The sequence below is a fragment of the Plectrocnemia conspersa genome, unplaced genomic scaffold, assembly GCF_051122295.1.
Source record: "Plectrocnemia conspersa isolate PC_06_02 unplaced genomic scaffold, ASM5112229v1 ptg000006l, whole genome shotgun sequence".
NCBI classification, from domain to species: domain Eukaryota; kingdom Metazoa; phylum Arthropoda; class Insecta; order Trichoptera; family Polycentropodidae; genus Plectrocnemia; species Plectrocnemia conspersa.
The window spans coordinates 15,039,863-15,616,578 of record NW_028277170.1 but is presented as its reverse complement, the minus strand read 5'-3'; the positions used below and the strand labels follow the sequence as shown (position 1 = coordinate 15,616,578).

The 576,716-nt window shown below is 30.5% G+C and overlaps 6 protein-coding genes and 8 long non-coding RNA genes across 29 annotated transcripts; 9 read left to right on the top strand and 5 right to left on the bottom strand.

Moving 5' to 3' along the window:
• Positions 1-5,128: 5,128 nt before the first annotated feature.
• On the bottom strand, positions 5,129-52,568 carry LOC148234341 (uncharacterized). Its single transcript, XR_015810043.1, has 3 exons — positions 52,482-52,568; positions 5,388-5,515; positions 5,129-5,328 (listed from the first exon to the last, which is right to left on the bottom strand). It is a non-coding gene; the product is annotated as an uncharacterized LOC148234341 (long non-coding RNA).
• LOC148234342 (uncharacterized) lies at positions 36,860-37,556 on the top strand. The gene is made up of 5 exons (XR_015810190.1): positions 36,860-36,940; positions 37,010-37,039; positions 37,109-37,138; positions 37,208-37,274; positions 37,349-37,556. It is a non-coding gene; the product is annotated as an uncharacterized LOC148234342 (long non-coding RNA).
• Positions 52,569-58,447: 5,879 nt separating the features above from the next.
• Positions 58,448-64,075, top strand: LOC148234340 (odorant receptor 10-like). Its single transcript, XM_088188393.1, has 6 exons — positions 58,448-58,495; positions 62,073-62,824; positions 63,358-63,365; positions 63,435-63,526; positions 63,792-63,947; positions 64,019-64,075. Exons 1-6 carry the CDS (start codon positions 58,448-58,450, stop codon positions 64,073-64,075), a joined length of 1,113 nt encoding a protein of 370 aa, XP_088044519.1.
• An 82,842-nt stretch (positions 64,076-146,917) lies between these two features.
• On the top strand, positions 146,918-147,730 carry LOC148234339 (uncharacterized). Its single transcript, XM_088188392.1, has one exon. It carries the CDS (start codon positions 146,918-146,920, stop codon positions 147,728-147,730), a length of 813 nt encoding a protein of 270 aa, XP_088044518.1.
• An 11,663-nt stretch (positions 147,731-159,393) lies between these two features.
• On the bottom strand, positions 159,394-167,958 carry LOC148234337 (uncharacterized). Of its 8 annotated transcripts, none has more exons than XR_015810130.1 (5): positions 167,678-167,958; positions 163,377-163,429; positions 162,978-163,300; positions 159,578-159,668; positions 159,394-159,503 (listed from the first exon to the last, which is right to left on the bottom strand). It is a non-coding gene; the product is annotated as an uncharacterized LOC148234337 (long non-coding RNA). The 8 variants fall into 8 exon arrangements; XR_015810126.1 differs by lacking the exon at positions 167,678-167,958 and having other exon boundaries at positions 162,978-163,140; positions 163,247-163,300; positions 163,377-164,109; XR_015810127.1 differs by lacking the exon at positions 167,678-167,958 and having other exon boundaries at positions 159,582-159,668; positions 162,978-163,140; positions 163,247-163,300; positions 163,377-164,109.
• On the top strand, positions 164,242-167,937 carry LOC148234338 (uncharacterized). Its single transcript, XR_015810132.1, has 2 exons — positions 164,242-165,455; positions 165,512-167,937. It is a non-coding gene; the product is annotated as an uncharacterized LOC148234338 (long non-coding RNA).
• Positions 167,959-172,490: 4,532 nt separating the features above from the next.
• dikar (CECR2 histone acetyl-lysine reader dikar) lies at positions 172,491-188,675 on the top strand. Its single transcript, XM_088187295.1, has 10 exons — positions 172,491-172,750; positions 172,830-172,918; positions 179,147-179,272; positions 179,348-179,553; positions 179,617-179,943; positions 181,401-181,577; positions 181,642-181,899; positions 181,965-182,227; positions 182,302-182,511; positions 182,575-188,675. Exons 1-10 carry the CDS (start codon positions 172,723-172,725, stop codon positions 187,026-187,028), a joined length of 6,138 nt encoding a protein of 2,045 aa, XP_088043421.1. The 5' UTR covers positions 172,491-172,722; the 3' UTR covers positions 187,029-188,675.
• Positions 188,676-196,222: 7,547 nt separating this feature from the next.
• Positions 196,223-519,845, bottom strand: trio (trio Rho guanine nucleotide exchange factor). 7 transcript variants are annotated; one of them, XM_088188191.1, is made up of 42 exons: positions 519,726-519,845; positions 473,093-473,303; positions 433,817-434,021; positions 433,640-433,753; positions 433,180-433,572; positions 432,850-433,105; positions 432,539-432,741; positions 431,447-431,527; positions 431,186-431,377; positions 431,003-431,125; positions 420,364-420,555; positions 416,028-416,224; positions 390,157-390,319; positions 389,967-390,098; positions 389,711-389,897; positions 389,351-389,579; positions 387,346-387,772; positions 386,910-387,274; positions 385,497-385,724; positions 384,909-385,266; positions 384,082-384,195; positions 383,755-384,015; positions 383,433-383,680; positions 383,249-383,357; positions 335,308-335,575; positions 220,403-220,475; positions 216,082-216,175; positions 215,841-216,011; positions 215,233-215,310; positions 214,985-215,071; positions 213,836-214,203; positions 213,451-213,643; positions 213,069-213,266; positions 212,805-212,996; positions 212,506-212,741; positions 204,862-205,054; positions 201,523-202,064; positions 200,654-200,893; positions 200,438-200,576; positions 199,727-199,948; positions 199,464-199,655; positions 196,223-196,560 (listed from the first exon to the last, which is right to left on the bottom strand). In XM_088188191.1, exons 2-42 carry the CDS (start codon positions 473,269-473,271, stop codon positions 196,480-196,482), a joined length of 8,523 nt encoding a protein of 2,840 aa, XP_088044317.1. In that variant the 5' UTR covers positions 473,272-473,303; positions 519,726-519,845; the 3' UTR covers positions 196,223-196,479. The 7 variants fall into 7 exon arrangements, with proteins under 7 accessions (XP_088044317.1, XP_088044318.1, XP_088044319.1 ...); XM_088188192.1 differs by having other exon boundaries at positions 383,258-383,357; XM_088188193.1 differs by having other exon boundaries at positions 200,654-200,890; positions 383,258-383,357.
• Positions 205,530-206,923, top strand: LOC148234335 (uncharacterized). Its single transcript, XR_015810118.1, has 2 exons — positions 205,530-205,681; positions 205,762-206,923. It is a non-coding gene; the product is annotated as an uncharacterized LOC148234335 (long non-coding RNA).
• LOC148234334 (uncharacterized) lies at positions 216,369-218,508 on the top strand. The gene is made up of 3 exons (XR_015810119.1): positions 216,369-217,117; positions 217,207-217,267; positions 218,374-218,508. It is a non-coding gene; the product is annotated as an uncharacterized LOC148234334 (long non-coding RNA).
• Positions 281,240-284,464, top strand: LOC148234333 (uncharacterized). The gene is made up of 2 exons (XR_015810120.1): positions 281,240-283,279; positions 283,328-284,464. It is a non-coding gene; the product is annotated as an uncharacterized LOC148234333 (long non-coding RNA).
• LOC148234332 (uncharacterized) lies at positions 305,608-311,156 on the bottom strand. The gene is made up of 2 exons (XR_015810121.1): positions 310,474-311,156; positions 305,608-310,092 (listed from the first exon to the last, which is right to left on the bottom strand). It is a non-coding gene; the product is annotated as an uncharacterized LOC148234332 (long non-coding RNA).
• A 4,505-nt stretch (positions 519,846-524,350) lies between the features above and the next one.
• On the bottom strand, positions 524,351-544,440 carry LOC148234330 (anion exchange protein 3-like). The gene is made up of 14 exons (XM_088187659.1): positions 544,150-544,440; positions 543,918-544,089; positions 538,440-538,544; positions 537,868-538,097; positions 535,257-535,410; positions 535,056-535,187; positions 531,226-531,916; positions 530,691-531,102; positions 527,504-527,864; positions 527,168-527,424; positions 526,813-527,027; positions 524,813-525,021; positions 524,576-524,746; positions 524,351-524,508 (listed from the first exon to the last, which is right to left on the bottom strand). The coding sequence occupies exons 1-14, from the start codon at positions 544,185-544,187 to the stop codon at positions 524,446-524,448; spliced, it is 3,210 nt and encodes a 1,069-aa protein (XP_088043785.1). The 5' UTR covers positions 544,188-544,440; the 3' UTR covers positions 524,351-524,445.
• A 4,648-nt stretch (positions 544,441-549,088) lies between these two features.
• On the top strand, positions 549,089-555,652 carry LOC148234329 (biogenesis of lysosome-related organelles complex 1 subunit 2-like). Of its 3 annotated transcripts, none has more exons than XM_088188277.1 (4): positions 549,089-549,136; positions 550,181-550,241; positions 550,312-550,554; positions 553,617-555,652. In XM_088188277.1, the coding sequence occupies exons 2-4, from the start codon at positions 550,205-550,207 to the stop codon at positions 553,748-553,750; spliced, it is 414 nt and encodes a 137-aa protein (XP_088044403.1). In that variant the 5' UTR covers positions 549,089-549,136; positions 550,181-550,204; the 3' UTR covers positions 553,751-555,652. The 3 variants fall into 3 exon arrangements, with proteins under 3 accessions (XP_088044403.1, XP_088044405.1, XP_088044404.1); XM_088188279.1 differs by having other exon boundaries at positions 549,110-549,813; XM_088188278.1 differs by having other exon boundaries at positions 549,118-549,187.
• The last annotated feature ends 21,064 nt before the right edge of the window (positions 555,653-576,716 follow it).

Here is a 576,716-nt window from a genome sequence, read left to right as displayed (position 1 = left end):
AGGGTGGTCGGCTCCGGTAGCAAAAACAATATTCAGAGCAGTGAAAAGTTGATATCGGCACAAAACAGGTTTTTAGGTATTTATAAAGTAGCCTGTAATTTCATCACTCTTTGTGCAACTGATATGATGGTTAGTGTTTTAAGTAAAATACAATACAGACTATTTAAAAAAATAAATATTGTCAAAATTTATTGGAATGATGACTCAACTATTAAAATATTTTTAATATTTTAAAATAACTGAAAACCATAACGCTTGAACAATTACAAGTAAATAAATTACCTAGTTCATATTATCATTACCTACAATATGAATTGTGGCAATACATGAAAATTTATTATGTAAATTTTTATAAGGAAAACCCTTAAACATATAACAAAACTATTTATATAAAATATTTATACTATAATATAAATGTATTGTGTGGTACCTTCATCATTTTTAAATCACAAAAGCTGTAAATATTATTGAATCGTACATTATGTGCTCAGTTGATGTCACCGGGGTATTGCGTATTCTTCCTCTCCTAGTCGTTCCAAAGATCAGGTTCAACTCTTATTCAAAATTGTGGTGATTGATTAGCTGGACCAGAAAGAACAGTTTAAGTGAAAACGGCAGCTATTTTTAGGCTTTTAACGTTCATCTTGATCGACTCGGTTTTAACTCTGTTTGCTGTGTCTTACTTCTATATATTCATAAACGAAGTTTCAGATGAAAATTACGACGAAAATGTTTAAATATGGCAGCGTTTTAACTTGTGTACCATTGAGTCGTTTTACCGTTGACTCAATCTTTGCCTAATGCAGATGCTTTGAAGTTGGTTTAATACATATGATTGTGAGGACCCATTTGAAAAAGCGTACATTTTAAAGATGGGAATTTAATTATGTAAAAGCCAAATTTTATAAAATAATATTGTATAAGCTGACATATGTCACACAGACGGCAAATGCCATAATTGTATTAGCCCAGTAAGATAAGCAACGACTTATCAATAAAATTTTATTTTTTTCTAAAATTTGCAAAACCTTTAGTTGCAACCTTAATCAAGAAAATTTAAACAGAAATAATTATTTTCAAAAAACGTTTACAAAATCTGGTATGCGACGGAAAAATAGGCGATTCCGGTCAATTGGGCAATGGTCAAATGGGCGATGGTTATTTGGGCGACTGTCATATGGGCAACAGAAATTTAAAAAAACTTGCACGCTGACCTTTATTGTAAATATTAGTAAAATATAAAATAAAACGAAAAAGTATAATAATTTAAAAACAATTTTATATTAAAATTATTAACTCATATTATAATTATATATATGCAATACCATGTAAATATTGTATGAAATTTTCTCTATTGTACCTCAAAACCTTTGTATCAATTATTTGGTCAGCTTCTTTGTAACATTTTATTTGCGCTGATGTTCAAAACCTACTATAGTTCTTTCATAATCAACATTATAGCTTTTTTGGATTTATCTGAGACCATTGATAAAAATCTATAAATTTGGATGACTTAAACTGCTACAAAAGCTAAATTACAGTTTCCGATAACATGCCTCGGCAAAATTATTGGGCTTATCGCTTCCGTTTAATGTTCTATGATAAACAGACCAAACGTTAGATGGAAAAATCAGTGGAGCCTTACTTCTATTATTTCTTAGGCGACCTATATGAGCGTTCGTAAACAATTTAAAAATTACTTCTAATTCATTGGATAAATGATTCTCTAGTTCAGAAAAAGCATGTATTATATCTTGTTCTGGAACGAAAGCACGTGAAGTAATCATTTTTGGATTTAAAGCGAATCATTATAGTACCTGGGCAAAAGATTACATGAATCTAAATGCTTTCAAAGATTTTGTACCAGATTAAAAAAGCAACCATTTATGTTAGATTGTGGAAATACCGTACGCAAAGCTTGATGTATTGCAATTTCATAATCAACATTTCATTTATCATATAAAATAATTTTGTAAACGTTTCAAGAGTCTTATTAGGTAATAATCAAAATAAAGCAGGGAAAACAAAACCTCCATCCTTTCTAGCCAAAATGACAAAAATTAAAAAAGAAATGGGATGAAAGTATAAATGTGCCATTTAATTAATTCTTTCATGCTTTGGCTCCACATTGCATGACTTTGACGATCAAAAATTAAGATTCTCATTTGGTCGACTTGTTCTGATCCAGAATCAACTAAAAGAAAACGTTAAAATTGTGATAGATTGAATTCATAATTTAAATATTCTACAGGAATAACTTATGTTTCCCTAGAATCAGGTATCCAAAGTACACTGTGCGCCAGATCTGGGTTATTAAAAAACCCTTATATAGTTTTAAATCAGTAACTGTAAAATATGCAATTTTTGGAAATTCTGAAAGTTTGTTCTCACAGTAATTTCCAAGGCTCAAAACATAAAAAGAATATCGCATAAGGGCAAAATCAACGATAATCATTTATCAGTAGTGATGTTAAAATTACCGGCTTAAGCCAAAATGTTTTATGATATCGGGTAACTCTCACAAGTTCTTGAATAAAAAATCAAACAATCAAACAAATATTTTATAATTTAGTAAAACTAAATACTCTATGTTCTGTTCAGACCGTATAATGATTTTAATCTTTTAAGTCTGTTTTAAAAAATATTATTAATTTGTATTTTCGTGTGTACGTATGTTTATATTTTAATATGTAGTAAATCATGTTAATTAATTATTTAATAATAGGGTCACGTTACTAAATAAAATGATAAAAATAAGATTTTTATTGCTAATTTATTTGTATTGCATTATTATTATATCGCCCAAAAGACCGTGGCCCAAAAAACGATCGCCCATTTGTCCGTCATCCAATCGCCGTCGCCCAATTGACCGTGTCCAGAATGGAATAGGGAAATAAAAACTCTTAATTGACAAAAAACTACTCATTAGGGAACTATCGACATTTTTTTAATAAAATTACAGTTTTCAAGTACCAAAGAAATTTAATTACATTTATTGTGTTTGACTAATTTTTATATTTTAATATTACAATATAATATTTTTTATAAAATATAAATGTAAAGTTCTAATCCTTAGATTATTTAACTATATATTCAACAATGATTTTGTTTTTCTTTTGTAAAACAGTGTTACATTTTTGTTGAATTTTAATTCAACAAAAGTCAACATGGTTACAAAAAACATACAAAATTCGTATTAATTATATAGTTCCTGACCGAGATATGAAAATTTCGGCCAGCAGCACACGAGTATCCTGCGAAAATTTCGCCAGTGAAAAAGTTCCCCTCGGCGTCATTGAGCCGAACTTGAGCAAACAAGACGCTGTGTAAATATTGTATTGTACAATTGGATGTGCCCGCTATTGCCTTTGTTGAATTAATAACAAAAAAAGGAATTTATTAATATTATATGGAGGGGACACTCCTACTTCTTTTAGTAAATTTGCCTTCTGATATTTAAATACAAAATACTATTTGTGTACTAAAAGCACTCGCGTAAGCCAATCGAATGTAAAATATATAATTTGACTGATTTAAGATTATCGAATAATATTTTGATAAGCTTGGAACATCAAAAAATGTAATAATGCTAATTTATAAATATATTTTAACAAATCAATTCGAAAATAAATGCACTTGTTGTTCCTTTAGAAAAAAACAACCGAAAAGAGATCGAATCAAAGTCTGCGGCCACTGAGATTACGCCTTAGATGATGGCAAACGAGATGCGAGTAAGAAAAATTGTAACATATGTAACGTGTTGAATAAATTTATAAAAAAAATTATACAATATCAAAACACATGTTACTTTAAAAAATGCGCGATGCAAACTTTTACATCGTGCGTTAAACACAGACTCGTAATCAAGCGTTTACATTAATAAGGTCTTATTTTCATACCTGATCGTGCAGCCAAATGAGTCAAAAGCACCTTCATGGTTCACTTATTTGCCTATTCTGTGCAGATGTGTTTGAAAACATCTATGATTTGTGAGCAGCTGGATAAACTGGTAACTCAGAATGTCCTTCTAGCACTGGGCCTTAGGTTCACTATGATCCACTGCTCCTGTCATTTTGTTATTTTTTTAAATAAAAAACGTTTATTTCAATAATAAATAATAATTTTACAAACATAGCAATTATATATGCTACACATGTTACTGGTGTATAGCGATTTTACTATTTTAAATTTGTTGTTAAAAAATAAGAAAATAAAATTAATTATAAGTGGTTTTAATTTGAGAATTAACTTCTGTCCTGTTTATTTTACAGAGGCGGCAGCAGAGTTTTTCTACGTTTTGTTGCTATAATTGCTTTTTTTTTAATTTGATTGAATTAAATTTTTTACCTTTAAAAACATGTTTAATTCTTTTGTAATTTACTCGCGAATGATTTAAGACCATAAACACTAGTTAAAATATCTGTATTTGTAGCTTTCATAGATAAACGCGTATTTTTGTAATTTAGGATATCGTTCCTGAAAAAGATAAAAAGAAAAGGCCCTAGAAAACTTTTTTCATATTAAAACTAGCGCATATAGATTATTTTAAATACATAAGAAATAATGTTTTAAATATTTTACTAAATTATAGAAACTGATCTAATCGAAATTTCATGATCCGTATCGCCCTTTTTATTTATTGACTTTTAATAGTTTTTCAAAAGGTGGGAGAGTATTCAAAAGATAAGCGTGCGATAAAGATTTTATTCAATATATTTTCTAATCTGTCAATTTTTTTATTTTTCTAGTTTTTATTGACATAAAATTTATTGTAAGCTAATTTTACAGATTAAATCTTTATCTACCGTGAATGTTTTTTAATATTGATCTATTTATTTCGTTTTTCTCCCATGTAAAAATAGTTCCACCACAAGAACTATTCATCGTAATAAGGTCCACAAACGCACAGTCAAAAATATAAGTAAATGTATTTATTTAATAAACTTTTCAATACGATACAAACCATTGCGACGCTTTTCACATTGCCTTCTAGATTATGCCACGTTTGATAATATATATTGTTTTATAAATACAAAAACGTTTTAATATCACAAACTTATATTTCTTATAGAATAAAAAATATGTTATCTACATAACTCACTAATATTAAATTTAAATATTTAATCATTTTTTGTACGAAAAATACATAACCAGAAAAATATGTTAATTTTATTTGAAGAAATCGGACATCTCGAGGTATATTTGTAGCAATACCCATTTATTCTAATTCATAAGAAACTTCTACGATGGTATTAAGACAACTAGGGTAAAGAAATGCTTCGAGAAGCCGTGCCATTACGTCTTCTTCTCCGGTTTCTTCTTCTTCTTCTAAAAAAATATTTTAATATAAAAACATGATTTTTTTTAATATTTAAATAATTATATACCATTAAAGAATATTGCCTGCGTTGTTCCATCTTCACCGCTGAGCGGATCTGAATATTTGCGGACGTCACCATGCACGCGAACTTCGAAGGCACGGAAACACGTCATAATGATGTTTTTTCTCAAGTAGCTTAAGGACGAATGAGAATTATAATTTAGTAATAATAAATAAGATATTATTTGTTAAATATTTTTTTGCATATTTCACACTTAACATCATGTAAATTGCTGTGTTTTTGTATCTTATGCATCCAAAGGAATCTGTTCGATTCATATATAATATCTTTCTACATTTTGAACCATGTATCTTTACGTATATTTTAAGTTCTTAAAATTCTCTTTGAAAGCATTACATTTCAAGTACAGGCATTATTAGCGACATTCGCTTGAATTGTAAAAGAGTTTGAGTTTTATTTTCTCTTAAATTATATCCACAAACGTTTTTTTTTTTTAATAATATATTCTTATTTTTTTATTAAATTTAGCTATAGACTAATTGCTTACATGAAAATAATTATAAACCTTATTTATAAAGCCGCATTTTTTTATTGCTGCTACTTTTGTTTCAAATGTTATAAGGGCTACTCTATTTTTGTTTATAGCTTAATAGTCTATTTTAATTGTAACATAGATTGGTCTTTCCCTGTTTAAATTGTAAGGCCTAAAAGACTTTGTATCACCTTGCTTAGTCAAAAAAACAAGTCCCGTATTTTGCAAATATTACCATTTTACCGTAAAAAATATTCAATAAAAACCCCCGCATTTTCAATACAATAAAAACCATTGCGACGCTTTTTTCACTGCGTAATAAATATTGTTTGATGTATAAAATATAAATGTGATATAATTAATTTTATGTAAATACAAAAACGCTTAAATATCACTAACAAGTTTTTTATTATATAAAAAATGTGTATAATCTACATAAGTCACATATATAAAATTTATTTTTTTAATTCATTTTATTATGTATAAGCGATAAATTACCAAAGATATAAATTCAACTTAATGTACATAAATTGGACAGTTCAATGTATGTTTTTAACAAAAGCCATTTAGACTTCTTCATCGGGAACTTCAATGATGGTTTGAAGGCCTTGAATATTTACAAAGGCTTCGAAAAGCCGCACTGTTACATTTCCTTCGGTGAAAATCTCCAATTCATCTATAAAAAATATTGTAATTCTAAAAACTGTTTTTTTTTTAATATGTAAATAGTTTCATACCATAAAAAAAAATTTCTTGTCCCATCACGTTTACATAGTCGTGCAGATGTGGAACGTAGAAGACACTACCCACGTAAAGGATGAAAACTCGGTAATACGTCATGGTGGTGTTGCTCTCAAGCAGCTTGAACGGCGAATGAGCATTTAAAAAAACTTTGTCACTCATAGGAATGTAATACATTGTTGCAATTCATATTGTTCCACAGGCATAAAATAAATTGTAACAGTCCGCAATTCTATTCAATCGAGTGCAACACGTGCTTTCTTATGAAACGTTGTTTTCTTCGTTCGTTCGTTGATTCAAGAAAATTAAATGTTTTGATAAATACCACGAATTGGTTTATTTTGCTTTGGTAATTTGATTTCTTTAATTACAGATTTTATGTTCAAAGTTTTTTACACATAACTTTTTCCGAATTATTTTCCATTAATTCAATATCAATATCGTTATTTTATGGATAAATTCGCTTCATAAGACTAACTGCATATGATATAACAATATATTTATAACTATAAATAACAAAAACTTTATATTGTGCTGAGCATTGTCAACTTTCGCAGATTATAAACTTGAAAGCTTCATTAAATATTGAATGAAAATTTTATAATTTTCTATTTATGATCCTCTTAAATGTACATTTGGAATTTGCTCTTTTTATATATTATTTGCAAAAGTCAATAATATATATTTTGGTTACATCTAAAACAATAATAAATGTTAATTTATAATAAATTTTATAATCGAATTTAATCAATGACGTTGCTGAGCTTTTGATCCATCGGTAAATTAATCATGCAAACAAATACCCGCATTTTTATTTTTTGCAAATGCTCAAGGATGCTGAAACCAAAGTGTTTGCTTATTGAAATAAAATTATCTTACGTCATAATCTACATTGTGTAACAATACTTTCGTACTGTTTAATAGGGATTCCATGTCCTTTCTTAATACACCGCTCTCACTACTGATCTGAATTTAGCTGTGGGGACTTTTTGGAAGCAGCAAATATTGCGGAGAAGGATTTATTTAATCTCTAAATGAATTTTGCAAAATATCAGAATATTCTGAGAATTTTGAATCTCAAAAAAATTAGTAAGTCATATATTTCATATATAAAAATTAAATATTCCGGCAAACGTGAGATTTATAAAATGAAACAAAGCTGTCGATAAAACATTTTTATGGCAATTCCAGGACTTTTTATAAAGAGAGAAATTTAGAATATGTGTGAATATTTTGCTAAGCTAAGAATATACAACATAAACTGAGTACACTTATCTCTACTAAAGTAACAAAAAAATAATCATATGTTCAAATAACCGAGAAGGATATAAATTAGCAGAAACAAAACCAGTCTGAACACTATAGTCAGTTACAAATTATGCAAACTTTATTATAAAAGTTTGAAGCGATTGAGAAAAAAATGTCTGGAGTCAAAGATATAAACAACCAAATTCCAATGATCTCAAAAAATGTAAGATTAGTGACATGGATCGCTAATGGTCTACTAAACAAAAGACAAGAACTATAAGTTTTTTAAATATTAAAAAAATAATATATGTGTTATTTCAGAAACACAGTTTACAAATTAATCTTATTTTAAGATCAGAGGCTTTAAAATATATCACTTATTACACCCGCAAAATAAAGCAAGAGAAGGTGGCGCTCTTATAATCAAAGGGAGTATTGACCATTATGATTAACAGCAAATATAAACAGATGATATTTTACTAACGATAGTAGGAATCAAATCAACTAGACAAAATATACTAATGAAAGCTATATATTGTCCACCAAGGTACAATTTAAAAAAATATTATTTGAACCTTTAAAAGATATATTGAGAGAAGGGATTTTAATGCTTAGTACTCAGACTACAAAAGGCAAAAATCTTAGAAATGCCATAAGAGAATTAAGTGTGATTTTTTATACAACTAGTAAACTAATCTATTGGCCCTCTGATCCTAACAAAAATGCCAGACCTCATTAACCTTTTATTTTCAGAAAAGTGGCAAACAGTTACTTAAATATAGAAAATCTGAATACTACTTTAAGGACATCAGCTTGGAACAACACTAAGGAACTCACAATAATTATATAATACGATAGAGATAAAATATATTTTTAAATACGATACAAACTATTACGACACTTTTACGTGTTAATATTAGAATATTTTAATAATACAAAAACGTTTTAAGATCGTAAACTGTTTTTTTTATTTTATAAATAAAAATACATTATCTACAAAACTCTCTTATATAAATGTTTGATTTCTTTATACATTTAATGTACAAGCAACAAACAAATAGATAAATAAATTCAACTCCATTTAAAAAAACGGACGTCTCAAAGTATGTTTTTAGCAAATTTAGTCTTCATCATCGGAAAAGTGCAGTTGTACTTTTGCACGTGCTCTAGTTATTATGAAACGTTGTTTTCAAAGAACTCTTACAGTTCTAAATTTTACCGTTATTTGATGAATTGCAATAAATAAAAACAATGCTCAACGAAAAATGTCATAAAGCAAAAATCACAGCTTTGCAAAAAGCAAAAACAATAGTAAGATTTCTAGAACTGTATCATTACTAAACCGATAACGCTTTTTGTTGAAATGCAATAAATGGTGAATAAAATCAAAGAGTAAGTAAATAAAATCGTCACGAAAACTTCTATAATAAAATCTAAAAGATGAGAAAAATATTAGGGGCCAACTCAACTAATGTGTCTAGATAGTTGACATTAAAGTTTTTACAATTCTGCTTCTTCATGTTATCTAATATAAATTCGTGATCGACCATAGTCGTTGTCTTGGCAAACATTATACAAATACTAAAACCATACAACATAAATAAAATATTATATCGAAAAAAATTTTGATTAGTCTTTCCCACGCGTTCAAAATCTAGATGTATAAATTGTTAACAATGTACTTAATCTAACAAGTTTTGTATTTACATTTACGTACATATTTTTTAAACTACTGTTTGATTTAACTTAATATTTAGACAAAATATTTTTAAACCAATAAATTCTGAATTTTCTTAAGCTTATTCTTTTTTTTAAAGCTTTTTTGTGATAAAATAAAATCAGTGAGCAAAAAGTTTCTGTCCGGTAAAGGTTAAAACCATTTTTATAAATAATTTAAAATAATATTTTTCAGAAAAAAAAAATCTAACAGGAATTTTTATCTGTTTTCAATTCAAAGAGCTAAATAATAATTCGACTTTATTCTATGCCGTTCCTATAAATTATTAAACGAGTCACGTAATTACTATTGACAGGCAAACGACTAAATTATTGGTTTTCAATCTTAAGGCTGTGGCTTAAATACAAATCGTGAAAGTTTTCGGTGGTTCGTGACGTGTATTTAAAATAAATACATCATACTAGTATTAAAATATAATGAAAATTAGACAATAATAATATGATTACTTGTATATTTATATGCATATTAAAAACTGTAGTTATTTATTAAATACGAATCTGTTTAACCTTGTACAATACAAAATGTCTCACAATAATTTCTATACGAAAGCTATTATTAGTTTTCTTGATATGTTTCTATACGTGTATTAAAAATATAAAATTTTAGTAATTCCATACTTTTGTATATACATACAGCTATCTAAAATTAGATTATAAGTAAAATCTTTAGGGTATATTTTCTTTTGCACTTTTCGAACCGATATTTTATTTATAGTGTATAATAACAATTTATTATTAAATATTTTCAAAATGAGAGCACGTTTTCAGAAAAAAATTGAAACAATACGTTAAGAGTTATATAAAAAAAACAAATATAAAATATTTCTTTGAAGCTAAAATTAGTCAAAATACATATTTTATTTTTAGCACTAGAAAAACCAGCATTATGACACTCGAAGAAAATTTTATAATAATGATGAGTTTCTTATTACATTGTTTTGAAGTGCCATATATGTATAGGTGTCATTTTAAGTAATCTAAACTTTATTGTTATTAAACTCTAATACAATAATCCAGAAAATAATCTTAAATTTAATTATCCGAAAGTGATAAGATTTAATAAAAAACTTATTATTAAATAAAATTATCGATCCTTGGTTTCTGGAATTGTTATAGTTGTAACTTATGGTGCCGATTGTCAAAAAAATATTTCACTCATTTAGGCTATTTAATAATTAGGAAAATCTTTAAATAAGAGAAAAGTCCTCAATGGTCTAATCTAGACTCCTTGCTCTTTGGAATATTTAATAATTAGAAAAAATAAATACGACAGCTATAAATTTAAGTTTTCTCTTGCATGCAAACGATTTAATATTGTTTTAATGTATTAAATCCTTTGCAGACTCTACAAAGAGGTTTAGATTCTATATGAAAATAAGTTTCTGTCAACATATTAGGTTTCTTCCTATACCTAAACTTTAGATTTTAATTTGATGAGCGCATTTTGCTTAAATGATTCATAAATTATTAACATCCACTTTAGTTTGCATTCAATCTATAATTTATAATCTCTGAATAACCATATACTCTCTCTTAATCTAAAAAGTTCAGCGAAGTTTCTCGACATAATGTATAGGAAGATATTTAGTTATTATCCCTTCTTGTATCCCAGCGCCTTTATGTTATGCTATGTTAGGTTATGCTAGGTTAACGCTCAACATTTCTAAAAAAGGTATATCGCTAATTTTTTTTAAAAAACTAAAAGTGACCTTGAGGAAAGTTTAATTTTTACCAGTTCTGGTAAAAATTAAACAATACCCAAATAATTCAAGTTTTGGGTTCCAGAACGTCTTCGAAAATCATTATCATGATCGTTTTCTTATCATTCCCGTTAGAGCTAAGACGTCCACATTAGCTGACTTGTCGTTGGCTGTCATCGCCCAGTTCTTTGCTACGCTGGCAATGAATATTGTTTTATGAGAAGGGTATCCTGTTTATAGCATTAAATTTTTAATGATTTTTTTTAAATTGACGATCGAAATTTTCACAAGAATTTAATTGTTTTCAGGAGCCATTTTTGTGTGAAAAATACAAATACTCTATAATGATTTTAATGATGTTAAATTGTTTTTTTTAATAAGAGAAGAAACTCGATTCAAAAATGATATAGTAATTGTGTTTTGTGACTAATTGTAATGATGTCAAACTCAATTTGTAAATACCATTTTTATTGTTTATATTATTGTTATTGTATTTGAATAGTAAAAACAAATTTCACCATTTTCAAAAAAAAACATAAACACAAATTGCTTGTACATTTTCACTGTTGATTTAATTGTGACACATTCATAGAATCCAAACAGTACTAACCAATTTCAACATTTTTAATTTGGGTCAGTTCTTAAAAAAAATATATATATATAGATATATTTTTGATATTTTTCATCAGTTCGTGTCTAACCATCATGGCTAAGACTTTAACTTTGTTCGCGTGCATCATATTGATTGTTATCAATCAATATGTATGCAGTATATTGACTCATGGTACCATGAGCGATATAATTTCATCGGCTAAGAACGACAAGCGCATAAGTGGCATACTAGATGCAGATATTACAAACTTGATGGAAATGATGGCAACTTTCTACAAAAATAATGGTAAAAACATTTTTTTTAATAATAAAAATTGCATGTATAATTTTTACAATAATTAAGTGCCCATTGTTATATTCACTAATTATTAACAGGTGCTGATATAATTATTTCTGAAAATGGTGAAGTATCAATGAAGCCTATTGAAGTGGATCAAAAAGAAATGAATGATAAAAAGAATGATACCCTCGTGTATCCTACTATGGACCCCATTGTGAAGCTTATGAGATATTATATGATGTACTTATCTGAGAAATCTTATCCCTGAATCAACTGTACAATTGTTGTTTAAAAATAAAGTTTATTAAAATGTAGTAGTTTGTATTTTATTTATGATACATCTCATAATTATTATCTCAAATTAACAATATAATCAAAATATATATATTTTAAAATCTTATGAAAAATTAAATTCATTTAAATTACACATATTTATTTCTGTTCAAATTTCCGTATTTAGATGAAAATAAGAGGTAAGAATATGAAGTCTTCATGCTCTTTTTTATAAAGTGTTGATCAAGTAATTTTCCGATTTTAATATATGGATGCAAAACGTGGACACTTCTGACAGCAAGCAAAAACAAACCGAACAATGCTGAAAATCTTATTGAAAGAAGACGTTAGAAATGAAACTGTCTTCCAGCTAGTTCATAAAAAAAGACCATTTTTGTATCGCAAAACGCCTAAAATTATGTTATTTTGGCCACAAGAAAGCGGCTTTCTGAAAGATCAGAACATGGATGGGACTCGATCTTAAATAATTATTTCGATTTGCCCAAAATAAGAAAGAGTTCGGGCATAGTTTCAAACACGAATGCAAAACATAAATAATAAAAGAATAAAGACAATATTCTGTTTAGAGCAGAGGCAATCTTAATGACGATATCACTAACATATAAAAAGTTTGTTTTATGTTAATAATACATTAATTCAATCTACTACAAGTAACATTTCTCTTATTTAAAAATATATTTTTTTATTATTCAATCAAGCAAAATGTTCCGCACTGTTGTTGTAAACGTAGTAGGGGGTAGTTAGCTACCCCTGCTCGGAAGTCAGGTGCGCCGTATCGCATAAACGTAAAACCGCTTTTATAAGACACCGCCGCATTTACCGTTTTATGAAAGTGTATTATTATGGATAGCAGCAGATGGACGAATGCGGTATTTATTGCGAATAACTCTGAGTGGGTCATTCGATGTTCGCGATCAACGTAAACATTTGATTGCCCCCGGAATGTCGCCGGATAAAGCTCGTTACGGGGAAAACGCGTTTCGGGAAAAGGTGGTCCTAATCTTTTCAACCGCACATTACAAATTCAGATAAATCATATTTATATTTAAAAAAACAGGGTATTTGCCCCGCCCCATTTTTAAGAATAATGGTATGCAATTTTTTTGTTAAAAAACTCAAAAATTTGCTGATAATCTGACATGTATCATTAAGATCTATATTGTATATAAAATCAATAATAAAAAGTCGTTGGAAATATAATTAATGATTACAAAATTAGAAAAATTAATACCTACTCAAAACAATGTTGTGTATTTATTATAACAGTTATTGCAACGTAAAGCTATGAATCATAGACACACTTATCTGCTTAATCATAATCAATGGTTTGCATTTTTAACTGTACTTAATTAAAATAATAATAATTGTCCAATGACACCGAGGGATTGTGGTGTGGGAATCCTTGATTTTCATTTGTATAATTATTAGTTTTATAGAGCAACCTTTCGTTCTTACCTGCGTTAAAGTTTTCATAATCGACTTTTGACCGCCAAGATCGAGCAAATACCCCACCGTGCGACGCAAAATCAATTTCGGAAAAATTGTTACCGATTTAAACAAATCAATTTGAAAATAAATGCATTTGTTTTCAAATTGCTTTAGTAACAAGCAAACATTGAAAGAAGATACAATATCGGATCAAAGACGACAGACGAGGCTAAGTTTCAAGGCGGCTGAGATAATATCAAGATTACACCCCAGATGAGATTTGAGTAAAAAAATCTAAAAAAACTAAGTAACGCATTGAATAACAAAAAAGCACGCGTTTTTTAAAAAAACAATTAATATAAAGGGTGTTTTTTTAACAAACTGAAACTGATAGAAATTAAGTATATTTTATCTAAAAATTATTTAAAATGATTGACCTCTTGTATTTATTTTATTGAATCATATAGTGACAAATCCATAAAATAATATAAGGATACATTTGAACTAATTTAATAGCTTCTCCAGATTTTCTACCTAACGTTGCCGATGCGAATTTATTTAATTGTTTTTTTTTAATGGAGAAACAATTCTAAATTAATTCTTCACTTTCTATTTTAAAAGAAATATTTACAATTAAATAGTATTTATAATTAGAATTTTTTAAATAAAATTAGAAACGCTTGAGCTTGAGATGAAATATATATTTAATTTCCTCGACACGACACAATTCGATATAATATTTAATTAATTAGGTCTGAATTTATTTAGTCAGTATCTAATTTAAAATACAAATTAGTTCAATACCCGTACTGCCGACTTTTCGGTAACTGTTTTGAACGAAAGAAAACATTTAACCTATAAAAACCTTCGATTAAGTATAAATCTTTAGGTTGTAAAACAAAATTTGAATCTTGATGGCTTGACATTATTATAAAATAATTAATTGCTTGTGTATAAATATAATATACTCTAAGCTTTTGTAGCAATACATACTTTCTAACATGAAATAACCCGTGTTTAAATATTTGTTGTTAAGCTAACATTAGTCAATACGAATGTAATTATTAACAAATCCAAAATATCTGGAAAAAAATCGGTTCTACGAACTTCCAATTTTTTAATAAACCGAACTTCCAATTTTTTAATGAACCGGCGTCCAACACACCGCTGACTAAAAGGCTTTGTTAACAATTAAACTATCCTTGAAGGATTTCAGTTTTAGGTTCTGTAATGATGAGCAATAGAGACAGGATATCTGCACTCGCTGACTCACCTATGGCTCTTGCCTCCGGCTGCTTAATACACCGGCATTGAAAATTGATATATATAATGCCTTTCGTGAAAATTGATCTATTCAATCATATTTGTATGTAATTTGATAATACATTGTATCGTATTGTCTTTCGTTTATCATCGTGACGTATTGGGGTAACATGTCTTAATTTAATTTAGATTATAAATAAATACATTTTTCTTCTGGGAATATCTCCTTGACACGCACAACCTTCTCTTATATATTGTAGTTAGTAACCAGCAATGAATTAATTAATTATGAAAAAACAGATGAGATAAATCTCTCCCAAAGCTAAATAACTTTAATTTAAAATTTTAAAAATAATAAAGTCGTGATAAAATATTTTTAAATAGTATAGAAATCAAGAGTTTATCTATAAAAAATAATTAGCCGCAAAAGTGCTTTTATAAAACCTTTTTCTTTGCCAGCTAATTAGGTCATGTTAATCCCAAACGTTTAACTTGATTTTCGATACGATTCAGAGATATGCAATAGTGAACATATGTACGATACGTATATATAATAATTTTAACACAAATTCTATAGCCAAATCTATTATGATTTAAAACTAATTTAATCAAACATAATCTTCGTAAAAAAATTATAAAAAGCATAATTTTTACAAATCAAAATAAAATTCATTACAAAAACTATTACTTAAGTTTAAGGTTATAAATAAAATAAAAAAAATTAAGTATATAATATTTAATTTAATATTATATATTTATTATAATTAATATTCAAGAAAAATACTTTAATTGTTCTTGTAAATAAAATAAATGTTAATTTTTCAAGATATTTAATAAAAAAAAAATAAGATTTACAATATATTTCAAAAATACACCATTACATTATCTTTGGAGTTTGTGCTTTACACCACTCATATACAATTTAGGAATATTGTAATGAAAAATTACAACTCATATACAATTTAGGAATATTGTAATGATAAATCATTCTATAAATTCAGTTCGATTATATAAATTTCAACAAATATTATTCCTTATAAGTATATATAGCACTTTTCAACTTTTATTTGGCATAATGAAAATCCATATTTAATATGTTTATAATTCTTAAAATAAAATATAAGACACTTAATGTCATCATTAAGGCAATCTTTACATCATCAGTAAGGCAACATTTAAAATGTAGTTTTTACACCAAAAGTCGTATACGATTCCCTCGTATTAAGCTCAATACAAATATTACTATTTGATACCATAAACAACGTTTACAACAATAGAACAAGTTATTTAAATGCGAATAATCACTTTTATATAATTATAGTCTATAAACTAATGTTCAAATAAAATAAAAATTCACTAACTGTGTCATAAACAGCTACTAGAACATCCTTAAAAAATAAGTCCAAAATAAGTACAGTAACTCATTCACAATAAATTAAAATATAAAATCTTTGATTAGTAAATAATACAACAATTATAATTAAATGCGGATAATTATTGTTGTATATTTATTGTTTTTTAACTGAAATTTGTATTAATTATAAGAAAAAATGAAATACACAAATACAACAGTGATTTTATACGTTTTTAACCTAAAATCTAGAAAAATTACACCACTCTACTAACTTTGTCATGAATATTTACTAGATCATCCTTTTAAGATAAATACAAATATGCATTCATAATGCATCAAATTTTATTAATAAACAATTTAAAAACAAAGCGTTTTTACGTTTTCTTATAAAATACAATCATTAAATTATTATAATTGCAACATTTTTAATTGAATGCAAATGAAGCTAGTTTATATTTATTGTTTATAAACTAAAATTCAGACACATTATACTCTTATAAGTCAAATTAAAAATACACCTTTTATACAATAATGTATTCATACCGCAGTAAATTTCATTTCTATGAAATTTTATATTAACAGTTATAATTGAATGCGGTTGAGTACTGTTTTTAATTATAATATTTAAGCTGAAATTAAGAGACATTTCACTTTATTAAAATACTGATATTTTTATATATTTTTTTGAGAAATAAAAACTAAATATTTAACCAATATAGTAAAACATTCCGTGATCAAATCTATCATAAAAAATTTCGTTGAATCTAAAAAAGCGTGCTGCATTATTATTGTAGTACAAAAATCCCAATTCATTAATGAGATAAATATCTCCTAAATCGCCACGTTTGACTCTATATTGCGGTGGAAATACATATGGAATATTTTCGTTATTGTCATTTGATGAAAATATCTCGTTACGAAATTCATACAATTGTGACTGATGTGATAAAGCTCTACTTTCATCCAAAACGACGATATCTTCCCGTCTTTGCTCTATTCCAACCAATTCTGTTGCCAGTTCTTCATATGAGTACATGTCATGTACTATTATGTTTATTAAATACGGAATTAAATCAAAAAATTCCGACGGTTCAATAGAGTGCCAGTAATCCGGCGGTATTGAGATTGGTCCAGTTCCATGTACCGCAACTGATGGTAATTCAACATGGCTTCTAGTAATTGAACTAGATGGTAAATTGTTCGCACTACTACTTGCTCTTGAGCTGCGATGAAGATTATTTGCTTTCTTATAAACACCGTTTTTCAAGCCGCGGCTAAAAAACATTAGGCATTAATACCTTGGTATATTATTAGATAATAACATATATTTGTCCCATTAATTAGTTACTTTATTTGACGATTTAAAAATAAGTTCAGTAAATTATAACTTTTCCATTTATATGGATAATCTTCGAACTTTGTATTACTAATAAATTTACTAAATCTAGTTTATTTATACCATAAATTATTCTTTAGTGTGATGCAGGACGAGCGTACCAAACAATTTTAAATTTAAGAACTACGACAAATAAATAATAAGAAAAAGCTCCTTGCTTAAAAATTTGTAAAAAAGTAATTATGGTATCATCAAATTTTTGTTATACTACTATTGGTTTTATTTTAACTTATTTTATGTATAGCGAAAAAATCGTCATTTAATTTGAATTATAAGATACATTACTTACATAAAATCTTTTCTTAAGATCTTCATTGCGATGCTGATTTAATTCAATGAAATTAAAATCACTGGTTCTCAACCACAAATGCTTAAAATAAGGTAATCCCCACGCTAAAACAGAAAATAATCAACTATAGGATTAAGTTGGTTTATTATTATTCACTTCATTTGTACCATACATTTAGTCTGAAGTTTAAGCTACAATCGATGCTCTTCACTTGAATTTTGCCACTCTCGTAAACCGAACTTGTAGCTACAACAAACATGTAATCATTATATTTTATAACGTCAAACAAAAACACAATACAATTAATGGTTTGACTGAATAGATTACCATAAATTTTAATAGATAAAATAATAAATATTATTTTTGAACCTTATCTCTGTCCTTTAGAAAATTGTTTACTTGTTAGTTCTTTAAAGTATAATCAATTACGTTATTAGCATTTAAACTTATTAGAAAAAAATAAATATTAATATTATGCGACTATACGTAATCTGAAAAATATTTTATAAAATAAATCCAAGAACCAGTTACCAATTTTCAAAGGCTACAATATTAAGTAAATTAAAAAATAATTAAACGCCTGATTTAATTTAGTTCTATTAATAAAGGCAAAGTCATTATCGTTTAATTACTTTTAGTTGGCCTGGATTCTTTCTGATCACTCAAAATTTGAGCTGGATTTTAGTTTGTTTTCCATGGTTTTGATTATATATGATTGTGTCTTTGATTGTGTTATGACGCCCTACTTTTTCATAAATTGACTCTTGAGAAAAATAAAATAAGGGGAAGTCAAACAAATCTAAATTGTAAGGAACTGGAATTATGTTATGTACAATTTAAAAGTATAAGATTTTTTCAACCTAAATATTTTTTTACACAAAAGTGTATCATATGCTTAAATTAAATTAATTGCGTAATGATCAGATAATTTTTTCAACTTTTACTTCACGCTATATTATAAAAAAATATTGAGTGAAATTTATTAATTATTCATATTTTAATAAAACAAATAGTGAATATTGTATTAAAATTAATAAGTGGTTTGGGTTAGAATTTCATATGGATGCAAGTATTTTTTTTTTATCATGACTGTGAAATCAGAATTAGAATTTATTATTTTATTTCAATTAATCATCAAAGATTAAGTTCACCTGAAATTTTTTAATCCCACAGATAAACATCGTGATGCTTAATTAAAATTGAGCTAGGTCGTACATATTAGGTATTAAAAATGATCTAATATGAAATATCAAAATTAATTTTATTTTGATTATTACACTTTAACGCGTTTTAAAATATTTTTTTCCTCCTGTCAATTATATTAAAGCTGATGTCTTTACAAAAATTATAAAATATGGAAAAATATATACTGCTGTTGTTCAACTAAATGAACCAATGAACCTATCCAAAACATATTTTTTTAAATGTAAATACATTTTTAATGATTATTTTTCCGTATTTTATTTTTAAGATAAAAACTGTAGGGATAATTCTTCACAACTCTAAAATAATATTTGATTAATATGTCATTGTTTCAAAAAATTTAAATGATAAATGTTTCAATATTTTGTTATAAGCGATGCCGTTACGAAAGCTAAAAAAGGGTTTACGAAATAAAAAGTACCTTAAAATAAACCATTTTTGAATTATTTTAGATCATAAAAACCGTTCTATTACATATTTTTAATTGGTAAATGGATATGAGTTTAAATTATTAAGCTTAGCATATGATTTTGAAGTAACGAATAACTTACTATCTAAATCACTCTGTTTTCGCTTAGCAAAATAAGCTTAAAAGTATTATTAAAAATATCAACGATCGATGACCAAAAAATAATTAAAAAGTATTGCACTTATTCATGCATATATAAAATATCAAACTTGTTATGATTGTTAGATAAATTTACGTCATTTTTAAAACGTTGCACTAAATATTTTGATATTAATTTTAGTTTATATATATAAAGATAATTTTTGTTTAGTTTAAATTTTGACAAAGTCAAAACTACTTACAATATTAGTGGAAGGATGGAACGTGCTCGTAACTAGTGTGCGAACTCAAGCGCCGCTACCAAGATACTGAAATTAAGTTTATTGAATTATATACACACAGCTAAACCAAATAAACAAATCCGATATAAAAATAAAGTACGTTTATAGTTATGAATGATCAACTCGGTGTTGTTTGAAGTCCTTAGCTCAAGAAAGCTACTGTGGCGGTTTACTTCCGATATAAAGATTGCAAAGTATGATTAAGGCAATCATTTAAAAAAAATATCAGCGGTTAACTAGGGATGCCTTTGTTAACACAAATTGACGATGCATTTATTTTTCGTCATTATCGTCATTTGAATGTTTTGATACCGACAGCTTTTCTATTCAATCAAATTCTCTTTGATGTTTAACAATGGTAGCAAGAAGCAAACATGTCATAATAAACTTTGTGTTATTTCATGAATTCGCTTAAAAATAGATAAGTAATAAGTAGCAGAATAAAATATAATATTATCTAAAATACGATATAAATATGAATTGCATATATTTTATATTATTAAAATAGTGTATTTTACATTTATTTAGCTGTTTATGGAACAAAGGGCAGCAGGAAATCATTTAGATGCAACGTTTTGCAGTATAAATATAAATTAAATCTAAATCTAAACCTCACGTCTATGTGCCCGGGATTTTTGATATACTACCATGCGTACCATCAATCGTAGTCGTCGTCTTTTAAACATAATCTCACTGCGCAAATAAGATTAAAATTATACAACAAATGTGCTTTAAATATGTTTTAGCACGAAAATAAATTCAACTCTAGAATAAACGTTTATCACCGAAACCAAAACACTTATACATTGTATTGTAACCGCTAATATAGTACGCATGGTTTTGCTTGATAGTTTGTTTATTTTTGTATAGTAATCAGGAACAATGGTTTCACATATAGAGAGATACGTAGAAGACAAATTCGTGCTTTAAGAGTTGACAAATAATTATAGATAAGGGTTTTTCAATTAATCTACTTAAATAGAATATATAAATAAATTAATATATAAAAAAACGTATTGTGGAAAATTTACTAGTTTAATTTACTGATCAAATATCAAAAATATTTTGTAAATTAATGTTTTTTTAACATTGGTTGTTTAATGAATTTAAGCTTTAGTTATATACATAAGTATATAACATTCACCCTCTATTTATTACAGTTTTAAGAGGTCAATCTTAGGTTGTGTTTGTGCGTGTTTTAAATTATTGCTTAGTATCGATTTTCCATTAAATTATTTATTATGTTAAAAAAAATAAGATTATAGTATATGTTAACTAATTTTTAAACTGAAAGCTAGAAAAAAGTAGATACAATATATCCAATGCTGGAAAGGATCAGATGATTTAAACTATAAATTTTAATTTTTCATCGAAACATAAAAACATCGCTACGATTTTTTCTAAGAATTATTGTATTGTCAAATTAAAAATGCTTTTGCAGTAAACTTTCAACATAAATCAGTATCGTCTCGTGACTAATATAAATAATAATTATTATCACATCCTTTCTTTTATGTTTGAGTGACGATAAAAACGATATCTGCACCATTCAAGTATTGAAAACACGGATTATTTGAATTGTGATAAAACTACTCCTTGATAATTTCCCGATTGCCATTTTTAAAATATTTTAAACTTTAAAATAAACTACATTTTATAGTTATATCACTAGTTTCAATCTCTACAAAATTAAATACATTTATTTAACATTAGCAAAAGCTTAATTTTATTTGGACACAAATTTAATAAATATTTAAAATAATTTTTAAAAATATGAATTTATTTCAAGCATGGATAATCCGCATCCACATAATTCAGAAGTTAAATTGTGGCTAGTTTGTAACTAATTTCGAACGCGCAATATGGGACTAGTATTTTTATAAATACTAAATATAAATACCAAAATAATAAAAGAACAAATAATATGTACCAATACTGTCATGTACGTAGAACGAATGCCGACTGACAACCCTGACACGGGACGACTGACAACCCTGAAGCGAAGATACGAGTAATGCGCGGCGTTTGAATAAGCAAAGATTAAATAAAAGTGTATAGTACCGGTGTTGATATAAAATGCGTCGTTTGATTCAGCTTGGGATGAGCATCGCTATGCTGATATCTTGAAGGCGATGTGATTCACGCAAGGATTTTGGGTTGATCGCAAATCAAACAAGAGGAGCGCAGACTACTAGTTCCGAACGCAAAAACCTAATGACCGGTTGGTGCGAAGAGAACGCTTACGTTAATTTGTCACTATATCTAAGGTGGTGGGGGAACTCGCGATAATTCAAGTACCAAAGCATCGGGCGTCTAGCTAACTTTTCTTTGCGTTATATATTATATATATATATTCCATACAACAAACATGATAATTTAAATAAACCAAATTTTCCGTTAATAAATATAATTTTGGGCCAATTAAATAAAAAAAAGCAACATTAAAATTTTTAATTACAAATCTAGCCATAAAAACTTGCTAGGTTTCCCTCATGTAATAAATATAGATTACTGCTTTATAAAATAAAAAGTAAATTGTATAAAAAGCTATAAATATCCACGAAAAAATGTTAATTATACACAATGGAACTTCGGATTTCGATTAACTTGCTTAATGAGTGTTTCACAAAAAAGACAATTTTTTTAATCATTGCTGACTTGATAAACGAATTATGCATCACATTATCTTTCTCTTCCTGTCAGTCGATGATTTCTCTTGTGTTAAAAACATAACTTTTCAAAAATAATTTGCCACTTTTTGATTATAGATGCTCATATTTTAGACTATTGTATTCCAAACTTTATGTTACTACGCCCTTCTTTAGAATATAAATATTTTGGCCTCTCAAATTAATTAATATACACGTATTTGTCATGTAACGCGGTAGAACGGCTTTCCGGCACCTTTTTTACTGTATTTCTATTTTTAAAAAGCAATTGTCAATTTGTGTAACATTTTATTTCTTTATTTTTACGTAAATATGACGTCAATATTTTTATTTTCTTTATATTTAGGTGTAAAAGTTGAACCTAAAGTTTAAAAATGAATGAGTTTCGGTTACCTCACAATCGCCGGTCCCACTGAAAACATACCAAAATATTTTTATTTTAAATGGGGGCGTTTCAGAATAAAAATATTTCAGCGCCTCCTTAAACAACAAAAATTCTGATCGTAGATAATTAATATACGTGCAGGGCTTTTTTGTCAAGTAACGCGGTGGAATGGCGTTCCGGCACATTTTATTACGTTATTTGTATTTTTAAAAAGCGATAGACAATCTGGAAAACATTTTATTTCCTTATTTTCACGTAAATATGACGTAATTATTGTTATTTTCTTTATATATAAGTGTAAAAATTGAATCTCAAGTTAAAAAATGAATGAAAATTTCGGTTACTTCTTAATCACATATTATGGAAATATTGCTTTAATAAGAAGCTATGGAAAGTATGGATGCGTAATATAGAAAGATAAGAAGATACATTTTTTTTACAATATCACGATTTTTAATAAGTGAGAATCAAATGAAGCACAATAGGAGAGCGCAAAAAACAATTGCCTCTTCTCAGAAGTAAAAAATCCACGTCAAAACCAATAAAATAGTGCCGTCGTCGACAACGATTTTATTACTTTTGACGTAAATTTTTTACTTCTGAGAAGTGATAGTTGTTTTTACGCTTTTCTATTGATCAAAATTCGATTTGAATGAACTTAATTAATTAAATCAATTTTTTTTATTTTTTATGCGATTTATTGCATTGTAAAAACTGCTTTAAATTTAATTTAAATGATATTTGAAAAAAATTTTCTTTAATAAAATGTTTTAGGAAAAGTGAGTTCCGGCACTTTTTTATTTAAAAAAAGCCATGCGTATATGTATATTTAAAAATAGTTTAATATACATGAAAATTAATGTCTGTATATATTATATAATATAACAGAAAATTTTAATTTAAAAGTATCATGTTTTGTAAAAATATTTTACAATTATATTACTAAATTTACATTGGTATGATACACATACATTTCCTATAAAAAAATACCTTAAAATAGAGAAAAATATTAAACATATGGAATTAAAAGTAAAATATATTTAACAATCAAACAATCACCTATATTCAGATTTTTTGTGTGCGCAATAATCTGGTCCCAGAAAAATGTAAAAATACAAAAAATGAAAAATGTTTTTTTCAGAATAATAACAAGAGTTCACTATACAGTGCCTTCATATTTTTGTTTATGTGCTTGTTTATTATTATATATTTTATCACTACAACTTATGTAAAAAATCCCGATTCACATAAATATGATATTACAAATGGCAGAAGTACTTGCATTGCTTTGCTTTATAAAGTAATATATTCTCCACTTAGATTCAAGCAAAATTGAATTAGGGTTTCACTTTGAAATATCGCATTATACTTATATAATTTTTTTCTATTCACCAGTAGTCAATCCAAAATCATCTTCTTAAAAAAAAGTGCATGAGCAGACAATTGATGTGTTCAGTAATTATATTTTTGTTTGCTTCAATATCAATCTCTGGCACAGAAATCATTTAAAAGTGAAAAAATGTCAAACTCGTTATATTTTAATTATGGTTTTTATATCTCAAATTTTTGATAAATGCTTTTACTTAGTCTTTTTGAATCAGTGAATGGATTTGTATTGATTTATATTTAGAACACTCATTTTTTTCTAAATTTCTCTAAATAAAAGTATAATCAAATTCCTCTAAATTTACCATAAGCCATTTATTTTGTTTCGAAACGCGAGACAATAAAATTTTTATTTTTAAATGCTTTTACATATTCAAAAAACATTTGTATATATAATGTTTATCGGGGTGCCTAATATGATCGAAATTCGCAGAATTCGTTCTTTAAAAGAAATAAAATATTATAAAGGCCCAACATTTTTATCAAAAAAGTTTGTATTACGCTTTTGAATTTGCTGTTTCCTTACACAAATATTTTATTTTAATAAGTTAAATTATTCGAACGCGGGTAATTTATTTCTGGATATTCAATTTACATGTAAATCCGCAAAAAATAAACGCCGATACGGATCCGATCTTCACGTTTATCAAATTCGTCTAAAATATTATTATCTATTGTATGTACAATAAATTCCATAAAATTGTATAAGAAAAATGTTCCATTAATTTTTCTGAATTAAGCAGCTTAAAAAAAGTTTAAATGTCGTCTCTATTAATAAATTAAACATTTTCTTTCTGACGCTTTCACTGCTCAGTAATTTGAACAACATTGTGCTATGCATATTTTATAAAATTCAGAAAGTTTAACGATTATAAAAGTAATTAATAATTGATTAAAATAAGTATTATTAACTAATACAATAATTATTGGCAATTAAAAGTTATTATTTTTTTCACTAATTCGTTACATAAATGAAAAAAGGGGGAGAAAAATATATTCAAATACTTTATCTGTTGTTTATTCAATCTTCGAATAGTTGACAAAAACGAATAATTAAGAACCCTAATGAGGAAGCATGTGTGAAACATGATTTAAGATACTCCGTCTACTGCTGATAAAATCGACACCACTGATAATTTTGTATCATATATCTATTTTTGTTTTTATGTATGAGAATCATTTTTCACACATCATATTTTTTGCAACAATGAATTAAAAACAAACAACAGCAAAAAAGTTTTGCATTTTTTTAAGCATACTGAAGATCCGATATTTTTAAACTTTCGATCGATAGCCATCTTGATTTATCTCATATATTAAATTTTCGAATAGTTGTCGTTTGAATTTGAACATATCGGAGAGGCTTCTAAGACGCTTAGAAGTATCTCGCAAATACATTCGATATCTTCTCATCGCCTTCATAATCATTCAGATTCACTATATCTAATCTGTTTCGCTGTTCGTGTTAAGTTAACGATGCTCCAAAAAGTATATTTATCACTTACTTCAAATCTATGAATAAGCACGAAACGTTGATTAAAGTATTAAAAATGTGCAAGTGCTTCGTTTGGATCCTTGCATTATTGGACAACACTACAATCAGCACTTGATTACACATCAACCAACATATTAAATTTACGTGTAATAATAAACCAGCAATATCTAGATTTTATATTTTCAACTATCTGTCTACAAATTATGTGGTGTGTTATGAGTTCACAATAACAAATAGCATAAGTCTGTTTATGATTCCTGTCATATTTGTGTACACTCGGTTCAGTATCGATTCACTTGCGTTAACGTAGCCGTTAATTTGTTTTAAGTTAATAAACAATGACGCATAATCAACTGAGTGCCAAATGGCAATGGTGGCTGACGGCAGATTAAAATCGCTTACAATGATTATATTTGCACGGCCAACCTTTGATGAAATTTAAGATAAATTATTTTTAAAAGATTGTACAATTTTATTCGCTTTTATAGGCGAAAATATATTGAACAAATATAAACAGTAATCCACTTTTTATATATTTTTACATCTGCAGTAGTTTCTATGGACGCAATGCGTTTCGCCTGAAAAACGCTTTTGCGAACACAATATGCCGCCTTCTCGTTTGGCTTTGTCTTTTCGAAGCACTACGTCATAAATAAAAATATTCAGCCAGAGCAGTGCAACAAAAAAATTGCGAACTTTAAATAACATGTTTGACTAAACAATCCCATCACATTATATCACAACAGAGATAAGGCCAGAACTCCCCGGAAAGTTAAGGCGTCGTTGCCATTTATTTTCTTTCAATTAAATATCCATTCATTTATGCAAACATTTACATTGACAGGTTTAGTGCAACATACATTATCTACAAGTCAAAGCAAATTTAAAAAAATCGTTATTATAGTTGCAATGAATTTTATCAACCCATTCAACGTTCAATTATGTTCTATTTATTATTTTTTAATTACGCCCAAAATGATGATCCTAAGTCGGCAAAAGAGATGCAAGACAGAAAATACATGATAAGCAAGCCATCACATCTTAAATATTTTTTTAACTATAACTTAATAAAAACACGCTAATTTAAAAAACATATATAACACCTTTACAGAGAAGATACATATATCAAAATAAAAACATTTAAAACTATAAATACAAAAGTATATTACTTAATTATTACTATAAAATGTAAATACAATAATGTATCAGCAAATTTTACAAAAATAAATAATTTTAAAATCAAACAAATACAGGTTGCTTTAATTTTTCTATGTTGGCAGCATTGTAAAGCAGACAGATGTCAATAATCACGCGTGCTCAAAATGTCAAATGTTAGCTTACAACAACACCGCCAAAATCATATGATTTATTTATTATTTATTTAGCTATTATATCTAATTGCTTAAACACTAAATAAATTTAGTTATAACATAATAAAAACATGAACAGAATATTAAAAATAATTTTTAAATAAAATTTATTTCTTAAGGCAAAATAGGGTTCCATTATTCCATCAAGAAATATGCAACCTTTTTATTTTTGCGGATTTTCTTAGAAATATTAATATAGAAACTTACATTTCCATACAATATTCCCCTGGCCGTACTCGTTTTCTTACACTAAATAATCCGTTTTTGTAATAAATGTATGTAAATCTCAATTTATCATTAAATACGGATTAAAATACTACCGTGACATATTATTTTTTAATTTATATACAAATACTAAAACATTCATATTTAAAATTTCTTGAATATCCAACCATTTAAATCTATTAATCATACTTATACAACCAGTAAATCTAATGTGAATCTAATAAATTACTTTTGCAACAAATTAAAGTGTCAAACAAATGTAATTTACATTTTTTATAATATTAATTTATTATTAATTTATTTGGACCCCTTTAGAATAATCATAATTCATTTTATCTTTTATCTTTCTGTTTTTTTTTAAATGATGAAACTATTTCACTTACACTTATTATCTCTAATTTTTTTAATACTAATCTTCTGTCTATTGTTTTGAAAGCTCCCTTAAAATCCACTAAAACTGCTTCAATGATGTAGTTCGTTGGATTTTTTTGTGGGGTTATGTTAAATCGTGTCTACACCGACAAACCCGAAACGTTTGAGCACATAAAAACCAACATTCGCCAAATTATAGCTGAGATACCGCCCGAAATGTACAAAAAAATCATCGAAAAATAGGTCTAGAAGCAGACATTTAATTGATATTAATTTTAAATAAAATGAAATAAATCAAAAGTTTGTTTAATAAAAAAAATCGAAGATATCGTTAAATTTGTATGGAGTTTTTTAAGTTCGGAAAGTTATGTTAAATCACTTTTTATTACGTAAAACCAGTTTGAAAATACATTAAAAATAAATATGCAAAAAAATAAATAAGGATTTTTGTTACAAAAAAATATTCGATTATCAAAAGTCCAATTCCATAAAAATCTAAATCACTTTGTAGAAAGAAAACTTTCGCCACAGATCAAATTCATTTAAGCAATTTTGTGATATATGCATTCTGAAGAAAACTTGAATTTGTAACTGACATATTTATGTCAATAATAAAATTATTTTAATAATTATCGTATGTATGAAAGAGTTAAAATTGTTATTTAATATGTATAATAAATAAATAGTTGTTCAAAATACGAATCTCTACCCACGTCAAACTTTATCAAAGGCCTTTTCAAAATCGCCTTCTTAAAATCATCTACTTTCATTCCCGCATCCAAAGATTGTGTTATTGTTATGGTGCAAGACAGAAGGTTAGTAACCGTTTGTTCCGACTAAAGATGCAATGTCGTAATCTCTGCATATGACAATCAAATGTCTGAGGCGTCTGATGAAAAATCACTTATCTTTCAGAGTGTCACCTTAAGAGGAGACTCCTGGTGCCAAGAATTGTCTGACCTGAAAAGCCTTACTATGCTGGTGAAGAGCCAGTATATTATTTATACTAATAATCTTATAAACTTGGGTTTGTGTAAAATAAGAACAAAATATACATATTTATTCAACGTATGTGTTGTATTCTTAAAAAGTAGTTTACATTATTTTAATTGAATGGTTTATTTAATTACTAAAACAATATTTAAATTGTTAAAAGTTTTTAGTATTTTGTATCTCATTTTTCATTTCTCTAAGATGAAAACAGGTAATTTCCCAAAATGAAAACCGGCTCCAATTGAGATCAGGGTTTGTTAAATTTAAACTGCCTGTTCCTGGAAAAGCTTCAGCTAACATCGACGACTTTGCCCGACGAACCACTTCTTCATCATTACCATAAAAATCAGAATCGATCATTTCTGTAAGAGCCCTAGCTGAATTCGATAATTTTCCATCGGCCATCCATTTCTTCATTAGCTTTAAAATCATAATGGGTCATTTCTGAAAGAGCTTCAGCTAATGTGAACGATTTTGCCAGTCCACACATTTCTTCGTTTTTACTCGATAAGTCGTCGTATGTAGTTTATGGATAAGAATTTTGTGTCTCATCCACGATTTCTCCAGAATCAAAACAATTAGTGCTCCAACTTGGAAGCCGGCCCCAATATAGATCAGGGTTTGTAAAATTCAAATTGGCTATAGTCGGAAGAAATTCAATTGATGACCACAAATGTGCACAACCAACTATTTTTTCATCGTTAGCAAAAATATCATTATCGATTATTTCTGTGAGAGTTACCGCTGAAGTCAAAGATTGCCCCTTTCTGATCATTTCTTCGTTGTTCCAAACGAGACCATCGTCGAATATTTCTGTATGATTGTTTAAAAAAGTTAACTGTTTCGATTTTCCAACCACTCCACCACTATCCGAAATAAAGACTTCGTCAAATATTTCTTGGGAAATACCACTCATTAACGGTTCAAAAATTTCCATGTCACTTAAAATTATGCCTTTTACATGGTCATTATTAGTATTAAAATCATTATCGACAATTTCTGGAAAAGCTTTAACTGAAGTCGAAGATATTGTCAGTCTACGCATTTCTTCGTAATCACTTGATAAGTCGTCGTATTCAGATTCTGGATGAGAATTTTGAGTCTCATCCTCCGTTTCTCTATGATCAAAACAAGTAGTGTCCCAACTTGGAAGCCGGCCCCAATTAGGATCAGGGTTAGTAAAATTTAAATTGACTTTATCCGGAAAAGCTTTAACCGATGTCGGTGCACAACCAACTATTATTTCTTCGTTACCAAAAAAATCATAATCGATTATTTTTGGGAGAGTTTTCGCTGAAGTCAACGATTGTCCCTTTCCGACCGTTTCTTCATTGTTCGAAACGAAGCTTTCGTCAAATATTTCTGAATGATTTCTTAAAGAAGTAAACTGTTGTGATTGTCCAACCATTCCACAACTACCCAAAATAAAGACTTCGTCAAATATTTCTTGGGGTATACCATTCCTCAACGGTCGAATAACATCGAACTCGCTTAAAATGATGTTTTCCATCTCGTCGTGTGTCATAAACCAGTAAGCCTTACTTTCAATCGTAGGTACATCAAAATTATATACTCCGTCCACTTGCCAAAGTGTTGCCTTCCAATAAAAAATGTTCTGGATGATAATTTTATGTCTCCTCCTTTATTTCTTTAGAATCAGAACGAATGGTTTCCCAGCTTGCTAGCCAGACCCAATTTATTTAAATGGTATAAAATTTTAATCTGCCATATTATTGGCTATTTCGCTTCTCTAAAATAGTTAAAATAAAATTAGAATAATTCCAGTTATATACATAAATGCAATTCGTATTTGTAGTCGTATTTTATATTTCAGAAAGTGCTTAGAAATACTTTTTAATAATATTTTTAAAATGTTATGTAGTATAATAGTAATTATATATTTAAAATCTCTAGTAGTCTTTGTGGTAGTTAAAATATATATCAAATCAAATCTCTACAATATTTCAAGTAAACCTAAAGTATTTCTAGAGATGTGCAACGAGTTATTAATTATTTTCTCAAAGTATTCTAATATTTACAATTTAATAATGAAGAATGACTTACATTTTTGTTTTTTTATCCAGCGTCTTTATTCCTAATGTATGCCTTATAGACCAAGGTACGCGATAGTGACTAAAATATAAGTGATAGGTGTATGTATTTCAAATGCATTGAATAAATATATGGATTACTATCAATCAATTCATTAAAATTATAGATTAATTTGATTAATAGATTAATTGTATAACATATAATTTGTTACCTGGTTAACGAAATGATATGTGTTTGCGGTGATTCGTTTTCATCTAGCAGGATTAAATTTTTAAAAATAAATTTTCTTTACGAAATTCCAAAAAGAACCTATTCGAAAAAAAAGTGTTGAGTTATGAGCTGCTAACAACACTTTGAGACATCAAAACAACAATTTGAATGACTAATTTTAAAACATCGAATAACTCTTGGAATCGACCGCAATAATTACTAATACTTTAATGTTGAGTAACAATAACAATAAGAACTGTAATAAGCTAGCAAAAGTTATTATTATAATAAAATAACTTAAGATTCGCTATTTTGTATTTATCTTAAAAACATATCTAATTAGTATTGATAATAACAAATAAAAACAACACACTAACCTACTAATCTTAAATTAAAATATTAGCATAAAAATCCAAAATACTTCTATTTTTATTTTCATATATTTTTTATATTTCAATATGATAAATATAAGACTGCAGAATAATATAAATGTAAAAAAATGTAATTAAATATTAATCGCAAGGTTTTTTCATTATTATCAAAAAAATCAGAATTTAGTCAAAAAAATTCTGTAAATTGATCTGCAAAATAGAAATTGCTTTTGATACAATATCAATGCGCCCCTACAAAAATTTTTATTTTAGTGTTTAATTTTAGAAAAAAATTACTGACGTTGAATATGCTGTACCATCGATTTTATTCAGTCGCAAATAAATATGGTGTCAACCCTTATTTTACTCCAATAATATAAAAAACAGTAACATGACATTATAATAAAAATCCTGCTCATAACACAATTTTATTTCCATAAAAAAATGTTTTTATTATATTCATTCATTTTGTGGATAAATAGTGCAGTAACAGCATTAGGTTTATCTTAAAAAATTGATTTTTTAAATATTTAACTCGTTTTATTGAGCTTAAAAAACGCTCATTCATTTTCACTAATTTAATACTTGTGAATATAAGTTAAAAAATTGTTCAGGTTGCTTTCATTCAATATTTTTGTTTATGCATTTATATTAAAAACCAGTAAGCTTGAGTGTATACATATACACATAAAAATCAGTAAAGCATGTGTGTATATATACACATACTTTTTTTAAATATTTAACTTCGGATTGATAAGTAGTAAACACGTATTTTTTTGTTGTGGAAAAAATACACTTTTACCTGATAGGAATACTGGGAACAATTTGTTCTTTAAAAACATTATTACAGAGCTGCATATCGTATATAACTCTTACGATATATTGCAGCCTCCATATCAACTGAACTTGGCACCTTTAAAATACTACATTTTTTTAAAAGGAAAATATGTAGAAGTGAAATCGGCGCTTTTTAGTTGTTTTAATTTTAAATAAAAAAATTATTACTAAAAGAGCAGTAATTCATTAGAAATGTAGAAAATGGATTTATAAACTCATTATATAAAAGAAAAATAATTGAAAATTTTAATAAAACGATATTTCTTCTGGATACCCGTAATATCATCAATTTTTCTTCTAAATGTATTATTTTTCTTAACTCATATGCATACGATTCGCGAAATATTATTTTAATCAAATCAATAGCTGCTGGCAATACAATGTTTATTTAGTATATTGTATGTGTTATTTACATTTTGCGATTTTATTAAGAACTCGCTACATTCTACATTGGTTTTTCCAAGCCATATAATATACATATATAATACCTGTGAATAATAATGATAAATATAAAATCGTATTTTCATTTTTCATGTATTCTATTTTTACTAGTTTGTATTTAGATCAGTATATTTATTAGTAACTAGTCAATAAATTATCAGTTTCTTTTAAAATATTAGGAATAAATTTTAAATGAATTGAACTAGTCTAACAGAGCGCCTGCTAATTAGTAAGGTTGCAAGCTAAAACTAAAGGACAGCTTGAATCTAAGCGTAATATTATTTATAAATCATCTTAAAATCTTATTGTACCATGAGTGAAGGGTTAAAAAATAATGGCGTGTGCTTAAAACACCGCAGGCACCTGCAGTTGAGGGTTGGGAAAAGAGAGGCAGAGGTAAAAGCGAGTGAGGGTCAGAGGTTTTGTGTTTACATTTGGCTTATAATGTGCCCCTCGGCCTGGCCATAATAAGGCACTCGCGCCAGGAGGTCACAAACAGGCTTGGCACACTCGTGTAAAGGTAGTGTTTGTCTGGGAGTAATATATCCTCGTTTTGTTTGACACACAAAGGTTAAGTGGGGGAGATAATCCATTACGCGAAAGCGGCAACCGCCTTTTATACACTATGCATCTAAATAAACCATCTATATCTTGACACCACCCTCAAACCCCTTTAATGCACGTACATATATACACCGACAAATCTTTAAACTACTACAGTCGATCTATAGTACCGTCCAATGTATTGTAATTATAATTTACGGGGTGTCTTTGATTTTTTCTAAATACTAATGATTATTCTATTGCACCGTGATTTTGATAGTAGATCTCAAAGTCAGCATTGATAGCACTTATGTATCACGACTAAGAGTATTTAGCTAATATGCTTTATTTAGCAATGTAATGTCGCTATAAAAAACACTACTTTTAACTATAAAAAAGAATATGCATTTATGTCAATTATAAGAACTTTTCGAGGCTCTTTTTATAATTTAAATATGCATTGGGAAAAATAGCTTCTAATGGGTTTAAAGACCATTGGTCTTGTAATGCTAAAAGCTTGAAAGTGGCGCAGAACTAATCACTAAAGAATGTTATTATTATTTTATTTTTAAAATGATGAAAAAACTTTCGATGGCCTTCAATGATTTAAATAATATAGTTATTATCTAACAAATCTCTATAATTAATAAACATATAATATTTTTTAGCCATATTTCTATTAAACTTAATTATTTAAGTTATCTACAACTTGTTTATAATATAAAATATCGTTATTTTATATTATGAACAACAATGTTCTAGTTTGGACACCTGTGGTATTATTTCACTTAATCATAATATATAATCTCTTATTTCCTGAACATGATACTTCTGTCTAGTATATGTTTTGAAATTCAAGAAAACTTCTCCAATTAGTCTGTTCATATCCTTGGCCTACTAATTATATATCACTACTTATATTACAGTCTCAATTGTTGTTCACATAGATTATTTTGCGAAATAATTAAATATTTAAATGGTATGCTTACTACTAATTCTAATAGCTTTTCTATACAATTTATCAAATTTATCTAACATTTTTACCTCAATTATTTTATTTTAGGTATATGTATAATAACAGTAATTTTTAAATTATCAGATATATTTTGTTCGGAAAGTGCTTCATTTATTAAATAATGTAATTTAGTTACAAATCATCAGTATTGTTTCCTTTTCTTGTATGTGTGTATTTGAGATGAAAAAATAATTATATTTCATTATTAAAAAAAATCAATAATTATACTAATAATAATAACTATATTATTTCGAACAGCTATGGATTGTAATATGTATTGGGAAAAGTTCATTCATGAAAACCACTTAATGTAAGCTCGAGTGTCATGTCGCTAAATGCTGCACCGGTGTAAGCAGTGGCTACGTGAAACTTACTGTCGAGGCTAATTTCCTTCAATAGGCAATGCTGCAAATAGTCAGGATGTAAACCTATTTAAGTTCACAATTGAGCTATGAGTGGCTATTCATATAGACCGGCAGTACAATTGCATATTGTAGACAAAAAGGGTAATTCAACTTTTTCTGAACTTTATGTAAAAAAAATACAAGCTTGTATACCACAGTAAAGCAGTGTAATCTAGTGATTTTAACTCTAAGTAAAAAGGTCTTAAAACGGTCGAAAAACTTTTAGCCAAATTCACAGGCGTGTGAATCCGAATATTATGCTATTAAATCATAAACCCAGTTTCGACATGTGATACACAAATACAGATTGTAAACGTTTAAAAATGTTTTTTTGGTAAAATAGAACACTGATGCGAGAATACATTTTTACAGATTAAGTTCAAATTTCCATCCAAATCAGCATCAATAAGTTTGTACGAACCATGACAAAGAATAAGTTTACCTAAATTCAGATCGCACAAAACCGCCGCTTCTCTCTTCGCATCTGCTGGTCTAGAATCCAGATTTAAACCCGCTTCAAACGTACAAACGGAAAACTTTACGTATAACTTACATATACAAACTGTATGTGACGATCTTATTTGTTCCATAGCAATTACCACAGAAAGTATAATAAAACAAGGGTGGAATGCAAATTTAATTGATGGTAATTATTTTGTAATAAATTGTTATCGTATTGTTTCTTTTGTACCGATGAAACATCTGTATGGTTTTATTTTGTTATACTGTAAAATATAAAACAAACATAAATTGAGTGATGAGATTTTCTTTTCAAAGGATAATCAATATTGAGCATTTATATATCGTCAGATGTACTATGACGATGTAGGCGCACTTAGTCTAATTAGAAAACGTTGTATACCTAAGATACAAAGACATGTAGTAAAACACAACTCGGAAAAGGGAGATAGACTGACCCTTACTTAATGCCATAATATGTTCGGATGTATGTGTGCTATGTCGCCTTCATTATTTATAAAATAAGGTAAAATCTTAAATTGAAGGGATATTTTAATCAGATAGGGGAATATATATATGTGTCATAGTTTTACATTGAAGTTGCTTTACGCTGATAATTGGAAACGAAAAATCATGCTTTTGATAATTGATAATCTGAACGCAACATCGTCACATATACAAAAATAGTTTGATAAAAATAGCACTCAAGTAACATCGAAAAAGTTTTTATAAACATAAGTAAAAATGATTCACCGTAATAACAAAAGGATACGTCTTTACTCGTTTCTGAACACAACATCGTGTCAAAGAGAATATATAGGATTTTATCAAAAAATGTTCATGACGATCGTGACATTTTCCAATTTTAATTTTCTGATAAAGCACATCCTAATAAAATGACACGTACCTTTTAGTTGAAAAGAAGACTTCAAATCCTAACATATTCACTCTATCGATTGCCCACAATGGAGCGTCCCAAACTGTGCAAGAAAATTCCGAGGCAATTGGGTGCTCTCATCTGCTTGGGAATTGTAGTAGCTCAAGCTTTATTGTTAAGTGCAGCTTTAAATTGTAAGTATAAATTTACGATCCTCTGTTATTTATTTGTATTTTTTTTATTTTAATAAAAAAATGTTAAATTCGAGTTATTTTTCTTTGGCGCTCCCAGTGACTAAAAGTATTTTCTTTTTGTTGAACTTCTCTGAGATGTGTAATAACTATATAATTATATATATATATATATGTGCATATATTCTTTAGATATACTGATCATCTTTTTTCAATACCACCATTTAATAGTGTATACCATTAGTGCTTACTTAAGAAAGAAAACCACTATAACTAAGTAATATTTTTTTATACAGGTTTATTTCTTCATGTTCGAAATAAAAACGCTACTGCATATAACGAAACTAAAGAAGCGTTATTGACAACCCCATATGAGGGTAAGCCTAATCCATATATCAAATTAGTATTTTATCATTTAATTAACCTCTACTTTAATTATATTGCAGAAATTCTCACAACAACTTCTCCATATGAGGGTAAGCTTTAGCTATATTTTAAATTTGTATTTTATTATTTAATTTAATTCTGTTTAATTTTTATTGTAGAAATTCTCACAACCATGACTCCACAGAAGGGTGAGCTTTATTTATATTTTATATTTGTATTTTAACATTTAATTTAAATTTGTGTAAATTTTAATGCAGAAATTTTTACAACCACGACTCAGATTTATACTTCAGTGAGTAACATTCAAAAGATACCGAAAAAGAGGTAAATATAATATTTTTATTCTCATATTAAATAACATATATTATATGTTTTATATTATTATATTTATTTTTCAGAATGAACAGGCGTGAAAAAAGAGCATTTAGAAACGTGCATTAAATAGACCCGACCTTTCAATGATATTCATTCACAAGTTTTTTTCTTATATTTCCTAACTCATGGGTAATTAATCGGTAATTATATTATGATATTATTACTTAACTGGCCACTTTATAGGCCTAATCTTAATTATTATGTATTGTTAACCTTTCGTTGTAACTTTAGCCCGATGCGTTATAACGAATAATTTTGAGAAAAAAGACTGAAAAAAGTCTATAAATAATATATAATGACACTATTATTTTTAATTATAAATAAATTATAGCTTACAATTAATAGATGTACGACTATTATATAAATTGTTAATTACAATATTCATCTATGAAGGTATGAAAATCTAAGAAACCTGTAATGATTTATCGGAATTATAATTATACAATAATCATCAATTGTGATTATATTTAAAGTATTTGAGGTATAACCGACTTGTTACCATATTAACCATCTGGTTGATTCGATTTTGAAATTAAAAAAAATATATTTAATTATGTCTACTGAACAGTATATTTTATAATAAGAATCAATGGCTAAACCCCAACTGCCATGAGGTTAAAATCATTGTAAAATTATTACATAATATTACTATTGTAAAACTATAAGATTAATTCAAATAAATAATTACTTAACCGCTTAAATAGTTGTTTTTTTTATTATTTTTAAAACTATCTAAGGAAATGCGTTAATAAATTGTATTTTTAAGATAAAAATGAACTGAAGAGTCAAAAGTTTGTTGCTTAAATGCACCATTGGTATCATAATAGTGATTATTGAATATTATAATGCCAAATACATTGTGTAATTTGTTTCAGCTTTATTTATTTCGTATGCGGCTAATGCCCTTGCTTTAAGTATTCGCCTACGAAAGTTATTTGCGAGCCACTTTTATGTCACATATTTTTCATGACAGTTGGCAAGTTTACCGTTAATAAGGTGTTTGGTAGCACATCGCTTCCGGGATCAAAGCCAAGTTTTCATGTTGGCCAATGTACATAAAAGTAATTGGCGCAACCCTCGGACCGTGTGACCGCCGCCATTAAATCACGCAAAAAAACTTTTAACTTGTTTAATGCCATATAATAGTGAATTGCGGTAGAGAGGCTTGTGCCATAGAATAAGCGATTTCAAGTGCGATGTGTTACGTTATAGAAAATGAGTATGGTGAATTTCCAATTCAATTTTACACAATAGTTATTCCTGATTTGATTGATTGAATCGATATTTCTTGAAGAGCTTCGTTCCGTCGTTATTTACCTTCCTGTATTTTTGATAAGTTCCAAGTATCTCTCCTGGTCCATAGATGCATGAAACACTTTTTCGATCATATGCGATCTATTTTTACTTGCAATTAAAATATTAAAAATTCATATATCGGACCTCAAATCATATTTCCGAGGTACTTAAAATGAGTTTCAATCGCGTCCTATTATTTTTAAAATTCGCTCATTTGAGAGTCATACTCCATAGAATTTTAGCATTCGTCTTTCAATTTGATTTTTTTATAAGGAATAAACATTGATCGTAAATAGCCGTGAGGTTTTTTTCAAACCTTCTGTATTTTACAAAAATAATATCAAAAAATCTTTTGATGCGAATATTTAAGTAGAAATCGTATATATGATTTTTTCAAAAAGCCTTCGACAAAGTTTGTCATTGGTTGATAATAAAAAAACTGTCGATCTCAATTGTTCGTATGATTTAATTCGGTTATTCTAGAATTATCTAAATTATCGTAGACAGTTAGTAACCAATCGAATGAAAATTACACCACTAAGGCTCTGCTTTACTCGTTATTCATTACGAAATGAATACAGCAGTTAAAATATTTATATTTTTCTGGTATCCTGATAATTTAAAATTGCTTAGATGCATTCGATAATTTTTTAACTTTTTCTTAATACAGAGTGATTTAGCTTTCATCAACTTTCTGCACTTGTTATAAGTGCATTTTGCGTATTTACTTTTAATCGATTAATTATTAAAATAACATACAAAAAATCGTTATAATGTGAAAGTTTGCATATGATTTTAGCATGTTTTTAATGACTAATATAAAATTAATTTTTACTAATCACCGTAATTGCTCAAATTTAGCATTGCTAAACAAAATGATTTGAATAGCATTGATTCGACAGCTGAAAAGATTGCTAATTTGTACTTTTGCTGTTGTGGTTGGCAATGACGTATTTGTGAAACAATCCAAATAATAGCAATGAAATTTTTATATAAAAAACGCTTCATCTTCAAAAGCATAATATTCCATATGAAACTAAAAACGTACTATAGTTGAAATAAATTTATCATTTTTTTCCAAATATTTAAAGGTTTTTCGAAATAGTACACATAAAAATATAAATTTAAATAAATTAAAAATTAATGAAAAAATGGATTTGATAACATATTTAGACCAATAAATACAATTTTTTTTAAATTTTTATAAAATTCAAAAACCATTTTTAAAGAAAAAACTTTAAAAAACAAGACAAAAAAATATATTATGTTGCACGCAAGGTGAAGCCTAAATTTTTACCCCTCTCCCCCTCCCAGAAAAATAGTTCAGATAAATCTTTCGTTATACAAATGTATAAAATATATTATATACATACATATGAAATCCTAATTTTCTATATTTGTTGTTTGGATAAAATAAATTGTCAAAAAAAATAAACTGAATTTACTTATGTACCTTCTTTAAATCTTGGACTTGTTAATTTAATAAAAGTAGACTTCTTTAGTGTACCTATTGCAGATGCTTCAACAGTCTGAAATAGATAGACTAAAGAAGTTTTTCTTTTCTCTTATTTTTACTTTAGTGCTATTTATTAATTTTGAAAGCCCCCTGTAGCAAAATATCTACTTGATTTTAAAATTTATTTTTCTCGCCTTCAGTGAGAACATCGTCAATATTTTTCACTATATGTAATAATTGTGTTAAATTGTTTTTAATCGAAAGTATACACAAATTACTCAAACTAACATTTAACCAGTTTAAGTTTAATAAAATATTTTTTCGCTAAAGCAGCTGTTAATATAGCATATTGTGAATATATGCTTTCTCTATATTTTTATATAGTTTTTTTAATTAGCTTTCCCTATAGTTTGCTTGCAAATTAAATCGTAAAATTAATCAAAGGATTTTTAAATGCTTGATTTTTTTTCAATAACTATCCCACTTAAAAACCTGGGTCCGTTCAAGTCTTTTGTATATTCGATCACAAGATCTATAGAATAGCTATATAACTTATTCTCATCTTTTTTTATTAATGTAAATGGCCATATTTATCAAACGCTTCATATTCACATATTTTAGGTTTTTTTCTTAAATATAAAGTATATATTCTACGACTTAGTTCAATCAACACTGTGGTGGAAAAGTCCGAAACTTTTGATTTCTCATTGTAAATATTGTGTTTTATGGATTTTCTATTAGCTTTTTAGTAAAACAAAATTATATTACAATCATACATTTATATGTTAAGAAAATCTTAGGAGAGCAATGTTGTACAAAAGCTTTGAAATTGATATTTAATAAAAAGCATCAAATGATTAATAAATTAAATTTGGGCCAATAATATTTATTTCTGTGTTTAATTATTGAACAATGTTTATGTTTATATGAATGACTAATGTGAAGAAATATAAAACATGGCCTGATTTTTTTATGACGAAGCATTTGGATTGATTCCTCAAAGTTGTCACTGTGCGAAAATGATCGCTAGAGGTAAGAGGTATTTGAAAGAAATGGAATTTTCGATAGTCCCGATATGTGTCGTTTTATCGTTTATTCTAACTTTTACTGTCTATTTGGTTTTAATATTTGAAATGGGCAAAGCAAGTAAGTAGTATTAGTATTTTATTAAATTATTTAATGAAATAAAACGTTATAATTATATTTTTTTTCAGAAAACAATAATGAAAATGTGTCGATCAACTCATATACATCTGCTGACGACAACAAATTAGAAAGCACTCGAGGTAATCTAAAGTTTATGATACAACGTGAGAGATATTTCTTTAATAGCATTATTAATATAAATAGTTTGCTTTATATTCTTGTAGTATAAATTAAACCATATTTTAACTATTTTATTTATATAAGTATATATATATTCTCGTAACTTAGAATTCCATTAACATTATATATCAGCTTACGGTTTTAAAAGCACTCTTAAAATTTTGGAATACTGCTCTAATGCTTTTGATTACATCTAATGCAGTCACCATAAAATAATTATTCCTTAGGTTTGATTCTGTTTATATAAATTATGTTATAAAATAATGAATCCCTTTTTGTTTATTGCTTGCTTTTTTCATTACCTTTTTCATTAAAAAAACAATCACGTTTTCTCAACCATATTAGTTTTTTTTATTTTATGTAAATACACTTTTAAATTTTCATACATTTCTTCTTTACAGAGTGCTCTATTTACTATGTAATATAGTAGTAAATATAGTCCTATGATTTTGTGTTTTTTTAATTAAGTTTTAACATAAATATATTTTTATTTCTTTATGGATTAACTGATTTACACATTTTAAATTTGACTTAAATAAAAATAATGATAATGTATTCTATATGTTTAAATTTACAAATTTAATAATTCAATAAATTATAAGTATAATATAATATACTAATAATTTATTTGATATTAATAATATCTCTAATAATTGCTATCCACCTTTTATTAGGTTTATTTAAAATTATATATATCTACATTTTATACTAATTTCTAATAGCCACACTTAAGGCGTTTACTATAATATTTATTTTCTATTTTTATTGCAAGTTATATATTTCACTGATTTTCTTAAGCGATATTCTATTATTTTTAAAATAATTGATTTTGTATTATTTTATCAGAGAACATTCATGAATACATAACAAGCAAGGCATTGGTGAAAGCTCAAGGTAATAATTTTAAAGTTGGTAATTGTTAGCTTACCTTAGTTCATATATTTAAATACAATTTTTTTTATAATCATAATAAAAAGTAACAAAACTGTAATTTAATTCGCTTATTGTTTACAGAAAATATAACCTCAAATATTATTACGAAACAACCTACTTTTAGAAGTACATATACTTCTCCTCCAGCAATAATTAAAGGTATTGTATTCATGAACATTATGTAGCAAATGTATTCAAAATAATTAATTGTGTATTATTTTTTCAGATAATATCAATAAAAACATAACGAGAAAAGCATTGGTAAAAGCTCAAGGTAATAATTCGAAAGTTTGTAATGACACACTGCATTTCTTTAAGTAAAATAATTTAAATTGCTTATTTTACAGAAAATGTAACTTCAAATAGTTATACGATACAACCTAATTTTTTTTTAGAAACAATTCAAGGTAATTTAATTAATGTCTTTGTATAAAACATATATCAATTACAAGAATTTTATGTTAATAAATATTATGTTTTTATTCAGAAAACAGAGAGCAAACAATTAATGAAAGCTCATGCTTATAGATCTATAGTAGCTTATCACTTCTTTAAAAAATCATATTAATAGGTAACAAAACTGCTGTATATATCTAACAAGCAATATTTTTTATCTTTACAGTTGACGAACGCAAATAATATTACGACACAACCTCCGTTATAAAGTATCTATTATTTTATCCAGCAATAATTCAACGTCTTCATATAGCAAATATTTGCACTAATTTGAACTTTGAACGTTGGATCTTTATTACGCATATGTAAAATCATAATATAAATACTACATTATTCATACTTTTTTTATTATTCTGTATAACATGAACCTTATAAAATATCTTCTTAGTTTTTATTGTTACAATAAAAAAATAATATATGTATATATCAGATGTTAAGAGATGTAAATATATGTTTTATGCTATGCTTACAATCGCTAGAGAACTTAGATAAGTAAAAATTTTAAAAAGTGCTTTAGTCGAAACGTAAATGAAATATGAGAAAAAATATATAATGCAAATATTTCTGTGAAATTTACGTAGCACTATTTTATTTTTTATAAATAGATTGCAAAATTATTAAATGTACTTTTGTGTAAATTTATTGCAATTTAATTTTTTTAATGTATTTTTTTGGGATTTTGAAGTTACATAATAATGAAATGGTTAAATTAATAAAAAAAAATAATGGTTATATAAAAAGCTTTATTATAATGTATATATGTCTAATTTAAGATATTGTTACATATATTAATAAGTAGTGTTCTAGTAAAAATAAAAATATTACATATCCTTTTTATTTGTTTTTCATTTTAAGAGAAAATTATTGATATTACAAAAATAATACTTAAAAATCAACTTTAATATGAGAGTTACTGAATTAATATTACATTTATCATATTACAATGAAATGTGAATTAAGTAGTTTTAGTTATATAAAAAAATCTAAAACACTACCCTTTAAGTAAAAGGCTTAATGTTAAAATATTATAAAATTCTTTAGCCACTGATATCGTTCATTTCAATCTCTTCGTTGTTTTCGGAGACTTCTGGCTCTGTTTTTATCATTACGTAACATACAACACAAAACCAGGTATACATCTGTAAAATATGTCATAAAGTTACTATTTTTATAAACTGCTAGTATACTACGAGATAAATATAGGCTTACGTATAGACCCAATAATATTAATGTTGGAAAGATCACCTATAACGAAAACAATATTATGAATAACCTAATGATTTCGGCCGTATATTGCAATCAAAAACAGAAGTCTTACATTACATTATAACTTTGAAATAATAAGAAAAAAAGTTTTTTTATATATAACATGAAGACTGGGACATGTACAATTACTTTCTCTTTACATTTATTCAGCTCTCTTTACTTACTATATATTCCTTGTTTGAGATTGACGTTATTCCAACATACGACTCGTATATGATTGTAGGAAAAAATATGAATATCCATGGAATCGCTCCACTTTTCACGGAATAATGGACGGACAGTTTCTGTAAGCCGATTATAAATATTATATTATATTGTCACCACTAATTATTTTTAAGGAATACACTCACCAAAAAAATGCTAGCAGCTAAGAGCAAAATCACGTAGATGATACCGTAAGAAATAAGAGAGAGGAACTCTAAAATTGATATAAATTAATATCAAGCATTAAAGGGTTTGTGTTTCATTGTAATTATATATATATATATATATATATATATATATATATATATATATATATATATATATATATATATATATATATATATATATATATATATATATATATATATATATATATATATATATATATATATATATATATATATATATATATATATATATATATATATATATATATATATATATATATATATATATATATATATATATATATATATATATATATATATATATATATATATATATATATATATATATATATATATATATTATTTATGTATATTATATTATAAAAAATATTCAAGAAAAAGCTAAATTTAATAAATATTCTAAAAAAATCAAACAATAACGATTAGAAGAAATAACAAATTGCAATAGTTTTAAAAACTTTGTAATTCAAGGCAATAAATAAAATATTTTGGTGCATTTAAACTTAAAATAAAATGTAAGAAACGCTTTTTAGTTAAGTAAGGCAAAAACCCATTTAGTTAGAACATGTGCTAATTCAAAACTACTATTTATTTTATTGAGTCGTTAATTATAAGTTTAAAATATAAGTATCTCTTCAAAAATTATAATAACTAACGCAATTGATCCATGATCAAAAACCTGTGTATGAACAAACAGCTGTAAATAAGTACTAATACAACATTGTTTTTATATAAAAAATATTTTAAAATAATAAACCTAATGCTAAACAACACTTAACGTACCTTTTTTTATTTTTATATTTGTAATACTCTCGGCAATAACTTCATTTGCAAAAATCAAATATATCATCCAGAAAACACACAATATTATTGAAAATATGGCCCCATAATTTGCCTTATTTTTGTAATTGGCCATTTTGAAGTATCTTATCTGCAACAAACTAAAAAATAAATAAATATATATATATATATATATATATATATATATATATGTATATATATCACATAAAATTGTCACCGACCTAATTGCCACACAATTACACAAATAAGTTAGCACAGACACAAATGACGCATCCTGGTCAAATGAGCCATTAATTATTAAAATTAATACTGACCCACCAAAACGTGAATATATGACAAGATCAAAGACCAGAGCGGCAGTTACGGATAATTCGTGATCATGGCTGGAAAATCGCAGCCAAAATATAAAAAGAAAGTAAGTAAAAATCGCGATGAATCCCAAGATTTAATATATATTTACCTTAAGCGACTTCTGTTTTTCGAACGGTCTTGTTACCGTTTACGAGTTTCTTAAGTCACCATCATCAGTATATGAGCTTTGGCAATAGATGCTCCAATGAGTATTTTTCTTATTCTTGAGTATCACAGGGACTCAATTTCGTTATAAATATAAACAAACTTAAATTATAGACTTATGGGAAAAACCTATCAAGAAATGATATCCAGAGTGCATCACCTCGCATCATTATATAATATACCTCTTTGTAATGTAGTGAAATAGAATTTTAATAAACGTTTGAGATTATCATAACATTTGATATTATCTATAGTTTATGCCAAATTGGAGATTAATTTTAATCAAGATACTGAAATCCAATAATTATAAATATAAAAATGCAGATAAATAATCTAAGACTATTAACCATAAAATTTGACACTATTGCGAAAACATTTATAAAACCAGTTGCTGTTGAATTGGTGCGTATCACCTAAGGAGATAACATTAAGAAAAAAAAGACATGTCGGATTTAATTAAGCAACAACTATTTCTATTAATAAAAGTTAGTGGTGTGTTTAGTGTTCAACTTTCAGGTTTTGATTTTTGTACGATATCTAGGTGTGAAAGGCATGAAAGAAGACATTTAATTTGCAGGCCAAGGACACCTACAACAATAGAAGATATTTTATAAAAAACAAAATGTATTTATACATTTTTTGGCTTAAAATTTTAATGTAAAATAAAATGGATTTAGAGAAACTAAAAACTGTTAATTTTAATGATGATAAAATACATTTTTTGCTGGTTCCAATTTTTGCATGTTCTCTTTTAAAATGAATTTGGCGGCCCACCTTTGTATATGAGTTTGACACTACCGGCTTAAAGCAACGTTTGACTGATTAAAAGGCTAATTGCATGCGTCCAACGTTTCAACCCTTTGATAATTATCTAGTTGCCGCGCGATTGAATTCATCATATATCAAACATTAATAAATTTAATTTCGTCCATGTACACAAAGAGTAAGCCCCAACGTGTGTATGTGTGTGTTTGTCTGTTAAGAGAAATATTTAATGCTTAATGATCGTGGCGCGAATGCTGTGTGATACTAGTACCGGTGCATGTATAATAAATAAGGGCGAAATTAAACGGAGGAGTCGTCACAGCTCGCCAAGTACTTGCATTTTGCAATACCCTGTGTAATTAAGGGGGTTCAAACCCCCGTAATGTAGCCGCAGACAACCAAACGACCACCCCTATGACATTTGGAATCTTTGACAATGAAATTAAGAACGGTGGCTGAATTGAATTAAAAAAATTGCATATGAATAGTTATATGTATGTCATAACCAAGAACTGTTTTATAATTGCATTATAGTTTTTTTTATTATTATTTTTGCTATTAGAAATCTTGTTCAAGACAAACTTTTATTTGCATTAATATTCTCCTATTTAGAGCCATGCAAAGGAGAGGGGGCGAAAATGTCGGCGGCTCTAAACCAAAATCATCAACGCACATTTAAACTTAAAATTTAAGTTTAAAAGGAATGCTACAAAATCGAAAAAAAATAATGAAGAAAATCATTAAAGGCAATAAATAAACGCCATTATTTGTTGTGCTTAAAATAAATCGACAATATAGATTCGTCAAATATCTGAATCAATGTGAATATGAAGCTTTTCATATTTTTTTTAATATAAATGTTTCTAAAAAACATATACACGATGTTGAAACAATAATCGAGCAACTAAACTGACAGTTTGAAAAGCTTGATAAGGTGTTTTCTGAAAAACTTTGACTTTCTCGCTGATTTAAATACAATATCGCAAGATGAAACTAAGTTAATATACGAGAGACATGAACGGACCATTATTTTAATTACGTAAAATGTTTAAAAAAATAACTCATTTAAACTCATACATTGCGATTAAATTTGACAGCAAGTTAAAGCGGAAATATCAACATATAAACCTAAACTGAAACAATTATTTAAGATCTTCAATAGCTCATGACAGACTGAGCACTTCGTATATAAGCTAGAAAAATAACTTCAAAATAAAATAGATTTTTTTTAGTACGGCGTTCGATCTTTCATTGTTTTGAAGTACCCCAGATAGTTATATATTAATATTTAATATAATTGTTAAATATTTACATATATAACTGAAGAAATAAAAACATTATTTGTAATTATATAATATTTTTTTTAATTAAAATTTTTGTAAATGATTTATATACCAATCAATAAATTGACATAACAAAAATATTATATAATAATTTTAAGGCCTCGGCATCGATATTAAAAAATCCAAAAAAAAACGAATAATATTCATAAAATATGTAAAATAAATCAATATTAAAACATACTGATACAAAAGAGTAATAAAGTAAATCAAAGCAATAAAACTAATAGAATCACTGATTTTTTTTATTATGTACTCACTCCTAGGTGTATACTAAAAAAATAATATATATTAACAAATTAACTCACTACTCAAAGGGTTAATTCTACATTAAGAATAAGAGATATAAATTGTGTAAAGAAGGGTTGCGTTGTGGTTTCTTGTGATAAATCGATTTTTTCTCAAGTCTTAACAATAGGGCATTTTATTATCTTATAGAAATAGATTATAGAGATTTACTTTTTTTATTTGATTACTTTGATTTTTATTTTTTATTTGATTTTGTGTCATATTTGTATACAAGGTACAACATTTAAATCGGTATAATCATCAAAAGCTTCATATACAAATTAAATATATTTTTACTTATCCACACAATAAATAAAAAAAAAATTCATATTTATTTGCTATCTTATTCGCACGGCTCTGTCTCTTGGTGTGTTTTTTGTGAATAAGACGTAAATGCGTACAATTCATAAGCACAAGTATGATTATTCACATCAATAAATATGTTTGTGGATAAAACATTAACTTATTATCTAGTAATGGGTATTAATGGGGTATGAATCTGCTAAAGTTATAATGTATGTTTATAAATGACTCATATAGTAATTAACATAACAAGGAAAAGTATTGTAATTTTGTGTTGAAAACTACGATTGGCTGTTCTGTTGTCTAGTGTAAAACAATATCTATGTATATTACAGTACAACTTCAAGCATTTCATTGTTCATATTGCAGAGTGATTTTAAACATCATACATGCGTATTTGTAAAATGTTTCGAACCGAAAAAGAATATTTGCATTAAATAGTATTCTTTTTAAATTACCCGTATAACTTTAAAATGTATCGTTTTTTAAATGAAAATTAAAAAAATGGCATAATATAATTAATAATTACACAAAAATCGTAATATAAAAAATGAAAAAAAAAACTTAATTTCGAAAGTGCCTTTATAAATTAAAAACGGCTTTACTTTTATTTCTAAATAAAATACTATTAGATAAATCGACTGCTCCATATAAAATTTTGTAAGCAGTACTTATTTTTTTATATCTTTCTACTATTAAATTATCCATAATTTTAATATTCAATTTATGTACATATTTATTAATTAACACATACCTAATATTACACTATTTTTTAAATTACAAATCAGACTATAATAACACATATTGTTTTACTATATTTTATATAAGGATATATAGTACTATTGTAAACTGTTTTCTTTGATCTGAAAATATAGTTCTTTTTAGCAAATAAGCAAAACAAAGAATAATTAAAAATATATTTTTGCTTTTTGCGTTTTAGCTTTCAATGTCGTTTACTTACTGTAAGCTTATTGGTAGAAAAAAAATATCTCGTTATTATTACAATCATTAAATTCCGTTCAAATTAATTAGCAGAAAATTCACAATTTTATTATTAATATATGGTTCGTTGTATATATCAATATTCATATTTTCAATATGAACGTTTGCCATTTACAGATTAACTGTGAGAGAAGTAATGTTATTTATTTTATTTCGTCTCGTCACTATCTAGTTCATACATCAACTCGATCGAAATGAATACATAATCAAGTCTTACGATCAAAGAGTAAACTTTCAATAACATTGACTAAATAATGAAGTCATCTCTCCTTCAGACATTACACATATATATATGTATGTATGTATCATATATACCGGGTGTCCCAATATATATCCCTTAATGTGTTTCAATATCAAATTTTGCACTAAAAACAAACTAAACAATATAAATTAATATGTTGTTTTTAAAAATATATTAAGTATTTGAAAGAAAAATGAGTTTACAATATTTAGGATGTTTAAAATAACATCGTACATTTTATAATTAATATTAAAATTAAAATTATATTTTTTTGCTATCACGTTAAGTTAAATTTGACCGAGATTTTGAGGTTTTTTATTGAAACTTTGTCCAAATTTAATAGTTTCCTAAAAGTATGGATTAGTTTTACTAAACCATTTAATCAATATTTTATGCTTTATTTTTTTTATATTTTCGCTGATTTTTTAATTTAAATCAAAAGGCGTTTAATAAAACTAATCACGATTTACTTGAATTTTCTGAAGATCTCATAAAGTTCTTCGTAAATTACTAGACATTTAGACGACATTATTTTGAATACATGATTTTCAATATATATTCTTTCAGTGAAATAAACATTATTACCATACGACCAGCAGTTTTTTTTCATTCAAAATTGTAAAAACTTATGACCCACCTGTATAAAAAATATTACGCGAGATCACATTAACGCAATAAACTCCAGAATCGGTGACTATGACAAGACCACTTAAATTAGAGTATAAACATAAAATGCATAAGCGTATCTATCTGACTTTTACAAATTTATGAATTTAAATTTTATAGATTTATTATTGCTATTTTTTTCAATTTATCCTTAATTTTTTATTTATCTAATCAATTTATAAAAATACTTTCAGAAGCATAATTTTTTTAGTAGATCCCGTTCGTTTATTACAATAATATAAAAAATTTACATTACCTACTTAATTTTTTTGTTATATTCTAATAATCATATTTAACGTTTATATAATAAGCTTAAGGACCAAATAATACAGCTTTTGCTAAAAAATACATAAGTTTAAAAAAGTGTCGAAAATCAGAACCCTTAGTGAAATCCAACTATTTTTTATTATAAACTCATACTCTTGTCTCAATGTAACCAATGAATGTTAACCGATGGGCATTTATCGCCCTCTTGTTTTATATTTAATGTAGACTTATTGCACCCATAGTAGATGTTACTAAAGAAATTCTATGATCGGGTTCGGCAGTTGTTTTGAACGCTAAGCCGTTCGGTGGATTAGTAGTCGGTGCAAAGGCAACCTGCGGTTAGGTGTAAGTTGAACTGGAAAAGCTAGACGCTTAGCATAAAGGTAAATATTCACAAAGTGATTAATAAGTACTATTACGGTAAAAGCATTTTCACGTTAACGTATTAGCTTTGCTCGGCCCGCAGATGTTTTACTCGATACTGCTTCTTCGCCAAAAACTTGACATACGTATGCTAATATATGTTTCTATTGTCGAAATACCGATATAGATATATATATTATGTTACACTATGATGATTCTATATTTTTAAGATACAAACTTAAAATAACTCCTTTGAAAGATATTGCAAATAAGTTAATCGTCGTTGTTTAAATAAGATAAATTTTGCAAGTCTTCTACAATTATGTAAAAAAATGGTTGATAACAGTGGTAGATTTAGAGCCCACTAGTGTCAAATACTACTTTTATTCATCTTAATTAAATTAAGACGATCGTAACTCAAATGACCCTAATATGTCACGGTAGCCAAAAAAACAATTCATTGTTTTTTTGCAATACATACAAAAAATAATATGAAAACGATAGCCAACAAAATAATACATGGTAGGAAATAGAAAAAATCTTATAATAATAAAATTTACTGATAAGAACCGGAACGGCTGCTCGTAGTTGTCATTAAATATAATAAATCCATAGGTAAGTTGGCAAATGCGGAATTAAAAATAGTTTGATTGTCGACAGCACCCTTCAGGTGCTTAAAGAAATGCTTAGTGTCATACAACTTTCTGCGAGAACTCAGCGAATCAAATCCCAACGCTCCTTAATGTTATAAAGGAGTGGCAAGAGTGGCGTAGCAAAGATGGGGGGGTCCACGGGTCTGAACCCCCTCCCTCTTGGCGGAGTGCAGCCAGTGATTTTATGTTAATTAAATATAAATTACAAAAATTATCTTGCCTTTTTTCTTGACAAAATCCTGGCTACGCCACTGGGCGAGACTGACTTTGTAACCCTTTAAAATTAATTCGGAAACCAAATCAGACACAGAAAAACGCACTGTCTTCAACTTCTCTACGCCGTATTTATTTTTAATGTTCTCATAGCACACTGTATAAATATGATTTTACACTCTTGCACTTTAACAATGAGAGCTCAAACCCACCCTCAGGTAATGTTGACTGTTTAATATAAGGAAAAAACAAACAAGTAAAAAAACGTGTCGAAATAAAGGTACATATATTGAATGTTACTGAAATGCATATATTATCTAACTTTCAAAGAAAATAAATTATAATACTAAAGCAGTTGATACCATGATGCTAAGTTTTACAAGCTTTCACTTTTTGGTATCAAATATTTTATGATAAAATGAAAGCTTATTGATAAGCCAAAAAAACAGAACCTAAAGATGCATTAAGAATTAAACAAAATCAAGTATGTTTCATTAACACGTTCACACTTTATATGATTTATATTACACGTTCACACTTTATATAATCAAATTTACACTTAAATCTCAACCACTTTTCATACATACAATTATAATGAAAAAATAGTACTCACCACAAAAGTGCAATGCGAAGATCAGTTGAAGCCGCCTTAAACTGGAGCAGTTTATTTGCTTGACGTTTAATGACGACAAGGTGCTCGAAGCGGCGAAGCACAACTGACAAATAATCATCGCCTATACACCGTTGGTGGTCCGATTCCCTTGAATCATATCGCAAATGAATCATTCCTCGTCATTTGTGTTTTAAGATAAGAACGTCTGGCGCTTTTTGCAATGTAAATATTTCAGTATCCATGCGCACTCTTACACCCATTGATTCGCAAAAGTTATTTGTCTATGAAGACTAAAGAGAGATTATGATTCTAAGCAATGTTTTAAATCAAGGAATCAAGACTTAAATTCATAAATTAGGATCATTTTCAGGATTCAATATATTAACATTGATTTGCAGAGCCTTTTCGAATTACATTCTATTAGTTAAGTTTTACATATTAATTAAAATATATGTTCGAACAAAATTTTGTTTTTGCCCATTCTCTCCATTAAAAACGTATCCGATTATTTTTTCAACTTAGTCGTCAGATTTGTCAATTTTTTCCAAATGCTCTAAAAACTGAAAATTTGTTAGTTAATTGTAAACCGTATTTAAATTGTTTTTCGATGACCAGTCAAATTTGGTGTGAAAATTTAAAATTATTTTTAAAAATCTTTTAATGAAAAATAACAGATCCGCATAGAGGTTTTTGTCAACTTTTCTTCTATAAATAATTAGTCTAAGATAATAATTATTAGAAACTAAAAATGTTATATATTAACTTAGATTAGGTACTTAGTATTATAAAAATATGTTCCATACAAAAATCATGTAATTATATTAACAAATAAAATACATGTTAAATCTTAAAAAAAATATATAAATTATTATTCTTGTGCTTTAATTGTTTTATCTAGAGTTTGAAATAAAAATATATATACTTAATTCATTTTATTTGTCTGCGTTTGAAAAATCTAGTCGTCTCTGATAGGTTTGCCGTATAGAGGGAAGCGGCTGCTTTCTCAGAATTCTTCGTCTTAAATAAGGTTCGGATGAACTCTCTTGCGTTCCATGTCAGGAATATAAGTTAGAAGTCCTAACGGAAATGAAGTCCGAATGGAAGTGGCAGTATAAGTGCTTTGATACGTTAGGTCTGCATTTGATAATGATATTTTCTTGCTTATTGCAACTTTTGCCCTTACGCGGCTGTTTGAATCTAAATCGGTAGAGATTTAGCAACTTTGCATTTATTTATAAAGTAATACGTAATTGGTTTGTATACGTACAGGCACTGATGATCAATCCCTTTATTGTAAGGTTAGCACAACGACTTAACAATTTGCCGACATGTCATAAAAACTAATGTAATTTAGTTTTATATAAGAGATCACCAAACGGACCATTTTACCAACATAAAGAAAAAATTCTTACCACACAAAATTATCAACTTCGGAAAAAAATAAAGATCTAACAACCGAAAAGAAACGAACCACAAAAGACCATTGTAAACAGAGCCATCAGTAGCCATCTGAATCGTATATTGCTTAAATCGTAAAAACATTTTAGAAAAGAGTATGGGTGGTTAACGTCTTTGGAGGGATTGCGCTATTGTATTATATTTTTATTAGTACATGCTTTCCATTATTGATGATAGTATTTTGTGTGTGTGAGGTTTTAGCTTTTGAAACGGTGCTTGATTTCTCTTTTCGTTGTTCAAGTGGTCGTTCTGGTGATCATTTAATTAAAAATAAATGATCTGGTATATCAAACCTTTCACGGCCCTTGTCGTTTTAATAAACATAATAAATATTTTTCTCGCGTTCTAAAATAGATGAGCACCGTCCCACATTTTTTATACTTATATGAAGTTTTAAGCCAGGGTTTCTTTCGAACTCATTTGTTCCTAAGGAAACCTTTTTTTACTTAAGAAAATAGCCCGAGAAAGTGCCCGAGAAGTACCCAAGATACCGGATGTGGTGCTCTTTCAGAAGCCAATAGGCGTCGGCGCGAGGCGCAGGATTTTTTAAATAGCCTTTTTGAGCTTATACAGCTTATATATTCGGCCCCGCCATTCACCTTAGACTTATTTTTTTGTAAAAAGAGGAAATCTTCTAAAAACATCACCAGCCTCTAGATTGCTAGTGATTGTGCCGGATTCCGCTACTTACCGGCTCAAACCTCTCTCCAGCCCTCTCCCAAACGACCGTTACTATCTTTCAGATATTAAACTTCGGTTCGTCCAGCTTAGAGACTCTATCCCGTTAGGGCCACTATCTTACGCTGTCTTTCAGCGTCTTCTTTAACTCGGAGCACTTCGGACGCGTAGTATGTCCATGCCTCTTAGTTGTTTAGGCATTCTAGCATAGATTGAACTATAGTGTCTGCTGATGCAGACCTTTCTATGACCGTTTCCAGCGCTGTCCTTTCTGTCGTCCAAGCTGCGCACAAGAAAATGGTACGCTCTGCGTCGCCGTCTTCAGAGGTGTCGCAATGGAGACACTTTTCTTTCTTGTTTTGGACCATCCATATTAGGCATCAACCTGGCGAGTTCTTACACTCTGACAGCCTTAGCTACTACCAAATCTTCTCCATCGCTAGCACGAGCCCGGCGTGATTCATACAGCTCTGGATTGCGTAGAGCGTCTCTTCTGCGACTTGCTTAAGCTGCAAGCCACCACCGCGACATCGACATCGTCTGGCATGGCTACTCGTAGCAGCTTGTCGCAGCTCAGAGCGATGGTCTAAGCAATGACCCCTGCGGAACGCCTGCCGTCACTCGGCAGAGGCGTTTGTCTCCTCCGCTCTCGTACTCCAGTACCCTGTCTGTGAAGTAGCTCTTAACGAGCTTCACCAGGTATGCTGGAGTTTTCTTTTCCTTCAACGCCTTCAGTGCTAAATGCCAGTTAGCTGAGTTGAAGGCGTTTCGGACGTCGAGAGCTATAAGCAAAGCGCGGCTGACTGACCGCATAGAGGAGTCGCAATTCGATGGAAAAACTGCTAAGATTGGAGTGCTGCCATTGGGGGTTAAGTTTATTAAACTTAACAAGGCGATTTATGTGTAAATAATAACGTACGCCGCCCTTGTACCGTACCCTTGAAACATGTAAGAGTGTGCTACAACACGGCTCCAATTTTGACACGTTGCTGAACGAGCTCACATTTCAGGATGCGGAGCAAGCAATTCAACCAACGTCTGAAAGACTTCACTTGACGAGTGGCAGAGGCAGTAGAGCACCGCCAACACGGGTCGCTTAATATTTAAATTCTTTCCAAATGAGACAGAAGTAAAGCTACGTGTTATCCTTTGCGTTCACCACTGCCGTTACCAGTACTAGGGCCCTACGAATACCAACCTTATGGGCGGGCACCCAGCTTGTGACGGTCGGATGAGCGGGACCCACCCTTTGTAGTTCTATATATTTTATTCGAGTTTCATTAGTATTTCTCTCAAGCGCTCGGGAAAACGTGCTTTTGTTGACTGGCCTGCATTGCTTTACACTACGTGCATTGCGTATCATTCTTGTCACAACACCACCCCCCCCTGATTTTTGAGAGGTGTATTTGTTGCCTTTGTGTCATAAGTAGTGTCTCGCGCCCTATCTCGAACGGCCAGATAAAGAGATCACTTCCTCTCAAGGGCTTGGGTTTAAACTTCATGAGTGCTCCCTTGCTCTCCCACACTATAATCGGCGAACTCCAGCGTGCGGTCGACTGGCGCCGATTTCCGAAGATGCATCTGTGCTTGGACCACTACCGTTACCAGTACTTGGACCCTACGAATCCAACCCAATGGGTGGATACCCAGCTTTTGACGGATTGATGAGCGGGATCCACCACCTGTAGTACTACGTTATTTATCTGAGTTTCATTAATATTTCTCTTGAGCGCACGAAGAGACCTTCTCTCGTTGACTGCCTGCAATACTTTGCATTGTGTGTATTAGTATTTCGTTTCGTTTCATCCTTTTTACAACACTATCCCCCTGATCTTCGAGGGATGTTTATGCTGCTTTTTGGATGAGGCAACATAAACATTATTCGTTTAGATTTTCCTATTTTCACGGATGAATGTCATTATGAATAATTAAAATTGAGATAGGTCATACATATTAGGTATTGAAAGTTTTCTAATAATAAACTTCTTCAGCTCATAGGAATATCTTAAATCAACAAAAAATATCTTACACTCGATTTGCTGATGTTTTTTACATGTCTATATTGCTTTATAATGTAATAAAAAACAAAGTAAAATCAAGTTGTAAATTAAAATGGGTAATAATATCAATATTATAAAATCATAATTTTGGCAAATAAAATCGAGTCTGTAGATATTTTTTTATAAACCCCACATGGTAGCAGTATTACTAATAAGGCTAGAAAAAATAATTTGTAATGTAAAAATTTTAATTAAATTAATTTTTACCGTACAAAATATGGGATAACACTGTTGAATGGGTTTCATGTGTAATCCAGGACTTCTTATTACCCTAAACTACCTTAATTATATTTAATTATATTTAATAAATAAAACTCACAGTACACGTTTTGCACTACGATGCATTTAATGGAAGACATAAATTGACTAGATGGAAAGCGTTACTGTTAGCGCTTAACCAAATATGATTTATACTAGGAAATTGCATAATAATTCTCATTGCACAGCGAGACAAGATTCAGACATAATAACTCATTACTATTTGTTTCTAGTGTACTTTTACGCCCGCAAAGATTTATTAAATTCTTATTTTGCGTTTAGAGCTCTCTTGCTTACTTTTCTATTATTACAAAATAATATCAGGGTGCCCCAAAAAAAAACAACAAAACATCAATCAAAAATATATAAGTTATATTCTAATGACTCGTATTTTTTGGGTCAGAATTTAAAAACGGCGGTGTTCAGAATTTATATTAAAAGCTCACGATACCCTAATATAGAAAAAATATTAGATGATTGAATTTTATAATAATTGGAATAGTCAAAATTTATATTAAATGGTAAGAGTTAGTTGGACAGATGATAATAACCATTTTTTTAGTTAGCGTTGTAGCGTTATCTTGTAGTATTATTATTGCTGTAACGCTGAAAATTGGTACAATTGGTCAACCTGTCATTTGCATGTCGATAGCTCATTGTCATTATCATTGTAAAGGTGTTTTAGCCAAGCGTGCTCTCGTCTGCCGATCTGTCGTTATTCCCGTTTCGTTAGTGGTTCGAATACCTTTTTCGCGTCCAACGTACAATTAAATAGATTCATCGCATATTCGTTGAGAGTTAATCACGGGGTGAAAACTCAATAAGTCGTACGGGCCGCAACTAACACAAAAATAAGTTGTAATTAAGGTTGCCAACATTATGAAGAAAAAAATTGTGATTTCGGAAACATTTTTGTTCATTTATGGATCCTACATAAGCTTAAAAAAATGATCACCTTGAATTTTTTCTGTGTAAATCCGGGATCCTGGACGATAATTTAAATTCCGGTATAATCTGAACCTGATAAACTTATTTGAAACCCATCATGTAACGTCATTAACCAGTCTCTGTCATCACATTGACTGTTTCCCGGAAAGAACAATGGATCAAGAGGGGATTTTATAAAGGATAATAAAACGGAAGGCAAAAGTGAACACGTGGAAAAGGCAAGGTAATAAAAAAAGTGCATGATGGGAAAAGAGTACTTATTTTTCGGGAACGTCGGTTACAAATATGTACAAGATATTCCAAAACCTCCAAGGAAATTTAAGGAACCGTAAACGCAAAAGCAATTTCAAATATTTGGTTACTGGTTTTAAACCAAGCTAAATTAAATTTTAACTAATTTTATACAAATATAAAATCGTTTAAATGAACCAATTCGAAAATTAGTGCATTTGTTGTTTCCTTAGTAACAAACAAACGAAAAAATAATAAAACACAAGATCGAATCAAAGACGAGGCAGCTCAAGAGTCTGCGGCAGCTGAGATAAGGTCAAAATTACACTCAAGATGATGACCCCAACATCGGTAGTCAAAATGTCGGCAAACAAGATGCGAGTAAGAAAAAGCGCGATACAAAAAAGCTAAGTAACGTGGAAAATCAATCCGGTAAAAACCTAAACAAAATATAAAACATCACGTTAATTTAAAAAATAATATAGTTATTTAGTATCATCAGAAGATTTATGGTACACTTTTTTTAATCTTCGCACAGATGAGAGTTTTAGAGTCGCACTTTAAATCATTTTTAGTTTTATATCAACATTGTTATCTAATCTGCCCCGCGGATAGGAAAAAACATTTTTGAGAAATTTAGAAAAAATTCAAAAGACATGAACGCGAATTTAAATCACGCAAATATAAATAAAGAATTTCTAATATGCAAGTCGCGTAAAAAATAAAATAATAATTTATAATATAAACAGTTACGTTATGGTTCTAATTAATCGATCGAATAAAGTTTATGGCACTTTAACTCATCATCGCATCATAAAAAGGTACAGGATTATTTACGCCTTTGACACCGCTTAACATATAATTTTTCTAAATATTAAAACGTGTTTGTTTTAAACTATATGTAATATTGGTATTTATAAAATAAAATAAGCCAACTATGAATATTTCGATACACGAATTATCTCTGTTTTGTGTATTGTGTATGATACTTCTACACTTCCACAAATCAGAAAACTAGTAGTTATAACTTTTTAAAACCGTAATTTATGTCTGGTTGGCTATGTTTATGGCTAAAACAGATGATCAACTTAATTTTTCAAATGCTGACTTTGTTTATGGTTGAAACAGACGATCAACCCTAATCTTGAGGTAGGATTGTCTCCATTACGATCGAGAGCTTAATATTTATTCTAGTGAAAAATTGGATTAAAGCTTATTCTAGTTTCCAGTTAAAAATATTGAATAGTTTTCCGATGCTTTTTTTAAATGCTATGTACTTGATTCCTAAGCAATTAAAATTTTCCATTATACCACAATTAAATATAGATATGTTATAGAAAATTAATTAAATAAGGTTTGACTTCCAACACCTCATAACTAGTAATAAGCTATGCATATTAACTTAAGCTTTTATTGATTGATGTATGAAAACTTTTATTGTAGCGTTTCTAATATATAATTATCAAAGTTTGTTTGATTAAATATTTAGTAGGTTTATGCTTTTAAAACCTCATTAAAAATGATAGGTAGGTATTATTTATTTTATTAAATCAGCGTTCATATTCGGCTCATTTTATTTTATAAATAGCAATAAATCGTATAGTTTAAAACATTAAACACCATTTTTCTATGTCTAGCATAAATATCTCTGTACTTTTTTTCATGATTAATTTAGCGGAAATGTTCATAAATTTATTTTCGGGAGATTGTATGAGGTGTTTATTAAATATTTTGTTATGTGACAACCACAACCTTATATTAAAATTTTGATTACGTTCTCTCCAAAATGTTTATGGTATTTTTAATTTTAAATATTCTAATAATGTCGGAGTTTGCTTAATTTTTTTTTTATTTGGAGTATGTTTACGCATCGGAATCAAAAAAATTTTGCTTGCTTAATTACTGACGAAAAATAATAAATATCATCGTCGATTACTTTAATGAAGATCGGAATTTATTTAAATTAAATAAAGACCATCGTAATCTAACAAATTACTCCAATGCGTCACGATAGTCGAACAAAAACAATATATTGTATTATTTCATTATTACACAAACGATTCGTCACATGTTATGACACATTGAATTGATTCTGATTTGCCAGTAACTTCATTAACTAATTGCTCAGGAATTTCTTTAATATACAATTAAAAAAAAATTACTTTTACTAGTTGCACGCCCATAATGCCAAACAAAAATGCTTTACAATATCTACTTCTTTAGAAATCTTCCTAATATTGATTCAGCGATTACAATATAATATTTGTATTATTAATGTTTGCTTAAGTAGGTTGATCTTAAAATATCTTAAAGCTTTCTTGAACATTGGCGCCACTTCACTACACTCTATTTCATTTTTAACGTAAATTTTAAATCAAAAAAAAAGTGAGAAAATATCGTTAATACGTCAACACAAACTACGTGCTTATTATAACTGATAATTAATAGGCTATAAAAAAATATGAGCTCAATCGTCGTTACTTTTAATTACACGTCGTATATTGTATATGCTATCAATTTTTAATTTACACAGTTTCACTCCAGAAATATTTATTAATTTATCTAGCTAAAATAACTGATTTTTACACTAAACAAATTTTAACTAAACATACATGCAATTCATAAAAATAAAATAAAAAAGATCTAATATTATAACTTATTTCTTAATGCACGAAGATGTTTTTTTATTCCATTCCGTATCTTTTTAGACTTTATAAATTAAATTTTACATATACCGTTATATTTAAAGGCTTACGTATGTAATTTTTCGGGTTTGGAGGCTGAGATGGTATGACGTAATGTGTTAGTGCTGGATGATCCACTGATGTGTCTCGTACTGTGAATTTGTGGCGTCTCTCCTAGTGGATTTGCTTAATGACCAAGTGTCACATATTTTATAATGCTGGTTTGAGACAGCTTTGCCGAATTGCATATGATATTTATGGGTCAACTGCATCTCTTTTTGGATACACCAACAAAATGTGTTCACGCTTTAAATGAAAAACGGTCTAAGTAGCCACTCCAGCGATTGTCACCTAATGGTAGAATAACAATAGTATTATTCTCAGGGTATACTGTATTGTTCATCTCGCATTTAAGCAAACTGTATATTTTTGCTGGTACTCATGGGTAGTTAATGTCCTAAAGCAGATGTTCTATTAGCTGGTCCGTGCAATACTTCCAATTATTAGCGCAATTGCTTGGTCACGAAACCCCTCTTCTATTAGTGAAAAATACTGTGTATGACTTTAAGTAACGAAATTATTTTTTTTAATAAATTCTAAATTATAGCAAAGTGTGTTTGTGGTTTAAACACTTACAAGTAAAATGAATTATTTTATACCCTTTTTATTTTCCGCTGACATTTTGACGCTTAGTGAGATTATATTTCGTATACTCTTACTGATAAACTGAAACCTGATGTATGTATGTATGTAAATATGATATAACATTAACAGCTTTCTCGGATTAATTAAATTTTAAGGTACATTTTAATCTTGGGATACAAATATTAAATATCATATATAATATATTAAAGTTTAATTTTATATATGTCTGCACTTCTACGCTGTGTATTATTGATTAACATTGATATACTGTGTAATTGAAAAAAAACACGGTAATAGATATAAAATAATAAAATTAAAGTGTCTTCGTCACACCATGCCAATGCTTTTATAACGAATACTCGCTTATTTATTATTAAAAATGCGTTTCGTTGTTTACAGTTCTTCGTTATAAAAGCGTAATGATTTCAGTAGGTGGTAACTTATTTCACACGAACATTTTCTACGTGCTAGTCAAGTATTTTGATTTGTATACTGGGTCTTCAAGTTCAATTATCATAACGAAAATATTTAAAAAAATGGTTGAACCAATTTTTGTATTTGACGAGAGGAATCCTTTACTAAGTCCAAATCTGTTATCCTTAAGCATATATGGTATTTGGCCATTTCAGACGACAAAATTTCTTGCGAATAAATTTCTTCGCACTTTGCATTATAGAGTAGGCCTTGGAATATTTTCCGCGTTCTTCATATTTGTGATAACTGAATATATTGAATTGTACAACGTTCGTCATAGCTTAGAAGACGCGACTGTCAATATTACGGTTACGCTACTTTACACTGTTGGAATAGTGAAGATTTACGCTTTTTTCGGACACAGGGACAAGCTGAAAGATTTAGTGCGAAATATAGCTGAGTTAGAAAACAGAATATTAAAAAATGAAAGCGATGAGAGCAAAACAATATTGACTCTATATATACAAAGAGCTAGAGATGCAACCTATTTATTCTGGACTATGGCAGCTTTTACGATCTTAACGTTTATTTGTATTCCGCCTATTGAATACGTATTTTCATCGAAGTATCACCAGCGCTTTGATAACGGAACTGTATTTTGGTCCTACAAGAAACCGATGATTTTCAGTTCTTGGTTTCCTTTCGATAAATACGCCTATCCTTATTTTGTGATTGCTTATTTCTATCAAGTAGCGATGGGACTCGTCGGAGCTGGTTACCAAGGCGTTTGGGACATGACTATAATTAGTATGATGATACATAGTATTGGACAATTGCAGCTTCTTCAAAATTACTTAAAAAACTCAACAAGAAAAGTAAACATGGATAAAGGTTCAAAGGATTCTTTGAATACTATTAAACACAAGAAGCTTGTACAGTGCGTCATACATCATCGATACATAATTAAGTAAAATGTTATTATTATTATTAAGGGGTTCTGTTTTTCGACATCATTTGAAAAACCAAGAATTGGAGTTTTAACTTTGATAACTTTCAGAAAGACTCGTGATACGGGTTATATATTTTTAAGTCGCAGATTCAAAAGCTATTTTTAATAATTTTATGGTCAAGTTTATTATTTTATGTATCAAATGCATTTAACAATTTTTGTTGCATCCTAAAAATATTTACTTAAACTTAAAAATAAATTTACCTTTATGTTAATTTTACGTTAATTTAATAATATAAAATCTTCAATATTTTTCTAAAAAGCTCGAACCTTAACGGTTTTTCGGTTATATGAAACTGAGATATACTGATAAATCTTTGTCATAAATCTTGAAACAGAATCTCTATTATCATTATGTAAATATATATGTTGCTTACTTATTCATTTATGTTTATATAGCTATACTCTTACCTTGAACAAAATAATAGGCCCAGTAATGATACTTTATTTTTTGATATGTTCATTCAACCTGTGCACTATATTATTTCAAGCAACATTGGTAAGAGTTTCTTTTATTTTATAACATTTTATAATCACTTCAAAACAATAATAATGATTTACTTTTTAGTATGGATTAAGCTTTCGAATGTATTTGATGTTTGTTTACCTAACAACATTGATGATTCAATTGCTGTTATTCTATTGGCATTCAAACGAAGTGTTAGTTGAGGTTTGTTTTGCACATATAATTAAATTTTCGGAATACATTGCTATTAGAACTTACGATTCCTTATTTTGGCAGTGGATCAACTGTCATGATCGCGAATTTTCCGTAATATTTTCTAAAATTCCGTGACCATGGCAGGTGCATCACTGCCGAAATATATAATCGATGTTCTAATCGCGATATATCCTAGCATTCAAATACACGAAAAACCGTTAAAGTAATAAAAGTATAATATACATTTATTATATTTAATTTCAGGCAGAAAATCTAAGAATTGCCACTTACAGCTGTGAGTGGTATAACGAGAACCGGCGTTTTAAAACAAGTCTATTAATTTTGAGAGAGGGTGTGAAAACACCAATAAAATTTACAGTTGGCCGACTTTACACGATGTCTTTACCGATGTTTTTGACTGTATGTATCTGTTTTAATTTATTTATTTGCATATGAAACTTTATTTTATTCTCTTAATATTTATGTTTTAGATTCTTCGCGCTACGTACAGCTACTTTACACTATTGAGAAATGTTCAAGAAAAATAAACTGATTGCATATATATATTCAAAATACACTCATCAAATTATTATTTGTGATAAAAAATAAATCTTGTAATTTATTTATCTCGAAAAGAATCAAATAATTGTAATGTATACACATAATTTTCTGTAAATTTAATATTTTGCACGTTTATGTCAAGTTTTGACTAAATAAACTTAATAATATTTTTTGCTTTTTTTCAAGCAATGCATATTATTTACAGTTTATTTAAATGACTCATATAATATTTTTTACTTTTGTAATTTATATTGATGTTTAAAACATTCGTTATTTGTTTGGTTTGTATTTAACTTGCAAGCTGAGTAAGCCACCCACAGTATTTTTTACAACAATGGAAGTGAAAGCTCGTGATCAAACAACTGCGATAATATGTTATCACCTATAAATACCGCCGCAAATACAACTTTTTGTTTGAAAAGGACACGTGCTAGCTATACATTACATTCCATATACAAATGTAATTCTAATATTATAGTACAAATTCACACTTCCATTCATTATTCCCCTGGCTGTACTTGTTTACTTATACCTAACTATCCTTTTATTCTATTTCTATGGACATCTTTATTACTTTCTAGCTTATATATAAATCCTAAAACATGTATCTTAAATATTTATTGAAAATCAAACCATACCAATCTATCAACTAGTTAATCTAATTTAATTTAAAACAACTCTCATTGCCCTATTTTTATTATTTTTTGCAGCATCGTTTTATTAGGCATATATATTATTGTTGCGCAATAATTAAAATGGGCAATATAATAAGTATTGCATATTTTTTGTGTCTATACATATTTTTCATCCTAAATAATAAAACCTATTTTTATAATATGTATTTACAGTGTTCCATAAAATTTAAATTAATCACCTGAGCAATAAATTAAAAAGTCATCCGCAAACAGATGTCATTCACATTTTTATATTATTAATCATATCATTAATATAAATTATAAACAGCAATGGTCCTAATTTGATTTTTATATTATTAATTATATCATTAATATATATTAAAAACAGCAATGGTCCTAATTTGTGGTACAACGTGATATATTATTTTCCCTTTGGAATAAGCATAATTTATTTTAACGTTTTGCTTTTTTTTAAATTTATTTTAATCTTTCTTAAAACTATATCACCTCTTTCTATAATCTCTAATTACTTTAACATTTTTAATATGTTAATTGTTTCGAAACTCTCTTGTAATTCAATAAAACTTTGTAACATTGGCCAATATATAACTACTTGTAATGCAGCTTCAGTGAAATGTTTTTCCCTGAATCCCGATTGCTGTTCATATACAATATTTTGAGGCTATATAAGGCAACGTGCTAATTGGTCTTATTTCCTTAACTTTTTTTATTTTATATTTTAGGTATATGTATAATAATAATCTTTAAAGTATTTTTCCTTCAAAAGGTGTTTTATTCATATTTTTTATTTATTTATTATATGTGTAATTATTTTATTTATAAACAATTATTATAAAATCATCTTATTAAAAATCCGCGAGCTTAAAAATCGTAATACAATACTTAGTGCTCAACAGATTGTAATCGTCAAAGCAATACGCATTGTTTAGCTCAATTATTATTTATCATCTATTGAAATCCTGTGAGAGTTTGATATTTTTTTACAGACAGCTAGTTATTTTTTTCTCTCTCAGTAAAGATTATTACTCTATATCATCACAGTTTTCCTATAGTCTTGGACCTAACTAAATATATATGAATATAAGTTTTTGATTTACATAATAAAAAATGACACTTAGATCTTTTACCTTTAAATTAAATAATATAACCACCTACACCTTCTATAATAAAATTGTAAAATATTTTATATAAATAATGTTGACGAAAAAAAAACTTTTATACCATAAACAGTTAGGGTACATTGTATCAAAAAGCTTTTGAAGTTTTCTGTTTTTAATTGCGATTGTATCATTATATAATGCTCTCTTTCTCTCACACACACGTTGCAAATATATTATATACACACACACACTTTCTCTCTGTAATTATTTTTCCCTTCGCGCGCACGAACTCAACAATAAATATTTATCTAACCTGTGAATTTTTTAAAACCTTTCGCGTAGCTTTGTAATACCTTTTTATTTGGCTTTGTAATACCCGTTGATGTAAACGTGGAACAGTTTATGAATATTAATTTGCTGCAGACCATATACACGTAACACAAGTACATATGTGAAACAAGAGAAACTAATAGATCCTGGGACTATAAATCTATTGTACACAGTTAGATTCAGTGGTACGCTGCTATAGATTTGCACCGACTTGGTAGAGCTGGTTGCTAAATTAATTTCGATTCGTAGAGCCGGTTCTCAAAATAGGTAACTAGAAACAATAAGTAAAAAATAAATGTTAATGTAAATGATTTCAGAGATTATATTGAAAATGTCATAAGAAATAATAACAAAGAAATTCCTGAAACGATCCGAAAAGCTTAAAACATTATCAATACAATTGCAATAAGCTCTGCAGAGGCTGAATGAAGATTTTTGCTCACGCTCAAGAAAAGTATTAGACACATATCGGACCTAATTTGATTTGATTGCCGATGGGACAAATACCATATGATCAATCATGGCACCGAAATCAACATCACTCAGATGTAAATTCGTGAAAATATTTCATGTATACTTTTTAAAAGTAATTGATTTTATTTTTATTTTTTAGTTATGATATTTAAAATATTATTTAAAAATCAAGGAAGGGGAAGAGTACTGAAATTTTAGCAGTACACCACTGATTAGACCCTTATATAAAACTGACGAATGGACACTTTTACCATTTTCCACCACCTACTTGTATGAAATGAGATTATCATCACTTCTACACAGAAACGCAAGTGAGGATTCACATAAGCAACAACAAACTAGCTAAGATATTTCTTAGCATCTGTAAATGTATGTATGTATTTTTTTAAATGGAAATTCCTTAATAAAAAATGCATCTAGTTTAAAGATGCATTTTTGATTTGTGTAAAATGTGCGAAAATCACCCCGATCCATAAAATATGTTAAATTGTGTATTAAAAACGTCAGACCGGTCGCCGATCCTTTGGTACATGCTAAGCTCTTTGATATAATTATTTACAGATATATCCACAATCACTGTCGGAAAGCTTTAGTGGACCAACAGTATGGTTTCGTCCGTGTTGTTTTACGGTCACTAGCCTCTAGTTCCTTTCGAAGGCGATGGTGAAATCCATGAGCTACTTCTTCAAATGATAAGCAGCTTTGTTTTTTACTACTTTACATACTTCTTGCCTTTACTTCTTAAAATTTAAGAAGGAAACTCCATTTAATACTAGGCGAACGTCAAATAATAAACAGCTCGACTCCTAGCTTAAATTTACTAAGCATATCGTGAAACTCAGATCTAAAAGTCTTGCTGCCATTGTGGCCCTGATATTTGAAAGCCAAGTGTAAAATAATTTTTATTTATAAACAGCTTATTAAATAGTTTTATATAATATTATTGTAATTAGTTTTTTTTAGTCATTTATTTTTTAATCAATAATATATTAATTTAAGCTCTGTTTTAAGCGAATTAAAATTTACCGTTAAAATCAATGCATTTGTTGACTGTGTATATAACATTAAAAATCTCTAGGAAAGCTTGATAAAAAATTAATTTTTAGATCAACAATTGCATTTATGAAATTTTAATGGTTTTAAAAGAATTTTCACAATATCGAGATTTAAGCTACATAAATTAGCTTTGCCTCGAAACTTTTGTTAAGTATCATAAAATATAGCTAATGAGTTTTAAACTTAAGTGAGTTATTAGGTGCAATATAAATTTATTTTTATAATTAACAAAAATGAATGTATTCTTTAATTAATAAAATTTGACAATACAAATTAACAATTTTTATGAATCTTATATTTTTTTATGAGCAAACTCAAATTATATTGCCAAAGTGTTATATTTTGCGTAATATAATCAGCTTGTTTCTTAATCACAAAGATAGATAGAGATTTCTCATAACAAAAATATTAGATAGTCCTGAAATGAATGTCATTTTTTGTATTTTAGTTTTACCACTCAGTCATTGCTTACTATTGTATTTACCTCACCAAAGTTAAATATAATTACATGTTTATTAAAAAATGTATTTTTTTTGATACAATTTACACAGTAATCAAATTTAATATAAGTTTCATTATTCCGTTAATTTTTCAACAAGTACGATACTGTCATAATTATAATTTTTTCCTATTTTAAAACTTCGTGACCCACCAAATTTCGGCAAAAAGTTTTTAGTACAAAAGTTATAAAGATTTTTTTGCATATTTTAATGGTGATTATGGGAATATACATTCCCATAAACGGACTCACTTCGATACTTTATATTCTTGCAAAGTTTCTGTAACGCAGCAATTTATATAATATCCCCAAACATTAAACGGTTATTCACAATCTCTCTTCTATAGTGGACACTATATCAAATGTACATGCGCAAAAAATAACATATAAGAATTGTTTTAAGGTCTCTTATAGTGCGTTTCTTATACATATAGCAATAGACAGTTCAATTAAAAATATTAAATATGCATGATTTTTCGATCAACTCTGATGTTTGGAACCTGTTAACCTAAAATGGTAAAAGAGAGTAGTTTAAGTTAATCCAAATACTTATTTTTTTATATTTAATATAATAGAAGTAAGAGATGTTGATGTTGTTAGCTTTTACCAAATTATTTATAGACAGATACGTGTTCAATCACTTTTGGTAAGTTTTGTTGTACCAACAACATATTTTTCATCGCGCCCTTTTCAATCTTACTAACCTCCTATTTTTCAATAAAACAGTGACGAAATCTCTTGATGCGGGAACATAAGTATACGTCGTATATAGTGATTTTGAAAAAGCTTGTGACAATGTTTGTCATGACATCGACAAACTTCATCTCGTTGCTCTGATGATATTACTCGATTATTTCTAAGTTATTTGATTGTTGACAGTCCGTAATTTATGACCGTCCATTATTAAAGTTCGATGGACTTCCACCAACTGCCTATCTTTTAGTTTTGGAAAATGTCGTAATATGTAATACTCTTGAAATCATTGACCATCACAATACTCCAACGATCTCAATCACTGTTAAAAAGAATGGAGGTTTTTTCTATACGTCTACGAAAAATCTCCGAAGATTCACGACTTTGTTAAAAATTGCGTTTCATTTTGACTATCCGTCAGTTATTCATGCCCTCTTTAATTTTCAACATTTCTGAATCAATAATTTGAGTCACAAAGTAACAAAAAACTTTCTCTTAATTAAAAAAAAAGTGTAGAAAAGGTTCTTGAAAAACTTTTATATAGGGATATTTATTGTAAAGCATTGAAATACCAACTGTCTATCAGCAAAATGTTTATTAAATTGTGTCATCTATAAAAGTACTACTAGGGGTTATTCTTTTACCACAAAATGTGATAGATATTTTGATTTTGCAAATAAAAAATACACACAGTATAAATCATTATTTAACAATCAAATTAATTTAAAATATAAAGAAACATGGAAATGTTCTTATTATATATTGTATTAATTTTCGTATGCCACTTGAAATAAATAATCATCTGTGTATATTTATTATGACTTTACGTACTTTTTCTATCGTCAGTTAATATAAAATAATTATTTTGATATTCCACTACATAGTGCATCTGGAATACGGTAACCAAAAGCATATCCGACCACGTAGCCTAACCTAATTAGTGAACGCAAGACGCAGGACGCATAAGATGCAGTGAATATATATTCGCATATTCATGTATCATTGTTTCAATTTACACTATACAGTCATGACTCGCTGTATCTATGAATCTTCGTCATAGTTTTCATACGACACTAGATTAATCAAAATATGCAGTGTAACTGTAGCACTTGCAACTCTTGAAATTAGTGAGTTCTTGCGTACCCTTTTATATTTGCTGTCTCGTACGGATTAAGCACAATGTTGATTCAGCTTTTTTTATTCGATGATTATGGTATTTTTGTTGAATGTGTACATATTGTACATACAGTGGTGTCACGCAAAGGTTTTAATGGGTTTCCGGAAACTTGTTAAAAACCATAAGTTTCGAAAACCCGTTATTCGAAATCAGAAAATTCTTGTAATTTTTGCAAATATTTTAAAATTATTTTATTAATGTAGATTGACAATCGAATACATAGAAGTTAGAAGGACCTTTTATGTGTAAGTGAAGTTAGATGTAAGCCATTCAATGTGAACTGCACTCATAGTCCTTCTCATTAAAAAGTCATAAACTTTGTTGTCCTAATTGTGTCAGTCGCTAGTCGATATTTTTGCAGATTTACTTTTGGTATATACTTTGAATTAAATCAAACTTGTTTTTATTTCGGTTTTGCTTGATTGAATTGTTAGATTTGTTTTTATATTTAATAAAATTTTTGGATTTAGATTTAAAAATAGGTCAAGACTTATATTTTTATTTTATACAAGAGATTAAGATAACCTAATATTCTTTGTAATAATTAGTGTAAAATAGATTGTGAAGGAGCATTATTTGATAGTTATATTGCATGTCATTTTTTTCGACAGGGACGTCATTTCAGAGTTTTCCATGGGAGGGAGTAAAAGTTGGTCAGTCTGTGGTCGTTTCTTTTAATATTTCGATTTTTGATTAAGATTCATAGTATTTCACTAAATGACATGCATTTTTCTGTCCAAATTTAAGGATGAAGAAATGCCATATAAAGTTCTCAGCCTACTGTTTAGTTAATTGCTTTTTATTAAAGTCTTAATGCTGTATTGAAAATATCTGTCAAGTCATGATGGTCAGATTTGTAAAAAATAATTAAATATAGATATTATTCTTTAAAAATTCGTAAATTTAGCTGTTCGTGCTGTATATACATACATAGGTATGAATCCTACGGCATTATTTATTTAACGTTTGAGCAACTATCCGTGGCATCGAAAAGGCGCAAATCCTAGGGTAGGGTACAATCCGCCCTAATGGGTTGGAGGACGGGAAATACATGAAACATGAGCCAGTGCGAAATACGCCTCGGGTGCGCGTGTCCGATGAAAAATTCAGGCGTGAAATTTTAAAGTACAGATATTTTAAAAGGCTTTGTTTCTTTGAGCTTAGGTAGCAGCACGCGAGCTTTTTTAAAAAGTTAATTATATTAAATTTACATAAGTAATCGCAAAAATATTCTTATGTAAAAAATATGAAATAATAAACAAATTAAAAAAAATTGTACGGTAAACGGACATTTGTTCTCGGGACGATTGTTCCTACGACAATTGCTCTCATGACAATTGCTCTCACGGACACTTACACTCCTATTTTTTTAATTTTATAGGAAATGTAAGAGCAAATTTGATTTAATGACTTTTTACACCTCGGAACGCTAGAAACAAGCTGTTAAGTTTGTGGTTATGGTGTAGGTAGCACCTTGAATATTTTTTTCAATCACTCAAAGCTTAATGCACCCCACCATTACAAACTTTATAAACTATTCCCTACCCTAACATTTATAAAACGTCACATTTTAAATTTATAAATTTTAAAAATTGATCAATCAAATTCCGCGAGCTTTCTAACGCATTTTTCAATTTATATAAAAAAATAAGTATTTTTAATGATTATTATATTTATTTTTTTCAAAAGTTGTACGATTGCTGCCACTTTTGCGACATTTTATATCCTTCGTTGGACTCCATTATTGTTGCAGAACAGGACATTTTTTCCTGGAATCAAAGGTGTAACATAAAAATACGTTTCGTTTCACATTATTTTAAAGCTTCAAACTATTCGTTTTAATTTAAATTAATAATAATAACATAGTAGATAGTATTAAATAGTTTTATCTTGTAATTAAAATCTTAGTTTAGCTACACAGTAATTTAACCATAAGCTTAACAGTAATTTTCTCTAGTATTATACACTTACAACTTATATTACAAAAAAAACGAATACAATGTTTTCGCTAAAAATGTTAAATAATATTTGGAAATATGTAGAGTTATCGCGGACGTCGTTTATGAGTAAAGAAAACCTCAAATGACAGAGTATAGCACTTTCCTGCAAGAAAGAGTGGACAATTGACAGAAGCCCATTAAATCACTCTATATATATAAAACGAGTCTACAATAAATCGAATGCTTCTGAACAATTTTAAATCATCTACATACAGAAGTAAACTTGAATTTCCAACTGCCGTAATTCGAGAAACCAAGGTTCGACCATGAAAAACCTTGTCGAAGGTCTTCTCAATAACTGTATATACGACGTGACGTTTACTTGGATTCGCGAATCAAGAGATTTTGTCAGTGTTTTGGTAAAAAATAGAAGGTTAGTAACAGTGGAGTAGGTGGGATGGAACCCATGCTGTTGATCCGACAAAACTTGCCAAAAATTATTAAAGACGTATCTATGGATAATTATTTTAGCAGAAATCTATAGTTTTTTATATACAATTTGTCACCTATTTTATGAATAATGGTTACTTTTGTGCATTTTAAATGATCAGAATATGATTACGTATTATATTACAAATCATATATATAGAAGCAGCGAAACTGACTTCGCAACCTTTCAAAATGAGATCGGAAACCAAATCAAAACAACTTTTTATGATCTGTGCAGTTTCTCAGATGGTTAATACTGAAGATCAAATTCAAAAAGATGGAAGTGCTTGAGCAGAATGCTAAAAATATTTCTCAAAAACCTGTATTGTGAACCATATAAATTTTTTTCATTAAAGCTTATTACTTTCAGCGCGTTTAGTGTTATTGAATTTTCAAAATATATAATTTGAAGAATATTTAATGAATTTTTATTGGGTTTATTTTAGATTATTTTTTAATATTTTTATAATGCTATTTGTTAATACAATTTTTATGAGTAGCATATATAATATGATGCATTTATTAACCTATATCTCATGCGGTCCAGAGTGCATAATACGAAAAGCTCGAGCGTATAAATCCAGCTTGTATCAGACTATATTTTTTAGCTAATGGCTATTTTTATTTTTAATTCACATTAATGGTGCCAAAGCGGGCCAAAATTTTAGCAAAATATATAGTATCCATTTTTGTTAATTAGTTTATATACATATAAAACTATGTTTATATATTATTTTTATAATTATAATAAATAGTATATCATCATATTTTAATTATTCATTAATGTGACAAATACTGCAGTTACGATTTAATATTGTTTAGATTATTTTGATCTGTTACGGACTCTTTTCTAATTTATATTCTCTGTGGAGATAAGCTACTATCAATCGTCTACTATTGACTTCCATCTAAAATTGATGATTTGCGATTGCCATCGGAACTATATTGGAGACTATGAAAAGTCGATAATTTTAGATCCGAAAAATTTTTGGAAATTCGTTAACTCAAAACGCGATGGCCAATCCTTACTGTCATCGATAAGTTGGAACAACATCAATTTTGAAGGTTCTGAAGAGATTGCAGATGGATTTGCTAGGTATTTTCAAACCGTATACCATAATGATGGGTCACATTTAGAGTTTAATTCTAATTACGATGAGACTCATCGTTCATGGTCATCTTTGTTATCAATCAAAACCTTTAGTTTGGTTGATATGGAATATGGATTTAGCAGACTAAAGTCCATTTTTACCTCGGGACCAGATTTTATTCCAGACTACATTCTGAAAGGATGCAAGTCTGGTATTTTACAGCCTTTAAAATGTATATTTAATTTAATTTTGAGATCCTCTTGGTTTCCAGAATTGTGGAAATGTTCAAAAGTCACTCCGATTCATAAAAAGGGTCCCAAATCTCAGATTGACAATTACAGGCCAATAGCTTTGATCTCATCACCTGCAAAATTATTTGAAATTGTTTTGCATAAATACATTTTTAATCATTGCAGGTGTATGCTTCTCGACCAACAACATGGTTTCCGTAAATCTCGATCCACTGTCACTAATCTAATGGTTTTGTCTAACTATGTTTCAAAATCATTGGACTCTGGTGTACAAGTGGACGTCATATACACAGACTTTGAAAAAGCATTTGATAAAGTTAACCATGCTTTACTTGTAAAAAAGTTATCTAATTTTGGGTTTTCTGAAGATCTCATAAATCTATTCTCAAATTATTTGACCAATAGATATCAATTCGTCAAGTATAATAACTCTTTTTCAGAACGATATAAGACCCCTACTGGAGTACCTCAAGGATCCAATTTGGGTCCATTGTTGTTTTTATTGTTCATTAATGACATAGAAACAGCAATAGAGCATTCAGATGTTTTATTATATGGAGATGACTTGAAAATTTACAAGAAAATGCATTCGATTTCTGATTCCCTCGACCTACAGGAGGATCTCAACTCTATATGGAAATGGGTTTGCTATAACCAATTGCCTTTCAGTGTAAAGAAATGTCACACAATTTCATTTTCAAGGTCGTTAACGCCGGCAAAATATTCATACCATCTAGGCGGATATTTTCTGGAAAGGTTTTCTTCAACTAAGGATTTAGGAGTGACTTTCGAAGAACGCTGGAAATTTAGCCAGCACATTGCAGAGACTCATAGCAAATCCTTAAAAATGCTCGGTTTTATCTTGAGAAATGCGCGTTACTTCAGGAATACTTTAGTATTGCGCACTCTTTATGATACTCTAGTCCGCAGCATACTAGAAACTAGCTCCATCATTTGGATCCCAGGCGTAATGAATCAATGTAATGAATTGAAGCTGGAAAAAGTACAACGTAAATTTCTTCGATATTTATACTTGAAGGAATACGGGTATAATCCGTTCTTGTTTCCCAGTGCTTTTATTTTGGGAGCCCTGGGATACGTTTCTTTGTCGACTCGCAGAAGTGTTTATGTAATTAAACACTTCTGGAAATTGCTCAAGGGCATCGTAGACAATCCTTCAGTGCTCAAGCAGCTTCAAATGTGGGCTCCTGAAGGTGGATATAGTTCTCGGTCGCGTCCACTTTTCTTGCCTGTTAAGTGTAGAACTGGAGCACTTGCCAACTCTTCTCTGGCCAAGGCCATTTATCTGTTCAATTCTGTCCATAGTAATATTGACATTTTCTCTTGCACTTATGGAGTTTTGGTTCAATTCGTATGGGACAATGCACACCTGTTGAGGTGATTTGTGTCTGTTGTTTTGTCTTGTTTATATTTGTATGTATTATGATGTATTAGTACTTTTGACTATCGTGACGCATTAGGTTTGCCTGTCAGGTCACGATGGTTATAATTTTATTAAATAAATAAATAAATAAATAAATATTGTAGTATTGACTTTTCAAATAAATAGCAAACTTACTACTTTAATCGTAATAAGCAATGTAATCGTAAAAATTCACAATTTTAATTCAAAGTAATGTACTACTAATATTTTTTTTTTATATATTTTATTTAATTGTTATTTAGCATGAATTAATAGGATTTTAATAATCCGCCAAAAATTGTAATATAAATCTTAAGAATTTATACCAGAACATCTATTTTACAATTTACAAAAATGAATCGCATTTTTGATTCATAGCATAATTTAGACTAATCTATGTTCCAAATAAAGCAAATATTGATCATTGTATATAAATAAAATAATTATAATCATCATTACTATGAACTTGTATATATTGATACGCTTGTTATTAATATTATTGTCTCATAAATTAAAAGATGGAATGCTTTGTAAATAACTATCTCAATATATTTCATCAAGCACAGACATTTTTTTATTGCTATTTTAAAGTAAGACTGCTCAATGATTTACCTTGTTTATATAAAAATAAAAACTATTTTTATATTTTTGTCTTTATTGGCATATCTTTGCTTTAAACGTACATATATGTGTATGCTCGTAGGTATGTTATATATTGCGAATATTTCAACCCCTGTGCAGCAGTCACTTTTATCTATTTTGTCGATAGATCAAAATAAGGCAAAGAAAAGCCGCTACTTCCCCGTTTAGGGTGATAATTCAACGGAACTTGTAAAGCTAAACTTTGCGCACAAGTTGCAGTTATCAATGAAATTTACCTGATATAAAGCTGCATTGAAGGAAGCTTACTGTTGTATAAAAAGTTTTTATCAAGAAGGATTCATTATACACTGCACGTCTCTTTTTTTAAAAGGCATACAATATAATGATTAATACAGGCAAATACAGTGTATCTTATGCATGTGATTCCTTAAGACTTACTTAATAAATTTTATTCTTTAAATTAATGTCTAAAACGGACAAATTTATTATTATTTAAAAGGCTTATTTATTATTATTTAAAAGTTTTATAGCAACTGATAAAAAATGTCTTGGATATCTGTTTTTTGTAGATTATTGTGGCTCGTTTATAATTGTCGCAATTGGATAGATTAGCGATTGCGCAACCTTTAAAGTTAGATTCCCCTCTTATATTTTCTCTCGTATGAGATTAGGAACTTGACAATCTTTCCACGAAAGGTTCGCTGAAAAGTTTTCCAGTTTATATTTAAACTTTTCCCCTACTGTCGAAACGCATCTTTTCACCCTCACATTTTGTAAGATCCAAAGCTGCACAGTGGCAAATCTGATGGGAACTCGGGGGAGTTGCTTTGAAGTCAAAGGGACGAATTTTAGCTTTGTGTTTGGGCATTGTTGCGACGATGAAGGTAATTGATTTCTGCGGCTAAAATCAACATTATTGAATAATTAAGGAGCATTATCCCATAGAACACTGTACCGACGAAACATTGAACAAAGGGTCAAAGAGCAGCTCCTTATAAATACAAGTTGAGACTTGTTGCTGCTTGATATTGTTACAAATAATAAAATAATACAATGTACTTGTGATAATTTTATTGATACTTTGCTCATAATATAATTAACACATACAAGATCAATTATGAATTTTATTTTGCGAATAACTTTTAATACATCTAGAACATAACTATATATAATATTAATGTCAATATAATTAATTGCTTTAGAAGTCCATCGCTTATTTTTTAGAAGGTACTATACAAATAAATAAGCATGTTAGTTTATCTCTATTCAATAACAAAACTCCTATAGTTTTTATTTATTTCCGTTTCGCTGTTACTAATTTTTTGTCTTTTACCAAATCAGTTACAAAATCTCTTGCTGCGGAAATTTAAGAAGACGTCATTTATACAGAATTTAAAAAGGCTTTTGCCAGGGTTTGCAATATGTTACTATTAAAAAACATTTAGTAACCTATGGCGTCTGACTTTTGAATTAGTATTTAACCTCTTCAGTAGTTTCTCAAGAGTCTGACCTCTTCGTGTTATTTATTAATAACATAAGTACACTTTCAGAAAGCAAAAACTTCTGAAACTCGACAGCAAACCACTTCTCTTAAAGTTATTAAATTATCCTCTGCTCATTTTAAAGTTCTGTGTTTTTTGTGGTCAGCGTAAAAATCTTTTACTTTTTCACAGATCAAACTCTTGGACATTAAATCACCTGATAGTTGATTCTGGTTTATCCGAATTAAAAGCAACTTTTCTACGTCTTCTAGAATACGTGACCGTTGCACAATTTGTTCTAGAACAAAGGGGAGAAACTAACTCACTGTCAAAATTTTTGTATTACTAACATTAAAATTTTTTTTACGATTTTTTTCTCAGATATATAATACTTATTTATTTCATTTTCTACCGATATTTTTAAAACAAAATAAAAAAGTCGCAATTCTAAACCTTTATAATTAGCAATCAATTATTTTTTCATGACAGTTTTAGCAGCAATTATGCGCAAAATTAAAAAAGTTTGCCAGGCATGTCCATTGATTTTACCGTCTTGTTTTAAAATACTATCATGACTTTATATTATTTTGTGCGAAATTCAAAATAATGTATTTTTTCTAGTCGTTTTTAATTGCCAACTTTGTGCAAAATAAAAAAAAATGGTAACGCTCTTAGTATACATTACATTACATAAAAATTAGCAAGACTTATTTTAAGTGCTGTTTTTTAAGTTTTATTTCTTAAAAGTTAATTAAACTTTCAAGTGCTCTCTATATGTGTAAAAAAACGATACATGTAACCCGTGATATTCTGTGCTCCATGAATATAATTTTACTAAAGGATTAATTGACGAGAAATCGCACGAGTCCAGTTTTATAATTACCGGTCCGGTGGGGTTTTAATTAATTTAACTAACCCCTCGATAAGTGGTCCGCCAGGTTTATATTTTATTAAAGCTCTCACACACATAAATACGCTCGAATATATATAACATTTATTATGGATGTGTGCGTAGGTATAATAAATAAATTATGTGAGCCTTAATTTCTTGCGTTTTAAGCGAGTTTCATTATTTAGCCGTGTTATCCTTTAATTAAAGTGAAATTTACACACGAATACACGAAGGGCCATTACGATATAAATTAGTAACATATTATATACCTACAGTTTTGAAATATACATATATTATACATACATAATGAATGTATATTAGACAGTAGAGTGAAAGTAAAATGCAGTACTATTGTATTCTGATATCTCTTAAATCATTAACGCTAAAAGAAATGTATAAAAATATTTAATATGCATGCTTTCAATTGGGTTATAAAAAGTGTATTTGTATGCTTATTAACCTATATTTTGTTAATAAATAATAGAAAATCATAATTTTATTTTAAAATGAAAAGGGCAAACATATTAGGGTGTGTGATGCAAAATGTGAGGAATTTAAAAGATATAGTTATACAATAAATTATATATAACGTAATAGTTTGTATCAGTAATATGCAATCTCAGGGAAAAAATAATATTTGGATGTAAAGAAATATGGATGTTTAATGTGCAAGTAAATTTAGCATATAATCATTTAGATTTGATTTACTAAATTTACGTCGATATTTTTTAGTAAACAAATATTTTTAAAAGCTACTAAAGGGCATTAGAGGAGTTTTGTAAACTTCTGTGAAGGAAGTCGAACGATCAAGGGCAAAGCCCTAGTGTTAGATCCGAAGGTGCATGTCTTTTTATTGTGTACAGTTATGTTCTGTCTATACGACATCTTTCTGACTTCTAGAAAATGCGAAGGAAAATAAATTCCGAGAATACAAACTTCTTGTATTTTAATGAAATTCTTATTGGAAAGTCGCTCTTTTCTCTTTTTCCGGGAAGAGCTTATTACCTCACTTGGCATTACAAGTGGTCGCTATATTACCATTGGGCTTAAAGTCATGATAAAGTAAAATCCCATCGGTATTACTGCCACCACAGTAGGGTTTTAAAAATATGACGTATTAGAATCATAACGACCGAATTTTAAATACATCAAAATATACAATCGCACAAATTCAGTGACACAATTGTGTATTTTTGTTATTACAGGCATTTAAATTCCCTGATAAATAATACCAACACAATAACAAAAAAGCACTTTAACGGCAAACCATTGTATGTTTTTATTAATAAACATATAATTTAAAATATTTTTAAGTAGATTTCTGTAATTGAATTGTTATATTTACGAACACAAAATTGACAAAACATTATAATATTATTGTCCGGCCCGTTAGCCGTAAAAGGCCCGCGAGATCAGTTGGATATTCCACTACATACTTAAGTAAAAAACAATTCATTGTATCATATAATATATAATAAACAAAAAATAAATTAAGTATGATATAAGATTAAGGACGAAATAGCGTAGAATGTAACGTCTCATACTAGTAACTCTGAGTTTGTAGGTTCGAGCCCCGGCAGTGGCACTCGAATTTTTATTTGTAAAAATGGTCCTCTTCATATGAGATTCTGTTGTCCACCCTTATTCAGTGGGACGACAAAAAAATTGCTGTTGAACCATTTTGAAAGCAATTCCTGATGCACGTGTTATTTGGATTATCGTCTACGGATACTTATCCTTTCTGATTTACAACGCGTACTTTGCAACTTAAGCTGATAAAATGTTGCTTACGGTAGTTTCACATTTTTTCTTAGAGGGTAAATACGCTTTATCACAAGTTGAACTGGCCTTTTTATAATTAAATAGCATAAAATATTCCCTACAATTGTAAATAGAAGAGTGGTTCGATAGATGGATCCAACAAAATAATCAAATGTCAGCGTATTAAGAAGCTAGATGGCTTTTCTTTGAAAATTTCATTCAGATACGTATTTTGTTTAAGCTCGATAAATTTTTTAAAATAACATTGTGCAATTTTTACTGCTTTTGGATGTCAGAAATATTCTATAAGCAACAGACATGTTTTGCTTTTTTTTAAATCATGAATTTGGTGGGAAATTCCTTGGATAAGACTGGTGAATAATTTGAAAATATAATATAGCTATCCATAAAAATGTCAATATCATATTGCTTAGCTTTATTAGGGTTGTAAAATTACGCAGAATTTTGCTTTGTAATTCTTCACGATTTATGTTTATTTTCTCTTCAGAAGCAAATAATATATTTGCTACTTGCAAAATGATTTTATTTTTAACTTGTAAACTACGATTAAGATCAATATGTTTTTCTGTGATGTCACACTATCACCACTATCCACCGTTTTTTAGTTCTCTTGTAAAAACAAAATAATTTCTTGATGTAAATCATTAGAGACATTTCCCTCTATTTAACCATCGCACTGAGATATGTAAAATAACATCGTTATAATTAATGTCCATTTTTTTCAAAAGACTTTTAAATTTTCTATGGTTCAGTTTTAGTGCTTGGATATTATTCACTATATTTATGATGGTTTTTATCACAGCATATACTTCGCCGATTTATTTTTGGTTTAATATGCAGCGAAATAAATGTCTTAACTGATCCGATAATCAGATGACATCTATCGGTGCATACACAAACCATTTTTTTATATAAATATTATTATTTTTCAGAAAAGTACTACCAATATCGGAATAATCATATGAAAAAAATTTATAAAAATCATTAATTAAATTTTGTGCAGTGCCATATTCAACGAAACACTGTGATGTTGGCTAATTAAAAGCTAAACTAAAATATTTTTTATGTTGCAAATATTCTAAGATACGATAAATTATTATAAATATTCTTAATGCGTCTAACACAGATAGAATCAGAGAGCTGTTTTTTAATTTCCGATCGAATTTGACCTTTATTGCGAAATTTAACTAGCAATATGGGACGCATTAATAAACATTCCTTCACAATCTCTGCGTCAGCATTTATATGTTTACCGACTACGTAACAAATTTCATATGAGACTTTTATCGCCGCTACATCTTGTGATATCGCCACCGACACAATATTTTGTTGTAGTTGCAATGTCTTCTAAAGAAAGTTAACTTTTTACATCTTAAAGGTACGCGAGGATAAGTTTCAATAAATGATTTTTGTTTCGTGGTTTAGTGACGAAAAAGATTTTATCTCTATAACATTTTTACGCCAAATCAAACAAATCGCCAAACCGTGTTTAATTATCACAAAACATAATTTTTCCCAACTGTCTTGAAACACTATTTCGGCTGATAATCTTCGTTTTTGTTTTAAAGACAATTCTGCCATTGTAGCTATTTAATTTATACTTTAAAAATGCCTTTAAAAACAACACATACAATACAATCACAGATGCATTCGCTACCCTACTTGTCAAGTGAGCGATTATTCCAGTGCAACTCAAAGTTTTAAAAACAATTTGAGATGCTTAAAAAAAGTGGAAGCGAGAGAGCCAGTACATTATACATTTAAATAGAGTACACGAATGGACACTCACATAAAAGGAAATAAATTTAAAAAATTGAATTACAACGATAAAAAAATTAAAACATTCAATTAACATAATGGATTTTATTTTGAATAAAAATTTATTCTACACTACTGAAATTGTAAGTAAAACATATTTAGTAACATAAAACTAAAATATTCTTTTTATATAAATATCATTCATAAAAATGAATTTAAATATAAGGTTTGAATAAAAAATCCTAAATGGTAATAATATATATATATATATATATATATATATATATATATATATATATATATATATATATATATATATATATATATATATATATATATATATATATATATACTTGTAATATTATATAGTACATCCATTGATCGAAATACACTTGAATAATTGAATTTAAAAATGTGGTCTCTAGAATACAACAGGGGTATAAGGTTTTATAATATTCAATCGGAAAATATACAAAAATAAAATGAAATACGAGAGATGTTCACATCGTTCTGAGAATTTGTCTGTAATTTTTTATTGATTTCTCTTCTAAGAACGGTTCTTAGGTACAAAATATCAATTCCATTATCGCCCTTTTCACGATTTGATAAATTCAATTCTTTAAATAGGTGCTACTTGCTAGATGTTTCTTTATTGGTAGTTATGAGAATTAAATAACAATTATTTGTACTCTTGACAATTCATTGTGAATACTAAGCGATTACTTTTTTTCTGGCCATTTCTATCTGTTTGCGAACTATGATTTTGAAAACTTTGTATTTACTTTTACATATTAAATAGTTAATTGCAGATCGATTAAAAGAAATTGTCTCCGTGCCAAAAAGGTTTGCATCTGTAATTAAAGCTAAGGGTGTGCCTACTAAATATTAAAAATAAGCTAAAAATAAACACTTTAAACAACTCAATTTTTTAAGATATAACAAATTTGCCCCATTGTTACGGGTAAGCCTGTACATTATGTGCCAGAACGGACTGCTTGATTGAACTATGTATGCAACTATTTACCCGTTAATCACAGGGATAGTATGTAAACAATGCAAATTCAATACAATCCACAATTGCGCATTTAAAGCTTTATTCAAAATATTGCTTACAATGTTTATTTTAGTGAAAAAATCTACGTATAAGACTAACATTCAAAGCCATAAAGGTTTTACGATTCACCGTGAAAGCCTAATGGAAGCCGCCTGTTAATACGGGATGACTGTCTGGAATATTTGAGCTTTCGCACGGATTGATGATTTAGCGTAACGACTGCGTTTGTAAAAAAAAGCAGAACAATGTAAAGCTCGAACGAATCGCTGTGCTTGTGTATACAATGATGTAAAATGCAAACCTGGGGCTTTTTTAAGGTGAGCAATTTCTAAATTGATTGATTGATGACGAGACTCGAGGATTCTAAACAAATCGTGTTTTAAATACTATTTAACATTTATCTACATATTTATTTTTACAAATGTGTATTAAGATATTCAGCAAATTTATATGGTTATCCTGGTAAACGGACTATTGCTCCCACGAAAATTGCTACCATTTTTTTTTAATTTGCTGCATATACATCCGAGTTAAATTTCAAACTAAATTGGCATGTCAGAATTCAAACAAACAGCAATCAGAATCTATGGATTTGAAAAAAGTATTTTATATCAATGTTTCCCTTATTACATTCTAAAATCCTAGACACTGGTGAATTAGATGTATATGTAATTAAATAAACTTGAGAAATAATGTGAACTAAATTAAATTATTTAATAATTAAGCACACTCTGAAGGAGAAATACCTGAAAATAAAATTATTAAAATAATAAACATATTTTTAACTTCAGAGAATTACTAAGTCAGTCTTATGTAAATGTTTATTTGCCGCATAGGCGACTGGAATTTCACCAAAATAGACATTAGAAAGACCGCTATGATGTAAATACTTTATTGGCAGTATCGTCACTTTATGGCAAATATGAGCGAATTTATTATTATTACAACATATATACGCTGTAACGCGATATTTTAATAAAATATTAATTTGGCGATCCATCATCGACAACTTAATTTATCGTTCTCTTATTAAATTTTTATCTGGTTATCTGATTATGCTTAATTTTATAATTAAGAGTAATTTTATTAACAGATGATAGTTTCTCACATCTATTAGTAAATTAAAATATGAATGGAAAAGTCCTCGTATAGTATTAAAAAACTATATAACATCAATATTTACAGATGCTGCATAAACACGTACAAGATTTATATTGTGCAAATAGCATGAAAAGTATTTATTTATTTTAAAACATTTTTTATTAAATCTTGCTCATCTTAATATTTGCCAGACATATTTCTTTCGTTTTTATTGCCCTGCACTTGAATATTATCGATTAGTAAGCATTTTCTTAATTTTAGTTGCAATTCAGTTTTATTTGCCGTGTTAATAAAGTCTATTAATCTATTTTCCACCGCTAATTTATACTAGCTGATCTTCTTGTGAAGTATATGGAGTGCTTTACTATAATATTTTGCTTGTAAAATTTATTTAAATATTTTGCTGCGTACCTTTGAAGCTATATAAATAGTTGTTATGGCGTTTAATATGAGAATCTAGCACATTTTTCAAGATGATATCAAATTCGTTCACAAATTTCATAATCCTTAAAAATAATTTTAAAATATTTCATAATCATAATCATTATTAATATAATTGGTCCCACCTCAAACTAATTTATTTTATATAAAACCAATTTATTTAATAATACTAATTTACTATTTTTAATTAATTAATTGGCATTTGCTTAAATCGTTTTAAGTCAGATCTACAGTCAAGTAGTTCGGTTATCATTTTGTTCAGGTGGATTTTTAGTATGACTCTGTGTGTCATGTATTAGTTAGTTATTTCATCTTTTATAGATTATATTTTAATGTCATAATGTATTACGTTATTAGGAACATACCAAAGAGCATCGACTATTATTTTTAGAACTTTCTTTTGAAGTTAAATTACATGTCCATACTGGTTTGAGTATCGATTTGTACATTAGTGAATTGTTTTCCAATGTCATCTGGGATTATCATCCCTTCATCTAGTCAGTCAAATTTTGTTCATTATTTTTTTTAGTATTAGCTCACTAAGTCAGTGGCGTCACTTGGAAAGGGCGAGAGGAGGATGGTAAACAACTACTTTTTACTACGACTACTACGACGTTTTGTGTCATATACAGGTGCAGTGATACGATAGTAAATCAGCTACCCAATGTCCACTTGTAAGTATTTTTTATAAATTCGACTTAAGTTATATATACTTTATTTTTTTAATATTTTTGATATTCTGTTCTCTCTTTTATGATATAAAAAATAAGTTTATAAAAATCAACTGCCATCACTGATCTAGTGCATTTTCTTAAGTCGAATTCCGAGTTATTTTATTTTTGTGAAAACATTAATTATTGGTCGGTCAACAACCTTCTTAGGTATTTTACCTATTCTCTATGGTAGCATTTGGCCGCTTAACGACACAATTAGGCATGTATTATCGATTTAGTCATGTTTGCTTTTTTTCCCCGATTTTTCAACCATTGTTCGATTTTAATAAAGTTTCTCTGGAGGTTTTCTGACGCTTCAATGGATCGTGATGGGAAGCCATCACACCTGTATCGTCCTCAAATGTCGCTGGGAGATCAGCTGTATATATTAGGTAAAGTACCTGTCCAAATACAATTGATCTTTTTTTATCTCAGAGCACTATGCGTTGACTCTCACGCACTCTTATGTAAGATTCTAATATTTTATTTGCCAGGTTTACTTTTATCTTATAGTGCAGTCCATCGTGCCAGAATTTGTCAAAAGTTTTAACTGTAACATAAAATAATATAAAAACATATACATTTTCGATAAATAATTAGCAGATAATATTGCTGTAAATATATATAAAAAAACAAATATTTTATTCATGTATTATTGTAAAGGATTTATGAACCAGACTCACCAAAATAGAAAGCACATGTTAATATAAATATAATCTAGCTTCTTTCTTTACAAATGTGAATAAGTTATATTTTTTCTTAATTTATCTTTATTACCTCAGATATCTTTTTACGTATATACAAAACATCGACTAGATTTTAAAGCTGGCTTCGCTTAACGATTTACATACAGCACGTGCGTAATTCTCGTGCATTATTGAGGGTGCATAGTAGTAAGGGGTAGCGGCCAAACATTACACCGCCGGGAGCGATCTGCTGTAAATAAATGAAATTTAAAATGAAACTATCGCCGGAATTGTCAACAACAGCCATTACACGGTCGCACTTGTCTCCGATAATGTGCAAAGTTGGGACCGCGGCCCCAATTCGTCTGTTCGACTTAATCACCCGAAAGTGCCGTGGCAACCGACCCGCATCCAGTACAGACAAGACAGACGAAAAAGTACTGCATGCCGTAACAATATTATTATTTTCTAGTATACGTCTTCAATATGCACTCATGACTAATAACTTAAGAGTAATAAGAAAAATACTAATAAGTTGCATTGCAGATAATGTGATTATTTGGAAATAAAATGTCGAGGACTGGTCTCATGGTGTGCTTTATAAAATACCTTACTTTCGTTTCCGTGATTACTTTCAGCAAGTTTTGTTGGACCAGGAACATGAGCACCATCTTATCCGTTCTACTGGTATTAACCTTGTCGGTGACAAAATCTCTTGATGGGGAATACATGTAGCGTCACGTATACAGATTCTGAGGAGGCCTTCGGCAAGGTTTTTTATAGGTTATTAGTAAAAAAATGTCGAACCTCAGTTCCTCATTTGATCTAACTTCTGTGAAGTGATCGTAGACAGTTCGAAACCTATGGCAACTGATTGGCAAAATAATATTTCACCCCATCGGAATTTTATTATTTTGTTCGTAATTACCAAAATTAATTCTACAATCGTTCTCAGTGGAAACATTTTAACTCGAGAACTTTTCCTCAATATCAAGTTATAACTATTGAGAGCAAGTTGAGATTCTCTGTACAAACATGTATGTAAAAATCTTTGTAATGAGAAACGCATTTCAATTTGCGTCAATCAGTTATTCGTGTATTCGTTTATGATGCCTGCACTACACTCTCTGGAAGTTGGCCAAGGTTGACCAAGGACGAAGAATATAGTATGTTACTTCGATCGAGAATAAAATCTCTCGAGGTTACCAAGAACGGGAGGTAAAGTGGGGGTAATTCAGTCGACTTGGCCAGCTTCGAACGTTTCCGAACATTGTTGGCAAATGGACCGAAGACGGAGCTGCTCTTTCGAGCGCTCCGTGACGTGTGAGCGTGTTAAGTGACGAAAGTGAGAGAGATAATGATATGGTTTTTCGCAAACTGAGATTGAACGAGTAACTCGGTTCAATTTCAGTATGCGCGTAGGTGTCCTATGGTCAACACGCATGACGAGCGCTGCATCGTGGTCACGTGGTCAAGTTATAATACCACATGCTTTTCGAGGACTTCAACAGACTCTTACTGACATCTTTGAATATTTTATGGCACCAAAAAAGATTAATAATATTTTTGATAGTATATTCTTCTAACAGATATCGTTATTATATTTTTTTCATATAAAATTAAATAATTAGTGGTACTTGATTTTGTTAAAAAAATCGTTGTATTTTCTTAGATCGGCTTATATAAATGTCACACCATAACGAATTCTGATTTAGAATCGATGGCGACAAATTCTAGGATAGTCACAGATGTGGTGTTCGTATTCTGAAATATAATTTTTATTCCTTATGGCATTTTGCAAAAGCCGAGAAAGATTTTGCGTAAATTGAATATTTACGACCGAAAAGTTTTCACTGATATTGTATTGGTGAGTGCCCACACAAACTTTTATAATGTAATTTTAATAATATGACAATTTAAAAATTCCGATTATTTGGCACATTTTTCGATCGCGCGCAAATATGCCAGCTGTACGTGACAACAGCCACCGTGCGGACGTCATTCACGGCCGCCGTCCGGACGGCATATGAAATTTGTGGCAGTGTGGCTGCTAATCGGAAGTCTGCGACCTCGGCCGACTTCAGTTGAACTTCGGTTCGGATAACTTTCAGGGAGTGTAGTGCAAGCATGACACTTTAGTTCACAGCATTCTTGAATTGCGGTCTAAAATTTTTAATCCAAATCAAAAGTTCAGAAAAGATTCTTAACATAGCTTAACTAGATAGTGTTTATTTATTACACATACCTGCACTTCAGCGCCTTTTTTTAAGAGCGTTGGGATACGATTCGCTAAATTCCCACAGAACGTGATGCTAAGGAAATATTGGTTCGTGAGTCCCTTAAGAATATTCGAAAAACGCCGTAAACTAAAATTGATTAACATTAAAAATAATAAAAACTAAATTTATTCTAAAATTTGTAAAGCAATATTTTTTAAATAATCCTACTTTTTTCAATATTTTTTGGGTTTTTGGAGTATACGTGCGTCAATGATTTAGAGAAAAATATCAATATAAAATATAGTGGCGGAAGCGGTATGATCTGATGTTGTATGACAGCAGCAGAATTGGAAACCTATATACTTGCAGAGGTAGTGTGAATAATGACTTTTTATTTCAATGTTGGAATCCACTTTAATGAATTTCTACAAAAAAAAAGATAAATGCTTTGAGGAAAAATTGATTTTAGCAAACTACACTACATAAAGTTTGATACAACCAAAACTTAAGCAGTTATTGAAACGCAATTCAAATCGACTTTTAAAGAAAATTGCACTCAATAAGAGAGTCGATGCGAAAACACGTTCAAATATTTGGTTACGGGTTTTAAACCAATCTAAATTATATTTTAACAAAATTCACATAAATATAAATTCATTTAAACAAACTTATTCGAAAATGAATGCACTTGTTATTCCCTTAGTAACAAACAAACAATCAAACAATAAAATAATAAATTACAAGATCGATTCAAAGACGACGTAGCTGAAAGGTCCGTGGCGGCTGAAATAAGGTTCAGATTATACCCAAGATGATGACCCCAACATCGGTAGTCGAAATATCGACAAACAAGATGCGAGAAAGAAATGGCGCGTTACACAAGCCCTCACATCTACAATGATTAAAAATGTATTTATGTAATATAATTTCAAATAATTTTACAGGTGCTGTAAGCAACTCTACTGGACTGTAATTATCAATTCGACTTGTCACACTTTTAATGAATCGCGGTGATCTTAGAGCATTTCCACAACTCTGGAAAACGTAAGTATCTTAAAATTAAATTATTTATAAACCACATAGGGCTCAAAAGACCAGACTTGCATCCTTTCAGAATGTTGTCTGAGATAAAATCTGGTCTTTAGAAAAAACGTCAACCAAATTAAAGGTTTTTATTGACAATAATGATGACGATGTATATTTCGATGAATTTAAAATTTGGGCAATATGTCCCTAATACGTCCTAATAACGGTACATATTAATAACAGCACAAATAACGATAGAACGTGTCGTTTTAAATATAACCGACCGTTCTTTCACATTCTACTATTACTGGATTGAACCGTTAACAATAAGAGACAGTCAAAGATTATAATTACATCCAAATAAACAATGATTGGTCAAGTCATAGAGGGGGAGAATCGCTGCTCTTTTCCCATTTAACCGATCATATAAAAGCTGGAAGTAGTCATAGGGAAATTACTTTGACTGACTTTTACTTTTAAGCTTCCACTTGACTTAGATTTACATGAGAGTTCGACCCCAAACCTGTGGACCTCCAACAAATTCACTTTGAGCGTCAGATCTGCTTTAGTCAAACAGTTACTTTGAATTGCGTATAATTTAAATCGATCTTCAATAAACTATGATTTTTAATTTTAACTGAAAAATAAATACATAGATATAGCACATAGATACGGGCCGCTAACTAAAATTTAATTAACATTTCTAAACTAGTTAAAATTTCAAAGTATGCGCTAGGATAGTTAGAACTGTAATATATAACCATATGAGGTACTCCTATTGCTTCGCATTTTATTGTGACGTTACGAAGGTATAATTTGACAGCGTCTATTGTACTCCATGTAACATTTTTTACAATATATTGATCTCATTTTATTACCCGTAAATATTTATCATGTCACTTTCAAAGCCAGAAAAAAATATACTAGTTGACTTTTAAGGCAGAGTGAAGTGTAAATTGTTTTGTTATCGAATTAATTAGATGAGAAGGCACAGCTTTTATTAGGCGATGACATTATATATGTACTAAAAAAAATACAATACATTGTCATTACTAGACTAAGCACTCAACACGATATTTAAAACTTGCAGAAAAATTGGAGAGTTCAAAGTGTATTTTTTTTTCGCAAAAAAAGTAGTTTAAGCAGATGCACGTGTAGCTTATTTATTAGTTGATTAAGAAAAGCCACTTACCAATGGTGAATTAATTAAGTCATGTTTGATTGTTGCAGCCGAATAAATGTGTCACAGAAAAAAATATAAATTTTAATCTATCAGTGATAACTGTTGTAAAAAGGGTTAAGCATATTGTAAATTACATAGCTAATTAAATAGCAAAGTAAATTACTTCAAGAATTTTTTTCTGCTTCGCTTAGTGGTATTTAAATTTTTTCGACTCTCAGCGCCCTTGCTGAATCAAGGTATTCAGAGCATCTGATTATTTATTGTATTATTCAGTAGCAAAAATTTGTGAAAAATCTCAATCTATCATGTGTTGTTGAACCAATTGTATCACTATGCATTTATCCGTTGCCAGTTTCGTGACTATTTTATCAAAAATAACAGCCGAAAATTCTGATTTGCTCAACCATACAACAGTTCGATGGCTCAGCCATTGTAAAGATGGAAAAAACATGAGGTGCTCAAAACCTCTGATTATGCGTTGAATTATTTACAAGCAACCTTTTTGTATACAAGTTTATTAAAGTTTTAAGCTTAATATCCATAATTCGTGTTAAGGCAAGTAGGGTAACTTTTTTTCTATATTTATAGAATACAACAAACATTTAAATAAAGAAATTATTGTACGGAAACAGATTTAGATAAAAAATATATCGGATAAAATATTAATAAAACCGTACGTATAAATAAGCCACGGAAAAATTAATTAAGACGTTTCTTGAAGAACCTGATGAAATTTTATCAAATTTAAAGTCACTGAAGATCGAGTTCTTAATATTTAAAATAGTTTTTATCAATTGAGTGTTTGTTGTTATATATTTAAATTGATTTTATATCTAGAATAAGAGCAAGAAAAATTATTAATTAGATTTTTATGTTTACACATTATGTAATAATGAGTGTCATAGTTTTTTATAAGCTTTGTTTTATTTTTAAATATATTTATTTAAAAGTCTGAAAACTTTTAAACATAAAGCTGACTTTTGTTGAAAAAGTTACTAAACTATTATTATTTACATATATTTGTCATCTAACTACAATCTTTTCATATAAAAACTAGCCGTTTAATGAGTGCCGTATATTTTTAATTATATTTTATTTGAAACAAAGTAAAGTACTTCTCCTTAAAAATAACAAAAATGTGTTTGAAATATATTATTTTACATGTTTTTGATAATCAATAAAGCAAAGCTTATTATTAACTTTTTAATAGTTGTCTTTCGTTAAAAAATCGCTGTTAATTGCTAATCGATAAGCAACATTTAAAAAGTATTTCTCAGTCAGGAAGAATTATTCTTAATAAAAGAGCTTATATGGCATCAATATATCATTTAGTTTTTAGGTCAATAAATGTAGTTAAAATATAGAGAGACAAAATTTTAATTTACCTTTTATTTAAGTATACATTTTAAATCTAGTATGCCTTACGCACATTTGCACATGTAAAAACATGCGGCGTATGTTTTCAGGAATATATAAAACTCAGAAGTATATAATATATAATAATATAAGATACAACGGGGAGGGTAGCAGCATAGCGAGTACTGCTCACATGGTACAAGCTTTTACATTTACAAAAGTTCCAACTCCCTCCCGCAGGATTTGACTCGGTTCTTTGTCTAAGATTACAGGTGGGCTCCCTCCTATTTGTCTGTAGTTAGGGAAGTTTTAGCCTTCTGCCCAGAACCTAATGGAATATAAATTTTAACTCGTCAAGCTTACGATGATACGTTGTTATAGTGATAAATATCACCCCGAGCGCAACCCTTCCGACCTTCGTTATTAATCAAGTCGCGTCTCGGTGTATGTATTTGTTAGTATAATTAAATTGCACGCATAAGGATTATATCTAATCTGTGATGTATGCTTAAAATAATTTGGTGTATTTGGTTTATATAAAAAATATTTAAGAGCAAATATAAAATCAAAGCACAAATGATTATTATGTTACAAGTAATATATTATACATATTAGGTAATTCCAAAATGAATCTCGTTTTTTTTAAAGCAAAAAATCACTTATTATTTTTATTATATTGTTTTAAAATTTCATTTTATTCTAAAGATATAACCTTCTACCAACTAACACTCATTTTTTAATTCCATTAGTATAACTGTTGAAGCCTTTGATACAAAATATTTCGGTAGCTCCCTGTGCATTGTCTGTATTTGAATTTTGATTTCCATCTAGGAAGTGTTGCATCGATCGAAATAAATGGTAGTCGGAAGAAGCAAGATTTAGAGAACAAGTGGATAAAATAAAACCTTCTACCCAAGCTCCATAATTCTATTAAGGGTAGAGTACGCTCGGGATAAGGATGTCGGTTTGTTATTGTGTGCGTGTACATGTATATGAGAGGGAGAAGCGATGCAGCGTGTACTTCGTTGTCTCGCTTTCTCTTTTAAGGACAGTCAATGATTCGTCAACGCTGGTATTCGTCATTAAAGTGCAGTGTGGCACAGAAGTTCGATCTTCTCTAGTGATTTATTTTAAATAATTTTGTGTTGATATTGGTTTAACCCAGATATGCCCACTGTCCATAATTTATATCAAGGCTTCAAATATACACTGTAAGTTATTCGTTCTCTTACACGTGGATTAAAATATTTTAATAATTTTTCCATTATCCATACGTTGTTGGTTTTTTTACACTATTCTCTGTAAGGCTTAAAAAAGTTATTATTCTTATCGTTGCGCCAATGATAATTTTTTAATTTATTCAATGGATTCTAATAATTTATTAGAGTCGTCGAGCCATTAAACAATCTGCGAACAATTTCTTTCTCCATTTTATATCTTTTTGCTTTTGAAGAATAGCTAAGGACTTCATTATTTTTTTGCCTAGTGAAAGATTTTGAATTTTGCAAATATTTAATTAATGACATCAATGTCTGGTCTTTTCGATTATATAATTTATTTTTTATTTTCCGTTGAAATTTCCAACTTAGCTCAGATGTATGTATGTTAAATAAACATATATTTTCTTTTAAAATAAAAAAATTAAATATTCTGAGCGAAATTGTTTTGAGCCACACAATAACAAACCGGAATTCTTATCTCGAGCGTACTCTATATTTTGCTACATGGGACGCGCATTATTGTGTTGTAAAACAATTCGAGTTCTGTTGACAATTGCAGCCTTTTTAACTTTCTCATGCACAACCATCCAGTTGAATACAATATAAGGTTTAGGAGTTTAGTAATGCACAATCCCTTTGCAAATAACTTTCTTTATAGTTAGTCCAGACTTCAGAGAAAAGGCGACCAAGATCCAGAAGCTCTTGGAATATGCGTTGACTTGTCTCCGTGCCTTTCTAATATTTTTTATGTAATTATGCACTGTTAAAATAAACTGGATTTGCTGATGTTTTTGCAGCCAGGACATTATCGTCTATATTTTATCGTCTCTAACGACTATACTTGCTATCGTAATTACCCGTTCAAAGTTGTTTAATCCATCATTTGCATCTTCAAATACCTAATGTTTTTATGGCCGTAGTTGGCAATTTTTTTAAAGAAATTCATCAAGCATGCAACAACTTTTATGTAACAAGTTAAATCCTACTAATAGTAAAAAATTTTAGTTTGTTATTTATTTGCTTAAATCCTAATAAAACAGTTTCGCGCAGCTGTTTGTTTACCTTTCATATGTTACGTGACGTGCCAGTTTTGAGTCAATACATAACTTAAGTTAAAATTTTCTTGTAATTTATATTAAAGCAGTGCTCTTTAACCTTTTCACATCAGCGCCCCGGCAAAAATGAGAAAAATATTTCGCGTTAGATAGAATTGTATTTATTCAATCTAATGCTATAAAATTACGATATTTTGATAGTGCGACATATGCTGCTTTTTTGCAAGCAATTTGATGTACTTGGTTGCAGTGTTGATTCTGCGACATGAAGATGAAGCGCTGATCAAACATTCAATCGATTTCTCTGTTTTTATTACTGAAATAGATGAAGTCTTTTCACACAAATGTGAAGTTAAAAAAATACTAAGAATATGACAGCTTTATATTCTTTATCTAGAGCAGTGATTCCCAAACTTTTTTGGCCCACGACACAGTAAAAGAAATCAAGAATTTTGGCGACACACCTGTTTACACCAATGTTTGAATTTCTAAGAAATGACAAAAAAATTAAATCAGAAATCAAATTTATTTTTCAAAGTAACTCTTATTATCAATATAAATTAATTTTTAAAACACAGAAATATATTCTTTATAAATGAGTTGGATGTGCTTGTTTTCGTGAGCAAATCAATTCGAATCGTGGTTCAAAATTTGATAAGCATGTACGCATTTCATCATCGATTCTCAGTACCCTTTCTCTTTTTTTTTGACAGAAAGACGAAGAAAATGGTAAAAGGATTTTAACTGCTCTTAAGCTTATCAAAGGATGTGATTTCTGTGAGGAAAGCAAAAATTCATCTAACTTCAGTTCGTTAAATTTCGATTTCAAAAAAATATCGTTGCCCAAATCAATCAGCTGCTCCTCCTCATCGTTTGTTAAATTGGTTGCTTTATTGTTTGCGAATGGATTTAATATCCACTCATATTCGTCGAGAGAGAGTGATGGAAAGTAATGCTGGAGAGCTTTTGCAGTTCAGTGAGAGAAGCGAGAATTTGTGGGACAATTTTAAGTTTGATTAGGATTCGTTGACGGTTGGAAAGCAATCGAAATCCCGTTTCAAGATCTTGGCCTTCCACATTGCTAGCTTTCCATCAAACGATTTCAATTTTTATGTTGTTGTGATGATATTCTCGACTGGTCCTTGCAGACAAATCCGAAAAAAATTGAACTTTCAACCACCAAATCACGTCATGGATATCAAATTCAAATCCGTGTTCTGCAACTTCAACTCTGAGATGCACAAGCCATTTCAAAACTTTTCCTTTCGACAGCCATCGAACTTCCACATGGAAGAGCAGACATTTGTATTCGGAATCCATCGCATCGCATAGTTGACTGAAAATTCGGGACTGAAGTGGTCGAGTCTTGATATAATTAACAACCTGGACGACTTGATTCAAAACAATTTGAATATCTTGAGGCAAGGATTTTGATACGAGCGCTTCTCTATGAATCATACAGTGAACACTAATTATATTCGAATTTTTTTGACGTGCCAGAGTTACAAATCCTCTTTTTTTTCCCAAGATTGATGGGCATCATTCGGTGCAGATACTCACGCAGTTATTCGATTTAATTTGAACAGCTCTACGTTTTCATCCACTAACTCAAACATATCTTGTCCTCTCGTCGTACCTTTCAAATCTTTGCAAAATAGAAATTCGTTGACAAATCTATTCTCTCTGATGTACCGAATAAAGACGAGGACTTGAGCTTTTCCACTGTTCAGTCAGTTGATTCATCCACTTGAAGAGACCAAAGTTTGTCAGATATTTCGAAATCCTCTCGAATTTGGTTTTGCAAATCTGCTGACAAGTCTTCGATTCTCCGCGATATTGTGTTATTTGAAAATGGAACAGATTTGACTTTAGCTGCAGCTTCAGCTCCAAGCATGGTTTCTACAACTATCGCCAGTGCTGGGGCGAGGACTTTTTCGGCTGTTGTGTGAACTTTTTTGTGTTGTGCGAGCAAATGTGCAACTTTGTAACTGGCAATGAGTCCTTTTTCCGGAAGCTTGATGAACGATGTCAACTTTTTTGATTGCCTGGTTTTTTGAGCCTCTAGATTTTCAAAGTAACTTCGCGGTTTATGCTTGAACGAGTGATTATTCAATTCTAAATGTCTTTTAAATTTGCTTGGGACAAGAGACTCATTAGATAACTTTGCGTTGCAAATCAAACAAAACGTAATGTCACAAGCTTCAGAATCTTGTCTTATAAAACCGAATTCAATGTAATTTTCCTGATACTTTTTTTAAATTTAAATATTTTTTGAAAATCTCGCGACACACTTTGAAATCTCTCGCGGCACATAGTTTGGGAATCACTGATCTAGAGTTATCCAGAATTGTGACATCAGAAGATAATTCGATCAGCTTTCCTTTTTCGCGACGATATTTATCCATACGTTTCCCTTACGTGAATCTTTACTTTTAGGAAAATAATAATTAAAGTTTTAAAGTGTTTAGTTATCGTGTTGAATATGACTTCCTGGTTGAAGTGAGCCGCATTCAAATTTTCTTCTAAAAATGGACACATTTCTATATTTTTCTCTTGCACGCAACTATCCCAAAGCACGCAACTATCAACGTTTTTAAACATATTCATTTTATTTCCGAAAGGCAAAATACGACGATTGTTATTTCAGAAAGCTCTACCTACTTTTTATGACTTGTGTATATACGTTTTTTGTAAATTGTCGTTTCTGATGAATTTGTTGCAATGGTTTCGTAATTTTTTTAGTAACCTTTATATGCCATCTTATTCTTAAATGGCGGTTATTACAAATAAATTAAAATTAAAAATTTACACAATTTTATATGCAATTTAATACGATTTTTCAAAATTTTACTAACCGCCATTTTGAAACCAATGTGGTTTAGAGTAGCTTAGCCGTTCGATATCTAGTTAAAGCTAGTGGTTGCCGTGTCCTTAAAAACCGTTATATATCAAATATTATAAATATTTTTTTTTTTATTTTATATTCTCTTATAAAATACTTCTTATCCTTTACATTTTTTAATTAATTTTATAGCTGCTATTTTGAAACAATCATACTGAGCAAATTGGTTATCGAACATGGCTGATATATTATTTTAACATTTTATATTTATTACCCTAATAGTTGCAGGTAACTTGCGGCTTGATTTTTACCCTAAATGATATCATAAATTATATCAATAATTTATTGAAATTAATTTATATTCTTAGAGCTATTGGGAAAGCAAATGTAACTAACACATTACTTTAACATATAAATAAAGAGAGACGACATTTTCGAATCGAACAAAACGAATATTGGAATCGGAGTTGGGCAAAGGGCCGATGAGGGGCGGTGGGTTCAAGAGTGGCAAAATAGGGAATTTCGTAGGGAACATAAGCCCATTAGCGTCAGTTCCGTTTTTGTTTTTGTGGACGTCTCCAAAGTTACACGAAACGACCGGTATTTGTGTTTGTTACACGGACCTAAGGTGTACGCTAATACGTACGGCTTATGCGGGTAATCCTGCGATCTGCTGCGGAACAGACATACAAACATGTCCATATATACAGACATACATTTTTAAAACTTCTGTCAGCGTATATACGTGATCGTATAAATATGAATATTTATAAGATATGTAAATAAAACATTTATATTATTATAAATATAATAAAGTTTAAAAAAAGACCGGAGACGTAGATTTGAACCCTCGACCATGACTGATATCTCCTATATATCGTGTTGGTCATATTCTCATAACCATGGAGCAAAATAAGCGGCGGTTGTTGTGCCTGTTTGTGAATTTTAAGTATGATGTCAAAATAATTCCCCTTTACCTTAGTAATCCCTTTGAGGTGGTCAGCGAAAGCACTTAGTTTATGTATTTTGCCGTTGCAATACTCTACATAAGCTAGGGCTTTAATGAATAAACATATATAAGTATTAAATATGTACACGTAATTACTCATTTTTGATGGTAAAAAAGGACTTTTTTGTAGAGTTTGTATATCGCATTCGTAATGAAATATAACTGTAGCTTATATCAGGGGTTGATGACGAGATTGACTTTTTATGTTAAAAAAATAGTTACGAGCTGAATATAATATTCCCGAAATATGAAATATATTTCATAGGAGATAAGAAATAAATTCTTATTAAAATATATTGATAACACTTTAAGCAAATTTGATCTTTGTCGATTCTAGTGCTGGTTTATGGGAAGTTTATACTTTAATTCTGCAACCCAGTTGGGAGAATAATTTAGGAATGCCCTTAAGGAATCTTTAATGTGATTATTTGTCAAACCCGATTTTAATTTCTTTTCAAGATAAGAATTTAATTTCTTTACATTTAATTTAATTTCTTTACAACTAGCAAATCTGCTTCTCTTTAACAACTTTACATCTGGTGTGAAATTAAGTATTTTTTTGTATAATTGCACTTAAAAAGATAATACTAAAAGTAATTTTCTTATTAAAACTAATTGCTAAGTAATGCAGTGATGACAATATTTGTGTATTTTTATTCGTTCTGACTGAACCAGACATTGTCGCTGCTCCATTGCATGTGATTAAGAAGTTTTAATAATGGAAACTCTATATTAGTTACATATTCCTTGAATTAGGTAAAAATATCGATATCTCAAATTCTTTGCCAACTGATTTTCTTTAACAGAAAAATCTTCACCGACATCCGTTTGATCATCCGACAAATTTGTACTCATGTGCTCAAGGGTACTGCGTAAGTCTCGGGTTTTTTAAATTTCCGGGACTCGAGACCCAAATTTTTAAAGTCCCGGAAATCCTCGAGACTTTATTTATTAACTTATATTATTTATGAACAAACATAGGTACAGTAGGTAAAAATTTACTGAAACAAATCAAAAATATTTTATTCGATATTTATTTAAATTAAATTTATTACTTAAAATATGTTTTTAAAAACACCAAGGCATTTAAAGACGAATCACACATCCTATTCCTGGTTTTTGTGACAAATATTCCAGCCGTAGAAAACACTCGCTCGCTTTCTGTCAATGTTGGCTTAATTGTGAGCAATGGGTTGAACAAAAGATCTAGATATGGAGTCAACTTGCCAGTTGAGTCTCAAATATAAAACTCCTTCCTAAAATTGAATATTTTATTTCTTGCGGTTGTAATATTCTGGTGGTTCAATAATTCATTGTTTAATTTTTGTTACTAAGATGGCAATCGAACTTTTCTTCCTCGATTACTTCGATATTCGAACTTTCCAAACTAGAATAAAGTCGTCCCAAAAATTTTTCACCATATTTTAAATATACTATTTTAGAACAACGTTAGTATTGGCAACATGATCAGGATTTTGTAAAAATTGTATCAAGCAAATGCGACTCATATTTCGTCTTTTTCTTGTAAATATTTCGTGAGTTGTGTTAACTTTAAATATATTTTTTAAGGAAAATTAACAATAATTTCAGAAGTTAATAAAGTGGCATCTCGGCGAGCTAAAGTTTTAACTTTCAGTTTTATAGCAGCGAGTACAGCGAGTAAATATGTTCCAATACTTGTATGTTCCATTCATTCAAATATGTCAAGATCAATTAAATATTTTCTGATGCAGTTTCTTAACTTTAAAAATGTTTAGATCATGGGTATTAAAGAATTCCACGTTGTCTTTGTGTCGAGACATAAATTATGCTTGACATAAAGTTTGCTCTTTACACATTTCTGTAAAATTGTACCTTTCGTTGGACTTTTTCGAAATAATTTGATTATTTTTTGAGTCTCATTAGCTCGGTTTCAAACATAGTTTTTCATTTAAAATTTCTACACTTTCATTATTTTTAAAGTTACTTTCCTGAATATATTGTTCATCTGGAATCTTCATGTGTTTGACATTCATTCTCTTTTCGGTATAAAACGTTTATCACAGCTAGATGAATGATGCATAATTACGCAAAGACTCTCACGTCCAATGTTTTTTATAACGCTAGCTCAATCAATTGTTACTGTCCCATTGTCGGTTTTAAAAATAATTTTAAAATCTTCGAAACGGTTCTCAACAATTCTTCGAATTTCAGAAGAATCATATCTTCTATATAAAAATATCGTTTTCACTTTGAACGACAAATAACTTTATTGATATCATTAATTAACAGAAAAAAACATTAATGGACCATGATAGCGACCTTTTGGAATTCCAAATGTAACAATGTATTTAAACGACTTGTATTGCTCAAAGTGTGATTAAAAAAAATATCATTTTGTAGAAAAACCTAAGCTTATCGATTTTATTAAAATTAAAACTTATGAATATATTACAAATTTAATATATATTAATATTAATTATTTATAATAATAACTTTTATATTTAATTATGAAAACATATTTTCTTTTATTGATGATTTTGTCAAGAGTGCTACTGATGAGTATAAAGTTGAAAAGTGAAAATGTGAAGTTGTCAACTTCCATTGCCGAAGGTATTTCAGATTATTTTGATATACGAGTTCGTTTTGTGCCCAGTCAACGGTGCCCAAAGTGCTTGTCTTCGATTTGACGCTATTGTTGTAAGATGCTAAACTAATGCTCATTTATTGGGCTAGGGCTCCTCCCAGAGCGCCGTGGAAAGGGCGAAGCCTTAAACCTACGACCCTTTGTGCCCTGAGCGCCTCTAAATAACACAGAGGGGCTTCCGCGGTTAATTGTGATCGAAGATGTATTCCAAAGTGCCGCTTCGAAATTACTGTTCGATGCGAACTTACGTCGGTGCTTCATTTCCAACTTCTCAAGGGGAAATTAAATTGAATAAACCCACAAGAAAATAAATGATTATATCATAATAATAGCAACATAATAAAGCAGTATTGAATATTGACTGTGATTTATTTTTTATCTAAGACATTCATTTTTGACTATCTGGACTAATACTGGAGGGGAAAAACACAGATAATTCGAACTTTCTTTGATTTTAAAAAAATTATAATATATTTACTATTTGTACTACTTAATTTTTTCATTTAATTAGTAAATCTGCAATTCAATCAATAAGAATTTTTAAATAATTTTTGAATATCAATAGAAATTTTTCTAAGAGCTTTTATATACAGTCTCAATATAAGTCAATGCCGTCTTGTGGCTAATATAATTGTTAGTATCTTTTTCACTTATATTCTAACAAAATTGTAAAATCACTGATGGTAAACATGATTCAGATCTCACTACAACATTTTACTATTAAATATTAGATAAAATGAAAGTACAGTTTTTTCATTAAGCAGAGATTAAACTTCTGATAATAAAAAAAATATTTGTTTTATGATTTGCTTTTAAAATATTATATTTTAAAGGGAATAAAGATCAAAATCTAAAAAATCATGCTAAAAGAATTGTAAACAATTTCATGCATCTGGAAATCTTTGTGCTTTTTTAAAACACAACACACAAAAAAGTATAGTTTTTAGGCTCTATCTTCTAACGAGATTTACTAAAATGAGTGTGAGATATTTTGAGAGAATTGTGTCAGATTTGGTTACTAAATTCACGTTTCCACGATACTTAAATATAATTTTAAACATGGTTTAAATTCAATATTTATTATATTATATTCTTAATCCGATTTAACGTTATGAATTTTTGTTTCCCCTTTCACGTACTTACTCATATTTTTTCACTTTAGTTTATGACGTGTAATGTATGGTCCACAGCCTTGTCGAATCGCATTAGTTTATTTTTAAGCTATAAACCAAAACGTGTCATTCGAAAGAATATTTTTTGCTCTACAAGATAAGTGTTTTTCACACTTTCGACACCTCCTTCTGTTTGCGTTCAATCAAGAAAATAGAGCCGCCAAAGCTGCTCGCGCTATTTGCGTACTGTACGGTGAAGATGCTGTAATCACATGACCGTATACCGCCCTCTTCAATCAATAGGAAGAGTTCAGAAGCTTAGCGTTTGGGTCCCACGCTTTTTTATAGAAAAAATAAAAATCAACGCTCGGCAATTTCTGTTGGTTTGCTTGCGCATGACCAAAAGCAAAGTTTCTTTACCGCATCACTACTGATGATGGAATATGAAGCGATTGAAAGAATAGTTGAATCGTGGTCAACAAGCAAGCGAAACAATAATTGTATTCTTCGAGTGAAGACCGAGTGGTTTTTATCGCAGAGGCATCGAAAAGCAATTGTAAATACTGAATACTGACTAATTTTTGGCAGCTTTTTTTGTTGTGTCCTTTTGTCCTCTTCATTTTGAATAAATGAGCACAACTTATGTTGACACCAATATATATATATATATATATTTAGAGGCTCGCGAGTATTAACATTTTTGGAATCTCTGGATTCATCGCGACTTTCGCTTACTTCTTTCCATATTTCGGCTTCGATGCTCCAGCCATGGTCTAAAGAAAATCGAAAAAAATTCTAGAAAGGAAAAAATCATAAAATAGTATCATAAAAATCATTAAATATTAAAATTAAATTTAACAAGCCGGATCAGCTCCTCCAGGACACTAAATAGATCAATGTTCAATCCCAGTGTATTAAGGAGCTGGATGGTGACAGCCATTGTGTGGACATCCTGGCTGTAACACAGTATTTTCTAACCCTTTTCTGAATGAGGAACTCCAAAATCGACTTAATTTCGGATGAGGAACGATATATTAAATGAAAAATGAAATTAACGTTATTTTATACAAATTACTTAAATAATATAAATTAATGAGAGACCTGAGGTTGTTCGTTTTCACATTATTGCTTTCTGGGTCTTATGGTTAAGCAATAAACACGCATTTTTTGTTTTTTGTTGTACAAAGAAAAGTGTAATAATACATTTCTAAACCTTTTTTACTATATTAAGGTATTTACTTCTTGAACCAAAAGATCCATAGTAGGTAATTCATTGAATTTTTAATTCAGAGTCATACTTAATATTAGTTAGCTCTTATAGTACGTAAAGTATTTTAATAAATAGATTTCTTACATAGTCTAGATTGCCAAAAATGTTAATGAATAAAAATAATTCTTAATATTTTCGTTTAAATGAACTAAAATAAAAGGAACGGCTACATTTCAAAAGTTTCATTTAATAAACGTTTATCAATCAAACTTAGTAAAATTAATTTCTTCCGTGCCTGCTCTTATTTAACTCATTTAAATTATGAAAAATATCTTATAAATGAGCTAATTTATCACACTAAGTTTGATTTCTGAGGTACATGAAAAATTCGTTTTTCATAATATTTTTTTCGTCTCGTAGCTCGTAAATACGATTTGATACTCTTTCTCTTTAAATCTACCTCTTATGCGTGTAAAATAAGTATTACGTAAGCTTAACACAGTAATTATAAGATTCGTGACATATATGCTTTATTGTTAATGAAGTTAGATCTTAGTTTTTTCTTGTCGAATGTGAACCATGTTATTATATGATATAAAATAAATGCTTAACCCCATCTGCTGTGGTAAAACTACAATATATTATTTTAGTGCCCTATTTCCTTAGCCACAACTTGTATTAGGAAATAGAAATTATAATATTTATCACATCAATTTCCAGCATTATTTTTTTTTATATATGTATCAATCATTGAAATTGCACTTATTTTTTATACGTGTAGATATTTCAGTGTAGCTGAGTGATCCCTAAATTGGATTTCATTGGCAACTGAGCAAAATAATTTGCATAACCAAATCATAAAACATACCAACGTTATCTATCGGCTATGTTGATGCGATTATTCAGCGGATCGAATATCCATTTGCACTTTGATCGAACATCGAGTCTGAATAATTATTTAATACCGATACATCTACTTTTGTAACCCATATTGAATGTGAGGGTCTATTCCATATAAAGCAAAGATAAAAAAAAAACATTTTCAAATACCTGTTCTGATGGCCAAAAATTTCTTTCACACCTTTCTTTGCCTCTTTAAAAAGAAGAGAAGACTGCAATTTTTATGTTAAAAATATCCGTTTGAATTAAGTTCATGTATCATTAATAATTTGATAAAACATCTTAATTGATCATCCCGTATTTTAATTAAATTGATAAATAATAAATATATAAGCTTTCTAAATTGTTATATTAAAACTGGCGCTAGAAGGAGTGAAACAATACAAATGAACATAATTTGTCTCGGTAAGGGCTGAAAAATCCTTCAACGCCCTCCAACCCTTCCAGCCATCCATTTCATCTGCGACAAATCTATTATGATCGATCACAGTCATGACAGCATACGGTATAGTATAAGCAAATAGAAATATACGTCACTTTTAGCTCCCTTTGCCTATAGATGTATGATTAAATTTGAGCACTTAAAAATTCAGGATATTACTAGGGATATTATAAAAATAAAGAATTGTATTTTAGAATTTATTTGCAGTAGCAATATTTATTTTTAAACACTCGAGAAATTCAATCCTAAAATAAGGTATCTCAGGGTTTTTTGTGGTTCTGAAAATCCTACTTATTTCAAGATATTCATTTTTGTATAATATGTTTTTTTAAAGTAAATATTTAATTAGAAATTACAGATTAATTAAAACCGTATAATATAAGTAATGCTGTATATTACACTTGTTAATTTCAGATTACATATTCTTTCATTGATATGTTCAAATCCTAATATAAACCCAGTTTTACATAGCCCTGTCTTATCAGTGATATATTATAATATTTATTTTTTATGCATCCCGCTTCTTTCTGCCATATTTCTTTAAGTGTAGGATTTCTTAAATGAGTTATGTACGTAAATAATTTAATTTGATATTTTTATCAGTGACTTTTCGTTTAATAAAAAAATCAATCGGTGAACGCCATGATTTTGCACAGCTTCCCATCGCATGATTGAGTCGGCAGACCTCGACCTCGACCTCGGCGCTTTCCATTTTTGAAATTGGTGCCGCGGCGGATATTAGATCAGATGAGAAAGACAGAGATGCGGATAAATGTAGGACAGAGAGAGATATGGTATGGAGAGAGGAGACGAAAAAAAGAGGGAAACGTGGGAGAAAAAATGATCCGGGAGTGAATGAAAAATTTAAAAGTTTTTCCCAGCGATCCGGTGATTTCCCAGCGGCTCGGTCCCCATACATAATGCAAAATAATGGCATATAATAAAGTTTATCATTGTGTAAGCGCCGACGAAACCGACCGACCACGCTATAGTATTAATAAGCTCTTCAAATGCAACAATTACAGATTCATGCCCAACGAGCGCTCGATTACGCCCCTGTATTTTTCATGCTCCCTGCCAAAGCCTGCCTTGTTTTGCGTTGAGCTTTTAACTTTTCGCGTGACGCACGCTGGTATTCATGACAATATAAACTCTTACTTTTTTTTGACAATGGACACAGTAGCCTGGATAAGCAAAACATAACATAACAGTAACCGAAAGCAAAGTTTCTAGTAAAGCAATATTCTTTAGTGTACTGCAACCAAATTTTTAATAGATATTGTATATAAAATCATTACAATATAAATATATTAAAAATGAGAAGGACCGATACTGATAAATGACATGTCGGATTTGACATGCTCGTGATTTTTAATTAAATGTAATGTACAAGCATTGCAATAATATTGGGGCACCCCAATAAATGTGTTATATCTTAAATAATCATAAAAATATAAATAAAAAATCTATCAAGGTTGTGTAAAGCGTTAATTTGTATTATTTAGTAGGCCTACTCTTAGCAACTGCAACCCTTTTTAGCATACTATCAACTAATGACTTGCAGGTGGACGGAGACAATTTTTTCCATTCCATCTGTATTTTTTCTCGCAATTTTGGATATGCAATTGTGTTGGGTAACCTTTCTTTTTGATTTTTCTCATAAATGCTCTATAATATAGGGGGTGTCAAACTCAAAAGGCACCAAGGGCCGCATAAGGTATTTTGAGTACGCCGGCTGTCCACAGCAAAAAACTTAAGAATCACTGTAACATTTCGTATTATATTTAATTAATTTACATACTTAGTTTTGTAATGAAGCATTTCATATCATAGTACAACTGAGTGTTGAGTTTGTTTTTGCCTTGTAATTTCAAATTAAGATCACTTAAATGTGCAGTAATATCTACAGCAAATGCTAGATCATGGACCAAACTGTCATCTTTTATTTCATCTGTGTTTTTACCTTTAATCTCCAAAAATAAAATGATTTTTTGTCTAATAGCAAATAAAATCTTTTCAACACTTTATGACACGATAACCATCGAACTGCTGTGTAGAATGGAACATCTGTGAACTCATTATCCATATATTTTAACAGCTGACTGAATTGACGATGGTTGAGAGCATTTCCTTTGATAAAGTTCACTGTTTTTATAGCCAAATTAAGCACACTGTCCAATGTTAATGTGTTTGTACACAAATTTTGTTGATGAATAATACAGTGAAAATGGATAAATGATGAATCTGGATACAAGTTTTTAATTTTTTGCCTGCCAGACATATTCGCTGCACCATCAGTAGATAAGCACACAAGTTTACTCAAATCAAAATCATAGTCATCCAAAATACCCTCGACTTTTTCAAAAATGTCTTCGCTTCTCGTTGTATCGTGCATTGGAAGCAGTTCGATGAATTATTCGTAAACATTGAATTCAGTGTCACAGGCTTTGATGAACACTGCGAGCTGTGCGATTCCTGTGATGTCAACAGTCTCGTCCAACGCAATAGAAAAATGCTGAAATTTGCATGATGCAGCCTTCAGTTGTTGTTTCAGATCATTCGCCATTTCATCAATACGTTCAGCAACAGTGTTTCTAGTTATTGATATGTCCTTAAATAACTGCGCTTTCTGTGGGAACACAATGTCAGCCGTTTTTACAAGGCATTGCTTTACGAAATTTCCTACTTTGTAAGATTTCCCGCTCATTCGACTGAGTTCATAACTTGCATGCATCACTGCTTCATTTTCTTGAACTACCTTGGCAAACATAGATTGCTGTTTTTTCAGTCCCAATTTGAGCTCTTTCAATTTTTCTTCTCTCATTAATCTTTCGTTTTTATAATATATTTATGTATGTTGCTCATTGTGCCGTTTAATGTTATATATTTTTGGCACATTAATAGTATTATTACATATCAAGCAAATTATTTTATATTTTCCTTTACAGCAAAAATATTCCAATTCCCACTTTCCTTGAAAATTTCGGTGCTCATCGCCGATTTTTCGTTTTGACATTTTGAATACAAAAGGCTGGAATAAATAAATAAGGGGCATTATATTTTTAGGGGTTAGCTTTCTGAGTCGCTTCTAATGAGACTGTTTTCGAGCGAATCACGAAATATTGTATATAATATATGAATATTGTATCGCGACTTTTACTCAACTTTAATTACAAATTACTAAAAATCAATATACTTAAATAAATCTGATCGAAAAATACCTTTTGCGTGGACTCAAACAATTAATGAAAAATACCGCGGGTACCCGCGGGCCGCAAAAAAATTGCTTGTGGGCCGCATGCGGCCCGCGGGCCGCGAGTTTGACATGCCTCATATAGAGTCTATATGATTCTAAAGGCGTCAAACCTTTTTACGCAAACTAACCCCCACTTTTTAGTAAAGTATGTCACGAAGCGTTTTCTTGCCGGAATCGAATGGTAGCGTGGTCTGTGCTTAGAAGTATTTTTCAGTAGGAATCCATTAAAGTTGATTCCAACATTGAAATATAAATGTCACATACATAAAAAAAATATAATACTTATTAATATAAAATGTAAAGATAAGTAGACATAATAAAACTGGATAATCAACTGTGTACTTTTTCTCCAGATATTCTATTACCCATTCCGACGTACTGCAAAACTTATGATTCCGATTCCCAAGATTTTTTATCTCAGTGTTTAAATCTTTCAGACTTTTCACATCATGCTACTAAACTTTTCACACAACCCTCGCCAAGTATTTCGATGGCACACATAAGCAAGATCGATCGCGTTCAAATCTCAAGGTGTACTCTTCTTGAATTCCGAGTGTAATCTCTCGTTGCAGACACGGCTGTCAGGCGATCGCAGCATTTGCCTAGAAATCCCATCTTGGCGGCTCCCCGTCGAGACGTTCGCTTAAATAAAAATGGTTTGTATTACCAAAACCGCCCTTGGTAGCGGTTTCCACCCTTGGATATCCCGCGGCTGCAGCTAATGAGAAAATATCATCACCCGCTCCGATTTACGTCCCTTGATCGTACAAACAAATAAACAGTTCCAGTTATGCAACTTCAACCTAAATACCATAATAATACAAATGTCTTAGCCAGATATATGACATTCTCAAATAAAGAAAAAATAACTTAAATTAAACTTAAATTAAAAAATAACGTGACCCTAATGGATTTTTCTTAAAACTTTCCGACACTTCTTAGTGCTGAGCCTGTGACACTATTTACATACTTTGTATATCTTAAACTATACTCCTATTTTCATTTAGTATTCTAAAACAATAACTGAGGACAATAACGGAGACTCTGATAAAAAAAAGTAACGGAACTTGCGAGGATTAAGTTTACAGCTGACACAATTGGTTCAATAACACATGATAGATTGGGATGTTTCACAAAATACAATAAATAATCAGAGGCTCTGAATACCTTGCATTTTCACAAGCCTTATTTTCACTTAATTAATTCACCATTTCCTATATTAATTAATAAATAACTTTTTTTATTATTTTTGCCAAAAAAATCCGCTGTAGTGAAAAATATCGTTTAAGCTCTCCAACTTTCTGATAATTGCTTCTGACGAGTGCTTCGCACAATAATCATAATGCATTGTCATCTAATTCTAAATTATTTGACGGGTAAAAAAATAAAAGCAAAATACCGCAAAAATCACTAAAGACGCTATTGAATTATATTTGCAAGAAAAAGCTCATACGCAATATTTCACTTAGTATTTTTATTTGATCAGTTGAATCAAAATGTACATACCTACACAGATTTTCCAAGCTGTGACTGATTATCCAAAACTAAATGTGAGCTAATCGTCTCAAGTGGCCTAGGAAGACTTGAGTCAATCAATAAATTATTTGCTAATAGCAGAGCCTGGTTTTACGGCTAACGATCCTTTAATGCGCAAAACTTATCTTATAGATGTTTATGTATATGCGATTATTTTATCCTTTATATGACAATATGTTATCTTAATATGAATGCTTTCACGAATATTTTATTCCTGCTCCTCAGAATTTAAAATTGACATTATTTCAACTTATGTATTGTTGTGGAATTACTGTGCTTGGTTGTTTACAAACATTTCGCTTATATTTGTTGTGCTTCATATTTTTATTTGGTTCATTTCTGTACGTAGTTGCTAGAAATTTTAATGACCCTTATCTTGAAACCTTATTGTGTAATGTTGGCTTTGTGCAAAACGGTCTTTCGCGTTTTATCGATTGGTGTAATTGTTTGAGGCTCAGACTTTCACAATAAGAAGCTTTTAATAAGTAGCTATGTATGAAATGATCAAAGATTGAATTGATAAAATCAAGTCTAAAAATGGCACAAAATACATATATATATATATATATATATACCCGGTGTAAACCATCTTGAAAACAATAAACACACATTTGTCGCAATTTAAATAGCAATGGAACTTTGCTATAATTTTATCAATTACTATAATTAATATTACATTTTGCACTCAAAGACAAACCGTTTTAACGCATCCTAGATGCTTTGCCCTGCTAACAAATATGCATATGTGCAAACTGTAGGGCGGACGAGCAAGTTTTTGGTATTGCCAAGCGATACATTTCACAGTTATGTTCATTATGTAGAACAAAGTTTGGCCAAGCTGCGGCCTCCCGCTACGGGAAAGACCTCGGTGATATATAGGTTTCCAAAAGTTAAGAGCTCAATACTTACCTCGCGAACCATGGGTCCATAATGCACAAAGTTTCGAATCGGCCGGCTAGTTTAAGTTCTCTCCCCTCGTCATGGAATCGTTTCCTGTCGAGTTTCCGAGATGGTCTTGCATTCTATTCACTTTGACCGTTCTCTAATGACTCAAAAATTCCCAACATAACACAGCGTAATATATTATCATTAAATTATGTTTTTGCTCATTCGACGATAATTAGTAAAATGCCTAGAAAATTATATTTATTTTATACGCGACAGATATATTCAAAAAAATATTTTAGTTACGTGATTTAGATCGCGTTTTTCTTTGGATTTACATATAGCAGATAAGACAATAGTGTTTTTGATATAAAAACCAAGAGAAAGTGTGAATTATAAAACTCTATCTGTGCGATGTAAAAAATGTGTATATAAAAAATGACGATGCTGATGATGCCGAATATATTTTGTCGAAATATAGAGACTGAAAATCCAATCTAAATCACGTAACTCTAATATTTTTTTACTATAACATACTGTATTATTATAATCGCGTACTATTATATTTATTAAATTTATTTTTTATTTATCAAAATTTTTAGAGAAAATAAGAATTCTTATATTTAAAAAATTAAAAACAGTGAGAAACCATAATTTTAATAAATGTCACAGTCAAAACAAGCCTGTGTAGTTTTTCATATAAATAAACTACATAATGTTAATGGAAAATTTGCTGTAGGATGTACCCAATTTCATCAAAATAATATTCCATCATATACACTGTTGTAATTTACATTATTGTGTGCTCTTTATCGGTGCATACCAAAAGCAGTGGTTGTCATAGATAATGGGTTTCGCGAAGCCATTCTATCACGTAATCATTTAATATACACCTAGGTGTATATATTATACATCAGTATCAAAATGCACTATAATATTTACAGCTAAAAACGAAGTTTAATTATAATATCATTTGACAGCACCAATTTATCTAAATAGTTTTTGTATGCCGATATAAATTTTAATTTTAAAACACGACTTTTTCACTATAAATATTGAACCCATATACCTTGTCTCTCTTGCCTTTCCAATCTTCTTAATGTGTCTATACACTGTTTAGTTTAGCTTAGTTTTTTGGCCAGCTGATGAATAGTTTAAATAGGATAATGGTGTTTAATTTTTTTTTCAATATCGGAATGTAAAGCAAAAAACGCACTTTTGGAACAACGACCAATTGACTGTTAAAACTTTAAATTAATTACAATTACTTATTATATTATGAAAAAACTCTCTGGAAAGTTGGAATTATTTATTAACTTTCCATCGCATACCGAATGTATTAATCTATATAATACAGCGAACAAAGGGCGTTATTCAAATTTTTCACAAAACCACGAGAGCAACACGTAAACCAATTTAATCCTATATAACGAGCGTTATTGACCGTAATCGTGCAAATACAGATTTTGCGCTTGATTTACGTGAAACGACCGAAATCCCCCGACCGTACGAAAAAAACTCATATTGAAAAAAAATGGATCCATAAACGTTTTGCTTTCAAATTCGGCATAACAGCCCCGGCCGCGACCGCAGCTCTTGATTGATGGGTTTAGCGGCTTTGGACGAGGGGGCCGAGCGCAACTGGGGCCCCCGTCATAGGCTCAGGTTTTACCCCCACATTGGAGACCAAATTGAAATTGAATGACGTCGCCGAAGAATGTAAGGACGGGAAGAAGCTTTGTTTGAGGTACATCTTCAATTAGTCATGCCAATACAATGTCACTTACTCAATTTACAGATGAGCTCAAAATTATATTTTCATACCTGAACACACATAAGGAAACTTGTATCTTCTTGAAAATATCGAGTACTATTTTGAGGTTATTTGAATGAAAAACCGATCGAGATTGTTTAAAATGTATATTTTAAGCTTATTTATAATATTTTGTAGGCCCACCCGTAGCTTTAATTAGGGCCCATACGCACTGTCGGCTAGCCGCCGGCGACTAGCCGCCCGGCGACTGTACTTTATATGGTTTTAAGGGCCCATACGCACTGTCGGCTAGCCGCCGGCGACTGTACTTTAAATTTTTTTAAATGGGTGCATACGCACGCAGGCGCCGAGTCGCCGGAGCGTCAGGCGCGATCCTGCGCAGAGGTGATGCACAGGCGACTTGCCTGTCGCGGCAACCTATAAAAGCATGGGTTTAGATGAGTGCATTCGCACGAGGAGCGACTTTCGAGGCGACTTATACATCATTCACAAAAAATGGCTTCGACACAGAAACGCTCATCGTAGAAATTGAATCCCGAATCGTTTACAATAATTTTATATGAATATTGATAACGAAAAAAAAATATTGTGAAATAATATGTATAATTATTTTATATTATTTCTTGCTTCTCGATTTAAATTAATTTTATTAACATAATACAGATACATTTATAATTGCATTTGGGAAACCAAAAGCGTTTTATATGGGGAAATTCAATATTATATTGAAATTAAAATAATATTTTTTTCTCTTTAAAATTAATATTGCAATTTCTTCGCGAATGTACTACCCGACCTCGAGTCGCTCGGCTTAGCCGCCTAGCCTAGCTACCTGCGTTTTTGGGCCGGCGGCCGCTAGTCGCTGGCGGCTAGCCGACAGTGCGTATAGGTCCTAAATGGGTGCATACGCACGCAGGCGCCGAGTCGCCGGAGCGTCAGGCGCGATCCTGTGCAGAAGTGATGCACAGGCGACTTGCCTGTCGCGGCAGCCTATAAAAGCATGGGTTTAGATGAGTGCATTCGCACGAGAAGCAACTTTCGAGGCGACTTATACATCATTCACAAAAAATGGCTTCGACAAAGAAACGCTCATCGTAGAAATTGAATCCCGAATCGTTTACAATAATTTTATATGAATATTGATAACGAAAAAAAAATATTGTGAAATAATATGTATAATTATTTTATATTATTTCTTGCTTCTCGATTTAAATTAATTTTATTAACATAATACAGATACATTTATAATTGCATTTGGGAAACCAAAAGCGTTTTATATGGGGAAATTCAATATTATATTGAAATTAAAATAATATTTTTTTCTCTTTAAAATTAATATTGCAATTTCAAGAACAAACGAGATGATACCATAATGAACTCAAAGTCCTGGCTTCCGGTGTTTTAATCGATAAAAGCAGAGACAAAATCACATAAAATTGTCACCAACCTAATCACCACACAATTAAACAAACACATTAACACGAGCACAAACGACGTAGCCACTGCAAATGGGCAATTAATGAAAGTCATTAATCCTGACCCACCGCAAGTGCGTCAATATGTGACAAGGTCAAGGGCGAGAGCGGCAGTTGCAAAAAAATCGTGACCATGGCAGGAGTATCACTGCTGAAATACCGTACAGTAAGTTCTAATCGCAATGATAATATTCATATTTGCGAGCTTCTAAAAAAATATATATTCATATATACACAGGGTGGCCCAAATAAGTCTGAAGGGTTAAAAATATCCATGACTTTTTTTTTAATTATTTTTGTTTGCTTCTTTTTGCAGGTTATAAAATACTTTTTGGTGATATCTCATGTGTTATTTTGCCAAATTTTTGTGTTGACTTAGAGCTTAGAGAAAAATGAATCACTATTTCCCACACCGAGCAAGCGTATCATTTTTTATTTTCAATCTGTTTATACATAAACAATTAGTAAAAAAAATGGTTTTGATGTTGGCATGTAAAGAAAACACCCCATTAAATGCCTCCATATTTATTATTACAAAATCTAACCTATTTTCTATTTTTCATTTATTATCTGTCGTGTCTGTCAGGTATGTCAGATGATCCAAATCGTTTAAGTCGTCTGGTGTCTTCTTATCTACAGTCAAGTAGTTCGGTTGGCATTTTCTTCGGGTGGAGTTTTAGTCTGTCTCTGTATGTCGTGTATTTGTTCGTTATTTCATCTTTTATACATTCTATAAAAAGGTTGTTGTTTATTATGTCATTACGTTGCTACGTATTACGTCACCTTGTTTTGTAATCTCTGGATGATGACGATGAAGGAAGCATAGGCACTACCGCAAAGTTGAATCCCGTATGTATGCAACTTGTTTTTCAGTGTGAGCTGAGATCTTTTTCCCATTATCCAGTGCATTTTTCGAAGTGGAATTCCAAGTTGTTTCTTTTTAATAAAAATATGTTTCCGCCACGTGAGCCTTCTGTCCAGATATACTCCCAAATATTTTACCTCTTTTTTGTTGTTGTAATATTTGGTAGGTCTTTTTATTCAATGTGAACGTTACATGATTTGATGTTGTCGTGTTTGCTTCCATTCTCCAAGTTTTCTTCCATTGTTTAATTTGTGAAGGTTTCTCTGGAGGATTTCTGACACTTTTAATGAGTCATGATGAGAGGCTATCACATCTGTATCTTCCGCTAATCTTGCTATTGTTGCTAAACTTATTTTTGGGAGATTAGGAGTACAGGACTCAATACACTTCCCTGTGAAACTCCGGATTTGATTTGTTTCAGCTCCGTGCACTCCAAGTTGACTTTCACGCTTAAGCATCTATCTCTTATATAGGATTCTAATAATTTATAAATGTACTTCAGCAGATTTAGTTAGCTGTTTATATCGGCAATTTTTATTTTTACTTGTTAATGTGCTTTTAATGTTAAATATCAGTTTAAAAGCCCATTTACCTGAATTCTGCGTTATGTTTAATGAACTTAATTTTGGAAACTAAATATATAACCAGTTATTTGACATTCGTCCCCTATTCAATAAAGTTTGCTAGAGGTAAAAATTATCTGCGTATTTAAAAAATATTGTTTCAGTTTTCTCCTCAATTTTTCGTTTAATAATACGTTTTGTCAAGCTTTTAAAAGATTTTTGTAACTTTATTGTAATTGGTTTAATATTGTAAGAATTAGTTATGACGAAGACGAGAAGAGTTCGCACTGTTCTATAATTAGCATTTTATTCTAGAAAGAATAAACTTCAATTTAAACCTCCAAAGAAAATGCGTAAAAAATGTCAGTTTCTATTTAAATATGGAACTAATGTGCCGCCATACGAGCGTAAAAGGTTAACGACTACCCTTACTTGCCGATTCGATTACTCTCTATGCAGTACAAAACGACAAATTGGGACTTAAAATAGAAATCGAATAATATATCATTACTTCTAAATATATATGGTATATACATAGGCATTGTATTAGGGTTGCAAATCATCCAAAAATAAAATTACTAGAATTTAAATTAAAAAAATATATACAACGATTGCCTTGAATGCTTATTGTATAATTCCATTCGACCTTTTTTAAATGTATCTACAAATAAGGGACACGTTGGTTTGTATAATCTTATTGATAGTTAAATTTAATTAATAACCGTGTATATATGCATATATAGTATATATTGACATCCTAATATATTCTGTATGAAAAAATAATATATTGTGCTTATTCGACGGGCTCGTTCCCGTGGGCTACATAAAATACTTTGCAGACGTCGTTTTGATCAACTCTGATGTATAAAATATAAGCACTGAAGTTCGAGAGGATGCTATTTACTAAAGTTTAAAAAAGAATTCTAAGTAGTAAGTTGTATCGGTTTGTTCAAATAACTGCAATCACGATCCAATTCAAATATTTTCAGAAAATCATGTTGGAAACCCTGCAATGTAGGTAGATATATGAAAAGTGAATGGAGCAAAGGGCCTCTCTTAAGGTCAGGTAATTGTATTTTTTCGATTCCGATGGGGACTCGTCCGGAAAGCGTGAAGTTGAATATGACATCGTTAAGGTATGGGGAGCCGTATTGTGCGCCCCCAGGTCTGCCCTCGAAGGTGGCACCTGTGCGCTCGGGAGCCCTTCGGGTCGATACTTCTGCCAAAATGGACGCCGATGAAAAATGACCCGTTCGGAAAGACGACAAAACCTCTCTGACTCGGCCAGATCAGCTGTTGAGGGTCCGCAAGTATCCCGCAACAGTCAGTGTACACATTTTATTGCGACATCTGGAACAAATTGATGGGCGTAATCATGCGTGATAGGGGTGAATGTTTTCTTAAGCGCGAACCCCGAATATTCGTCATCCATGACAGAAAAAGCATACATAAATCATACATCTTCTTAACGCGATGACTCACTGCTAGTATTTTTTCACAAACGACGTTTATCTTTTTTTTATAACTTTTGCTAAAACCTTTTCTTCTTAAACGAGAATTTAAATAATAACAGTAACGTTTATATCTGTATCTTCTCGTTTTCCAGGCGGGGTGAATCTTCTGGTTTCTTCGAATGCCTGCCGAAGTCTTCGAGTGACTGCTGGTGACTGCCTTCTCCTCATCGGAGTCCAAGCTTAAATATCCTGCTGACAAATCGTAATTATACATTGATCATCTAGACCATGGTTTCCCAAACTATGTTCCGCGGAACACTGGTGTTCCGCGGATCCAAAATAGGTGTTCCTCGGAGCCTAAATAGATAATTCACAAAAATTTGCAAAAAAGTAAATCTGATAAAAAAAAGCTTGAAAATAATGAGGGAAAATAATAATCAGAAATGAGGGAAAAGTTTCACATATCAGTGCTATTTTTTTTTTAACTTTAAAATTTGACCGAATTTAAACAATATTTTTTTTGTTAATTAATCACACGATATATCTTCTTGTTATGAGAATTTTATTTATGTGATGTCGCCTTTAGGCAATTTTTTTGGTGCCACGAATGCCACTTTTTACACGATTAATTTACGCAAATTCACTTCTACGTGATTTTTATAAAAGATTTTTCAATCTTGGGATCCAATCTGTCAAATTTACAAAATATTATTGCGGATAATTTTTCACGCGTTTTTATTCTACGTGTTAATTCCTGAAACTAATTTATTGCGTCAAAACAGAATTGGGTGTATACTTTTGGAAATGTAATTTAATTAAATAAAATTTGCATAAAAATGAATCGATTTTCTTGTACATTAATTTAGTCTGATTGCTTAAAATACAGATTTTTTTACATTTTGACAAAAAAAACTATTACAGAATTTACATATTATTTAAAAATTACCCATGGATTTTTGGTTGAAAACAGGAAGTTTGACGAAAGAAAGGCCAAATACTTCTACTGATTAAAGAACAAGTGTCATCTATGAACAGACCAAAACGGAAGTACGATGTAAGTTATTTAAATTTTGGATTTATATTGGCAATTCAGATGCTCCTGATTAGGGATTCCAATCCCGGGATCCCGAACGATTTTCAATACCCGATGAGTCCCGGGATTATAAAACATAATCCCGAATTTTTCGGATTGGTTGATTTATCAAGCACAATCGAATTATTATCGACAACGTCGTTATATTTCGTGTACAAACTTGCGCGAGTTGCACGTGTCATCTGTGAATCTTTGAGGCTGTGAGTCTGAACGTGCTTTTTCAGCAGCAGGCTGCTTAGGAACCAAAATCAGATCAAGGCTAAATGATAAAACACTTGATGCTTTGATGTTACTTCGTGAGTTTTATTCAAAATAATGTTTTCAATTAATTGTGTCTATGAATGTACATACCTATGTACATACATTGTCAAAAGTTCATTTTTTTCTTTTCAAATAAATATATAAGACCTCTCCTTTTTTATTTTTACTATATTATTTTCTATTTTAAGTCCAAGACTAAAATTATACGTACTTTATACATTGTACGTTATAAAAAACAGATGTAAAAATATATTGTAATATTCATTTTAAATTATTTTTATCGATAAAATAACATGAAAATTATCCCGGGACTGGTCCCGGGATCCCGGGATCGACTAATTGCAATACCGAAATCCCGGGATCAAAATTTTGGCCCGGGATTGGAATCCCTACTCCTGATGCAATGTGTGTTTTGTGTCAAAAAATACTCGCAAACAATTCTTTGGCTCCAGCTAAACTTCACAGGCACTTCGAAACGACACACTCTGATTACAAAGGAAAAGACATGCAAGTTTTTAAGAGACAACGTGATGCAATACAATTATCAAATAATACTGTTTCACGACACATTAAAGATATTTCTACTAGCATAGAGAAAGAGTTAACTTGTCAACATGGACTTTGCAGTGAATATGCATTGCAAATGGATGAATTTACAGATGTCACAGGACTAGCTGTGCTATTGGTATTTGTTCTTTACACATATGATAAAAGTATTGAAGAAGATTTACTCACTTGTGCATATCTACATGGAAAAACTACAGGAGAAGATATATTCAACTGTATTAATGATTACATTACAAAACGAGAGATAGCCTGAGAAAAGTGTATTGATATTTGTACAAATGGTGCTCGTGCAATGGTAGGAAAAATGAAAGGTGTTGTATCACGTATCCTGAAAGTAGCTACAAGAGCTACTAGAAGTCACTGTATTTTGCATAGGCATGCATTGTTGACTAAAAAACTTGCCACAAATTTAAAAAATGTTAAGGATGAAGCCGTGAAATCTAAACCACTTCAATCGAGATTATTTAAAATTTTGTGCGATGAAATAGGTAGTAAACATAAAGCACTTTTATTACATACTGAAGTGAGATGGCTATCAAAATAATTTGCAACATCATTTTATCAAATTTTTAACAAATCCTTCCTGGCTGATACATCATGATACATATCCTGACGGATATTTTTACAAAGCGCAATGATGTTAACTTATCATTACAAGTAATAAGTATTTCAATTTTTAATATGAGAGATAAAATTAAATATTTTGATAAAAAAATACAATTTTGGATTTTATCAGTTTAATCTAATAATTATGATTGTTTTTCTGTCTTGGATCAATGTTTAAGTGAATTGAATTATTAAGTTGATAAAGAAGTTTTACAAGTATTTTTAGAACACCTATAAAACTTGAAAACAACTCTTTCACAATATTTTCCGAAAACTAATAATGAAGATTCTTGGGTTCGGGATCCATTTTCCGTGACAGTTAAACCAGTGGGCTTAAGCGCAAGGGATTATGAGAATTTAATTGATTTAATTAATGACTCTGATTTCAAATAAAAATATAAAGATCAGCCACTAAATGATTTCTGGGCGAATCTGACTGAAGAGTTCTCCAATGTGTCAAAACAAGCTCTGGTTTGCTTACTTCCGTTTTCCACGACGTATTTATGCGAAGTGGGATTTTCTAAATATATTGCAACAAAATACAGAAATAGACTCGACGCCACAGCAGATATGAGAATACAACTGACCAATATTGTGCCTGATATTAAAAAAATAATAATTTAAGAACCAAAAATCATCAGAATCATTAGGAGTTTTATTTATTTGTATTTTTATGTTTATTAAATAAATGATATTTCTTTAATAATATTTTTTATTTTTATTTATACTATTATGAATATAATAACATATTTTATTTTTTTCGAATTAGTCATGTTTGTGCCTGACCCTCGAATTAATGTATCATTTCTGCTCGCTATTATTCGGTGCGAGACCGCGCGTAATTTGCAATATCGGCAAACGTTTAACCACACTTCTGGCCGTAGGGCGCACGCAGATATGGGGTTTGGGGTTAGGGGGTTGTCGTTATTGCACAGCGAGCCCTGACGAAATTCCTCAAGGGTGTGTTTCGCAACTGTGAAATTATTATTATTATTGTTGTTGTTGACACCCCGCGATCCACACTATTCGGCGTTATTGCAAAGCCAAATTGCAATAACGTCAGATTAGTATTGGCGGCCGCGGCTAGGGGATGGGAGGGGAGAGGGGTGGTGACTGATCGCATTAAAAACGTGGCAGGAATTTAGGGACCAGGGATGGATTGCAGCAAATTGAATTTTTAATGCCAACGTTGCTCACTTTTGCCGCACACATCTCGCTCATAGACAATCACAGCTGGAATGTGACGCTCAATACGCGAGTGAGATGCCAATTTGATTGCAAATATAGTGTGAGTCAACATGATATGTTTATAAATACCATTATCCAGTCTCTTTGTTTTAATTTAAACGCCATTGAAATATTTTACAAGTATTAATATTTTTAATATTTTCAAAGCTCAAGGAATTTGCATATATAATTTAGAGCGAAAAGTTATAAAAAAATTATAAATAAAGGTTAAGCAATAATAATAATAATATTTCATATGGTTATGTTTTAATAATGCAAAAATATATCAAATAAGTCAATTCCCAAATCCATAAATTGCTATTCATCGATGCGTAATGGATCAAGTTCTACTGAGGATTTTTAAATTATAGTATGACGAAAAAATTTCCTCTCAACCTACAAGCTTTGAATGCATCCTTTGATAATAAAATCATCGTTAGATTAAAATGCAAAAGTATCAGACTGCATTTTTAATTGGATGCCTATCAAAATAATACTGTACTACGGCTTTATTTATCCATATAGTTATTATTTAATTCTTCATTTTTATAGATAAGAAATAATAAAAAAATAAATAAAAAACCCTACATTAACCCACATTATACAGTCTTAAAAAAACTTTGAAAGATTTGACAAATCTCTTAACAACTTTGTGACAGTTGAAGGAATATAATTATATTAACTTGGTAAAACTTACGTCAGAATTTGTTAATATTAAATTACGTGTTTTAATTTAGCACTAAAATATTAAGCTCTTCTTTCTTCCTTTGTCAAAATAACAATAAACCGCAGTTTATATTGTAAACATATTGTAAATATTTACATTACAAATAAATTTATATAAATAACACCTTTTAGGTAAATTCAATTTTAGTTTAATATAGGTGAAAGAACAGTGGGAGCACAATCTGTTTAAAATAGTGTGACTTAGTACTACCTGTATTATTCTGAGATAGTGGCTTTGAACGGGAATACATATTAATGTATTGTATTGATATAATTATAATTTAATCAATTTTTTTTTTTTTTAATTTTACAATATTTTATAGAATATATATTTATATAAACTTTACTTAGAATTAAACTATAATATATTTAAATTTACATTTAAATAAGTGTTTCTTAATAATATTTATGTTTTGTTACTAGATCTTTGGATAACCATTACCTTCTTCAACGATTTTTGTTGTACAGCACCCACTTCTCCAGTTATCAAATGATCGATAAAAGGCGGCCAGCTTCAAGATCCAGAAGCTCTAGAAATATGTGGGTACGTGCTTGTTTTCTTAGCTCAATTCGTGTGGAAATTATTTACCTTTACTCCAAGCCTTCCCAATCTTCTTTATGTGTCTATACAATATTGAATCGTACTTGTTCAATTTCTCTTTCAGCTGATATATACATAGTTTGAGTAGTATTTGCTCGCATTACTGCCACAAGGACATCATCGTCTATCTTTGCTAGTCTTCTACATCCAGTACTCTTCTTGCTATGGCAATTTACCATTTGAATTTTTTTAATTATTTTAATATTTATAAATTTAATTACAAATATTTTTAGTGGCCATAGCTGCCGTTTTTTAATAAATTCATAGCTATTTGTTTAATATCTTTATAATTTAAGACCGACTGTTAAAACTTATATTTAGAAAAGACGAAAATCATTTAGGGATTACGTAATATTTTAAAACTTTTAAAAATTATTTGTATTTACATATGCACATATATTGTATATAATAGTTATGATCTCGTAGCTTTACTATTCAACAACCTATCTAATACATAAGTATTATCATGAAATAAATGTTTAACTAATTAGGTTTGTTATTTTGCTAAGCAAAAGTTAAGCAAAAATATATTTAATGAAACAAGTAAAAGTTAGAATTAGAAAAAAACGAAAATGTAACAGTATTTTATAACTGACTATTTGCAAAACTTGCAGATCCGTAAATTTTCGCGCATATGCATCAAGTTATAACTATAACTCACATTATAATAGCGTATAGTTTAAGCACCCGGTTCTAAATAATTAATTAATTAATAGCCTTGTGGCGACGATGGTAACCCAAGGAGAGAGGTGAATATATGAAGGCTTGGATTCAGAGTCAGAGGTAAACGCAAGGATTTACGTAAAATTAATTTAAAATGCAATTATACATTCCTTTATGTGATGTTTACCATGCCTCGGCGAATACCATGAAAATTTACTAATATATAATTTAATATTTAATAAATTTTAAGTACTTAACATGTCACTCAAAATCTCAATCAAGTTTTTACACCAATTTTATATTTTATAATTGCATTATTTTAATACACAGTTTATAATAAGAGAACTCACATTTGCGAGAGTCTTAATTCTATAAACTAATCAATTATACACTAAATTGTTGCTTGTCAAAGGCAAAATAATTTCGCAAAACTTATACTAAAGCAGAGGGTAACAAACTTTTTTATAAAGTGGCAAATTGTAAATATTTTAGGCCAGGACACAAAATTATTTCTTCTAAATTTGTATTTAATTTTAAAACAAATTCTCTAAATAAAAAAGCAGTTTTCTCTTTAATTATGGACACTATGAGAAATACAGAAAGCAGCTTAACATTAAATGCACAATGCTAGTTTTCGTGTAAATGACTTTACCGTGGTGTAAATTTAATAAATTAGCACTATTTTTCCTTGTAGTTTTAAGTTCAATTCTTTAAAATATTCCATGATAAATGCAGCAAAGACTTACTTCCAAAGCCAATTAGTATTCGATAATATTACCTGAGAACACGTTTTTTGTTAAAAAAATCAATCGCTCCTCTGAATGCAAAAATTATTAATAAAACTTTACCATGACTGAGCTCTTAGTATAATTTGCCATTAGGCGTCTTGGAAAAACTTGAATCAAGAGGAAAATAATTAAAAAATCACTGAATAAGGTCATAAAAAACTACTAACCTTGCTATTTAATTGCCTATTGATGCTACTCACAATGTGCCTAGCACATTGTAATAATATATTTTCCCGGGACACATTTCTTTGACTGCAACAATCAAACATGACTTAATTAATTCACTATCGGTATTAGTTTATACATAAAATATTGAACTGACTTTAGCTACAGTCTAATTCTTCTTATTTTATTTTCGCAAAAAAAATGCGTTATGATAAAAAGTTCGTTTTAAACTTTTCAACTTTTCTGCAATTTATTACTATCATATTGAGTGCTTCGTCTGGTAATGATAACGTATGTTATATTTTTGGCTACAGCAATTAAGTAAAATAATGCTTTCTCATCTAATTCGATAACAAAATAACTTACACTCCACTCTGCTTTAAAAGTCTCTTAGCTAGTCTCTTCTTTTTTGGCTTTGACGTTGATGAAAAAAAATGGGGTGCAAAGAAATAGTAATTATTTTTAAATAATATACATTTTATTATAAGAGCTTAAGACTAACTTTTAGTAAAATTTTATTATTTCTATGATTTGAAAAAGTTGATAGTACGTAATTGATTAAAAAAGCGTATACCCTAATTTTCTTAAAAATATTTTTTTAGCTTTATTTTTTATGAGCGGGGAAATGGGAGGAGATCAACGATCCTTGTATTCTCCGATTATGCGTGACTTAAAGCGCAAGCAAAATCTTCGTTTTATCTCATATTATTTTATAAGCCACTGACAGATTCATTGCATCCTATGTTGCATAAATCCGGCAACCATGGGATTTGTAGATTTCAGTAGCTGCTCGGATAAATATTTTCATTGACCGTTTTATGTTGTATTTATTAGGAAGTCTTTGGCGATACAGGCCAAAAAATCCAAAAAGTATATTCTAAATCATAAAATGCTTTAACAATATTTTCTAATATCTTGCTTATATATTTATTCTGATCATCTTTTTGTTATTAATATTTGAATAACGTTATGCATACATCAATTTATCAGCGCAACTATTATTTTGTTAGCAAACCGAAGAGTCATATATTCCGGCATGCATAAAAACAGATACATCCTGTACAAGCTCATGCATAATTGTGTACGTATGTATGTATAAATCCACTTGCTTCGTACTCGTTTCCGAAAGGAAGGAAAGCCTTTGGGACAGAACGCCGAGCTGGACCCCAACGGTGATAAATTACTACACTTTTATATAAGGTCCGGTGAAGTGGGAACAAAGTAATGGACAAAACTAAAATTTTCATCTTACCTCTGTCAACCACTTTTGAATTAGATAGAAGCGAATAAAACTTGCAGAACGTATAAAACTTGCCATGGCGCTTTTTATTTATCGAATAGGTTAGACGAAGTTTTGCATCTTCGCAAACACTATTGTATTTCAGTAAAAAAAAAACTAAAACTTCTTTTAAATCCGATAGCTTGTTTTTGTAAATATGCAAAATAAAATAATATTTTTTTTATTGCGATTATGTATTTACAGTTTTGAAAACATGTTTTTTTTAAACGATTGTTTCATACATAAAAAAATAAAGTTTTAAATTTTTAATATTTTATTTTTATTTGTTTTGTAATAATACAATGTATTTTTTTGTACCATCGTAGCATATTACTAGATAACGATGGTTTTAGTAATTAACTTAGCTAGTCGTTAATATATATCTATCGCATTCAGTTTAAAAACCACACTACACGAACGGTCCTTCCATCGCGAAAATGCCGCCCCCAAGCTAGTGCCGTCTGGGGTTGTTTCTCTCTTAGCTACGCTACTGCATCTATCAAAGCACTCCTTAGAGCAATTTTAATATATTATTCAAATTTAATATGTAATGCTATGAATAACATATCATATTTGTTCTCAGGTTGTTAGGTCATATATGTACATACATATTAGGATTCTTTTGTATTTGAAACGTTTTAAGCTGAGATGTTGCAGCTCCACAGCTCCTTCTACGAGCCGCCCCTCATAATGACGATGATGAATGAGCCTGTTCGTTTATTTTCCGCGATGCATATCAACTTTGGTCTGAAAGCTTATCAACTTTCATCTGACAATCGTGTCCGAGGCAAAAGCCGGCAATGTTTTGCTTTATGGGACACAACTTTATGGAACAAAGGGCACCGTCTCCATTATCCGTCGCCTTTGAAACGCGAAACGCTCCTGTCTTTCATTCCAATAACGCTCATTGTGCAAGTTACTCCCCAAAAGGCAGCGCGACAGTTGTTCAACTGTGCGTTAATCACTTTTAATTATATAGCACGATAATAAGCCACTCAGATTTAGGCATTCGCGTTAGACAATGCGACTACAAATATATAATATATAATATTATATATTATAATTAAAATTACGGGTTTAAATATTATATTATAAATTCGGTAACCATGCGATCTGTAATTATGAAGACAGTTCTTTATTTCACTGCTTTGTCCTTTAGATATATATTTTTTTCTTAAATGAGCATTTGTCCTTTTGTAAAATATATATTGCTGCAGCCATGAAACTGTACTTTGTAGTGTAGAAGCTGTGGTAACGGTGAAATAAAGTCTTGAAGTTGCGACGACTCAACAATAATTCGTTATAAACAAAGTGCATTAAAGACCTGGAGGTAGATGTCAAAATCAAATAGATTATATAATAATTAAAATAAGATGAAAACTTATCCAAATGCAGATTGCAGCTCGGAACACAATCTACTTGATTCGCTTAAATTGACAAAGTTATTATAAATAAGGAGGCAAATACATATTGGAAACAGATCAAATAATATATATTTAAGAAAAAAAACAGTCATCTGTCGAAAAAAATAGATCACTTATCAAAAAAGGGAAACAACTTAAACTATTAGTAGTCCAGTCAAATAAGGGTTTAAACTCGGAATGAAAGATAACAAGCTGAAATTTTGCACAGACCTTTGTTTTGGCGTTCTAAAGATAGGGTGAAAAGTCTCATAATATATCGTGTCTGCTAATCAAGATATTAAAGGTCAAATGTCATAAAAATCGTTTTTTTTTGCAAATATCTCGCCTCCTTTGCGTTGCATGTCATTAGATGTTTTACAAAACTTATAGAAAATAAAATTTTCTACAAGTTTGTGATAATTTATTTCTTCATATGGTTAATGGTTTTCGAGATATAGCGCGGGGAGTGGGAAGCGCGCATCCGTTTATAGGATAACGCTATGTGAACTACGGAGCCAGAGCTACCTGCACATTTTTCCACAGTTTCATAGGAAACATCGCAAATTGTTATCTGCTGAATGAACCCATCTAAAGCATTATAACTTTCAATCTCCATATCTTCAAAAATCATCATCGATAATGCAAAAAGTAATAGCGTATGGCCTCTGATACTTCTTGCAAAAGCGTGACCATCCAACATTTTGTCGACAGAATTCGAAGCATAAATTGTACTTAGAGCTTCCTTGATTCAGCTTCCATTCATTATATACCCTATGCATCCAATAAAAGACATAAGCATATGAAAGCCTCCTAGTTTCACAACTACTCTGGACAAGTCTGAGTTAGCATCTGAAGCTGCTACGATTTCACGTGCTTTTATGTACAACGGCTGATCAAAAGTTATTAAGCATGTTCTTTGTTCATGTTTCTTGGCAGTGTTTGTAGTACACTGTAATGTGTTGTAAATTGTGTCCATATTACTCGCAGGATGATGAATAAAAGTAAGAAACAGTTACAAAGTTCTCATTGTTTTTGTAAGTTGTTCAATAAATCCATTCCACCCTGGCAACGGTGAGATATTTTTCTACTTTCCGTACTTCCACAACAAATCAATTACATTAAATATTTGTTCGGTTAGTTATTCTACATCATTAAAATTTTGAACTTGAATCTCTTGCTCAATCCGGGTACGACATGATTTTCATACATTAGAAGGGGTGGGGTATATGTGATAGTGCTGCTAACTCATTTGCACTTGGTTTTGTTGTAAATTTCTTTATGCGGTCATCGGATATAACATCAGATTTTGAAGTTATTATTTTTATCATTCCCATTATATGAACAGTATTATAGCCATCAAGAGTATAAATATTTTTCTGCATTATCCGCTGCATATTGTACTAAGGCACTTGACTCTGATGGTTGATTACGAGGCTGTGGGTGATAAACAGCTGAAATTTAACATTTTACAGTATCACTATATGAAGCGAAAAAACCTAAACTTGACAAAACATCCAAAAGTCTTTATGGATGTTTGGCCTATCTGTATTTCTTCTATGAAGAAATACAGATAGGCCTATTAATAACTGCGAAGAAAAGGACCGTTTTCGTAAGGAAGTCATTATAGCATGACTTATAGCTGTGTATTTCGTTTTAAAATGCCCCGTCTTTCCTTTTCTGTTCTTTATAATAAATTCTTGCAGAAAATGTAATAAAGTTTTCGGAATTTCTTCATTAATATTTTAATGGGGGCGGATAGGACTTGGTCTCAACAACAGAAGATCGAATATCTTCTCTAATAATCACCGCAGCAGCTTCCACTACGCGCAAGTGTTCTTCCGAAGTGCCTTTTTTATTTTCATACCAAGCTATGGATAAAATTTAAGCTTGAGCATCGGGAAAAGAAAAAATAGGGAATGATCTAATCTTCGTTGTAATTATAATGTCAGTTAAATATTTTTCTCTTCTTATCATCTGGTACATACTCCGTAGAACATCATTCAACTCTTTCAATTTTTTCGCACAAATTTCTAGTCGAGCAATATTTCATTCATAATTCCTAATAATACAATAAAAAAAGTAATAAAATTATGGTTCAAACGACTTGCCGAGACCACTTTTTTCACGATTGCTTACTTTTTCAAAGCTTATACCAAGTTAAGCAGGTAGAAATACTCGCTGGATTCTATAAACGGATGTACGCCTCCCACTCTTCGCGCTATATCTCAAAAACGGTTAAGGATACAAAACAAATATTATAACCAAGCTTGTAGAAAATTTTATGCTTTACAAGTTTTGTAAAGCATCTAATGACGTGCGACGCATAAAATGCGAGATATTTGCAAAAAACAAATTTTGTGACCTTTGACCTTTGATATCTTGATTAGCAGACACGATATTTTATGAGACTTTTCACCCTGTCCTTAGAACATCAATACGAAAGTCTGTGCAAAATTTCAGCTTGTTATCTTTCATTCCGAGGTTTAGCCTTTATTTCGCCTTATTTGACTGGACTATAGGTACAATAACTGAAAAAGACTAAAAATGATATGTCAATCTTCACAGAGAAGTTCAGAGAAATTGTAGCCATGACAAGAAAGAATAAAAATCAAGCAAAAGATTTATTTATAAGAATAAATTACTGAGTCGCAAATCTCATCCAAAACCATGGATAACTTTAAGGACAGCTCAGAAAACTCCATAATGGATCTCGATAAAATTTGGATTTAAATAAATGGAAAAGACATTTATTATAATAATATATTACAAATAATCTAGCACCCTAAACATATTATTTCACAAATAAACAATGAGCTTTGAAATATATTAAAAATAATTTATAATTCATTGAATTCATTAGTGAACAATATGTGCATACAATTTAAGGAATTTGTATAAGGTCACAGTAATTATAAATGAACTCATTATCACATTGCCACATAACAGTACTAAATTCATTATGAAGCGAGCTCAATGAAAAGAAGATTAGTCACCTAATTTACATTTAATTATGACACATAACAGATAATATATTATCTACTCTACAAATAAAGACACAGAAACAGTCGATAAAACAACTCTATGTAAATGAAATGTTTTTAATTATAGCAACAAATGTTACCATAAAATGTCCTAGCGTAGTGCTTTAATTTTATGGTTATACACGAACTTAACCCAGAAGAAAGGATTATTTAATTTCAACTATTCGAATATCGAATAGTTAATAATCATATTTATCAATTTTTTGTCGTTATTGTCCTCCGTGGGTGCATAGTTTTTTCCGTTTAAATTATTCGTAGTTCCTAACTATACGAATATTGAATAAAAAATGGATGAAATATGATATTTTATTCCTATGATGTTTAATTTTAAGGAAGAAACCGATTTTTTCTTTAATAGTTAAAACGCTTTATCGCAAATTGAACTTGATTATGTTATACGTTAATCCCTTCAATTGTAAATAAATTAGTGGTCGTTTGATGAACCCGAAAAATTTAATAGGATTTTTATTAAAAATATATAACATTTTTATAATTTAAAAAATCTATAATTATAAGTTTTTTTTAGAACACACGTTTGTGGATGACTACAAAAATATTGAATCCGTTAGAAAAAACAGAAATTGAAGCACTCGAAATCGAGTAAAAAAAATTTTACAATGAACAAACGAGATGATGAAAGAACGATTTTGGATGGTAGTCGACATAATTGTATCACGAAATACATTCAGCACAATACAATATAATTAGGGCAAACAACGGTTATAATGAGAATATGAGTGCAAGGACTAAATAGGACATAATTTATGTTTCCTTACATTCCTAAAAAGTGTTTCAGTTTCACATAATGTTTTTTTTTTAATATGGTTAATATCAGTAAGCTCAGATATAGAAGGATGTTTAAGACATAGGTATTTATTACACATACTTATACAAATACATTGCCGCTTACTGTAATCGAAAAATAAGCATTAAGTGTGACGATAAATTGTGACGTAGCGTCGTGAGTCATGGACAGATGATCCGCTGATTATGAAAAACACCCAGAACCCAGATGTTTTGTGCCCCACAGGGATACTATTAAGCCACCCCTGTCTGAATTGTATTCGATGTTATTGTCCTGTTTTTGCTCAGTGCCTGTCCTGAATTTGGGTGGGGGATCGCGATTTATATAGAAATCGCCCCGCTATTAAATCGACCCGTGCATAAGGTCGATATTAAATTAAAAACGAGTGGGTATGCATAAGTACACCTGATACCCTCTAAAGCTACCCCACAAATGTATACACATGGGTGGCTATAAAAAATATTTAACACATGTATATGTATGTATATTATGATGATGTATTGTTGCTTCCAATTTGTCAGAGTAGGTCCTTAGATAAATACATACAATGAGTACCGAGAATACAATAGAAAAACTCGAAGGGCTTTTCTTGAACGCTAAAGAAAATTGTACGATTGAACGTGCTAATGAAAGCTTTAACTGTTGAAATAGTAAGGAGATTAAATTCTATATATAAACTATTTTTAATATTTATGAAGAAGCACCCACTCAGGAGCTGGCGAAATATCTGCCAAAAGGTTTCCAAGCCTTAGCTGAAAAAATGGCCTCTTATACAAAAAATTAAAAAATATGAAATTAGACAATATGGTAAGTTTTGATGTCACCTTACTATTCACAAATATTCTCATTCCCACATATAACCTCCTAATTTGATGTGATAAAATCCTCCTAATTAAATCGTATTGCTTCTAAAAATATAATGTTTTTATTTTGTCGTATCAAACGATATATTTTTTTTCATGCTTTCTATATTTTTTTAAATAAACGTAAAAAAATACCATGCTTTATATAATATATATATATACAACATGAAAAAGTTGTCAAAAAAATATCTTATATAGCCTGGAAGTTTATATAATAATCCACCAATAATCTGTATTGTGTTTTCGATAAAGAAACAACTGTATCACGTTAAATGTAACAAAATATCAGCATATTAATTTTGCAAATAGAATAATCGATCCATTACGTCTATATACATAACAATCAAGTCGTATTATTACTGTTTATGCCAATACTGCGAAATATCTCGGCATGACAAAGCAAACACGAAGAAACTACATAACGCGAGACCCGACGCTAACCATATTTAAAACAAATATAAAGCTCTGTATATCGCACTTATTCATTGCGTATACATTTACGATCTAAACGAAAGAGTGAGAATATCTGATGCAAGGTAGAGTACCTTGCATCTGATATTAAAGCAAAAAAATATACATCGTGCTCATTCCGTTACAATATTACTTAATGCGGAAATGCAAGTAGAAGTTGTATATACGTATTTTGAGAAGGCCTTCGACAGGATTTGTTATGTATTAATATTCAAAAAATTATCGAACCTCGGTTGCTCGGATGAATTAACTCGGTTATTCTGAAGTTATTTAAGCGATTGTAGATAGGTTGTAACCCATGGCGGCCGATTGTCGAAAGAATATTTCACCCCTTCGGGTCAAAGTTCAACTGTGACTTTGCTCTTCGCATGCGGATGACTTAAAATTATTTAACTGCGTTAGATCTGTTTCTCTCTACAGAGTGATAGAGAGATTCGCAAAACATAATAGATTAAACAGCTGTTTTTATGACCCTTCCCAAATAGTTATTAGTGAATTCTCAACTGCAACCATACTTAGTGTTTTCAGTCTTTGTATTCTTTGAAATTGCCTAATAAATTATTGGTTGCATAAGGTCTTTTGTGTTTGTCAATCGATTTTTGTTTTTTAGAAAACCAGCATTTATTTTTATTTATTAATAAAGTATTAAGTGATTTATGCATAGCTCATGAAACTTGTTTAGTGTTCTTATCTTATATTTACAATATTGTAAATAACCTCTTAGTCCAGTCAAATAAGGGTTTAACCTCGGAATGAAAGATAACAAGCTGAAATTTTGCACAGACCTTTGTTTTGGCGTTCTAAATATATGGTGAAAAGTCTCAAAAGATATCGTGTCTGCTAATCAAGATATTAAAGGTCAAATGTCATAAAAATCGTTTTTTTTTGCAAATATCTCGCCTCTTTTGCGTCGCATGTCATTAAATGTTTAACAAAACTTATAGAAAATAAATTTTTCTACAAGTTTGTTTTAATTTATTTCTTCGTATGGTTAATGGTTTTCGAGATATAGCGCGGGGAGTGGGAAGCGCGCATCCGTTTATAGGATAACGCTATGTAAACTACGGAGCCAGAGTTACCTGTACATTCTTCCACAGTTTCGTAGAAAACATCGCAAATTGTTATCTGCTGAATGAACCCATCTAAAGCATTATAATTTTCAATCTCCATATCTTCAAAAATCATCATCGATAATGCAAAAAGTAATACGTATGGCCTCTGATACTTCTTGCAAAAGCGGGACCATCCAACATTTTGTCGACAGAATTCGAAGCATAAATTGTACTGAGAGCTTCCTTGATTCCGCTTCCATTCATTATATACCCTATGCATCCAATAAAAGACATAAGCATATGAAAGCCTCCTAGTTTCACAACTACTCTGGACAAGTCTGAGCTAGCATCTGAAGCTGCTACGATTTCACGTGCTTTTATGTACAACGGCTGATCAAAAGTTATTAAACATGTTCTTTGTTCATGTTTCTTGGCAGTGTTTATAGCACACTGTAATGTAGTGTAAATTGTGTCCATATTACTCACAGGATGATGAATAAAAGTAAGAAACAGAATCCGAGAAGTTACAAAGCTCTCATTGTTTTTTGTAAGTTGTTCAATAAATCCATTCCACCCTGGCAACGGTGAGATATTTTTCCACTTTCCGTACTTCCACAACAAATCAACTACATTAAATATTTGTTCGGTTAGTTCTTCTACATCATTAAAATTTTGAACTTGAATCTCTAGCTCAATCCGGGTACGACATGATTTTCATACACTAGAAGGGGTATATGTGATAGTGCTGCTAACTCCTTTGCACTTGGTTTTGTTGTAAATTTATTTATGCGGTCATCAGATATAACTTCAGATTTTGGAGTTATTATTTTTATCATTCCCATTATATGAACAGTATTATAGCCATCAAGAGTATAAATATTTTTCTGCATTATCTGCTGCATACTGTATTAAGGCACTTGACTATGATGGTTGATTACGAGGCTGTGATTTAACATTTTACAGTATCACTATATGAAGCGAAAAAACCTAAACTTGACAAAACATCCAAAAGTCTTTTTGGATGTTTGGCCTATCTGTATTTTTTCTATGAAGAAATACAGATAGGCCTATTAATAACTGCGAAGAAAAGGACCGTTTTCGTATGGAAGTCATTATAGCATGACTTATAGCTGTGTATTTCGTTTTAAAATGCCCCGTCTTTCCTTTTCTGTTCTTTATAATAACTTCTTGCAGAAAATGTAATAAAGTTTTCGGAATTTCTTCATTAATATTTTACTCGGGGGCGGATAAGACTTGGTCTCAACAACAGAAGATCGAATATCTTCTCTAATAATCGCCGCAGCAGCTTCCACTACGCGCAAGTGTTCTTCTTCCGAAATGCCTTTTTTATTTTCATACCAAGCTATGGATAAAACTTTAGCTTGAGCATCGCGAAAAGAAAAAATAGGGAATGATCCAATCTTCGTTATAACTATAATATCAGTTAAATATTTTTCTCTTAATTTGGAAATGATCTTCTTATCATCTGGTACATACTCCGTAAGGACATCACTCAACTCTTTCAATTTTTTCGCACAAATTTCTTGTCGAGCAATATTTCATTTTTAATTCCTAGTAATACAATGAAGAAAGTAATAAAATTATGGTTCGAACGACTTGCCGAGACCACTTTTTTCACGATTGTTTACTTTTTCAAAGCTTATACCAAGTTAAGCAGGTAGCTCGCTGGATTCTATAAACGGATGTACGCCTCCCACTCTTCGCGCTATATCTCAAAAACGGTTAATGATACAAAACAAATATGATAACCAAACTTGTAGATAATTTTATGCTTTACAAGTTTTGTGAAGCATCTAATGACGTGCAACGCATAAAACGCGAGATATTTGCAAAAAAACAAATTTTGTGGCCTTTGACCTTTGATATCTTGATTAGCAGACACGATATTTATGAGACTTTTCACCCTGTCCTTAGAACATCAAAACGAAGGTCTGTGCAAAATTTCAGCTTGGTATCTTTCATTCCGAGGTTTAGCCTTTATTTCGCCTTATTTGACTGGACTATCTGTGATAAACTGCATTGAACAACTCTACTCATCCGAGCTCGAATCATATTAACTCTAAATAATATAATATTTCATAAGCACCTGTAGCTTTTTGCTTTTTAGCATTCGTGATTGCTTTTTAAACTTTTCCCCCCATAATCCATAGACCAGTAGAAGCAATTTTCATTCCATGAACTTTTGATCGATCATCACTAATGAGTTCCTCAACATATTGCTTCCTTCGTTAATGGAAAATTACCTTTTCGATCGCTTAAGTCAGAATCCGTTTTATGTTTTTGTATATTTGATATTACATTTACTTTTTGTGCAGATTAAAAAGTGTTTTAACCGTTTAAAAATATGTCTTTCTTTGTTAAAATGGAACAACACGTGAAAACCTTTTAATGGATACGCGCCATAAATCAAAAAGGATTCATATATCCGACGCTTTTAGAAGATATATCTCGTGCGTTCGGGTTTTTCCTCAAAACGACTGTTTCAGATCAGCCATAACGACCAAAGGCTATTCTTATAAAAAAACTCGCCACCCGACTGTAAACGAACAATTCGCCAAAGCTGTCTCGAACTGGCATTAAAAAATATTTAACACCACGGACGTCACTACATCCATTGAAATCACAGCCGACAATAATATAACTCGACACGCCAATGAAGACTATTCGACTCTAAAATTCATTTTTTTTTCTACAATGACAAGAATATGGTTCCCAAAAAAATACATCCAATAAATCAATGATAAAATATGAGACACAACACAAGTAAACCAACTAATACAAATAATCACAAGCTTTAATGGGTGAATAATTGTACTCATATTTTTAACGATAGATCCCTATTTACGTTAGTGGTAAAGGACAGTGCCGCATTGGTTCGATAGCAATTGTTACGGCACCGACAATGCTACCGTATCCGATCGTTACGTATTTACGTTATCGTTCGAAAAACAATTGTCGAAACGTGAATCGAAATTCACGTTGCACGCGTAGTATGGTTTGAATTGCATTTAGTACGAAATCGGGTGGCATAACAAAGGTGTTTTGCTGACACAGGCTAATTGCTAGGAAGAGAATATCCAGCTAAATTGCTGCCGGAAGCAGTGGGAAGACTAAAAAAATAATTATTCACAGCAAAACTTACAATTTTAACGTATTAGAATAGCAATTTTAAATTAAAAAAAATACAAGCAAAATATTTAAGGCAAGTGGTTTTAAGTATTATAACACAAACAATTTTTTGTTATTATTTTGATTACTAATTTATTAAAACAAGATCGTATATTATCCGGAAATAGATATTGTCTTGTCCAGTTGTGTATTCTGAGTATATTTTTAATAATATATGTATAATGTATATATTTTGGATTCAGACCTAAAACAGTAAATGAATCAATTGTTAAGGTAAGCTTTCCAAACTACGCTGAATTGGCTTAGTAAATATGGTATTTACAAACAGATCTAAAAAAATGTAAATTAACTGCCCATGAAGACTCGGAGATTTCAAAGCTCCACATAAAACTTTCTGAAAAATAGAATATAAGATTGGGATGGAGTGAAAATTGTACAAAAATCATTTGTTCTATTGAATTTGATTTTATAAATTGAAGAGCAAAATAAATTAATTTACCAGTATGTTTTAATTAAAATTATAAAGGTCTTTAAATGTATTTTAAGATATAATATAAGTGGTATAGTTGTTGACTACGAATTAAATATTAACCTTAGTGTTTATATTATTATATAATCAGATTATGTTTTCCTAGATTTACCTAATCTTGCGTATAAATATCGTAAGGTTAATGTAAATACTGTATTCTATATGAACTAAAATGTATTTATTAAAGTTCTTGAGATATCTTTTATATCGTTTATGATTCATGTAATTCAACCCTAATTCGTTTTCGCTTTAAAAAAATAAGATTGAGAAGCTCCGCATTGCCGAATCGATCAGTGTACTTCAAATAAACTCCGTATACAGAATTGCGTATTTTATTTTATTCTCTTTTTTCAGTTACTCTTCAAAGTCCCCGTTTCTCCCTGTTTCTCCCCCATTTTGCTGTTAATCACAACCCAGAGAGAAAGAGAGAAAGGAAATTGTACTTGCGCTAAAGTTCCTCGGCCGTATTCAGAAAGTCCTTGCACTTAATTGTCCTTGCAAAATAAAATCGCAAAACGGGCAGCGGGAGGCGACAAACGTAAATTAAACGGAGAGTGTACCAACATAAAAGTTTAATTGAAACTGTTTAAATTTTACGGCCGTTCGATTTCCACTCTTGTGCATCACGTAGACAGCTAAAGTTTATCACGAGCACAAACGCCTTGAATATAAAATGAGGTGTTTTAATTAAACAATTTACTATGTGAGAAATGGGCAACAAGGCATTTAATATCGCATAGGTTCTACTAATGCAGGGATGTAAAAGTAAGTACACGCGTGAAGATTTTTGGTGTTGCGAAAAAAAATAGTAGTACGAATTACATTTCTAAAAGATCCAAATTTAAACATGAGTAGAAATTAGTATATGAGAGATAAATCTTTCGAAAATAAATATTTTTGCAATATTCTAAAATAAATATTAGAGGTGCACTTCTCAACAACAAACAAATAGTTTTACACCTTCGAAAAACCGTGAATAGAATGTTTATCGGGGTATCTACTATGACCGAAATTCACAGAATTCGGAACATAACCTTGAAAAGGCCTACTAGTCCAGTCAAATAAGGGTTTAACCTCGGAATGAAAGATAACAAGCTGAAATTTTGCACAGACCTTTGTTTTGGCGTTCTAAAGATAGGGTGAAAAGTCTCATAAAATATCGTGTCTGCTAATCAAGATATTAAATGTCAAAGGTCATAAAAATCATTTTTTTGCAAATATCTCGCCTCCTTTGCGTCGCATGTCATTATATGTTTCACAAAACTTATAGAAAATAAAATTTTCTACAAGTTTGTTGTGATTTATTTCTTCGTATGGTTAATGGTTTTCGAGATATAGCGCGGGGAGTGGGAAGCGCGCATCCGTTTGTAGGATAACGCTATGTAAACTACGGAGCCAGAGTTACCTGCACATTCTTCCACAGTTTCATAGGAAACATCGCAAATTGTTATCTGTTGAATGAACCCATCTAAAGCATTATAACTTTCAATCTCCATATCTTCAAAAATCATCATCGATAATGCAAAAAGTAATAGCGTATGGCCTCTGATACTTCTTGCAAAAGCGTGACCATCCAACATTTTGTCGACAGAATTCGAAGCATAAATTGTACTGAGAGCTTCCTTGATTCCGCTTCCATTTATTATATACCCTATGCATACAATAAAAGACATAAGCATATGAAAGCCTCCTAGTTTCACAACTACTCTGGACAAGTTTGAGTTAGCATCTGAAGCTGCTACGATTTCACGTGCTTTTATGTACAATGGCTGATCAAAAGTTATTAAGCATGTTCTTTGTTCATGTTTCTTGGCAGTGCTTATAGCACACTGTAATGTGGTGTAAATTGTGTCAATATTACTCGCAGGATGATGAATAAAAGTAAGAAACAGAATCCGAGAAGTTACAAAGTTCTCATTGTTTTTTGTAAGTTGTTCAATAAATCCATTCCACCCTGGCAACGGTGAGATATTTTTCCACTTTTCGTACATCTACAACAAATCAACTACATTAAATATTTGTTCGGTTAGTTCTTCTACATCATTAAAATTTTGAACTTAAATCTCTTGCTCAATCTGGGTACGACATGATTTTCATACACTAGAAGGGGTATATGTGATAGTGCTGCTAACTCTTTTGCACTTGGTTTTGTTGTAAATTTCTTTATGCGGTCATCGGATATAACTTCAGATTTTGGAGTTATTATTTTTATCATTCCCATTATATGAACAGTATTATAGCCATCAAGAGTATAAATATTTTTCTGCATTATCCGCTGCATACTGTACTAAAGCACTTGACTCTGATGGTTGATTACGAGGCTGTGGGTGATAAACAGCTGAAATTTAACATTTTACAGTATCACTATATGAAGCGAAAAAACCTAAACTTGACAAAACATCCAAAAGCCTTTTTGGATGTTTGGCCTATCAATATTTCTTCTATGGAGAAATACAGATAGGCCTATTAATAACTGCGAAGAAAAGGACCGTTTTCGTATGGAAGTCATTATAGCATTACTTATAGCTGTGTATTTCGTTTTAAAATGCCCCGTCTTTCCTTTTCTGTTCTTTATAATAAATTCTTGCAGAAAATGTAATAAAGTTTTTGGAATTTCTTCATTAATATTTTACTCGGGGGCGGATAGGACTTGGTCTCAACAACAGAAGATCGAATATCTTCTCTAATAATCACCGCAGCAGCTTCCACTACGCGCAAGTGTTCTTCCGAAGTGCCTTTTTTATTTTCATACCAAGCTATGGATAAAATTTAAGCTTGAGCATCGCGAGAAGAAAAAATAGGGAATGATCCAATCTTCGTTGTAATTATAATATCAGTTAAATATTTTTCTCTTATTTTGGAAATGATCTTCATATCATCTGGTACATACTCCGTAAGGACATCTCTCAACTCTTTCAATTTTTTCGCACAAATTTCTTGTAGAGCAATATTTCATTCTTAATTCTTAATAATACAACGAAGAAAGTAATACAATTATTGTTCAAACGACTTGCCGAGACCACTTTTTTCACGATTGTTTACTTTTTCAAAGCTTATACCAAGTTAAGCAGGTAGAAATACTCGCTGGATTCTATAAACGGATGTACGCCTCCCACTCTTCGCGCTGTATCTCAAAAACGGTTAATGATACAAAACAAATATTAAAACCAAACTTGTAGAAAATTTTATGCTTTACAAATTTTATTAAGCATCTAATGACGTGCGACGCATAAAACGCGAAATATTTGCAAAAAAACAAACTTTGTGACCTTTGACCTTTGATATCTTGATTAGCAGACACGATATTTTATGAGACTTTTCATCCTGTCCTTAGAACATCAAAACGAAGGTCTGTGCAAAATTTCAGTTTGTTATCTTTCATTCCGAGGTTCAGCCTTTATTTCGCCTTACTTGACTGGACTATACCCTTAATTATCGTTTAACGCTTATCTCAAAAACAGGCGTGCTTCGCAAATTCGTTCAAGTATTTGCGGTTTCAAGGTACAAATATTTTATTTCAATCATTTAATAATTTAGTAGCGGTTAATTTATTTTTAGTTATTGAATTTATACGTAAATCTGCACAAAATAAACGCCAAAATAAAAAAAAAATAAACGCAAAATAAAAAAAAAATAATAAAATATAAATAAATTTTTATATATATCAAATTCGTTCCGAACAATATTAACAATTGTATTTACAATAAATTTGCTGAAATTATGTATTTAAAATGAATATTCGAATAATTGAGAATCCAATGGACTACGTTCAATAGAATCAGGTTTTACTAAAAAAAAAATTCACTACACATTCTAATATTAAAGTATTTCTGAACAGAAAATAATCATCTCTAAAAATATACATATGTATATACATATGCATGGGTATAAATATAATGTAAATATATATGCAAACTTTGAGAAGCTTTTGTATTTAACCCTCCACCCTCGGCCTCAAAAGGATCATTATAACCCTTATTAATTATAATAACATGGCTACGCGTTATATAAATATGAAATATAAAGGGTTGAACCGGACTTAAAGAAAACATTTCGCATGTCCCAGGGTAATAAAGCAATCCCAACAGTGCTATGCTCTCTCTCTCCATGCTATCCTATGCTATGAGAGTCACACTTAAATTACTCAATTCGAAGTTGCCTTGAATTAATTTATCTTCAGCCTTAGATGCAATTTGATATAGCAACAACTTTCTGAGTACTATTTTATATATGTATATTTATTCTACATATAAACACTGCTAGAAAATATACAGCAAAAGTGCCAAAAATAGTATATTAAATAACTATTATTATTAAATAATTGAATGTGTTATATCTAATTCATAATTCAGCAATTCTTCATCTTTTATTATTTACCCTCGCAAATATATTGATTTATCCATTTTCACTTCATCTACATTTTTTTTATATACAACACAAACAATAATGTCCTTAGCGTAAAACCTTGAAGTACTCCATGTATTATTATTATTCATTTTACTCTGATTTTTTAAATTTATTATATAATTTATTATATTATATTATTATATTTTATTATTATTTCGTTTTAAATAATATTTTTACATTAAATTAAAATATCCATAATTTATAGTTCCGCTACTGATTACAAATTAAGTTTAATACACTTAGAACCTATTTTATTTACTCTATACATGTGCATAAACACATACAAAACATTTGCCCCTTTCAAAGAAACTATATCAAACTAATGTGCTCTTGGCCGAAGATAAATGTCACAGTTTGCTACTGAAAACTTTTACGACGTGAACGTGTACATTTATAAGCTCTAAATGAGATTCGCATTTTAACTGTGTCTAGTAATTAAAACTCAACCAGTACGCGTGTATTATATTATGGTTTAATTATTCAGTATATTACTTTGGTAGATAATTTTAAAAATAATAAAATTGTTATTTCGCTGTGACTTTGACAGAAATAATATTCTAAATGTAAAAATATATGTATTGAGGTTAAGCAAAATATATCATTATTTGAGTTTATGTAGTTTTATTGCCGAAATTTAAACTATATTTTTGCTAAATAAAATGTTAAAAGAAACTAGTAATTAAATTCTTGTAAGGTTGGTATATTTTATCCTTATGATCAATTCATATACTACCGAATATAATCCATTTTTTTCTCTAACTGAATCAAAGTATTTGTTGCACTATTGCATCCTTGATATATCTGGAACGTGGGTATACCATTGCACATACTCAAAGTATGCTCTTTTTCGATTCACTTACTTATAATCTAAATAAATAACTCCGATATTAGTCTCTGACTATTAATCTGAAAGACCTGGGTTCGAATCCCACATGGACCATATAGTTTTTTAATTTCTATCCTGTCTGGGAGATCGGAATTAGTCAGATTAAGTTTACCTGGATTTTACTAGATCGTGATGATTAAATAAAACCGAGCTAAGTCATACATATTAGGTACTGAAATTTTTCTAACAATGTGCTACTTAAACTCATAGAGAATATATTGTATGTATTTAAAAAAAAAATACAAATAATACAGACGGATGTTGTTTGGAATTTGTGTTTATATATTTCGGAATTTTCTGGACTAGAAATGATTTCTTTAGTCATTGCACGCAAATAAAATGGAAGAAAAAATAATTAGATTAATTAGAATCATTCAACACTGCGAAAATGGGTCGGCACGAAAAGTTTGAGCACCATTGATCCACTATCCAATTTCTACGCACAAACAAACTGTGCTTAAAGGCTAAATCGGTAATCGCATCAATTATTCAATTCAATTATCCCTCGCGAACGGGGACCGAACTTCGTATTGCTTCGATTTTTTCTCAATTTCACCCTACCAAATACATAATACAAAAAGTATTCGCCGAATAGTCATTACTTTTGTAAGCACAAGTGTAAACAAAAATTACCCCGAAGTCGTGTTCAATGAATGTCATAAACTTATAAAAACATAACCAGGGGCTTACTATGTTTACTTTATGCAATGAAATAATACTATAAGTCAATGTAAATATGCTAAACAACTGATTTATGTATAAAAAAATATATTTAAAACGCTATGATATACTTTTGCAAAGTTTGTTCGCCTGCCGAGAGGAGGGGCGAGGGGACAAATTTCAGGAGCCCGTTCACCTTGAGGGCCCAATTCTGGAAAAAATATATTTATAAAAAAAGTAAAAACCGACTTCAAATAATGAATCTGAACTAAACTACAGTTGTTTGAGATGTACTATATACTGATGTATTTCGGGTATAAGTTCCTTTAACTCTTTTTATATATATTATACAAGAAATAAAAGGAGCGGAACATTGCCTTCAAAAGCACCTATTTTCTAGGTAGTACTTTTACAATAAACATTGTATTTTTTTGCCAAGGCACCGTTTGTTTTAAAATTTGTTTACAAATTTTTGCTGACTGTATTCCTTTTTGAACGTTTAAAAAACAGTAAATTTAGGTATTCGATCTAAAAATTCAGATCGAATACCTAAGAAATAATGAAAAATCAACAACAGCAACAACGGTCTCGAATCTTTCCCGAAAATGTTTTTTTAAATATGTCATTTCAGTAAAGTCATATCGGAATACATTTTCACCAATACATATATATTTTTACCAGTGAAAATATAATTTATCTGGCATATGCTAGTAAAATTATATGTTTTAAACTTTTCCGTGTGTATAAATATATACATTTATTATACTCACTAGTAATATTGTTATAAAAAGTCTTAACAATAACGCTTGATAATCGAGTGTTTTCACAGCGATGGCTCGATTTTATTTCTTTTGGCCTGAACTAAAAATTCACTATGTGACAACACTGAGCAGTAAAAAAACACGACTAATTATCAGGTTAAATTATGTGTAAATATTATTAATATTTTTTTAGTGCCTAATTAACACAGACGAATCGGCTAGTGTGGGTGTCCTGGCTCTAATGGCTAACACGAGAGGATGTCAAAAGAACCCTTCACATGCAACTTTCTGCAATAACGTATCCTAACGCTCCTAAAAGAACGGCTCTGGGATACAAGAAAGGTAATAACAAAATATCCATATATTTGTAAAGGTAACCCAAGAAACTTATCTTAACTTTTTTAATTAAGAGAAAATATTTGGTTATTCAGGGATTCAAAATTATAGACTCCGATTAAAGAATTCTGCAAATTAGTGTCATAGATGACACGAATTGCTGATGGATCGTCAGTGGCGTAGGGTATGTGCCGCCCCCTCCCATACATTTTTTGTAGGGTCATAAAATTAGCATTTCTTAAAAAATAAATTGGTTATTATTATGCTCTTGTTATTCGTAAATGTATATAAGTAACCAATAAGAATCACAGTAGACGATCCCATCGCGAATATGCCGCCCCCAAGCAAGTGCCGCCCGGGGCGGCCCGCCCCCTCCGCCCCCCCATAGCTACGCCACTGTGGATCGTTAAAGTAAAACATGCTCATCACAAAGCTGAGCATCTTGAAATATTTTTTGTAGACGTCGTACGTGTAAAGAGAACTTCCATGTGCTTTCATAAGTGATTCCAAAATCTTTAATGGAAGTTTCCCTAGCCAAAACATATAATATATTGTTTTATTATCGTAATTATTTTCTTATATTTCATATACGCTTCTTTAATGTTAAACTGTTATCTTATTCGGGTATAGATGCCAAGTGTTCGTGAATCTGTCTTGTATATGTTTATTATCAGTGGTGTAATAGGACTAGAATGCACATTTTTTCACTACTGGAATACGTTCCAGTATGATTTGTTAGAAAATATTGAATCGTACAGGTCGTATGTAGTAAATCTTAATTTACCTCAGTAGGTCCTTCTTTGAATCATCGGTACTTATTCTTGAGTGCGTGTCCTAGAGGTGATGCTCAACAAGAGACGAAACGTAAGTCCATGGTAAAAGAAGTAGTAGTCCAAGCGTAGAGACGTAGTGGAGTTGAGTGTATCTAGTCCGGTTTTATATACACCGTCGTGCGAGTAAGCCATATTTCCACCCCGTACGTTGTACGGGATCGTAAGAATGCAAGTGTACTTCTCTTGTGTTGTGTATGAGTAGCCACAATATGTTAACATTTATTTGAGCTTAATTGAACAGTCACCGATAGCATACTGCACAACTCAACGTCAACACAACAAACAAGATAACTATAACTAATCATCTCCGGGTTCACATAAATTGAAATTTCCATTATTTCACTAAAAGTGAGTAGTGTTCCAGTACTTCTTCACCAATGTTTATTATTGCACAAAGTAAATTAAGGATTACCAAATCTATATAAATAAAAGACAATGTTCATATGTGTGTATAAAAATTAATTTCTTCAGCACGAACTGAATCTAGGATAAAGAAACTATTAATTCAACCAGTTTCCAAATTTATTAAGAGTAGAAAAATGACAAAGATATTATTATATATATATATATATATATTTACAGCACTCGGAGGCTCTCCAAACTGATTCTAATTAACGATTTAATGATATTCTAAAATAAACATATCCAATTGGGTTTTGAACCCATTTACATGTACAAACACAGAAGAATCTATAAAATTATAAGAGGAAGTTATAGAAGTTGCAATAAATGAGAAATTTAAATTAAAATTTTAAGACAGCTATCAAAAGTTTTGGCTGTATAGTCAGACATCTATATATAATCCTAAATTATAAGCTATAATACAAATGTTTTTAATTGAATTTCATCATATTTATCAGGACATGGATTAAGAGGAGTCACAAATCTGTTACATTAGCAGAGCCGAACAATAATAAATTAATAGCAGCACACCAGGTCCTACACGTAAGAATTATTTTTATTTTTATTCATAATTATGTATGGGAACCCCGAGACGACCGTCCGTGACGCAGCATAAGTGAAAGTGAAGTCCCGCTGAGCCGTGCACCCGACTAAGCGGCGTTGTACAACCACAACGCACCCCCGCCACCGCAAGCAACACGCGGAGTGGGGATACTGTTACGCACCCGACCGGGATTATAAGGCGGCGCTAAAAGGCTCACAAATAGACACAATACACATTCGACTCTGGACTTCTGACTCTGCAACACTCACTGGACTACACGGATTCTACACCTCGCCTCCTGTCTGAGCAATCATCTCCAGGACACGCGCTCGAGGTTTAATATCGACGACTGTCGAAGGATTCCAGTCAGGACGCGTCAAGAAAGTACCGGAAGATTCATAAGGGCCACTTTGTACAGTTCGCTGTACAAACGTCCTATCACAGATCGTCAACCGGACTGCCGATAACTACAATATAGAAGCGTAACCCCGCTTCATATGTTTCATTATTTTAATTTTCTATGTTTAACACATTGCTTCTAATATTTGAAATATTTCTATAAATATAATACATACTGGATTCAGATTATATGTATTTTTTGTAATTTATTTATGCATTGAATAAAATAATAGCAATAATAATAAGCACTCATCAAGCGCAGCATAGATATTTTATCGAAAATCTGGTATAAAATCACTAATACAATTAAACGTATGCTAGTGTGTCATGTAGATATTTGTGCAAGCGGACAATACAGTGTACTCTGCACTCTTCGCGTCTCACTCTTACTCTACTTGGGTAAGCGTGTGAGAAAAAGAAGCTTGGTTGTGTCATTTTCTTCGAATTTGTAACTATTTTACTACAATCGTTGCAGGGGTATTTAAGTGAAATATTATTTTTAATCGAAAAATTAAATAATTACTATTGGGTAAGTTCGACTTTTTATGTTTTTTTAAGTTTTGTTTATATTTTCAAAATCTTTTCTAATTTTATAAAAAAATTATGACAATCGACGATGAACGTGATAATGATGTCGAGTTTGAAATAAACGATGACATAATAGATACAGAAAATATTGTTGTATACTTAAACAAGGAATCGGCTAATGAGAATGGAGATGAAGGAGAAACACTAACATCAAAATATGGATTTGAATGGAGTTCATTACCGTCATCATCCTTAAGACGCCGGTAATGCAATATTGTCACCGAAACTTCTGGCTAGTAAATGGTAGAAACTAATAAACACAATATGGCTGGAGGAATGTGTGAAGCCAAAAATCGTCAATGTGCTTTCATTATTATAATGCTTGTGTCTGACATATATCATACACAAAAATTAAGGTTGAATGAATTGTAGACAGATAAAGACCCATTTTGCCAGCTATTTTGAGATTGGTCATTAATATGTATAGTAAGATCTGTTTCGATTATAGGGAGACAAGATAAGAGTTGAATCTTTTAGAAGATAATCTAAAGCTTATAAAATATAACTCACAACTGCTGTTACAAATGATATTTCAAATAATCTGCAGGAAGGTGTATCAATAGGTGTAGTATCCCAAGCAGTAGTAAGTATGTAAGGACAGAATTTCAGTTGTCTTTAACCGAAAATTAACAATAGAACTACTTCGTCACTTCCAATTTGAGACAACGAGAGTTCAGCCGAACACGCGCCAAGCGGAGCTACACTTAATCGACCGTTAAAAATGTTTGTTAAGATAAGATGACATTTTTCAACACTTTTATTCTTCTCAAACAAAAATGTCCGTTTTTTATTTTAAAATATTATTATTTTAAAATAACAAAAATTACCTTTTTTATTTTTTAGCTCCCGAAGCATCCATAAATGAATAAAAATATTCGAAACGACTTTTTTTGGTACCGCAGCATCATCAAAACAAAAATTTTCGAGATAACCTTTTCTATGTCTTCTGATATTTTCAAAATCTAGTCAACTTAGTTAAATTCATTGTGTCCCGTATCTAAGTTAGCAGTAAATGTGATAATGTGAAGTTTTCAAAGATTATCTCAAAGATGATAAAAACAAATCGCTAACTCATTAGATCTTCACAAACATTTCTTTGTAACCCAACCGCCGACAATCTGACAGCTATAATCAGCTGTGGTCATAGCTCACGTATTTTCGGCCAGATCAGCAATAATAAGAAATTCAATAAATATTTTTTTTATACTGTTATTTATACATATTTATATTTTTAAAAACTTTAAAATGCAAGAAAAACATTATTTTTAATAAAATTAATACACCATATGGCGATCCCGAGACGACCGTCCGGGACGCATCATACGCAAAAGTGAAGTCCCGCTGAGCCTTGCACCCGAACTAAGCGGCGTCGTACAATGACGCCGCATTCCCGCAGCCGCAAGCAACGCGCGGAGTGGGGATACCTTAACGTACCCGACCGGGAATATAAGGCGGGGCCAAAAGTTCACATTTCATTCGACTCCGGACTTCCGACTCTGCAACACTCACTGGACTACAACTCGCCGCTCCGATCTCATCTTCGCTCTTGAACGCTGATTCTACACCTCGCCTCCTGTCTGAGCAACCATCTCCAGGACACGCGCTCGAGGATTAACATCGACGACTGTCGAAGGATCACCGTCAAAACGCGTCAAGAACTTTCTGGAAGATTTCGCAAGGGCCACTTTGTACAGTTCGCTGTACAAACGTCCTACCACAAATCGTCAACCGGACCCGCCGATAACTACAAAATAGAAGCTTAAACACGACCGCTTCATTGGTGACCCCGACGTGATATTTAACGCACCCTTCTGATGCGTAAACCGTATTTTTTTAAATACGTATAATCTCGGCAGTTTTTGACACCAACGCTTTTTTTTATTTATTTTTTTTTCTCAAAAAAAATATCTGTCCTGACGGAACCCAACACAACCGTATTTTTAAATGCGTATAACCCCGGCAGTGTTTGACACCAACGCATTATAATATTTTTTTCCCCGAAGAAGCTATTACTCAAACGTGACGATGGAAGCTCCAGCCAACACCAGTGCTCCAACCGCCAACTCCGATGCTGTGTCCGTGACGCCTCCGCCCTTCACCAGCGATGACCCTATCCTATGGTTCATCATGCTTGAAGAACAACTGGCCCATGCTCGAATTACGGTGGACGAAACGAAGTACTACAAGGTGTTGTCTTCGTTGCCGCCTCGCACCATCCAAGAGGTGCGTGATATTATCACTAATAAACCGGCCGCGCACGCGTACGACACGTTAAAGGCTGCTCTGATCAGCCGCCTTTCATCATCACGCGAAACGAAGTTAAGGCAATGCCTTGAGCGCGAGGAGATGGGCGACAGGAAACCATCTCAGTTTTTACGGCACTTGGAAGGACTCGCCGGTTCAGAGTTTTCCGTGCTAGGCCTACGCACGGTGTGGATGGCCCGTCTTCCTTCACACGTGCGTCAAATGATGCTGATTTTGGACGACACGAGCATCGATAAACTCGCCACCATCGCCGACAAATTGATGGACGCCGAACCATGCGGATACAATACTACCGCCGCCGTCAGTGCACCGCCTCCACCAACCACTCCGTCAAGATTGGACATGCTCGAGGAAAAGCTGTCCCGGATGACTGCAATTTTGGAGAAGATGGTCGTTACTACAGACCGTCAAAGAAGCTCAAGCCGGAGCCGAGCTTACAACAACCGCCCGAGAAGTCGCTCCTCTTCGAAAAAACGCCCAAGCAACGATTCAGGACTGTGCTACTACCACGAGACTTTCGGGGACAAGGCGCGCCGTTGCAAGGATCCGTGCTCGAAAAGGTCGGAAAACTAATCCGGCATTCGTCAATGGTAGCGGACGATGTTAGGCCGAAGTCAAGCCGCCTGTTTGTTACCGACAAAGTAACAAAGGAACAGTTTTTAATCGATACCGGCTCGGACCTGTCCGTGTATCCGAGAAGCAAATTAGGACTTCGAACTCCAGCTATTCCGTACGACCTTTTCGCAGCCAACGGTTCCATCATCCAAACGTTCGGATGGAAACAACTCTCCGTCGATTTAGGACTTCGTCGGGATTTTCAGTGGCGTTTTATCATTGCCGACGTAACGAAACCCATCATTGGAGCCGATTTCTTGCACCACTTTAATCTACTTGTAGATTTAAAACGTGCCCGCCTGGTCGACGGTACAACTGCATTCAACATTCAATGCATTGTACAAGGCACAGATAGTTTGCCGCAGATCAAAGCTATTTCCGGAACGACGACGTATCACGACATTTTGAAACGTTTTCCGGAAATTACGCAATCAGCTGGATTGACATCGCTGCGACCTCAGCCGAAACATACAGCAGTGCATCACATCCGGACCAGTTCAGGCCCTCCAGTTTCAAATCGCCCTCGACGACTAGCTCCGGAGAAGTACCACATCGCCAAAGAGGAATTCCGGAAGATGATCAACGACGGAATCGTTCGACCATCTGACAGCCCATGGTCATCGCCTCTTCACCTCGTCGCGAAGAAAACTCCTGGCGAGTGGCGACCCTGCGGAGATTATAGAGCACTGAATGCAAGAACAATACCCGACAGCTATCCCGTGCCACATATTGAGGATTTCGCCCACGCACTGGCGAACCAGAAAATCTTCAGCACAATCGATTTGGTACGGGCGTACCATCAGATACCTGTGGCTCCGGAGGACATAAAGAAGACAGCAATATCTACACCGTTCGGACTTTATGAGTTCCCCTTTATGTCGTTTGGCCTACGCAACGCAGCACAGACGTTCCAGCGATTTATGGACTCAGCACTTCGAGGACTCGACTTCTGTTTCGTCTACATCGACGATATACTCGTCGCATCCGAAAACCACCAACAGCACGATGAACACCTTCGGCAGCTATTCGGCCGACTAAAGGAATACGGAGTGCTAATCAATTCAGCAAAGAGCGTTTTCGGAAAAGCAGAAGTTGATTTCCTGGGATATCGCGTTTCCCACGAAGGCACCAGGCCACTGCCGGAAAAGGTTGCAGCCATTGCAGATTTTCCCCGCCCGGACACCATGCAGAAACTACGACGTTTCCTAGGGATGTTAAATTTCTACCGGAGGTTTATCCCTAGTGCGTCCGCGAATCAACAACTTCTCACGGATCAATTGAAGGGAAGTAAATCCAACAACGATCCGGTGCCGTGGAGTGAAGAATTGGAAAAAGCCTTCACGGCGTGTAAACAAGGCTTGTCGGATGCCACCTGCTTAGTGCATCCAGACCCAAGTTTACCACTCGGACTTTTCACTGACGCCTCGGACAGGACTATCGGCGCAGTGCTTCAACAACAAACACCGGATGGATGGCACCCACTTGCCTTTTACTCGAAGAAAATCTCACCAACGGAGACTCGATACAGCACTTACGATCGAGAGTTGCTAGCCATATATCGAGCAGTGAGACATTTTCGTCACATGATCGAAGGACGAGAATTTTCAATACATACCGATCACAAACCACTGACGTATGTATTTAAACAGAAGCCTGACAAAGCTTCCCCTCGACAATTCCGTCACACCGATTACATCGCGCAGTTCTCAACTGACGTCCGACACATTTCGGGCAGCGATAACGTCGTGGCGGATGCATTATCCAGAATAGAAAGCGTGCAGTCTTTAAATTATGAAGATCTGTCGCGCCAACAATCTGCAGATCCGGAAATTGAAAAATATACCAATTTGCGGACCGTCAACATTCCTGGATCCGATGCGACAATTTTGTGCGATAGCTCTACCGGCAACGAGCGACCATATCTACCGCTCCAATTTAGAAAACAAGCTTTCGAATTGTGCCACAACCTATCGCATCCTGGAGGACGACCAACAACCAAGCTCGTCGCAGAGAAATTCTTCTGGCCCTGTATGCGCACCGATTGCAAGCGATGGGCTAGAGAGTGTGAACAATGCCAGCGATCGAAAATTTCTCGCCATGTTTCCACGCCGATCGGCAGTTTTCCGCCCCCGGAGGGACGGTTCGAACACATCCATATCGACCTAGTCGGCCCTCTTCCACAATCGGAGGGAAAAACGTACATGTTAACGTGCGTCGACAGATTCACCCGCTGGCCTGAAGCTTTTCCTATCGACGACATCACTGCAGAAACCGTCGCTAAGGAGCTTTTCAGCGGCTGGATTTCCCGCTACGGAACACCTCTTCGCATAACCACCGATCAAGGCCGGCAATTCGAAAGCGCCCTGTTTAAAGAATTGGCCCGCTCAACCGGATCTACACACATAAGGACGACGGCGTATCATCCCGCGGCAAATGGGATGGTCGAACGGCTCCACAGACAGCTGAAAGCCGCCCTCATGTGCCATCAAGACGAGCAATGGACTGAGTCATTACCCGCAGTCTTGATGGGAATCCGCGCAGCTTGGCGAGAGGATCTAAAAGCGACTTCAGCCGAATTAGTATTCGGACAACCTCTCCGATTACCGGGAGAATTTTTGGCTCCACGCACGCATAATTACACGTCACCGACTCCTGATTATGCCGAACGACTACGACAACGGATGGCCGAATTGACACCGACATCGCCCAAGCGGCATGGACCACATTCTACCTTCGTCTTCAAGGACCTGCACACGACCTCTCACGTTTTCGTGAGGCATGACGCAGCACGAGGCTCACTACAGCCACCATACGACGGACCATTCGCTGTTATTAGCAGAACGGACAAATGCGTAACAGTGAATATTCGAGGAAAGCCGAAAACCGTTTCAATCGACCGCTTGAAACCGGCTTACATCCAGACAACGGATCAAGATACGGCGCCTATTCAAGAAATACCAGCGGACTCTACTCCACGGGACGAGAGGCCGCCTGAACGCGTAATCAAACAGACAAGATGCGGAAGAACAGTGAAATTCCCAAATCGCTTGAAAGACTGAGCATCCAGCAACAGCTTCAACAAAACGACAGACGAGCTCTACACATACAGACAACGACGCAGGCAGTATCTTGAAATATATTTTTTTTAATTACAGTAATAATATTATTCTTTATATTTTAAGGTAGATCTATGCACATTAGGACACCATTGGAGGACCATGTCATGCGCAAGTGACAAACGGACCCCGAACCCCTACTTTTCCGTTAGCTGAGAGTTTCGTAGGGGCCACTTTGTACAGTTCGCTGTACATACGTCCACACAATCATCAACCATCTGGTTCTGCTTCATCTGCGCCGACCCACGCTGCGCACGAAGACCACATCAATTAGAACAAGCCATAATTTCTCCTCTTGGTTGAATTTCGCAACTGTAAATTGCTAAGAGGGGGAGTACTATGGCGATCCCGAGACGACCGTCCGGGACGCATCATACGCAAAAGTGAAGTCCCGCTGAGCCTTGCACCCGAACTAAGCGGCGTCGTACAATGACGCCGCATTCCCGCAGCCGCAAGCAACGCGCGGAGTGGGGATACCTTAACGTACCCGACCGGGAATATAAGGCGGGGCCAAAAGTTCACATTTCATTCGACTCCGGACTTCCGACTCTGCAACACTCACTGGACTACAACTCGCCGCTCCGATCTCATCTTCGCTCTTGAACGCTGATTCTACACCTCGCCTCCTGTCTGAGCAACCATCTCCAGGACACGCGCTCGAGGATTAACATCGACGACTGTCGAAGGATCACCGTCAAAACGCGTCAAGAACTTTCTGGAAGATTTCGCAAGGGCCACTTTGTACAGTTCGCTGTACAAACGTCCTACCACAAATCGTCAACCGGACCCGCCGATAACTACAAAATAGAAGCTTAAACACGACCGCTTCAACCACAAAAAAATTTTTTAAGCATATGGCCGGATTAAATTTAGCTAATTCACTGAGTTAAATATAATTTTTTTATTCATATGTGATGTGACTTATTTTATACATTATATGGTTTTAAACATCGTATATTGTACAAGATTGCCTTAATAGAGAAAGTCGATAGAAAGTTACAAAACTACCAAGTCACATTTTCACATCATTTCTTTCTATTCAATTAGAAATAGACACATCAATAATATCTGTCGATTTCCGAACTTATGAATGACACTCGCTAACCAGCAAGCCGATTGTTGATGTTCGAATTTCAAGAAGACTAGTCATAGAGCATATTTGTCAGAAAAGCATTAATTTGACATTAGGTCAAAAATTCATCTCGCCATCTGAGACAATGCGGCTAATATATATAGCTCAATAAGCATTGCTAACTAAGTTGTGTGGCATATATCCTTTAGCTGACAATCCCTTATTAATTTTTTGTTCCAAGACATATTAAATCTATTATAAAAGTAAAAAATATATTTATCCAAGGGGCAAACTATCTACACTTTATAAAGTCATTCCCTAATTTCGAATAGTACATACCTTATACCAAGCCGTTTATTATTACTTATAAATCTCTACATCGTCGAAAAAAATAAGCGATGATTAAGGCGCATAGCTGTGATTTACGGAACGAACCTTATTGCACCCAGCAGTGTGACGTAGTCCCATATGGTTGAGTATATAATATGGTGGTAGGTTGCCAGCGAAGGTTGGTTCAGAGCATCCCATCGGTGCTTTTCGTTGTGTCCTTGGCTACCATATTGTTGACTCCATTTTTGCACGTGACCCACTACTGTCCCATAAAATGTGTTAAATATTTTAATTGAAAATTTTATTAAAAACTAAAAGCTCGAATCGCGAAATTACAAATGGGAATAATTAGATTTTGAGCTCAAAATTATAATTATAAATGCAATTCGCGAATGTTACGCAAGATTAAGTGCGCGAAGCGCGAAATTACAAGCGCGTAGTGGGAGTTTTGAGCTTGAAACGCGTAGTTATGAGTGCAAAAGGAAAAACTATGGAGAAACAAAGCGCTAAACTCTTGCTTATTAGTATTAGGACATTAAGTTACATCTTCAAGACGGTCCTTTAATATAATTGCTTGAAAACCCCTGGAATTATAATTAAGTTATTAACAATTAGTTTTTTTCCGTTCTACTTAGAGTGAGGTACTCCGAGCTTGGTCATATTTGTTCGATTCGCCACCCATCGGTAAGTTGAGAACTTATTACGTGATTGAATACGAAAACGACACAGTCAGAAATGCCGCAGACGCCGTGAATACATTAACAGCGTCAGCATTAACAATGTCAACGACACGTTGACGACAAATATACAACAGTTTTTTAGAATGTGATGTGAAAATAAGCCTACGATGTTGAACAACATTTTTTTTTATTTACAGTCTGTCTATACATAAACAATTCGTAAATTTGTTTGATTATGATATTGGCATGCATGTAAAGATAACATCCTATTGGATGCCTCTCCATATTTGTTATTACAAAATCTAATTTATTTTATATAATACTAATTTATTTGTTTCGCTATTGTTGTTGAACCTATCTTTAGGAGATCAGTTGTATAAATAAATTAGAGTACCGGTCCCAATACACTTCCATGTAGGACTCTGGATTTGATCTTTTCAGCTCTGTGCACTACGCGTTGACTTTCATGCGAAAGTATCTAGTATATTCTAATATTTTATAAATTTTGTTCGGCAATATAGTATCAAATACTTACTTATCTCTTATATAAAATTGTAATATTTTATTTGTCACATGACAAATAACATTTACCATGATATCATCCCCATGTTGACACGTCACGTGTTCAGAATCTAAGTACAATTAGTCAGAAAGAACTTTGGAATCTCGATGTGAACATCGCGCCATCGATACTAATGTTTATCAACTATATCCCCAACTACTTCGTACCGCGTAGCCATCCAAGCCGGAGCACACCTAACATCATTGTATCACTGGCCCTAGTGGGAATAACTTACAAAGCGATTGACAAGTTCTAGCAAGTACATACACTTGATTGGCAAGCACAGTTGCATACTAGGCAAAACACAGACAATGACATTAATTATAATCGAAAAATTGCGATGGTAAAGAGTGATTACAACACGGCGGAATTTCGTCATGTTACGCGTATATCACGAATATGCTGCGTGGCTAGCAAATATCAGTATTATATAGAAATCACGAATCACACCAAAATCTAAAATCAGGACATTAGCGAATATTTTAAGACTTCATAAAAGTGATATTTTTGTGTGCTCTGTATGAAACAAATTAATCTAAAATATTGTCTTGTGGAAAAGCACCAACAAATGTTAAATTATCAGAAGTGAATAATTCATGGCAAAAGCAATACAATCATTCCGGGTCTAACTTACTGTAAACGACTAGTTGTCATTCACACTCACCCTAATTGTAATGATCACTGCTACATTGCAACTATTCAGATTTACAACATTTGCTTTCTCTTAATCTTTAATTTTACTATTTTAACTACTTTTAACATTTTATTAAATTATATTTTCAGTTTAAGATGGTTTGCGAATGGCATAGGAATAAACCATCAGAGATGTCGAAAAATCAAGATGATATTTTCGGGAGTCTGTCAACTTCTGATAATTATTTTAGTATAGATGAAAGTCCATTTAATGCACTGCAGCCAGTGTTCGTTAATAATGAACCATATCTGTCAAATAACGAGAATTTGACAAACCTTACAAACTATGAAGAAAACTACTATGGAAATAATGAAAGACGTGTAGAAGTAGCAGAAGAGATTGATGTAGAAGTAGCAGAAGAAGTAGGTGTAGAAGGAGCAGAAGATATGAATTCGGTGAAAGAAGTTATTTCTTATTCTCCTGCTGATTCGCAGGAGAATTTCGCTACAGTTGAATTAGTTACACGTCAAGAGTGGACTATCGTTTCTCAATCAATAGGTAAGTTTATCACCATGTTTTATTTAATTTCATATTTATAACCTAAATATAAATCTAACTTAAATATTATTTACTCTTTCTAGTATTGGTTGACAATGAGCCAAAGATTCAAATAGTATTGAACAAGATTTCTCAGGATTAAACGGATCTGTTTATTCATATAATGTAGTCAGTTATGTAAATACAATCACTTGTAATAAAAAGATATGATTTAAATATAATATTTGATAGAATAAATATTGGTCTGTTTTAAATACATTAAGTTGTTTTATTATACATATTCTATATAATCCATTTATTTGACACTAGTACATAAGGTAAATATATTCTTAGATAACGAATAGATGTAGTGATTTTCCATTGCCTTCTACAACAAATTTGTTGGTAAAATATGTGGAAAGAAAATATTTTAAGATAATGAGTTTTTATTTAGACATTTCATAGAATTACAATTATTCTGATATAATGATTGCTAAATATTTATATTAAGCAAATAATTGTTGCAAGTAGAAAATGTCTATAATAGTAACTAGACCTTCAATTAACAGTTTTCATAATATAATATTTCTCTAACGAAAAGATAAGACATTTTTTATATCTAGTCGACCCTTCGCCTACGCCCGGATATACTAAACATGTGTGACTAAGAATTTGGGGAGCTTGTGGAAAAAGAGCTATACAAAATTAACATCTTCCTGAGTTTAATTTAATAATACTAATCTCAAACTGATATTCTCACCAAAAAAATGGAAATGATATCCCATTATCATTATTATCAAGTCTCGCATTACTTTTTTAAAAAAATATTTTCATATTCATTTCCATTTCATAAAATAAATTCATAAACCAGGCGCGTACGGTGAGATATGTACATTCCCTTTCACTCGCTCGGGTGTTAAGTGACGAGAGATAGATAGAAATGGGCGTGCGAAACGCTCACTCACTCTCGTCACTTAACATGCGAGCGAGTGAAAGGGAATGTATCTCACCGTACACGCCTGATACGCATAGCACTGAGACCACGTTAGAGTCACGGGAAACCCAATGGAGAGTAACAACTAGTAGTTTTTGAGCGTAGCGCCGTGTTAACTAACTACTAACAAGTACCAAAATTAATACGATGTATCAAAGTATTTGAATTTAAAGCTTCCAGGGAAATTTCCAGCACTAATTAATTTAACAGTACACCACTTACTACAACTCAACTATTATGAATAGTTGACAAACGCCGCTCACTTCAGAGTGAGACCTTCAACTACACTACCTTCAAGCTGATAACATGTTGATACGTCAATGCTAACGGACGATCCTGGCTTTGGGATATATAATTTGTCCAACCCGGCAGACTAAGGACACTGCCTTTCCCTGATGTCGACCTTCCTCTACGACTCCTCGTATTTCCTTGCAACTTTATCATCCACCCAAGCAAAGCAATTACAAGGAGTAACAACCAGCTACAACCGAGTCCGCAGTTGCTCATTTATTTATATGTCGGGTTCATTATAATATTCTGCGACAATAAATTTATATACAATCCCATCCAGTGTCTTTTTTGTTGGTCACCACTTTTAAGCACATAAGATTTAACTTCAAATCCAAACATATTGTTTGACTACTATTTTATAGGTTTAATTATTTTCAGCTAAAAAATAAACGCTAAACTGTTCTTTATATCAACATATATCACTGATATAACTTCTAATGTGCTGATATGTGGCGAGATACAAATCATTCAATCAAAATCAATATTTCTCAACAAAAAATCTAACGAGTTGACATTTTTACCATTATTAATAAACACATAAGAATCTCGGTGTATATGACGAGTAACATCTCATTTCTCACCATTCCCTAAAGCCGATTTTTGCGGTTCACTTTTAGCTTTCTAATATGAATAATGTAAACACAAAGGTGAACCATTTTCATCCGCGATTCTAAATGTGAAAATCTATTCACTTTTGTCGAGAAGTGAATTTGTAAACAGTGAAAAGTGTTATTCAATACATAAATATCTACGGTGTGGCTGAAGAAGATTTTATTATCACATCCATTATATGAATGTATTTTCCTCTTAACTTTGTAAGAACTGGTTTGACACCAATCTGAACATTATTATATCTGAGGAATACAGACATTATATTTTGGTTAATGTCGCAAACTGCTTGAAGCTTTTGATGTTATTCTCCTATTTGATTATCATTTTCATATTCTATTGGTCCTTAGAAATTTAAGAATGTTTTGAATACTACACCTTTGTTACTGCACTGATTTCCCAAATTCTTTCATTTATAGATTTAAATCTAAATGCTGATTTTGTTTTTTTGTCTGTACCATTTATAAAAATATTATTTTTTTATTTAGTGGATTATGTCTAAATGGCATACCATTTATTTCATCATTTCTAGTAAAAGAAGATGAATATCTTTATCTAAGTTATATTTTAGTGTATTCTTGCTATTCTTTTATTTTTCCATAGTAAATACATTACAAATGACAAATAGAAAAAGATATTGTCCTATTGCTATGTCCGGGTTTGTCCGGGATTATGCCAGGTTCACACCATCAGTCCCGATTACACATCATTCTCGGTTTTATCGGGTTTGTCCCAGTTTCATGCCATCGATCTCGGTTGCACAAAATTTCCGAGATGACATTTTTTAGCTGTCCCTGTTTAGTTTCATAAATATGGTAAGCCTACCTATAACCTAAGATGTTTGTTAAGTAACAGTCTAGTTAAAGGACATAGCGCTAAATTGTTCTTTAAGAAAATACTCCAGTTCTTTGGCGATATTGCCAGGAGAGAAGATATCTGACCAAATCAAGATTACAACTGACCTAACTGGAACGGAAGATCATCGTTGAACAAATTGGAGATAGGTTAAATGACAAAAATGGGAAAATGCTGTAATTATGTTTGCCTTAAAATAATTAAAAATTCAAAAACTCAAAAGCATCTTTAACACCATTTAACACCACCTCCAGCTTTAAGTCAAAATATATTAAAAATAGAAAACAATCATTAACTTAGTAACATTTTATAAAATTTATGTTAATAAAGTTTTAATTGACAAAATCGTTTCATTAAAATATTTGATTTTGAGTTAGAGTAACAAAAATTATCTATATTGCATATCTTAAATAATAAATACAATGAATTTTTTTTGCAATGTATTAACTGTTCTTCAAAGTTTTTTACATTAACCATTACTATAACAAATGCTGAACATGCTTTTAGAAAATCAAAGCTCATCAAAACTTCCCTAACAACAATGACTGTTCAGATAGTTTCAATAAAATTGCAATACTGACAAATAATTAATTAGATCATGATATTGTGACAATCAGCAAATACATTGTTAACAAATGTTTCTTTAATATTGAAGCCACTGGTAATTATTAGTGTTTTTGAGACCACCCAGGTAGAAGGAGCTCTGAAAAACAGTGAGTAGCTAATAAATATTTTTTTCTAATTTTGTATATCTTAATAAACTTAATATTATAAAATTATACATAATACCTATATATACCAGGCGCATATAGTTTTTATTTTATTTTCAAGAGTCAGTGCGCAAGAACATTGTTTAACGCGTAATCAAAATGTGCTCTTAAATTTCTGCCTTGTGATTGGTCGTTCTCAATGAAACGATTGATCTTACGGCGAACGACCAATCACAGGGCAGAAATTTAAAAGCATGTTATGATTACGCGTTAAACAATGTTCTTGCGCACTGACTCTTGAAAATAAATAGACTATAGATACTTTTCCTTTCGCTTGCTTGCGTATTAAGTGACGAGAGTGAGTGAGAGATAAGGGTGTGCGGAACGCACGCCCTTATCTCTCACTCACACTCGTTACTTAACACGCGAACAAGCGAAAGGAAAAGTATCTCACCATAACCGCCTGATATATACTACACTGCTTTTACTTAAATATTGACTATTTCATAACACTTAACACAATTTCTTATACGACTTTAAAGAACTTAAATAGTTTAAGATGGATGATCAACGCCCTCAATCATCAACAGAGCATTCTGCAGAGAATAAAAGTGCGAAATGTATGTAATGAACGATATTAACGATTAAATTAATGTCAGTAATGCTGCTTTATTGTAATACTATTTATTTTTAGTACCAGATAAACTGCCCATACGTTTTAAGAAAGTCTGGAGAGTAGTTAACACTACTAAAGGTAATCTTTAAGACATTATAAAATTGTGCACTTTATATTTTTGTGGCTATAATTTATGATATTAACCTCTTATTTTAGTTCTTCGCGAAAATGGCTCTATGGTGGAACAAAAGTTACTCGAAGAGCAATGGGATGTAGTTTTGCCAGATGGCACACTTCGTAATGGACCAAGCTGCTTTATTGAAGATTGATAATACTTCATCAGATCCGCCATCAATTCAATTAATATATTATTAAATTAAACAGGACAAAAATTGTAAAAATAATATTAACTTTGTTATGAATGCAAAACTAATCGAATAAATTTATACAAAACTATACTGGTGGCAATACATTAAAATAATAATTATGATTATTAAATTTAGATAATATCAATATTAATAAATCAATTACAAAATAAATTCAATAATAATTTTCTTTCATTTGAAGTATAATCATTATCATTTTTGGATTAAATTTGCAATAATAACTGTTTAATTATGTAATTATTTGTTTTATTTTTCTGTGCCAACATAAATTTTATTTCAATGGATAAAGTTATGGCGTTGAATGTTCCAGATCCCCATTCAAGCTTATCTCCACACATTCTGAAAAACAAAAACAGCAAGTAAATTTCTACAATCCACCTTTCTATAATACATTATAAATAATAAATAAATACATGCATAAGATTCAACCAAGTCTGTCAGGTATAGGACATCTCGGCTCTGGATATCTTAGCAATAAGACAAGTCGGCACTGGGACTCAGCACCTGAAAAGTCAACAATGCACTAATTACTACCTATTTTTAGTTGTCTGATTACTGTCTACGCATACAAAAATGAAAATTCTGTTCAGCAAAAGCCACCAAAATTTTGTAGATTTCTGTATATAAAAGTGTAAAAAAGTTTTTAATTTTAATTTTTTTATTATTTTAATATTTATATACATACATATAAACATTATATTTATACATATATAAACATTATATTGCTAGATATTTAGTGGTTTTTTTCTCAAACGGTTTTTTTTATTAATAATAAGGTTCAAAAAGTTTGGGGGTCATTTACTATGTTCAGGTCAATGGTATTTAAATAGTTGGTATGAGCCTCTTTTATTTATGGTTTTTGCTGTTTTCTTAATGAGCCGAACAACAAGTAGTAATAATCCAAATTGGTTATCTTCTGATGCTTATGGAATAATATAGAAGATTTAATTTCTAATAGAAAAGGTTCAAAAAAGTTTTCAAACATACCTGTGCATGAGAGAATACAAATAATATCCATTTTTATTTCCCACAAAATTCCTACAAGGTATGCTGGAATATGATCACCTCGAGTTGCATCGATGAGTGTACTTGGGAAAGCACTTGCTGGTAGGGAATATTCACATCCCGGAGATTATAGAAGAACTTAAGTATTGTTATAAGTACCGTGTGGAAAAACAAAAGTATTGGAAAACTCCCAATAAGCACAGCATTCAATTTTTTAACTGTTGAATAGTATTGGTTTGTTCTCAACAAAGTAATCGCAGACAAAGAATCTCTTATAAAAATATAGATCATATTTATGAAAAAAGTGATGATTGTTACATTTATATTTTGTAGTCTCATTTGAAACACTGCCTACCTAGCGGGTTATAAATAAAATAAAGTGTAAAAAACTCTGTGAAAGGTGTACATCAAAAATGGAAATTATATGTAAAAGATATATCAAATAAATCTATGTTAACCATTTTAAGGCTGCGCGAGCATTTTGTAACTCGACGTGAGACTTTTTTCTCTCTCGCAATAAACTATTATTTACGCTAAGAAAAAATATTACAAACCGTGTTGGGTTTATAGTCATCTATGGAGAAGCATTAAAAATTATGATAATTTGAATAGCGAGTTTTACAACCACGAAAAAAAATTGTTCTTGAGCGGCCCAAGAGCTGTCACTACGTTCATACATAATATGTAATTCGCAAATAAAATATAAAATAAATATCAAGAAAATTACGATGGTGAGGCCTTTTAGAGATGTGAAGTGGGTAAATAGGTGCTTTCCGAACTTTTATGACCTTTTCTATAAATCTAAAAATACGCAGCACTAAGCCCTTGGATACATAATACACATTGTGGCACAAAAAGGTTAATAAAAATGTATTGATTTAAAATAAAATTAACATATTCTATTACAAAAAAGTGTATTTTAATTTACGAGATTTCAGTAAGCCTTTAACCCTTTGCACTCGTAATCGTTTTAGTACTAGGTATGTTGCAAGCTCAGGAAAAGTCAAAAATGTTAAATTCTTTTTAAAAGTTTAAATTATATATGTAGGGCATAAATATTAATAAACTAATACCAAGCACGAAGAAATCAGAACAAATACTTACATTTCTCTAAATTACATTTTAATTTTTTTAGGTTCTCTCAAGTACCATTGGATGACAATCCATAACAATAAATTAACACGATAAGGCGACGACCCATTTTAAAATATTTATGGGACCAAAAAAATGTTTAAACTATAAATAAATAAATATACACAAATATAACAAAGACATGCTGCTCAGTTTTAAATATATCTACCAGTTAACGAAGAAAGCTTACATCGCTTGCAGAAATATAAATGTAGCGTTTTACAACAATTAAAAAATCCACAACATATATCTATGTTTATATAAACTAATGTTAGGTATATTTTTAAAAACTAAAATACGTCCCATCGAAGGTCAAATAAAACGTTGCAGTTAGTGTCATATTATTATATATATTTCTTAATTAAAAATAGACAAAACTTTTAATGAGTAGCTTTATGGTACATATTTGTTTGTGATTTTATATATTCGAGCTAATAAAGCTTAAATAACATATTTTTATATAAAAATAAACAAAGTGATGCACGAAAAAGGGCACTACGCTTAATAATGTGGGATGTTGATTTATTATAAATTAAAGAAACTAATATGGTAAAATCCTCAAGCTCTATTAGTATACTAACTCATCAGTGTAAAACAATTGAAAATAATCAATAGGTAGATATTTATCACTTGGCAAATATTGCTATTTATAAGATACATTGTCATTACTAGTTATTATTCTACAATTTTCTGATGTGGTGCGATTTGTTTGAGTTACCGTTTCTTCGTCACTATTATTTAAATTGCCTGTATTCCATCTTCGATTCAAGGCAACAGGCCTAATTTTGACGTTACTATCTTTACTATTATCATTGGAAGATGAAAAATCAAACATGAAATCCTCCCAATCACTATCATTACAAAGCATATTATCATTGCAATCACTATATTCAGCGATATCACTGTTTTGTTTACAATAAAATTTAAAAAATAATTTCACGATAAAATTTAAAAAAATGAAAAAATAAGTAATTAAAACAAAACTATCAATCACTATAGTCTTATTTAGACACAAATTATGGAGACCCGAGACACTATCGAAAACACAATAGACAATAAAACGTCACCGACACGTGTCTACCGAAGGACGATCACGAACTATTGCCTTCGGGAAAAAGCTAAGGCACATCTGCTTTTTAATTTAGTCATAAAAAAAAACTCCAACTTATCGCTATAAATGAGCTCTCCCCGGCTTGATTCAAGTAAAAATGATATTTTTTGATAAGATATGCTCTTGAAACTCTTTGTCTACAACACTGCAAAAACGCCATTCAAAACATGCACAGGAAATACCCAAAAATTGACGTTATATTTCATTACTTGAAATGGTACGCTTGACACACCATCCAAGTAATATAAAGCCAAGCACTAGTGAATCCCACATAATTTACGAGCTGAAAGGGTTAAATAAATACCCCCAAAAAATACTTTAAAAAATATTCATCGATCTAGAAAATCAAAACAACGACATTGAATAGATTATATCATATAAATAGAAAACAAAAAGTAAATTATGATGAAGTTATAAATATAACATACGGACTTGCTCTGGTTTTGGGAACATTATTTATACCAAATAATAAAAAATTGAGTAATAAAGTAAAACCAATTAATATTACCAGCACAAAATGTATTGGAATCGAGAGTTGCTGTCGTTAGTGATAATTGTTGAAATACCTGACACAAAGCTAAACTGCAAAAACTCGATAGAATAGCCCAAAAAAGTTCTCGACATCGCAATGCAGTGCTCTTAGTAGATATGATATCCCACCAGTTTTTAAATTATAAAGAACAGCAAATGGCGAGTACTGAAATTCAACAGTGTCTTTTTGTTGAACACCTGCAATATTAAGCAAAAAAATGTATTAAATCAAGACGAGTATTATTATATTTGTATGGCGATTTAAATTATATGGATACAACCAATCCCAGTACGAGTATCTAACATTTAAATGCTGCGGTCTTCATAGGTCGCGTGTTGCGAGCATCAATCACCAAAGCTAAAATTAAAATAATTATAAACCATTATCTTTATTGTAGTGTGACTAATATAATCTGATCAAAGCTACATTTTACCTTAACCAGGGTATGAAGTTTGTTTTCAATAGTATAATGGCATACTTTGTCTGCTAACAGTTAAATTCAGTATTATTTTTAAATATAAAGATTATTTGTTTGTTAAAATTAATCAATAAATATACACATAAACAAAAGGTGAGGGTTTTCTATCTGCACCTTTATATTAATCCAACGTGCTAATTTTGAAACTCTGTACTCTTTATCACTTTTTATGTTACAAAAAAAATATTTTTCTTTAACATTGACGCATTTTAATGACTTAGGAAGGATGTTCATGATGAAATCAGTTAAGAGCACTGAATAAGTCATAAATATCACCAAGACACAGAATAGATCGCTATAATGAGAATAGCATTCCGCGAATATGGCGCTTAAAACTGACAGCTTCGTATAAGACATCATTTCTCATAGGGCTGCCATATGTAAAAATGAAAAAGAAGGACATAAAAAAATAAAACTAAACTTAAGATATAAAACTTTTTTGTAAGAGAAAACAATAACTTTTACAATAAAATATTTTTTATAAAAAATTGCAAATACTAATAATGCATTTAAACATTTTTCTTCTCAAAAGTTCTTTGTTTTTTAATAAATAACTATAAAAATCCGAGCATGACATAATCTTAAAATTGCATTGTGTAAATATTATCGCTTTTAATTTATTATTTGAAAGATCATTGTAAAAATACATCATAATTAATATTAAAAAAATGATACACATGTATTTGTAATTTCTAGTTTCGTTTATTAAAGTATAAATTACTAATACTAAGGTATATTTTTAAAATAATACATAATTTGTTAGCTAATTCTATAATTGAGAAATTTTTGTGTTTTTTTTACTCAGTAATGATATGTTAAATATGTCATGTCTTATACTATTTGATATATTGCATTTTATTGCATTCTTTAAAATTAATTATAATGATTATTTGACAACTCGTATTACATTATTATTATTAGAAAACAAATATTACATATAAAAATAAATAATAAGCATATATAATATAATAATATGTGAAGGGTAGGTATATAGCGTAATTGGGAAGTGAGACAAAAGAGGCCGTCTGTTCTGGATTTTTAGGTTATAGATTTTTAGGAAGGTCAGATTTTCTTTTAAAAAATCTATAGGGATTGGCGGCAATTTTAAGGATCGCCCCGGGCAGCATATACCCTAGCAACGCCACTACTTTTAATGACTACACATAAGATTTATTATGTTCCTTGATCCATTAAGAGTTCATCAGTAAAAAATCCACTCAACGTTTATATTATGAGCAAGAATGTGAAAATAAAATTGACAAATTTTTAGAAGTTTCGAAAAGCAATCAATATTGCGATAAGACTTGAAAAATACCGTATATAGTTCACGCAGCCTATAATTTTCGAAAAACTTAATCTCTTTGTCTTCAGAATTAAAAAATGACATCAGATTTCAAAAGTGGTCGTGCAGTTTCACATCATCAATTATAACACCTCTTTTTTTGCAAGAACTCAATAAACAGAATAAAATCTTCATATTTATACTTATTGCATTTTTGAAGTTGCATTCATTCAAAACACTTAAATTTGCACAGTTGTCGGGCCCATTTTGTCAAGAATCCCTTTGAACGCGAAAATCGACTAAAGTCGCCCAATTGATTTTTTCTATATTATATCTCTTTACGCAAAAATCATTAAAATAATTCTTTTCAAAAAAAAACTTTATTGTGAATAAACATAAAATATTATTTTAAATAAATAAAAATTAAAAAATCAAACATTTATACACAGTATCAAGGTAAAATTTGCATTTTGCAAAAAAAACTACAATTAAATATTATTTTTGATTAACGCGTCCAAAGGGTTAAGATATTGTGTGAGGCCTATTTATATTGATATATTTCTATAGATTTTATTATAGCCAAAACTTAACTGTACTCTGGTAACACTGGCGTAACAGATTTTTCTCGACTGGCAGCCCTCGGCGCTTTCGTGTCCATTGTATAAACACCATGTAACTTTTAAGATATTATAATGGGAGGACACTTGTAAGGCTCTCAAATATACCCGCCATTATGAAACTTACGTTCCATGGTAATAAGATGAATACACCAATCTTATAATTCAATAAACACTTATTCGTATTTTAGTTGTGCGCAAGAAGTCTGATACTTTTCGGTGTCACCTGTCACATATTCTTTATTTTTACATTTTTTTAAACAATGAAATTATAAACGGTTAAAACATTTGACGAACTTACATAGTATAATAGAGTCTATATTTAGTTTACATTAAATATCTGAGCTACTTGCATATGAAATTATAATTAAGGAGTTATATCGTGAAGCACTGTTTACTTTTTTTTATTTCCAGAATTAATGTATAAATATTTTGCGTGCTCTATCAAGAATCATGTTGGTCAATTTATACCATCTATTGAACAGTCTGTATGTCTGAAAGGTTCGATTTTATACCACATACAGTGTAAATAATAAATTATGTATGTAGAGACAATGTTAGTCAGTGAATTAATGTATGGATTAGAACTATTTCCAACATGTATTTAAATGTGATGTACTGGATTTTGAGAAGTGTAATTGTGCAACTGCAAAAACATTTATATTTTTGATTTACATAACTGGTGAATTAATTTCATTATATTAAAATATACATATTAAAAATTTTATATTAACATTTTTTATTACTCTAATTCTTATGATACAGTTTTATTATTTCATTATATATATACATATCCACACACATATTTATATATACATAAAATGGCTATTAGCATATTGCAAAAGCAATTTATAAATAAAAACCCTAAAAGGTTGCTAAATTTCTCTTATTATTTTTACAATTATCTGTAAATTGGGCACTGTTATCAAAGGATTATTATAATAATCTAATTATCTCTGTTTTACCTTTACCAAAAAAAATAGTAAAAAGATTGAGGAAGTAAGACCAATCAACATGTTTGCTTGTATGGACAAGGTTATGGAAGAAGTAGTAAACAAACAATTAAAGGATTTTATTATTTCACAAAACATTCCGTGTGAACAACAAATCAGAGAGTAAAACATACCACAGAGACTGCATTACAAGTAGTGATAAATGAATGGTTGTTGGCCAAGGATATGAAGAAAATCATTAGAGCAGCTTTCTTGGATTTCAAGAGAGCTTTCGAAACAATTAACAGTAGAATATTGTTTAAGAAATTAAAAATTATAGGTATAAGTGAAATCGTTTTAAGATGGTTTGATAATTATTTAAAAAAGAAAGCAAAAATTTAAATAAATTATGTATATTCCAAAAAGAAAATAATATCTCACGGTGTATTACAAGTGTCCAAATTGGGACCATTGTTGTTTATAATATATATTAATGATATAATAAATAATATGTCAAATACATATGTTCGCAAACGACAGTTTTATTTATTGCATATGTGATAATGTTAAAGAACTTGTAGATAATTTGAATAACGAACTAAGTATAACAGAAAGATGGTTAAAAAATGATATACTAAATGAGAATAAAACTAAATGTACAATTATTAATTATAGAGACATGTTAGACGATAATTGTAGATAACTTATAGATAAATTTTTAGGAGTATTCTAGACAGAAAAATAAATTTTAAAGAACATTGTGATTACTAAATCAAAAAAATAGTCAAAATAGGTATAGTATCCAGGAAGAGAATAATGTTAAGTTAAATACAAAAAAAATCTTTATGATATTATATTGCCCCGCTTCAATTATTGTGCAACAATATTATATATGTTTGTTAAATTACATAAGACAATGTTGCAAAATTTACAAAATAGGGCAATAAGAGTAAGTTTAAATATAAATAGATTTATTAGTTGTAGAAGTACAATTGAAAGATTGGAATAGTTGGATATCCAAGAAATATTGCAAATGAATGTTTTAGGATTTACATACAAGTTAGAAAATAATATGTTACAAGATTGTTTTAATAAGTATTTAATAAGAATTGAAGATGTACATAGATTTTATAGAGATAATTTAAGAACAGATATGTATAAGAAAACGCGTACAGCTAGGGGAATATTATACGGAGCTGTGAATTTGTATAATAATATTCATAAGACAAAAACGCAAAAATAAAAATGTAGCAGGTTCCCTCATTGGAATAAAGCAACACCTTCATGCATTAAAAAATTTAAATATTAAATATTTTTTATTTTCTGTTTATATTTATAGTATGTATGTATGTTTAGTTAAAATTTGCTTAGTGTAAAAATTATCTATATTAGCTAAATTAATTAATAAAATAAGTAAGTAAATACCCATTCCCCGCAACTTGAACCTACTTCAATCTACCAATATTCTCAGTTCTCTATGAAGATGCATTTAGCAAATATATTAGGTTAACAACCGAATTAATCTAACCAACATTATATTCATGTTACAACTGTAAAACGATTGGAATTATATTAAAGTTTGTATATCGAAGCACCGAATGAACAATGAAACGAATTATCGTTAAAATTTACGTTAACCTAACTAAAACATAATCCTATAAATAGGTTCTGGTTAATCGTCAATGACAGACTCAACGCATGCGCATTAAAAAAGTGGGCGGAGCATGTTGACCGAGTTATTGTGACTATTCTGAGTATTCACGAGCGCACTAGTCGAGCTCAATATTCTGGATCAATACATTTTTAATTTTAAAATATATAACATAACAACAAAATAAATTCGTAAAAAATATTTTAAAATTCAAAATTTGCTTTAGACGTGTACATATTACTATTTAAATATGTTTTTATAAAAAATATTTGCAAATAAATTTTAAATATTTAGGCTACAGACCAGAAGCGGTGTGTATTTTTTATTTTGCTAATCAAAGCACATTTAAAGTCCCAAAAATTTGCAGCTTTAAAAATCCAAGGTTCAATATGAAATGATAATATAATACGCATATTTTCATTTGATATAAAATTATATCAACAGAAAAATATAGATTTTTTTATTTTAATAATGTGTAATACTATTATTATTATTAATAAATAAACCTCATAGCAATTATACATGAATGCGTGAATTTTCCTACTTCGAATTATGACTATTGATATTATTAAAATCTGAATAAATAATAATGATAAGAAATGAAATAAATGTTCTCGTACATGTATGTCGAGTAGTATTTCGATATCAAATTTAAATAACAGCGACTCGTCTTTGATGTGAACATACAATTTCCCCAGCAGATCTACTATGCATATGTATTGTCGTTTACATCACCATCACCTATATATAGAATCAGTCGTAACGTATGCGAAGTGCGCGCTGTGCATCGACGCGTAGCGTGAAAAGTTTTTAAAACAAAAGTTTCGATACAAAGAATTATTAAAACAATTTAAAAATAAAATAAAACAGCATTATTTTCTGAAAGAATCTGCAGAATTTCTTCCGTCCAAATGTAAAATTTTATCTAGTGATTTATAGACAACTGGTTTTTATGATTTTAATGACATAGCAGATTGATAACCGAAGGACCAACATTTGTTGCCAACACTTGATCTGGCCTGCATGTAGCGAGACGGCGCTAATCATCGCAATTTGTTTTATTGCGTGAATTTGATATTCTAATTTATCATATCTCATCCAAAACCTGTAGTCAAGACATTGATATTGTTTTTCATCGTTATGTTTGTATTTTGTTTTATTTTAAGCTTGATATCAAGTGCTTCTTTTCACATTTTAACGGATTGGATGTTTTCTTAATGCTTCTAAAATCAATTAAAATTACTATTATGCATAAAAATATAACGTCATATTTGTGACATAATACCAACTACAATAGGTAGTACCTATTAGAAGTACAGGACGAAACTGTCTTTTTACGGTTACTTTAATTTTAGCAGTTGGCTTCGCTATCTGCACTTTTGAAAGCCAATCTTTTTGCAGCTTGAGTTACAGTACATCACCCACTACTCGACCTCAGTTACACGATGTTGGATAAATGGCGAGCTCTCTTCAAATGCAAGAAGGTTTGACATGCTTTCGTCATTTAAATCGTGAGATATCCTGTTTATAAATTTTGATGATTCTTTTTTTATGGGCGGTCGCCCGATGCGGAAATTAGTTCAAATGGGGGCGCCATTTGATTTTATTAAACACAGTATCGATATCTCATTAATTCATCGAAAAAAATCAGAGATACAGGACTATACCATCGAATAAAACCACACTTGCCTAGTCACGCTTTGTCTCAACGCTTGGACCACTACTACGTTTCAAGGATTTCTTTGACCGCAGTCTTTAGCTTCGTCTCCCATCGAACAACACCTCGAGAGAAACCTTAATAATTAAAAAACATAAATATTGATATTTTACATATCAAACTTGGCAAAAATCATCTCAATACTATTAAAATAAAAACATGGATCAGTCACTATGAAGTTCTCTTGTTGAGAAACTATTAAATATATTCTTGATCCGGCAAAACCTAACTGCAATGCAATGTTATTTTTCAAGATTTTAATAACATGTTGATGAAAACATTAAGGGTAAACTCAAAAATACTCTTTTTAAGTTCACCTTTACTATTTTACGTGTTTAATGTAACATACATATATATGAAATAATTTTTATTATTCAGCATTTTTTAGATAAATTTAAACATTATGTTTACACGATCCACCTTGATTGAAATTAATCATCAATATAATCGTTCTTAACGTGCTTAGAAAAATGATTGATGATTATTCAGAATTATAATTTTAATAATCAGTAATTTTGATCTCCAGGATACGATAAAAATGAAATAAAAGTTGAGTACAATATGGTTTTTTACACAGGTTTTTCAGATGTATATAATCGACATACGTCATTTGTTCTGATTTATTTGGGTTATGCCCATTACAAATATTGCTATGGTCAAAGAAATGTTTGACCCATATCAAGCGGTCCTCCTTTTAATACCGACTTCTGACATGCGCGGACCCGTTTGCGGGCCTACATATTGTAACAAAATACACAAGTAAAACTAGTTTATATGAATGATTTTTTAATCATCGATAAAACGGCTTTCATGTGTTAAGGTCGCACACGTGAAAAAATAAACCCATCGTTTTCTCATCAATGAGAAAAGTTAAGCACCACTGATCAATCATGTTGATTTAAAAATATCAGATGCAAAATGACGACGCTCTTAGCTGTTTATGAAGTAAATTAACAGTGCATTACACTTAGGCCCGATCGATGAGATATTTTACCTTTCACTCGCTCGCGTGTTAAGTTACTAGAGTGAGTAAGAGATAAGAACGTGCAACTGCACGTTCTTATCTCTCACTCACTTTCTTCACTTAACGCGTGGACGAGCGAAAGGCAAAATATCTCACCGACCGGGCCTGGTCACATCATTTACATCTCATCACATTTTCATGGAAATAGGATATGAATTTTTATGAAATTCTTAGAAAACTACTACAACAGTGAAGATATAGTGAAAATATATTAGCGAAATTATTACCAAGAGATTATTGATCAATATCGTAATTATTATTATTTTTAAATTACTTATCAATATACGTAATCGCTATTAAGTGTAACAATTCGCACGTAACCGCTGTTTGCTTGTCTAGGTCGTGCGCAGCCAAATGCTTTTTGGTGAAAATGCGTGCACAGCCAAATGCTTCGAAACCTGGATGCAGGAAAAACATGTATTTTAAGTACGCAATTATATAATAGAATTTACTTACCAAACAAATATGTATTTGGAATAATCGTTTTAATGTTTTCACATATGCACTACTTAACTTTTCAAAACAGAATAAATGAGAAACACGTTTTGAGATAAGCACTAAGAAATAATAAATGAGGTCCGTGAATAACATTCACAGTATTATGCGATGGTGTAAAAGATTTTATATGATGCCGCTATTTTAGTTATAACACTATATTAAAACTGAAAAATCGTCACTTCATTTCGGAGAATTTCGACTTTTTTATCTCTACTTGGATCACCATAATCTCGAAAGCAAACAATTCTACAATAATGAAAGAAGCTGCACGTTCCGGGTTAAGCAAATTTTTTAAAGATTGAATAAAGAAGTCGTTATAACAAATAATTGGAAAATAAGTGTTATTATGTTAATCAATGTCATACCATTTGTATCTCTAATAAAATTTTAAATCTAAAACTATTTACTTGAATGTCTTTGTATGTAGTTCAAAAACTTATCTGTTCTTATTTAATTGGAACATGGTTAGCACAATTCTTAAGACCAACGGGGAAATTAAACACATTTAAATGTATATTTTCAAGTTCCGTTAAGATGTCCTTTCTAAGAGGGAAAATATCACAAGTGTACAGAAAAACCGACATCTTATCCTTGAGAAGAAAAGTTTCGCATTTAGCACTTTGAGCCGAATTTACCCTCAACATTAAATTACGGCAACTTCTCATAAAAAGATGGGAAAATACAAGCATTTAGTCTATATAGCGTTGTACATTCATTTACAATAGAGAGTATGCTGTCAATCATTTATACAAATATAATTAATTTTAAAAATAAGTAAAATTATAATTGTATAGTAAATTAGTATATATATATATATATATATATATATATATATATATATATATATATATATATATATATATATATATATATATATATATATATATATATATATATATATATATATATATATATATATATATATATATATATATATATATATATATATATATATATATATATATATATATATATATATATATATATATATATATATATATATATATATAAAGAGAAGAAGAAAAGAAATTATAAGTTACTTCAATAAGCAAATAAATAAAAACTATGGTAAAAATAGGATAAATAAATCTCAAAGCGCAACTTGGACTCGTCCGAGATTTAAATGTGTGCATCGTCGGTGTAATAGTGTGCCTGGATGCAGGTTTTAAATTACTAGGAATATTGCACCTCAATCAATTGATCGGCTTTATGCCCGGGACGGCAAAAAGGGCGCTTGCGCGGCAGCCGGTCTTAGGGCTAGTTGGCCACAAACGCCCGGAGACTGCGGACGCGCGCATGGTCGCTCCTCACGGGCTTACGGCCAAACCAAATTCGAAAAACAAACATTGAGCTCAAAATGGCCGCCGCTGCTGCGCCCCGTTGACTGACGCGCCCCACAAAAGGCCCCCGGTGGCTTTCGCGAGACTGCGCCCCCGGCCGATCTGTGCGCCCGAGCGAAAGACCAAGTGCGACACGGCCCGGGGGGGTGTAAAAAGGCCGCGGGGGCGGCACCCCCGTCCGCCATCTTTTTCTTGTGAAGTGAAAAACGTTGGTGTGGGTTTAAGGTTTGACTTAGGGCTATGTGTCCTACGCTCATCGGCATCTTAGGTGAGCGTCGACAAGACCCCTGTAAGGGCTGAGGGTTCGACGCTAGCATGGTGTCCGTACAATATGTTGCCGTTTACAGACATACAGTCATGGTGGGAAGTCCCGAGCATCGCTCACTTCTGCTCTCTCTTCAGAGCAGCCTTCGATCTGCTAGACTTCGATATAGAGGTGAGTCGAAATTACGATCGATATGTATGTTTTTTTGGATTTTTTAATAGCGATGCGCCGCGACACGATGCGCCCGGAAGTGACATTTCCCGAAACTACGCAGTAAACTGTTGTTTACGATATAAACGATGTATGTGTGTGTGTACGTAGGTCGGGATTGAGTTACCGGGCGGCGCGGGACAACTCGAGCTGCATCGATTAGCGCTCAGAATGTGCATGTTTTGATGTGATGCAATACGCATGTCGATGTAGGCTCTCGCTCTACGCTACTAACCGGAAATCCGGAGTACCTGCATCGATTTTGCGCTGCAGGACTCTCAACCTATCGCGATGCATATGTTCGCGAACGCGCAGTACATCAAACTAATTATAATTAATGATGCAGTTTTTCAACACAAATGTCGAGGACTGTCAATGATTATGCCGTATATTATCGCATTCAATAATTATAATGAAATTGTATGTATTGATCCAGAAGATGCATATAAAAATAGCATATGGACAAAGCTATTGTTTTATTTACAGGTCTTAAACTTCAAAATAACACTTGCAAGTCAAATTGATTTTGACTTACAAGTGTTAAGTTGAATTATCTCGAATTTTATACGACTTTTCAACACATATTCGACAGGAGCTGCTTTTAATATTAATAATAAAATGTATTGATCCAGCAGACACATATTGCAAAAAGCGTTCGAACAAAGCTTCCCATTTATCTGCTAGCATTAACATCGCCATTTCTGCTGCATGTATTTCTGTTTTTTAATCTCTATACAGAGTTTTATAAAGGTACAATAATGACAAATTACTATTTTCATTAAATCACTTTTAATAAATAAGCATCTGGATAAGCTCTTTTTCTATTTTCTTTTAATTACAGCCCAATAGACATGCCAGTATCTATCTTCCTGTGCATCGTCTTGTAAATATTTGATCTTAAAGTTCATATCAAAATATTCGCAACATATGTTAGACTAATTGTGGCTTGAGTTCATTCGAGTTTTTGATTAGAAGCTACACAGTCTAAATTATTTATTGACTATTCAACACCTTTGTAACATGAGACATATGGATAGCTATTTGAAGACAAAGAACATCCACATCCCTTTAATACTTGAATGTCTTAGTTTCTGTGGCTCTGCCTCTTTTTATTTTATTCATGAAATGTAAGGTATTGATCCATCAAGCTCACTGCAAAAAGCGTACGGACAAAACTTGTTAATTATTTACTAGCATTAACATTTCAATTACTACTGCATGTCTCTTGTGTTTCGAAATCATTTTTAGGAGCTCAACTTGTAATTTGAAATACTATTCACAAATCAGTATATTGATTTAATTACTTTTAGTAAGCATAATAAAATTGAATGTATTGATCCAAATTATACAAATATAACAATGCTTTGGACAAAGCTCTCATTTTAACTTAATGAGGCCAATGAGTATTCCAATACTTCCCTTTAATCCGTTGTAATGTTCTATTACATCTTAAAGATCAAGGTAAAAGATTCGCAACATACATTAGTCTAATTGGAGCTTGAATGCATTCGACTTTTAGATTAGGAACTAAGCAATCTAAAATATTATATGATTTCTCAGCGCCAATGCAACAATAGACATATAGGTTGCTATTTTAGAACAAAGCACATCACATGTCCATTCGGGACTTGAATGGCTTAATTTTTATGGCTCTGCCCCTTCTAATATTGTATAAAATGTGAGGTATTGGTTCATAAATAACATATTGCAAAAAGCGTACGGACAAAGCTTATCATTTATCTGCTAGCATTAGCATCGCAATTACTGCTGAATGTATTTATATACTTGTAAATCTCTTTTAGGAGCTTTAATTTTAATTTGAAATACTAATCATAAATCAGTATATTTATTTATTCTATTTTTCAAACATAATAAAATTTAACGTCTTAACCCAAATGACACAAACAAAAAATCGTCTGGACAAAAAGCTCTCATTTTACTTACTTTTAATGAGCACAATAACTATTCCAATATTTCTCTCTAGAGTCCATTGTCTTATTATATTGAATCTCAACCCTTTGAGGAGTATCGCCATTTATATACGGTGGTCGATCTATTGCTGCTTTGAGGTACCCCAGGTAGTTATATAATTTCATAAATAACTAAATAAATAACGAAATAAATTAACATAAAAAAATATTTTATATTTATATTATAAAAAATATCGAAAGCCTCTTTATTGATACGAAAAAATTAACAAAAATCGAATAATTTAATTAATATTTAAAATAAATTATTAAAACATACCAACACAAAAAAGAAGTAATATAAATCAAAGCGTTGAAAAACACTAATATTTTTTTTTATAATTTACTATAAATTATATATAAAATAATAATAAATAAATAACAGTAATAATAATGGAAAAATACGCAAAATAACTCACTCCCAGGTGTATAATAACAAATTAACAAATGTGTATAAATGGACACTACTCAAAAGGGTTAAAGATTCGCAACATATGTTAGTCTAATTGGGGCTTGAATGCATTCGCCTTTTTGTTAAGAAGCTTAGAAAACTAAAATTTTGCTCTCTCAACCCCAATGCAACATTAGACATTTAAGTTGCTATTTTTGAACAAAGCACATCACATATCCGTTTGGGACTTGAATGCCTTAATTTCTAGACTCTACCCCCTATATTATTATATAAAATGTGAGGTATTGATTCATTAATTGCATATTGCTAAAAGCATATGGACAAAGTTTTTCATTTATTTGCTAGTATTAGCAACGCAAGTACTGCTGCATGTTTTATGTGTTTCTAAATCTCTCTTAGGAGCTCGAATTGTAACTTGAAATAATAATCACAAATCAGTATTGATTTAATCGCTTTTTTAAGCATAATAAAATTGAATGTATTAAAGATCTAGATAAGGGATTCGCAACATTTGTTAGTCTAATTGAGGCTTGAATGCATAATCTAAAATATTATTTGACTTCTCAACGCCAATGTAACAAGAGACATATGGGTTCCTATTTGAGATCAAAGAATATCATATATCCAATGAGAATTTAATGTCTTTATTTCTATGGATCTTCTTCGTCTAATATATGAACTATGAGGTATTGATCCATAAAATGGATATTGCAAAAAAGGTTGCTATTTATTTACTAACATTAGCATCGCAATTTATGCTAACACTAATGTCACTGGAGAGATGTATTGTTAATTCAAAACTAATAACATCACATATTTCCGTTTATAAACTTGAGTGTGTTTGTTGGACCTTATATTTCACGATTAATATTATAATTTCATAACTATAAAAACTTAGAGGTAATGAAGACTCATTTAAAAACAATGGTGTTCACTGCTCACGTGGACTATTGCTCGCATGAAAATTGCTTAAACGAATATTACTCATGAAAAATCACTTTTTTGTGTTTGCTGCTCATTTCAATGACTATTCTTGTAAAAAAAAAAAATATAAAAAAAGCTTACGATGAAAAAACATTTCGATTAAATGTGATCGAGCTTAAATGTGATCAGGGTAAAAAAATTAATAAATTTATAGATATTCCTAAACTCTATTTTAGGCGCAATATTATTTTATATGAAAATTACAACTAATTGAATTGACTTAGTTTCATAATTACTTGCTTTGAAATCTGGTACATAATATATAGAACTTCAAAAAGAAAGTTATTTCATTTCAAAAATAACAGAACACAAAATGAAAAAAAATTAATCGATTAAAATAAATTATTATATATTCATACACTATTTTTAAATAATTTTATTATTTCTTTAATAATATACATATATTTTATATGACTAAAAATGCTATTTTTCCATTGGTATCATCATCAGGAAATTTGTTACGTATTTATTTTTTAAACAATCAAAATGAGCAATCGACTTGTGAGCAATTTTAGTGTGGGCAGTTGCATTAATGTTCATGTGAGAAATAGTCCATGTGAGCACTGTTCGTGTGAGCAGTTGCCTTGTGAGGATAAGTCTGTTCATCGGAAAAAATAGATAGTTATATAACTAACAACAATTGAACTTTGAATAACATTGAAATGTAAAAAAAACAGTCTCATAGATGTGTCAAAACTGCATATATTGTGAAACATATATCAAAAACGGACAATATTTATAATAAAAAAATCTACTAAATATTGTTGGTCCCTCTCGGCTCAAAGACGATATATTTATTAGATTTCTTTGTCCATAATTAGTTATCTATAGGCCATTTGTGATATTTGTGTTGAAAAATTGTGTCATATTAAAGATATTTTCTAGCCATTTGATTAACTTGAATTTCCATTTACTGACTTGTTTTATGAATTTGCATAGAAATAAAAGTCTCAATTAACAAAAAAAATTGGTGAGGGTTATATTATTAATCGAGAAATTGTTTTTAATAAATCAGTTGTCAATTATTAGAGCAGGATATGCTACATTACATACAATCCTCAAAAACCACATTCATAAGTGGGTGATCTGTTCGGCTGGACAGGATGCAAGTGTCATCATGGCTAGTGATATAATTTTAGAAAATAGTTCGCGGAAAATGATTTAAAATTGTTGCACCACTGGTATATATGATTTGGTTAATTCTACTACATCTTCACATGGAAGATTGCTTCGAGAAGTATCCCACAATGGCTGTAATGAAATAATTAAAAGGTTAACAAATTTCACGTACATGCATTAACTGGTGTTGGCGTATAATGAATAATTTTATCGTTATTCGCATTTTTACTTAATAGTATGGCAACCCTTTCTATATCCCATTCGAAATAATGTGCAATTTTGGACATATTCAAAAGTGTTAAATGATAATGTTGAATATTATAGTTCTATCTCCGAATAAAACATCTTTATAAAAAACAAATTTTAGCTCAGATGACGTCGGGCTAAATTTGCTAATATAAGAATAAGAGGATCTTTTAAGGTCTTTTTTGTATTACAATCTTACATAAAGCAATATCTCAGTACTAATGGAGAGTAATTGACAATAAAGTCTGCTCTACTAGCGGTTTGTACAACGGTGGCTGCGCATGACCTTACGATCGAAATATATACATAAATGACGACTTGCATTGCTTATTTAAATTGCATTGTCGCATGAATAAATAAAATGGCTGCACATAATAGAATCTGGCGTATTTTAAGTCGAATATGTGAATTATTTATTGCCGGCGGCGGTTTATCAACTTTCGTTTTTTTTTTTTATTAAATTCAACTCAAAAATTTACAATTCAATTTAAAAAAATATATATATATGTCCGATACTCTCTTTAGATACAAACGCCCGTTTCCAAATAAACGAACGATACTGTGAGTTTGTTAATGTAACATTATTGGCTCTACAGCTCGGGTACGCCTTGGCCACCTTCTGCATGTACTCCAGATATATCTATCATGTGCCCTAGTTTGCCAATTAATAACACATAGTGCTAGCTATGTTGCAATTCTGTACAACCACCATGGTCCTTCACAAATATAAGCTATTTCACATATCTCTGAATGCCGGATGGCGCCATTTTATTTTTATTTATTCAAGATTATACCAATGTTATCACTATTCTCATTTATTAGAACTATGCTTTCTCGGTCACATACCATATATTTTTCAGATGATGCTAAGTCATACAATTCTTACTCGAGTTTTGTAAAGATGAATAGTCATTCTTGTTGTGATGCATTAAGATGTGTGTTGTAAATGGTAACCGTAGAATCATCATTTATTGTCTACGATTATCCTTCATTCTGTATTGTCACCAACTCGATTTTTTGTGTTGATTTGGTAACCTTAGGAAGACACTTGGTGTTCCGTTTTGCATTGATAAATTTTATTTGATCGATGTTGACCCACAATCTAAATTAATTTGCTAATTGTTGATATATTCTAAGAGCTTGAACTATGATTTAATTGGATTTACCAATGTCATCTAGTTATTTTGTTCTGTAGCATTAACAATTCACGAGATATCGGTATCGGTTATTTTGGAATACTATGATTAATTATAAATGGACTAGGTCCCTCGTATATATAAAGATCGACAGTCTCATTGTCTTTAGTAAATTTGTGGGTTGTAGAGTAATTAGCCTGTATGCAGCAATCTATTAATTGCTCATGAGAGTTATAAAAAAAACAATAATATGCTTTTCCAAAAATAGTATGTAAATGTACAAATAATCAGCAGTAATATAAAAGATTTATCTGTATTGGTGCAGGAGCTTGAAGAAGCACTTCTCACGGATGGAACGGAGGATTGCGCTAGTTCGCTGCTCACCGAACTCATTGTCCGCCTCCTCAGCGGCTGTCTGGGCAACAATGACATCTCCGCGTCAAATTATCAGGTCTGTCAACCGACACACTCCAGTATGTTTTAAAAAGTATGTCAATGTTTAAACTTACTTTTTTTTCCGGTTCAGATGTTCCTGCGGCGATTGTTCCGCCAGAAGTGTCAAGAGTCCGGACACTCTAACATCTTTAATGCAGACATCGACTTTCAATTCTTACCGCTTAGGCGCAAAGTTCAAATACTGCAAGCCCTCTGCGATTTTAGATTGGCAGCCGAGGACGTCTTCGACTTATTGAAAAACTTGGAAGCGGAAAGTCTCCGAGTGGAGCCACTTGGGTAAAATAAATTTTAATTATTAGTAATTTTATTTACACAGTTGATTGACTACCTTTTTTGCAGTTGGGACGACAATTCTTCCGCTTACTGGTACTTTTACGGCACCCGTTTATACAGAGAAGATTTTCTCGATACTCCGAATGGCAAGAGGCGCAGGCATAGAGAAGAGTACAATGTTTATAGTCACAATGTATCTGATAGAGCGGAGGATAAACAAGATCGAATTTGGCAAGTAGTTTGCTTTACGGAATCGGACTGGATACATCTTGCAGACAAATTCAAAAACGCATTTAGCCGAGTCGAAAAGGACCTCTACGTATCATTGTCGGAAAACTTCATTCCTGAGATACCGCGGCTGTTTCTAGAAAAAGAACGAATAAGACGTAAAAGGTATTGTTAATAAATATCAATCGTTTATATTTTGCGCGTTGACCTATTTATACAATGTATAGAGACAAAACTATGTGATTACAATTTATATCGATTTATGTGTGTTTCTATTAGTTATATCTTATTGCGTATTATTAAGAGTGTAAATATTTAAAATCACTTTTTAATACATGTTATTATTTAATGTTTTTAATGTTTTCTTCATATGCTCAAACATATTTAAACTGAAACCTCAGTTTCAATTATGACTATTCAGATATAAAACCTCGGATCGCAGATGGTTTTTGGTGCTACTGGTTCATGGATTATAAATTCTAGATTCACTTTGTTGTAATTCGATTAGTCATACAAGAGTTTGTACCGGTGGCACCAAAAATTATCTGCTATCTGATGCTTTAACCCATTTAAAATAGAAAATATTTTTGTTAATATATTAGTTTAAAATACTCCTATAAATTAACGATTTTTACTTTACTCCTAAATCGATGCACACCAGATATATACATGTATATATATATATATATATATATATATATATATATATATATATATATATATATATATATATATATATATATATATGTGTGTATATGTATATGTGTATATATGTACAGTCCGTCCAAGATGTGAACGCTCATCGACACAGTATTGGTGAGACACATAATAAGGTGACCATGTGAAATTACACGTTCAATTAATTTTTCCTTTTTTAATTTAATTTGTTGAGGAAAATGTAAAATATCACTTCCTTATTTTGTTTATATATATATTTATATATATATATATATATATATATATATATATATATATATATATATATTTAACTCAAAAACATGATAGCAGTTTTGGTCACTCTAAAGGTCGAATATCTGTTTAATATAATAATAAAAAAATACCAATAGAATATTACAGGAATTGTTTTATTGATTACAAAATTACACAACATGACAATAATTAATAATAAAAATATAACATGTTATAATTTTTAATTCGATTTCCAACGTATGGTCACCCTACCATTAAAACAGCCCTGATTTAGTATTGGTCAATTTCTCCTATCGGTGTAAACAAATTCTCAGAAAACTGTATATGTATGCATGCATGCGTACACGCACTCTTATTTCCAACACAACGATGATGAGCGTTAACATCTTGGATGGACTATATATATTTATTAAAATAAAATCTGCTGCGATATTTATATGTATTTAATGCGACAAAGCTAATGTGCATTAATATGTATTTATTGCGACAATGTTAGTGTGCATTAAGTGCTTACGCCTAGTTGGTTATAGTTTTGTCTATCGTACACATTATTAAGAATATTGATATGAAATTCAGTTTCTGCAATTGTAATTTAATTTATATAGCCTGAAATTGATGAATAAATACTATTTTTAAAAAGTATACTATGTCAAAAAGATTCGAGGCTGGTTAGCAATTCAGTGTTTTTATAGGCTTCTGGAGTCAATGCCTCGGCGTACATCATCCAGAGTACAGATAAAAAATAAACAAAAGGAAGAAGAAGAACAGAAGCAAACTGACGATGGAGACAGCAAGGAAGAGACAAGTAAGGCGCACGAATGTGACTATTCAGAGAGAGAACACCGTGCTAGGCAGCGTGAATTAAAAAGGTTAGAATTCAACGATTGAGAGTATGTAGATGATTTAAAAATTTAACAATGTTTATATTTTAAGGTCACATTCGGTTTCATCGTCATCAGACAAGTCTAGGAGCTCGTCCGGAGAACCTGTGGCTTCTGTGTCAAATAAACATAAAAAGAAATCTAGGAAGAAGCATCATGGCGATGATAATGACCAATCTGAAGCACCCGACCCGAAGCCGTCGGGCAGGCAAACCAACAATTCATTGGCATGTGCCACCGGACAAATCGTTATACCTGATAAAAAGGAACAGCCTAATAGTACTAGGAAGAAACTTAAAACTTCCCAGATGTGAGTGTTAAAAATTAACTCGACAAAGAAAAATCTCGATACTTATTGTTCTCAAAACATTTCAGATTTGGCCTAATGGAAGAAGATGTACAGACAGATATGTATAAAGTCTTGGATCAGCTCAAAGCTCACGAGGACGCTTGGCCATTTATGGATCCCGTGGAGGAAGAATATGCGCCGAACTATTACAGCGTCATCAGGCGTCCTATGGATTTACAGCGCATGGAGGATCGTTTAGAGCAAGGCTTCTATACGGACTTCACCATGTTCCAATCCGATTTCAATTTAATCGTGAATAATTGTAGACTCTACAACGGACAAGACAATGGTATTTTGAAACTATTCAAATTAGTTTATTCTCAATAGATTGGCTGTTACTTATTTTCGTTTTTCATTTCATAGAATACACAGAGATGGTCGACAATTTGGAAACGGCCTTCACACGACTCACACAGCGATATTTCGAAGCAATTTCTTCCTCAGATGAAGAAATTGCCATAGAATATCCTATTCAAAATCCACCTAAAAAATCTTCTAAACGAGAAAAGCCAGCTAAGAAGCCCGAAGAGGAAACTGATGAGAGCGGTAAAAGAAAGAGAAAACACAGCAATGGTATTTTAAAAATAAAGGTTAATTTAGCGTAAAAAAATATTATAATTATAATTTTAATTTTAGATAACGAGCCAGAAGAGGGTGAAACTTCTTCAAAGCACCACAAGTCTTCTGAGAAAAAGGCGAAAATCGAAAAGGAAGAAAAGAACAAAGATACTGATGTTGACAGTGAACATTCTCATTCTCATTCATCATCTACAGAGAAGAATGTACTGAAAAAAAAGAAGAGGAAGGCAAAGAGTAGCAAAAATTCAAAGAAGAAGCACAGAGATAAACATGCAAGAAAGGAAAAGCGCAAGCACTCCAAACATCTCAGTAAGAAAAACAAAAAAAAGAGGTCTCACCGTTCATCGAACGAGCATGAAGAAAGTGAGGCTGAAAAGATTGCACGTGAGGCAAAATATCAAGAAGAAAAGGCCGAACAAATTTTCTATAAGGATAAATATGACGAAATAAAACAAAGAAGGAGCGGTTTCTTAAATAACAGCGCTTCAAAAGAAAAAGATAATGATAGCAAGACCTCTGAGAAGGCATCGCAAAATTTATCACTAGTCTCAGTTAAGAAACATTCTAAGTCGAAAGAAAAGGTAGATAAAATCAAGACAAAAAATGAGAAAAAAAATGACACAACATACCAAAAGGATGACGAGTTTAACATAAGTGGACCCAGTCGCAAATCAAAGACGTCTCAAGATGATTCCAAAACTGCTAAAACTGTAGATAACAACAAGTCAAAGCAAAATAAAGCAGATGAATATGAGTTTACCGATGACATGGATTCTTCTTCTGAAAGCAATGTAAAAAAAAGTACTAGATCTGTTTTCAAAAAGGGTCCCAGAAGTAAAGCATCCCTTCAGCTAAGCAATATTAAAAACGAATCTGCCACCGAAGCACTGGAACAGGCTGCAAAAGAATTTTGTGAACTATTTGACGATCCTCCTAAGCAGAACGATTACGGTTCTAGTAACGATTCCCCGGCATGCCTGGCCGAAGATTACGCTTCGACATCTAAATACGACGGCGACTTTGTCAGACAAAATGAAAAAGAAAAATCTGCTTTTATTAAGAAAAGCGTTAAAAAGCAGCCAATTAACAAGGATATTATCTCAAAGATTACATCTCGAAGGAAAGAGATTCAAAGGACCATCGAAAGACTTCAGCCTGGTAAAACTAAGGGGAATCTCATTTCAAACGTTCAGATGGGGATGAAACAAGAAGAATCCGTATCATCAGTTAACACAAATAAGGGAAAAGAAGTTAAAAGCACTGCATTAATTAAAATCGACGAGTGTGAAAGTCCTAAACTAAGCTTGGGAACAGTCTTAGATTCGGTTGGTTTCGGAATCGAAAAGCAGCACAACTTCACTAACGAAACGGCTGTCGAAAAAGTAGAAAAAAGGGAAGTCGTAGATACTGGAACGATGACATCCGACAACGAAGTCAGAACCGACGAAGAGAGTTGTGCCACTATAATCGATGTCGAAGTTGAATATCCAAAATGTGCACCTAAATCCAAGATTGAATCTAGTAAAGTAATACCGTTATATCCATCGCAAGAAAAGGCCACTCCTAATCTGAGTGCTTGGTTTAAGGCGTTCGGTGCTCCTAAAGGAGGAAGTTGTAAAAAGAAACCTGACGAAAGCGACGCCGAGGACTCGAAATCAAACGATACCAGCTTAGATTGTAGGAGTTTGGTTGTTGAAACTTCTAAAGGCGATCAGGCTAACCTGGAAGAGTTTAACACCGAAGACGGCGAGAGTACAATTTTGAATAATCTATCCGTAGGACGTGTGAGACGATTGAGCACCGGCAGTTCTGTATCGGAGCGTTCGTCCTTCAGTCAAGATCTTGATTCTCCACGTCATCAACCTTCTCATAACTCTCCACTCACGAGATCTCCAGCCTCGCCCCGGCTAGATGACCATCAGAAAAATATATATCCTCCACTGAACGGAACAGTGAGAGTAGGATTTTATCAAGATACTGCATCTGTAAAAAGCAGTCCAGAAAAAAGTTGCAGTCCGCGAGATGCGCCACAGTCGCCTTACGCTTCTTACTCGCAGCATGTTTATGCAGTCTCTAGTAATGCAGCCAATCAAACCATCAACGAGGCAGCAGCAAAGAATCCACTCGCAGGATTTGGTCAGTCTTACTATGACTCCAAGTTGAGTGCTAACCGTTCCGGACGACCTGACGATTATAGCATGTATGCTGCAGAATCTATTTATAAAGACCCTAATTCTCCAGCGACTCCGACACCATATTCGCCGGCTCATGCGTCTTATTCTCAACATAGTCAACATTCGCCCTATGCTCACGTACAACACTCTCCTCAAACATTCTTACACAATACTCCTATTACCATTCCTTCGTACGAGAACAAATCTACCGAAAAACCTTCCATGTACCCTGTAAAGAAACGAAGTTATACTGAAATCCAACATACAATACCCGACACTGCTGAAACTTACAACGTGCACTCGTTAGAAATGAGTCATCCGGCAAACAAGCAGCTCGACCTTTCTATGATGAGTAATACTCCATTATCTTACGACATTAAAGGGCACAACGGTGGAACTACATATGTCCATAATTCTACAAGTGTCATCACATCTACCAATAATAGTATGCAAAAAGTACAATATGCTCCTATTTCTTGCATAGAGGCGCTGCCTAACTATGAAAATATGCAATCTAAATCTTTGAACAAATCAATGAAAGAACAGATGCCCGGTTTGAGAGATCCGTATGCAGATATAAATTCAGCTTACTCCATGCTGAAAAAGCAACATGATTTTAACACCATCGGACGACACAAGAAACCATACCATGACAGTTCAGCCACTATTACGAAACACTCTCAAATTTCCGGTTTAGATTTGAAGTGTTCATCGTATTCAACAAGTAAACCAGAATGCACTGTTACAAGTGCCGATTATTCCTGCAAGACGTTAGACAACGCCAGCAAATCGATGGATATTGATCCCATCAATATGAGTTATCTCATGGCTACTGAAAATAAATTATCAGCTTCGTCTGCCGCAAAGATGAACATGTTGAGCAAAGCTCATCGAAGTTACGATTTGTATAATATGGTGCCACCTTCGCCATATTCTAACTTGGTGGACATAAATACTATGCAATCTGCTGCAAACCTTAACGAATCGAACCAAAGATACGTTCTCGATAAGTTCGCTGCTAATTTGCAATATCAGAATATTCCATTGGACACGACAAAGCGTCTGACCGAAGAGATGCTAACCGAAAATTATAAGAAGCGCAACGAAACCATGTCAAAGTCCAATTATCCTGATACTATCGATTATAGTAAGAATCTCATGTCTGATTGGAAACTCGATTGTATGAATAAAGGCACCGATCTGTCTGCTTACAGTAGCTACCGTCACCTAGCCGACGTAGAAAAATCTATCGAGTTAACTGGCATTGGAGGGAACGAAGAGGCAATGCAGAGTTCACCATCTGAATTACGAATACCAATGTATCCACAAGGACAGGATTACTCATCGCGGATCAAAAATTCAATTCCAATGCACGTAACTAAACCCAGCGACGTATATGCTCATGCTGCACTGAATGCATCCACGAGTGCGTATAAACCTCCAAATTGCCATCCGCCTCTAGGAATGGATTCTTCGCTGAGAAATCTATCCAGTTTACAACTTATGGACAGATACAAAGAAGAGCGACTCTTGAGTTATCAAGCGTCCAGCTCGTCACCGTACGAAAAGAGCATTCCGTTGGCTCACTTGTATCCCAAAAACGTACACAGCAGCTTACATGCTGTCGCTCAGCCTACCAATCAAATATATCCAACTACTTTGCCAGTATCGTTCAACAGAGATCAACTCTATCTGTCAAACCTCCAACCTCCGAGCGTTCATAACGTGGCCGAACCACCGGTGCCCGTTGTAGAACCGGAGAAAAAGACAAGATCCAGAAAGAAGAAAGTTCAAACCGAAGCAATGACTCCGAGCACGCAAACGTTCCACTCTTACGCCGGTTTGAAAGCACCGCAACCCAAACCCGCTGATCTACCGATGAAGACTCCGAACATCGTTCCTGGAAGCGCTTTCAACTTTGGAACTGCCACCACCTTACCCACTGGGCTATACGGCGATCCGTCTAACTTTTTGGAAGACTTGCGTAACACGTCAGCGAACACATACGCAAATTACATGGCAGCGACGGCCGCCGTCCACCAGCACACAGCGGCGCAGGAATCCGTCGACAAAATTTCTAAATCAGACCACCAATCTTCCATTCACCCGTCGGCCAATCCGTACCGGTTCTTCCAGCACCCTCCGGTACGACCTGGTTTCTCTTTCTTGGAGATGGATCCGGCGTCCCCGCTTTATCCGCAGTTTATTCAGCGGCACCAAGAAGAACTGTTGCGTCATCCGTCTTCGCAGATGATGGGCATATTTCCTACTGCGTACCAGAACGCTTTAGGAGTACGTCCGCAATATGACGCTGTCAACCGTAACAATTGGTTGTAAATCTGTTATGTAAATTACCGACGATGACATTGAGGAGGAGTGACAAAAAAATTAGACAACCCGTTTTTACTTCAAAAATCTGAAGTAATTAATAAATATTACAAGTGATATATTTATGATCAACAATACTTTATGTATTAGTAAATTTTGAATAACTCAAACGTTCAAGGTCACAGTAATTTGAATGTGATATTTTTTATTATAACAATTAAATCTAACCCCCTATATTTAGTTGAATTAATCCTTTTTTAATCTCATTTATATTCAGAACCAGTTTTATTGCACTTTTAAAAAAATAATCTCCATAATGACATATTTGTAAGAATGAACATGTTTTTAGTTTATAGAACAATTTTTGCTATTTTAATATATTGAGTATACTGCTAAAATTATGTTATTTTATATTAGAAAACGAAGTCCAAAGTACATTAATATTTTTCATCCGATAATAAGACGTTAGCTGTACCTAGCTGTAAAAGACGTTTTCAAAAATATATCTTTATCAGTGACCCAAAATTAAATTGAAATCATGAACCCGATTATAACAAACAAATACAGTAATGTATACTAGGCGCGTACGGTGAAATACTTTCTCGCAGTGAGTGAGAGATAATTATTTCTCGCTCACTTAACACGCGAGTGAGCTAAAAGGAAAGTATCTCAACGTACGCGCCTGTTGTATACTACCAACATTTATAAAACTAACTAGCTGTGAAAGAAGTTTTCAAAAATATATCTTTATCAGTAACCTAAAATTAAATGGAAATCATGAACCCGATTATAACAAACAAATACAGTAATATATACCAGGCGCATAAGGTGCAATACTTTCCCGCAGTGAGTGAGAGGAGAGCGCGCGTCCTTATCTCTCACTCACTCTCGTCACAACACGCGAGCGAGCAAAAGGGAAAGTATCTCAACGTACTCGCCTGATGTATACTACCGACATTTATAAAACTAACTACCGACATTGACAAATAAATTCAAGTAATTGTGACGTTACCAAGTGAATACAGAGGCATGCCGTGTTTATCAATGTTATATATCTGTTGTATTTAGCTAATTGTGCATAGATTTATAGTGATTTTGTTCCCAGAACAAGTATTAACATGTAAGTCAACGTAAGTTTCACTATATCTTCAAATATACCTTGTATTGTTATTACATAATAGAAATAGTTTGGCAGTTTATTTTTATCAATCTTTTATTGTGACAAACATCAATCCTAGAATTTTTTTCCATTTCAACAGTTTTAGCTTAGGTATTATCTTCTATGTAACGTTATTGTTGTCTGCGTATTGAATATAGTTATACCTTATAGTATATCCGATGGAATTTTGGTAATATTAAGTCAACGTTCAATCGGCATGGCTCTGTATAAGTGACTATCATGTTATGCGCATAGCATATTATTGATTATATATTTTGTTAGTAAGATCTTATATGATTATATATTATATTAGTAAGATCTTTAACCTAAAATAAAATTTAATGTGTTGAATATATAAAATATATAAAAGTTGTATAGTTAAATTTGAACGTATTTTTGTGTGTATAAATATTAAAATAAATTTATGCACACATTAGTCACTGTGTAATTTATAAGCTTAAAATTATTATTTGGCGCTTTTATTTTTAGTTATGAAAAAAAAATGATATCCTGAGGTATAACCATTTTTTTGCAAAAGTTATACAGTATTATTTACAAAAAAATATTTCATGATTTTAACATTTTGTTGAGTTTACGGACAATGTTTTGCAATGACTTTCTATAATTAAATATAAACGTATTCAAGATTATATGTATGTATGTAGAAAAATGTATATTGAAAGTTGATTATTATCGTCACCTTCAACCGTCAAACCCCACCCCATCCAGTAGTTCTAATTGTTACTAACTTGAAATAAAACCAATTTCTAATTTGAAACACAACAAACTTTGGTGAATTGAATTTAAAAAAAATTAGCGTTAAATTGTCATTAGATGTTGGGTCCAAAATTTGTTTCAAATTAGAAACGTTTGCTGTTTCTGATGTTGTTCTTTATGAATCTCGTGTGTTCCTTAAATGTTATATAACCGTTTACCAAAGATATTGTGAATAGATTTAAGATGATATAAATGTAATGGGTGACTGTAATAATTAATATTATTTTTTCTTATGTAAATTTTTTTATTAGCTTAATGATTTTGATTAAATAAATTCATAATTTTTATATTATTTTTTGTATTACAATTATTAATAAAATTCGTCTAAATTAATAAAATTGAATATTATATTACATTTTGTTATTGTACCTTTGTTGAATTTTTATTTTATATTAATAATAAATAATGTAATAGAATGGTTTGTTCACTTTATTTACTATATATTTGTGTAAAATATTTATTTTAAATGTATGTAATAAATGTAAGGATATTGAGCTTGTTAGTTATGAGAATTCTTCATACATAAGATTACATTAAATGTACATAATGTGTAAAGGGCTAACAATGCAAGTGTTGCACAAAATGTGCATTCAAAGTATTACTCTCAACCTGTTGATCTAACAATTGAAGATTTGTGTAAAATAACATAAATGTAATGTTTTAATTGAAATATACATATGTGGATTACATCTGGAGTTTAAATTTAAGTTCTTTATTTTATGTATAACATTTCATACACATTTACTAGGAGTGGCCAAACTTCATTCCTTGATTTGATAAATTTCATAGACGAGTATTTTCAAAGCGAGATCTTGAATTTCTCCAGCTGCTGTTTCAGGGAGCACCAATTGAAAAATCGGAAATCTATATCTATTCAAGTACATTCACCAAATAAAGATGTAGTATTCATTTAAAATTATCAAACAATATTGTTAAATAATATAATCTGATATTATTTGTCGCGCTGATTCGATGTAAACATGCATATATTATTTTTATTTGATGCGAATTCAAGAGGGTGGAAGCCACGAAGTCGGGATGTTGAAAAATTAACAGTATGGAGAGGAGAATACCGACGGCGATTAATCGACTAAACTTCATATATACCGGTCATTGTTTGGCTACACTGCTCCATATTTTTCAACTTAATATAAATCGAGCATCATCAACCGTTCGCCGGTTAAGTTAGGTTCGCTATCCTGTATTTTAAACTGCATATAAACCGAACATACACTGGCTACAATCATATTTTTCTTCCAACTGCCTTCCTGGTGTCCAATTCTGATGAAGGTGGAGACACTCTTCTTGGAAGAGGTTGTAGAGCTCCCGATTGTTTCGTATACACCACTCGTTGCACTCGTATATAGCGCCATATATCCTGCGAAGCACTTTTCTCTCGAATATGTCAAGCAACCTTTCGTCGGCCTTGGTAAGTGTCCAGCTCTCTGAATCATAAATCAGAATTAGTCTGATCTGTGTTTTGTATAGCAATATTTTTGTACGACGAGATAGTGTCCGCAATTTGATTTGTTTTATTAGGCTGAAATAGTATTTATTTGCTGACACTACTTGTCTCTTGATCTTCTTGCTAACATAATATGAATTATACATATAGTGACAAATCATAATAAGTTTTTAATAAAGACAGATACCGAAAAAACAGAGATACAGACAAGACTGATGTATAAATCCAGAAATACATACAAAATACAGTTAAAGTAAATAATAATAATAAAATACTATGAGATTTTTCTGAGAAATGCTACCATTTATAATTTGATTAAAGACATTTTATTATTTTTAAACTCACTACTTTTTTATGCAATAATGTAAATTATATATAATAGACATAAAAAATATTTTAAACCAATAAAACACTGCTCGTGATAGATCCAAACTCATTATGTATTCATTATAATTGTTCTTATTCATCCTGTTATTACAAATTTATTTTATTTCAATATTTTAGTCTCTTTTCTTCACCTATTGCAGTAATAGCATGTTGCTGTTTAACTTAACTTTCAAATTAAAATAGTATTTTTAGGTTAAATTGATTTTATGATAAATTAAATATTTTATTGTGAAGACATATTTATTCATTATGCCAAAAGTTAGGTGGCATTCTGGTAACACTGACGTGACGGCGGCGAATGGCAGCACTGGCATCTCTCATTAGTCGGTCCGTGAAACAGACAATTAATTTATAGTTTTAATTATTGCAAAAAAAAAATTCTTTATTCCTGCAATCACAAAAGTAGCGTCAAAGCATATGCTAAAAAATTATCGCTTCAAACTACTATTTTGTGACACACAAAACGGTTTTTGTGCGGGTTTTTTTGTCATAATCTACCAGGAGTGCATATGAGTGAGTAGGTAGCTGACAAATAATTTATTATTTTAATTATTAGGAAAACTATTTTTTTTTAATTTCTGCAAATTATACTTGGATTGAAAAATTATGCACCTCAAGAGTCGCGTCAAAGCATATTCAGAAAAAAAAACGCTTCAAACTACCGTTTTTGTACGGGTTTTTTGTCATAATCTACCAGGAGTATAGAATAGGTGAGGAGGTAGTGGAGCTAATAATTTATTTATTATTATATATTATATATTTTGTTCGCTTTTGTTTCTTTTGTTAAGAGCTCGTTGTACGCTCTACCTGCTATGAAATAATAGTATCTATTTACATATAAATAAAGCCTATAATTGCATAGCCGTAGTTCTACCAATCAGAAAAAAGAATTTAATTATTTTAAATTTCCTTGGAGACGCATGATCTTAGAAAATGGTTACTATGTACATAAATAAACAAAATACACAATGATCAGTATCGAATGCGTGTATAATGTTATTTTTTAAGTTTAAGAGCTTACAATGAGTAATCATAAAATATAATTGAAATAATTCATATAAAATAAAAAAGATGGTCGATAACGCAATGACATTTGTTGATAAGAGTTTACATTGATTTACCGATTTAATATAATTATTCGAATTGCAAATAAACCAGGTACGTGTGAACCGTAAACATGTTATACATATTTAGTATTATGTACGAGGATTGAAAGTTAATGTGGATCAAACTACCTAAACGTTAATAAAACGTATTTTTTATCTTGTGATATTTTGGGATTTGTCATGGCGATCGCGTAACAATGATTATGATGCAGGCGGTTATTTAAATGAATAATTTTGTCGAAAACACACACTCACTGTAACTTTTATATATTGCATGTAAATAAATAATGATAGGTATATAAATGTATATATTACAATCTATGGAAAAGTTGAAATCATATAATTTTACTAGCACCTGCTAGATAAATTATATTTTCATTGGTAAAGTATATATCTACACGTTGCTGGATAGACTTTTTTTAGAGTTTTTAGAGGAATAACCCGAGAATTAATGTCGTCATTTTAGCTATATCCATGGAGGGGGGGGATTTGGTAATTTTTATAAAATTTGTAGTATTTCATTAAATGACATGCATTTTTTGGCCTAATTTAAGAAGGGGGAAGGACAAATTCCCTCTGCCCTCCCCTCTCTAAATGACGTCACTGACGTCAATTTCTAGTATCTGGAGATCAGAATTACTGATTATTTTATAATTATAATTCCGATGGATCATCACAGATTTGGTTTTCCTATATTTTCCTAATCTCACATATTAATATCGTGATGTTTTAAAAAATATCATATATCAAATAGGAGTATGATATTTTCTATAAGTTGAAATAGCTTAATTTTAGAAATTTTTATTCCAAATATATCGATATGATATACTATGTATGTATAAAATTATCAATATATGTACCATATATGTATCAAATTAAATTAAAAAAAAGAGTATTTCACCAGTTTTGTAGTCTCAACCTGGAACCAAAGTTGTATATATTGCATTTTTGCCTCATGAGACCCTCTGCTGATGTGTCCGATTGACCTCATTGGCAATGTGCATTCATTGTACAATAACGGCCTCGTTCAGACGCCTAATGCTTCCTGCCCTTTGTATAAGTAGTCGGCTATCGCAGACGATTACGAAAACTGTAATTTACCAACGTCAACTTGTAGAATCAAAATTAATAATTCATGATCAGAAGACGTATTGCTCGTTTTGGAGCGTATGCTGATGAGCTGTTCACGCGTAACTGCGCAACAGGGAACAAATGAGACAGATGAGTTCAACAATAATAGCGGCTTAAAGCCGTTATTACTATTGTTTGTGCCATAATATATCACAAATACGAGATCGATGTCTGTATTCGTAATTAGACGGAAAGGGTATGTCAAAGCAGAAATTGAGTTGGCAATGTGCGAAAGCTACGATTAAAACGACAACGGCTCAATATTTTATTGTTTAGGTTGGACAATATGAGTGTTGGTGTTTAGTACGTAGTATTGAAAATTAAACGATTAAGTTATTGTTGGAAACTGCCGAAATTATCAATATACTTATATGAGTAAGGATAAGGTGACCAGATTTTGTAAATATAAAAGGAAAACACTAAAAATAAAAAATAAATCTCGAAAATTTTTATTCTAGGAGGATATATTGCTGAGAAAACCAAAAACTTTTAAAAGTTACAATTTAATTTTTGCTTTGTTTTTTTAGGGATTCTGAGGTAGTTAAAAAAAAGTCACCTCGGACATTTTTGAGGAGGACATCTGGTCACCTTAGTGAAGAGGCGTCTCTAAAATTCGGACAATTGTAATACAGACATTTGGTAGTTCATTTTAATTAAAAACTTTCATGTAATATGAATAGCTTCCATTTGGCAAAGGCCTCAAGAATTAGTTATAAAAGGAGTTTTTTTAGAGGTTTGTTTTTCGAATTGGCAACACTTTTTTCATCGACAGCCAATTTGCCAGCTAACAGCTGATTTGTGCTTAGTTTGGTTGGTGTGCTTTGTTTGGTAGGTGTGTGTGGTAAAAAATTTAATTAAATAAAAGTGTCATTAAGACCATTTAATATTGATATTGGCGATGTACCACAGCAACTACAAATGGAAATTTTCAGTAACAAGGTAAAGGTGAAGATTAGCGTTCGATATTATTAAGTTGGCAGCACTACATTGCACGCACACACACACACACACACATACTAATTCGCAGTTTGATGGAATGCTGCGCGCGCATCCGGCAGATACGCATCCATAATATGACATTTGTATATGCCAGCTTCCACATACATAATAGATAAATGATGAATATTAATAAAAAATAAAGTTTTTTATTTATTTTATCGATAATTTGTAATTTTTTAAAATATTTCTAAAATGATTTCTATACATAAATTTGTGTAGATATGACTCGAACAGATAAATAGTAAATAAGGATAAATTATGTATATGAATAAAAAAAATTAAAATATTTGTTTCTTTATTTTATTGATAGTTTTCAATTAATGTAATAATATTCAAAACTACATGTCTTTGTATTTTGAATTAACTGCCGACGAGCACACCATCGGAGAACACCTTGCTTGTCAGAAGTTTCCTCCAGCAACGTCCTAAAAAAGGAAAGAGGAAGCAGCTGCTTTCCACTTTACAGCAAACATGGTCCAGCAACGAGGTCCTAATTACAATAATTCAACCCGATCTTCAGAGATGACTTGGAGACTATACAATGTAGACGGGCTATGGGAACAATTGCACAAATCGTACGTGATTTTAAAATTGTTACTGAAAAATACTATACTTTATAAATTAATAATTTTGTATTCTATAAAAAATAAACGCACGACCGTATGGAGCGCACATTTTTATTTATATTTAATTTATTTTGACTTTCTTTGCCGAATTTCTGAATCCTTTAGAGATATTTTCTTTATGATTAGACGCAATTGAAAAGTTCTTTCAAGCGTTAAAAGAAGAAATATTGAGTACTTCGGACATATGATTCAAAATATGAGCTTCGTTATATCACAATATTGGTAAATCATGGGCAATACTGGGCAACAAAGACTTGGAGCGATACTTAGAACTAATCAACAAGGTTGTCGCCAACGCCTGGTATTAGACATGACACTAGAAGAAGATGATAATACTTATATCGATTAGTACTTTTCTGTTAATTTTATTTTTTTAAGATTAATTTTTTCTCTCGGTTTTAAACCACTTCAAGACGGTCTGAGCATACATAAGATAACTCCTGGCAATTTTATGCACATACATGTATATAAGACCCAGTCAAAACATGTCACTGTATACATAAACATGACTGTTGTTAAAATGAAATATTGGATTGCAAAAAGTTAAAGATGTGATATATCGTTGTCGTGTGTTGCAGTCTTACACATTTATTGGTAAGCAGAATGATTTTAACGTTTATAAATATATAAGTTGTTATTTTTATAAATTTTGTTAATGATATTTTCAAGGTTAGTAGCCAAGTGGTCTGACTGTTCAGACAGTTAGATGCCGGAAAAACTGTTTGATACACAGTTTATTTCACACAAATATAATATATTTGTGTGAAATAAACTGTATAAAGTATATTATACTTTATATTATATAAATAAAGTATATTATACTTTATATCGACATGTGTGTTTAATAAAAATGCAAGTGTCAGTAACAGGGGGGTCATTTCAGCTTTTTCCAGTGTGGTAGGGGAGGGGGGGGGCAAAAGTTGGGCAGTCCCTAATTGCTTTTTTAATATATATATACATAAATATGGGAATATATTATACTTTCCAGACACTTTCGAGTTATGAAATATGAAAAAACAATTATCTTAAAGTACATTTTTTATTGAAAATTGGAAATCAGTCGGAAACATATATTTGTACATTTAACATGAAATAAACATCGTTATTAAAGTAAAAAATAAAAATAATAGAGAAAGCAATGAATTGTATCCCAACGCTCCAAGAAAAATGGCACTATGATACAAATATGGATAACACCCTTACTCCCGTAGCTGAGCATCTTCGACACCTTCGCAAACTTTAGCGATGTGCATACATAATTTCCATTCCTGCTCGAATGTCATTCCCAGATCATAAACGAAGTATTTCTGTTTTCGCCTGGAAAGATATTACCATAATAGCCATACAGGTTCTAAGTACAGTAGCAATGTACGTTGATCCATTCAATGTTAGCTATGAGGAGCTGGTCCGATTCATATTGTTTAATTCTAGTATGCTATAATCATCTTTTTGTTAATCTAATGTTTCATATTTCGTGATAATTTCTTCATTTTATTATTGTTTTCGACCACTGTGATGCATTAATGAGCAAGTGATTAAATAAAAACACATTGTTTACTTAAATTCCTAATATTTTATTATATCAAATAACATTTTCGTACATTGTAAATATGGAAATATAATTATGGATTTCGTTTATTAAGTAGTATAAACGTAAATAAAACCACACAAGCAATGACAACAGCGTTTTGTTTAGGTTTTAATGATAATAAAGTTGCATTTGCACGGTGGTATAAGAAATATATAAATGTAAACACAAAATACACCATTTGATTGCCAATTGGCACTTAGATATAATGATTGACTAATATTACATCGGTGGTGCTGGTGGAAGACGGCGTTGTTGGAATTGTTGCAATGGTGCCGTAGGACGCATCGGAGTAGATGGAGCCTGAAATAAAGTAATATATATTATATTAAATAATACAATTTATTTATAGCACATTTATGAAACTGATTTTGAGGACCAAAACAATAAGTAAATTCCATTCTTCTCAAATCTATGTTGTGTAGGGTATTAACACTTTACCGACCGGCAGTTTCACTACCAGACTTACGCTAAATACCGGCACTTTTTCGCAAAACTTCGCGAATTTTACCTTTTTTATTTAAATTTATGTATCTTTTGATACGGTCCGAATATTTCGTTGAATTTTTCTAGACATGTTATAAATGTATCAATGCATCAATTCAAGTTATTATTATATGGTTCTCAACATGTGGTTCGCCGGAAATAAAAAATAATTATTACTTTTCCTTATTATTAGATTTTTAAAATGATTACCTTGATTTTAAAATTATAAAAACGAATAACCTAGAAATTTTAATAAAAATAATTTAAATTAAGTTAACCAGCGGTTCTCAAACTTTTTTAAATTTGTAAAAACTTTTTTCAAGCAAACTCTTCTTTTGTATTGTGACATTTTTACTAATACGAGTTTACTGATATATAATTCATTTGCAATAAAATATTCACTAACCGTTGTAATTCACTCCATCGTAATGTGAAATTTTCCAGGCACATACACAGATAATTTACATTGTCTTTCACGTGTAAATCACTTTTCACAATAACTAGTTATATTATATAATGAAAGTTTAAAGTGTCTCGATTTTTTACTGTTTTTCGCAATTGCAACAATATTACCCCATATCGTTTATATTTGGTTTCAAATATTCGTAATTTTGCATTTTTCAGATATTCTGGTAAAACCCGATTCTTCCTTATGGTACCACAGATTCTATTTTTTTTTCATATATATTTTTATTGCTATTTCAACACTGTTATAAAAATCGTCCATATAAAGATGATGCCATTTGTATTTATTGTCTGATGTTAGATGTGATATTGAATCTTGTAACGAAATTCCAGGTCCTGAATATATTTTAAATTTCGATATGTATCCTGACACTAATTCACATACCATTCTTATCACTATACCGTACTTTGTGAGCTTACTGGGGTTGTATACGTGAAAATTGAATCTTCCACACCATGGGATCATACCCTCATCCAGAGATATGTTTTGGCTTGGTTTGTACATATTTTTTAATCTTTCGGAGAAATAATCAATTATTTTTTGTACTTTGAACAGTAATCCTACATTATCAGGAACATTTTCATTATTGGAAAAACGCAGGTAACGTAATATTTGATAAAACCTATTTCTACTCATGGTTTTTGTAAATATCAATGTTCCTTTTAGTGGATTTATTGTCTAATACAGGTGTAATGAGCCTTTTTTTACCAGGCCCATTAGCAATATAAACTCAAACCAATTTTTTAATTCTGGTACCGTTACATCCACCCATTTTTTAGATTTTATTTGCAGTTTGTATCTGTTGATGTGTTGATTATGGTGTCTATTCGTTTCTTCTGCAATAACAGGAAACAAGTCATCTTCAATAAAGTTTTGTGTCTTGTAAAGTGTCTTCTAAATATTTTTCTTGTTCATCTTCCTCATTGCTCATGAGTATCATAGCATGTGGACGATTTCTTTCATGAACAGAGGAGTCTGAATCACTATCACTATAATTTTCATTGTCACTTGGAATATCTATATATATTTAACACTATATAAAATAACATAAACTGTAATTATTTTCACGTAGATTCTACACTCGTATCTAGCTAAAAAAAAAAACGTTTTATAAACAGTTCGTAATATTTTTCGAATATTCACTCGAGCACACGAAAACCAGATGCGCTTAGCACGATAGTATAACTAAAACTGAATTTTTAGCCATAAGTTTTTATGTGTATCGTGCTAATAATTTAAAAAATAATAAGTCGAAAAAATTCCCACTTTCTAAAATAATGTGTCACTGAGATTCGGTATTTCCAGTAAGCCAGTAATATGTGACGGGAGATAATATTTACTCACAAAAAACATTTTGGAAATTCCTTATAACAGGATAGAAAAAAAAACAATAGAATCTTACTAATCTGACAATCTTGAGATTCTCAGTAATCCAATACTATCTAATGGTTAATGATATGATAAATTTTTAGTGTCTTGAACTTTTTATGTATGTACATCGTATTTTTTATTTTATGTAATTTAACTTCATTTCTAAATAAACCCATTTACCTAATAAATTATTTTTAAATATACATATTTATATATTTGTGTATAAAATATCATATTTTTTCTTTGTTTACTCTGTCCAAAAAAAAAGTGTGCTGGAAAAAAGTTTTTAGAAATTTGAAAAAGTTTGAGAACCACTCGTTAATTCAATTTAAATTATTTTTATTTAAATTCCTACATTACTTGTTTTTATAATTTTAAAATCATCAATCAATGTTAAAATCTAATAATAAGAAAATGTATTAATTCATTTTTATTTCCGGCGAACCACATGTTGAGAACCACTTAATAATGGCTTGAATTGATGCATTGTTACATTTATAACATGTCTAGAAAAATTCATTAAAATATTCGGATCGCATCAAAAGATACATTAGTTTGTCTGGTAGTGAAACTGCCTGATGAAAGAAATATAAAATATATTTATAAAACCATCGCATTTGTCTAAATATAACTCAAAAAATTTTTTTTTCAAAATAAAATGAAAATTCATACATTTATTTAGTCATCTCTTAAAAAAAAGCAAATAAAACACTAAACATATATTTTTAATTTGACATGGAAACGAAAACATACACAGGACGCCAATTGGCGTCTGCGGTGTTTAACTTTCGGCACACTCAGGACGCCAATTGGCGTGAGCGGTAGGTAAAGTGTTAATATCATGTCACTATAGCATAAAAAGAATAAATCAAGTTTAACTCACATTACTGAACCATGAGTGATCCAAAATATTTCGTGCAGTCGGACGTTGCTCTGGATTTGAAACCAAGAGTGTAATGATTAAATTTTGAGCATCAACTCCAATACCCGCAAAGTGCTGCGATGGAAAGCAAAAGTCACATTTCACTATATTAGTGATTGTTTCTTCGGCCGAATCGTCCAGGAACGGCGATACCTACAAATATATTAAAATAGATTAGGCATGTAACTAATAAATTATAAATGAGTCATTGTAAAATTACTGACGCCACTTAAAAACACATAAATCAGTACGCCCAAGCCCCAAATATCAGTATAGTAGCCTCTGGGTTTTCCAAGGACAGATTCAGGGGCAGCGAATTCGAGATGAGCTGGAGCTGGAGGTAGTACGACGTTTGACAAGTTAGTTCCAGCCGCACATCCCAAATCGATGAGTTTCAATTGAATCGGACCTCCATTCGGTGGAATGTCTAACATTAAGTTTTCGGGCTGAAAAAGTGAAAAAGAATATTTTTATTATAGTATAGTGAACATCTTTAAAACAATAAGTTGGAGTAGATTTTTTGTTAAATCTACTTCAACATAACGTTTATATGAAATGTTGTTCTGTTAAATCTACTTCAACATAACGTTTATATGAAATGTTGTTCTGTTAAATCTACTTCAACATAACGTTTATATGAAAAGATGAAGTAGAAGAAAGCATTTTCAAAGAGCAGAACGTACTCAACTAGATGCAAAAATATGGTAGCAGTTACACGCACATTTTAGATATGGATGAAATTTTTTACTGAGGAATAAAATAATTTTAGGTTGAATCTGCAATAAATCACGAACTAATCGAACAAATTCTTAGGAGCGATATATACCAAAGGGTGAATGTATATCAGTGAAGTATTGAAATGGAAATTAATTATTTTTGGAAAAGTATTGCATTTTTGAGAAAATATTATTTTAGAAAGAAACAAAATTACATACTTTTATATCTAAATGAGTCACATTATTTGAATGTAACCAGTCCAATGCCGACACCAACTGTTTGGTATAATCGGCTACTATGGCTTCATTGTATTCCTTCATATTGATCACATGAGTGAACAAGTGCGGTCCTCTCACTCTGTAGTGATAAAAGATAAAAATAAATATGTTTTTATTATAATTAAATACACATTAGAAGATAATATAGCAACTTACAGTTCAGTAACGATAGTGTCAGTAAAAGGAATGGGTGCGTTTCTAAATATAGCAAAAGCTCTGATCAGATTGGGGTGTTGGGTCGCCGAGAGCAGTCGGTATTCGCGTTGAGCATGGTCGTAGTTAGTTTGCTTCAAAGACACTTGCTTGAGGGCCACTCGTTGATCGGTTCCTCTGTCTCTGGCCATAAATACGACTGATGTCCTCCCTCGACCAATCTCGTTCAATTCCTCGTATCTACTTTAAAACGCTAATTAATTTCTTTGTTCAAAGGAAACGGATCGGTGATGTAAATCATTGCTTATAAATAATGGAATTTATGTTACTCTAACTGAGTTAATATTATGCAACTGTGTACATTTTCCATGTCTGGTAGAGAATTTTCTATCTCTTTTAAAGCAATATGAATAATGTTTAATGTTAAGTCGATTAAAGTAATTTAATATGTAATATTTTTGAGCATATCGAGTTATAGTTGCTGTATTCTTTGCTTAAAAAAAAATGCCCACATCAACATCAACTAAATAAATCTCTGACGGCATATATAATTAAAATAAAACTTCGTACTTATTAAAAGCTTAAATTTACTTACATTTAATGCTCTATTATTTTTTTAAATAAAATAAATAGTTTTGACTTTTTATTGCTACTATGGAAATCTGTACTCAGTATTCATTATTCAAACTGTGTTTTTAGATTCATCGTAACTTTACAAATATTTTATCATTACTATTCAACATTCGAATAGTTTTCAAATAACAAATATTTGAAAACTCTACTCCTAATGGAACAGCATAATGACTTTTAATGCAAGTAAGGGATTAAACTAAATTAGTATATAATTGTATCGTTACCAATAAGAGGCATACCTTCTTAGTAGCTGTTGCTGCTCCCAAGAAAACACTTCGTCGGATATGGAGCTGGATGCTGTCGATGATGGAATGGAATTATTTGAACTGCTAACGTTGGACTTTTTATCTTCCTCTATATCCACTTCCAAGACACACGTGGTCTGTACACAGCCTAGATCGTTAGATATGGAACAGGCATACGTGCCAGCGTCGGCCGCTTTGCAATCTTTAATGACTAGTCTGGCCATGCCCTCTTTGGTGAGGCTGATCGAATGGTGTTCGGAAGGACGTAGTATTCGAGAGTCTGGTGTCATTTTTCTCCACAGTGCTGACGCGTGACGAGCACCCCTTTGCAGAGAGCATTCCAAGATAGCCGTGCTGCCAGCCGAGATTCTGCAATCTAGCAGTCGTTCGAATAATTCCGGAGCGCATACCTCGGTTATGACTCCGTCGCCGGGGCTGCTGTCTGAAAACTTGCGCACGGCGAAGCTCGGTTTCTTGAATTTGAAGCCCCATGCGCGACGGGAACTGGCCGCCACGTGATCCAAGCTTTCATTTTTCTATATACCCATTAAATTTCAAATGAAATTATGAAACTATCTTTGTAAATACCATAATTATGTACAAAAAAACTAATAATATAGTAAGCAAGGATTTTAAGCTAATACTGATAGAATCTGTAAATATTACGATAGCACTTAAAAGTTAAGTCTTCAGAGCATTTATATAATAATTTATTAAAATATCCCTTTTTCGCATTTTTACTACACATAGACTAGGAAAGGTTTATCATACTTTTAGCATTTCATTTTTATAATATTTCCGAACGATGTTTTCACATTTTAGTGGTTCAAAGTAGTAAATTATTCACATCAAATAAAACCTCGCAAATCAGTGAATACCACAGCTAATGAAAATCTGTATATTTGTCGCAACAAGATGTAGCAAAAGTCTGCAACAAGTGTAATAGTAAAACTTGCGAAAAAGAGTACTCAATTAAAATATATTTTGAAATAGTATAAAAATATGATATATAGCGCGGGTTCCCAACCTATACGTGTTAAAATATAGATTAAGTAGAATACAATTTTGGTTTTCACTTCACTTAAACTACCACAAGAAGTGAAGATATTATGGAAAAGATAAATACGTTTCTTGAGACTGAAAGTCAAAAAAATGTCTGTGGGGGTTGTACAGTAAAAAAAAAACCCACTGCATAAATCATCGATATACTCTTGCAGTAAGGCTCTTTTAACTCCTCTGTAAGAGGTACTTGATCTGCTGATAAAATTTGTGAATTACGTCAAATCTGGAGAGCGTCATAACTGTACAAATAAATACATTCTTCTTTTCTACACTGCTATGGTTTGTGAATTCCGTTGACAGATAAACTCAACTTGTTCATGGAAGTGCAAGGAAGCACGACCTTGTCGCTTACTTTAATGACAAAATTCAGTTGAAAAGAACTGCTAATCTAGAAGATATATTAGAATAAATATAGGGTCTACTTGAAACTTCGGGATAAGGAAACAAACATCATTTAAGATATTCTCAGTGGTAGATGAATCTAAGGGTTAAGTAAATTAAAATATAAAAGGCGATCCCGAATCCCTTGAAAACCAACTTCTGTTCTGACAGAAGAAGATGCTTTAGCACGAGATGTATTGATAGATTTGCGAAACGATTCCCGGGCACTAAACTTGTTCCATAAAAAAATGGTGTCTCAATTCTGGTGTATTATGTATCAGTCATAAGCAAATGTGACGATGCTTACATTGCAAGTTTTACTTCCATTTGCGTCTACGTATCTCTGGAAGAGTGAATTTTCAACGTTGTTTTATTTGTAATACAAAAGAAAAAAACGTTGAGAACGATAAAAAGTTGAGGTTATCAAAAATCTATCCATTGAAATTATAGTACTGAAAACCCTATTTTTGTTGCGTAGTCTTTGCCCCAATAGACGTATTGGGGACACGGGTCACTTGGCTATTATAAAAAGAACTGAGAAGGGTTGGGAGCCTGTGATATACAGTAGCAACTATTGATTCTATTCAAGTTTTAGAAATAAATTAATTCCATAATACAGTCAACCATTTTATCATGCAAATAGCAATAATCATGCTTATTATTGTTTGCGATTAATTTTTTAATTGCATTTTTATTTAGAGATCATGTTTTTTTTACGTATTTAGATATTTAGTTGTCACTTATAACAACTGTGTTTATAAGACTTTTGTATATTATTATTTTTATATAGTTTATTAATTGAATACATTGTTTTAAATGGGTGCTACTTAACAAGGAGTAATTTTGAGAGATATGTAAATTTAAATAAATATTTTGTTTCATAAAATGAAGTGTTTGTGCATTTATGTAAGGTAAATCTTTAGATTTTTCTTCAGAAAAGGATTCATTGCAGAGTTATTCATAAGGTGTTCACTGTTCTATTCTGTGCAACAGTAATGCATAAACAATTCGTTTTATGAAATAATTATTTTATATATTGCTCATTTAAATTGTCCTCGTTTTAAATTAGGTGTGCCATAGATTTCTTAATAATTTGAAAGCTAAAATAATTTATGTTTATTGATGAGAACAATGAAGAGCAAACGAAAAATAAAACAATCCAAATAGTTTTAAATAGAAATATAAAGCAAGAAGTATCTGACATAAGCATTTGTATTATTATAGTATTTTTTAGATGGTGTTATAATAATTAAGTAGATAGTATAAAACTCTTTTTCTTTTTTGAAAAATCTGATCGCTTAATTAAAAAGATGTATATTTAAATAAAACTCAACACAAATAGAATAATAAATATATGTACACAGTAATACATTGATTTATTTATTAGTATACATTTATCTAAAATAATGTATTTTAATTTATATACATGTAAAAATATGATTTAATCGTTGGTGAAAATACTTTAATCAGATTTTGCAAAACTTGAAAAAGATATATTTTTAATGTTTATATAAATTTTTTCAGAGAATATTTATGAGCCAAAGGTTTCTGTAACTACATTATTCATTTTAATACGTCATTAATGACGTTATAATTTATTTTCATTAAAAAAACAACATTAAACAGGTATTTCTTATAAGTGTATATATTTAATATTTCTTTGACGATCTGTTAATTAATATCGATAATCCCGAAGTATGTTACATTATTTTCTTAATTAATGTAGTCCTTGAAATCATTGGTTCAGATGTTAGTCTACGATAAGTTGTTAGTAGTAGCAGGTTAGGTTAATTTAAAAAAGTTTGTTTCAATAGATGCATGCCGTTTTATATGTTATGTTGCCAATGAAGACTACTTTTGAAGATCTGTTGCTTTGCGTATTCAACTCACCAATGCATCAGTGTTCGTTTCAGACCACCGTCTTTGCGGGGCCTCGAGGTCATTGAACGTATTATTGTTAAATTTTGGCGGAGGGGGAGGTGAGGGAATGTCAATGGTGTTGGCCTTTGTGTGGGGCCTTGTCACGCGGGGCGCTGGACCTTCGTCGCTTTCACATTTTCCGTCCCAGCTTGGTAGGCTCCATCTGATCGATTGACAATACGAGGAAAACAAAAAGTAAATTAAAAATAAAATAATAAAATTTAACACATAAATAAGAAAAGGATGTTTCAAGTGCAACTTGTTAACAGATCCGGAGAAGGTAAAACTAATACTGATCAAGTGGTATATAAGTCAGCATTAAAATTAGGACATCATTGATTTATTTACTGACTGAACAAATATTTAGTCTTTCTCTTATCTCAACTCACAGCGTTATAATAAAATAGGAAATAATCCAATAATTTAGATTTTGTAATCAGTAGAGATACGTGATTATCGCGTTTTGCGATAAATGCGAAATAAAAGCGATAAACGTGATATATGCGAAATTGTTGCGAAATTGTTGAAATATGTGAATAGACGTGAAAAAATTAAAATCGCAAAATAATTATTCCAAATATCGATTCTCAATGTCTATGGTCAGTCTGCCCGAACTCTAGTCATAGACCACAGACAATAAGTTAAGCTGCTTAACTTATTGTCTGTGGTCTATGACGCTACATTGACATTCGCATCTTTTGAGGTTATGTGTTGTTGACATATGCACGCGAGCATACGTTCAGAACTGTTTTCTTCCACAAATTAATGAATTATTCGTCACAATCTCATGGTGAGTTTACATGTCAAAGATTATTTTATTTTACTTATTACAACGTTTATTAAATATTAATATTATATGTATTTTTTCAGTTTCAACAATATGGGTCGAGCAAATGTTGATATTAAAGAAAGAGCTGCAGCATACAAAAAAGATGGTTTTTATATAAATGATGACAATAATTTGATGTGCCGGCATTGTAATTGTCAGTTAGATTGGAAAAAGAAAGATAATTTAACCAAACATTTACAATCAAATAGCCATAAAAAAAGAGTTTCAAAACCTTCCACAAGTCATACTCGTCAATCAACAATTCCAAACATTGTAGTCAAAAGGCAAGAAAAATCTGCATTTATAAAAAATACCGTTAGCATGTGTCTTAAAGCTAACATACCGCTAGCAAAGTTAGACCATCCTGCAGTGCGACAATATTTTAGTCAATATGTCCAGGGATCTGGTGAATTACCGTGTGCAGATCATTTACGGAGAACATATGTTCCAATATGTGGAGCAGATATGAAGAAAGAAATATTAGAAGAAATAAAAAACAAACCTCTTGTAATAATAGTGGATGAAACTTCTGATAAAATGGGACGATGTGTGTTTGCAGTTTTATTTAAAACAGTGTTACCTGCAAGTGAACAAAATGTGTATTTAGCATCATGTAATTTTTTAGATACAGCTAATGCTACGACGTGCTCGCAAACAATAGTAGATACTCTTAAAGAGTATGAAATTTCGTATTCTGATATTGTAGGATTTGTATCAGATTCAGCGCCATATATGACAGCTTGTTATAAAAGCCTCAATGTTTTAATTGGCAATAAAATGCTTCATTTTCAATGCTGGGCTCACAAAATTAGTTTGGTGGGAAATACATTCATGAAAGAGTTGAAATTGCTGAATGAATACATTAGTAAACTAAAAATAGCATTTTTGCATTCCAGAAAAATGAAATCAAATTATATTGCATTTTTGCAAATATCATACCCAGATCTTCCAGCGGTGCTATTTCCAAGTCCAGTCATAACTCGCTGGAAATCATGGTTCAAATCAGTTAGATATTTGGACACTTATTTTGATGCCTTAATTAATTTTTTTAAAAGCTCGGAATTAAGAAATGTTACAAAAGAAAAAATCATTGAATTATATGAGTCCGATACAATTAGATTAAAAATTGAATGTAAATATGTTAGCGAAATATGCGATAAATTTACCAATTTAATGAACAAACTGGAAGGATCTTTGTACCCCTTTTCTCATTTATTGTGGGAAGAAATTATGGGGATAAAAGATTCCTTAAATTACAATATGGGTGGCATTTTTCCTATCGAAACACAAAACTTACTTCTTGAAAGTAATGAAAATACAAAAAAAGATTTAATAAATATGCTCAAGGAAGCTTCCGGTAAAGCTCTATTGAAACTCGAGTCTCATTTATCTATAAATGAGACTAATCTTTTTTATGAATCATTAAACCAACTGTTCAATCCATCTGTAGCTGGAAGTAAATGCAATTTCCAAAGCGACGAAGTACTATTATTATTTAGGAATTTACCTCTATTTTCGATATTAACAACGATCCAATGTTTAGAGGGTTATTCACATTTTTTTAATAATTTAGTATCTAGTATTAAAAGTGGAGTAAAAACAGACACACTCCAACTCTTACTTGCCACAAAAATAAAACATGTGGAATTTGGTAATGCGGCCATACAATCAATTTGGTGTCCTGCAAACAGTGTAGATGCAGAACGCTACTTTAGCACTTATAATTTAGTTGTCACTGATCGTCGTACTAGACTTAAGGAATCATCCATTGAGACATGTTCTATGCTATATTTTAATAAATTTTAATGTCTTTTATATTAATAAAGAAATTCTCATCTATTTACTTATTTTTTAATGTTTTCTACTACTGAATTGCATATTTTATATTAAATTATGTTTAAAATAAATTAATTAAAATAATAAACGCTAAATAGATGCTAAAAATTGTTACTTTATTTGCTCCAAAACGCTAAATTGTAACATCAAAATGCTATTTTTTTCGAAAATAGATGCTAAAAACACGTATCTCTAGTAATCAGGTTTAATTTGACTATTATCAGAAAATAGTAAAAGCGTCAATCAAGTTATTTCACTACTAGAAAAAAAATATCTGCCAGCAAAAATGTGTTCTACACAATCACTGTAACATATATATTCTAAAAATAGCAAGAATGATAAAGGTTTTGCTTTAAAATATAAGAATAGCATAAAAATATATATTTCAAGCTGAAGTATCCAAAATAAGAAAACAGTGGAAAAATATTAAGATAAAATTATATATGTTCTAGATTTGTTATTTGAATAATATGTACAAGGATGGTAACAGTCTGCAAAGAAGGTGCACTTGTAAAAAGTAAACATATAGCACAAAATAAATAAACGGTTATGATAGGTTCAGAGTTTTCATTTTTTATTCTAGTTGAATAAATAACGTCATACGTCATATTTTTTTTATACACAATTAGATTTGAAATTTTATTTTATTTCTTTACAATAACAAAATAGTCCCAATCGAAAACCAATCCAAAGTTAATTTTTCAGTTTAAACTACATACATTTATATAGTATACAGTGAAATATGCATAAATTGTCCATTACATGTTACATCAAGTACATCAAGTTACATACGTTTATAAATATATATATATTCACATACATATATTTAAATATATATACGTTACAATATATGTATGTATAGGTTTATGCCATGTAGGAAACATTTAAAAATAATTATCGGTTCAGCCCAAAGGTTATAACCAGTCCTATTCAAAATGTTAACCGTTCACACAGAATATACCAATAATTATTATAATATTTATTATAAAAGCACACAACGTGAATAACAAACATCTATGAACATCACCAGCAATTAAGTCAATGTGCTCATCATATATATGAATATAAAAAAATAATAGTAATGGAATTTTATTTAACATAAATTGTATTGTATATACAAAATTATATAAAGTATATTAAAATCATATTTCATACCTTTACATAAAAAATTAGAATTCCATTAGAATTATTGTTATTTTAAATATTTTATTGGACTTTGAATATGAATATTAATAATATTAAACACTAACATATGTCAAGCATTCAATGGATTAAAACGAGACTTCTGTGAATCAACCTCTTAAGTTTTTTAAAATTTAATTATCATGACTATTTCTGCAACATTTGCATCTAACATATATATGTATTAATATACTAGAAATAATACTTATTACATCTACACCGTTTTTAAGCTATTTCACAGATGAAGGAATTATTTTAGAGAGCATCAGTAAAACAAGTATATAAATAAATATCCAATGTAATGGAGATGTAAAGTTTAGTAGAATAAAAAAATAAATATACAATTAAATTGGCATGCATAAATAACTAATATATAAAAAAAATAACATACACTAATAATAATAATAGTACTAAGTAATAGTTAAATAATTTCATTAAAACATTAAGTACATTTATATAATGTTAATGTTAGTAAAGTTTAATAATAAATAGTACAGATGCAAGTAGAGCATAAGTAATTACGGTACATAAATAAATATGTACAACAAATATTTAAATACTTGGTTATGTAATATATTATATTAATAATCGTAAATATACGTTATATCGTGCATGTGTTAATATTATATTAAGATTTTTATTTTAGTAATATAATACGTTTACAACCTCATAGCCCGATTTAAGATATACACGAAATAAACCAAAAATTCAAACCCCAATTCACTCATATATATACACCATTTGATGACACAACCTTTGATTATATATTTTCTAATTATAATCAAATATGCATAGTTTATCATATACAATATTTTTATGAGAGGTGATAGATAAGTTTTTATAGTGAAGAAGAGGGATTTTTTAAAACAAATTAGAAGTGTTTGTTATGCATATAGCACTGGAAGGCGATCGTCGCCAAAAATGACCGGTTAACGTTACTACAACATATAACTAGTTTGAAGTATCCTTAACTGACACTCTCATATGATAAATAATTTTGAAGTGTATGAGTGCTAATGCCATTTAGTAACCAGGAAGTTGAACTGGAGTTTTATAACGATTAGGATTAGCTGTACTTGGGAGAATGATTTCTTATTATTAATATATAAAGGAATCTTTAAAAACTACTGCGATAAATATAATTTATATGAAGATTTCAAAGCATTAAATGATATAAGAAAAACATTTATCAATGCTCTTCATTCCATGAGCTTATTTACTTCTTTACCACATATATTTTTAGAATACAATTTTACAATTAAAACATTATAGATAAAACTAATTTATTAAAAAGCGAAACAAATATCGAAAGCACACGTTCAGAAATATAAGATTAGACGATATATTTAGCTTCTGTTCAATGATAAATCATTAGTTCAATCACAATATTGTCATTTTTATACCATTTTTATACCGTTTATAAATATGCGAGCACATGTATATATATATATATACATATAAGAAAATACAAAGCATAGAATTAATATAAATTATAAGTTAAATTAACTAAAATTACGATACAATAATATTAAATCAATATTTTTAGAATGACGCTTTCCCTTCATTTAAAATATTACAAATGAGATTTAACATATACATTGCCTTATATGTAATTGTTACATTAATTATATTTTAAATTATATAAATAATTAAATATATTAATACCTAACCTAAATTAAAAAATAGCAAATTAATGACATGGGAATGAGCAAGGCGATGTCCAATGACCAATCGCCGAAATACGCACTTTGAAAGGGATATTTTTGATCAATAAATAATAGATTTTTAAAACAAATTAGCATTTGAGGAAACAAAAGTTTAATTTTAACAATTATATTTTAACTTTAACGATAATCTAAAATATAACATAACCGTTTCTCATTTTGGAAGCACATGCATGCACACACGCAAATATATTTAAATTTATTTTTATATATATTTTGTACAAATCAAAAATATATATTATATATAATTATAATATCAACGACGTAGCATCGTCTATTTACACGCTTCATTCCAGCGAGTGTTTCTCGTCGCCTTCGTCGTTAAATTCATCCACTCGGGTGAGTATGGTATGGTCCCTTCGATGGATTTCTAAATTTTGTGTTTCAGTCCGTGAGCCGTGCGTCGGCAAAAACTTTAATACCGACCGATAATCGGTCTTCATCATAGCAATTGTTGGACAGTGTCCTCTGATTTTTATTATTAATTTTAATCCACGCATTTGAGTTTTCATTTAATAATTTTTATTTATTTTTATAAACGTTATATAATAAATACGTAAGTATATATAAGCATTTTTCAAAATTCATCAAGTCCCGATTGGAAATAATTAAAAATACAAAAATTATCGCATCATCGTATACAAAAAATATTTACTTTTTTATATTTAAACTAAGCGGACGATTCTCGCTGACCCTCATCTTTCCTTTTTTAAATTTATGTTTTATTAGTATATATATATATTCGGTTTTAAAAATTGAAAAAAGTAAATAGCGCTAAAATATTTGATGTACAAAAGAGTTTTTTAGTTATTTAGTTTAGTATTTTTCTTCAATCCGGAAAAGAAATATTAGTTAAATAATTGCAGCTATGAAGTAATGATACTAAAGGGTTTAAAATGTCGTAAAATATGATTCGGTGATAAACATGTCCTCAAAAATCAGCCAAAGTTAAGCTTATTATTCGACACTGCATTCATTGCGAGTTTTAATTAGGTAAAATAAACACCTAGTAAGTTCAGTTGTAAATCATTAAGCATGTGAACCAAAGGCGATATTTTGAACGTTAATGAACGGTTTTCTTCTGGTGTACAATGAAAACACCCATCAACTTCACACGAGTTAAAATGGTGCAAAGACACCATGTTGCAATATTCGGGAAATGGTTTGAATTTTTTTGTAAGTTACTGTACTCCGAAATCCAATGTATTAGTTTTTGCTACTTTGGCTAAAATTGTCTGATTCAACGTCGATATTGAAAAAATAATCAGATAATTTATAATGGGCTATAGAGTATATGCTTCAGGAGTGAGTAACATATTTTTATTATGTAATACATCGACAATTAGATAGTAATCCCAAAAGGCTCGGCAACGGAAAGGTTAATAGTTAGATTATTGTCTTTCGTTGCATCCAAGTATTTCTTTAGATATTGATTTTTAAAATTACTTAGGATTTGACTAAACTTACTTGGCGATTACTATGAAATTATTTTAGGGACAACTTAAACTCATTTGTACATCTATTTATTAATACAAATTTCAACATTTCACTCATAATTTACTTAGTACCACTCCTAAAAGTAAATCTTTATATTTTGTGTTAATTAATTCATATACATGCGATTAGTTATTTTAATGTAAATCAAATACAAAATTAAAATGATCTAAAATTATTTAAAAAAATTAAAAGTATTTTTTACTATCTAATTAAATTAAAATAAAATAATGGGTCAATTTATATATGTATAAATATGAATGGTCCACTTGCTGCAGTGCATATCATAGGTATTTAACAATTGGCGGTTTCAAACGGTGGTATTTTTATTTATATAAGTAATAATAACTTTTTAAATACAAGATTCATTCGGCTAATTAATCAGTTCATGCTCAGGCGTTCCGGAGCCCTGTTTTCATTATATCGCAAAATCAATTGGAAAAAAGACGATAGGAAACAAAGTAGTAAATTAGTTTGGTTATATTAGTATAAGAGCAAAAAAATGTGTTCTTTGCCGTTGTTGTTTAATCATCTGAGCTGTCTACTCACTTAGAGGACTCTTGAGTCGATGTTTGACAAGTGAGCTTTTTCTGGTAAGCTATCGGGCTTTGGATGGCCTTGAGGAAGTCGCGCTGGGTTTGCAGAATACCCAGAATCGTGCTGACCCACTGCTCTCTAACGGTGTCGTCGGGGGCCTTGCACACAATGCTGAAGCCCTGTCGCTGCGGGTCGAACGACTGCAGAGTGAACCGCCCATTATCTTCAGACATGTACATCTTATTAACCTTAAAAATAATTTAAATTAACATAGTGCTTTATTATTTTCTTATTAAAAATATATTACATACTTGAATATGGGTTTTATAATTATACGAAGGACTAGTAAATTGCGTTTTCTTTCCGAACGCTTCAGAGAATATAATACTTTGTTCGAAAAGGAAAACTTGAAGCTCGCGGGCCTTGCTGCCGCTCGTATCGCTGACGTCTGTGCACATTAACGGTCCACGCAATAAAAGTTTTCCCTGCGCAGTTATTTTACCCTTCGCAAAATAAAATATACATTATTATAATTTTTATATCTGTTTAAAAGTAAAAAAAGCAAAGATACTAACGTCGAATCCCTGCAAGCGTCCAACGTCCATCATATCGTTAGCGTCTTTCGGAATCTTGGAAGTTATTTGAACGGCTTGGCGTAATGCATGCAAAGCCTGCGAATTGATTCCGGCACGTTCGGACAGACGGAGCACCTCTCGCACGAGCAGATGGTACTTTTGAATGCGTTGAACTGGTTTGATTAACAGATCGCATAACTGAAATAGGTTTTAAAACATTAGAACTTTAATTCGTATTTGACATATTTCCTTAGGTCATTCGGAAAATAATTAGTTATCTATCGAAGGCTTCAAATGTAAACCTGATTTGGTTTATATTTATATATATATATATTTACAACTTTTTCCGAAAGATCCATAAGCAATTTAACATTGATATTACCTGTAGTTTATGTCCCATCTTTTGGCGCAGTTCTTCGAAGTAAGAAAAGTTGTATTCGGATACAATGCACTCGGACATTGGTTTGTTTTGGCAGTAGACAATGTACATGTGCAATCTACGCTCGCAGCGCAGGAACAATGGACCCAAATATTCCGGCTTTGCAATACATTTACGGAGTTCGACCAGCAAAAAGCTAGAATAAAACGTTCAATGCTCAGGTGCGCTCGAATTGCATTTTGCGTAAACAAACGTTAACGCTGTTGCAAACGTAATAGCATTAACACACCATAAAGTATGATTTACATTCGCTATAGCTGTTAATTATAAATCGCTCGCATTTAATGTTATAAATAAGTAAAATAAATTGATTGTGAATGATACTAACTCTCTGTGCCACTCGTAAATGGCTTGAATGTTTCCGAAAACCATCTTTACTTTTCCAGTGCTGAGTGCTTCGGGTATTGGAATGCTGCATTTAGGATCGCGCATAAGTACTAAGTATCCTTCGCAAATTAACTTTAAATCTTCAACATATTTCTCCTCAGTCTCTACCAGTTCGTTGAGAACATATTTCCGTTTACGCAGGGCAGATTCAGCGCTGTCGTTACTGTCGTCTTCGGCTTCGGTTGCCTCTTCGCTCACAGCACCTATCGGGTTTTCCGCCCCAATCTCTAACATCCAATTCTGCGGCAGCGGATTTATTTCAGCGTTAGCGTTGGACTGATTGCCGCTGCTGCCCGAGTTATGTTGCTCCTGAAATGAGTGATTCAATTAATGAAAATATCATGATAATATTTGTGATACTAAAAACATCAATTATTACGAGAGGAAAAAGATTTTTCGAGGTTCTTAAATGAATTATTGCTATATTAAATCATATTTAAATGCTTTTAAGTTTAGATTATTAGTTACTTAAAAACAAACTACGACAATCTAAGAATTTTGGATTATATTTTTCTCTTTTTCATTAATGTGTGTATATAACGTTATTCAAATGATAGTGATTTTCACATCACTATCACATTGATTAACTTAAAAGCATTAATCAGATTTGGGCACACAGTAAGGGCTTTCAATACATATTTAATGTTGGTATTTTGGCTTATTTTTTAATACCTAAACACAAGTATTGATTCAATACAAGTGTCAGTAAATCGACGGTAGCAAATTAGTCATTCATGTAATGCAATGAAGTTCTAAAACACTTAAAAATCAAACGTCAACGAAACACCGTGGATTATGTTAAATAGTAGTCAAAGTGCGATCTGAAAATCATGCATATTGCTTAAAAAATTAAATTTACTATCTACAAAAAATTGTAAATTATTGAATATAACATCTACTTCAAACTTAATAATAATAATTTAAAGCAAATATGATGTGAAATTGTTCGCATAAATTCTTGCTATAACTGTAAAATAAAAATTTAAATCATAAAAACTACAAAAATTAAAAAAACGAACATGTCATGCAAAATGCGACGAAGTAAAAAAATCAAACAAACGTCGAAATGCATATGAACTGTTAGGCAAACCATTCGTTCTTTGACAATCTGTTCTATTTCAGCTATGTCCGCTGGTGGATTATCAGTGTCCATTGACTTGAGCGAGAGTGCCGATGTCTGAAAGGTCCGGTTTTGGTTTAGTTTACTTATGTTTACATTTAAAAACTAATATGTTATTATCCAAAAATTATGTATAAACGACCAATAAGACTGAAACGTCATCTACATATATTTGAATAAATATGTACATATGTTATTTTTATACTGATGCAACTCACCCTCTTAGGCTGAGATGATAAAATTGGTAAAGAGTTTAGAGATGACGATGGCGGAACAGGTTGCAATAACGTCGGATCCTGAAATTTAAAGAAAAGGTACTCACATTATACAAAATATTAAAAGTTAGATTAAATCTTAAGAGTGCTATGAAACTATTCATATTGCATACTTACTGGAGTGACAGACAGACATCACAATTACTCCGGTTTATTTTTGAACACATTTATAGAATTTTTTTTTTCTATATATGTGTTCAAAAAATAAACTGGAGTAATGATAAGTATATAGAGCTAACAGTAGGGGCGTAAACCAAAACTTGCCATCTCTTTCTAAATTATGAATAATGATGAAACTGATAGCTCTCGAACTGACTGTGTTAACGCAAATATAGTATAAACTCGCATTCGATGATTAATTTCAATGAGCTTCACTCTTTTACTACTAAAAACAAGTACAGCGGACATTTTGAGCTACTGATATTGATACGTAAGTTATATGTAAAGTATATATAATATAATAGGGTAAGTTTTAGATGTTTTATTGTACTTTTAAGCTATTGATTTACCTCATTCTGGTATATTTGGAAACATATCCTGAAAGTACATACCTGGATTGGTTTCATAGGCGGTGGAAGTTCAACGAGCGTTTCATCTTCGCCTTCGTCCATCATAACACCAGGTGTTGTCGAACCGCGGCCTGCCCTTATGGCATCGTCGTCAGAGCCGTTCTCGTTGTCGGCCTCACTGACGCTCGTCTTGCTCATTTCAGCAAATGGCGACTAATAGAAACGAATAAATTAGAGATCCACAAAAAAACAATATAATTAATATGGTGATGAGATAACGTACTTCAAATCGCTTATCAGTTCCAGTCTTCTTTAGCGGCGGTTCCGCAGGTTTTTCCACTTTACCTTGGAATTTTCTAAGTGGGAGCCATTTGCGTCTGAAATTAGATTTCAAAATTAATACCACCTAAGTTATTGACATTTAAAGGAATGTAGACTATAAGGATAATCGCGGGATTGTGAGCGCAAATCCGAATTTATTTGAAACAGCTGCCAGCCTCTCTAGATTCTATCTACTAACTTTCGTATTATTTTCACATCTATTTTGTAGTGTGGCAACACTGGACGATTATAATCAAATAAATATTAAAAAGGTTATTATTAGGTGAATTTATGTATTAAATTGATATTAAATTTAAGACCAGTTTTGTGTTGCTGACAAATACATATGTTGACGTCCGTTTCGTCTTTTGTATGCGTTCGCGAACACAGTCATACAGCGTTCGGGAATGGCTTCGATCGTCGTTACGAAGTGATCGGACAACGCCGATCTCAATAAAGGTTTACACACAAACCCACGTTTTTGGATTCAGACCTAAGCACTAACCAGCACACGTATCCCTACACGCAACAAATTGGTCCTTCTACCCGGATTCGTTAGACGACGTTTACACGTCGCGAAGGTCTGAACAACGTCGTAACCCCAACGACGAACGAACTTTGAGACGCAGAGCCATGTAGCGCTACAGCTGTCAGGTTACGATAATACGCCAGTTGGGCGCCTCAGTAGAGACACTCCCGGGAAAACACGCCGTTTGCCGAAATGGTATTTTTTAAATCAAAAATGACCGCCATTTTGGGAGTTCGCAGAATCGCAATTTGGGAGCGTCAAGTCGCTCGTAGCACGAGCCAGCGGGTCCACCAGCTGGTCCCCGAAACTGACGCAGTGGAGCGCCGGTAAATGCGCGCCCCAGGAAGCTGTCGCAAACCATGTGAAGCCTCACCAGGACCCCTAGTCCCAAGAAGCTGCAGTCAAATCACCTGGAGCACCACCAGGACGCCGAGTCCCGGGAAGCAGTCGCATCCAGCAGGAAAGAAAGGTTAGTTTCGATCATCCTAACTCAACTTCCTATCCAAAAAACAGTTTGTTTACATTTTAATTAATATAAATAATTTGTATCAATTTCAGTCTACGACAACATGGAGTTGTTGATCAACCACAGGGCGTGCCTCAAAAGCGAGTTAACGAGGTTTGGCAAACTGTTAATCGCTGATTCCATCAATATCCAAAGGATCAATTTCAAAGTTTTGATATAGCGAAGAGTCTGTCCATGCTGGACAGATTCCTCGCTGTCCAGCAACAAATTAGGTTACTAGATGCCGAGGGTTACAATGAAGAAGTCGATGCTTTTGAGGATAGCTATTATGATATTCTCAACCTGGAAAAATTGGTGCTGAAAGATCAGCCGAAAGCGCAATGGGAACCAATTCCTAATTAGTACAGGTTAACGCAGCCAGCAGTTGTCATTTCAACTTTCAATGGCTCCCGGACTAAGTGGGTGGTCTTCCGCGACACTTTTTCTCACTTAGTACACAACAACCCGGAACTAAGTGAAATTCACAAATTTTGTTACCTAAAAAATGCACTTTTAGGTAGCGCAGCCAGGGTCATAGAACTCTTTCAGTTTAGTCCCGAAAACTACAATTCCGCATGGGAAAGACTTCTAGGCCGTTTTGTCTTTAGGCAAACTGTTTTTAAACATCTGGCTGCTCTTCAGGACCTGAAACCAATTCAGATAGCTTCATCGCAGTCCCTATTTGAATTGGTGGTAACAGTCCTGACGAACTTCGCTGCTTTAAAAAGGTTAGGGCAAGACATCAAGGATATCACGGTGGTGTCTATGATGGTTCGGCGTCTCGATAATCTGTCCAAACAGGCATGGGAGAGTCGGCAAACAGAATCCGTTCTGCCTACGCTCAGACAGCTCGTGGAGTTCCTCACTCTACGAGCTCAATCCTTACAATATTGCCTGTTTGCATCGTTGCATACAATCAAGGCAGATTGGTACTGTGACAAATCATGTGCAGACAGTCGAAGAAGACTATTTCCTTTCGCACAAAAATATCAGTCAGCTTGAGGAAACAAAGCCTCAAGTACATCATCATCATTCGAGCCCTCCTGCATCGTCGCATACATTCAAGTCGGTACCGGTGCTGTTACAAATCATGTGCAGACAATCGAAGAAGATTGTTTCCTTGCTCACAAACAAACGGTTTCTCAAAAATCTGATCCTTGGCCTCCTCCTGATCGGCACACCTCAACAGCTCTTCCACAGCAGGACGCTTTGGCTTACAGGGGGACGTAGCTGTACCATCAGATGCAAGGTTCTGGACCTGGTGGTCTACCGAGCACTCGTCAGAACTACAAGGATGGAGAATACAGCTGCTGTCGAATTCACAAACCTGCTGTATGCGTCGTCAAGGAAGATGACCTGTAACCTTGCTATGGGTGATCAGTCTTGTTGAGACGATTCATCTATAGTCTATTTATTTTCAAGAGTCAGTGCGCAAGAACATTGTTTAACGCGTAATCAAAATGTGCTCTTAAATTTCTGCCTTGTGATTGGTCGTTCTCAATGAAACGATTGATCTTACGGCGAACGACCAATCACAGGGCAGAAATTTAAAAGCATGTTATGATTACGCGTTAAACAATGTTCTTGCGCACTGACTCTTGAAAATAAATAGACTATAAGTTCCGATGAACTAATTCGTGTAGTGACAAAAACAAATAGTGGCACAAGTAAAAGTGTGTACAGTGCAAGATATTTTATGTTTCATTTATTGATAATTTAAATATGTATCATATCTCTTGCTTTTATTAAATTTATAATTTAGCCATGTTGCAAACCAAATAATTCTAATTTAGTTGGGTATCAAACCTTTTTTTTAAAACTATTTATGGTATTTTATGTCTTGATTTTAAAATTTAATTTGGTTTAAATTTACATTTCAATTATTATTGTCTAAAAATGAACGAATGCTTGCAGTTTGTATTGTGTAACAATCTAGTACAAACAATCCAAATGTATATGGTGTGCAATAATATATACACAAATTCACTATTGCAGGAACCTGTAACATACTTTTCTTTACAACTTTATGTTGTGTTACTAACATTAAATCTTTTACAACTTTTTTATAAAGTGCTACTAACATTAATATTTTCTTCGTATTTATTGGGGTTTAGCGTTAATTACTTGTTCTGTTTTTGTTATTATTTTAAACATCGCATCCTCACAGGGTGTAATGTGAGGACAAACACTTGTAAGACCCGCTGATGTGCCCGTCATTATAAAACTAATGTTTTATGGTAAGGGGTATGTTGACAACCGTTTCGCCTTTTGTATGTGTTCCGGAATGTCCCCGATTTGACAGCAGTCGGCTCCGATCGTCGTTACGCCGATCTCAATAAAGATTTACACACAAACCCACGTTTTTGAATTCAGACCTAAGCACTAACCAGCACGCGTATCCCTACACGCAACATGTTTTTAAATGGATTATGCGTTTTAAATGAAACGGCGAAAACCCACAATTGCTTGTATTACTTTTATTCTTATAGCATAAAAGTCACTAGTAATACAATAAAGAATCCATTCCTCTGCCATTAATTAATATAAGTTAATCTTCCGTTGTACGTTGCATTACAACGACAAGCACAATTAACAACTAAAAAGTACACAGTGAGACGCTGGACTGAAATCAGTGAAATCTATTTTTATTAATTATTACAGCTTATAATCAATATATGTCGCTATGGACGACCTAGTTCGACTTTATTTTTATCAGCGAGATTAGGAAAATCTAGGATATCCTAATCTGTGGTAATCATCAGAATTAATTATAATTATAAATTACTCATTAATTACGATCTTCCAGACAGAATAGAAATTTAAAAAAAAAACATTAAGGTCTATATGTGATTCGAACTCAGGTTTTTCAGGTATTAGTCACCGACTTATACCGCTGGTCTATAATAATAGTGAATTGAAGCGAAAGTCCGACCAGCTTCGTAGTTACTAATGGATCGAAACTCCTCAGCCTTACGCAACTATTATACTAAACGAGGGCTGGTCTAAAGGCGACAACAATGGAACATAAACAGGTATATTTGGATTATAATTATAATTAAGGAATATGAAAGGTACAATCCTTATCATTAAGACTACTACAAAGAAAGAATAATATTTCATGTCATCCTCTATTGTGTTCTGACGACGATAGGCGGAACACATGTGAGTTTATTGGATACATATCGCATGTATCCGTCTATTAGGTTAAAGGATAAAAGAAAGTCAAACTATTAAATATCAAGAACTCACCCGCTGAAACCACGCCGCTTGTTAACCGGGCTGGACGTATTCACCGTGCTAGATCCTTCACCAACCGCTGCATCTGTAAAAAGTAGAAAAAAAAATTAAGTAAGATTTAAAAAATATGATATATAGTACATTTCAGGATGTAGCCTGCAGGCGTATTTATATAATTTTCAATGTTGCAAAACTGTTACGAGCAAGGTTGATCTGATATTATCAAAGAAATCCTTATAAGGAAATGATGCCATCTGGCGCTGACCTCGCTCACTTTGGATTATTAGGAAAGTTTTGGAACGAGCATCTGATGATAATGTTAAAATGACCAAGGTAAATAGGTAACACATTACTAGCCTATAAAGTTGTATCTATTATCATGTTTCATAGGATCGTTTTTTAGCCAGAGTATGAAATATAGATATGTATTTTTAATAATAATAAAATGCGGATGTATGTATTTAAGAAATGAATTGGTAGAAGTAGGTGTGTACATATTTCAATTAGGTAAAGGTAATTAAGTGAGAGCTAATATTTATTAAGTATAAAATGTCTGATTTTTTTAAGTATTAAATTTGAGTCGATATCTCTGACGTTTCACTTTGACAGATTAGTTTATTTTTATTGCGAAGGTGCATCATCACTATTTCAAATGATTTGGTTCCTAATTATTTTTTTAAATAAATTGTGAAACCATAGATAAGTAAAAAAACAAACGTTTCCTCGACGTATTTGGTTTGTAAGCGACGTTTGAGTCCTGTTCTTGTCATTTTAATATTGATAATGTAGTGGACACTGATACATCTCAAGTCAGTATGCTAGTTATGATAATTGTCGCTCAGATGAGTATTTCGTTCATTCTGGAATACCACAGGATCTAATCTGAGTTCTCTGCTCTTTTTGATGGTCGATAAAGAATCGACTAGCTTTCAGCACCGCCAAGTGTTGTTACATTTTTTAGACCCCCTTGTCCGGCGAAATTCTCTTACAGCTTACAGAGGTATTTTAAGTGGAAATGTTCCATCGATGACTTGGGAGTGACGTTTGACGAAGATTTTTTCGCATATCGCCAAAGTTTACGATAAGCCGTTGAATATGCTCGGCTTCGTTATGCGGAGCGCGTGTCACTTTATCAATTCATTGCCGATTTTTATAACTCTACGATATGCTATTCGTAGCGTCCTCGAATAAGGCTTTATTGTTTGGAATCTCAGTAAAGCAAAATACTCCTTCTTTTTAGAGAGGATTAAAACAATTTTTTTTAGATAATAAATCTCTGAACGTTTGTACTCAATAAGACAAGTTGTTAAGAGGTAGTGTTGACGATGTCTCGATATCAGTCAATGCTTAGCGACTTTCTTCTGCGAGTATTAGAGTGCCCAAGAGATTTGCGATCGCGTCTCTTATTCCTGGGCGTCGCGGCCAGGATATCAGCGCTTGAGAACGCACCTCTTGCACGAGCTATCGGCGATAGCTACGAGGAGCTACAAAAAAAATATGTGGGATGGTGCTCATATATTTTAGGTGTGCACCATTATTGTTATTTCTTTTAATGTATATTTTGTGTAAAACTTTTTTACTCCAAAGCAGAATTTCATTAGATATTTCTTAAATAGTCACACATACATTATCTATCGGTAGAGTTTGGTCTGCCGTTGCGACCTATATCCATAATCAGCAGCAAGCAAGAATAGTTTACATGCGCATCTCTTCCGTCTGCATGCAGATTAAAGAGCGAAATAAAATTCCTAGAACTTTATTTATAAACATCCCTCGTATAATGAGTCACCTGATACAATATCGAAGTCAAAGAAATATATACCTTTATAGAGAAAGAGATGTCTTTATACATATAAGATGAAGGTTTTCAAAATCAGGTTAGTGTTGTATATTTTTATAATCGCCTCGAACTTACCATTGTGCAAGAATATTCCTTTAATACATTGCAAAAACAGATACATATCCCCAGATTATGTAGTTTCACTTCACGTTTGTGCATAAAGAAATAAATGACGACTTCTTATATTTGTCTCCATCTCGAGCTATCCGAATTTCATTAAAAAATCGATGTTATGTCAAACAAACTTATGTATATAGGTCAGCGAACTTTTTAGGCAGAAGTGGCAAATACGATTTTTATTCATATTTAACTATTTATTATTTAGTCACATTTTGAAACAAACTGCTTTTTAATTCCGAGATTGTTTTGATATATCAACAACTAAACGGTTCAGGGGTATTCAACTCGCGGCGCGCGTACCAATATTGTGAAAAATATATTATTTTCTCCTACATTATCTGTTAAAAAAACTAGTTAAATGAAAAGAAAAAAATAATGAAGTAAACGTTTTATGAAAAAAATATTGACGACTATCTTTTGTTAAAAAAAATAAAGCATTATGTTTGCTTTGCATAAAATCTTAATATTTAAAGGCATTATGTTTGGATATATAATGAAATTTGACTTTCATAATTTTATAACGATATAATGAAAAATATAAAGATCGACAATTTTTTATTTCATAATAAACGTCCAATATTGATAAGTAACATAGTAAAAGTTTATGTATAGATTCGGAATTAAAATATTAAGTCTGCACTTTACCGATATTCCGAATCAAACATACAAAAGGTTTTTTGAAAACCCAACAAGATTATTATGGCATTTTTGTTTTATAAAATCTGAGCCTGTACGATATACATATAAAGTATAGAAAGCTACCATATTGTTTGGATAAAAGGAATTCCATTCTAGGAATCTAAAACTCTAATTGACATAAAATACAAACGTTTGGAGTTTGCAGCAGCATCCAATTATAATTCAATCGATAGAAACAATATGTACATATTGACACTGTAAATGTACAATGCAACGTTGGTTCGCACACCAAATGTTTGTTTATTATTATATTTTTTTTTTATTAAATGTTTATTAATATATTTTTGATAACATCTGGGTATTTATATTATTCATTTTCCCCAAGAAACTGATTCGATTCAGGTGTTTATGAAATAAATTATTTGCTTAAAATAAAGTAAACAAATGATACAATTACCTGTGCATATCTGGGTAAATATTTTAAAAGTTTGTTGTCACCACATAATATAAGATCTATTCATTATACTACGATTGTCATGCATTTATTGAGTTCGCTCTAAATATTCTCAACACATAATTTAAAGACTAGTGCTAAGAAATAATTTTTGATGACAAGCCACAAATTTCCGACCCGTGATTCAATGATAATTTTAGTAGAAAAATAACACTACAGTGAATATGTAATCGAAAAAATATATATTATTTTTATTAGACGAAAAAAATGTAGTTATTGCTAACTCTCTCGTTAGCATTAAAATGTTAATAAATTAAAGCAATATCAATTTTAAATTTACATATTTAGTACTCAATATTCTGCAGCATATCTAGACTAACCTTCATAATTGATTTAACAGTACAAAAACTTAACACCAAATTACTTTGGCCGAGTAATTCAAGATCAAAGATGTCTCACAAATGTTTAGACCCACAGATATCACAGTGCAAATGACTCATGGAAAAGTCTACGATTATTATATATACGGCATGAAAAAATGTGTTTTTAGATGTCACATCTCGCGATTATTGTCAGCCAAGATGACAGCAGGCTTTACCGCACGGCGGTTATCGGTTTACTGAGGTGGCTTTGCTAGCGGCCAGCAGATCGATTCCTCGTTCGAACGGAGCCGTTCTAGCGGAAAATCCTTTTTCACAGGTGAAAGGACACATCTCCTGAAAAGGACGCGTCGCTCTTTGATGAAGTATGCACCGTGACATGGAAGCGAACCTGCTGGGGTGGACGGGCGAGCGTTAACAAATGTCATACAATGGTGAGGATACGATAGTAATATTCACATGTACCGCAGCAATTGTCACATCGCTTTGAACTTGGTCGAAGTTTCAGTATTACGCAGTGGTGGAACTACATGGTTAAAGTTACCTATCAAAAGCTTGTTGAAACATTTTGAGCTTTACTCAAATGCATCAATCACTATTAGATAAACTACTAGACATAATGAAAGCCTTTAAAGAAAAAAACATTTACTATATGGAAAATTTAATAAAAAATTAAATTACGTCCCTGATTCTAAATCATAAGTTCTCGGGTTATCAGAAAATCTTAAATTTTTTTTTTTAAATATGTCATTTCAATGAAATCACATCGGAATACATTTTCACCGGCAGATATATAATATTTTTACCAGTGAAAATATAATTTATTTAGCAGGTGCTAGTAAAATGATATGATTTAAACTTTACGTAATATATACATTTACATACTTATATTATTATCAACTCACAAACTGACGGCGATATTTTAAACAACCGCTGGTATTTAATACAGTAAAAGATGGTATTAGTCGCCGAGTATTGATTTGAAAGACCTGTGTTCGAATCACATAAAGATCTTGGTTAGGGATTCCAATCCCGGGCCAAAATTTTGATCCCGGGATTTCGGTATTGCAATTAGTCGATCCCGGGATCCCGGGACCAGTCCCGGGATAATTTTCATGTTATTTTATCGATAAAAATAATTTAAAATGAATAATACAATATATTTTTACATCCGTTTTTTATAACGTACAATGTATAAAGTACGTATAATTTTAGTCTTGGATTTAAAATAGAAAATAATATAATAAAAAAAAAAGGGAAGGTCTTATTTATTTATTTGAGAAGATAAAAAATGAACTTTTGACAATGTATGTACATATGTACATTCATAGACACAATTAATGGAAAACATAATTTTGAAAAAAACTCACGAAGTAACACCAAAGCATCAAGCGTTTCATCATTTAGCCTTGATCTGATTTTGGTTCCTAAGCAGCCTGCAGCTGAAAAAGCACGTTCAGACTCACAGCCTCAAAGATTCACAGATGACACGTGCAACTCGCGCAAGTTTGTATACGAAATATAACGATTTTGTAAATAATAATTCGATTGTGCTTGATAAATCAATCAATCCAAAAAATTCGGGATTATGTTTTATAATCCCGGGACTCATCGGGTATTGAAAATCGTTCGGGATCCCGGGATTGGAATCCCTAATCTTGGTGTATTAAATTTATATTGTCTCTGGGAGACCAGAATTAGTGATTACTATATAATTATAATTCCGATGGATCATCAGAGATTAGGTTTACTTAAATTTTCCAGATCTCCGGATGAATATCGTGATTATAGGTCGTACATATTAGATTTTAATTTAATCATTGAAAATATTTTATATGTAATAAAAATAATAGTTGATCGTTAGCTTTTGCAGCAAAATGATAAAAAATCAAACCCTGGCAAAGGATTTTTTAAAATCCATAAAGATAGTTTCTACTTCAAGGGATTTAATCCCGATTGGCAAGAAGGATAAAATATAAGTGATCGTGAATCGTTTAGGACGAAAACTGTGATCGTAAAGATATTTGTAGAGAAATATTTAGTCGGCGCAGAAAGCAACATTACCCTTTTTATGAATTAACTGTTTGAAATGAAATAAGGAGACTCCTTGACTTTAATTGACCAAAACCATATCCATTGTGCACAGATGATAATATAGGTCAAATATATATTAATTTTAATATAAACTGTTTTATATTTGTTTCTATTTTTAAGTAAAAAGTTATGTAGTAATAGAAAATGTAAGTGTTAGGACACCCTAATGTAAATTACTAATATAAATGTAAAATATTTTTAAATTAAAATAGTAGGATCACAAAGTAGAGTAATATTATCCATTTTAGTCCAAGAGTGCCAAAACATCGACCCACTCTACTTATGCGAAGACCCCCCACCGGCCGATACTTCGGCGCAAACTTTTAAAATTTAATTTAACATGTTTGATGTTTTTGTATATTTGTATATCCGCGACGAGTCACATTTGCTTCATCTCAGGTAAATCTAACGGTACTAGTAATTCTGTTATGTAACAGAGAAACGACCAAGGTATTTTTTATGATAGGGATGGCTGGCGAAGTGAAAACAAAGGCAGGTATTATATACACGAAATTATTTTTACTATTTGAACATTTTTATCCAAATATTCGACAAAAAATGCTTCAATAAATATTGGTGTTAAATAAAGTGCCAATAATTATATTTCAATAAAAAACATATTTGAAAATATTGTGCGAAATGTTTTTAAAAAAAACTTTTTCATTGAAGTGTTGCAATGGTTTTTTATGTTACTAACTAAAGATAAGTTTAGTAAATGATATAATTAAAATAAGTAAAAATTAAATGTGGTGATTTATTACCTCACATTAAAAACAAATATATATAAAATTTATTGATTCAAAAATAGTAAGATTTAACACCCGAGTTTTCAATTTTTTTTTAATTAATGAGTATTTTAATTAAAATAATAAATATATCAAAACAATAGTTGCCAGTGTATTAGAATGCTTTGGTTTTGCTAATCAATAAACATGCTGAATCATGCGACCGGTACTCGAATTATTTTTTCGGGCAATTAAAATAAAGATAATAATGCCAATACCGGTAATACCGGTATTGATTGTTTTTCTCTCGGTAATACCAGTATTGAAACATCCTGTATTATTGCAATCCCTAGCTCGAGACATAACAGTTGAGCAGTCTTCTCTCATTGCTCTTTTGTTAATTATTTTCAGTTCAACGAATCTTACGAATCTCCCTCTTTTATTTGAATGCACGTGTTGTAGTAGATAGACATTGATAAATAATGACATGATATATTATATTTTGAAAACACTTCAATACACATTTGCGTTGCAGGGTGTAATAAAATAATTATAGTAAATGTGCCATCTACATCAATAAGTAATCATTTTCAAAGTTGCACTGATTGCTTAATACGGATCATCTTGAACTTTGATTCAATTAAATATTGAAAGCGCCTTTCATTCTGTGCCAATGCCGATCTTATCACGAACATATGTATGTATGTATATACCGACATATTATTTTGAAACTAATAAGTCGTCGATTAGTTTATGGAGTTATGCCATATAAATACCAAATTAGCTGTACAATATGTCTATGCCTCTATATACACATTAGTTTAAAACGTTTGATTAAATTGTAACTTGGGTGAGTTATTACTTTAAAACATATAAATTAAGTTTATGGATAATCCATTTTCCTAAATTTACTGACTGAGATTGCTGCTGTATGAACTAATTTAGATCTGGTCATTATTGTACACTAGTCTGATCAAAATACATGCTTGTCCTAATTAGTCGCAGGCGCCCGTGCCAACGTTGCACATCCATGCAAAATATCGTTAATTAATAGCTTAATCAAAGTGTAACATCAATCAAGTTAAATAGATTTGAAATTATCCGCTGTGTGATATATGGCCAATTTATAAGGTAGACGAAATATTTGGTTTATATAAACTTAAATTTAATCGCGCACAACGCTTGAAACTATATAAGTTTGTACGGAAAGTCAATAGAAAAAAATCTGACAGTGAATAAATGTCTTTTCTTTGTATTAAACGTAGACATTTAATATGTGCTGGAATATGTTTTATAAAGAAAAAATCTTTTCGTAATTAAATGTTTTTTCTTCATTTTTTAATGTTCTTATTGTGACACACTGAGTAAGTAACAATATACTTATTTTTATAAATAAATAAATGTCAATTAAATTAAGTATTTCACTCAAGCAAAATAATGGCAATTGTGTGTTTATAAAATTTGTGTTTCTTGGACATGATATTTTCTCCAACTAAAATATAATGTTAAAGAATAATATTTAATATTTTGACAGCTGGTGAAAAAATTGGCTTGTGTTTTTAAGGGATTTAGGATAGTTTTTTTCTTTTTAGGAAAATAAGAAATCAAAGTAAATATTATATGTTGGATAAGAGGATGGCAGATAAGAAGATTTTTCGCGAGAATCCGATTTTCCACAACACAAACAATTATTTGAGATGCCGCACTAGAGCGAGATAAGTACGCGCGGATAGTTACGCGCTCGAAAGATACGTGCTGAAATAATTTCTTACGCGAATCACACATCAATAAATTAGTTACACTTTAATGATCAATCATAATGCGATTGATCATTAAAGCGTAACTAATTTATTGCGTATGCGATAAACGCTGCGAGTTATAGGGTTGTCAATTTTAATATAATTTAGAGCATTCGACTCATATTTATGGGTACCGGATTATAACGCGTAAATTGAGGTATAAGTGTATATAAAACACATATGCAATAAAGATGTTGTGATTTGTCTTACGATACGCGCATGAATTGAGGTTGCTCGAGGGCACTGTATGCTTTGTATAATAATGATAATGAGTATGTTTCTCTGGCCTGGTTGTCAAATAGTGCAACCGACTCACTTATAATGGAATATAACCCAAAAAGTTTTCTCATATCTGTACATGAGAGAATATAAATATTATCCATTTTTATTTTTTGCAAAATTTATACAAGATATGCTAGGATATAATTGTCTCCGATTTCTAAACCATCTGTCGGATGGTGTTGGTTTGTTCCACAAGCATATTATTTAAGTTATACTTAGTATACGGAATACCACTTTGTTTATGTTTTACTAATCATGATGGATCTCTATATGCATTTGGTGGGCTAAAAATCACAAATCACAAAAGTATCGTTTTTGATAGGCAAATGTTTTACGCCTGCACTACACTCTCTGGAAGTTGGCCAAGGTTGGCCAAGGACGGAGAATATAGTGGGTTAATTCGGTTCTCAAATCTCTCGGAAGTTGTCCGAGATTACCGAGAACGGAAGGCAAAGTGGGGGTAATTCAGTCGACTTAGCCAGCTTCGAGCGCTTCCGAACATTGTCGGCAAACGGACCGAGTCAAAGGAATCAATGTCGGAGCTGCCCTTTCGAGCGCGAGCGGTGAGATACTTCACCTTTCGCTCTCTCGCGTGTTAAGTGACGAGAGTGAGAGAGTTTAATGATATGGTTTTTTACAAACTGAGATTCAGTATGCGCGTAGGCGTCCTATGGTCAACACGAAAGTCGAGCGCTGCATCGTGATTACGTGGTCAATTTATAATACCACATGCTTATCGGGAATTCAACAGACTCTTACTGACATCTTTGAATATTTTAGAGCACCAAAAAGGACTAATTATATTTTTGATAGTATATTCTTCTAACAGATATGATTATTATATTTTTTTTCATATAAAATTAAATAAATAAAAAATAATTAGTGGTACTTGATTTTGTTTGAAAAAATCGTTTCGAATATCCTTATATATTTTCCTAGATCGGTTTATATAAATGTCACACCATAACGAATTCTTATTTAGAATCGATAGCGACAAATCTAGGATAGTCACAGATGTGGTGTTCGTATTCTGAAGTATCATTTTTATGCCTTATGGCATTTTGTAAAAGCCGACAAAGATTTTGCGTAAATTGAATATTTACGACCGAAAAGTTTTCACTGATATTGTATTGGTGAGTGCCCACACAAACCTTTATAATTATCAGTAGCGTAATTTTAATAAAATGACAATTTAAAAATTGCGATTATTTGGCACATTTTTCGATCGCGCGCAAATATGCCAGCTGTACGTGACAGCAGCCACCGTGCGGACGTCATTCACGGCCGCTGTCCAGATGGCATATGAAATTTGTGGCAGTGTGGCCGTTACTCGAAAGCCGGCAACCTCGGCCGACTTCAGTTGAACTTTGGTTCGGACAACTTTCAGAGAGTGTAGTTCAAGCATTACACTTAAACGTATTCTTTTTATTTAAAAAAAAAACAGGTTCAGTCATCGATAGTGAGATTTCAAGTGATGTAGTCGATTGACCGTGAATATGCAAAGAAGGATGCTAATTAATAAGAACCGTTCATGTGCATCTGAGAAACAAATAGAAAAATATTAGTAAATTAAAATTTATATTAAATGAACATCGATGCCAGGCCTCTTATGGGACAGTATCCATTAACAGTGACAGATGTCTCCCTCGGTGGGCTTCATTCGGAATAATCTAGGTAGACTGATAATACGTTGGAAACGCATCAGCCATTATGCATTCCATATATGAACAATTAACAGGGGCTAAGGAAAACGGCACTATAAGGATTACATCCGTTAAATAAGCCAGTGGCATTGCAAAATTAGCCGAGAGCAAAAATATTCATTATGCAAGACACACAACACTCTTCAGCTCCTCAATTAATCCAACATCTTTACAAAATAATTACACTTGTTTTCAATATGAAATGAAGCACATTGTTATCCATTTTATAATCAAATTTAAGTAGTGTTCTTGTTTTAGAACAGGTCATTAAGTTACATTTTGATCACAACATCAAATTAAAGTATTTTACAATCCTCAGTGGAATACTGGCGAAAAGTGTGACTTTATAATTACGAATATCTAATAATATCATTAATAAGCAGAAACCGATAAGTTGAGATTAGAACCTTGAGAAATAATCGATGTTGCAATGAATTCAGACGACTTGTGTTGCCTATATTGAAAATATTGTCGACGATTTGTGTGGACCTATCCATTTTTTTATAAAAATATTTTTTTATGGACATTGATTTTCCAGGCAGGATTTTTGCGGATAGTGATTTTTTCGGACAAGATTTGTGTTTAATATTTTATTAAAAGCAATTAACATTTGGATTGTAGAATTTTTAATTACATGTAGCAATCAACTTAAATTAAATCTAATGAATCAATATTTTCACTACGGAAAAAACGTTTTATCAATTTTCAAAACACCCGTTGTTAGTACATATGATTATTTTTATAATATTTTTAACTAGATTACTTCTATAAAAACGAATAATTAAATGTTAAATAAAGATTTATGAAAATGAATGACTAATTTCGGATGTGATTAACAAATAAAAATGGCTGTGTACACAGATTCAATGCGGGCTAAATTTGTTCTCATCTGATTTGAGCATTGTTATTCACCGACAAAGTCAAATATGCGCCCAAAGTTGATCTTTATTACAAGTATTATGATGTATTGAATATGTGGATGACAACTTGGAGCGAGTCCGAATTACCTTTTTCCATTATGGAAAGCGGCATTTTTGTCTAAATCCGTTCCAAACATAATATTAGTGGGATGTAATAAAATTAATCCCTTGCGTAACTTCAAACAACTTTTTCTATTGTCTTACGTTACTTTTTATAAAATTAATCTTTTATTAATTTCAGCTGATCTTCACCAGATGAGAGTTTTTTTTCTACCCTTAACTCGATTTGTTGAATCTGTACCGATGTTTTTTTATTATTAAAGTCTTTAAACTGTTGATTAGTTATAACCGATGGACTGCGAAAATTGTCTTGTCGAAAACCTATTGACGAATACACAATGATTAGTCAATTGACTGGGTAACTACTAGAAAGCAAGAGATAATGGAAATATCTTATTTCTTTACGATTTCGAGAAGTGATAAATAGTATATAATTGATAAAATATTAATTTCATAACAAATAAATACCATAGAAGTAGAGTAAAACTAGGTAATAATGGAATTGACAATTTAAACAATAAAAAGGTGTAAAAAGTTACGCGAGTGATTCTTTTTCCATTACATGTTATTACTAATATGTTTTATGAAGATTCTTTTGAACGGATTTAGACAAAAATGGGTGCATATTTTGTCGGGTAATAACAAGGCACAAATTGGAAGAATATTTAGTCCGCATTTACACAGCAATTTGTTGATCACATCCGAAAATTGTCATTCATTTTCATAAAGGCCGCTGTCAAAAAGTATTCATCAATCTTTATTTAACATTTAATTGTCAAAATTAATTAGCAATCTTTATTTAACATATAAAAAAGTTATAAAAATATTTTAAATACCAACAACGGTTATTTTGGTGATTTTCAAAACATATTAAAACGTTTTTTCATTAGATTTAATTCAAGTTGATTGCTACATTGGACTCGTTAGTAAAAAATTTAACATATTCAATGTTAACTTTAATTTTTTTTAATATAATATTAAAAAAAAATTTTGTCCAGAATAATGTGTCCGCAACATTCGTATCCGAAATAATCATCGAACCCATACTCATATATAATTAATTAAAGTAATCGACTATCTATTTTATGAGTCTATAAAATGATCCAATAATAATATTTGTAGCAAAAAAAATTAGACAAACTTCTAATATGTCTGGTTGACATGCAATAAACTCTCTCCAGTATTAAAATTAAACTTTTGACCCGCTATTTGACTGCGCCTGGGGGCGAAATGGAAAATTTGACCCCCATCCGCCAACCGCACTAAGTTCGCCACAATTTGCATTTGGTGCGCCGCGGGCGAGTACAGTACTGTTTTGGGAAAAGCCACGGGGAGTAGAGGATACGTCATTTAACGTTCGCAATTATTGTAATTTTATAATTCAGAAATGGATATAAAAGCAAACAAGTCGCTGTTTACCAGACGAAATGTAATTACTACTAATTTCTAATCCACAGGATTCGCAATTTGTTCAATTCCATCGTGAATGATAACAATATTATAATTATTGTGTATCAATTACATCAAATCATGTTTATATTATGTTATTAATTGTGTGTATCATATCATATATAATTATAGACATTATAAAAGGAAAAAAAACACCATGAAATAACTGCAGCTAGTACAATCAATGTCAAAATTAAGTTATTTTCTCAGAAGCATTTAAAATAAAGGTGTTTTGATTATGATGTGGGCAGATCAAAACTAACCAATTAATGATTCTAAATTTATATATGTAATCGGATCATACTCTGTACATTCAGCAATTTAAAAAATAAAAAAAAACAATATTTAAAGTAATACAAATAATCGTAATACCTATGCAATAGCGTAATACCGCAATCCAAATGTTCACGTTAATTCGTAATGCCTGCACTACACTCTCTGGAAGTTGGTCAAGGTTGGCCAAGGACGGAGAATATAGTGGGTTACTTCGGTCGAGTTCGGTTCTGCCCGCTCTAAAATCTCTCGGAAGTTGTCCGAGGCTACCGAGAACGGGAGGTAAAGTGTGGGTAATTCAGTCGACTTGGTCAGCTTCGAGCGCTGCTGGAGCGAAGCCGGAGCTGCTCTTTCGAGCGCGAGCGGTGAGATACTTTCCCTTTTGCTCTCTCGCGTGCTAAGTGACGAGAGTGAGAGAGATAATGATATAGTGTTTCGCAAACTAAGGTAGAACGAGTAACTTGGTTCAATTTCGTCCTATGATTAACAAGCATGTCGAGAGCTGCATCATGGTCACGTGGTCAAGTTATAATACCACATGCTTATCGGGGACTTCAACAGACTCTTAATGACATCTTTAAATATTTAAGGGCACCAAAAGGGATTAATTATATTTTTGATAGTATATTCTTCTAACAGATATCGTAATTATATTTTTTTCTTATAAAATTAAATAATTAGTGGTATTCAATTTTGTTAAAAAAAATCGTTTCGAATATCCTTATGTATTTTCCTAGATCGGTTTATATAAATGTCACACCATAACGAATTCTTATTTAGAATCGATGGCGACAAATTCTAGGATAGTCACAGATGTGGTGTTCGTATTCTGAAGTATCATTTTTATGCCTTATGGCATTTTGCAAAAGCAGACAAAGATTTTGCGTAAATTGAACATTTACGATCAAAAAGTTTTCACTGATATTGTGTTGGTGAGTGCCCACGCAAACTTTTATAATTATCAGTAGCGTAATTTTAATAAAATGACAATTTAAAAATTGCGATTATTTGGCACATTTTTCGATCGCGGCAAATATGCCAGCTGTACGTGACAGCAGCCGCCGTGCGGACGGCATATGAAATTTGTGGCAGTGTGGCCGCTACTCGGAAGTCGGCGACCTCGGCCGACTTCAGTTGAACTTCGGTTCGGACAACTTTCAGAGAGTCGAAAAAATATATTTTTCGTTTCAATAACATAAATAAAGTTCCACTGTCATTATTAAAAATTTGAATACAAGTGTCGAACTTCGGTTGTTCAGATGATCTAACTAGATTATTCCTGAGTTATTTGAGCGATCATAAACAGTTCTTATCTTATGGCGGCGTTAATTTGTGTCACGCGCTTCGTATAACGAAGCTGAGCATTTTCGACCCCTTATCTCAAATATTCACTAAATCTCCACCCCTCTTAGATACAATTAAAATTTGTTAAATATAAATATAATCGTTGGATGGAAAAGCTGATTGCGAAGTATCTTTCTTTACAAAAATAAAGAATAAATGCAATCGATAAATGATATATTTGAATGGTAATATTTTGTTTACAACTGGATCAATCAAAACGGAAATAGAACTTTTGTGTACGAGCTCAGGTATAGGCTTAAGATTTATTTTCGATTGATTGTATCACTCCCTAATTTCGTCTGGAGGCTAAAGTACTTGAATATTTTTAGCTAATGCGAAACACCGAAGGCGTGTCTCATTCCAAGCACACTTGGATGTATAATTGTTTTAGATTGATATCAATAGTTACATTAAAGCGGAAAAGCGCCGAGATGAAAAAATACCTACCACATCAACGTACAATCCTTTGGCAACCTAAGTATGTTTTAAAACCTTTGCGTGGTTAAATAAGCCTCTGAGTTTGCTTTGAATAATGTAGCAGGTAAAAAAACAACCCATTTTAAACAAGTGACCCGTGAGGCAAAAAAGCATGCTGACCTCTGACCTAACCTATTGTATTGTGACACTGGCGAAGACTGACCCGACGGTACAAAGCAATAAACTGTGCCGTTTAGCGATGAATCGTTTTTTTAAATATTTACACGGGATTTCCCCTGTCGGTGTACCCAATTACCCTACATTCTCATATCCCGAAATTTCATCTATTCGCGCGTATTATAAATATTTTCACATCATAATTATTACTCTAATTGATTATTATGATGGCTTGCTCTCGAATCTGACCAATCTGTGTTTCGGCGCCTTAGGGTCGTATCTTTATTAGATTTCTCAGATTGAGAAGGCCAATACCGAGATAATGCCATTAAGTCGGTCGGGATTAGTGAGTCGATCCAATTTTGTGTAATAATACTTACTGCGCCACGGCGAAATTTGCTTGGATTATATTTATCACGGCAGATTAAGTCTTTCGTGCTTTGTGAAGCGGTGAAGAGGAGGCTTGGGTTTTCTATTATTTTTATATAACTTTCTCGGAATAAAGTAAAGATACAAAGTGCAATATATACACAATATACATAAGCATACAGTGGCGGCCACCTAAATAAGACACTTTTTACAAAATCATTTTTTGGCTCGTTAATGATTAATTACTGCGTAACAAAATATGGGATTGAAAAAAAAGTGGTTTAAACTTTATGGGACATTATCAATGAACAGTTTGACGCGCTATACTGATACATCCCCTAAACCCGAGATTTATTACCCTTGCCTTTCTGAGAAGTCCAAAACGACATATTGTACACATGGTCACTATTCAAAGGAAATTATCGACTCTAATGGATAATTTTTGCTTTTATTTTTATTTCGAACGCAGTGATATATTTCATTATAAGGATTAATTTAAATTAATAATATCTAAATATAGAATATCTAAAAAAAAAACAAGATGTCAAATATATAATGCGTTAAAACATTTTGAAACACGTGAAAACCTTAAACGTAAACAACGTCCAAAAAAAACTTTCACACGTGTGGATCCAAAAATAATTGGAATTTCCAAAAAAATACATTAAAGAAAAAAAGTAAATCAATTAAATGAAATTGGCATAAGTGTTAGAATAGTGCGAAGAAGGCTGTGTGAAGCAGGATTATACGGCAATTTAATTTTATAACCGTAATAATATAATTAATTTAGTGTGTATGTCACTAAAAAGCTTAAAACGTTCATATTTTAAAACAATTTTTTGGAGCGAGATCGATTCTACTCTCAAATAGGTTAAAGGTGAAGGCCTTGTATTGCGGTAGTTTTCGACCCTCGGTTCTTTCATGTTTATTTATCGTTGTTGCGTATTGTCTCTAGATGTATACGTTGAATCAAACTTTCATGAGAATCAGATTGATTCTGTGTTTTCTTTATTTTTCCGGGTGTTTGCAGTTCACTCGCCGGTTTACCGGTTCGTTTCCGACTTTTCAATGTAAACACTTTCGTGACCGAAAACGTGCGCGAATACTTTAACAACGGCGGATAGAGCACAGTCACGTACGCTATTGCAATGTACGTAGTGTTTGTGTTCGATATCAATAAGAGCGATCGTCTGCAAGGGGCGTTAAATAATATTTAATACAATTAATGAATAGGCGGAAAGATTGAGTTTGTTTTTGCGAGTTACTTTCGAAGTTTGCTACGCAATTCCGAGAAGTACGAATTCCTCCACAATTCTCTGGGATGTCTATCATTCGATTGCTTTACTATTTTTGACATTCAGTATAGCTAAGGCGAAAACATACCCAAATTCGGATTTATTTAAGTAAGGATTACAGAAAATTATCTTGCCCTCACTGTTGTATATTTTTAACTAGAAGTAAGAAAAATTACAAATATAACTCATAAAAAGGGAAGAAATTGATAAACACGAATTATAGTTTGATGTCAATTTTATAGGTTTCATACAGACGTGTATTTGTATTGATAGAAAGAAGCTATTTTAAATCTCCGTATACAAATTTTTGTGATCTAATATTATCATATATTTCAGTACTACTTATTTGCAATCTAATGCTTAATACGAGAGCACTAAGGGTGATTTATACTGTGGGCGTTTCCACATACCTGCACAATTAATTTAGGGGTCATTCTAATGACCATTTCGAGCAAATAAAAAGAAAAATAACTCATCTCGAATGTGAGGTCTAGTAATATAAAATAGATATCGGGATAAAATATTTGCATTATTAGTTTACAGGCTACCTATTAGCACCACCGACCACAAGCACCCATAAGTATGTAAAGAACTACACATCCTCATTTGCGAATTGCCAAAGATGTCTTGAACCAGCGAAAGAAAATATGTGATACTTTGTCATAAAGATGGATCGAATATTACGGAGAGTTAATATACGTTTGGTTGAAGCTAGATCTAAAGTATAAAACCCAGAAAAAAAAAAACACTATTTACTGAGAAAATGGAAAAGAATCGCCTTGAATGGACAAAAACTCATCGCCATTGGACCGTCGAAGATTGGAGAAGAGTGACTTTCTCAGACCAATTCAAATTTAATCTGTTTGGAGCAGATGGTAAGCGACTGTGTGCCGTAGAAAAAGATTTCATCCATTATGCATTAATCGATTCATCAAGCACTCATCCTATGTGATGATCTGGGGGTACTTGACAGCTTACATATTGGGCTCTGTAAATTTTGTCCAGGACACCATGAATACAAACATATATAAATTGGTTGTATAAAATTACTTTATTCCATCGAGCTCATTATGTGAGTCCAATAATAGTTTTACATTCAAACTTTCACTAAATTAGTCCTCTATCTATAGATTATATAATTTAAAGAGTTAATGGGAATAACATCATTAACATGGCCAGGAAACAGCCCCGACTTGAACCCAATTGAAAATTTATAGGCAATCATATAACAACAATTAAGAAAAAAACGATCAAAAAAATTAGCTAAGCTAAAAAACATATCATGGATGTGTGAGAAGAATAGATCGATCTTAAACTAATTGAAAATCTTAATTTATTTAAGAATTTATTAAAAATAAAGATGAAATTACTTCAAAATAATTTTGTTAATATGTTATAAAACTGTTTTATTTACAAGCTTTTAATTTTTATATGTCTTCGATATTGTTTTCTATAAATAAAACAAAAAAAGGGTCGCGCGCACGTGTTGAGTAGGAGGCTCGCCATTATGCACTCTCAAAAAAAATCAATTAGCAAAATACGTATAAGAACCGCCATGTTTATCGCGATGAATCCCGAGATTTAAATAATATTAATAAATAAAAATGACATCCATTCGACATAAATACACGAAAATATTTTTTGCATGCAGTTTATTAAATAAACATAATTAATTATAACTAGCTATATTTGAAATCAATGATTTGAACTCTATTACATATACATATTTATTAATTACAAATACAAATCTTAGTCATAAAACCTTGTTGTTCAATCCATTATATTGACAGTTAAATATCAGCGTGTGACAATAAATGTTATATTATACACATATGCAAAATTGTGTTTAAAATTACATTATTAATTTGAAGCACATTGTCAATGTATATTAAAGACACTATAATGTTGGCTAATAATTTAAAATATATTAAAAATATAAACCTTGTGGTGACAGATATCTGTGAACCATATCGCACATGATATTTGTCACAGATTTATTCCTGGTTCTCACAGGGACTAGTGGCGCGGAAGTTTGCATCCTTCCCGATTCAGCGTACAATCCCGACATGTGTGTAGATATCACTCGTATCACTAAACTATATCACAATAACTTGTCACACCTAGTAGTCCTGCGACGTATCAAATCACTGCACGAATGACACATTTTGCACATGTGTTATCCTGTTTTGACAGTAGATATTTATTATTTATATTATTATATATTAGTATATAAAAAAAAACACGATCAATAATTCAAAGCTGTATATGGAAGTATATAAGTAACATGGTTCGATTATTGTAAAATTATTCGACGACAACTAAACCGCGTGTGAGTCATTCAAAGTTTCGTCACTATGATCAAATTGACTGTAATAAATTGTGGTAAAAAATAATCTTCCACTTAGTGGACTGGCATAATTAAAAACTGCTGCCAAATCGTTTAACAAGACTACAGAAACTCAAAAATAGATTGAAAACGGAAGTTAGGAGTGTTTTTCATATTTATAAAAAAAAGGATTGGGAGTAAGATGACAAAACGGACAAAATTCATATAAAGAATCAAATTTATTAAATTTAAATTCTTGACAAATAGACACTATGTTTTTGTAATTTATGATTCAGTAAATTATTAACTGGCAAATAACAAATTTAAACGAGTTGTCTCAGTTTTTAAATGCCTTAAATGTATAGTATATATTATTGTATAGAACGATTTATTTATTTTATTATATATGTATACAAACATTTTAGTGATTATATATGTATTAATAATCGACAGTGTTAATGCGAATTCACGCTTATGCAGATGAAATAGATCGGTGATGGCGAACCTATGACAAAGGCGTGTCAAAGGTAACACGCCAAGACATTTGGGATGACACGTGTCGTTTACAGACGGTCTTCGTCAAAGAACAGCCACACAATAAAAGTTGATAAAATCAGAATCAGTGCCAATAAGTACAACAGGGAAGTAAATATGTAACGTTTTTATAAAAACATTTCGTTTGTATCGAGATCACATGATACAAAAACTTAATTTGTAGTACATGATTTGCAATACTACTATTTCTTTAATACATAAATCTCAAACACCGACTCATTATTATTATTAGTCCATATTATTGTAACAATAATATGTTACCCATAAAATTATATTTACACTAATCATAGAGCAAAATGTAATAATAGGAAGTGACAAATTTCATCACAAAATCATACTAAAAATCGTCGATAATGATTTAACTCAGCCAATATATAATATGTATAAATTGAAAAATTAGTAGAAAAGTTAACTAGGAGCGGGGTCATATAGCGCTTTCAGGATTATAAAGAAAAAGTTTCGCGATACCGAACGTGTAAGCCCCCGAGGGAGATTATTGTAGTATGTAGGTTGTAATCTAGTTACAGAAGTTTATTTGCTTTGGTTTCTTCTTCTTCAATAATTGTCTAGAGCGGTCAGCATCAAATGTGTCGTAAAATCAATTTGACTCGACGAATCCAATGAACGGTGAAAATGAACGTAGTTTGAGTTGTAGCAGATGTGGCTCAGGATTCAGAAGTTTGGTTGGCGGAGATTTAATAGACGGATTTATTACGGACAATCGATCGCCGATTGAATAGGCGATGACCAGTTTGACTTAAGATTTATACAGGACCACAAATATAAAATAAAGGACGTGAAAGCCGTACCGCCATTTTAAATTATACATAAAGAAATATATGGTGTTGCAAGAAGCACTTACAACAAAATTTTACCAATTAGTTACAAAGGAAAGTTCTCAACTATATAATAAACTAAGTGTTAAAGATATTACTGGACTAGATATGCTGCACTAAATATAGATAAGGTACTAGTACTCTATAAATTAACTATTTTTAATAAAAACTTAATTTTTTTAAATTTATTAAAATTATTATTTGTTTCAGAATATATATCATATTAATATAATAAGTTACTGTCCTTATCTATTATATGAAAAAAGGTAAAGATATTTGCGGATAATGTATAAATCTTTACGTGGGATAAAATAATTTAGATTAAGAATAATTATTATGAAACAGTCGGTGAATCTTGTTAATTATTCTTCGCAAGGTCGATAACGTGCGAGATTGGATTATAATAAGTTAATTAGTGAATTACGTCATTCTCGCGATCGAATCTTGAACATGCATTATGGCGTTGCAAATATTTATGTCAAAGAAATAAATTTACAGTGAGGAATATTGTAGTGTGATTGAAAATATGCTTCGAATAACTTGGACAGTAAATATGATAGAACAATCAATTATTAGAATATTTATATTATTAATTTATGGAATGTAATGGTGGCTAGTATTATTGTGAATATGAATATGAAATGATGATGAGGTTTTAATGCAAGGTTTCATGAGGGATACGCCTCTCTAAGGAAGAATTAGTCAGATCTGATGGAGGCGAGTTTCCACTCAGAAATAAATCCGTATTTAAATAAGACGAAGAAATGTCAAAATATATGAACAAATTTTAAATTAGGGTCTAGTAGTCAAAAACCATTAGCAATTCTTTATTTAATCATTTGTAACGATAACATAACATAATATAATACTAAGTCGACTGCAAGAATATTGAGTTTAAAAAATCTCAATAAGTTTACTTCTATAGAGCAAAGAGCAAAAAGTCTTACACAATCGGTTAAGACTGTTCTAGCCCTTCCCAAGTATCAACACAGTTGGGTAAATGAGAATAGTAGCGATCACATTCCAGGTCAACGATAATTTTTCTTACACACTGAACGAGTTGGGGCAAATATAGCAGAAAATTTTCAGTAGCCTCTCAATTTCTTGCAATTGTTTTTCATGGATACGTTGATTGAAAATATACGCAGAAAAACAAATAACAACGTTAATAATATAACTGCGAATATGAATCTTTCGAGATAGCCAATTTGCAAAAAGCGTTTATTGGAGTCATTGATTAATATGTAATTGCTTCCTTTAAATTAAATAAAAGATTATTTTTAAAATATTTATGTTTTGTATAACGTGAAAAGATTAAACAAGCAGAATGTTTTACTTGAGTGGTAACAAGTTCTATAGTTGTACGATGTTGTGTGTCACCAAGTGGTCACCCACCCAAGCATTGACCAGACCCAATGCTACTTAATTTCGTTGGCTACTTTAACGCTAATGCACATGTTATTTGTTTTAAGTAACACTACAAATAAGATGTTGCTCAATCTAATATTTTTTAATAAACATACTCGTAGATCTTATTTGATGCTATTTTTTTTGATGTTGAAAAACTATAACATATTCTATTTGTAAGTAGATTTATATTAAAAATGTATTTTACATTCACTGAAAATAATTTAGCAAAATTAATTTTTTTTTTCTATTACAGATTTTTCAAAAATAATTAACAAAACGATGTTTTTTGTACAATTATTACCAACAGATGCTTTCCACAAGCAATAAAAAAGTATGCAAAAGTTGGAATTTATAATAGTATTTGCATGAAAGGACACTAAAATCAAAATTATTAAATAGGTACTATTACATATAAATTATTATATTATGTAAAAAATGGCGAAAAAAACAACAAGGGGATTTTTTTTAAACATGTGGTTGAAAATCATATGAAAGATTGCTTCGAGAAATATACGATGGATAAATATTACCAAACCAAACGAATTGTCATGTATTATACCTAAATACATTAGTGTTTCATTTATAAAAATAATAATGAAAACTAGAAATTCATTGTAATTAAAAATATGTTAAGAATCATTGGTGTTGTATGAATAACAATTGTGAACAATCAACTAAATACTATTTAGAAGGCTTATTTTTCAGATAGGGATCTCAACATCTGTTACAGGTATGATTAAATACATAAAACTGCAAAAATATATAAGACCTCAACATATGCTAAAAATAAATTTTAGATTATCTATATACATATGCTAAAATGTAATCATATGATATTTCTAATATTTTGAAACATAAAAAAGTAAAACTCGATGTATATGTTAGTTTCGCTAGCATTTAATACGAATTCTTTACTATGAATTATGTTCTATCCAACAAGCTGCCGATGTGTTTCAGCGACTTTTTGAGTATAAAATAATATCTGGCTTTTTTAGATTTTTGATAAACATCAAAAATTTGAGCGGCAAATACTGGTGTAAGCTTTACACATACTCTTCAGAATATTCTGCTAATAAATAATGATGTATCACACATATGTATTACAAACTTAGATAAACATATTTGTTAAGGAAAAGCAATGGAAATTGTGTAATGAATTTAGCAGCTTTTAAGCTCGTAGACTAAGAAATGAAGGACAGAAGTTTTCTCTTAATAAAAGTGTGACATCAAACAGCTCAAAAAGCACTGATATCGCGCAAGAAACGACATAATATAATCCTAGGGTTGCTAATGGAAGCTAGTTGTTAATAGAAAGAAGTCTACTACATCTACGAATGTACTAATGATAATCATAAAACTAGTCTGCGGATAGTCGGCAATGCTTAAACATAGGCACGGAATTCGAAGAAAATGTGCATATGCGTATTTTATTTTTGAGTATTTCATAAAAAAATCGAATGATATCACATCCTTGACTTACGATTATATTATTTATACATATATCGCTTAAAATAAAATATGCAACGCGATTGTGTATTTTCTTATATAATGCGTGCTAATCTATGGGGATATCGAACGATGGAATTCGTAGTTTCGGCGCAGGACCTTATCTATTATTATTAGCGAGGGCCAAATTTGCACAAGGATCATTCCGTGTCCTAAATCGTCCCATCCATTTCATGGAGATAAAGTCGCACTGCCGAGATATTTGAAGATAGGGGTCGTTTTAGTGAACTGGCGAAACGTTTGACAAAAGCCTTTTGTACCAATCTTGATAAGAGAAAAACCAATATCTATCATTATATACATATGTATATAACCCAAAGACAGGAATAATATAATATTGTATTGTACAACCTGAGAGATTTGTATAAATAAGTGATTGCAATACCGGTATTTGGGCAAAAATTGACCTTCGGTACTACCGGTATTACATAATTCTGTATGGGTAGTTTATATTAGCAATAAGTATATTTAAATACAAATTTGTGTGAAATGTATGTTTTTTTTCTGTAACTAATTAAAAATATATTGTATTAAATATATAATTAAAATGTGTTGGCGCGTGTTTTTTACATTAAATTTGATTTATTATATTGATACATTTTAGGTAAATAAATATGAAAAATATTATTGCTTTTTATCATTGAGAGTGCACAAAAAAGTTTTAAATTCTTAAAACACATGTATAACATAATTTATTTTAAAAATCCACTGAAAACTGTCCAAGAAGACTGAAGAATGTATGGTTCGTTTCAAATTACATATATTATTTATTGTTGCTATCAAATTATAATATGTTTATTTTTTTAGTAGGATGAATAAAGCAGGACCAAAAGAGACAATTTCATAATAAATGGAAAGAAAAATATTTTTTTGTGCAGTCGATTAATAATATTTTTTTAATTTGCAAATATGCTAATTGTAGTCCCAAAATAATACAATGTAAAAAGACATTATGAAAGTCTGTATTCCACATTTAATGCGTAGACATAAAATTGTATATTTGAAACGAGATTTGACAGGTCAACAAACGGTTTTAAAAAAAAGATTCATAAATTGCAACGGAAGTAAGTTTTGAAATATTTCATCTCATTGCAAAAAGGTGTCGAATATTTACAGACGTTATAGTTAAAAAAGTGTTCACACAAAAGTCGAATCACATCAATGTCAGCGGATATAAATTATCAATTGATAATGAATTCAAAGAAATTTGCTTAATTTTCATTGGCTATTGATGAATCAGCTGATAGCACTTCCACGACCCGGTTATTAATATTTGCACGTGGAATAACACATGAGTTTGTAGTGTGCGAAGAGTTTATTGTGATGAGTTCATTAACAGATCAAACGAAAGGCAGTGTTATGTTAATTGGGCTTCTGAAACAGTGTTCCAAAATTTATTTTACCCCATAATAGGAACTAATTCTGGATTGGTGACTTTATTCAAACAATATTTGGGTAGCCGGGGGGGGGGGGGATGAATTAATACAATGTCATTGCAAATTTCATCAGAAGAGTTTATGCCTTAAGAAATTAGGGTTCGAACATGTTATGAAAGTTGTGATTTCAACAGTTAATTTTATAAAATCTCATAGATAATTTAAACATTTTCTCGAAGAAATTGGAAGTGAATATGGTGACTTAATTTTTTTTACAGTTTTTTGGTTGAATCAGAAAAACATTCGAGTCTAATAGACGAAATTTAAATCTTTACGACTAAAAAAAAACAATTTTATTCACGATATAAAAAATCCAGATTAGTTATGCGACTTTTCTAATTGATATTACTAATCATTTGAACGTGTTAAATACGCGACTTCTTATCGCTGCATCGATAAAAATAATTATAAATTTTTAGATGATAATGGATTAAAATGCGCAAGGTTCTTCGGTTCAACGTGTATTTGTAAGCAAATTTTTTGAATTACGAACATTTATAAACTGAAAAGCAGAAACCGTTTGACAAATATAAATTTAGAATGCATTTTACGTTTGGTTACTACAAAAATTAAACCAGATATTAAAAAAAATGTCTGGTGAATGGAATGGAGTTTTTTCTCCAATAAATGTTCATTCTAATTTTAATACAAAAAATTGTGTTTTATATATTATATAATGTGTAATAATGTTTTCTTCTTAAACTCTTTAATTATTTGGCCGTGAGGTATAATATAATGCATCGATGCGACTCTTGGTTTTAACAAGTCTGCATCTCTTATATAAGGTATACAATTTTTTATAATAATGAGCTACTGCAGCTCATAAAAAATATCTTATATTTATTCAACAAAAAAATCGTAGAATGATATAGCTTTAAATAACCCTCATTGTAGATAGACTATTATGCTGCTGATTTTAATCCAATAAAACTGTAACGATCCTGACCCGTGTTTATCCCAATAATTCACGAGCGAAGCATCCAAATAAAGTGTTAAGATACGATATACTTGGGAACAAGGAAAATAAAAAAAACAAGAATTATGATTTGATATTAGTCTGAAATAGAATAAGAGGAAAAAATATTCTAAGATCAATGTCAAAAATAAATTCGTAATATTTATAAATTATATGGTTAAAAATCATACATCACGCAAAATACATTGATTATTCATCACATTAAGAATTTAATTGCTGTCTACAAATATTTGCGTATAGATTCTTATTTTTAATAGCATATTTTATATTATATATAAAGTGAATACATGCGCAGCATCTTTCGCTAATAATAACTTGAATTCAAGATCGGTAAAGGCGATGATTGGATATTTATAAAATGCTATACAGTTCTGGCCTACTTTATATATTGAATCATCCGACCACTGAGTTCTTTGTGGCAATAAAAAACGATTGAAAAAAATAACTAATGAATGTATATACTAAACTAGATAACCAACTCATATATTAACGGATAATGAAAAAAATGTGAGGATTTTTCATGTATCGATTTGCTTAACGCGTGATTTTTTTATTAATTACTTAAGAAACGGAGCACTGAACGAACATACAACGTTTTTACGACTAAGTACTAATATACCTTGTTACGTTACGCGGACTCTAGCGGAAACGACAGTGTGCATCGCTTGCTTTGTATCATATGATTTCAGAATATTATCCGTATTACTACACTTCATTAATGATTGTTGATTAAGCTTCTATAAGATTTGCGATTGCATTTATAAATTTAAAAAAAAAACTACTCAATCGATTTTAACCATGTGCGAATTGTCGCGCTATGGTCCCTTTTTGTCGTCTGCCTCGAAATGTCGGACGAAAACACTGAAAGTATTTTCGCACTTCTATTTGTGTAGCGTATAAGTCCTTCCGTTGTAGCGTCACGCGAAAATTATTTTCGGACCATTCGCATAAAACGATTTTGCGTTTCTGGTCTGTTATCAGTAGTGAAAAATGCGCGCATTGTTTTTTTCGTACACACTGTACTATGCTAACCTCACTGATAATAAACACAAGGTTAGAATTTTTGCTTTAGTGACACACAATGAGTCCATGTGTTGATGTTAAGTGCACCGGAAATCAATACATTTTAATCTAACTTTTAAATACTGTTGATGATGTTATGTTATAATGAGTGTTTTCAATTTTTTTATGATTAATGGTACGTTTTATACAAATAAAGATAGCGTAGGATATTACGAAAATATACATAAATAAATCTCAGCAATATTACATTTTGAATTTAGAAATTACTAGTTAAAAATAGTTCAAATTTAATTGAAACCTATTAGATAGATTTTCGTAATCGTAGATATAAAATAAAGTGACATATCTAAAAACTACTGTTTTTAATATCAAAATAACGGTATTATTGTCGAGATTTAAATATTGAAATAAATATATATGATAACAAATTAAATGGTCAGTATATTTGAAACGAAACATTTTCTGACCATTTATTATCAATAAATGGTCAGAATAATTCCCCTATCAATTATTATGCAGCAATATTATATATGCTTAATAAATTAGATAAGACGATGTTGCAAAAATTATAAAATAGGGCAATGAGAGTAGTTTTAAATATTGAGTTACTAATTTTAGAAGTGTGATTGAAAGATTGGATATTCAATAAATATTTAAGATGTTTTAGTATTTATATATAAGTTAAAAAATAATATGTTACCGGAGTAATTTAAGGATTGATAGGTATAAGAAAAGGGGAATATTGTACGGAGGTGTGAATTTCTGTAGTATTATTTTTAGGATAATCAGCAAAGATAAAAATTTAGTGGGTTTTCTCAATGATGTAAAGAAACATAAGACATAAATTAAGATATTAAAGTTTAGTTTATATTATATTTTATATGTATGATTGGATAATATTAATTTAGTGTATAAAAAATAAGCTATATTAGCTAAACAAAATAATAAGATAAATCATACTGTAGGCTAACATGAAATTGAATTGAAATATTTTAAAACACTTGGTTCTAAGTTCTAATTCTATTTACAGTGACAGCTAAGCCAGCTTTAGCGAAAGTGATTATGAAAAGCAAATTAATTTAATTAGTAAGTATGGTTTAAAAAACACAGTAATAAGATACGGAAATTAAACGCTTTCTTAGCAAATTAAACAGAAGGGTGTCAACAATAGCTATTCTTATACAACGACATATTATAATTATGTTTAACGGTTAGATTTTCATAACATATATAAAACACGTTGATTTATTTTACTGTTTTTTTTGCTAATTATTTTAAATATTTACCCTATGAGAATAAATGTTTTTTTTTTTCTACAAAACTTTTTTTTAAGTATTACTTATTATCAAGGTTAATTTAGTCAGTTCAATCTCATGTTCAGATAAAATAATAATTTATTAAATAAATATTAATGACTTAAAACATAATATATTAAATATTTTTTAACGTATGTGAAGGTCATAAGAACAATGGAAATTGCAATTTTAAAAATACTAGAATAAAGCACTTTTTGAAGAATCTAGTAAATTTTTTATACACTTAAAGGTCACCGTATCAACCACTTAAACACAAACATCAACCAGTTAGGAAATGTAGATAGCACGTCACACCACGGGAGAAAGATCTAGTAACCACAAAAAAGTGCCCCAGTAATTTAAAATTTTGCACGGACCACCTAATAGCATAATCAGTCCTGATACGTTAACCATCCATTATTACCATCGAAAACACTATTTACATGAAAGAACGTGCGGCAGACAATACAATCGACCCTTTGTATGTTGCTATTGTTCTTCGCAACCCTCTGGTTACCGAGACATTACTAAATTATCACCGGCAACAAAAACTACCCTTTGTATGAAAAGTCGCGCACCAGACAATAGGTTCGATTCTATGAAAATTTCCATTGTTATTCGAACTCCCAGGTTACCGATAGCTGAAATAGTCTTCTGTGCCGTGTTTTCTCTTAATGCGTAAACACACTTTGGAGGTGTTTTCAGTAAGCGGTGTGAACATCTTAATTCGAGACTTTAATCACTCAAAAGTATTGCCGCAAAACTACTCTTTGTTAGGAAAGGACCCTGAGAATACTACTAATTGTCTCGTAAACCATTCACAAGAGATTACACAAACTCGCATTTTAAAAGGTGTGACACATTGTCACAGAATTGATAGACGAGCCTGGAGACACGAGAGACATCAGCGGATCGTCCAGAGAGCTATTTCACAACAAATACAACTCGATACACCAGCGAACACTCCCTAACTTCTAAGAGCCGCATTCGTGATACGACACTATTTCAATGCTTTGGTAAATTTTACCTAGTAAATAAACTGTTATTATCTTTTCCGGCGTCTGGATGACCCGAAGTGAACAAAACACCAAAAGTAAAATACATATTTACGCAAAGATTATTTAAAACAGGCGATCTTCTAATTAATTATGTTTGTTATGAGTCTTAATTAAACATTTTCGTAATTTTAACAACGTTTTATAACAAAAATACAGTATTGCTAGAATGTCACATTAGTGTTAAAAACTATATACATATATGTCATATATTATGCATCCGATTGTCTTGAAATTATAAGTTGTATTGTACATTTTATTTTAAATTACTTTTGTACAATCCTTTTACCATATACACTACTTTTTGCATATGACTAAATAATTCATTACTTATGAAATATATCGGTATGTCTTAATTCATGTAAAAATATTTCATATCATATTCAGATAAGTAATACACAATTCATTGATAGTATTTAGATAATAGCGTCACACTTTTTGTTGCTATTCCAAAAGCAATTCGTCATCTTGGCCAATCGTCGCATCCGATCAAAGATAAATGTCATTATGTGTATATATACTATATATATAATATATTTATATATATATATATATATATATATATATATATATATATATATATATATATATATATATATATATATATATATAAATATGTGTGTGTGTATGAACACCCAAACACGTACGTGTATCTATTTTGATTAAAAGATGATGGATTGTTATTGTGTTGATATAATATGAGCTCATTTGTCCAACTACATGTTCATTGGTTGGAATTGATTCGAGGAAATTATAACGACTGGTTGCACCTGTGCAATGTACACAGGCGAATGTGGAAAACAAATAATAATTATTGTACTGACCAGTTTAGATAACTACTATTCAACTTTCTGCGGCTTTCTGAGCCCTTTCAGCTGTTATATAATTATTATAGGAACTGTTGTGGTACCACCTTTGTGAATAAGATCATTTTTATACTATTTTTTATAAGAATTTTAAATGTCTTATTAGATATTTATATGATTAAATCTGCGATAATTAGACTCTCATTTTTATTAGAATGTTTCTCGTAGCAATATATAAAATGGAAGTTTGCACCATAAGAACCAAAGCACGATACATGATATACTTGATTAAGAAAAACTAACAACTATTTTGAACAATATATAACTTAACGTTGTATAGAATACGTACAAACTTAGGACATGTTGCAAAGGCATAAGAAATGAGTGTTACGAACTAAAGTAAATTGAAACTTGCTATTAACGTCGTTTAGCTTAACTATCACAAAATGGACCGTTAATCTTGCGGAATAGCTTAGCTGGTTGGTCAAAAGAGATTGAACGGTAAACCAAAAAAGTGATATGTGTATATGTTATATTAGGGTAATTAGAATTTTTAATTATTAATAGATATGCAAATCTCTACTGCAGAATATGATCTTGAGCGTATATGAATAGTGACAAAAAATAAGAATAGTATTAGCATAGAGTGTATACACCATAAGTATAAAATGAGAATGCTTATATTTGAACTGTAAATTATGAATTTGTTTTACACTTATTCCACAATTTACTCAGTATTCGTTTTACACAGGTAATTTATTTTAAATACATACTCCAAATCAAATATATTTTGTTGCACACGTGTAAAATCTTTTAAAAAATACACATAAATACTATTCGATCGTTTTATTACAAATTTTGTTCTATGCTTCACCCATAAGTACCGCCGCAAAACAACTCTTTGTTTGGAAAGGACGCGCGCTAGACAATATATATTCTACCCTGCGAATGTTACCGATCGCAGGGTATTTTAAGGTTTAAGCCGTTTCTATTTTAAGGTGTAAGCTCATTTTATGGGTAGCGATGCAATTGGCTCGCAAACATCCTCATCTGCGATTCGACAGAACTGTTTCGAACCAGTATTGTAAAATATGTGACACTTGGATCACATAAAGAAGAGATAGAACAGCAGAGAAGAGCCTAGAGAATCGACATCAGCGGATCGTTCACAGAGCATCACGAGAACACCGACAGTAATATAACTCGATCTGTCATTTTAACTCGATCTACATTTTCCTATATATATATTTATGAAATAAACTGTAGACAGCTTTTTCGGCTTTTATTTGGTTGCAAAGTCACAGACATTTGGGCTTAACTAGTAAAGTTTTTTTTCTAATAAATATTATTTTTGTACTTAATTTGATTTTCAGGTTTTATGTCGTATTGATTATATATTAAAAATTAATAATGTCAAAATTTATCGATCTTACATGTATGTGAGCGTATGACGTTTCGAAGAGTCTATCACTCTTCATCAGTTAGTCTCCGAGGATGAAGAGTAATACTCTTCGAAACGTCAGACGCTCACATACAAGTAAGATCGCGATGGCATCTGTAGCCAATATTGATCATAAATATATATCTCGCGATAAAAATTAAAAATCTAAATATATATATAATATATATATATATATATATATATATATATATAATATATATATATATATATATATATATATATATATATATATATATATATATATATATATATATATATATATATATATATATATACATATACATATATCGTGTGTCTCAACATTCCCATCAAATAATAAAAACGCCTAATCACCCCAATAGCACATTCTTCGTTTATCGCCGGTGAATTCCTTTTTCTTTCTTCGCGTAACGATCCTACACTTATCGTCGTTTCGGAACGACATTCTAATTGTAAATATTCACAGAAAGTGAAATGTTAATCTAGCACTTTCAAAAAACACGCTAATATATACAATTTGATTTACTAATTAAAGCAATGTGAATTTATGATTTTGATTTTGTTTGGATAAATATCGAGACAAAGATTTCACCGATGGTTCTATGTTTTGCAATTTTTTCTACACATTTATATTATTTTTTTGGATAATATAATAATTCGGCATGTTAAAAAAAAAATATGTTCGATCACAATTATGCGACACAAGAAAATAGACAATTAAAAGAAAACTCAATGGCATATGTATCTATAAATATTAAATGAAATGTATATTATTCTGCACATGTGCATGATATAATTCAACGTGGTAACATAAATATTTGCAACAAAAAAATAACTCAATATTTGTTTACAAAGGCATATAATGCAATTAATAAAAAAATAATTTGTAGTTATATGTTTATAAAAGATCAGCTAATTAACAAATAATTCTCTTTTTCGCTATAACACACATATTTTAAGTAAAGTAAATAAGTAGAAATGTTTTAGATAAACGTATGTTAAAGAAGTGCATATATTTCCGCAGCTAAAACGTATTTTTATAGGTCGTAAAAATTGACTGAATCGTCATGACAAAAAAATCACCATATAAAGAGATGTTTTCGGACCGTTACGTCGATTTGTATTCAGAATTGTATCCCGCCTTAGCATGAAAACTGTAGAATTCACAAATTTGATCTATATTATATCATTTTTACCCTTTCAAGACATCAATATAATTTTGTAATTCATTGTTTTTAATACGGCTAATAATGATGAAAAATATGTACATATTTATACAATAATGAAACACGATTGTAAAGATTAGGTTTATCGGGTAAATCCGGAAACTATTGCCACACCTCAAAATGACTTAAATACACGCATGCGGATAACCGCGATTGCGAAAACAAATAAGCCATTTGCAAAATTTGAGTATTGATACAATAATGTAGAACTTTCGCCGATAGCCAATGATTGGGAATAGAACTATTTATAAACGATTGCAATACAAAAATATGCTGATATGAATTGGGTCAGTGTGGTGACCCAATTAAGAACAAGATACACATTCAGAGCTATACAATAAACAACGCGGGATACTTTTAAATGCGCCTTACGTATAATTTATACTTATTTAATCTCATTTAGACCATTATTAATTAATTAATTAATTTTCATAGTGATTTTAATTAGGCACAGAAATAATTAATTATTATGTTTATATATTATATTATTTGATATTGGATTTCTATCTAAATATAAATTTACGATTGATAATTTAAATATCTAATTGGATATTAATTTATTATATAATATCATACCTTGTTTTAATATAATATTTTAATTCAGAAGTAATTATATTAATAATAATAATTACTACCACAGTTTAATTATCACGAGGGGAGAAAAAAAACTTCGCGATCTGACACATAAAGGGCAGTACTAGACGCACAATTATTATTTGTGAGCTTATTAAAACTGTCGTTAGTGTCTCTTCAGAGTTTTATGTTAATCCGTTAATTTGTGACGTTTGTAAAATTTTCTGAAATAATGTGCTCATCAACTTTTTCAAATGAAAAAAAGGCTCAGCTAGTTTCCGAATATTCGTAATTTTCAATTACATTTATTACTCGATTTATGCGGTTGAGATTTTTTAAACACGCCAAATATGTATTTGGTTCCAGACAAACGCATTTCTCACTTATTGCACTCGACCTACATCCGGAACCTCTTCCATTGCCCATAGAGTTAAAAACGTTTCTTTGTAAGTTAAGGAAGCGTTTAAAAGCACACGTGAATACTATTCGATCGTTTGATTGCAAATTTCATATCGCGTAAATCAAGGGATAATTGTATATTCGAATATCGAATAGTTAGCGATAAAATATACGAATATATTCGTAAAGTTATGAAGAAGCAAAAAATACAGTTTGTAGCCAGTTATTTTTTTTTATTATATTAGAGCATTAAAATGCTTTATACAAAAATAGCGATATTTTTATCAACAATTTTTTAACACTTCTCTAATTTCAAGTAATTGAAGGCGAAAAAAAACTGATTTTTTCAAGTTATTTTTAGCGTAGACTGAAAATCATTTTTAAAAGATTCAGAGAAATCAGAATATGTATAATTTCATAGTTTTTTGCTCTTTAAAACAAAAAACTATGAAATTATACATATTCTATAAAAACTATAAACTTTTCTATTACAACGTGTTTTTCCTTCATTATTTTGTTATAGCCATCGCTGTTATAAATAACATGGGATAAGAAAATAAATTTCGCTAATCAAAAAATGGCACAATTGGGCTGTAGCTAATAAAAATATACTATCTGCATTTTAGTAATTCACAAATACTAATGTGTTTTAGAATTAAGCGTTATATTTTGTTGTTTTAAAATATTATTATTTAAAAAATATTCCACTACTAATATATACGAGTACTTTACAAAACTTAAACAAATTTATGATGACATGGTACACTTGTCATTCATACGCAATGGTTGAAAAATTAGTGACTGAATTTAAACATGAAATATCGCAGATAAAGGCTTGCACTTACTACAATTAAAAAAATAATCGAATTGAAGTTTGAGGAGTAGTAAAGGTTGTGGGTATTTCATATGAATGGGTTCAAATTATTTTGTCGACATCCAACTAAAAGTTAGTTCCGATATTTTTTTGGATAAGATAAGTTTAAATCTATCAATATAAATAATTATTACAGATAATAACAATAAGAAAACTCCCACAGCATATCATCTAAGGCAAAATATATGGGAAAATATTGATATCTCAGAAGCCACGAAAGTGTTTTAGACCAATAACTACTTATATTTTCAGGATGGTAGCAAACCATATGAATGTAAGCAAAATGATAATGAACAAGGTACTGGAAAAAAAGTTGCAGCATATGTAATTGATTATGTAATAAGTATTTTACATTAATTTACAAACTATTTCAAATCACTATAATTTAATTCACATCTCTTACGGCTTACTTACATACAAAATTCACGATATTCATAAAATAAAAACGGTATAAAATAAACATAAGTTAGTGATAAATAAATGTGTTTTAATATCATAAATTACAATAGAAATATTTCGATTCAAAAATTTTTTTATGTCTCTAAAGTAAGACATTTGCAGTTATCGTAGTATCTTGATTCAAAATTAAAGAATAGTTATATTAGTTTTGCAAAAAAGTTTTGAGTTGGAGTAGATGATAATGTAATTTTCACAAAAGCTAAATTTATATTAATTATATATGTAGATCTTTGTGGAGATATATTCGTATATCGCATAATATTTAAGGACATAACATATCACTTTTGAATGACTCACGCAATACACTTATGCACATTTTTTTTAAATTACACAACTCCAAGAAAGCTTTATCAATGTATGAATCGTATTCTTTCAGTCGATCGACCTTTTTTCGGTCCGCGGCTTTTTGCACAATCGCGATCGCGGCGACGTCACACCAGTGTGACAACAGGTGGTCACACGCACACACATATACAAAAAAGAGTGGCACGAACACGCGTCGCGGCTCAACGAAAGCGTCGAGAGGACTAATGCGACCAAGTGACCGTCGCGCCACCTATGTCCGCGACGCGTTGAGTGACTCAAAGAAGACCGACGCCAAAAGAAAATCGACGACGCTGTGGCGTCACACTGTGCGTCAGGTTGACAGCTGTGAGATGACATGGGATGCAATGACAACACACACGGGGTGGATGGCGCTTTTTTATATTATAGGTAATATAATATATATACATATTGTATATATTATAGAAAAGCTATAAAAAATAAAAAAAACCTATAATGAACATTTTATACAAGTCGCACTTTTATCATACCAATCCAAAAACTACAAATATCACAATAAAAACGGCATGACAAAAACAGTACTAAAATTTTTGGGGCTTTGTCATGCATAATACTCATGAATATGCCATTCAAAAATTGATAAAAATATATATAAATTATTTTAGGTATGGTGCTTTTGGCAAGGAATGATAAATAAGTTCATGGAAGTTGTTTGGAAAATAGCTTATCTAATTGTTAACTTTGCTAATCGAAATAAGCACCAATATTAACGATCTATTTCCTCAGTTTATAATTACTTTATGAATCAAAATGAGCACTGTTAGTTATTAAGGTGGTGTAAAATTCCAGAGTTTTTGAGTGGAACAAATATGAAAATAAAGTTTTGCAGATCCTTAGTTTGGTGAGTATATTTAATTATTTAATAAACGTGTCGTGCGATAGAATCGATCCTTTTTTATTGACCCGTGCGGGGGATGGGCGTCACAGATTTAGTGAATTTCATCAATTTTTTGTCAAAAAAACTTTTAAAAAAATGCATTATTTTTATGTTAAAAATTTATATGAATATTTTTAAATGCTTTATAATCAATGCAATTTTAAAAACGAGTAGTGGTTTCAATCAGAAACTTCTCAGCTGCATTTAAAGCAGGTAAAGAAAAAAGGGACAGAGATTTTCGAATACTTTTCCGAAAATATTTTTTGACAATATCAATTTTATGACCGATTCTAAAAATTACGATTAGTAAACATATACAGGCGGCCCTCGACTTTCGCACATTAAAAAAAAAACATTTTTAACATTTTTAAAAAAAAATATAAACATGAGTGAGAAACGGTAAAACTCCAGTGTTGACACGAACAAAAAGAAATCAAGGACTCATAAACCTCACACGATTCGAGTCAAAGATGGAAATTATTAGTGAATCTTTTGCTTTAATCGGACGTTCGTATGATACAAACAGGTTCAACATATGTTCAACTTTGCAAAATAAAAATATAATTAAGGAATGCGTTCAAAATTGTGGAAATTAAAGATTTATTTCCACAATCTATAAAGATATGTTTCCAAAAAAACATGGCAAAAAATACATGGATAAAAAGGAAAAATCTTTGTCGTCATGGATCGATGACCAACACCAAAAATATGTCTGAGTGTTTCAATTATTCAAGCAAAAGTTTTAGTTTGCACAAAAATTGGAAGGATAGATAACACGGTAACGGTTGGTTTTACAATTTTAAAATAAGGTATTCTTTTCATAATATTAAATTTACTGGAGAATCAGCTGATGCGGATAAAGATGCTGCAAAAGAATTTATTTCCTTATTATCCAAAATTATTGAAGATGATGAATATTCCTCTAGCCAAATATTTAATGTAGATGAGACATTTATTTTGGAAAATTCTTTAACAATGAAAAATGCGAATGAAGTCTTCACGCATCTTGACAAATTTTTAAATATTATGGAAGATTGTGATCTCAATGGAGAACGCATATCTTAAGTGCGTAGGGCGATCAATAAAGACATAGCATGAAGAAAAGAAAATGAATAGTGGAAAACAGTTAGCTCTTGATAACTTTACAAAGAAAACATCCGCAAACCCCACTTAAACATGTCTCTTAAACATCTTACATTTACTTGATAAATACATATTTTAAAATACACACAATTTCAATTTTTTTTACTTCCCTCTACTTTCGAATATTCAACATTCGCACACAGGAACCAATTATGTGCGAAAGTCGAGGGCGCCTGTATAGACGATCAATGAGAGAGGAACAGCGACAGAGGCTTCGAGAGTCATCAACAGAGTACAAGGCGGACTACAAGTTTTCAGAGGACCATTTTGAAGACATAATTCCGCTACCAGTTACACCACCACTGTCAAGATAACTTACAGAATCTCATGATCAGACGCGATCCAAACCCGAAATAATGTAAGCCGCCTAAAGCAACCCCGAACTCAAAACGCCTACAGAATACAACCCAGCTTTACTCTTAATAGCCCTTTATAGTAAAAATATACCATCGTGAAATAGGTATGTCATTGAGACGCGATTAAAGAAGCTGTAGAAAAAATGTTTGTTGATACCACACTAGGAAAAAAACCACATTGGTTCAACGAGGAACGTCGGAGAGCGATAAAATTAAAAAAAAACAGGTTTATCTCAAAATGCAGAAATGATATCAAATTCTTATAAAATAATAATGGATTGATCGATGAAATAAACGAATATATGAACCCAGTTTAACTCGTAGGAACAGATAAATAGTTCATATAAAAATATAAATAACCGGAAGGAATTCAAACCGCGCGTAAGCTCCTGCTGATGCAAGGATGAAATCATTCTGGATAACAGTCGGGATATCCTTATTAGATAGCCTGATCACTTACAGGAGCTGCTAAATGGCGAAGATGATAATGTAGGACGTTGGAAATTGGAGTTCAAACTCAAATAGACGATCTTGTTGCACCATAAGTCGTTCTAAAAGTCATTGTGAGATAATACATATCCAACTCTTTAAATACGGGGAAGCTGCACTATTCCAATGCATGCATTAGACAATTAAAGATGACTGAAACAATAGAGATGTTTCATACATTAAAAGGGTGATCTGCTATAATCGGGGGATCACTCTGACAAACATAGCATATGAAGTACTATGTATGTACTGCTCCCCTGCACATACCCCATTATAGGGGGCTGCCAATGTAGTTTTTGTGAGGGAGCGTTCCACAAAGGATTAAATACACTCCCCGCGACATAAAAAAGGCGTATAAGTTCAACGGGAATACGTATCACATATTAAATTCCATGCATAATACGATCAGTTTTAAGTAAAGACGTGGACACCAGTGATCCTGTGTTGTAAATCAGTCAGTACAACGAACTGTATGATTTGTATCATGATTCAACCGAGAGTCGGAAAAATAAAATCAACCAGAATAAAACAGTCAAATATATTTATGAAAATTAATTCGTTAGATATTAACTAGTGTCTTTTAAATATCTGCGATCATTCTGCACATAGATACACATTAGCAGTATATCTGAGATAGAGGAAGAGTGTTGCGACGAAAAATAAGCACTCGAGGATGTCCGCCATATGCCAACTGCAAAGAAAACCGCATTAAATAAGTTTATTTATTTCATGTTTCTAAGACTTTTATATTTATCTTTATTTAGAACTGCTCCTATTTTTATTATTGTATAAAATAAATAATATTAGTGAAATAAGGCAGGACTATTGTATTGTTCTTTAAGATATTATTAAAGTTAATTAAGTTTTTAATCAACGCCTTTATTAATACATCATAAAGTCTTGAATCGTAAATGCTTTTTAATGCAAACGATTTATATCTGCGGCTAGAATTACAACGATGTGAGCAAATTATAAAAATGGAAAATAGGTGTGAAATACTAAAAAACCAAAAAGTGTTTTTTTCAAATTTCCGCCAAGTATGGCAATTTCCGATTAAATAAAATAACGTAGGTATATAAACTCACGTTTAAAACCTTATCAGGTATTTGGAATCATGCAGCAACATGTTTCACTAAAAATTGAATCACAAAAAAATCGTACCAATTCACACAAAGTACTCTCGTATTGATAACAACGTTACAATGCAAGCGGTACTCTGAATTTAATTGTATTACACGAAGGGCTTATTACTTGGTTCATTGTTTACTTTTTTTTATTAATAAAAGCCATTGAGATCGGGTAGCAATCAAAAATCTAATTTGGCAGCCAAACACGGCCGCCAAATTAGTCGTATTGAGTCAACTTTGGTTAATTTGTGGGTGCTAAAAACGAAAAAATATGTATAGGTAATTTGCATGATTTTTTAGGTATATAAAATCGGCAATTAAAGCATGGTTTTTAGAGAACAATTTGTTTCCAAAACAATAAGCTTATGTTTCACTGAAGTTATAATGAATTATATTTTTCTTTCTAATCCCCATTTTAAAAATAATGTATAACAGTTTTAGATCATCAACTTGTAATACATATTCTGAAAAACAATTACTGTATGTGTGTCATTAATAAAAATAATAGCAAAGGACTCAAATAGTAAACCTGCGGTACTCCCTAACAAGCGAAACGTACAATAGCTCATATACTGACCACTTGTTAACCATGAAGTTGTTGCATAATAAATTTAGGTGAATGATTTTAGTAACGAGTGGCCATGAATCGACGCAGACGAAAAACGCGTTGTTGGTCCACTAGAGCATGTCGAAAATGATTATGCATATATTCATAAATACTTATATAAAATAATTTAACAGTTTTTAAATCATGATTTATCACTCCTTTGTGGATAAAGTTAAGTGACAAATTATTATATATACTATATGTATGTAAGAGATGAACATGAGAGACCTTAAAGTAATGAAAAAAGTATAATCCTGTGGAGCTACGTGATTTGAGCTATCACAAGCCGCCGCAAATGTCGATTTCGTTCATAGAGTATTTTGTTTAACAGGATCATGATAATATGTATTTAATAAAAATGTTTTTTTTTATGCAATGAAAACTGATATTTCTAATTTTTTGAACCACGAATTTTATATATTTTTATTAAAATTACTAAAATATTTATAAGAAATGAACTTGATACAATTATTAAAAAAGTCTTAAAATAATGTTATATTTAACAAATAGTGAAAAACATTCATTATGTTGACGAAACAATCCAAATATTGGTGATGAAAAAATTCTATATGACGCTGACTTTCTGCTGATAAAACTAATAATATATATTATATAACTAACTACAAAACTATAACTATATATTATATACCTATTATATAACTACATATTATATTATATAAATAACTACACAACTTTTTGTATGATTAAAAGGTTGAAACTTTGATTATCGAAACATTAAAAATAGTATCGAGGACCAGAACGAGATACAAAGTAAATAAATAAGATATTTCCGCTATCTCTTGCTGGAATTGTGATTTTTTTCTGTTAATATAGGGGTAAGTCTCCATTGTTTTATAGTATAATAGTTAGCAAATACATTCATTAACAGCTTTCGCGAAGATATTATTTTTAAAAGTCATAATGCCGAATCGCTTGAAATTAAGTGAAAAACAAATAGCCAATATTATTGTGTATTCGTCAATAGGGTTACCACAGTTATGTAACAGGTAAAGACTATCACAGTTATGTAATTCACTTGCATAATGTATGTAAATAGTTACATATTTACTATGCTATGAATTATGTATGTACTACCTTAAAGTGATCGATTTTCACGAACAAAGGTAAAAATATTATACAATTAATTACTTTATTCAGCCTTGAGCGACCGAAAAAATAAAAGCCGTTTTTAATTTTCACAGAAGTGGGAATTATGTATCATTTATAAATATGTATGTATTCCCAATATATTCTATATTGTTTGAAGATACAATCCAAGATTATATATGTTTGACATGTACATAGTACATTGACAGATTTGTTTCAAATTGGAATATAGAATTAAATATTGAATCAGAACCGTGCATAAACTGTTAAGAGTTTGTAAATAAAATAATAATTTATATTCAGATATTTTCGGACCAATTAAAACAGTTAGAAAAAAATATAAATCGGTACCGCACGAAATTACAGTAAACAAAAAAAATTGCAGTATTGAAGTTAGTTTTGTTTCTTGTATATATTAAAAACGATCCATTTCTTGATCATATAGTAGTGTGCGGCGGAAATTGAATCTTTTGCGACAACAAAAAGCGGTCTGCTCAATGGTTGGACTAAAACATAATTAAGACCGCAGTGATTTGCGCTCTATATAATTCACTACGATTTGTTAATACTAGCGAAAACATTTTAGTTAAGAGTTGTTGTCATAATGAATTGTTCAATCGAAATTGTCTAATACTCTTGCATGATAACGCAGTTAATTAAAAAAATATTGCCTCATCCATCAAACTCATCAGTCATTCTAATAATTAAGCTAATTATTAGCTGAGTATAATATATTTGCCATTGAAGGACATTAGCTGTATTTATGTTTCAGCAACCTTATATATTATATATTTGATAACAAACAAAGAATCATTTATGGAGTGGGTCTGTATTTTCAGCGCTCGTCCATCTGCTGAAGCCAAAACAAATAAACATTTGATGCAAATGCAAGCGTTCTTTGTATTATTTACGTACAAACTACATTTGTTATGAAAGTATACAAAATCAGTAGTCGGCAAATAGCCAAACTTGCTAGTTTGCGGTTAATTTAAAAAAATTAACGCTGCGCGGTCAAACAATTTATGAAAAAAATGCACAGCCATTTTTTTGCTATCAAAATGACAAAAGCAAAATATAATTTGTATTCAAAATAAAATGAACGAGTAAAGATTGATATCGACATTCAACGAGCATTATACAAGATAATAAAACTCGATTTAAATGTAAAATTAAACATTGATTTTAAATGAGTCCTACGCTATTTTCCAAGGCCTCGAATAGAAATCACAAGATAAATCGATTGCTAGTATCGCTAAGAAACAAAGCCATTGTCAAGAATAATTTATAAACAATATGTCGCTCGTATTTTAAAAATGTATTCCGGACCAATTTAAAATATTAATTTTATTTAATTTTTTTTTAAAAATATTTAAAATTATTTTCTATCAGCAATAGAATATAATTAAGGAAAAATGTACATTAGTGGTTCCACTTTTGATATTTTATATGAGGACCGAAAAGGTGAAGCACGTTATGTGAAATAAAGTAATTTCTTTATTGTGTATTTTTTCTGTGTAATTTTATAGCGTGTCCTTATTTTTGTGTAAATATTTCCATATGTAATTTTTCTTGTATAATTTTTGCTGTGTAGTTTTATAACGTACACTTTTTTCTGTGTAATTTCATCATGTAATATATCATAGAACGTACATACATATATATATTTATTTGTTGTTTTAGTATAAAAATACTATAAAATAGTATTAAACTAAATATGTTTATTTTAGTTAATCAGTTTTTAGAATTAAACATAGGGTTTTAATTATTTTTTTATAGTGAAATTAAGAGTTGATAGTTGTAATTATTTTTATGATAAAGTGAATATTTTTTTCTTAAAATAAAAAGTGGATTTTTTCGTACCAAAGTATGTTTTGACATATTTTTTTATATACACAGTGTTATTAAAAACTCGTGTAGCATAATTTATTATATAAATTTAAGATTGCTCGCTACTTCACTGCCGTGAGGAACCGGAGCTAGCGAGTGTGCGAATGCCGGACCCTCAACTCTCAGGGTTCTGATTTTTTGTGTATATTTTTAAAGTAAATGGTAGAAATTAGATATGAAAACTATTGTGTACTATATATAAGATATTATAAAATATTGAACGCAATGAAGAAATATTATATTTAACTTTACCACATTAATACTCTAATTTAAATGGGATTATATTGTACCACATTACAGTTTCCGATCCAATTTTTGAGGTTTCGGCACTTCAGGGTTAAGACCGCAAAACTATGTATAAGAGTTTCTATTTCTAATCGATATTTAAAATGTTGAGATTCGAGACATTTATATGTATTACAAAATCAATCGAGTTATATTATCTTTGTGGAAAAATCTAATTATATATTATATAATCAGTGGAGTCATATCTTTCGTTAATATACATAAGTAAGAGAAGGTTTGTAACAATATTATAGTTACACCTTATAATTTACCTCGCAAGGCAAGACATAAAAATGTATATATATTTATGTACAAAATGATATAAATTTATTATTATAATCAGAATTTATAAGAAAGATTTTTAGAGTAAAACTATGCGTATAGTGAATTTACTTAAAAAAACTTTCATTCTTAGCATTACGAGTAAAATATTTTATTATCAGATCTATACATGATAAAAGCAGAACTACTTTATGTAATACAATAAAATGACAACATAATTATAACCTAACTAAGAAATTCTAAAGGACTTATATTATTTTAAAAATGCATTAAAACCAGCGTACATATTTTTAGTGGTTAAAAATTATATGGCAACTATTATTCATTCAACTTTTTTTAAAAGGCATGTACGATGAACGTTTCGACGAAAATTGACTGTTGTTTTTATTTCTGATTTCTGAATCGTAGACTGATCAATTTGGATCTTTAGCGAGCTCATCTTATCGCAGACTGGTATAATATATCTACTTTCAGTGTATTTAATAAATAATAACCGAAGTTACAAATAAACCGACTATTAAGTTATGGCTGTGTTAATAAATAATATAAAAACTTTAATCTAATATTCATGGTGTATTAGTCCTTAAAATTTACGTTACTATATTTTAAATGAATATAAGCTATTTTTCACAATCTGTGCAGTATGACGTAAGGTTAGTTCAAAAGGAAATTCACACACTCACAGGAATAGAGGTGATATCGGCCAGCATAGTTTTGACGACGGTTGCCTTTCTTATCCCTGTTCAACTATTATCACATGTGCAAGGTCACTATAAATACAGATGTACATATAATGAGATATATGTAATACAATATAAAGAAGAGAGCGTTTAGGACGTTATCGGTTTTACGCGATAGTGAGTACAAAGCCGAGAGGCGATGAAGAATAATGCGCATCGTTATCAGATTCGGAAAGATAAAAAATATCTTATATGCGTGTGTGTGTCATTTTACTTAAACGTGACATGTGGCAATCGAGATAAACAACGGACAAGGTTGATGGAAATACTAATTATTAAAAAGTCTGCACAATCAATGAAAAAATATTTCATTATCAACACACGGTTGGATAAATGCAAGATTGAAGTATTTTAAGTTGCTCACGTTTATGCAAGATAAATGGATCAATCCACAGTTTTGCGCAACCATATGCGAATAATGCGTTGGTCAAGAGCGTAAGTAATACAATACACATTCTATAGTAAAGCTTATTAAAAAAGTTTCAAGCATTTCTTATTAAAATAATAATTAAATAAATGCAATGCTGTAAGGGCTACGGGATCGCATCTTTCGAAATGTTTTTTCTTCAGATCAATTTTTGTGAAATCATGAACAAGTTATTTTAGAATATGAGTTCCGTCATGAAACCAAAGCAACGTAGACAGATCGTAATGACAACGAAGTATTTACCGAAGATGAAGCTAATGAACGCACGGTACATTGATAGGCTAAGAATTTTCATTGTTGCGATTGATTAAGGATCTGATTCTGTGGTGGATTATCATATATTAAAAACTACTTGTGCATAAGCAGAAAAGTTTGAACGTACTATTCTATCTATATTCTAATAAATCAACAAGGTAAAGAAGCATAAATAAAATTCGTGTCTGAAAAAAATCTTTGCAGTTGAACCAAATTAAACTAATTGTGTCTGTGAGGTATTCCAACACTGATATTTTCAAATTATTCACCATTACAGCTTCATATAACTTCAATCGATTATAGCGGATGTCTCCTGCCTTAAATTGGATGCAATGATGAGCTTGCGATTTAGCATCCGAGATTGGTCAATAGAGACCGGCAAATCCTTTCATAAGATAACGCTGCTCAAACCAGAGGAGTTGGAAACTCTTTCCTAGCTAGGGATTGCAATTCCGGTAGTACCGATATTGGGGCAAAAATTGACCTTCAATTTTTTTCTCAAATCCGTACATATTATTTGCTAAAAACGATTTCTCCTGGCTTAGAACTAAAAAAACGACGATTCCCGTATTGCTTGAAAACAGAAGCGGATAATAGAATAACGCTCATTGTGAGGATCAATCTAAGTAATGTTATTGACGTAGAATTAAATGTAAGACTTTATTATGTATTTACGTATTAACGTAATTATTTATTCTATATTATTTACATAAAATTTAATTTATCTTACCTTTAACGTGATTAAAAATATATGATTATACGAGTGATGTATCTTTCGAAGATATACATTATTGAGATCGCAATTACATAAATAAATATGTTTTTTGAAAAAAATATGTCGCATTTTTAACAGATTTACAATTTTTTATCAACTCCTTTTTCATAAGGTTATTTCGGAAAATCGTAACCGATCAAAAATAATGAGTAATATATGAATATATTTCATTGTAATAAATCGGCAAATGTTTAAAAAAAAAATAGGAGACATATAGAAGCGGTTGATTAAAAATGATAACTTTATAGCAGGGCTGTGGAGTCGGAGTCGGAGTTGGAGTCGTGGAGTCGTGGTGTTTTGGCCGGAGTTGGAGTCGGAGTCGTGAAAAATGAGCGACTCCGAGCATTTTTTTAAATTATGAAATTTATGAATTTTTAATTGCGTAATAATGAATGTGTCTAGCGTATGAATATTAAACGTGTAGAAAAACACCAAAAATACCTGATAAAATTAAACTTTTTTGAGTCGGAGTCGAAGTCGGAGTCGGAGTCGGAGTGGAGTCGTGTTGTTGGTAAATATCGGAATCGGAGTCGGAGTCGTGTTTTTTTTTAACGACTCCACAGCCCTGCTTTATAGACTTATTGTTCCAAAATAAGAAATCAAAAATATTTTTCCGACAATATAGTGAATGAATAAAAGTGAAGAAATAAATTATGGATACAAAAATGTTTTTTACACGGTCGTCTTATTGATTTTTATTAGTATTCGTAAACATCACAATAAAATATCAGCGTAAAAGGTATTTTTAGAAGTACCCGAATGTAAGGAAGATTGTTTGAAACACGAAATATGTATAAACAGATAATGGTAGACAACTTAAATCGTAATTTAATTTGCTTGTTTATTGTATTTCAAAAAAATATATATGAAGACGACAATAGTTACTACATCTTCATTCAATCTATTCAAAGAAAATGTATTGATTTTTGAATCCGTCAATTTTTTCGTAAAATTCTTTTACAGCATAAAGTTAGCAATAAAGCATATGGTTCGAATAAATATAATATTAAATAATTTATAGAGAAAATAGTAATAATATCAATACCGGTATTTAAAATCACAATAAAATTAAACTTTTGATGGTCGGAAAAGCAAAATAAAAACATCATTAAAGAGGACAGAAATAAAAAAGCTTTCTGTTGATTATTATAACCAAAAAATGAGTTCCTGAAGTAAGAGATTTATTAAAATGTAAAGGCTGGACACAAAACGTAGTATTGTTAATACAATAGATAATACTCCCCATCCGAATAAAACATATTAAAAACGAACGTCGACCTTATATTTTTAAATTTTATACCTTCTAATGGTAAAAGATCAATTCTCAGTATGGTCCAAAGTATTGTATCATCAATGAAACGGATTTATCGAGCTGGTTGTATTAAAAGTCTCGCTAAGGAAGATGCTAAGATACATATGTACATTAGCATAATTTTGGTCAAAAGTAAAGCAAGTAACACTTATTCGATCGTGGAAAAAGATTAATCCTAACGTGGAAATAGATGTATTAGATTCTGAAGAGACTAAGGCAAGTAATATATCTGAAATATGCAGATTATTGAAAAATTTAAAGATTTAAAAGCTCTGTACTGATATTTGAAAATTATTGAGAGATTCTCAAAGGCAAACGAGAATTGCAGATATAGAGTATACTGCATTATTTTTCAACAAGTTTCAGTTCTTTCGTGATTTCATCGTTACTCGCTCTTCAGTTTTCTTCGCTGTCAGCATAAACAAGTTACAAGATGACTGAAGTATGTCGATAGCTTAGGGACATATTAAAATTAATTGTATTGCTTCTGTTTGATTTGAAATCGTATACATATTTAATGACATATGTTTACTCCAATATGAATTGATAATTACGCCATAATTTTTAAGTACATTAGTGAAAGCAGTGTTATTACTTTATTTTGGGAATGTACAAAACGGAGCTTTGCACAATAATGAAAAAAACTATTTGAATAACTGCATACATGAATATGAAAAAAAGTTATTACAACATATATTTTACTCACTTTATGTTTTCTAATTATTAGACAGTAGTGGTTAATTCATATTAGTTAATTCTTATAAAATCAACAACTCGATTGCAAATCAGTGCAGCAATAAATAGTGGTCAAACTTTCAAACAAACATCCACATTGAAATGTTATTGAAGCAACAAATTATACGCCGATGAATGCCATGATGTCACAAACCTCCGCTGTTACTTTCTATGTAACTTAAAATAGTTCGAATCGTGTATAGGGTGATTAAATAAGTGCAAATATATAAATTTCCGCTCATTACCTCCGATTGGTGAATTGCTAGGAATAGGTATAGTATAGATTTCTAGCTTAGAGCTTTGAATGTGTATTACTTATCATCATGTCACTCGTGTTAAAATATATTTACCTGAACTTTCACTTGATCAGATTGAAAAATATGTAGAAGAGATGTTTCTAGAGCTTACCTGTAAATAAAACAAAAACACATCATTAATTTATGATACAATAAATGCAACGTTAAATATACAAACGATAAAAATAAAACATTTCATAAAATACTACATTGTCATTAGTGACTTCAATCCTATTTTTAATTTTTATGACCTTAGATCAGTTAAATTAAACAAAAACCGTAAATAATGCAGCAGTATATCGAAGAAAAAATTACTACCTAAGAGTTGGTCGATTTTTGGTATCTTTATAAATTTAAACAATTTAATTATAAAATAATATTTGTACAAATATTTTAATAGCGAATAGATAAAATATATGCGAATATATTCGCCAGTTTTTAAATTATTTTTTGTGTTAAGAACTTCTTATATTTGTTATTTATAACAGCCGAGGCTATTACAATTATTAAAAAAAAAACACTTTGTAATTGCAGAAATTCCAGAAATAACTAGAATTTTCAAGTTAATATTGTGCAGCGGATAAATCGATACAAATATCGATTAATTTTAAGTCTGTCTAAAGTAATTTATTATGATATTTTTTCAACATAGCAATTTTTAGTATTTTCAGCATCAAGTAAACTTTATATTATACTTTTAAAAATAAATAAATACTTATTACTGTTAACATATAAATATGTATGTATATATGAACCTGTTTTCATTATTCAATCTGTAATCTTCATAATTTTACGTATTCATTTTTTCCGTCAACTATTTGATATTCGAAATGTTGAAAATAACAAATATTTGGTGATCATATATATTTTTTCTATTTTTAAAAACACATACAGTGGTTTACTATGAAAGAAATCCAACCAAGCCGATGTAATATCGAGAATGTGGAATTCATACGGTAATTGGAATTATTATATTTTTATTAATATTATATTTGTCAATTCAGAGCAGTTTAAAATGTTATTCAGCATTTTATTAAGAAAGAATAGATCAAATTTAGTTTTATACTATTAGGTCAATAATTATAGATTATTATTGCAAGCTCTCAATAAGTTCTTTAAGAATATGACAATATGTGTTTAGAATAGTTATATAAAATTAGATCACGATTCTATTTAAATCTTTTTTAAATTTATGGATATTTAAACTAAGCTATTATTGCATTTAGTTGTAAAACATAAGAAGCATCATGAAATTGAATTGATCTATAATAAACTAATATATAGTTTTACATCATCGGTAAATAATGAAATAAAAACGTCAAAGATGATTTTAGCAAAATCATTTATGATTAAATTTAATAAAATATGACACCTGTGGTACTCCACTAGTAATTATTATTTTTAATTATTACACATACTTGTATTTTTAATTTATTTAAATCACGCAACTACTAATATTTATTTTTTAATTTTTCAATAAATGTTAACATATTTTTATCAACAAAGTAACTATTTTAAAACTATTGACTATTAATAAAATTTGATTATAAACTATTTTTTTATAATTTTTCGATAATATATGATATACATATAGTAACGCATTAACTTTTGTTGGCGTAACTTGTTAGATTAAATGATAAATATATAAATAGACACAAATCTTTACAAACTTCTTTACTCGTTATTATACAGTCCCTATTTATCTGAATATACTAATTAGCACACATGATTCAATGGTATACTGCCGTATCACTTAAGAGGAAATTGCATCTAAGGATTATTATCAACATACATATATAGTAAAAGATTTGCCAAAGAAAAACATAAATATAATTATTAATAATCCAAAAATTAAAAGCAAAAACGTAAATTTGTATAGTACTGAAGGTAATATTATCATTTATACAAAAATGAGCAATGCTACGAAAAATATAATGAAATAATTTAAAGTATTGTAACAAGATATAAAATCTATTATTCTCAGCACCTTTAAAAGTCGCAGCCAATACACTTATAACTCGATTTTCTCAGTAAATACGTTCCAAGAAATAACGTGTCAATCAAAACCGCGTAAATCGAGGCATCTATTTAAAGAAAAATATCAAATTTGGGCTGCGATTTTATGGATTTTTTTGCACAAAATCAATTGTAATATTTTTTAAGATTTAAAATTAAATTAATATCTTAAAAATTAAATTGGACTAGCCCTGGAATAGTCTTTATAAAAATCCAGATAAAATATTTTTGAGACAGGATTAAAAAACAAATTCGATTGCACAATTTAACGAGCTATCGAAAACTCATAAAAGTTATCGAAATAGTATTTCACGACAAATTAGACCGTTAATTAATCGAATCGTTGTTAATTAAATCCATGCTTATTAGTGATAATATACGATTTTAAAATCAGTTTTCTTTAAATGATGTTTTATAATTTATTAATAATTGTTTTTTTAATTATTATAATTAGTATCTATGTACTTAAAAAAATTTTAGTTTGTTTTTATGTGTACTTCAATAAACATTTAAAGAGATTTCGTTTTGCGAGATGTATAAAATGTTTTTGATTTGACAAAATATAAATATTGATAGAAGACATTCATTAAGACTGTTTGTAATATACAGAATATGGATATCGATGGCTGGTCCTTTCAAAGCAAATATATGTATGTATGTGTGTGCTGTATTTTATGATAATTATCGTTTATTTAGAAAATTAACTAACAACATAATTAATAAAATTCCAAGTATCTTTCAACTATATGTACATACATGTATAATAATATAATATATAAAATGGCAAATATATTTCACGTACATTTAAATATACTATAGTTGTTTTATAATAATTCCAATCAAGCAGACATGATTCATATCCGATAATAATGGCGTACTAATCTCCACACACATATCATGTTCGTTCTTGTTACATAAATGAATCAGACATTACAGCAGGTGGAATGATAAGAAACCGCGAAAACGATAAAAACGAAGCAAATACACCCATATCATGAAAGTAACATTATCGAATTGTTAAGTGAATGGTGTCTTTGAACTATTAGTAAGTTTAACATATTTATGAAACTCTATATCGGAACGCTAAAAAAAAGGTCATTTCGGAAATTTTATAGATTTTTGTGAGAGCTAAAAAAACCAAGGTCGTCACGAATGTTTTTTTTTCATTTTACAATGTTGACATGTGTAAGCTGGACGAGAGCTGAAAAAAGGTCATCTTGGAAATTTTGTGAAATCGGGACCAATAGTATGAAATAGGGATAATCCCTATCAAACCGTGACCGATAGTTTGAAACTGGGACATCCCGGTCAAACCGAGACGTATAGTAAGTTACTACTATACACACACACGCACGCGCACACACACGCACGCGCACACACACACATATATATATTTATATATAAATATATATATATTATTTAGAGACACCTATTGTACAGATCTGAAATTTAAAAAATATTTTTTATTAAGCAATTACGCACGTAATTTAAAATACGTATTAGTCTATAAATCAAATAAATAAATTCCTTCAAAATTATAATCATGCAATATGAGAAAAACTAATATTAGTTGCACAAAAATTTCAATTGTGGATTTTGGGATAACCATAAAATAAGAAAGGATGTTTCCAAATAAGATTCAGGTGTTCTCGATGGGAACTAGCGCGCTTCTTTGAGGATTGGTTAGATTGGAGCTAATCGTCCGATTCCTGAACGGTTTCACAGATGAGTCCTTTTCAATGGGTCATTTATCTTGTTAAACGTAATCGGTACGGCGGCATATTTGACTCACGTCTGGTGCTTTGCATACTAAAGCTTTATCATAAATACAATTTACAAAATTAAAATGATTTATTACTAGTTTACAACATGCATAGCAAACAATATTAGATATTAATAATATAACAACATTAGCGCCATCTTTTGATTAATAACGAAACTAAATTATTAATTAGTATTTTATAAGAGACGCGTATTTTGAGCATCTATTATTTATATTTTTTCTATTCTACATATTAACATCTATTTGCATAAAAACTCAAAGTGGGCTCAAAAAAAACCGTCATAACTTTCGAAAACATTTAAGACAAAATCTCTAAATAAGTTAAAAATCATTGTAATTTTTTTTCTCTTTAACAAAAACGAATGTTAAATTTATAGTTATTTTTTTAAAGTTAGCAACCGATTCTTTCAATGTAATTTTCGATGACATTTTTTTGTATATTTCGGGTTTGTCGGCGTATTCACGATTCTTAGCGAGTGTCTATAAAAAAATCCAACGTTGTTTAATCGCATGATAATTTTACTTATTAACACACCCAGAAAGGTGGAAATGTGCTTTATCAAAGAAGAAGATTATCTTTGAAAAATCAACTTTTTGGTGCTGTAGCACCAAATCTGCGTAGATTCTTCACTATCCATGGTCTTTGGGATTAAGTTATTGTGTTATCTGAATTTTATATGGGTGTAAAATTCGGCAAAGAGAGCCACAAGAAAAGCTCAAAAGTTGCAAATGCTGACGAATCGACAATTACATGTCTTCAGTGACACTCCAGCCCCATATTTTTTTAATTACGTTGAACAAATTGGTAAAAAAAACATAATATTTATATTTATTTTCTATGAGCTTGGGCGACCACACATATAGGCACATTTAGAAGGGCGATTGTCTCATTGCTAATGACCGTGACCAAAAACGTTCATTCATTAACAATGAGACAAACATAATGGCACAAGAGGGATTTCTTTTAACCACACAAACACGGGTCGTTAAGAGAATCCCTTTTGTGACAAAACGGTACGGACGCAATCAATCACCACAATGCAAACCCTTTCAGAAGAATTCAAAAGTCTGGAGCCAATCAAAAAACGAAAATACACATCCGATTTCTCGAATTCTAAGAAGCCACTGCAGCGATTGGCTAGTAAATCAATGCACAATCGCGATTGGTCAGCTAGCGTGCATTACCCTAAAGGATATAAGCCCGGACTCCGACGAGGAGAGGGCAGACGGTCCGAGATACGAGACGATCGGAGGCACCATACGGGACAAGCAGAGAGCCAGCGACGCAGACTGCTTGGAGACAGCAGAGACGGACACAGATGACCAGAGAGCCAAGATCTACCAGCAGTCATCCGGAGGAACCAGCCACGCGCCCTCACCGACAGAACTGATCACACCTGACACTCGCCGCACGCAACCTAAGAACCCTGAGCATCATCTACGGCCATTACCACCTGCGCCACGTTCACCTTCATCGCGAGAAACGTCACGCCGTAATCATCCATTTGTCACATATAAATATAACTTAATAAAACAAGTCCATTTAGATTCGCACAAGTCTCATTGGCCGCGAGGTCAACCACCCCTAGGGCTACGCCCCCTAAAATCTAAAGAAGCTCATTATTCCAGTTTTTTCAATACCTAATACATAAGACCTACCTCATTTTTAATTAATCATTACAATATTTAACTTTAAGTTAAGGAATATCTAGATACACCTAATCTGTGATGATCAATTAGAATTAAAATTATATACTAATAGATTTGTCATCAGTTTTTATAGGATTCGAACCCGGATTTTTCAGGTCAACAGTTAACGACTTATACAGCAATCCAAATTTTACTTAATTTGGTGTTCTATTAAAAGGGTGAAAAAATCTGTTCTGTTAATGAATAGATACATTCTATTATGTAGTAAAAGAGGCTCCCCCAGATCATTTCTAGCCGAATCTTGCACCTAATCTGATCCCTATAAATTTATTTCACTACAAAAATTATTACTCTTTCTCAATCTAAACCAATGCGGTATTTGTATTAATTAACCCATTTCATGCGAGACGCATTATTTAGATAATAACGGTTTTTGACAGGTGTACGATACGTACTAAGTCGCAATCTATATAAAATACTGAAAATATTTCGCAAATACTCACTAATAATAAGTATCACATAAACACATTCATAGTATCACTCGATCTTTACCAAGCGTCGTTATTTTTACCATTATCCCAATTTATTGCACAGTATTAAAACTGATGATTAGTTTATAGCAGACTTTTGTCTTATCAATTTATCATTGAAAACTTAATTAATGACAATTGTTCCATTCATAAAATTTTCCCTTAACTGTAATTATTTTCTAATAAACGTCTACCCTTAAATTAGTAGGTTGGCAAACAGTCAGTTGGCAAATTGCCTGGTTGATAGAGACATGTCACTTGATTATGCATTCGATACCGATGACAGGTAAAATATCTTTTTAGTATTGAGTTGTAATTATGTGCACGCATAGAGTATTTTAATGTGTTGAAAAATTCGCTTTTTCACTATTCGGTATGTAAAATATTATATATTTAATAATTACGATATAGAATTTTTAATTGTGTCGCTTTTTAGTGCGCTGCTCTAAAAATAGTTTTGAATTAACATACTCATTTAATATAGTAAGCCACTCATATGTAACTTTGTCTTGTCCAAATACAAATTCGATGTGGGTCCACTTATAGTGACGCCCTTTTGCGGGAAAGATTCAACTACCTACACCCCCTCAAACCCCCTTTTCATACCACCCGATCAACTGTGTGACGTTTATAATTCAGTTAATTTAGTTTACCTCTAGCATCCCGTACGGCACGAATTAATAACGTCGCGCAAATTTGTGACGGGAAATTCACGGTGTTTTGGAAACATGTAAGCAAAGACTGTTTTTTCTAGGGAAAGCTAACCGTAGCTTTAAACGATTTTTTACACGTTTTAGATAAATATTTATATATTCGGAGAAAAGTATCGTGTGTACGGGACATAGTAAAGCTGTACTGTTCTAATACTACATATAATAGTAAACATTTCGAATATTTAAAATATCTTAGATTATATATTTTTAGCTGGAGAAGTCATTTGTAGTATCTACTTTTTTTATTACAAGTAAAAATAACAGCAATAGAGATTATCTGTTATAAGACACTTGTTAAACCATTTTAAAATGGTATCGTTAACATTTTTTTAATATCCTTTAATTTTTGTATAAAAGGAAAATCGTTGTTAAATAAAAAAATAAATTAGGTCTTTTAAATAACTAGATAACTTTTCAAATGAGAAACTATTGTTTAGTTTCTCATTTGTTAACAGTTAATATTCTATTATGCTAAATTTAAATCATTTGCATACAGAAAAAAATTGTAGTTGCCGTATTGTCCATAATAAATAACGCGAATAGCAGAGTTCCCAGGTTGGAACCTTGAGGAATCTCCGATGGGGAGAAATAATCATTCAACAATCGCCCGTCATAGGTTAGAAACATCTGTGTAACCGAAGTTCGACAATTTTTTTTAATAATAACTAATATGAATGCTGGATTATATTAATTCTATAATGTTTTTTTTTAAATTTTTATAAAATGCAAATTTGACAATTAAACGAAACGTCGCCTAATAATATCGTCGTTAACGAAGGAAATCGCTCCTCTGACTCTTCGGCCACACCCTGCATTATGGTAGTACATTTTAAATATTTTACGAAACACACAAAAACTTTAGTCATATGCGTGCATATAAGCCTTGCGTGTTTAAAGTTAATTGTCAGTTTGAAGGGCGAGTTTCGCGACGATACTATACACTATCGCACGAAAATAAGAGTTGAGGGTTTCTATGGTAATAAGAGTTTGGCAGATTATTATGTAAGCTTGCGATAATAGCATTTCAAGGTTATATGTCAATACTTATGAAAAGGTTCAATTGGATTTATCTATTTAACGAGATAAAAATAATACTACTCACATATTTTTTTATAGAGAATAAGATTCTCAGACGCTTGGATATTAATAACTATGAAAATTGAACACATTCGAATCTCTTGATTTGTAAGGAGTTTACCCATGTCTAAGAATTTCGTGTCAATTTATTATTCGGTGATCCGTTTTGTCTGTGTGGGAAGATAGACTACTGTTAAAATTTATAATTAGCTTGTTTACGTTAATAGTGTGTATTTAAGATAAAATAACGTTAATAATGAATAAAGGAGTAGATAACTGAAGGTTTGATGATCGATGAATTTTATGAGTAATGCCAAAAATATGAAATATTCCATTAAAAATTTCGTTTTTGCAGTTAGTGGCCTGCGTATATTTTAAATAAAACGTATAATATTATTTTCATACGAAGTTCTATTTTACCGATACATAATTTAAATACCATAGGTGTTAAAAATTCGTCAATGAGGCAAGAGTTCGTCGATGTCGGCTAATTAGTTGGCTCAAATTACACGCATCAATCTGAGTCAGGGTGTACCGATCTCGGATGTATTCATCAATCAACTGCCAGTAGAGGCAGGTAGGTCAGATTAGAGCGATACTCCGTCCGTTATATTCACAGAGGAGCGAAATAGAGAATGAATAATAAGCAATCTTTTAAATAGCTATACTAATTCTCGAGAAATACTAGCAATTTACCGTATTAGAACTTAGAAAAGCATCCCTTGACGTTTTTTGCAGACAAAAGGCGGACGAACCCAAGTATAGAAATATATATTAATGCTACCTTTATTTACCCTCATTATATATTTCGACGGAGAAGGCAAAGAGGAACCGCAAATTTCCGAGTTCCTATAAAACGTTTACGTTTATCGCGAGTTAATTTCAACGGTAATCTACACTTTCATCCGTTGCATAAATAACTTTAGTTCGAGAGTGTAGGTAGGTAGCTCTATATTTTATTAATGTAGTGAAGGGAGAAATATTTTTATTTCTATTTTATTGTAAATCTTTCGTTGCAACATGGTAGGCGCAAGACCAATGCGTAACAACAGAGGAAACACAATCAGCAACTATTAAATAAGAAGTTAAACACGAGACTGAAATCAAAGTACATATGTAAATGAGTGACATCTATTTTTACAGCATACAATCAATATACGTCTCTATGCACCTAGCTCTATTTTCTTATTAGACAAATCTAGAAAACCTAATCTGTGATGATCTATCAGAATTAAATTTATTTAATATGATTTTTTTCAGATACAATTAAAAACACAAGTGTGCATATATACTTTAAGACCAGATCTTTCAGGTTGTAGTCATTGACTTCACCACTGTTCAATTGAGCTGGTTTAAATTTTAAAATATATTAATAACAAAATATACAATTATTTAGAATATTGCTATTAAACATCCCCATATTTATTTGTGTAGAAATGTGGACAATTTGAAACAGAAAACCATTAAGATATTAAATAAAAAATATTTTAAATACCAAAGGTCTTTAATAAAAATCATTATTCTATTTTAGAAAACATAAAAATAATGTGGGAGATTTGGAACTTTTTTTAATCAACGAGATATAAAAAAATATACACTAAAATATACTTGTGTAAGCAAAAGATGCTTGTCATGCTATGATAAATTTTGTTTTATGCCTTTATACATTTTTAATAACGGGGCGAATGAAAACACTATTTGTAATAATACTTCAATATACACAAGTAAAGTTTTTTTATATTATTGCTTATTATATTTCCCATTATATTAATAATGACAATAATGTAACATGGTATAAGGATCGCATGACGTCCGAAGAGTGAGATGATATTGGTATCGCTAGATATTAAATAAATTAATTTAATGTTTAGTGTGGATGAATTTTGTAGAAACATAAATAATTCTTTTATAGGTCATAGATTGTGGACTCGTGTTTTAATAATAGTTTAAAATTGAATGGATATCACACATTTTTCCATTTTATTTACATGAGTAAATCATAAATAGTAATATTTAAAGTTATTAAATAAGTTGGTACTGAAAAAGAACGAGTTACATAAAGTTTTTCTGTAGAGCAATAAGCCCTGCACTAAAGCGACCGTGTACTTTTAGTCTCTACAAAGTGTATGTCTCACAGCAGCACATTCAACGATTTCTTAGCTTATTAAAACTATTTTTTTGCGCAATAAGCAAAATAACAAGTATGCATTTCCGCGCGGATGTCCATTAAAGGTATCTATTGATTGTGCCAAAGCGACTTAAACTAAAAAAATTGCACATTCCAGAGAATAAACAATATTACAAAATTAACGGAAGATTTGAATTTATCGTCATTTGTGCAGAAAATTTCGACAAAAGAGTGCGTATGTGCCGGCAAAGCCGTGGAGGCCATTTGCACGATGTTATATTCCATAAATAATCCTATTATATGTATTATAGTTTATGATTCAATAAAAAAAATAACAATCTAAAGACTAAAAAATGTCTTTTCTCTTTAATTCAAATCTTGCGTTAATTTTGGGACACCAGTTCACGCACTGTTTTCGTTAAAGAATTTAACAATTTACTGAAATAAGGGTTGTTGAATAGAGTATACGTTGTAGTTTGTAATGGTTTTAAAGTTTACTAGGAGTGAAACTTTTACTTCCCTTTTCATCAAACTCTATTAATCAAAATAATGGTAAATTAATACCGCAAACTTCATAGCATCACCATAACATCAAGTATATAAGTAAGGTGTTTATGTTCATATTTTTACGTTATTCATAGACATAAATCTATATTTATAGCTTCATGTAATATCATGCATAAAGTTTTTTTTTGATTGCAAAAAACTTATCAGAAAAGAAGAATTATAATTATGATGCTATATAAAAGCTTAGTGAATTTTTTTGATAAGCACATTTAAAACAGTTTTACGAAAAACCTCTTACAACATTAAGGTTTAAAAAGTCACATTTGAGTGAATTGAAAAGAAAATGTATTAATACATTTACTTCCAATGAAATGAAGTCGTTAACTTTACCAAAACTTGAACAATGCTTGGATTTAGACTTATTGCCCCCTAAATTAAAAAAAAATAATATAATATTCGGGGTAACGATTTGTTTTATTAAGTCGTAGTTCGAGCCGTTTCTATGATGTGTCATGTTGATATATTATACCGACATTATTTACTTATAAATGTAATGTAGTAGCGAAACATTTTTTCACGAAGGTCGCCATCAGATTTTTCTCGTTACGAAAGCTCTGAGACTGGGGACTCGACCGAGGAGGAAAGCCCTTGCTGGCTATCAAGGCGTGTCGACCTGTCTACATTATTTCCGTCGACTGGGGTAAAAATTGTTGTGTTGATTGATTTTGTTTCAAATGCAATTTATATTATATATTAAATTGATTCTAAATATTCTATTCCGCCAAGACAGTTCTATTGCATTGAAAAGTGGAACAATTTAATCACGGGCGCCGTTTGCTACGAAACGGTACAGGCGATTAGCAATTGATATAGTAATCAAATTGTTAATCACTTAGTAGACAATATACGATTAGTTTGTTTACTATAGAATTGAGTGTTAGTTTTCACGCAAAAACAGTGCGACTATTGTATTTAAAAAATCTTACCATCGTGTTTAATTAACGAAGAATTATTCTTCAAATAAGACAAATAAGGCTACCGCAAAGATAAGTCGCAGATGAAAGCTTGTGAAAAAATTATATACAAGGGGCGATGTCACCAATCCGTCAATGCACAAGCAAAATGTCTATTTATAATACTTTATCCATAAGATATAAAAGGCAACGTGAAACTACTAAACCTATTCTAAGAAACACTAAATGTTCAAATGAAATTTTAAATTATTACAGCTTTTGTTTTAAACATTTGTTGTATATGTATTTATAAAAATATACATATGCTCATGTCGAGATTTTATAGCGAAAATAACATTTATATGTTAATTTACTATCAGACGTTCTTTTTTCGCACAGCAAACCTGGCGCCACTATTTGACTTCAAAACACTATTTGACTTCAAACATAGTCGCTTGGTTGCAACATAATTATAAAACATTTTCAAGATGAAAGATGTCTCATGGAATATTATGTATGTTTATTTATGAGCTACTTTTAAATATATCAGCATTGCATTAAACATAAAGATCATCTAATTAAAGTTTGTTTAGTTGTAAAAGACATTTTTTTTAATCTGACATACGTTATTGTTACACAGTGGAAAGATAAACCAAGGAGGATATTCTTGCGTTATCAAATGATGAGATTTTCTAATATGCAATAAGACTATACTGGTGCAAATTTTGTATTTATGATGTGTACCATAATAAAATTTAATTCTAGCTGTTATATACTCATGATTTATAACATACATATGTATAGTTAATATTATATAACTTAATATGATTGAGAAGCAATTGTTTTGCTGCGACGTATATAATAATTGTTATATTATGTATAAGTTTATTGAGATTTAGTCAGTATAAACAGAATGATTTTTGTATCTTCCATGTGAACGATGCGATGCATTGATGGTGTAATTTTGATCTTTGACATCGAGTACAATTAAGCACTGTTGCTCATGTAATCCATTAAAAATCGTCACATATTAAGTATATATATAAACGAAGGAAATAAAGAGACATACACTTGCACCCAATCAATTCCTACTCCCAGAACTTAACGTAGCAATAAATTGTTTTTATATTATATTTTATTCAACGAATATGAAAAAAACAGAGATCTCATCAAATGTATAAGCTTTAAGCCTTAATCAACGTATTTGACGTTGATTTAAAGAAGGCGTAAGACATCGGCTGCTTACCGCGTTAATCCGGGTCTAATGACGACTAATAATAATTGGTATTATAATTGGTCTAATAATTGGTATTAACGATAAACGCACTCTTTCAATTGTGCAAATTATGAGACACACATAATCTACCGTCCAATTTATATGACATTTAAATTATTTCTAACTGATATCGAAAAAACTTTATTTTATTTAATTTTTTTAAACGGTATCGTAAGTATATTCGAAAGCTCTATTTCGTATCAAAAATTTAAGTCTATATCTTTAAAAGGAACCAAATACGAACTATATGACAACTCGCATAAAAGCACGTTCGGGGGCCCGGTCAATATACCGTAAGACTCGTTTTTTATTAAAAAAAAAAATTTAAAATTGTTTTTAAATGCAAATTAAGCTTATAAACACTTCTTGCATACGACATTTTTCAGTAGGATTTCATTTTGCAAAGTTATGACACTTTTTATTTTTACATTGGCCGCCATTTTGTAAAAAAAATTATATATTTTTTTCATACAAAACGTATATGGGGTTGCTCGGTAGTCCTATACGATACTAAAAATTTAATTTTTAATCTTTAAAACCAAGCAATTAAGAGCGTTAACTCTTCTGAAAGTCTCAAAATGGCTCGTATGGGGGTCCGATCGAACTGATACATCGCTTGTTTTGAAGCAAAAAAATTTTTTTTTTATATTTTATTTGGACGTAGTTAAGGCTTTTAAACGTAATCATATATGAAATTGATACAAGATCTCGGCGTGTTTTTTGTTCCGAAAATTCTGAGATTAGACGCTACTAATCCCGAGAATAACGCGATTTCTCATACTCGTATATTAATAATCATATATGAAATTGTTTTTTTTTTGTGTAAAAAAAAAGTTATAATCGGCCCTTTGGTAATATTAGTTATTATAATGAAAAATAATGACTTTTTTGTTGGGTGATGCGGCCCAGAAGATCCGGGAGGTAAAACAATCTCGCCTTAGAACTTCACTAGTTTCTAAAATGAGATTTCAGTTCCACCCTAAAAGCAGCAGCGTTCACAAGAGGGGCTGCGGAAGCAGAGACCACATCTCTCAGCGACTGCACCTTTGAGCCGAGAACGAAAAAATCTCCATACAAACGCATGAATAACCACTAACATGGCAGATACAGACATAATGTAATTGTTGAAAAATGATAGCCATTAAGCAAAAGGCTTAAATTGCATACATTTTGAGTAGGCGTTAAAACCTCTCATACCAACAAAACATTATATTTGGTGCAACACTATGCTATTCGAGTAAAATCCTATGCGGTAATAGGGTTTAATATTACAATATACGCATTATCCGTTCGTGGATACGAGCAAGGTATATTATTAGAAATATTGTTTGTATATTATTTATTGCTATTTTTAACAATCGATATATTTTTAATTGATATGTAAATCCGTATTGTTGATTTCTTCGATTAAAAGTATTAAAAACCTTATATACGAGTATGAGAAATCGCGTTATTCCCGGGATTAGCAGCTTCTAATCTCAGGATTTTCGGAACAAAAAAACCGCCGAGATCTTGTATCACATGATTGTTAGTATTAGCGTTTATTTTCTTACATTAGCAAAAATCTATACCTTTTTATAAATTAACGATAATTTCATTATTGTTTCGGTTTTTGTTAGCGGTAGTTGTATCAACGTGGCTATTTAAGTAAGGGAATATTTTTAACCCAGGTGACCTTGTTCACTCTTAGTGGGCGAAGGAAAGGGCTGTCTACGTTTTGTAAATATTATTGCTTCAGTTTGATTTTGATTCATTTTAATTCTCCATTTCAGAAAAAAATAGTTTTCTAGGGACTTTGTAGTTTAACTGTAATAGGTTTAAGACCACGGCGTACATTTATAGTTGAGTATTTTTGAAGACTAATATCATTAGTATGTATAAGAATGAAGAGAAAAGGCACTTCTCTGAGTTACATCGGCTGGTATTTTACGCGATATTGCAAAGTATTATTTAGCCAATTAGCAAAACAACAAAGCTTCGATACTTCAGGTGTGACTGTAAAATCATTAGAATTTAATACCCGTATTGTATTAAAACTCCTTATTAATCATTTAGAGGTGTGTCCAGTGACGAAAGAATATAATAAGAGGATCCTGTGCCAATCATGATTAAATATCACATTTTTTCTTTGCGTATACATTTATTATGTTAAAGATCGTTATCAGCTGGCAGTTTGTTGTTACTGTCGTCATAATAAAATTAATTTATCGCAAAAACAGCGTGTAGCAGTAAAAATTTAAATATGTAGTGGCAATGTCAAATTTATCAGCCATCTGATGTTATAAGACATATATAAAGAAAAGCCCGAAAAGTCGAATCAGAGGAGAATTAAAAATATTTTAATATATGCCGATTGACGTTTCTGCTTTATTTTGTTATTGTATGGTTATGTTTTTATTACAAATATTCAAGTATAATACTTGTAGCCTTATATCTATTGCAGCAGAAATATTTTTACCCTGCAAAGTTATTAAATTGTAATCTAACTATACTAGCAAATTTCAGTAAATGTTTTGACGCGGCTGCTCAGTGGCGTACGGTGCAAATTAAATTTTTAATGTATATTTTGTGTTTAATAATTTTAGTTTTAAATAAAAATACAGCAAGGCTGTTTGTGTTGTTTATATTTAATAATTCTAATTCTAATGTAATGTTTATTGAAGTTTAAATAGATTGTAATTACTAAAAACAAGAATAAAATTTAATTGATGAGTATATCATAGATTGGATTATAGATTACCCAGAAAAAAATCCTGGTACGGTGAGCCTTGGCGTCATGAAATTTGTTTATAATATGTGTGAAATTTATAGTTTAAAGAAACTGTTTTTAATTCACATCACGAGTGATGTAACTTTTTAATATGCACTCAATTGTAAAGGACGAAACGCCATATCGTACAAAACAGCTTAAAAAATAATTGTTAAGTAAATCTAGGGTGAAGGTAAGAATATGAAAAAAAAAGCTAACATGGTTAACAAACTGAACAAAAATAAAGTCGAAATTTATTTTTAGAACAAAATTAAAATGTTTAAAACTGTGGCAGTGATCGTGTCTTAAAAACAAATAATTGACAAAAATGTTAAAAACGCATTTTTAAAATTTTTATTTTTAATATAAAACATTTTTACTCTCTTTACTTTTTTCTCTAAAATGATTTGAACGAAGATACGATTTTTTTTATTTTTTGAATTGCCACCATTTTGAAACAAAATTGTGGATATAGCTGGCTAACATATATATCTGAGATGCTTACAAGGTCCATATTTGGCAAAAAAAATTATGCTGATATAATAAAAGCAGCGGAAGTTATCGTGTCTTTAATTGTGAGTAAATTCCATATATAAACCTATTATTTTTCAGGCAAAATGTGTTTTTAATATATATGTACATGTTTTTATTGCTTTACAGCGAATCGCTTAGGTCAACACATAAGCGCGGCAATTAATATCAGACTATTTTCTTTAACAATATTGTTTGATAATTTTAAGTGAATATTGCGCCTTTATTTGGTATCACGGCGCCCCACAAGATTTAGCGCCCCAGGCAATCGCCTGTACTGCGGCCATGTGTACAATATATAAATGTAAACATATGTATATATAATACATACGTATACATTTTAATGGTGTGATTATTTTTTCTGAAACCAAAGAGTTTTATATTCTTGGTAGTTTTAGGGATGTTTGACATGAGATATGATTGTTTGCCCCACTGCGCGTTTGCGCGAAACGCGAGATTCAGTAACACCCAGTGTAACTAATTTAGTCATATGTTCTTTTTGCGGTTGGTTTTGCAGTATATCTAACCGACATGTCATCTCGCATATGAAACGACAGAAGGTTTAACGCCCATCACGCGCACGGGTGTCCAAAACGAGATTGTGGCGGAAGCAAATGTGATACATTTACCTGGTGAAATTATTTGAGCGATGAACGAATTTTCAATTTCAAATAACAAAGGGGAAATTTTTATTATACTATTCGGATTTTCAATATCCGGTTTACCTATAATGCGTCAAATCATTCAGATGCACTACTTTTGTTTAAAAAAATGAGATTCTGTGATCTATATATATATATTATATTTTTAAGTACATAACATTGTAATAAGCTAAGTAATAATAATAGGAGCCAACTCAAATTGAAGTTTTGAGATAATCGATTTTAAGATTTAAGAGAATAAGTCGATTTTGTACTAAACCACCCTTAAGCTATTATAATATTATATCAATATTAATTTAATAAACCAACGAGATAAAGATAACTTGACTACTGTTTTGTTCTTTTTGCATGCTTTGTATTTGTCCTCCTAACGCTGTATGTAAAAATATGTAAGAAAGTTCATCGCTAACATCAAATGTACTAATTAAAAAATGCAATTCAATATTTGCAAATATAAGTATTTTTCAAAAACTTATCATTAATAAAGCTCGCTTTATAGTGATTTATAACTCAATTACTAATCTTAAAGAATTTGTTATCTTTCAAATAAAACGTATATTACTCTAAAAAGTCTGAAATAATTTTGATAATTTTATTCTCACTATAACTCCCTTCTGCTACACTAATATTATCCGCATTATTCAAGCATTGAAAACCCAGATCCTTTGTGTTGCAATTAAACCATTCCTCGATGTTTTACTGATCGACATTTTTAAAGAATTTTGAATCTTCGAATAATATGGATATTTCAGACGTATTATTTGCCTCTCAGTCTCCATCCCTCTATCTTTATTATTTCCACGTTAGAAAGTATCTTTCGCTGCGATCGAACAAGTGTAACGGGCTTTACTTTTGAACAGGATTGTGATATTCCATGTATAGTATCCAGTATAGAATTTTTCTCAGAAATTGATTACCTTAGCGAGAGTTTTGAGTAAAGCCATTTCATTGATAATGCGGCTAATTTCATTTGCGGCTACTCGATGAAAATCGATATTTATCGGTCAGATTGTAGATATTTTACGAATTGCTCCCGAACAAAGAAGATTCTGCTATTTATATAATTATGCTAATTAGTAGTTACAGCATCAACAAAAGGGAAAATCGCGTCGTTTTAGTCTAAAAATATGTATACCGATCGAAACTCGTAGAGTGATGATCTAATAAACAGAATATAATATAAAACATTGGTCCGTGGGTTGAATTAAGCTTGTAATATTAGGCAGTACAAATTACACTGCTGTTCGTTTTCAATATGCTTTCATTCGAATGAAAAAGAGCATTGTGGCAATCCTTTACTTTTAAAAAAATCTATCTTTCGATGCCCATTTTTGGTTTTAATAATCAACAAAAAACATTTTTTGAGTCCCAGATGAAATTTTGTAACACATGACTCTAATAGGCTCTTTTAATGATTTCAAAATGTTAAATTAATTTAAAAATATTGAATATATATTACAAGCACGGACAACCGCACCCGGAATATGGAGAGTACAGTTTATTTTTATGTTTAAGAAGTGGTCCAATGACTAGTGCAAGGTGTAGTTTGAGCAGCGTTGTCTTAGGTGTACGAGAGGATTGGCCGGTCTCAATTGACCAATCTCGGCTGCCTAATCGCAAGCTCCCTCATCATTGCGTCCAATTTGTTGCAGTAGACATCCGCTGAAATCGATTGAAGTTCCATGAGCTGTAGTGGATAATACCAGCGTTGGAACACCACACAGACACAATTACTTTATTTTGCGCTTATTAGGTATGGGCTGTGTAAATATCATATTGCGTAAATCGAGCAATGGAACGAAATTTGTAATAAAACTATCAAATAGTATTCACGTGTACTTTCAACGTTTCTTTAATTTATATGAAAAATATTTAACGGCACGCGTGCACTCTAAAAAGCGACACAGCGGCAAACTGCATGTGCAGTGGGAGAAGTTTCAGATGTAGGTCAAGTGCAATAAATGAGAGTAGGCCATTAATTAGCTCATGCACACGTATGAAACCAATTATGTTTGATTCAGAGTATTTAAAAACATATATTTTATAAATATATATTAAATTTTCCACAAATAAAAAAGATACAATTATATTATTTTATATACAATAGTTATATCACTAAGTATTGTCAAAAAATTGTAACGTCAATCAACGTCTCAAATATATATTCTTTTATTATGTACCATACTATTGCAAGCACTAAATTTACTACATTATTAGAATTGCATACTAATATAATAAATATATCAATAAAATAAGTATATATATATATATATATATATATATATATATATATATATATATATATATATATATATATATATATTAAATATAAAATCAAGAACCAGAGATAATTCGTGGCCATGGCTGGAGAATCGCAGCCGAAATATAGAAAAAAAGTAAGCGAAAATCGCGATGAATCCCGATTTTTTAATAGAAGGAATACTGGATTGTTTGTAAGGAAAAATATTTATTATTAATTATAAAGGTATTCTGGAAAACGCGAGTTTGCAGCAGAGGGTGCAATAATGAGCAAATGTAATTAGTCATACAATGGAAAATATTGATTTATATCGCAATTTTATAAAAAAATAACCGCCAGATTGTTTGTATATTCTTAGAAATTACTGTAATAATTAAAATTAAAATTCAAACATTATTTGTAAACCTTTATTATATTTTTTAATACTGCTTCAGTAGCGTAAGAATTTGTAGTGGAGGGGCTGCAGCACGTTAATATTACTAAAATATGTATACATAGTATATTATACTAGACAAAAATAACGAACTGACTAGGTTTATAGCATAAAAAACCGCTACTGCTGCAATTATTATTCTTTACGTCTTTTTAGATTTTGCACATGAACGCGGTCAGGTGGAATTGACAACTACTGGAAAATTAATTTGTTCTATTTAATATGCAAAGGGGCTTTCGATAGCCTATTATATACCATTGAAGCAAACTGAACGATTGGAAAAGACAAGGAAGTGAATCACAAAAGACGACAGGACTCGCTTCTATAATTTTTATAGAATAAGATAATCTCTAGTGTCAATTCGATGTGTTTTTATGGAGAATTCACGCAAGCATAAATAAGGAATAATGAAATAACGAAGTGTAAATGGAACGTTTTTCATACGAATGTTTGGATGTTAGATATAAACTAATTATGATTGTTTATGTATTACTACATGAAATATTATATTACCAAGGGTATTTTATTATTAAATTAAGATGTAGACAGATTCATCATTATTAATAATTATAGGTAAACACCTACATTCTATGAGACTAATTTGTTATATTATACCCTTTTGTGTTTGTTTATATTTTTTGTTGTTTTCGTACTTATAAATGGATTCGGTGGTAATCATTATGACATGCTCATATAACGATACAAAAACGTGACATAAAATCAAATAAACATTCGTCTCAGTTGTTAGGAATAGATTTCAAATACACTTTACGAGCAGAAACGAATGTAAAATGTTTAAAATAATGTTTGCGGCTTATAGAAAAATAGGGGTAGCGGATTCGAACCGGAGATAGAAGAAGCCGAAAAAGTTTGTTAGTACAGGCCAAAGCTCATATGTGTCTGTAACACATATTATTATTAGAAGCTTTAGTATTGTAAATTTACTCAGTCGCGGAAAGTGTGTAGCTGCGAGGGCACTCTCGTAAATTTAATTATACTAAATTATAATAATATACCGAATTGCATAGTATGACAGTGAAATGCAATAGGTGGAATCGTAGTCAAAAGGAATTGCGCAAATTTTATAAAGTACACGTTGAATGAACCTATACAAAAGCCGTAGGACATCAATAGAATAGATGCATAATATATTGAACGTATACCTCTTAATACATAAACTCTGCATACCTCTTATTACATCTAGTCAAATGGGTTTTTTTTAAATGAGAGCCAATTCTGCTGGCAGTTGAATACTTTGTTTGACAATTGTGTGATTCATTGATGGCGAATTTACATTGACATTGCAATTATTTAACTTGTAGAAACTGAGATTGAATCATAAGCTTCATCTATGCGTTTTAATCAACACTTTTGACATCAAAAGACTCGAGTTTTGGCGCAAATTAAATTTTCATTAAGCTAATGTGACTTTTCCCCCTGTGTATATGTACTTGTGTTTTGCGACAAAATAATAACGCAGACGGTATATTACTATATGATATTGTATAAAAGAGAGTAAAGTTTGTCTGTCTGAATGTAGGAGATTATTTCAAGGATTGATAGATTTTTAAGCGATTTTGTCCATTGTTAAAATAGTATCTACCCTACGTGATATTTGATAAACGATATACAACAAGAAACTTTATTATTATTGATGTCAATGTTAGATTTCCGAGAAGTAAGGATATATTTTTAGGCTATCCCACAAGTATTAAAGTGAACAGACGTTACTGACAGTGGTAACATAGGCCCACGTAACAATATCATCCGAATTATATTAATGTCATAGCCGAATTATTTATTAAAAATTATTTTCCAGAAAAATAATTCTGATTGCACCCTTGTCTAAACTCTCAGATATTTAAGTAGTTTTATGAATAATGACAACTTATAAAGCAAATGCCAATGTTTTTGACACCAAATTCTAATGCGTAAAAATGAATAGCTCGACAATGATTAAATATGTAAAAATAACCAACATAATTGTATTGATGGTTTACTTGGTAAGAAGCTCATATATTTTGAGTACATGTTTTAATTAAAATAAATATATATTAATTAAATTACTTAAAGTTAAATACATATTTATGAATGCAATAAGGGGAAGGGTTATTTTAAGTCTAATGTTATTTAGTGTTTATATAAACTCGCAATAACGTGAACAGTGCTTTTTCAGAAAGATCCCTTAAGTGTATAGGGATTACTTCAAATTTAAGACTTGGCAAAACGACGTAATTGAAAATACTTTTAAGTCCAAGCCGTCAGTGATGCAGTATAGTGACAAACCTTTAGTCCATAGGCATTTATGATAGCGCAAAATGGTTTTTAGCTGCAGTTCAAAGTAATTTAAATTATTTTTTCTGACGCCTTTTTAAATGATTTGATGATAACATTTCCAGTATTCTATTTAGTAAGTTACTCGCGAATCAGGATATTAAGGTGAAAGTCATTTTGCGTGGAATTGTCAAAGCCGAGCGCATTTTGTTTTTTGAACTTCAGATATAAAATAATCAATGTTTCTCAATCTAAAATTTTTTTTTCAGTTCATTAAATATCTGATGATAACTTATTTACCATATAAAATTTGCTTTATAGGGAAAATTTATTCTGATAGTGAATATAATAAAATTTATTTTAATAATATAAATAATTTTACTGACAAATTAATTATATATAATATACATGTTACTGGTTTATAACCATATTTATGTTTACAATTAGTACAGCGAAATTGTGTAAATGAAAATGGAAGCGATGACATTCCATTATAACGATAATTTTTATTAGGCTATAATAAACGAATCAGATCAAAAATACCAAAAAGTTTTCAGGAGCCTATCGACTTTTTCAATTATTTTTCACGGATACATTAATTAAAATTACATGCAGAAAAATAAAAAAAAAAACTACGCCAATAATATAATAGCGAATATGATTCTTTCGAGATAGTCAATTTTTGGCCATTATAGAAATGAAGCGTTTCTGTTGGTAATTTTTTAAAATTATTAATTATATAACAATAAGTAATATTTTTGATTATGATATTGGCATATAAAGAAAACGTCTTATTAGACGCTTCTCTATATTTATTTATACAAAAACTAATTTTATGTAAAATTACTTATTTTATACAAAAATTATTTATTTGTTGATACTAATTAACTATATTAAATTTATTATTTTCCATGCCTGTCAGGTATATCAGTTCGTCCATGTATATTATAGATTACCAACGGGGGCGGTAATGCCACCCGGTGGGCGCTGAATAGATATAGGTGGGCGTTTTTGATTCAAGACATATTAAAGGGACGCTGAAAACCAGCCGCCGCCCCTCATTAGACAATACTTACAAGAACGCATAAAAAAGTTTGATTATTACTAAAACTCATAGAACGCATGCTTAAGCTAATAATCGTAAATGAACATTGTGTATTTTTTGTAGTAATCAAACATTTTCCTGTGTATCTGTTCATATTAAATACATTTGTATATTCAAGTTTATATATACATTTTTACAAGTCATGCATTATTAGATCATGCAAATCCCTACAAGATTATCGTATGCAGGGGACCAAATGACATGTTTATTGAGCATTATTAATACGAGAGAAGCTTTTTCATTAGTATCAGATTGCTATGGAGTTACAATTAAGTGCGGTAACTACAAATCGCATTTATTACGAAACGATCTACTTATTAAAAATACAATATTTGTGCAAAAACCGTTGTCACATTGATTAGTATGTATCATTTAATATTACTTTTATTATTATTTACTAAGGATGTATTATAGAAAACTCTAACTTCTTTTAAAAACTACCGAATTTTCTTTACAACTCGACGAATCGACTTTGCCAAGCAATGAGTTTTTTATTCTAGCATATGTTCGCTTGATAAAAGACGAAAAAAATTGCAATAATTCTTATTCGAAAAAAAATTAGAAATAGATATTAAAGATAAATCTATATTTGAACTATTGGAACGCTATTATGAAAAAAACGTGTCCATTTTAATGGACGGTTATTCGACAATGGTTAGACGCTACCGCGAGTTTAGTTAACAGTCGTCGTATGTAATTACAGCAGTTAACAAGATCAGAAGCAATGCTTTCAATGATGTTTGGAAAGCTTTGTCATGAAAATTACAAAAACTTTTTTATCCACAGAAGTTCGCTAGCTGTCAAAGAGTACGTGTCTACAACAATTTTATGAACTCTGTGATTCAGTAATAAAGTTTTTTGAAAACATGTTAAGAGAGAATTTATTGAAATTTATGAACGATATAGCTCATTTTTAATAAATTTAATGAAACGAATTCACAGCTTCAATGAAATAATATTTAGCTGAAATAATATTTAGCTAATATTTAACTATAAAAAAAAATATTCGAAAATACGGGCGCCAAATCTTTTTTATTTTGAAACAATAAATTTAGGACAACATCGTCTTTAATCACCCGCTTCTGGATGCCACTTAAATTTTTATACCAGGGGCCAGAGCACCACTCGCCAATTTATTGCAATAAAATATATTACTTATTCATTTTTGTCAGTTACAATTCTCCAAAAGAGCCTAACGATAAATATGCGTCATAAGTTTTCTTTTATTAATAAAAAATACTGGAATTCGTAGTATATAATGGTAGTAAATAAATTATATTTTACTTCAAATTATTGTAAAAAGTCGTCTTATCCCATTGCTACGCAATGCATTAAGACGTAGCCTTTTTGGGGCACGTGAATTTTTGTTATGAAATATATGAACCATTTTAATCTATTTTATATAAGAAATAATATTTTATGTTACACTTTTTGAACAGAAATAAATTTTAGGGTCAAACTGTCAAGCTAGATAAAAATAAAACCAATCCAATCAAAAGAAATCGAAACATTCCGGTATACATCAATTAACAAAGTTTTTCAACCTACAATTCTGTATGTTAATGCAAAATTAAAAAGTAAAATCGTTACGGTATATGTGGATAAATTAGATAATCACAGCAATCAAAGAACCTTTAAAAAATATCCTTCATTACCTTACGAACATTTTTACCGGTTGTTTGTCATTTTGAAATTTCCTCACTAATTTGGAAAACCGCAATGTTTCAGATTAAGAAACCAGGGGGGAAAAACTACAATTCGGATAAATTATCGCCGAATTAATTTATTGTGAAATATTAAAAAAATATATAATATTATTGCACTTAAAATAATATCTAAGAAATATAAACGAATAAATATGTATTTTTCATTCGTATTATTTTGTGTAAATTGAAAATATTTGCAATTGTTACAAACTAGTTATTTATAATTTAATAATATATATGTTTAAATGCTTCTATAATTTTTTTTATAAACGTCCGTAAATAAATATCCGTTTATAATATAATATAATTTGCACTCACCAAATTTTTTAGCGTCCTTTTTCTGCTCACAAATATCACGAACACTTTATTTTTATCATTACACTTATACACCACACTGTATTCAAATTTATATATATTTTTATTATTAACACTATTTTTTATTTTCACTTTTCACATTTTTTGATACGTTTAAAAACATTCGTTATTATGAAGAGGAGTTTCACAACTTCTGCATGCTGTATATTTCCTTATTCCTTGTACAGAACAAACACGACACTTTCTTCTCACATATTTCTCCCGATGGCCCTCATTTTTCAGCTTATATGAAAGCATTTCTTGTGGATCGACAGCAAGGACACGGCAAGATGTGCTAGAAACTGGTGAAATGTCTTCAGAATCGATAGATTCCACTGAATTCTGCATCCATCCTTTACCCTCACTCAAAAGAAAATCTTTGAATAAATTTTGCTGTTACGATTCAAATTTTGATTGATACTGAACGAATAAAACAATGCGCATTGAAATAAAAAAAAACAATTTTTTTTTGTTTATTCCATTGTTTTTCGAAATATTATGTAACTAGGTAATGAGTAATAAACACCTCATATATTTAATACTGTCCGCTTTATATTGTAAGGCCGGTCGTTATGGGTTTTTTCCCCGTGTCTATCATCTGGCAGTTATGAAAAGTAAATATCATTCTGAAATCTCTGTTCTTTTCTTATTTATTTTCTGCCATGTTTCATCTGTATGTACTTTATATTTTTTTATTTCTCCGAATTGTTTCACGAAGTTGTTTTCCGTAAAAATAAATATTTTGCGAGTCAAACGCTATTTTAAAAATTGTCAACATAAATACGGAACCACTTGTCCAGATATGGGTTTAGTACTTTCATTGCTGTGTTTACTAATCTTCCTGCATTTCCGGTGTAAAATTTGAAGTTACAAATATAACAGGTATTTAATTCGCAAATCATTTTATTCAACATTCCATATTTGATTGAGGACTGAATACTCGAAAAAAATAAGTATACCTAACCATCATCATTCTCTCATCCAGGGTTTTACTTTGACTTGTAAATATTGTTGAATTTGCCTAAAAAATAATCAACAATTGGTTTCACTTTCGCCAGCCTATCTATATTATTTTAAATTGTTGCATTTTTAACAAAAAAGTTAAAATTTGTTTAAATATATTTTTTGACATAATTTTTCGAAATATCGATGTCTCGATTATGGGGTTTAACTTATTACTTAACTATACTATGAACTAATATTATTTCAGTTCACCTACTGTCACATCGTTATATTGTGCGGTTTTTTCTATATTTTTGTGTTTGTGATGATACAAATTTGTTTCCGAAACTATTATTTCGAACAAATCATCACCAATCGATAAATTGGCCACTTCTTCGATGCTTTCCTCTGGAATATCTTTGAAATCTTGATTATTTGTTGGATCAAATTCTTCTGGGATAATATCACTATCACACGCCATCACTGAATGAAAATAAATTTATCACACGCGGTCTATGTTCACGTACACTTGAATTAGAATCACTTTCGCACATCACTATATTCACAATCACTGGGGGCGTTAGATAACGCGTCTTAAAAATTTTCCAAAAAGGTTTCATCTCTTTCGTCCATTTTGGGGTGATCAAAAATATTTTTTTTATTATATCACAATCACAAAAGATGACTAAGAGAAGATCAATTTTTGCGATACGTTTCGGTCGATAGTTCAGAAGAGACTTAATATAATGCATTCCTTCGATTATAAAATGCATTTTTTTTATTTGTGTGGAATTCCCGAATTCGTTGTGCGTCATATACTCTAATAGATGAATTTTCAAAAGGTATTTCTATATATCATATATATGCGAAAAATCATATTAAATTTCAATAAAATATTTTAATTGGTTAAATCTAAAAAATATGATTGTTTACAATTATTTTGTGAAGTCGCTCGGTCACCAAGTAAAGTTCGGCAAAAAAAACCCCGGGCGGTAAGCTGTTAAAATCTAGTTTAAAATGCAAATATTATTGAATAATAATATTTTTTTCAAATCATTGATTTGCATTGTGTTCTTTACTAGAAATGTACTAAAAATACTAAAAATGAATTATATTTAGTTGTTACAATTAATTCATATTTATTTACTTTAAAAAAATATAAATCAAGTTGGTTTAAAAAAATACCCGTTAACATTATTATTTATTTTAATTATATCGTATAGTGCAACCTATCTTTAGTTGGTAACAGAAAAAAATAACATTGGATTATTTTCACATGAAAAAGTTTTTTTTTTATATAAACATTTTTTTTAATACGCATTTTATTTAAATATAATTATTGAGACTTACTTATATTTAACACAGTTTCAGTGGACTATTTGGGTAAAAATATGTCTGAGTGGAGATAAAAACGTATGATTTTGTTTTCACTTCGCAAGCCATCCCTATCAGAAAAAAGGCCGGCAGCGCAGGTACTGTAAACTGCTAGGTACTGTTAGACTTGCTTGAGATAAAGCAAATGTATTACGTTTAAGTTGATATGTCGCACATATCGTACAAAATATCTAACATGTTCAATTCAATTTTAAAAATTTGCGCTGAAATATCGACCGGTGGGATTTTTTGCATAGGTAGAGTGAGAGGAAATTTCGGTTCTCTAGGACCAAAAGGGATAATATTATTCTACTGTGATATCCTACCCCGATAAAACTACTTAGGTTAAACCCCTACAATGAGCATCGTTTTATTCTCTGCTTCCGTACGACTTTCAACAAATAAGTTTTACGTAAAAAGTACTACCAGTATTTTATTTTATAATACCGGTAGTACCGAACAACATTTTATGCCCCAATACTGGAATTACAGGAATTTCAATCCCTAGTCATAACACCTGTAACGGGTATAGGTAAACTCTAAATGAGTAATACATAAATAAAAGATAAGAAACCTAATTTTTGTGATTAAATGAATTGAACATTTTATCTCAAAGGGTATTGCTGATACATCTAATGTTATATATTATATCATTGCTTAGTTAGATCATCGCTCTTCGTATGAGTTTTGATCAGCATACTTATTTTTAGACTGTACGACAACGTGATTACACATTTTCTTGATGTTGTAACTACAAATTAGCATAATTTTATAAATATGGGAATCTCATTTGTACGAGAGCATTCCGTCACATAATCATACGGTCAGTCATCTGACCTATAAATATCAATCTTCACCCAGTCGCAGCTATTACGTAAAAATAACATTTCTTTTCTGACGTATTCATCAATAAACCTGGAAGTTGGATAACTGAGACATTTATAGAACAGGTCAAAACAACCTTTCGCGATTGATATAAAATAACATCGTGAGAGACGCCCCAAATAATTTTATAATCGGTATTTATCATTCAGATGACTGACCGTATGGTTTAAAGTTATTTGTCGGAATGCTGATGAACAAAGGAGATTCCCCTATTTATATAAGTATGCTAATTAGTAGTAACAGCATCACGAAAAGAAGTAATCGCGTCGTCTTAGAGTCAAAAAATAAATATGCTGGTTCAAAAATCGTACGAAGGGCGTTAATCTTACAAATAAATAATATAATATATAACACTAACACTAATCCGACTTCATATTGACTTTAAAAAAAACTAGCTTTGGGGCTTAAAATATGACTTTAGAAAGTTCTTCCACACTAAACATGGTTCCTAATTTGAGTGTAAAAAGACTGCTCCTCTAAAACGCATGTTAATTTATCACTTATGTCATAAGATTTTAATTAGCGATGTCAATTCGCATCTATGTATATATATAATAAAACAAACGTTGCTAGTTTAACTACTAATAATTTATAACTTAAAATACCTTTTATTAATTATCATATTTACAATTTTATTGTTAAATGAAGTACTTAAAAGGGCAAGCGACCACTCAGTAACTGCTTGTATATAGGCACCATAGATTTAGCACAGAATGCAAGGGCTCTGAATCACTACTCAATATAAATGTTGTAATTATAATGTGAATGTTGGTTTTAATTTATTATGAATAATTTGATCAGTGTTTGTAAAAAAAATGGAGCTAGCGCAGCAACCTAATACTTCAACACTATTCATCATTGTTAGAATAAGCATGTCCCATTCGCGGTTAAATCGAAGGTCGTTATGGGGAGCCGCAGTTCAATGTCTCAAATTACAATCGTGGATATTCGAATTAAGTATACTCGTACGTATACAATATGTAAAAGAATATGTTAAAATAACTCATTCGCATGGAAGGGGGCACACTGTATTATTTATGTTTAGTTTTAATTAGCCCTTTATAAATTACTAATCCTGTAAGTTGAATAACAAAAATAAGTATTTATAGAGGCGAGGTACGAAGCATTAAAAAGGAATAGATAAATTAACTACTTATTTATATGTGGTATAAACTAGTGACTAATACGTGTTCAAATCTCATATTGTTTTTCTAATTTTTATCGTGTCTGGAAGATCAGAAATAGTGTTTATTATACATTTATAATTTTAAGCAATTACCACATATATTAGGTATTCTGAGATTTTCCTAGTCTCGCGGATGAATAATTAAATAAAATCAAGCCAGATCGTGAATAATGACGTTGTATGCTAAGCTTATAGTTTATAATAATTAAATAACTGATTTAAAAACTATTTATTAGTAGTTGATTAGGTTTAGCTTCTTGTAACGCATTGGGCTAACGCATGCTGCAATGGTAGATTTTTATTAAATTAAAAAAATATGTAGGAAGCGAAATTTTGTAAGGAGAATAAATTAATATAATTTATATATGATCATTTTTATTTATAATAATGTGCTATTATTAGAAATCGTCCTTAGCTACAAAGCTATTTCTATTGATCATAAATTATATTACACATAATAATTTATATAGATGGCAGCATTTCCCAGGCGTTTAGTCTGATGGTTAATACTTTACTTTGTCTGATTGAATTATCCAGTTGGTACAGATTTACCCTACTGTAACGAATTACATTTATATAATTACCGCTAGAACAGAATTTATTGAGAATGGCGAAAATAGCGAAGGAACGTTGCTCAAACACCAAGATAAGTCAGTAAAACCGTTCTCCGAGCAAAGAGCTAGGCACTTGATAAAACGCTCAAATATTCTAATAAGATATTATTAAAAAACGTTTTGGCAGACGAATGGTGACGGATGGCAATTAAAAATAAGGCAGACGAGGTACCGCTGATCGTCGGTGATGCCAGAGTGCCGTTTGTGGCCAAATAAATAAGTTGGGAGAAGAGGAGAATCGTTGATCTCTATAAGGAAATCACTCTTCGGTTTATAACTTCACTTTCGACCTAAATAGTTTAACTTTAAAAGTGATAGTTTGACCCCAAACCCGCATTTAGCCGAGCTTACGGCAAATCGATCTATGAGATTACCCAAGGGACATAAAAAATTGAACTACTGTGGGATGTTCATATTAACATATTTTTCACTGATTATTAAATTAAAATAATATTTTTGCAATAGGCGTAGTTTATAAAACCATAAGAATTTATTGCATTTTACACCTTCCCTGAGAGAGGTACCCCAAATATTAAGATTCAATTTTAATCCACATATCCCATTCGCTTATACGCTTCGTGAAAAACAACGAATTGTACTCTAATACGTCCAACAAATATGTCTTAAGAGTGTATAAACATAAATTCTGGATATTTTATGAACAGTTTTTTGAACGAAGACTGAAGTTAGCACGATTTTGTAACTTATTCGGTTATCCCATGCGAAAAGGCGTAGACAGTACAAAACCTACAGCTTTCAACGAAAGGTAGCTCCCGGCGGAATTCGAACCGGGATTCGTTCCCCGGAGCTATATGGCTTTATCCACAACGTATTTGACATATTACCGCTTATTTGTGTGTGTACTTTTTTGACCCGTGGCACTTTTTTAACGTGCCTAAAAGTAAAATGATCCGGGTATTTTTTGAATTTATAATTTGTAATGGTAACTGCCTTTGCGGTTTTTTTATTGCATTACGATGAATGAAAAAGTATAATTTAATACGTTAACGACTCGTTTATGAGATACGTTATTTTATTACCATCATAATATACAAACAAAGTAAAAACATATAAGGATAATACGATCGTATAAATTAATTAAATATCCAAGTGTTCATTACATAAATCACCACAGTAGATTGCTCTAAAATATCTATAATGATCGAAAGTTATTACTAATAGTAGATCTTGCTAGATATTAAATTATTAAGTAATAAAATGTCAGATTTTCTTAAATTATAAGTAGTATAAGAGTCTACGTTTCTGTTAGTTTACTTTGAATATACTCCCGTTGTTTAATTCATTTTTATTACCAGGTGCGAAATAAATTCGAAGAACTATTTAGTGTATCTTCATATTATGCTTGTATCTTCTTTACATACTTATATATTATATGTTTTATAAATTATAGTGTAATTTTTATTACATATTAATTGCTTAATATTTTATCGATGTATTAAATAAAGCAAAAGCTAACAAGTAACGCTTCTGAACGATTATTAGTGCTCTAGTCACATATTTCGATTTTTGTATGTAGCGACATGTTTGCGACGATTGTATTTTTTCAAAGGGTTATTATGAGAAAAAAAGCTTTTTTTGATATGCGGTTCACATGCTACAAAAATGTGATGTTTTGCAAGTAAATATAGGAATATCCTAGAATCACCGCATATACAAAAACTTGGTTAACATAGCGTCAGTCGGTTTCAGGAATTATTTTATATGCTAACTCTTTTGTGTGTTTTTCGCTTAACTGTGACACATTCCTTTTATATGTATCGTAAGTTTTTAATTATTCAAATGTGAAGTACCTTTTAGCATATGGGATGATATAAAGTTTGTTCCGTATTAATGAATCAATCGAACATTTTTCCCATTCGACTCGAACAAATTGTTTGTGTTGAAAGTTTCACAATAAAAAACGAGCTATTCGACACGACCAATTAACGCTGTAGAATACCTGATGACAGATTGAAGCTATTTTCATTAAATATATAAATGTGGTGCATGACGACAGCCTAACATGGAATAATAGATTTGCTGTCAGTAAAAATAATGACACTTTTTATACGTTTCGAATCTGTCATAATTGTACAGAGGGCGCATTACACCCTCGTTTTATCGACGTAAAAATTTCACCTCTCGGACAAATCTGATGTTATACCAGAACTTTATTGAATCATTGAATAGACAAACAATTCAGTAAATGCAAAACCGACATCGGTGTGGCTTATAAAAAATTCAAATAGTATTAATTGAGATACGTTATTTTTATTATAAAAATGTATCACGTATAAGAAGATCTATCATGTATAACAAATACAGCATCGGTACAAGAACACTACCTACCCTAAGGCACACTATTTGGTACAGTTTTGTGTTTACTTCTCCGAAATTGGAAGTGTCTATATTTCAAGTAAGATTGGATTAATAAGAAGATGTTGTGCTGAAGCAGTCTCTAAACTTTGTAGAGTAGTATAGGGTGCCACATTTGTCAATAGCAGTACCGCTGACCAGTATTTTTTATTTTCTACTAGTATTCAATATATATTTTGCCAACCAATGCAATTGAAATATTGTAGTGTTCATTACTAAATCGAGTAATTGAGTTCCTCCATTACCGAATTAATTCATCTAAGTACTAATTGCCGATATAACTGGCTGGATACCTATCGGTCTGTAGAAGGTAATATTGTTATTATTTATATCGCACATTAATTAAATAATAATATTTTTATGCATAAGAGTTATAAATGTTACTGGAGAATGGGAAATTACTGCATTGTGTAATTTTTTTCATATATAATATCTTCCTTGTGTAATTTTTTTATATTACCAACCATATATTACTTTACTAGTTAATATGTGCAAAAACAAGGTAGGAATTTTTAGGTTTCTGAAACATAACTGGGTCGAAAATTCGTGCTTTATAGGATGAGGGATCCAATACATATCATATTTTATTTCAGTAAATTTCAATGTGCGAAATCATCTATGCTCGAAATTTTTGTGTTCGCAGTAATCACAAAACGCTATATCATACTCGTACATCCATATATTTCGCCTATTGTACGAAAATACTTAAACTCTTGTTATTTTAAAATAATTTATAACACTAAAAATAAACGGGTGTGCATGACAGACTTGATCAACGTGTGATTTATATCTATATATGTATAATATAAATTACACGGTGATCAATTCTGTCATGTAATATGAAGCATTTAAATATTTTACATATGCAATAAATTAAATATTCTATAATCATATTTATAACAAATCTTTGTTGTGTGAAAATGGTACGTGAATAATTTCCTTGTTTTCAAACGACGATGACGACGATACGCGGCACGCACACGCATTTATCGATTGTTGTGTGGCATAATCGCGAGGAGGTGGAGTGGTACTGATAGATTGATTTTGACTGTGATACACCTAATGTTATAGAATGTTCTAAATGCCAATATTTTTAGTCAAATACCAAAAGGTTTATTGTTCATTTTCAGCAATTTACTCTTTGAGAGACACTGGATTATATTTTTTAGTGTAAATGATGCATGCGTATCTAAAGGGTTAAAGGCACCGCCGAGCGATTATAGATGAGGAAAATATGACGCAGAACGTGAGAGTCTTTCACCCAGTGATAATTATAATAAAACGTCAAGGGGAGAAAATAATAAACCATTTATAAGGGTATATCAAAGGATTCGACGAGAGAATGAGATCACATCTAGAGATGTGATCTCGTTCTCGCCGATATCTAAACATTATAACAAAATGCTTTGCGTAATTTAGACATAAACGGAATGCCGTTGATAAAATGCTTTACGTTAAATGTAAAATTTCGGGAATTTATAAGTAATAAGTTTTAGGCAGAAAATCAAATTTGAGCGCAATATTATACATTTTAATGTATTTCTTTGACAATTATTATTATCAAATTTAAATCAAAATGCACATGACTTAAAGTAAATACGCAAAAGCAGATGTATTTATGATTTTTAAATGAACCGTAAAAAATAACGTTTTCTGTAAAAGGAATTTTAACATGTAACGATGAGCACGCAAGAGATAAGCTAAGCTAAGTATAGATTTTACATTTTCAAATACTTTAAGATTTCAATGTATGCATTATAGCAAAACAGTTACGAGATATGACCGTACGTGGTGATCCTATTGCTTCGCGTCCCGCAGAACTTTTGCAGTTATAATTCGACATCCGCTTCAGTATCTCGTGTAACGCTTTTTGCGATATTATCTTCTCATTCTATAACCCGTAATTTATCATCATGTCAGTGTGAAAGCTAGAAAAGAAGAGGCTAGTGGATTTTGATTGTCGTGCTTTAAAAGCACAGTGTGAATTATTTTGTTATTGTATTTATGCAATAATATTATGCCTGTACTAAAAAATACAATGTAGATCGTCATTACCAGACTAAGCACTCGACGCGATATTCACAACTAGCAGAAAAGTAAAAAGTTTAAGATGGATTTTTTTCATCACAACGTATTTTATTAATGATAAAAAAATGGAAATAGGACTATAACTAAAACCAGTTCACGAGTATTTAATATATTAGTTATAACAGACATTTACAGATGGGGAATTAATTAAGTCGTGTTTGATTGTTGCAGCCAAATAAATATATCTGCTTTTATATGTGCTTTTTACAGTTAATTACTACTCAAATTACTGGTTTGCACATTATTTATTTTAGAATGGAAATACGACCGTGTAAGTGGATTTAATCAAGCGGAGTTATTACTGATAACATTAGCATATTTCATATGATATTGATACGTGTGAATATGTTCTATAGTCTCTAAAGCTCTCCGCGTTGCCTTCGAGGGAGAACACCGGCTTGATCTTAATCCAGTTTTACCATGAGATAATTAGGTTTTCGATAGTAATTAGTTACTAGTACTAAAATAGAAACACGTGGACATGTATTATTACACATACATGTACACAAATACACACCTGCAGTGTAAACTGCAACGGGTAATTGGAATATCCCATCTCGTCGGACATTACGTCCAATTTGTTCGCTGTACTTACAAGAAGCGAAAATAAATAAAATACGTATTTGTACATGACTTTGAAATCAATATCGAATAAGCGCACACGTAGAGTGAAGACATTGTCGCCAATTGATTATTAAACGTTTATACATAAATATAAACTAAAAAGTCCTCTAATCATTATAAACCTCATTTATGCATTAAATAAAAGGGCATTTTTGTAGTCTATTAACATCTAAGATAAATCTTAGTGCGCTTGAACGCTTTTCTAATGCTTGCTTATTTATTTCAAGATAATTTATGCTATAATTTTTTCTTATAAAGAACAAGATGAGTTATCGTATTTCTTCAGTGTTATTATTTATTGAATGTTAGGTTGATTATATTTTCAGAGAGCGTTTTTTAAATCTATATATTTAAATTTATGAATGCTAGAGAGCATATATATTTAAACGGCCGCAGCTGCCGTACCCGACATCCCAGGTAGGACGACGAGCCTAGCTTCAATCTGCGTAGTGTAATGCTTGCACTAGTCTCTGAAAGTTGTCCGAACCGAAGTTCAACTGAAGTGACTTACGAGTAGCGGCCACACTGCCACAAATTTCATATGCCGTCCAGACGGGGCCGTGAACGATGTCTGCACGGCGGCTGCTGTCACGTACAGCTGGCATATTTACGCGCGATCGAAAAATGTGCCAAATAATCGCAATTTTTAATTGTCATATTATTAAAATTACGCTACTGATAATTATAAAAGTTTACGTGGGCACTCATCAAAACAATATCAGTGAAAACTTTTCGGTCGTAAATATTCAATTTACGCAAAATTTTTGTTGGCTTTTGCAAAATGCCATAAGACATAAAAATTATATTTCAGAATACGAACACCGCATCTGTGAGTATCCTAGAAGTTGTCGCCATCGATTCTTAATAAGAATTCGTTATGGCGTGACATTTATATAACCCGATCTAGGAAAATACATAAGGATATTCGAAACGTATTTTTTTAACAAAATCAAGTACCACTAATTATTTTTTAATTATTTTATTTTATATGAAAAATAATATAATAACGATATCTGTTAGAAGAATATACTATCAAAAATATAATTAATCCCTTTTGGTGCCCTAAAATATTCTAAGATGTCAGTAAGAGTCTGTTGAAGTCCTCGATAAGCATGTGGTATTATAAATTTACCATGTGACCACGATGCAGCGCTTGACATGCGTGTTAACCATAAGAAGCCTACGCGCATACTGAAATTGAACCGAGTTACTCATTCTATCTCAGTTTGCGAAAAACCATATCATTATCTCTCTCATTCTCGTCACTTAACACGCGAGAGAGTGAAAGGGGAAGTATCTCACCGCTCGCGCTCGAAAGAGCAGCTCCGACTTCGGTCCTTTTGCCGACAATGTTCGGCTGAATTACCCCTACTTTACCTCCCGTTCTTGGTAACCTCGGACAACTTCCGAGAGATTTTAGAGCGGGCAGAACCGTACTCGACCAAAGTAACCCACTATATTCTCCGTCCTTTGCCAACTTTGGCCAACTTCCAGGGAGTGTAGTGCAGGCATAATGAAGCAGAAAACCTAATAGTTTGTATTTTATCATAAACGATAAATACAAAGATAATTTGAAACACATAAATTTACAACTAAAGCCTGTTAGGACTATAGAACATCACGACGACATAATATTAAAATACTAATTGACTGACAAAAAAGATAAATAGAAATAATTTTATACGTATGCTTCGATGAAGAGAGATACAATTTAAAGAATTTATAAATTTTAGTGGGTATTTACCTTGATTAGGTTGATTGGGACGAGAGCGACAAATGGTCGTTAAAGCTTCAGTAAAGCTTTTGACATTTCGATTGTGTGTTTTGTTAACATTACATATTTATTCGTGCTTAATGCATGCCATTATTACTCACCGCTTAATTCCAATTAGTTTACACGGGATCGTTCAGCTTACCTGAAATAAAATAAAACATTAACGAGCGAAAAGATAAACATTGTGAGAAAAAACGAAAAACAGCAGATAAAACACAATAACAATAGAGTAATCGCTTTGAATATAAACAGCAAATCTATTTTCGTCCAAAGGTTCATTCATAACGTTCAAAGCCTGGCGCGGAATAAAAAAGTATTGCAGGTTTTTCCTTATCAATGAAAGTACAAATAATTGTGTTACTGGTGCGCAGAATTGAATTATGTTAAAACCACAGAGATAAATAAATACGATTGAAGTAATTTCGGCGCTTTCATAGAAACTTATTATATTTTTATATGTATATATGAATATATATATATATATATATATATATATATATATATATATATATATATATATATATATATATATATATTTTTTTTTTACTTATTATAAAAATTGAGGGTGAATGGAATAAAAACACTCAACGAAGTTCCGAAAAAGTTTTTGGACACATCCTCATAATCCTGCACATGTTTTTTTCTCCCCGTTCTTTCATGCGTGAAGATTAGGCGTTAATTTATCCCCAAGGCGAAATTAAATCATTTAATCGAATCAGAGCTTTTAAATTAGTAGACTGAATAATAAAGATTGTAATTTTTTTATAATTGACAATAAAAATTGGTTCAATTGATATTTCTGAAATAATAATGTTTATGGTTAAGCCAAATTGATTATATACTGCAGAATTTATTATATACTGAATACTCAAGTTTTACATTCACATTTTTAGCACATTCATAGTATCAATCTATCTAATGGGAAGTTATTTCAACCCTTAACTAGATTTATTACACATATTTCGACACTTTAAGTTTTAAATGTGTTAATTGGTTATAACTAACACAATATTATAGATTGTTTAACTCAAACTGAATTTTAAAGGCATTATATTTTTTATAAATATTTTCACGACAAAGCTGGTGGTATATTATATTTTTTATATATAATTTAAAAGCAGTTCACAAATGCTCTTAATATCAATACTACGCTATTGAATTTAAAGATATTGACTTTACAAACCTACCTTTTATTTACAATACGGGAGATAAACTGCCGCAGATCAGCATATGTACTTGAACTAGAGTCTCATCTCACTTATATTATAAACAAAACCGATATATATTTAACCAGTCCGATGATCATCGCCTCGTTTGATTTATTGATAAGACTAATCAAAGATTTAATAAATAAATAAAAGTATAGTGCACGGATGAGAAATATTTTTCGTTGTATGCATCTTAGTTTATGTGTCATAGAAAAATAAATAGATCAGATTGGAAATCATCCGAAAAAATGGTATACATCTACATATATTATCAGATATTTCATTGATACGTCGGATACGAGCATTGATTGTTTGAAACACTGGGATCACAACGCACAGGAATATTCAAGAAAGGCAAGCAATTACTTTTAATATGTTAGGAAAATATTTTCTATTAATAAATATTTTTTCCTGTATTGTGCTGTACAAAATGCCAGTAAATTACTGCAGCAAATTCGTTGAAATATTTGTCTATTATTAAACAATATTACTTTGTTTCATTGTTAGTTCTAGATTTAGATGATTTCCGCTTTGTTTTTGCTCTGTTTATTAATCACTGCACATTTACGATTGTTCTGATATATGGGCCAACAGGCAACTTTAACGTCTCTATCGCATTCGCTATACATTGCAAATTATCGTTTTGGAGCGGATGCTTCCATTTTTTGCGTTTTAATCACTAACGCCATTCATAACAATTGGATAAGTTATATATATGCGGAAGTGACACCATCATATAAATTCAGCAACATTGTATTCCTATGATAAAATGATTACTCCATTAAGTAAATGTAAGTGCAGGCGCAATTAAAATAACCACTGTGAGCATCCATTGTGGAGTTTTAATGAAACAGTGGGATTTTAATTTTGTAGTAGTACGCATTGCATTATAGTGAAAATAAGTATCGCTATTGAATTTCTGTGACATTTTATTTAATTACCAACTAAACGCAGTGATAGTAAATTTCTTATTTTAGAAGCCAATAACACATTGTTGAATCTAAAATGTAAATGTAAGCCATTATTTTCTCAAATTTAGTTACCTGGCGTAAATTATCGTAAGTTTTCGATTTAATCCACACAGTATAACACAAGCTTATTAGAAACTACATGTAGACGAGAACATAATTACACACAAGGTGTTTCTAACATATGCACCAAACAATATGAGTACGTTTTCGTTGGTGGATAATAATACTAAATATAAATATAAAAGCCTTGTGTGCTTATTCGTAGTGTAAGCGATTGATAAGTATTTGTTTATAAAAAATCTAAGTAATTAGATGTTCAGATAGGAAATAGCTTGTTAAAGAATAAAACCATTTGGTTTCATTTTTTAATGATAATGCTATAACAAAACAGGAAAAATCCTTGTTTATTCAACTACGCTTTTATTATTTAAATTTAGTATGTCAAGCTCAACACATAATCTATTGTTTTTAGAGTGAATCAGTAATGAGTCAAGGAGAAAAATTGCACGCGTGGCATAACGAATTATTTCCATAATTGTAGAAAGAAATTCTTTGTATATGTGTCGTTTCGTAGAACAATATTTTTAAACAGCTAGATAATACATAGTATGTTAATAGTAAAGCAACAAAATAGTTTATTAACCCTTATGTCATGGCAAGAATGATTTTACTATTGCAGCCGAAGACACGACATTGTAGCCCAGAATAATTATTATTTTCTAAAGCCTTGATATTTTTTTATTATTTTATTTCATAGGCTACTCAAATTTTTATCAGTATATTAAGGTAAAAAGTTTATTTAAATTCGGCGTAAAATCTGTTAATCCATAGAACTATTTTGGAAGCAATTTTTTTATCAGTCTGTGCCTCCACCGCTCGTCAAAAACCCGTCTATTGTGATCCGTGGTTCTATCGAAAATGTTTTGTTTTTGTATCTAAAAAGTGTTTAATCCCAAACACGTGAATTATAATCTGTAGTTTGCAATCCAAAAAAGTGAATTAATAACTATTTTTAATTACGGAATGTTACTTTATAAATAAATGTGGCTGACGATGGTAACATCTTTGATGTAGAACATTTGCGTTATTAGGAAAATAATATTTCTGTTGGTGAATATAAGTAAAAAACTGAGGCAAATATTTCCGATAGTAAAAGAGGTATAAAAGTCTATATCGTAGATATTTATTTATTGAACGTTCCTTAATTATATCAATGTAATTGGGTAAATGTAAGTGGTATCGATGAAATTCTAAGATAACGACCATTTTTCTTGGGTAATGAACGAGTCAGACCAAAAATACCAAAAAAAATTCAGGAGTCATACGAAGGCTATTCATGTCATTAATTATTATTAATATTATTTTTTAAATACTCTCTATTTAAAAATATATTTTTAAACAACGCTTTCTACACAATTCGTTAGTTATATTTAAAAAATAATTATGATCCAATCCAAAATTTATGTGAGAATAGATTTCGAGAGCATTAAATTCCTAATCGTGAAATTGTTGTTGAGGAATCAATTGTAAATTATAAGGGTAGAATATGCTTCATTACACACAATCCTCAAAAAACACATAGTATATGCACACATGTATATGAAATCCGTGTGTACATTTTGGCTGATTCGCGAAGTTGATATATTTATTATTTTGTGCTCTATTTTGGGGCTTTAACGTCGCGAGGATTAAATAGGCTGAATGTTTTACTTTAATCGGAAGTCCTATAGTTGTACGATAGATTGTTGCGATACGGTTTTCATGCTGAAGGATATAATGTTTATAATAACGAATTCTACACGATTATATTATTTACTTATAATGTACTATTACAATTATTTATAACACAAGAGTCCTTTCACATGAAATTAAAAAGTACGCAAGAGAGAAGTTGCAACCTATAGATGAATAAGCAATAATATTATAATAGTATTTGTATGGAACAAAAATAAAACCGTCACGATGTACTACGCGTGGCTTATCAAATAGGTACTATTTAAATATAGTAAAAAAAAAACTTGCGATAGAAAAATCACAAAGATTTTTTAAACATGTGATCGAAAATTATATCTTTATACGAAATATTTATTTGAGAAATATTAAACGATGACAAATACAATAAAAACATTAGGTAAGTAATAGCAATGCATAAAAAATATTTAGTGTTTTATATATTAAAGTAATATTAAAAACAAATATTCCGTATTATTAAAAAGTTGTGTGAATTACAATAGTAAACGATTAATAAAATACTATTTACAAGGCATAGAGCGGAACATTATATGTGTTTTTTTTTCTAAATAGTGATAAGTAAAAAACCTAGTTTTTGTAAATAAATAAATTGAACAGCAGTGGATTTAATAAAAAAAAATATATTTAACTTTAAAGGGTGTCTACTTTTTAAAACTCTATTTACAAATGTTATTTAAGTCGAGCAATCTGAGCACGTATACATATACGTTGTGTGATGTAAAAGCATCCTGTATTGTGTTATTGGATTAAATTTAATCAAGACCTTGCACTGAATCGTTGTATGCAAGTCATTATTCACCGGTTGTCACCGTTTGCAGGGTCACTAGGCAAGGTTGCAAGGAGTTTCCACAGCTGAGCGAAAGCATCGTTTAAGGGATGGTTTTCGGGGGTGTCTCACGCATACACCCTACCGCAGGACCCATCCATGCACACACATACACGCACCGAGATCAATACCGGTCGTCCTTGGCCCGAAGAACTGGTTTGCCACCCCTGCTTGCTCCAGGGGTCCCAACCCCCCGAGACGGGGTCCAGGACCCCTAGCCCGGTTTCGGCATTCGCGTCACCGACGACGAGCGGGGCGCATCTCCCTTCTGCGTAATCGTACTAGGCTGCAAATTAAATTCCTGGCGTTGCTCCTGCTAAAGACTGCGGTCCGTTTGCTACCCCTGACCACTAATGCCTTCATCAAAGTCGGCTTCGTGTGCGCGAGTAGAGATTGCATATACTGTGTGTCAAAAAAATAATGAGGTGCCTATACATAACTTTTTTTAAAATATATAAATTCCTTAAACTAGTGCCTTTCAAACTCTTAGCATTCCTTAATATATAAATTGTTTAAAAAAAACCTTCACGCCATTCTAATGTTAAGCTAGGTAAATTTGTATAAAGTTCGCATCTGCTAGCTCACATGATCGGAGTCAGTAATATAATATATCGACAGACTCTTGGAAAGTATCGGCGTAACATCGGCAAAACTTTCCGTAAGAAATTATCGATATAAAGATGTTTTTTTTAGAGGTTTGTTTTTAGAATTCGCAACGCAATTGGCTGTCCAGCGACAGCCAATTTGACAGCTGATTTGTGCTCAGTTTGGTTTGCCATTGCACCATGAATAAACTTACGCCAGAACAACGCTTGCAAATTGTGCAAACTTAGCGTGCGCTACGTCCATTTTATGGTCGACGTAAACGTAAATCAAATAAACATGGATCGCTTCTGCACCACGCATACTCTAATTGATAATACGCATCCGCAGTGACGTCGTACAATGCGCACAAGTTGTTTCTGCTGTAGAGCGCAGTATGGAGGATGACCCAAATCAGCCGATTCGCACTTTATGGAATATTTTGGGGAAAGATCTTGGTTTATGAGCTTACCCATTGCGTGCGTCGTACGTTCGGTGAATTTGTCGAAAACAAGATTGTTCTTGATCCTCATTTTCACCACAAAATTTTGTTCAGCGATACGGTTCATTTTTGATTGAATCGTTACATCAACATGCAAAATTTCCGCATTTGGAGTGAAGAAAATCCACAAGCCATTAATGAGACGCCGTTACATCTATACAAAGTCACTGTTTGGTGTGATTTACAGTCAGTGGATATGCGCTATAGATCCATGATTATTGATTTTTTCGTTCCTCAATCGAACGGCATAAACGTGGAAGAGCTTGGGTTTCATAAAAACGGCGCAACAGGCCACAAAGCGCGCGCCACAATCAATTTATTGAAGGAAACATTCGATGAGCGCATAATTTTGCGTAATGGACCTGTGAATTGGCCTCCAAGATCGCGTGATTTAACACCTTTGAATTATTTTATGTGGGGATATGTGAAGTCACAAGTCTACACCGATAAACCAGAAACGATGGACGACATGGAAGCCAACATTTGCCGCGTTAATTGGACTTTATTCGAGCAATCCGCGGCGCTCATATGCCAGAAATTATATTTAGACACTAATGGCATGAAATTATTCTTCCAATAAAGCCAATATCATGGCCATTAACACGATTTGTATGTGTTTTTATTTAATTTTTTAGTTGTATACCTCTAAAAATACACCCTTTATAATTATTGCGGAAACACAAACGAACTTTTACGAAAACAATCAGTTACACGACAATATTTTTTTTAGGTTTAGGTACTAAAAAAAAATTGCTGAATCATTTTTCTGCTACCAGTGAGCCACTTAACTGACTTCAGAGTGATATAGAATGTGCAAGTATTCAGCGCTTAGATCAAAAAACACCTCGTTTAAAATTCGACAATTAAGAGCCCTTGATTTAATAAAATTGGCTATCTAACAGCGCATAACTCAGGTAACATACCAGCGAATTAACTCATTTAGCTTTTCCATAAATCTTTTTTGAACTCTTAGTATTAGTGCATATAATTGTATTTATTAAATCCACAAAATAGATTTTTTTCATGTCATTTACACCTGGATATCGTACAAAAAACACACTTCATTAAAAATAAGAGCCGCGCAATGACGATAATTACATAATTATACGGACGAGGTGAAGGATTAAGAGTCTTCCCTAATTATTATTTTATTCAATATTTAACACTTAATTATAAAAAGTGATTTTCAAAAAAATATTTTACTCAAAGTCACGATAGTCACGAAAACTAAATACACAATTAACACCAAGAATAGCAACATCAAAATTTTTAAATATATTGTTGCTAAATATGCAAATTTAACTGGAGCGATTGCAAAAAAATGAAACATCTAACGCCATTTTTAGACAATGCACTCCAAATATAAAACAAATCTAAGAAATACTGAAATACGTAAAGCAAAAATTTATTGTCTAAAAGTTAATTATAACCTGATACAACTTAATTCGACTGAAACATAATAATAATAATAAATTCAAAATGTTAAAAGGTAATTAATGTAAGGCAGGATTTAAAGATTTTGAAAATAAATATCACACTTTTTATTTTGAGTTTTTAAAAAAAATTAGAAATTTATATTTCAAATCGAAACATTGTATTTAATGATAAAAAAATATTTTGATCTCAAAGGATGTTTATTTCTTAAGAACTTTAATTACAAATGTTAATTGAGTCTAGTAATCTGAACTAATAATTTCTAAAATATATTAATTTTTTAAGTTATATTCTGAATATCATAATAATTAAAAATCTTAGCTATCATATTAATAAATATTTTTATCGACTTTTTAAGCCTATCTGTTATCTTTAAGCTGCTATTTCAGAGTTATAACTTTAATGTAGAATAAAAGTCACGAAGCCCGAGAATAATATTTGTTAAGTTAATTCACAAAAGGTGGTTTTGTAAGATATTTAATTACAACACATCTCGACTAGTTTTACCAATAGAGGCGTAACCCAGAGTGCTGTATAGGTTTCATTGAAATGCGCTACTGCATAGTTTCCGTCAGATTAAACGGAGTATGTGTATAGTGAATTCACACGGTGTTATGGCAAGGTCAAGAAGGGTCTGAGTGCATATAGGACAAGGTTAGTAGAGCAATGAGCGGGGCTCGTTCTCAGTAATATTCGTGAACATTTTCAAAAGAAGTACTATATGACGCTATTCTATTGAATGCCGGAAAGCAATTTCTGTATATGTACATTAAACCTCATTAAATCTGTATAGCAATTAAAATTACTCATAAACATACTATGAAAATATCACATCTTTCAAAAGCAAAAGAATTGTTAGAAAATAAAATTGACGTGTATGAAATTGTGCTTGTAAAAGAACAGGAGAGGAAAATATTTATGATACAAATCTTACATTGTCATTTGATTTTAAACAGTTTTAAGTTGATAATTGTGGAATCGGTATAATAACATTAAATATAAATTTGCATTTAAAAATTATATTTAAACTTCTGCAATGTATAATACTATTGTATAATACAATGAAATAATCTCTCAATCACAATTGCTACAATAATACTTTACTCTTGTTTTTATAATACTAAAGGTTTAATTAAATTGTTTTAAGCGAGTATCATTAAATATTTATGTATATGAGTATTGTTTTTCAAACGGAACATTTAACTATTGTTATTTTAAAACTACTAGGTTGATCTTGAATTTAGCCTGCTCCAATCGTAATAAACCCAATTTTAATTTTGTGCTATAATGAATATAATATTGCAAAGTCGTAGCTTTCGTTAAGGCATAGTCTGTGTCGTCTTATACACGCTTACAATATAAAAGTCAGTCTCGGCCTTTTAATTGTTAAAAAGTATCGGGAATTCTAGGACACTAAAGATTGATTGAATGAAAGAAGTTTAAAATTAACTTTCTTTGGCAGATTTTCGTTAATTTCTTTGGTATCATAAACTCTCGGAAAAGTTGCGCTATTCATTAAATACCGTGTAAAATCATAGCTTCGGAGAAAAATCAAGTAATTAACCGGAAATGGAAAAAACTACATTAAACTACAGGAACAAACGTCTATCATACGAACTTAACTAGCAAACACATTTTGGAATTTGTTCTAAAAAGCTATTTAATAGAAAACAATTAAATTAGATAATTTTTTACATATGTTTGCTCGGTGTAGGTTTTATCAGCAATACTTATCTCATGTGTTGGATTAATGATAGAAATAACCTTTAATTTAAATATAAGCACAAAATTCCAAAGCACATATTGCTTTAGAAGCTGAAGATCATATTTCAATGGTTTGAGATTTTCACCAAAATATGCTTGAATTATAACTGAATTCATCGTTTTTTCTATTTTTTCTTCAGTTCTAAATTGTAAAGATTTTTATAATATTGTAGCTAATAACAAAATAGTAAACATAAAAATAGTTGTATATAATACAATGTTTAGTATTGTACTTGCAGTTCTATATAAATGAGTGAAATTTCAAACGGAAATGCTAGTTGATTGTATACATTTATTTAAATATATTTTATATTTCGCTATACTGAAAATATATTTATGACTAACAACTATACCTTTTATTTATAAAAACACATTTTCTGTAAGATCTACCATAATATACAAAATAAACTCTTCGTTAAAGTTCAAAGCAACTGTAAGACATATAGTAAAAATAAAAATACTTATGAAGAACGAATCATGTTTTAGAAATCTCTAGACTATATAAACTAGACAATTAAACCGAGCTCATTAAACGAACGACACAATCGAAACGGTTTCCTTTACTCAAAATGAATGAAGTTTTGTATGCATCCCGAAGAAAGCTTCGTATCCTTCGTAGTTGCACATTGAACATCCGGTGAAAGAGATAAGGGTGCACTTTGATAAACGTTACGACACAAAACTTTACTCGATGTTCAAGCAACTCGTTTGCGAATGCTTCCTTTTGAATTTCAAATGAATAATTGTATATGTCACCTGTCGTAAACTCTATGCAAAATTGTTAAATTAGTGCACTGACAAATACTAATTATTTTAGCAGATATAATATTCGAAATGATTACATAATTATACATAAGCTAATTAGTACACTCATTCATTGTATAAATTTTCATATTCATTTCAATTAAAATCTAAATTTAATTAACTAAAGGTAAATGAAAACATACTATGTATATCTATCCCTTACATCTTATTTCTACAATAGTTGTTTATGTAGATAAATTTATTCCACGTATTAAGTATTAAAAATACTAATTGAAAGAAGCAAATTTAATTTTTCTAGCATTTAATTTATTCAAAGATTTTATATTAAATATTTATATTTTATTTTTTAAATTGTACCCACTAAGGATATAATATTCTATAAATATTTTTATTTTATACTCGCTAAGGATATTCTATAATATTATAATCGCAGCTGATTCTTTAATGTTAATGTTTTGGCATATTACGTAATTGTGTATATATTTAATATTTTTTTATCGTATTATATATACGAGTATTTAAATTTAAATTTATAATAAATATAATATACATAGTGTAAAAAAATATATAAAATATGAAACATACAAAATTAAATAAACCTAACCCTGTATACCTTAAACTAATGATATTGTAATGGGCTTAACTGTTTTAAAGTTTATGTTTGTATTTTAATTTAAATTTTGTTTTGTTGTAATCACCGATTCTTGAGATTAGTGGATTTGCATGATCTCGCGAGATACTTTTATAGTATTTTTCAGGTTGATAATAACAATATTATTTAATGAAAAGGGGAAATATCTCACGAACCGGCAATTGATACACACAGAAGCAACAATAAGTTTTATGCAAAATCTTTTAGTGCTATTATACGCAATATTGCATTCAACTAACGAGAGTATAATTGCAAGAATTTTATTATTATCAAAGTACAACTAACGAGAGTATATTGCAAGAATTTTTATATAAAATTTTTAGAATTTTATTATTATCAAAGTGCAGTCTAGTCGTTGATTTCAACCAATGTTCCATTATTCTCAATACCCTATATAAGTACTATATAGTACATATTAATACATTTTTAAAAAGCTTAAAGTGCATCTAGTTCACTTTCCGAGTCGATAAAATCGAAGTTATCGATGATACATAATATTGTAATATAAATTCCATTATAATTATTTTCCTTATACAGTTAAGCAACGATATGATTTATGTACAGTTATAATAAACTTTGAGAAATAGGGATGAGTTATAATATAACTGATAAATAATAACGTATATTTTTATGTTATCCATACAATCATTAAAACCATTATTTATGGTAAAATATAACTGTAAATTGCTTATTTTATTTTTTAAATACATAAATGTATAATTAAAAAACATATAATTATTAAGTAATTGATTATATTTTATTTATTTTATCAATAATGAATATTTAATTTATTATATTCAATATTCTGCATATCATCTTGTCGCACATCATAATAATGATATCTCGCTTTAAAGCCCAACTTGTTGGTAAGTTAACGAAAGTTAAAACTCTAACAAACACTTCGAACAGAAAAAACACGTAATATGTTATTATTGCAAATTTCAATAACCTGAATTAATTGCTTCTTTCAGTAGTTGTGGCCATATAGAATTACATAAATGTTAATTTAAATTGTATAGTTCGATTCGTAATACGATATAAAGTGCCTTGTTTCGTCTATTCGCCCATAGAGTCACCGTTTATTATAACTAATACCATTCAAATAATGTTTATTCTAAGTGGTTTGGATATAATTATATTGTGAATTGAATTATGCAAATATATAATTAATTACATTGGTTCTACGTTTTTGATAATATTTTAATAATATTAAAATGTTAATTATGTATGGCAATATAGGATATATATATATATGAATTATAAACTGACTCTTGAAAATCTATTATTTAGAATTTAAAAAAATAATAAAAAGTGAAATGTGATGAAAAAATAATTATATTTACAAAGATCTTACTATAGCTGCGTTATTGGTCGAATATTTAAATTCATTAGATACAAAAACATCTCCATTACATATATAAATTATTAATGTTACTTGTCTTCTATTCTTAAGGGCTAGAAATATTTTTTGCTCAGATTTTGTAATAGTAATAATATTATAAAATCCGAGTAAATTTTGTAAATAATAAATGCAGTAGACAGTTCACCGTCAAAAATAGTATAAAAATATTTATGAAGGTTTTTGAATAATTGCTGATGGGTTTGCTAAATATTTTCAAATCATTGGATCACATTTGAATTTGTGAGACACAGCATTATTGTCAATCAAAAAATTCAGTTTGGTTGATCTGAACTACATTCTGAAAGTCTGGTCTTTCAAACTCATAAATTACATAAAAATAAGAAGAAAAATTTCACAAAACATAAAAGAGCATGATTACTGCCTGCGTTGCTGTAATACATAAATAATTAAGAAATAATACAAAACTGTGTTTTTATATCTGCTATTTTTAGAAATCAAAAATTTAATATAAATAAGAAATATTCATATTTTAAATTTATTACAAATACGAATATTAAAAAATTCCAATTGGAATCTTCGATATAAATTATATAATAATGAAGGAAATGCGTTTAAAAACGCAATGGAAAAGTCAGTTAATATAATCAAAAATAAGCATTATAAAAAAATGGTTTCTTACTTGGCATTCGTTTTGACACATTACATCTCGCAGTTTTAGTTGATCTGATTTCACACAGTATTTTTAAATCATTATGTATTGCGATGGATTAATTCTTAAAAACATGACTACATATACCTTTTTGAAATATAAAAAAAATACAATTCAAAGAGTTATGTTCTTTCCCTTTATTGATTTAATTTTATATTTTATAGGAAAGACCTTTATTGTTTGTAAACAACTAACAGCTGTCAATGTCTATCTGTTAACAGTCAAACGTGTTTGTTTATTGTCCCTTCCTTTTCACCCGTTTAATACTTGTCCGTTTTAATTGTTTTGAGCTTATGATTTTCCCGATTATTGGACAAGGGAAAAGAGCTGAATGGAGTTAAACATTTAATTAATAACGAAATGTGAAATATTTAACAAAACTGGTCAATCGGGATAATAATAATTAGATGATAAATCGAGGCAATCAATAAATCGGGAACAAATACTGCGGGATTATTGAACATTGTTATTATGGATGATTCGCCGGGACTATAAAATTGGCAAAAAGTTGATTGCGAGAATGGTACATCGGGGTTTCAGTGTAATCGGACCATAAGAAAACGATCCGCGTGGGAATCGGCAGATTGTAAAAATGTATGGGGGCTTTCCACAGTTACGCCATAAAATTTGCCTGTCTTTAGTAATAAGTTTTAGACTTAAATTTGTGAAGTATAGTCTTTTGAGTAATTTTTTTAATTAATATATAAGCTTTATTCACAAAAGTATATGTGAGAAAACGTTTGTAGTTTTTTATAAATTCGACAGACTCTAAGGCCGGTTTCACACGTGCCGGATGGATTCACCCGGCACCGGGCCGGCGCCGTTTACAAAGCTTTCACACGTAGCCGGTCTCTGGCCGGTTTCTGGCCGGTTTCTTCCCAACCCGACCTATACCCCGTCAACTGGTGCCAGTAATTTAGGATTAACGGCTTCACATAAGTCCTTCCACACATTTCGGTTATTTTTTTATTTTTGTATGTATTCTACTAAGATAATTAAAAGAGATTACATTAATATAATTAAAATTTCGAGGTCTATTTCTTCCGCTATTGCCTAAACACGAGGAATATATATTATATTTTATTACAAGATACCACAATCACTGTCAACGGCCCGGTTCATGTTTGAGTTTTACCCCCACCACACTCAATTCGGTACCCGGCGCCGGACAGTTTAGTGAGCGCGGCCGGCGACAACCCGGCAGTCAGCGCCGAGCCGGCGCCGGGTAGATTTGTCCGGCACGTCTGAAATGATAGTACTAGCCCATACAACACCATCCCCACTACACGGCGCCGGCCCGGTGCCGGGCAAATGCACCCGGCACGTGTGAAACCGGCCTAAAACTATATAAGATATACAGTAAAAATATTAATTTATAAATTTATTCGAAATTAAGGGTTTTTAAAAACCGACATACACTATTTAGCATTACAGTAGTATGAGTATTAATTAATAGCTATATATATAAATATATTGATTATTTTTATTCATAAGTTTCACTATTTGTCTCATACTAAACCAAAAAATTAAGAAATCCACGCATAGTTGTGATGTTTATAAAAAAGTTTTTGGAAGGTATATTAATATCATTTACCGAAGTTCGCTCCAGTAATTTGTTGACTTTTATTAAAATATAATGGATCACGTAAAAGGCGTTAAAAATATAAGGACTATACATAAAGTGTCATTGTTTTATTTCGTAATAATATTTTTCAAAATTTTGTATAGATTTTAATTAAAGTAAACTCAATAAGCAACTCATGTACTACTTAATAATGCTACATTGATGGTAATTAGACTCTTTATTTGATCTTTCACACACCGAACCCAAGTCGATTATCCCAAAATATGGCCCGCTTCATATAATTAATTATAAAGATATAAATATCTATCTACTATATGAAATCGCTATACGAGTTTAAGTTATGTATTGTTAAATAAAAATATGTATATTTCAAGATTTTATAATTACGTATGACCAATAAAATTAATAATACACATCCAACGAAATCCAACTGTCCATTTACGAAAGGTTATTGATAATCAAAATGAGAAGAAAAGGAAGGATCCAAGTGGATATGAGATGAAAATATAACGAGGAAAATAACGAAAAGCTCTTCGTATACCTAACCTATGCACACAGTCAAGCGGTTGGTACTTGGTTTTGAGACTAATTTCTTAAATTGCGTCAACATTGAACAAAATTAATATCCTTAATTGATTAACTATTAAATTAAATATTCGATAATTAAGTGAATATTAAGCAGTTTGATTATAATTCGAGAAAAATAAATCGCTTTTCTCGCTATTAAAAATGGTATTTGAACAATTATATAATATAGTATATAAATAAGTAGCATTTGAAAACAATATTTCCAGAATTTACGGATTGTGTAAAATCACTGATTATTTCTTAAATGTGTCCAGAATACATTGGATACATTTCCTGTGAAACATATTTGTATTCCGTTGAATATAATACATGTATCAGATAAATCTATTTTGAGCCATTTCTAACGTAGAGAGGCAAGTTTTTTTATTTAATACATTGTCACAATGTAATTATCCTATTATATGACAACGTATAAAGACGACGTAAGTTTTATTGGAATCCCGGGATATAGGGAAAATTTCCCCCTTCTTTTTCGACGCAGTTACACATTTTGCAACTGTTTACAAATCTTATTTATTTGAATTTTCATCTGTAATTAATAAATTCTTGTCTAAAAAATGACTTTATATAATAAGAAAAAGTTGCAGTATTACATCACAGCATTGCCAATACTTATTTTCGATTAACAGGTCCCGCTAGCATTAACCTAAATAGAATTAACCGAAATTGTCAAAAACTTACTCGACATTTTTCGCAACAAATGTCGCCTTTCAAAACATATTCAGTGTGTGGTATAGCAAAATATTCCCTTGTAAAATGGCGTCATATTTCACACACGAGGTAATTAAATACATCAGTAGGATCAAAGCTCCCGTACTACCAACTTTTACATACATAATTCGACGGCGGGATTAATGCAGATTTGAAGGGTATACTCTTGGATAAGACTGAATTAGAAAAGCGGCTTATCGAACGATTATTGTAAAAACTAGATTTTAATAGGAACTTTAGTACGGTTTTAGATTTTTTGACCCTTGCACATAATATATACTAGATTGGGGTTCTTAAAAAGGCAAACTATAATTTGTCTGATCGATTATTTGTTAATAGAAAATTGTTTTGCTATTTTCGTAATATTTATATTGTACTAGTAATGTACATTTTAAAAAATACGCCTCGTATATTAAGTATCCATTATATATCATTAATAATAAGCTGAGTTTGAAGCTTTGTAAAAATAAAAAGAAGTGATCAAATAAGTATTATATAAAAATTATTATTGACAGAGATATTAATTAATTCTGCAACGGCATTACTGGTGATTATGTAGGAACTAATCATTAATTAGAGTAGACAAATTACGGCCTGCGAGCTAAGAATAGCATTTATATTTTAAAGCTCTTTAAATTTCAAAGTATGTACTATAATGGAATGACCAACCATCGAGTTAAGGATTTACGAGATATGACCATATGTGGTGCTTTTATTGCTTCGTATTTAGTTGTGACTTGACGCAGTAAAACGCGACGATACTTTCTACAACCCGTAAAATGATTTTCGCGATATTTTGATCTCATTTTATTACCGATGAATATTCATAATGTCTGTGTGAAAGCCAGAAAAGTAGAGACTAGTGGACTTGTAAATTCTGTTCTGGTCTGTTGTGCGATGATATTATGTCTGTACTAAAATAATAATATATACGTACGTCATCATTATTAGTTCATGACAGGGTTCTCGGATATTTTTCCATTACTTAACCGGGTACCCGATTCGTTTCCGGTTAATTTTTGTCCACTATCATATACTGACACAGAGATATAATTTATATTATATACGTATATTAAAAATTAAAGTATTTGATTTTCGTATTTTGCTTAAATAGTATTTGAATAAAAATAATTGAAATGTTTGAATAGAAAATTAAAACCGATGTAAATATAGTTAATAATATTTAATTTAATAGATATATTTATTTACACATAATATATAATGATAGATATAAAGAAGCAAAAAATATTACAAATTTATATTTTACTACGTAAAATGCTTTATATATTATACATTTCATTACATACATATGTAAGACTTATTTAAATAAAATATTATTAAATTTAATATATATTTAACATACCTATTTATGTGTAATTTTTATCAACAACCTATGTATATACACATATTATTTAATCATTAAAACAATAATATACGTATGTATTTTAGGATATTTTATAATGGTTAAACTGAAAATTGTATAAATATGATTTTATGATTTAAATTAAATCCTATTAAATATTTTTTAAATAATAGATTTGAAAGTTAAAATATTAAAACTGTATGGGTGTATAATTAAAACTTTTACAATAATTAATTAAATATATATAATTATAGTTATTTATTGATTCTTGATTTAAATTAATTTTATTTACAGAATACAGATCAATTTAGAATTGGATCTGAGAAACAATAAGTGTAGGTTCAATAAAATATATAAGTAAGAAGTGGCGGAGGGGCCCTAAACTTCAATCGTCTAATTAAAAGTAGTATGTACACTGTAAAACTACAAGATTAGATAATTTTAATATATGAATTTGCTTATCGTAAAAACACGTGAAAGGGCTCACCTGTCCCAATATATTGTTGACAGCAAAAATATTTTTTAGTATAAGCCAAAGGATTAACAGAAGCTTTATAAAGTGCCGATCATTGTCAACTCTCGCGGATTATAAACTTGAAAGTATCATACAATTTTTAATGAAATTTTTTTAATATTCTATTTATGAATCACTTAATTTTAAACAGAATTTGTTCTTTTCTTATTTCAAAAAGTAAGGAATAAATATTTTTGTTACTTCTAAATCGATAAAAAATATTAATTATCTAATCAAATAATTTATTCTGTGTAATTGATATCAAAACTGCATTACTTGTACCCGATTCCGGTTCCACCCGGGTCAGAAGTGTTCGACTCGATATTCACAACTCGCAGAAAAAATATAAAAGGTATTTGCCACATCAATACATTTAAAAAAAAAAAAAAAAAATAAGGCTATAAATAAAAGGAGTTTAAGAGTATTTAGTAGCTAATGCAGAAGAGAAATTTACCGATGGGAAATTAATCAAGGTATGTTTAACTGTTGCAGCCGTAGAAATGTGTCACGGCAAAATATATTTATTTCAATATATCAGCCTTTCAGCGAAAACAGCTGCTAGAAGGGTTGAGCACATTGTGAGTAACATCAATAGCCAATTAAATAGCGAAGTCGTTCCGAATTTTTTATCGGCTCTGAACGCCCTTGCTGCATCAAGATTATCTCAAGAAGTCATATGTCTTATTATAACAAGTGCACTTATTAAAAATTTAATTTAATCCTTAAATTACACAGAATAGCAAATAGTTTTTGTAATTAAAGGGTTACCAGTTAATTTTTACGTGAATTATTGGTTTGCACCAAATTTAATTGAAAATGGAAACAATAACCTTCAAAACTTATAATAGAAACAACAGGCAACGGCACCCCGCGCAAATTTAGGACCCAATGGCCCTACGAACACTGCTCGGTTGCTGCTGTTTATTTAAGTAATCAATGCTATATTTGAAGTGAATAAATAATTAGCTGGAATGGAACAACTACAGATGAAAATTATTTAATGAAGTTAAGAATAAGTCAACAAAGTACAATCTGAAGTGAAATCAACTAAAATGTGTTAAATCCGATGGGGTAAAAATAAGGATAGTAAAAATGCAAGGTGTTGAAAGCCCCTTATTATTTATTGTATTATTCACCAGCAAATACTAGCGGTTAACTTTATTTACACTCGTAAACCGTCATTGGTTCCGTGATTTTTTTATTAGAAATGGAAGTCAAATACCCTGACTTTTTCTACCATATAGCAGTACGATGGCTCTGTCACGGATAATTTTTATTGAGATTTTTTGAAGGAGCGACTGAAATATGCCCCAACGAAAAAATAAATACTGAATGGCTTTGGAAATTAGCCTTTGTAAAGATATCATGGTATTTTCAATGAATTTAACTTAAAACTACAAGGAAAAACAGTGTTCATATATGAAAGTTACATCGCGGTAAAGCTTTTTCGACGACAACTGGCGTTAATTGAGTCACAATTGACGTCAAGCTGCTTTGTTTTTACCATGGAGTAAAAAAAATGAAATTGGTAAAATTTCTATTCCCACAAAAAAAAAGAGAAAATGTCGTGAAAGAGTTTTCCAATTCCCGCATTAAAGGATTATAGGAAGTGTCGTGATGCGCAGCGGAATTAAAAATACTTTTTAAATGTTTATTATACTGGGTTGACTATCGAAAAATAATATCATCTGATTTCTTAAATATAACGTATAAAAGAAGCTGTGAATAGTAGTAAGTAAACATTCTTCAGTTTTTCGCAGCGCAAAAGAGGGGGAGACAGCTTTAATATATGCCAGTTGCCGCGAATCAATCACTCGGAGGGGAGTAATATTTCCGGAACCTGCACAGAAATTGAGATATACATACTAGGTATACTATATATTATGCACTAAGCAGCGATCGATGACGGCGTTAAAATCATAAAAGAAAACGTAAAAGAAAGCACTGAAGCGTATGAACTGTATATAAAGCTCAAATGTAGAACAGTTTGCATTTGAGCTGATGTAGCGTTTCATCGCATCTCGGAATTAATCTCCGGATGCATTTTTCTTTTTAAAAGGCGGACAATCTTCGTTCATAAGAAAGAACTTTTAATTTAGGAGAAATTGTTTTTGCTAATGTGATACAATAAGGTACTTAAAAGTAAATTTTCGGTTAGGTCAGTTTTTATGTTATGCTTCATATTGTAATTTGAATTAGTTATCGAGAGATTTTTCAACGTTTTTAAAATCACAAAATAGCGAGGGCGCAAACAGAAACAAATAATTGCTAGGTAAAATAATAAGTTTTTTAACAAGGTAAAAAATTTAACGAGAGGATTTTATTTTTATGTGATACGAAGAATATGCACACGAAATGGTAGAGCTAACGAAAGTTTGTCAAACGTTAATCCTGAGCTTTAGTTATAATATATTATACACAATATGCAATGCAAAATATTTTAAAATTTATTGTTACTCATAAATAAGGTAAGCTAAACAGAAAAACTATATATGAATTTACGTAGAGAGTATACTAATATGACAAAATACATTTTAAATATAGTTCGAAGTAGTTAAAAATGGCTAAATAAGGATATAGTAAAACTAAAGCATTATCTTAGAGCTAGAACGGTTGTCTACATATTTTTCTGTTGTTATAAAGAATTTACTTTTCGCCATAGGTTCGATTCATGAACCAAAAATACATTTTTAAGTCTCTCAGCTTTGAACAGTCTATAAATAACCTTATCCTCCATATCAACTCCTAGATCCAAAAAGGCAAATATAGTGATTTATTTTAAAAAAATATTAAAAAGCGTAAGCCGAATGCGTTACAACAGGGTAAATATGCACCAACTAGGCGAGTCAATCAGATATAATGAATACATACAAGTATTAAAACCATCAGACTTTTTAGTCTAGGAATCGGTGGAATTAAAAATTAAATATACATTACTTTGTAATTAGAGCCAGTTTTTAATAATAGCGCAATTTTATAAATAAAAATTCGAGTATGTTACCGTGGCGCGAACCCGCGGCCTCTGTGTTACTAGTCAATACCACACAAACTACACTATTTCTTTATGAGTATCGTACCAATGAGATCAACAAATGTTTAGAATGCATTGCATCAAACTGCCAATTAATGGTGAACATCAGAATGAACTACAAGCTTAAATGAAGAAGCAGAAAATAGGAAGAGTCGTTATATATAATTTATTCAAACGTTACGAGTGATAATCATACCACTCTCAGCGAAGCAATAGGGTGGAAGATTTTATCTTAACGTGCCAAATTATGACATACAAAATAACGCTCACGAGACATACAATACTCATATTAATTATATTCGTTTCGAAAGGATTAAACGCTTACGCTTTCAACACAATCTTTATTATATAAATAAATGCCAATTCAATCGAGTATACAACGAACGCGTCATATTGAGTTACGAATCCTAATATACTATTTTTTAAATATTATACACAATCGCTCGCCGAAGTAAACGAGATAAGCTAACAAAGAGTTATATATAAATCCTTACACACGTCAGTATTGTGTTGAATAGCGTCTGATAAGATACATTTGAGCAGTAATTATCGACAAATGCTTCACTGTTTTAATAAGGCCATTCATTAGCATAGCTTATATAATTTTGAATTTAGTTAGGTATATCGTATGACCCAAGTCAGATACATAATAGTTTTGATTGATGTATAATACGATACGCAAATTTTAAAAATATTACTTCGTAGACACACTACAAATCAACACCATCCGAAACTTACAATATATATTATATATACATAAAAAGTAAGCTTATTTTCATTTTAAAATATTATATTGTTATCTATTGCTATTTATTTTCTGCAATCAAATAGCAGGCAGTCTTGACTGGCGTTTTCGCAAAAAAAATCACTTATCGTCCTAATGTGAATACATTAGGAAGACCCTCGGTTTATATTATGGGTCGCCCGGGTGCGAATTGGTGATAAACTAAGTCCTCCTAAGTTTCAAATTAATCAATGCGGAAACACTTTCATGTTATCAACATATGAAAAATATTCCGAGTATGCATGTATGTCGATGATAGAGAGAAAAAAGAGGAGATCTTTGTGGTACTCAAAAATGAGCGAAATACTATAGTCGGAGCGATGATAAATATCATAGCGATAAATCCTAAATAATCAATCGATATTATGAAAAGATAAAATAAAGTAAAACCTATATGGAAAGAAACATTGTTATTTAGATCTAGAAGCTGTACAAAACTAAGCGAAGCGAAAGTGTTAATAATTGAGTAAATACACTTTAATTTGAAGCAACTCATTATATGATATGCTTAATTATAACCCTTTTCATCCGTTTTTATGAAATCTTTATATCCTTCGTTTTACTCACACATATTGCTTCCAGGAAATTTTGGACGCATTCCGTTTCTCATTGTATTTGTAAAGTTTCAAGTATTCTATATATTAATTATATTTATGATCTATCAACCCATATGTTTCTTGCAATGCTTAATTTATTCGTTCTATGTATTATTAGGTATTACATATAAATCTGTAATTTAATTTTACAAACCGCTCTAATATTTTTTATTATAAAGAAACCCACAACAAAAGTAATATTAAATATTTATAAGGCTACGCTTTTTCGATTGAAAACAACCATACAACTTTACGTAAGTTAAAATTTAATTACGTTAAAACATTATGCGCCAGGTGGTATTCATTTTTTTTGTGACGCGTGACGTTTCCAAATGCATATTGATTAAATTTTCAGTTATGTATGACCACAAACCAAAGTTTAATCAATTCAAAAGCACTTTAAATCATATGATTTTATAATATCGATCGTTCATATTTTACGAACTACGTTATTTTTACGTTTTAAAATTTAAACGATCATCGATAATCTAAATAATAACAAAAGTAGTTAATAGCGACACGAATTGTCTAATTCAAAAAGCATTTGATTTTTATATTTTATGATAAGAAAACCTTATTGGAAAATTACAATTTACATAGCTAATAAAAAAGATTTAACTTAAATTGCTTTGAAGTTAAGCGGCCCCACCATTGACGTGATCCTTTGTTGGTGTGATAAGGCAAATTTTTGGATAACTGATTATTGTCTTCCTCTCGAGGTTTCGATGGAGATTAGCACACCAGTATATTACTCTAGAACCTTTGTATATTATATCGATAGCTGGATACCGTAAGTCTATACGAGTTTCATGACCTGTTAGTATAGCATTCATTTTTATTAGAAGCGATGAGATTCTTCCCATTTTCTGAATTTTATATCATTCTTCTCTTTATTTGACATGTTATTTTTAGTATCTGGTGTCATTTCCAGATTCGAGAAAGAAATAACAACATTGAGTTACGCCGGCATATAATTTATTAATATCCATTAATTTAATTCACAAGCACTGACTTGCTCTAATTTAGTTTGGTTATTGATTTTATGTTATTATCACCAACAGCTAAGATTGAAGTATCTTATGCAAATGTGGCTATAATACTTATAATGCTTCATTTAAAAAATTAAAATATATATCACAGACCTCAATTCATCGAAAGGATCTGTTGAGCACACGCAGAAAATTAAAAAAAAAAACATAAGTACATTCCCTGTAGATTTAGCACATAAAAAGTATACTTTTAATAATGTAACGAAACGCAACCGGACAGAAAGCTTTCGCAATATTCCTGGCAGTTTCAAAGTTTCGATTAATATTCAAATCGCCTAGAATTTTCCAGGCGACACTAAAGGGATTGAACTTTGGAAATGTGAAAATCCTCGAGGATACTATTTATGCAATCACGTTGGATTTGTTTCATGTGGCATCTTATTTTTCATGTAATAGACAACTTTTTAGTAACAGTATATTAATACTATACTATGATCATATTTTATATTTAATAAAAGATATATATATATATATATGTTGTCGATTCAGCATTATGTTGTAATAATCAAGTTATCATTACTAAAATTGCTGAAGTACATATGAAGCGTATTCAATAGAATCATGTTGACTTTCTTTCAATAGGTCAACAAGGACCATAGGTCACCAAATTCGATCGATTGCACTGCCGATAAAAGGCCGTCTTTAAAAACGATTAAATCTTCGGAGGATTACTCAATCAACGATAGTTGGAATGTCGCACTTATAAAAAAACAAATACAACTGATTCTGGCAATATACATATATTACTTTTAGCTTCAAAATTTATTTGATTAATATTATTTTTAACTGCATCAGTTTTAGAGTGAAGGATTAATATATATTTTATAGGAGCTGCAAGAAACAGGTTTCAACTGATTTTATTATTAAGAGTTAGGAACATAACGGATGAAATATTAGTCGAATGATTATTTAGGATGTAAATTTACAGCATTTTTGTTTTTGTTGATTTAAAACGTCTGTGACATATTTTATTATTGTTTAGAAGAGGTTATCAGGGCCGCATTGCCTAACAATAAATTGTCAAGGGACGCATATAGAATTTTCTATTAATTTTCTACAGTGTAACCCATATTACTAATGAGTCGATTACAACTTCACCTTTTACACAAAATATGATATCATATGTGAACACTGAGATTGTTTTATGATATCGGGGTAACAATATAGGATTAAATAATGAAAAGAGCGATGCAAAGAATATTTTAATGATGCTAGTCTAAATTTTTGTTTTAATTTGTCTATATACAAGAAAAAATAAACGTGTTAAACGTCATAAACAAGGCATATTCGTAAAGGACAGGGTATTTTTCATTATGTATTATAGTTATAAACTTATGGAAGTCTAATAATGACACTACAATAAATAATTCGTAAAATTTCAAATCTATCCATTATATGTATCTGTTCGCAGGCAGTGTGTCGATAGCAACTGAGAATAGAGTAACAAATATACTGAAATGCAGTTGCAGTTTTTTTATTTTCTAAAGCAAATGATAAAAGAGCAATTAAAGCTGCATATTTTTTCTGTTCATGTGGCTTTGTTCAGATAGTGTTTCTTTCTATTCTCAGATAGGCACAATTTTATTTCAAATGGCGTTGCTGTTTGAAACATTCAATTCATAATCTGATTTTTATCAAGAGATATCTCTTATGCCTGCACTACACTCTCTGGAAGTTGGCCAAGGTTGGCCAAGGATGGAGAATATAGTGGGTTATTTCGGACGAGTTCGGTTCTGCCCGCTCTAAAATCTCTCGGAAGTTGTCCGAGGTTACCGAGAATGAGAAGTAAAGTGGGGGTAATTCAGTCGACTTGGCCAGCTTCGAGCGCTTCCGAACATTGTCAGCAAACGGACCGAAGTCAAAGAAACTGAAGTCGGAGCTGCTCTTTCGAGCGCGAGCGGTGAGATACTTCCCCTTTCGCTCTCTCGCGTGTTAAGTGAGAGTAAGAAAGAAAAACGAGTAACTCGGTTTAATTTCAGTATGCGCGTAGGCGTCCTATGGTTAACACGCATGTCGAGCGCTGCATTGTGGTCCGGTGGTCAAGTTATAATACTACATGCTTATCGGGGACTTCAACAGACTTTTACTGACATCTTTGAATATTTTAGGGCACCAAAAGGGATTAATTATATTTTTGATAGTATATTCTTCTAACAGATATCGTTATTATATTTTTTTTCATATAAAATTAAATAATTAAAAAATAATTAGTGGTACTTGATTTTGTTAAAAAAATCGTTTCGAATATCCTTATGTATTTTCCTAGATCGGTTTATATAAATGTCACACCATAACGAATTCTTATTTAGAATCGATGGCGACAAATTCTAGGATAGTCACAGATGTGGTGTTTAATATTTACGACCGAAAAGTTTTCACTGATATTGTATTGGTGAGTGCCCACACAAACTTTTATGATTATCAGTAGCGTAATTTTAATAATATGACAATTTAAAATTTGCGATTATTTGGCGCATTTTTCGATTGCGCGCAAATATGCCAGCTATACATGACAGTAGCGACCGTGCGGACGTCATTCACGCCCGTCATCCGGACGGCATATGAAATTTTTGGCAGTGTGGCCGTTACTCGAAAGTCGGCAACCTCGGCCGACTTCAGTTGAACTTTGGTTCGGACAACTTCCAGAGAGTGTACTGCAAGCATTATGTTCAGTTCATTTAAACGAGAGGTGATATTCACTAAGAATGTTCAATTACCCATTTTTTGAGTTCCTGACAATTTAATACAATGTACACAGTGACACCGTAGCTAGTTTTTAAAAATTTTAAAAGCTTAAAATGTTTAGTGATTTAATCGCAAATTTATGTTGTTTAATGCAAACGTTTAGAATATTGACTATTTTAATGTCGCTTTATTGAAGTAAAATGTAATATTATACTCCATGATATGGAAATTATCTATCTTTTTTTGCTTCGTCATCCACTAGCTTCGCTAATCTTTATTTTACTACATAAAATTGTGATGAAAAAGCGAAATATTGCTAATGTTGCTTTTTCTGCTTCACTTTAGTGAAACTAGGGAAGTCTGTTCTTCGGTAATATAAAATTATTTGCCAATTCCCCGAAATAAGTTGCCCGTTTTATTGTCAGCTTCTGAAAGCTTTTATTGTATTTTAAAGCTTAAACAGTAATACAAAACATTTAAAATGCAATTCAGTTTTTATGACTTAAAATTAATTAAGTCATAACTGAATATCGTTATTCTCAAAATATTTCTGCTGTTAAGTGAGCAAGAAGTAGTTATAAATCATTATTAATTATTAAAAATCAACTATGGGACAATAGCAATTGAATACAATTTTATTAAGTATGATGATTTAATTAAAGACTTTTCTGAAGTGAAAGCTATAAAAGTGTAATATTCTTTTTCTACACGGTATACGAAAAGCTATCGATTCTCAATCGCTTAACTTCGTAAATTTGTTGCTTTGCTTCAGCAATTCTGTTAATTCGGCCAGTTAAGTAAAATTGATACACCCTTGTAAAAAAACTCGACGATCGCGAATCGCGTAATTAATTATCGTAAAAACAAAGAGGTCCTTTCTTGCCAAAAAGTCCATTTTTTCCCTTTCCCCTTTCGATCCTTTATGAAAGTGTATTCGTGTTCGTCCCGCAAACGAACAACGAACGTCGGTTACAATAGCTATCCGTTGCTGCTCGTTTTAATTAATTCGTGGTGAAAAATTCATTGTGTCTTCTCGGATAATGGAGCCGGTATCCAAAAATTTCACCGAGGTATTGTGTGCGTAAGGAGAGAACGGAAATTTCGGGGTCGAATTTTTAAAGATTCTCTAAGCCAATAAAATTGGTAAAAAAATAATAACAAATGTAGATCTTACAAGTTCCAAGCCTCCGTAAGCATATATATTTGATGATGATATTTTTACAACCTTTAAGAAAGTCACAATAGCCAGATGGGTACAAAAAAACTTGCAAGTGTGATCTCCTTTACTTCCACCGCTCATTGCTTGACCTTTATTATCCTAGGAACACTTTGAGGTCGATTATCTCCTTAGCGATAACCTTGTTGTGTTTATCTTATGTAACCTTTGAAAAAATTATTTGTGGAAAGATACACGTATAAAGAGGGTCAAAATAGTCATATGAAATTATTGACGGTGAGCGATGAAATGGGTATGGCGAGGTAGACGCGCGAAGAGGGTCAAAATAGTGACACATACGTCAACGTGTGTTTATGATGAAAAGAAACCAAGCGCGATATTTTTTTTAAGTACTGTGCTATCAAATCTTAAGATAAAAATAATATTAACGAATTAAGGGGAAAAAGCATAAACAATCTATTTAGAAACCGAATGTTTAACAGCCTTGGAAGATTTTCTTTACGCCCGATTAGAACCTTAACACATATTTTTCTTGTCAGAAAACAACATATATGTACATATAAAGATCGTCATTAAATTATGAAACACACAAATAGACAGTCTTGGCCATAATAATGGGGCACCCCTTAAAATAGTGTATAACTCTTTACAAGTGAATAGTTTGACCGAAATATTTAAGTATGTAGTTTTAACCGTAATTCTGAGAACTATACAAAAGAATTTGTCGTTTCTAATTGCGCACTTGAGTTTTAAAAAGAGATTTGAGGTCTAATTGTTCAATCTCGCTTTAATGGCCGCTATAATTTTTTTATTTAATATTTCATATTGAGTATTATATAAGCATTTGCAAATGCGAATTAAGTGAAACTAAAAGAGCGAATAGTTTTGTTGCATATTATTGACTGAATATATCGGAAATTAAAAAACATATTAATTATTCACGACATGCTGTCCAAAATGACATATGTGGTTCTTACAAATCGAAGCCAAGAACTGGAAGAAAACGAAAGACCAGGAAGATCGAATGTTGGTTCGCGAGAAACGTCTGATGCTCCTTACTAAGCAGGTATTGCACATTGATCTTATTTGTATTATTTTTTTGTGTATGGTAATCATATTACGTGTTTTTTTAACACCGTGACGTATTAGGGTAACCTGATTTAATATAAATAAATAAATGGCAATGATTTATAAATTAAAAAGGAATTTAGTAATGGGTGATTCAATTAATATACGAATTATTATCAAAACATGGACTTAAAATTGGACAGGAGTATTAAATTGAGTTTCATTTGCACCGTTGGCCAGTGTCATGGAATGAAAAGCACTCTCATTTGATTGATAGGTTGACACCTGATGTTGCATTTAATTTTCATATTTCGGTAAAATTGAACAGCAGCGAATATTGAAATTCAAACTAGCGAAACTCTCTCTGCACTACTAGCAATTATTATAGTTAACGTTCTAAAAACGGAAAAGGATGTCAGCTTTGTATATGCGTAGACCAGTGAAATGGAATAATTCGTTGATTTAGGTCACGTATGATCCCTTTTCGAGTTTTCTACATAAATAAAACGCTTTCGGCTCGGACGAGTGTCTCTAGATATTTTTTTCAGATTTTACAAATAGATTAATTTAAAACAATTTGTGCTAATTCTTACATTACAAGCAAATAACTAATTTTGTTCTTGACAGTAAGTCTGCGTTTTTAAAAGTGCGCGTTAATTGAGTTGAAAATTAAAACGTTTTACTAAATTATATATTCTCCATCTCTTTCTACAATTATTCTCTACATATTACAAGGATCTAAGTAGATGCTGCGCCCATTCAGAGTAAACAAGGGCATGACATTGAATGGAGAGCAAGCGTTAATTACGTGGGTTTAAAATATCGAAATAAAATATATACCTCTACTTAATAGCATAATTGATACGACTACTGTTAACAAACACTGAAATACTAGTGAAAATATCGTTATTTTTTATAAAAAGTTATACATTTTTGCAAATGTAAATGGGAAAGCCTGATATGTAGTGTATAAAATGTACCGTTTCGCTTCAAAAAAGTAGATATTAAATCACAAAAAAATTAGTTAATTTACCTATGTACCTAACTGTGATGCATATAACATTTAAATTGTATTTCGTAATTAAACAATGTCCTGCCTCTGCGCAAATATAATCCGCGAACCGCAAAGTGTTACGGCCGTAATGACGATTATATTTCGCGAATGACACAATCAGTCAACACGCAAGCAAACAGAAAACTCTGTTTTGACGAGCGGTTAAATATTAAACTTTTAAAATTCATCCGCTGACAAGATTCATAAATTAATATTATAATGATGATTAAAATCTTAAAGTTAATTAATTCGCAATATTATAATGGTATCTTTTCACACATTTTTTTAATATAAATTTTAAAACAATTTGTTTTTAAGCATCGCGTATACAGTGAAATACAAATGTATTATGTTATGTAATCTAAAGCGAAATGAAACGGAGTTTTCACCCAAGGGGTTAGAAAAAGGTTGTGACGGGAGTTAAACGATCGATGAGTTTTATACACGTGTAAAAATATCATATATGATAAAGTATAAAAAAATTGATATAATAATTTTCACATATATATGTGTATATATATATGTAAAAAATAAATATTTCAAGAGGTGAAAAATAAATTTTACGTAAAACACAGGCAATCATAAATACGCGCTTATCTGAATTGAACACGGTAGTAGTGTAGAGTGGAAATCTAGCGTTCAATACCTGGGCGTAATTCAAAGCTCCAAGTGTAAATCGAATCAGCACATTTTAGTACCTGCCACTATCATGACCCTTAGACCAATATTTATTATAAACAGCGCGTTATTAACACCAAAAAAAAACACTCTTATTCTAAGATGCAAGTCATCCATAAAAAGTTAAATTTTCTAAATCTTTATAAAATATTAAATACTTTTAAAATTAGTAGTATTACAGTTATATCTTGCATTTAAACGAACAATAATACTAATGTTATTTTTCTATTCTTCCTATGTATCGAAAATGTGTATATTTATACATTCAATATATGAGTCGCTTAAAAACAAAATTTGACATATCTCATGTTGATCAAAATATAGATAATAGCGTGCAAAAACGCATTACTTCTCAAAATCATAAGAGGTTAAAATCTATTCATAATTGGATTTTTTAAGCGCTTAAAAAACATTTACCGTATATTTATAAAAAATAAATTCCAATCCATCCACAATTTAGTTTGAATACAAATATGATATAATTGTTTATTTGTCAAATGTGTTATCGATAAGATACATTTCAATCAGTGAAATTTTATCTTGTATACAAACGATATTCCAAAAATTAAAAATACGTGTTTATCTATGTACGCTGACGATACAGCTATTTTAATCAGTGCTTACGGTTTTAAACCAATCGCGAATAAATTACAAAAATCTTTTGAAATCTTAAATATATATTTTGAGAGGTGGAAAATTAAAATTAACTGAATTAAAACAGAAGCAATTATTTTCACAAAACGTAGACAAACTTTGCCAACACCTTTCCTAAATCAAAGGGTAATAATGTCAAATGGAAAACAAGCATTAAATACACGGGCTTACACTTAAGCGGCTTGCCGCTATTGCGGCCCTTAGACCGATATTTAATAATAATAAAAAAGTAAGTAAATTTTAATCTATAAACAATTAAATAGACCAGTATTTTCATTGTTAGTGGATTTTTTCTTTTAAGCAATTAAAAAATTATCCTTACTTTTGAGAATATTAAGAATATATTTATTATGAAAGATTAAAAAGTAAAGGTTCGCGCCCCTAGTTTAGCTCTAAATGAAGTCTGGGATCACACACTAAAGATAAAATTCCAAAGCAAGAAAGCCAGGACAACGCTCACTCGAATGACTTATAATTCAGTCAAGTTGTGCGATATTCAAAAAAATACCAACTCTTACACCATGGTAAGAACATAATCATTTCATTTTTATTCAAACCAATATAGAAAATAATAATAAATATTTATGAAATTATGCATAATAAGACAACTACTAGATAACCACTTTTGTTTTTAATTGACTCATAAATGTTTTTGTGACATATTTTTTTACTTTACTATGTAAAATATTAAAAAAACTGACCTTGTACTGGTTCAGGAGCTGGCTTCCTGGATGGAGACGTATGCGTTTGAGTCTTGAGTACAGCCAATGGCACGTAACCCTCCTTAGACGTGCTGTCATCGTAGACGCGAACGTAGCACCAATCGGAACCCCTGGCTGGAGCCGACGCTGCTCCGTTGCCAGCGTCAGAGCCCACCATCTCCACCTGCTGTCCCTTCTGGACGCTCAGCTCACCCTTTACGGTGCTGGAAAAGTCGGTGATCACCCATGTCGCTTCAATACCCAAAGTCTGCAAAAAAAAGATTGGGTTTATACATCGAAAAAGTCAATTTTAATTCATGTTTAAATATAACGCCTCTCGTGTATTGCGTGCTTAACATCCCCGGCGTAAAGTAAGCAGAACTAAGAGTTGAACGTTAATACTGTTAGAAACCCCAGAGGCAATCAAATCTATTGTCCCGCAAACAAACTGGTTTGAATCGTTTCGATCGTTCGACCCTTTGTTTGCATTGAAAAACAAACTGTTGTCAATGGAAGCTCTTTTGTCATTTTATAAATACGCGCTAATGGAAAATAAAATAATTAGTTTAAAACGCGTGCTCTTTCCAGCTGAGAATATAACTATTATGGAAAAACAGTAACTTTTTAACTATATATAAATAAACCGAATTAAGCAATAATAGTGCAACGTTAATTACAGCGAAAAGAGTATACAAATTCTTATTTAAAAACTGGATGACATGAATGTGCATTCCAAAAAGCATCTGCATGGGCAGTGGGAGAGGTTCCAGATGTAAGTTTCTCCTGAGTGTATATAATATACATACATATTCTTTTATATTTGAAAATAATTGCTGATTTTTAAATTCCAATTTCAAATATTTATACGCCATTTGTTTTACATTTCAAAGTACGTGTTTCTCTGTATTCCTAATTTAAGAATAAATGTTTAGAATTCAATATGAAATAGGAATGTTATTATTTAATCATTCATTTCGTATTTACTAGTTTCAGACAGCTACGTCCGGCTCGCCTTTTATGTGCTCTGCAGTATTGTAACACAACGAGCAGGCCAATCTATCGTATTGTATTATGTTACAGGCGCCGATTCCGACGCATTAGCCGCAATTATCAATTGTATCCGCGCCGTAATGTATTGTGTACAGATTTGATTGACTTGATACACATACGAGCGTTTTACCGATCGCACGTGCGATCCGAGCTTAATTGGCGAGCTTCCAAATAGCTCGAGAGCTTATCTCGAGACGCGGAAAAAAATGTTTCGTTATTTTAATAACGCGGCAAAGGACGTGCGTCTTCGGCCTTGAATGAATCGCGTAATACATACAAACTAGCTTTACATGGCGTAACATACTTCATCATACTTTAAACTGATGCAATGTTGATTCAACTTCAAAATATTTGTAGGTCAAAAGACACATTACTTACAATTAAGGCAAAATATTAGATCTTATTATCAACTGTTCATCATCGTTAAAATGGATTAAGAAGGGGTTTGAATCAAACATTTTTTTAATTATTTGATCAATAATTAGTAACAGCAAAAGGGTTACGATTATGTTTATATTACTCAAAGAAAGTATATAAACATATTTTACATTGACATTAATCAAAAATAAAAATGTATATTTAAACATTGAAATGAAAGAATACCAGGGCGAATACTCTCTTCTATGTCGCAAACGTAAACTGAATATTAAAAATAAGCTCCTTTTTGAAGCCACAATAAGATCTGTCATTTCACATGCATCTTCCGTTTGGGGATACATATTACGTTCAAAAGAAAATACGCAAATAGACTTCATGCACGGCAAAATATTTCATTTAGAATGGCGACAAATGCTATACCGATCCTAAGATACACTGAGAGATCACTTTAAATAAATAAAAAGCATCGTTAATAGTTAAAACCACACAAAAACGCACTGGAATTACATTTTTATTATTTAGGATGAGGCTCGGTACGAGTTTTTAACTAATGGGTTTTCACAATAAATAAATGTTAAGCAAATTGCTGCATTTAATTATCCACTTAAATAGTATGTACAAACAATATATATAAATATGATCATGATAAATTATTATTTTATGTACTTTACTATTATTGCATATAACTAATACATTTTAATACTTTGTGGTTTTTTATAGAGTTAAGAATAATTTACTTGATACAAATAAAATTGTTTTTGTTTTCTAGCTATTAAATATTGATCTAATATATTTATTCTACTAGTATTAAATCTATTGTAATCGCATATCAAATACGTTGGCGATCAAGCGCTGTGAGAATAAACAAATCTAGGAGAAGTAAAATATCAATATTGTTATTGTTTAATTTGTTGACGATAGGGAGACGTGGGGGCATTCTATAAATATACCGAAGATCACTGTAATAAACAACACTCATTTCAACAAAGATATCTGAAAATTTTTCGCTAACCAGACAGTTATTTATAGAATTATGTTTATTGTAAGGGATTAACCTAAGTAGTGTTATGGGCGTAAGATATCAAAATAAATAATATTTTGCAGTATTGACGTATTTCTTAAATTTATTTAACATTTAACACGAGTAGAAATAAATAAATATACCAGAGATAAATGTTATTGAGATATTCTACAACAAATATGCAATAATTAAAATATAATTACATAAATAAATCGCATCTTAATACCATAAATATCACAATCATCTATTACATTAATGTTTTTAGAAAAAAATATTATATAAAAACAGATTTACAATTTTATACGCGATCCTTTGGCATAAGGTTCTTTTGAAAAATCGTGACTGACAAAAATTAAGAGTAATATAGAAATATATTTTATTGGAATAAAGCTAGTGGTATAAAAACTTAGGAGACATTCAGAAGCAGTCGATGAAAGTCGATATTTTGTCAAAAATTATGTTTAAAAAAAAAAGAGATGTCGCACGCATTTTTAAAAATATTTTTATAACATAATGTTATGCACGAATGAGTGTAAAGAGATAAATGTGACAAAAACCTTTTTGTATACAGTCATCTCATTGATTTTTATTGGCACTCCTAGATAATACAATAAAGGATCAGCGTATAAAGTATTTATAGAAGTACCTGAGTGTCTTCTTATTGTATGAAACACATAATGTGCATAAATAATCAGACGGATTATTGGTTTTAAATGTCAGCAATTTAGGTCAAATTTGACCTGCTTGTTTATTATATTGCAAAAAAAGTATTAAGTCGACAATAGTTAATAACAATTTTTCGCAAAATTCGCAAGCATGCATTAACATTCTACAATATCTTAGCACTGAACCAGTTTGACTTTGAATGAATAGACATATTTTAGATAAGCCGTCTAAATAATGTTTAAAGATACTAATATGAAAATTAGGCATAGTTGTAATTTAATTGTAATGTAATAAAAAGCAATTCAAAGTCAAACAAAAAAATGAGCAAATTTCTACAAAAGATAATTACAAAGTAAACATTAAAATAGATAATGATATAATTAAAATATTTGATATATCGAACCAATAATTGACGGGGTATTCGAATACTTTGGTTTTGCTAATAAATAAACACAGTAAAACATGCGAGCTATGCTAGGATAATATTTTCGTTTTATTATTACCAATTAATTAAAATAATAATAATGGCGATACCGGTATTGGCTGTTTTTTTGCTTCGGTAATACCGGTAAGTCTAGACAGTGGAGCAACATTTGAGTACAAAGCTTAGATCGGCAATAAATATAGCAAAGCTGAGCATATGCAAACTAAATCTCAATCTCCCCTCTAGTCTTAGACGGATTTTTTCAGTGTTTTGTTTTCGTCGGGTTCACAATAGCTTTTTGAATACACCTCGATAATATGTTCACGCTTTAAGAAAAAAACATCTTTGACGATCGGTAACTAGGGAATTCAAATAAAAGTGGTAATAGACGTATGCTTTATCGTATTGTCTGGCGCGCATCTTCTCATAAAAAGTATTGATTTTATTGGCAGTGATAATAGGTATTTAACGAATCTGGCTTTTTATGATACTGTGATTTATGTGGTATTTAACTTTTCTAAATGAATTAATAATTATGTAGTGGGAGATTTATATTTTAGTTGTTCAAGTGGTCGTTATGGTGATCTCCAAATTGAGACTAATGGCGCAGGTGATTGATTGAAAGCCCTTACATACATTTGGTTAGAAAGCAATAAGAGTATGTCTACATTATATAGGTAGTGAATAGGTGAAAAATATAAAAATATGTCATTTTAAAAAATAAAGACCCTTGTGTTTTAACAGGTGAAAGCGGTCATTTTGTCATATAAAAAAGTCATTAAAATCTTATATACACTTCTGCGGAATATACGTTTCACTAAAAAGGGGGTAACCCGTGCAAATGAATTATGCCAAGTATATATTTTCATTGCATTATATAATTATGATATAATAACTACATTTAATGTTAGTCGAAATATTTTTTTTATAATTTCATATACATTCATTTTAAAAAATAAGAAGTTGCTAACTTATTTTTGTTTATTGTGATTATTTTATAAAAGTCTTCTGTTGTTACTTGTGAACTGTTTCATTATAAAATGGATACACAAAGAAACTCCAAATATTATGTAAATAAAGCTTATCTTAAAATAAAACGCTTTAAAAACAGAATTTTTACTTTTTGAAAAACTCTTGTATTATTGTATGCTATCACAATACCTCTAGTATACAAACATATAGCTTGTACAGAAAACTCATTCAAAAAGTCTCCAGGTAGTCAGTCGTCCAAACACTGGTATTACAATAATGAAGTAGATAGCTAATGAGCTCTTATTACATCGAAGCATCCCTCACACCACACATATGTGTATATATATATATATATTAATGAATATTTTTTCATTTGTAAAGATAAAAGAAAAAAATAATTAAGAAATATGCAATAATTAAAGCGAATTTAGATTATACTGCCGGAGGCTATGTATCTAATAGCGAGACACAATATCCAGTAAGATATAAAGCATGTCTCATCGTGTCGTTTCATTATAACTCGGCTCGGTCTAGAGGCGTCACTTTGGATTATGCTCAATTAGCTACACACCCTTAACAACTACCCTTATCTTTTCTCCGTCGAATTCAAGATCAATATCCACGAAACCCTAATCATCTGTCTATATAGTAGAAGGACACCTTAAGAGGCACAAGTATTTCAACATTATCAGTTTTTTTAATGGTGTCGACACTTATTAAGTAGGAGACTTGAATACATATTTTACATGATATATTAGTATCAGCTGTCCTTTTTGTATAGTTGCATTACTGTTTTATTTAAAAACTCCAGTTAAGTCCTCTAAGAAAAAATATCGTTTATTGGAAAAATACAATTTAGCTAACATAGCCAATAAGAAATATTAATACATCAACTGGTAGGTCACTGGTAGAGTAAGGGGTTCAAATACACTACCATGCGTGACTCCAGTCTATTTTTTAACTAAGAAGAAACAGTCTGCTTAATTTTAAAATAACTACTTTTTTGGCTACGTATTCGTTTGTATTATTAACGTTTAATTTTCATGAAAGCTCTTTGAGTACGGTGTGATCAAGTCATATTCAGGAGCTTTCTTCAGATTGATTTTAGTTTTTTCTGAACTTCACAGTATTGTGAAAATATATATAGGGAAAAACGCGTATAATTACATATGTACTCACGTATTATCGGTATTTTTTAAATTAGTCAAAAACAACGTTTCCCAAATGGGGTTCCACTAAAGCTGAGGTAATATAAATGAGGTTTGCTTCTATTTTTCTATTATTTTTTTCACTCAAATTACAATGGAATCACGGGTGTTTTTTTATTTTTTATTATTAAATAATATTGTAGGCATAAAAATGGTTAAAAACCAATAAATTATCACATTGCATGATTTGTTAATAAATTCATTTAAAACAGATGCGTAATATATTTTTAAATAATTGTGTTTTTTAGCCAACGTGGTATGTCTTAAATTGATGCTTGTCGCATATGCGGATACAACATAATATAATATATAAAAATAAAAAATATAACTTATTAGCTGCGTTGACATATTATAATGGGAAAAAAATATATGAACACGCGTGAATAATAACTTTTTGGTACAATATAAAAATGATTCATAAAAACACAGGTTAGTATTACGGTCCAAATTAATCTCTATGCTATTACTTAAAATATTAATTTATATTTATATACTTCCAATGTTACATTGTTAGTTTCAAGCTAATAAAAAGTTATTTAGTGTCCATTTTACTTATGATATTTTGAGTTTAGAACCAATTCATCTATATTTTTAATGGTCAGCATTTAAACGGCTTATTAGCTATTGCATAATCATTTTTAATCAATAACGCAATCTAATAAATTTCTTGAAGAATTTGGCCCGTTTGCAAATTTACCTTATGTGTACGGTATTTTATGGTAAATATCGCCAAGTTTCTATTTTTAATTTAAGCACTCAATGCAGATTACCACGTTATGATATTTAACAAAAAATATATGCCAAATGCATTACTATAATTACTTTAAATTAAGGAATCGTTCAGATGTTTCACTTCATTTTCGTTAATAGCTAACATAAATATAAAATATAAAATTTATTTGATTGTCAAATAGGCAATTAAATTTAATATTTCTATGCATTTACCATAATATATTCGATCATTTTAGGTTATTTAGAAATGTACCACTATGTAATTAAACAAATATTTAATAAACTATTATTCTTAAAAATGTCGTATTTAAGAGATCAAAAAAATTTTTTTTTATGCGCAGATTTATTCTAATATATTTTGCTTGTGGTGTACCTCGGAATTCTAGCAAGAGCTCTAGTTAAATTATATATTTTGCTACCATATAAAAGTGCACTTAAACTGTTTATCACTTGTTCTACATATCTACATATATTATATATATACACATTCGTTTTCGAGCAATGCGAGTGTGGTAATTTAAGGGAGCACTCAAAGCCAAGCATAATGTATAATTATATTAATTTGTGGTAAAAAAATATCAGTTGACATTTCGCCACTGAACCAAAAATCATAGTATTTAAAAATCGCATTGAATATAAATTCAATGGTCGTGTTTGCGATCATTTGCATTTGATTGTGGTCAAAGTCTAATTAAACCAATTTCAGTGCCCTCAAACGTCGTTAAAATTATTAATAATCAAATATATCAAATCTAAAAGACTAGCCTCATAATCAAAGAAGAAGATAAAAACTTTATTGAATACTATACTGTAGAAAAAATATCACTATTAGTTTTTTGTGAATCGAACTTAATTAGAATACTATTTATTTAATCTATACCGTAAAAACTCATTTTTAATAAATAATTAATTCTCATTGTAAAATATTAAAATAATTAATCAAAGTATCCTTATGAAATTCTTTCAAATTATAATGGCATATGCAATATATGTACTTATATAGTAATACGCACTAATGAGATATAAGTTTATTTATAGAAAATGTATCGGCGTTATCCCTGTGATCCGAAGATGTAAAGGTTTCGATTAAATAATATTTTTGTTCAAAATACTGTATGAGAAGCGTATTGACTATAGTCTCCAATTCGAGTAATCGAGTATTCGATACTCGAGTATACTCGTCTATTTTTCAAGTACATACTCGATAATTGAGTATTTTGAAAAATATTTATTTTGACAGTCCCGACTTATCTAATTTATGGCAACGAATATGAAATATAAAAAAAAGTATTTTAGGTTTTATGACTATGCAGTTGTAGCGTAGTGTTGTAAATTCTTCAACCCGATCCCTCTGCTAAAAATATAAACCAAAACAATTGTGAATTTTAACGGCATTTAAAGTAAAGTCAGTTCTTTGCGAACCGTTTAGCTCTAGAGTGAAAGGGATTCGCCCAAATACATATTCGAAGGATATAGATTTAAATTCTTTGCAAGTATCAGAAGGAGTAGAAGATTGTATATTGTTAAAAAAAATCTATTCAAGAAAAATTACAAAATTTTGTCAATAGTCGAAGGAAATAAGGGAAAAGAAAAGATGGGAAGGAAAAAAGAGAACATAAAAAGAGAGTTAAAAAAATTTGATATCTATAAAGAGCGAACAGATAAATTAGAAGCCTTGTTCAACGCGTTGATGACAATAAGACCAACATCAACAACAACGGAATGGGTTTTTTTTCACAACGGGAATAATAAAAACAAAACTTCGCAGTAATATTAAATTCGAGACATTTAATGCATTATTGTTTTTAAAAAATAAGTTTTTAAAGTTAAAATAAATGTAAAAATTAACATACTAAGTCTTTTATTTATTTATTTATATGTGCACGAAATTGAATAATAGCTATTTTGGTACATTTGGTAAATACTCGAGAGTACTCGAGTATTTCAAAATTTTAATATTCGATACTCGAGTAGTTGATGGTTCGAGTAATTGGAGACTCTAGTATTGACTAGTTATGTTATGTTTATGAGTGTTTAATAAGTTCCGCCAAAGTAAAATAAACCTTTAAAGATTTACGAGTGGGTTCAGGCACAAAATTTAATTAATATAAAGTTTTTGCCATTTTCCCAGCGCTCTTTTTGTCACATCATTTTTTGGAACCGGTCTTTCATATTTAATCATAAAAGGTAACCTCTGCCTAGTCCCACTCAGTCTCGTTTCGACTTCGGATGCTTAACAACCACAAAATAAAATTAATTTACGACATTGTCCGACAAATAATTAAAAAAAAATAAGTAGCGAAAATATCGCGGCTAAAAACATGTTTAGTATATGGAGAAGATATGGTAACAATTTAAACGTGTCGTTTTTGGTTCAACCAGATTCGTTCCGGAAATTTATCCTTGGAAGACGGTTGCCGCGCTGGACGTCCCATCGAAGTTAATGGCGAACAACTTAAAGCCGCGGTGGACGTAGACCCTTGACTGACCTCAAGAGAAATTGGAAAAGGATTGAATATTGACCAATCGAGTGATACAGAACATTTCCATAAACTGTGTCAAAGCTCAACGTAGACAACGCGCTAGACAAAATCGGATAATTATCTTGCATGTGTGATGAGACATTAAATGGAAGGATAGAACATATATCGATAAGTTTATTAACAATTGGGTAATTTAAACGAAGCATTGATTAATAAATTGCTATGTTAACACACCTGAAGATGTTTTTTACAGATTGTGAACGAAAACTCACGCCAAATAAAAAATAAACCTTAGAAATGCAATTTCTTTCTGCAACGGAATGCGTGTCAGTATTTAACTTTGAGATATGCCAAGGCTTGTGTATAATGTATTCTATTTTCTATCTCTCTTCGTGTCATTCTGATACGTATATTAATACTATGTTTCTACATTTACCATTTAAATATTAAAGCACAACTTTAAGCACAAATATAATGAAAAATATTTACTCCCATGTGAGACAACTGGAAACGATCGTGACAGTTTTTGCTGAGATTGAAAATGAACTGACTATGTCATCGGATAAATTAGATTTAATATATTTGTTTGACGTAAAGTCAAAAGAGTTTTGCATGTTGCAATTTATCCCTTTGTAAATGTATATATTTTAAAGTGTCGCTCGTTGAGATTTTGTATTAGAGGAAATTCTATAACCTTTTCTTTCGCTTCCTTTCACAAGCGAGCGGCGAAGAGTAAAATAGTGAAGTAAAAGGAGCAAGATATTTATTTTCGCTAGGAACTAATTGGCGCCGTTTAAATTATACTGTTGCTAAATTTAATAATTTAAAGTAATTCGTAACTGAAAAAGTACTGAAATGTTTTTAATTAAAATCAAAATCACACACGAACTCTGCACAAAAATGTTAATATGAAGTACGGTAAAAGTTTACAAGACGGTCTTGCACGACGGTTTAATAAATAAAAAATATCCTACACAAACAAGCATATGTCAGCAAGCGTTCAACACCTGGACTCAATTTAAGTATATGTAACAACTTTGATGATATTGACATGTAACTAGGGATTGCAATACCTCTAGTGCCGATACCAGTAATACCGGTATTAGATTTAAAATTGACATTCGGTATTAAAAATGAAATACCGGTAGTACTATCATTTTCTTTTAACATCCGTATATCTTATCTGTTGAAAACGATGGTTTAGAACCACAAAAGCAACGATGCCCATATTACTTGAAAACAAAAGCGTAGTAGAAAGTGATGCTCATTGTATGGGATTTATCGGGGTAGGATATCGAAATATAAGAATATTATACCATTTTTTGTTCCAGAGGGCCAAAATATTGGCCCAACCTACCTATGCGAAAAATCCCACCGGTTGATATTTAAGCGCAAATTTTTAAAATTTAATTGAACATGTATTTGCTTTATAACAGAGAAATGACCAATCACTTGTTATGATAGGGATGGCTGGCGAAGATAAAAAAGCAGATTTCTTAAAAGCTGGCGAAGATAAAAAAGCAGATTTTTTGAAAGACAAAATTCTTTCCAATTTTATCTCCATTCAGATATATTTTTACCCAAATAAAAAATACGATATTGGATGCAATAGAATAGCACAAATTTGATCAAAAGTCAAGCCAGTAACACTTGTTCCATCGTGGAAAGCTTTTTTCTAACGTGGAAATATATGTATTGGATTCTAAATATACTGAGGCAAGTGATATATCTGAAATATGCAGAAAAAATCAAAATTTAAAATTCATCGAAAAGATTGAACGGAAAAACATCGAAGAGTGGTTTTAATCGCTATTCAAATGGTCTAAGCCAGTGGTCTTCAACCTGGTGGTCCGCGGACTGGCGCCGGTCCGCAAGAAATTATATCAAATTTGCTTGCAAAAAAGCAGCAGCAGATGTCGCACTAACAAAAATTGTAATTTTATAGCATTAGATTAAATAAATAATATTCTATCCAACATTGGTTTTTATTTTGGGTTGACGCCTTTTCCCCATTTTCTCCGGGCCGCGGATGTAAAAAGGTTGAAGAGCACTGGTCAAAGCTAAGGTTTCAATGCTTGAATGTGTGGATTTAGTTTATGTTTTAACTCAAATAGCAGAGAAAGGATGTGATGGTTAGAATACAATAAATATTATACTAACAAATATATTAGTTTCAAAACGGCACTGACTTCTGTTAAAACAAGATTTTCAAAATACAGATTTTCTTCTCAAATAAAAAATATTAATATGTATTGTTAATAAATTATACATATTTTAAAAACAATTAAAAAATAGTAGTTATATTTTACAATCGTCCGTGCCCTTCTTTCTAGTGTTAGCTAGGATAATATAGAGAGCTTAAATATTATCACCAATTAAGTAACTTAAATATTAGCTAGTTTACTTATGAAACTGATTGTTTATGAACCATTAAATATCATTTTTCAATGAAAAAGTGATGTTAAATAGCATTTTATCTCTATATACTAATGTATTCGATTCAATAGTCTTTATAATCTAATCTGTGTCTCATTAATGCTGAAGCTTTATAGCAATTGTTTTTTTATTAAGTATGTTTTGTTAACATCATATGAATTTGCAAAGATAACATCGTACTCAATCGTCAATATTATTTTTCGTTATAGATGAATAATGTATTAAATTACAGTTATAATGTCCTATTAAATCTAAAAAATATCAAAATCTTGGAGATATGAACTTTCATAGTTATAAATATGTATTATTTTACGAAAACATTATTAGCATATGTTTGTATTGTATAATACACTTAATATTATAAGTATAAATAATAATAAATTTAATATCTGAATATTATTATCGGTAAAATTGGTATTTGTGGCGCGCGCTAATTGTAATATCGTACAAGGGATTAGAAAAATACTCATGAGAGATGGATGGGAATTATATTAATTATTTTCAATAGAGCAAGAATATTATTACTTTTTATAACCGGGTACTATATAATAAAAATTAATTATATTAAATAAATATATTTATACAAGTAGACATGAGACGTAAATACTTAAAATTATTTTCAGTCACTTTATTTCGAAAATATATAATTCTCTTTGATTCGTATTGATACAAGAAAAGTATATATCCATTAATATGAATTATTGTTAAAAAATAAAAAATGAGAAAAAAAACAAGTGTTTTTTTTACAAATACGATTTTAAGAGAATTACTAATTTGTTTGAATTGTCATTATTTTGTATAGCATTATTTTTGTATAAGTCTCTTCTTAGATCATTTTTCGTAATATACCGAGGGCGTATTAGAGCCAGATGTTTTTATTACATTAATTACGTGATTTTTTTTTAAATTACTCGCAATAAAGCAAAAAGAAATCTATTTTGAGCTCGTCTTTGAACAACCTTAATAAATTCACATTCCATCAAAATTCATCCTATTCAAAGATATAATAACACAAAAACACTGCCATAATCAGCAGATTTAACAAAAATGTACACACAGGGTGGGTCCATCAATCACAAACGTCGTCATTAGCGTTCTGTTGCGTTTTATTTTCGCGCTTCTTCCCCCAGTTAAATAAAAGCGAATGAGATGATACTTAAAATCCAAATTATTTAACCGCGGTATAATTTATTAGACGCGGCATTATGTGGAAACGGCTCCGGGACAATCCTGACGGCATTAAAATCGTAATAAAACTCAGGTATTCTGTTATATTTTATACAAAGTAAAGAACCGAAAATATAATATAACATGTTATAGAACACCGTTTACATTTGAATCTCAACTATCTTTGAGATTACAACAAACATATTTGTAACTTATCTACGTATTTAGAGCTTTTAATGCCAAAAACACTGACTGCCATGACGGTTTAATAAATAATACCGAATTTAAATTTACTCATCCGCATTATTGACAATTATCTGTATGACAGACCCTTCATATTCTTAATCAGAGGGGAAATTTCTACTACTCCGGAAAAAAATGGGAGTTCCGCAAGGTAGCATCCTCGGCTCTCTTTCTTATTTAATCAGGACGTTTTGATGCCGCAGAACTGTCAATTTGCGTTATATGTACTACATGTGCTCACCGAGCATAAAAATAATCGGTAACCGCAAAATTTCTGCAGTAAATAAAACATTTAAATAAACGACCCCATGAGTAAAATAATATTGTATTTAAAAAGCGGCTAATTTATCGCGTATTTTAAATTCCAGCCTGAATTTTCAGTTTCAGAAGTAATTTCAAAATTTATTTAATTCGATTATTTCGACATTAAGTTGTGATGCAACGTATAAAACGTAGACCGCCATGAAGATTATTTGGCAGAGTAGCTTGTTGAATTGACACATAAATTTGGTTGATGAATATATTGAAAGTTAGTGGCTTATAAACATTTAGATTAGGAACTATTAAAATAAAATTATATGTATGTATATGGTATACATTATACTCTCGATTATCCGGGATGATGCTGATATAAATTTTTAATCTGAACTATCAATTTTTATTTGGTTTTAAAATATGTATAATATAATATATTACCAATACAGAAAATCATATGTTAATTATTAAAATAATCTGTAATTGTTTATTTGCTTTTGATTAAGTCCCATTAAATGATCTATGCTTTTTTCTTTTTCTTATCACCAAAAGTTTCATTTTATGAATTCCAGATGGATTTTCGCAACATATGACTGTAATAGATTTTTTTATATGATTTATAATTTAAATTATTTATTTTAAGCATGGATAATCCGCACCAGGATATTCGAGAACACATTGTATTTATTGGTATAATTATTGTTTGTATGATGGCCATCATGAAGCATTGGGGAAAATTGTCAAGTCATGATAGTTAGATGTACCTCACATTGGGACAAAATTACTGGCGATATATATTCAGTCCACACCATTTCATAGGATCAGCTGCAGTATTTTTCAGAATCAGAATCACATAAAATATATGTGTATTATTATATACGCGATTATTTTTGTAGAATAATTTATACACGCACATTCATCATTATAAAAGCTACCTGATAATTTTGAGTAAACTTGTCGTTCTAGCACTCTTTGTTGGTTGTTTTCAATTGATGTAAAGATAAGTCAATACTATTTTCTCGAGTAGAATCATGTACACAACTAATTCGTAAACAACAAGTTGTATCGCTATAACAGAACATTCAATTACATCGCTAATTGAAATAAACAACATTTTCGCACGGTTCTTATAAAATCCAATGATATTTATTTATATACTATCTATGGTTATTTTTAATATATATATAATATCATTAAAAAATAATTGACACAAAATAAAAAATCACATTAAAATCAGTCGGGTACTTCATGCTCTATCGCGTACCCAAAACGAATTTGAAATGAAAAATTCAAACACGATTTATTTTAAGGCAGTGTTTCAGGAATATTAAAATAAAAATGTTTTATTAATTATTCCAAGTGTATTTTAATTAAAACATTACAATATAAATCTTTTAAGTTTATTATTAGATGATCGAGTTAAAAAAGTATAGCGGCGTTAATGAGCTAAGTGGAAATTAAGAAGATAATAAAAAAATTGCACTGTGTAATTCATTAACAACATTTAGTTGAAAAAAAATAACATTAGTGAGCATCTTCATCGCTCATTATGGTTCATAATTAACAGTATTCAGCAGTTAATAAAATAGCTTAATATACACAAATTAATCCGTTTCAGAACAGATTGTATTTATTTGTACTGATTTTTGATGTTAATTACTAATTATATTGTGTACGTCGAATATGTAAAACACGCAAATTTATTCTGAGAAAATGGTTAGGGTTGAGTTAATTTAACTAAGTAAGGTCTTCGCTGTTTGTGTGCTAAATGAAATTTCAATGAAAAACATTGCACACATTATCTAAAAATAATTTAATATTGTACTGATATTTATCAAGCAATGTACCTATCTTTCTTATGATATAGAAAGTTCAAATAATATTTATTATACATGGGAGTACACTGAAACTTTGGATTGTGGGTAACTTGGTTTACGAGTGTCTATCGATCGAGAATTTATTTTAACCCTTTAAATGTCAGTGACTTTTTAGTCACTGACATTTGCTCGTGTACGCATCAATATCTCAATTCGTTTCCAGAACGAATCATATTCATAAACCAAGGTTCCACTATTTTTGTGAGTTTACAAATTCGAGTCGACTTTTATACTTTTGTAATCTCAAGTCAATTGAAGTAAGTGACATATTCTTTGCGAATTTTAGTTACGCCTAATGAGCTCCAATTAATTAGAGAAAAACACGGATAAGCACCGGAAACGAAGTTTTAAAAATATAATATATCGATTAAAGGCAAGTGGTTACTAAAGAGTAAGACTAGATATGAGATGACCAGATAACGTACGACGATTACGTCGTACGTTATCTGGTCTTGCTCTCTGGTGACCACTTGGCTTTAATCGATATATTATATTTTTAAGTCTCCGTAAAATTCCGACTAGCATTCTACACAGAAAATAATTTGTAAGACTGATATGTATGATTGTGATTGCTTTTATGTATTATTCACAATACACTATTCCATAGTAGGAGATCAAATTATTATGGCTACATTGCTGTTTTGAATCTTTATGTGCACAATACCAAGGTAATTTCGTACTTGTATTTTTAACAAATATTGTTAACCTAATTCACTTTATGTAATTACACAACTGACTTCCATTATATCAAGTAACAATATTTGATAACGAAGTATTTTTGCTACAATTATGGCCCAAATATTTTAAGCAAATTTTCTACAATCTAATTATATTTTTTTGCAAAAAATAAACGCTGGTTTCATGATGTTTCGCGCTTTATCTGTTCTCAGAAGTTTTTGAAGGGGTTGTACCGTTTTGACAAAATTATCGGGTCGTATCGCTTTTATTTTTAATTTTGCGATAGGGCTTAAAAATTATGAAATCATAATAAAAATATAAGCGTTTAACTAAGTTAGGGATTGCAATATCGGTAGTATCAATACTGGTAATACCGATATTTGGACAAAAGTGGATAATCGGTACTACTGGTATAATAATTGATATCTTCATGGCTTAAAATTACAAAAACGACAATGTCAATAGTATGCTGTTTTTGTTTTGCACCACATATACTATTAGAAGAGTCAATGCTTTGTTTAAAGTAACAAAATCATTAGCTTCCACAAATAGTCTGCAGAACAACTATAGAGAAAAGTATGTTTTATGAAAGTAATAAAACGGAAACAAAGTACATTATGAACTAAATTGTGTCACATCCGATGGTGGTAAAAATATACACGGAACAGATTGGAAAAAAATACGACGCTTTAAAAATGCAAGGTGTTCACAAAGCATCTGATTATATATTGTATTATTTACTAGTACTTTGGGCGAGACATCTCGATCTATCATGTGTTATTGAACCTGTTATGTCAGCGCTGAACTTTACTCGCACTCATAAACTTAACGGTCGTCAGTTAAGCGCGAGAGTGAGTGAAAGATAAGAGCGTGCGTTACATGCGTTCCGCACGACCACTTCTTCTCACTCACTCTAGTCGATTAACACGCGAGCGAGCGAAAGGGAATGTATCTCACGGTACGCGCCTGTTAGTTACATAAATGTTTTATTGGACGTTTTTAGCTCAAAAGAGCTATTGATTTCCTAACAAAACACATTTTTTTTGTAACTAGCAATAGTAATTAAATATATTAAATTAGCACTGCGTTTTAAAAATTGCAAAAAAATATGTTTTTAAGCTCAATTTATTGCTAGCATAACATATTTACAATCAAGCCTTTCACATACAAAGTTCACCTAACGCAGTTAATTCAAAGTATAGAAAAGGTCTTGAATATATTTAATTATCAACGCGTCTAAGATTGAGAACTACTTCTCAACATCTTGTATTAAATATATGAGTGTACCGAAAATCCCACTGATGCTTTTGTTTTGAATAGAAATAAGATAATGACCACAACGTAATTAATTTAATAGTATCTAGTTACTATGAAAACAGTATTGTTAAGATATTATCATATAAATAAACAAAAGTGCACCTGAAAGGTTCACCTTTACGTCCAATTAAAAGCATGCTTTAATTAACAACAAAACCCCGACGAGGTCTGAAAGTTCGCCATAATCTGTCGAGTTTGATTATAAATGTTTTAATTGTGAGTTAACAAAATTTAGCCGCGATTTAATGAAGCGAAAACTCTACTAACGAGTGTTGGAAAAGCGGGACAGTGCTCAATGTGAGCTGCCTTGAGCTAACAATGATACAAAATACAACGCTCGAAAGCACCTGATACAGGGTGAGTGTCTCGTTGAAAGAGCTGCGGAGTCACTGCAGTATAATTTCATTATTTAAGTTTGTTACATTGAAAAACAATTTAATAAAACACAGCTAGAACACTAATAATTTAGTTCTACAGGTTGCTCGGAAGACCACGATTACGCTGGTTAAAGGACAGGTTAAAGACAGAAGGCTAAAGCTCAGGATTGGGAAAGGTGGTGAAATCTCGTCAACGAGGACAAGCTTTTCGCACAGAATAATATATAAATTAATCCCTATCAATCTTATAATTCATAAAGTTTGATGGTTTATTGAAAGAATATTATTTGTTGTTTTGTTTTAAAAATATTTACATTACAAAGCCGAATATTTAGATGGTAGTTCGATGTTTAAAGTGACATTAAAGAACATTCAAAACAAATTACTACAAAATAAGTTAAGTTTATCGAGAACAAATAGTTTCAGAAATTGAAAAAACATCGTATTTAGCTGTCATGGCAGTCGATTCTACGTATGTTACTAAAATTGTACAGGCAGCTACGAATTTTATGGAGTATTAATGAGCGATTTTGGGAGGGTTTTATTCCTGAAAATGTTAATGCAGATGGCATATCTAAATATATACTATGAGATTCATAAGATATCGAAAAATAATTCAAGCAAATTAATAGCCTAAGCGTATGATGGAGCTAATGTTATAAAGGGTGAGCAAGTATGTGAAAAAATCTTTGCAATGCGTGTGCAATTAAATAGCCGTTTATAAAATGTCTTTAAGTGACGTTTTTGCGGCTTTCATGTTGTGATCAGTTAACTGATTTTTTAGCAACGGAATAACGCATTTAAATAATTTTCAAACCACAAGTCATTGAATAGATTGTGTACTAGAATTAAATAATCACATAAATATACATGCATACCTATGTAATTATAAATGTGTATAGAAAATATGAAACATATGATTTATCTGATAACGAAAAGACTTTTGAAGTGTATGTATTTCTGTTTTTTTTCTATGAAATACGCAGGGCCAAATCGAACCTTATCGCTCACTCTTGGGCATCGTCGATGTTGAAAAGCAAATAAACATTTTCATATCGCTTCGATAACAGTTAAACAGTTTATTTTAAATGGCGCGGTGGTTATTCTTTATATCAGTGATGAGCAACCCGCGGTCCGTCAGTTGCTTAAATGCAGTCAGCGGTTTGTTTTGTTAGCTAAATTATTATAATCTATGATTTTTAACGAAAGTATGTTTATATGGGGCAAACCTAAATTAGATCAGCACAATCCAACATAAAGTTTTCCAGGTTATCATATCTATCGCCGAAGACATTTTTATGTCTGGCAAGCTCGTTGAGAAGCCGCATGGTTTGTGCAAGAGAAGTGTTCTATATCGCTGAAAGAATATCGTATTGATCGTGAAGAGTTTAATTTAGTAATGTAATGAATTGCATCCCAATGCAAAAAGGCACAAGGATAGATATACGTATATGATCCGTTTTCCATATTTTAAAGATGTCTAAAAATATAATTTGAATTTTCTCCAATAAGAAATATTCGAAGACGCTACGAACTAGCGTATCGTACAGAATGTGAACCGGCAATACATTGATAAAGTAACTCGCAACGAAGCCATAATTTGCATAACTGCATACAAAATTTTGCAATATAAAAAATATTTGCTCGAATGTCACCCCCAAGTAAACAACGAAAGTATTTCTACTTAAAAAATACTTCCATAAGGCATTTCAACCAAAACCAAAAAAACGAGACGACACAGAAGGCCCAGATCTGTTAGATTTCTAAGGGGCAATCTGGATTCCAGTGGTACTCTAGAATGAGCAAAATTAGACAAGCTATGAACGAATCCGTAATCTGATGGATAATTAGTAAATTAATGATTATATGCTGTAGCAGAAGTTCTTTTTCCATATATATAAAAAAAACACGCGATTAACAAACGCAAGAAAAAATTTTGATCTTTAATAAATGATTTATTTTTTCGGATTAAGATGAAAGTTGTGCTAACAACACACACTGGTTGCTATCTCATGAGAGGAAATGATTTTTGCCGTTATCAAAAAAAAAATAACATCCGTAGTTTAATGAAAAAAATAATGTTACCGGAGAAGACTTGTATATATGGACAACTAATTACTGTTCCACACCGAGTAAATATTTTATTAGTTTTCAAGGATTATTTTATATATTATACATTGTCCATATTGTACAATGTACATTTACACTTTTTTCAATAATACATCAGTTTTTTACAGTTGAGTTGCGGGCATTGCGAATTATTGTGTTTCTAGTTTAAGCTCACTATAAAAAAATCTGTTCCAGATAAAAATTAATTTGTTATTTATTTTTATTTTTCTTGTAAACGCATAGCTAGATTAAAATTAATTTATATTGAAGCGTATGTTAGAATATTAATAAAACTATAATTACCGAACATATATTTTCGATATCACAAATGTTCTCATGATATCGTTTGACGTCGATTATGTGTTATATAATGTAAATGATAATCTACTAGATTATTGCATATAACAATATAGTTAGTAAAAAAACATTTGCTCATAAATACTTTGCACTTACAGTTTACCTAAATAATAAGTAATACTACAATGAAATTTATAGTGATGAGATAAAAGTGTCACTTATTTATAATAAGTGCAATCAGTGCTTTGTTTTAATTAATCTAATTGAAAAAATAAATACGTTCTGATAGCCGCGATAATAGACATATAGTAGCGTGCAAAATATACGCATAACTTCTCGAAAATTATAAGAGTATAAGATATATCTATGACTATAATAATTTTGAGTGGTAATTTAGCTAAATGACCGTCAGATTTCGTAGGGAAATATTTATAATAATATTAATACCAAATCGTTCAAAAATTTAGTTTAAGTAAAAAATTTGATTTAATTGTGATTTTAAAGTCAGTTATAATCATTCATCAGTTCAAAGACTTTATATTTTTTTAAAAAACCATAAAATGAGTGCAATAAATCTGGTTAAGGGTAAAAATATTTACCATTGGTGAAGATAAAGTGATTGGCATAAAATTGCCAGGGATCTTACAAGTAAATCATGCGAAGTTGTTAAACTTGGCAAAAAATGCATCTAATATGCAGGAGATGGCTCAATCGACGCAAACTCTAAACTGTTTAAGATTGATAGAGAGTGGTGCACTCTGATGAGAGTGGAATAAATTGAAAATGTTTTTAATACTTCTTATATTTTGGGGTGTGCGATTCCGGTCAAATCCGGTCCGGCTATGAGCGACAGAAATTTAAAAAACTTGTACGCTTAGCTTTATTTTAAATTTTAGTAAAACTTAGATTAAAATAAAAAAAGTATGTTAAAGAAAAACATATGAAAAAATTGCGTAAGCCATTCTAAAATTTGTTCTAATTCATTGGAGTTCTGGAACGAAAGCAAGTGAAGTAACTATTTTTGAATTTAAAGCGAATCAGAATTATTGTATCCGGTCAAAAGATTACATGAAGCTAAATGCTTTGGAAGATTTTGTATCAGATGAAAAAAGCAATCGTTTAAGTTAGCATGTGGAAATACCGTACTCAAAGCTTTGCAATTTCATAATCAACATTTATATTTTTGGGTTCAGGTAATGGCCACATTTCATTTATCATATATTATACAATAATTATGTTTCAAGAGTCTTACAAAATTAAATAAACTGTTTCTTATTAACCTTGTCTTTATCATAAAGATATCTATTCCATGCATATTTTTCCTTAACTTAACTAAGTCAAATTAGTCTTTCTCAACAATGATCTATAAATAACACGTAATAAAAAATACTGTATAATGTATTTTTTATACAATTAGGATATGATAGCTATAGGATAAATATAAAATATAAATTAAGAACAGTAGGCGCGATCGACTGAGGGATAAGATTTTTATTTGACCCACCCTCGATCGGAGCCACGCCTTTAACGCATGCATTTTTAACAATGTAATACGATTGGTTTAAGATTCGGATAGCCTTGTACCTGACAGGTGTCTCAAGCCAGAGTGCAGCTATTATAACCAATTGCTGCAGAGACTGCAGCTATTGGTTATAATCCCAAATTGTTATTATTATTTCAAATAATTAAACTCTGTACATTCAAATTAATTTATTACGTATTATTGAAGTGAAAAAATCAAATACGTACATCGCTAACTCTTTGCCATTTCAAAAACACGTAATCTCAACTGTGCAATAAAAGGGTTTAAAATATCATATATAATATTTTTAGTATTTTTTCTTACACGTTTTATTAACATACGAGTGCTAAGTTTCATTTTGCACATGACAACATTCATTTAGCACCCTGTGTGTATTAATAATATAGATTCTAACTCTGTTATTACTGAGTTTCATAAACATTTCCGCATATTCATAAACGATATACGTTTTAGCGTAAGCGGCGAGTTACTTTTACCCCGAGCTTTAGATTCTTCCTCTCTCTCTCTCTGCGTTAATAATTTAACCGCAAAAGTTAAACGACCAATCTCGTTACTCACGGTTTCATTCAATGTATAACATACATACATACATTTGTGTAGTGTGTTAAAATTAAATAATTGGTTTAGTGGCGTACACATACACACAAACATTAATACATACAATATATTAACATATATAGTATATATGAAGGTACACTCGTAGAAATAGATTATATGTATTCAAAAGTAGCTGGTATAATAGGTAAAATACATATAATATATATTTTTTAAGCATTGGAAAACAGTAAATTTAATACAAATTTACTCACGTTACTGTCGCAATAAAAATATCTTTAATACTGTTTACAAATATATTTATATGTATTCGTGCATTTAATTAATTTTAAAACATCTTTCGCTATATATTATATTTATTTGAAGTCCATATGAAATTAGGACACATTATTATATATTTTGAAAATACGTAATTACCCATGTTTTAATGCGATTTTTTTTTTAAGAAATGATAAGATTACAATAATATATTTGTAAAATTGCATTGACGCTTGATGTAAACAACGTATTTAAAAAGAAAAAAGAAGCATCTCTTTAGTCGAATATTATTCATAGAAATCTAATGAATAGAGCAGCAGCTCTTTAGAAATTGATAAAATAATATTTATTGTTTCATATACTAGTTGTTTATTTATATAAAAAAAATAGTCGCATCTGCTGTTTTGTTTAATCTATTAGTTAAAAAACATAAACTTTTTAAAGTATATTTAACTATAATTGATACCGTAAAGCAAAATATAGCACATTCAATTTATATGTTTTTTAAAGATGAATTACACCGTTATGATAATTATGATTAATACGCGGGGGAGATTTTCACAATTTTGTTACAATAAAAGTTCAAGTCTCAAGTTCGCAATTCAAAAAGTTATTTCAAAACGATTCCTTTTGATAACAATCGCGATTTACAAACATAAAGCAGATATTCACTTAGAAATTATTCAAACAATGCAGTAAAGACTGTACTAATTAATGGACGAGATTTTATAATATAATTCATAAACAAACCCTTAAAGAATATACATTTATATTTTCATTGAACTGCAATGCTTACAATTTGAGGGAAAATATTTATAATAAAAAGCAAGTAAATGCAAATCACAGCATGTCGCTTTAATGTATTAAAAAATGAGCATATTTATTTTATTTATAAAGATAGAATAAATAAATACAAGATACAAAAAAAAATCGGAAGAATTAAATTTAGTACTTCTAAAAATTCAATCGATTGAACAACAACAAAATGTATCTCGCAGGTAAATTTTCAATACCTTGTACAATAGTAACATTAATGGAAATGTGAATAAAAATATTATTTTAAATGTGTCTTTTATTCAAATAAAAGTTGGCTGTTGTATGAATAATTTGCTAGGATCTAGATTAATTGATTAATTGAATCGCTATTATGCACAATTTTACTTAAGCAGTTTATTTTTTTATATACAATATATACTTCTGCATATAATCGCAATTTCCAAATCTTCTCTCTTTGACAAACGTCTATTCTAACATATCGCATTAAGAGACAAATAAAGTAGCGCCTTTTTAGTTGATTCGTTCTCAATAATCATTGTTTCCATTCTAATCAATTTTTAATACTTTTTAGATACACTAAATGTGATATTCAGTTTAATATATTATCATCGTATTTTATTTATAATTTTCCTCTACCGTATATTTAAATACATTTAAGAAATTTTATTTTTATCGCACAATTGTCTAGCAGAAAAACTAGATAAAACACGATTTATAAATAGCCAAAATAAGCGTAAGACAAAATCAAACTCGATTTTAATTTATACATAGAATACCCAAACACTTATTGAATTAAGTGTATTTATTCAATAATCACAGGTACTTAAATAAATAACATTAAAAATATTGTTACTATTTATTCACGCTTATTAGGAATACGAATTTTGTATTACATTTTTCAGATAATTTCTGGAAGAATAATAAAAAATATATTTTAGAGTAAAACTCGAAAGTAAACGTTAGATAAAATATTTATGGGAACGGCTTAAATAGGTTCCAAAATAGAAATATCAAATATATTACTTTTTACGGTAAAAGTAAAATATTTAATTACAATTTTTATACTATATTTTTTAGGTGACACAAATGGTAGAAGATTAGGACGGTGACGATTCATATTCAGTGTCATAACTTTTATATATAAACTGTTTAATTTATATAACGCTTGTTTTCAGAAAGACTTATCAATTAAATACACAACTTCTTTAAAATTTTATTTTATATTTAATTATTTTATTATACTCTGTATGTTCATTATTATATAAATAATATTAATCTAACGTTTACTAACAACAGTTAATATAGTTTTTTAGTGTGAGATAATTTATTGCAGTTTTATGAAAGTGATAATTAATCTTCAGTGTTATTATTATTTAAAAATTCTAACTGTAATTCATCAAAATCAATTAAATAGATAATATCTTAAAAATGTTATTTTAAACTTAAATATTTTAATCTACTATGTACTTTCATTGATACATAAATATATTTAGCAAAACAGCTGATATTTTTTTAATATGTAAAATTTCTTCGCAATATTATAAACACGTATACAAGAAGTTGAATAAAATAAGTCATCGCTGATTTAGAATTGCAATACAAGATATAATACATATCAATTAGAAAGGCGCTATTAATTTGAACATCGATCATATGTGGAATTACGAATTTACGATAAACCCGCTGAAAGTTTAATGACAGCGGTACAGCGTAACATGAAAGTTTCAGCATTGGCAAATGCGGAAAGGGTGAAAAGCAAAAAAATTAAATTAAAAAAAATACTCAGAAGATAAAACAATTACATCATATCAATTTATAAGTATCGAGAGAAAAAATGCATTTTTGAGCTGGGATGCAGAAAAATAAATAATATAAACAACAGCGAAATAAATGTTCAACATATTTTTTAGAAATATGATATTAAAATGTTTTATTTGCAGAGCAATTAGATTAGGTGATGATTAATAGCAAATCGGGGTATTTGAAACGACTAGTAAAATGAAAAGTTACAACTGAGAGATTTCGATTAAATTACGTTCATACAAAATTACCAGAATTTCAAAGGATATATAGAGTAAAATATTTTTTTAATATTTCTATAGTTATTCAATTAATTATTTTATAGATTTATTTTTTGTATATAAATTAATAACTAAATTAGGGTTGTATTTAAATAAACAATTTTAAATATATTAATGAAATATTGCTTTGAGAATAAAGTGTAAAATATCTGGAAAGTTGTAGCAAGTATTTTGAGAATATATTTGATTAGAGACTACTAGTAGAAGACAGAAACGAAAAGTTATGAAGCAGTATTTTCAAAATCTTCATCCCTCGGAAAAATAAAATTGATATGTTGATTAAAATAGACAAATAGTAATTGATAATATAAATTAAAAAAGCAACATCAATGAAAATGTTTGTCGAAGTAATAATAAAAAAATTACCACTGGTCTATTTTGCTGCTGCTGAATGTTAAGATTTAGCCTGCGCATGTTGTCCACGAAGGATTCAGGGGTGTCGATGGTGTGCTGCCTGGCCAGCTTTTTGTCCGAAGTGCTTCTGCGGAACCAGGGTAGAGAAATCTTTCGCCTAGGCTTAACGGTTTCTTCCGGTACCGACGACATCGCGACCGATCTACGATACAGCACAACACGACGGCACACGTGCGACGCTTACCGGCGTCGCGCCGGAATAGCGCCGCAACGCACGATGATGCCGGCCGTCGCCGGCACACTGAGGCAGGGGGCGAAGCCCTGCGCGCGCGCCCCCGCCACTACGCGAGACCAGGAGGGGGCGGAGAACTCAGCGTATTCGCACGCACTATGCAAATTTGAGTTGTATTATTATTAGTAGCTTTCAAATAATAAAAAATAACTTGGAAAGTTTTGCTGAAATAAACTACGAGTTTGAATGAAAAATACTATTATTTTTGGATGAAGTAAACATTTTTTTCAAAGACTCGGAAAACTCAGGTAAATACTGGCTGATATCTTAGACAAACGTTGGCCTCTGATTGCTTGTTTTTTGTCGTCAGATATTGCTATAAATTTTCTACTTCTCGTAAATTCATAAACCCTCCAATTGAACATAGCGTTCTTGCAGTTAGCGTTATCCAACATTCGCATCACTTCAATGCACTTTATTCCATTTATAACAAAAAATTTAATACAAATCCTTTGTTCCGTCATTTAAAGAATGGTCTGTGGTTGTATTATTAAGCGGGTCATATCAAAATGCTTATCAACTGACACTAAAGATTAATTATATGAAAGAAGTTTAAAATTAACATCATGTAGTGCCATGTGTAATTACAGCTTCGTGGAAGATTTAACCAATAAACATATTTTGGAACTTCACTCTAAAGGACCGATATAACATCATAACACATGCTTGCTTGGAGTGGAGTAACACTAAATTGAAAGCAATCCAAAATAAAACTATAAAAATAATATATCATAAACAGTTTTGTACTAATTTGCAAAAAGTCATAATAGCCTACAAATAGAAACATTGTCACTTATATATCAAGAAATACTATAAAAATATTTCGCTTATGAAACCCGCAAATCTCAAATAACAGAGACGTTAGAAAAAAACATTTAAATATAAGTTTCAATAGTTTCATATATTCAAGTAAATATATTTAAATTAGCACTTAATCTATTGTTTTTCTTTTCTAAAAATTGTAAGAGCTTTTATAATTTTTTTTCTTTAAACTATAAGTTTTATAATACTTTAGATACAAATAAAATCGTAAACATAAAAATAGTTAAAAGGTAGTAATGTGTATTGTAAAATTAATTATCGTATTAACATAAACGTTATATAAAAATTAAATGGAAATGTATTATCAAACTGAAAATTTAGTTAGAAAGTTCATGAAGGCAATAATGTAAGATTAAGATAAATAAATTTCACTAATATTATTTATTTAATATGGTATTTTGTATTTCAGTTTCAACGTTCAATAAATTTAAAAGTTGATTCAATAAAATTGCTAATTCATTCGATATTTTTTTAATATTCAATTTTTACGCATTGTATGGAAAATAATTATCACAATTATTTCTCGATATTTTTTATTAGTAAAATATTGAAAATTTTATCTCGATATTTTTTTATGCAATAAATAATTGAATTATAATTCTTACTAGAAATTTATATATGATCTATATATAAAATAAACAATTTTAAAAATAGCTCTTGGTTAAGTAAAATATGAAGTCACTGACTATTGATCTGATCTGAGTTTGAATCCCATATGGACCTTAGTGTTATAGAATTTGTATCGCGTATGAGAGACCAGAGTAAAAACTCCGATCGATCATCACAGGTTTGTTTTATAAAAAAAATCAAGCAGATGGAAAAAAATATTTATAATATAATAATCACATATGTTATAAAATCAAAATGAACATTACATCTGTTTTTTTTTTCTATAATTAAAGTTAGTTAACTATGGTTCATTATTTATGTAAAGTTTGTTCTTTAGTCATTTACGCAGAATATAATAATCTGTATAAGTATTACATTTTCATTTCTGCCACTGTTTAAAAGTGTTAAATCATTGTCCACAAATCTATTTTATAATAATATTTTAAAGTTCCCGACCCCTGGTATATACAATGTTATAAATTAAGCGTAGCACGAAATCAGCGGCAGCAAAATTTTATTGCTTTTGACGTAATTTCTTGACTACTGAAAAGTGTGTTTTGTGCGCTTTCCCACTGTACAACATTTGTTGCTTCTTGCGCTTTGTTTAAATCTCACTTCTTGGAAGTCATAAAATGCCTTCGCCGACATAGTGGTAACGCTTGGTTTCACGTGCAAAGCTTCGCAACGTGACGCATCATTCCACATTTTCATGTTAATGATTTTAAAATTTTAATACAATACCATGAAAATAACTACAGGGGCCCTCGACTTTCGAACGTTCGATTTTCGTACAATTCGCTATTTCGCACATTTTTTTTAAATTTAATTTTTTTTTAAAAAAAAAATTATAAACATGAGTGAGAAAAGGAAAAACTTTAGTGTTGATACAAACAAAAATAAATCAAGGACAATGACAAATTAACACGATTCGAGATAAAGATGGAAATTATCAGACGTTCTGATAGCGGTGAATATTTTGCTTCAATCGGACGTTCGAATGATACAAACAGGTCTACGATATGTTCAATTTTGCAAAATAAAAATATAATTAAGAAATACGTTTAAAATTGTGAAAATTAAAGATATATTTCCACAATCTTTAAAGACTTTTTCTTCAAAAAAAAAAACATGGATGAAATGGAAAAATCTTTGTCATCATTGATCGATGACCCTCCGAGTATTTCAATTATTCAAGCAAAAGCTCTTAGTTTGCACAAAGATTGGAAGAATTAAAACACATATTTTAACGCGGTTTTTCAAGCAAGTAACGGTTGGTTTGACAATTTTAAAATGAGGTATTCTTTTCATAATATTAAATTTACTGGAGAATCGGCTGATGCGAATAAAGATGCTGCAAAAGAATTTATTTCCTAATTATCCAAAATAACTAAAACTTCTAACCAAATATTTAATGTAGATGAGACAGGTTTATTTTGGAAAACTTTTTAACAATGAAAAATATGAATGAAGCCTTCACTCATCTTGACAGGTTTTTAAATACTATGAAAGATTGTGATCCCAATGGAGAACGCATATCTCAAGTGCGTAGGGCGATCAATAAAGGCATGTTATAAAATAATATATGAAGAAAAGAAAAAGAATAGTGGAAAACAGTTAACTCTTGATAACTTTTCAAAGGAAACACCCGCAAACCCTACTTAAACGTGTCTCTTAAACGCCTCTTAAACATCATATATTTACTTGATAAATAAATATTTTAAAATACACACAACTTAACATTTTTTTTACCCTTCTACGTGCGAAAGTCGAGGGCCGCCTGTATAAAATCAGTGGTTACAATTTAGAAAAAAAAATATTACGCTAATAATATTTCTGTCTAATGATCTTGAAATATTGAAATGTGTGATTTTGTCTTTAAAACGATAAGGGTTTATATTTATTTTTGAATTTATCATAGTCTCCTCTCCCTAAGATTAGTGGTTTATTGTAATTTATTTTCTGATTTAGAAATGACAATATAATGTAATTGATAATAATTCGTCAAGCAATTTTCTTTCTAGAGATAAATTCTTAAATGGACTTTTTATTGTGATACTCATCGAAGTTTGAAGACAAACATTATACTATAAAAAATACACTTCATGAAGTTTGAATACATGTATCGCATGAATATATTTAAATACATTCTGTTAAATTACAACTTTTTACAAAAACTGTCAAGGTTCAATGAGTATTAAAAAAAATATTCGTTATAACATGACGTTAGTACAATGCGTTACAAATGACTGACCAAATCACACCTAAGAGTAAGAATTGTGGCATATTAGACTGTAAGTGAAAGTCTGGAAGTCGATTATATTTATTTTATTAATTATAAACTTAATTATAAATTATTTTTGGGAAAACTTCATTTGCAAAATTGCCATTTAGCTTCAATAATATATCATATATTTAACTGCTGTTTAATCCTTAAAAAAATACCGAATTGTTTAGGCATTTAAAAAATACCATATAAAAAATTTAACTTTACGTTACGATTATTTTTTATAACTTTTTTTAATTTTTTTAACAACTTCATGTTTGACTGTGCAATACTAATGTTAAAAACATTTTTTTTACCAAATACATTAAATGCATAACTTATGTTTATTACACAATTAAAAAATAATTTGATCCAAATCTTCACAAGTTTGTTCGTTTTAATACAAAAATGCTAATGATACACTATTGTTTTCAGAATAAGGTTTAAATAATTATCAAAGTATATATAACGAAACATAATAGGACGAACTGCTAATTTGTGTTGCAATAATACTAGTACACAAATAGCTAACTGGTAACTTCTTCCTCATTCATTACCTTGTAATTGAGTAAAATATACGTGAATCGAGAAATTGATTTCGTCAACTTTCATATGGATTGTTGCAAACATTTTAATGCTATGTTACTTTTTAAATTACGTTCGGTAAAAAAACGTGTCTGTCGGTGAGACGCAGACTCGTCAGTAAAAAGGCTATAAAAATCTTGGGTTAAAAGTTATGTGGATTTATTTTTAGCTCGGCCAAGCGTTTGCGAACTCCATAAATGTCCATCTACATAATGAGAAAAATAATGCATTCATAACAATACTGTGTATTGAGAATAAAAATTATCGATAATATTATAAAAAGGACCGCATATGATATATAGGCAAGTTAAAAATGGTTTTATTAATAAAAAAGTGTGCAGCAAAATATCGATTTTATGAGTTTAAGAAGTGTTACATGTTACACCAGTGATTTCTGCGTTTTATATATGCAAAAATTATGGTAATATTACACTGGACTGTGTTTTAAAATAAAAGAGTTGCATCTAAATATAGACCGGTGGTCGCAACAACTTAACTATGTAATATAAGAAGTTGTAAAACAACGCCTTCGAAATTATCATATTTCGTATAAACATATTAAAATTACTTAAAATAAATAAATATTTTTTCTCTTTAAAAGTTTATTGAAGAATTGCAGAAAAAAATAAATAAAAACACATTGAAACAGTAAAATTTTGTCAAAAATTAAAAAAAACGTCATGTGATAAAAAAATATATGTTCCTTGTGCAGGGTGGGACTCCAAAGGAATTACTTATTTCAAAGTGTTCAAACAAGCTGAAACTGTGACGGAAGAAGCGTATAATAGTAAGAAATGAAGCCATTTCTAGTGAGTAGCCAAAAAGATATTCTCTTATTTATAAAAACATATATCTTAAATTCTTATGCATATCGTTTTTTGCACTTTTTAGGGCAGTCAATAAAGTGAAACAATTAATTGTACGATACGTGTACGTCTTAAGTTAAGAGGTATCGTTATAGTAGTTGTTCAATTAAATATTTATCTTTTAATAAAACAATAGTCATCGTTAAATTTGACTAATGAACACGATGGGTAGCAAGCTTGTATATTTTCATAATATAAACAATATGAGGCATCTTTAAAATTGTTTCCAACTACAGGAAATCTACAAATTACTAATTACTTTGTATTTTATCATAACGTTTTAATTATGCTACAAGTCTTCTTTATACTAGCGATAAAACATCAGGTACTGACAATGCGATATTATGTACCTTTTTAAAATTATTTATATAATAAATTATATTGTATATGCATAATTACATATTATATTATATGATTTTTATTAACGTTCTAAAACAAAACCTAAATCACAATGTAAATATTTACATTTTATATATTAATTTCAGAAATAAGCGATAAAGCCACTGCTATCGTATTATGACCATGAAACTAAGATAAATAAAAATAATTTTGTATTAATTATAAAATATAATTTAGAGCCTGGAAATATTAAAAAGTCTTATAATAAATTATTAAAAGTTAATACGCAATTTATTAACAAAATAGGAGTTAAAAAAAGTTTTGCTTTATATTAAAATTCTAATATAGCTTCAGTTAAAATAATAATAAATATCTAAAACTATATAGCAAATCTATTATAAATATATTTAAGATAGCTGAATAATGTTCAATGTTCATATAATATATATTTTATTATATTTAAATAATGTATGAAAGACATTTTCTACAGCGAGTACCTTTCATGCAGTCGTTTTCTCAATCCATATACTCAAAGGGGTCACTACAATTTCCGGAAATATTCTATTCGGAAAGTATGAAAAAGACGGGCAGAACATTTCTAATCGCCATAAAGTAGAATTATATTTATGTTGCCTAGTGTAATATACTTAATAGTAAATACTTTTAAAAGCGTATTTTATTTACGGATTACTTGAAATAAATATTAATGTAAATTTAAAAATTGAATTGGATCCAAAATTTGTGCAGGCAGATTTTTTACCAAGTAAAGAATTTATACAAAATTGTATGTTGCATAAATTTCTTAAAAAAATTCGGCAACTACGACCACTCAAAACATTAGTAAAGTGGTAGGTGATTCATTAGATATTTGTTTTGAAAAATTTCGAATTTGATATCAAGAATAATCCTGAACGTGCTTCTTCCGATTACCAAATATTTAGATCGATGCACACTTTCTAGACGGAAAAAAATAAAAATGACTGAGGGGTGGGAGAAGGTTATATCTCAAGAAGTAAATTATATTTTAAATTATTAAATAAAAATAAACATTTAAAAGTTATTTTTATATTTTATTAAAAAAACTATAAAATATAATGAATTTATATTATCCGTCGCACCGTTAAGGATGAGACATTTTTTTAGAGTGTATGGATTCTTATAAGAACATCACAAACACGCAACTAAACACATTGTAATATTATTGGTCGTTAGACAACGAAGATACAAAAGTAGTATCTGTGTAAAAGTAGTATGTACTAAACAGTCTTGATTATTAGATCAAGACCAATCATACAAAACACAAATGTCATTCTATATAGGTATATGTTTTAAAAATGACAAATGCTAAATAGTAAATGCAATACAATTCAACCCCTAAATTAACAATTTGTCCCTATTTACTGAAATATTATAAATAAAAGCTTTCAGAATTACGCAAATCCACTCATTATATTGTGTATTGATTGAAACTTTTAATATTTAGTCAAATTTTGAAAATTCTTTATAAGCTCCGAAAGCTTAAATTGATTAGTAGAACGGCTTTTTTATATCTACCAGTACTAAAGTTTATTAGCTCTTAAAGATAAATTTGTAAAATTGGAAAAGCAGTTTTTGAACTAAAATAAAACGATTCTTAGATACTAGAGATATTATCTAAAATATATTTTTTTAAATATTGCACCTTTAAATTAACATCCTTCAAAATCATAAGAGCATTCGCTTCGAAATATATTTTTCACATCAATTGGATATATCCGAATTCACTTTAACACACGTGCATAAACGCACGTTATTAATTTTCGGGTTGCATGATAATACAAATAGGGGTTGTCGTGGTTTTTTTGGATAACCCGTAACCCAGGTTACAACCTTCGCACGATAAAAGAAACCGCAGATACGACCGATATATTTCTACTCCGTACGGATGGATGATCCGATTAGCAATCCTTAGAGATACGTCAATTGGTCCGTTCATATTATGTCACCAGTGTTCCTCAAAGCATTAGTGACATATTGATACTTAATTGCTGTTATAGGTAATTTATTTGATACCAAAGATCGATATATTCGATTTTACTCCAGCACATTAAAGAGTATTCATATTAACGCAATATCTTCTCCGTTTTCTGCGGAACTATGTCAGCTAGGTCAGGGGCAAAGCACAGACGAGGGGATGTACAATATTCCTCAATAAAATTGCTGAATTCCATCACGTGCTTCAAATATATGTATGGTATAAGGTTTGAATGCTTCATATGATTTTTTAAATTAAAATTAATTTTATAGATCTTGATCGCGATTTTAACAACTATGTAACGTTCAAGCAAAAAAACGTATGTATATATACAAACAACAGCAACTGGATTACCATCGTGGCTAAAATAGTTTAATACTTATATATAATATAAATTAATATTAATACTAATAAGCGATTTATATATCAGCTGCATCCATTAATTATTTCAGTGCATCTAATCATTAATAAATACACAAATATGTATCAGTCAGGTTTTAGTTACCCATTGTATGTGAATATTGGGTTTAGTTCAGCTGCAATGTATTAAAAAACTTCAGTTTTTCAACCTTTGTGACATCTTATTGAAAAACTCTTAAACTTTTGTGCGTCTTTATGCATATTTAATGTAAAAATCTCAATATTGATTCCAGGGATAAATATACAATGATTATTTATTTACTTAAATTAAATTAAGACCATCGTAATTCGTAACCCAACAGGTAACGCAATGCGTCACAATGGACAAAAATAATACATAGCAAGAAAGAGAATAACATCACAAAATATGAAAATTGAATGATACAAATTATACCAGTCCCACGTAGCTGACATTAAATAGATCTACTCAAAAATATAACTGTATAACAGTAGAGGTTAAGTGTTCATTTTAAAGATTTCATAATCATAATTGGACGTGGATCATTTGTCAAAAATAATTGACTAATAGTATATATTAATTTTGTATATTTTTCTTATACAAATATTTATAAGCAAAAATCTAATTAGAAATGATGATTTTGTAAAAAAATATATTTGGCAGTCTTCTAAAATATTTGATTATATCTATAATAATAAAATGAGTGTTTCTCTTTTTGTGGCAAAAAATTATTGTTTAATCTCATTCAAGAAATATTATTAAAGAAAAGAAGCATAATATATTTTTAAATCATTCAGAACTAGTCTTATACTTGTATTAAACGTATTTGGGCGTGTTTTTTAAAGTCTATTATACAAGCTTTATTGAATGTATATTATATATTTAGAAATGAGCTGTATTTTAATAAGTAATATTACGTAAAAAAATACTTATGTTAAACATATTCATCTTTCATTAGCACACTTTACAACTGCATTTCTATTTTTTTAAATTAATATCAAACAATAAATTCATTTAAAGAGTTTGTACAATATTATATATCATCAATGAAACGGCTTTACCGTGCTGGTTTAATATAAAACAATGAATTTGATTTTTCGGCGAAAGAGGTCTAATAAAATACTGTTCTAAAATAGTATAGATATAAAAAATAACCCGATATGTCTTAGATATAAATGTCTTAGATAAAAAAATAACCCGATATACATTCGATATGAAAAAACAAACTTCTAAATAATATTACTATGAATGAGTGGGAATAAAATTTAGTAGCAATTGTGTATAATACACTATGATCAATAATAAAATATTATTTAAAAACAGTGATGATATATTGTTTTACAGTATTATTACTAAACGAATACATTGTAGTACTTTGCAGACATTAATAATAGGCGATAAATAGAAGGCGTGGGAAAATGTGTTTATTTAATAATGACGATAAATGGACATATCGCATGAAATTAAAACACTAAGACGACACCTTATGATGAATTACTTATTGTCTTTATTGATTTACATACTGATATTTGTTCAAACGAAAAGTGTTGGGAATTACTCATTTATTTAGCGCTCCAACGCCGCCGCTAAAGGATAAATCTCGTATGAAATAGCTCATGTATAGTTACTCGCAACTCACTTACATAGTTTAAGTGTTAAATTAGCTTAAATTGGCTAGTAAGTGCAACAAATCTAAAACAGGTCAGACTAATGACAGTCAATATAATAAAAATCTATAGTTAACCGTTTTGATAGCAATAACAATAAAAGTTTATTATTAAGCCACCTGGTTCGGCGCTATTACTATTTCGATGTGTTTATTTTGACTAAGCACCAATGTTTTGCTGTTTATTTTGACTTAAAACCAATGTTTTAACATTTTGACATTTGCTATATACTCAACGACATTGAAAAACGTATTTCAAAGCTTAATGGTTTGTTTGATTAGTTCCTAATTGCATGACAAGAAACTCGTCTCCGGTTTACTCTGAATAAAACAAAATTAATATAAATTCACTTATAATTTAATAATATGTTATTTTTTAATACAAATAATAACACGTACTCAGATATTACTACACTTAACTCAAGATTGAGAAAGTAAAATTAATGTGCTATAAAATGAAAAAATTAGAACCCGCAACATTAACTTAATAACTAGCAATTTGCACCACTTGCCTATTGCAAATGTTTATTTACATACATATGTATTATATATATATGCATGTGAGAAAACATAACTTTATTTAATTTTCAACTAGTGAAGTTTACTGCGAATAATATAGCTTACGATATTTTTCCTTGTGATAAAAATCCCATTTATAATTTAAATAATTTAACTTTGTATACTGTTGGAATATATTAAAAATTAATTATTAAAAACAAACTTTACACTGTGGCGTGAAACTTATTATAACTATAAATAGTTTTATAAATATAAGGCGAGGCTTTGTGGGATCGATTGATTCAATTATTATTAAGGATAAGAATACAATAAGAACTAATTTTAACTAAGAACGTAAGAGCTGCTCTAATTCGTTCATAGTAAAGATACATTTAAAAACATTGATAAGGCAATGAATATGCTTTATTGTGAGTAAGAGGAAATTAAAAAAATGTGATTAGCATTGTCAAAACTAAGGAGTGCTATACTAAAATAGAATGAAAACAATATTGTTACTACATTTCCCCTAGCATTTATTTTAAACTTAAGAAGAAGACATAATTAAGACTATAATTTTTTTAGAACGAATACTGTGACATCCAATATATATAATATGATTATGTTTTATACATCGATACCTCAAAGTTACAGTGAGATATTTATGGATATAAATTGCTTTTTTGCGGGCGCGATTTAACTTCGCCGCTTTTACTGTGTGCCTTTTCTGGCGATTTTATGATCGTTGCAACTTATCTCCGACTCTCTTTATCTCAATACACATTGTTAAACATAATATGATTCTCTGAATCAGCTACTCATTGCTAAATATGTGTGTGTGTGCAGTGATATTGCGCATGTAAATACACAGAGGAAATAATTTATTTTTATTTTGCCTAATACAATCATTATTAAAATATATTATATATATAAAATATATAACTTTTCAATCTAATCATTAGAATATACATTATAAACTAATCTATGCAATAAAATCTCATGCATAGATTATGCACGGTGAACGGACATTGCGTACATTGCAACTGGTAACATGAAGATTGCTAACCTGGATTATTACTCACATGTACATTGCTCACACGAAAATTGGTCATAAATCAAGATGGTCTGACGAATTTTGTAAATTTTAAATACATTAAAAATATTTATTTAATATTTTGTATCAATTTGTTAAAAATATTTTTTGTAAATTTTTTTATGTTTACAAATACACGAACAAAGCTTTCAATTGAATGTTTATTATAACATATGCATATATTAATATGGAAATTATAAAATTATATAAAAAATAGTTTATGAATATTTATTATTATTTTTTTCACTGTTAATTTTTAATTCATAATTATAATAGGCCTTCGATTTGTGACAATTATCGTATGAGCAATCTTCCTGTGACAAATTACCACGTGAGATATGTCATCGAACCATAGATACATAACCTTTTTTCAGAATTTCTCAATGCTACATTATATATATAGAGCATTTATATATTGAACTGCATTTTAAATTATTGAAATATCTAACAGTAGCTCTGATACAACTATGTGAGAATTGGTTTGTTTGATATACATACAAATATATGTATGTGTGTAGTATGTACTATATCGCCTATTGATTGTAAAATACGTTTAAAGGTAGAAAATGTATATTTTCCAACGTATAACAACTGTAATTTGCATGTACATAAAATTGACTATAAAAAAGGAAGTAAGTTTCTACATATTTTATCATAAATTACAAATATAAGTTCATTTATACTATATATACTTTATACAGTTTAGTGCGATATGTAAAAATATATAAAAAGATAATGTAGTTGAATTAAAATTCAGAGTTAAATTTATCCTAAGGACAAGATATTCGATAAAATATTCGCTCGACGCAGATACAAATGCGCATTTAATTTATCGTCTGAGGAAAGATTGCTATCTGTATATTATACAAAGCGTTATTCTTTAGAAAAATCTAGTGACACTACAGATTGTTAGGCACAACTCTGCATTACAAATTAAACCGTTTGGAGCTAATATTTTAACATAAGGTATTTTTAGGTATCCGGAACGCAATTCATCGTCTGAATAGAAAAAGTATTTGAATTTGTATAGATAAAAAAAAACACAATAAAACACTTGAGGCAAGAGCTTAATGCATTATTTGTTATATTGTGAATACACAATGTTTTCATTTTAAAATAATTATTTAAATAGTATTTCTATCTAAACAGTGTGAATGGTTGTAAATTAAGATCCTTTAACAGAACCTAGACGTCGATAGATTAATATGACATAAATTCAAAGATTGATAGCTGAACACATTTCCAATGGTTTCGGATCCATTAGTTTTTAAGCTTGTAATTTTACTACACATCTGTATATGTTACGTAAGTCTAGTATAATTAGGTACAGATGACGAAATTCAAACAAAGAAAGTTGAGGTAAAATTAAAAAAATATTTTTCACACTATAGTATTGTCCTTTGCTGCAAGCTCAGGTCATTTTAAAATAAATGATTTAGATTTTAAGTAGCCAAATATCGACTTAAAATCTAAAGCATTGTTATCCGATCCGCGGTCCACGCAGCAATATTTTTAAAATAAAATTAATATTAAAATTTTATTATTTTTATAGCATGGATTCTACATAATATGACAAGGAAAAAATAAATTTAATTGCTTTCTGTGAGAGGTTTTAACCACCTAAAAAACTACAGTATATTCCAAACACAATAGAAGAGAGATCTAGTGACTAAATATTTACGTTAATAATTTTAAATATTACACGGACCACTTAATAGCAACTCCGGTGAAAAATTACGCTTTGTTTGGAGAGGACGCGCGCTAGACAATACATTCTACCTTGCGCATTATATTATTGTTCTTCGACTCTTTGGTTACCTATGTGAACCGTTGCAATCGGCTCGCAAACATTATCGTCTGCAATTCACCAGAGACGTGTCGAACTAGTATTATAAAATATGTGTCACTTGGTCACATAAAGGAAAGGCGCTACATAGTCACAGCAGCAGAGGGTCCAAGAATGTGCATCGATGATGTGCACGAGAAGCATCAGCGGATCATCCAGAGAATATCACGAAAACGATAACGACAGATGCTCCACAGATTCGATTTTTAAGATCTAGCATTTCAACTCCACCGCCTGATAGCGTACGTTTTAACAATTATCTCAAAAAACGACATCTTATTCAATAGTAGATATCGTTTCTAGTGGATACATTTAAATCAACTGAACGTACGTCTTAAAGATGAAAATCATTAATGAATTGAATATTTCAAACAGCGTCAGCAATTAAAATGAAACCGAAATTGAGATAATCAGATAATAAGGATAATAACTTGGTTCCTTTTAAAATACTGTCTGAACAAAACCACGTAAACAGCAAAATAAACAACTACAAAAATTGTATCATTTTGCTCGGTGAATCGTTTCTACATTTGTCACTACTTAATTGTACAAAAAATGTATTAATTGTAAATATATAGTATTCAATTTGTGATAATCGGCACTAGTAATTTACATCTAATCTAAAAACCATTATTAGTCGAATAGAACGGATTAACTATTATCATTAAACGCGATTTTTGTTAGTTATTTAAGTGTGTGAATATGTTTTTCAATAAATATCATGAATACCTATTTTATCATTTCTTATTTAAAAATTTTAGTAGTGTTTTAATAGTGGATTTAAACTGGGTGAAGTTTATAAAAACAGTGTTGTGTGTGCTCGCGAGCCGTATGTTAAAGACCCTGGTCCACGGTATGTTAGTCGGTAATTAATATTAATAAATCTGCTAATTATCTTTAGATGCATTTTAATTAGGAAATCTAGCATTCGTCCGGTATCTTACCGGAATTTTCAAAGTTGTCGCTCAAAGGTGTGTCCATACGTGTGCAAAATGTTGATTTCTATCGAGCTTTTGACACGTCTCAAATTGGATCGTTCGCGACACGTCGCCGGTAGCAGCTCTGACGTGGCATCTCGTAATAAGAAAATGTATTACTCTGCCACCATTACATCGCACACTGCTGTACATGTCGGCGCGTTGAAGTGTCAACGGTTTCATTAAAAGTTTATTGTGTATGTATAGCAATTGCACATTCGCGTCACGGGCTTAACGAACACATCTTGCATCTTTGTGATTGTTTTTCGTTGCATTTCGTGCGAGATAATCACCATTCCGATTTTCGAAATATAATCCGGACATCTGTCCTACATGGACAATTCAAAGCCTGCAAAGCAGTTAACTTTCAGTAAGATAATGGTGGGAGAATCATAGCTAGACCGCGATTGTATGGGTCCAACAATTTTTTTTTCGAGGCTCAAGATAAATAGCTACCGCAAGATATTTATTAAGATCAAAAGTATTTTACAAATACAATAAATATATATATCTACGTAAGTTAAATATTAAAGATTTATAATATATGATTACAATTTAAATTTGATGGGAGCATAGCCTGGAACGAAATAAATATAGGAATAGTACATACACGTTTTGTAAGTACTCCATATTGGAGTGGAATGAGTAGTTGAAATAGAAACATTTATAATGCTTTTATTATACGTATGTGCATGATTGAGCTTTCGCCGTCGTCATTTCAACTCGAACCAGACGATGGAGTTAATGCAGCAAATAATTCAACAATTTATTCAAGTAGACTTTTTTGTTGTCATATCTATGCGAATTTAAAGTATGCTTTTTAGTCCGTCTTCGTTCAAGTAACAACTAGAATCTAAATGATTTAATTATATCAGCGGGTGCCTTGTGTATAAAAAATATAGCATGCTAATTGTATAATATACCATTTTTTTCCAGACACAGTAATTTGAGCAGACAGATTACTGCGTCTCAAAAATCGTACGTATCGTATGTCCAAAATATAAAATAGATAACTTATTATAATTTATCGAGGCTCTCAGAATGTGGAATAAGAAAGCGGAAGACTCTTTGACCTGTTTTTATCGGACTGTGTTGGAAAAGTTTCTTCTTTTAAAAGCGCAATACGAAATTTGCATGGGATCCTTCTGCGACTTTGACCCGAAATGTTGTACCCCTGTAGCACGTGTACCGTATAATGAGATTTACATGGGCTTACAAAGTAAGAACGAAGACCGACAGAGAGAGAGAGAGAGAGAGAGAGAGACTAGGCCCATTGCCGTATTGCGGAAATTCGGAAGTGTGACGTAAACATCGAAAACATCTTAGAGGATCAAAATTCAGTTTACAATCTTAAGGCGGCGACGAAAAAGAGTTAGATGGAGACAAAAATAAACAAAATAGTAGACAAATTAGTGTTATATACTCTGATTTATAATATATGTATTCCTAATATTATATAATTCAATAAGATTGAGACGCAATTGCTATGCAGCGACGTAATTTGTTAATCGCCTAAAATCGAGTTACATGAACGTTTGTTTAGAGCAAACAAGGAATAGATTTTTGTATCATTCGTTTGATCTAAGCGATGAATCGATAGTATACTCGATACTGAAAACAGTACTGTACTTGTTTCCTTTGTCACAGGGAAATGCGTCACAGGTTATATAACTGATTTGATCGAAGCGACGAATCGATGGTGTACTTGTTACCTTATGGAATGTGTCATAAGAAAATGCGTCACAGGTTGAATGTATATAAATATGGGAAGTAAATAAAGAGACAGCACTTGATCTTGAACTCGGAGAGAGAGAGAGAGAGTGACAGTCAGAGCCAATACAAAAGTCTACTCATTTAAACAAATCATTCGTCCAGCCGATTCTTCCTCCCGGTCCTTAACATTAGAACGATTTCTGAAAGAAATGTGTGCACAATGAATGCTGACAAACAGAGCACATACAAGACACTTATGTATATGCCACTGGAATAAATAAAATAACTAAATGCATTAAGTTTATATGTATTCATGTTAAGAAATAAAAAAGGTGTTCTATTTTCTGGACATTTTAGAAAATTAGAATGAGTAAAAATTGGTCAATGTGTTATATAAACATTAATTAAAAGTATTTATTAACTTATAAAAGTGAACAAGCCGAGTTTTGATATCACAGTTTGCTCAAGAGTGCTTGATTAACTGTACACCAACTTTTAACATAAAATACGACGTTGTCTTTGAAAAATTAGTAAAGATAAACATAGTTGAAAATGCCTTACTTTTGCTGACAAGGACAAATTGAAAGTTTTAGCAGGAGGAAAACGCACGAAGGTATGAAACGCGAGAAACGCCACGAAAATTGGGTGTTGAATTTTCATTCCGTGGCGTAATAGTTTAAGTTCTATTTTAATTTTAATAATATCTATATCGAATTACAGATTTTACGAACCTGTTCAAGTTAACTTTGCCATATGACTCGGTAATCCCTTACTATTCTCAGCGCTTTGAGAGCAACTATGTATGTTAACTTTTCATTAATAAAGTAGCAGCTGAAATTCTTGAACTCAAATAGTTCACAGTTTTACAATATTAACACTATTTTTTTTTAAATAAATTGTTAGCAGAAATTAATAAATTTACAAATTTAAAACTTATGTATTATATTATATTATATATAACACATTAGAGATGATTAAAATAATGCAATATCAAAAAAATTAGGAAGCATTATATTTAAATGTCTTTACAATAAAATATTTTGATAAATCAGAAAGCCACGATGATATTTTTATTCTTATTGATGGTAATTCGATTCCAAGACGCATTGGTAATTTGATTCATAGCAAACGCTCAATATAAAAAAGTGACATTCTTTCATTGTATATTAATTGAACGTGCTATTTTACTCTTAATATCATATCTAATTATAACATATTTCATCGTTGCCAATAAATAGTTTATCTAAATTTAGAATAACTCCGCTTTAATTAATCACAATACTATAATCGATGTAGTTTTTACAACTAACTTGATTATTATGTCGGGTCAAAAGAACCAACTTTCAATTCAACAGTTGAAGAGATTAAATCGGCAGTTCCCAGACGGTCAAAAAGCTTTTAGCCAAATTTACAGTGACAAAGCAAATTAAAACAATGTATTTTTTTTAATTAGAACAACACCGTAGAAAGAATATTTTGCTTATTAGGGCATAAAGTACCTTCCATAATTCAGAAAGATTTAAACGTAGCCGTTGTAAGCGTCTTAGGAAAATATAACACATACACTCAGTATTACCAGCAAAACGCGCGAAAAAAATCTGCTCTAGCAGCCAACGGCAATTTGTTTCAAAAACTCCTCACTTTTTTGTCGCCATGGCTATTAACGAAATACAAAATCAAAACTACAAGAGTTATCCAATTTGGACTTACTACGCTCATACGAATTTTGACCATGAGGAGTCCGACCCAAATTCAAAGAATCATGGATCGCAGAAACTGCCGCTTCTCTCTTCGCATCCCCTGGTACATTCCAGACACGACATCCAAAGATGAACCCTTTTTCAGCCTATGGATGCACCCACGGAAAGAAAACGTCATGTATGTATAATCATATACAAACTGTATATGATAGTTATACAATCAAAATTGTTGCACAATTTATAAAAAATAAAATAAACACCGCTGAAACGGTCAAGATAATAAGAATCATTAGAAAGAAAAAATAGTTTTTGTTTTGTTTAGGGAAATTCATTACAGTTATTGAAATTGCGTCGTTTGTTAGCTTTACAGTCCGCGGCTATAGAAGCCAACTAATCCAAAAAGTTTGCTTAAGTCACGATTGCGTCCCTTAATATCCACTACTCCCCTCATACGAATAATCAAGCTTGCCTGAGACAAGAATATTTTTGGCGATAGCAACATGTATGTGCGCATTTTAAAATATGAGCTGACTTGGTATAATTTGCATAAGACAATTTTATTATTGCAATTATTACTATTAAATTAAAATATGTATGCTAAAGAATAAAATTAATAACATTTTTTTAATATTTATTAAAAGTAGTAAATTAAAACAAAACAATTATTGCAGGACAATAAAGTCGCTCTAAATTAATTAAAATTTTATCATAATCTACTTTTATACAATTAAGAGTAAATAAACATAACAAACAGATTTTTTAGAAACAGCAGAAAAATTCTAAATATACCATTGCGTTTAAAATAAACACACAATAATTAGACTCTTAAATTGAGTATATCTCCAATTCTATCTGATATATAAATATGACTCCTATATGATTAGATTTTTATTTATTGAAATTCGTATCTATCTACCGAATATCAAGTCGTAGAGCAATTTCTTAACGGATGGTATTACTCAAAGAAAGTGCATTGAAATTTTCTGAAATTACTAAATAAAGCCATCAGCAATATGTATAATAGTATCTCTATTGAAACCAACATAATATTGGTTTATAATATTTTTAATACATTTAAATGACAGAATGTTGCTGCTGCATAGCTTTGTAAATAATAAAAATGCCGTCAAACACAGACGTAAAGAAAATAATGGAATGAAGCAAGGTTGGAGCGCACCGAACTTTTTTATTATTTGGTTCAGGACTCGTGAAATAATGGTCACACTGGTCGTAAAATTGAGTCGATCTCGGTGTTCTAAGAATTTGGCTTTAAAATCGACTCTCGGTTCATTGAAGCATGTCAGAAGCAACAATAGAGTACTTTTATTTTAAAATAAAGTGCTTTGAGGTACAATGTATTATAGCATTTAAGAGTGGGGTAAAAAAGAGCTCCTAAAAAGAAGACCTTGCACAGGGCATATGAAAATCTAGTTGCAGAACTGTGTACGATCCTAGTTTATAAAAGCTGGAGTAGTTGATTAAAATTATTGTGTAAGAGCGAGTGTATAATATTGAAAGGTTCCTTTTTAAGTGTGCCGTTTGTTATACAAGTGGAATAAGTCAGAAACTACATTTTATATCTGTGTTATACGATAATACGTAAATCAAAAAAATAATACTGTAAATTGTTTTTGAATTTTGTTATTAAAGAAAATTAAGAAATTCTTAATTTTGAAAGTGGAACAAGTCACTAAATATTGCGAATACACTCATTCTTCGATTTGCGCGGTAGATACGTTCTTCAGAAGCCCCGCGTAAATAGATACCACGTAAAAAAAGGCAAGGAATTCATACAAAAATATAATATAAGATACATCAGACCGATGAATATAGGCTATGTACGTACGAGGTGACGTCATCGCTGTGATTTGCAGCGCTGAACGTTACAAAACGCATCAAAACAAAAAAAACATACATATTTTCTCGACCGTGTTAAAGTGAAACCGCGCAAATCGCGGGATGAGTGTATATGTATGTACATACATATGGCCAGTTTTATTTTTATGATAGCTTACATCAATGATGTTCAGTAAAATTGAACATTAAATTGGCATTAAGATAAATAAAAATCTTTTACAGATAAAACACTTAAAAAAATAACAATACCACAATGACAGATGGTTAAAAAGTCGTAAATTGTCCGATAAGCTTATCCCTCGATTTACGCGGTTTCACTTTCGCACGGTTAATTTTTTTTTAAATACTACAAATCAAACATATCTGTTTTTTTATATTTACATATGTTACTGTTTTCTTTATGAGCCAAACAAAGGGTAGTAATGATTCAAATTGGTTTCCTTTGAAAGTTTATGGAATATTTATTTTAAAATTATTTAATGATAACAATATACAAGCAGCCAATCATTCTATGTATCTTGACATTAATTTTTGCCTTAAATACTGATTTTGGAGTAGTTAACCCTTTGAGCGGTATCGCCGTACATGTACGGTGGTTGTTTGTTCGTTGTTTTGAGGTACCCCAGATAATTATATATTTACTTATATAATAAATCAATAAAAAATATAATATTTATAAAATATAATGTAAATGATTTCTATAGAAAATTATACCAATAAATTAAAGAATATGAAATAAATAAACATAACAAAATTATTTTATATTTGTTTTATAAAAAAAGTCTACAATAGCCGAATATTATCTATATAAAAAATATGTAAAATAATAGAAAAGCGTTGAAATAAATTATTAAAACATAATAATACAAAAAAGTAAATTAATTCAAAGCAATAAACCGTCGAGAATCACTTATTTGTTTCTATAATTTACTATAAAGTAATAATATAAAATAAACAAATGTATATAAATTAACTCACTACTCAAAGGGTTAAGATAACTCATATAAATCTATATTAAAAACAAATTTATGTAAAGGTGCAATTATCTCAAAACGAAACATATTTGACATATTCCACTTTCATTATAATCAGATATTGGCACCCATCCCAATTTTATTTAACTCGTTTGGAATCAGGTTTTGTAAAATGAGACATATTAAATCATACCCAACTCCAGCATTATTTTGTATGCTTCAGATGGATTTATATTTACTAGGGAAAAAATCGTGTCGAACATGTTTTTATCCATTTTTTACTCCCCTAGATCAGAAATGAGCAATCTTTTACAACAATCCTCCATTATTCAAGCGCCACTTTTACGTGACACAATCTCCCCTATAAAAATATCCTTTTATGCTCATTTTGTGACAAATTTAAAAAGAAAATGACAGGGATGTATTAAATTAGCATTTTTTTATTTGAATCAGTGCTGGAAATACGCGGGGGAAAAGGCGACCCATTTTTAAATACAAATCTTATTTTTTAAATAAATGTCTTATTTAATTTTTTTGCAAATTAGCGAAAACTAAACTAACAGTCTAAATTAAGCGGCGTCTAAATTTAGACTGTAATTTAGTCTAAATTTTGCGGCGAATCAATAATAACACTAAAACATACCAAGCTATAATCAATTCAGAGATCACAGGCAGAAAAGCATTCATAAGTATGAAAGATCTGGCAATTTTTAGGCTAAAGCTTTATAATTTACTTCACAAGTCAAGACACGTATACATATCACAATTCAACCGACAAGATTGTCGTTTAATAAATTTTAAGTTATTGATATAATTTATATGTTAATATGGTGAAAATTATCAGTTATCAGAATATATTTCATTGTTATTCTATATATATGATAAAGTTTTAGGGTATAAAAGTATGCATATACAGAGAAAATGCTTTCTTAAAAAACTTTTTATCCTTATCATTGTAAAAGTCTACAGACAAGTAAGATATTTTATTATCAAAGCTATATATAACATAAAATATATAAAAATATAATATTGAAATACGAAAAATATAAATCACAATATAAAAGCAGATTTTTGAATATACACTATTATAATATAAGATAACATATTTAGAGTTTCCAATGGGCAAAAATCTATGAAAATCTGTATAAGTCTAAGCTTACAAAAATCATAAGAACACATCTAAAAACAACGCTTTGATTGGGTAAAAGAATCGGTATTCTGAAAGATGCACCTATTTAAAACTATGTCTGTATGTAATAAGTATCGGTTAAATAATAAATTAATTGAAAAGTTTAAGAGGAACTTTTTCAGCGAAATCAGACCAATAAAATGCTTTTATTAAATGCTACCTACTGACTGTGATTTCTGAACAATGATATAGACGATATATTTCACTGTAAACTAGCAAATTTTGATTTGTTTATACACATATATTGCAAAATTTTATGATTGAGACATGACACTTGAGTTATTGTGTTGAAAGGAATTAATAAGATAAATTGGAATACTTTTTCAGTTTCTCCCATGGGAGCATTGAGCATCTTATATTCAAGGTAATCAATCTATGGAAAATGTTTGATGAACCAAATCTTGGTAAATAAGTAGAAAACATTTACTATACTTGTAGCCCATAACCATTAATTTTCTGGGTTTGTGCTGGTTATCCCAAACTTTTGGTATTTATCTAAAATAAAAATTATTATGTGTTTCTTAACTCTGGAGAATCTATAAATGCCAACAACTAGAAATATTGTTAACTAGAAAATTTGAACTGCATTTCATCAGTAAAACGTCCAGTACTTCATACATCCAACTGAATATGTACTATGTACAAGATTTTGAAATGCTAACTCGAAAAATTAAATTTAACTAACCATTGAATTTTAAAATTGTTATTTTCTCAGTATCTTTATAATTATTTTTCTCATAGTTTTCAACATTAGAGACATACAATTACATATATTTAAACTCGAATAATTTTTTTATGGGAAATTTGTGACCAGCCGAATGAAATACCTAAATTTCAAGATGGCTCATCAATGGAAATTATTTATTTTAAATTGAAAAAATATGAAATCCGGGCGGGCGGTCACAACTAAGGTCTTAGCTAGGTGAACCTTTTTTAGTTAAGCTTAGTTTTTATCATAAATCGATAATTTAATATCATAAACGAAATAACAGAATGATACATACATCTCCTACCTTGTCAGAGTCAGTCGTGTTACCACTTCCAAATGACGCTAAAGAATTCCTATCCAAATTCTCTACACTCTCGTCCAGTGAAGTGCACTCTTCGAGATCACTAGAAGAAAGGATTTAATTCTTGTATTAAAGCCAAATATTGCTTAAATATAAATTAGTATATTTGGATATGTACCGGCTAGATCTTTGATTTTGTAACGGTTTAACTTTAGCGGGGCTCTTTGGCATGTGCAATGGAAGCGCTGAGCTGAAGTAAGTCTCTTGAATGACTTCCCTCAAGCGTTTAACCCATTGTTGTTTGACATCTAAGCATGGAGCTTTTAAAACTAGTCGATAGTCGCTCAGAACTGGAGCACGGCCAGTCCAAACAGCAAATTTGCATTCGTCGCCTTCTATGTGCTCTGTTATGCCTAGTTCGGATGTCTAAAATAAAAATAAAATATATACATAAATCACATTTATGCATGTAAAGTAATAGATATACTATTTTGTCATACCATTAATCTGTTTTTGTAGATATATTTCGCTTTTCCATGCGAATCTTTTACTTCCTTGGCCAACAATAGATACATTTCAAATAAGAATGCTCGTCTTTCTCTGCCCTTGCGTACAAGTCCTCTAGATTCCCATGTTAGAAAGACGTCTTGTAAAAGAACTTCTCCTAGACTCGAGGCGTCATTAGGTAAACCTTCCACAAGAGACAAATGCATAGCATCGTTGGCTTTCTTAGGAACGGCTACCATCACTTCTAAGCCATCCTGGATTGATTGATTATATTTTATTAATTTGTGACAAAAATAAATAGATAAATATAAAATACATACTTTTATTTCTCCTTGTCCTTCTACGCAACATCCTTGCAAGTCTTTCAACAGTAATTGGTATTTTGTAATTCTCTGTACGGGTTTGATGAGGTAGGCCGCAATTGGATGTTCCATCTGAAAAATGATTAAATTTGTGTATATGTTAAATTTATTTTTGACTGAATTTAAAAAAAACATATCGGGTTTAAAAAAAAGCTACTATTAAATTAGATTTTACAGAAAATATAATATTTTTGAAAGGCACTCTAAGCTATTTTATTTATATTAGAGCAGATTAATTTATTTCGAAAATTAAAGAATAGAAAAATTAAAAATAAAATTTAAAATCACGAGTGAGGAATTAGAATATTTATATGCTAAAGATATCTTTAAAGACTAAGTAATTGTAATTGAGTTCAGTGACGTCATTTGGTAGGAAGGTGGGCATTCCCCCCCCCCCCTGTTGAATTTGGCCAAAATAATGCGTCGTTAAACGAAATACTATTAATATTAATGAAAGCGAAATATTGAAAAAAACGACCAGACTGGCCAACTTTTGCCATCCCCTGCATCAAGCTGAAATGACATCTCTGGTTGAATTAGTATAGGGTGTCCCAAAATTAACGCAAGATTTGAATTTGCCGTCATTTGTGCAGAAAATTTAGACAAAACTTCCATAAATAATCCTATCCTATGTACTTTATAATTCAATAAAAAAAATAACAAAAAAATGTGTTTTCTATTTAATTCAAATTTTGCGTTAATTTTGTGACATTATTTTATTTAATTCAAATCTTGTGTTAATTTTGGGACATTTTTTATATTATTTAAATAATTTGATGTGATACCTTGTGCTTGTGACGCAGATCTTCAAAGAAGGTGCCTCCGTGTTGAACCAAGAGACTGTTTGAGTCGGGTTTGTTCTTGCAATAGAAGACGTACATGTCGAACTTTTGCGCCCACGTTACAAAGCAATGTCCAACGTCCTCGGGCATCGTCTCATATTTCTCCAATTCTTTGAGGAAAATGTGGTTATGAAATTTGTATATCTCTTCGATGTTGCCAAAAATCAATTCTTCCTTTCCGGCAATGCCGGGTGGCACCGTCGATGGATTGCTTTTCATTTCATTGAGAAAACACTTCATGCACGTTTCCAAGTCTTTGACGTACGTTCTTTCAGTTTGTAGCAGTTCTGCCATAATGAATCTAATAAAGAAGTAAGATTTTTCATTAAAATTTAATAATTCAATATACATACATACATAAATATGTATAATATATATACACTTTGAACGCGTTTTACTTTTGGAGATCCGTCGGTTATTCATTGTTAATGGGCTGTAAGGTACATGCTTCAGAAGCAAGTAACATAGTTAAATAGTAATCCTAAAAAGTTCGGCAATCAAAGGGTTCAACGACAACAAAAATATTCTTACTCTTTCCGTCTGGCACTCTTTCGTTTCTCTTCATTTAGGTCCTTGGCTGGATGAGCGGTCAATCTCGCCTCTAACGGTGGGTCTGAAGTACATTCCGACGCTACGGATGAGCCTGAATCGCCAGAGCACAACACGGATCCCATTGATGCGCCACCACTCTCGTTTGCTGCGGAGCCAGCACCTAACTGAGCGCGGTAAAGCTCCATACTGTTGCTAAATTCCTTGTACCTTAGATAATATTTACAATTAAGGTTATTAAAAGTTCATATTACAAACGTATAAAAGATTAAAGATGACACAGCGACCATCACATAAAAATCAATTTACTGATATGTTATGTGTCATGCGTTGCATAATTTTTCAACAAACTTCTTTAGTCATCATTAAATCAAGTTTGTTTTAACTGTTGTACTCGAATCTGCTAATATTTTTGTTAGGGTTTAAGTATTTTTGTTAATTCTAGTTTTAGGATATAAGTCATTTTAAGAAGAAACATGCACAAAATGGAACTGACAGTTAGATGTTTATCATTATTTATTTTTAAAAAAGATTTAAGAGCAACATTTAAATATAACAATGCTGAATCAAAAAGCATTAAACTAAACACCATTACCACGATTAATGTAAATCTCTTAAAGCAAGTTTTATTTCATTTAATGGTTACATAAAAAAGAAAACGTGATAATTTTCGCATTTGTATTGTTGAATGATATATTTGATCAACTCGAATGATATCAAATTTATGATTTTTACCTTTTTGTTAGAATATTATTTCACAAATATAAAATTAAAAAAGCATTATGATCCTTGGAACTTTTAGAAACATAAATAAATATGTTATGAAAAAAAATTACATTTTTTTAAATTTTAAAAAATCACAATAATTAGTAATACAAAAATGATGTTTATGATTATTGTTGCAGACAAAATAAGCGTTGTACAATTATGGTTCAGAAAATATTGCGAGAGTGAAGCAAATCGCGATGCACTCAACCGGCAGACTATATGCGAATTGTGGATCGGTTTAATGTATTTGATCATGAATCCAATAGATCCACTGCAGTGGCTGCAGTAATTGATACAGTCCTATCTTGTCAACAAGACAATTGGTGCTAAACACTGTTATCAGTCAAGGGAGTATTTTGCACGTGGATTTGTATTTGTTTCCGTATTAAGGTCAACTTTTAAGTATTAATTACTTAAATCCAGAAGATTTAACAATTGACTCGAGTTTAAAAGAAAAAAAGGCTATGCATCTTTGGCTCCCTAAAGTCATTGTATTTTTATTTATTGTAAGCAAAAACGTACGAACGTATTAATAAAATTTATTATTCTTGTAGCAACAATCATAAATCATCATATATATATTTCACATAGATAATAGGATGATTAAAAAAATAGAAGTAGTCCCACCTGGAGTCCACAGCCGCTACCCATTGCTTAATATGGGCAGCATGAGCATGTCCTTTATCGACCAATCCATCAGCCAGCTGCGTCAGGAGCTTCACCCGCTCTCTACTTTCTCTAGCTGTTCCGCGGAATTCCGCTTGCTCCCTGACTAGTCTTTCGCCGTCAGCAGAAGAAGTAGTAGAGTCATTACTAGAAGACGTCTGCTGCAGTTGTTGGTTAATAGCGGCTGCATTATTACGTCTCGCGGCCAAGTACTTCTCTCCGGTATCCTGAATCCACTCGATGGCTTGTCGAGCTGATCTTTCAAATAGCACAAATTGCTGACAATGGTCGAGTCGCTTCTTACGTATTGTCCAATGTTCGAGAACCTAAAAATATAGTTAAATTGCATTGATAAGTAAGAATTAAATATTATATATTTAATAAAATATATTTTTACATTATTTTCTTGAGCTAGTAAGCGTTCCAGTATTGAGCGAACGTGTGCATCATAAGACGGTGGTGCTGTCGATGGACCTCGAGCGCATGCACGAGCACTTCTAGCTGCATATTTCAAGAATGTTTCTGCAGTTCTGCGAGCCAATGTACAAGCTTTCAAGAATGCTTCTTTTTGTTCTTGGTGCTTGCCGATGAACTGAGACACTTGCGATGCTTTATCTGTAGCTGGTTTAGTGATGTCTCCGGGAGCTGAAGCACCGCCGCACCAATCTTCATCACGCCTGTATTCTCGTTCCAGGGAATCTAATACAGAACACACCTGCTCGGCGGTCTTATAGAAGTTTAGACTAGCCGTCACAAGTTTGTGTCTCTCTTCGGCGAGTGTTACAAGTTGCTGCCATCGCTTGGTAACTTCTTCAGATATATCTCTAAAAAAGTACATCAAGTGATTAAATATTAAACCATTTTAAAACGTCCTTTCCTATAGCTTGTCTAATAATTTTTTAAATTCAGTTTTATGATAAAAGCCATGGTTACGGATTTGTTTTATTATTTATTATAACTATTATCTTTTTTAACACATTACGGTCCGGTATTTTAGCGAAATTTCAAGTGTTTTGACAAAGTGTGACTTTTATCAAAATAATTATAAATATATATTTATTACCAACTCTCGATAAAAGCTAAAATCTTATTTACGTTCGCAAGAAGTTTAAGTTCAATCAATAAGTGATCCATTGCTTAAACCACTGCCGTTACCGGTAATAGGGCCCTACGAGTCCAACCCAGTGGGTGGCATCCCACTGATATCCCAAAGGATGTTACCTTGGTTGGGTGTTCACAGAGTTTACTTCCTCTAAAGAGCCTGGGGTTTTTCAAGCTCAAAAGAGGTCCCTCACTCTCCCACACTGTTAACGGCGAACTCCAGCGTGTGGTCGACTGGCGCCGTAAACAGACTGACTGCAAAATTTTGCTAACATGCGAAAATTCGTGAACGGACACCGTAATGTGTTAATTGTTATCATTTGTTGCCCATCGAAGTCAGGCCCCATCATATTTTTTTATATTTACCGAAAAAATTAAAATTATTATGTCTGTATATGAAGCAATGGGGCCAGATTAAATGGGCCCATCAGCAGCAATACAATTAAGTCCAGTCAAATGAGGATTTAACCTCGGAATGAAAGATAGAAAGCTGAAAATTTGCACAGACTTTTGTTTTGACATTCTTAAGATGGGCTGAAAAGGCTCATAAGATCGAGTGTCCGCTAGTCAAGACATCAAAGGTCACAAAAATTGTTGTTTTTTTTGCAAATATCTCGCTTCATATGCGTTACACGTCATTAGATGTTTTACAAAACTTGTAGAGAATAAAATTTTCTATAAGTTTGGTAAAATTCATTTCTTTATGTTTAACAGTTTTCTAAATATAGCACGGAGAGCGGGAAGCGCGCACCCGTTTATAGGATGACACTATGTAAACTACAGAGCCTGATGCCTAGTACTCTTTACAAAGTTAATTACATAATAAAAATATTATTATTTATAATTATTTTTATAAATTTATGGGACAATATTAATTAAAATTTTAAATTAATAAAATAAAATATTTTAAATACATTATAAGTAATAAATATGATTTATAAATAATAAATCACAAAATATTCCATTCGTCTCCACACCACCTTTGAGGTAAAATGCAAGGTGTGTTTTTATTTAGACAGGGTAGACCTAGTCCATGTTGTACCGATGTTACCGTTTGAACAACCTCCTATATTCTCAAATCAATATATTTTTCGACATTAAATTGTATATGAACATATTGTGTTTATTTGGTTTAATTGGGATTTTTTGTAAATATCAAGAAGCATTGTATATAAACTTGTCAAATAGTATTACAAAAGTAAATCAAATATATTTTATACTAAATTTTAATTTTTGTCATGATAGTGAACTTTTATATTAGTATTCAAATTAAAGTTTAATGTGAAATTAGTTTTAAATACCTAATTGTTTGTGGATCATAGTGATTTGCACTAACAAGTGCATCGGCTCGATATTTAACTTGAACAGCACTAGCGTGCGTTCTTTCCACTGCAACTTGGAATTGATCATGTTCTCGCCTCAATCTTTCAGCGTCTGACAAATTCCCAGGTACGCTGAAAGACGCCGCCAGCATTGCTTCGCCATTTCTAATCCAGCTGATCACTTGCTGCGCTTCATTTTGAAATTGTCCTGAAAATAATTGTACAACACCAATAAATAACATTTATTTATTATAATTAAGACTTTAATTTCGAATAAGTATAATGCTTGTTTTATAGTTTAGTGACATTTTTTACAAACCAAACGTTAAATACACTCACCTAATTGAACGCATTGCTCTAATTTAACGCGTTTCATTTCTGCTAGATCTTCCAAGTCTATCTCGCGCTCGTGCAAAAATTCTAATAGCACCTGAACCCGAGTTTGTGCATTGTATTGTGAATCAGCCATAACACAAACTCCGGAAGATTCCAACACAGAGGCCAGTTCCTGCCCCTGTTGTAGCACCTGAAGAATATTTTTAATAAAAAGTGGTAAACTCGATTCTAATTTATATTAGTAAACTACAAATCTAACCTGAAAAGTAGTGTTTTGCATTTGAGTGACACTCTCATTGTGTAGTCTCAGCAATTGTTCAGCCTGTTGCATATCTCTGGTAAGTTCGCTGTGCTGGAGCTCTTCAGCCCACATTTCCAGCTGAGACGACACCTTAAATTAAAATATATGATTAGAAATAATTTTAAATTGAACAGATTTAAAATCTTACCTCTAATGCATCTCTTTCAAATATTCTCAAACGCAAACATAAGTCGAGACGATGCTTTCGGGCTGCCCATAGATCATCCAATTCTGCTCTTCTCTGTCTTAGACGATCCAAAGCGCTCTCAACAGCTGCAGCTGATCCAGTGCTGTCCATATCGTTCATACATCTAAAATAAAAATAAAAAAACATATAAATAAAATGCATTAAGTTTTTTTAGTTATCAGAATAATATCAATAATTATTTATTATCATTAATACTTTATGTTTATATAGCCTAAAGAAACTATTTTTTTTAACTATGAGCTTTTTTCATTCTTCATGAGGTACATTAAAGCTTTAACTCACAAACTGTGAGGTACATTTCATTTTGGATTCCCAGAGTTAAAGGACTACAACCGGTAGGTGGGCGGTGGTTAGTCTCCTAGTCGACCGACCCCAGGAATCAGCTGATATTCAGTCTCGTCCTGCGATATCACGCTACTCATCGGTCTCAGCACGAAAGATCCGAACTACTTATTTTTATTTTTGTATTACAAGTTTGACCATCATTACTTGGGCGGATTTCATAAATTATGTCACAGGTTTAGAGGGGAGAGAAGTCAGCGGAATTGTGAGTGTGAAACAAACAGGAGTTTATTCAAAGACATAGTACGGAGAAAATATATTGTATTTTTTATTTTAGCTAAGGGAAAAAATTAAAATCCCAAAATATTTTGGTAGTAATGAAAGTATAATCTATTTAGTAAATATTTGTGTGGCATTATTACAATAGATAATATAAATTAGTGAATTTTGATTTCAAGGTTCGCCGATTTATTATTGTTAGTGATACCCACCAGCAAAATAAGTATGTATAGTAATATTAATTTGGAGCTATATACTTCAATTTAATGTCATGTTTTTTTAATTAAATAATTATTATTATTATAGTTTGAGAATCTCTATCGACGACGTACATGCACATGCGAATCGTTTTAGTCAATTCTATATAAAAAAAATCGGGACAAGTGAAATTTTCAACGCATAAGGCAAAAACCAGTATTGGGTTATTAGAACCATGTGATTCCAAACGATTGACTACTAGTAAATACTAGTCATTATAACATTGTACACACACTATTTTATGAGAATGCATATACACGCATACGTATACATTTCTGGGTCGTTCTCGCTTTCAAACGACATGTCTAACGTCTTGATCTCTAAAAGTCGTACAACGTGCTATTATAAATTAATTAAAATTGCGTGGGTGGATTTTATAAAAGCAGTTAAAAATAAATGGAGTATATTTAAATGGTGCATATGTGTTGTATGTTCATTTCAATGCGTTCACAATAACAAGATTATTAAACCTGATAAGTGAAATTAAATGGGTAAAATTTATTAATGCATATTAAATACTGAATTTTTTTGATATCAATGGTTATTATAAAAAAAAATTTTTACAATTTCCTAAATTTATATAGTTTATCCTTTTATATTATATATTGTTCTCGTCTTGCGTTACGGATGCATTACGTCAAGTTTTGCTATTTATTAGAGAGGTTCTAGTTACAGATTTCGATTCATATAACAGATAAGCTCATTGGAAGTGGAATTAATTTCATAATAATAAAAACGTGTCGGTCAAACACATCAGAGCTTGTATACAAACTTTATTTTGTTAATATTAATAGATATCACAATGAGGAATAATGACGGGAATTATTAAAATATGTTTTTTTTAGTTTTGGTCGGTTTTATTATTTAGATAATTCCAAGAGAACAAATAATTATTACACTATCCTAAACATATCTATTATCATGCTAGTAGAAAGCCACTACGCTGTAATTTATTCCCGTTTAGGTAAAATACTACTATAATATTTACTAAGTAAATATGTAATGGGGCCTTAGGAAGAAGATTATTTATTATCTAACCAATTGATCGTTAGCTCTCGTGGTAAATGTATGTATACAAATTATATGTAATGCTAAATCGTCCACAATTTAGTTCGACTACAATTTCAGTAGTATTGTGTATACGTCAATTAGGTTGTCGACAAGACAAATTTTACGGTCTCTATGTTATTACTAATTATCAGTTCGGAGAATATTTTAAAAATATCGAAAAGGGTGCAATAAATAGTAAAAAATACCCTTGGTGAATATCGAGTGTTTATTGCGTGAAATTATGGATATTACCAGTGAGTATTTGTGAAACATTTAATAATAAATAAATGTTGACAACCTTTATATATGAATAAAGGAAATGGGTGTATGAAATCGTATACATGCCAAAAATCCGTTATTGACCAAAGATATGCCAATCAACACAAAATATGTACTGTTTAAAAAATAAACGGGTCAGATGGGAGGCATTACGTTCGAAATATATGTCGAAAAATGTATCAGGCAATTGTGCGAAATCTGGTGAATTTTATGGTTTTGTATCTCTTCGAAAGAAAATTATTTGAACGGATTTGGATTGCGTTTTTGCGATAATCGAGTGGAAACAGTCAATATTTTTTTATAAATTTGATCAATGCAGATTAACAAATCAATAAAAGTAATACTTTATTCAAATATTTCAGAATATAAGGAAAAAGATTTGATTGGCCGTGGAGTAGTTCTTATTAAACCGATATAATATCTTTAGGTCATATTTAAGTGAAAATATTCGATTGCACGATTGTACTTATAATGTAGTGTAATGATTCTAATGCCTATTTTTTATTAAATTACTAGTAAAAATGCTCGAACGTGTGAGCTTGTATATCGTGTATATTACATTAGATAGTTTATTAATAATAATATATAATAAATGATCAATAAAAGTTAAACGTATCTTACGTCGATTGTCTACATAATAAAATAATATTGATTATATCTATTATTATTTTAGGTTTTTATTTTAAAATAAGACAGTTTTATTTTGATAATCGTGTTCGTTGTAAAAATTGTGCAGATGTATTACAATCATAGTTATAGCAAACACAGATTAATAAAATAACCAATCAGAAACCAGATCTTGGTCACTAGATTGGCTATTATTTAATGTAGATTAATTGTTCCTGATAGTCGTTCATTTATGTATTATCAAAATAACACAACCTATTTTATTTTCAGATATAAATAAATACACATTTTAATATGAAACGAAGATTGGTATTAATTTATGTAATTGAAAATAACAAAAAATATAAATATTTTGTAGTTGATAGTATATTTTACATAAAAGTAAGTAAATTATACTCATGAAGGTATTCCTTGTAAAGCATAAGAATTCGTTGTTTTTGACAGACAATCATTATATCTGATCTAAAATTTGAAAGTTATTTATTATCATCTCGGATGGTTGAACTTTAGACAAGTAAAACTTTGAATTGCAAAAATTTAAACAATGTTCCACTTCACGCACAAAACCTTATGCGGAACCGCTCTTTAATTTCGTATGCGTATAACTGCGAATCTACATTATATTTCCTATTTGCTATTTTAAAAAAAGATTACTGTTATTTTATCAGATGTGATTATATTTAGTGAATAATTAAAACATGGTTATGATTTTTTTATAGCGTCGTTTTTGCCTCTCGATCTGCATATTGTGGTATTTTATTGTATAGTATACTATGTAGTGGCTTTATGGGACAAAATTCAAAAGTAATATGTAGATAGATATGTAGGTCAAGGACAAGGAAAATTCATGACCATGGCTGGAGCATCACAGCCGAAATATAGAAATGTAAGTGTAAATCGCGATGAATCCCGAGATTCCAATAATAGTAATACTCGCGAACCTCTAAAAAAAACATATTATATATGTATGTATATAGACGCAAATATAAATAAAATATAGCAGCATATTACGTGTATTACTCTTTATCTTTAATTTATGTAAATTTCAAGATACCGATTGATATCAAATGTGAAATGAGTACGAGCCTATGAACGGAACGGCGTCAGTATAATTACTAAAAATATGGCTGACCATCCGAGCATTATACTGTATGCTTTGATATGATGTGTTGTACATTTCATCCACAGAAAGCAGTATTGATTATATATTGTTTATATATAGATTAGATAAACAGAAGAGAAAGGGAGTGACAGTAAGAATACAAATCAAGAAGATACTAACAAATATAATATAGATCAGTAACAAGACGGAACTGATTTCTGTTGTACTGGACTACACTCGATTCGAATATGTACAACAATATTTTTTAGTCTTACAACAATAGTCATTTGAAAAATTTGTACACAAAAGAAATTGAGAATCACAGATTTTTTTAATAAATAAAAAAAATGATAATCCGTTTTGTAAGGATATTATGCATAATTTAAAACCAACTAAAAATTGATAGTACGGATTATCAGTGCCTTATCTTTCTAGCTTTGGCCCAGATAATCGAGAGTATATTGCAGTTGAATAAATTTAAGAACATTCGAGTTATAAATAAAATTGTGTAAGTCAAAAACTTAAGTTAGTGTAGAAATTAAGTAAGTGTGTTTAAAATTTGAAAATGTTGTAAAATTTAAGTTAGTGTGTAAATTATATGAGTCAAAATATTTTTAGGTTCAGATATGAAGATTATGCTGATTATATATAATAATTAGTTGTTTTCTAATAACTTTTGCTTTGGCAAAATACACAAGGATAATTTTAAACTGCGTTTTTATGATTGAATATGATATACAATAAGTGGAGTTTTCGAGTTTAAGTCTAGAGTTCCGCAGTATTTATTTTTTGGAACCTATTTTCCATTTTCGTAAGCGTTATATACTTAGATTTACGAGATATTTCACGGAACCAATTCAGCATGCACATCGTGAGAATGTTGTGTTAATAAATAAAATAATTGTTATTAACAAAAAAAAAAAACTACACATGCTTAAAGAAAACTAATAACATATTTAAATATCATAGTACTTTAAATAAAAATATACTATCAATCCCAGAGAATTAAGCATTAATTTATGTAACATAACCAGTCGTAAACGTATGAATAGTCCGTCCAAGATGTTAACGCTTAACATCGTTGTGTTGTAAACAAGGGTGCGTGTACGCATGCATGCATACATATACAGTTTTCCGCGAATTTATTTACACCGATAAGAGAACGTTACCAATACTAAATCAGGGCTGTTTTAAGGGTAAGGTGACCATACGTTGGAAATTGAATTGAAAATGTTAATATGTTATATTTTTATTATAAATTATTTTCATGTTGTGTTATTTTTTAATTAACATAACAATTCCTGTAATATTCTATTGGTATTTTAAAAAAATATTATATTAAACAGATATTCAACCTGGAGAGTGATTCCAAAACTGCTATCATGTTTTCGAGTTAAATATGTATATAAATAAATAAAATAAGTAAGAAATTAAATTAAATAGGAAAAATTAATTGAACATAAAATTTCACATGGTAACCCTATTATATTCTCTCACCTATACTGTAGCAATGAGCGTTCATATCTTGGACGGACTGTACATATACATATGTATTTTATAAATAAAACTGACTTTTTAAAGCTTGTCAAAAATAGAGTGTTGAAAAATAACGAATATTGCTAAGCTGTTTAAATGGTCAATGATTGTAATTAAAATATTTTAACAGAAAGTCATATTAATTCTATAAGTTAACACATTGCCTGTAGCATAAGCATTAACTACAAAAAATATGTGATTCGCTCATATGCTTCGTTTGGTGCCATTGTATTGTAATCGATGCTCAATGGAATGCTTGTGAGAAAATGTATTATATTATTACAATTATGTCTATCTGTGCTGCTCTTTTCTCACGCACAAATTATTATATAGTATACTCGCTCCACGTACGCATTATTTAACCGCGATAATTAAACGATGCATTTCCTGTTCTCTTCACGCTCGTCTCGTATTTGTTTCTCTGTATTTTTTGCATCACTCGAGATGCAAAAAATACAGAGATAGAGAGAGAAAGATCACTAATTGCTGTATCGTGAGGAGTTCCAATTAAACTTATCGATTGGTTCTATGTTTTGTATGTGTACTTTCTCCATAGCACATATAACCATCTAAGTGACCGATAGGTAATATTTAGCAAGCAGGGCGTGGTATAATTAATTGCACATCATTACCAAATCGACTGTTATATTATTTGCAGTAAACAGTGCTTTTAATAAATGGGAAGATGTTCATAAAATTGTATATAACGAATGCGTAATTCGTCCTTGGCAGCTCACCAAGGACGAAAGCATTTTGCGTTCCCCTTGTGTGGAATTGGCAGCCCATTATTTCATGCTTCCCCTTCAAGACCACGATGTGAATAGAAACTAGGGGTGTAAACACACCTGCTTTAAATATTTGTCAACTAATGAAATTGAATAAGGGAGACCGATTCTATATATACTTAATCACTGAACAAGTAGAGTTATACCGAACTACTGTAACTTAGTCAATAAAACACTCGATACAAATAAAATATAAATAAAATAAGAAAGATCACATTGGATACCTATAAGTATCGCCTTAATATTTAATGGAAGAAGATTACATTTTTGGATGCACAACATACACAAGTGTTTTGGAATGACATCAGGTAACACAAAATCCGAGCTTAAAAGTTGAACCGAGGATCGCATCTACAATATTACGTATAATACACATAATACCTACTTTTAAGCTGTTCCTAAATATACATTTAAAATGTACAATAGGGCGAAAATAAAATAACTTTCTTAATTTATTTCTCAATTTATTATGGAAAATAACAAAATTGTAAAAATAAAAACTCAAATATTCTACTGTTAAAAACCCATAACGAAAACTAATTTAGAAAAGTGTGAGATGCTAGCTAGTGGTTTTTCGATCCTATACTTATATAAAAAATAACATGTGTAATTGGTAAAAATTAACAAATCAGTGATAGATGATCAGCAATTAGCGTAGTAAACCCTCTAGAAATTCCTAGTTGTAATAAACGTTTATATGAAAAAACAGTGTACTACAGGTGAAAGTTTTTATACAAAACTTCGTCCACAAAGATGCTGATGTTCTTTTATTATTACGTTGCTTGTTTAAATCCATCCTCGAATTAATTTAGAAAATGATAATAAGCACTATTTTGAATTATTTAAACGTATTATATAATAGTTTTACATATAGAGCGTTAGTAGACATTATTATCAATGAAAATCTAAATGACTTTGAAAAGGCGCACAGGGCAATATTGAAACGGAAGCAGCTGATAATGAAAGTCTCATCGTCATGGTCTTGACAGTGAAAAAATATTATGAAATAATAATACACATATCCGTGGCAATTCACAGAGAACTGTTTTGGAAAATTGTTCTGCTCTATCTAACAATGTCTCTCTTTCTGTCAAATTAAAATTTCGTTTTACGTATTCCGTATAATTATTTAAAGTATTTATTATTTGTTTATAGACAAACAAACTGATACTTGAGATATATTTTAATCACTTTGGATAAGTATGTCGTTAATTTTTGTAAATAAATAATGTTAACATATTTGTATAAGATTTTTTATTAAATTTATTCTATTATTTAATTATTTAACTTAATACATATACTTTAACAAATACGACTTCATAATTTATTAATAAGAACTATTCTTGACAGTTTGACAGTTATTATTACAGCAAAGTTGTGTTTATAATAGCCATAGATGGCCATGTACAGCTTTACTCAGTATAAGTTTCGAACTTTCGACTTCCTACCTGGGCTGTCACGAGTGACAGCCGCGAAACTAGTAATGGTCTACAGCAGCGTTGTCCACCTTATCTAATTTTATTTTTTTAGCATTTCGGAGGAGAGGTAATTATTATACTTTATTTATACGAAGAAAATAAAGTCAAAATTCATAAATAACTACTACTAATAATAATAATCAGAACCTTATCACACATTTAATATAAATATAGACTATTTGCTGTATTGATGCTGTAGAACTTTACAGCATCAATAATAAATTTAAAAAAACTGATAAGGAACGTAGCGGTTCGCCGCGCTCCGCGTACCTAAGAATTACTCCCACAGGAAAAGATTAAAACACAAAAAAATAAAATATATACTCAATTCAAGTTCGTAAATTATTTCTAATACTTAAATATATATATTTTCTCTAATAGTTGGGTCATTTAAGCTCTTTAACGCTAGGTAATTATCTAATTCCACTAAAAAATAAGCAATTATGCAGAATCACTTATGTCTTTACTTTCATCGGTTGCCAGTGAAAATGCCCTTTCTCTTTTTTTTTAGTTTAAAAAACATTTGCTACTAAGTCTTCGATCCGTCTCATAACTGTATAACTGTAACCGTTTTATCAGATAAACCCTCATTGCCAAAATATGTATGTATATTAGCTGCGGCAACGTTTTGAGTTGTATTTTTTTTTAAATATTTTTAGTAAGCTCTTGAACTTTTTTTTACGCAATTTTCCTCGAATTTTTTTAAAATTTTTACGTTATTTATTAATGTAATGCCATTTTAAATTGTAATCTTTGATTACAGTTACAGTTTTTTACATATAAGACAAATACATTTACTCCCGCAAGATATAAAAAAAAATCTACAGTCCATTGTTCCTTGAAAATACGACAATCACTATCGGATATAGATTTATTTGAACATAAAATAAGCGCATTTTGGCTCGAACTGGCCCTTAAATTATTTAAAAAAGTTATATTTGGCCCTCGGCCTAAAAAGTTTGAGGACCCCTGTTATAATGCATTTAAATGGCACGGGATTGAAAAGAGAACTTAAGCCCGACGTTAAGGAACGGATGGTCATTGAAATCCTTTATTGACAATGTAAGTAACCGTTAAATTGACCTATTTTAAAAGTTCAAGTGGTAATGAACCGTAGGTTATCTGCAAAAGCGTGTCAATGTCGCGACCCTAGAAAAAGCAAGAGTTTGAAAATATTGTTTTACCTGCATTATTTCGCCGAAGGACAGACAAGGCGAGAAACGCGCGCACGTTTGCTCAACAGCCAAAGACGACTAAGTGCCGGATCGTGTCCGTCATTGTGATGATGTTGATGATGATGATGACAAAATGAAATTCTGCACGGTCGCATTATGGTACGGGTAGCAATCACAATATGTCTTTTACATGCCAACAAAAGAAGGAAGTGCCGATTTGGCTTTGGGACAAACGCACATGAAAATGAAATCCTTACCGAACGGGCGATTCGCTATAAAATCGTGAGACAGACAATGAACGCGATTGATTTGGAGACAATGTATAAGTTTGCACGATGCCATGTGACGTTAGACAGTATAAGGTTAAAATAATGCATTTACAATTATCTCACAGCTTGTCCTTATTTGAGTTGCGAATGGAATATTAATAAAAATATAACTTTTTATAGAAAGTCTGCTGTATTTTCTAAACGTATCATGTAAGTTTGTAATTTGATATTTAATAAAATCTTCCGTACTTACAATACATTACTTTAAAAGGCAATGAAATCAATTGTTCAATTGAAGAGATGATGCCAGTTATCTAATTGAGTTCTTCAATGTTGATAATCCTTTTATTCTGAGAAATTTTGATTTACCAAAATTGTGTAATGGGACGTGTTTGATTGTGAAAGAGCTGCACACATGCATATGTAATTAATACAACGTAATTAACTAAAGCATTTAATAGCGAGAATGTATTTATTCCAATATTCTGAATAATCAATTTCTAAACTGCTTTGCCTTCAGCGTTACAATAAAAAGGTTCTAAGACACTATGTGATCAAAAAATAAATGGTTATCTTATGATCAATTTAATGTCACTAAGACCTAGAAAATTAAAATTATACATCTGTATTTTTATAGTTTCAAAACTCATCTAATATATTATTTTCAGTCGATGGAATTTATGAGAAATTAATATAAATAGTCGATTTTTAGTATAGAAATTTGCATATATATAAGAAATAATATTGCAATTTGAAAAAACTGTCTTAACAACTTTCTTTTTCGAATGCGAGCGAATCTAGACAAAAAGAAGTAATAATAACCATTTAACATATAAATATTAGTTAACTAGACCGAGGTCTACTGAAACATTGGACACGTTATTATTATATTTGCTAAAAAAAATCAATATGTACAGTGACCGTGTGTATACCGTGAACAATTTTTATGTTCAACAACACATTCGTTCCGAAGAATTGGCAAACGTATCTTTTAAGTTAATCATTTTGTCAAGTTTAACTTATTCATTGTACTGTAATTTTGTTTTACTGTAAAATCCGAATTCGTCATAGAAGTAGCCCAAAAAAAATATCAAGTGCATTTTTTGATATTATGTTTAGAAATCTGCCAATAAGTAGCTCTCAAATAAAGCATTTCATTGGTCGTCTTTCGCCCAATAATATATATTTTTAAACTATTTCCATATTTATTAATTTTAATTAAATTAAAACCATCGTGAACTAACAATGCGTCACGTTGGTCAAAAACGATATATAGTAATAATACAATACACGAAAAATACAAAGTAAAAAATAAAAAAAAACATTAATTATTAAAAATATATGATACGAACTGAAACAGCTTTGTATCTGATATTAAATAGAGCAATGTGCAATGCCAGCGTATATGCTGTAAAAATATTACTTATTATCTGTGTTGACTGTCAGATTACAAATAGGAATAAAAAATATATTTATTTAAACTAAATAAAGGTTATCCCAATGCATCATGATGGTAAAAAAATACAATGTATTATTACAATACAAAAAAAAAAACACTACACATAAAAGTAATTCGATGCCAGAATATTAAGCAGCCTTTTTAATACACATAAGATATTCTCTATAAGGTGTACTATCTCATTATTAGAGAATTTTCAATACCAGATATGTACTTTACTTAATCATCACGATATTCATTAGTGAGATTAGGAAAATCTAGGTAAACCTAATCTGTAATGATTGATCGGAATTAAAATTATATAACAATCACTAATTCCGATCTCTCAGACATGATAGAAATTTAAAAACACTAAAGTCCGTATGGGATTCGAACCCAGGTCTTTCAGGTCGATAGTCAGCGAAGTATACCACTCGTCCTTCGTACTGATGTCTATCAGAACTACAAGAGTTATCCAATTTGGACTTACTACGCTCTTACGAATTTTGACCAAGAGGAGTCCGACACAAATTCAGAGAATCGTGGATCGCAAAAACTGCCGCTTCTCTCTTCGCATCCCCTGATACATTCCAGACACGACATTCAAAGATGAACCCTATCAGAACTACAAGAACTATCCAATTGGAACTTTCTAAGTACGTAGGAACTTCGACCAAGAGGAGTCCGACGCAAATTCAGAGAATCATGGATCGCAGAAGCTGCCGCTTCTCTGTTCCATTCTAGACACGACATCTAAAGTTGAACCCGTTTTGAGCCTATGAATTCACACACAGAAAGAAAACATATAATATAACTAACATATACAGACTGACGGTTAAAATTGTTGCACAAAAATTAAAACAAACAACACTGATACGGTCATGACAATAAGAATTATTAAAAAGAAAAAATATTTCTGAATTTTTTCAATACTTGTTTATTGAGAGTTTCTAAATTATATTTACCGGTTCAAGAAAGCCACGAACTATGGTGTCATAGAAGATGCGAATAACTGATTTTTAATAATAAAACCAAGCATCTTAGATTTTTCGCAGACGTCGTTCACGTGTAGAAAGAACCTCCATTTGCATTCAAAGTAATTCCGCGATCTTTAGTGGAAGTTTCTCTAGCCAAAATATTCTAGCTGAAATGGTGGAAATAATCTGATGGCGAATGAAATCGAGAAAATGATACAATATGGCACTTACTATATCAAAAATCAGACGGTTAACGGAAGCCCATCTCTTTAGATATTTTAAATCATTTTGTAGAGAGAACAGATCAAATGCATCTGAACTATTTTAAATCATCTGCATATTAAATAAAATTTGAATTTGTAACTTCCATATTTAATTGTTAGCTAATTGTTTAGTTTGATTTATTGTTTTCACCAGCAGATTAGCGATTTAATAAATAGTTTTTTTTTACATATATTATTGTTTAGCTTTATTTATGTTACATGTATTTACATTTCGACATACAAATAAATTGCATGCTGCAAGTAAACACGTCGTCGATTCGAAATTCACTCTTGTGCAGTTATATTAGATTTACTTTAGCAAAAGAAGCACTTGTCACAAATGTGCTATCGAATCTTCGAGACACGAACGTGTCTCGATGTATTGAGTGTATAAATGCGATACGCGATCCAAATCTTGTCACGACCAAGACAAATAATTCAATAAGTAATAAATTCAGTTTTATGGTACAACTACATTTGCAATTAATATGTAATAATAAATAAAACACCGAAATGTTTATATTATGTATTTTCGGACTATTATTAAATGAGAGATGCGATGCAAGATGACATTTTTAAACCTCTTTTAATATTACCGCTCATTTTTAATATGAAAAATTCACAGAGCTGTTGTTTTACTAAATAACAAGTCCCTAGTGTAATTTTCTCGGGCGGTTCCTCTTTATTTTATACACTAATGCAATTTCTATTTTTTTTAAATACTGTCGACTCAGCTTACGCGAGCGAAGCTTAAAAAGCGCCTTTTTATACAAACTAAAAAATTGCACAGTAGATTTTTATCTCAACATTTTCATATTCATAATAAATATTTTACAATACAATAATAACCCACTATTCTTAAGAATCAGTTATTAAGACAAAACCAAACTTAAATTTAAATATAGAATGCATTATTAGCATGTCTTGCTTTAGAGCTTTTTGTAGCTTTAAGTTCTTGGTTACGATTTATTATAATTTAATTTAATTTTTAGAGGGATTATTATATGGAATCGTATTATAGAAAATTAAACTAAAACTAATATACTATGTGAAATAAATTATAAAATGTAAAAATACAAATTATTTTTAATTACGATGCATGTATTTTTTTTAAATATACAATTATTAAAGAATATTGTAATAGTATTTATGTATATGTACTTTTGTCGAGTTTCAGTTCTTGCAGCCTGCATCGTAATTAAAATTTAAGCTTTATGCTGGGCTTTCAAGATTAAAATGTCTCGTTATAAAATGGCTCGCTTCAGCTTTATCTCTTTAGTTTTAATTTATAATTTCAAAAATTGTGTACATATCGTGTTAAAACAAACCACAAACGTTTGGTATGATAATATCGCAAACAGGCTAATGTTTTTTTTACTTCGGACTATTTAATTGCCAGATATTATTTTTAATATTTTTTGTAATAAGAAATAATTGAACGTCACGAGTATGTTAAAAGATTGTCGGCAATATTATCATATGTGTGCATTTATTAAACTAATTTTTACAGCACACTATGAAAGTAAATTATTGGAATAGTTGTGAACTTGAAATGCAGTAATCATGTTTGACTACTTACATTAGAAATTTAACTTTTTCAATATCTGACGTGCGAGAGTAGTTTATGCATACCATTCCATAAGAGAAAAAAACATGAAAAAATAAAACTGAAAACGTAAAATAAACATCGACAATTCTTATACTACTTTATTTATAATAAACAAACTCTTAACATAACAGGATATTCTAAAAGAGCTAAATGGTATTTAAAATAACAAGCTACATATGTTTTTTGCTGTACGTAACATGTTTTATAATACTACAGCTGGATATGTAATACACCATAAAGTCCCCTTCTTACGCGGATTATTTCTTTAAAAAATAATTTAAGATCTGGTGAAAAAACAAAAAAAAAGTAAAACATCTCTAATAAATCGCACGAATTATTCAGACATCGCTATGTACGGATTTATATGTTAATTTAATCTCATCTATATAAAGATGGTGAAGAAAATATCAACAGAGAAGATGGTCGACGGGATCGTATATATTTTAATTTGACAAATCGCTGTTTACGTCGACATCAGATAGAGGCAGTAGTACTTATATTATATAAGTTGCCATATCGGAAGCAGCGTATCTCACTCTGAAGTCGGTGTGATGTCAGCTGTCCATGGGGTAGAGGTCGGATCAGCTGACTCTTGGGGTCGGTTGATGAGAATAATATTCTCTCGTCGACCGATCGGTTGCGGGTCATCGTGTAAGTCCAAATCCAAAAGTAAATATAAAGCTCGCAATTCATGCGCCTCAGAATAAGTAAAGTTCACTGTTCACCACAAGAAATTCTAAGTCATATATAGTAGAAATCTCTAGTTTTACTTTACGATTTTGTCCCCCAAGCAGGTGTAACTTTTTTAATTGTATTGTGTCCTCACAATTTCGATTAACGTGAGTGAAAGATTTTACATCCTGAATTTATAGTGTGATGATCAAGATTTGATTTTCATTGTTGCATGAGAATCTCAGTTCATAGTAGATTTTATCATTGGTTAGTTTCCCAAGAAAAAATATGTTTAAATTGCACTGTTCTTAGTTGCACCAAGGGTCGATTTAATATAGAAGAATGTCTTCTCCGCTCGTTACAATATTATTTTAAAAATACATGAAAAAGCATTTATACTTCAAGAAATACAGTTTTATGCATTCTTACGTAAAATGTAATTTGAATTTAATATAAATTGATTTATATATTATATATTAAAAAGCACCGGTTTAATGAACGATTTTAGCAAGGAGGAAAACCAATCGTTTTACAACATGAATGCATTGATTGCATAACATCGGAAGTAATAAACGAACTATTTAATAGTTCTTGGCGTAGTGCCGGATTGTTAATTACTAACCATGCTTGTTTATCGCAATATGGAAACGTTTAACCAAATCAGTTCAACCATAGCAAATCGCACGTGAACGAGCACGTTATTATATTAATTTTAATACAGACATTACCTGTATAACGCATGTTAAATTTATAAAATCTAGGTTAGTATATTAGATTGTGTTTTTAACTGATTTTTATTTGCAATCCCAAAAGAAGCACGATTCGATTTTGGATGTTTAACATCATCAAAATATAAATTAGCAAAATAAATTTACGACACTGTATGTTACGTACATTTAAGGAGGGAAATAGTGCAACTACCGCGACTACAAACATATGTTTAGTATTCGAAGATGATGTGGTTTATAGTTCTACAAGTTTTATTCCGGAAATGTATTCCTGGAAGATGAGCCACACGCAGTATGGCCCATTAAAATTAATGGCGAATGTCTCAAGGCTATGGTGGATGCAAACCCTCGCCTGACCACAAGAAAAATAATGAATAATAAGCAACCAATCGTTATAAGACAACACCATTCATTGGGGATGGTGTTAAAGAAGCGTTTGTGTACCTAATAATAGCTAGACAAACTCGTGATTTTTTAATTACGATAAGACAGGTGATAAAAACGACTCGGTGGTGATCATTAACGAAATTGGGGTGTTAACGACGCGCGAGAGTATGGACTCATATAACCAACATAAGCACCTTTATGCAGAAGGGAAATAGTCCAGTCAAATAAGGCGAAATAAAGGCTAAACCTCGGAATGAAAGATAACAAGCTGAAATCTTGCACATATTTTCGTATTGATGTTCTATGGACAGGGTAAAAAGTCTCATAAAATATCGTGTCTGCTAATCAAGATATCAAAGGTCAAAGGTCACAAAATTTGTTTTTTGCAAATATCTCGCATTTTATGCGTCGCACGTCATTAAATGCTTTACAAAACTTGTAAAGCATAAAATTTTCTACAAGTTTGGTTATAATATTTGTTTTGTATCCTTAACCGTTTTTGAGATATAGCGCGAAGAGTGGGAGGCGTACATCCGTTTATAGAATCCAGCGAGTATTTCTACCTGCTTAACTTGGTATAAGCTTTGAAAAAGTAAGCAATCGTGAAAAAAGTGGTCTCGGCAAGTCGTTTGAACCATAATTTTATTACTTTTTTTATTGTATTATTAGGAATTATGAATGAAATATTGCTCGACTAGAAATTTGTGCGAAAAAATTGAAAGAGTTGAATGATGTCCTTACGGAGTATGTACCAGATGATAAGAAGATCATTTCCAAATTAAGAGAAAAATATTTAACTGACATTATAATTATAACGAAGATTGGATCATTCCCTATTTTTTCTTTTCCCAATGCTCAAGCTTAAATTTTATCCATAGCTTGGTATGAAAATAAAAAAGGCACTTCGGAAGAAGAACACTTGTGCGTAGTGGAAGCTGCTGCGGCGATTATTAGAGAAGATATTCGATCTTCTGTTGTTGAGACCAAGTCCTATCCGCCCCCGAGTAAATATTAATGAAGAAATTCCGAAAACTTTATTACATTTTCTGCAAGAAGTATTATATATGTATTATAAAGAACAGAAAAGGAAAGAAAAGGAAAGAAAGATACATCCATAAAGACTTTTGGATGTTTTGTCAAGTTTAGGTTTTTTCGCTTCATATAGTGATACTGTAAAATGTTAAATTTCAGCTGTTTATCACCCACAGCCTCTTAATCAACCATCAGAGTCAAGTGCCTTAGTACAGTATGCAGCGGATAATGCAGAAAAATATTTATACTCTTGATGGCTATAATACTGTTCATATAATGGGAATGATAAAAATAATAACTTCAAAATCTGAAGTTATATCCGATGACCGCATAAAGAAATTTACAACAAAACCAAGTGCAAAAGAGTTAGCAGCACTATCACATATACCCCTTCTAGTGTATGAAAATCATGTCGTACCCGGATTGAGCAAGAGATTCAAGTTCGAAATTTTAATGATGTAGAAGAACTAACCGAACAAATATTTAATGTAGTTGATTTGTTGTGGATGTACGGAAAGTGAAAAAATATCTCACCGTTGCCAGGGTGGAATGGATTTATTGAACAACTTACAAAAACAATGAGAACTTTGTAACTTCTCGGATTCTGTTTCTTACTTTTATTCATCATCCTGCGAGTAATATGGACACAATTTACAACACATTACAGTGTACTACAAACACTGCCAAGAAACATGAACAAAGAACATGCTTAATAACTTTTGATCAGCCATTGTACATAAAAGCACGTGAAATCGTAGCAGCTTCAGATGCTAAGTCAGACTTGTCCAGAGTAGTTGTGAAACTAGGAGGCTTTCATATGTTTATGTCTTTTATTGGATGCATAGGGTATATAATGAATGGAAGCTGAATCAAGGAAGCTCTCAGTACAATTTATGCTTCGAATTCTGTCGACAAAATGTTGGATGGTCACTCTTTTGCAAGAAGTATCAGAGGCCATACGCTATTAATTTTTGCATTATCGATGATTATTGATTTTTGAAGATATGGAGATTGAAAGTTATAATGCTTTAGATGGGTTCATTCAGCAGATAACAATTTGCGATGTTTCCTATGAAACTGTGGAAAAATGTGCAGGTAGCTCTGGCTCCGTAGTTCACATAGTGTTATCCTATAAACGGATGCGCGCTTCCCACTCCCCGCGCTATATCTCGAAAACCATTAACCATACGAAGAAATAATTTAAAACAAACTTGTAGAAAATTTTATTTTCTATAAGTTTTGTAAAACATCTAATGACATGCAACGCAAAGGAGGCGAGATATTTGCAAAAAAACGGTTTTTATGACCTTTGACCTTTAATATCTTGATTAGCAGACACGATATCATATGAGACTTTTCACCCTATCTTTAGAACGCCAAAACAAAGGTCTGTGCAAAATTTCAGCTTGTTATCTTTCATTCCGAGGTTAAACCCTTATTTGACTGGACTAAAAGCTGTATAGCTGAAAAAGATTTTTCAGCTATGTCAGTAATAAAAATCAAATATACAATTCAAAAAAGCAGCAGCAGATGTCGCACTAACCACAAATTGTAATTTTGAAACATTTAATTTAATAAATAAAATTCTATCTAAATAGATTTTCATTTTTAACTAATGCGTTTTTTATCTATTTCTCCGGACCGAGGGTGTTGAAAAATTGAGAAGCACTGCTGTAGAATGTCTAAGAGAGTCGCGATCGCATCCCTTATTCTCGCCTTTCACGGCCAGAATGTCAGCGCTTAAGAACGCTCCTCCTGCACGAGACATCCAGCTTCTCAGCGAGCTTGGCAAACGCGGATAGAAAAAATACGTGTGATGGTGCTCATTAGGTGTGCAATATTCAATGGTAGTCAAATTTGTATAGTTTGTCTTACAACGGGGTAAATCTGTACCAACTGGGCAAGTCAATCAGACATAAAAAATATATACACGCAAGTATTAACCACCAGACTTAAAATATGAGGATAGGTGACATCTATATAATTTATTATAAATTATTATGTGTAACATAATTTATCATCGATAGTTGTCACTGCAGTTGGGGCCATTCGGGAATTTTTATTTTTATAAATAAAAATTCAAATATCGCTGTCGGGGCTGCAACCTCAGAGTTACTAGTCTGAGGTGTTATGGACTGCGCTAAATAAAAAATGCATGTATACATTAGTTATATACATAGTATATGTTCACAAGTTTAGTTGAATAGTTTTAATAATCATATTTTGTAATATTTATTTTATTTACGATTTATTACGATTAAGAAACGATTGTTAATTGATTTTGAATTGGCCATCAATTATTTTGTTGAGTTGTTATCGTTTAAGTTATTATCAAATAAATTAAATAGTTAAAAATTATCATGTAATCATAGTTATTAGGAAGCGCATGTAGCGCTATCAAATAATGATTTTCAATTTCAAGAATACGAAAATTACCGAGAATCAACATCACTAATCATGAGATATTGAAATTAAATTTAACGTTGAACGTTATCCATCACTGACACACCGATCAATATTAGTTTTAAAAAATACCTCCATAACTTGCACTCGACGTTCTCCTTTTTGTTCCTGTACGTCCTCCTGTGGGGCTTGATCATTGTATTGTAAAAGCTTCATCGATACGATTCAACAGCAATCCGACTAACAAACCGATTGTCAACCAAGTTTCGTCAAAGCACAAACACGACACTCAACTAGGATCGGAAGTAAAAGTAAAAGTGACCGAACTACACCGGAATACAAATCACATGGAGATCCATATAATACACATATTATTCTATGCATTACTTGCTTATTTTATTTTAGCAGTGTGACCGATTTTTTCCCTAAATATGTTTATAAATAATAAAGTGTCTATATAAATATTTAATCTTTAAATACTAACAACATCGTAGTCATGAAAGGTCAATAGGACTAGACCGAGTTGGTTAAATATAAATAACCGAATTGTAAATACAATACAATGGGTATAGGACGGGCAATAAAATGTAACTTTTGAATACAATATTATTATAATGTTTACAATAATAATATAACTTTAAAAATGTTTGATTAACCCGTAAATGCGTTCGTTATGGTGTTAAATAATAAAATCGGAACTGAGCAATGCCTTGTTAACAGTGATTTAAGAAGTTAACCGAATCCGTTAAAATTGATCATGAGCGGAGAGCGCGTGGGACAATAAATTGCGGATGGAGACGATGTACATTAATATTAGGCTCATACAGGATATTAGCACAGTTTCAATGCAATGTACAAGTGTGCATATAAAGTTGGACAAAAAATAAACAGTTTCGAAACTAGTGGACAATCTGACCCTAAATCGGTATTTTCTATACTCGAACGAGAAGAGAATACCAAAATGCGTTGTGCAACTGAAGATTTATATGTGCGATAAACTCTTCATTGAGTCATCAAGAATTATAAATGTACTAATAGTTGGATATTCTATAGCACCACGTAGATACATAAATTTAATTAATTGATTAGGTTTAAGTTATAATTGAATTTTGAACTTTTTATAGAAATTTCTGACTGATGTTATTATCCAATCAGTTGTATTTATTTAATTGTATATTTTACAATTAAAGAAATACAAATTTTCGCTTGCGTTTCAGTGAAATCGTATCCGAATACATTTTTACTGATAGATATGTATTTCTACTAGTGAAAATATAATTTAACTGATAGACGTTAGTGAATTTATATATCATTCTAAAATGTCAATGATACTCAATTTGACAATTGCAAAACGTCCATTTGCTGTTCAGATCTAAACCTAACTTTCTGAACTTTCATTAGGTTAGGTTTGGTTTAATTTATTTTAAATATTTATTTTATATTTATTGTATTTTAGTCTAACGATGTAACGTCACCATTCTGTAGATTTTAGATTCGTGCTCGATATCTTTGTTTTTTGTAAGTCTCACAACTAGAACTAGAAGTAAATAGAAATTGATATATAAATATTTTATAGTCGATTTTTATGAAGCAATTTCATAGTATTTAGCAAGTATCCATAGCTTTGTTAAAACATCAACATTAAGGATAAATATTATTGAATATAATTACTGGTCACTAAACAGCTGAACAAAATAAAACAAAATTACTAACCCAGTGAGCCTTACAAGAATAAAAGTAGTATAACTTAATCAATAAAGTATTGAGCACTGAACAATAAAAGGTTTGCCATAAATATAAGAATATTTAAATCTACGAATGATTCTGTTCTAATTGAGACGAGTCATTGGAAGTAATAAAAATAAACTCAATAAAGGTCCACTGACTCATATATCTTCTTTTCTAGGATATTTCACTTTATAAAACTAGGACGATGATATTCAACACTAAAGCGTAAGTCTTTAATTAGCGCTCGGATACCTTTACGTGTGTTATATGGATAATTGCTATCGACACACTTGGTTCAAGAGGGATGCTGCCAGCCGTGTTATGTATGTATCTGGTTGGCACGCGAACTCAAAAGTCAACAAGAGGAGAGGCGCATCCGGAGAGAACTGAGTACATACTGAATATAAGAAGACGTAAAATATAAATAGAGGGAGACAGGAAGCGTTACGCACAGCAATAAAGGCTCAGCGCGACGACAAAGTTTTCTCGCAAAAATGACGAGACAATCTTCAAAGATAGATAGATGCATATATTTACGTGAAGGATTAACGGTCATATAACTTTAATTACAAGTTTTACGAAGTGAAGAAGTTAAATCGAATATTTAAAAAATAACTCTCTACTAGATAGAAAAGTGAAAACAATACTTATTATTATACATATTTACAAATTGTTCAAATCAAGTATATGCATTGCAGTTATGTTTACCCGTAGAAGAAATAACGCATATGCCTCAAAAATAAACTTACAAGACTCTTGATTCTCAAGATTGTCAAAAATCAGTCAAGTACTTGGGCTATCCTTGGATTTCAAACAAACATGCTTAGATAAAACTGTTCGTAAAGTTAACGCTGCTCCTTCTCGACAATTTTCATTAATAAACGTGAAAGGTAAACTAAATAATAAAAATAAATTGCCCCTATACAAATCGATCATCTGACAAGTAATTTTACATACAAATGTGCAAAAATATGTAATATATGCTTCAAATCCAGCCAATCAAATGCTTTTTGGTTTATCTGCAATTCAATTATTCATCAGAACCAATTAGAAATCAAACATCGAGAAAGATTAAAATATTTATTTTATGACTGCTAGTAGAACGAAAAATAATCGATAACCAGGTAAAATGCTTTACGTCAAGCAATCAAATATTAGTCGGTGTATGATTTCTACAGATATATGATTGTAAGATAATATTTACTTTTACGACTATGGAATCTTTTACATTTTTTTAAAATATGTATCTTAAATGTTTGTAAAACAATAATAAATAGAAACTATAATGCTTGAAAACTACAGGTAAATAAATCAGATGTGTATATGTTTTATTTATTTGGTTTATATGAATACCAAATAATTAAAACATATACATGAATGATTACAGCATATATCTAAAAGATAACTTTTAGATAGATGCTGTAATCATTTTACTACGTAATTTTACTTTATATAGGTAATTCTCTAATGGAGCAATATTGCGAATTACGCGAAAATGCTTCCATTATCTATTAAAGTGTAATAAACACAAGTTCCATAAATATTTTAATACTTTCCATAATAATCTTAAACATAAAATAACTAACAAAATTGAATTTAATGGTATTAGCGAACTAAATCTACGTTTCCGGTTTGCTTTCAATTAATTAAATATTTAATAACACAAAAAATATAACGCCAATTAATATAGAATATAGATCGACGTTTTAACTCATGATTGTCTTTAAATTTTTTTTAGAAACGATATTTTATACAAGTACTTCAAGTGCAAAATACATTTAAAAACGGTCACACTGCCATATAATAGCACTAATCATTATTTACCTAATGATAAATACTAAATCACCAATTATAAACGGTCACGTTATAAAAATTGCACTTTTTCACTAGTTGTTTCAGAACTGATTAAAATTATAATAAAAATAAAAATAATAAGGTTAAAAAACGAGCAAGTTTCCAATAGTTTCGCGCTAGTTGGTAGAATTGACAGACGTCTACCAAACAACCGCGTGCTCCGGAGGAGCCAGGCCAACTGTTATGTGGAGATCTCTTGCGTGTACCCCTCCTCTCGCTATTCATGGGGGTGAAAGTTAGTAATGGACGATTTGTTTGGGCGAAACATCAAAGCTACATTTTCTAAAACTACATAAGCCGCTATTTAATAACACAAAAAAATAGATTTAACTGTCGGTAGAACGTAAAATTACAGAGGGAGTTGCTCGAGTAACTACACGATTTTTTTTATTATATGTATTTAGATGTATACAAATCACATTCCTAATTAAAATAAAAACACTCGTAAAATCAAAGACTGAAACTAATATTATTTCAATTAAAAAAATATTTAAATTAACTGACAGGCGACTTATTTATACATCCCTCATAAATTAACTGAACTAAAATTGATTACGAAAATCTACTGAAATACTTTAATTGATTATTAATTACTAAAAGATAAATCATAAAAAACGCTGATATCTCGTGGACTTTTAAAAAACAAATAACAAATTCATTTCGCGTTTCTTGTATTTATTAATTAATGAAATAATTGAATTTAATAAATATGTACACTATAATAATTAAATACATTTACTTTAATAATATCTTAAATATAAAATAATAATTTGAATGTACTTAAAGCTTGGACATTTAATTACTCTAATTAAAGTGTAATCAATAATATACTTTGTACTACTACGTAAATAAATAAATTAAACAAAACACTTCATTAATAGATTTTTACACGAAAATTTAATTAAAGCTTTTCCAAAATCATATCAAATTATAAATTAAGGCACCTTATATTTAAATACGAGTATGGTTTTATTGTAGTCACTGAAACATTAGATTAGGGGGTTAGATGTACTCGTGGAATATTTTTGTAATATTTTTTCGTATGCTAACGACAGTGTTGTTAAATATGTAATGAAGTTTTGAACGGAGCAAAGGTTAACAATGTGAATTGTTTTTAACATTTTTTTAACTTCGAAATAATTGAAAAAATCTTGCAGTGCTACTCAATTAAACATCCCTTAATAAAAATAATAGTAACCCTATTTAAATCAGATCTACTATACTACTAATAACAATCCATTTTCAGAAAGCTTGTTATTTTTTGTATGAAACGATTTCTATAAACAGGCAGCGACGAATGTAATTTTTGTATATTTTCAACAATAAAACCCTAGTAGGTGTTTTTTGTGATTTTTATATAATAGCGTTAAACAACATGCAACAATTCAAGATCAAATTTTAACTTTAAAATTAAATAGCGTGAGACTGACACAGTTAATTGGATAAAGACGGTCATTGTCAATAGCACACAATTCGGGCGTTGTTTTTTTTTTACTAACTATTGAAAGGAAGAGTTTATGCTAATGACCTAGTGAGTAATGTGTCGCAAAAAGTTGACCGCTATTGAATTGATGGAAAGTCAACATGATAATTCAAATTCGAGTATATTTATTTGTTCGAGATTCAAACTATTTTAAAATTGACCGAGACCACAATTGGCACATTTGTTAGCCCCACATGTGGAACAAACGTACATAGTGTGTATGTGTGTCAAACGAATCTCAGAAAACAATGGTTCAGAAATGGACCGATCTCATAATGCGCGACGTTAGAAATACTGGTTTCATAGATTTTTTTATTTATTCATCAGTTTCTGATTCTTCTCCGCGTTATTCACGAGACGAGAATTGCGTTCCGGATTTCTCGAGATTCGCTCGAAAAAATCACCGCCTAATTAATTAGCAATTTTCGCACACAATAAATTTTAACAAGGCGATGAATTAATACTCACACACAATACATCCGAATTTAATGATATAAACAAACGAGTTAAGATTGAGAACTGGTGTAAATGTACTGACATGAAAATGACTGGTTCAATATTGTGTATTATTAAGCACATATGTAAATACATATCCATATATTGGTATGGTAGAGTATATAAAATAATGTTAGGAACCAAAATATCGATATTTTACGCATTGGTATGTCAGAGAGAGCTATTAACATATATAAATATATGTATAAATATTTATATACCTATTTGTCTATAAATATTTTGAATTTGAAAATATAAAAGGTTGAAAATTATTACCTTGATTATAATGTTTAATACTTCTTATCCAATTTAAGCTTAATTTTATTTAAACCATTATGTAAAAAGAAAATATAAGTTTCTTTTTGTTTTCATTATGTGTCATTTAATTTATTGTATTCCATAAAAAATAACTTAATTACTTTAGTTGGAAGAGGTAACGGAAAACTTCTACATAAACGCAGTGATCCATCTTCTTATACTGTTAATGTTAACAGTACGTCGTCTATCATTAGTAAAAGTTACAATTCCAGTACTCAAACATTAAGATTAACAATCTCAGTGTCAATGATCAAACAATGACAACGAATGATGTTTTCCGTATTATTGTACAAATTTATAATCTCTATGTATCATTTAAATAGCGTTTGAAATGAAAATACAGCATTATTGACTTCCTATTACATGGTGTCTTAACCTATGAGACTAATTTGGGTCGAAAAATATTGTTAACAAGCACAACAGTATTATTTTTCAACTAGCAGAAAATATATGTTCCTAATTTAAGCTAAGCATATAGATCGAATCTTAAACATTTCTCAAATTGTGCAATAATAATATTTAAACTAAAGAAGAGTGGAGTAAAATATTCTAATTCTAAAGACTTCAGAATAGAAGAACGAGAGCGGTGCTTTAAAAATGTAAGAAATTAGAATAATCACGTGCTCAATATTATGAGAGTATTCGTATATATATATAATATATACATAAATAAAAAATATAATATATTGATACAAATAGTGATTTGCATCGGTGATTAATTAGACCCAAGGAATTAACTATACCACTGTTTAGATAACCAAATTACTTTAGAATAAATAAGTTAAATAAATAGAATGTACAAAAAAAATACTTATGAATACAATCGGATGATTTTCAATAAGACAGAACAACTCATTGAAATAGTTAGCTAAGGGACATTTTGCTACAGTTGTACTATGCTTAAAATTAATCTAAAAATATAAATGCAACGTTGAAAGTAGTACAGATTTTTACACCATACGTGCATGATTCACTGCAAACTAAGAACTTTGAAACATGGTAAGCTTTTAAAGTTTATTCATAGTCAAGTTTCAGAATAATGAAATTGTATTAATAAAATATCATTGGGTCACTGACCATGACTACGCTCATTGCAGTATCTGGGTTAATAAACACTGTTTTTATATGTTGATACGCAAGTGGGACTTACATAAATCACGTCGACAAAGTAGGGAAAGCAAATACATAATACGAATCTGTAACACATCTCCGGCGTCAGTCATGCTATGCTGATTTGAAGATGTCAGTAATAATTATAATAATTAATCTCCGGCTCGGCCTTGAATATAATTAGTTGAGTTTACCTTAGATCTTGAAGAAGAGCTTCTCCGTGCGAAATGGTGGTAGCACAAGCGTCCAAGCTGGACTCTCTGAGCTGAGCGCACTGTTCCAGGAGTCTTTCGGCACCTTCGAGTCCTTCTCCAATACAACTGTCGTCTCCTAGTTCTGAGCCAAGATCTCCTCCAAGCTCGTTTCTGAGAGAGTCCACCCATGTGCTCAGCTGTCAAAAAAAAAAAAAAAAAAATTCATTAATTTTGTCGGGACAATCCACAATCGTTACGTCAAAATTAGTTATTAAATATCAAAGATTTCATTTCGACTATCGACTACATTTCAAATATATGTATCTATAATGAGTTTGATCGTCAGGGTTAAATAATACTCGATATGATCTCATGGTTTCCGAGGGCGCAGGATTTACTTGTATGCCTACCGATATTAAAGAAACACATTTTGGAAATCCTCTATCAATACTTTATTATTTTATTTAGTGATTAATATTAAATTAACTATTATATCTTGTTGAATTCATCTTCATGATTCTACACGCTTTATATGTTCGTTATCCATGCACTATATTTACTCTATTGTTATTGTGAAAAGTCCTCGTCCAAGGGACGTTTCCGTTTCCGCTTATGCCGCTTATGTTTTGGGAAACAATGACCGTTTGTACATAATGTGCACTTGAAGGGTCTAAATCGCTCGCATAAAAGCTCTCTTGTCGAACAGCTTGCGACAGACCATCAAAAGAAAATATGAATTTCATATTATATGCTATATATGTATACAGACACACACACTATATATATATTAACGTATAGTTTTATATTTTTGTGTAAGTTTTTACCGGATTTATACAACACGTTACTTAGGTTTTCGATATGTGAGGGCTTTCGTATCGCGCCTTTCTTACTCGCCCCTCATTTGCCGACGTTTCGACCACCGATGTTGTGGTTATCATCTTGGGTGTAATTTTAACCCTATCTTGGCCGCCGCAAACTCTTGATCTATAACGTCCTTGATTTGTTTTAAAAAAACACAATATTGAGTAATTGTATTTTATTTGGCAGCAAAAAAAATTATAAAAAAGGCAAAATATTTTTATCATTAAAATTACTTTTAAAGAAAATAATAAAATTAATAATTAAAATACATACTATATGAGAATACAAAGCATTGCGGAGGCTATTAAATTGTCAATCTCGACTTATGTGAAATAATATGAAATTAATAGTATTTTAATGGTCCTTGTATGTATGTGGAAATATATTTTTAATTAAAATTAGGATTGATTAAATATGAATACACTACCTAATGAATATTATTATTTTTAGTACATATTGCCGTTATAATTATAACTAATGGCATTTAAATAACTTTTAAATGTTTACATTTGTTTAAAAATAGGTTTAAAATACATATAAATATATATAATATTATATTTATTCCTACAAGTTTCTTTGTCATTAGTAAAAGTCTCGTCTCTTTGATGTGTATTTTAATAGCATGAAAAACAGACAAAACAAAACAGTTTTTTACCGTACATTTTTAATATACAACTTTTTGCGGGTATTTTTTAATGAAGTCGCGTATAGCACAGGGTTTGTAAGGTTTTTAATTTGATCAAAGGGAAAAAACATGCACATAAAATTCTTATTTAGAGTTAGCAAAAACCATTTGGAGCTTTTTTCTCGTTAATTAGATCACGAGGCAGATTTACCAATTATCCCATGGGGCGTATATAAGTTTCTACTTGTTCAGGATCTAAATATATTTTTTATCAAATTCCAGCAGAAAAAGCAAGGATATTGTTAACTATTCTATCAAATAAAAAGGTTTGATTTATTCAATAGTTTATAGACAAAATGCTAATGAGAGCACTATAGATATTTTAAATAATAATAAATAATCGTTAAGATATTCTAAATAAACCAACTATAGTTTTAAAACATTATCTTAAGTAAGGTTCGGATATTTACTTTAGATTAGATACAACGCAACAGTCAAATTAAGTTTTAACGACAGTTTAGAGAAGCAAATAATTTCACTAGCGCTCTCAGTTAAATTATATTATTGCTAGTAGATATATGTATTGAATAAAAATATTCCGATAGCCATCTGCATTTTTATTTTTTTCCATCTAGGAAGTATTGCATCGATATAAATAAATGGTTGTCGAAAATAGCAAGCTATAGAAAATAAGGCGGATTAGATAAAATTTTTTAGTACAGTTTCTTGATTTTATCGATAGGGAATTCCGTTACATAGGGACGCGCATTGTCGTGTTGTAAAATTATTCTACTTCTGTTCTATAAGTACAGGTATTTTTTACCAACTCAGCTAATCACAATGTAAGTTTGCTGTTATTATTTGGTCAGGTTAGAGTTTCGTAATGCACAATCCCTTTGCAATCCCTCCATACACACAAAATAACTTTTTTTTACAGTGGGTCCGGTATTCAAGGTAACGTTTGCTACTTTGGATAACCACTGTATTTTACACAATACCTATTTTCCATATCCGGTCATCAAATAATCGAGAAAAGGCAATTCAGATTCAAAGCTCTTGAGATATGCGGATACGAACTTTTTTCTTCGCTCAAATAGTGTGGAGCCCATACGCCTTCTATCCAAGACTTCCTTATCATATTAATGCGAATTACACTGGTTTAGTTTCTTAGCCAGCTGATGGATAGTTTCAGTATATTTGCTTTCATTTCTGCAGCTAGGATATAATCATCTATCTTTGCTTGTTTCCCACGTCCAGGCCCATTCTTGATATCGTAACTTCCCGTTCGTTTTTTCACAGAGCTATGCCATACAATTTTCCTGTCGGCGAATTTAAATATCATTTTTTCAATAATCCAAAGAGGTTTTAATTTTGATCTTTTCCGAACTAATTAAAATGTAATGTATTATAGCAACAGCTGTTGTTGACAATTTTCTCTACGATTTAGTTATAAATACGGGAGCCTGAAATTCCTTCGTAACTTCGCCTTGTTATCAATCGAAAAAGATTGTTTCGATCTGGTCCTTTATAACAAATTATCATCCTATTAAATTTTGTTCTCCTCAACGATCATTCAGTTCTTTGTTGAATAATAATATACAGATGTACAATAACATACTGTATTATTATAATCATATATATTATTGCAATAAAGCGAAGTACCTCGGAATAACATTAGATTCACGCCACCACTGGAAATATCATGTCAAGAAAAAGCGTGAAAAGCTAAACATTAAATTCGGAAAGATGTACTGACACTCGCCGATGTCCGTTGAAAACAAACTACTTCTGTATAAGCAAGTCCTTAAGCCGGTGTGGCATCCAGCCGTGGGGATGTGCCAGTAAAACTAATCGAGTGGTGATTAAAATATTCCAAAACAATATACATAGCTGCATAGTTTACGCGCCCTGGTACATTAGAAACGCTTATTTCCACCGTGATCTTGGTATATGGACTGTAAGCAAGGCAATACAAAAAAACAGCAACAGCCCATCAAGCGAGGCTGCAAGGGCATGTCAAAGAAGAAGCAGTTTGTCTCTTCACCTTTGTAAACCGAACATGAAGACTCAAGAGAGTGAAGCAGCATGAACTTGTTCGGTGATAAGTTATTGTGATCCAAAGAAAAGTTTGTCATGGATCAATGTGTTGACAGATAGATTGTAATAGAAAATATGTGTATATTTTACAATTTTTTTTTAAATTTATAATAAAATGTCCAAAGAAACACAGATCCTTTGCATTGAGTTTGGATCTGAAAACTGTTATGATACCAGTATAAACTTTAATTCTAGTAATAAATTGATTTTTGTTATTTTAACTTATTATATTATTTTTATATAAAATATTTTTGTATCGTTTTTCTGAATTGATTCTTTTGAGCTAAAAAAGGTATTTACAATTGTCAGAAACTATTTTATCAAAAACAAAAAAAGTTTTTCAATTAAAAATTGGTTTCTTTTCGAAATTGCTTTTTTTCTCGAACATTCTTTCTTTGATGAAAATTACTTAGATGCTCAAGATTCAATGGGCTAATTACATCTGAGTGCATATTGCGGTAACCAATAGTTCAACCTCTATTAAGAGAGGAACGATAAATTAATAACATAGGGGGCAAAATCACCGTTCGCTGGGACTGCACTACCTAGATTTTTTTTATTTTCTCAGGTAGTTGTGAAATCACTTGAGACAGAAGTAGTAGTAGTATTACGAACCATAGATGGGTAATTTACTAAAAAGCATTCGACGGATGTGAAAGCATTTTAGAACGGCTCAGTTTGAAGGAACTCGATGCCAGACGGCCCAAGTGGTACCAGGTGATCGACTGTTTATGGTGTTTTAGTGGCTCTTACCTCTTTCTCCCTTGTGTAGAAGAGGACGGCCAGATGGAGTCTCCTCCTCCTCTGGTGCACCCTTGCTGCAAAAGCTACCACGTGCCTTTGGAGCTCACGCGCAGCAGCGTACACCCCTTCAGCTTCACACTCGCCAGTCTGCGCCAGTTCCTCGGCTGCGGCCAGCAATTTTTCAGCGTTTGTATAAGTATTCTGAAACAAAAATATAAAATAATTTCAAGTATAATGAAAACGAATCAATTATAAATAACACGCAATGACTAACCTAACCTTGCACTAAGAAAGTTTATGTATCTCGGATACAGTTATGAAAGTACACCGCGGGAAAGAGAGAGCATTTTTAAAATGCAAATAATTATTACTATTATATATTAGCACATCTCAAAAAATCCGTTAGTTACCATTTTAACAATATTGAACCATTCGAAACCAATCAACAAGGGAAAAAAGCTAGATAGATAGGTGCCCAAGGAATTAATCGAGGGTCAGAATAGAAATCGTTTGAGAGATACATAAATACAATAGCGGACTATTACGTGTGATAGAAAATGTAATATATTTGACAATTGCAAACGTTCGACACAATGAATCGATAAAGATGAAGTGTCAAAACCGAATGAGCAACAAAAAACTAAATGTGTCTATGTAGTGGTTCAGTGCTGATGTTATCCACTACAATCGATTGCAGCGGTTACATATATGATATGACTAATTGAACAAAATATCATGAAACCGATATTTCGGTAATGATTGTGGATACAAAAATTGTGAACCCGAAAATTTTGAACAGCGAAAATTACGAAAATTGCAGACACAATCATGAATTAAGTTTCCGAATTTAAAAATATATGTACTATGTTTATTAAAGAAACTGAATTTCAAAAAAATACTAAAGCTTCAACGATAAAATACTATATTTAATTCTGGACAGCAAAAATTTCGCACATTAAATCATTCAATTAAAATTCCGCATTATAAGATATGTATGTTTATTAAAGAAATTTAATCGTAAAAAATACTAAGCCACCGACGATAAGATAGTATATTATAGAGTAAAATATAATAACACAAAAATACAATATAAAAATATTTACATATATTGTATTTTTATTATAGGGAAGCGGCAAAAATTAAATTAAAAAAAAACATTATTTGTTAACATGTAATCTTCCATACTTTTAATTTTTCAGTTCTGATTATATATTTGCGATCTGATTATATATTTGATAGTGTCTTTAAAGTTGGCTAATTACAATTCATCATATAAGTCAATTAAGCCTCACTATTTTATTTAAAGATAACTTTTTTTAACAAAAAATTCCAAAAGTTTACACTCTAATTGTATAGCTATATAGTTTTTACCGATAATCAAGATTAGAAGCAAAATTACCAAAAATATTGTGCAGTGCGACAAAATGTATTATGAACAGGCAAAATCTAAAATATGTTAATTTGAAGTAAAGTTGTGGATCTGCTGCTGCTGATTAACTCATTCCAGAAAAATTAAATTCAAGAAAAAAGTTTTGATATGTATTTAACGATTTATGAAATTGTATGGACAATCTCAAGCGTTCAGAATTATTTTTTATATTACGGATACCGCAAACTCTGCGCGCGTTAGGTGCCATTAAAGTTGCTATTTTATGTTATCAATGTGTGTTCTAAAAGTAGTATAGTGGAATCTCGGTTTTCGTAGATAATCCGTCCGAAAACAATCGTTGAAATCCGAAATCGACGAAAACCGAGGCATTTGTAGTATGTATTAACACTATAATAAATATAAGTAAATTTCAATATAAAATGCTTATAGAAATATTTTTCGAACTTTTGATCTTTACTTCACGAATGGCCTTGACCGTGACTCGCGACGTTGAATCCTGGGTTAATCTTTGTATGAACAATAAGGTCTTAAAGCTATCTCTCTCTTTCGCTCTTATTTCGTCAAAGCCACGCCTCGACCCATTTCAGTCAATTTGGGGAACGACACGGTCGAGGTCGATGTATTAATACACGTCCATTTCCAGTGGCGTAAATCGATCATAATCGCACCGTAATAAAAAAACGCTATGTCCACCTGTAAATAATGTAGGCTCTCCTTAGATGGAGTGGCAATAAAGTTACGCGTAATTAAATTTGACATTCTTGGAGTCAGTAGGTGTGCAACATCCACGAACGTGAAGGTCAACTTAAATTTTAACTTGAATCGAATAACCTAAATTATATTCCGATCTGAATATCATATTTATCTCAGAAGATCGGTCAAAACACGAGAGTGCCATATTTGGTGTCGTATAACGTTTATGAATGAACGATAAAAAAATAACTTGGGATTAAGCTGTTTTGCATTGCTATCATAAAAAATGAGAAACATGCACTTATGAAACAAGTGGTTCATAACTAAATCATAATAAGTTTAAAAATAATTTATTATTATATTTATAAAATAATCTATACAATATGTACCTATGTGATAATAACTATTTGTAAATTTTATTATATTAATATTTAAGATAAGATTGAATACAATAAAGACAATGATTGAATGCCAATAGTATGAGTCAAAACATGTTACAATAAATATTCATAGACTGCGGAGTAAAAGGGATATATTACTTTTAAGATAGTTATGTAAAAAAATACACTAAATTAATACATGTGTAAGAAAATTTTTGTGCATATTTTTTTATATAAGTAAAAATAGAGGGATGTATTCTAAACGACAGGCAATGTCAGGGCAAATTTTCGACAACTGAATTGTGCGTGATCTACGATTAAATCCTTCATCCTTCATCCACATTTTTAGATAATTGATATTTTTTACTTTTATGTATAATACATATAAAATACCCATGAACTCGAAAGTCCTTGAACCTAAGATGTTACTGCTTAAAGTATATAAAATAATATAGATTAAGTTTGTGTGTGTGTAAATATTATGTATATCTAAGTTATATTGGTATTTATTACATAAATATATGTATCTTACATATTGTTTTTTTAATTTTATGAATTCCAAAATAATCGAGAAATTTAAAAAGCAAGTGAAGCGTTATACATATTTAAAATAAAATTAACTTATTTATTCGAGTTACTGTTTGTACCTCTAAAATGTACGTACATATGTATGTATGTTAATTTTTAATAAGCACTCTCTACGAGTACTCTGCTTTACCACTCATTAGCTAATACTCATGTTGAAACGCTAGGGGAGCGTGTTTCGGAGCTAATTCTAAAATTAGAGATGCTCAAACTTCTGACATATTATATAGTACATATAATTATTATAACATTATGCAAGATCTAGATTTTAGAGTAGTGTTTCATAAAACGTCAGGGTTTGAAAAATAAAATATTAAACTTACAAAATAATGATAAAATATTATAGAATTAAGCAAAATTAATCGGACCAGTACCTCGTAGCTTACGTTGAATATATTAGTACAATGCTATCGTAATAATACATTACGGTCCGTTCACGCGTTTTTGCGTGCTAGTGAAATTTTGCGGTCATTTAAAAATAGTGTAATTTAAGCTTATAAAAATACCGTGTGAACGTTATACATACTTAAATTTTTATTTGGAGATGAAAATACACATATTTATAATTGATTTGGTAGCGTGAAAAATTATACTAATGATAAAAAGCACAAGGACAAAAAGAAGGTCCACAATGCCTGGGTGCAAATCCAGCAAATTAAAAAAATCCGAAAGAGGAATTAAGGAAATTATTTGCCACATACAGGGGCTACAATAGAAAAATAACATCGTCGCCTAAATCTGGCGCTGGAGTGGATGGTGCATTGCAATAATCTACCATCTCTTTTTTACTCCATTTGTTTTATTTTTTTGTGTTCAAAACACGCATTTAGATCGCACAAAACAGAGGACGTCATCCACGTCGGAGAGCGCGCACACGTATGAGATCCTCTCGAAGTCGCATGAGAGTGTGGAACGCTACTCGGACCTCAGTCGATTTCGCCTCGGGCAACTTCGAAAGAGTGTAGAGGAGGCATGTACGATACAATTTCAGGTTATCGGTGTACAGCGAAAAGTTAAAATAAAAATACATAAAAATGATTAGAGGTTAGAGCCATGCGGAACTCTAGATGGGCTAAAATACTCTTTTGACAGATATCTATCATAACCCACAAACTGACAGCGATTCCATGTAAATTGCCATGACCAACCTTGTCAGCACCTTTATAAAAAATCATAAAGATGGTATCCACTTGAACTCCCGAGACTCGCCATCTTCGAGATTAAAGGTCGGTGACCGTAAATCGCGTGGGACGAAAACCATGCTATCGGTCCACCAAGATTTGCGATAGTAAATAGAGATATCAGAAAAAAAATCGGTGTTTCTTGGAGAGCAAGATAAGCAATCTTAATAACAAACGTGAATTAATAAAAGTGATCATACATCTACATATGTTATGATATTTTTCTAAGGCTTTCATTGTTCTTCGTGCGTTTTATCTTACTTGCACATTTATCGTTAATGAAATGTGTTTAAAAGTTAATTAATAAAAACATTCTGAAAAATAACAATGTCAATTATTTATGGTTATTTTAAACATTACAGAAAGTCCCTCCAGAAACACCACGAACGATACAATAATAACACACGATGAAACTTGATAAATGTAATTGAAAGCAAACTTCTAAGACTATTTTAAAATATAATTGTAATGTATAAAATACATCACACTCCATCTCCTATATATGGCCTTGAAAGACGATGAAAAGTAAGATTAATTAATTTTCGCATGTTAGATATTCAAAAACGATATTGTGCTCGCGCGCTATAGTTTGCTTGTACACTCTTGGAAATTACAACAGCGAGGGTCCCTCGAGCGCTAGAAGGGGATCATATAGAAACAGAAAAAAACCCTCGGTGAATCCAGAGAGAATTGTCGGACTGGAGAGTGTAAGCTTAATATCCGTCCTGTTGGTAGTACGTTTTGCGACGAGGGTACGCCAGACTGTATTATACGCTCTTTTGTATGTCCAACTACATCCCCTGAGGGAAAGTTTAACTTCGCCAATATTGAAGGTGCATCCGACACAAATCTCATTTGTCTCGAAATAAACCATAACACGATTCACCAGCGGCGGGGTATAGACTGGCAATAGCCAACGACAAATTGAATAGACTAATTAACAATTTTAGTTGCCTAGCAGATATTTATCGAATAAATACTATATGATATAGCCTTTTTTAAAATAAAGGTTGATATGTTGAAATATCCAGAATTGGTATGGCTATATAAACTAGTTCTTAGAACATTTTTTCCTCAATATACTATAAATGAAATAATATGATATATACTATTTACACGTACATTTATTAGGTTGATGCAAAAATCCGTTTTAACAGTACTATTCCACAGAAAGTGTATATGGTCGTATCCTGTGTTGAAACCGATCTATAATTTTTAATCCCAAAAATGCAGTCTCTGCCTAACTCCAAGTGAGTCTCATTTAGGGATCGGATGTTTAACAGCCTTAATAGCCGAGAATTAAAATAGTATACGACATTGCATATTACGTGATATTAAGAAGGTAGTAGTTCCACTACTACGGCTAAAAACAAACGTTTAGTATAGGTGAAAATGTATCGTTTCTGGCTTAATTAATAAGTTTCGAAATGTATCCATGGAAAGGGAGTCACGCGCTGGACGTCACAATGAAGTTAATGACGAATATGTCAAGGCCACATAGATCTAGATACTCGACTGAGCTCAAGAGAAATTGTAGAAAGATTGAATATTGACCAATCGAGCGATATAAGACATCTCCATAAACTGAGGATGGTGATAAAGGTCAGCGTTTAAGTATCGCATAATGTGTTATATGAAAATTGTACTCCTCCCGGTCCTTAACAGTTTCTTACAAGACAAAATCGAAAATAATTATTGGATCACATTGTAATAGGTGATGAGAAGTAGGTCGTGTGCAATAATATTACGTGAAAACGACACTGGTCAACAAATAGAATAATTTCCATTTTATTCCAAAAATAATTGTATCGGTAAAACGTTGTGTGTGTGGTGGGATATTCAAAGTGTATTATGAATTTTGAAATCGGACGAGATTATAAATTCTGATAATAACTATTAACAAGTGGAAAGTTTAAACCTCAAATTGATTTGAAAACGGCCGCACTCAACGCTAAACCACATGTGGCATTCATCCCACAAAAATTTGATAGACCTCCAATGGGAATTTTACGACATCCTCCATACTTCCTGGACTTAGTTATCATTTATTTATTTTTAATTACTTCAATAATAACAATTGTTATTTTTTTTAGAAGCAGTCAAAACATTACTAGATGAGTTATTTTGCCCTAAAACCTAAGGATAATTAAAGGGATAAAATTAATAAATTATATTATATGAGAAAAGGTTATATTTAAGAATTAAAAATTATATAAACGTCGCAATTTTTTAAATAATTAAGTTTTTATCAACTGCTTTTGCCTATTCCAAATATAATACATATATAAAACTGTAGAGAGTTAAAGTAATTTTAAGTGAAAAAAATATGACTCATCAAGTTTCCGAAGCACAGAATTATGAGAGTGCAGTGCGAAATTAAAAGCGCAATATTTCACAATGCAGTTGTGCCCGATTTTTATAGCTAGTATCTTTATTCGAAATAAAAATTTGATTTTGCTGAGGGAATTAAACCATCCATTTTATGAATAAAAATGCGCGAAGAAGATATGGGTTAGTTATTGGATTCGCCACGCTTCTTTCAAAACACGTCGCACTCTACTATTGCAAATTTTAATTAAATAATCACCCAACAGATGGAGTTACGTTTTAATAAAAATATTTTTACTGTGGTTCAAAACATGACTAAGAATTGTATGAACTTATTTATATGGTAATTTACAATTACACTCAACCCTCTTTTTGTGCGGTTTCCAAGTTATGCGTTTTTTTAATGATTTTTTTTAAATACATATATTTTTGGGATTATATAAACGTACATATGTAAAAACGTTAGTTTTATGAAGAAATTGAAAAATTGGAGGCATCTACTAATTCATGTTCCAGGGGAAATAAAAAAATCATCACTAGTAATGGATGGCTGAGCGGAATTTTAAAAAGGAATGCATTTCATAATTTGAAGATTCGTGGGGATGCTGCGTCGACAGATCAAGAAGCAGCCAAAAAGTTTCCATAGACATTTGCCAAAATTATTGACGATGGTGGATATAGTCCCGACCAAGTGTTTTGGAAGAATCATTCAGCCAATGAATCAAGGGATAATTTCTACTTTTAAAGAATATTATACACCCATACCTCGCTATACGGCCGCTCTTTATACGGCCTTTCGCTATAACGGCCCTCTTCAATTAAGGCACGTTTTCGATTAACGGCTTAAAATGTTTCGCTATAATGGCAAAAAACTTTTTTTCGATGTCGATTTTTTAAAAAATTTAAAAATAGATTTAATTTGCATAATTTTAAAATGAAAAGTGAAGCAGCTAGCGCCGATGAGGCCGCATCTAAGGAATATCCCAACATTTTAAAGGGAATTATTGAAAGAGGTGGTTATAAACCTGAACAAGTGTTTAACGTAGACGAAACAGGGCTTTATTGGAAGCGAATGCCTGATTGCACGTACATTTCAAAAACCGAAAAATCTGCGCCTGGTTATCAGGTGTCTAAAGAACGATTAACTTTGCTACTTGGTGCAAATGCCGCGGGTGATTTTAAGCTAAAACCACTTTTAATATATTTGTCCGAAAATCCAAGGCCTCTTAAAGGACTAAATAAAAATCAATTATCCGTCATATGGAGATCCAACAAGAAAGCTTGGATGACTAAAGCTACTTTAGAGGATTGGTTCAAAAATTACTTTTGCACAGAAAAGAAAAAATATTTGCGAGACAATAACTTAAGCAACAAGGCTTTGCTAATTTTGGATAATGCACCAGGGCATCCTACTAATTTATCCGAACTATCTGAAGATGTCATGATTGAGTACCTTCCGAAAAATACAACAGCTCTGATCCAACCAATGGATCAGGGTGTAATAGCCACTTTTAAGGCATATTACCTACGCCGAACTTTCCGACAACTTATAAGGGAAACCGATGGTAAATCTTCAATTAAAACATTTTGGAAAAACTATAACATCAAGGATGCTGTTGACAGCATCAGTGAATCATGGAAGGAATTAAAACTAACAACACTGAACCATGTTTGGAAAAAATATGGCCAGAATGTGTAAAAAGTACTGATGCAGAAGTTAATTGCATTCCTGAAATTAGGCAAAACATTTTGGATCTAGCACATGATCTCGGCTTTGAAGGTTTGAACGAACGTGATGTGCTTGATCTACTTGAAGCTGATAGGGAACCCCTTTCATATAAGGAACTCATTCAGTTGCAAGCAGAACCGGCATTTGATGAAGAGACAGAGTCTGTTGTATTCAAACAGCTAACATCAAAAAAATTGTCAAAAGCTTTTTCCTATTTCGAACAAGGAATAAACATCTTCCTTAAAAACGATCCTGACGTCGAACGTAGCGCTAAAGTTTCTCGAGGAATTAGCTTAGCCATTAGCTGTTATTAATCATTGAAGAACGAAAGAGACAAAAAGGCAAGACAAACAACGTTGGACAATTTTTTTAAGCCAAGCCCATCCTTACCAGCGAAAAATGAGAACGTCACTGATCTGCAGGTTACCATTTCTTCATTGTCTTCAGATTAAAGCCATTTTAAAAAAAAATATGTATGTATTCATACACATATTTTATGTAACATGAAGTTGTTTCATTTTTCTTTATGGATTATTGTTGGTTTTTGGAGTCTGTTATTATTTTATGTACAAATGTATGTACTTGTTATGTATGTATTTTTGATTTAAATGAAATAAAAAGATAAAATGCATTTTAAATGATAAACCATGTTACATATTTAACGAATTTGGAACCGATCCCATTGAATTTGTATGAATTTGTATTAGAATAATTGATTCGTTATATGGCTTTTCGCTTAGCGGCCAAGTTTCGTGGAATGTATCTAGGCCGTAAAACGAGGTATGGGTGTATTATATATATCGAGATATTTTGGATAAAATAAAAAATGAATCATCAACACTAACCGAAATTTTGAAAAAATAACAATTTTGGACTGTTTAAATCATGTTGCGTCTGCCATCACTGAATTACGACCACACACTTTAAATGCATGCTGGAAAGCAGCATGGCCTGGATGTGTAACAGTCAATGCAATCATTGAAACAGTGTCAATATCAGCTGAAATCGTTAATTTAGCACATAGATTTGGCGTAGAGGGATTTGATACCTTGAACGAAAATGATATTGGCGAATTATTTATGGATAATGCTATAAGTGACGATGATATTATCGATTTAACTCTGAATACTGACAAAGAACCAGAAGACGATGACATGGTGGAAGAAATTCCAGTTCCCCTCACGGCAAATAAAATAATTCGGGAAGGTCTTTAACTTTGCCGTAAATTGGAAGAGCATTTCGTTCTTCATGATACAAATTCTGAACGAGCCTTCAAGTTTCAACGTGGGCTCAAAAATTGTATTTCTGGGTATGAGTAACTGCATAAACAATAATAAAATATGTCGAACTCTAATAACAATTATAATTTTGAAGCCTGACAGAAACTGGCTTTTTCAAAAAAAAAAAAAAAAATTCCATCTAGAATAAGATGATTTTTTGAATATTACTTTTAATTTAATAATTAACATTTTTGACCGTTTACATTTTTTTCTAGGATTTTTAAACAGAGTTACGATTTTTTTAACAGCAATTTTTTCGATATTTACTGAGTTCTCAAAAAAACAAAATTAAAAAAAATACATATAATTTATAAAAATTAACGCAGAAAACATTTTTTTATTTTGTATTTATTTTCCTTTATTAAATATTTTTGCCCTCTTGATCTATTTTAAAGAATTTTTTTAACAAAGCAGCGGTTATATAATTTTTTATATAACAGCCGCTATTTTGAAACAATCTGGCGGATCAATAAAATTTTATCCTTTAATAAGAAATGTCTGTTTTCTTTTTTTACGAGTAGACTACCTGCCCAGTAAAAAATCACTCTCGAGTGCAAAAGGTTAAGAAAATGATCGAAATAAATTCTAATTTCAACATAAAGTATATTTCACCGAAAATAATTACATTACCGACGGGCTAAATAACTACCGGCTATTTGGCACGATTTCGCGATGATGGCTAACAGGCAAACAATTCTCAAAGGAAAGAGCTTCGATTTCAATAATGGATACATAAACAAACTCACATGTTTGACCATCCATCGCTTCTGTTTAAATAATGTTATTTACAACTTTAATTCATCAAAACGTTACAATTTTTTGTGTTGCCATCTTCAATTACCTCACAACTATTTAAAAACTGCTGTTAAAAAAGTCAATGTATTAAATACAATACTTTCAAATAAATTTAGGTGTAAAGCCTAAAAATTGGCTTCTCGCAGTCTGCATTAATCTAACTATAGCCAATTATTTAGCTTCCTATTTGTAATGTGGTTGAATTACTAGAAATTCTGACTTTTATAACTTCACCAAACATCGCAATTTAAAATTAAACTTTTAACTTTAAAATAAAAATAACATACCTGAGCTACATTTTCAAAGTGCTCATGAGACTTTTGATACACTCTCGCTTTCTGAAGATTTCGTCCAATTCCTGTATTCTTTCTAATAAAAACGTCTCCGTGGTTCGCCAGCCAATCCAAAACCTATAAACAAATGCATTACAGTAACAACAATCCTATAATGATAATCGTTTTAAAGCTTACTTGTTTGCAGTCTTCTTTATAAAGAAGTAACGCCAGCCGTTGGTGTAATTGTAACCTAGCTGCACGCCACCGAGCTTCCAAAGCGCAATGCTGTCCGAGAATTTGATGTATGACAGCTAGGACGTGACTAGCGCCTGACGAATAGTCAGCGGCCGGATCGCTAGTACTACTGCTCGGTGCATTTTCGCTTTGCTAAAATAAAAATAAATAATCAGAACAATAGTTAATATTGAAAGTTAAATGGAATCTAATCGTATTTACATTGCTCCTCTGCTCAGGCTGATTGCAGACTTGTACCAGGTGATCCAGTTGGTAGAGTAACTTTTTACTCGTTGAATGAACCTGTGGACAAATTCGTAGAATGTCAATAGTTAATCAATATCAATGTAAGGAATGAGATGTATTTTCATTTTTATGTATATATTTTGGTATGTTTTTTAATGCGATAGAAGATAAAGCGTAAAATGACACCTTGAACTTCATACGTCCGTGTACATGCATCTTTACAATAGTAATTAATATGATGAAATGAAGTAACATTTAGTTCTGATTATGATAGTCAAAGCTAGAAGAATTTTAGTAATAGAAGAAGTAATCGTTGAAATATTTTTTTAATAATATATCGGCTGATTAGTATTTACAATCTTTTGAATTTCTAAGCTATTTCTTAATTTATAGAAAGTGAAATAATATTGATTTAATAAGAATATTATAATTATCATATATAACTTGTATTATTAGAAAGTAAAACTATAATTATTTATGAAAACCTCAGAGGACAAAGTGGGTATATGAGACTTTATCTCTGAAGTATTCATATGTAAAAAATATAACGTGGTTAAAAAAATATGACCAAGTCATATTCTTGAATCGAACGATAGTAGGTATTCTTTCTTATACACACATATGTACATATTAGTAAGTAAAAGTTGAAGGAAATTTTCCTAAACATCGACTTGAAACGAAAATATTTGAAAATTTAGAGCGAAATCGTCAAGAACTAGAAAATCCAAATGTCCACAAAATATCAAAGTCCCATAAATACCAAAAAAATTTTTATTTAAAAAATATGAACCGTCTTGCTAACATTCTGATGATTACAGTATTCCGATGGATTTGCCCCCGATACATCGGAAGGTATCTGAAATACTTCGGCTGGTTGCGATATGCCGTGGCAAACTTGCACCATTACATCCAGGCCGTTCAAAAGATTTTGATACGCATCATACACCTGATTGGAGGACGACAACAGAAAAAATAAAAAAGAATTTCAAGCTGAAATTGTGATTAAAACATGACTGGCCGTGATATGACTGATTCGGTACGTCGGCGAAAATATGAATGGAAGCTGACCTCAGTGTACGCTTGGCACATTTGTTCATAAAGCTGTTGGTGGCGCAAAATGTGTTGTTCCAAGACCCGGACGTCTCGGACGTCGGGTGGAGGGGTGGCAGCGGCGCACTGCTGACTCCAACCGCTGACTGCGGCTGCGTAAACTTCAGCCTTATGATGGAACACAACTGATAGTGATAGTACAGCGCTGCGTTCTTCCAAACCTGAAATATATAGAATATATTAATATCAATATATTAATATCAATATATTAATATCAATATATTAATATTAAATATATTAATATCACAAAATAATAGAAGATGAATTACCTGCAGCTAAATGTTTGAAAGCTCTCTCCATTCCGTGTGCTAACGAAGCTATATGAGCGTGAGCATAATGCCTTTGTTCTTGCAATCTTCTAGCTGCAGCAGCCACCCTAGCCACTGAAGCTAAAGCACTACCACCACAAGCCGAGGCAAATCGAGCGTGCTCTTCTTGCAATTGTTTTGCGAGCGCACAAGATCTGCCTATTTCTACGTATGTAGACAGAAACGATTTACGATTGTGGCATATCCATTCTAACATCTAAAAATATAAACTTCATACAATATAGTCCAAAAGTATATATAATTTCAAAGAAATTTAAAATATGATATAACCTTTTCGCAGTCTTGTTCGAAGAGTCTCAGCTGGAAGCATTGATCCAGTTTGACCTTTTTATGATGCCAGAGTTGAAGCAGGTGATGATGAGCTTGCCTAACGGATTCTAGTTGCTGTCGTACCAGTGATGGTTCTCCACAATGAAAAGCCGTGCTGCCGTTACTAGCAGCAGCAGCTTCCGCCGCGTCTAATCTTTGAAGTATTCGCTCGCCTTGAGTTTCTAATTCTTCTACAGGAACTTTAACAATCTTTTTCTTCATTTCATTGTGCAAGTCGATTCCGTGCTTCGCGCCTGAAACGTCGTCTGCGAAATCCGATCTAGCTAAATCTTCTTGTAAATCGTCAAGCCTATCTAGTAAGTCGCCGGCTTGCCACGTCAATTCTTCTAATGCCTGAAATGAACTCATAGTTTATTTTAAATTCACAATAATTCAGTAGATGTATAATTAAGATACTAACTAATCTGAGATCTATCCATTGCGCATGATCGTACTGCAACGTGCCATCCATATCGGCGGTTAATTGTGAGGGATCTATGATTTTGGGCAATGCTTCTAAACTAATCACTGTGGTCTGTAAATTAATGATAAGTTAGGTTAATTATATGTTATCTAAATATAATTAAAAATAATTTACCTCAAATTTATATTTGTGCGATCCTAATGATGTGCGTTGTTTTTGCCAGAAGTTGTCAGGTCTGATAATGACTGCCTGGTGGACGGCCCCGGGTGGAAAGTGCTCTTGCAAAACCTTTAGTATAGGCTTCACTGCACTCCAGGAACCAGCACAGCCACCCCTCATGTCCACCACCACTGTGAAGCCAAGTGATCTGACTTCCTCACTGAAATTAAAAAAAAAATATTAGATTATAATTCAGAAGTATTGAATAATGCTAATATTGATTGTAAATGAATTAGTCATAATTTACTAATAATCGAAGCAGTAGCCGTCTTTTAACGAGATAAATATTATAGTACCGATGCAAGTAACAAGGAATGTGAACTTAATCTTATTTTCGAATTTCACCTGAATTAAAAAAGCTTATAAGATACGTATTAAACAAAAGTAAAGGTTTTAGCTTTGCCACAAATCATCTGCATTGTTCAAAGGATCGAGGAATATTAGAAAGGTTGTATTCCTCTATTTTCCTTTAGGGAACTTCGCGTCCTTGGAATGTACGAGAGCCGAACTCGCACAAAGCGGAGCTACGCCTAATCGACCGAAACGACCCTAAAAACACCGGGAAAATTTTGAACGCGTTTTAGTCGTGAAATAAAGCGGTGTTAAAGCGGTTAATTATTTATATTTCACTTTAAAACTAACATTTGATTAATAATAATAATAAACGACTTCACGGCGAAAGGCGTAAGTTTTTAATATTGTATTTATTTTTAATTTTTAAATATTTCATTGTAACCTGACAGGCATAAGCCCAATTCGTTACAATGGGGTAAATCTGTACCAACTGGATAAGTCAATAAGACATAATGTAAGTCAATAAGAACAAGTAAGTATTAACCACCAGACTGAGTCTGGGAATCGGTGATATCTATATTATTAATTATAAATTATTATATGTAATATAATTTAAATTCAATATACGTATGTCACTGAACCTGGGGCCGTTTTTAAGAATAGCGCATTTAAAAAATAAAAAGTGGCGCTTCTGGGGCCCGCAATCTCAGAGTTACTAGTTAGAGACGTTACGGATTATTCCGTCTATGAGAACGGTAAAAAAAGTCAGGACGATTCAGCCAGTGATGCAGCGCGCAATAGCAACATGCGGCGTAGACCGGACAAAGCATGTCGTTTATCTCGATGAATTGCTACTTGCCCATATTACAAATTTGTAAGAAAAAAAAGAAAAACCAAGAACGAAAAAGAGTGAGTTTTTCAGACGACTTTTTGATTAATAGCTGTATGTAATAAGTAAGGACTTTTACTTTACAGAAATGAACCTCTTTGACTAGCAACTGATGTAAATACTCGTGCTTATTGCCATGAATATTGTGATGATAATAGTATTATTCCTTATTTTAATCTGATCATTGAAGTTATAATACAACATCGATTTATTTTAATTAATTAATATATGGATATCATTTGATTTGGACACAAAATAGGGATCATAACCCTCGCCAAATGTGGGATTAGCAATGCATCTATACAACCAAGGCGAGTGAGCGAGAGAGAGAGAGAGTGTATGTTGCAAAACGATATCAATTAATTATCTTTGAAACGTGCAAAAGCGATAGTGTGGGCATACATATTATCCACGACTGTTGATGGTTAATGTCATAGATCCATATTACAGCGCTGGATTAATTTAGATATAATACGGGTAATTCGAGCACGCGTGCCACGCGGTGCCATCACTATTAAGACAATGTTACCAGGGAAAAAGAAAATCGGAATTAGTCGAGCGATGCCATAATACATACCAGATAAAATTATGTATTTACCATGTGTACGTAGACACTCATGTGTGCGATATTCTGATTTTCGTAGCGCCGATACGCCAACTGAATACTATAAAATGTAGATAAGGAGAGTAGTTCCTAAATTTCAGTAAAAATGAATAATAAAAATCACTACTAAACTCACAAAACATTCAGATACTTTTTTATGTTTAGATAGTTAGATCACGATTTTGGGAATCACTGCCGCATCAGTTAACAACTTTAACATAAGACACATTTTTTAATAAATATTTTTTTATAAATTGAATAACTGCCACATTGAGGTCCAATTAGAAAATCAGTGTCAAACGAATTCGCAATTCGAATTTCTTTTATTAAAATAAAAGGAAATAGTATAAATATTTAGTTAAAAAAATATGCATTTCGGTAAGAGGGGACATGATAATCATGATCTAGGGGCCATGATCTACATATATAAATAATGCATTATTCAACATTTTTACACACAATAATTTATTTATATCCACACTTACTCGTATGGTAAGCACATAAAAAGGTTTGAGCGATAAGAGAACAGTTTCATTCGGTAGTATGTCGTACATTTTTTTAAGCGACAGATTGACATATCCTGGTCTACGATCGCTAGTAAATTCAATGGTTAAATATATACCTTTTCAACTTTTGCGAAGGAATTCTGCGGCTATTTCATTTCCCAAAGTATATACAGCATATATATTAAGGTTTCTTAAACTGTGAAGTAGAGTTATATGAACAGATACTAAATGTCGTTGAATTTTTTTTAATACATTGTTATCAAATAACCTTGGTGATTTGATAATAATATTAAAAAATAAACACATGAAAGTTTATGTGAAAATGCCGAAACAAAAGAATTTGTTTTCGCACATTTGATACGCTTAGAATTAAACGTAAAATATATTTGAAAATGGAACAATCACATAAATTCAGAATTTTTACTGTATGGAATTTTCATATGCACATTATTCAACATCCTGTACATTACAGGCGTGAGTCGTAAGAATTTTTCATAAGTCACAAAAAAAGTTTAAGAGCCTCTGCTGTATACAAATCATTATACATAAGCATATATCCTAGATTTATCATGACCGAATTCAACGGTGACATGATATGGAGCCATGCCAAATGTCAAAAAAGGGACCGGAAAAATCGTTTGAATTGGATGTAAATAATTTAATCGTTTTCGACAGCGAAACCCATATTTCTTTCGACCGGAAATTAATATTGGCATGGATTAACATTGTATGCTTTATATTCCTTTACCAAAAATATACACGGTTTTCGTGTATTAATTTAAAAGGACTTATCTGGATATTTGTCTATTTTTGTAGTGTAAACGAAATCACACATTTAAAATGACTGGCCGTCAAAGTGGAAAATGACTATTTCTGAATACATTGTTTTATACAATAGTATATAGAGGGTGAAAAAAACCGTTTAAAAAATATATGGTAGAAAACAAAGATCTGTAATATGCGTTTTGCGGTACCCCTGAGTTCCATAGAAATATGTTCCGCAAAAATATTCCACTTTATAATAAAAAAATATACTAAGCTAATACCAAAAAGTGTTCTAGTTTATCGCAGAGATTGCTTTTAATGATTAATAAACACATTTTGGAACTTTGCTCTAAAACGCTTGGCGCGATTTGGGTCCTTACATATATTTATTAGAAACAGCGTGTCAACCACAACATATTTTTTACTACACAAATAATGAATTAAATCCATTATAGTATATGCATGCTGGTGTAGATTAACACCTGAAACACTATTTTTTTTAAAACTAAGTCATAGAATAGACATTAAAACTTCAATATTTTTTGTCAATCAATATATACATTTAAACATGACATTTTTTTGTGCTTTATATACAATAATGGGTAGACCACAATGCGAAACAATTATTTGTGGATGGCACATTTTCACTTTCACCCCCTTTATTTTCTTAAGATTTTATTGTTTTATATTTTTATTACCTAATAGGACTCTTGAAACATAATCATTTTATATGATAAATGAAATGTGGCCATTACTTGATCCCGAAAATATAAATGTTGATTATAAAATTGCAATTTATTAAGCATTGCGTAAGGTATTACCACAAGCTAACATAAATGGTTATATTATATTATGTTAGCATAAATAGTTCCGAATGTACATGTAGTAATGTGTCGTAACTAGGGATTCTGTGTCGAGACAACCCGGGAATTTATTCCCGAGAATTCAAAGATTTTTTGTTGTCTCGAGTCCCGGGAATTTAAAAATTAATAACCCGGGACTCGAGACTTTCCGAAGAGCAATTTTACAAAAATATGTAAAGAGTGAATTTGATGTCGAGCTTAATTTATGTCTCGATATGAAGACAAGGTGGAATTCCTTATTACCCATGATCTCGAGATTTTGAAAGTTACGAAATTGCATTAGAAAATCATTAATTGATCTTGGCATCGGCCAAATTTGGAATGAATCGAACATTCGCGTATTGGAAAATATTTGTGAAGTACTCACTCCTATAAAACTGGCAGTTGAAGCTCGAAGTCGTCGAGATGCCACTTTATTAACTTCCGAAATTATTGTTAATTTCCTTTTAAAAAAAATATTTGAAATCAACACAACTCTGTCGCACGAACCACCAAAATATTTCAACGACTAGAAATAAAAAATTCAACTTTAAAAAGGAGTTTCAGATATTAGATTCAACTATCAAGCGAACTCCGAATCTAGAGCTTTTATTCAAATCATTGCTTACAATTAAGCCAACATCTACAGAAGGCGAGCGAGTTTTTTCTACATCTGGAATATTTGCCACAAAAACCAGGAACAGGCTATGTGATTCATCATTAAACGCCTTGGTGTTTTTAAAAACATATTTTTCCTTATAAAAGTAAAGGTTTTAACTTAAGATTGATATAAATATTTCGATTAAAAAAATTGTAATAAATTAAATTTAAATAAATATCGAATAAAGTGTTTTTAAATTGTTTCAATAAATTTTCACCTATCGTACCTATAACACAAATAATATAAGTTAATAATAATAAATTAATTAAAGTTATTAATAATAAGTTCATTTTTTAACATAATTTTTTTTCTTGATTATACGAAAAATAATCAAAGTCTCGAGTCCCGGGAATTCCCGGGACTTTAAAAATTTGGGTCTCGAGTCCCGGGAATCGAAAAAACCCGAGACTTTAGAATCCCTAGTCGTAACCCCACTAAGCCACTAATCTTTAAGAATAAAAAATAATCTTCTTCCGTTGTAACTAGACAGGTGTAAGCCCAATGCGTTATAACGGGGTAAATCTGTACCAACAGGGTAAGCCAATCAGACATAATGAATACCTACAAGTAGGTAAATATTAAAACCATTAGACTGAAAGTCTATGAATCATTAACACATATTTTTAATTAATTATAAATTATTATATGTATTTTAATTTATAATCAATAGATGTTACTTTGCAACTGGGGTTGTTTTATTGTTATTAATATCGCATTTTTTAAATGTCGCTGCTGTGGCTCGAACCCGCGGCCTTCGGGTTACCAGACAAGACCCTGCTGATTACTCTATTTCGATCTAAGCACAATCTGTACAAGCACATATTACTATTAAAGGCACAAGCATAAATATAACATTTTTAGATTAATATATTTAAATTATAACAATTTTTTTGTTTTATCTTTGTCGCTTTTTGAACTGTATTTTAAAACTTTATATATTTTTTCCTTTTCATTTGCGTTACAATAACACAACTGTGAACATCTATTGTATTTTGTGTATTAAAGTGAGCGTTTATAATTATTTTGAAAAAATAAAAAAAAAGTTTTTAAGGAATATCATACTTATTGATCTGAAAAGATTTAATTAAAATTTGTATGTGTATAATTGTACGATCACAATTATTGTTATTTAAATAATATGACATGTTAAACCATTAAGCGAAAAAACTTTTCGTGCTACGCAAACAAACGTTTGCCTGCATTATTTTTAAAATGCAGTTTTCATATTTGCACTGCGCAACTAAATGTTATATTTTATTACTGATTATTATTTGTAGCACGATGATGTACACATTCCAGGTGTTAATCACAGTAACACAGTTTCTGCATATTAATCATTTAGACTATGCCTATCTGACGTCACTGCTTCTCTTTGTTCTTGTAAATGTGGTATATGTAATTTCTTTACTTTCTTGTTCACTTTCAGAAGCTGTCCGTTCGTCTCAGGTGAAAATTTGAACATTATTGAGTCTTTAATTTTCAGAGTTACCGGCTTTGTGTGATTAATTAATCATAATTAATAAATTTTTGCTAAGCTTGTCTACGGCTCGATGATTAATTATATTAACGCAAAATCTCGGTCCACGTCCGTCGTTCGCATGAACGCGAAACGCCCATTATGAAATTTCGATTAGAGAAAGATGAATGTGCATTGTTGAACAGCGTAGAACTCCGGCGAGAGCAAACGTGAAAAAATCAGATTCTGATGTCAAAAGTGAAGAAAGAACATCGTAATTAATCGCCAATAGATGTCTATCATAATCCAATGACCTAATATCAATGTACAACAGGATTAATTCACAATATAAAATTAGCAGTAAAAAATGATATAACAAAAAACTAAATATGCCATTCTAGATAGAAATCAGTGTCCTCCAAATATTTTAGCCTACAAACTAGGCGTTAGACAAATATAGCTTGGACTCCAAAATATTTATATATAAATAATAATATAAAAAAATACAAGAATCAATATTTAAATTTTATAGACATTAAAAATACAAAAAAAATATAACCTATCATACTTTAAATATCACTCATGTAACAGCAATATTTAACCATTTTTACAGCGATTAAGTAGTAAAAAAAATATAAATAATACATAAGTATCTAGACCCGAAAACTAGGCATAAAATAAATTTAAAACATATTTTGAATAGCATTATATCATTGTTAGTAATAAAAAAGTAATGTTATAGAATATTGTAGTATTTATAATAAAAAAAACAGCTTCGGATTCATATGCTTTTTTTGACATGGGTAAAATCAAAAACCCTAGCGTATAAAAGTATTCTGTAACGATACCTACTAATCTGCGAGAGAATTTCACAAACATGCACATTTGTAATAATGAGGAAAAATAAAAATAGATTCCAATCGCAAGAAAATATGCTAAGTTAGGGTTTGGTACTAACAAAAGCTTTGTATATTTTATTTATTGTAAATCTTTCGTTGTATCATGACAGGCATTGTAAACACAATCGACACCTATAAGTGAGTAGTGTGACACCAGACTGAAATCAGTCCGTAAATAATTAATTGATATCTATTTTAATAATTATAAACTATTGTTTATTACCTTGCAGTCAACCTAGTTTGATTTTATTTTAATTATTCATCCGTGAGATTAGAAAAATCTTTGAACATCTATTATATGATAATCATTTATTTCGATATCCCAGACACGATAGAAGTAAAAAAAACATTTGTTCATATGTGATTCGTACCCAGGACTCTCAGGTATTAGTCACTAAACATAATACTGATCTATCGTGCTGGTATGTATGGTATGTAATTATAAAAAGCTTCACACTAATCAAGTTTTTGAATTTGTTCAAGTTATTTTTAAGGCACTAACAGAAAAATCTTATCTTATATATAATTGTTCTAAGCCGCTTCTAGGCGCGCATATTTTAAAATGAAGCATTCTCCGTTTAATTTTCTATTCTGTGAAATATATTTAATTATAAAAGCATTCAAATATAAAACAAGATGGCCGACATCATCGTGACAACAGTTTCATTAACTTTATGCGACAATCATTTTCATTCATTTGTCACGTGTGTTGTTTGATTTGACTGAATATAAATAATCGGATTGCAAATTAACTAGGTATTTTATAACTATGAAAATGAAATACATACATAATGTGTGTAAGGATTATAAGAATACACTGATTAAACTAGATAAACAATCATAAAACAATCTTCATAATGAAATCTTCAAATGTTGAATTCCCGTCGACGGGCTTCGAGGCAGAAAAGTGAGTTTTTCCTTTTACAATATATAAAAATTATCATTGCTTCGTTATATTTGACTGAATATAATTACTCAAATTGCAAATAAACCAGGTACGTTTTAAGCGTGAACGTGTAATATATCCTTAGTATGTACGAGGATTGAAAGTTAAAGAAGGATGCCATGGAAGAAATTTTGTTGTAGCTTGTAAGCACCAATAGATGACATTGTGTCCAGAATAAGATTTATGAGTGTGATGTTAAGGTGTTAATCAAAAAATTAAGAACCAATATATGAAAGAGAAAAACTATGCACATAATTATATTTCACTTTAAGTTTTTTTCAATTTATCATTAATCTGTTGTATGATTTTTATACGGAGGTTGCATGTATGTAACGACTTATGCAGAAACCTGAAATATAATATGAAAGTATAGGAGCTTTTATCCTGACCCGAATTCCGATTCGTTTTGTTTAATGTTGCGTGACGTCAATTGAATTACCTCAAATCAGGGTAGGCAACCCGAAAGTTCGTAAAAGTGTATTCATATACACGTGCAAACATTCCCAGCGAAAATTTGTTACTTAAATTGGAGTGAGCGAATACATTAAATTCCGTTAAACATTATCAAAAATATTAACCATAATCTTAGAAAATTACATATGCATGTACGTGTAACATATGCAAAAAACAACAGAAATATAATGAGATCGCTCGAGGCGAAATTGAAATTCAATTTTACATACTATTATAATATGTAATTTAAAAAGATTTACAATTTATTTATTTTACGTTAGATTAGGGTTGTTAAGGGAGCTTCAAGAATGCCGCCTTAATAAGAGAACATATGAGTTTTATACGAAGAATTTATACGAAGATTGTAGAATAGAATTTACAAAATTAATAAATAAATCAATTATGGTTATTTATTAATAATGTAATAAATAAAGTCTGATTGAATAGTGATTAAAATATTAGACTCGATACGAAGAAATCTAAATCAATATGAAAAATATTGTCTACGCCTAAATTACACACTGGTTCATGTCTTTCTGACAATAAATTGGAAGTATTATGTATTGATGTGAGCCAATATATTTAGGCACTACAATGCATCGTTTTGATGTATTGGAAAATGCTGTAAATGTATTTTGAAGTTGTATGTAGTAAAATATTTTATATTACAGTTTTTATATTTTTAAATTTATACAAGCAAATTTTGATGAAACCTTGTCAGGTATCATGTTTTTTTACGATGACGTATGTCTGTCAAATATTCGAATAATGATACTTAAACTGTGCTGTATTTACAATAACAAAAAATGTGTATGGAACGTACTATATATTATTAAATTGAATTGCTTTATATATATTCAAGTACATAAGTGTAGTGTTAATAATTTACCGCAAATTGATGGCATTTGCCAGCTCATTGAGAACGATGACAATATTCCACTTATGCCGATTTGCTGCACTAAAGCACCCCAAGCACGCTCGGTTGGTATTTCACAGAAATGTGATTCAGAACGCCACACATACTACCTACACACACATAAATATAAGCAGTATAACTTAATTAATTAAATAGAATGATGGAAAATCTGTTGCAGAAAATAAAACAGTAATTAATTGAACCATTGATAATAAATAACATCAGCAAGTGATATTTTAAAAAATGCAATATATAATATTTTGATTATTGTATTAGGTACTGTTAATTTATTATTAAATATATAAAATATTATCTTGCGTCATAGACATTTCCATTTGAATACCGGAAGGTAGAAACATGTTAACTGATATTTTTATTTAAAATAAACATATAAGCATTGCTATAAGATGTAACAAATGTTAACTTCATTTTTCTATAGAACTCAATTAGAGATCAAATATATTTGCATGTTTTTTAACTATTGGTTATTCGAATATTTGGCTAACTATTCGTAAAATATTTATTTATTATATTTGTTGTAGAAAAATTGAAAATTTTAATTTATAAAAACACCAAACACCGATAAACTTTAAAAACATATTTTTGTATTATTTTTTGTGTATTACAACGCAGGTAGTTATTTTTTTCGTACCATTGAAACATCTACAACGCAATTTTGTCTTGCGAAATATATCTTTTTATATTTATGTTATTTATAACAGTCATGGCCATAACAATTATTCGCCAATAATGCAAAAACATTGTATTTGCCGAAATTCAAGAAAATATTCATATTTTTTAGTCACTGTCCAAAATGATTTGAAACGGTTCAACGAATGTGTTTTTCAATTAAATTTTTACGATTTTTTAAGATATAACAAATTTATTGGGGTGCCCTGTTATTATGGCCAAGCCTGTATATGTCATGCAAAGCAGTTACATTTTCAAAATATAGGGATAGTTTATTTATAATAAGGAACTAACAGATTAGAAATTCTTTCCCTAGTAGGAAATATCAAAAAAATAATCAGGTTTGAGATTTTAAGTAAAATTCAAATCTATATTTTTTTATGGGGTGCAACATAATAAAGTTAATATTGTTACTCTAAAGTGTAATTTAAAAGTTTTCACTTTATTGAAAATTGGTTTTGAAGTCTGCCGAATAATTTATTAACTTTTTAATGAAAAAGTTAACTATGATAAACTTTCCACTATCAATAAAAAAAATTTAACACTAGTTTATTTTTCCTAGATACTACATAAGATAATTAGTTTTATAGCACGAATAGTCCATATTGCTTTTACTAATTGAACCGAGAAACTTATAATGAGGAAAATAATAATGCTAGAGTTCAAGAATGCAATTTTAAGGAATATTGTGGGTTACGTGTTATAAATGTGTATTTTCTATTACATGCATTTTATTACAAAAAATGGATGCAGCTTATTATTAATAAAACATACTAAACATAGTAATAAAAATACTTGATATGAATTATATAATATCGACAATTATAATTTAAAAAATATTTATTTATATTAAAGCTAAAATAAAACTATTATATTTGATTAGTTTTTAACTTCTCTATAATCACAAAACGTTATTATTTTACTTTCGCCGCAGGAGGGCATATCTAGTAAATAATGTTAGCTGCAACATCACGACAGTGCTGTTTTTAAATAAAAGTTCATGAATTAGTAGCGAAACGTGAGCAGTGCGTTATCGTGGTGTAAAATCTGGCGAGTTAATACGGTGTATAATTACAAAATAATACTTGTATAGACCATACGATCTGGTGGTATGAAATTCGTAGTAAAATATACAGCTAAAATTGAAAAAAATAATAATGAGAACTTCGACATTCGATCGAACTTAACGTATTTTTTTTAGTCTCGGCTCTTCAGAACGCATTGTGGATTTTACACCCATAATTCGTCACTAGTAGGGATTCCAATCCCGGGCCAAAATTTTGATCCCGGGATTTCGGTATTGCAATTAGTCGATCCCGGGATCCCGGGACCAGTCCCGGGATAATTTTCATGTTATTTTATCGATAAAAATAATTTAAAATGAATAATACAATATTTTTTACATCCGTTTTTTATAACGTACAATGTATAAAGTACGTATAATTTTAGTCTTGGACTTGAAATAGAAAATAGTATAATAAAAATAAAAAAGGGAAGGTCTTATTTATTTATTTGAGAAAATAAAAAATTAACTTTTGACAATGTATGTACATATGTACATTCATAGACACAATTAATGGAAAACATTATTTTGGAAAAAACTCACGAAGTAACATCAAAGCATCAAGCGTTTCATCATTTAGCCTTGATCTGATTTTGGTTCCTAAGCAGCCTGCAGCTGAAAAAGCACGTTCAGACTCACAGCCTCAAAGATTCACAGATGACACGTGCAACTCGCGCAAGTTTGTATACGAAATATAACGATTTTGTCAATAATAATTCGATTGTGCTTGATAAATCAATCAATCCAAAAAATTCGGGATTATGTTTTATAATCCCGGGACTCATCGGGTATTGAAAATCGTTCGGGATCCCGGGATCCCGGGATTCGGGATCCCGGGATTGGAATCCCTAGTCACTAGTAATGTCGCATTATGACTTTATTCGACCATTAATTAGCAATTTATTTACGATACTATTTTTGTTTTAAGCAAATTTGGCTGTTATTCATTTTATGTTCATAATATCAGGAAAAATTGTTTCGCATGAACAGTACGTGAAACCAACTTCGTCTGTTCCATTCATAAACCGTTTGTTCGAACATTTTTTTCGTTTATTTATACGTTTCTATTGAGACGATTGGATCTTTGTTTCGATATCATAAGCATAATTTGTTTATCATACCCCGTATATATGTATTATACAATCGTGTATATATAGAAACTGAAAGGTTCGATTCATGGGATTCAAAAAGTGCTTAGAATCAAAAATCTTATTTAGCAAAATAAAGTGTTGTTTTGAATCATCGGTTTAATTCCCTGCTACAAATTTTACAACCTTTTGAACTTTACCTGAATGAATTCCTTGTATACACATACTACCAGGTATTTTATTTTATTTAACCTACTGGCGCCCGCAGCGTGTCATGGTCGAACAATTGATTAAACAATTTTGCGATAGCCACGATCAGGGAGATATGTTTTGCTTCGTGATACTCGTATAGAAACACCTTATAAACTAATAACATAATACAAAGTATCAGGCTTACGAAATCGGATATACTAAACTTTTTTAATATATATGTATATCGAATAATATATTATTATATGTTATATAAGGATGTTGTTGGAGTGGCATACAATTCACATTATTCAATATTAATAGTAATATAACAGGTGTTAGCCCAATACGTTACGATCTAATCAGTCTGTAATTTAGTGACACATATTTTAATAATTATTAACTATTAATACAGTTTATAATTAATAGATGCCACTGTGCACAACCGAGTTGGATCATGTTTTATTTATTCATCTGCGATATTAGAAAAATATAGAAATCCTAATCTGTTATGATCGATCGAATTTATAATTATGGTATAATAATCATAATTCTGATGGAAACTAAGAAACGATAGAAATTGAAAAACACTAGTTCATATGGGATAACAGAAAATTGATAAATTACACTGGTCGATAAATTGACGAATATGTTATCCCTTCAGTTTATTTGAATTTTTTTTGGATTCTTAGCTAATAGTTACATATGTATACTACGCACAAAAAAAAAGCACAAAAATTTTGGTTAAAAATTATTTAGTGCACAGTTCACATTATTTTGTATAATATCTATTTTTGTTATCATTATTTGCATTTAGATTAGCTTTTACGAAACGTAATTTTCTTTTATAATTGCATAAATATATTTGTACGAAATTATGAACTTGCTTTTGATTATATCCCACTCATATATTCGTGATATGATTACACATTTACTTCATAGAATAATGAACTGTCGATGTTCAAATTACAATGATATTAAATTAAAACTATTCTGCACATGCAACACACTCGCTCCTATGACACTACGAGTAAGCCTTTTATCCCATCAGCAAAGTTATACTATAGTTAGTTACAGTTATATTAATTGGAAAGTTAGACGATGGGATAGAATAATGTCATTAACTTATCCTTCAAAATGTTACGGTTAAATCAGAAATTCAAAAACAAGTACAACCAATGAGTTTTAAATTGCAAATATAGATACGCTTTGCGTTACCATTATATATGCGAATTGCTATCATATCTGCCCTTGGATCTTAGAATTTCATACAACGTTTTTACTGTAATTTCAAAATTTTAGAAAGTTAAAGCGATTAAAATGTAATATATTTATGCATATACGAATAATTTAATTCATTTATGCCATATTATGTTTAAAAAGTTCCCGAAGTTTTTAAATAGCGCGTCGGAGTTGGTAGCGATAACTTTTTAAACAGCCCTCGTATGTATGTAGGTATGTATCATATGTACATACATTAAGATGACTTTATTTTTTTTTTAATTATAATTTCTTTTGAAACGCTCTCTAGAAATATATATGAAACTTGGTGATATAACTAATACAACTATATGTAAAGAAATATTTTTGCTACATACATATGTATATAAAATTGAACTGATTTAGAAACTGTAATTACCTTATTTCCCTATAACAACATTTCGTTTTAATTTCACAAGATACCAAGAATTATTAAAATATCAAGATTAAATTGGCGTATTTTTACATTGACGTCAGAATATTGAATATTTTTGAATTTTAATAATCTGGCAAATAAATGAAAATTAAATTTATTTATTTTTTAGTGAAGATTTAACTTTTTGTACTATAAAAATCCATAATTATAACCTAGAGCCATAATCTAACGTTAAAACAAATGAAATATGCACTACGTATCATTCGGCTTAACAATACAATTAAAAGAGGATCTACTAAATTAGGCAAAGTTGGTCAGTATTCGGTGGATTCAAACGTCATCTACTTATGAACCGCACAGTAACCCAAAACACGTATGTAGACCTTTAATTCTTCGAACATATCATAAACATTAACATAGGAATGAATTAACTATCAACTATCATTAAAAACAGTATTAAAAATATAATTATATAGTTAACTAATAGCATAAAAAATACAATGACAATGGTAATGTCTATTAAAGTGTATTAAATTTTGTATGTGTTATATTTTATATTTTTTTCTATTTCTTCTTTCTTTTTTAAATTTGTAAAAGGTTTTATGTATTTTTCCTTGAATTTTACTATACTAACAGATAATTTAGAATTTTTTTTTTGTAAAACTATAGCAATATTGTAAACAATGGAAATGGTTATGAACCAGTGCATTAAATGTGTCTGTATGCTATTATACTTATGCATGTATATTTTTGAAAAAATATGTACATATATTATAATTAAAATTTATACACCAGATTGACAACGAATAAAAACGGTTTGATATGTGTGAACTTTCTGATACTCCCGTTTTTGCAAACTTTGAACAACACTTAAGAACAAAAGCGCCAGTAATTAAATAGCAACTACCTATAAACGGAATTTCTCTTGAATCGCCTGGTAGTGTAAAAAAACTCTTATCGGCAGCTCAAAGAAGTGTTTTCACAACGTTGCATCTGTAGATATTCTTAACCCAGAATACCTTGCAAAAATTTCATAGTTTTTGTATTGCACCATACAAAGATATCAGATAAATCTCTTTTTGAACTTTTTTGTCATACTAGAATAGATTGCATTATTCGGAAACCAGACAAGAGATGTAACTTCGCTTAAGTAATTGAACAAGAAGCTTTCGAGTAAGATTGATAGGAATAGCGAATAGCAAATCCCAGCATCGAGGAAGTCTTAGTGCCATATACTTATAACCCTTTAAACGCCAGCGACTTTTCGTAAGTTATCCGTTATTTCTCTCCACGCGTCCGTATCTCTTTCTAAAAATAAATATAAAATACTTAGTTCACTGATAAATTAAGTTACGATAATATTTATTCACTTTAAAAAAAATGAGTCGCTGACGTTTTAGTAGTTAATACGCTGATGTAACCCGCTTGAATAAAATTTAAATTAAAATGTCTTTAAACATCATGTATGGTCTACTGAAAATTATATGAAATGTAACGTTGATTTTTCGCGAATTACTGCGTATATTTTGCATTGAATTTTTCAAATGTTGAAAATAAATGTTTCAATAACGATTGCTTATTCCGGAAATTCTCTTATCTCATTAATCAAATCGACAAGAATTCATTTATTGTGATAAAGTGGGTCTACTTCGGGTTGTCATGTCGTATTTTCTGTACCGATAAGTGAAACTATTTCGTGACTGACATTCGTTTCAATTTGTGTATCACATTTTTTCTATTTCATTGTAAATAAACATATTAAATATTGATGTTTCTAGGATGGGTATTATTATATTATAAGTGTCGCTTATTAAAGCGTACCAATATCAATTAGTAATAAATGTTCGCTAAATAAAAAAATATATTCGAACTTGATAAAATAATAAAATACAGAAGATAAAAAGAATAGAACTTCTTGTAAGTATCAAGTAACACTGATTTCAGCGTGGATGTATAAACGAGTTATAACTATATTAAGTAATTGGCACACAAATGAAACGCAAGTCACCTCTCGAATAATTCGAGGGGGCTGTGATGAAACGGTGAGAAAACCTGTTTCTACTTATACAAAACACATCCGAGGGGTAGATATCATACAAACATCCATATTGTGAATACTAATATTCGCAAAGCAGTGGAAGAAGTTGAAGCAAATGACCATGAGATTAAAATAAATATACTCCTTTGAGATATGTTGTTGGCATTTACATATATATTTTCAACAAATGATTAATCATAGAAAATACTATAAACTTCTTCTTCTTCGCCATCCGCGTTTTGGTGACCAAAACGTGAAATAATGCGAACTTTTCACGAAAGACATCTAACGTTGCACCCAATGTGTGCGCAAGTTGGAACTACATGTCTGCCACATCAATATCTTCGATTTCGTGCCAAAAATAATCAATTATCATGCGCCTATAGAGCTCACCATTGAGCGTTACAGTTCAACCTTAATTTTTTTGTCCTCATCCCATATGCGGCAATTTAGCTTATTAACAGATAGGTGTAAATGTTCCTCATTAGAGTAGATTTTATTTAAAAAATCAGCATCAACTTTCCGCTGCTCAAACGTGCTGCCAACATAGGAAACTCGAATTGAATCATTCTGTAGAATAACGATAGAAGCTACTCATTTATTCGAAGCGTTATTAGTGAGATGTGTTTTATTCTCCCTAAAACTTATTTTACAACAAATTAATTATAAAAACAACGCGTCTTTTTGCTTTAATTTTTCTGTGAATGTTTACAGATGATAATTAAAATTTAAATGGCTATTGTTTTGTACGCTTTGCTTCGACTATACGAAAGCGAACTTTCGGGTACATATGTACGAGCTCACTGAGCTTAAAAAATAATGTTGGCAACAAATTCTGTAATAAGATAATTTAATTGGACCACAGAATTTTAGGATAAATATTATTTTTAATTACTGTTGGCTGCATTTACCATGACCTGAACGGAGAATAGGAATGGATACGATAAACTGAAGTTCAAAAACCTGAAACTTTTACTTATATGACCAAAGAATTTAAAACAATTTGTGTCCACTGAGGCAAGCGCACATCAATTCATCGGCCAAATGTGGTCGTGGCATGTGACCCGATGCTGCCATAAATCAATGTAACGTTCAACTCTTGACCTACCTACAGATGACAGCACACCCACATCGTGTCATTCTTTTTCCATTTCGTAAACGTTGACCTTGACAGTAGATGTTAAAGTGAAAAGTCTTTCTTGATTAGATTCGACATTGACGTCACACCTCAGCCTTTGCTTTACGGCACTTTTGGGATTCATACATACACACTTACACACACATATAAATATGTATGTTGGTACACGTGCGAGCAATCCTCGATTTAACGGATGTCCGACTTAAAAGAACCGTTTGATGTTATTTTTCTTATTATTGTGTCGCCGACGCCTTATAATTATAATATTAGCGGTTGGTGGCTTATAAATTATTTAACAAACAATGTTTTTAAATTAATCGTCTATGTATTTAACAAATAAAGCTGGGAAATGAAAAATAGCTATTATTATAATTTATAATAATAAAATAATGGTATCCCGAAATTGTAACCAATATCCATGTTTTTCAGTATATATTTACATTTATTTCGGTTATAAAACACATTCCCTGTTTGTTTTTACCAAGCTATTTACGTACGGCAAAATCATTACTTGGCTTTTGTGAATCTCGTGTAATTGCGATATATTCGACTTATTTTTTATAACTGGAATATCATTATATAATGTAATGTAACAAACACTGATGTTGAACTGTTATCTGAAGGTCGAATGTATCCTTAGGGCACAGCAAACAAATAAATGCTCAATTATTTTAATAATTAATGGTTAGTCACTCTTAATTAAACGGTCGACAATATTATTATTATGTGATCAGTTTATAATTAAAATTGGTAAGTAATTTCATTTTATGTCTAAAAACATATATTTTTGTTCTCTGTTCAAATCAACATTTGTTGAAAATAGAAGAAGAAATTGATTAACAAAACATACTTTAATAATTACTAAGCAAAATCAAACAAAATAACTGACACAACAAATCAATGCCAATCACTATAGGTATCGATATTTTAAAATATACACCTGTTTAGATAGAAAATAATTCGGCGAAAACAGATTAGAAAAATGTATTTATTAAATGTTGCCTACTGACTGTGATTTCTAAAAACTAAAATTATATATTTAATTTTGTTGTTTTGCATAATTTTAAATGAATTTAAATATTTATTTTTTTAAATATTTAAATTCATTTATATGTTTAAAAAAATAATTTAAATATTTATTTATTTAAATAATAACTGAATTTATATGTATTTTGCATTAAAATATTAAATATATATACAATAACTGTCGTAGTTTCAATCATATTGATCTGAAAGTATGAATTGGTTTTGTTCATTAGCCAGCCAGATCTATTCCAAACATAAAAAAATCAATTAAAATATGTTTGAAAAAAAGTAAAAAAATAAAAAAACTATAAATTCAGTAAAAATTTAAATTTTTAGATTTTTATAAACATAAATCTACCTCATTCTTGCGGCCTCTGCCGAACTGAATTATTTTTTAAATTTATTGTTTTTAGTTATTTTTTAAATTAAATCTTGAAAATTAAAAATTTGCATTTTTAACCCTAACTAAATATTGAAGTGCACTTCTATGGATGCACGATAAAAATGTATTGTTAAGAAGCAACTTTCGAGAATATATAATGTTAACAGGTGTAGTTTTTATAGACATAATGTATATTGCGCTTCGGTCGTTTCGAGTTACGCGTGACGCTCGACTTACGCGAGCAATTAATTACGAGCTTTACATAAAAAAGTATGGCACGTAACCTCATATCTCGTACAAACAAGCACACTTGTAAAAAATATATACATATGTATTATACATACATATTTATAGTCATATATGAAAATACTGCACATTCTGTTATGATTGATTTGTTTACTTCTTTTAGAGGAATGACATTTAATATACAGTAAACGCTAGGCGACTAATATTATAACATTGTTATAATACCAAAAAATATATTTATTATATATTAAAATATAACGAAATATTTGTTGTTGTGCCACATCTTTTTGAACTACGCATTTTTGGCTTAAAATAATACAATGCTTTAAGAAAACCGAATTTACTAAATAAATATTAAGCAAAAATCGTGAAATTAAATACAAACATCGTATAGGTACTTTCGTTTTCCTCCGGCAACTTAAAATGCAAAATGGAAGCGGCGGGCGGAAAAAAACTGGACCGACGTCTGAGGTTCTTTTTAATGTCACATTCAATGGTTATGCTTTATGTCGCGGAAGTAAATGCTAGACACCTTTTTAACGCTTTGTAAACGGAGAGACGGATGCGGGAAGAAGACAGACAGCGATCACAGACGATATTTCGGGGGTGCTGCGGGTTATTCGTGAAATAAACCAAAAACTGGGAGCGAAAGAAAAACCAACATTGTAATAACCGTACAAAATAAAAGCCTTTCATAAATACCTCTCGGCGACGAGTGATTAACTTTGGACTCGGACTGACGTTAATCGTAAATACCGAAAGAAAAGAAGATGTATATTTATCAAGAAATATTCTTGTTTTTTACTGTATTCCTTATAACTGAGGGACATGATAAGCTTTTATTATTTATATCATGCGACTGGCGATTTAACCCCATCCACCCATCTTGATCCATAGAAACTCTACTATGGCTTCACTTGATTTGAGCAAGTCTTTCTCGAATTGATTGATTCAGTTGCATTGGATTTGATCAAACGTTACTTACATTCTGCATCAATAAGTCCGCATGTACATATTATTTGTAATTATCAGACGGTCGCCCAAAAGACCAGTCGCCTTTAATAAGCTTACATTAAAATTATTGACTTATAGGTGTGGTTAGACGCTAATGCGATTGACTCTCAATTGGCCTCGCCTCCTATTCGTCCAAACTTCCTTGAAGAACAAGTACAAAGAAACGCAAGATTGACTATAATTATGTATATATATAATAATTGTGTTACTTTGATTTCTATTGAAAGAATACGCAAACTGCTGTCTGGCATGAGCAATTCAATATTTTAAAATGATAACCACTGAGTATTGCAATGTTTCTTTAAAGACTGTTCCAAAAAATGTTCCCATTATTAAAATTAAGGATTGCAATACCAATAATATCGGTATTAGGACAAAAATTGATCTTCGGTACTACTATTAGAATTGGAATAAAATTAGGCTCATTGTAGGGGATTAATTAATTAATAAGTAGTTTTATCGGGGTAAGATATTTTAGTACAAGAGAGCCAAAATATCGGCCATCCCTAGATATGCAAAAAATCCCATCGGCCGATATTTCAGCGCGTTCAATATTTTTGTATGATATGCGCGACGTGTCAACATACATAAAATAAATTTGCTATATTTCAGGTAAATCTAGCGGTACCTAGCAGTTTTCAGTAATTTTGTTATGTAACCGAGAAATGACCGCACCATATGATAGGGGTGGCTGGCGAAGTAAAAACAAAAGCAGGTATTGCATACACGAAATTCTTTTTACTATTTGTATAATATACCACAAAAACATGCTTCATTAGACATTAGTCTTTAATATTAGGAATAAGTAAGTCACAATAATTATATTTAAATGAAAAACGTATTTGAAAAAACTGCCCGTAATATATGTTTTTATGTATGCAGTGTTATTTTTTCTGTAACCAACTAAAGATAAGTTATAAGAAAGTCTAGTTGTCGCCTGGTAACTAGACGAGATAAATAATATAAATAAGAATTAAAACGTGTTGACTGGTGCTTTTTACTATAAACTTTTTTTTAAAAGTAATTAAATATGATTTTTTCTATTGTTGTAACAATTAAATATTTTTGGTTTTTATAACCTCACATTATTGAAAGTACACAGAAAAATCAATTATTAAAACACATTTATAACATAATTTATTTAAAAATGGAAATATTGATTTAAAAAAAAATACGAAAATTATTAATAATTAGAAAAAATTCAATACCTAATATGTACAACCTAGATCGATTATAATTAATCATTACGATATTCATCCGTGAGATTAGAAAAATCTAGGTAAACCTAATCTGTGATGATCGATCGGAATTATTATTATACAAAAATCACTAATTTTGGTCTCTCAGACACTATATAAATAGAAAAAAGAAAGAAGAGTCCCGAAGGTCTTTCGGGTCATTAGTCAGCGACTTATACCACTCAGCTATTGAAAGAAATACAAAACTATTTTAAACCAAACATTGCTTTTAGGTGCAAAATACATATTAACACCTCTAAATGAGATCTCAATAATAAAACTTTACACCCATATCCAACACATTGATTCTGTTGTAATTATAATTGCAAACGTCGCTCAAATTGCTACGATCTTCCAATATGATCGACAGATATACGAATGCAACATGTTACATTCGTTAGTGATGCTCTAAAATTAATACTTAGTTGCGACACGATCGTTCACCACTAACGAAGTTTTTGTCATTCCGTTTGATCGTCAGCTAACGAGTAATGAAAGCGACACCCGCAACGGGAGTAAAGATGTAAATTTTCCAGAGGTGGCTCGTGGAGAACAGTTTTAATTTCCGCTGTCGACAACGACCCAGGATAATACTGATATATACACACGTAGACTTAACTTATATAGGTCTCCATCTCTCGAGTTACGGAGTAATAAAAAATAAATCTGTTGAAGTCATACAAAATGAGCGCAACTAATTATATAAAGAAGCATTTAAAGACTATGAATATATTAATAAATATAATTGATTTTCCATTGTAACCTGACAGGCGTAAGCCCAATGCATTACAACGGGATAAATCTGTACCAACTGGGTAAGTCAATCAGACATAATGAATACATACAAGTAAGTATTAAAACAACCAGACTTTTCAGTATGGGAATCGGTGACATGGATAAATATTATAAATTATTATAATTTATAATCAATAAATGTCACTTTGCAGCTGGGGCTGGTATTTAATAATACCGTGTTTTTATAAATACAAATTTGAGCCCTCTTGTCACTACGCTATTCAGAACTTTTTTAGTTATGTTTAACTGTACTTTCATATGAAACATATTAGTATTCATGCATCGTTCATAAGTTTATATATACACATTTTTATTTTCAATTTAATTTTTATTAATAATACAGTTGTAACGTAAATAAATTAAGATTTCCGTTCTTAAGGTCATTTTTTTACTCCCCTTTTACGCAAATGTCGGTTGTATTAATTTCAAGTTAAATTAATTTATAGTGTAGGAATTAACAAATATTAGGAACCAACCAATGAATAGTGGAATATTTTTTCGGGCATATATATTATATAGATATATAAGCATAAATATTATAAAAATATGTAAAATTGTATTATGCCTGCACTACAATCTCTGGAAGTTGGCCAAGGTTGGCCAAGGACGGAGAATATAGTTAGTTACTTCGGGGTTACGCCCGCTCTAAAATCTCTCGGAAGTTGTCCGAGGTTACCGAGAACGGGAGGTAAGGTGGGGGTAATTCAGTCGACTTGGCCAGCTTCAAGCGCTACCGAATATTGTCGACAAACGGACCGAAGTCAAAGAAACCGAAGTCGGAGCTGCTCTTTCGAGCGCTAGCGATGAGATACTTCCCCTTTCGCTCTCTCGCGTGACGAGAGTGAGAGAGATAATGATATGATTTTTCGCAAACTGAGATAGAACGAGTAACTCGGTTCAATTTCAGTATGCGCGTAAGCGTCTTATGGTTAACACGCACGTCGAGCGCTGCATCGTGGTCAGGTTATAATACCACATGCTTATCGGGGACTTCAACATACTCTTACTGACATCTTTGAATATGTTAGGGCACTAAAAGGGATTAATTATATTTTTGATATTATATTATTCCAACAAATATCGTAATTAATTTTTTTTTCATATAAAATTAAATAAACAAAAAATAATTAGTGGTACTTGATTTTGTTAAGAAAAAATCGTTTCGAATATCATATGTATTTTCCTAGATCGGTTTATATAAATGTCACACCATAACGAATTCTTATTTAGAATTGATGGCGATAATTTTTATGCCTTATGGCATTTTGCAAAGGCCGACAAAGATTTTGCGTAAATTGAATATTTACGACTGAAATGTTTTCACTAATTTTGTATTGGTGAGTGCCCACACGTAATTTTAATAATACGACAATTTAAAAATTGTGATTATTTGGCACATTTTTCGATCGCGCGCAAATATGACAGCAGCCGCCGTGCGGAAGTCATTCACGCCCGCCGTCCGAACCGCATATGAAATTTGTGGCAGTGTGGCCGCTACTCGGAAGTCGGCGACCTCGGCCGACTTCAGTTGAACTTCGGTTCGGACAACTTCCAGAGAGTATAGTGCAAGCATTATATCTGCTTCCGATATATTAACATATTTTAGAATCACTAAAATTGAGGTTGAGGTTAAATTTTCACTTATTTTAAATATCCAACTGTTCTGATATTTATTATTTTTAATATTAAAAAGTATTATAGATACAAGATCATCACCCTTTAATCGTATGCCTATAGTCTATTTATTTTCAAGAGTCAGTGCGCAAGAACATTGTTTAACGCGTAATCATAATATGCTTTTAAATTTCTGCCCTGTGATTGGTCGTGCGCCGTAAGATCAATCGTTTCATTGAGAACGACCAAGCACAAGGCAGAAATTTAAGAGCACATTTTGATTACGCGTTAAACAATGTTCTTGCGCACTGACTCTTGAAAATAAATAGACTGTAGTTTATAGAGTACTTATTTCCTATAATAATCTATAAAATCTCATAGAACTTTTTTTCAAATTATTGATTACTTAATCGATGAAAGCTTTACCTCATTAATAAATACGTTGAACGGCTATACTTTGCTATGTTTGTAGTAAAATTGAGGGCAATTATCATATCATATTTATAATTAAAGAAAGACGTTTAGTAAAGCCGAGTAACTTTTTAGCCTTTTAGGATTACTAAATATTGATCTAAATTATTGATATATTTCATAATAAAAATTACGTAATGAAAAAATGGTATTTATATCATACTACTTTTGTCCATTGTTACAGCGTGGATTTGAAGTACAAATAAACATGTATTCCGAAAACATTATAATGTATGTTTGCCTATATTCATTTATAATTAATTAAACCAAAAAAATGTAATTACATTTATGGACATTAAAAGCGGCTTATATCGAATAAGATTGAATATTTCATATAAAATATTTTGATAAGCATTAAGAGCTGAAAGCTTTCATAAAACACACTGTAGTTATAACATAAAATAAAAGCATTCAAAGAAGTTCTCTCGAGAATCGACATTGTATTGAATTTATACGTTTTTAAAGCCGCTCTCGAAACATAGTTAAGTTATTGAACAAGTGGCATTATTATAATAACATTGCAAATATATTATACAATAAAGCAAATAAAAACAACTTTGAATGCTTTCAATATTATAAAACATGGTAATACCAATATAACGTGTAATTGTATAGTATTCGCGATTCTCGTACATTTATTATATTTTCAACCAATATTCCAATAACGGCGTATAACAAATATATTTGCAAAATATCATCTGAAAATATATTTAGAAAATATAATCTATTAGCAGAAAAATAAATTTGTGAGTTATTTAAAAATTGATATCAAACGAAATATTTGTTGGTATGCATACTAAGAGATTAATGCACAATACTATATAATAGCTGTATGGAAATCATACATTTATTTGTCTTTCAAGAAAAATTAAATAACTAATTAAAATATAAAAAAATATCAAAATACATATTGATATAGTTTAATTTATATTTCTCATTTTAACAACATTAAAAACTTCATTAATGGTATAAAAGTCCTAGTATGAATGTGAAATAATAATGAATTAAAGCTAATAAATATGGTGGAAATATTATTGGATAGAAAATGAGCTTTTCATTTGCAACAAAAACATGCTTATAGTTTTTTACAGTATATAAAAAATAAAGCTTCCAATCATTAATTAGCTTAATTAATATTTAAATGCTACTTTATAGGAGACGTAAAAGAATGAGTATTGATATTTTCAAGCTCCAACTTAAATATCAAAATTTCTTTTAATTTAGCATTTTAGAATTTCCTGAATGTTCTTCAATCATCGTTACAGTGATTACTTGAGTTTTCATAAAAAACGCTAATGTATTTGGATTCCATTTTTGTCAAAAACTAATATTTAAATGATATTAAGTTGTATATAATAAATACTTATACAATTTATAGATTAGGGATAATAAAAATCAATATTTACTCTGTGGAGGCTTACTTTACCGACCGGCAGTTTCACTACCAGACTTACGCTAAATACCGGCACTTTTTCGCAAAACTTCGCGAATTTTACATTTTTTATTTAAATTTATTTATCTTTTGATACGGTCCGAATATTTTGTTGAATTTTTCTAGACATGTTATAAATGTATCAATGCATCAATTCAAGTTATTATTAGATGGTTCTCAACATGTGGTTCGCCGGAAATAAAAAATAATTATTACTTTTCCTTATTATTAGATTTTTAAAATGATTATCTTGATTTTAAAATTATAAAAACGAATCACCTAGAAATTTTAATAAAAATAATTTAAATTGAGTTAACCAGCGGTTCTCAAACTTTTTTAAATTTGTAAAAACTTTTTTCAAGCAAACTTTTCTTTTGTATTGTGACATTTTTACTAATACGAGTTTACTGATATATAATTCATTTGCAATAAAATATTCACTAACCGTTGTAATTCACTCCATCGTAATGTGAAATTTTCCAAGCACATACACAGATAATTTACATTGTCTTTCACGTGTAAATCACTTTTCACAATAACTAGTTATATAATGAAAGTTTAAAGTGTCTCGATTTTTTACTGTTTTTAGCAATTGCAACAATATTACCCCATATCGTTTATATTTGGTTTCAAATATTCGTAATTTTGCATTTTTCAGATTTTCTGGTAAAACCCGATTCTTCCTTATGGTACCACAGATTCTATTATTTTTTCAAATATATTTTTTTTGCTATTTCAACACTGTTATAAAAATCGTCCATATAAAGATGATGCCATTTGTATTTATTGTCTGATGTTAGATGTGATATTGAATCTTGTAACGAAATTCCAGATCCTGAATATATTTTAAATTTCGATATGTATCCTGACACTAATTCACATACCATTCTTATCACTATACCGTACTTTGTGAGCTTACTGGGGTTGTATACGTGAAAATTTAATCTTCCACACCATGGGATCATATCACATACCACCTCATCCAGAGATATGTTTTGGCTTGGTTTGTACATATTTTTTAATCTTTCGGAGAAATAATCAATTATTTTTTGTACTTTGAACAGTAATCCTACATTATCAGTAACATTTTCATTATTGGAAAAACGCAGGTAACGTAATATTTGATAAAACCTATTTCTACTTATGGTTTTTGTAAATATCAAGGTTCCTATTAGTGGATTTATTTTTTAATACAGGTGTAATGAGTCTTTTTTTACCAGGCCCATTAGCAATATCAACTTAAACCAATTTTTTAATTCTGGTACCGTTACATCCACCCATTTTTTAGATTTTATTTGCAGTTTGTATCTGTTGATGTGTTGATTATGGTGTCTATTCGTTTCTTCTGCAATAACGGGAAACAAGTCATCTTCAATAAAGTTTTGTGTCTTGTAAAGTGTCTTCTAAATATTTTTCTTGTTCATCTTCCTCATTGCTCATGAGCATCATAACATGTGGACGATTTCTTTCATGAACAGAGGAGTCTGAATCACTATCACTATAATTTTCATTGTCACTTGAAATATCTATATATATTTAGCACTTTATTAAATAACATACACTGTAATTATTTTCACGTAGATTCTACACTCATATGTAACTAAATAACTATGTTTTATAAACAGTTCGTAATATTTATTGAATATTCACTCGAGCACACGAAAACCAGATGCGCTTAACACGATAGTATAACTAAAACTGAATTCTTAGCAATAAGTTTTTATGTGTATCGTGCTAATAATTTAAAAATAATAACTCGAAAAAATTCCCACTTTCTAAAAAAATGTGTCACTGAGATTCGGTATTTCCAGTAAGCCAGTAATATCTGACGGGAGATAATATTTACTCACAAAAAATATGTTGGAATTTCCTTATAACAGGATAGAAAAAAAAACAATAGAATTGTACTAATCTGACAATCTTGAGATTCTCAGTAATCCAATACTATCTAATGGTTAATGATATGATAAATTTTAAGTGTCTTGTACTTTTTATATATGTACATCGTATTTTTTAATTTTATGTAATTTGACTTTATTTCTAAATAAACCCATTTACCCAATAAATTATTTTTCAATATACATATTTATATGTTTGTGTATAAAATATCATATTTTTTCTATTTTTACACCGTCCGAAAAAAATGTGTGCTGGATAAAAGTTTTTAGAAATTTGAAAAAGTTTGAGAGCCGCTGGTTAACTCAATTTAAATTATTTTTATTTAAATTCCTAGATTACTTGCTTTTATATTTTAAAATCATCAATCAATTTTAAAATCTAATAATAAGGAAATGTAATAATTAATTTCTATTTCCGGCGAACCACATGTTGAGAACCACTTAATAATGGCTTGAATTCATGCATTGTTACATTTATAACATGTCTAGAAAAATTTGTTAAAATATTTGGACCACATCAAAAGATACATAAGTTTGTCTGGTAGTGAAACTGCCTGATGAAAGAAATATAAAATATATTTATAAAAGCTTCGCATTTGTCTAAATATAATTAAAAAAAAAAAAATTAAAATAAAATGAAAATTCATACATTTATTTAGTCATCTCTTAAAAAAAAAAAGCAAATAAAACACTAAACATATATTTTTAATTTGACATGGAAACGAAAACATACACAGGACGCCAATTGGCGTCTGCGGTGTTTAACTTTCGGCACACTCAGGACGCCAATTGGCGTGAGCGGTAGGTAAAGTGTTAATAATCACTGTTATAGGATTTCCAACCTTCAATTTTAAAGGAAACCGCATTGAATCTTGTCTCGCATTGAATTACATTTTGAAAAATGTTCTTAATTAAAGTAATAACAATATCTCAACCATAATTCTACAAAGTTAAACATTTAATATCTGTTATGCTGTAAATGCACGATTAATTTAGCTCGCAAAGCTTATCAACAAAACTTTATTGTATACGAAGTTAACTGTGTTGACGTGTTCCACGAGACACCTGACAATGTTTCAAAGTTTGAAACATATCAAAGTTTTATTTTTATCGACCAATGAAACTTTTCCGAACGTATGAAATAACAGCACATTAGAGTAATTACTTTAAATTATATCAATAATTCGAACTCAGATAGCGACAAGCTAAACAATTTTTAACCATGTTTAATATTCATAATTTTTTAAAGTAGAATAATAAAAATGACTAAAATAAAATATCAACACTTTTATACATTGTTTAAGCTATCGGTTTGATATTTTATTGTTGTACATACATAATATATTTCTAATATTAGTTTTTTAATCGGGTTATAGAATAAACATATGTAGTAAAAACATGCAATCCAGTTTAATTAAATATAACTATTATGTAATCCCGAAATAAAGGTTTAAACGGTCAGTCGTTCTTTGGGCGTTAATACCTGATTATTGTATGTTGTTATATCTGTGATAGTGTATATAATATCTGTATTTTGTTTATCTGTGTTAGTACACATCTGTACTCCACATTCCGATATTATTTTTAAAAACATTGAACCCCAAAATTTACAATGATTGCCCTCGCGGAGCGGTTTTTTCTTATCTGATTACTAATATAGTTCTTAGATTACCAAAGCGTTGATACCCGAGTACATATTTTCTTTAATATTAATTAATTAATGCAGATATTCCGATATTCAAAAGAAAATTTGGTACTAAAATTTATGATTTCAGAATTTGTACCAAGTGAACAATTTATACAAAATTGCATGTTATGTGAATTTCTTTTAAAACATCTGCAACTACGGGTACTGAAACAATTTTAACGTGTTAGGCGATTCATTAAATAACTGTAAATGTCAAAGATAGTTTGAAAAAAATCAAGGTTGGTTTAATAAGAAACAGGAAATTACGATATAAATAATATTCCTGGATGTGGGAGACCAGCAAGATAAACTACGACAACAATCGTCATAATAGGACAACAGTGGTCCAGTAATAAAACTTGCTTTGAACCCTGGACTCACTGTGTGTAAGGTGGGATTTAAAAGAGATTGTGCATGCGAAGCTATTAAACTTTGCCAAACAATAACAACAAGCTTATATCGCGATCAGCTGGATTTAAACGAGGAAGTAAAAAACCTGCACTTGTCAACAGTTCTACGAATAGTTCTACAACACGACAATGCGCATCCCCATATGGCGAAATTAGATTGATAAAATTAAGGAACTTACCAGGAAGGTTTTATCGCATCCACCTTGCCTTTTCCGATGTAAAAAGGGGCTACCGGATTATTTTAAATCAAAGCATCCAACATTAAGAATTAAAATGACCGAGGGGTGGAAGAAGGTAATATCTTTAGAATGAAATTTTATTTTTAATCATTAAAATTAAAATAAATATTGTAAAGTATTTTTTATGGTACATTAAAATACCTATTATCACTTCGGGATTACGTAGCAAACAAAATTTTAGGTGTGAAGAAACTTCTCATTTGCGGCTCGCTAAAGCTGTCTCAAACCAGCATTATAAAATATGACACTTGATAGCTGATACCGCATTATCAACGCTAGATACCGAGATATCAACGAATCATTCAGAAAGCATCACGATAACACATTAGGACGAATCTCAGCTGGTCCACGGACAATAATACAACTTAACACGCCAGCTAAAACTGTACGAGTTCCAAGACCTGCTATATCAACTCCACCGCATGATAGTGACATCTACACATATCTATGTATGTGATAATTTATATGTTTATAATACAAACTGTTCTATTTCACTGCAAAGTCACTTCACTTCTTCTTCAAAACCAGAATGTTTATTGTTATTACTATTGATTTTAATCTCCCAAACGGTAAAATATTGTGCTACACCATATACTTAAGAACTTAAGTGACGCTTCAATTTATGAAAAGATAAAAAATGTATTGGTAAAATTATGTACATATATTCAAATTAACCAAATAATTTAAATGACGCGATCGATTATATTCATTGGGTAATCCATATATTTTTTTATACTAATGGTTAAATTAGGTGGATCGTTTATAAAGACTGCTAAAATAAATATCTAGAGCTTCGCGTTTATCGCAAAATAATAAATAATTCATGTAAAACAGATAAGCGGATTACCCTACATTTTTTTACAAAATGTATTATACGAAGGATAAAAGAAAATTATTGTCACCATCGGAAAACATGGATTAATAAAGGATGATCGATAAAACCGTTTGTCTGTGTATAATACCACAAACCGATAATTGTGTAGTAATACCAGGCGTCTTCGTTCTCTAAATATATTATTAAGACATCGAACGTCAGCATTTATAGATTCTAGTTGCGAAATAAATGTGTTAATTAACTGACAGCTTTCAGCTTGAGAATTAAATTGATTTTGTAAAACGAATTCCTTTGTAGCTTTTAGCTGTGACGTCAATTAAGAGGAAGTCTCTAGAGCAGTGGTTCTCAACCGGTGCACCGCGAGCTTATTGCAAGTGCACCGCGAAAAATTGGTAAGAACAAAAAATCCGCAAAATAGTAAAATCTTAATGTTTCAATCAATTTATATTTTATTATAGTCGTGATACTCCACAATGGATAAATTTATTACCAAACGAAATTGTGAATCAGTATCAATAAAAAAAAAATTAAATGTGTCGGATGACATTGAGAAAAAAGTTAACGATAAACTTTCCAAGCGATATTTTGTTTTACAAGTCGACGAATCTACTGACATTAGCGGTAAGGCACAAACAAATACTAGGATTCGTTCGTTTCATAAATGAAAACAAAATAGTGAATCAATATCTATGCTGCAAAGAACTTACCGAGCATACGACAGGACAAGATGTTTTTGATCTTATTCATTCATATTTAGAACAATTTAAAATATCATGGAAGTTATGTGTAGGAATTTGTATGGATGGTGCTCATTCAATGGTAGGCTCATTTAAAGGATTTGTAGCCCTTGCCAAGAAAACCTAATATTATATCTACGCACTGTTTTTTACATAGAGAATATTTAGTTTCGAAAACATTACCAACAGCACTAAAATCTGTACTAAATCAAGTTGTAAATATAGTGAATTTCATAAAATTGAGACCTTTAAAAACACGCATGTTTAAAAAACTTTGCATTTCTATGGAAGCTATGTACGAGTGTTTGCTTTTTCACACTGAAGTCAGGTGGTTATCTAAGGGTAAAGTTTTATGCCGATTCATAGAACTTAAGAATGAATTGTTAATCTTTTTTCGAAATGAAGGTATGGATGATTTTGTAAAATGTCTTCAGAATAATGATTAGTTTGCTAAAGTGGCATATTTAGCAGATATTTTTAATTACTTAAATAACGTTAACACAAGCATTCAAGGAAAAAACGAAAAATTCATGACATCCGTTGACAAATTGACAGGATTTCGGAAAAAAATAACTCTTTGGAAAAATCGAATAATAGAAAAAAGTAGATATGTTTCCTTCACCTAACGAAAACATTCCCGAGGGAGTTATTTCCGCAATAATAGAACATTTAACTTTATTGGAAGAAAAGATTGCACATTATTTTCCATCCTTAAATATAGAAAATTATGACCGGATACGAAAACATCAAATTAGTCTCATTGTCGACAGATCGTACACTAAAAATTAAATTTTCCGAAATAACTATGAAGAATTTTTGGATTAATATCCAAGAGGAATATTCTGTTCTTTACATGAAGGCACTGAAAATTTTGTTACAGTTTTCAACATCATATATGTGTGAGCTTGGTTTCTCAACAACAACTAATATGAAAACTAAAAAACGAGAAAGACAGAAAAAAATTTAAACGAAGAATTCAGGGTAACTATATCAAATATTCGACCTAATATTTCTGATATCTGCAAAAGCCAATAAGCTCAGGTATCACATTAATTAATTTTTGATTGATCATATAAATTCCATTATGTTAAGCAGGAACGTCATTTTGGGTAAATAAAGGGGGGAAAATGCACCACTTAGATTTGCCACCCAAAGATCACCTTCAAATATGAATACAAATATTTTTAATAAAACACGTAATTAAAAATTGTTTCTAGGGCAAAATTAACTAACTAAATTTATTTTCAATATTACACTTTTTTTTATAATTTAATTTAAAAAAATTGTATGTAATTTTGTATGTAACTATTATTTTTTTTAAATATGTAATAAAAATTATGTCCACATATTTTTTTCGACCTCTTAATTCTGGTGCACCGCCACTTTTTCCCATGATCAAAAGTGCTCCACTGCTCTAGAGACTCGTACTAAATGTTCCTCGTAAGTCTATGACCAATGATTTTGAGCAGCACTTATATTAATACATCAATAATTTATATATATGAATAGGTTAAGTTAAAAACTAATTACTTTTACTTTTTAGCATTTGAATTAACATTGATCTATCTTGCAATCAAAACATTAGATTAACAAATTAATCGGTATCTTGATTGTTAAATTAGCAGTGGAAAAATCCGTTATTAAAAATAATAGTGTAACGTTTAATTTATTGTGTATATAATTTGTAAGTGCTATATAATATACTTTACTTTAATATTACAACTCAATACGAGAAGAAGATGAAAGATATTTTTAGTGATTATAAAATAGGAAACAATAACTCCGGTGTATCTTAAATAGGATTTTCCACGAGATATGTGATACGTTTATCAGTATATTGATAAAAATATAAATGTTAAACTTCAAACATACATAAAACTAATATAATGTTGATGGCATATGTTACGTCATGAATAGCCTAGTTATATCATAAAAGTTTTGAAAGCACTGATACACGGCATATAACGCGTTACGCAACTGATGCTTAAATTCTGTGAGAACGTATAGAGTTCAAAACGTAAAGCAAATACTCTCACGGCAGATAATAGACTATTGATGTAGTTCAGATTTCAAATATCGCAAATTATTATATGTATTTCTGTATCGTAAAAAACAAACCTAGTTATTTAAGATTGAATTCTTTATTTATTTAATTAAAAAAACATCATTTAAACAGACAGAGATGAAAAAAATTACTGCAAAATTTATTCATTCTTATGATATCCATTCATCGCGAATTATGAATGAAAAAAACGTTCATTAAATACTTTTCTTTCAAAGGGATAATTTGATGCAAAAAATAGCAAGCTGCGTTTAGTTGTGAATGAGTTTAAAAGTAAAATATAATATTTTGTAATAAAAAGATAAACAAGATGCCTAATAAAATAAAGCTACCTAATATACGATACATGTATTGTATATATACCTAACATAAAAAGGTCGTAAAAAGAAATATTTAGGCGTATTAAAAAGGCCTAATTTAAACTAGCAGTTTTATTTTATTTTTAGCAATTTTTAGAGATAGCTGCTAATATGCTGCTAAACGCATTATTGACTTCATTTATTTATTGTATGGTACGTACCATTCAGCTAGCGATATGCTGATATTTCAGTGCAGAAAAATGATTAAAAAAAATTACTTATAGGCAGCGCCGATTTTAGACCAGCACTGTTAAATTGTTTAATTTTAACCGAATGTAATGTATTTTATCAACAGGAGAAAGTGAGTTTTGAAATTCAATTCACACCGCAATACTAATAAAATATTGATAATGGGGTTTTGATTACGACACATGGTAATGTCAGCTGTCGATGACTGTCGGAAGTTGAAATAGTTTACCCCTAAAAGGACAACTCTGAATTGACGAAGGAAACGACAATGAATAATTAGCAGACTATTCAAAATAAGCCACGACGTTTTAAATATATGTACATATAAAGTTTCCATGATACGAATATAGCTCAATATTTAAATTGTACATGTTTTTAAAAATTAAAATGAGGGAATTATGAGCATATTTAAATATTCCTGCGACTTCTGTGAAAATATTGGAAAATATCTCTAAATTAAATATATGCGAATATACGACCTCATTTATTTTCTTCTACGAACTAATTTTTTTATAGACTAGCTGTCAGTATCCCACGCTAGCGAGTGTGCGAATACCGGACCCTAAACGTTTTTGGTTTTAAATGTTATTTTTGTTTCGTTCTGATTTTTTAATCTATTTTTAAATTTAATGGTTGAAATTAGACATTAATATTTAGGAATTTCAATGATAGTTAAAATGGTTTAATCTATAAAAAACTACTTAGCATTTTCAATTCATTTGAAAATAGTTTAAAACTTAACTAGATAAAAATAAAACTAAACATTGTATTACGATTTAAAATAGATTTGCAAATAAACTAAATATTAATAAAACAAAATAATACAAAAATATTTGCAACATATTAAAATAATATTAAAACCTAACAATTTGTATCATTTAAAAGTAGGTTTGCAGTTTAAATAAATAATAATAATAAATACCATCAGCTCAAAATATAACTGATATTAAAAAACATTTTGTTACACCTTTGTTGATTGTTTTTTTGTGTATTTTAGTTGTTTAAGGGCCGTTTAAACGCCGCATATAACACAAGAACGTTTTTTAGTTACACCATAAGATACTTTATAATTAAAAAAAGTTGTTTATATGTTTTGTGTAAATATAAAAGGAAGTTTTTAAGTACATTTATTAGGCAAGGTAGGAGCTTTCATATTAAACTAGACTAATCAAACCAATATTATATAGTTCATGGACAAGCCTATAATTTTTGGAACAACATCCTTAAATGATATATGTAAACTTATGTTCCAAGCATTCATTTAAATTTTTAAAATATTAATATAGAATTATATTTTTATGTCTATTTTGAGATTGATTGAAGTACATAGACTAGAATTGAACATCTAATTGTAAACATATTTATTACTTAAATAAAAGAAAATATAATGTATATGTTATGTATTTCAAATAAAAACAACGTCATAAAACTGCATCGTGTTTTAAATAGGACAGTTTATATATTCTCTGCGCGACAAAACGCATATCAAAACGGTTTTCAGAGATATTAATATCACATTGTTCGATGCACAACAAAGGACGTTTCAATTAATGCGCCACAATGAAATTAATCCTCAGGCCTCATATGTACATATGTATCTTCCAATTTGTGCATCACAATACTATTAGTTTCCTGATACTATTACAATATTAGGGATATATAATCAAATAGCAATACTAATAGTTTCCCGATATTATTACAAACATTTTATAAATGCATATCGCCAAGTTATTGAGTGAATAAATATTATAGAATAAAAACTTCGTAAATACTGCATAACCTCTTTAGTCACAGACATGTAATTTTTTTAAATCATTGATTTGTAAATAAAAATATTTACTTTAAAAAATAAAATATAAATCAAGTTTCAATTAAACACCCAGCGTTTGAGAATTATCCTCAAGCACGAATCATCAAGCATCATTGATATATTAGAATGGTTGAATGTTCAAGAAATATTGAGTATGAATGTTTTAGTATTTATATATGTTAGAAAATAATATGTTACCAGAATATTTTAATAAGTATTTAATAAGAAATAAAGATGTACATAAATATAATACTAGAAATAGAGAAAATTGAAAGATAATTAAGTATAAGAAAACGAGTACGGCTAGGGGAATTATGTACGGAGGTTTTGATTTATATAATAGTCTTCCAAGAGAAATCCGAAACAGCAAAAATATAACGGGTTTCATTAATGGAATAAAAAAACACCTTCGTACATATAGAAATAAATTATAATATTAAGACTTTATTATTGTATATTTTTATTTTTTCTTTCTGTTATGTATTTTTTATATATTTTTATATATGTTTACTAAATTTGTTAGATGTAAAGATTAGCTATTAAGCTAAATAAATTAATAAAATAAAATAAATAAATAATAATAATCAAACACAATAATGTTTTCGGCGATAGCTATGAGGAGCTGAAATAATTATGTATGATGGTATTCATCTATTTTAGGTGTGCCGCAAAACACGACTTGTCGTTATATTTTGTGTTAAAAACTGTCGGGAAATTCCGAGCTGCTCTTTTTCGCGATACGACTTTGTATTGAATTAATTTTCCGCCGAGTTCTACGTTTGTAATGTCGACTCGAGTTTATAATGGCGAATATTGTCTAACGTCAAACGAAACTTTCTTACGTCGGTAACAAATGACGTTGAACGGTGAACAATGACATTATAACTGCAGAGTAGCAAATAACAATATTAACGCCAACAGCAAACGCTAATTAACGCCAGATTGCAACACTCGTTATAGTAAAAAGGTAAAATTTACCTTCAACCCCGAGTCTTTTAATCTGTGCAACTACGCGCACCCGACAACATAAACGAGCAATATAGTATGTAAGAATATAAAATAACCGTTAATTTGCAACGCGGTTTGTTTGCGGTTTTCAAGCTTTTTCTTGAAGCTCGCAAGCCATAATTGTAATTAAAATATACATATTTAAACATAGAGAAAATTCGCACTAATATTCGAGATATTATAAGTGACTTTTAGATATTTCAATGGAATCTGTCAATCTCAATGAACCCGTCACATTATAGATTCAAGATCAGAATTATTAATTATTCCCAACAGACATTCGGTTTCTAGCAAGAAGGGTAAATTTCGTTAAATGACAAGGGAAAAGGGAGATTGCCAATGAGATACATTTAGAACAACAGAGATTTATTGACAGTAAATTCTATCTAAAAGTTGTTTCTCCAATAGAAAATAAAGCGCTAGTTTCATATAAACATGTTCATAAAAAAACATTTTGTTTCAAATATTTAAAGGTAACGAGATATGAGATGGATCGGGATGGCAACAAGTGCAATGGCAAAGTTGTTGAAAATATGGAGAGGTAGAAACATTAACTATGGCTCGCATATTTTGATCCTTGAATTACTCCATATATTGTATGGATTCGAGGCATGGACTTTTAAATAAATCGACATACTCGAGATGTAATGTTTGAGAAAAAAGTTTGACGGGAGTTATTTTTCGCCAAAAAATTGTATAATTCAGTATTTTGCGTTTAACTTAATTTTAATATAAAATAAGTAAGATATTAAATATAAATAATATATATTCCATTGCGGAAGTGAAAAGGCAATTTGATATTGTGTGGTCATTCGCTAATAGATTATTATTTTAAATTAGAAATAGTAATCCAAAAAATTTTAAAGCAAAAAAAAAACAATTCCCAATGCGATACAATTAAGTAAGTAGTGAGACACCAGAATGAAATATAAGTCTGTAAATCAGTAACATCTACTTTATTAATTATAAACTATTATTATCGTTTAAAATCAATAGATTACAGTATGCACCAACTAGCTCGATTTTATTTTAATTATTTATCCGTGAAATTAGATAAATCTAGGAAAATCTCATCTGTGATTATCGATATAAGTTATAATTTTATACTTATCACTAATTCCAATGTCAAAGACACGATAGAAATCATCAGGGTTCATATGGGATTTGAACCCAGATCTTTCAGGTATTAGTCATCGACTATACCACTGGTCTGTACTGTACTACTATATATAAAGATGAATGTAATTGATATGTTTAATGAAATGTATATGTCCATATAACTGTATCATTGTTTATTTTTACTAATATGATAATCTTAAAAAGGAGCTCCAAATTCAATATAAACAATATTATTAAAATCACAAATAATAAAATTAAATAACCATCACAAACGTTAGAATAAATAAAAATTATAATCATTACTTAACACATAAAATAGTAACTTTTTATGCTCTTAGCAATTAATATATAATAGTTGAAGTTTAGTTAAAGAAAAATACTTTCAAGTTTTATTTTGATGTTCAAATTTATATTAAAATATCGACGTACAATTACAATTATTACAATAATAAAAATCGGACTTTTTTGTGTTATGATATAGTAAATCTTATGTTAAATTTGCATTTCCTGTACTGTATTTTTAAATTAAAACGGTAATAATCATTGATTTCAAAAAATATCTTAGCTTATCTGATTCATTAAAACGCAATATACATCGCTTCAACATTCACCCAAGCATACGTATTTCTATGTTTTTTCTTAACGCAGTTATAAGATTAATATCACTTGTTTCGGTTTTTCAGTAGTATTTTTGTTAAGAGAAAGTTAGTGTATAAATTACAAATTAAATTATCAACGTTTGTTTTTAATGTGGGAATTGAACACGTGCGCAACAAAAAAATGGTGAAGCAGCTGTTGAAATATAGCGGCGCCTCTCAATGAGTATACCACTATCGAGGAGCGCTGCGATGTGCAATTTTTTAGTTCGCACTTTAATAATAATCATTTTGTTACTGACAATTTCGAGGTAGCAGTAGCATACGTATTAGGTTTAACACTAAATTATTGCAGAAAGTGTAAATGATCGTATTTTATTTTGGAAACAGATTTTTGTTTTTAATTGCAAAACAGACACTTTCTGACTAGCAAGATGTTTATTAGCCTCAAAATAAAATTAATTTATGACATTGCATGCTCATAAAATATAAAACGGAAGAAGTGCAACTAATGCGACTAAAAACATATATTTAGTATACGGTTAAAATATGGTGAAAACTTGAATGTATAGTTTCTGCCTCAACGAGTTTTGTTTCGAAAAGTTATTCTTAGAAGATAAACCCCGCGCTTGACTTCCCATTGAAGTTACAGGCATTTTAATGTCGTGATAGACGCAGATCCTCGACTGATCCCAAAAGAAATTAGTATTGAGCAATGGAGCGTTATAAGATAACATCTTCATAAACTGAGACTTGTACATTTTTGGATCACATTGAGATAATAGCGTTTTGTGTGCAATGAGTTGATACTTTTAGAATATTAAAGTTTGCGTCAACCAATATCACATTGCCTGTTTTTAGAGATTTAAATTTATAGGACTTGAGAATACATTTTTTGAATTGTAACTATTTATATCGGAATGTGTCGGACAATTTATGTCCATTACTCTAATCCAACTGAGAATCCACATGATCACTTAAAGTAACTCACTTTGGTATGGCCATGAGGTACTGCAGGAGCCGTCGATAGTCGTCGGGCTTGGCGCGCTCTCTCCTAGGTGAGGAGGGCACCGTGAGGAGTGCGCCCCCGCGGCGGTCCCTGCCGCCGGGCAGAGCCGCCAGCCGGTCCTGCAGCAGCGGGAGCACGTCCAGCGCGCGCGCGCCGTCCATCGCGCCCGCGCGCGTGCCCGCCGGCGCCGCCACTGAAACAAAAAATAATCACGTTTTAACAAATTACAATAAATGAATAAAAAAAACACATAGCACGATAAAATAACAAATAAATTAAAATAGGACCAGCTTCTCGTAGCTGACATTGAACACATCAACGTATAATACCAGCGTATTATTCTGCGGATGGCTACGTCCATAAGCGAGTAGGTAATTCCAACATACACATATACATATAAAGCAGCGGAACCCAAAGATACCATAGTAATACTCAGTAATACGCAATGCGACTAGAATTGTTTGCAACAATGGGTTATTATAAATTTAGCTATCGTATTAAATTTAAAGCTGAAAAAAAACAATAATTTTGTATAACTAGTGAGTGACGGACAGTTGGTTAGGTACATAATTTGTTTAAATAATGGATTAAAAAATAATCACATAATATAAAAGACGCATTTTTAAATCCCTTCTGTCGTTTTCACAAAGACCAGAAATAATGGTAATGAAAAGTTGCAAAAATTTACGGAGATATATCACTTGTCCACTAAGTATTCGAAAGAATTGATATTTGAAAAAAAAACAAAACAATAATTATATATAATATTACTAGCTGCGTTACCTAGCGACAGCGAGTACATAGTTTGTTTAAATAATTGATTAAAAATATTTTCGAAAAAATTAAGTTTAATAATATAATTTCGTAAAACCCTTTCGTCGTTTTCACAAAGGCCGGAAATTATATTTACCTTTTTAAATGCTCGATAAATGGTAATGAAAATTTGTAAAAGCAAATCACGGAAAAATAGTACAAAATTAAATATTTTTTAATAATACTAATAGCATTAAAAAATATTAATATCCAACATCTCTTAGCATTACAAAATATCTAACTGAGCATATGTGCGCGTGCCCTGGCGTCAAGTAAATTAGCCAAAATCTGCGCTTACTAAATAATGTGCGCGCCCCGGCGTCAATGTATTATGTGCTTACAATTTATAATAATATTTTAAGCATAAGCATTCTTTACAATTATATGAGACAACGAACAATGCAGATCTTTCATTTTATTGGATTTTGTAAGAGTTCGATATCACTACAACAATTCTACATAATTTGAAATGTAAAAAAATCAACTTGAATTCGCGCATGGAGAGATTTTGACACAGTTTTGCTGAAAGATTGCCAACAGTGAACCGGACGGAATGAAACCAACATGATTAATATTTCACAGATTATTAATAAATATATATTTCTTACAAAGTAAATTGATAAAAACTGACAATAAAAAAATCATTAGAAAAAGAGCAGCTGTAACGTGACGTAAACAACATAGTATACAAAAAAAATTATTACACAAAGAAAAACTGCATTGTAGGTTTTTTTTAGTGGAATTAGAATATAAAATAGTAATTAATTTCTGTAAGTGACGATCAAGCGAAGATGGCGGCGAACATTTTAATGGTTTGAGTAACATTGGGCGAAATGCCATTGTAGTGTTTTTTCATAAAAAATGTTTAATTAACACATTTTTTTGCGATTGTAACACATTAATTGATTTTTAGAAGTATATGATACCTAGGTACCTAGTAACAAACTAATTGCGCAATATTTTCGTAATAATTGAAAATAAGTCATAAATATGGAAAGCGCACAGAAACTCTTACTATGTTCTAATATATTGTCATAAAGGAGCAAAAATAATGTTCTAATTCACTTATTGTAATGATTTTATTATTTTCATTTGTTGTCTCTTAATTAAATATTTGAATGATATCTGTATATTTATAACAATATACGCTAGGAATCATTTTTAGATAGTGTCCAACGAATATAATGATCGGCAGCAGAATATAAAATGTTATTTTTCATATAAAAATACGGTTAAATCTAACTAACTATACAATTTGATTATTAATATTTTTTTCTTAGATATGTAAAATAATTTCATCAAAATCCTTCAATGTATATTTTTGCAAATAAATAAAAATAAAAACGTGTAAAATATTGTATAATAATTATTAATCTGCATTTTAAAATGGATTATAATCCTAACGGAATTTATGGATATCCTTTAATTAAAACACACGTTTAATAAATTAACGGACAATGATTGATTATGTTTTAATTAAATATCATCTTCTTTAATGGTTCGTTCATTCACAAAACACTCAACTAACGAGAGCTTTCAACTGGTACATCATTATTAATAAGAACGTGCAAGCTTTTTATTTATTTAATACATTACGTTCGGATTTAAAATTTGTAGAAGTACCTAAATTCGCTTTAAAAAATAAATTTTAAATTTGAGCAAATAAAAATAGATACTTGACGTATATATGTGAGTAGTAATTAGGTAGGAAATATTTTAATTAATTCCGAAAAGTATTTTGGGAAGTAGGTTAAAAAAAATTATATACTTCTTCTCCTAAATATTTATGATCTATTGCTCTAACTTTTGAGATACAAATATTATCCGTGACATAATAGAAAATGTATTCTTAGATTACTTTTATATGGACGTATTTTGTAATAAAAAAAATAGATTGAATGCACTTATTAGGTGAGATTATTCAAAGTATATTTATTTATTTAAATACATGTGCCAATGCACCCTGCACAGAAATAAATATACATATGTATATAATAACAAAATATATGTATTATATACATGTACAGTAGTGTGCCTAAAAATCACTTCTCGAAATCGTAAATAAATGATATTTCTTGCTGGAAATCTCTGATTATTTATGTGTTTATTTAGGGTTAAGTCTGTATTGTTTTCTAGTAGTTACCAAGTCAATTAACTAACAGCTTTTGTGGAGAAAATAATTTTAAAAGTCATAATACCGAATCGCTTGAAATTAAGTGAAAGCCAATATCATTGTGTATTTGTCAATGGGGTTTTCGATGAGACAAATTTCGCAGTCTGTCAGTTGTAAGTTGCAACTTGTAACTAATCAACAGTTTAAAGAGTTAAAAAAAACATTGATTTAAGTTCAACAAATCGAGTTAAGAAAAATTACATCTTCTAGCGAATTCAATGATACAAAAACAAATAAATAATTGTGGTCACAACTCGTAAGCGTCTCAGATATAAAGATCTCATCGACCGTACCTGCTAAAAAGCCGTTATTAGCCAAAAAATGCGACAGAAACGCACGGAATGGGCTAATTGGCATAAAAATTGGACTTCTATCGATTGGAGAAGGGTGATATTCTCTGATGAGAGCAAAATTAATTTATTCGGGTTTATTGTCGTCGAAAAAGCGAAAAATACCGTGATTATTATATCCAGCCAGCTGTGCGAAATCCAGGAAGCCAAATGATCTGGGTATGCTTATCGTATTTTGGAGTGGGAAGTATACACTTTATCAACGGAACGGTAAAGACGGCAGATTACAAAATCATCCTGAATTTTTTTTTAATCCCTTCGATGAAAGAGCACCTGGACTCAAATTTTACTGAATCTTCGTAGATGATTCTGCACCGTCTTTGGGCGAAAATAGTCAGTTATATGTTTTTTAAATCAATTCTATCAATGTCTTAAAAATGAGATTAAAAAATAAAATACAACTAAATATTTATTAAAAGATTTCAGATCATAAGGAAAAATGCGGAATTAAATCTATTAAAAAATAATTAGAGTGCACAAACCATCTAGTGTATAAAAACTAAAAGAAATGATCAAAAAAATGTGGTACGAAGAACTTGACAGTATATTAACTGAAGCTTCTTAATTCATGCGCTTTCGCAATACAAATCCTAACATCTTTATTGCACATGCTTTCGATATGCATGTTTAAATCTGTAGACTTCTTGCAATAGAACACCCAAATCGGTTAGCATCCTAAGATTCCCTATCGAGCTCGACGGTTTACCGTTACATTCTTATTAGAATCCACTACTATTTGCCTCTCAGCCATACACCGTGGGGGTGTTACCCTGCACTTCTAAAGAAATATTCATCATTTTATTTGTATTATATAATAATGCTCTTTTCTTATAATAAATATAAATATTTTATTGCTTTTGGAAACAAAAATAGTAGGAATATATTTAATAATGACTATAATAATTATATTTATTTAAAATATCGTTGAAATTCCGCACAAAATTAAAAAAAATCAGATACATAAGTAGTAAAATTATGGAATGAAGTTAGTGGTATTGTAGGTTAATCAAATTTATTCATTAAACAATCCAGGACTGACGCCGATCCCCTACAAATAAAAGTGGGAGGGGTGTCGCATGCAATGAAGAAAGATAAAGCATTCTAGTTTGTGTAACGGTATTTCATCCAGACGACATGGGAATCTTATGAAGCATACGGTTATGTGACTACAATTCATCTGCTCAGCTAATTCTACGATGGTTTGAAGTGGATCTCTATGAATAATATGGTTTAAGCGGTACTCATTGAATTCCACTGGTCGTCCGGAATGCTCCATTCTTTTAGGTCGAAATTCATTCATAGCATCTTCGCCGTACACTGCGCAAATATCGCGAGCAGCTTTGGCGACTTTATTCCCTTGATTGAATGCGAGCAGAAAGGTGTCGAAATTGCTCACTTTTGTCTATTTGACATTCCATTTTGAAACCTTGTAATCAAATAAATTTACCGCAAAAGCGAATACAATATTTTGTAGAGCTAAAGATTTTAATTCGAACCACGTATAAGTTTTACCAATGTGTTTTGGATTTTTAAATTTAAAAAAACGAGCACAACTTATAATATGTTAAAATGTTAAAATCCTCAATGGAATCTATTTTAAAGAATACCGAAAGGCCATCTGCGAAACGTAATTATTTTTAATTACTTTATAGATATCGCAAATAAACAGAAGAAACATAATTGGACCGAAATTTGAACCTTGAGAACCTTGATATGTCTATGTAATCTTGTAATAATATTACTCTATTCAGAGACTTTTGGTGGCATATTATACCAAAATATGTATTCTTTCAAATGTAATTTGTTGAAAAGAATTTATATTGGTTTTGAGAATTTATTAATAATATCTTAAACTTCACTAATATTATTTATATTTCATTGTAACAGCGTACAAACAACGATACATTTATTCAGAAATAAAAACGTAATAAAAATCTCTTAATTTTTTTATAATGTATCTGTGAGTAATTGAACGTGTACAATTTTACTTGTTACACCTATCGTGTCTCTCGCTTGTGGTGCAAAACACACCGTAACAAACGCGTCTACCTGTTAAGTTTGTAATTAACGCTGGTTTGACATCAAAGTCCTTTAAATTTGAAGCACATTGTTGCGTTTGAAACAAAACTATAACCGGGAGATAGAATTTTAATTATTATGAAACACCGTTTTAAGTAATGGTAATTAGATCAACTGTATTCGAACATATTGCATATTCCATGAATAAAATATAATATTTTTAAATTCAAGTTTTCCTTTTGAGTTTATGGCTTAACCACCTTACTACAGTAAATTACACAGTATTAACGATTTTATGTTCATTATTAAATTAACGTTGATTTAATCGTATTGATTATTATTACATTTATTTTGTTAATGACCGCATTTTAACGTCGCTTTATTTATGGTCATCAACTAGTGTCATCTACCACCATTACCAACCATCAGTGGTGGTTACGCGAAATTTTGCTAATGCTGCTTTTGCAGCTTCATACAAATCTGTGAAAAAACGCGCCCTTCAGTGAAACTAGGAAAGTCAATTTTTCAGTAAAATTAAATTCGAGTACAATTCCTCTAATCTATCAAACGTCACTGCTTTCATCTAAAGCTATGGAATAATACTTAAAAGTATCTTATTAGTAGAGGATTTTTTATTATAGCGAGTATTTTAAAATATTTAATGACGAATACAACAGTAAAGAATGGTTTATGAAAAACGAATGAAACAAGTTTATTGAGGGCAATCTGCAAATCAAAAGTGTTTTCATTTAAAACGGGAGACGAAAATGTATATCTGTGGTCTTTATTTCATTGTAAAAATAATTTCAACGACGAGATTGATAATAGATTGGTCTTCATCAACAGGTGCTTTATGATATATACATACACATAAAAAGCATCCCTGCTCAAACTTCCTTGACGTAAATATTACTAGTTAAAACACTTTGCTTAAACTAATATTGTATGTATAAGGGACATCCGCAGGGCAATAAGAGCTGGAAAATAACATGACACTTGACAATGTTGAAATGTAGCCAATAAATAACGCTTTACAAATAAGATAGCTCATAGTGAAGGGGTTTATGGGTACTTCGTTATATTTCTCCAGAATATCACAATTTTACCTCCCATAACTTCAAGATGCCGCGTAATTCTTTTTGAAAGCTCTGCTTTCTATAATAAATATATTGAGGAACGAAATATATCGATTCAAATATAACTAAACAAAATGTACCGTGCCAAAGTTTTTCGCAATAGTATGAATTTGCCTTAAGATATAATATATTCTTACAATGCTGGTTTCACTTATCGATTTTTTCGTCAATTCTCGAGAAATTATGAAATTTAAAAAAATATGTGAATTGAATAATACATAATATTATTTAATATATCTTTATATTATTTATGAACAGAGAACTGGATGATCGTTGAAGAGAACAATAATCAAAAGACCAGAACGTCCAGTTACGAAGGAATTTCGGGCTACTGTATTTATACCGGAATCGTCGAGAAAATTGGCAATGGTAGCTGTTGCTACTTTACATTTTTCATATTTCGAACAAGATATAGATTAAAACTTATCTTTGGATTATTGAAAAACGAGAGTAAAGTTCGCCGCATCAAATCTACCGATTTCAACGCGGAGCGATTTCTTTTTATCTGATTATTAATGCAATTCTTAGATTTTCAAAGCAAAGAGAAGACCAATTGGATTGAGAAAATATTTTTTAGCATTTTTTACCGTTCAAATATTTCCGACATTTATTAAGAGCTTTCAAGAAAGCTTGCACATTTTTAAACATCTGACACGAACCCACCCATTTTAAAATATTCGCACAAATTTAATTTTAACGCAAAAGGCTATAGAACTGAGAACTCTCGATTTAGCATTTTTCGAGAAATTCTCTATTTTATTTAAATACCTGATTTACTAAAAAAAATCTAAAGTTTTGTACCGTTATAGACATAAAAGAGTGAGACTATAAAATGCATTTGTGAATCTATAAACGCTAGTGTTATTCCTGCTCCCGATCATGAGTTAGGTCGCTCGCTCGTGCCATCACATCCGGAATTACAGATAATCCTGCCGCATTGGAGAAAGCGCACATAGATGTACATTTTAGAAAACTATTTAAAGATTTTTTAGTAACTTTAATATACATATGTACATCTAAAAAGATCTATGAATGAATTTATCAAATATTTTATTCGTATTTTAATCAAAATCAGTCATATGTCGGATATTGATTCAATACTTTACATACACATTTTAGATTATGGCCGAAAGGTACAAATTAGAGTATTACGCGAATTTTGTGTGCTTTGGGCCGATAAGGGTTGAGTGGTTTTTGAACGATCTAACTCTCTCACATATACATACGTACGTTATGCAATACAGATTACTACTATTCGATTTTTTTATATTATTTCATGTTAATCATAAACACATTAGTAAATACTATTTTATATAACTTGTTAATAAATATACTTAAGTATCGTTTGATAATTGATCTAGGAAATAGAACAAATATTATTAAAGCTGAATAGGTTTTGATTTTTTTATAAATAATAATGTTATTTCACATAATTGCATGCACCTACCGTGAAGTGCTAACGCTAACGATATCGTTCATTTTACGCGTTTACGTTTTATTAAGTTTTATTATTGTATATAACAGTTATTTGTGTTAGAATATTATTCACGTAACATACAAATGGTATATTATACAAATTGTTTTTTTTTTAGGTTTCACGCTCTGATTGGTCCGTATGCTTGTTATTTTTCTAGAAATTAACCATTAATTTCACTAAATTTTATTTTCTGTTCGCACGTCAGAACGAAATTTCGATTAAAATTTAAAATTAAATGCGGTTTTAATTTTAATGATTTAATATTCGTTTTAAACTGCACCCTTTCGATATGCATAAATTTCAAAGGTTAAACCCTCGAACGGATATTTTGTGTCAGCTTGTTTGGGAAATTAATAGATGATATCGGTTTAGAATAAATGTTTATTTTCATTGTATGAATCTGTGCAAGGTGGATAAATATAAAAAAATAGATATAGATCGTGGATGTATTTAAAAGTTGGTCATGAAGCACACAATTTTATTGTTGGTATTTTGTTCATACATACACATGTGTAAGACAATATTAGGGAAGTTTGGTGAGATCGATAAATATATACATATATATAGTTTTAATACTATAGATTTATACACTTTTACAAATAGTATCCAAAAAGGCAAGCATATTGACAATTCAAATTTATTATTATGATGCTTCTTAGTGTAGTATATTGTCCTTAATATCGTTTTATCCTGGACTTCGCAACGCCAGTTGATAATGTCAAATGTTCGGAAGCTTACAATAAGTTAACCGCTTTGCATGCTACGAGTGGTCCGGCCCACCTTAAGAATTGTATTTTGATATACATGTTTGATGACGCCGTTCTTTCAATATAACTCGTTGCTATATTGACGCTACTGAAAACCTACCACAGAATATATGGCTTAAAAGCAGGGCTGTGGAGTCGGAGTCGGAGTTGGAGTCGTGGAGTCGTGGTGTTTTGGCCGGAGTTGGAGTCGGAGTCGGAGTCGTGAAAAATGAGCGACTCCAAGCATTTTTTAAATTATGAAATTTATGAATTTTTAATTGCGTAATAATGAATGTGTATAACGTATGAATATTAAACGTGTAGAAAAACACCAAAAATACCTGATAAAATTAAACTTTTTTGAGTCGGAGTCGGAGTGGAGTCGTGTTGTTGATAAATATCGGAATCGGAGTCGGAGTCGGAGTCGTGTTTTTTTTAACGACTCCACAGCCCTGCTTAAAAGTTTTAAGTGGCTGATGCTGTTTTCACGTCTCACACCCGTATACCATCAGAAACGGTGCTTTTACGATGCATGTGTAATCAGAGACCAATCATTACACCAAGCTAATTAACTTATGTGAAGTCAGTTAGTCATTATGCTAAACCTGAATACAAACAATCAAAACTCTAAATTTCCGTTATTAAATCAGAATCTTGCCAAAAAGGGATCCATTGAGCTGCTTTTTATTATAAAACGCATATCAGATGCGTTTTATAATATAATAAACCGTAAATAAAAATATAAGAACATAGTGCCAAAGCACATATGTATTGCTTTAGATACTCAAGACTACATAACAATAGTTCCAGATCTTTAGCTAAATATATTAAAATTAGCACATCTTTTTACACATTAAATATAAAATGTTGTTTATTTTTTTGCCCTTAATTTGAACCATTTTTATTTTTATTATATTGTATCTAATTACAAAAAAACATGACAATGTTTATAAACTAGTAAAAAGTAGTGTATATAATATAATAGTATGTTTGTTAAATTAATTTATTATATAATATATATATTGAGAAACCAAATGACTTGTGTAAAGAAAGCGTTACCAAGCACTATCTTTCTGGCAGCAACAATTGCTTCCTTCTGTAGAAATATTTAATTTTTTTGTGATTCCTCTTTAATAACAAGGAGGACTTCGCTTTGCATTGGAGCCATATAAATATTATGTAAAAATACCATCATGATGGATTGTAGAAAGCTACATACAAATCAAATGTTTACGTTAGTGATAGTAACATATTTGATGGGTTAGCTAAGTTGTAAAAGAGTTCCGGGACTAAATGCAATTAGGAAACTGCTATTGAGCTCCAAAGAGGGGGAATAAGCCAACGCTATTGACCTTAATCTGGATGACCGTTTCGGCGAGGCATTGGATTTTGCAGATTTGAGTGACGCTGAAACGTAAAAACAGACCGTTAACGGACTCAGCAGAGATGGGGTGCCAAAGTCAACCCCGCGCATGCTCTAAAAAAATCCCCGTCTACAATTAAACGCACGCACGCATCTTAATATGTTGTGGGGTAGAAAAAACAATATGCCATAATGGCCGAGAGCGTTTTAGAAATATTTCTGGCGGTTCGATCTTCGGGTACAGAAGTTTGGGGTCGCGTAACAAACGGACCGCGGGGCGCTCCACTGGCGGATCGATTGGTGGGGTCGGCGGGGGGATGGGGGCCGGTGTCGCTTCCTCGACCACTCCGCCCCCCGGGGGCGCCGCGGGGACGCTGCGACGCAAGTTGCACAACTATTGTAAGTTTGAATGGTTTTCGCGGACATAGTTTGAGTGGCGGGTGGTCGAGGGGTTCGCGAGAGTTGACTTGTGCCATCACGCGCCGCCTTTGACGTTATTATTTCACTCGGTATCTTTCCGTTAAAATCCGATGATTTCAGTAACTATTGTTTTACTTTCAGGGCAAATTTGAGATTACTTTATTTGGACATTGTTTCAAAACTGCATTACTGATTTATCAGATAATAATCCATAATTATATTTAACTAATATACTTTATTTTTTAAGCCAAAAATATTCAACATGTTTTTTAAATTGAAATATTGTGAAATTAAAAATGCGATATTTTCGAATTTATTTAATTAAAATAAGCTCCAATCCAGGGGCGTATATTCAGGGTGTGCTAGGTGTGCGGCGCACACCCGCAAAACCATCTAAAATATAAATTTAGAAATTTAGAAAATTTAGGGCATAAAGCGACATCATTTTGCATACAGTAGTATGCAAAATTATAAAATTTTAATATGCAGTGTATAGTATGCATTGGCATTTGTCATTCGCTCTGAACGTTTCCGCGCGAGCGATCGTTTTGGAACAACACATATAACGCGCCGACCTTGCGCGCGGCCGCCGACAAAAGTAAATTGTTCCGAGATTTAACGGCTGAAGTCGATCTGTCGGCTGGCAGCGCTCAGTAGTAAAATTGGTCTCGAATTTGGTGCGCGTACTTCAAAAACTCTTGCGTCCGTCGCTGCTTTTTTATTACACTATATCACAATAACAGGTCACTCATTTTTTATATTTTGGCGTAAAATAGTTTATTATCTTATTTACATATAATCAATATTTAATTTTCTATTCTAGATTATATTTTTTTATTTACCCCAATAATGATGAAGAATACTGTTGAAGATATTCTGAATAATCCATTTTCAAAAAGAAGTTATGAAATTAAATTGAAGATAATCAAAATTGGCCAACCACGTCACCTCTTCCCAATTTATTTATGGTTTGCAAGCCAAAGTACTCGAAGTTTATCCACTGGCCATTTTTACACACTGCTATGCTCATATGTTGAATTTAACATTACAACAAGGTCTTTCCAATATAAAAGTGTGCAAATCATTCTTTCAAACTTTAAATGGATTGTCTGCATTATTTTCGAAATCTTCCAAACGAATAAATGCTTTACAAGAGTTCGTAGCTAGAAGACTTCCTTCTGTTACACCTACAAGATGGAATTATACATCACGGTTAAGTAACACAGTGCAAAAATACAGAAATGAATTTACGGACTTTTTTCGAGACGTCGTGAAAAATTGTGAACTATGGGACCCCGACACTGTAATAAAAGCACGAGGTTTTCTTAGCTTTTTGGAAGATTTTGAAACAAGAAAACTTCTCCACATATTTTCAAACCTTTTTGGAAAAACTGATGTGTTATACAACATTTTACAATCTAAATCTTTTGACATATTATATTGCTGTAAGAAAGTTACTGAAATTTTGCAACAACTCAGACATGAACAGGAAAATAATTATGAAACATTATGGGATTCTTATGTAACGGAAGAAAATTATCCAAGACTGAGTAATGATTTGCTTGTTGAAGAAAAGCACGCGTTTAGCCAACTATTTAATACAATAGTTGATAATATATGTAAGCAAATTAAAAACCGTTTTTCTTCAATGTCCATATTGGAATATTTTCACCTTCTGGAGAAAAAAAAATATGAGCAATATTAACCCGCCGTTGGTCGCGCGAGTATTGCATACGCCGTTGGTCGCGCCTGAGCGAATAGCCGCCTCTCAGTTCTTTATGTTTTTAAGTTTAAATATCGAATATTTATTATTTTTTTTTATTTTTGGTATATTTTAGTGTTGTATATATAAAATAAATAAATTCTTTAAAACTTTTATTTACATAAGAAAAAGAAGAAAAATAAAATAATAAATATTTTAAAAGTAAAATATAATTTTTTTAGATATATGTTTAAAACTTTAAAAATAACATGAAAAAATATATATTCTTTTTGACCTTGATTACTTTATTACTTAGTTATGCAATCTGGACATAATGCCGATGAATATTCTTTGCATATTGGGTTATAGCACATGTGGCATTTTATGGTGATTTTGCGATTTTTTTCCTAGGGCAAAAATTACATTTTGGACGATTCTATTCACTTGGTTTTGTGTGATGAATTATCGTAGTGTCAGGTTTCTCTCCTAAATACTGCTATATTTTTATTTGCAAACTTTGCGATAAATTTGTTTAAATTATCTAAAGGATCGAAAAAAAAATTTAAAATATTTTTTTTATACTATGTATCAATAGAGTTAAATAAAATATATTTATAAAATAAATTAAAAACATAATAATAACAACAAAAAAGTAAATAATAATAAAAAGAAACTAAAAAAAAAAAAATTTCCAGCACGAATCTAACCCGCGTAAATAACGTTTTCTCTCGATCCTTGATATAACACAACTAATACGCAAAACCAAATGTATATCGAATTAGTAAACACGTGTTTGAGCCTGCAATATTGAAGAAAACTTAATTCTTGAAAAGTAGAGGGACCCGCAAGTTAATATAATGCATACAAAAAAAACGGCATCAAAAAAACCGATAGGGTGAGCGCTGCGCCGCCGTGCGACCAACGGCGGGTTAAGGAAAATTTCCAAATGAATTACTTACCAAACTGCAACAATTCTATGGAACATTATTTGATTATATAAGTTTAAAAAATGAGCTTGCTGTTCTTTATCATTTGCCTGAATTTGCAGAGAAATCTGTTCATGAACTTGTACAATTTATGAACACAAATAATCTTGAGTCAGGTTTTCAGGAAATAGATAAACTAGGCAAACTAATATTAACTCTTCCAAGCAGTACTGCTTCAGCAGAACGTTCATTTTCTGCTCTGAAACGAATTAATAATTGTTATCGAAGTACCCAAGGCCAAGAAAGGCTATGTGGCCTTAGCTTGATTTCAATAGAAAAAGGGATCCTTATGGATATTAAAAAGAAGAGCACTTTTTATGACAGCGTGATAGAAAAATTTATGATCAAAGAAAGAAGATTAGATTTTATATATAAATAATTATAATTTTATGTTTATTGGAAATTTGATATTTTTATATAATAATATTTTAGATTAGGTTTGATGTTTATTTATTTATTTATATATGGGAAAAAGCTGTAAGGCAGTTTAGGCATGCCAAAACCTCGGCTAATAAAAATGAAAAAATGTACGTTTTTTTTTTATTTTTATAGCACACCCAATATTAACACCCACCGTACGCCACTGCTCCAATCACTCATTTTTTTGACTCTATAAATCCTCGAACCCTTAATTACTTCCGCCTGGTCTCGGAACATTTTATTCTGCAAAATAATTTTAAGTGGCGGAATAGGTGAAAATCTATCAGCGAGAGATCAAGTGAATATTGCGGCAAAATTTTGTAATTTCTATAATTTAATTTGCAAATAGGGATTATTGTTGTGCAAAATAATTGGTTCATATTTGTTTATTAAAATTCGCTATTATGTTTTGTTCATGACAATATGAAATAGCAGTAATTGATTTGCCTGGCTTAAAATAATAATAAAGAACCACCTTTTTAGCGGTCCACCAAACAGTGACCATTATCTTTTTTTGATGCAATGATGGCTTAGATGCGTGTCCTGGAGCATCGTCTGCATTCGATCATTACCCAGATCGTTTTCTGTTATCGTACAGAATCCACTTTCGTATAAAAAATGGATTTTTACGTTTCAAATCATTAACAAGGAATACCCCTCCAAAAGTCTTAGTTTTTGACCGTCGGTTAATTCGTGCGGTACCCACTTGTTTAGCTTTTTGACCTTTCCCATTGAAAAGAGGTAGCGAAAGCGCGTATTTTCGTATGTGGATTAGCTTCCATCATAGTTTTTAATTTTCTTCGATTATACGGTTTTTGGTCTTCTCTGAACGTCTTGTTAATATTTTTACCTATAACAGCTGCATCATGTCCCAAGCTAAACTTTATTATACATACTAGATATATGATATACACATATCATTAAATCATTAACACAATAATATATCAAATTTAATAATGGTTGTAGACACTGAAAAGTTTATAAAAATTATGTTTTGATTTAAATTAAATGATTTTAAATATATTTTTTAAATAATAGATTTAAAAGTTAAAATATTAAAGATGTATGGGTATATAGTTATTTAAATAAAATTTTGAGAGCAAAAATAAACTTATTATAAGAAAACATGTATAATTATTTCTTAATTCTTGATTTAAATGAAATATAGAATTGAATCTGGGAAGTAAAAAGCGTATGTTCAATAAAATATATAAGTAAGCAGAAGGGAGGGGGTTCCTAAGATTCAGTGGTTAAATTAGAATTTTGAAAAAAGTGGTACTTAAAAATTAATTACATCCGTTGCTTTAAATATTATTTGTTAAAAAACTATCATGGTTGATAAATTCATCAGTTTTAAAATATTCGTAGAATAACGGATAAGCAATTTGATAACCTTTATTGCACCGCATATTAAACTAATGTAATTTTTATAATAGTGTATCTAAGAAAGATTTAATTTTAGTGACAATATATAAATTTTAAAATCCACTGACAATTCAATTATGTGATGAAACCAATGTAAGATGGAAAAAAATATACTTTGTGCAGCACCCATTTGCCAAGCTTTTTGATGGATTACTAACTATCAACCTTTGTGATATGTTGGGTTCGGTTCTGATTTAATTGACTTCTTCGGTTGGGCGTTATCAACTTAAAAAATACACAAATATTAACTTTATTAACTCTTTTAATCTTTAATTCTCTAAACCAATTTTAGGTAAAATTAATAATAAAACCGGACTTGATGTTACAGACAAAAAATAACGTAAAAACAACTAAATTACTCGTGAATTGAAAAAAATCATAAATCGTAAGTATTGTCCTAACAACCTAGTTAATAGGTCCTAGTACAACTAAAGTAATACAATAAACGGTGTATTATTTATATTCATACTTTAAAATTAAGGTTAAACTTTATATTTTTAATTCTCTCAGTTCAATCTACAAATGGAAAAAAACATAATTTTCATGATTAACAAGAGATTTTCGTACAATAACTTTCTCCGCGTTCATTAATGTTAACATAGAACGCCAAATTACAGATATGTTCTTTTTATCTCAAGAATATGTTTACGAGGAAATACGTTCGCTATCATGTCATGTCAGTCATAAAAAAGTTCCAAACGTCGGTAATTTATTGCTGCTCCTCATTATATTTATCAAAGAAGATCCACATAATAATAATAATAATAATAATAATAATAACACAAATATATTAATATTATATAATTATCTTTCATTTTTTATTATTATGTACAGAGCTAAAATTATTTACACCGAACGTTCAAATTCAATTACGATGCGCGGTTAATTGATTAACGATTCGGTTAAAAACAACAAAGTAAATAAATTGTTTTTGGAACGTTTAAAAAATTCGATGTTGAATTACATAAATATTAAAACTAACAAAAATATAAATTATTTTTTTTATCAAGAACAGAACATTTCATATGCATAATGCACTCATTTAAAGTTCTTCATATCAAGTTCTAGGTTGTAGTTAGTGAAGGGTTTGAGGATGTTCTTGTTACGTGTTAGTATACTTGAAAACAGTAATTCAAACCAAAATAGTATTATTTTACACTATGTTTCTATACATATCATTTATACATTTATATAATTTGTGATTGACGTTTCAATCTGAACTTTGACAATCATCATAAACATAGGTCATTTTGGTTATAGGTTCGGTATATATCAAATTCAATGCTCTTTAAAATCAGTTTATGCTATGATTTTAAAAGAGCATTGATCGATCACCTGAAAATACCGGGTTAAATTACTATATAAAATATTAAATAATTATTTAAATTATTTATTACATAATTATTGCGGAAACAAATATTGCTAGCACAAAAACTACAGACTCGAAAATTCTGAACATTTTTTTTTCAATTAATATTCTACACACTTTGAGAAAAAAATAATAACATAAAACATAACGAGTACACAAATTATATAATATTAAATTTAAGAAAATAATAAATGGCAATGTATACATTCACAATCAAGAAATAATCTCAACAATAGAACTTAAAAAAATATTGTACTCAAACTAAAATATGTAGATAATTCAATATTTCAGAAATAGCAGATAGAGAGATAGTTTTTCATACTTCTTTTTTAAATTTAGTCAGTGTAATTTTACATTTGATAATATTAATCTGTAGCAAGTATTTTTTATGTTGTTATATTTTGTGGTATATTATTGATTATATAATGTGTTGTGTTATGTATTACAATTTATGTATATTTCAATTTTTATATTAACACATTAAAAAAATTCAATATATTGTATTATATTTCTCTATTTGATATATGCAATTGTGAAGTATGAATTTTCTGTATTCTCCAACACAACCGGGTCGGAAATCCCTGCTTTATTGATTGACCACCCCAAAACATACCAATCTACATATACTTGTATATGTACATATATTGACATTAGTTTTAATTAAAAAAATAGTTTTAGTCCGGAATTTTCTCTGTACAGAATTTTTTGGTCTGCAGTTTCGTATTTGCAATTTGTTTTCGCAATAATTCGTATATGTATGTATATATGTGTTTCTTAGTAAAAGTCAAAGGAAGACTAATATATTCTAGAAAATTACTTTCATTGTAAATCATTGAAGCTAAATAAATATGAAGTTAAAACTTTAAAAATATGCAGTTAAAGTTTAAACTCCAGATTACAATTGGTTTAAATTTGTGTATTATAATTGAATTAAATATATATTTATATACAATAGTATAACTTTTTCGTTGTTTTGCGTATTAATTATTACGGCGATTTCTAAAAAAAGGCTGCGAGAAAGGGAGCAATGTAAGTTAATAATAATATTGGGGCAGTAGCAGTAAGTCAAAAATAAATCAGAGAAAGTGTTTATTCGTGCGGGAAAATATTGAAACCGTTCGTGCGCAAAAACAACTCAGTGTTCTGTAAATAATAAAATAATTTAATAAATGTCATGATGTTGATATGATATTATAGCATTTACCATACATTTTTTTGCGGCAAGTACTCAATAAAAATACAGATTCTTGGTAAACACAAAAGAGATGATTATATGTTATGAACGAATATTGAAATTTTATTTATAAAATAATTTTATTGTTTTCTTTAAATAATATGTTTTATTTATAAAATGTTACACGTAATAAAAAGCGTTTTTGAAGATGTGTTGGATTATCCGGATTTTTGAAATCTCTTTTTTCTTAAAACTATAAAAGTAATTATTGCAAAAAGTCTAACTTACAGTATTGATTCACAAGCTGATGTAATCTCTAGAATGTGGAATTCATACGGTAATTAAAATTATTATAATTAATATAATAGGTAATTCTGAAATGATTGTGTTTTTTTAGCGAAGCAAAATAATACTTTTAAATATTTTTATAATTTTTGCAAATATGCTATTTAAAATGTTGATTTCAGAAAAGGATTTTTCAACATATATAATATAAGGAAGAATTCCCACTTTTAAAGTATATAAATATACTCAGTTTAATGAGTTATTGTGAACTTCGATGTCGTTAGCGCTTGAAAGGTATAAATACAATATTTAGTACGTTTGCTTTCTCCGTGAGCTTTTTCAAATGAACTCGCATTACTCGAAAACGGATAAATGTATAACCAGCAAGTATATAGCATGTTAACTGCAATTTCCTATGGGAATAAAACAAATCATATTTATATATTAAAAATGACTCAAGCCGGAAAAGTCTGCCATGTTTTTTGATGTCATATCGTTTCTAAACATTTAAAAAGTGTATTTATTAACGTTTTAAAAAGTAAGTTTGTATACTTATGTAAGCAAATGAGAATGCAAGGAAGAATTTTTTTTTTAAAAAGAAACTTAAATTTGCAATGTACTACTAGGTTTTATTTTAAATGGAAAACCAACAAAACTGGATTGAAACGTTTATACAACCGAAATCGAAATTAATGCACGAATTATAAAATACTATTTATCGAGTATAAAAATTATATAAAAAAAGTAATAAGAATGCGCGTTTCTTATGACATATAGAATAGCATGTTCAATATTTTTGAATTTTGACGTGTCAAAATAAAAGTAATACATTTGCTTTATCTCAGGCAAGTCTAACTGTACCTAGCAGTAATGTGATGTAATAGAGAACTTACTAAATCGTCGCGGCCTGACAGCCCCTTTTTATGATAGGGATAGCTGGCGAAGTGAAAACAAAAGCAGACAAAGCACATACGAAAATCTTTACCCAAATAGTCTAAGGAATATGCTTCACTTACCACGTGTGTTAAATAATAGCAATAAGTTATATAAGTTAAATAATAGCATATAAGTTATATTAAGTATTATATTTAAATAAAAAAAGTATTTTAAAAATTTGCCCGAACTGTATATTTTATTAAATAAAACATTTTCATTTAAAAAATATTTCAATAGTATTTTTTCTTACCAACTAAAGATAAGTTATACTAGACGATATAACTAAAATAATGACGGATTCTTTTATTATTTAGATAAATAATTATGAAAAATATAATTTTTATATTATTATTGATTTTAAATACCGTATGTCACTAATTATTGATAAAGCAGTTACAATCTAGAATACAATTACAATATTTATTATGAGTGGCATATGGAGAAAGATCATTTAAGATTTTTTAAAACGTAGCATGAATTAGTAGATCAAATTATTAGTCATTATATTTAAATTTCAAAGGAAATGATACTATCGGATTATTGAAAACTAGCAACTAAACTTTAATACGACTTGACAAAGGACTAAAATTGAGAGATTTACCAAAGTGTTTAAAGCAATGCATGATACTATCGCCTGCTTTAATCTGTTTCGGAACAAATTAACTGAGAATTTATATACACAATGCAGCAATTTTAAAAACATATCGTTAGATATTTCTAATGATATATGATCTTCTTAATTCTATGTCCATACTTTGCATTTAGCAGATAACGTTGCAGTTTACTTGTCAAAAAACGAAAAAAGTGTAAATATGTATAAGTAAAGTATTAAACATTTCACTTATTATGCCTACAATAAAATCGTATTTAAAAATGTCTCGATATAATTGACTGTTATTATTTTATTGTAATAAACCTAACATCGTTATATATTATAACAAACCTAACGCCGTTCCAATTGACTTTGATTCTATTCAGTGAGCTGCTATTGCTTTAAATAATAATGTATTAAATGGTTTAAGAATACATCAAACATGAAAGAAAATAAATACTTTGATTAAAACAGTGGCATTGAAAGGAGTTCATAAACAAAGTATAATTGTTTCAGTCGTATATCAATTAAGTACTTGTTTCTATGTGTATTTATGTTACTTTATATTTAATTAAAATTTGTTTCGTATTAATTTACTCTACCCCGTTGTAAAGAATTTTACTTTTTGTTATAATGGTAGATTTACAATATAATAATGTTTTTATTGTCGTGTCGTGAAAATATATTATTAAACATAATAAATATTTGTTAATGATCGAAGCAAAATGTAAATCGTAAGCTTTTGATATTGTTGCTGATAATAAGAAAAATCCGATTAATCAAAGAGCATCAATCGAGTAGCCGCTTATCGCGCACTAAAGATTTCATTATTTTCTGTAAACAAATATAAAACAAAAGCCGCTCGACAGAGCTTTGTTTCGAATTGATTCGCTAAAGGTACGACGGAGGCTGTGCAAAAGGGTTGGGTAAAGGTGGTAATAAAAAGAGCACAAGATTACATACATTCGCCAAATTTCGCAGACCGTGCCAGAAAATGAAGGCAGCGATGAAAAATAACTTGTTGCTTTCAGCAGTTTCCTGTCCTTATTCTCCGTCTTTCTCTATCTCACTCTGTTTCTCTCGTATCACCGTTTGTTCTCGCTCTATCGTATCTCGAATGAGGGAGCTTACAGTTTCAGAGGAAAAGCTTCAATACGAAATCGTTTTTTTTAATTGCTACAATTACGGCAGATGCCGTGTCGCTGGGTATCGTTATCTGTAGAAGCATATTTTTAAAAATATAATATATTTATAAGCTGTGTAAAAATAAAATAAATTATGAAACAAACAGGGCTCATGATATTTTTATTTATAAAAGAGGCTAGAGAAAATTTGATGTTTTTCATTAGAACTTTGACCATTTAATTTTTATAAATGTGTGTATATATATATCAAGCGCGGGCGGTGGGATTATTTCCCTCTCGATCGCTCGCGTGTTAAGTGACGAGAGTGAGGGAGAGATAAGAGCATGCAGTCAGCATGTGATTTTAAATTATATGTCAATCAATGAAAGCGTTAATTGGAGTCGTTAATTAATATGGAGTCGCTTCCTTTAAATAGCATAAAATATTCTTCTAAAGTACTTCTGGTAAATAAATATATATTTTAGAGATAACTTTAAAAAAACTAAAAATGTACGAGGAGATTTTTAAAACATGTGACCAAAAATCATATCTTTATATAGAATATTGCTTCAAGAAATATCATATGATGAGCAAATATAACCAAATATCAAGTATGTCGATATGTAATAAGTAATTTGAATGTACGTACATACATATATAAATATATTTAGTGCTACATATATTAAAGTAATAATATAAATCATAAATTTTATAGCTTTAAATAATGCGTTGAGAATCATTGGTATTGTGTGAATTAAAATTGTGAATAATTAACTAAATACTATTTACAAGGCATAGAGAAAAACATTGTCGCAGAAGTATACCATAAATAAGTAATACTTAAATGAATTGGACCGCATCGGATTTAATAAGTACAAAATATTTTACCTAAATGGGTAAACATTGAAATCATAAAAAAATCATTATAAAAAAGTGGTTTTAAGTAATTGTTATTAGTATATTATGTTTAAATATTACAATTGTTATTATTATACTTCAACATAAGCATATATTGATTCTAGTATAAATAATTTAGATTTTCAAATCATCTGATTTTATGCGACAGATATTGTGATAAGAACATATGTTCGATTTAATCTGTATATATCCAATTCAGTATAATACCAATATAATATCAATATTGCATGGAATTAAGGTAGTGGTTCTCAATCATATGTCAAATAGCAATTTAGATATGTTGCTGCTGATCAGTGTTATATTCGCACAAGTGATCATCATTAATTAAAGCATCATAAAAAGGTACGTATGTACATAATAAATATAACATAATTACATATACATGCCTGCATGTGTTCATATAATTTCGACAGACAAATTTGTCGTTTTGTTCAATTATGAATTCAATTAATCTATTCAGAATGTCAAGTGCTTCATGTCTCTATTTGTGTTATATTCCGAGTGTAATCATCAACTACTCAATTAAAAATGAACTGACATTCAGGTTTTTTATATCCATTCCTGTGTATATAGGCTGTGACAAACTATTACATTTATAATAGAAATCTTGCAAAGAGAAGCAAACGATTATTTTTAAGTTCAAACTCTTAACCGTTGTACTCATAATATATATTATATGAATCATGCGTCTTATCTGATTATCACTACACTCAGTATTAATTATGCAATTATTATTTTTCTACACTTAATTGAGTATTCATTGCTCATTTTTATAGGGATTTATTGCGTCTGATTAATATTAACTGCAACATAATTTTGCTCTTCTTATCCAATGATCCAATATTCAAAATTTATGTATTATAATTATGATCATTATGCCTTGATAGTAGAGTTTCGACTATTTAAATATTAAATAGTCAACTATAAAATATTCTAATATATTCGTAAAATTATGGAAAATAAAAAAAAAACAGTCTGAATAATGAATACAGGTTCATACACACATAATTATTAAAAGCAATTTCTAGAATTTCGGTAATTACAAAGGGTTTTTTCTTTACTATTTTGATTGTCAGCTATTAGTTATTATGACCATGACTGTTGTAAATAACATATAGATAAGAAGATAAATTTCGTATATGTAATGCAGGGGTACATCTGGGGGAAGATGACTACCTGCGATGTTGTAATATACAAACACTTAAAAAATAATACACAACTGTTTTTTAAAGTTTTTAGACAGTAGGTTTTTGACGTTTTTATAAAGAAAGAAAAAATGAAATATTCGAATAACAAATAGTTAAAATTGGGTTAATAAATTTTGTTTGCAAATATTCGGATTGAAGTATCTACATAATGCATCACGATGGCTTTAATGCAAAATAGCATTTAATACACTAACACATACATATGTTCATACATATACACACACTTCAACACGTCTATTATTATTAAAAATGTACACAAATGTTATATTATACTAATAAAGATTGATTGTTGCGCACACTTAAAAGCGATGTGCAGTATTTCAAATAAATTGTTCCAGCTCCTCGTAGCTATCGCTGATGTCAACGTACAATAATAAGGAATGCAATCGCGACTCCCTAGGGTACTGTACAACCCGTAGCTGAATATCGACGAAACGAGCAAAACAAACATAAAATACGTGCAACATCACACATAAACTGGATCACGTATATATTGCCGAAAACTGGGAAATTGAATGTCTTATGTCAAAAAGTCTGAGCGCAACGGACAATAATAAGAGACGTAATTGAAACTAGTTATTGCCTCATCTACATAAGTACTTCGTTCACTTCACATTACGTCCATAATATAAATAATTGTAACAAAACGACCGGGATACAACTACAGATCTGCATACTATCAAATCCTCAACGGAAACATTCCTCCCCTAAGCTATAAGAAAAACATAATTACTCTGTTTCCGAAGAATAAGCTTGTGAGTCTGTGTAGACGGTGATGACGACCGTTGAACGACGGGGACGAAACCCGTGTATCTGGTACGCTAACACATTGCGGTAGATACATAGTGCTCTAAGAATGCTCATATCTCATATGTATATTGTCATGTAATCGGTTCAGTTTTGACGCGCAGTACAAACGCGTCTTTTTTCGACGAATCGATAGTGACCACCATCGTCTGAGCAAAAAATGAGTTATACATGTAAAACTTATTTCATCTCATTTGCAATTCCCGTATCGTGTTCGCCCTCATTCACGTATATAATATAATATTCTCCCTTTGACATAATGATATTTGATTATAAGTTTTGTTATCGTACTTTGCGTGTACATATAACGTTACAATGACATTAAAGTTCATGAATGATTTAAAATTTATTTTATCGCTTTATATATCACAATATTAGCATTTTAAATATAAACAAGGATATATATATATATATATATATATATATATATATATATATATATATATATATATATATATATATATATATATATATATATATATATATATATATATATATATATATATATATATTATTTATTTATTAAAATTATAACCATCGTGACCTGACAGGCAAACCTAATGCGTCACGATAGTCAAAAGTACTAATACATCATAATACATACAAATATAAACAAGACAAAACAACAGACACAAATCACCTCAACAGGTGTGCATTGTCCCATACGAACTGAACCAAAACTCCATATGTGCAAGAGAAAATGTCAATATTACTATGGACAGAATTGAGCAGATAAATAGCCTTGGCCAGAGAAGAGTTGGCAAGTGCTCCAGTTCTACACTTAACAGGCAAGAATAGTGGACGCGACCGAGAACTATAACCACCTTCAGGAGCCTACATTTGAAGCTGCTCGAGCACTGAAGGATTGTCTACGATGCCCTTGAGCAATTTCCAGAAGTGTTTAATTACATAAACACTTCTGCGAGTCGACAAAGAAACGTATCTCAGGGCTCCCAAAATAAAAGCACTGGGAAACAAGAACGGATAATACCCGTATTCCTTCAAGTATAAATATCGAAGAAATTTACGTTGTACTTTTTCCAGCTTCAATTCATTACATTGATTCATTACGCCTGGGATCCAAATGATGGAGCTAGTTTCTAGTATGCTGCGGACTAGAGTATCATAAAGAGTGCGCAATACTAAAGTATTCCTGAAGTAACGCGCATTTCTCAAGATAAAACCGAGCATTTTTAAGGATTTGCTATGAGTCTCTGCAATGTGATGGCTAAATTTCCAACGTTCTTCGAAAGTCACTCCTAAATCCTTAGTTGAAGAAAACCTTTCCAGAAAATATCCGCCTAGATGGTATGAATATTTTGCCGGCGTTAATGACCTTGAAAATGAAATTGTGTGACATTTCTTTACACTGGAAGGCAATTGGTTATAGCAAGCCCATTTCCATATAGAGTTGAGATCCTCCTGTAGGTCGAGGGAATCAGAAATCGAATGCATTTTCTTGTAAATTTTCAAGTCATCTGCATATTATAAAAAAAATCTGAATGCTCTATTGCTGTTTCTATGTCATTAATGAACAATAAAAACAACAATGGACGCAAATTGGATCCTTGAGGTACTCCAGAAGGGGTCTTATATCGTTCTGAAAAGGAGTTATTATACTTGACGAATTGATATCTATTGGTCAAGTAATTTGAGAATAGATTTATGAGATCTTCAGAAAACCCGAATATATATATATATATATATATATATATATATATATATATATATATATATACATCAGTGGCGTGCGGTCCATACATGCAGTAGATGTATCTAATGCCTTGGGATTATAATACGATTATGAAAATTAATTATGAAACGTAATCGCTCAGAAAATCGGTTAAACAACCACTCCGAGGGAGCGGCAAAAGCCGACTGCAGCGCGGACGGACTGGCTGGCCAGCTGTCTTACGCAGTCGATACGCGTGCGCCATGATTTATTTATTGGGAATGGAATTGGTCGCGCATGCGCACTATAATTTCAGCCGTTACAACCACGCATACGGTTGACGTTTTGAATCTGTCTCGCAGTGGGAGCTGCCGGCTTTTTCCATACCATAGAGCAGGTGTGAAATCTCGCTTCGTGACTTATTTTACCTAAAAGTCATACAAACGTAGACGGAAATATCATTCAAGAGAGATTTAAGGATTTATCGATGTAAGTTCCAATAGAACAGCTGATGCTCTTTTCGATCATATTCATAATACCTTAGTGAAATTTGGATGTACAGAAAAATGAATTGCTACAATGGAGTACAAAGAAAAATCGAGATATTTGTCTCCATATTTATAGCTCTATATTTCTATACTGCTATGCTCACATATTAGATCTTGTTTTATTTGTTAAGGGTGTAATAGGGTGCAAGCGTTTTTTCAAATATATATTGCCATTTTCATTTTTTTTGTAAATTTTCAAGAAGAGTATCTTTTCTCGATTGTGAAATAAATAAATGTTTTCCTGCGGCTGCTCCTACACGATGGAATTACAATAATAGAATTTTTAAAGATGTTTTGTGAATTCAGAAGAGAATTAATAATAATATTTGACCAAATAAATGAAGATCAATGGGAATCTAATACTTTGACTAATGCAGAAGCTATCTACAAGATTTAGATTTCTATGTCAATCTATTTTTACTCATATTTAATTTTGCCGATATTTTATTTGATATTATGCAAAAAAAAAAAACATTCGACATATCTTATTGTTCAAGTGAAATAAAAAAAAAACTGTGGAATTTTTGAAAAACAAAAAAGGAGATTTTGACTCATTATGGGACAAAGTCATAATTTAAGAGTTACATAGAGAAAGAAATCACGATGATAATATAGAAGGTCTGAAATTGAGGTATAAAGCTCGATATTTCGAAATACCGATCGTTTTAAAGATATTGCTTATTTCAAATTTATGGCATTCTTAAGGAATACGAAAAGAATTTTTCAGAACCACTTTTTATTGCACTTCAACGCTCGTATTTAACGTTTTTTAATTTTATGAGGTTGAAAAGTGAACTTAATTATATTATATATATTCGTCACCAGAATTCCATTTAAAATCTATAAATTGCATTAAGAATGCGATTATTAAAAATTAACTAAGATATATTTTAACGGAAATATTCAATTTATTAAAATTAATTTTTATCATACCGGCGACAAGTGCTTCTGTAGAAAGATCATTTTCTACAATGAAAAATATAAAAACATTCACTAGAAATAGTCAAAGTGAGAATAGATTGTTAGCTCTTGCATTAATATCGATCGAAAAAAAACTTTTAGACCAATTAATGAGGCGTCGAATAAAATTAATTTTTAAAAAATAAATACATAATATGTTTATCAAATAAAGAAAATAAATTTTAAAATATACTTTTTATTCCCCCCCCCTGACCGCATGCCCTGTTTCAAAAGTCACCGCTCGTCCCTAATATACATATATATTGAGATGTAAAACATAGCTTTATACACGTTGAGATGATATGCGACGTATCCAATGTGCATATCATATGACTACAGTATTAATGGAAATTTCTTAAACTATGGTTAGCTCATTTTTAAATCGTAGAGCGGATTAAAACTGCAAATAATCTGTCAAATCCCATTCAAAGTACCCTTAACATTTTGTGAGCGCTCTGAATACATGGCAATTGTATGCTTCTATAAAAAAATCCATTAGCCGGTAGATAAACTTGAAAATAAAATTTGAATTATTGAAAATGGTTCGATGAATGCAAATCCGATTTAATGCGTCAATATATGGTTTCTCGTAGAAGGAGAAAAGCTTTCTCTGGCAATAGGTTAGCTAAAATTAAAATGTATAATAAATCTCTAGATACCATATCAAAACTAGTTAACCCTTTATGTGCTAGGTGCGGATAAATCCTAATCATCGTGTACGGCTCTTAAGTGCAAAATTCGTATTTATAAAAAGCTCAATAAAAAAATAATAGTTTTTTTTAAATGTTAATTTTTATGAATATAAACATCTAAAAAATTGTAATTAAATATTTAAATTTATTTTTTACTATATAATTGACAAATTACGTGGCTTTTTATGAAAATTAATTCAGCACTTAAGGGCAGGTAAGAGACAATGTTTAAAAACATCAAAAATAGGTAATATAGTTATTTTTCGCGCAGGTTTATTTATGTTGTTTAAAGTTTTTAATACGATTTTCTCTTCGGTAAATATTTGTATTTGCACGAGCTTTCGTCCACGTATTGGAATATTTTGGAGTTTGCGGAAAAAAGCCCGAGCAAATATAAATATTTACCGCAGAAAACATCATATTAAAAAACTTTAAACAACATATAAATCTGCGAGAAAATATATATTCATATGTATATATTTTTTTTCAATATATAGATTCTATACTTGACGTTATTTTTTTCTGAAGCTAAGAATTGAATCTGTCAAAGGACAATTCTATGAACCATCTCGACACAATAGAAGTTTCAGGTATTTTCTTTTAAATATCAAAGCACAATATTTCCTCACAACGTTATTGAAAACATACCAATCGTTGATAAGATAAGCTCCTCCCCCCTGCAAACCTCTTAAAAAGGACACTTTGAATTGGCGTTTGTATTCAAAATATGTTAAGCGCTTTTTGAGCTCAGATATTCTAACGCGATTAATGTTTATATGTATGGATAATGAATATCTACACTAAAATTTTTTACTTCTTTCAAGTTAGTCCTTACCAAAACATATATATATATATATATATATATATATATATATATATATATATATATATATATATATATATATATATATATATATATATATATATATATATATATATGTATATTACAGAATGTAATATATATATATATATATATATATATATATATATATATATATATATATATATATATATATATATATATATATATATATATATATATATATATATATATATATATATATATATATATATATATATATATATATATATATATATGTATATATATTATATTATATTCAATTATTAAAATATTATTAGGTTGATGCAAAAGTCTACGTTTTTTTATGACTGTAGGGAAAAAATTCTCTGCACTAACATCTGTTTTTAAAGTATTATATTGTATAAAGAATACTTCTACTTTCTATTCCGTTTTGGCCTGACCACCAAACAATAGCGAGCCCTTATGATTTTTTAAGTGTGTTGATAAAGTGCATTTATGTCATTGTTTTCGACAAAGCAATAATAGCTCAACCGTAGCAACTAAAACATTTTTATTGTGTTCGCAAGTAAATTAAATTTCGAATAACCCAAATAGGGTTGTTCAAATTCCTTAATGACGATTTTTTATTGGCCACAAAACCGGGCGGCAAGTGACTTATTAAAAGCCATCATTTTAATAAAAATATGAGTTAGCCAAGCATAAGTTTTGAGACATTTACATCGGATGGGGATGATTTCATCAATCAACAAAATTGGACATGTGTTTCGTTGAGTGTCCTTTTTGCATCGGCTAGCGATGAACAATAACACAAAAAAACATCAGGCCAGACCTGGACAGCACCTATAAACAACTGAAATGAATAAAAAATTGATATGCTTTGTGTTTTGTGGGATGTAAAGGGTATATATATTACGAGCTATTATAACATAATGAAACAACAGCCGAACGATACTACCAACAGCTGACAAAATTAAATGCAGCCCTTTACAAAGACAGACCGGAAATTGTGAATCGAAAATGTGTAGTGTTTCACCGAGATAACGCGCGAGCACATGAGGCTATGACCCAAAATAAACAACATTAATTAAACGGAGATGTCATTTAGTATCCACCACAGACTCCGGACGTTGCACCGTCTGATTTTTATCTATTCAGGTCTATGCAAAATTTTTTAAATGAAAAATAATTTAATAACGGAATTCAAAACATCCCTTGAGAACTTTGTTGCATCAAAGCTTTGCGAATTTTATTCTAATGATATAAATACGCTAATAGAAATGTGGAAAACTATCATAAATATTGAAAAAAATATATCGCTGATTCAAATAACATTTATTTAAGAAATATTCATGTCTTAATTTTTTTAGATTTCTGCATCAACCCAATAGTGAAAAAATCAACAAGTCGTAACAATTATCGTAAAATAAATTTTAAAGACTAAAGTTCATGAATTCTGTATAAATACAAAAATTAAACGTACAGAATATATTTTTTTAAAATGAATATTTAAAATCTCTACGTGAACATCAGTCACACGTGAAGTAAAAAATCCGGCTGGCAGCACTCATAATGATTGTATTAGTGCATTTATGTACTATATCCGATTTTGCTGAGAAAAAATATTTAAAAAAAAATAAACGTTTTGGTTTGAGTAAGGCCGGTTTCACACGTTCCGGGTGGATTTGCCCGGCACCAGGCCGGCGCCGTGTAGTGGGGATGGTGTTGTATGGGCTAGTACCTATCATTTCAGACGTGCCGGACAAATCTACCCGGCGCCGGCCCGACGCTGACTGCCGGGTTGTCGCCGGCCGCGCTCACTAAACTGTCCGGCGCCGGGTACCGAGTTGAGTGTGGTGGGGGTAAAACTCAAACATGAACCGGGCCGTTGACAGTGATTGTGGTATCTTGTAATAAAATTATTAAATATATTCCTCGTGTTTAGGCAATAGCGGAAGAAATAGACCTCGAAATTTTAATTATATTAATGTAATCTCTTTTAATTATCTTAGTAGAATACATACAAAAATAAAAAAATAACGCGAAATGTGTGGAAGGACTTATGTGAAGCCGTTAATCCTAAATTACTGGCACCAGTTGACGGGGTATAGGTCGGGTTGGGAAAAAAACAGGCCAGAAACCGGCCACGTGTGAAAGCTTTGTAAACGGCGCCGGCCCGGTGCCGGGTGAATCCATCCGGCACGTGTGAAACCGGCCTAAATGTTCTATATTATTTGCCGTAAAAAAGGGAAAAGTAAATAATGTTTCCCGCGTGGGAATCGGCAAATTGCAAAAATGTATGGGGGTTTTCCACAGAGTTACCCCACAAAATTTGCCTATTGGCGAACTTAAATCTCGCATTTTTAATAATAAAAAGAGGTTTATATCTTTATCTTGTTCGAAATATTAAAAATGTAAAGTAGCAACAGCTGAAGTTTACAATTTTCTTTACGATTTAAGTATACGGGAAATTAAAAAAATCGATGCTCTGTAATTAATCGATGTAGATCGATCCATTCTGGTTCCTAGATTATTCGTATTCATTGTAACTAGAGATTGCGATGATACAGGATTTTTCAATACCGGTATTACCAAGAGAAAAAACATTGAATAGCGATATTGACATTATTATTGTTATTTTAATTAATTGACCGAATGATATATCCCAGGACCGCTCGCATGATTTACAATGTTTATTAATTACCAAAACCAAAGCATTCGAATACCCCAGCAATTTTATTTTTTGGAACAATACATTTATGACCACATCGTCTTTGACAAAATATCGTCGACCTCTTATGGATGCCTTCTAAATATTTATACTAGGGGCCAAAGCACCACTCGCCAATTTGTTAAAATAAAATATAATACTCAATATGTTTTGTCAGTGACGATTATCAGAAAGAACCTAATGAGAACGGAATGCGTAGAAAATTTTAAATCTCTTCAAATTAAAAAACGATTTATATGATAATTTTGTGATTGATGTATGTATGTTATTTTATTTTATTTATTGTACATTTGAAATTTATTTTAGAAAAACTCAATATTTATTTTCGAAAGAATTATCTCTCATAAATTTATTTATTTCTAATCATGTTAAAAGAAACATTATTTAAATTTTATGTATATATTATAGAATAAAAAAATACATAAATTCTGCATAACCAATTTGGCCTAATCTGTGCAAAATTTTATTTTTGAAAAAATTTATTGATTTGCATTTTATGTATATGTATTTTATTTTTTTGTGTACTCTCAATGATGGGAAGTAATAAAAAGCAATAATATTTAGTTGTTACAATAAAAAAGCAAATATTTTTCGTATTTATTTACTCAAAGAAATAAAATATAAATCAAGTATGGTTTAAAGAAACACCCGTCAGCCGTAACAGAAAAAATCACATTTCATCCAATAAAAAATGTATTTTTAAAAACATACATTTCGGGCCAAATTTTCACATGCGTTTTTATTTAAATATATATTGAGACTAATTTACTGCTAATATTTAACACGTATATTTAGTAAAGCATATTCCGTGGACTAATAGGGTAAAAATATGTCTACATGGAGATAAAAATGTACAAATAGTAAAAAGAATTTCGTGTATGCAATACCTGCTTTTGTTTTCACTTCACGAAGAGTCATTTCTCTCTTACATAACATAATTACTGGGAACTGCTAGGTACCGTTAGATTTGCAATTGTTAAGATAAAGTAATTGCATTTTTTAATGTTGACACGTTGAGCATGTCGTACAAAAATATCGAACATGTTAAGTTAAATTATAAAAATTTACGCCGAAATATCGGCCGGTGCGATTTTATCGGTGGACCGATATACCGACCCTCTTGGAGTAAAAAGAAAATTTTTATTCTACCTTGGTCCTACCCTAATTAAACGCCTTCTAATTTGGTCCTACCCCGATAATTCCATATAATGAGCATCGTTATATTATCAGTTTTTACTTGTAAGCTATATGGGCATTGTCGTTTTCTTATTTGTAAGTCATGGATATATCAATTTCAACAAATACGATATACAAAAACGAGAAGCTAGAATGCTTAAACACAAGCAACCGAGGGTTAATAACTCGATATGAAACGTTTACAACCTCCTTTGCTTTGAATTTCTATATTAATGCAACTTTCATAATATTATGTATGTGTTCTTATATTTTTTTATATACAACAATGAAATATAGATACAATAATTTATTGATTTTCGAAATGAGGCCAATTGCAACACGTTTATTTAAATGGGTTGACAAAATAGTATTCGAATAAGTTAGTAGTTATTCCGTTGAGTTTCAATTCCATGAATTCAGGTGAATTATTATAATACCATGATTCAGAGTGCATTATTATGCTACCAAAGAATTAATCTTTTTATTGAATTATTTTTTTATATACCACAACTAAATGTATTGAAATATGAAAATAACTATAATATTTGAGTATAAAGATACGTCATATATATGTGGATAAGAAAAAAGGGTACATATGGGTACAAAATCTATAAAGCAGTAAATGAAGGAAATTGGTTTAATTAGCCAAAGCGCATAGGAGATAATAATTGCGATATATTTCTTAAGAATTCTGACCGCAGTTTTCCAATCGAAACAACCATTTCGAAACTCTAGAAATTCTCGTACGAATTAAAAAAGAGTCTGGAATACCACGTCGGAGTTTTTTTTTCGACAAGCATTCCTCGCTTATTGTCATCGAGTAATCCACCGTAACAGTCGGTGATCAGCGTCATATTAATTACCAGAGATGTTGGTCGGAGGCAGACGACATCAGGACTAACCGCGAACCGGTTTGCACTGGTCGAATTTCAAATTGGCACCAGCCGACGCCCAGGACACGTGACCGATCCCCGTTGACCGTGACCATCGGTTGGCAAACTTATCGATCGGCGAGATGATATGACACATCCTCCGAGTCGCGCGCCAAGAGGAAGGCAAGAGGAAAACAAACAAGTCGACCACGTGGTATTGGTCGATATACTTGTGGAATAAACACAAAAAGCCCATTACTTTAATAAACCATCTATTGCCCTATAAAGATCTCTAGCTGTACGTTTCGTTTCAAAATGTTGACAAGATGACGAGGAACAAAGTTATGGTTTGAAACTGTGTAAGTACTAGATTTTTCGCGAAAAAGCACAATGAACTCTAAAATGGACCTAATTTAGATCAACGTAAGTATTAAGTATAGTCAACTTTCAAGAGCAATTGTGAATTATAGTCGTATAACTGACGTCGGTTAGAATTAATTAAGCTGCCCAAAAGGTATCTGCAAATTTTAAATAACTTTGGAAGGATTGGAACGCTAAGGTATATTCGAAGGTATATGAAATATACTTAAGTTTATTCGATTATATAAAACAGCAAATTCAATGCTTAGAAAGTTAAATGTTAAGTTTGTAATTAATATACTGCAGAAAATAGGTTAAACTTTTTCAATTTGTATTTACGTAAAAATTGAAGTGAGGTGGCAATAAATTGAGTAAATATTTTTAATTAAAAAGTAATACGTAAGAAAACCTTTGTTTTATTGGCGTTGATATTTACCGCCAGTTGATTTTAAGGTTTCATAATTAATTCCGCAAAGCAGTACAAACATATTGTATTGTTTTAATAATACAACTTCAGAAATTTAAATAGCCACTTATATGTAATGTTAAATCAAATAATTATCATTTTTTACATGAAAATATGAAGTTTAAAAAATATTACAAAATCCTCAATATTTTGATACTATGTGATACATACTGAAACTTTACTATGTGAACACTTGAAATATTTTATTGTGACGATATATTTAATGAGACGCATCAATGACACTTGAGAGATAAGAGCTTCAGAACAAAATTTTTAAATACTTATATATGAGTTATGCTTACGTTATGTTTACGTTAAGTAAAGCTAATGGTGTTAGTAATTCAATGGTTCAAATTTATGCCTCTCTAAGTATGTCCTCTCATATTGGATAAATATACAAACGCTAAACGCTTATTAAAGCTACTATGTGTATACGTTCAACTGACAACCGTTTATGTATAAGTGAATAAGAGGAACATTCTAAACCAGGGTTGTTAATATGTGTAGTACGCCTCCCCAGAGAAGATACGAATAGAATCTAGGACAATATAATTGCAAAGAAAAAGAATCTCGTACATCGGGTGAAAACATGCTGTGCCATTAAAAAGTTATTCTTCGGCAACAACAGAAGATATTGTATTGATTTACCTCTATTAAACACCCTGAAATGACCATGTATTGTTATACTGACCATCTGATAACATAGAACTGACTTTATAAATACTGATGATTCTGACAATTTGTTAAAATAATTCTTACCATATAAATTCTGACCAATCCAATTTAAATTCTAACCATTTAATATAGATTTCGACCAATTAATATACATCTAATATTTATTCCGGCCATTTATAAAATTCTGACTCGAAAAATTCGAGCCGTTTAAAATGTGACATATTTTTTTCTAAAAATACAAGGAAGGATTCTAACGTCCAGGCGCGTAAGGTGAGATACTTTCCCATTCGCTTACTTTCGTTTTAAGTGACGAGAGGGCGTGCGGAACGCACGCCCTTATCTCTCACTCCCTCTCGTCACTTAATACGCGAGCGAGCGAAAGGGAAATCTCACCTCACGCGCCTGGTACCCATCACAACTGTTTTGCATATGATTCCCGGAAAATTTTTTGAAACTAATAACAAGCTTTTCTACTATTGTTTTTTATACATTTTGCAATTCTGTAGGAAACGCGGTATGGTGCTAGCAAAGCATTTAATATGACAGAAAATATTGTTCTGTACGTTTGCTTTTATTTATTAAAACTCACAACTTTTTTTTATCAAAAAAAAACTATGGATTTAGCAATGTATTTAGAATGCGTAGTTGCAAGGTGCCGTTTTACTTTACTTTGTTTTATACTATCTTCAGCCCAAACTTTCTTATATACTAAATACATTGATTTTTCCATGCCTTTTAGCATATTACTTTATTATTTAATTCCCATATATTATATCAGCATAAGTATTTTCATTATTAATGGATTTTATTTTGTAGCAAAAAATATCCATTCTTTAAAAATATTAGGAATAAATTTATAAAAAATGATTAAAGGTTGAATTTTTCGCGCCCCCTTTGAACTAGTTCGCGCCCCACAATTTGGGCACATTTTTCTAAACAAATTAATTTCAAATTGTGCATTTATCAACCGTGCAGACGCAATATTATATTCCGTATATGGAAGATTACAAGAACTATCCTTTATATTCGATGTGTAATCAATCACTAATATGTCACATATTCTGAGAAAAAAAACTCTTTCAGTAAACCGTATCTACCTCCTGAATAAGATTAGCAGTGACGCTGTCGCTGGCATTTAAAGAGTTAAACACGTAGCGCATGTAATCCATACAAAGTCTACCGCGCATAATTTTAACTACTCACAAGTTCAAGGCCGAGCTTTAAGGGTTAAATTGTAGTGGCAAGGCGCCACCTTCATATTGATTCATTACACCACCATAAAACTGTAGCACAACAGAATGCTATTATGTATACTATGAATTGTAAAATGTCAAATAAAAATGTAAAAATAAATTCGTAGGTTATTTATATAACATACAAATTAGAATAATAAGAGTAATAACTGAGAAGTATAGCTTATAAGAATATTACACCGGTAGTATGGTCTGCCTGATTTTTAGGTCAATTTTTGTCCAAAGTTTATCTCAAAGTTTTTTAAAAAGTTAATCACAAAGGTTAAGGTCTGAACTTTAATAATAGCTGTGCTTTCATTTGCATATGGCGATGAATCTTTCACGCTGGGAAGACAATCAAGTTTTAGAGAGTTTTGGCGAAGCGTTAATCTGTGACAGATTTGGTTCCCGATTTCATTTTCAAGGGTTTGTAAAATCAGTCCAGATTAGGGTTCTCAATCGAATGATTTTTAACTATATGAATATTAAAAAAATGATCCAATATTCGTTTACACTATATCGAATGAAAGCTGGAAAAAATCTGAGTACGAAATAATTTGAATATTTTAGCAACATAGGTAGTCGTATTTTCTCTCAATATACCCAAATGACTAGTGCCGCTCTAAAAGTTATGATCCTTTGTGCGCCTTAATTTTGTTTCGAAATGCACCTTTATTTTGTTTCGAAGAATGAGACCCATCTTTTTCAACAAAAAAGTGCTTTCATGAATAGTGTTTTAGGACGGTGTCTACTGTGACGGAAATTCACAGAATTTGTTCGTTGAATGCTTTATTGCCAAGTTTATGCTGCAATATATTGTTGAATGTTAATACATGCTTGCGAGTTTTGCGAAATTGCGGATTCAAGAGTCGGAACATTTTTTTGAAATGAATATGTAGTAATTATTGACATCTTCGTGTTTTAAAAACCAAACAAAATATTTAGATTCCACTTTGAATAATCTACATCTGTTAGCAGAGACAATAGCTACAGTAGCAGGGACGTTATACTCCTTTATATCATCGATTATATACTACATGGCAAAAAACTGCTATACTTAGTCACTTCGATTCGGAATATGATTTCCGACCTTAACATGGAATATATGAAAGCTGGGCCCAAATTCGCATAAAAGCAGAGAGACGAATATTTGTCCAATAAAATGGGCAGCTTTCTTTTGTCCGATCTCATTTAACAAAGCAGTCACTCCGAATCTCCAAGTGTTCAATTCGATCTTATACGACTTCCAGCGACAACAAAGCACGTACATTGTACGGCAATATTTTAATATTGCAAACACAATTTAAAGTTTACGCCAGGATCATTTAAAGTTTAGACAGCGAACAATTTAAGAACGTCTGATTTAAACGGTCACAATTGCACAACAGGATTCCATACCAGATAAAATAAATACTAACTTAAGCAAGTGGCATTCTGCGGTACGCGTCAGATTTTCCTTGGGTCACGTATACTGAGGTGCATCGGTATGATTCACATTCTTCAAATCACATTAATTGGTTGATTTTAATTACGCGCGACGGCAACCCACCGTTGGATAACCGCTAATGTGAAAATTGATATGGCAATTTCACCGCTTGCACTATAACCGCTTGCGGTTAGAATGTTTTGCATTAAATCCGATACGTCATACCAAGCGTGCCATACACATGTGAATTATCTATAGAGTACAGAGCGAAATCGATATAAACGCCACGAGCCTTTCAATCATTCACAATTGAGTGTCGGGTTTTATTTATTATTCAATAGCGATGGTTTCAATGCACTATATAGTTTTATTTTACGATAATCCATGAATTGTAACGTTGAGTTTAATTTTTGGCGCCAATCCAGCGGTCAAGGAATTAGGACAAGTAGTGTGAAAATCAGTGGTTCGAGTATAAGCGCCGATTACAAATTTTCCATAATACGTATTATGAATATTTAAATATTGTTTGTACAATAATCCAATAATGAGAGTGTACCATACAACAACGTAGTCAATAGAAACGTTTAAGGAGCAAGAGGAAGATCAAGATCTACCCTAAAATTGATGGACCAAGTGGGAAATGTTACAAACGCTGCCATATAATCATATGATTTTTTGCATATATACGAGCAATGAGACTATTATGGGCTGAATTTCAACGGTGATTGCTTAATATGCATACGTTAAAATCAAACTCTGCAATGTTTAATTTGTGATATGTTTAAGACGGGACGTAAATTTGCAACAGTAAATGATGGAAATAAGGATCATTCCTGATCGAATAAAAAACAGTTTAATGAAAAAGTATACATACTGAGAACTATTTTTTAGTATATTCAATTATTGTAATAAAAATATATTTTTAAATCAAATGTATGTCAAGACACTCACGCTAACATAACAAGAACAAAGATGCTTTCAGAGAAAATCTTAAAAGGCGAGAAAGTTGCACCAATTACAAATGAAGCACTCCTAGCCCTAGAATGTGCAGACGCATCTTGAAATAGTACACGTATTTACTGAATGAACGACAAAAAGTTACAATGAAAATATATAAATAAAAATTACCTCTTTTAAAAAGCCGACACAGCCTATTTGATAAGGCACTAGAGGACTTTGTGTGGTTGTGCACAATCTCCAGATAATGCAAGGGTTTGAAGGGTTACGGGTGCACGATTGCTTTCAGCATTCACAATATTGTTCCCAGTTGTTGGCTTTAGTAGAAAGGGGCAATTAACGGGTGTTTTAAGAGTCACTTATTTTTTTTATAATGCCATCAATCAGTTACGTTTATAAAGCACAGGGTGACACAAAATGTTTGATTTAAAGACATCTAAATTTATTATTTAATTCGGAGATTAAATGTTTTCTTTTCATAAAACGTTTATAAAATATTTTTTCCGGGATTATCATAGTATCTAATAAAACAAACGACTGTAAAAACGATCAAAATATTATGGTAGCAAACGACATGGAAGTGTTCACTCTTGTTCAAAAACCCGGTAATATTTTTCTACGCCATAACAATTTTAATCATAACAAAAAAGTACATTTACTAAAAATATTATAAAGATGGATGTTGTATACAGTGGAGCATTGACTGTGGTGAAGTTACTTACTCGTATTTCAAATCAATTTTTCTGATTGAAATGAAGAAAATGGACTAATGGCAATCGAAATGGTAAATACATACTACCTAAATTAATGTAATTTATTTCAATTAGAAAAAATATATTTGTATCTGAAAATACTCGTAAATCGATGTTTCACTACTGATTTTGGGAAAGCCTTCGACAAAGTTTGTCACGGGTTATTAGAAAAATTAATAGTCGGACCTCGGTTGTGCAGATAATTTAACTTTATTATTTCTACGTTATATAAACATTCGTAGATAGTTCGAGATAGCAATAATACCGGGTTTTTCATAACCGGTATTACAAACTTTACTACTACCTATCCAAAGTGAACAGGGCAGTAACGTAAAATAAAAATCTAGTGTTAAATACCATAGCTCACAACTGGACTTAAATTTAGCTAAAATATTTTGGAACTTCACTTTAAATGGCTTGCTGCCATTGCGGCCCTCAGACCCATATTTAATATAAAGAGCACGCTTATAAGAAATAAAATCTTAATTACATACAATTTATCGAACCCGAATAATATACGCCTGTCCGGTGTGAAGTTAAACCAGTAAAAATATTTTTTTTAATTGTAAGTCATCCAAAATAATATATTTAAATTCATTTTCATCTTTAAAAATAATTTTCGTATTGAAATAAACGTTCAAGAACATCTGTGCCACCGAACGTATGTTTATTACCAGAATCGCCTTGCTTTCGGCATGAAAATTGTTTAATGTGTCAAAAAATGCTTCTCTTATTAAATATTAACTTTATGTCGTAGTGTCACGAGCGTGACATCTTATTTAAATAAATAATAACCAATATTTAAGTATATATATATACATATACACATAGATTTTTAGATTTTCGCAAGTATAATTATTTTTGAAATCTCGGGATTCATCGCGATTTTTTTTTACTTGTGTTCTATATTTCGGCCGTGATTTTTTGATCACGAATTATTTGCGACTATTTCGCAAATAATTCGTTACTTTTCATTAATAATAAGTTACTTTTCTAACGATAACGGAAATTTGAAATCTTTTATTAATATGTTTGCGCTTTCAACTCCTATTGCATTTATATAACATATCTAGTATCATACTTGACGTTTAATCTCCGCAAATGGACAGGAAAAATACGTATTATATATTGATATACACGAAGCGCACAGCGAAATAATTCAATAGCTACGTGACTAGCTAATATGACGTTGATAGTTTAAATTTTTTTTAAATAAACATGGATTTTTAAATTAAACCGCAACGTATGAAGTATATAGCACATGATACGTGTTACATAAAATCATTATGCTAATTAAACCGGTATAAATGTAACACATACCTGCTTTTGACATCATAATCCATCCACTTATAAGTAAAGTGATTGTTAAAAGAGTTAGTTCACATCGACTGGAGTTAATACGTTATATCCAGCTTACTAGATTAGATTGGATTACATAGTTTGCCAATTTGAGCTAATATCCCTAAAGACATCCGTCTGATTTCAAATTTCAAAACCGATAGCTCGGAAATCTTTTTAAGAACTCATAACCGTTTTGTCGATTATTTAATAGGACATAAAATAAGTCTTATAAAATAAAATATGAGATAAGTCACATATCCATAATTATAAATAAGAGTAAATAAATTTAATATAATAAGAACTGCTTTCGTTCGTAATTTTATTAAAAAATTGGCAGTCTCAATTTTTTTGTAAAACATATTGATCGTACGATCGAATTAAACGATTTATAGTATATTTTAATAACCAGAGGAGAAAATGAATGTTCAGTACATTATCATCGCGTACTTTAAAATTTTCGCCTTGTGATTAGTAAAAATTATTTTACATTAAAATATCAAATGGTGTATAAAAATATTATATATAAATGTGCATGGATTGGTCTTTGTATTTAAAAAGCTGGCAAAATCTGGGTTACACCACTATAATTTACCTCCTAAGTTAAGACAGGTACATGTATACAATCAATATGTTTGACCTCAATTATTTTTATATTTTGAACAATTTTATAAAAACTTAAATTATTAATACAATTTAATCTATTTAATAATAATCTAAGGAATTGTTATTGTTTTATTATGAAAAAGCTTTATAGATGATAAAAATAAAATATAAAAGTTTTGCTTCACTTTTCCGAAGTATATTTATGGCACTCAGCTCCTGATAATAGAACAAACATCTAGGCAGAAAAAATATGAAGCAAATATACAAATAATGAACGGTGTCAGACAAATAAAACTTTTCGTGTATTTTTTTAATGTAGCTACTCAAATATAAACACATTTATTATTGTTATATACATCACAATAACAAACATATAATATAGATTGTACATACTTTAGAGGGATTCTAGTAATAGTCGATTTATGTATGTACATATGTAGCACATACTCATTTTTATCCATCGTTTCATTTTCTTACGAAACATTTTCACATAAACAGTGAAGTGGGCTATATATAGCCCGTGTGTATTTTTTAACCCGTTAATCTTGGATTCCTTTCAATATGAACTTCAACATGTTTTCTTTTGAAAAAATATTGAAATAAAAGAAAACAACGCCTAACGAGAACGACAGATAGCCCTTGAAACGATGAGTCAAATATTAAAAAATACCTACTACATAATCGAATTAACTACTTGATCCACCATCGTTGACTTGTCAAGTCATCGACACATTCTTCGACACGTTTAGTTTTTTAATTGACAAATTTCATAACAAATGGTTTGAAATTCCGATTAGACTCTCTTAAAATAGTATGGTAATACATATAAAAATATTAAAAGCAGAAAACACAATGCGGAGCTTTTTCTAATACATTTGAGTTACATATAACAAACTGGCGAATATCACTACAGCATATTGTCCCATTATTATAAAAAGTTATAGTGCCATTTTTTATTCCATTCTCATAAAATACAAATGTGTAAGCTTTATTATTATTTGATGAAGATCAATTTGTCAAATATAAATGCATAAATTTAAAAAAGTATACTATAAAATTAGGATCACATGACGCTCGAAGAGTTATCCGAAATAAACAATATTTTATAATGTCATTCTCATAAAATGCAGATTTGCTGGTTTTATTGATTATTTGATGAAAATTATGTGATATACTTGTTAAATCAAAGCGAATAAGCAAATGTTATACACAAAAGAAACGTTTTAGGATGAGTCATTTAGCAATTTGTGTATTAGCAGCGAATTTTTAGAGTATGTTTTCATTATAAGTTACTGTTTTTTGCGATAATACGAATATCTTGGTTAAGTAAAATTGATTATCTACCGAGGCTTATCCAAAAGCACACCTATTATATAAACGTAAAGAATTAAACAATAAATATATAAGCTGCATTTGATTTTTTTTATCAACGTAGGTATGCACTATATTTTTTTGTCTTGGGGGTACGCGATCAAAACGTAAATTTAATACTTTTAGAACTTTTATTAGGGCTTTTATTAAGTCCAAAATACAAAATAAGCAGGAAAAAAGTACAAACAGACTTTGTACGCATATTGTACTAAAGTTTGTCTGCAATTCGATATTACACCATGTTTTAAAAATATGATAGTTATCCTTATCGATACTACGGACTTTTGATATGAGAGTATTGGTCAAAGTATTTTAAAATCGAACTTTGGTCAATTAGATGGCGCTAAAACAATTATCCCTTCTCAGAAGTCCAAAATCCACGTCAAAAGCAATAAAATCGTGTCTGTTTCGTTGCAGCGGGAACGCTCGAGCGTTCTCTTAGGAATTAATATTGTTATTAAATGTCTTAATTTGAACGCTAGATAACCGAGCGTTTTCACTGTGACAGCACGATTTTATTGCTTTTGACGTAAATTCTAAACAGGAACTTCATTTGGGTGGGGAGAGGCAGATGATGGGAAATTTTCTCCCCTTTGAATTTAACCAGAAAAATGCATGTCGTTTAATGAAATACCATGAATTTTAATAAAATCGAAATATTAAAAAAACGACCACTGACTGGCCAATTTTTGCACCCCTTGGAGAAAACTGAAATGATGTCACTGCATTTGTTTGTATTGAACATGTCATTAATGTCAACATGTCTTTCCCTCGTGAAGGGACATGGGGTATGAGTAAGGATGTCTATCGTAGCAAAATATTAGGATATAAACGACACAGAGCTTATTCGCCGCCAAACTGTCAAATGCACCATGATGTCATTACGCGAGGTTAAAACGCGGAAGACCGCACGGTTGTTTCCGAGCTGCGGAGTTTTATGACAAGGCAAAACAAAAAATAATTTAAATCTGTCCCTATTAACATTATATGTATGTTTGCAGTTTATTATATAATATACGTTGTAAGTTAATATGATAACTATAATCAATACACTTTTTTATATATTGATAAGGCCAGTATAATTTTTTACAGAACAATTTTTCATAGTGACTTTTTAAAAATTGAAAATAAACTACTAATCTTTTACATAATTAAAAAGTGATAGTATTGTTGGAACGAAACCAAAGAAAACTGACTTCCATCTTAACCGTGATTTTGAATTTTTAGGTTTTAAATGTAATTAATTGTATTTTAAAATATGTATATTTTCTATGTAAATTTTCTGTAAATATATTTTCTATGTATGTAAATTTATATTTATTATATATTTGTAATTTATATCACTATATCACAAAAATATTTTATTATTTTTGAAATGTTTTGAATTGCATTTTTTAAATAATATATCATAAGTGTAAAAGTGTTTTCGATCTCTTATAAGTTCTCCAAATTATGCCGATACCCTGCAGTTTTCCGATAATAACCGTTATTGCAGCGCAGATAGAAACAAAAATAACACACAATCGTATTTATGAATATGGATATTGTGAAATTCACTGATTTAAGGTTTATCTACTATACTAACAACTACCATGACCGTCATTTATTAGTTTAGTATACACTAAATTATGTGGTTGGACTTCTACTTCATTATCAATTAGCATGTATTGTTAAACTTTGAAATATAATTTATTTATATTAAAATAACAAATAATTTAAATACAATACATGTACATGAAACAATCTTTTTCTTGTGACGTATTTCACTAGTATGATATTTAAAATAAAATAGCAAAATATAATAATAAACGTCATAATGTATAGAACATTAATGTGTTTACCTATAATAAAATTTAATAAAAAAAATGCAAATATTTAATCAAATTAGTTTATCATAAAAATAAAAAATTGCATTGTTTACTTAGTTATAAGACTAACAACAAATGTGTTATAAATGGCAAAATATTACACAATAAGATACATAAAAGTTGCACAGAATCAAAACAAAAGTAGTAGTTAATTTAACACACACTTTCGACGGTTCATTTAATTCAAATTAATGTTCGCCATAAAACAAATTTATTTAAAAACATTGATAATATCATATATCATAAAACAAAATAAATTGTTCATAATACGCTTTTAATTGTGTTTAAACGAAACAATCACATATGTTACCACTCAAATAATTGACCGTAACACAATCGCCATATTGAATGCATATCAAAATTCGAATAAATAATAGGTTATAATCATTATTAAAACAATATATGAATATTTATAATAATATGTAATTGAGTATAACAGAACTTTTACGCCATAAAACTTTTTGATTGAATATTGAAAAATAGCGATACCAACATAATATGCAAATAATTGGCGATTTGTCATTCTTTGTCGATCTTTTTCTTTCATATTTTATGAAGCAATCAATTCAATTCAAGTCAAACTTAAAAAAATGGTTATAACACAATTTGTTGTCAGTCTTGTTTGTGTATAAATACATAAACGTATTATAAATAAAAAAATGGTTATATGTTTTTTAATTGTAGATTATTTATTACTATTAATCATATAAATATATGATAGCATAAGATTAAGTTGAATAACTAAATTAAAATTAACTAGACACTCCCTTACTCCTTATTTAAATAATAATAAAATAAAACAATTTATTGTCACTGTCCTATTCGTTTATATATATCAAACGTTGACCCTTTCGCGTATTCTTTATGATAGCAATTGGTCTTACGTCTTTCTTTATAAATCATTTTCTTCCATATTTTATGAAGCAATGAATCATTTGAATATTGAAAAAAAATAATATTAAAACTTAAACAACAATATAAATTGGCACTCCGGCGCTTCTTTCCGGATGGATACATAATTCAAGATTTAAATAACTGTTATCACCATGAATCGTTTAGTTTCATATTGATAGATAGTAGTAATAAAATACACGAATGTCGTTATTCGTCAGCCTTTTGATTGAATAGGAGACTAATATCTGGGTTCGAATCCCATATGGATCTAATTATTATTCCAATCGATCGTCACAAATTAGTTTTTCTTAGTCTCGCGGTTTATTATCATAATATTTTTTTTAAATTCAAGCTACTTCGTCACATACATTGGTGTATAAGTAGTTTATAATTAATAAAGTATTTAACTGATTTCTGATGTCTTACTATTTACTTGATAGTAGTTGATTGTGTTTATCCCGTTGTAACGCATTGTGCTAACGTAATGTTGTAACGGAAGATTTACAATAAATAAATAACTGAATGGTTTGGGCGTAATACTATTGTGATTTATGAGCATAATAAAGCAATTTCTATTAATAGAGAGTTTCGTCAACATAATTCAAACAATTGGCATTATTAGATAAAATAGTATAGAATCAAACAGCTGATTGATACGTGGCCAAAAATAGGATATTTATTGTGTTTTAATAAAAAGTATAGGATCTGAATATGTCTGTATTTTAATTATTTTCTATAACCCCCGTTTTAATTATCTTATATTCATTAATAGTATTTTTTTAATGAAAATTGACCATATAATTAACGTACAAAATACACGTCTAAATTTATAAATTTTATGATATTATTTGCATTCACATGAAACATTTAAGTTATTGTTATTGAAAATATATTTGTTAATATTATGTTTTCTTTATCGACCATTTGTATATTGAATAATGTCAATAATAAAACATAGAATTAAACAACTGATTTTTAGCGAATCAAAGGTAAATCATAACACAAATTTTATCGGGTTTAAAAACGTTTAAATATTTTAAAATATCGATATATGCATATGTACATATCATACAATCAAAGATCTAAGTGGATTTGGACAAAATATGCTATCTATTGTGATTTAGGAATATAATAGACCAATTTGTACATATATTATTGAACAATACTTTGTCATATAATTAGCCATAACACAATTATTGTTATCGACATTGGCAATAAAATAGTATGGAATTAAACAGCTGATTGATGCATGGTCGAAAATACATATATTATAGGGTGTTTTAAGAATCACGCGATTTGAACATACTTATTTATTTAAATTATTGGCCATAACACAGTTTGTATATATTTAAATGTTTATAGTGTCGATAAACTATTTGAATGAAACTTGACAATTGAACACTTTTCGTTGAGCAAATATAATAATTCAAACACACGTCCAAATTCAAATAGTTGGCCAAAGCACAACTTCTACCGTCTCGTTCGCATATCCACGAAACGTTGAACCTTTCTCGTATTGTTTATGAGAAAAATATAAAGCGTGCACATATACATATGAGAGCACACACAAGTGAAAACAATCTCGCCTCACAGCCAAAGCCGAAAACAAATCGGCGAAACAAAAACAAATTCGCATTTGTCATCGGAGGCGTGCTTGAGGGGGCGCGCGGGGTGGGGGGGCTCGACGCCGCTGGGGGGTATATCGAACAAGTCAAAATAATAACCTTAACAAAGTTTTGTGCGCGTGCGAACTGACCTTATGAACAGGTTATGGCCGATGGTCCGTAGCACATCGTCGTCCAACCGGTGAGTGCGCGAGCCGAACGGTGCGAAATCGCGCGAACGTCCGGCGTCAACCCGCTGCGCCTACAATGGCGCTGTGAACGAACCGCGGAGACGCGGTTACAACGCGACTCGTTACTGCGGATCGCCGTCTCGTTACATAGAGGCGTTGGCTCGTACTTTAAATTTCGTAATCGTAAAAAATTAAAATAAATATCTATGATAAATAGACTGAATAAATTACTATTTACAACAAATTATTTTAAATAAAACGTTTTATCACTATAATAAATACACTTACCCGAAATACTTGATACAGGATTTTAATAAATATATGAACAAATTAATAGTAACACTTACAACTTAACAGAAGCAGGAATTAATCCCCAAACACGATCAAATTCAGCATGTAGGCATTATATATAAATGTGATTTTAATCATTATCAAGGGCTGGTCTGAGAATATTCAGCGTCCATGGCTTTAAAAAAACAAAGGTCATTTGGGATTTTTTTCCTGAGAGAGCTAAAAAAAGGTCATCACGAAAAATTTTGTTTCAAATCCAACTCTTATTTTTTTCTCCAAAAAGGTTAACATTGGACTAATTGCCGCAAAAAATACAAAATAGAAAAATGTCATGGAAATATGTATTTGTTTAAAAACCATCTCGTAGTTTTTGTTTGAAGAGAATGAATTGCCGTACAAGCTACAAAATGGTCATTTAGAAAACGTTTTTTAAATACCATCTCCGAAGTTTTTTTCGAGGTATCGAGGAGATATCGATACCCTGTTAAATATAATTAAATGGCGTCCTCATTTTGTGTAAAGGGTGCCCTCATTTAGACTAATTGCCACCCGGGCGACCGCCCGTATAGCCCAGCCCACCTTTTAAGCCTGCCCTGTAATAATAAATTAATAAACTTGTTTGTAAAATGTAGAACGTTTACAATAAAAATTAAAAATCTCTTGGCAAATCTAACTAAACCCTATAGAAACAATACTACCGCTTTATTTATTGACAACACGGTCATTTTATATACATAATATCCAGGTGTCAAATCAGTTCTTATGTTATCTGAATTTTTTTGGGTGTAACATGCAAAATGGGCCAGAGGAAGCCACAAGAAAAGCCCAAAAGTTGCGAACGCCGACGAATCGACAATTCTGGGTTTTCGGCCACACATTCCCTTACAGCAGCAATATTCTCGGCTGAACGGGCGCCACGATGATACACAAGCCTTACCCTATCTCTAATGCTTCCAGTCTCTTCAAAATTTTTCACTATGTTTCGAATTGTTACCTCAGAAAGACGATTAATAATGGGCTGGCGCCAGCACTGGGATGCAACCGAAACTTAAGCTAAAACCCATTGTTAGTCTTGTACTTAATTGCTTCTGACCAGTGGCATAACTAGGGTACTAGAGGCGATCCTTAAAATTGCCGCCCCCCCTATACATTTTTTGCATGGTCATTTCATAAAATAATTAATTGGTTATTGTTAAGCTCTTGCTATTCGTGGATATATATAAATATATTTTAATGCATTTAGGATTTACCACACTAGACGATCCCATCGCAAATATGCCGCCCCCAAGAAAGTGCCGCCCGGGGCGGCCCGCCCCCTTCGTCCCACCATAGCTACGTCACTGCTTGTGATGGAGTTTGCACGAAGGTTTACGCGAGCGCAAGCAGTACTTTTGAAAAGGATACAACGTAGCTTCAGCTCTGTCCTAAGTTTATCAGCTAAAGGACAAGGGGTCCCAAAGTCAGTAAAACTCTTATTGTGAGAAATGTACGAGATAGCAACTTCTTTACTTAAAAACATATATCTATTACATATGAATATTAATATATTCTATATTGATCGGCTGCAGCATTTATAATTCATAATAACAATTAAAAATCCTATGAATAATATATTTCCCTATTATAATAGCAATTAATTGCTATTTTTAAATTAAGTTAGTACAGTAAAACCTCGATATAATCCGGTCAAATGTAAAAATTGGTAAGAACATCCTGTTAATGTTATACATGTTTTAATCCAAATGTCACCGCTTGTAAACAATGTTCTGCCCATCATCATCACGTCTTATAAATAAAGTGTATTTTTGAAAAAATGTTTGTTCATTTATTTTAATTTAATAGAAAATGTTTCTGTAAAATAAAGATTAATATTATTAATCCATTTATGAATTAATAATATTATGTGATTAATACTTCACTGATTTTGCATTGTGCCGTTTATTTTCTTACTAAAAAAACACATTCGGAAAACCTACTTTTTTATAACGGACTTTCCTTTTCACCCACATTAGTCCGTTATATCGAGGTTTTACTGTATTGTATTTTTAGAGATTTTTAGCCAATAGAGTAGAAGACGAATTCGCTAAATTCCAAAAGAGTAAGTAAAAGACGGACGCGACGAAACAATGCTGAAAACTAATGCTTACAAATTTAAGGTTGTATTTTAAAATCTGAACTTTTTTATCTGAGAGATCAGAAAGAAATATAATTAAATATAATTTCGCTCTAGTATTAAGTTTACGCAATTTGTCTTAATCTAATAAATGGACAACGGATAACTGTGCGTATTTGAGATTTTATCATCAGTATCATCAATGGTATACCATTTATGTAATATTTTTATCAAAAAAATACATTAAAAATTCAGAATGTCTTAATCAGTAATAAAAGATATTATTTTTTTACGCTACGCTGCTTAAGAAAATAGTTGAAGAGTAAAACATATTTTTATCCATCTTACTATACACAATAATGTTTTCGGCAACAGCTACGAGGAACTGGAAAAATGTATCTTAAATGCCACATCTTTTAAAACACAAGCCTATGAAATGTTAGTACTATTTTGTAAACCTGTCAAACCATGACGGCCAGATTTGTAATAAAGTGACCGAGTGGTGAGAATTTTAAGTTTATTAAACGCCAGAAGCTGTTTGATAAATAGTTCATTGTTTACAAAAATATATTATATATTTAAACAATAAGAAATCAGGTATCAATTTAGGTGTCAATTATCTCTGATGTCTGGTTCTTTATGATCAACTATGTCAAGTTACGTTCGTATGGTAAGCGATGCTCGTTTGTGAGTTCGTGTGAAAGTGTTCACTGATATGACCAAGGGTTATATTCTTTATACTAATCATTCAAAGAAATATGGTCGATTTATTATCAATCGTGTTATTGTGTAGCTCCGCCTCCGGTGTGTTCCATCGTGAAAGCGTAACTTCTAAGATGACGGCCCATACGTGCAAATACGCTTATTCCACGCGATTTTTAATAGACGTGTGTCTTGAAGCTTTAAAGAGTTTTTATGTTGTGGAAATAGATAAATAATTTATATATATATATATATATATATATATATATATATATATATATATATATATATATATATATATATATATATATATATATATATATATATATATATATATATATATATATATATATATATATATATATATATATATATATATATATCACGTTTCCCTGCGGCTGCTCCTACACGATGGAATTACAATAGTAGAATTTTAAAGATGGATTATGAATTCAGAAGAGAATTAATGTTAATATATGAGCAAATAATCGAAGATGAAGATCAATAGGATTCTAATGCTGTGATTAATGCAGAAGCACTTAGACGCTATCTACAAGATTAAGAATTTAATTTCTATCTCAGTCTATTTTCACCCATATTTAATTTTGCCGATATTTTATTTAACATTTTACAAAAAAACGTTCGACATATCTTATTGTTCAAATGAAATAAAAAAAAATTGTGAAATTTTTGAACAACAGAAAAGGATCAGGATTGAAGAGTTACATAGAGAAAGAAATCACGATGATAATATAGAAGGTCTGAAATTGAGATATAAAGCTCGATATTCCAAAATATCGACAATGAAAAGAATTAATACATATAATAAAAATAGTCAAAATGAGAAAAAATTGTCAGCTCTTGCATTAATATCAATCGAAAAATACTTTTAGACAAATTAATGAAAGACAATATATTATATGATGCGGTTGTTGCTGACTTTTGTAAGAAAGAGCGTCGAATAGAATTAATTTTCCAAAAATATGTTAATAATATGTTTATTAAATAAAGAAAATAAATTTAAAAATATAATTTTTGTCCCCTTCCCCTAACCGCATGCCTTGATTCAAAGTCACCGCACGCCACTGATTTATATATTTTTTTAAATATAAACAACATAAAAAAACAAGTGGACTAAAAAAATAATTTTGAGTGTTAATGTGATTAATATAAATATTTTGTATACTTGTAAAAATAATTTTGTCAATCCCTGATTTAAATTTTTTTTTTAATTTTGCATTTATAATTATATTACATTTATTTAGTAAAATTGTAGTACTACTTTAAAATCTGTAAATATGGGTTCTAGTATTAGCTAAGCATATTTATTCAGGCGAAAACTACTATATTGTTTAATACTTGTCTACAAATTGGTTATATCTCTAAATAATAAAATTACTATGGATTCTATTAGTTATATTATAATATAATTTAATTAAATATATAAACAATATCTGTACAATAATAAAGAACAACAAATATAATAAAACGTATTTTTAAATAAAAAATTCAACAACTTTAGAACTATTTACAATAATCATATTTATAAAAAATCTGTTTATTGAAGTTAAGAAATTAATAATTTTTCGCCGGTTCATCTTCTGTTTCTAAATCCATATCCGGATTTTTACCATCGAGCTGAAATTTTAATATTAAAATTAATTTTTTTTTCTCTAAAATGTAATTTTATTAGTATTTTACACACCGCTATTAATTCTTTCTCTGAAAACGCATAAGTTAGTAGCAATCGTAATGGAATCATCATAGCCAATACGAACGGGAATATCAACGATACTTTCGACGATTTAATAATCCAAAGTACGACTAGACATAGTATTTGTATAGTTGTATACAAGTGCATTTTTAACGTAGGAACCTGAAACAAATATACAATAAACATTTTTTTATGATCTTTTATAAAAAAAACCACAGTTTAACTCACCCTTTTCACATAAGTAACAGGTGGGTGATGTTTGACAGGTTTAAATAACAGGACGAATCTGTCAAACAGTTGGATTCCGTTCATTGAAGATACACCCATGTATAGAAAAACTCCATACAAAACAGCTAGCGGTATCAATTGCAGGAGAGAAGCAGCAGCCACTGATACACCGACCAATAAAGATATCAGCAAACCGCTCAAACGTTGTTCTAAAAATAAATCATATCAATCGAAGTGTATATGTATAACTAAATTTCAGCCGGGGCACCCATATATCGGAGGAGCAATTTGCCAATTATTAAAGGGGTACAGATTGGAAACAGGCTGTCGGAAATGCTTGTTTCTTTGGAAGCGTTTTCGATATTGAATAGACAATTTGTAGTGGCAAATTGTGTTTGGATATGATAACATGGCTTTCTGTTACTAATTTTATTTTTTTTACCAAAACAGTGACACATAAATTTTTCGATGCGGGAATACAAGTACATATTGTATATATGGATTTTGAGAAGGCTTTCGACATGGTTTGTCAAGGGTTATTTGTGAAAAAATTTGCGTACCTCAGTTATTCGGATAATTAAACCCTGTTATTTTCCAGTTATTTGAGCGTTGGTAGACATTTCGTAATTTATGGGGATCGACTGTCCAAATAATATTTTAACTCTTCGGGTGGTTTTTCAAGGGGCAAACTTAGGCCCTCTGCTTTTTACGTTATTTATCAATAATATAAATACGGCAGTTACAACTTCCAATAGTTTTCTATATACAGTTGGATTCTTTTTTTAGATGTTTTTGATATGTAGCGGCATTTTTCTCTTTACTGATTGAGATTATAAATGGAGAGGACTCTTCAATTTGGACGTGTTATATTGTGTGATCTACACTTGATCGACGTCTACAAAAAAATCCAAGATGCTCGTCTTTATTATGGAGGATGGCGATTTACTTTGACGATCCGTCAGTTATTCATGTCCTCAATGACACATTAGTTCCCAGCATTCTTGAATCTGGATCTATAATTTGAAATCCTCGATAAGCCACACTCCTTCAGAAAAGGTTTTTAAGATACCTTTATAAGAGGATATTTGCTTATTATTCGTTTTTGTATCATAGCACCTTTCTTTTAGGAGTGTTAGAATATGATTTTCGCAGAAATTTTTATAGCTAAGCATTTATTCAAACTTCTAAAGGGCGATGTTGATAATCAAAACTTTTTTCGAGTAATTCCAGTTTTGGGTTCCGGAGCGTTTCCGAGCATCACAATCGCGTCCTCTTTTGATGTCGTTAGAGCCAGGACGTTGCCTTAGCCGATTCGCCTAAGGCTTTTCATAATTCGCTGGCATTGAACATTGATTTATTTATTGTGAGCTATGAGAAGCTAGACCGATTCGTATAAATTATTTATACATTTTTATGATTTTTTAATTTATATTGTTTCGTGTATTTTAATAGCACAATTTATTGTTTTTATTAAAGTGACGCATAGGAGTAACCTGTTAGTATGGTCTATAAATATATAAATAAAATCACAGGTGAATAATTAAAAATACACTGAAAGAGCTATCGATAGTATTTTTTAAATTCGGTAATAAACTTTGATTTTTTTAAATTTTACTATGGAGTAGAGACCTTAATTAATATACCTATAAATTTAAATATAAGCACAAATTGTCAAGAGGCTAAAAACACAAATTTTAGATTTTCAGCTAAATATACTTAAATCAGCACTTAATCTATTGTTTCATATTTTTCATTCACTTATATTGAAAATGTTTTTAGTATTTCCTTCGTAAATTGTACTAATGTTTTATTTTATATTGTAGCAAATTAAAAAAAAAATGAACATGAAACTGTTTAGACAGTAACATGTATTGTATATATTGGAATTTATGTGCACACTTTGGTGCACATTGATGGGAAGATGTAGACCGGTGGCGTCTCGTCCGTCGATTATTGCCATAATTTAATAACTAAAATAAAATAAAAACTAAAGTAATCACCTTTAACTTGCAGGATGTACGGCTTTTCTCCAGGGGCGTGATTTGTGGACATTACAGTCAAAGCCGAGACATGCGAAACTGACCTAACAGTCGCAACACATACATACGGTGCACCCATAATGCCGCAAATTATGTTCAAAAAGCATATCACGACAATATCCAAGTGGAATCCAGAACCTTTAATCAGATTTCTTTCGGGCTTATCGACAATCAATCTGTAATAAGAAAATATGTATTTATATTATTTGACGATCTTACTTATACTTATACGCATTTACAACGCTTTCATAGTAGATATTAACGCTCGCTAATCGTTAAGTTATATTAATATAAAAGACATATCAAAAAATCTTACTCCGCAATGTGTGTCTCCATAAATATAATAATATAGACCATTAGCGCCGGGACGACGGCTGCGAACCCTGCCCAAAATGGAAATGGACCTTGGGTGCCATCGAATCCAATGATCCACCCCCTGCTATCAGGATCGCTAGGACTTAAACCTTTCGGTACATTCAGCTTGTCTGTGTACGTATCAGACACTAAATAATCTATCAAGACCATAGTAATGATCGATATTGGAACACCAAAGTCGCCTAGTAATCTGCGAGCCTGAAAATATAAAAATCAAAATAGATAAAATAAATATATATATAAAAATATACACTAATACAATTTAATATTATCTTACAGTTCTACCGAGGAATTTACTGTTCTTAAAAAATCTTAAATAGTACGCTATTCCGAACGTTCCTAGAGCGAGAAACGTAGAAAAAAGTGCTGTATTTGGTTGGTTTTTGATTTCATTATCAAGCGAAGTTTCTATGGCATTTATAGTTTCATTTAGCATTAGTGTTTCATTCTCTAACGAAAGCCCTTCAGTAATTGTACTATTTGCGTCCGTGTAGTTAAAATATCCAAAATACTCTCCAATGCCTTCAAAACAATAGTTGCTCAGCAATGGATGTTTGCCGTATAATAAAACAATTTTCGTAATTGCTTCAATTATAAATATTAAAGATATCATAGAAGAAAAAATATCTTCGGTAAATCTGAAACATAAAAACATCTTCATATTTATTTTAAAAACTGTGTTAGATATCGAAAATAAATAATACACATGAAAAATTTATAAATCGGTCGGCAAGGTTTATTATAAAATATTTTTTTTCGTAGGTGAGAGTTATTGTTATTAGGCTACGGAATTTCAATGCTTAGTTAGATTAAAAAAGTACACAATTGTCTATGCCTAAAAAATCATTTCACGTGTAGTTTATTTAATAATTAAAAAGAGCCATTTTCAGATGATACATAAATTAAGTCATGTTTACTTATTGCAGCTGAAATGTGTTAAAAAATTGATTTATTTCAATACATTAATCTTTCGGTAAGAACAGTTGCTAAAAAGGTTGAGCACATTGTGTGTAACATCAATAGGCAATTAAATAGTAAATATGTCTTTTTCGGCGTGATTACGAAACGCCATCATATGTCAAATTTAACAAGTGCAACTTGCGAAATAGTTATTATTTGTTGTAATTAAAGGGCTAAGTAAAAATAGTAACAATAATTACCTATTATTTTAAGAGGCTAAAAGAATAACTGGTTTGGATCACATTGTTTTTTAAGGAGTCAATACTATATTTGCAGTGACTTAGCTTCTACAAATAGTCTGCATGTAACTATAGACGAATTTTTTAACGAAGGTAAGAGTTCCGTGAATCATATGTAAAACATTTATAACAGATTCATGATATACCTAAAGATCTTTGTGAACAGTTTGTTTCTTGAAAGTGGAACATTCATTTGTTTTTTTTTCTATGTTACAGAAAATAATTTTTTGAAATTTGAAATTTTCAACTCAATTTAAAAAAAACATGTCCAATGAAATTTTATTATGACTGGAATTACATTCACATGTCAAGACACATAACAGGTTTTTAAGCATTTGGTTAAAAAATAAAGCAAGAAGTAATCTGGACGCTATGAAAAAAGCGATTCATAAAAGTCAACTCGTTTGGAAAGTTGTGTGAATATATGAGAGCTAAATACCTGGCGTGTACGGTGAGGTATGTTCCCTTTCGCTGAGTGACGTGAGTGAGTGAGATTACATGAGTTTTACATGCGCGTTACATGAGTTTCGCACGCCCTCTTCTTCCCACTCACTTTCGTAACTCAACACGCGAGCGAGTGAAAGGGAATATATCTCACGGTACGCGCCTGTTAAATACACCTCACTTCTATATTATTGTGAAGTATGTTGGTTATCTCGTTCTATAGGGATTCAGGTGATTTTAGAACTTAAAAGCGACATTGCGATAAATTTATTTTTAAACTTGGTTATTTGGATGAATTTTTAGAAAATTTAGTGATGTTCGCATTATCCACATAATCTATTTGTCGATGAACATGATGCATTTGAATTGAACTTTCGAAAAAAAAAATATCATGTCAAACTTCATTGAAACAAAAACTTTAAACTTAATTTTTGTTGCATAAAAGTGAATTGTTTTTAAAAGTATTTTGTCGAGCAAAGCTATACTTTATTGAACTATATTGAGATGCAAAGCCAAAAAAAATTCTTCCGATGCACAGCACTTAATGTGACTATGTATAAATAAAGTATATAGCCATTAAACGGAACCGTACTTTACATCAAATATACTTGTTGTATTGTCCATAACACACTTTCGCTACCAAATCCATTATATGTATTTGCATAAGCTTGCAGTTAAAAAGTTATAATTTGCTTTTATGACCGTAACCCATCAATGTAAAGTATTTGAAATAATTTAAAAACAATCCGTCTAAAGAGGGTCATATGTTATATGATGCGCTAATAGGTGGCAATTTCTTTCATCTGCATATTAGATATTAGCCAATTAGTAGAACGGATACATAGTAACAATTCCTTGTTAGGTAATGATAGCTTGGAGACCTTCAGAGACAAGTGTTTATTATTGTTAAGTAATAATAGCAGTTTGGGTTGTGTTTCGAATATTAGTTAAAAAAAGTATGTCCATAATGCATTGCGTCATAAAAGTAATCTAACATCAACGAAAGCCATATGTCTTTTTTTGAAATGGGATTGATACAAGGTGTCAAGCAAAGCATTTTTCCTACAAGTCAAGACTTATAATGATGATGTCGATACGTATTGTTGATAAAATAACTTCCGTTTAAAACTGTAATAAAATTTGTTTGTTGAATATGGCTATCGGGCTGAAGTTTGCGCCTAAGCAATGAAGTTATTATTATTCAAAACCAGGGCCACAAAAGAAACACATTTTTTGTGATTAAATGGGGTTAAGGACAGATATTTTGGCTTCTGAGAAAAGCACAAGTGCTATTGACAAAATATTTTAAGAAAGAAATATTCATATTTGTGGACGTTTTAAGCCTTTGATAAAGTTTGACGAAAAATACTCGAATTTAAAATTAGTACACTTCTACCTAAAACTACTTTAGAGTAAAGTATTTTATGTATGTACACGTGAAATCTGCGATGGCTACATTTACCTATACTAAAATCTAAGAAGGACCTACCAAAATTGTAATACCCTATTGTTAGTAGTAGAAGATAGTTAGTAGTAGAAGAATCGATCCGTTACTTATAACTATATGCTTTGGACGCGAAGTTGCGATGAAGCGAACACACGATGTAAATATCTGGATGACAATTTGTAATAGCTTTTCTAACGGCAATCTTAATTGTCAGTATATATTGTTAGGACTTATATGGAAGGTTAGTATATACTTAGAATGATTAAAGAGTAAAAGTTTTATGAGCTGTATAGTGAATGGTGTTCTTTGTTGAAACTAAGATCCGTACCGGATTGTGATGGCAATAATGATACAAATGCTTATCGATACTGTACCTGGTAAACTTTTTCACCAATACGCTACCCTCGAACAAAGCAACTCCGATGCTAATCGCAGCCAGCCATAGTCCGATATACACCCTTAACGTCAAGTAATCTACGTCAGTCGATTGGCACATACTGTACAGGCTGCCTTCAAATAGCAGCAGCGGTCCCGTAGTTCCGACAACCATCATCGGCTGACCGGACATAAGAGCGAATAGCACACCGGTGATACAGGTTGACACGAGGGTTTCAGAGATGCCGATCAGGTTGTCCGTTTTATTGCTGACAAGACCACCAAACGTAATCGCAGACGACAAGGCAGCAAAATACATGAAGATGGACGCAGCGAAACATTGGCCGTCTATTCCCTCCACAAAATCAGACTTGTAATAATTAAACTTTCTTCTTACATCGTTGATTATGCCTGAAAATTTAAATTACTTAGTAATAATAAGAACTTACTCAAAATATATTAGTTCGTTAAAAGTGAATATATAATCTAAGAAAAATAAATATGTATTATAATAATCATATAATTTAAAATTACCTCCGAAAAGTTTTCCAGTTCTTGCCAGTTGATCAACGGGCGGCCTTTCCTGTAGTTCCTTTTCAGCAAAGCTAACTTTCAAAATTTCTTCCTTGCCTTCTTTCTCGCCCTCAATCAGCGATTGTTTTTTTTCTAAAACTACCATCTTTCTCCGCATGAGCGAACGAGCTTTCGATCTTAACTCATCGAATGGCAGTAAATCTTGATTATCCCATTTACCAGGCGGTAGCAAGATCGAGTCGTCCAAAAAGTCGTTAATACCCAACAAAAGCTCCCTTACGTCGTTGGTCTCATAAGCCACCATGTTAAAGCCCGGATTAGACATGAGCGTAGAGAAAGCTCTACCAATTTCGTGATAATCTACCTCTACATCTTTAGGTCCTAATATGACAGCTATGAATCTAACCGGTATTGATATGTCAGTGATGGAAGGTAGTAAAATACTTTGATACAGACGCACAAAAACTATTGTGGGGTCAGTAAAAAAATCCATGTTGCCGACGAGCACCACAGTCGCTTCAGACCCTTTAGGTATTTTCCTTAGGATTGAGTCTTCAGGTATTCTGGAGTCATCTGGTATTTCACCTGCCCTTATGTTCAATTTCACGCTCTCTTCGGAGCGATTCAAGCTCTCAGAATCTTCGCTCTGCATTCTTTTAATAGGCGCGTCATTCTCATCAGCCTTGGATTCCTTTATTAAAAAAACATTTTAATTAAAAAATATTAGCTATAAATTATGGAAAATATATAAAACTGTGTGGCATACTTTAATTCGTTGAAATTAAATAGCAATACGATTTGCCCAACCAGCCCCCAGAATGATGGCCATATCATCAGGCAGATTCAGGCAACGAGGGTAGAACCAATATTTTTGTACACGACTAGAGAACTTTCTCGACTAGCCGGTCAAACTTAAGAGCCACAGAAATTCCGACTTAAGAGCCATAGAGACGTAGCCTCAGCATCACGCCAGCACGACGGCAGGGCGCCCGAATACCCCGGAAACACGCAGTGTCTTCACTCCGCACTAAGGGCGGTGAGCATAGAAGTGTTTGTTTAGCACCGAAGACCTGCGGTATTATCCAAGCTCCTTGCAACTGGGTGGCGGACAATAAAACGTCCAACAAACGGCTTTCATTCATACATGACCTACTTTATATTTCTTTGCATTTTTTTAAATTATATAACTTTTATGTGTTGCAGCAATAATGTTTATTGTTTTTAAATAAACAAATCTTACAAATCAGTCTCAATCGTAACCATGAAATATGTAACAGATCAATTAGGTATAACGCGATGAAAATTCACATTGCTATGCTGACAGGTGATTTCTTTATACGAGACGGATCAGGGAGGGATTAACTTAAAGCAGTTCAGGACATTTACAAATGCAAATGCTATTATATTACATTTACATCAGGTGGCTTACATTGTTGCCAAATATCCACGTTTTCAAAGTCTGGCGGTTATGTAAATATTATAATAAGAAATCATCACTAAAATAATCAAATATAATTACACCCTTCAAACTTCAGTGGGCAAATCAAACCAAACGTATATAGGCGCATATAATTTACTTTATTATTGAATTTGCTATTCGCTTTTAATTTTTTTTCGCCGATAAATTTTATCATATATCCCCGATTTGGAACACAAGAGAGTTTATCTGAACTCGCACCAAGTAAAGCTTCGCCGAGCATTGAGAAAGACTAAGAAGATCGATAAAGAAGCCGCTTCACAATTCACGTCAACCATAGTCCAGCTTTTATAATTACAAAGATAACTAATTTTAGTGACAGATATTTGAAAAATATTAAGTAAATTCAGGAGAAAAAAAATTATCTTAAAACTTTGTTACGTTAATGGTCAATTCAGACTTTTAGGCAGAATATACGAAGTGTGAAACCAATTTAACGGTACTGTGACGAACAATATTTTTTTTTATCTACGATACTGTGACGAACAATATTTATTTTTTATGTACTACTGTCTGTGATGTGCACGTCAATTTTATTTAGTTTGACAGGTAAAAGTATGTGTTTGACAGCAATTTATTGATGATTTATTTAGTCACGTTTGGTGATTTATTTATTATAAAAATGAACACAGAATTAGCATTATATTTTGCTTTGAAAATATAATGATATGCAATCAAGTGGTGCAAATATTGCATAAAGATTTTGGTAATGATCTAAACCAGGGAAAACAAACCAAAATACTGGGGCAAAACCAAAAATAAAAATAAACTGTGTGCCGCGCTCGGGCGTAATCCATGCTCTTACTCTTTTAGCTCGTTTCCACAGGGATTAATCGTTTCATACTGTTTAATATTTTTCCATTGTGGTATATAAAAAAATTGTGAAAAATAATCAACTAATAGTTAAAAGAACGGGGATCAGTTACTCAGACCCCGCATAAAACAGTTTATACATACGATGACCCACAAAAACATCGACTGGGCCGTATGCGGCCCATGAGCCTCGCGTTGAACATTGCTGATCTAAACAATCAAAGGATTTATGAATGCCACAGGATCTCTAATTTCTGCAGATATCGTAGAAATTAGAGATCATGTGCTTACTAATCGCCGAATCAGTATTAAGGAGGTTTAGGGGAAGAAAGTTTGACTTAAACTTCGGACATAAAAGGGAGTGCTGAAGTTGTCGATAAGTTTAAATTACTACTTTAGGTCATACTAGCTGCATGAAATCGAAATAATGTATAATTGTTTAAAAATAAGTGCCACGAATAACCAATATAGAAAAAGCATGTTAACTTTGATTTAACTTCAAGGTTCAAGAAATTTCAGAATTAACTAATTTTATAATGTTAAATCTTAGGACTTTCTAAATGTCTGGTATTGATTTATTATTTCTTTCAAATTAATACGAATAATTTGAACACTGTCTAAAATAATTTATTTGAGTATTTTTTCTAAAAGGTATAATTTAATTAGACTCCGTACTGATTTAAAGTATAAAACATCTATTTTTTAAATTAAAATTAATTGTCCTGATTCTTTTTATTGATCTTTTTATAACATAAAATTATGTATGAACCTCAATTCATTATTCAAACTGTATTTTTTTTTATAACTTACGAATTAATTCGATATTCGTATAGTTGGAAATAAATAATATTTGGAAACTAATAGCTGACGGGCACATCCGATAGATCTGCCCATCGCGGGTGTCTGGCGGACAAATCCGATCGTGTGTGGTGAGAAAAGACACAGATTTGTCTGTTCGTCGTCTGTCTGCTGTTCATGCTCAATACGAACGGATCAGACATTGACACGCAGATCCTTTTGTTTATTACTGTAATTCATACTTTAATTATAATCTAATTTACAATTTTCAAAGTTATTTGCATTTTAAAAATTTACTTTTGTAACCTGTCTGGGAATCAGTGACATATATTTATTACTAGCTATAAATTATTATGTGTATTATAATTTATAAGCAATATATGTCACTTTGCAGCTGGTATCGGTTTTTAACAATAGCGCATTTTTAAAAATACAAGTTCTAGTTTGCTGCCATGGCTTGAACCCGCGGCCTCCGGGTTATCAGACTACGTTATTCTGACTTTAAATTTATTTTATTAAGAATAATATTATTGTACAATAAGACTAAAAACAGTGAAAAGCGTGTCATTTTTATGCATAAGAATATAAAGTCAGTTATGCTACAGATTAAATGATTCTAGATTGGATACTATAAATTGACCCTTCGATTTAGGTCACTTTTGCTAGGCGCGTCCGCCACTTAGTCATCATTCGCGTTATTCAAACGTCTATAGATGCAATTATATATTTAAATAATTCTTACGTATTCTTCCGTGTTTCTCCTTTCGAAAGATTGGCTGATCGGCGATAGCTGCGTCCTGTGCGGTAGTGAAGTCAAAGTGGGCACAGTGGCCATTGTACTTCGACGAGTATTCAGTCTGTCAGTCTTCGGCCACTGTAAAAAATAATACGATACACTTTTGTGATATTATATTGAATGTCATTCAGTCCATTGATTACATACCTGTACATTGCTCACGATTGAGTTTTTCCTCCAGCTTAAGCTGAATCTCCTATCTACGTCATTGTTAGGGTTGTGTCTCAACAGTAGACATCTCATGACAGCCGGTTTATTAGACTCATGTATAATCTCTTTTTCCGACAAAGATTCAGCAATTCTAAAATGAATTATTTAACATACGTAAATTCACACATTCCATTTCAAATTTAGAAACGACCCGAATACTTATATTGTTGTCTTAGTGGGTCATTATGTTTTAGTTAAAGGTTATACAAGCATTGCAGAAACCACCATTCAGAAAATGCTTCATTAAATACACGCAATATCTTGAATTTAACGAATTTTATCCGATCACTACTACTAAAATGGCAATAAGACAGAAATACGAATACGATCCGATACCTAAAACATATTTTACAACAAATATTCGATATTCGTAATCTTCATCTATGTAATTTGTTTTAATTTTTGAGAAAAACTCTTCAGAATATTAAAACTATATCCAAATTATTCTGTAATATATTTTATTCAATAATAGATAAAGGCACTTAAATTTTTTAATTGAAAAAACATTATTTTATTTAATAAAGCTTACAATATTTTTATAAAGAACATGCATGAATTAACCACAAATATTATTATTATCTTTTCTTAATGATTAATGTTTTTCACAGATACGTCATTATAAGTCAGTAACATGTTATCTAATTTAACTCATTTTTTCCATTAATGATAACTTAGGCTCACAAGAAAATTTACATTCTATGTATAGCAGTTTTTTTTATCAATAATATAAAGAATATACGAAATTTTATCTACTAATATTTAAACTCATTTTCGAAAAAAATGTTCATATCTTGAGATGTACCCGCGGAGAAGCAATCCGTATAAATATACTATTATTAGTTAGTTTTTATTGTAATGCTATGAGATCACATTTTCTATTCCAAGTTTATTTCAATTTGTCTTAAATTAAGGTCTTGTATAAATAAAATTAATTCATAATAATGTACATAATTTAATTTACAATCGCAATTGGTTGAATAAAAGAGCGTTTAAATCACTTATAAGAATTATGAAACATTAAATAAATAAATCATAGGCCAATAAAAAACAACAAAAGTTTCAAAGAAAGCAATAACATTGAAGTATAAAAACTTAAAATAAATTCGAAATAGATAGAAGTACACAAGAAACCGGTTTAATGGATTTATAAAAAAAGCTTGAATAACTCTTCTTAAATAAAGAGATTTAGGTATATTTTTAAAGTCATATTTCTCATTTATTCGATTAAGCTTTCTATAGAAACCGTTATTTAATGTATTAATAATCCATTTTGATTGTAATATTTGTGACATTTCATAAATATTGAACACGCAAGGTCAAGGAGAAAATATCAATTTGTTGGATTCAAACCAATATTTTTAACAAATTAATTGTTCATAACACACTATCCAAAATACATTGAAACAATTTAATAAATATATTACATTCCAGATTAGACCAGAACTAAAATCAAATTAATATTAACTGCCCAGAAGAACTCTTTGGAATAGCTTAAAAATTTTTTAAAGCAACACAGTTCAAATAAGTTATTATATGCGTTATTGTCTGAGATTGCAAGCAGATAGACATAGGAGTAGGAATCATATTTATGTACGGTGGTCACATGAATAAAACTACGTAAAACTTGATGTTTTAATCCTTTTGTATTACGAAGCGATTTATTCGAAGCGATCAAAAAATAGATTATATATTTATTAGGATATCCCATTATTTTACCCAAGATCCTCGTCAACTATTATAATATGAAGGATAGGGACCTAATCACTTTTACTAAAAAACATTGAATTACTAAGCATGTATTTGTATTTGTTAAATCACTAAATTGAGAAAAAACACGGTAAAATAATTATTTATTCACAGCATACGTGATTAAAACTATTGTACTTGTAGACATATTGCTAATGTAGACAATAAAACGAGTAAATAATCAATGTATTTTAATTTTCTACGCATGACATTTTCAATACATGTGTTACGAAATCCAGTATTAACGCCATAATTCATACTTTATGAAATTATGGCATGTTTTCTCTTTAATGTGTTCATTGTTATGTTTAGCATTAGGCGATTTCGAGAAGTTGTACTATTAAGTTTTACTATTATAATTTTAAATGTCACGGACACGTATTGATCTATTTGCGGTGTATTACTGTACATCATAAAATATTGACTTTCAACATAAATCTAATATATATATATATATTTATATATACATATATTAATTCAAAAACAAGTCATTCGCTATAAGCAATGGGAAAGTCAATTAAAATATCAGGATTTAACATATTATATTAATTAAATTTAGTTTACTGTGCAAAGTACTCATTTGGCCAACCGAACTAACTTATTTAAAAAAATGTGTTGATTTCTATTGATTTGCCTTTTAGATTCAAACGACACCTTAGCTTTATAATAAAAATCTCTAAATGTGAATGGTAAAGTTTATATTATGATAAATTTTGTGTATTTTTAACATGTCAAAGAAGAGTACCAGAACTAGTGTAATAAAATATCAAGTCTATGGATTATTCATTAGAAATATATTTACCGAAACGCTACTCCAGCCATGTCTTTTTCAGTCAAATCCAGCAAAATAATACCTTCTTGAAGACATCTTCGCAAGGAAATGATCGAATGGAATGACAAACATGCCACATGAGGCTTTCCCCATCTTCCAGAGCCTTCTTCTACGTCTTCTTCGTATTTGATCCAGCGCGCTATTTGCTTCCATTGCTTACCCTCTGTCGTTTCTTTTAGTTCGTCCAGCTGTACAAAATGCTAAAAACAGACAATTTTTTATCAAGTTATATCACTTGCTTTTTTTGATAATGTAAATTAATTGCAAGTAAGGAGGTTACATAATATGATAAAATGAAAACTATTAGATTTAAATCTATGAATGTTTAAAGATAGTTAATGTACAAAACAATATTTGCTAGAAAAAAAGTAAAGTGAATCGAATTGTCAGTCGTAATCGACTGAATGGTTGAGAAAAGTGCGTCCGAAACTACAATATGAAAGAATCCTCTTTGTCTGTCGAACTCAACATATTTGAGAATTGATAGGCGTGAAAAAAATACAATGATCCAGTAGAAGAAGTATCGTATAATACATACTTACGGAATGAGATTTGTAACCAAACAGCCTTTTTGAAATAGAAGAGTCTCTACGAAGCTTGTTGTTACTGTGTAAACTCTTGTTACTGTAAGTAGAATTTATTGAAGCCTGAAATTAAAAAAATAAGTAATTATTTTATTTTCATTTATATTAATCAAAAGTGTGCCTAAGGAAAGCGTTCTTTGACCGGTTATACACGATAGATCTTCTTCAGACGAACTCAACAAAAATAGCTATATTTGCCGACGAGACCTCAATAATAGCGTCTGGTACTGACTCAAAAATAGCATCAAAGTGACAACTAGATAATCTCTCAAAAGTCTAAGCTTGGTTCTCTAAATGGCGAAACAGATGTGGCAATGGACCTAAAGCAATCAATGTTACATTCACGCTGAACAAAGATACTTGTCTTCCGGAATCATTAACGGGAAATATATACCACAAGAGAACTCTGTCAGATATCTACTCATATTTGGAACAAATGGATTTCAATCTTGCATGACCAAATTCAAGCTTATCATTGAACAACAACATGATAATATATAACTCTACAATGAAACAGCGTGGTCTTATAGAGCTCAGTTTGCCCTTTATATCTGATATAAATATTCTTAATAAATTCCGAAGGTTGCTGACTAGTGCTCCTTGGTTTGTGCATAGCAATAATATATTAAGTAATTGCAACTGTGTCAGTGTAAAAAAAAAACAATTAAAAAAATAAGTGAAAAATATTTGAACACATTAAAAAGTCACTCCAAAATATTAGCAAATAATCTGCTAAACTACAATGTTATAACTAAACGTAAACGTGTAAATATGTTAAACCTAGCAAATAGATTTAATTAACATAAGCAATAACATGACCACTAACAAAAGTACTAACATATAATACATAGAGATTAGACTATAATTTAACTCAGCTAAACATACTATAATTTTGTGTTAATTATTTAAAGGATTGATGTTTTTCTCCTTCCCCATGTGCCTAGTTGCTGGGAGAAAGGATAAAGGACATGTATACGTATATTATAAAAAAATGATTATTTTCCAAGTAGATAGATTGCATTTTAATAATTGATTATTAATATGCAATTTTAAAGAGACAAATTGTATTATACTAGTTTTTAATTGATTGCATTTAAATGATTGAGTATGAAAATATTTTTCAACGTTTCTTCAAACTTGAATGATACATTTATGAAACTTAATGATAATTTTAGGTAATAAAATACACTAATAGTTTACTGTGAAGATGAAACAAAAAATAAACTAAAATACTTTTATATGAATATGTGCTTGATTTGTATATAAAATTAATTTATTTTACAATATAAACTATTAACAATTTAATATCTTTATACGTTTTAATACTCTCTGAATTGCTAAAGATATTGTAATTATTGCCTTGTGTGGTTTCTATACAATTGATGAAAATCAATTATATACTATAATATATAATTTATATGTAGTATCCATGAATATTTATTTGGGGGCATCAGAAGAGGACGCGATTGTAATAATTCTTGAAGGTGTCGTGAAATCCAAAACTGGAAATTTTCGAGAATAGTTTATTTGTCAGTTTGAAAAATGCTTAGCGTCATACAACTTTCTGCGAGAACTAACGCTCCTAAAAGAAAGGCGCTGGGATACAAGAACGGATAATAACCAAATATCTCAAGCACCTTGTCTAAACTTTTTCGATTAAATAGTATTTGTTTATTCAGAGATTCAAAAGTATTGATCCTGATTCAAGAATGCTGTGAGCTAAAGTGTTATAGAAGTCAGAATAACTGACGGATTTTTATAGTGAAACGCGTTCCTCTTAACAAAGCTGATCTTAGAAGATTTTTTTGCAGGCGTCGTTTACGTGTATACAGAAGCTATAATTGCTTTTAAAAGTGATTCCAAGATATTTAGTGCAAGTTTATCTAGACAGAATGTTCTATTCTAACTGAAATCGAACTGATGGTAGAGTACATAATATAATTTTGTACGACGGTTGACAGAAGACCATCTTTACAAAGAGTTTAAATTATTATATAAAGAGAAAGAATGCATCTGAATAATTCTAAATCATCAGCATACAATATAAAATTAGAAGTTGTAGCTGCCGTATTTATATCATTAATGAAAAAATCAGAAGGCCCAGATTGAACCTGTAAGGAACTCCCAAAGGGATTATAGTATATTCTTTTGGCAGTCAGTTATTATAGGGTACAAATGGTTTATTTAGAGTTAAATATTAAATATTCTTAAGGGCCACAATTGCTCTTATGGACCATATTCAATATAAATTACGCATGCGGCCCAAAGTCGTATTTTTTGCCTCATTTCATTTCAATGCTTTTTTTGTTTTATAATTTCTCAATTGGTTTTGTAAAAATTATACGCATTATATTTAATCTTGATATTCTCGACCGTTGAATATCAACGGACCAGCATTTCAAACTTAAAATAATAGATTTGTTTGTATGGTAAAGCCAAGTCAGCTGTGTATTTATATATACTTTTGCATATTTATACGTAGTATACACAAAAGTTGCGGTTTTTAGTTACGCATGGTATCATCTACACTTGACTAATAGCCAAGAGACTTGGGTTCGAATTTCATATGGAGCTTAGTGCTTTTCAGTTTCTATCGTGCTAGAATATTGGAATTAGTAATGATTATATAACTATAATTATGACCGATCATCGCAAATTAGTTTTTCTTAGATTTTCATAATCTCACGTATGATTAAATAAAATAAAATTCAGCTAAGTCGTGGATATTAATTATCAGCCGTTTTAATAGCTTAAAATTATTAAAATAAATGTCACTGATTTACAGACTTGGATTTCAGTTTGGCGTCTCACTGCTTATATATTAATTGCTTATTGTATTTACCCCGATATATTTTAATTTTAACTAATTAGTTTTAATTAGTCGCCTTGGATATCAGAGTATGAAAAATATTTCGAAACCTTGCTGAATAGATATACGACAAACAAAGTGAGGACTGATATTTATATCCACTTTTATTAATAGACTATCAGCTTTATGCTTAGTATTAAAGCTCCCTATTTTTTTATACATAAATAATAACAATTAAATAGATTCTGATATGTGACGATTTTCATCATACTAAAATATAAATTATAGCAACATTTTTAATTTTTAAAATATTGTTAAATGTGATGACGATCATAGATATATCATATAATGTATTTAGTTAGGTAAATTTCAGCTGAAATATTGTTAAAATTTCTTATTTATGAATGTTAATAGTGGTTTGCAATGCAACTGGAACCAGCGTATGAATATTGTTAAAATTAAATTAATTTTAGCACAGCTTCTACATTATCTATTAAAACACTGATGAAATAAATAGAAAAAGAACGTTTCATTGAAAAAGACTGACGATTATGTTTTGTTAAAAAAATAAAACATTATGTTTGTAATTAAAAGAACTGATTTATTAAAGCAATATGTCAAAGACATGTGCTGTATAAAAAATAACGATCTGAAAAAATTTCACGACTTAACTATTTTGAAAAAGACCTCTCATTCATTATTCAAAGCAAGCTATGTGTTGATTTGAACTAAAAATTTACAGATACTTTCAAGTATTATTCCATAGCTTTGGATGAAAGCACTGATGCCCAACTTCTTTTGATAATTTTAACTAATTTTCATAGTTTCACTAAATAAATAGCAAGTAACATAAGCAAGATTTAGTTTTACTTGAAAATAGTTTATGACGATGAAAAACAGATCAATAATATCCATTTCATCCCAAAGTATAATAACATTCTACACCAGGAAAGCGACGTAAAAAAATAACAATATTAAAAACGTTGTTTTTGACTAAATATGTTTAAAAAATAATAAATCACCGTTTATTTAAAGTTTCTGAATACTCTTGAAAATGGCTAAGGATACATTACGTACTACTGAACTAAGGTATCGTCATTAAAACAAAATAAATTTATTAAAAATAATAATAAGTAAATTACCAATAATTGCAAGTTTCTAAATCCTCTGGAAACTATTAAGGAGACACTGTGCACTTCGCTCAATAAAGTAATTAAGACCTGAACTCATAAGGAAAACCTGCATTTGAATTTGAAAATGACTATATTTAACATTACTAGTGGATATTACTGCTCAATTAAATGAACTAAACATCAGTTGCTATATTTAATGTTTCTAAAAGCGTCAGAAATTAAATTAAACCGAAAGTGTGACTATCTGAGCATAAGAAAAGTAACTTAATTTACTTTGAAACACTGTCGGAACAAAGCCACGAAATCAATAAAAAACATGCGGCTTTAATTCCTATTATATGACATGACTTTTAAAGTAGATTTTAAAATCTAACAGAAAACAGAAACTGTATTTTAGTATATTTGCTATTCTATTCTCAGTTGACATCGACAATTTTTCTGCGAACATATAGATAAAATCTATAGATTTGAAATCAGATATACAGTTTTTGTATTATTTATTCCTGTCTAGGGTTTTCATAAGTTTATAACTGCATAATAAAAAATACAATTTACTCAATAAATATGCCGTATTTATGTAGTCTAGTAAAATAAACAAAAGTTTTATATCCTCAATTTTAAAGTTGAACTTCAATTTTTAAATATTATTTTTAATTTTAACGGAAATTTTGGATATTTTTTTTTCGCACCAAGCTCAAAAATCTGTAACAAAAAAAAAACTGCTGTTTTTGATCAATACCATGTTTTTGTTTCAGAAAGTTTATTTAGCAACGCAGTGAAATTGTTTTGAAAGCGCAGTGTGAAATGTTTATTGTACTAATAAATATCTGTTTTAATTAACGAAAATTTGAACGTAAATTGAATCATTAGCTATTGCATTTATTGTTTATTGTGAACTAGAAACAACAATGACATATAAAACGAGCAATGCCAAAAATGTTGTGTATATTTTGATTATTACATTTTATTATTAGCTAAGGAAAATCTGAATTTGAATGTATTGAATATACCGCAGATATTTTTTTGTAACATAATATTTATGTATTGTAGTAATTTGGATTGATCAAAAAGATATAATTCTAAATTAAATTGCGTTTGCATATACATACATATCATTCAAAAATTCTAGTGATTATGTAAGCTACAATAGATCGAAAAAATAGAATTCTTACAACATTCTGAAACTATAATATAAACACTGGACGACTTCGAAGAGTAACCATGAAGCAATAAGTGAGCTGTTAAGTTATTCTATTTTTATTTATATGTATCATTGTCGTTTTCCATACTACACGTTGGTTTTTCGAAGAGTATGATGCTAGTTAACAAACGAAAACGTTCTAAGTGCCAAAATTAAAATACTGTAAAATATTATAATATTAAATGGATACATCAGTTTTACGACTGCTTATCAAATTGTTATGCGTGTCGAATGTAAGAATGATAGAAGGCCTTGGCCGAGTCTATAAGAAATTAGATTCAATAAAAGATCACCTCTCTCGACTTGATCCTCTTGTGCGTTCTGTCTTCCTCCTGACCCCTGACTCCCGTTTCCTCGTCGTGAAACTCGGCCACGACGTCGTCCTCTGGCAGAATAGAAACCCTCCTGACGTCTTTTCGCCATTGGACGTCCTCTTGCAGCGAAAACTTGCGTCCGCGTTTAAAACTGCAATATACAATTATAAATCATCCGATTTCATTCGCAAACTTGACACTGGGAGCGCACCGTTTTTTGGAGTCTGTCCCGATCTGCTGGTCCGCCATGGCTCTATGAGAAAATTACAGCATCCGATGAGATAATCACGCGAATCAAGAATACAATAAGACGTTTCACCAAGCGCTACGATAAGATGTATCTGACTTGGGCCGCGGCCCAAGATAGCTGAGCTTGCCCTCGCGCCGTAGACAAAACGAGAATAATTATAATTTTTGGCTTAAGAATCACATTGGCAGTCGATTGGGGATGTTAATGTCATTGCCATTGCCGCGACGCTATCGGAATACGCATTCACACTATTGCCCGTTCATATTTATATCGCGCAACCAAACACGGGAGAAAATCCTATAGGGTCTAAGCGCTATATAGTAAAAACATAATATAAATTTACAAAAATAAAAAATTAGGAAAGCGATCTCGAGCGCTGACGTCCTAGCCACAAAAGTAAAGAATAAGGAACGTAATCTCGACTCTTTAGGGCGGGGGTAAGCAAACTTTTTTTGTGAAGGGTCAGATCGTAAATATTTTCTTCTCTTAAAAAACGTAATTTCGTTCCTTGTAGTCTTAGGTAAAATTTGTTAAGAAATCCTATGATATCTACAACAAAGTCTAACTTTCAAAAACATTAAATATTCGCTAATAATAAATTAGGGCGGGTTTTTTCGTTAAAAAAATTCAATTGCTCTTCATAGTTTAAAACATCTTAATAAAACCTTACCGTGACTAAGCTATCGAACTGTTGTATGTTAGAGTTAGGATATTCGGTTTTTATTTCTGATAAAAAGAGTCACGAAACTAAAGACGATTAATTTCACAATTAATAAATTTAACCGCTAGCACAACTTCAGGGTGATTCAATTCGAGTTTCCTATATTAGCAGCACTGTGAATCGGACAGATGTCAATAATCATGCGTGTTTTAAGTATCAAATATTAGCTAGTAACAATACAGTTATGAAATGCATTGCTTAACCACCGTTCAAAGCGTTAAAATTGCTCAATTGTTCTACATAAATAGAAAATTAAATTCATGAGAAGATTATAAACAATTTCATCGTCCTACTGAGCGTACAATTTGCAACGTAGAAAAATAGTACAAAAATAAAAAAAAAATGAAGAGACTGGAAGCCTTGAAGTTGCTCTAAATAAATGTGACCAAAGACCTGGAATTGTCGAGTCGTATGCGTTCGCAGCTTTAATGTACTTTTTCGTCGTCTAAGAGTCGTACTTACGCCAACAGACCCAAAACGTTGGAGCACCTAAAAACCAACATCCGTCAAGTTATAGCCGAGATACCAATTTAAATGTACGAAAACGTCGTTGAAAATTATATCGAAAGGATCGGCTGCTGCAAAAGGCCCAGAGGCGACCATTTAATTGTTATTTTTTATAATTAATAAAATACAACAAACGTTTCATTAATAAAGAAAAATTTGAGAATATCCTTAAATTTAGGTTTTATTTTATGAATAAATTTTAATCTGTTCTGCATATATTTTTTACCACCATCGGATGTAAACACATTATAATTAATTGTACGTCAGAATATATTTTTCAACGTTTAAGGAAATAAAAATAAAAGGAAAGTATATTATATTAATATTATAAAAGGAAAAACTCACTTTTCGGCTTCGGAAGCCCAAGATTTCAACACAAATATGGTTTTATGATTGTTTATATAGTTTAATCAATGTATTCTAATTCTCAAACATTATGTATATATTTAATTTTCATAGTTATAACACACCTAGCAATCCGATTATTTATATTCAGTCAAATCGAACTACGCAAATGACGAGTTAATGAAAATTATTGTGGCGTAACAAAATTTTACTAATAAATAATAATTATTTAAAACTGTTGCCACGTTACTGTCGGCCATATTGTTTTATATTTTAATGCTCATTTTTCATTGGTCGAAACAACAGAATGCATTACCGGTGGCTCGAAAATCAATTGAGCGAACTGAATTTTTATTTTTATTATTATAATTAAATATATTTCAATAACAATTATTGAACATAGAACATATAATTCATAGAACAATTAAATATAAGATACTTCACCATTGGTAAAAGGCTTTCATTTATTTATTATTAAGCGAGATACACGTGAACTGACTTTAGTTATAACATTATTTTTGCGAAAAAAATTCTTAGTAAAAAATTTAGTTTTATTATTTTCTAATTTTTTTGATCATTTTTTTGCGAGTTGTGCTAGTTTAAAGCAGCAAAAAGTGACATTTATAACGAAGAAAAACGTATATGTTATACGTAGTCATTGATGAGCTAATTAAAAATCTGAATAATAAACTTTATAAAAATGGCAGAAAGGTATAGTACGGTTATTATTCATACTATTTTTTACATAAAATAATTGTCTTGTAATAGTAAAAAACTATTCGCAAATACGCTTTATAAACGCAATAAACAAAAATATTAGACTTTTTGAGAAATCATAATACCAAAATGCATCAAAACCGTTTGTTCGGTGTATTTTTAAGGATTTTGAATTGGCAAGTGTAAGTCCACCTGTTCTAAAGTCAATGGTTACGGAGATGATTCCTATAAAAAAACACAAATCTAATTCCACTACTAAATCGCTTCGTGGGACACAAGAGAGATCCAATCTCTTGCATCCCAAGTACCGACCGAGGAAGCAGCTGCTTCCCTCTTCACGTTAACCCTGTTTTAGCTACGAGGACATAATGTTTTTGATTCAAACGTTGTCGCACATTTATTAATAATTTATAAATAATTAATTTTGCTTTTCATATAAAAAATAATGTCAGAACACTATTATAAAAAAATAAAAAGGTTAAAATTAAGTTATATGTATTAACAAATGCTTTACAAAAATATCGTGTGAAATATAATTTTGTGCATTGTAAACGTACCGTTAAAAATAATAAAACATAAACAAATTAAATAAGATGTATAATACTTTGGAAATCGAACTAAAGGGCATATTCTACAATTATTCTTTAGTTATTTAAATTAGTATGAAGCAATGCCTTGATGAACTGCTGGCTTTAGTAATTTATATTTGGATGTTTCAAAATACATACCTAAAGCATTTCTCTCGCACACAACGATAGCCTAATCTTTCTTAGATCAAAAGGCTATTAAAATTACTTTTACATTTAGTGAAATAGATTTTAACACCATGTACATGCTTTGGGCTTATTGTGTCGATTTGTTTTACACAGTTAAAAAGTTAAAAATAGCGCTTAGAACCTATAGAATTTTCACCGTTCATTTGTTTTGTGTGTGCGGACTTCGTGGGGGCAATTATCCCGGCACAACAGTGGGGGCATTAGATTCGATTCGCCCCTTACTAATTCTGTGTAACAATAGCGTGACTATAGAGCAGACGTACAGATGAAATATAAAAGTTTGTACTGATTTATGTATTAAAAACACGTACTTAAAAGTGTTGACCAACAAAAAGACGCGTGGTGGGATTGTGTATATGTATATACAGATATTTATTAGCGCCAAAGATTTACAATAAGCCGACGTACGAATAGTATAGTAGTATAGGTGGTTATTTCTTCTCGCGATGACTTCGTTCGGGTGGATGTTTAAGTTGCAGCCTAATCCGAGGAGTAGTAAAGATAATGCCGGTAATGTCATCAAGCTAATGCCGACCGTCCGCGTCGATATCAGGGAGAGACAGTTTAAAAAGCATTGATTCCCGTGCCAGGATCGTCTGTTGGCGACGACGTATCAAGACATTCTCAGCTAGATACTGGTGCAGCTCAAAGTCTCACTTTGAAGTCAGTAGGTGGCGTTTCTCAGCTGTCCACTTAGGAGTGTAGTGGTCTACGAGGGACGGTAGGATCAGCTGACTATGATCGGCCAACGAGAGTCTTCTCGCCGACCAGTTCGGCCAGTTGAAGATTTCGTATATGTCCGATCCAATTCGCAGCTTGAGAATTGATAAAGAGGACCTCCCGATTTGAGAGCTTTTGAATAAGTAACTTGTTTTAGAAAATTTAACCCCTTATATAGCGGGCTTCTGTCAATAATATTAAGCAATATCGTTCTGCTTTCTACGATTTTGGTTCCCATATAGGTGTCATATTTAAATTATTTTAATTGTTTTCTAACGCTACCGTCTCCATTGTAAGGCACAATAGCTTATATTCCGGATTTTATATTGATATAATTCGTGACGTATTGAGAATGATATGTCATTGAGATTGTCGTTTTAAGACGTTAAACTTTTATTATTCTCCTGAGCTCCCCTATTTTTTCTTGCGCTCACTCGAAGAATCGCTTATCCCTTCGTTTCCAGATTACTATATCATGTTGTTTTGAAATAGTGGTTGTCAGCCGTTGGTTGCAAAAATTTCATATCTAATTATACATATATATCAAAGATAAATATTAAAATATAAAACAAAGAGTTTGGCTACCATTGGTTGAATTTTATATAATATTTTATATATACTTATTTTAGGGACCCGTTATAAGCTCGCATTGTATTTTTTTACACGATAGGGAATAGACTATAATAATAAGCTTTTAATAAGAATGCTAACAATCTCGTTGACAGCAAATATTAAAAACCTCTCTTTTTTATAGCAATTTCAGCAAGGACCGTGTGCGTCTAAATCCTGTGAAGCGTCGAAAAATAAAGCATCCTTTTTACAAACAATCATCTGTAGTAAAGTAAAGGACAAACTGAATGCTTTTATCTAAACATAGACAAGGCACAGAAAAATAATAATTTGGCAACTAATATAAAAATATTTACTATTCATAATAGTAAATAATAAACTGTTCGATATTACCCCGCTCTTTACTTTCGTTTTATAAAAAAAATTATTGCATTAAAAAAATAAATATTCAACACTCAAAAATTTAAAATTAAAAAACAATATTTTTGATTAATATATTTTTCCATACAACTTGGTAAATTATTGGTCACACTTCGTTTGCTTTAGACCATATCGTTTAGTTCTCGACCAGTTTGACGTTTAAGTAACTAATGTAAGCTCTTCAATAATAAACACAAAAATTCACTATATTTTACTGTAAAACGTAAATATATTTTCAATAGCACTATAATACTAATTAATAACATATATATTTAGCAAGGTAAGACTGTAACGTCACAAATTAAAGGTCAAGAAAATTTGTTTTTTGTTAGATTCATATTGTCTTTTAGAATGGATGTATGCTTAATATTGTTTGTTACACCAGGGTAGTCGCAGAGTAGTAAAAAAATCAACCGAATTCGACTTCTCTTTATAATTTTTTAGCACGCTTGTGTTTGTTTTCTACGCTTAAAATAACAAATTTGATTTAAAAGCTTCTATAAACGCTAATTTATTAAAAGAAATTATTTTTTTACGATACAATTAATATATTTTGATATTAACGACAATACGTATAAAGCGGTTAGAATATTAAAGACGTATAACTTAACGGAATGTCATTTTATTATTGCATAATACTTTTCGAATAACCTGGCCAAAGTGGGACGGAGTTGAGAGACATCTGTCGACTTAACACGAGTACCTCTTTGATTTGATTGAAGTGGTCACGTATAAAGCGATCCCAAAACAACAGACAAACCATCATATACATATAGTCGTCGACTCAATATAAATATAGCTTTGATATAAACAGGTTCAAATTACGCCTGATTGGGATCAAACCAGGGAGTAAGAAACACTTTTTATACTTTCGAAACATACGCATGTTGAGTTAGCTTTTAATATTCCCAGCGCCTCATATCCCACTGAACACAAAACTGTCACATTGTGTCTCATTGATGTACAGTTTGCTATTCGATTAACCTTTGTAATGGCTTTTCGACCGCACAAAGTCTATGTAAAGTTTTTCTTATTAGTCCAATAATTTTTACTTATGCTATTTGATAAAATATCCGTTATATATCACTTATCATATTATATTAGTATATTTATAGCAAAACCTATATTTTGATTACATTTTAAAATTTATTTCCTGATACTCATATTAGGTTTTGGCAAATGAATAAATACTTAATGTATTATTTTAATGTTTTAGATTGTATTTATTGCACCAGATAGAATGGACAAGTTTAATGAAAACGAATCTCCTAAAAAAGGTGATTTATTTATTTTAATTTTATATAAACATTACTTCTGATAGTGAATTATAACACATTTATTTTACAGGCCCGACTTTGTCTACAAGCACGTCTAGCTTCGAAGCGTTAGATCCACATGATCCAAATCTGAGCTGCTTGGCTTCTATGATGTTTCAAAAAACTGAAGATTATCTATACGGGGAATTTACGTCAACCCAAGACGCATACAAAAAATTGGAAGAAATGAACCGGTTAACTCTATCGAAATATTCCGACATTCATCGCATAACCAGAAACCTCTCAACGAACGTAGTGCAATTAAATGGCATCAGTAAGTTTCTAGGTTATTGACTGTAGAGTAGAAGTCATTATTACCATTACATTTAGACATTTGCGATTGATGAAAATAGTAAATAAAGCTTATAAATTGATTTTTTGCCAATTTACTTTATATTTTAAACAATACTATTCTTTTAACAAAGTTATATACTGTAATCTCGTAAAAATATAACTATAAAACTACTTTTTTACATAAATTGTACTATATGTATTTAACGACATACATACATATGACAATTGAGAAATATGTATTAGATTATATTATATTTTAATTTATTATTAGAGAAATATTTATTATATGCCGATGACCTAAATATGTTTCAGATTATTAGCACAAATGTAGATTAGCTGTTTATATATAAAAATTTGGAGTCCCTGTGGAGGTAGTAACTGACTATCTTTCTGCATTTTCAAGTGTCACATACTTGCATTTTACAAATACCCTTTCTTGGCGGAATTCCCTTATAGTTTAGGCGGTAGTGTTTTAAATAGAAATACATTAATTGCTGTAGATTTAAATATGCATTAAATCGCCGAGAATGCTCGGGCTTGTTATGCAGAGCGCATGTTACTTTTGCATGTCACTTTTGGCGATTTGTACTCTGTACTATTTACTAGATCGTATCGTTTTCGGATATGGTGCCATTTTTTTGGAATCCCAGTAAGCGAAGTATACTTTGTTGTTAGAGAGGATCCAGAAAAAAACATTTCAGATGTCTAAAAGTGGGAGTACAGATCATATTAAATTTTCCTAAGATTGTTGTGATACAATTCATTGCATTCTCGACATATAGCGTTTTCGACGAGGTACTTTTTGAAGTATCTGAGGGGCTGAGTCAGGGTCGGCTGGGGGTTTTGCGAGGCCATGGGAAAATATAATGCGCGGGGGCCATTTAGTTATGCTATGTATGAAGAGATGCAACCTTATGGCGGTATGCAGAGCCCCTTTATGCGCTGGGTGTCAAGAAAAATTTCAATATCTGAGCCAGCCATCGGCGAGGTTGATAATCTGCCGATATCCAGTGACTTACAGCTACGGGTTATAATGCCCTAAATGGGGCCACGATTGTGTACCTTATTTTTGACCATTGCGACCAGGACGTCAGCACTCAAAATATAATTAACTTATAGAATGTGTTATTTTCTTTAAAGAAAATGTTGAGATTTTAAGATTTTCTTTATAGTTTTCATAAATTACTATTTTATTTTTCCGACAAATTAACCAAAAGACGTCATTGCCGCGTTTTTCCGTAAGGTTCAGGCGGAGTCTGAATATGTTGTGTGGAAAAATTCTATTATCTTGGACGACTTTAATTTATCTAAGTACGTTGGTACCAATATTGACACAAGTTTAATAAGTAATATTTTTAATTTAAATCAATTAAATCGTGTCAATAATAATTTTGGAGACTAATGATAAAGTTAAATGTAAATAAAAGTAGCATAATTACGAATGAGGTGGAATGCATGAGCGATCGGAATGTATGCGGATGGATATTTGGAAATTATGTAGATTTTAATTTATTGAATAATTTACTTTTAGGTATGGACTGGAATCGAGTGGGCGAGTCCGTTGATGTTAAATCTTCCCTAACAGTCTTCTATGAGATGCTCTATTGTGCGTTCGATCAGCACTTGACTCAAAAGCGTCCTTGATTGCTTGATGTGACATATCCTAGATAGTTTTCTCCTGAGATCATTTCATTGCTAAAAAGAAAGCACATCTTCCATAAGTTATGGAAGAGATTGGGACCTACGTCTGCTCTCGAGGAATTTCGTTTGCGTGTTTGATAATTTCCTGTCATCGCAATTATTACATAAGTTGCTAAAAACAAATAATTATTGGTCCCAAAGCGTTCTGGAAATTCATTAACATTAAACACGCTACTCAGTCGACGCTGAAAGTGACGAACTTCGAGGATAAAACATTGGACGGTTCACTTAATATTGCTGACGGCTTAGCGCAATATTTTCGTTCTTTTTTCGAGGAATATATTTCGCCTTCTGCTCAGTTCTTCTTGTTCTTGGTCTTCAGTACTGACCATCAAAAAAGCTGAGCGCTCAGATCTTAAATACGGCTTTAATAAATTGAAGACGGGCGTTCTTCTTGATCAACATCAGTCTCGCTGCTCCTCTAAAACGTATTTTTGATCTAATTATCAAGATGCCACATTTTCTGATCTATAGAAATGCACAAATGTCACCACTATTCATAAAAAGGGTGACAATTTGTGTATAAAGAACTATAGACCAGTTGCAGTGTTGTCAGCTCCTGCTAAATTGTTTGAAATAGTTATCCATAAATATGTCTTTAATCACTTTCGGCAAGCTTTGTTGGACCAACAGCATCCGGCTCTTTAATATGCTTGCATTGCACATTGACCTGTTTAGTGTCAGCTATGAGGAGCTGGTCCGGTTTGTATCATTTAATTTAGATATTTTATAATTTTTTGTTTGCTTCTTTATATGTATTATTTTTTGTGTATTATTTTAATTATATATTTATTTTTGTGTATTGAAATATTACAACTACTGTTTTCGACCATTGGTGTAACCAGTTAGGTTACGATGGTCTTAATTTAATTTAAATAAATACATACATTTTGAAAACGTAGAGGTATACTAAGCTGCTGAGCGCAAAATTGCTGGATACATAAGGTCAGAATAGCATAGTACGTAAAGTTTCGACTGATAATTCAGAGGCCATGAATTAAAAAAACAAATAAAAATATTCTAATATTTTATCGAATAGCTAGAAATATTTAAAAACTGCATGTACATATGTGATAAATTGTTCATCAAAACTATTCTGTCCATTCAAGTACTATTTTTAATAAAATCTAATTTTTTAATAAAACCAAAAACGTACTCCATTTGTATAACATTTATTTACTCTTGTCCGAGGTAGGATTTATTTATGTATGTATATATAAAATAAAAAAAGTAATGCTATGCTAACCCCCACAAGTATATAAAGAGTCATAAGACTTTTTATACTTGTTTTTCTTTAATATTGTTTTGAAAAACAATTAATTTGTTGAATTAAATTTTCAGATGAATCATTGGATCTGTATATTGAAAAGATTGACTCGCTTGCCGTCAGCGTAGCTCAACTGGAGAAGATGGCACGTGCTATTGAGGCTTATACAAAAAATCTCGAGGCAAGATTTAAGCTTGTGTGCAAATAATACTAGCGATTTATGTAATAAATCCTCTGAGGAGTATTTAATTTGTGATAATATAACCTTTTCAGGTATTTATTTATGAAAACTATATGTAACGAATGTATGTATCCATGTTTTATGTTGTTGAATTTATGACTTTAAAAATATTTTTTGTAATTGTCAAGCTAGTAACATGTTGCGGTCTAGGCGATTTCTCGAGCAATTTTGTAAAAATTTTATAAAAAAATTTCTATTGAAGAATTTAAATCATTCCAATTATTTATATTTTTATCAATAAAGTCACCAACATCACTGAGGTTATTTGACAATATGTCAATTTTTGATAAATAATACACTAATTCAATCCATTTCGGGCACAATTTATAATTTGAGGATGGTTCACAAACAACTTGTATGTTTCTTTTAGACCAATCACTAAACCAGGTCTCGGCAACCTTTTTTGGCTGCGGGTCAAAATAATTAAAATGTGACTATTAAAAAGACTATTCGGGCAAGTGAATATTTTTGGTCCTAACAACCATATACGTGGTCTAGTCTTGACATCGTAACACGTTAAAAAAATGATATTTGCAGAACTGAAATGGGTCACATCAAATCATCAAACGGGTCACTTGGTGACCCGCGGGTCATAGGTTGCCGAGCCCTGCACTAAACTGTGTTCATGTTAATTTTTATTGCTGTATTTTGCTTTCTACAAAAGCAATAAATATACCTTTACCATATTTTGAAGGATTCCAAAACAATGCAATTTTTAGTGCAATGATTCAATTTCTTCAGTCATTGCTAGAAGCTTGTTTATCACTATAATTTCATGTAACTATTATAAAATCTAGTATAAATGTTAATTGAAAATAAAATGGGGTTTATCTTTTAGATGTAAGTATTATATGTTATTCAAAATAAGAAGCACTACTTGGAACTTATATAGATGCTCAACAATAATGAAAATATCGAAACAAATTTATTTCATTCTATTATATATCCAAATTTATTTTATTCATTATTATTAATATATACATTTCAAATTAATACAATAAAATTGGTTCATTGAAGTATGATTAATATTTATGTTTATGAAGTATTCAATTATTTAGTAGTCGATCTACTTTCAGAAATCACAGTTGTTAAGTAGCATTTAACAAAAGCAGTTCGTTGGTACGTTTTGACGAAAAAAGCCTGTCATACACTTTTCAAAAATATAAATTTTACCGATGCTCATCACGTACAAAAAAATTCATATTTGCGAATATTATTTGCTTAAGCCGATCAATGCATTGTTTCAAGAAGTATTTTTATTACTCTGACTTGCTTTTTTAAAAAGCTTAAAATGCAATAAACGTGATTTATCAGATCCTTATTGTAGCTTTTAATAAAATTAAAAACAGTTAGAGATTTTTAATCATTGAAAACTGGAAGAATAGTTATTAGATTAGTTCAAATATTATTGGTTTTTTACTATATTAGGTAGTTTCTATTTTATATTTCATGTATTCTATTTTGTGTGTTGACTGTTAATAAAATAATTTACTTATCTGTAAATAAATATTGATAAAAGAAATTGCGCTCTATAGACTGTGGTTTTTGAGTAGTCTTACTATAATAATAATTTTATATGTTCTAAAAAATTAAAAAAAGATTTTTATCTAGTATTTTGAACGGTGATTTATACTTCTACGAAGCATTTTTTTGTTAAATAAAATTTATTTTGTAACCATATCTCTAGAAATGTAAAAAGCAGTATGATTGAGAACTGTTTGGCACTAAAATGCTGTATTAATCCTTTTGTTGTTTAGTATGAGTAAAGCTCTGGTAGCTGACACGTGTTAATTGATCAATTATTTTTTTATTGTCAGTTTTTATATTAGTGATTGCAATTTTTGGTTTCATGTAAATTTGAAGCTTTAATTTAAAATATCATACTTTGTTATTGTTATAATGTGATAAAAATCGTTAATAAAATTGTAATCTTATTAATGAAATCACATAATTTTGAAGGAAAAAATATATTATATAATTTAATTTTTTTATGATGTTATTTTCTTAAATAGCATAATGACTTTAATTTGGTTTTTAAATTTGTTTTATATGAATGTGAAGTATAGAATTAATGTTAGTTTTTTTTGTTAATATTTTCTTTCAACGTTCAATATAAAAGTACAAATAAATGTCAAATACAAATATTTAATATAAAATATATATGTAAATATTTAACATCAATAATCTACAGTGGTTTTTAATATACAAAACTAAATGTCACATAATGGCAATGCTATTGGTATTTGTATGTTCGAAATAAGATTCATTGCAATATTTCAATGGACCATTGCAGTTATTTAACTAATGTAATTTTTGTGTATTAAGTTTACCATTTAAAAGTATTACATTACGAATTTTTATCAATACTATCTGTAATTTCTTGTCAAACAATTGTTAAAATATGTAATATGTAAAGTTCTCACTATTTTTGTATTGCTTCTTAGAATCAAAATAAATATTATGTACCTAATTGAAATGTTTTTTAATGCAGTGATAGTGGCATCGGTTTATTCTATAGTCAGTAAATAAAATAATATTAACTCGTAAATCCGGTGATTCAAATGTGGGCGAGTATACACTATGTATAAGGATCTGAAAACATAATACTGGATGTACTCGCACAAGAGTTGACATTCATGACATTGCAGCGATATTTTTGAAAAAGCAATGTTCAAACTAAAAAAATCAGTATGATAGCCTAATGTTAGGTATAAATCATGCTTATTGAGTTAAAAGTCGTGTGTTTGATAGTAAGTTTTAATTATTTTATCATAACTTGCATAAGCAGACCTTGTCCGTGAGATATTTTCTCTTTTGCTCGCTCGAGTGTTAAGGGATAAGAGTGAATGAGATATAATTGTGTACAATTATACGCTCTTATCTCTCACTCACTCTCGTCACTTAACAAGCGAGCGAACAAAATGGTAACTGTGAGATCAGTATTAGTAGTTTTATAATTATTATTTCGATCCAGTACCTCTTACTAGGTTTTCCTATTTTTTTCTAATTGTATGATGGCTAATTTAAGCTGAGCTAGGTCGCTATGCTATTTGGTGCAATTCAACGATAAAAATGCAAACAATATTTTCATAATAAAAGTTCACCGCATCGTCGCTAGATGGCAGATAATATAATAATAATTATTATGTTTTGTTAAAAATCCCATCCAAAAAAATCTAGTTTCGTATATTTTTTTCGTAGAAGGCAATTGGGAAACCACTACGTTGAACATTGAACATTCCTTAGTAAGTTTACTGTATAACCGTTTCCGTAACATATTAACCCTTTGAGCGGTATCGCCGTTTATGATGGTCGATCTTTCACTGTTTTGCAGTACCCCAGATAGGTATATATTATATTTACAACTTACATATAGCTAATAATAATAATAACATAATATATGCATATGATATTTTTGAATTTTGATTAAACGTAAATATTTTTAATAGAAAATAATATACATAAATTAAAGAGTACGAAATAAATTAACATAATAAAACATATTTTATGAAATACAATAAAAAATTCCCACTAGAGCCGAATAATATATAAGAAATATGTAAAATAAATGAACGAAGTTTGATAATAGCAAAGTGTTAAAATACATTATTAAAATACTAATAGAATAAAGTAGTAAAATAAATTTAAATTACTATAAATGCAATATAAAATAATAAATAAAAAACAACAGCAATAATTATGGAAAAATACATAAAATTAACCCATCCATGTGTGTAAACTACCAAATTAACAAATGTATATAAAAATTAACTCACTACTCAAAGAGTTATAGTGGAAGCTATAAATGTTGTAGTTATTTGCACACCAGCATATAATAAATATTCTAAGTTTTAATTACTACAAGTCATTGATGAAGAGTAGCAAAGAACCCAGCTCGGAACCTTGTGGTGCTCCAGAATGAGGGAAATACCCACCGGGGCGAAAAAGATCATAGCTCACATACTGACTTAAGTAATTCAAAAAAATTTTAACAAGACCGCTCTAGAAACCGAATATGATTAACTTTTAAAAATAAGCTTTTTGAAAGTCGATATAGACTACATCGACCTGGATTTTAGAATAGAGGGGTTTTGTTACTGCCTTCGAAAGGTACAACAGGTTAGTGACCGTGGAATGACGCGGTCGAAAACCACATTGTTGGTACACTAGCCGACACTGATTGTGAATATATCTGTAAATAATTATATCATACAACTTAGCAGGCTAATATTGGTAGCAACTGGCACGCGTATCATAAACAGTGGTACCAATGTGTGAACAGAAGATTAGCTCAGCCGGAAATGAATAGCTCACATTATTTTCACACATCGTATGGGTACAAATTTGTTCTAGTCAATATTGTACTCGTCCTTGTTAAATAAACGGTATTCAAGATCTTTTTTTGTGTCAGATATAATTAAATTTCTAAAAATATTTATTATGTTAAAATAATGTTGAAAAATAAATTTTATCGAAACGACATTAATTTTGATAGGAAAACTTACTTTGAACTTCTTTATTTTATCACTAGCCAAACCGCAACTACCTCTTCCTGCCACTAACTCAGTTTAATTGATATAACGTTACACTGTATTTGTGGCGTTGTGGCGCCAGGGATTAGATATAATTACAATTTGGTTACTATCCAGCTGCTTGGCGCGATGACCACTAAATTTGTACACAGATTTGTATACAGGAAGTTCAAATTTCTGATTTTTTCATTTAGGAATTAGTATTTATAAATATTTCAGGTCTAAATTTACAGCAGTAAAGATCTTAGAGTAATTAAATATAGAATATTTTTTTTAAAAAGTGGCAACCTAATTTATAAAAAAATGTTATACCCTGCGGATGAAAGTATAGTGTAATAATAACAGTTTTATAATCACGTATGATTTGTGGAGTGTAATATAATATATACTCCTCGTTAGCCTAGCATGGTTTGCTTTTACGAAGATCAGGTTATACTCTTAGATTTTGATCTTCGTAGCTAAACCAGGATTGAGGTGAAATAGAAAGTAGTTGCTTCCTTGGTATGCTTGCTAGTACCGGCAAAGAGGCTTCGCTTGGTTCAAGTTTGGCTAAATTCTCGTGAGTTCCAAATTGAAAGTAAAGAGCAGCTTAGTTAAAGAATTAATATTAATTTATATTTTAAAGATTATTATTACAAATAAAGAACATTTTTTCTCATTATTTTTTATATAAAAAGTGACTTTTATAATTTATAAATAGCCATAACTATTATTTAGAGCTCAAAAAATATGTACTATAAATCATAATCTGTCACAAGCCAGTAATATAAATGTAATTAAAGTTAAGTTTTTAATATTTTGTCAAAGTAAGTGTGTTGAAAAAGTATTAGACATCGTTCCAAAATTTTGGTCGTATATTTCGGCCGAAACCAAATATTACTTGAAGTTAGTAGATTTCGAAATCAAAAGTGAATGTTTGGTCCGTTTTTGTATTTTATTTTTGCACAAAAATAATAAAACCTCAACATGAAATTAAGTTATGTTGATTATTTATTAAAAATAGTAATGAATATTAGCATATAAATTTAGTATGGTATTTTAAACTAATTAAAAAGTATAATTTGTTAAAGTGGCATGTGTATTTATTATTTTCAGGCGAACAGTCGTTTTGGAGACAAAACGTGACTTATTCATTGAGCGCAACATCACAGATAACCATTCCCTAAACATGTGAGATTGATCCTTTTATTTAAATATTATATTTAGCTAAGATAAATTGATGATTCGTATACAAATATAATTTTGTGGGCAGATATATTTCAGGAGAATAAATTAGTATAACAGTCGTTTATAAAGCTGCAGTGATCGCTTATTTCATCTAAAAATATGGAAAAATTGCTTGAAATTTCTCGGTCTAAAAGGTCACATATAAACAACTGGTTTAAATTTACTATCTTTAAACAAAATTTAGAAAAAAACCTTTGAAATAAAATAAATATATCGATGTTTTAATTATTTAAGCGACAAGTTGTTGTGTCTATAAACTCTTATAAATATCGTTTTTTTGAGTAAAATTTTAGGGCCTATCTTATAACGACTTCACTAATGAAGCTTCTCTCGGCTATTCACATTCAATACCGTATCAAAAGCGCATCGCAGGTTATTAAATGAGACATCGTTTATTTTTCTCCCTGCTATTCATTAAAAGTATTTTCTGAATAAATGTTAAGAATCATAGTAGTGAAAATTTGTTACTCGAGTGTGGATTTCTTCCGATGATTAGTCAGTTGCTATTTTCCAATTATTGATTTCTACTATAATAATGAAAAATAATTCATTTCATATTTATTTGTTTAATGAATAACGGTTCATACACACATAATTATATATTATTAAAAGACAATTTACTCTCCATAAAAAAATATCAGTATAAAATTAAATTATACCTACTGCTGAAAAATATGCTAAAAAAAATTGGTTTGCTCGATAAATAATTAAAAATAATACAATACTAGCTATTAGGAAAGTTCACAGGTGAACACTATAACTAATAAATATAAGCAATTTCTAGATTTTCAGCAATTACAAAAAAATATATAATATATTGACCAAAAAATAAGCCTAGACTAAATCTTCATTCTTATTATTTTTTTTTTTTTAATTTTTCCGTCCGTTTTGCTAGCTTTATATTTATCTTTTTAAAATCATGCACTATCTCTTTAAAATTACGTTTTCATGTAAATTTTGTGCGAATTAAGAATAAAAAAGTTATTAATAAAATTTTGAGTACTAATTAAAGTATTATATTTGAGTAATTAAAGGGTTATGGCAGAAACTTGAATAAAAAAAAATCTTTTTATGATTTGACCAAACACATCGTATGTTTTAGACGGTAAAATATGTTAGCGAGCATTTGTAGGTTATCAATTGTTGATGCGGTCAATTGACGTGGCGGTAAACTGCTAGCAATCAATTGCCGGTGGTAAATTGTTGGCGGAGAATTGCAGGTGGTAATCTCCTTTGCTGTTGGGGGTCATTTTCGTAATAAGAGAAGATTACTACTGATCATTACAGGGACCTAAAATTAAAGCAAATAAATATATATAAAAAATCACAGGAACAGCTCCATTTCTACTCCTAAATTATAATTGTATCAAAAAAGATGTTTGTGTGAGGTTGAAAATTTAAGTTTAATTTGAAACTTTTAAAATCGAATGAGACAATAAATCCCGATAATTACCATTAATAATTGAAACGTGAAATCAGGCATTGATTGATAAACGGCCGCATTTAGTGAACAGCAAGGACGTTCATTTCCACCACAATAATGTCAGACCACATGTGGAATTCATCACACAAAACAATTGATTGACATGAAACAGTAAGTTTTACAATATTATCCATACTCGCTGGACTTATCATCAAGCGAATATTATTTATTCCGATCCCTGTGTAATTAGTAATTAGTGTAATTATTTAGAATTATTCAAAACATTGCTACTTTAAAAATATGAATGGTTTTTATTATACTACTTTAAAAATATAACACTACTTGACTTCATTCCTTGGGGTATATATATATACACATATACAATACTTTTCTTGAATTCTTAACCTTTGAAATGAAAATCCACATTGAAATAAAAATCCGCATTGAAATGAAAATCTAGGTAGCATTATAACTATATTTCTTTATTACACATTTCCATTTTATTGAAAATAAAGAGATACGCAGCATGAAATCGTTCAAAGTGATCTTCAGAACATTCATGAGTATTACTTTGACAAATTTTATACCTTTACAAATTAAAAGTATTTTATTGTAAAGAGATTTTTTTCGGTAAAATGTGATCCTCAACCAGATTAAAAAATATTATTATTTATTAAATTATTAAAGAATGGGATGTCCCTAGTTCTCTGCCATCACTTATATCGGAAACGTCCAGTAATGCTTTTATTTATATAAATATATATCTCTAAAGATTTAAGATATCATATTTTCTCTTATTTTGATCTAAAATAAAATACATGAATTTATAATTTCCATTTCTTGCAGATGGAAAATGTTATTAATTTATAATAAAAGCATTAAAGTTGTGTTAAAAAACCGCAAACGCTGCTTTTAAACCCAGTTAAATATGTGTATATATTTGTGCAACAATTAAGATCGTCTCGTGCATTTTATATATGTTAGTTATACGTGAAGTTTTCGTTGGATACGTCCGTACGCTCCAGTCGTTTCGGAGGTGGGTTCAATTCTGAATATTGTACGTCGAACTGGACTAAGGGATGCGAAGAGAGAAGCAGCGGCTTTTGCGATTTTCGATGGTCTCAAGTTTGGTCGAAGTTGAGGAGCCCTTGAAGTTTCCCCTCCAGTCCATCTTACACTTTAAAAATAAGGGTTTAAAAGAGGTATCTTTAAAATATTCATTTAATAAGTGATAATTGATTTTTTTTAATTTAGGGTAACAACCCAACAATAATTCAATACAACAATTGTTCCTGATTCAGTATGTTGAGCAAATTCGACATTTGAAAAATTATGCGGCACTTAAACACTGAGTTTTGAGACCATCCACAGTTTGTAGAGATGTCTTATAATGCTTAATTGCTCAATATTAAATTTTTATGTAATTTATCTTGAAGACAGTCGAGGGTATGCATCCACCAAGATGCTCGTCATTAACTTGGATGGGACGTTAAACGTGGGGTTTACCGTTGAAGGATAAATTGCCGGCACGAAACTTGTTGAGACACTTTAAAAATATTATCACATTTTCACCATTTACTAAGCATACATATGTTTCTATTTGAAGTAGTTGCACTACTTACCTTTTTAAGTTCATTTTTAACATGCAAAATCGTAAAATAATTTCATAAATACGCCATTGAATATTTTACTTTTAAGGTTGTTAAAAATCATATAAAAACAAAGCTGACTTAAAGAAAGGCAGACAGTTTATCTTTTGGGAATACAAATTAAAAAAATAGTTAATAGTAAAACAGGATGCATCTATTTATATTTTCTGCAAAAAATTGGTTAGAATTTATGACAGACGGATAGGCAGTTTTGATTATGTCAGAGTATTATAATAGTATGTAAAGACGTAGAATAATAATCTTTTAGGAAAATTGTCTACTATTATGAAATAATAGACAAGCTTAAAAATCTTTTCAAAGTCACTATGTCTTATTTCCGTAACCGTCGATTTTTGTTATCGATACAAAAGTATCGCTGGTTTGAAGGGCCCTTCAAAGGGGTTGTCTACAAGGGTCGATCCTTAGGCCGATGCTGCGGAACGTGCTCTTTGACAACGCATTGAGCTTTCCCCTATTAGTGTATAATGATCTTGATACGCATGCTGACGATCTTATTTAGATTTTTGGATCACAAAACCCCCGTTTTTTTATGGAGGGATATAAGATAGATCATTACATCGGCATATAATTTGACTCCTATGTCGGCTCAATTTTACAGCGCAGCGAAGGGCTGCGGTATTTCATATTCGTAGGGGTCGCTCTGAAAGCTATTATGCGCTAAATATTGCTGAGAGAGTTTTGGTGTAATTTATGGTCCACCCAGTTATTGACTGGTCACAGGCATATAAAAAAAATGTGTAGAATAAATGCCCAGGGCCATGCCTAGGTGGTTGGGTTATTTTAAAATATATTTAAATTTTTGCTTCATAGCTGATAGAGTGATCAATAACTTTTAAAATTATTTTGAAATATATTCAATCAATAAAGCTTTTTTTTTATTTGCATTATAATTGAATATACCCATAGGACACATTCAAGGATTATTCGATAATGTGGTTTGCTCCAAATGGTTTTCTATATCCACGTCAAATAACGACGGAAGCAAGTTGCTTCCGTTGTTATTCCTTCAGAAGTTGTAAAGATTTTTCCAGATATCGGTAAATCGCATAGTATGTCAGAAGATAAAGTGGGTGGTTTTTCTTTTATATATTTTAAAAGTGAGCCTTTTAAACTCTTATTTTATTTTTCTTTATGTCTTCGATTGTCTGTGTTGTGCACCCGAAAATGTTTACATTTTCTTTCAGATATCTAGGAGCAATAAAAAATAAATAAAGTATAATATTAAATAAATATACAAATGTGGTCTGAAATTTAATCGACTGCTAAAATTTAACAAATAACGTCTCAGACTAGTAACTCTGAGGTTGCGGGTTCAAGCCCCGGCAGCAGCAATCAAATTTTTATTTATAAAAATGCGCTATTATAAAACAAAAACCGGCCCCTGCAACAATGACATCTATTGATTATAAATTATATAGAACATAATAATTTATAATTAATAATATAGATGTCACTGTTGCACTGATCCTCAGTCTGGTGATTAATACTTGTAGGTATTCATTATGTCTGATTGACTTATTCAGTTGGTACAGATTTGCCCGTTGTAACGCATTGGGCTTACGCACCTACTCCTTCGGCAAAAACGTTTGCTAAAAAGGTTGAGCACATTGTGAGTAACATCAATAGCCAATTAAATGATTTTAACATTTTTTAGCCCCACACAATTTTTATTTTCAAAATCCATGTTTTTCCATAGTCTATTATACGTCAAATTATAACAAGTACTCTTAGAAACATAATAAACATTTTATATAATTTAAATGTTATGTAAAAATAACATAAAAATGTATAATTACAATGTTATGTAAGAATGTTTTTCCATAGTCTATTCTACGTCAAATTATAACAAGTACTCTTAGAAACGTAATAAACATTTTATATAATTAAAATGTTATGTAAAAATAGTTCTAGTTAGTAAGCAGTTTTAAATGGCTCTGCATACAGTTAGTTATTAAGTGAGTTACTAGTTTGAACCACATTTTCTACTCGGGCAGTCAATGCTTTGAATGATGAGACTAAAGAATTAGCTTTTATGATAAGTTTGAATGTAATAACTATATATGAAAATATTTTAAATTTTATTGAGAGAACGGTAACAAAGTGCACTGTGAAGAGAAATGAATTAAAAAGTGTCACATCCGATGGTTGTTAAAATATGAACTTAACCGTCGCCAGCTCCGCGACTTTTTTATCAGAAATGAAAGCCAAATATCCTGACTTTTTGATATATAAAGTCAATTATTTTGACAATTATTTTTCAAACATTTATTGAATAATTTTAATTTGGAGCAATGAGACTATTAATTGATTTGATTGTCATAACTGTTATGTTATCAGTACCAGACGCTGAGTTATTTTTTAATTTGTTTGTATATCTTATGACTTTTTCCCATTTGCGGTAGGTTTTTTGTAGAAATGAATTATTAATAGTGAGCTCATTTATATCGTTCAACTTATATCCTTATTATATACATTAGAATTAAAATTTGTTTCTAGACATTTTGAAACCATAGTCGATGGAGTTTATATGTATTATTATATATTAGACACTCAGTTTGTTTTGGCTTATGATCATTATCCATATTTTTTAGAAACAATGCACAGATTATTCAGTATTTAATAAAAGGAAATGTGCTTTATTCATTGAAGTGTTGTTTTCGTTCGTGTCAAGCGTTCGTGTAAATGGATTAGTAAAGGTGAGTTTATACATCCAAAGAGATACAACTGCTCGCATAATATGCCATTTTACTCTATTCGAGAATTAAACAAGTAATAATACAAACTGCAAACCATAATTTCTAAAGGTTAAAATAAATTTAATATTTCATCATATATTATGAAATAAGCGAGCTATTTTGTATTTTAATTGCTTACTCGATCGCGGCTCTCACTTGCGACAACCCAGGTAGGAAATCGCGCTTAGCCTCTGTCAGTGCAGTGTGCTGAAGTAAAAAATGGGCCATAAATCCTTAGATTTATGCAATTATTGAATAAGGATTGACTTTAGGTCTTAACCCATGGCCATTTTAAACTCACACTGAAATCACGACGGATCTGGTAATCCAAGCCTGAGTAAATTTATTGGCGCTTAATTATTTTTTTGCTATTTTTCAGCAAACTAGTGGGCAGTTTTAATGAGAGAGTGCTATTCATATTTGTTAATATCGTCCAAACTGATATTGATAATGATTAAAATAATAATAAGTAAGTGATATTTGAAGTACCAAATGTTGGACAGGCGTGTTTATGGTGTATATTGACGTTGAATTTATTGGACAAGGAAACGGCGTGTGTGTTCACGATTAATAAAATTTACCTAATGAGACACATTCGGGCCGTGCAATCGGACAGCTGAGGTGACAATGTCAAATATGATTACCCCACATGAACGGCTCGCATAACAAGGGCTTATAAAGATGTTTTAGCCTTATTTTAACTTCTGATTCACTTGAATCAAAAATGTAGATAAAATTGTAGAGAAAAAATAAAATTTTAAGGAACATTGTAATTACATTAAAAAAAAAAAGGTATAAAAATAGGTATATTATCCAGAATGAAAAATATGTTACACAAAATAATACAATAATAATAATACAATAGTTATATATTTTCCAATTTTAATTATTGTGCCACAATATTAGATATGTATATTAAATTAAATAAAATGATGTTGCAAAAAATACAAAATAAGGTAAAGAGAGAAGTCTTCAATAAAAAATAGATTTATTAGTTGTAGAAGTAAAAATTAATGTTTTAGTATTTATATACAAGTTAGAAAAAAAAGTATTTTAATAAGTATTTAATAAGAAATAAAGATGTACATAGGTTTAATACTAGATATAGAAACAATTTAAGGTTATTTAGATATAAGAAAACGAGTACGGCCAGGGGAATTATGTACGGATGTGTGAATTTGTATGAAAATATTCCTAGGATAATCCGCAAAAATGAAACTGTAGCATGTTTCCTAAATGATATAAAGAAACACATTCGTTCATTAAGAAATAAATTATAATATCAGCTCTTTTTTTATTTTATGTTTATGTTTATATTATGTATTGTATATATGTATGTTCAGTTAAAATTAGTTTAGTGTAAAATTAGCTATACTAGCTAAATAAATTAATAAAAGTAATTTTGTTAAGTAAGTTATATACAATATTTTTTCACGACTCCAATACCTTTTTCGTAGACGTTTCGGGAGTTAATGATAAGGTAGAAAAAAATCGGTTTCGAAGGCCATAAGAAACCATTACACTTTGACCCAGTCCAAATTTCTAATTCGATATACCAAAAAAAATAATACATTTATGAGCTGTCACTTTTGAAGGGTCATGGGATTTTATTTAACACAAGCTTTCCTGCCTTTGATCTCGTAGCGAAAACCGGTAATTATTCTGTTTGCGGCATTTCTGAAGGTTGACTTCTGTGTATTATTTAAGTAATATGTAATTTCAGATTTCTCATTCTAAAGTGAAGAACAAATTTTCTTCGAGTAAAAATAATTTGTTCAGTGTGCAGATTTAACTCGCGGTCAATATTGTCATACGCACAATGTCGCGTCTAAAACTTATCCTTTCGATCCGTCCAAAAATAGATTTGATCCGTTTTCCATTAAGCCACTTAACCGTTAAAAATATATCCAGGGCCGCAATAAGCATTTTAACGCCCTGGACAGAAAAGGAATTTGGTGACTCATTACGATTTTTATTATTGGATTAGTCGAAAAAGTGATACGGGTATATTTTTACGTAAACCTTTTAAGCATAATTTATTTACTACAGTTTATCAGCTTTTCAGATCTTTTTAAGCTTTTGATATAAATTTTACTAGAGATATTGAAAGATTTTAAATTATGTAATTAGAAGTAGCACAACGTAATTTAATATTAATTAACACTAGCTTCCAATATTTTTATTTGAAAATAAAAAAAAAACACTATTACATGTTTGTGTGTAATGGAATATTAAAAAGTCACTTTTTGTAGTGAGACTGTCAAATGAGTGATAAGCCGGATTACTGCACGCAAAAAACTTAATTTTTAAAGTGTTATTTAAATAAATACATATAGATAACATTTATAAACTAAAAAATACGTTTATATAAATAGGTATTCATACACTCACTCTATAACATACATATTATTAAAAATTCACACATAATGTTAAATTATAACATTAAATAATTGAAAAATAGAAAAACAATTTTGGTGCTCCTCAAATCCATCGGCGAAAACATTATAGTGCTTGGCAAGCTCGTTGACAACCCATAAAACAAGGGATTAGCGCTCGCTATAGACCGTATGCATCACAATAGCCATTAAGAGAAAGTGCTACTGTATATTGTGCCTATTGTAAAGATGAAACTGAGTATATTTGGCATCAATTAAAACAAAGCATCCTGAAATGCAATATATTAGCGTTCAAAACGTGCACAATTGCAACCCAATTAAAAGAACAACACAGCGCATATACCCAGTTTGCCCTAATTAGTTTATGTAACAAAAGTGGGCATGTGTATAAAAGCAAATAAACTTAAGGCACCAGTCTGACAACATCATAAAGAACTTTAACTATAGCTCTCCAACCTCGAATCGTTGATTTTGTACAAACTCGATAAGAGGAGATGCTCCCTAACGACAGACGATGAAGGTTCTAAGAAGCAGCCGCTTCCCACTCCACGTCACTCTGATACAGATTGACGGCTGGAATTCAGAGTTTAACTTGCTTCGGAAACGACTGGATCTTTGGACGTAGACACTAAAAAGAACATTGCGTATACAATACAATACTGTATGCAAACGTGATTAAAATTATTGCACAATATTGCTTATGAAAAAATAATTATGTTTTATAGCAAAATAAAAACCCCATGCACAAAGAACAAATAAAAATAAAATTATAATGCTCTAAATTTTACCTTAATGCTTCATAATAATAGAAAAAATTAATCATAAACGATTAAATTTAAAAAAATATAAATAGTAAAATTAAATTACATAAATCTGACCAAATCCTTACAGTTGGAATTAGACAGGTCAATGTACTTCTTAATTTTAAGAGGTATATAACAAGTTATTGTTTATGTATTTTATTTTCAGAAAAATAGTTAATAAATGTAGAACTAATATTAAATTTATGTTTTTAAAATACCGCTTAGTATGAACGGTGTATAATAATACTCGTAAACAAAGGAAATAAATTTAATTAAAATAATAAATAATAATAAAAACAAAAATTAAATTTGCTTCATTGCTTTCCGACGCACCGGTTATGCGTTCTGTTGTTTCGACCAATGAAAAATAAGCATTTAAATATAAAAAAAGATGGCTGACAGTACCATGACAACAGTTTTAAATAATTATTATTTAATAATAAAATTTTGCTACGCGATAATAATTTTCATTAATTCGTCATTTGACTGAATATAAATAACTGGATTGCAAATTAACTAGGTGTGTTATAACTATAAAAATTATATATATACATAATGTGTTGAGGATTAGAAGAATACATTGATTAAACTAGATAAACAATCATAAAACAATCTTCGTAATGAAATCTTCAAATTTGAATTCCCGGCGACAGGCTCTGAGGCCGAAAAGTGAGTTTTTCCTTTTATAAATAATCGGATTGCAAATTAACTTGGTGTGTTATAACTATGGAAATTAAATATATACGTAATGTGTTTAGAATAAGAGGAATACATTGATTCAATTAGATACACAATTGTAAAACAATCTTCGTAATGAAATCTTCAAATTTTGAATTCCCGTCGCCGGGCTCCGAGGCCGAAAAGTGAGTTTTTCTTTTTATATTACATAAACATTATCATTGCTTCCGATTTAATGCACATATACGCTAGATTTTAAGAATTAAAATAAACCAGATATGTTTTAAATGTGAACGTGTAATATATTCTTAGTGTGTATGAGGATTGAAAGTTAATGTCGATCAAATCGGCGCTGTCGCAGTAGGAACGTTATATATATCAGCCAACGGACAGCTAATAAACGTGTAGTTTCTTGGATGTTATCTAGTAAACGACATTTTACAATGATTATAAATATGTGATTGCATACCTGGAATAATCGATAGCCAAAATATCTAATAGTGGGTTATTTTTAATTCCGATGTGGCAAAATATGTATACGTCATGGTTTTTATTTAATTTTTGTTCTGTGCCATAATTCTTCTTTCGGAATAGCCAAATTCAAGATATTCAGTTACATCAAACTTATGTAGTATGTTCTTTATAAAAAGATAATACTTGCTAACAGTGACTTCAACATGAGTAGATTAACTCTTTGTTTATATATACTAATTCTACGTTGTAGCCATATAGGTCATCAAATTGTTTTATCATTGCTTCTAAAAAATAATTAAAAACAATAAGAAAAACATTTGCTTAAAAAAATATATAAATCAAAATATTTTTTAATAAAAAAAGACAAAGGTCTCAAAATTATTAATATTTTTCAAGCGCATTTTTAGTCTAAAGCAGTGGTTTTTAACTTTTTCAAAGTTACGGTGCATTTTTGATCATGGGAAAAAAGTGGCGGTGCACAAGAATTAAAATTTCGAAAAAAATATGTGGACATAATTTTCATTACATATTTAAAACAAATATTAGTTACATACAATATTACATACTATTTTTTTTACACATTTTTTAAGTTAAATTATGTTAAATTATTAAATTAAGTTAAATTATGTAAAAAAGTTTATATTGAAAATAAATTTATTTAGTTAATTTTGCCCTAGAAACAATTTTATATTTATACGCGTTTTATTAAAAATATTTATATTATTATTTGAAGGTGCTCTTTGGGTGGCAAATATAAGTGGTGCATTTTCCCCGTTTGTTTACCCAAAATGACGTTCCAGCTTAATGGAATTTATATGATCAATCAAAAATTAATTAATGTGATACCTGAGCTTGTTGACTTTTGCAGATATCAGAAATATTAGGTCAAATATTTGATATAGTTACCCACAATTCTTCGTCTAAATTTTTTTTCTGTCTTTCTCGTTTTTTAGTTTTCAAATTAGTTATTGTTGAGAAACCTAGCTCACACAAATATGATGTTGAAAACTGTAACAAAATTTTCAGTGCTGGATATTTTTCTTGGACAGAAATCCAAAAGTCCTTCATGGTCATTTCGGAAAATTTAATTTTTAGAGTACGATCAGGTGAAAATGAGACTAATTTTTCTTCTTCGGCGTATAAAAATCCATAATACGATGTATCAATCGTAGCAAATGGATTTCGTATCCAGTAAATAATGTGCAATCTTTTCTTTCAATAAAGTTAAATGTTCTATTATTGCGGAAATAACACGTTAAGTAAAGGAAACATATCTACTTTTTTTCTATTATTCGATTTTTCCAAAAAGTTATTTTTTTCCGAAATCCTGTCAATTTGTAAATGGATGTCATCTTTTTTTTCGTTTTTTCCTTGAATGCTTGTGTTAACGTTATTTAAGTAATTAAAAATATCTGCTAAATATGCCACTTTAGCATACCAATCATTATTCTGAAGACATTTTACAAAATCATCCATACCTTCATTTCGAAAAAAGATTAACAATTCATTCTTAAGTTCTATGAATCGGCATAAAACTTTACCCTTAGATAACCACCTGATTTCAGTGTGAAAAAGCAAACACTCGTACATAGCTTCCATAGAAATGCAAAGTTTTTTAAACATGCGTGTTTTTAAAAGTCTCGATTTTATGAAATTCACTATATTTACAATTTGATTTAGTACAGATTTTAGTGCTGTTGGTAATGTTTTCGAAACTAAAGATTCTCTATGTAAAAAACAGTGCGTAGATATAATATTAGGTTTTCTTGTCTTTGCAAGGGTTACAAATCCTTTAAATGAGCCTACCATTGAAGGAGCACCATCCATACAAATTCCTACACATAAATCCCATGCTATTTTAAATTGTTCTAAATATGAATGAATAAGATCAAAAACATCTTTTCCTGTCGTATGCTCGGTAAGTTCTTTACAGCATAGATATTGATTCACTAATTTGTTTTCATTTATGAAACGAACGAATCCTAGTATTTGTACCTTACCGCTAATGTCAGTAGATTCGTCGACTTGTAAAACAAAATATCGCTTGGAAAGTTTATCGTTAACTGTTTTTTCAATATCATCCGACACATTTAATTATTTTTTTATTGTATCGTTTGAAAGAGAACTTTTCATAATTTCCTTTTTGCTTCATCACCAAACATAATTTTTCCTATTTCACAACATGCAGGTAAAATTAGAGACTCTGCTATAGTATGTGGTTTTAATTGTACAGCAATCAATTCAGCAATCTTGTATGACGCCAGTTGTGCCTTATAGGAAATTTTAACAGTGTTTTCAAAATATTTCGCTTGTTTATTTTGCATTCTTAACAATCTTTCCTTTTTGATGCTTAACAATCGGCGTGCTTTGTAGTGAAGTGGCGATTTAACTTGTCAGGATACATCGCGCTATTGGACAGTTTTTCTTCACATACAACACATAGTGGAATGTGATATCCTTCCTCATTGATGCTAGTAAAACTGAAACGTAAATATTCTTCAGAATACTGTCCATTATTTTTTTTGATTTTACTGGATATATTTTCTTTTGTATGAGACGTATGATGTCTAGTAACATCGTCACTACTTCTTCCACTTGTACTCCCAGTGTCGTTAATATTTTGGTCTGATTCACAATTTCGTTTGATAATAAATTTATCCATTGTGGGGTATCACGACTATAATAGAATATAAATTGATTGAAACATTAAGATTTTACTATTTTGCGGATTTTTTGTTTTTACCAATTTTCTCGCGGTGCACTTGCAATAAGCTCGCGGTGCACCGGTTAAGAACCACTGGTCTAAAGTAACAGATTAGGTGCTTGATATTTTCAGTTTATTGTTAGAAAGAAAGACCGCTTATTATTTTATTTCTAGCTCCATAGTAGTTATAAATCCAGACATATTGGTTAAACAATTGTTGATATTTTAAATAGCTGTGTAATTTGATTATAATATATACGTTTGGCACAGGAAGAAATCTCTACTAATTTATACCATTGAAACTATGTTAAACGTATATATGCTACACGTACTCGTTGCAAAATCCTAATTTTTATCACAATCTTGTCAACGCACTGGCTATTTATGATATATTTAATGTATTTAATCATTTTATACATATAATGAAACATTCAGGCTTTGCCCCGGGGGTAGATTACGTAGAAAAAATCATTATCACATGATGTAATAATTAATTATTGTCATATTTTTTTTATACTGGGAATCATCGCAATGAATTATATTTTTTTTCACAATATTTATGTAATAAATTATTCCACCTATGCCCTCCTCAAAACGAATCACAACAATTTATTACGATAGAATGCAAATTTGTACACATATACATATTAAAATGCCAAATTTGCCGTTGACCGAAAAGTAATTGTAATTAAATTTTATTACAGGAACATACGCTGTATATGCACAGGTATAATTACATCTTAAACATAATGCACATGTTTGAGTGGTTAATATTTACGCCCTCTGGTTTTTCCTGGAATATTATTTGCAAATGCTTACGCTCATGGTACAATTTTACATGCTGTTAATAGGTAGTGGAAATTTAATCAAAGATTAAATCGAAGATTAAATTTCATTTTGAGGCTGGTTTTATGGAAAGTTTGTATTTTAATTTCCTTTGATAAACAAACAAAATCAGAAGAATATATTGGTAATGTTAACCATAACCATATTACAAAATAATCCTGATGGTTTTGCGCAATATTTTCGTTCTGTTTTCGAGGAATATTTTTCACCTTCGGCTCAGTCGCATCCTTCTTTTTGTTCTTGGTCTTCAGTACTAATCATCAAAGAAACTGACCGCTCAGATCTTTCATACAGTTTTTATAAATTGGCACAGGGCGTTCTTCTGGGCCTGATGCCTGATTTATAGAAATGCACAAATGTCACCACTATTCATAAAAAGATGATAAATTGTGTAAAAAAGAACTATAGACCAGTCGCAGTGTTGTCAGCTCCTGCTAAATTATTTGAAATAATTATTCAAAGAAATGTCTTTAATCACTTTCGGCAAGTTTTGTTAAAGACCAACAGCATGGGTTTCGTTCCGCCCGTTACATTGCTACTAGCTTTCTGTCTTTCACTAAAACGGTGACAAAATGTCTCGATACGGGGATTCAAGTAGAAGTAAAGTAGGCATACACCCAAGCATTCAGTTCGACTTTGAATCAACGGACATTATGTTTTTTGTCTTTTTTATTATCAATTAATAATATAATAATTATTGATATCGCTATAACTAAACCTTGTTTTGAATGCAGATATACTACTAATAAAATCACCAATTTTTATATTTTATCCTTGCAGTTCTATGAATCTCATGTAACAAATCTCGAAACATTTGATTCGGCTTAATAATCTCACATCTGTGTATAAACACAAGTCGAGTTGTTTCTAGTCAAATTGCATTTGAAAAGATCGCCGTTAGCTTTGATAGCAATAACCATAACACAATTTTTAATAATTCTCTTGCTATTATCTTATTAAATATATAAATTACTTAGCTCAACAGAATTTATAAAAATAATATATATGATAAAATATTGCACAATATTTATGTATTTAATAAGTATTTTTAATCATTTGTGTAAGGTTAAGATTGTTGCCAATTTATGTAATAATTGCAGTTTTTCATTTTCATTGTTCTGACCAACGCTCGCTCACTGCTGCTAACTCGCACCTAACCTGTCTGATAGTTAAAAAAAACCTTGTTATAGTTAACTAATAACTTGTTGACATCCATTACATATTTTGATTTTTTTAATTTTTACATTCCATTATTACTTTTAAAGCCAAGGTTTACCAAATAAATATCTACGTATGTATATAATTTCTTGCATATTTGCTTCTTTTTTTCAATTCTACTAACAAAAAACCATTTGAAGATATATTTGTTATTTCCTGACCTTTCAGTCTCTTTTTACCAATAAAAAAGAACATCGTGTAAACTTTGTTTTAACAAAGTCATACAATCACCAACTGAAAAAACTGTTCTGTAAAGTCCGGCGTCTAAATCACGTTAATTTTTAGCAATTGTAAGATGTCATCAATTATTAAACTTACCTCGAATTCGTAGAGCAAAATAAATTTAAAAAAATGCATCTAATAATTGAATAAATACACATTTTATAAAATTAATGCCGTTTTTGAGAAATCACTTATTTTATATATTTCATGTAAATAGCTCACGTCGGAGAGCTCACACGCACTAGTTAAAGCATACATAATGCATGCATTATCTAATAAAAGTATACACGAAATGTAGCGCTGTAAGCTTTAAGTAAAACTTTTTTCAAAAAAATATGTTGAGGTAAACTTTTAACTATTTTAGATAAATTAGGTACCTGTTGCTTGGCGAGTGGCGATGAATGTGTGGAAGACAGATAGGGGGCATTTGTTCCTCCTTGAATTGGGCCATAAAAATGCATTGCATTTGATAAAATGAATCTTAATAAAATCCAAATATTAAAAAAAACAACCACTGACTGCCATCGTGAAATAATCTGGAATGCCGTTTCTGATTCTAAACTAGAAATTCTAAAGGTATATCTCAAAGAATATCTAAAAAAAAACCGGCTTATCAAATACTATTTTTTAAAATATCTAATATAAGTTATATCCTGTCGGAATATATTTTCAACGGTAGATATATGTATAGTTATATCAGTGAAAATATATTTTATCTGGCTAGTGAAGTCGAAATACATTTTCACCAGTAGATAAGTATATATTTCTACTAACTCAATTTGACAGTTGCGAAACGTCTATTCGCTGCTCAAACCCACACCTAACTTAATGACAGTTCTATAACTAATTATAGTTCTAAAATTTGTCTAAAATATATCACTTTGGTTCCGGTTTTCGTTCTGACAAAACATTTTTTTTTCTGTTTTCGGTTCAGCTTAGAGTGATTAATTAAATTTTTTTAGTTTTAATTTGTACATAAAATTTATTTTCTACCTTTATTTAGAACATTTTATTACTTATTTTGTAATAAGCATACTACATGGATTGATTCAATGATATAATATATTACTAATTAATCAAATGTATAAACAAAAATATCTCAGGTCCGAATTTTTTGCATTCCAACCTACACATTTGGTCACTTTATTTGAATATGTACCGAGCCGAAATAAACCGATACTTTTTTCTGCTGAATTCCTGTTTTCGTTCCGCCAAAAATAACGATTTTTCCGGTTTTCGGTTCAGTTCCGGTTCAAAACCCTGTTCTTTCTTCTCTATAAACTAATAAAATCGGAAACATGGAACTGGTATAAATCCGTATATTGAATATATATTGCATGTTTGTAAAATTGATTCGCGTATTTAATAAATAAAACAAATATAATAATTTTGAGATTAGGAACAACTAGAATAGTTAATTAATTGTTCGAAAGCTGAAATTGTTCACAAAGTGAATTGTCTGGCTTTAACAAAATTTTAGTTCTAGATTTAAGAGCAATCAGGACTCAAAGATAAACTTTGCGAATGTAGTTAAATTTCAAAACGAATAAGAAAGTGCAATGTGGTTTACCGCCATGTAAGTAATCAAACTTTCTAAACTTAAGTCTTTTAAATTTCGCATATACATACATGTATTTTTAGTTCATAGTACATGTGATGCGAAATATGATTTTCATTAATTAATTCAAATAAAATTAACACCATTCTCACCGAGATCGTAGGAATGATAGGGATCGATAAAATAACGCAGTATTTTACTTTTCAACATTTGACGAAAGCCCATATTCGGACACCGATCAAAAGAGCGTGCGTCAAATGAGCGCCGTCATATAAGCGCTGCGTCACAAGAGCGTTTACCAAAGTAGCGCTATCACAAAATAGCGTGCGTCAAATGCGCAGAGAGTCATATGAGCGCTTTAAAAAAGAGCGCACGTCATAAGAGCGCAAAAACAACTTGATATATATCAAGTAATGAATATTTTAGGAATTATCTATACAAAATATA

What these genes read in the sequence shown, in the direction of transcription:
- LOC148234340 (XM_088188393.1), top strand. Translation starts at nt 58,448, where the DNA reads ATGATGACCCCAACATCGGTAGTCAAAATGTCGGCAAACAAGATGCGA. An exon ending in TATTGGCATTCAAACGAAGT is followed by an intron (nt 63,527 to 63,791) that starts GTTAGTTGAGGT and finishes ATTTAATTTCAG; the next exon opens with GCAGAAAATCTAAGAATTGC. An exon ending in CTTTACCGATGTTTTTGACT is followed by an intron (nt 63,948 to 64,018) that starts GTATGTATCTGT and finishes TTTATGTTTTAG; the next exon opens with ATTCTTCGCGCTACGTACAG.
- LOC148234339 (XM_088188392.1), top strand. Translation starts at nt 146,918, where the DNA reads ATGGAAGCTCCAGCCAACACCAGTGCTCCAACCGCCAACTCCGATGCT.
- dikar (XM_088187295.1), top strand. Translation starts at nt 172,723, where the DNA reads ATGTGTCCTACGCTCATCGGCATCTTAG. An exon ending in GAACGAATAAGACGTAAAAG is followed by an intron (nt 179,944 to 181,400) that starts GTATTGTTAATA and finishes GTGTTTTTATAG; the next exon opens with GCTTCTGGAGTCAATGCCTC. An exon ending in AAAGAGAAAACACAGCAATG is followed by an intron (nt 182,512 to 182,574) that starts GTATTTTAAAAA and finishes TTTTAATTTTAG; the next exon opens with ATAACGAGCCAGAAGAGGGT.
- trio (XM_088188191.1), bottom strand. Translation starts at nt 473,271, where the DNA reads ATGGACGGCGCGCGCGCGCTGGACGTGCTCCCGCTGCTGCAGGACCGG. An exon ending in TCTACAAAAACAGATTAATG is followed by an intron (nt 383,681 to 383,754) that starts GTATGACAAAAT and finishes TTTTTATTTTAG; the next exon opens with ACATCCGAACTAGGCATAAC. An exon ending in ACTCTGACAAGGTAGGAGAT is followed by an intron (nt 335,576 to 383,248) that starts GTATGTATCATT and finishes TTTTTTTTGCAG; the next exon opens with ACTTTGGGTATTGAAGCGAC.
- LOC148234330 (XM_088187659.1), bottom strand. Translation starts at nt 544,187, where the DNA reads ATGGCGGACCAGCAGATCGGGACAGACTCCAAAAAACG. An exon ending in TTGGTGAAAAAGTTTACCAG is followed by an intron (nt 527,865 to 530,690) that starts GTACAGTATCGA and finishes TTTATGTTTCAG; the next exon opens with ATTTACCGAAGATATTTTTT. An exon ending in GTACATCCTGCAAGTTAAAG is followed by an intron (nt 525,022 to 526,812) that starts GTGATTACTTTA and finishes ATTTATTTTTAG; the next exon opens with AACAACGTTTGAGCGGTTTG.
- LOC148234329 (XM_088188277.1), top strand. Translation starts at nt 550,205, where the DNA reads ATGGACAAGTTTAATGAAAACGAATCTCCTAAAAAAG. An exon ending in AAACGAATCTCCTAAAAAAG is followed by an intron (nt 550,242 to 550,311) that starts GTGATTTATTTA and finishes TTTATTTTACAG; the next exon opens with GCCCGACTTTGTCTACAAGC. An exon ending in AGTGCAATTAAATGGCATCA is followed by an intron (nt 550,555 to 553,616) that starts GTAAGTTTCTAG and finishes TTAAATTTTCAG; the next exon opens with ATGAATCATTGGATCTGTAT.